General features: G+C 39.8%; 3 protein-coding genes, 1 long non-coding RNA gene, 1 other non-coding gene and 1 pseudogene across 10 annotated transcripts; 4 read left to right on the top strand and 2 right to left on the bottom strand.

Annotated features, from left to right (window-relative positions):
- Nucleotides 1–6,829: 6,829 nt before the first annotated feature.
- Nucleotides 6,830–448,549, bottom strand: ARHGAP6 (Rho GTPase activating protein 6). Of its 6 annotated transcripts, none has more exons than XM_024569866.3 (13): nt 446,794–448,549; nt 81,729–81,888; nt 65,553–65,624; nt 58,297–58,553; nt 56,068–56,263; nt 51,003–51,058; nt 47,694–47,844; nt 46,858–47,006; nt 40,119–40,298; nt 27,111–27,208; nt 14,218–14,486; nt 11,228–11,308; nt 6,830–8,833 (listed from the first exon to the last, which is right to left on the bottom strand). In XM_024569866.3, the coding sequence occupies exons 1-13, from the start codon at nt 447,370–447,372 to the stop codon at nt 8,136–8,138; spliced, it is 2,946 nt and encodes a 981-aa protein (XP_024425634.2). In that variant the 5' UTR covers nt 447,373–448,549; the 3' UTR covers nt 6,830–8,135. The 6 variants fall into 6 exon arrangements, with proteins under 6 accessions (XP_024425634.2, XP_045059219.2, XP_045059220.2 ...); XM_045203284.2 differs by lacking the exon at nt 446,794–448,549 and adding an exon at nt 244,714–245,070; XM_045203285.2 differs by lacking the exon at nt 446,794–448,549 and adding an exon at nt 232,527–232,622.
- On the bottom strand, nt 41,554–41,660 carry LOC112313414 (U6 spliceosomal RNA). Its single transcript, XR_002975688.1, has one exon. It is a non-coding gene; the product is annotated as a U6 spliceosomal RNA (small nuclear RNA).
- On the top strand, nt 124,031–131,042 carry AMELX (amelogenin X-linked). The gene is made up of 6 exons (XM_071220290.1): nt 124,031–124,082; nt 125,404–125,469; nt 127,350–127,397; nt 128,767–128,811; nt 129,076–129,501; nt 131,009–131,042. Exons 2-6 carry the CDS (start codon nt 125,416–125,418, stop codon nt 131,012–131,014), a joined length of 579 nt encoding a protein of 192 aa, XP_071076391.1. The 5' UTR covers nt 124,031–124,082; nt 125,404–125,415; the 3' UTR covers nt 131,015–131,042.
- Nucleotides 383,766–385,706, top strand: LOC112313326 (WW domain-binding protein 11 pseudogene; annotated as a pseudogene).
- On the top strand, nt 414,627–416,528 carry LOC112313253 (polyadenylate-binding protein 1-like). The gene has a single exon (XM_024569813.2). The coding sequence runs from the start codon at nt 414,627–414,629 to the stop codon at nt 416,526–416,528; it is 1,902 nt and encodes a 633-aa protein (XP_024425581.1).
- Nucleotides 448,550–448,687: 138 nt separating the features above from the next.
- LOC123480699 (uncharacterized) lies at nt 448,688–454,676 on the top strand. The gene is made up of 3 exons (XR_006656788.2): nt 448,688–448,756; nt 452,063–452,158; nt 453,869–454,676. It is a non-coding gene; the product is annotated as an uncharacterized lncRNA (long non-coding RNA).
- Nucleotides 454,677–487,587: the final 32,911 nt, after the last annotated feature.

Here is a 487,587-nt window from a genome sequence, read left to right as displayed (position 1 = left end):
CAATAAAACCAGTTGCCATTGGCGGTTTTGTTAAACAAGAGTTTGACTAGAATGCCATGCCTGAAGGAGGCATGCCTGGCCTATGGTTGTTACTGGAAAACCTTGAGGAACTGAGAGTGACTTTCCAAACTGACAAAAGCCCACTGGAGAAATGGCCTGGTACCTTGTTTGGTCGTGTGGTTCATGGCAGTCCTTCCAGGGAGAGAATGAAGGTTGCTTTCCTGAAAGATGGCAAGAAGGAACCTTAACACATGATGGGAAACTTGAGGACTTGAGGAACACCGGAAGTGCAGGCAAAGCCTGATGTTAAGTGTGTGGCTTGGCTTCCGGGCCCTGAAGGGTGGACTAAGGGTCAGTCTAAAAGTTCCTTGTATGAGTTCCAGCAAAGCATACTTAAAGATCCTATGTGATCAGTTGTTGCTCTTGTTCTGTTTATGCAAAGGAATGGGCAAAAAATTAAAATTGGACTTAATGTAGTCCATTTTGAGGGCAGTGAGGGTGATCTTAAGGAGAAAAATCACGTTTCAAGGAAAATTACAATGCTCAGTGGTGGACATTGGACTCTAATGCAGCTAGCTGTCTTCAAAGTTCTGTTTTCACTTGGAAGTTCAACATCACCAGAGATGTTCCGTTTATACATGAGAATTATTTGTCAGATTGTCTCTATTTAATGTCATTGTAGCCAAGGCCTTGTAACTGGATGTCTTCTCAAAAGACAGTCTTGCGGACTCAGACATGGGTTTGTGATTTGCTGTGTGAATCAACCTGTGTGTTCTCCCTTCTGTTTTCATAGGGTGTGTGCCTATGATCTCATCGCCCGAGCATTTACACATTATAGGCCTCACTTTAGAAGCCCATCTCCAGAGAGACCAAAGAAGGTGGTGGAGTAAGTGGAAGCTATACTAACTTCCCCCCAGGACCAGACAGGAATTATAACTAAATTGTAGAGAAATCATCCTGAATAACCAATGGAACACTAGCTGGAGAGAAGCCTTATAACCATGGCCAGACGGAAGAAGCCACATCACCACAATGAGACTGGCAGGAAGTACAGAGGAGGCGTGAGAGGGCTGGCTGGGCTCCCACGGGTGGCAGCTGAAGTTCCAGAGGGATATTTCAGCAGCTGGGGGATTCACCCTGATAAGTGTGGGGTCTAAACTGCAAGCTCGGCTCCCCAGCCTACAGCATCAGAAGTGGGAAATGAAGCCAAAAAACATATGGCTGTGAAAAGCAGCGGGGTTTTGGTCCACCAGGGAGAGACAGCTGGAGACACAGAGAACCTTTTAAAGAGCCAACATACACAATTCTGTTTGTAGCCACTTACCCTGGGCTCCAGCAGAAGGAGGGTAGAGTGGACTATAGACACTTGAAGAGAGTCTGGGGTTGGTGGTTCTGGGGAGAGAACTGAAGGAACAGCTGCCAGTTTCCCTGTGCTGACTCATTCCCCGTACTGCAGGAGCCATCTTTCTCAGGCAGAGCACTCCCCTCCGAGTGGCATCAGCCTGAGGGGAAGCAATCCCCCTGCCCACAGGATTACTCTCGCCCCAACCTATAGAGCTTAAGCCCTGCTACTTAAGGAGGAGCTGGAGGAGTACAGCTGGAAGACTTTCATTGATTAACCCTACAGAAAGCCTGCAGGCAGAAGTGGATCGCTGGGAGCTCTGAGACTTCAGCTGACTCTCCTCCAGGCCTGGTGCTGATAAAAGCTGGCCTTGGTGTACAGCCTGGTTCCTTATGCACACACCCAGGCCCAGCAGAGGGAGCGACATGCTGTGGATCGCTGAGAGTTCCAAACGGGTTGCCCAGGGCCAGTCACAGGCCAGGTTTGACTTAGGCCTGCACTAGAGTCTTGCAGATCTACATATTACATAGAAACAAACACACAGGGGCAGCCAAAATGGGAAGACAGAGAAACAGGCCTCAAATGAAAGAACAAGAGAATTCTCCAGAAGAAGAACTAGATGAAATGGAGGCGAGCAATTTATCAGATAGAGAGTTTAGAGTAATTATTATAAGGATACTCAACAGTGTGAAACGACATACACACTATAAAAAAGGACCAGTCAGAAATAAGGAATGCAATATCTGAAATAAATAATACACTGGAAGGAAGAAATTTATCTGAATTGCAGCCTCCTGAGACTCAACAGTTTGGCTGGTCTAAGGGGTTGAGTTGGTGAAGTATGGGGCAGCCTGTCCGTTTCACTTAAACCTGCTTTCCTTTTCTGCCCTAAGGGTTTGAACATAAAGGGCCCAGACATGTTAAAGGGGGGAATCACAGAATATTCCCCTCAGCCTAAATTAAGTATAGTGGGCAAAGGAGCTTTGGACAGGTGTGACATGCCTTGCACATTTTCCTCCAAGGAAGTCACTCTTTCTTAATGTAGGGCATTGTAGAATTACTCTCTAACTTTGTCATTTAGTTTGTATGGTTCTGATTGTGCCTTCTAACCCTCTTGCCAAATTTGTCACCTCCAGAACATGACAAGGATGCCAACTTGTCCAGCAGTGCCATCCTTTGCAGATCATGCATGCTGCTTTCCAGGGACAGCCAAATGACTTGGACTCTGCAAGGTTCTTCCCCTTGTGTGAAGGCCACCCTCCGTTCTAGAACTCCTTTCTATTAGGGATCTCTGGACCAGGGGATAGGTAGGGCCTCACCCCGCAACTGGCTAGGTTCAGTAACAAAAGCAATGTGTATCGGTCATCTGTACCCCCCCCCATAACAGAAATAATACATCTATTGCTGCAATGGAAGTGAAGCCATCATGTCTTACATAAAATTCCATGCCATTTGTATAAGAGGTAAAGCACCTACTTCATGCTATGCAGTCTACTCTCTTTCTTATTTTAGTTTTTGTTTTAAGTTACATGTATTGGGGTGACATTGGGTATTAGACCACACAGGTTTCAAGTGTACAACTCAACCAATATCATCTGCATGCGGCATTGTGCACTCATCACCCCAAGTCAAGTCTCTTTTGGTCACCCTTTATCCACCCTTTATCCATTGACTTCTTTCACCTCTCCCCACCCCCTTTCCCACTGAACAATCACCATACTGCTGTCTGTGTCTTTTTTTTTTTTTTGCTTAATCCCTTCACCTTTTTTCCCCAGCCCCCCAAACCACCTAACCATATTTCTTTCCTGCTGGAGAAAGCATGTTTTTAATTCCTACTCTAATTCATCTTATCCTTGTGGAGACCCACTTGGAACCCCAGAGCTGGCACAAAGACTATTTTAAGCTGAAGACATTTGAGATTCAACAGATGCAGTAAAAAAGCCTTCTTAGAGCTTCCTTATCTGACTAAAAGCAGCAGCTTCTGGGAAATGGAAGTACCATAGATCCCCTCTCAGGCGAGTTTTATGGTCTGGAAGGAGTCAGGAAAACCACTCACACCTGTATAGACACACATTATCACACACTTATCACCCATCTGTCCTCCTAAAACCCATTTGTCTTTCTTCAATAAACCTATTTGTTTATCTCAAAAAAGCTGTTTTCCTCCTCTCTTTTCCCTACTAAGTTAGATATACAGAGCTTTAACTGTAACCATTTTAGGGAGCGACTTTTTTTTTTAGTGGCTTCTGTTATGCCTGTGAAACAATCCCTTTTCTCCTGTTAAACTGTCTTTGTCGGTTTAATTTGCAGGCCCCAAGGAGGAACTTAAGAGGGTAGGGGGAAAGTTTTTCCTCCCTTATACCCTCTAAGCAAGTGTGGGCACCATGTTTACATGGAAACAAGAAGTAGCTTTGCCCCCGACCCTAGTGGGCACCAGAAGATCCTGTCCTCCTTTCCATTCATTTGCACATTTTAAATCTTGGAACTAGGCAGGAGAACCAGACCCATTAAAAGATAACACCAGAGAAATGGTGACTTGGAAGTAAGATTAAAAATATGGCAGAAAAACAGAGAGGAAGAAGAGTACGGGAGGAAATAAGTGGATGGATGGATGGATGGATGGATGGATGGAACAGGGGGTGGGTGGGTGAATATAAGAGAGAAGGAAAGATTCATGTTTTGATTTATTTATTCAATGATTTATAGATTGCCTACCATCTACCAGCCACTGGGATACAAGTATTTGCTGCATCCGCACGTGGCACTTTGCAGTATCTGCTGCCATCCTCATAGTGCAGGTCACAGGAGTGACCATCTTCTCAACTGAGGAGCCCTCAGTGGCAGATCGGGATTGTCTTCTTTGTCCTTGTAACTCCAGAGCCCAGCACTGGAGCCCCTGGTAAATATTGGTTGGATAGATGAGTGGATGAATCCATCAACCAATCCCTCTATCTAAGGAAGTTAGTGGTGGCTGTCGTAGCTGTTTGAAATAAAGGAAAATCTGAAGACAATGTTAAACTACAATTAGGTGCAATTAATTATAATGAATAATATGTAAATGGTAAAATTGTTCATTATAATTCAGCTAAGAAAGTTCAATTACTAAATCATATCCATTTCTCATCCCATGGCTTTGCTATCCAAAACTCCCCAGGAATCAGACTTACTCCGGGCCTGTATTACTTTTAGCTTCCATTTCCCTTTCTCAGTGGGGAATAGGCGGAGGACCAGAGCCTTTAAGTGCTGCTGTGAAACTGTGCTCATCCCACAGGCATGGGCCCTCCCCTGGGAAAGGTTCAGCTGAGCCCCTTTCCTTCATGAGAGAGACCCAGGCTCCAAGGACCACAGAGCTTTGTTCACTCTGCCCGAATTACCCAGGTGGCAGGCTGCCACAGTCGGATGGCCTGCTGCCAAATCTTGGTTCTGCCGTCTCCTAGCCGTGTGATCATGGACTACTCATTTGATGCCACTCTGAGTCCTTTGTGCCATCTAGAAAATGAGGAGAGTCATGGGGCTTTTATTAATAAGCCCAGGATGTCTGGGGCAAAGTGGGAGGAGTTGGTCCCTCTAGGCTGATGTTGACTGAATTGAATTTAGAGTCTTCTGACCTTTCTGTGACCCCCTGGGACCTTCAGTTGGGGCTGGTGTTGCATGTACCTTGGTGAATTGCAGGCCATGGCAGGCCAGGGGGCCACACCCCAGAGACCACTGTCTGCAGTTCAACATCTCCACGACACCATCAGTCGCCTTGATTATGTGGGAAGAATTCCAACCTTTCATGGAATTTTCCTTTGGTTCGTATTTTTTCTTTTCTCTTGAAGAACATTTGCTGCTGATTTAGTCCTGCTTTAAAATTCTGTACAGTCAAGATGTTGTCTTGTTTTAATCTCTGTGTGACTCTTCTTCAGTCATTTCCTTTCTTCTCGGTTTGCTTATCAGTAGATATACACCACAGGCCTGGACTTCGTTCTAACATCTCCTTCTATTTAATGCTCACGCTGTTTTTCTGCCAAGCAGATGTGTATTAAAATGTGCATAAGAAAAGCAGCAAGCTGAGCTTATTTAGAAATTTCCTCAATTTGCACAAACTCCATTGGTATAAGAGATTTAAAAAAAAAAAAACCCCACAACAAACGTATGTTAATAGCTACTTAGATGGATCAAGACAAATTCATATTTGGCCATTTCTGCCATCGTCATTCTGGCTCCACCGCCAGAGACACAAAGCAACGATTGAGAATGCCTGGATGCAGAGACAGCTGCAGCATACTGTAGCTGTCTTCTTGCTTGTAAGATCTCTGCTCACAGGAACGAGGGACTTGAACAGCCTGTTAAATGGTTTGTCCAACCTGCAAGAGCTGGAGTTTTATTTTTTTCTCATCAGGTATTATATAATTTACAAGGTGTTAGAAATGACTTCAGTTTCCACGCAGGTTCTTGGGTCTTGTGTGTGTGTGCTTTAAAACAGCTTATTTTTCATGTGCTAAAGGCATCTAAGAAACTAGATTTTACTCAGTAAGCTAAGGCCACTGAGCTTAAACCACACACAGAGAAAAGGAGAGTAAATATTGTTCATTACATACATTCACATGCAATTTAATTATTTAAAAATATTTTGAGCCCTGTTCTAGATTGGCTCTCGTAGATCTGACTATTAACAGATGGACATACCTTTTGTTATCTTTTGTGACATAGACATCAACCTCAGTGCCATTTGGTCTGGAAGTTTTAAAAAATAGGGCTGTTAGGGCAAGAAACTGGTGGGAAGAGGGTCCCATGTATCAGCCAGTCCAGTCTAGAATGGAGGGAAAGAACTGGCCAGATCATGGTCAAATTCAAAGCCTAGGAAACACAGGGTCAGCAGGAGAAGGACGAGAGTAGGTGAAACAGAAAAGCAACCTGCGATTCATAAGTAAGCAGTGTTTGTTCTGGGCCTTGTTTACAATTTTTGGCTGCTTCTGGGCAGCCAGGAAGAACCAGAAGCCAGCAGGCAAATTCTTCCTGAGTCCCAGCCAGTGGTGGGAGGTGCTGGACCCAATTGGCAGAGACTGAAGATGCCCCAATCATTCCTCCAATAAGGAAAGTAGATACTGCTCCCGGCTTCATTATTTCCCCCCTGAAGCAAATTAAGCATTTAAGGCCTATAGGCACATGGAACTTACAGGGATTCTGTTGGGCAATACCTATCTAGCAGGTAAGAACCCTGAGTTCCCATCCTATAGCAAACCACGTCCTCATCGGCAACTGAGTTTCAACTGAGTGACTAACAGCCTTCTTTCAGATGCAACAAATAACTATAAGTTTGTAAATTCATCAGTGTCACTAGGTTGATGTCCCCAAGCCATCATCTTTTTACTAGCTCCTTAGTTGTATGTGTACAGTACAGCCATTTTTTATTACACGGGGAGGAGTGGATAGTGCGCTGTGTATATGGAATGGGATGTGAATTCCCATTCATTGAATTTAACACCAAGGAACAATGCCTTTGCTCAACTTTTTATTCATCATGGCACAAGACAGAATTTTAGGAAACACCACTGAAAATGTCATTGCCAACATGAAAATTAAGAATAGCATGTTTTATAAAAAAAAATTGTTTTTCTATGATACACATTCCCTTATGAAGTGAAAAAAAAAATCACATAAAATACTGAAGCGAATCGCCACCTGCTGGTCAAAAATAGTTTTGCAGTTGAAAAACTTTTAACGACTGAAGTATACGGTAGGAGTATTTTACACTACACACAAAATTACTGAAGAAAACATTCCTCAGCCTTTGGTACAATGTAAATACAAAGCTGTAGTTCTTTTCCAAATATGATTTACTTCCAAAGCATTGCATATAATTTGGTTAATACTGATTATGGGGCTAAAGGAAAAAACCATGTTCTCTAATTTGAATACTCCATTTAGATTCTTAATCACTTGATAATGGGATTCCAGTTTGTGGGTTTGTAAAATACATAAAAATTACACGTTATAAATATATATTATATATGGTCTATATAAAATTGAATTTGACCTAAAATGGGAAAGACAACTTCTTAATTACTTTCTTTGTCAGGCACGGCCTTTCTTCTGTTTGATTAACTGAACCCTTTCTAAACAGATTCTAAAAATATACTCCATAGCATATCAAATTTAACATTTTCTTTAAAACATATTCAATACGAAAAGGCAATCAGTGACTATATTTTTTGTATCTCACCACTCTATAAAAATATGGCTTCTCATAATATTCTGTTTTATTTTGTTTTGTTAGTGTTTTTCTTAGTAATTGAAGGAAGGGCTGTCCCTCTTAAAAAGCTATGACAAAAGCACAGAAACCCGCTTGTGCATAACATAGAACATTCTATAGAATCTCCTTGCTTAGTATAAGTGCAGTGATTAAAAAATGGTTCCTTTTGTTTTCTGTGAATATATCATATATGATTATCATACATAATCTGTTACAGAATATACAAGAGTCAAAACTGAAGACACATAAATACAATTAAGCTATACCAAAGCAAGAGGTTAATATTAAAGCCAATATGAGTAATTTTTATAATAGAGACTGCCATCCATTTATGTTTTGTGTTCCCCTAAGCTGGCTATGCAATAGAATCTTATTATAAGGGTAGGTGAGGGCACTAGTGCTCTATATCTTTAAGTGAACTGGGTTCCTCTTGTGTTATTATTTGAAGTGTAAAAGAAGAAAATTAAGTAAGTGTCCAATTGTCCAACACCAAATTTTTTCCCTACCGAGTGAAAGAAGGCTGTTGGGATGTGAGGGCTCAAGCTGGGTGTGGGCTCATACCAGTGTTTCTGGGAGGGCATCGGGGTTGTCAGTGGACAAGAGCTCCCAGATTTGCCACCGCTCTCTCTGCCAATCAAGCCAGTTGGGCTCACCCAAGGCCTTACTGTTCTGATTGCTGGTGGGGCTGGAGCAGGCACTGCTCAATTTTGGCTGGGCAGCCTGATGCTCCCGCTCAGCTGCTTGGCTTCCCTCTTCCAAAGCTGATCCTGAGCTTTCTTCTGGCCTCTGACGCCTCCACAACGGTGGCTCTGCTGGCTGGTGGGCCAATGCTAAAGCTTGCTTTCCCAGACCAGGATAAGGAGGAGGAGGCCTGTTGTCATGCCTCACACTCTCTCGAGGTCTCTGGTGCAAAGGCTTGGCTCGGCTCTGTAGCCGGGCCACATCCAGCTCGCTCTCGGTAAGGTCTTCAGCACTGCTCAGAGTCAAATACTGCTCTGACCCTGGCGTGGCCACCTCTGATCTCCTGCCGCTGCCCTGGATGTGGGGCGTGCTGCAGACACGGGACACAGGATGGTGGCCTCGGCTCTCTGCAACGGTGGCTGTGGTCTGAGTCCTCCGAATGACCTGCATACCACCGTCCAGTTCTGTGGGGCTCCCTTGCCACCGAGGCCAATTTAGTGACAGGTTCCCTTGAGAAAGGGAGCATGGCCCCGGTCGTAGGGAGCTGCTTTCAAAAATGTCTCCATAGGAACCTGGAAGCCAGAGAGAAAAGCAAGAAATGCAATTAGTTTATAGTGTCCCTGTTGGGATGTCTTGTTATTTCCTTCCCACTGCCAGTTTTGAAAACTGGAAAAGCACAGGATTCTCTTAGCTGCTGCTACCCAAGTAAAAGACTTCCTAGTAAGAGAAATGACAAACACTTTTTGATTATTGACACAATTCCTGTAGCAACTCCAAATACAGATGGCCAGACACTAACAGGTTAGCTAGCAAATGAGATTAAACAATCTTTGTCACTAATTAATGTTTCAGAAAATGCCCCATCTACCTGGCTATGAACTCTTCTCTGTTCCATTCCTGTTCAGTGCAATTTTCAGTCCAGAGGAGACACGAATAATAATGTTTTCATGTTTCTACCATGTCAGTAAAAGCTGTCAGAATCAATGAATGGAATCTAAAATGCCCATTTCATGCCAGAAGATACTGAACACTGCAGCTGGTGTGTATGGTCTATAGCTGGCACTGTGGGAAAGCCTGGCTCTTTGTTCACACATCCTCCCCTTTCCTTCTGGATGCCATTTCCCATCCTCTTTTTCAGTTAGCAGGGCCACATAAAGGAGGTCTGACCAATGAATGTGAAGAGATGTGATGTGAACTATTTTTAGGCCTAGTCTAATAAAGAAAAAAATCCTAGTCTCTGTTGCTGCCTCCCCCCGCCCCACACACAGCTACTAGCCTGGGATAGAGAAACCATGGGAGATGATGAAGCCTCCAAGGATGGGAGAGCCGTATGTGGAACAGAGCACTCCCGCCCCTCCTCACCCTGCACAACGCACGTTAGACTGTGATGTGAGGGAGAAATCAGCAGGTTAAGCCGCTACCATTTAGGGGCTGGTTATGATAGTATTTGGCCTTCCCGAACGGATCCAGTTTGCTTCAGAACACTGATGGGAGAGCGAAACTGTGTTTCTCAAGGAGTTCTTGGGGCCTATGTCCCCAGAGTGCCTTTTTCCTATGGATCTTCCCTGTCCTCTCGTGTCTTAAAAAGTAGGCAAAGACAAAAGAAACTGAAGATCATTTGCGGGAAAGAGGGGGAGGTGTGCATTTAGACAGGGACAGCTCAGAGCTGAAAGAGCAGAGGGAAAAGGGGGCAAAACACTTCAGAAGAGTCTATCGTTGGGAGGAAAGACAGTGAAGCACTTCATGGGATACAATGAGACAAATAGCTAGAGAGTGGATCACTACGAAAGTCAGCTGCACTACAGGCTATTAAGTAAAAAATGCACTGTGCTTTAAATATAATATGGGAGGCATTACAAAACAATGAGAATGGGAATATATATATATATTTGAACAATTTAAAAATATTAGCGTACATAAACAGCCAATGATATAAATGATAATTCAATGGGGCAACATTCAGTTCATTGATAGAAAAACTGAAAATGCTGATAAGAAATAAATGAAAATGAAAATAATACAATGGAATGCTACTCAGCCATAAGGACAAAATACTGTCATTTGTGACAACATGCGTGGATCCTGAGAACACCCTGAGAATGTTAACCAAATCGGTCAGATGGAAGAGGACAAGAACCATATAATTTCACTAATGTGGGATAGAAAACAGAAAGCAGCAAATGGGAGCAGGAAAGGCAGCAGAGAGACTAGACTCTGGGTACTGGGCACACAATACACTATACAGATGATGTATTATACAATTGTACACCTGAAACCTATGTAACGCTATTAACCCATGTCACCCCAATCAATTTTTAAAATTAATACAATTTTGTTTTTTAAATTAGCAAACATGCGAACCCAACGCCTTGCAATAGCGATGAGATTAAAAAGACGTGGACAGAGAAGATGCAGCCTACAGGGAACATGAAGTGACCACACCTCTGAAATCTTGGAAAGGTCCGGAATGTTTGGCCCACTTTCTTATGCGGGATTTATAACTTGTTTCCTGCAATGTTGTGACCCTAATAATAACTTAAAATGTAAAAAATGTACAGAAAACAGGTTCCTGAGAGCATAAATTATGACAAAAACAACAAGGAAATGGGAACAACCGAGTTGACCGAGCGCTGAAAACTCTGAATATGCAAATGAAGTACTATGTGGCCCTTACCAATAGTAATGAAAATCAACTGGCAAAGGGAAGTTAAACAATATAAACTTGCACAGACAGAATGGTTTTAGCCATGTTTAAAAACTCTTGAAAAGGAAATAAAATGAAACATAGGCACAGACTGGCATATTTTGGTGGAAAACCTAAGTGTAACTATGCTTTCACTCCCATTTTCAGCATTTTCCAAATAATTTTTGATAAGCACATAATATGGTGATAAGAAGGCAAAAATTAAAAGAAATTAATTTTGAAAACAAATGCAATAAACGCTCTTTAAAAAATAATAGCTCACCTGTCATTCCTGGGTCTTTGGATCCACTTTTTAATGTGGAATGCCAAGTTCCCCAGATATTGAAAGGTTCCTCTGACATATCTAGGAAAAGTGTAATAAAAAGGGATGTAATTCACAATGAAAACCGAAGAGCAAAAATCAATACACGCATATTTTTATATAACATCTCTTCTTTGCAAAGTACTGTATTTGAGATCATGATGGATACAAAAGAGACCATGAGATGTACCTGTCTTTCAGAAGGCTATTTCCATTTGGGATTTACAAAAAGGTTTTTTTTCCAGTGTGGCAGAGAGAATAAGGACCCCCAAAGATGTCCATGACATGATTCCCTAGAACCCATAAAGATGTTATATTTAAGAGGGACTTAGCAGGTGTGATTAAATTCTGAATCTTGAGGTGATGATCCTGGATTATCTGGGTGGATGTAATGTCATCACAAGGGTCCTTATAAAAGGGAGGCAGGAGAGAAGAGACTTTGATGGCTTTGAGGATGGAGGAAGGGGCTATGAGCCAAGGAATGCAGGCAGCCTCCAGAAGGTGAAAGAGGTAAGGGAAGAGATTCTCCCATGAAGCCTCCAGAAGGAACACAGCTCTGCTGACCCATTTTAGACATCTGATGTCCAGAATCATAATAAATTTGTATGGAATTCTAAATCACTAAGTTTGTGGTCATTTGTCACAGCAGCGATAGGAAATGAATACAATGGTGATGAGTGGCAACATCTCCAACCACATAGAGGAACAACAATGATCATTCCTATATCTAGTTCTACCCTCAGGAATACTCGGCTACTGTCATCAACAGATTCATTTCTGCGTGCTTTCATTCATACGTTCCCTTAGTCCGTCTATAAATATTTACAGACTAAGGCACTATTTTAGGTGTTCTCATCATCTCATTGAATCCTCACTACAGTCCTCTGATGTGATCATAGTGACCATTTCTAGAAGCAAATGTGTACTGGAAGCTTCCCTGTATCCCACAATACATGTGTATGCTCTCACTTAATTCCAAGGAGATGCCCATGAGTCCATTTTATAGGTTGGCAAGTAGTGGAAGGAGTGGTAAGAAGTGGACACAGGGTTACATAGAAAGTATCATCGAGCATTTATTACATGCCAAGTTCTCTGTTAAGGACTTTACATAGATTAGCTAGTTAAGCCCTATGAATTAATACTGCTATCTGTCTTGGTTTTCAGAGGAGGAAGAAATGGGACACCGAAAACCCCAATCACTCACTAAAGGTCCTGCAGGTTGAAAGTGGCAGAGCAGGTTATCCACTATAAATCTAGTGCTCTTGTCATTGGATACCAACGCTATTCGCTTCTAGTTCACGCCGGGTAAAATTATCTCCAGGGAGAAAGATACAGATTAGACAGGAATTCTCCACCTTGGCACTAGTGACACTGGGGAGGATCATTCTTTGTTGTGAGAGGAGCTGTCCTGGGCACTGGGGTGCTGAGCAGCAGCCCACACCTCTACCCACCAGATGCCAGTAGCAACCCCTTCCCAAGTTGTGACAACCAAAATGCCCCCAGACATTGCCCTATGTCCCCTGGGTGGCAAAATTAAGAACTACAGTGTTAGAGGTTGCCGAAATATTAAACGGGTGAAGAGAGCTGATGCATGCCTGCTCTTTCTGCTAATGAGTTGCAGCCCATGTCTTAGACACAGCAAAGACGCTGACCCCGGGGGGGGGGGGGGGGGGGCGGGAATCAAGCTTTCCAGGTATGAACTGTCCAAAAATACTACTTTGAATCTGGATTTACAAACCCAAATATGCTATGCCTCTCACACAACAAAGTTCTCTTCAGATTGCCTTCTTTGTGGCTGCTGCAGAGAATGTCACATGTAAAAAACCTGCTAGTAATTTAAAAGGTTAAAACTAGAGATCAATGATATACATCAGACAGGGAATAATTAAAATCTATGATACATCTATTTAATGGAAATATATTGTAGCCATGAAAAATGTTAGCAAAATGAAAAATGAATAATAGGATTTTAAGTAAAATAAACTTACTTCACAAGTAGCTATACTATGAAAATAAATATATAGAGTTATGTATGCATATGAACAAGGAGTAGGAAAATAAAGTTTCATATTTTAAAAGTAAATATAATGCCTGATGGGAACATGGGTTATTGCTTTCATTGTAAGTTTTTAAAATTATTTTGACATGTATATTTGGAAAATAAAATAAAGATGCTATCATTTAAAAACACACAGAGTCCTTCCAGAGTGGCTCTTGGGATTAAATTAGAACTTTAAGATAAAGTAGCAAAAATGTGCACTGTGTCTTCCGATTATTACTCAAAGAGTGTCCTGCTGAGTCCTGACCCCAAGGAATTACTCTCTGGATGGAAAGAACACAAGCAAACATTCAGTGGTCAAATAAATGTGGGAAAAGCGGCAAACCACCCCATCCTTCCAATTGTGGAAATTCAGGGGTGACCATTAGCACTTAAGAGTTTGAGAAATTGTACAATAGAGACACCATTTCCCAAATGCCTTTTACCATGACACCCTTATTCTGACTAAAAATGTGAACCTCCCTGGAGACTAACATTATGTTCTTTCTGGAACATGATGTCTTGTTACATAGTAGGTTCAGCTTGTTCTCTTTATAAAAGTAACAGCAATAACTGGATGACATCTTAGACTAGCAAATGTGCACTCAAATGCACTGGCTGGACACACATGCTGGGATGCTGGAAGGAAAAGACTCAGCTGGGAATATTAGTCTCTCTCTCAGCATGAGTCTGCTTCCCAGACATCTTGGTCCGAAAGGGACCCTCCAGGACAATGACTGGGCTCACCACACCTTCCTCTTCCTAGAGAGAAGATTTGCAGCAGTATTCAGTAAATGCTCACTGAATTACGGAAACACAAACCTAGGAAGGGGATAAAGAGAAGGTCCTAAGGCCACATGCCACATGCAGTCAGAGTCACTGATTTGGCCAGCACCCACTCGGCTACAGTTACCTTTGCCAAGCCTTGGTCCAGGAGAACTCTCCCTTGACTTCAAAGATGGCAAGTGGCCCACCAGCGTATACTGCTCTGGTCCTTTGTAAAGCTTCTCCGAGCCCTCCGGAGCCGTGTTCTCTTGCATAGCCAGTAGGGAACGTTCGGACAGCACTGGGGAGTTGTTGTCATAAGGGGAGAGGTCTCCACTGGATGCCTTGTTGGAGTCTGTGGATGAGTGTCTTCCTCCCATGGAAAAGGAAACTTCTGACTGCAGCATGTCAGGGCTTCTGGATCAAGGAGACAATCACAGGTGTGTGAGCATGCTAACAATCAGTGACCATATTCAAACAATGTGGCCGTTACACAAATGACAGGAAGAGAATGCGTGGCTGAAACAAACAAAAAGACTTTGAGCAATGTTCCAAAACTTACATCGATACAGTGAAAGCACTTCCATAAAACAGCCAGCAGAGGGCAGTAAAACTCAACAAATGTTACTGAAATGTAAAGGCGAAGGGAAGGGGAAGGATGAACTGGAGATGGATCCCTGTCTTCTCCAATGTGCCTGGCTGAAATGCCTGTTGGATTAAACTGTTTTCAATTCAAAGTTAAAGTCTGAACATCTATGGGAAGTTGCTCAAGAACAATGAAAAGAGTAAAAGAAGTTAAAGGTGTCAGAAAGAAACAGAAACTTTTTGTCAAAAAGAAAAGGCGTTTCTGTTTGGGGCAAGAAGAACAAAATGTACTCATTGGATTTTAAAAGAAACTGACATCCTGTCAGAAATATGACTTAAGAAAGGCTTTACAAAGACAGTTAAAAATGGCTGCAAAGAGAACCGAATTATGGTCAAACTGTGGGGAGTGATACATATGTGCAAAAAGAAAAAACGTCACCACTGTGCATTCACTGATTATAAAGCAATGAAAACCCCCCCAAAACACTGAATTGCCATTATTTTTATTAACCAACCATATTTATGGCTATATGTGTAGGAGCGTGCGCTCATAAACACAGGCAAATCAGAAGATTATGCATATTTGATTAAAATGATAACTAGACAAATTTAGAAATAGGCTGAACTTGCCAGGATATATTCACAGCACTTAAGACACTTAATTTAACAAAAAAAACCTTGGGATTCACATTTGATTATCTTTAAAATACAGCATTTAATTTAGTAAATGTATATGTACCAACCATCAACGATCCTGTATTTAGCAGATCCATTAACTAAATATTTATATTTTTAAATTAAAGTAATATCAACCAATTGACTAAATTGATTGTAGTGAATATTTTGGAAATATTTTTATATTCTTGCGATTCTTTCTGGCCATGGGATGCCATTCAGTCAAATGAGATTCTAGATACTAGATACTAAATCACGCCTTGAAGTTCACGGAAAAGTGGTGCCGATTTTAGTGTTGCATTAAGGACTTATTCTCTTTGTAGTAGCAACTGAAATATGTATTCCCTGTGGGGCTAACGCTCCTGAGGCTATTTGGAAAAGTTACCTCAGATTTTATACAATCCAGTATATACGAGTGTGTGTGTGTATACATATATCTTTGCAGCTGTTAAATAAATAAATAAAGTCTGATGCTCACTATTTGTTAAGTAAGGAAAAACTGGCAGACAAATCTTTTACTTTCGTCAGTATCCTGAATTAAAAACAATTCAGATAAAACTATGATTGAAACTTTACATGATGTTCATTATGGCTTCATGGACAACTTTTCTTCCCCCGCTCAAATACTTAGTGCAAGTCAGTCCATCCTTCCTGCGACAATGATGATAAGGATGTTGCTGGTGGGAATAGTTTCATGTATAAAATGGCTGGGAGGACAAATATATGACCATAATTAATGTGCATTGCATTTAAATACATCTAAAGTGATTCTACAAGGCACAAGTTCTTTTACAAATTGATATAAAACATACTGACTAGCACATCCATTACCTGTTTATGTGCATGAATTGTCACAGCAACAAACAGCAGTGAAAATGTGAATGGAACGGGAAAATGAGAATGTCGGGAGTGTGAAAAGAGTGTTCGAAGTCTTACCTGTGAACATCTGTACTTTCTACCTTCCTCAAAAGTGGCCCTGACATCTTAAAGGGAAACGATCACAGATTGATTAGAAGTTCCAGAACCTGCTTCTGTTCCCCACCCCACACTTCACTTCTCTTTACTAGTCTTTGCTTTCTTTTGGCTTAGTTTTTCAAAACAACTCCTCTGTGATCTTAAAGAAAGTAAACACATGCCTGAGTAATCCTTTCCCAACCAAATGGTTTTGAATGCAACATCCAGGAAGGGCGCTGACAGGGGTCTTGCTTCTTCTTGGGTTCCCAGCAGGGGTCAGTGTCCAGGAGAAAAGCATCTCAGTATGTGACATGCTTCACTGGTCACTGGGGCTGCCAGGGCCTGGAGCACTTTTGTTGAGGGAATATCTTACCCACATGGAATAAGTAAGTCCTTCCTTTGCCTCCTCTTCAAACTGATGGCAAATAATCTTACAGGGAAGAGCCAGAGGCTTTAGGCCTCTGATGAATGAAGGAAAACTAAAAGGAACTTTTACTACTTCTGCTGGAAAGTGGGGAGAAACCGATTTATCCTCCATATCCAATCAAAGGGAAAAAAGTCTCCTTAATTCTAGTGGAGGGAACAGAAAACAAAACAACTGTACACTTATGGGCTCAGCTCTGGCTGAGGAAACTTTACTATGAAAATGAGAAAAATTGAATGCATTGAATTGGTAGCTACATGGAGCTCAGCTCAGAATTAGGTTTCTAGGTTGTGACCAAGGCTAGAAATGACATTACTGGACTACTTTCATTTTTTTTTGCTTGTTTAGTTGACAATTTTCTACTCATTAGTGAAATTATCTTATGTCTCCTCAGTAAGAACTGGTGGGTACATGAAGCCTTATTTTATGCGATGTTTTCAAGAGAGTCAAGTCAATTTATTACCAAAACAAAGTCACTATCAGAGCTATACACACCTTTTTGGCCCCTCACATTGGGAGAAGAACTTTGGAAAGGTCAAGGTCATATTTTAGCTCATGGAGACCCCCCCAGTTCAGTCTCATGTCTTCCTCATCTGTCTTACAAAACTTACAGAAGAAAGTACATTCAACAAAATACTCCAAGTTGCAGATTCGGCCAACAGTTAGGTGCATAAAGAAACATACTCTACGAAAGAAGTTTCTTTTAAGTCTCAGTACTAGGGACATTTGGGTGTCTAGCAAGCATGCAGGCTATTTAGCTGCATCGTGTAGTAATAGTGTCTCTCTCTCTGAGGCACTGGGGCTCCACTCCAGCTGGTGTCCTGGGTGTGTTTCACATCCCAGCTGCATCTTATCTTCTCACTCTTTCCATTGTTTTCCTGTCCCCAGTTTCTCAAGTTACTTACCACAATATCGTTCCACTTTACGTATTTGTTTTCAAGATGTTTTAATACATTGTTTTTGGACTGATAGGGAAATCATACCCCCATTAATTGTTGGGGGGAACTGAAAGGGCACCATGTTTCATGAGGACACTTACTTTGGTTAAAACACAACATAATAAAACAAGAACAGTAATAACAATGGCAAAAGTAACGGAAACTGCCACACTTTCTTCCTCCATTTTCATGGCTGTGGTTGGATGTCATCAAGCAGAGGTGAGAGGGAGGAGGCGGAGCCACTGTCCCGCTCCTCTGTTCTTTCTCTGTAGACTCTCAGTCAGGGCTTCCCCTCGGCAGCATCTGCCGCACCCTGGAGCTTGTTGGATTCTCAAAGCTCTATTTTGGACCTCCTGACAGGACTGGTTATTATTTTTATTTTTAGTTTATTGAGTTTATTGGGGTGACATTGGTTAATAGCATTACATAGGTTTCTGGTGTACTGTTGTATAATACATTATCTGAATATTGTATTGTGTGTTCACCACCCCAAGTCCAGTCTCTTCCATCATTCGTTTTTTAAAGATGTTATTTATTTATTTTTAGAGAGAAGGGAAGGGAGAGAGAAAGAGAGGGAGAGAAACATCCATGTGTGGTTGCCTCTCTTGCGCCCCCTACTGGGGACCTGGCCCGCAACCCAGGCATGTGCCCTCACTGGCAATCGAACTGCTGACCCTTTGGTTCACAGACTGGTGCTCAGTCCACTGAGCCACACCAGCCAGGGCCCTTCCATCACTATTTATCACCCCACACCCTCTCCCACCTCACCCCACCACCTTCCCTCTGACAATTACCATACTATTGTCTGTGTCCATGATCTTTCCTTCCTTCCTTCCTCTCTCTCTCTCCCTCTCTCCCTCTCTCTCTCTTTCCTTCCGCTTAGGTTAATACCTCCACCCTTAAGACTGGCTACAATAGGGCAAAATGAATATGCAGAGCCCCAATGGACACAGAAACAATTTGGTAAAGGCTGGGGGATGCTGGGTGGAGGGGAGCAAAGGAGAAAACGGGGGACATCTGTAATGGTGTCAACAAGAAAAAAATCAAGATTTCAACACAGTGACAGCAAATCATGAAGCCAATTGTTGGCTTCTCTTGAGTGTGGGGTCCCGTGTGACTGCAGAGGTGGCAGCCCATGAAGCTAGCTTTGCCTACTGCAAGGGAATCTCTGGGCATGAGGTTAGCAAACTGTATTTTAAAAAGCACCACAGGTAATTTTGATGCATAGGGAATTTGAGAACCTCTGATATCAAACTACCTTCCTTTCCTTAAGCCACAGATGGGATAGTGGGCTAAGGATCTACTAAGTCAAAAAAGGAGGGAAATGACAAACCTCCACACTGGCTGGCGGCAGTGGAGGCAAATGTGGTGGTCCTGACCTTGAGGTGGTTGGGGCCACAGCTGAGTATAACAGGGACAGTGTGCCCACACCAGTGAGCTCCAGTCACCAGGGTCCACATAACTTAATGGAGTCTGGTTATCAATCAGAACACATTAAGGTGAGAGGGGGCAGGAGAGGCCAATCTGCCTTTCTCTGCTCTTCTGGTTCATTCATCTAAGTCAAGCCGCCAAAGTGACCACAGTGGGAGCCCCAGTCAGGAGAAAAACTGAAGGTAAGTGGCTAAAGCTAATCCCTGGAGGTAGAGGGAGGTGAGGTGTCTCACAGTTGGCACAGGCCATGAACCTCTTCAGAGTGCCCAGGGACACAGACCGATGGGGCCATCCAGTGAGGGGTGGAGTCTTCTCTTCCCAGACACGCATACTATTTTGGCAATAGAAGGGGATACAGTTTGGGTACATATGACAAACAGCTTGTGAAACATACTTATATGAAATAACTCCTTGGCTTATGGCAGGACTGAAAGTTGGTGTTTATGTGGGGTTCATTGTGCAGCAGGCACTGTGCTAAGCTCCTGTGAACGACTCTCCTTGTTCCTGACCACAGCTGAGAGAGAAGTGAAAGAAACGAGCAGGGGACTGAGTAACATGTCTTTCTAGCAGCAGAGGTAGTAGGAAGGGTTAAGATCCTTCTAAAATTTATCTGATATGTAGTATTTAATGTTATTAAAAATCAATAGTAAAATGTTACATTTCATACTTACAGTGGATGGCCATTTTAAATGTTTAATGTATTTCCTATCTATCATTTTATTTTTTCAGCAGAGCTCAGTATGGTGGTGGCCAAATTTGCCTAAGAACACTTACTCTAAGACTTGTCTTTTCCCATGAGAGCCCACCAATGAATAAACAAAAGTATTTTATTCATTCCTCAGGACTCTTACTACAACATAGGCAGAGCAGGATTTTAAGAAATTTTAGTGTCATTTCATTGTTTTATCATTAAATCTATTGGAAACAAGCCCAGGACCCCTCTTTGGGTATCTCTGAAAAATAAGATAAGCGGTCACCAATGTCTTCTTTGAGATTTGCTCCTAAGACGATTTGACTCTATGGAGACAAATCTAACTTCAGTGCTCCAAGTAAAGGCAATCAAATATTTATGTATTTATTTACATAAAATATTTAACCAGTGATTCACTCGCTGAAAAATAGTTTAAAAGCATATACTGGCCTCTGTTTCTATGTCTTGGAATTTAATGGATTAGAGGTTGGGCATGTTGGGTGGATAGGCTTCCATGAATGGCTGGATTCCTCATGAGAGCTGAAAACCCCAGGACCATCCACAGCATGCATGGCTAGTCTCAGCTAACCAAAGAAGCATGAGATGGATATGGAGAGCAGAGCACTTTCTCACCCTTAGCTGGTCCCTCCAGGTCAGGGTGTGAACTCGTTGGTAGGGTACTGTGGGCAGGCCTGCATTGTGGCCGGAGGCACAGAACTTGTTCTGTGGATAAAGGGAAAACTCTGGCTCAATCACCAGATGTGGCCAGCCCAGCTCCTTGCTGAACTGTCCCACTGAGAAACATCCTCGCAGATTTCAAACTTGCATTGGCTTCATTCTTGGCTCAGTGGTTGAACTGATAAACTTCAGTCTGTTGGAACTCAAAGCACATAACCATCTCAGACGCTATTAATTGCACTGGGAAAGGAATCCACTGCCACAGCAGCTCTGGATTTATGGGGGATGTTCACATTAATCACACTCAGTTCTGCAGAATACTAAGAACAAAGGCGCGCTACCCCAAGAAGAAAGATGACACAGATCCAAACTCCTTACCAGGAGATGAAACAGCAACCTGGACATTAGAATTTGCCCACAGCTTTGGTGAAATGTATCTCACCATTTTCAGCTCGTATTAAGTCCTTCGTAACAGCCTGGCATATGGAAGCATTTATGACAGGTGAAGAAAAAGCAATACTGACTTTATTAATTTGATTTCCAGCATGCCTTGATAAAGCATCTTCCAATTAATATTTTGCTAGTTTATAAAGAATCTGTGAATCACAATAAAGGTGTTGGAAGAAAGAGGTGATGTGATAAATTCTTCTACAGAAGGTACATTTATACTTTTGGGGAATTTTTCATGACGGAATTCTCTATTCCATATATGTTTTTCATATAATTGTCTGGCTGTAAAGGCTTTCTGGAATGGAGTGTGAGTGTATGCGCATGTGTGTGTGTGGTTAATGTTAATAATTTCCAATGGATGGAACGGAAAGACAGTTGAAGTCACCAGCTACTGCCAGTCAATAGGATTCACTGCTGTTATATTATACTGGTAAAGTTTCATTTCTTATCTCTGAAAATCTCCTAAGAATTGTTTTCATTTTTATAAATCTTAGAAAAAGGAAAATAGAAATTATAGTCCATCTTGTAACATCCCATGGTTTGTGGAAAAAGATCTCTGTAATGACAATCATTGAAAGATTAAAATAAATATTTATTTGATAATTTAAATGTGGTGCTTTCACATTACAAGAAGATCCAATGCTCCTCCATCATGAAGGAGGTAAAGTTATTACTCAACTGGAGGAATATCCAATTCAACAAAACAATTACTTTGCAGTTCTGAAATTTTATCCTTTGAGACAACTATGGGCCTTCATCCATGGTCCTCATTGGCTGGTCACTGGTTTTGTTATTTTGGGGACAAATTCAGTAAGAACTTTGTGAAGGCTGGTAACACCATTAAATACAATAAAATGCAAAACTATATAGTTAAATATTTGGTTCATCCATTTCAGTCTTCTCCCCAAATGCAGTTAAATTTGTTTTATTGTGACTTTGTTTTCAGAATACAGTCGGGAAAATGCTCTAGTTAGCTCTGTATACCATATAAGTATACACAGTTTTATGTAATTTTTTTAATGATTAATTTTTCCAAGAACATTAAAGCAGTTGAAAAATATTGAAAACTTTTAATATTGAAAAGTAGGTATATTAGAACTTACAACATTATATTTAGCTTAAAAGCTTTATTTATGCCCAAACAGAATTTTATTATTATTTTAATTTGGGTTAAATTAATTTAAATTATTTAAGATTGGCACTTGGTCCAGACAAATTGCCTAACAGAGCAATTCTCTCACTTGAAAATAAGATAAAGAAGTACGTTTGCAAAACATTAGCAGTGGCACTTGCTGTCACTAATCCAGGGGCACCTCTTGCTTCAGGATCTAGTATGGTTTCACCTGGCACTGAGCTTTTACATTTTTTTGATATTTTGTCCATAATAACTTTGATTTTCAAAATACTGTATTTTAATGTTGTTTGTTTTAAACTGAGTTTTCAAAACATGGCATACCCTTAAATTTTGCACCTAGGAGAGTGCCTGCTTTCCTCTGCTCACCCTGGTCCCAGCTCTGCTATGACACCTTCGTTCCGTTGCAAATACCTGCATTCGAGGTACCTTGACCTGTTTGATTTAACTTCTATTCTCATTCCCTATTTCCTTACATCCCTACATCAAAGGAAGGCAGTTTATTTTAAGTATCTTTGAAGAAAAGGGCATATAATTCTAATAAATATAGCAGACAAGCAATTTAAAAACATAAAGTCTTGCATTGTTAGTAATATAAATCTCTTCTCCTCTCCCTTTGGCATTCTGTTGTGGTTAAAGACAAAAATGTAAGTAGACAAGCACGAGAATAAGTAACAATTCCTCCTTTCACTCCCCCAATTCTCTTGTTGCGTAAAGAAGAGAAAAACTCACAACAAAACAAAACATTAACTTCCCAAGTATCACTAAGTGTTTGATCTTTTAAGACAGAAGTTATAATAAATATGTTCTTTTTCTTGGTGCTACACTCTTTTGAAAAGTTACTTTTCCACTCCAGATAAAATTTTGTGCAGTTTCCTCATGGGGCACACAAATCTAAAGCCTTTTTAGGTATGTGAACTGATGGTGAAAACCAGAAGCTTCAGGGCGGAAAAACAACAAAGGGTCAGAAGAGAATATGAGACGGGGACACGTATCCCTGCACTTCAGGGGGTCACTTTAGAAGCTACAGTTGCTTGGCACTCTGTTGTCTTTCCACAGATCCTTTCAATTCTTACCTTTTATACCCTAGCTCTCAACCTTTTGAAGACATAAAGTCTTCAAAACAAGATTCTGACCATTCCCATGATGCCATGCTTTGAGCAGACCCTCTTCCCTCGTTCCGTGCGAATGTGTGATCCCTTCCAGTCCCTTGTGAACTCTACCTGGCCTAGTGCGAGCAGGTTGTTGCCTCACTCCAGTGCCTTTTTCCCCTCAACCCCTCTCTGTTCCAGAACCAGTGACATCATCTTGATGCCAATTAGATCAGGCATGCACAGGTAGGTTTTGCGAGGAGACATTGCCTACGACTTATGTGGATAAGATCTCACTTGTGCCATATTGCCTTCATAGGTTGCTATCACATGGGGAAGCAAGGTAAAGTCTAGTGATGCCGAAGTCCTTGGTAAGTAGTTGTAAGTAAAGAAAATGGTGAGCAGGATGGTACCTAGTGTGTGGTGGGGGGAGGTCAGGGGGTGGAGGGATTGAGCAAAAAGGAAAAAGGACTCATGGACGTGGACAACAGGGTGATAATTGCTGGGGGGAGGGGGCCATAAGGGGACTAAAAGGTAATAGAAGACTACAATAAAGATTAAATAAAAAAGAACTATTGTACATTAAAAAATGGTGAAATGCTAAGTAATGTGCTAGCAACCATTAGCATGTATTAAAAACACTAACTATTTTAATAGCGTAACTCTATAAAGTTTTTATCTGTAGTTTACAGATGAGGGAACTGAAGCAGAGATAGATGAATTTGTTTATGTAAGATCACACAGCTAATAGGAGTGCAAATAAAATTTGAACTCAGGCGATCTGGCTCTGGATCCAAAGCTCTTAACCAGCACATTATGCTACACAGGGGTGTGCTATTGATGGATAATCGATATAACCAATGTAGCCAGCACCACATGGCAATTTGGGTACTGTTATTTGTCACCACTGTAATCCATCATTATCATGGATTTAGGGTGTGGAGTATTGGTTCCCTTCCTTTGTTAACACAAAGACCCCATTTTCATGTCAAAAATCACCCAGAGTGAGAGCAAATGTGCAGTATCTATTGTGGTGGGTCTAAGCCAGAGATTCTTACCCTGGCTGCTCAGGAGAATCTCACAGGGAGCTTTTAAAAATCCCAATGTCCTGACTGCACCCCAGAACAAATGGGCCAAAATTTCTAGGGGTGGTGTGCAGGCACGGTTCGCCGAGCTCCCCAGGTGATTCACATCGGGCGGGCACATCTGAGAACCAGAAGCCCAGCACATATTGTCTTGTACTCTGTGACATGCTTAATCACACACCTCCTGTTATTTTTACCCTCTTAGGCCTCCTTCAACAAGTCTGTAAGCTCTTAAAGTCAAGAATATGCCTTGATATTTGAAGCTTTTGCTCCTTAAAGTGTGGATCACGGACAAGCAGAATCACAGCATCATCTGGGAGCTTGAGAGAAGTGCAGTTTCTCAGACTCCCTCCCCCAGACCTACTGATTCACAAAGAGCATTTTAATGAGATCTCCTAGTGATTGGTATGCACAGTAAAGTTTGAAAAGCACTCATTTAAGGCATGAACAGACTACCTACAATTTGAGGGTTAGGACTCACACAAGCCTCAAAAGGCTATTAAAAATAAAAATCAATTTATTAATTTATGTATTTTTACTATATGAAACCATTATCAACCTTCTGGGCTGTTCTTTTGTTTGTATATAGAGGAAAGAATGAAAGAAACAAACACTCTTTTCTCATCCTGACTAAGAAAGTCTTTTTTAAATGTTTTCTGTTTGGACAAACCAAGGGGGAGGATGGAACCAAAGGAAGGAGGTGGGTTTGGCTGGGTTTGGGGGCAGGGGTGGGGAGAAAATGCAGACAACTGTAATTGAACAATAATAAAGTAATTAAAAAATAAAATAAAATATGCAATGTTAAAAAATATATAAATGTTTTTTGTTTGATAATGCTAGTCTCTGACATCCACAGAGCTCCGGTGAGCTCGCTTCCCTTTCCTTGAAGCCGTGACACTCACCTAACATCTTGGTCTAGGGTCAGCTTGCTTAGACCTTACGATTCTGATTCTCACAGGGACAGCAAAAAGAAAAGCCTAGACAATGATACAGCTTGGGATGGGCTTAGTATGTGCACTTTGTCCTTTTCCTAAGAGTGAAAAAGAAAGGTCCACTTCCTGGCATTTATATGTGAAAAACACACTTGACACCCACGTAAGATAACTATTACCAATCATTCTTTAAAGTTCAATGTTTTTATATACCCAAATGCCGTATAGAAACAGAAGTGTGGCAAGTCAAAATCAATATTTTTTTAGGTGTGTTTTATAGCTTTCTCAGAGAGTAGTACCCCCATGAAATGTTACAAATGCAGCTAATGGAGGAATCACAAATAAAAGTGCCATCATGTCTGCTTTTTTTTTTTTTTTTTTTTGCACGGGGGAGGGAAATAAGTTCATTAAAATTCTGGTGATACAAGTTATACTGTGCAAAAAAGCCATTTGTTATTTTAATTTAGAACTTCCACCTTGATGACACTTAAAAATCTAGGAAAAATTTAAGTGAACCTAATTATCTGACATGAAAAGCAAGACCACGAAATGCCAGCCCATTTATATAATTTAAGTATAGTTTCATTCAGTCGTGGCTCTTAGGGTTTGAATCCAGGCAGAATGTCTTACTTGAAGCAGAATTTAGCCTGATAATTATTGGCATAGAGATGGATTTTCAAAAGTACATCTGAAAGGATGAGCCAATTAAAAATTCTCCCCTGCTCTGCAGGAAATGGAGTGAAGCTGAATTTAGCAGTGCTATTAATGTAATGACCCAGGAAAGAAGGAGGCCTGACCAACGTGGAGTTCGTTTTTACCAAATTTCTCTAAAGAATATAATATTTTTATATCTCAAATAGTTTTAAATGAAAATTAACACATCAAATTTGGCATCAATATAAAGGAACAATTTAACATGTTTTAATGTGCCTTTAAGATATCATTGAATAAGACATAGTATTATTTTATATATGGTCAAGAAAGAAAAAATGTTATGAATTAAATTAGGACATGCCATTGATGATAAGGTTAATCTCAACCTCAGAGTTGATAAAAACATTGGGGGGAATGTATCTTAGAATTGTTGAAATTTGGTAGATTAAAAGCACAACATAAATGATACTTCGATGAGAGGATAACAACAACTTTTTCTGTCACAAACGTAAGACTTGCTGCCACGGTGGCGATATTGCTCCTGGTAATGACGCAACATTATCCCCTTAACTGGAATATCAAATGCTCAGTGGCCCCGTACACTTTGCCTCCATAGCGCAAGATTGCGATTAATCACAAAATCTGACTAATGCAAAAATTCAGTGCTCCTCCTCCAGGGGCAAGAATGGTGGCAGACCGTAGCCTGCAGCATGGCTTGCATTTTATTCATTGCGACCATAGGCGTATATGGAGACCAACGTGTATTTTTACCAAAAGGATGCTGTAGCTCTAAAGGGCAGGGGGGTCAAGAGGGTGCCAACCTCTAATTTCAAATGGGCATCTAGGCCTCGGCTGAGGCCTGTCTCGTGGTTCGGTAATGCATCACTCATGCTGGGAAATGACACGTGTCGGGTGCATGCACGCTCAGCTTTATGGGGCCGTAAAAACAGTTATCAGAATTCTGGAAGTAGAATCACTGATGTGTGTCCTAGGAAGAACCTTGACTTTCTTACCAAATTTCTTACAAATTTCTGATTTAGTGTTTTTTTTCTTATTTTTTTTTCCGGTAAACACAGTCAAAAGGACCTCAAGGGACTAGGAAAAAGCCAAAAATGAAGATGAAAAAAAATCCTGTGAAGCAGTTTCTAAGTCAATGTGTGGACCGGTAAAACCAAAGCAATTTCCGGTTAGGTGGACGGATGGGCTGTGCCCGAAAGTTGCCACAATTCCGTTTCAAGTCCTACTGCATAGAGAAACCTTCACAATTCTTTAGAAATGGAAAGAGAAACCCCCAAGTGGCTTTAGAAACTGGCATACTCACGAGGATTGGGAAGCCTTTCTTCTGAGTAAATAGTCCACCACATCAGGATCGGTCTCTAACAGGCTGATCAGCACTTCGTTCTGGAGATCCGGGGGAACCTGGGTAGGCCGAATGTTGAGGCATTAAGAAAACACTTCAGAAAGAACACAGGCCATTGGCAACTTTATTATAGCATAAAGCAGACACTGAAGAATCGCAAGAGAACAGAGTGGTTGGTTGGTTAAAAAACCCAAACCTACAACTGTAATTGAACAACAATAAAATAATTCAAAAATTGAAAAAAACAAAAACAAAACAAAAACCAAACCTATACCAACCCAGTTAGTTTAATTCTTAGGACAAACTGGATGGTTACCGAGTAGTCATATTCAACCCAAATTGTCACCTTTGTGTTTGAATAGAGATACAGACTAATCACTGGATATCTCTGTTGTTCAGACTAGGTTTTTCTTGGCTTTGAATAAGCAAAATATCGTAGTTAAGAAGAATGGTGTTCATAATTTATTGTCCAAATGGGAAATCTTTCTAGAGTTCATATTTATGTTTATGCCAAGACAATAGGCATACATCACAACTGTCTTGGACAATTCCAGAAGATATAATCAGTTTAGTAAGAGGACAGGTCCTTGAGCCAGACTGCTTGTGTTTGAGTCCTAGTTCCACTTACCAGTTGTGGGACCTTTGGCAACACACATAACATTTCTATATCTCTGTTTCCTCACCTATAAAATGGAGAGAATAATAGTACGCACTACAAAGAGTTGCTGTGGTGATTAAATGACTTATTGTAGGTCGAGGACCTAGAACAGTACCTGGCAGAGAGTAAACACTCACAAAATGAAGACCACAACTACACACGTCATTTTATCATTCGGTGCCTATCTTCGCTCCTTCCTTGCATCCTGGTCCATTAACAATTAAGTTTCTTGCTTCATAATTTGACAAGGCATTGACTAGAGTTCTATAGATGAGCATCCCGTGTTTCTCTAAGTCTAATCCACAGTACATTAGAAGGTGGCCTTACAATCCTGAATTAGTCATGTTGAAATGTTCTATGAGAAAGGATTGAACTTGGTTCTAATGGTTTTCTATGTCGTAGATGCTGGTAGCTCAACCAAAGGAAATTCAAACTATTCAGAGAAAATAAATTTTCAGTCTGATTCTCTCACACATGGGCTTAGAGATAAGATTCTTCAGAAGTGTGGTGACCAGTCTTCTGAGAATAAGTGGCTGGTGGAAGAATTTGCTTCCTGCCTCTTGTAGAACTCAATTCTTCTTGAGCACTGAGAAGCTGGAAACAATTTTATTAGCAAAAATAGGTATGAGAAAGGAACAAAACGTTTTTCTTCTCTTGTAAATCTGTTCCTCCTACTTCATCCTGAATCTCCATTAATGACATTGCCAAACCCTAGTCTCACAGACACAAAATCTGGGTTGCATTCAAGCTTCTCTGTGTCCTATCCCCTTCCTGTTCAGAGCCTGATCTACTTGATTTCATCTCCATGATGCTGTTACTTCTTTCTTTTATCTTCCATTCCCACTGCAATGGTCTAAGTTCAAACCCTCATTACCTGTCTGTAGTGGTCACCTATCAGCCATTAACAGCTTCCATTTCCCTCTTCTTTTAACAGTTATACCCCAAGTTCCTTCTGGAGAACCAACTGTTCCCCAACCCTTACCTCAAGGGTGAAATGTAACCTAGTCTAAGATCATTCTATCCATTCCCAGACTATCATGAATGCCTGAGAATGGGCATGTGACTCCCTTAGAGACAATGAAAAGCCATGATAATTTCTTTGAGACTTAGGACAGAGAGGATGCAGGACCTATAGCCATGCATGGAGCCTGAGGATTGTGCTGACCATTGAAGAAAAAATACCAAGAAATAGAGAGGGGAAAAAGGGTCTCTTGACATTATTTGACTCCTAGGTAGAGTTATGCTTAAAGATATATATATATATATATTTGCTTTTGAATTGTTCATCTATGTGAATTCACAAATTCCTTCAGCTAGTTTGACTTTTTCATTGAAAAGAAAGATGCATCCTTGACGGGCCTTGATGCTCACCTCAGTCTGTATTTCCCATTTTCTCCTGTAGCAGCCATCCTCATACACGCTCCACTTTAGTGCCACTACACTTCTCACTGTGGCCTTTTCCTACAGCCTTCCTTTAATTCAATACATGAATATTTCCTGAATGCTTACGGAATGTCAGGGACTAGAAGTTGGGATTCAGCTACAAACCAAACAGACAAGAATCTTTGTCTCCTAAAGCTGACAATGAATATGGGAAGCCTGGCACTAAACAAACAAAGACAAGACAGCATAGATCACATGGAGAAAATCAAGGCAAAGAAGAGCCGATGGAGAATGTGGGGGAGGGGAGAGTGCAATTTAAATAGTATAGTTATGCCACAGAGAAATGGACAGTTTTGCAGAGAACCGAAGTAGGTGAAGGAATTGCAGAAAGTCATTCCAAGTAGGAAGAAGAAAACAATCAGCAAGATCCTGAGTCAGGGGCAGCAAGGAGGCTAGTGAGGTTGAAACGAAGTGAAAGGAAGGAGGCTAGTAGTAGGAAGTGAGTCGGGCAGCCAAGGTCAGATGTTGTGGAGTCTTACAGGTCATGATAAGGAGTTCTGTTCTCAATCTAAGTGGATGGAGAGCCACTGGGGGTTTTGAGCAGAGGACTAACTTGAATTCTCATCATTCTGGCTGCTGAGTTGATGGTAGATGGCAGGAAAGCAAGACGTGAAGCTGGAATTGCAGATAGAGGTGTTGCTACATCTAGAGATGCTGGAGTACTGAACGCGGATAGTGAGCTGATGAGAAACACTGTATTTTGCTGTGTATAATGCACACCCACATTTTTGTGCACATTACACATGGGATTATTATACCCATTAGTATACCCATGTATAATGCACATCCTTATTTTTCCCTCAGAAATTTGGGCAAAAAAAGAGCACATTATACATGGCAATAACCAGTATTTAGATCCTGGAGATAGTAAAGATAGAGATAATAGCATTAGCTAATTTGTGAACAGAGAGAGAAAAAGAGAGGGAGAAGGAGTAGGAGAAGGAAAAGAAGCAAGAATGACTGCAATGTTTGGAGCCTAGGCACCTGGAAGGATGGGGTTGCCATTGACTGTTGTAAAGCATTGCAGGAGGAAGAGGCTGGGGTCAAGATTAGGAGTGTGGCCTTGGTATGATAAGGGTGAGAGGCCTGTGAGACATCTGAATAAAGGAGAGATCTGGTAGGCAGTTGGGAAGAAATATCTGGGGCTCAGGGGGGGGCTTGGGCTGGACATAGATATTTGGGAGATACAAATGGATGACATTTAAAGTTCTGTGACCAAATGCAAGGGCCTGGGAATGAGAATGAAAGAAACGGAAGGACTATTAGGTCAAGGCTGAGAGACTCTATTCTCTTACTTTATTGAGTAAATTAAACAAATAAAGAGACTGGTAATTTTTACTGCAAATTTTTCAAATAACTTGATCCAACAGACATGCACTATTATATCAAATTTTCAAAAAGTATATATAAAAAAGTATTACCTAAAGGGTGAAAATAAGCCGACAGAATAGTCATTTAAAAAAGTGAACAGCAAAGCAAAACAATAATAGTGGCCCAAAACGTATATCTTGAACTGTTTTTAAATGAAAATTACATCAGAAAATTATTAAAAATATGTGTATTTTCATCCAGTTAGTTTAATTGAAAAATTTCTATGATTAGACATGTAATAAAAATTTTTGCTTCAACTGCCAATCCATTCCCACAATATGGTGTGTCTAAGAACAAATTAACTTGGATACATTATTGGAATAGGTAACAGGGAGTATTATTATTTAAAAAAATAACTTTCCATAAATTTTGTTGAACTATTCTGCAATTGAAATTTTTTACTCATGCAGCTAGACCTGATTCCCAGCCAATTATAACTATTCAGGTTTGTTTTATGTACTATACCTGACTTTTATTTAGTAATAAATATAAGTAGAAAGGGTCAGTATTATAAATTTATTTATAGTTTCTTTTTAAAAAGACCCATGATACCATTTTGGCTTGGAGACACTCTTTACAAATAAACAAAAAGACGTAGTTAAAAATGTGAATCCATACTACTATAAAGGACACATGGACAAAACCAAGGGGGAGGGTGGAGGCAGGGGAGGGAGGTGGGTTCAGCTGGGGTGGGGTGGAGGGATGGGGAGAAAATGCAGACAACTGTAATTGAATAACAATAAAAATTTTAAAAAATGTGAATCCATGTACTGCAGGAGGGGAGATAATATTCTCCCGTTATTATGGAAGACTGACTACAGTGCACATAACCCATTATTTTAATTAATTTACTTATATCTCATCTTGTCACAAAATGATTTAAAGCAGTTTCAAAAAGTCATATGATAAAACCACATTTTTTAAAATAAAGGAATGGTTCAGAAAATTGGGGCCAGTGGGACAATGAAGATAGAGAATTTGAAATGATACCTGGAGTTGACTTAGTATTCATATGCCATTAAGCAATGCTGTTTTCCGAATAATGCTTCTAATCTTTGTACATATTTTCACATTTCGTTTCCTCTTATTTAATAAAAATTTCAAGCTAATGGTTCAGTTAAATTGGATGAGCATTCATTTTCTATTAATTTAGATGCTTAATAGAGAAATAAAAGTCAAGGGAATGAGTTGATAGAAAACAGGAGCTTACAGTAAGTAAGAAATATCCAGGCAGAGTGTTCCCATATGCATTCCCTTTCAGAAATTAGGATGCTGTTGCACAAGCATCTAGGAGTTGATAGCCCCTGAGGTTCAGTTTTGGCTCTGCTGCTTATAATTAATGTAAACTTGGACATATCAGCCATCTCCTGTAGGATTCCGTTCCAGCATCTGAAAATCCAAGCATGTCCTATCTGGCCCGTTTGCCTTCACGGAGGTGTTACAGGGATCAAGAGGGCTAGAAGATTTGAAAGTACCTTACTAACTGCAAAGAGGTATAAAGTAAAATATTTTACAAGAAATGCACAAAATAATTAATAAATTAAACACTTAAAAGCAAAAATAAAAGCAGATAACATGGAGATGGCCAGTATTTGTTCTGTGATTTTCTTCTCGACTAAATCATTTATTGCTGCCTCTTATCCTCTATGCTTGCAGAGAAGCATCATTCTCCTCTCTTTTGCCTAACACTTTTCTGGTGGGTAACTAAGGGACGGGATTTCCTCTTGATATATCTGGGCTCCTGACCACCTCCTGAATTTCTAGAATTACAGTTTGTGACCTCTTGGCCCCTCACCAGCAATGGTCTTGAAGCCAGACTCTGTGTAGCTTCTCCCTTCTGTTCTTTGTCTTCTATCAGACCTCGAGTGTTTGGGTTACAACATTGGAAGGAAAAGTTCCTGAAGGCAGGGATTATCTGACTTGTCTACCTGGGACTGACATAGGCTGCTGGGGTTGTAGTTCTCTGTCAGCTAGCCTCCTTTGCAGCTAGGGGAAGACCATGTGTGCCGATCCTGACCAAGGTACCCCAAGGGGGGTCTCACAGGATAAAACGTTCTCCTCCATATTGCAGAGAAGCAGGAGAGAAAACATCTCCCTCCATCAGTGGATGATGGCGGCTGCGAGAGATGCTGGAAAATGACTGCAGTATCTTGAAGATGAAGATGGACGAGCAGACAGAAGGAGTGTGAGTGAGCTCCTAAAACTGTGTGTCCCTTGGCTTCTGATTATGCAAGAAAATATATCCTGATGTTTTCAGTCACCTTCAGTTGGTTTTTCCCCTCTTTGCATTTAAATGCTTCCTAAATAATGTCTCCTTTTTCTCCTCTTTGCCTCTCTACTCTTTTCTCTCCTGAAGTTCTTACCTGCACATCCATGACTGTTGACCCGGTTACTTAATCAATATTATGCTCTTTCAGAACAAAAGCTACGGTGTTGTTTCTAATGGATGCTTAATAAAGGTTATAGGAATGGCTATAAATAGTAATAAAAATAACCCAGGATTATTGGTCTTCATGGTGTACACCAGTCCTGTTACCTTTGTCTAGATGTTTCTTTCTGCTTATAAGTGGTACCAATGTCATGCTCTAGCCAAATCTCCTTGCTATGAATTTCTAGAGTAGAAAAATAAGTTTTCTTTACCAACTGAGGATCATCAGAAAATTTCTAATGGGTTCTTAAACTATTATTCCCATCAATACTAAGACTCTAAAAATGAGAAGTATGACTCAATAATCAAACAGATTTTTTTCTTCTTTGATTTGGGATTTTATATATAGCAAAATGAAAACTAAGGAGTGGGACTGTGAAAAACATTAATTTTAAAAATCAACTAGATCTGCACAGTTGAATGAAGAAATGAAACCCGTTCCAATGGGCTTCTGCACGTATAGTTCACTGTTTCACATCAAAATCTCTACTGAGTTTCAGTCAACTACTGAGTAACTTTGGGCATTTTCTCAGGGCACCATTTATGGCTGTGTTTACTGGAGACTCACCGCCTTAGATTTTCATGTGCTCCTTCAAAGCTTAATGCTATTTCAAAAATCAAAAGAACTTGGACTCTCCTGCTGCAGAGAAAAAATGTAAACACTGCGCATGTGAAGGAATAAAACTGTCACAATTAAAATCCACCCTATCAAATTAAAAATGAAACCTTGAATGACTGCCTAGGGTATAACTGCTATGATGTAGTTTATTCCGTAAACCACGGAGAAGGAAAAATGGTTCGAGTTCTCTCCATTTACTAAGTCACTATAACAAACCACTAAGGCATCTCTGAGAGCAATTCCCAGGACCCAGCCCTACCATACTTGCCACTGGATGCTCCACGCCAATCTACCACCTTGTACTGGACCAAGAAGCGTGCTTTGGCATTTAAAACTCTAACATTCCCCAGAGAAAAAGCAAATATCACCAGAAGTCACGATGACTTTTTTAGTTAAAAAACTTGTAAACTTTCTTTTAAAGTGAAAGAAATCACTTTGTTTATGGCAGCAAAAACTCGAACATGGGCAGGCTCAGCCTAGAACCTTTGGTGTGGTTCTGTTGTGGAGGATGGCTTAATATTACATAAGGGCGTCTAGATGCATTTGGAGGGTCAGAATTCATTCAGTCTAATGCATTTTCCCCAAGGGCCTGATACATGCCAGGTAGTGCATGGCAATTGAGGCACATTAATAAACAAAAGTAATTGAAGAGCCCAGGACTCATGTTGGAGGATGACTCAAGGAAGGAAGATGAGGAATAATTAGCAATCTTTACTCCATGGTAATAGGTCAAAGGAAGTAGAAACAGCTGAAGTGTACTAGGCTTCTGCTCCCCTTTACCTGTGTGTGCTGGCAACAGTACACACATTCCGTCGTTGCAGACAGGGACAAGGTGCGCATGCTCCAGCAGGAGCATGCACTGGCTCTTGAAGCCACGTGCTGGCTTGAACATCAGGCAGGTCAGTGTTATGAAGAGTCCAGAGGGATTAATACTGTTAGATATCTCCTTTGCTCCCCACTTTCAAGCTGCCTAAAATATTCTCTTTCTTCCCTGCAAATGAACTCCATATTTGAGATGCCACATTGAAGTACCTGTGTTCTATGTGGGGAGCATCATGTTGTAGAAGTCATCCACTTAGTTGTTGTATCCCTTGGGCAAAAAGATCTTGGCTTACTCTTCATGAAATGGTGGTGAAATTTAGATAAGCCAATGATATACAATAGTGACTAGCCAGCCTCAGCACGTAAACAGTGGTTATTTTAAAAACAGTTACATAAAACAGGAAATGGAAATCCTATTTCACTATCTGGATATGTTGTGTGTGGAGGGGGTGGTTTCTTGTTTGATGACCTGGATTGCTGCCTGACTACTTTGACTTGGCATGCAAGCGAGGTTTTAAGAAAATGTAATTTGCATTTGGGGAATGAAGAGAACACAAAGCAAAGCTTGGCTTTGGAGCCTGGAATCCTCATCTCGGCCTCTGACCCTTATTTCCAGTAGTTCTCATTTGAAATTTCCCACGTGCACTGTGCTTGTCCCCAGCTCAGGCTGACGAACCAGTGGGGTGGGAACTCACTGGTGTTCCCACGTCTCCACTGCACTCCGGACTTTGCATCAGCCCACAGGGGTGGTGCTTTCTCTTGTTTCCCTCTCTCTCTCAAAAAAAAAGCCCTCTTAGGAATCATGTGGTATCAACTCTTAGAATGAACTGAAAGTTTTCTCCACTCTGCTCTGAAGCTCTTATTAATTCTAAGAGCAATGATGAGTTTTCTCTGAGATTCCCAATATCAGTTAAAGAAGGAACAACTTTCAGACCAATTGATATGTTAATGATTTAGTCAGCGAACGCTCTCTGTCTTACAATGATACCAGTGACCATTTCTATCAATACATACGTATGCATGAGCCTTCTCTTTTATTCCCATTGTTCCCAGAGAGTATCATTTATGTTATCCAGCTTTGAAACTGTTGTTGATATTAGAAATGCAGGGTCAGGGTTTGAAGGTAAAGGAAGCTAAGGAGTATGGGCACTGAACCAAAAGCAAAGAAACAAACAACAAAATGTATTTTTCCCAGAAATATGTTGTTGTAGTGTTTATTCAGCACATAATTACTGAGTGCCCATTTGCTGCAGAATATTTTCTGGATGTCAGTGAACAAAACAAATGAAAATCCTGGTTTTCATAAAGTTTGCATTCTAGGTTTCAATAAGTATAATAAATAAGTAAACTATATAGTGAGTGGAAAGGTGATAAATACTATGGAGAAAAGAAAAAGAAGAGCTGGGTAAGGGAGTAGGAGCACGTCACAGTCACAGAGTGGCCAGTGCTTCACTGCAAAGTAGATACTGTAACCACATAGAAATTTCATTTCTTCAATATGACCCTTTCACTTTTCTTTCCTTTTGATGCAAACTGGCCTCATCCAGCTCCATCACGTAGCAAATAAGTGGCTGAGCAGGGATTTGAATTCTGGCAGCTGATTCCAAAGCTCATGGTCTCCCCACACCATCCTGGGTGTTTCTCAAGGTGTGGTTACAAAAGTACCAGTGTGCCCTGAAAGTATTCATTAGATAGTGCAGATTCCTGGGCCCCATCCTAGAGGTACTCAATCTGTTTCTCTGGAGTTCAGCCCAGAGGTCTGAACGTCTGACAAATTCCCTTGTGACTCTGCTGTATGCTCAAGTTTGAGAACCGCTGTTACAATCTGCTGCCTTGATCTTCCCACAGAATGACCATGGCTGTCACTATTCAACAGAGTGCTCACGATGGCTTTTATTACGGGATGGCTTTTATTGACTCTTGAACCGTGTATCAGTCTCTGAATCTAGGTACCTCTTCTGTATTATGGGACAAAACCAGGTTCTTTTCTGCCCTTTCCCATTAACTCAGATACTGGCCACTTGGGAGAGGCGTCAGGAAATGAAGGACATTATTAACGCTCAGAACAAACTTTGGGTCCTTGCCAGGCCTCTGTGTGTTTTTATATCTCTTCCATCAGTTCTGTGGAATCACTGCCTCCAGGGTGCATTCTGCCTTCAAGGACACACTCACAGCCACCTTGTCTAACAAATCTTCCTTTCTAATGCCAATGGGAAGCGATGCCTCGCTCTCTGAGCTCTAACCCTTCCCAAGGACTGTGAAACTGCACAATTGCTAACTACCTTGAACTGTCAGGTCATGACTAGCTTTATTCTTCCTTGTTTGAAATGTCTGTACTAATTCTGAAAGTTTCTTAAAAACAAAACAAAACAAAATGAAACAGCTATATACATGATTGCACTTTTGTCCACCCACACAGACCACATTTGCCAACCAGCTACCGGCTTTGGTATAATCAACTGGCTTCTGAAATGCCAAATATGCCCACAGAACCTACACAGTGATAAGATTAATTTTCTTCTGTGCTTCATGGAAATAAAGAGGTGAAGTCAGTGGTAGGGAACAGAACCATACAGATTCTAGAACTAGAGGAGATCTTGCTTAATCATTCATTCTGACCCACTCCTCTGGTAACTAAAGAAATAGAAATCGAAGAAGGTGAGGTCACATAGCTAATGTATAGCAAAGATAGGCTATAGCAAACATTTCCGGTTCCAGAACCAGTTTTCTTTCTACTGACCCAGGCTTGGGATCTCTGCCCACTTCTCCTGTCATCCCACTGTCTTTTTTCTCAATATGTAATTCCCATAATCTGTCTGAGATCAAGAATGCTTAGAGAAAGCTATCCTCAATTTCTTCCTGCCTAGGCCTTTTCATATGTATAAGGAATACAGTTTAGTCATAGAGAAATCATATGTCACAAACTACCATTGTGTCATTTATTAATTCAACCAATATTTCTTGTTTCTACCATATGCCAGGCACAGACATAATGCAGTAAAGGAAATAGATGGAAAGGACAAAAATTCATCCTGTCATGGAGCTTATATTGTTGTGGGGAAAACACTCAACAAACAAGAGAAATTAGTAAAACCTTATATTAGTAATGGTGAGTGCTAAGGAGGAAAAGCAGGGAGAGGGAACAGCAAGTGCGGAACTGTGTGCATGGCGGCGGCGGGGCTGTATTTTAGACAACGTGGCCAGGCAAGGCCTCACTGAGAAATAAAGATCACAACTGGGGAACCAGGATATGAGCTATAACCCAAGAGAGTCTTGACATCAATTTCTATAGAGAGTGGCAAACAAAGATCAGATCTGGAAAATGGGAAAGGTGGAAAACTGATGGTTTTTTGCTGTTGTTAGTAGCCCAGGTGGCAGGAAATGGGAAGGGGAGGGATGGCACAATTAACGTGGTGGCAACTGTACTTTAAAGGAAGCCAGGAAGAGATTTTTTTTAGTGTTAGAGGTGAAAAGAAATGCCTGATGGTTTGTGGCTGCATATAAAGAACTTTTCTTAGAATACAGAATTTAGAGAACAGAATTAAGATTGATGAGAGGTATTATTTTATTTAAAAAAAATCCAGAGAGTATGAAGTAATGCCAAGACTACTTGGCAAAATGATATGTGACTTAAAACTTGATGAAAATGTTGAAAAGTTCAGTCATTTGATTCATCCAAACATGTAATTAATTATGAGGATTTTGGCTGACGTGTGAAATTTATATAGAGTTAATGACAAATTCCACATTTTTTGAGAGCTTACTGCATGCAACACAGGAACAGTGTTTCAGGGGCTCAAAGAGGAGCAAGACACTGTTATATCTCAGTGCAATTTTGACTTTGCTCCATCCGTTTTCAGTTCTTCCTGGGCATCCAGCAGGCATACCTGTCCCAGCCTTCCCTGCAGTTAAATATGTCTTCTGGCTCAGTTCTGGCCAATGGCATTGTAACGAGCATGATGGATGTCCCTTCTAGGTTTGGCTCATAAATCCTGGAGGATTGCAGAGTCTCAAGATGCAAGGAACTGTGTCCCTAAATCCCGACCTGTAAGGTTGTCAACCGATCATCTGATTAAACTGTATGTCAACAAGATATTTATGTCTGTTGTGAACTAAGATCTGAGCCAGTTCATGTTGCTCAACTAATATAATTAGTAATTAACATTTGCATACAATTTTATAGTTTGCAGAATACTTTCACATATTAAATGATTCTGGGAACCACCCTGAGAAATAGGTCATATTTTTATTTTTTCCATTTCATAAACTGAAAAGGATGCTTATTGAGTATTGACTTACTTGACCACAATCATAGATATAAGACACAGAGGGCAAAGATTTTAAATCGCTGGCTCTCAAATTTACAAAACATAATTGGTATAAGACGAAGTATGGAAATAAATCTAATGCAAGGCATTTGAAAAATAAAGAATTGTGGTTGTAGAAACAGAAAAGGCTCTAGTGTAATAGGTAAGATTTACGGTGAGTGATGGCACATTGACAACAAAACTGGGAGAAGAAACAGAGAAAATTCCTGTAGATTTTGACAAGCAATATAAGCGGTAAACAGAAATAGAAGAGAGTTGGCATTCGTTCTAATATTTCAAGGGAAGTTGAAGCAAGCAATGCAGTTTTTTGAAGGAAAACAGGAACTGGTAATTCAATACAAATCAAAAAAATATTTATTGAGTGCCTGCCAGAGAAGGGCCTTCCAAAAGTGTACAGAGGATACAGAGAGGAGATAACAAGGGCACAGCCCATGTTTTAAATGTGTTTATAATCTACTGGGGGAAATATTTCATAAATGACTGTCGTACAATGTTAAAATAAACATCTATAAGAACAGAAATGGGGTTCAAGGGACAGCGAAATGATATGGGCAAGTGGCATGAGAAGGACACAGGAAAGATAGGTGAAGCTTGATGAAGGAGGTAAAATGTCAATATTGACATTGGAGAAGCTGTCATCTCTGAGGATGGTTATGAATATATAAATTCGTGAGAACCACATATAATTCCACAGGGAATGGTTTTATTACTATTTTGAGCAAGGATTACTAGTATATAAATAATTTAGTGACCCCAAAACGTGACCATTGTTTAGGGTACAACAAACTGAAATTTATAATTTGAATATTTTTTTTAAACATAGAATCAACTTAAGTGCCCATCAGTAAATGAATCGATCAAAAACTATGGCAGAAGGACCTCCTACACTTTGTGACAGTGCGGATGGAACTGGAGAACATAATGCTAAGTGAAATAAGCCAGGCGGTGAGGGACAAATACCATATGATCTCACCTACAAGTGGAACATAATCAACAAAACAAACGAGAGCAAAATAGAACCAGAGATATGGAAATTAAGAACAAACTGACAGTGACCAGAGGGGATGTGGGAGGGGATATTGGGGGAAAAGGCACACAACCGTACTTGAACCACAATAAAAAAAAGAATTACAGTACAGTGATATCATAGGTTATAAATTTCTATTCCCATTAAAACTGCATGGATTCCAATGAATTCAATGACTAGCACTGTAGACCTGGTGAGTGAGTTTCATCAGGCCACCAAAAGGCAATCAGTAGGCAGTTTACTAAGATACCCTGCCAAAGAGGGGCCACCTACCATGAATAGGGCTTCATAGTTTTCGATCATTTTCTGAACCACAGCAATGATGGCTGTACTTTCCTCAGCCCGGGCAGAACTCTGGACCGAGAATTCTTTGTCTGATGACTTCTGCTTGTGCAGCAGGTTGGGTCCAAATATGGTGGCCAAGTTTAGAGATGTCATTTTGTTCCCAGTGACCTATAGGAACAGAAAATACAAAAACTGTTATTTTTGCCTTTCAAAATGCCAAGTGGTTCAACAATCAATGGAACCTTTTCCTTTCCCTTTTCTTCTGCAAAGACTACATAGTTTCAGGTAGAATCCCTGAGGGGTACCACTATTTTTCTTTTGCTTTATATCTTGGATTGAAGCTCATAGTGCAGTGGCCATTGAATAAAATTTTACCACTCTAAGTTATTTATTGTGAAAATGGTACTACATAAAATTTCTATCCTGTCTGCTCATTACAAATATTGATGTCCATCCATCCATTTATCCATCCATCCCATCATCCATCCCTTCATCTATCCCTTCATCCATCAATCCATATCTCCATTAATCCATCCACTCAGCACATACCATAAGCTAGGCATTTTTTATGAATTTTTGTTATATAAAATTTTTCCAACAATGATCACCACACAGTCCTTATTTTAAGGGTTCACATTGTAGAGGGTGAAGAAACTTATCAATTACAAGAAATGAGTACAAAGTATGAAGCTATCAACTCTGGAGGCCCCAGAGATACTCCAAAGTGGTGGCAATATTTGCACAAAAACTTAAAGAAAGAATAGAGTTTGCTAGGCTGAAAAGCAGAGGAGCTGGGACAGAAGGCAATTTAACAGTGGTGAGAACACCATATGCAAAGACAGAAACATGTAAAATACCCTAATACACATCAGGAACCACAGTGTGGCAGAGGGTTCTGAAGGAAAGGCAGGAAAGGCCGAGGTAAGAAAGAGTCATTGCCCATGTCCCTTGTGGGGCAAAAATGTTCCCTGTTGAAAGCCACTGGTCTAGGCAATTTTTAAAATTTCTCTTGTTGATATTGAAAACCTAGAATTCCTGGATAAGTATGGGAACTGTGGTTGCTCGGTGGGGATCTATGTCCACAGTCTTTGAGAAGCACCTGGGCGCACAGCACAGAATTCAAGAGTCCTGATTCACAGCCAAGGCAAAGCCTCCTGAGTCTCATGCCAGCCCTGTGGAGCACTGAAGTGGTGGCAGCAGCCCTGCAGTCCCAGGGTGGCACAAGGCAGGCATTATTTTTAGACGGTGAGGCTGTTTCCAGGTTTGCCATCAAGTAAAGTGATTTTACGCAATAAACACTGGGAATTTTCAAGAAACTGCCCATTATGTAAGACTGTTCAGTTATTTTTTTCTTTGTTTTATTTCATTGATATAAAACCTGATAAGTTTTCACTTTATTTTTCTTTTTTTTTCCCCAAATTTTAAAAATATGGAACGCTTCACAAATTTGCGTGTCATCCTTGCACAGAGGCCACGCTAATCTTCTCTGTATCGTTCCAATTTCAGTACATGTGCTGCCGAAGCGAGCACTGCTTTTATTTTTCATTTCTCTTCCTGCAAATGCATAAAATGAAAGATGTGCCATTTTCCAATTCATCCCTCTAGAACGCTGAAGCATTTGAAGTGCTTTCCCGTCCCCTATTAAAGTAATATCAGAGCTTTCTCATTTTTAAAATATTAACAAATAGAAGATTCTTTTTGTCTTAAACCACAGACATTTATTTGTTACAGTTCTGGAGGCTGGGAAGTCCAAGATCAAGGTCCTAGCCGATTCACTGGCTGATGGGAGCCCTCGTCCTAGTTCGCAATGGCCGTCGTCTAGATGCCTCCCAGATTTTGTTTTCTTTTAAAAGAATGTTTAGTACAAGGACAATCCAGAACTCTGTTTCCGCTCTCCTTCTCCTGTTGTTATTCTGGGAATGCAATACAATCTGTCTGTAAAATTGTACATAGATTCCAGCTGCAGACCGTGCTGCTGTGGTGTGTTAACACGGTTTTGTTTTGTTTTTATTTTATTGGTTTTTTTAATTGGAGACTGGTTCATGATAGCTTCTACCCTCGCTCCCCATGATTCAGTACATATATGGCTATGTCTATGTATATTAATAATGTGCACTTGGGGCCGGTTCATTATTTCCTTATTAGTCAGTCAATTCAAGGAAAACTTTTATCTCTACTAAATAAGCATCCTAGATCATTTCTAATCCTAATATGAATATTTCATCTTTATTAAAAGTTTAGCATGTATAGTCCCTGGGCTAGGGGGCTTTCATTAAGCTGTTTCAAATATTCTCACTAGAAGCTCGTGAAAGAGCTGCTGCTTCTGCCCTTTTTTACAGAGAAGGAAGTGATACCTAGAGCCCACAGCTAGGAGGTGGTGGGGCTGAGAAGCAAAGCTGGTGGCTTGGCTCTAGGTACACGCATGTTCTTTATCACTACCCTGTAACTCCCACTGCTCATACTTGAATGGCAGACCGTCTTTCCGTGGTGAAATGGAACACTGGCTTCAAGGCAGGGCCAGGACCAGGGTGAGGAGAGCAAGCACTCACTGACCCTGTTACAGTTCCAAAGCCAACCTCCCACTTCCTGGAGGCATGTACCTCCTCAAAGGTCGGTAATCCTGGTTCTACTTTGGCAGTTTGTAACTTCTTTTTTTTGCTTCACAGATTCTTTGAAAACTAAAGGCCAGCCTCGAACTCCCTCACCAAAAGAGTGTACAGTCATACCACATTTTCCATGCAATGCCAGAGCGTTCTTGGACAACTGAAAAACTATGGCTCTAGAGGTTTTAAGTATGTTCCTGCAATACTTTTTCTAGAAGAAATGAAATCTTTCATACTTTGGGAATTTATTTTTCCCCTAAGGAGCAAAGCAAATAGCAAACTAGACAAAATGGAATAAAACAAACAAACACAAGATAGAAAAACAACACAATTTGATAAAATACCACTATTTTTCCCAAGAAAAGCACTCATTGATAAGTCAACAATTTTTCTCATGCCCTTCTTTTAGACATCTTTAAGATCTCATTGGTTAAAGATGCATTGAATTTTAAGCACCAATTAGAAAGGAAATATTATGTTCATTTTATAAAGGAGGAAGCTCAAACCTACTCCCCACCCCAACTCTGTTTTTCTTCCTCTTCCTCTATTCTATAAATACAAGGTCATGTAGCAAGGTGCTGGCAGAGCCTCTGTGAGCTCCGAGCTTTTTGACTCTCTGGTTCAGTTTTCTTCTATGTTCCAATCTGTAACAACTACATAACAAATAGTTAAAACATCTAACACAAACTAACAAACAGGTAAGACAAAAAGCCAAAATTGTTTTGTTTCTTTACCATATTTTACAATTTAATTTTTGCCTCAGTCCAGTCTACTTATTCTGTATCCTCTACCTGCTTGTGCCAAACCAACTGAACAAAAATAATAAACAAAGAACTTGTCTTGTTCCTCGCCCTCTACTCTTAACTTCTACCAGAAGGGGTTTTTAGCTAACTCCCATCTCTACGCAGTGCTTATGCGTTGTTTATTCAATCCCTACACAGCCTTTGCTCAGTTCCTACACACGCTTTGAGGCGTAATTTAAGTTCAATCCCCATCCATGAAGCCATTCCTAACCTTTATGGCCCATGTTCATCATGTCGTCTCCGAACTTCTGCAGTGACTCCGCACTGCACTCCCTAGTTCTGTATTTGCCCCGTGTGCTCACGGTCTCCACCTCCCAGATGCCACAGCATCTCAGGAATGACAATTAGAAAATTTCTCAACAACACTCTCTGGTTTAGAGGAACTCAGGGTAGGTGCCCAGGATGTACATGGTTCAAATATCAAGACCATTCTTATATGAAAACGCTTATAATGGAAATTGCTGTTTTCCCTATTGCTACTCAAACAAAAGCTTCCTAATTCACTCTGTCCCTGTGTCTAACCAATCTGTAACATGGATTATACTACCTTAGTGGAATTAAGATTCCAAAGATTCTTTCAGCCCTTAAAAGAATCAATCACCTACCCACTTACAAAGGCATTCATTCCTCTCTGAACATAGTCCAATTGCCCCTTATACCTCACCAGTACTTTCCCACTCTGCAGCCTTTATCCAATCTAAGGTGGCTGCGTGGGCTACTTGCTTTCCTGTGACTTACAACCGTTTCAAAGAAGCAAGGCTCTCCTCACATTTCCCCTGCAGCTTTAATTTTTCATCACTAATCTGTCATTTTGATTCAAGGTTTAGGCCAAGACTGTGTAGAAACCCTGGAATCTCTCATTTCCCTGTACAACTTTGCTGTTACTAGGGTATTTTCATGTTCCTTATAGCAATTAGTCTTCTAAAGCATTGTGCAGTGCCAGCTGAAGAATTTGTGTTCCCAAAATTCAGATAAGTCAACTCAGGTTTAGGAAAGTTAGTAGATTTCTGCAAGAACATATGGCCAGTGATCTATACAGCTGCTAAGTGCTCTCAGCCACGGGTGTTTTGCCCCTTCCCCCACCCCACAGGACACTCGGCAAGGTCTAGAGACACTTTTGGTTGTGGCAATTAGGGTGGGGGTGGGAAGGAGCTGCTTCTTGCATCAAGTGAGTAGAGGCAAGGGATGATGCTAAGCATCCCATAACGCATAGGGCAGTTCCCACTACAAAGAATTACGTAGTTCGAAATGCTATTCACATGGAGGTTGTCAATCCCTGAACTAGACTAGTAGGTCTTTTTTTACTTCCTATTCTATATTTCTGTTTTTATCAAGTTAGATTGGTTTGGACTGAGGCACAGCTGGGCCTTTACTAATTATGGGACCAACCCAACCCCTACTATCCAACATGACAACTTTCTGTGAATCAGAAAAAGGAGTCCCTTCCTCAAGATATTTTACTGCCTTTTGCAAATCTATAGTGACAATGAGGTACACGGTGCCTCTCCAGAGTGTGAAATGCAGAAATGCATAACTTGTGGGTGCTCCCTGTGGGACACTGGGAAAGGTACTTAATGCCTTGAACCCTCAGTTTTCACCTCTGAAACGTGGGGTCAATGATATCTCCAACATGTAATGGAGGGTTCACTATAATGTATAAAACCCCCAGCACATAGCTAGCACATGGTAAGAGACACGTTATTGGTAGCTAACATTTCAGCACGCTAAGTTTCACTCGTACCTATCCAAGAATATTTTCTTCCCTTTAGCATAGGCAATGGAGTCTTGTTCAGCATTTGGACTAAAAGAGTGTCTGAAAATGATTCTAAAAAAAGCAAGAGTGAGTTCAATTGGACTTTTTGCTCTCCCCAATTCCTTCTTAATCCCCTGGGACCCGACTTTCTCCCTCTTACATAGCACTTACGAGACGTCAGAGAAGCACTGACACGCCTAGGAACATAGACAGTGCTCTGCCTTTACCCAGTGATTAGGCAGATGCTTCTGCAGCTTCTGTTATATCTATAGTCGATAAGGGATGACGCCAAGATGGGTGATACAACTACTTAACAATTATGAGAATTATAGTGTATCCATCAAAGAGCTGTGTCTGCTGAAACAAGGTGTCTGTACCATATTATGAAACCTGAAAACAGCAGAGGTTTCACTAATTATAACTACTATACAGATAAATGGCTAACTCAGGAAAGTTCCATTCTCATACCTAAATGGGGGATGAGAATAAGAAATGCAGAACTGCCTTTCTGGATTACAGTGAAAAAATTATATATGACTACGATTTTGGGAAAGAAATTTGGCAAACACAGAATGGAATCCATGATGCAGCTGACTTCTGTGGCGAAGTGTGGAGTGCCTTGGGCCCCTTGTTGATTGATAATGTGTGTGAGCATGTGGAAGGGGCTGAGTTCTCCTGGGGAATCCAAGGGCAAGGACAAACGTGACTGCATGGTATCTAAAAGGGAAACAAGTCTCTTGTTAAGGTGAAGATTAAATAGGTTGCTTGGTAAAATGTCACCTAAAATTGAGGCAAACATCTCCTTTGTCCAAGGCTCAAACCTAAGAATAGCTTAAAACATATGAATGTGACCAAAGCAAACTGGATCCCAAGACCTCAGATGAGGGAGACCTGAGTGGAAGACCAGGTCCAACAAGAATATCTCAAAAGGGCCTGTGACACCATGTGGCATTGAGATATGTGGCAATGGTGAGCAGAGTGTACTTTCTAGTTCCTTCTACACCTGGTTTGGAAGCAGGACTGGCCTTCCATTGCATTGAGCCAGTCTCTGTTTTGGGGGAGGGTTTAAGGAGAGAAAGGGCCTCTCAAAAGGAAGATACTAGCCTTCTAGCTATAGGGCAGATGGGAGCTCCAGGAGCAAACTGGAAGAAAAAAGAGGTGACCTCCCATTTCAGCTCCAATTTAAAGAAGCAGATCAAATTACTTACAAGGACAGAAACCTCCCCTCATCTTCATTACTCCATTTTTTCATGATTTAAGCATCTCTATAGTTCATTGTTTGTCTTCTTTGCACAAATGGAAATTCAAGATCTTGAAGTAAAGCATCATCTTGAAAAATGACTGCTTCATTAAGAAGCATCCTTGAAACACAGGAGGTTAATGGCCTATGCACTCTTAGGAACTGTTCTTCGAGAGAAAACCCTGCATTAGTTCTTCCTACATAGGCAGGTGGGGAAAGTGAAGGTGTATTTCCACTGGGTGAAAGTTTTGAACCAAACTGATGGCTTGCCCTTTTAAACAAGAAAAGGGAAGAGTCACAGTGTCTATGGCAGCAGAGGGGTGCATACCTCCTGCCCGTCCTTGCTGATGTTGTCATTGGCGTGCCTGGCCACAATGGAGAGAAACTGTAGGAGGCGGTGGAGTGTGTCGCAGTTGCAGGGAGGTAGAAGGTAGATGAGGAGCTGCAAGGTGCCCAGCTGTTCCTCTGGCTCCAGCACTAAGTAAGGCAAAAAGAAGTGCTCTAAGTGAGTAAAGTGGGGGAACCTGCACTATTTAGACTCAGAGGAGAGGCCTCCTCTCAACTTTTGTCAGAAGGGGATTATCAAGTCACATTTCATTTCTTCCCTAACTCTCCCATTGACTGAGCAGTTTACCAGCAAGGTTCTATGAAGGATATAAAGATAAATTAGACCTGAAGAAATGTAACATCTAGAATAAGCATTATAACCTAGGTTAGAAAGGTAACTTAATTTCCCTTAGATGGGAAAACACTGGGCTATGCCATCCTGCTCCCCTGGAATGTTGCCCACCCCCATTACTCACTCTGGGTCCCTTTCTCACTCCTTCCTCATACAACAAATGTAAACTCATTTTTAGGCACAGACTCAACGTGAACTCTTGCTGTTACTTCAGAGTATCAATATATAGCACTTTCTGCTATCCCAGGGTGATTTGAAAGCATCCCAAATGCTTCTTGGCTACTTCTATTTGTTCTATTGCAACTTTCTTCTTGCTAACTCTCTCCAAGGTAAATCTCAGAAAATTCCCCAAGTAACCCACTTATCAAGGACCAATAAATAAGGACTAAAAAGTTATTGGGAAACACATGCACAAGTGTGCGGACGACTGAGTTGACATCCTGGTAGTCCACGGACACATTCCTGCCAATGTCTACCATACTCACAGAGAGTATTGATGAAAGCTGTGTACAGCTCCCTGGTGAGAAGGGGGTCCGGCATGTCCCTCAGGAACTCCTTCAACAAGGCAGCCACATCATGAACACTGTGCTCTTCCTCCAGAGAGACATCAACCCCACGGTCAAATTCCTCACGTAACTGGAAAAATAACAGTTCAAATGGCAGTCTTGTCACACCATATGTCTATGCTCAGAGCCAAGCAAAAGAAGTATTGTGACTTACAGCATCTGGTATTAAGTTTGCACAGACCCAAGGAGGAGATGTAATAACATGTCACCTTGATATACAGAGTCTGTGCAACTCAGCCATGAATATATATATATATATATATATATATATATATACATATATATATATAAATGCATTATTAAATAAAAGTATGTGGGTTTACTGTTAATGATGCAAGCAGAAGGGTTCAATAATGACATCCAGAAGTTGGGAGGAACAGCTAACGGGTTAGGTCAATTATAAATGTGGGAGGGAAGAATTAATCCATTACATAGCAGTTTTGCATGTCAGCAATCTTACCATGTTGGAATTTTGACATTTTACAGAAATGCACGACAAGAAAGTTAAGTGATTTTTCTGCAAACAATGAAATTTAAAACCCTGATGAGCCATTTGTAACTAAGTCTTGAAAGATGATAATAACTAAAAAGCTGCCTTATATTTATCAAGTAGCCTTATGAAGAGTTCCCAGAAGGATTCCCTGCCTTAAATCATTATGCTAAGTTTATTACTATTTACAGCAGCAGAAGACACAATAGCAAGAAGAAGGGAGTCATAACTCTGCACCCTACTTTCTTCACTGACACCTCAACTTCTCATATATTGTTCTCTGCTGTGGAAATAATTATGTGATTTCACGAATCTATTCTACGCAATAAACTTCTGTAAGAGTTCATGTGTTCAATCATTCATTCATCCACTCATTCAACAAAGATGTACTGTATACTTCCTGGGTATCAGTCCCTCAGAAAGTGGTAGTGAATGAAGAGACAAAGCCCTTACCCTCCCCCAGCTCTCAGGCTGGTAAACAGGTAACCTTAAAAATGATTAATTAACTGTTAATATTGTAACAACTGTTCTGAGGAACCCAAAACACTAATTCGAAAGAACACAAGCACCCCTACGTTCATTGCAGCGTTATTTACAATCACCAAGATATGAAAGCAGCCCAAGTGCCCACCAATTGGTGAGTCGATAAAACAACTATGGGACATTTTAACAGCGGAATGCTACTCAGCCATAAAAAAGAAGAAAATTTTACCCTTTGCAACAGCATGGACAGACCTAGAGAACATTATGCTAAGTCAGGGGTGTCAAACTCATTTTCATCGGGGGCCACATCAGCCTTGCAGTTGCCTTCAAAGGGCTGAATATAATTTCAACTCCTTAACAGTTAAGGAGTAGTTACATTTATACAGTCCTAAAATTGTTTCACCTCTTTGAAGGCAACCGCGAGGCTGATGTGGCCCCCAGTGAAAATGAGTTTGACACCGCTGTGCTAAGTGAAATCAACCAGTCAAGGAAAGACAAATAACATGTGATTTCACTCATACATGGACTCTAATGGACAAACTGAAAAACGAGGAAAATAGAGAGATTCATAGATGTAGAACAGATGACAGCTAATGGGGGGTGGGTTAGGGGGTAGAGGGTTTGAGCAAAGAGGAAAAAGGACTCATGGACCTGGACAACAGTGTGGGGATTGCTAGGGGTGGGGGCATAAAGGGACTAAAAAGTAATGGAAAGAATACAGTAAAGATTAAAATTTTTTAAAGTATAGGATACTAAGAAGGGATATAACAAGGTAAAATAGTGAGTGAGAGCATCTTTCATTCTTGAAAGCTAAGTTTAAATAACCACTAATTATATTTTTTAAAGATAATCTCCATGCAAAGGTTTTCCTTTGCTGGATCCAGATATAACTGAGGAGTAATTCCAGATGCCACCTATCCATCTGATGAAAATGCCCATTACTGTCCTGAATTGCTCATTGGTTCCGGGCAACTTCATATTAGTGGGCATCAGACAGGCAGAAAGAAGGCTTCCAGTGGTGCCACTCCTACTTGTGATCATTCAAACACACCAAGTTTCTTTTCTGAGCATGCGCACATGTACACAGAACGGACAATGGAAAGAGCTTGGTCTAAGTTGCGTGATCTTGAATTTAACACTGGCTAAATTGTGTGATGTTGACTTAAATTTCTTAATCTCTCCAGTCTTCAAAAGTGGTTGACAGGGGCTAACCTCATAACTGGTAGGTGGATTCAATGAAATGTTTGAGACAATATTCTGCAATTCTGCATAGGCCTAAGAAATGCTGCTATGGTATCTTCCTTTCTGCGAGTCCTGTGGTAAAATGGAGTTCAATAGCATCTTGTGTGACTACGAAAAATAAGAACCAACCAACAAACCTAATTGAAAACACACTTCTTTTGAAAGCCCCTCTTCTCTTGACAAAAATATAGATGAGGAGGGATTTATTTCAGTTAGTTTCAATAAGACGAACAAATATTTCTTCAGCTTCATCCAACTAAACATTATTTTGATTTATGCTTATTTATTCCCCACTATATTCTCCAGGTACCTTCATTTTTAAGTTGTTAAGTTCCTCATTTCTTTCTGTTGGAACCAACAAAAACAAAATAACATTTTAATTTTCTTTTAGCCAACAAATGAATCCTTTTCTCGAAGGATGGTTTGCCTTTTATGAAGCCATCATAAACACAGATACGTGCCTGGTCACAGGAACCTATTCCTGGAGCTCTAACATCAAACTTCAGTTGCAAGAATGCTGCCCAATACAGTCCCTACGTGAAAAATGAATTGGGGATCAATGACTTCATGAAAACTTCAGGAGAATTATTTATTTTTGAGAAAGTAAAGTTATAAACATTATACAAATGTTAATGGCATTATTCATATTGCATTTTAGTAAAAATGGGTGCTATATAATTGTTTTCTATTCTTATCACTTGCTGATTAGGTATCTCTGAATCTCCTGCTTTTACAGCTTCAATAAGGTATTTATAAGTTAGTTCTGTTTGGGTGTACATGCCAAGCACACATCTGGACGTTTTGCTTTCAAGTGTTTGATCCTAACTCAATCAGAACATTTCTGAACTTCTGAGTTGTTGCCTTTTACCTCTTGGGAGTCAATTATACTATAATTGTCAGGAAGGTACAGAAAAGATATTCAGAAATGAATTTGCATAAACTTGATCTTAGAACAAGGTAATTCCATTGAAATTCAAGTGAAACATAAAATATAATCTTTAGTTTGCACTTACTTGTCTCACTCTCTTTTTGGAGCTTCCGACTCGGAATATCCCCACTGTCTGGAGGCCTGCAAATAAGCAAACAATATCAAGTCTGGTTTAATGGCTTGACACTCTGGAATAAATCAAAACAGAAACAGAACAGAAGGCCACACTGAGCTGCAACATGCAGAGCAATAGTAACTTAACAGTGCTCACGCACGCTTACTTATCCCCTGCTATATCCCTAGGTACCTACAGCTTAGCACTGTAAGCACCAGGATACTTTTATGTTAAACATTCCTGATAAAAATCTTTTTCATGTGATATTATATACTTCCACACCTCCATATGAAAAACATTCTCTTATTATTCAGAATTATTTAATCATGCATTTATAAGATTTTTAGCTCTTTATCGGTATTTAAAATAGATATTTCTTGTTTACTGATCATAATTAAAACATACTTATTAAAGAAAATCTATAAAATGTAGAAAAATGTAACATATAATCAAACATAATATACTTTGAAAAATACATGATGTGGAAATAATTGCTCCTAAAATTTTGGTTTGTTTCTATCCATACTTTTTCTCCATATATACAGGAGTGAGCAAAAGTAGGTTTACAGTTGTATTACAAATACATAATACAATAATTAATAAATAATACAAGAATAAATAGTGTTTCACATACACACAACTGTAAACCTACTTTTACCCATCCCTGTATATATGGAGGGAGGGAGGGAAGGGGAGAGAGAGTGAGAATGCTACTACTTTTACTCAATACTATGCTGTAAATGTCATTTAAAATGCATGCAAAATACTTGATTGTATGAATGTGCCACGACTCACATATTTCCCTCTGAATGATATATAGGTCCTTCAACACACATGCACTTGTTTTGCATTATAAATGATCCTATTATAAACAACTGTATGTAGGTCTTAGTTCACATTTCTGATTTTCTTAGGATCATGTCCTAGAAGTGGGATTATAGGGTCATTGCATAAAAAAGAGTTATCTGGCCCAAAATGTCAGTAGCGCAGAGGTTGAGACACCCTACTCTAAAAAAAATTAGGCCTCTTAAAACAAATATTATCACTAACACGCATTAGAAATTTCAACAATAGTTCCTTAATATCATTAAGTTTCTAGTTAACATTTGCATAAGAGTCACAAACCGTTAGGTCTATGTGCCTCTAAGTCTCTTACGGTGTGTGTTTCCCCTCTCTGTGTTTTTCCTTGTAATTGGTTTCATGAAGAAAGAGCACTGATTTCCCGCTATAGATTTCCCCATCGTTTGGATTTGGACACTCACGGTGTCATTTGTATGTTCCTTTCTCCCTTTCATTTCCTTTGAAGACATAGTCAGAGCTAGAGTTTCCTCTGATTCAGGTTTGATTTGGGGGGCAAAATACTTCATAAGAGGTATTATGCACTTCCTTCAGGGGCACGGAATGTGTGAAACACTGCCCTTCCTATGCGAGCATTATTTATGGCCACTGGTGTTCATCGTCCGCATTCATTCTCTCATTGCAGAACGAACGGTGGCTCACTCTGTCTTCATTTGGGGTAATCATCTCAGAGGTGATGCCGAAGTGGAGCTGTCACTGTGTTTTGCAGCCACATGAAGAGATCTGGTCCGAGAGTAAACTCACTACACAGAGTCACACACACATGGCATCATTGGAACCCTGAATCCAGCTATGCCTGAATCTACATATAATACTCAGACTCCCAGTATATAAATGGAATTTTTTTGTAGGGAGTGACTTGCTTAATCTGGTTTTATCTAGGTTCCTCTCTCTTGCCACTGAAAATGTTCTCACTAGTACAATCTTTCTCTATATTTACTTTATGCTCTTGCCACATTATATATTAAGTATAAGGCTTTTTAGTTTGTTTTCCAGGGTTTTTTAGTTTAAAACTATAACATCCATATAAATACCCCATTTATCACTCCTATGTCTTATAAATCGTGTCCTGAATTTCCAGCGTGATTTGAGAGAATCAAGGTGAGGGGTTAATTTTCTTGGTGCTTTGCTCTTGGGTGGGATTTTGCTTTGTATCTATTTTCAAAAGACTTCTGTACCATCTTGTTGCTGTCATCGATGTGTCAGCCTCATAACTGAGTCCAACCCCCAGCCTAATTTATTGCTTCTACCTCCCTGGGTGCTTGAAAACAGGATAATCAAGCTATTAGAATCAAATCCAGAATTATATTTCTTCATCTGCAAAATAAGCATAAGTATCCACCTCAAAAGGTAGACAGTGATTCAATTAATTAATGCATATAAACTACTCAGAGTCATATGTCATCAAATATTATATAAAGAGAGATATGCTCTCATTGTACTGAGTCTTCTTCGTGCAAAATGGAAAATTTCAATATAATTGTAGGTCTCAGCAATTGTACTTTTGGCCACATTTATTTTCTTATTTTCTGATGGTTTTCAGATAGTTGGAATTTCTACCTAAGTGAGATATCGCATAACAGCATTTTCTACATAGGTGATACTGATATTTTTCATTTGGTTGAATTCCTCTAGGCTGTTCAGAAATATCCATTTCCATGACATGATTTTTTCAATTACAGTACTTTTCCACTTGGTAAAAATGACTGCAGTTTATAAAATAACTAATTAGTGATCCATTGTTATAATTCCTATATATCTCAAGTGATTATTATCTATTTTAAGTTTCAAAATCATTTTATTTATTTACTTTGCTTAGGTAGAGCCAATGACAGCATTAGAGAGCCGATGCTGTTCCCTGCCATAAGCCTCACCGTGATTGTCTTCAGAGAGAAGATACAGTCTAGACATTCAGTAACCTTCGCTTAAGACGATCACTGATAAAACAGGTGTACATAAAAAATGGCATAGATCTGGCAGAGAAATGTGACTTTGCTGTGTTCTGTCCCAGAAATTGACGTGATCACCTTTCCTTCCTTTTCATCAGAAACTGAAATGAAAACTAGACCCAGAAAACCTGAATCTCAGGCTTAGGGAATTCAAGTAACAAGGGCAGGCATAATAAGTAGGAGGCCCCACCCTCGAATCGTCCTAAATCCCAGAAATATAACAGCATTTGACTCTCCATTATATTGTCTCTTTAAAAAACGTGCGCTTCTGGGGAATTGAGGATGCTTAAGAAATTTTGACCTGATGGTATAGGAAGCATTTAGATGAAATACAAGGGGGGAAGGGTGATGTACACAAATATAGAAGGAGTCTAGATAATGGTCTAGACCAATTTTGGAGAGAATAGAAAGATCTTTGATAAACGTTTATAAGGCTAAAGTGAATCAAAGTCTTGTTACGCATTTCAAAAACTAGCAAGAAAAGTCTTATGAAAGAACTGTTTTTGAAGTTTGCCTTTTTTTCCCCATTGGTTTAAGGTGAACAAGATTCATATCTCTTTGATTTTGACCGTGTCTCTTATTTTCCTGGAATCATTTGGTCTAAACACCATGGAAACCCAGAACAGAACTGGGGCCTTGAAAGGTCACAGAGGTCATCTTCTTTCCTCTGGGCCCTAAACTGCATGTTAACTATTCCAAACAAAGAAAGGAACTGCCCTGTTTTTTAAGACGCTTAAAGGAAATTCTATTTTACAAGTTATAATTTATTTTCAAGAAGAAAGTAAAAGATGTACCAAGTTTTCTTTCACGAGAGCAATTACCCAACCTGTCTCTGGATTCTTGCATAAGTGGAGTGGAATTTTCTTGTTTACAATTCTTTAAAATATTTATAATTCATCCTCCATATACTTTATAGGGAAAATTATAGCTATAAAAGTATGTGTCTCTTTTTCTTCCTCATAGTGTAATTGAAATTGAATTTACATATTCATAGTACTTTACGCTTTAGTTGTGAAGCTATTTGGAAAAACAATTCTGTTCAAAGAATATTCATTGGACATGTATATCATGTTAATCACGATACTAAGTGTTGAGAATTCAAAATGACTAATAAGACCTTTTTCTTAACCTCCAGTTTACCTGGCGAGGAGAAGAGACAAATACAAACAGATGTACACACACATATTAAATTTTTGTGTAAACAAATAAAATTTCAATACAATTAATTAAGTCACTCATATGTTGTCAAGGGATTTCCATATATAATGATTTATTCTTTATTTTTTATTATTATTTTTTAATTTGATCGTTGTTCAAGTACAGTTGTCTGCATGTATATAATGATTTTATTAAGAGATTTAGCTGTATCCTTAATAATTTTTAATGAATTTTCAGTTTTACTAGAGAGAAATAAATGAGAACGTTAACAGTAGTTACGTTATGTGACGTGTACATAATAGCCCCAGAAGTTTTTCCTCTTCTGTTTCCTTTTTGCCTTTATCACAATGAGCATATTATTTTTAAAATAAAGAAGCCGTTAAAAGACTTTTCTCATGTCCACAAAATGCATGCTAACACTAAACAGCAAACAGACTTGGATCACGGAAACGGCCATTTGACGATCCGGCTCCAAATTTCAGCAACATTTTCAAAGACCTGTGCAGTGTTTTTAAGTGAACACACTAAGGGGAACTGAGTTGCCCAAAGGGTCATGGTGAGGGAATTCTAAGTGGACACCTTCCACAAAATGCAAATAGCATTTTTGAAACCTGTTGTCAAAAGCTGTATATTTTCTATTCACTCTAGGAATGGTTTTCAAGTCTTTTTTTTAAGAAGCTGGACTCTTATTTTGTATAGCAAGTCTTATGAGTAACTTCAATGCACAAAAAAGATAAAAGTGGCTCTGCTCTGTTTGAAGGGAGCCCTGGGGACAGACCCAGTGCAATCCATTTTGTACTCCACCAAACTGCTTAGCCTTAACAGTCACTTTTCGGAAGACTCTTGGGGTGTGGGAAGTTTGAAAGACGTCAAGTAGATTCTCCCCCCTCCAAATCTTGGTTAGCTAAGTAATCTCTTAAGCAAACACATCCATAAATTATCTTCACAAAGGAAGCTTTGGCTCAGAGTTTGATCAAATGAACGCAGAATTAAAATGGGTGCTTAAATGAATGACGCTCAAATCAATTAAAGTCTTTAGTATTTGCTCACTGACAGAAAGGTATGCTTACCATGTTTCTCTAGATGTTGACAGCAGCTGTCTACCAGCCTGGGAACCTGTCTGTAAATAGGATTCAGACTGAGTTTCTTATCTCTGGCTTTTTCTTTTTTATTTTGAGCCTCAGCAGGCAGGGAGAGTTGTAAAGCTTCTAGCAGTCGAGACTGATTGTCATCAAGATCTGTGATAGAGTCCACTGACATTGCACCCTGCAAATCACACACAGATATGAACAGAGAATGCTGACACAGAGAATAAAACAGCTTCCCCCAGATGCCATCCAGAAATACTTTCACTTATAAGTATCACACTTGAAACCATACTGCTTGATTTAATGGTGCTGCTTGTATATTAAAAGGAAAAACAAACATCTTTTGAAAAAGTTAGCAAACCTCTATGACATAGGGTAAGGTAATGGCAGTTACAATTTCAACAATAGACAACATTTTCCAAATGAAAGACAAGAGATGGCAAACATATAATTAACATATTTTGACCCAACCGCTTTGTTCCTTGAAACAATAAAACATCACATACTCAATGAATGAGGTAGTTAGAGAAGTCCTGTGAATGAAAAAACTCAACTATGGCTCTAGAAAGTAGATTTGTAAAATAGGAGGATTCCATAAAACAGTCTTAGTTTGTTTACCCCCAGAGACAGCACAAAGTACTTTATTAGGGAAGTGCTCCCAGGAGATACCTGCAGGGGGAGGGAGGAAATGAGAAAGGGAAGGGAAAGTGGCCACCAAAGGGGAAGGGAAAGAGATGACCAACCATATGACCACTGTGGGAAGCTGGAGTCTAATTGCATGGGGACCTCTGGGAGACAGTGTAGATAAAACACCTCAGAGGTAACCCTGCTAAGGTGCGAGGGAGCTTGGGTATTTATACTCCAAGTGCCAACAGTCATTGATTAAGAGTAGCTTCTGTATGGGCACGGAGGTGATGTTAATGCCTCACTACTGGAAGCCTGTCATCTGCACGGGTGGGCTTCTCCGGCCATCAGGGAAAGCCTTCAGCGAAGAGATGAGGTACTTGCAGGTACAAAGAGGGTTGGCATGCAAAGAATGGTAAAGGCTGAGGAGAAGGAAACAGGGAACCAGCCATGTCTGTATAGTTACCCATTCTTTGATGAAGCACAGAAGAAGTTGGCTACTGGGGTCCTGGGAAGGCCTGAACAGAGGAGAGAGTACTTGGGAGGCCAGCTGTGTGGCCCTAGATCCCCAGAAAACTCTAATGTAGAGTTCTGCTGTTATTACCACATATGGGTTTGTATAGACAGTCTGAGAAACAGTGAATGACAGGATTGGAAGAACAATTCCATCATGCAAATTCAAGTGCCCCATAATGTCATAATTTCTTCATTTTTAAACATAGCTGAAGCCTTGAAAAACAGCACTGACTCAAGTACCCCTCTGTCTTGGAGAGGTCCTGCATGTTGGGAGCTGATTAAGAAATAAGGATTTCAAGTGAGAGGTGTCTGGGGTTTTAACTAGGGCAGTAGTCAATGGCTAGAGGTGACAAAGATTTGGGGCCTCCAGGCAAGAGGAAAATGAGAGAAGATCTCCCATCCCAGTGATCTAGGAAGTTTTAGGAACATTTATCAACGGACTCAGCCAATCACCAACCAATTACCCTGAAAACTTGGCTTTCCTGGATTGAAATGTGAAATTTGAAATGCCAAATAATAGCACAGTACCTAGACAAAATACTCACTTAATCAATAGTACTATATCAGTATTGATTTTATATACCCCCCCACACATACATAATTCTATGGTTATATATGGGAAAAAGGAAGTTCCATTGTTAAGAAAAATGTCATTGATTATGAAGACCAGCAGAGAGTCACTGGGCCAGGCATGGCTCTCAATTGGACATGAAGAAATTAACAAAAACATCTGCCCTCAAGCCTCACAGTCTCATGGCAGAGTCTTCTAATACAACAGAAGATTGCAACAGATCGGGATCAATGGTGATGTTGTCGAATGCTCAGGATATCATGGGTCATATGGTTAACCAAGAAGTGGCACCCAACAGTTTTGAGAGGGATCAGGGAAAGGCTTTGAGGGTATTCCCGGGGCCATATAGTCAGTGTCAATTCTCCCTGGATGGAGTTGTTGACAGATACCTGGACACAAATGATATTTATAGTTTTCATATGAGCAAAGGCTCAAAAAATACCCTTACACGTCTTCAGTTGTCCTAGCTTTGGTGACAGGGAAAACACTGGCCAACTCACCCTCCTCCTGGCCCGAGGAGCCGGTTCTGGGGTGTTCGGGGATGTAGACTCATTTGGTGTTTCCGAGGTGGAGCTGAGAGATGAGTTACTGCTTGACAGTTCTTTGTTCTGTCTTTTATTTCCAAATGGGAGGAGGGAAGCAACAAAATCCGATGCATCCTTTTGTTCGTCCCTCTGTGAGTCCTGCTTGAGTTTATAGGCCCGGTCATTTGCAATGACTTGGGATAAGGGCATTCCAAATGCCTGTGGGGTGAATTCTGGAATCCAAAAAACAAACATTCATTTTCAGAAAAAGACTGGACCAGTGAAGACTCTCACTCATGTTTCAGACCTCAGGGAAGACATATTCAAATGAGTGTTTTCAGAAGAACTGATTGCTCAATCAAAAGACAAAGATGACTTTTGTGTTTATCAGAGTGGCCAAAGATTCTATTTCAATAAAGAAAGCTAGAATATATATAGGATATAGATGTTCGAAATCTTGTTCTCTAGTTTTTCTCACATATCTGAAGTATGTTCTAAAGAAAATACCTTTATAGAGAAATGTGATGTTGTTGATAGAATGTGCATAATACTTTATCCTCATGAGTACACAGTTTTACAAACTGTTAGTCTTCAATTTATGTCTCAAGAACCCCCCAAACTTACAAGGCATAGCAAGACTTTGCACTTATACATTCATTCAACAGGCACTTATCGAATACCTATTACGCGCCATGGCAAATTACACAACGGGGAGTGTAGAGCTTATGAAAGGCAGGTCCAGTCCTTGGTCCTGAAAGGTTTCAGGAGTAGGGTGGGGGAGTGCAGAGTCAGATATGTAAATAAATGTAGTAGTGTCTATCATGTTCTAAAGTAGAGAGATGCATGAAACAAAGTTAAGTACATACACTTTTAGGTCCCTAGTAAAAAAGCCAGCGCATAAAATGATAATCTGAGAGAAGAGCAACTTGGGAAGAAGTTTGCTCTTTTTTTCCTGGTTGCGGCTTTCACTCTCATCATTTGTATTCAAGCCATTCTGTTGGCATCATGCAGAAGTGGATTCTCACCATTAAATATCTGGTCAAGGGCCCAGGATACAATTTGTTAAACCCTCTCTCTAGCAAGGGCAATTTTGAGAAAGGAGAATAATGTAGAAATCTATGGCTTTATTTGGAAATGTACATCCAGTTGCGTTCCGATTCTCTGTAGTAATTCGTATACACAGATTGTAAGCACACCAGCCCTTAGGGCCAGGCACTTTATTGGCAACATGTTAGATCCATGCGTAAAAGTGTTAATTATTAAATTATTCCTTTTAGCCTCAAAATTAGGTCTCCTAGCAGCACATTGGAGTCTTGCTTCTCCATTATTTTTATAACCCCTATGAGCAAAACCAGAATGATCAAGAAGAAACATTTCTAAATTTGTTTGTTCTTTGAAGGAAACAGCATAGTCAGGTGGAAAGAGGCTTTGAAAGGTTTTCTTCTTTGACCGTGGCAACATTTTTAATGTCACTAAGCTAATGGCCAACTCTCTACATTAAAAGCAGAAATAACACTTGAAAAGCCTGCACCTTGGTTCTATCAAAACATGCGATTCATTTTGAAGCGGAAAATGAAAACTTCAGCACTTTCACTCAGCATTTTGGGATTTTTGAGAGGTTGCTTGCCATTTTCCATCAACAAACTGGGTGGCATATAATGATGCAAAAATAATTTAGGAATCTGTTTTGAGTGATCCATGTGGACAGTGTAGCAAGATCCAATACTCACCACTGATAAAAGATCACTTCCACTACTAGCAAAATTAGAGGCCAAGGGGACAATACCAGACCGCCTGCTTGGCACCTCAGGATTTATTGTGTAAATCGGCGCTCTCTTGCCTATGGGAATACTCAAATAGTCTTATTTCAAAAAGGTTGGGGAAAGTAGAGAAACACGTGGATGGCAAGGCTGACTGTTACACGGAATATATAAAAACTGTTAGGGGATAATAACAGCAAAAAGACATTGATAAACATATCAAGTGACATGTCTGCTCATGAAGGCGTGCTCATAACAAAATTTAACATGAGATGTAGACTATGAATTTCTCTCCTAGCCATGTTTTCTATACAAGGAAAACAAACTAGTCTCATTTAGAGATTTCTAATATCCCTGGGGAAAAAAGATGAAAAATGGGTTTCCTTTGGAATCTGTCATTTTTTTTACATTTTTGCAATTTTTGTTCAAGTACAGTTGTCTCTATTTTTACCCCACCACGGCCCCCTGCTCCACCTATCCCCAGCTCCCACCCTCGAACCTACCCCCTTTGGCTTTGTCCATGTGTCTTTTATATATGTTCCTTGATGGCCCTTCCCCTATTTTCACCCATTATCCCTCTCCACAGCTAAAGAAAACAGCAGTAAAATGAGGAGGGAACCAACCAGATGGGAAAATATATTTGCCAACAATACCTTGGACAAGGGTTTGATCTCCAAAATACATAAAGAACTCACATGACTCCACTCCAGGAAGACAAACAACCCAATTAAAAAATGGGCCAAGGACTTGAACAGACACTTCTCCAAGGAGGACATACAGAGGGCCCAGAGACATATGAAAGGAATCTGTCATTTTTAATATCTGAAAGTCTGTCACTCGTAAATTGAAATAATTGAATACAAATTAAACAGATGGAATACGTGAAGTCATTCTCCCTCAATTTTTATTTTTCTTTTATTCACATTCAAGAGGTGTAGCCACCTATAACAGACTTTTATGTCTAATAAGCTTTCATTGCTGGCTGAGTTTATTCTTTTGGTAACAGGGTTTTAATGTAGTCTTTACTTTCTTGTTGCTTCCTCCTGAGCACTCTTATAAGCTCCAGAAATGAGACCTCTCTACAGCTCTACACTTGTGTTGCAGCATCTAGTTTCTGTAAAATTCTAGGCAGAATTCCTTGAATAGCTTTGCTTCTCAAATTATGCTATTGTGAAACTGAGAATTCATCACAAGTATATTGAGCAAAACCCTCCTTTATGTGTAAACTGTTGGGCATCCATGCTTATCTGTGGGTTCAAAGCTCTTCTGTTAGCAGAAAATAGGAACCTAGAAATTCTGTGATGATAGCAGCTAGTAAAATTGATAATAGGTTTTTAAAACTTAAGGACATTACCCAAGACTCACTGTTTGGGGACACAGGAACATGGGGGCAATCATGTTCTTATCTATGGTATGCATTCACTAGGGAGACTGCTTCTCCTGCTGTCGTCTTTAGTAACAACCATCTACTTCCCCTACCCGTGAACTGTGGGGAATGGAGGTGGAATGCCGTCCTCTTTGCTCCCCACTGCAACTTCCATATCATCAACATCCCACTGTGTGGCAGAAACTTGCTCTTGTAAGTGTCCCCTTGTCTCCTGCTCATCGCTCTCTTCTACTGTCCCTGACTTTGACTCATGGTGTGACCACCCCAATCTACCATCATCCTGGGTGACTTGGATGTCTACTTAAATGACCCACCTGATTCTTTATCCTCCCATCTTCTCGACCTTCTCTTCTTCTATTTCTTTTTCATGCGTGCCGCCTTTTTCATCTACTCCCTCCATCCTATCCTGGACCTTGTCCTCAGCAGAAATGGTTCCACCTTAGAATCAGGCTTCTTCCCAGTCTTGTCTCACCCCACCCCGAGTTCATGTTTTACACTGTGTTGTGGCAATCTGTTTAAACACAGCATTAAGCCACCCTTTCCTCACTATACTTTCATGGTGTCTCAATATTCTTAGCATATAGACCAGAAGCTGTGTTGTGACTCACTCACGCTTACAGGGGTAGTTCCTTCCTACTCTTCTCTGGAATCACATTCTCCCTGGTTCTCTCATCTCCAGTAACAGCATTCACTACATCTTTATTTCCAGAATTCCTACATAGTGAAAACCAATACTTGATTTTTCTACTGCTATTTAATATGATGCAAAATAAAACTTGTATCAAGTATTCCTATGTGTCAGCTCACATGTAGTACCCTATTTAGACAGTCAGGAACAATAAAACATGGCACGTATGATTTCAGCAAAGAGAAAGGTGCCAGACCTGAACAATCCCCAGATTTTATGTTGATAAATATATGGCATGATCTGAAAACACCTTGTGTAGAGGGGACCAATCCCCCAGACTTGTGCCACAATAAAACCCATTCTCCTGGTGCTCTGACTAGGAACTACGCTAACCGGAACGAAGTAGTTATTTTTCAACTTTTACCCCCAAGGTGATTTCTTTTTGATACAAGCAAGAAATTTCTAAAGTTCTAAAAGGTTAAAAACTTTTGCTGGTTGGCAAGTAATTAAGGTAAGAGAAATTAAAGGCTTGGAACTATTCTGTATGAAAATATGTTTTCTGAACCAGTATCAGTCTTGAATTAGTTGCTACGTGAAATCAGAAGTCATATGGGCGCTGCTTAAGTGGCAGGAGGGATGCAGAAGTGTCACACGATCTGCTGTATATTGTGTCAAGCAATTAAATAAAATACAAGACATGATTCATTCTCATTGAATCAATTATTATAGCAGCCTACCAAACATCTAATGAATCTCTATTGGGAAAGCAATTTGATTCCGATAAGATGCTCCTATTTATTTTTAGATGATCTAAACCAAGAGGTCATTTAGAGTTTCCTGTTTTTCCTATTTCACTCTTGGATTCAAATGACTATCATTCTTTACATGTGCAGCTGTTATGAACCCAAACGACAATATTCAAATAGAAGAAAATAATGTGAACTGATTACAACTGTGCAAGATCTGCGCGTTGCCCCCTCGCACACTGGTTCCCAGGACATCCATGCCGTGGAGTGTTGACATAGACAGGACTTTATGTTCGGAAAAGATGACATGTAATTAAGCTTCAGTTAAGCCTAAGACATCTTCTTTTTAAATATCATAGCTACTTTAAAAAAGAAAAAAACTTTTTTTGCCACAAAGTCCGATATTTCTCCCCTTAGCTGCATGGGCAATGTCTTTTCTTTGGAATCATCAGGACCTGTTTCTCCTCAGTCAGCTCTCTGTGCAGCCATACAGAACACAGCCAAGTTTTCACTGAGCCTGTATAATATATAAATATGACTTGGAAAAATGCACAATGGCCCAGTGCATATTCGATTACTTCCCCCGGCCCTTCCTTCAGTGGTCACTTACATTCTTGCTGCCTGCTGTTTTGTGTCATAAGCAAGCACACATACATCTCCCTCTGTTGTGAGAACTCAAACATCCCCCACAAAAATGCTCATCTGTTTAGTCTAGCCTGAATGAGTACTTCAGAAGAATCACCTAACGTCTACATTATGAGTATTCAAATCCCTATATAAATATCATCATCCTAGAATAATCCAATTTTATTTATTTATTTTTAAAAAGATTTTATCTATTTATTTTTAGAGAGAGAAGAAGGGAGGGAGAAAGAGAGGGAGAGAAACATCAATGTGTGGTTGCCTCCTGTATGCCCCCTACCGGGGACCTGGCTGGCAACCTAGGCACATGCCCTGACTGGGAATTGAACCAGTGACCCTTTTGGTTCACAGGTCAGCACTCAATCCACTGAGCCACACCAGCCAGGGGTAGAATGATCCAATTTTAAAGAGCACACATTACTTTATGTGTTAATCTAGTCAGGTAAAGGTGGTGTGTGACAGGAAGAGAATGAGTAAAAATTAGTTTACAAAAGCTATTCTGACTACTAATAATCATCTAAAAATCAGGGCAAGAACATATAAACTAATCCAATAGAATGCATTTATCAGACAATGATAGATTGCTGGACCAACAGTTAGCACCCTTTACCTTCATTATTCCTGTAGCAGACTCTGCTGTGATAGGACATGGCCTGGTGGGTTTACTGGTGAATATGGACCAGAGTTCTCATTTTAGAAGTTGCACATTAGTAGTTGTAAAATTACTCATGCCCAGTGCACCTACAGATCAATGAAATCAGACTTGCTTGGGTGTGGGATTGGACATTGAAAATGTAAAAGGTTCCACAAATGATTCTACTCTGCGATCAGAAGTAGGGAATCATGGACGTTCACCCCCTTTTCTCCAGTTTGAAATAAACAATCTAAATGTCTAGAGATATTCTGGTAGGGGGAGGGGCTATTGGCATCTGTGTAGCGGGTAGAAGCCAGAGATGTTACAAAACACCTCACATGATATACAGGATAGCCCTCGCAACAAAAAATTACCCAGTTTAAACTGTCGATAGTCCCAAGGTTAAGAAATCATGTTCTATGGGAAGTAAAGCATTTGTTTTCCATTCTTCAGACTTCTTTATTCCTTTGCTCCAAAGAAGCAAATGTCATGACCCTCTAGGCATGGTTTAAGATATAGGTGTGGAGTCTGGGATTAATGATGTGGGCTTAGTCTTCTCCAATACTGATCACAGTGCATTTATTTATTATGCCTTCAGTTTATTGCCTTCCATTAGTTTTCAAGCAGAAATTCATTAGTTATATAATATAAAAGAACACCTAGGTGAGGCATATGGCTCTCCTTACTCAACACTCATTTACTATGCCACATAAAATGAAACTACATTCATAGGAGCACACCATTCAGCAGTCATTTCATATGGAAACAAACACAAAAAGTTGTACTGTGCTAATGGGGGCCAGGTGCCCACTATGTGGACTCAATGAGCATTAGTTTGAAATGACTGCAAATACCTCTGAAAGAGTGGCTAAAGTATCAATTCCCTAAATACACGTATAAGGGGACACAAAACATTATGGAGATAGTCAACAATTCACAAAACATATAGGGCAAAGAGTAAGTATGCTATGATCTAACATAAAAATGCTGAGAATGGCTCATCTTCAAAAATCCATGAAGATGAGACTGGTTTTTTTTAGTAGTCATGGTAGGCGAATCCAAACTCTTTCTCATTCAACTAGCCCTGCCTAAATATCTGGATTTGCCAGACAGCTGGTTAATGTTAGAGATGCTATCCATGGCTACTCAACCCAGGTTCTCTCTATGCATAGCTGATTGGCCAGAATCATAATTGGAACCATAAACTTGGCTGAAGTCACACTTTGCTCAAACCAGTTGAACTCATCAGTTCAGTTACAGGGCCACTCAAACACAAAGGAATAGACCAAAACAGCCTTAATGACATTCCATCATAGAAATCCAGTTTACATAATAGAGTTGAAGCACATAAATCTATGCAATTCAAAAACCCCACCAAATTCAACCATTATGCTCCATGGAAGATGTATTCACTGTAGTTCATTCTGTCCCTCACCTTTGTCTTTGTTTTTCTCCTTCCCCAGTGAATCCAGTTTCTTTCTCAAAGATTTCTTCCTCTTTTGCCCATCTGTAAACATTAAAAGAATGAAAAGTTGTTAAAAACAAGCATACAAGTAATATATTTTTAGATTACTGTACATTGCAAATGTTTTTATTTACTTATTTTTGTTGTTGCTCGAGTATGGTTGTCTCCATTTTCACCCCACCATGCCCCACTCGGCCCCAAGCCATATTTTACATTATCAATAACTTTGTTAGAGCAAAAGCATGACTTTTCACTCACTTCACTCATAATCTGACATTTTAAACAGAGCAACGACTCTAAAAATACAAGAAAATCCCGGACTTGGATTACACACATAACTAGAATATTTGTATACGTATACGCTCTTAAATTTTGTTTTAATCATAGAATGTTTGGGAAACTTACTTCCTTGGGAAGTAATTTAGCTTTGATACTTCAGGTATGTTTATTTTTACTATTAGATGATTGTCTTCCTATTTTTCATGTTTATGCAAACCAATTTCATCTTAAAAATTTTGTTATTGAGTTTATTGGGGTGACATTGGTGAATAAACTTACATGTTTCAGGTGTACAGTTTTATAATACATTACCTGTATATTGTGTTCCGTGTTTACTCCCAAAGTCAAGTGTCCTTCCACCACATTTATCCCCCTTTACCTTATTCTACTTCCCCCACCCCATCCTTCTAGTAATCACCATGCTGATGTCTGTGCCTATGAATTGAATTATGCTAAGTGAAATAAGTCAGCCAGAGAAAGACAAATACCATATGACTTCACTTATATGTGAAATCTAATGGACAAAATAAGCTAAAACACAAAATGGAAATAGATTCATAGATATGGAGAACAAACTGATAACTGTGAGAGGGGAAGTGTATCGGGAGGCTGGGTGAAAAAGTGAAGGGACAAGCAAAATAAAAAATAACGATGTTATCTTGAATCAAGTCTCCATGAAAGGAAAGTCAACAGTATATATGGCTTTGACATCCATAAGCCAGTAAAGAGTAACAGAAGAGAGAAATGAATTTGGGGGTTATAGAACTCGGATCTAATTACTGCTGTATCATTTACTAACTGTGCAACCTTGGACAAGTCTCAGTGTCCTCATCTCTAAAGTGGGGACTCCATAGGGTTGTCGTGGGAATTAAATGAAATGATACGTAGAAAGTCCTTCATGGGGACCCTAACACATAAATTCAGATGTGTTTTCTTTTGGAGGGGTTGTATGGTATTCCACAGTATAGCTATATACGGTAATTTAATTAACCATTCCTCCACTGATTAACATTAGGGTTGTTTCTAATTTTTCACTATAATAAGGCATATGTAGCTCATTGTGCTTGTAACACATGCACTTAATACGTCTGTTTAACTCACCAAATAATAAAGATACCACTCATATCAGTAAGCAGCTGCAATTGAATTCCTGGGATGTCATTAAAAAGTATTGGCAGTCATTGCAAGAATGCATTTTGGGATTACGCAGCTGTCAACTTAACATGTGGGAGATGAGAATCGGGAATCCACACTGTGATCAAATAGGAGAAACACAGCCCGTGCCGCGGGAAACTTATGTTTAAAAGGAGGATTAAGAATTGTTTTTTTTATGGGATAGACTAAAAAGTGTAGTAAAGAAAGACACTCAGCCCAATAAAATGTAAAAGCAAGACTCTGATATCAAGAAAAGACTAAACATGCATTCTTCAACAGAAATGAGCATTCCTGAGATCCTCACGGGGCTGCGGACGTTCCCAGCTCCACCTCTCCAAATTTTTGGAGGCAAAAGATACAACAATATAATCAGCAGGCACATTCAACACCTCCTTCCTTTCAAAAAAACAAAACAAATATTTCAAAAATGATTCTCCACCCATAAAATGGAAATAGTTTACAAGAGTCTTCACTCTTGCAATTGTGAGATTGGTATAGGGAAAATTATGTAAATCGGTTGCAACTGTGGCAAAGAGTCATCGGTCTCTTTCATCATGTATGTGTTCTTACCCTCCATGCCTAAAAGGCGATCTAACTATAGGGACTACCACAACTGATGATATACATACAGGTAGTAAACATACTAACTGCACAAGATTCTAACCTGTTCTCCAAATAGGACTGACAGGTCTTCTACTATGTTAATGCTTTGTTTATCACTAGTTCATACCACCAAATGTATTTGACTGTAACAAAAGTATCTTTATTTAAAAAATACTATCATTCCTTCATTTTAATAGTTGACCTGGAAGAGTAACTAAATGATACATGAAAGCATAACAGATTTATTTTTCATAACCATTGGGCAGATTCTGCAATTCAAATAAACTGTGAAAGAACCGAAATAATATTCTCCAGTTCCATCTAAGCTGTCACAAAAGGTAGGAGTTCCTTCTTTCTTCCTGCTGTGTAGTATTACATTGTGTAAATGTACCACATTTTTTAATCCACTCCTCTACTGATGAGCACTTAGGCTGCTCCCAGCTCTTGGCTATTGTAAATAGCGCTGCTATGAACATAGGGGTGCATAGGTTCTTTTGAATTGGTGATTCATGTGGGAACAGGGGGTGGGATGGGCAGAGGGGGAAAATTGGAACAACTGTAATAGAATAACAATAAATGATTTTTAAAAAGAACCAGAACAAATATAGAATAGGGGACATTTTCTTTGAGATAAAATGATTTTTAAACTTCTTAGTTAGGGGCATATCATATATGCAGAATAGTATAAATGTAGGTGTACAGTTTGAATAATAATTAGGAAGCCAACTCCCACATAAGGAACAGCCCGGTTCGGATACAGACTGCTGCCAATACCAAGAAGCCCCTATGTGCCTCCCTCTCCCTCAACCCAGGTCATCACTGGTCTGATTTTTGCAATAATCAGTTTTCTTTCTTTCTTTTCTTTTTTCTTTTTTACTGTGTTACCATTAATGTATGCATTTACAAAAAGTGTAGTTTTTTTCCCCTGCTTTTGAAATCGCATATACAGAATCGCATCGTAGGTATTCTTTCTTGCTTCATTTATTTCATTCATCAAGAATTCCTAAAATTCATTTTGTTGAGGCAGGTAGCTGGAGTTCACTCATTTTGTTTGCTATTCAGTGTTTTCCTGTATGAATATACCACAGTGAATTTACCCATTGAACAGTAGATGGAAATGTGAGTTGTTTCTAGCTTGGGATTATTAGGAACAATGTCTTTGAAAAGTTTTGTTCATGTCTTCTTGTGAATATGTACAAGAATCTAAGACAATGGTTCTTAAAATGTGGTTCTAGGACCAAGAACATCAGGATTGCTCGGGATCTTGTCTGAGATGCAAATTCTATGGTTCCATCCCAGATCTACTGAATTCTGGGGTGGGGATCAGCAGTGTGTGTTTTACCGAGCCCTCCAGGGGATTCTGGTTCACACTAAAAGTCTGAGAACCACAGTTCTAGCAGATGTGTGTAGAAGCTACATTGGCAGGTCAGCGTGCCATGCAATCTTACAGGTTTGGGCAGGTAACACTGAAATCTTTTCAAAGCAGTTTTTGCTAGTTTATATTCCCACCACCAAGAGATTACCCAGTCTCACAAGGATAATATGGATTTCAAACTCCAAAACTCCATACATTTTCTTGAAACTTCCTTATAGGAAAAACGTGACCTTTGTGAATATTGGCCTACAATTTTGTTTTAAAAAAAAGCTTAACTATTTACCACAAATATTGTCTTTTTCATTTAATGAGACAGAGGTGAATGTCATTAACAGGAACGAGATGAAATGGTGGGTGATGTGCAATTATGTGAAATGATACGCTGCTTTATGCCATTTTGTCATTTAAAATCATCAGGAAAATGATCAGAGCTGTGAAATGAAACTGCTACCTTCTTTGTTCCCTTGTGATCAATTAGCAGTCTGCTTATGGAGTCTCCGGTTTGTGAAGACTGTCTTCTATTCCCATAGATCACAGAGAAGCTGCCCGAGAGACTGACAGATTATGTGCAGCCACACGGAACAGTTTGTGTGCAACCAGTGCCTTGGACGGCAGTAAGTGTAATAAGTGCCATTCCACATTTCACAGAAATTTAAGCTTCCTAATTATCAATACAACACGGCAATGTTTTACAGTGCAAATGGTAATGAGCACATGCTTGCTAACCGCTTCCAGGGTGTGCATCGTCTTACAGGCAGCAGTGAGCTGTAGAGAGAACTTGGGTCACATGTCCTGATCAAAGGTTTCTTGGAACAAGAACTTGGGGATTGGATTTCATGTACCCTCCTTTCCAACACACGTACAGGACATGTCCCACACACATACAGCACAATGGCAGAGGGCAACGTAGCAATCCCTCCACATACTAGTGGCCCCAAAGCAAAGGAATCCTCAATATGGAGTATGGTTGATCTAAGCCTCCTTTTGTGGGTGACCAATACCACATAGGGTCTTCAAGAGGGTAGAGAACAAGAAAACATGAGATTTCTCCTCTAGGATATGCTTTTCATGACCTCATTCATCCACTGTCAGCTGGAGTTCCATTTTAAGGCTTGTTTCTCTAGCTAGACTAGAAGCTCTCTGAGGGCACAACCATGTCTTCTAGGCTTTTGTCGCCCTCCAAGTCAACAGCACAGAGTGGGGCACACCATGAGGACTTGTTATCTCCGTCCATGGTCAGAAGTAAGATGGAGGTTCTGGGTTGGTTCCGAGAGAACACAGGACCAATGAAGTACACAACTCCTAATTTTAAGGTGATCAGATTCAGGAAATGTGGGTTATAAAACAGTATTTTCCATGTTAAATTGGTTAAACTGGTGATGGAAGAGTGAGGGTTATTTTGAGGGAGTGGCTATTGCCTGAAAGGGGGCACAAAGGAGCCTTCTGGGTTTCTGGGAATGTTCTATATCTTGATCTGATTGGCGGTTACATGATTTATACATATTAAGAATCTATTGAGTTGTACTGGTGGACATCGATACTTATGCACATTATTCTCTATATATGTTATTCCTCAATGAAAATAATATCAAAAGACTATCATTTTAACAGAATGGCACAAACATCAAAATTACATTAACTGCATAGGTCTGAAAACTCAGCAAGAAAGTCTTGCACAAGAAAGTTCTTTTTTTTACAAAAGAGTTCTGGAATATTTAACTTTTCTAAATATCTAAATACCTATGACCTCTTCAGACCACTGTGACTCCTCTGTGACACAGGCATACAGTAGGAATGAACAGCTCATATTTATGGAGCATGTACTATAAGCTAAGTGCTTCGTACCTGTGACCTTATTACATCCTCACAGGTATATGAAGCCCGAACTATTATTTTTGCCCGCTTTACAGATGAAGAAACTCAGTTCAGAAAAGGTTGAGTAACTTGTCCAAGGACAGAAGTTGGGAAGCAGTAAATTCAGAATTTGCACTCAGGACTGTCCAATAAGAAAGCTGGTGCTCCTAACCTCTACTTGTGCTGTAGTGAGGAAAATGTGCCTATTTGAGGTATGTGACATTAAAGGCCAGATGTATGGACTAACATGCCCAAGGTAATACAGAGTTAGAAAGGAAAGCGAAACACACAATTTTAAGCTCAAATTCACCAGAATTGGCATGAGTCATTTTTGCATCTATATTATCTAATATACATCAACATACAATCAACTGAGGTAGCTTTTTGGTTGACTCATTTTACAGTTGAGGGAACTGAAAATCAGACTAAAGCAAATGTTCCAAATGCAAAGCACTGGTAGGTGTTGGAATTGCAATTTAAACTCAAATTCCAGCTCTTTCCAAAAAGCCCAGCTCTATCTTGAGAGGGATAGATAGGAGCAGAATCCAGATATCTGTGATAAGAAGCTCAAAATCCTTTCTGTAAGGTCGCTTTACCTCTGCATCATGAGAGATGGTTCTGGAGTTGTTTCAAAACAATGCATGTTCATCTGTGAGGGTCATTAACACTGCCCTCCGAAAAGTATGGGTGATGGACGTGAAGACGCTAAGGCTCATTCCTTACCGAGGCAGTCACAGGGAATGGATATAGTCAGCCTGAATTCACAGGTGCACCTGGATATGGAACAGGGCACCAACGTTTAAGCCCTTTACTTGCAGAGCTCCATAAAGATTACATTACTGGAAAAGACAAGAAGTCACCTGCACTGAGATATGAAATAAAGGAAAACACTTACTAAATGTCTTCTAGGGACAAAACCCTAATGCTTCTACAGACACAGGCCAAGAACTAGCCTAGTGGGTGCAAAATAACCATATTTATTCTCCCACTGTTTGGGTATTTAGCCCTCACAGTGATTTATGAAAACTTGAGCTCTAATGCAAAGGTAGAGACATTTAAGCCTGGGCCCCTGCACACCTGGCAAGCCTTGGAGTTTGCAACTCCGTCCCACCTGAAAAGGAAGTTTCTAGCTTGTTTCAAATCTTCAAAAAATTCCTGTTGAGAGAAGTTTGAAGGAATGCTTTTTGGCACTACCTCCCCTGCTGTTCCCAACCACAGCTGTCTCATTATTTACTTGGACCAGAAAAATAGACTCTCAGAGAATGCAAACCAAAGGAATTCATCAGCAGTGAGGGGAGCTCAGTTTAAAACGCAGGAAAATGGTATAAAAGAGACAACTGGGTGGTAGAATGAGAAGTAGCCCTTTAGACACTGCCCATAATCTATGCCAGGGTTTCTTAGCCTTGGCACTAGTGATATTTGGAGCTGGCTAATGCTTGTTCTGAGGAACTGTTCTGTGCATGGTAGGATATTTAGCAGTATCCCTGGCCTCAGTTTACAACACATCAGAGTACCCACCCATGCTCTGCTGTGACAACCAATTATGTCTCTGGACATCATCAAACGTCCCGCAGGGGCAAAATCTCTCTGGTTGAGAACTACTGTTCTATGCACAACTCTACCTAGAGAACAGCTATGCACTCAAACCATGGGACATCCAAACTACAAATTATTCACATTTCCCCACTTGTCACAATGTTCAATTTATATCTAATGTCAGTTTGTTTTAAACAGAACAATATAAAAATGTTTACAAATTATTGAGTCTTTATATGCCAGGTTGAATTTGGGGCACAGTAACCATTTCCTTCAATTTATAAAGAAATGTAAGCATGTCTATGTACATCCTTCTATGAAATTCCCACAGTTGGGGAAACAAAGCAAGTTCCTTGAGTAAATAGCTTCCTATTTCTTTGTATGACGTGCTTTTTTCTCCTTTAGGGGATAGATCAGGTGGGGAACAGCATCTGATGGTGACCAGTTAATGAATGGATGTATGAATGGAGTCTCTTTAGCCTGCAGGGAAGACTCAGGGGATACTGTCGTTCTTTACCTTTTTTTATTTTAGAGTACTATGCTTAGGCATGGCTACATGGTAGGAAACTGGAGTCTCCAGCCTGCAGCCACATGAGTGGGCCTGCACACTGATCCTGTAGCCCAAGCCAAGCCTTCACATGACTACAGTCCCAGCTGAGCTTGATGGCGACCTCATGAACCCGAATCTGAACCAGAACAACAACGCTAAGGCATTCCCAGATATTCCCAGCCTAAGATAGTCTCCAAAACTGTGTGGGATAAGAAATGTTGGTTATTTTTATAGAAAAGGAAGAAGAAAAGATGCCTAGCTAAATGCATGTGGTATACTGGATGGAATCCTGGAACAGAAGATATTAGTGGGGACACTGGTAAAATCTAAACAAGTCTTTAGTTTGGTTGATAGTAATGTATAAATGTTTTCTTAGTTGTGATAAATGTACCTAGGTTATATATATTATTGTTAGGGGAAGCTGGGTGAATTGCATAAGGGAACTCCATATTATCTTTAGAACTTTTCTGTAAATCTAAGTCATTCCCAAATAAAAATTATTTGTAAAAAAGTCCTTTCTCCCAGGCACTGGATGTATCCAAGCAAAGGTTGAAAACATCTGTCAAGCATGTGAGAAAGAGGAAGGATTTACTGCTCACTGAAGCACTTCTGAAACCTGCAGGCTGGAGAGCTCAACTTTATGGCAAGAAGCTGACTCACGATGCAGTTTCTCACCTGGCTGACACTATTGAAACAATCTTCCTGGTCACAAGTTCCCTGACCTGAAGGAAAACAAGTGTCTAGGTCAATATAAGGCATCCCCTACCTCTGCCGTTCGGGTGTAGCATGTTTTCTGGAAAGGGGGTGGACACATGAGAGACCTGAGCGGGTTTGTTTTTACAGCCCTGGTGATGTTGTCATACAGGGCTGATTAATTTGTCTCCAGATACCTCCTATTTCATAGGTACTCTGAATCCCTTCTCTGCTTAAGTTATTCAGACTTAGTACTTGTCATTTGCTTCCAAGAACACTGATTAGTACAGAAATCTGTTTATTATTCAAGTTCTCATGCCTATCTTGATAAAGCAAAATATAGACTTTAAATTATATTTATGAATGTGCATTAGGTGAGTTCTACAATCTGTGGCTGTCTTACAAAAGTGTTTACTAAAAATATATTTTATCCTTAACTAAAACTAAAATTCATCCTTTAGTTTCATCTACTTCCCCTTTTGAGGGCTCTAAGGCCATAGATCTCCCAAAATGAAGGCAAGAAAAAAAAACCTAAACCAGGTATTTTATTTCCAGTTTAGAAAAGGAGGTTTGTCAAAGAAGCAATAACATTATTAATGGTCCTGGGCACTTGAGAGCCATTCATTGTGCCCATACTCCACCCGTAGTCATTAGTCTCCAATGACTAATCTCCTAAATGTATCGGTAAGTTTATGTGGCCCGCCACGTCAACAATGGAAAACAGACAGAGACTGATGAGAGCTGGGCAACCAAACCCCAAGTCAAAATCATATTTCAGGAAAAGTCAGGCTGGACATTAGAGTCAGTCACTGCCATCACCATCCTCAGTGGAATGAATTCAAAATTGCCCCTGCTAGTTTGAGTTGTCTGCTCCATATTCAGGAAAGGGAAGAGAGAGAAGACATGGAAGAAAGAGGGAAGTAATTACCAGGAAAATGGCCACCTCTGCTTCTCGGCAAGAAACCTGGCAGCAAGCCCTGGACAGCGGGACCGATGAGACTAGTACAATACTCTGATGTAAGAGTTGAACTGGGGTTAGCCCCAGAGATTTAGGAAAGGAGCCAAAGCAGGGATGTCTTCTCTGTTCTAAAAGTGTCCAGGAATGTTGCACCACAAAACACGATCAATTTCCTTGGCTTGGGAATATTATTTACACTATAACAGTTACCTGTTTACATGGCATCTTCCCCTAGAAAACGGGCTCATCCCCCATATATTGGTCCAGCCACTGTTCCATCTCTCCCTCCACCTAACATTGATTAAGTACATGCTGTAGGTGAGACAGAACTAGTTCTATGGACCCAGATGAATGGACACTATCTCTGTCTTTGAGAAACTCAGTTTTGTGTTAAAGACAGAGATACATGAAAACCTCATTAAATGAAAATGAAAAACGCTTCAGCAGAGACATTTACTAGGCGGTAGGGGAAAAGTGAGAAGGCTGTCCCCAACTGTGCTTGTGAAGACTAATGTTTGAGTTCAGTCTTAAACAATGAGGTGCTACCCTTCTTGGGACCTTTTAATTTTTTTTAGTAGTCCCAGTAGTAACTTGTTTATTTAACAGTTTTCTAGATACATTTTGCCGATTAATTCTTGTTTAAAATATTTTTATTGTTGTTTAATTACAGTTGTCCCCATTTTCCCTCATTACTCTCTCCTACCCTACCCACCCCCACCTCTCACATTCAACTCCCTCCCCCCATTGTCTTTGTCCTTGGGTCCTTTATACATGTTCCTTAACGTGACCATTCCCCTTCTTTCCCCCATTGTCCCCCTCCTTCATCCCCTCTGGTTACTGTTGGTTTGTTCTTTATTTTCCTGCTGGGATTATACCCTAAGAGTCCTGAAACACCAGTTTAAAAGAACCTATGCATCCTTATGTTCATAGCAGTGTTATTTACAATAGCCAGGTGCCGGCAACAGCCTAAGTGCCCATCGGTAAATGAGTGGCTCAAAAAACTATGGTACATTTACACAATGGAATACTACACAGCAGAGAGAAAAGGTGCTCCTTCCCTTCACAACAGCATGGATGGAACTGGAGAATGTTATGCTAAGTGAAATAAGCCAGGCAGTGAAAGACAAATACCATATGATCTCACCTATAAGTGGATGGTAGTCAACAAAACAAACAAGCGAGCAAAATAGAACCAGAGACATGGTAACAAATGACCTTTGAATTTTGTTAGGGGTTTTCCCCAATAAGTCGCATGGTGACTACTTAGTCTAGAAAATCCTCTCTTATTCCAAGCCTCTGAATATTTTATTCCCAGTAATCCAACCCTTCAATAAGCAAGCATTTTATTGGAAAATATGAAAAAGGTGAGAAAATGACAAATTTGGGAGTGGACTGATAGTTTATTCAGTAGGGACTAGGGCTCAAGATTGTGACAAGTAAGAATTCTGGAAGAAAACAACCTACATGAAAAAAAAAATGGAAAACAAGGTATTCAATCCCAAACTGGCCTTATCATTCAGTCAACTCTGTGTGTGTGTGTGTGTGTGTGTGTATCCAAATTACATATATCATTTTAAAGAACTCTTACATGCCATAGACTGTTGGCTATTTAATCAAATCCATAGGTCAAAATTTTCACTTACATATCATCTTATCTTTAGCCGCTCTTTCATTAACCTTGATTGAAATAAAAGGCAGGTAGAAATATGGCTATTGAGTCATTTCTCTTGGTGTAAATCCCAATGACTTAAACATAGTTTTTCTATCCTGCTAGCACCTTGTGGGTTAGATTTTTTTCCAAATGTGTTTCCAGAGTGTCTATGTTTCTCAGGGTAGAAAACATTCGTGGTATTCTTAAGCAATACAGACATCTCTCCTTAGAGCTGAGGCTCCCTAAAGTACTTGTGAAATGTACTAATCCCCACAGTTTACGTGTTGAACTGGTGGTGAAATTATCAAAATTGTGGTCAGAAAATAAGAACATTCTGTGAGTCTCTTACTGTTGCAGAGGGAGTCAAATCCTGGAGGTCACCATGTTTCCCGCTACATTCAACACTAAGAAGCCTTTTCTGTTTTGTATAAATTACTTTGGCAAGGTAATTAGATCTGAAATGTTTCTTCAACAGAGAAACGTAGATTCTTGAATCTTAAACAAGTGTTTTTCTATTACAGAAAATCATTGATATATTTCCTTTGTTGAGCATGTCTCATTATTTTACCAAAATGTGAGGTAGGGAAGCTGATCACGTAGCTTGAATGCCATGGGCTTAAAAGCTCAACTATGGTTTTTCCATAACTACAGCTTGCTGTAATAACTGCTTATGATCAAATTATGCCCTAGAAGGATATTTTATGTGCTGTCACTTTTTCCACATTCAAGTGCTATGAGTTAAAAACAAACAAAAAACTGTAACTAGAAGCTCATATTCTAGTGGGACAAAGTTGCTGTTATCTTTTCCTAAGCGAGGAGCTAGTCTGTCTTTCCAGGCCCCTGAATTGGCATCTCTTATTGCACATTCCTTAAATCGAAAATGGTATTTTTGACTTAGAGTAGGTAGGCATTATATTTGCAAAGACAAAAGTTTCCAAATATCAGAGCAAGTAAAATAGTGTTTAGCCACTCATTTTCTTAAGCTATATTTCTTTCCTGGAGTATAAAGGAAAGAGAGCAGGTAAGAGAACAAAAAAGACAGAAATCACTTATCCCAAAGAAATACCTGGATTGTAAACTCAAGGAAATTCAACCCCAAATTGAGGGAATTTCATCATTAGTCATGTTAAAGCTAAAGCCCATAGTTCAAGTTGAAAAGGTAGAGTCAGACAAGGGCGTGTACACATGGTGTGATTTTTGGCCTAGGTAAGCAGGTAACGCTATCTACTTTCTTTTGACACATATGATTTTATACTGAACAAGTAAGAAGGGAATCAAATATCTGTAAATCATAGACTTTAAGCCTTGGTGGTTTTAGGTGTGGTAGGTAGAAGGAGGGGAAACTTGTGAATTGAGCAAAACAGGGGAGGGTCTGTGGCTATCGTTAAGGGGCAAGTGATCTGGTGATGGTGATGATGATAATATTAATGATAATGGTGATGGATAACTTCTATTGAGAGTATATAAGATGTCAGGAGGTGTTTTAAGCTCATCATGGTTATTACCTAATTTAAGCCTCATATGAACCCTATGAGACCATCAATCAAAGGTGGAAACTGGGCATGGGGTGAAGCAATAGGGAAAGCATTGAGACTATTTCAAAATCATTACTGGGGATATTGGGGAAAATGAGAGAAAGGTGATTGATGCTCTTTAGAGAGACAGGGAAGAGTGAAGGAAGGAGCTTAATTTTTAAGGAGAATATAGATGCATACATACACAAATTCACGCAGTTCCTCAATGATGTGCTGAGGGTCAGTGGGGTATTGGGCAGTTCTACATTCAAAGACAAATGAGATGTACCTTCACCCGATGGGAAATCACAGTTCTCTGAGGAGATCACAGAAAAGGTAACTGTGGATGCATCGAAGTACAACTAGCCCTGCAGGTCACGCAATAGAAACATCTGTTAAGGGCCTCTAAGCCCAGTGGTCTAACACTTTTTGATTACCTTATCTGGTACTTAGAGTGGAGTCAAGGATTTTTACTTCGGGTTTCAACTTCATTTTTATTTACACAAAAAAGCTTTAACAAAGAGGTCTAGCACATCACCTCTTCAACTGAACATTGCCAGCAAGAATAACATAGGAATAAGATAGTTATATTTTCTCTCTGGGGTTGTTATACAAACACCCAAGTTTAATTTCCTTGCCCACCAGGTTGCCCTTATTTTTTAAATCAACATTTAAATCACAAAGCAAAGACAGCTGCAGTGTTAGCCTACCAAAAATATCATTTTCTTGATTTCACTGAGTTGTTTACTTGAGTTTTACATTGCCTAAGGGACAATGGTGAGGGACCACTTTATAAGGAAGCCATATAATTGAGCAATTTTGAGGCGTCAGAGTACTTTTATTAGGCCATTGTCCACATTTTCTTAAACCATCAGCTATTCCTCATTCCACAATACTGTTTTCAAAATACATAAACAAAGCCTTTCTCAACTGTGATAGCAGAAATTAACTGAAGCAAGAGAGTGAAAAAGAACACTAAACAAAATACAAATATGTTCAGGTCCTTTGCCCAGGCAGATAACAGGGGAAAGAAGGGATAGGGTCGGCAAAGAACATGTATAAAAGACCCAAGGAGAAAACCAAAAGGGAGTAGGATTGAGGGTGGGGGGTGGGGGGGTGGGGCAGGGGAAAGCGGGGGTGGGACAATGGAGACAACTGTATTTGAACAACAACAATAATAAACAAACAAACAAACATGCATTTCCCTCCTATAGAATCAATGGGCTTCAAATACTGAGTTTACAATATAATGAGATTAAGCCACATTGCCTACACTAAACTGCTTTACTGATTGTGGCAGAAATCAGTCACTTTCTTTCATTTTACTTTAGTTCAGAGGTCAGCAAATTTTTCCTGTAAAGGAGACACTAAACATTTGAGATTTTGTGAAACATATGGGCTGTCACAACTCCTACACTCTGCCATTGTCACACGAAAGCAGCCACAGACGATGTGAACATGAATGAGCATGGCTGTATTGCAATAAGACTTTATTTACAAAAACAGAGGGTGAGCTGGATTTGAGCGGCAGGCCAGTTTGTTAACCCTTGCCTTAGACCATTTGTATTTAAATGCGATCAAAATAATATTAATTGAGCTTAACATACTACCTGATATGTAAATAATACTCTGTTTATGTGTTTTGAATAAATGAAAAGTTCATGCAGGCCATTAGGTGTTGCTTAATTTCTGAACCACGCTCTCCTCACTTGTTTCTCAGTCCCACCATTAAGGATGAGGCCAGTCACAGAGTAGAAAGACTGATCCAAGCGCGTATGCCAAGGGCAGCCTTGGACCATGTGGAGACATTCCATACCTCCGTGGGGCAATCTCAGACTCTCAGGAAACACTCTGTTGATAGATATAATCCCTCCCACCGAAAGGCCTCCTGATCAACTCTTAGGTGATGCCTGCTCGTTTCCATCCTGCCACACAATCCATTTTCTCTTCCGTAAGTAAAAAAAAAATTATAAAACAGTAGTTCCCATTTTGATAGAATATATTGAAATAATTCTTGTAGCATGAACATCTTTGAACATCTTAATAAAGCAAATCATTCCCTGAATGTGAAATACATAGTCTTAGAAGTAAGCAATGAAGACAGAACTCCCAGCAGACAACTTTTATAAAGCTGTCTATTTGGTAAAGGTTATGTATATAGTGGAATCTTTAAAAGCAGGAACAAAGAGAAACATCAAATTAACTGGATTTAAAAACAAAGCTACAAATATTTGTTTTGTGATATCTTGTCTGATGTGTATGCAATCAAGGTTTCACATAACTCTTTAGAGTCATCATTCCCTCCACTATAAATTGGGTCTGCCGACAACTTTTCCCTCCCTCCCTCCCTCCCTCCCTCCCTCCTTCCCTCCCTCCCTCCATCCCTCCCTCCCTCCCTTCCTTTGGAACTCAAAGAACATCTGCACTTGTGAAAGGGAGCTAGGACTCTTGGTCCCCACCTGGACCATGTTGTGAGTTAATGGGGAGGGGAAGGCAGCCCCTTGCTCTCATCTACCTCTTCCTTGTCCTCAACTCTCAAGACCTTTAGCAGAGTCCCAGATTCCAACTTAAAGGATAGAAGTGGCCCAAGAGTCACCATCCAATGAAAACTGTATGGTCAGTGTTTCTGTGCTATTCTTTCTGGTCAATAAAACAGAGCTTCTTACTGCAGAGGCAAACTACCCAAGCTCACACTTGGGGGGAGTGAGGGGACAAGTCTTCAAATCCTGGTCTTAAGACTACCAAGCAAGTGCCCTTTCCATGAGCCACAGATGAGCCAAGAAAACCACACCACCAGCATGGTTGTTGACAGACTGTGAGTTCATGTCCGTGTGTATAGCAAGGCTGCTCAACCACTGCACTTGGGACCTGACAATGCTTGTTGTGGGGGACTGTCCTGTATAGTGTAGGATATTTAACAGCATTTTGGCTGCTACCCAGTAGAACTCAGTTGCATCCTTCCCCAAGCCGTAACAACTAAAAGTGTTGCCAGACATTGCTAGATTTCACGTGGAGGTGGAGGGCAAAACCATCCCTGGTTGAGAACCACATATCTGTGTGTGTGTGTGTGTGTGTTTGTATGTGATGTGATTATCTTACAAATAAATATTCATGATTCATCCCCTCACCCTCTAGTAAAAGAAAACAAAGCAGAATTTCTACAGATACAGAAATCCTCCAAAGCAATCTTCTAGGTTTTGGATGCTTGTTATGCTTTTCCTGCTTTCCTTTAGATTTCAGGCACACTAGCCAATGTTGCTTGTTTTGACAGGTGTACTCTACTTGTATACCATCATAGCTTTTTATTCTATCTCCCATTACGTTTCTGCTATACACTAATACAAAATGTAAAGTACCCTCATAGAAGATGGTAGACATTCAGAAGCAGACTTTTTACAGATTGAAGGATTTTAAATGCATGCTTTTCGTCTTTACCAGAATCAGGACCTGTGTTTGTAAAAACATTAGACAGCAGGCCTGACTTGTCTCCAGGGTCATAGTGGTGAACCCCAATACAGACGTGCCGGGTGAAAGGCTGGAGAAAAATGAGTTAACATTGGTACGATCCCTGATTCACGGTTTGCACAAGGTCAAACGACAAGCTTCATAGGTTGTTAAAACATCTTTTTCAATTGATTATTTTGAAATCATGTTGAGATGGACAGGGTGTTTCTTCTAACCCTTTAAGTTGACCTTTCTGAAACTTCTAATTGGTTGTTGTGAAGCCGTGTAGACTGTTGAGATACACACAGCTTTCCTTTTGAATGCCCCACGATGACCTTCCCTTTAAGTCAATGTAAGTTGACATGTAAATGATCCCTTTTGAACATGTCTTTCAAATGGCCACCCAAGGATTAAGAAGCTATCGTTTCCTTCTTGTGTCACGTTGGGTGTGAGATGACTTTGTAGCTTATGGCTCTGAGAGAGCAGACATTTGATTTATTAGGCTCCCTGATGGAATGACAGACAGGGCCTTACCTTTGGGAATGGTGATCTGACAGCTCAGGTCACAGTCCTGCTGCAACTGATAAAAAGCCACTTCCTGCAACCTGGCTCGCTCCAGCTCTGAGAGACTCTGGATGGGGACTGACCTCAGACGCACGCTGCGGCCCGACATGCTGTTCCAGGTGAAATCACCCTGCGGACCAACGGGAAAAACAGCAAGAGTACACAGTTCATGAATATCTCACAAATCTCATCCTCTCTCTTAGTCAGTAATAAAGTTAAGCAAACTTCACCTTTCTGTTCCAAAATCGGCTCTCAATCCCTAATATCAAATCTACTCCTTGTTAACCATAGATTTTCTCAGTCAGTTGCAAACATCACAATCTCGAGCACATGCTGGGTCATCTGATCCCATGTAATGACGCATCCTAGGCCAAAGAAAACTATGTGGGAAGGTGCTTCGAGGGTCCTACATCCTGTCTTTTATGGAAACGTTTTGGCTTTGTACTCAGTAACAGGAAAAAATGTTGCTAATTGGCCATGATGCACACTAGATATAGCAGTGTGAATGTGTGCTGATAGGCTACAAGGTACCAGTGACTGCACCAAGGGATTTTTAGTTACACCCTCCAACAGCCTTATGAGGGGGTTGCCGCTTTTGACCCTATCTAATATACTATTTGCTAATGTAATAACATAATATAATAATATAATCTAGTACATTCATAATATAAAATATGTATTTATGATACATTATAAAATATGTATACAGATGCTCCTCAACTAACTATGGGATTACATCTCAATAAACCCATTGTAAGTTGAAAACATCATAAGTTTAATGCATTAAAAATGCATTTAATACACGTAACACACCAAAAATCATAGCTTTGCCTAGCCTACTTTAAAGAAGCTCAGAACACAATATCAAAAAAATGCTAGGCTGCTGTCATATTTGTTGACCTAAAGAAAATTCTTTCAGATCCAGTACATTTGGGATTTTTTCTTTCTTTTTTCCTTTTTCTTTTTTCTTTTTTGATAAAACTGAACTAAACACAAGTTTAGACAGTTAGGAGTTGGGGCCAGGGCCTTGGGTATACCCCTCACTCACACCCTTTAAGCTTAGGGCATCATGAGGTACAGTATCAGTGAATTGTTTCCTGCCCCCACCCCGCGCCAAATGGGGAGTTCCAAATGAATCCGTTACTTTTAAATGTGAAGTTTAGGTATCTAAGGGAGCCAACAGCTATTTGAGGTGGCAAAATGGAGTTGCATACTTATTATTCAAAAGTATTTAAAAATATGAGCTCTAATGGGCTCAATCATCTTTATTTAGCAGGGGTTGGCTATCTGTTTCTATAAAAGACCAGATAGTAAATTTTTCAGGCTTTTATGGGCCATGTGGTCTCTGTCAAAACTACTCAATTTTGCCTTTGTGGCATGAAAACAGCCATAGACAACTCATAAATGAATGAATATGGCAGTGTTCCAATAAAACTTTACTTACAAAAAAAGGTGGAGAGCTGAATTTGGCCAGTGGGCTGAAGTTTGCCAACCTCTGAATCATAGCTTATGACAGAAATAAACCAAGCCCTAGAAGACACATTTTATTTTTATTTACTATATCCTCCTGCTTAATTAATTCAAACAAAATTGAATAGGCACCTAATACAGGCTAAGAACAGTACTAGTTGGGACCATCAAAATGACAGCACGGTCCTTTCCTTAAGGAGTTAAACTTCGGTAAAAAGAATACATGCAATCAATCTATTACACACAGAGACTGTGATACTAGAAGTTAGTACCAAATGCAATGGGGTACCTGGGAGAAAAAGCTTTGGCATCTGTCTGGGGGAACAAGAAAGGTTATATAGACAAGGCAGTGTTTAAGTGGAGACCTGAAAGTTGAATAATATGGGTAGGGTTTTGCCCAGTGGAAATGCAAGGCTTTGGCCAGTGGAAATGCAACAGTGGAAAAAACAGTGGTTTCCAAGGCAAATGATTTCGAGAGAACAGGTTTGTTTTGGGAAATTACAAGGCTGGAAAGAGGAAAAGAGCAGGAGGCAAAGCCACATAGAATCCAGGGCCAGATCCTGGAGGGCTTTCTCTGCAGACATTGCAAAGTAGATTGGACTTTACTCAGTAGGTGATGGCTAGCCATCAAGCAATCTTCAGTGAGAGAGAAGCATGCTCAGAGTTACATATAGGAACGAACTGAAAGATTGGAAATGAATTTCTATAGGAATTGAGGGAGGGACCAAGTCAAAGATGAAGAAAAGATGCTGGGCTAGGTAAGATGATGATTTAAATTTGAACAGACAGGAAGATGCTCAGGCCACACAGATGCTTGGGGAGAAATTGGATGCAGGGGTTGAGTGGGAAAGAAATAATCTAGGATGACTCTTAAGTTTCTATCTTGAGCAACTGGGAGGATGGAACACTAATCACCAAGATAAGAAAGGGCAGAAGGGAACTAGGTTTTGTGGGGAAAGAAGAAAAATGTTCAAGTTTTGATATTCTTAAAATGATAATCATATTTTTAAAAATTTTTAAATTTCTATTTTTGATTTTAGAGAGAGGGGAAGCGGGGAGAAAGAGAGGAAGGGAAACATTGTTATGAGATGGAAACAGATTGGTTGCCTTCCATATGTGCCCCGACCAGGGAGCAAACCTGCATCCCAGCCATGTGCCCTGACCGGGAATGGAACCAGTGACCTTTTGGTTTGTGGAATGAACGCCAGGACAATAATCTTATTTTTAAAGGATAAATAAATATTTTTTAAAAGATAAATAAATAAATAAAATACATCCCCAAATTTGGCAAAACAGAACCTGGGCAGTTTACCTCTTTCCTGAGCCTTCTTCTCCCAACTAAAACAGTTCCAAACGCAATCAAGTAATATGTAGTTTTTGAAACAGTTTACAAATGACTACATACTTAGCATAACAAGGTGGAGTGTGATGCTGTAAATTTCTCTTAGTCCATTATATATCAGAGCTTGTGATTCTTAAGTTCGTAGATTTTTAAACTTTAGCAAATTTGGAGTTATTAGCAAAAGAGAGAAAGAGAGAAAAGAGAGAAAAAGAGAGAAAAAATGTCGGTCTATTTGTGATGACTTGAATGTACGGGGTTATTTTTTCCTAAGACTAGTTCTTGTAGTGGCTGATGGCTCAATAAAAGGCTACAGTCCAATCCCAGAGAGAGAAATGAGTGTGGTGCTTTCCTGAAAGCAGGGCAGCTGCATTAGTCACGCCTTGGAAGAATCATTTCAAAAAGGAGGTAATATTGTCTCCACAGACAATTGGTTCTTACCTAGGTTATCAAATAATAAACAAAGAGGGACCTCACAGGTCTCCAAAGATGGTAGCATATTAAATACAGTTTTGATTATGGGTAATAGACCAAGTTAACTCCTAATCCATTATATTTCACAAACTTGAATAAGTAAAACCTAAAGAATTCATACAGACCTGGAAGAGTTTAAATGGGCTGCTCCAGCTCATCCCCCTCCCAACCATCAGCCCTCTACAATCTCATTGTCTTTTGCTGCCTGCCATTCAACAGTGATGAATATATCAAATACTCTGCATTTTCTTCTGTGTCCCAGTTCTCACAATTTTAATAGGAATTTTAATAGGATTGTTTTCAAATTAAGTACATGCAATTTCAACAGGTTTTTAAAAGCCAAAATACATTCAGTCTATTAAGAAATTATAGAATTAACACAATCAACAAATAGACTAAAACCATATTCATTCAGAGTATCTTGGGATAAATTTAGGAGGTATCAGTGGCCACTATAAATGGCATAAAACAATATCCTCCATTTTTGTTTTTATCCTGAATGCGATATAGACATTTGTAGAATCAAGAGGCCTAATTTCAGAGCCAACTACAGGGTCAATGAATGTCACAGCACAATGGCTAGGAATAACTGAAAGCGTTATGTCTTCAAAGTTATGTTGCTTTTAAAACGTGATAATTTAGTGTTGATTCGTGATGAGTTACTTGGTCTAATGCATTCACCTTTCTAATTTCAATCCACACCATCCTTTAAAATGTATTTGTTTAAAGAGCCCTCCTCAAAACCTTCAACCAATCTCTATCCAAATTATCATAGGGTTTGAGTCAGTGTGCTCACAATTAAGAATTTAGAAACGTGCTTCTCTTTCTGCCTCATTACCTTTCTATTCAGGTAACTCCAACTGCCAAAGGAGCCCCCAGGTGTGGCTACCAGGGGACCACACAGATGGGTGTTGGGACAGTTACTGAGCAAATCCATGAAGTTTCACAACGCCTCAGTTGCCTCTTCCAAGAGTTCCCAGAGGCCAGGTTGCTTATGTGCTTAAAATATATTTGCCTTTATATTATGAAAATCGTCAAATATATGGAAAGGGATTAGACCAATGATCTCCCAGAGGTTCTGATTCCGTTTTTAGGCATGCAGTCGGGCATTCAGGTTCTCGGTGTCCTGATTCACTGTCCCATGCAGCCAGGATTGAGAACCACTGAGCTCAAGGGTTGATGAGATTTAGGTTTGAGTTCGTACCCCATCATTCAGTTTGGTTGTAGTAAATCTTCTGCTCCTAAAAAAAGAAGTTCAGGAAGTTCTCTACCACCAAGGAAAGATACAAATCCACCACAAGAAATAAGGTTATTTCTATGATAGTCATAATGGTGAAGACGCTACTTTCTGAAGGTAGCTTTAAGACACCCAGGAGTAAGCATGTCCTGCTTTTTTTTATTGAACAAATGTAGTGATGCCATAATCCTTACTCATTCACTCACCAATAGAAATGACTTAAACTTGACACTCAGAATCTAAAGTCTGTGCTTTTAGCTACTACAATATCCTTGATAGTGGTCATAAGCTTAAGAGATGCCCTTCAGCCTGCACTTTGCTCTGCAGAGGTAGAGAGAAGTACAGCATTGAGTTGCTAGATAGAAGATGTGGCAGATAGAATAATACCCCCCCGCTTCTAAAAGAGCTAAATCCTAATCCCCAAAACCTTAGAATATGTTACCTAATTTAGCAAAAGGAACTTTGTAGATGTGATTAAGTTAAGGGATCCTGAGACTGGAAGATTATTTTGGATTATGCAGATTGGTGCAACCTAATCCCAAGAGTCTTTCCAAGAGGAAGGCAGGGGTGGCAGAGTCAGGGAAGGAAATGTGACACCAAAAGCAGAAGGGGAAGAGAGAGAGAGAGATTGATTTGAAGATGTTAGGCTGCTAGGTTTAAAGATGGAGGAAGGAACCATGAGCCAAGAAATGCAGACAGCTTCCTTTTTTTTTTTTTTTTAAGATTTTATTTATTTACTTTTAGAGAGAGGGAAAGGGAGGGAGAAAGAGTCAGAAAGAAACATCAATGTGTGAGAGATACAGTGATCGGTTGCCTCTCACATGCCCGCTACTGGAGACCTGGCCTGAAACCCAGGCATGTGCTGGGAATTGAACTGGGGACCTTTTGGTTCTCAGGCTGGCACTCAATCCACTGAGCCACACCAGGCACAGCCAGGCAGCTTCTAAAAGGTGGAAAAGGCAAAGCACGGATTTCCCCCTAGAACTTCCAGAAGGAATAAAGCCTTTGATTTTATCCCAGTGAGACCCATGTCAGACTTCTGACCTCCAAAACTATAATGTATTCAAGTTGTGATGTTTTGTGGGGTTTTTTTTTTTTTTTTGGTAACTTGTTGCATCAGCAATAGGAAATTAACACAGAAGGAGAGGGAGGGATCATTAGAAAAGGAGGCTGGTGAGGTGAAGGGAATCGAGTTTAGATGAGGGGATGCTCCCAGACACTTCAAAAGGTAAGTCTTGGCCTCCCATCGGATCCTTATCTTCCTACTTCCTGGTGCTAAAGTGATGCTTTGCACTACAGGTACCACTGACAATGATTTGAGCTGGACAGGTTTGAAGATTGGAATTCTAGAAGCACTTTTCTCACAAAATAAAATTAGACAGTTACATATAGTAAATATTTTAGGGTTAGAGGTCATGTGGTCTCTGTTGCCACTACTCATCTCCGCCGATGAAGCACGAAAGCAGCCATGAATCATATGCAAACAAAAGGTCCAATAAAACTCTACTCCTGGACACTAAAATTCAAATCTCATATCATTTTTATGTTACAAGTATTATATCTTTTGATTTTTTCAACCATTTAAAATGTGAAAACCATTCTTAGGGGCCGGTCATACAAAACAGGCAGCAGGCTGGATCTGGCCCACTGGCTACAGTTTTGTTGACTCCTGATACAGAGATTAGGGTCATTTAGTATCATATTTCTAAATGGTTACACATATTTCTTTAGTATCTACTGCCGTGTGGCAGAGACCCAGTCCTAGGACCTTGCATCATAACCTACATATATTAGCAAAGTTCATGAGGGCTTGTCTGGTTTATTTACCTTGGTGTTCCTGTCTCTAAGACAGTACCTGGTACTTACTGTATTTTGCTGTATATAATGTGTACTTTTTGCCCAAATTTTAGAGGGAAAAATAAGGATGTGCATTATACATGATGGGTGATACCTCAAATACCTTGCATCTGATCTTGTGTTTTGTAATTATTTGTTACATAACATTTTTTGTACCATAATATGTTCAAAAATAAATGCTAAAATTCCTTTATAATACAAAAAAACAAGTATCTAAATATAAATAAATAAATCATTGAATTAAAAAAATTAAAGCAAAATATTTTTTTCTGAAAGTTTGGGCCAAAAATGTGGGTGTGCAGTATACATGGCAAAATACGGTAATTGTCACAGAATAAATATCAATCAAGGGACTAAATGAATTAGGTACATCACGAGTTCGATAAGAAGTTGAAAACTGACGAAGCTGTGTAATGTTGCATCTGTGTGGGAGAATGTCTTGTGGATTTGAATAAAATGCTAAGAAACAGTCTTTTAAAACAACCATTGTGGTAAGCCAATAAATGCCCGTGTAGGAGGGAAGAAAATAAATGCAATAATATTAGACCTAAGGAATAAGGAATCCATGACACCCGCACTCATCCATCAGACCTTGTATGAGCAGGACTAGGCATGAGCACAAAGGTTAACGCTGCCTTGTCACCCTCATGACATGGGCCACAAAGTCAGAAACAAGCGCCCGGAAGAGTGCCCCAGCCCACCAGCACACCCTACAATGCGGTTCTGGCTGTTTCTGAACTCTCAAATGTGTATTCCAGGCCAGCAATTTTCTGTGACTGTTTATCTCATAATCAGATGACTCATTTTAAGGCTCTCTGGATCTAGTGTTTTAAGTGGTCATCATAGGATTTTTTTAAAGACTGAAAGTGGATGATTTTGAATTTGTTTCAATTTCATAAATGTAAATGAAGTTGAAACTTACCCAATGTTTCTAGGTAGACTAAGGGCCCTTACAGTTGTAAAAATATCTTTTTATTCTGAAATACTATGAAACAACATTAATGAAGGGTAGCAATATGATACAGAAGGATATAGCGCACGGGGGAAATTTTGCCCTCTTGGAACGTTTGGCAATGTCTGGAGACATTTTTAGCTGTCGCGACTCTGGGAAGGGTGCTACTGGCATCTAGTGGGTAGAGGTCATCAATCTACTCAACACCCTATAATACACAGGACAGACACCCACAATAAAGAACCATCTGGCCCCCAATTTCCGTAGTGCAGAGGTTGAGACACCTTGACCCAAATTACATAGAACCACCTTAAAATGATGGTGTCAGGAGATATTAACAATCATTTATGAGTTTTATTTACCATCAAAGGCATGCACTATATATTCTTATGTATATTATGCATTGTTATGCATAATATTATGCATTGTTATGCATAATATTCTGTATATAATATAAAGCCATAGAAGTTATTTAAAACTGGCATTAAGAAACACAAATACCACAAACCAATTTAAAAGAAGCAAACTAAATAAAAAGTCTCCATATAATAGAATCTATATTAACTGGAGAACAAGTCACCAAAACCATTAACTAAAGAGGTTTTCTTTCCACCAGAAGTATATGTCTCTGTATTTAGAAAAAAAGAAGCAAAAGACAAACTCAAAAATCACAATCTAATATCTGTGATTTATTCCGAAAGGTCATTCTTTTGAGCTGAATTGCATCTTTCCAAACAGACTTGATTTTCCCATGAACAAAATTGATTGAAATAATTTTGGTTTTGGTTTCCCCCACATTGTTTTCTTATGTCCTTGAGACTAGTCTCTAATTGCAGCATCTCTTTAACCTCAACCGACTGTGAGTTTCCAAGGCCAAGGGAGCCAGCAAGGAGTGATGCAGGGCTGCTCAAAATATGGCTTGTAGACCTAGCTAGTTGATTCTTCTTAATTATGCAGGTTTCTGGGCTGTAAGGCAGATATACTAAATCAGGATCATAAGAAACGGGGCCCAAGCACCTTCATCAAAAAATCAGCATTGCTATATGATTCTTAGTTTTGGGCAATGAATGTTGAGACCCCCCTGGTATGATGGTAAGGACTTGGGTTTAAATAAATATGAGGTCTTTGGAAAGATCCAGAATATCTCTGAGTCCCAGTTTCCTCACAATAGGATGGAGCAAAGAAGAAGACAACTTTCAGGGTTGTAGTGACCATGAGACAATGCGAGTGAATCTTGTAGTGAAGCTTATTAGCTCCCAGCAAGCTCTAAATACATGGCAGCTTCAGTTATAATTAACATTAATGATCATTACCCTAAATTTGCATCCCCTTTTTAAACCTAGCAGTTTTAGTGACACCAAAAACTCTTCAGAAATGTGTGTTGAATTATTCATCATTAAATGACTCCACTATGCACAAGATGTCTTTTCTAGGTATTTAGAAGCCAGATGCTAAATTGTGGTTCTATATGGGTGAGAAGCAGAAGAATGGACCAGATCAGTAACTTAAGGCCTGAAAAATGGCATATCATTTAGATCAACCATGTCAGGGCCGAGTATCTTTGAATTGATATCTGCTGTGGCCAGTTGTCATTTATGGATAATTAGTACAGCCAGGGTTCCCAGATAATCACAATGGGTCGCCAAAGCATGGCACAAATTTCAATACCAGGCTCATAACCAACATTTCTGAAGGGCTGCCGAGTTCTTTATAATTCCAAAATAAACATATCACCAATGACAAGGAACGCCCCTCTTCATGAGCTTCGGGGCAAATCCAAGGGTATTTGCATAGCGGTCACATCCTTGTTTGGACTCTTAAAAGAGGTTCTTCCTTCATGAACTCAGCAGAATGACATTTGCTAATTCCTCCTTGCTTGATTCTTCAAGCCACTCCTCAACAGATCTTTAAGAAGATTTAACACATCTACATCCTATATAATTTTTATGTTTTATTCATCTATTCTGGTCTGTTTTTTAAAGCAGGACTTATAGAAAATTCTGAACAGTTGGTAGGTATGGCAGTCCATTTTTTCCTTTTGCCTTGGTATATTAACTATTCATTGCTACATGAAGAGTATCAAAATATGTCCCAGTAGCATGATGCAAAGGCACACCTCATTCATTCAATAAATATTTAATGAGCACTTTCTATGAGCCAGGCACTGTTCTAGGTCTTGGGGAATTCAAAACAAAGAGCCCTGACCTCATAGAGCTTTCAGGCTGGTGGAGGAAAGCGATGAGAAAGAAACATAACAGGTGAGTAAATTACATAGTAAGTACAAGATTCTAAGCCCTAGAGGGAAAAGAGGCAGTACAGCAGGGCGGTTTCCAGGGTGCCCTTACTGAGAACGTGATATTTGAATCAATCCTCATGGAAGTTAGGGAACAAGTCAGGCAGATTTCAGGAGATGAGCATCCCAGGCAGAGATGAGTTAACCCCCCAGTCAGTGGCGGGGTGGGGTGGGGTTGGGTAGTGGCTAAAAGTTGGCAAGCTAGGCTGCCTGTGTTTGAATCAAAGTTTTGCCACTTTCTAGCTGTGTGGCTTTTAGCAAGCTATTTTACCTCCCCATGTTTTGCTTTCCTAATCTACGAAATGGGGATGATGACAAGCCAGGGCTTGGCAAACTACTGCCTATGAGCCAAATGCTGTCTACTGATTGATTTTTTTATATAAAGTTTTATTACAACACAACCACATTCATTTAGGTATTGACTACAGAACTGAGTTTGGCAGAGACTTTTTGGCCTGCAAGGCTGAAAATATTTACTGTCTTGCCTTTTATAGAGAAAGTTTGCTGATCCTTAGACTAAACTAAAAGTAAAGGCACACCTATGATTAGGATTTGTCTTGTGGGATCAACATTTTCTCTTCTCCTAAGATTTTTGTTTCTCTGGGTAACATCCCAAAGAGCCTGTAAAAAAATCATACAACATAGTAAGAACTGGGATCTGGGATACTGGAAAGTATGCGAAAGCTTGGCTGAAAGTTACTATGTACAAATGGCCTGTTCATCTTGATTATTGATAAACCAGAGAAGTGGAAATGAACTTTGTCAGAGCCAATGCTGTGCTAACGCCATTAAAAAAGGCCCTCACATTTTATTTCCAGTGGAAAGGCCTTCCACTGGTCTGCAGAGAAGGGACATCACCACAGAGTGAAAGTCCCTAATGGCAAAAACCTCAGAACAAAAGTCCAGTTTCATTTCTGTATATCCCAAGCTGAACTGTGGACTTGTCCACCAGCCACCAATTTAATTCTGAGTGTTAAGCCTCACTTGAAACTTGGATGGGGAAGAGGGAAAAGATCCTGCACAGATCCCAGGGGTGTGGAAGACAGAAACACTTGCAAGAATTAGAAGCTTCTCAATGACAGAGAAGATGATGGTTTCGCTTGTCTTTCTATAACTAAACTTAGTTCACTGAAATGAGAGCGACAGCCCTCCAAAGATGGATTAGACCTTGGAGACATTGCTAACTTGTATAGATGGCCCATTCTCTGCTAGTTACTGTTTAAGACCTTTGTCTATATTAACTCATTTAATTCTTCTAAGAACTCGAAGGAATGTATTACCATTATTATCCCCATATTTCAGATAAGGAAACCTAGACGTGGGTGTTAGTAACTTGTTAAGATCACACAACTAGTTAAAGTGGCAGAGTTGGGATTTGCAGGCTGCAGAATCTAGACCCATAACCATTATTTTTATTTCATCACTTCTCATGATTGATCAATACAAACCCCTACCTTTACAAAGGAGGACAAAGCAAGGTCTAAAGAAGTTAGATGACTCCTGCAGTAGTGGAGTGGGATCTGGGAAATAAGGGTCACATTCTGCCTCTTTTCATCCCTGAGTCCTTTCATTAGGAGACAGACCCTTAAAATTAGGTGAGCCAGACAATGTTTAAAAATCTAGAGGCTTCAGGTTTTCCTCTGTAGTCAAACAGAGCACACTAGATTTATTACTAGCCTTACCTGATATCTAAGTTGTTCTCCAAAGCCCATGTTTATCATAGCCACAGCAACTAAAATGTTACACTGAGTTCAACAATGCCAGAAGGGAAGATAAGCCAATTTACCCTTTCAGACCTTAAACAGACGGTGCTGAATGTTTTGCAAAAATCAGCCCAATTATGCTGTTCCATTTCGGCATGACACACTCCTTCCTGCTCCAGTTTGCTCATTTCAAGCTGTTCCAACCATATCAATCAACCTAATAAGAACATTCTCATAAACCTCCATTGGCACAGACAGTGCTTAGCTGTCACACATCCCAGATACTGATCAATCTACACTTCTTCAAAATCACAACATAGATGTGGAAGAATGACATCTTATCACAATAATCTTCTTGAAAAGAAGTATAGATATTTATATTGCTCACCCATGAATTATATTCAGCTGTGTCTTTGCTGTTCTTTCTAATTTAACTGAACTAGACTTGGAGTAGGAACTTGACTCTGGTTAAAAAACTTTTGGTGAAAAATGCATCCCGAAATGGCAGATGACATCGAGTGTCTGAGAAACAGCCCAGCTGGCATAGCTGTGACTCCCATGATACCTTTTGTTGACAGAGACCTCCTCTACCACGAATCCTGGGACCAAAAATATGCAATCTTTTCACTGGACCCTTGAAAAGTTCTTGTCCCTTCAGAATGGAGACAGGCTGTGTCACTGGGTGAATATGCAAGTGTGTTTGTGTGTGTGTGTGTGTGGAGAGAGAGAATTGTGGGAGATAAAAAGAATGCAGAGAAATTGAAACTTTGAAACTGAATTTCTTGCTTTTTATTTGAATAACACTGTTTGGAAGACATATTCTGGAGTTATGAAAGGATTCCTCTAAAAATAATGTCCCCCTTTCCACAGAGATCTGCAAATGGTAATTGGATTGTAACTGAGCAAACTGTCCTTATTAGGAATCAACCAAAGAATGTTGGGAGCCTCGGGTAAGAGCCCTGAGAGCATGACAGAGCACACAGGGTGCTTTCTTTGTTAAGGACAAATTCTCTATTCTTAAATTATATTTTAAAACCACTGGCTTCATTTTTCTAACACTAGTAAAAACATTTAGAAAACAAAATGATTTCATTATCTTTTATACTGAAACACAACACATGCTCTGAATTTTACGCTGTTTGTGGAACAATGGTCCTTGAGAACTTGTTCATTTCCGAACAGAGGGGTGTGGAGGTCAGAGTAGATGTAACCACGTGGTCATGTTTAAGAGTATGCTGGTGGGGGTGGGCCTGGCGGAGGGGGTGGCAGGGAGAGATCCGTGAAGAGCAGAGAGAAAAGGAAAGATTAAAAACACATCCCATCCCCAATTAATTACCTTGCTCCCCATGCATTCCACATGGCACTGAACCAACAACTCAAAAAGACATCTTTGTTTCCCAGTCGATACGAAGTTATAGTTCTCTCGTGGTCTCAAGTGAATTCCAACAAAAGAATCACTGTGGTTATCAGTGAAAAACTGAGAAATGATTTCATGGAAGATCTTACGGACTCAAAATTTAGAGACTCTGTATATTTTTTTACTAGGATTCTGCAAGGTTAATCATCACTTGATGTAAGCCACACACAGCTTCTGTTGCTGCTAGTGTTTAAATAGTTAGCCAAGGGAAGGAATTTAAACACAATAAAATCCATCAGATGGTTTTCTTTACTAGAATAATTATACTTAAAGAGAAATTCAGAGTGAAAATCTACCATTACTGCATATACTTCTACCTTCACTACCCCCAAAATTTGGACGTTGAAAATAGTCATGATTCCAGCAGACAGTGAATATGGTTCATGTAATCTGGATACTCATTAATGGAATACAGACTCTCATTTAAGTGATTTAATATAATATTTAACATGAAATCGATAAGTATGGAATTAATTTGTCATTGTTAGGCAAATGATATGTTAGTGTATGAATAGATGAAACCAACATGTACTTTTCATTGAGTGTTTACTAATTGTCAGACATTGTTCTGAGTACTTTATGGGCATTGATTTATTTAACCACTAAAATAATTATTAAAAGTACATTACATTATAATCCCCATATTGCAGATGAGAAACCAGAAGCTCAGAGAGGTTACGTAACTTGCCCAAAGAAAGATTCACACCTTCTAAGGAATGCAGCCAACAACGATGAGGCTTGCAAATTAATGGAAGATAAAGGCCCAGCGCAAAGTCAGCACTAGTTGGAGTTATGTCATTAGTGTCCAATAAGAAATAGACACAGAGATTTAACAAAAATCATAACCTAAGACTGGAGTGGCCTCTTAAATCAGTTATTTGATGGAGACATACACTATCAAGTCAATTAACGTTTCACAAGAAGGTCATCATTTCTTTTTTCTTTTTTTTTACATTCAATATTATTTTGTATTGGTTTCAGGTGTACAGCATAGTGATTAGACAATTGTATACTTTATAAAGTGTTTCCCCTGATATTTCCAGCACCCACTTGGCACCATAGATAATTATTATAATTGTATTGACTATATTCCCTATGTTGTACTTAACATCCCCTTGACTATTTTGTAGCTACTTATTTGTACTTCTTAATCCAGAAGCTAACTATTTATTTAAGTGAATATTCTCAAATAATCTCAAGAGACAATATCTTGTGAAATTCCTAGTCAGTTTTAAGAGTGGAACCAAGTCAGTCCTCGTGAGGAAATACAGAAATAAGGAAGATGTTGTGTTTCTTTGGGATTCTTTGGCAAAATGCACTCAAGCCAGAAAAACAAAGGCTGAAGATAAGGAAACGTCTTTAAAATTCAAAGATCAGTTCTTTAAGTAGAACCATTAAGAGGCCAAAAAGTCACCTAAACAGCCTTAGAAATAAATATTAGGGAGCAATTAAAAGGTCCAATCCATGGAAGAATTTTGCTAACCAGAAAAAATGCCAAAAACACAAAAGCCATCTTTCACCCATTTAACTTTTCATTAACCGAGGATGCCAAGCAACAATCTACAGCCTCAGAATCCGTGGCATCAATCATTCACTGTACCTTTTTCTTGATTCCTATTCTGGATTACTTTCGTTTGTATCATGGGAGTACAGCTGTCCCACCATTCATGAAAAAATGACTAAGGAATAAACTTGTATGGTGAGATGTATGTGGTATAGCAGCTAAACTCACCTTCCTTAACTTCTCTTGTACACACAGATAACCAAGCTAAACAGCCTGCACCTGGAGTCCTAGCCCCTGAAACTCCTCCTGTACTTCTGCCTACTGAACTCCACAATGGTTCGTCCCTCCACTTTCTACATTTTCACATGGAAAGGGAATACCTGATCCACTCACTAGGTGGTGAAATAAAAACTACTCTTTATAAATCACTTTGTAGAACATGTAGAAAGTCTTTTATGAACAAGAAGATAAACGCATGTTTAATAACTTTTTCAGGTTGTCATATTTAGAAACAGGTGGTTCTTCTATGTTTCAGAATTATGATTTGATCTGATAAAATGGCCCAGTGAAATTTCACTCAGAGCACATGCGCTACCAGTACATGTTTTCTTGGTCCCATCAACTTCCTTTGACTAGAATTGGCACTTAAGGTCTTAATATGTTTTCTGACTGTGCATAAAAAATACAAATTGTAAAGGACCTTTTAGTCCTTCTGCTACCTTAAAGAGCACAGTGAAAATGTGGTATCTTTTTGCTTAATCACCAGACCCTACCTTTGGATTGCTCAGAACTTCCAGAGTGTGAGGTCACAAGTGTGAGCACAGACAGAACATTCTGGGTTCCCTTGCAGCTGTCACGTTTTCTTACCTGTAATTCTCTGCCCTCTCCCTACCCCAGCACTTGACCTTGTTTTAATTTTTAGCATCCTCCTGCTGCTACTTACTGTGACCCATTTGCAGGTGGAGTAACTTCTAGATCATTCAGATATAAAAATCTACCATCATTAGGTAACTGAAAAGTTACTTAAGGCGATAAATCTCAAATAGTCAGACACAATAAACACCATCTAACATACAGTTAGTGTTACTGCCTCCATAAATAGTGGCTATACTTGACGAGGCAGCTAGTAGGATTATCTCCATTTTGCAGACAAGAAACCTGAGACAAAGGGACCTTAAATAATTTTCCCAAAGTCACACAACTAAGGAATAAGCAGTTCAAACCCAGGCACTGTGTTTCCAAATGCAATGGGTTAATCCTTAGGTTACATCACAGCATGTCAGTGACCATTTCTTCAATGACTCCCTTGCAAGACAAGTGTGAAAAGTTAAGTATGACACAGAGCACCCAACAGAGACCAGAAGGCGTCTCTGCAACTAGGAACTAGGAGAAATATGCTAAATGCATGGAGGACAGTTGAGGGTCCAAAGTCCATATGGAATAAAGGCACAGAAATGTGCATGAACAGATGCAGGACAGCAGAAGAAAACGGAACAGAAAGCAATTAGCTCTAAGAGTAAGGGGAGGAACTGGTATTTATTTTTTTCTCAGAAAAGAAGAACAGGCATTTTAGAAAACCTCCTGAATGTGATATCCTCTACACGTAGGAATAGGTACGCACCCTAGGTTTTCAAGTAGAGGTGTAGCACGATGAAAGGGATGTTGTAGGAACGATGAATGAGACAGAGGGGTGCAGAACTGATAGGAAGGGCATAGATAGAGGAAACAAACATTGAGGCCTACAATGTGTATGGCTAAGGGAGGCCCCATGCCTGACATCAACTGACAAAAAGGCAATTTCAGCAGCAATAAAACAAGCAGCCCTTAGGGATTTCTTTTGTGAGAGTCCCTCAGCTTTTCAATATATCTGGATCCCAAGAAAGGCAGGTCTAATATTATACTTGGAGAAATAACTTCAGGGGTAGAGTGAGAAATTAGCATCTCATTTTATATGTTGGGGAGGGGAGACCTAGAAATGATGATTCTTTTGTGGTTCTCATCCAAATATGGGGAAATGACATCACTGGTTCTAACATATTGCAGAGGATGGCACTGCTTTTGTAGTCTGCTCTTTCTACTCACACCCTGAGGGAAAGCTGAGTTATAAGGATGGATGCTGCAGGTTTCATCTAAAAAGGACACTCAGATAAGAGGACACTCATTATGGGTAAGATGTTATATGAACTCTCTGCAGAGCAAGTCATTCATTCAGATATGGGCAGATTCAATGCTCACTAAACAAGATTATCTAAAAGATATTGCAGGCATGGTGGAAAAAATGTGACTCAAAACTGGAGAACTCGATCCCAAATCAGATAGTTACAAATCAGCAGGAAATAAAGCAATCCTTAAGGATAGATAAATATCATATTTAAGAGATAGAAAACTCCATACTGAAAACTAATAGACAAAACAAAGTAGGCAACATCAACAAAAAACACCAAAGTGAATTCGATTTTCTCATTTCTATACCACATTTGATGATATTTTGTTTAATCAATTGTACTTAACACTCTGCAAAAATTTCCTCTGAAAGAGATTGTTCTCCATGGAAAAGACAAACAACTCCTGTCTTTTACAATGTAAAAGACAACATTACATTTAATAAGCCTACTACCTTAATGAACTAATTTTAAGAATCACCAAATATATGGACATCAATTATCTCTAATCTGTTGCTCAAAATGTGAGCTGTTGACATAGGATAATTTATCTTATTAAACTCTTTCAACAGGTAGTTCAAAATCAACATGAATTGTTGTAATCCTTCAAGCTAAGTCGGGAAGGCAACTTATACATGTCCAGTATAAGGCTGGTAGCTAACTCATCTAAACCTTTACGTGAAGAGAAAATGAGCAAGCAATGTTTTAAATATGAATATATGCATCTACATTACTAGACTGCAGATAAGTCTAGCTTTAATAATATTCTTGGAGTATTTGCTTCAAAAGCAAAATTAGCTCAGATGTAAATGGTGAAAAATTTTAGAACAAACTTTGAGGACCAACAGTCTCACACTTGTTTGTACATTAGAATTACTTGGTGCATACTTCACTTTTTTTAAAAAAAAGGAATTACTCAGTGACATTTTCAAAAATACTCATACCCATCACCCTCCAGACCAGTGAGATCCAACAGACTTTTCTAGGATGATGGAAATATTTGTTACCTGTACTGTCTGATGTGGTGGCCACTAGGCATTCGTGGCTAATGAGCATTTGAGATGTGTCTAGTGAAACAAAATCACTGAATTTTTTCATTTTATTTGCTCTTCATTGACTTAAATATACACAACCACAGTGTAAACAGGACTGCAAATGTAAACTGGACAGCACAGGTATAGATCAAATAAGTTAGACTCTTGGGTTGGGGCTCAGGCTCTGGTAGACTTACAAAACTCTATACTGAACTCTATCCTCCCTGGGGGATTCTAATCAAACCTCCAAACTCATGCATCCATAATTTAAAATTGTTTTTCACTTTCACAGGCTTGACCCAGATGTCACTTTCTGCAATTTCTGCCATACACATGAAGGAAACATCTGTAATGGTAGCACTGTAAGGCAGCTAGAGTTCTTGGGACACTGTGATAAGCAGGTCTCATCTGCTCATTGGCAGCTGTTTCATTAGAATGGGACGCACCGTTGCAGCACAGTGCTTGCAGGGAGGGCTCTGTGGTCTGACACGGCCTGGCTCTGAATTCCACCCTCGCCCACGATGAGCCATGTGAGTATGGAACCATTCTAAGCCTCAGTTACCTGTTCTGTCAATGGAGATAAAAACAGTTCTGTGGGGAGGATGGATTGATGCATGTCCTGGGCACAATGAATGAGCCATGTGCTCCACACACTCTCTTAGACCCGGATTTTTACTCCCCTCACCCCCACATACAGCGTTGTGGTAAGTAAAGCAAATAAGCAGGACAAACTTTGGGGAGGAAATTATGGAATTCATAAAAGCATGTTCCAAGCAAATAATTAATTCACATGGCACTATACATCATTGGAGAATGGTTACAAGGAAAAAATAAATAATATGCTAATGTGATTTTTAAAAAATATTGAACTTATTTATCTTATTTTTATTGACTACCATACCACCAGTTAATATTAATAGAACAAGGAAGTGTGTGCTAATAAACATAGATAAACATCACTTGATTCATAAAAATGGTAAGACTCAGAATTCCAGGGTTTAGTGATAGCAACATAAAGAGCACACTGTACAATTCTCAGGTGCATAATCACTTTGTCGACCTTTCGGTAATCTCAGCTGCTGTACACTAACAATATGCTCACTGTTGTTTTCACCCACAGGCACTGCTGATTTATGGTCATGTTTTGTAAACTGAGTTTTGTTGCCTTCTTCCTTGTTAAATATCCATCTATGGGTATAACATTTTTTAATGTAAGAAAATGTAACATTACCATTCATTGTCACCATGAGAGTTCATAGTCAACACAACTATTAATGGTAAGGATTGTTCATCAGTGACTCATAGCACAGATAAGATAAGCCGAGAGCTATGCTCCATCCCCAGGGCATTTCAATATGTGAGGAATAGCTAACATTTCTGGTGGATGTAAATATGTACACATTATTATTCCTAGCCCTGATTATGTACTCCCAACTTTATGTATGTATTTACTTATTTATTTGGGATAAAAGAGAGTGCTTTTATTTGCTTGCAAGGCACAATTTCCACAAGGAAGTTGTCCCTGGAATACAGAAAATAAATGAGATATATTGCTCAGATTATTACATGGCAGCCACATTTTCAATTGGATGCCATTTGGGGCTGTTTTGAAATAATAATAATAATAATAATAATAATAATAATAATAATAGGACCCCCCTTTCCTATTTCTTATATCCTGAGAGCAGAAATTTTAGGAAGTCCCTGAACACCAACACTTGTTCACAGCTGCCTCTGTGAAGACACTGGATGGGGCCCATGTGTAATGTTGTAAACCTTTTATCTTTAGGAATATAAGCTTTTGAATGTGACCTTTTAAGATTGGCTGGGTTTTTTTTCACTTAGCAAAATGTCCTTGAGATCCGCGTAAACTGTTTCATACATCAATAATTCTTCTTCTTCTTTTTTTACTGCTGAGTAGTATTCCACAGTGTGGATGTACCACAGTGTGTCTAACCATTCATCTATTGAGGAATACTTCTGCTGTTTCCAGGTTTGGGCTATTACAAACAAAGCTTCTATGAATAATAACATGCAGCGTTTTGTGTGGATATAACTTTTCATTGTTTTGGGATAAATGTTGGATTGTATGGTAAGTGTACTTTTTGTAAGAAACTGCCCAACTATTTTCCAGAGTGGCTGTAGTGTTTTACAAGGTTTGACAGATAAAGTTTCTCTGCACCTTTGCACCATTGGCAGTGTCAACATTTCTCTTTTTTTAGTATATTTTATCGATTATGTTACTACAGTTGTCCCAATTCTCCCCCTTTTCTTCCATCTGCCCAGTACTGCCCTTCCCTCCAGAAATCCCGCCCTTAGTTCATGTCCATGGGTTGTGCATATAAATTCTTTGGCTTCTCCATTTCCTATAATATTCTTAAAATCTCCCTGTCTATTCACCTACCAATTTGTTCTTCTTAATCCCTGCGCCTTTTCCCCTGTTCCTTCCCTTTCCCCTTCCAGCTGATAACCCTCCAAGTGATCTCTATATCTATGATTCTGTTTCTGTTATGGTTGTTTAGCTTGTTTTTGTTTTTGTTTTTTAGATTAACTTGTTGATCGTTGTGAGATGTTGTCATTTTACTGTTCATAGTTTTGATCTTCTCTTTCTTAAATAAGTCCTTTTAACATTTTATGTAATAATGGCTTGGTGATAATGAACTCCATTAGCTTTACCTTGTCTGGGAAGCACTGTATCTGCCCTTCCATTCTAAATGATAGCTTTGCCAGATAGAGTAATCTTGGTTGTAGGTCTTTGCTTTTCATCAGTTTGAATACTTGCCAATCCCTTCTAGCCTGCAAAATTTCTTTTGAGAAATCAGCTGATAGTCTTATGGGAACTCCTTTGTAGGTAACTTTCTGCATTTCTCTTGCTGCTTTTAAGATTCTTTCTTTATCTTTAACATTTGGCATTTTAATTATGATACATCTTGGTGTGGTCCTCTTTGGGTCCATTTTGTTTGGGACTCCCTGTGCTTCCAGGACTTGTAGGTCTATTTCCTTCACAAAATTAGGGAAGATTTCTTTCATTATTTTTTCAAATAAATTTTCAATTTCTTGCTCTTCCTCTTCTCCTTCTTGCACCCCTATGATTCAGATGTTGGTACATTTAAAGTTGTTCTAGAGGTTCCTAATCCTCTCCTCAAATTCAGAATTTTTCTGAATTCTTGTTTCTTCCTTCTGTTATGGTTGAATATTTATTTCTTCCTTTGTTACAATTCATTGATTTGAATCCTGGCTTCCTTCCCTTCACTGTTGGTTCCCTGTATATTTTTCTTAATCTCACTTAGTGTATCCTTCATTTCTTTCTTTATTTTGTGGCTGTACTCAATGAGTCCGTGATCACCAGTGTTTTAAACTCTGCATCTGATAGGTTGGCTATCTCCATTTGTTTAGTTCTTTTTCTGGGGTTTTATTCTGTTCTTTCATTTGGGCCATGTTCCTTGGCCTCCTCAATTTGGCAGGCTCCCTGTGTTTGGTTCTGTGTATTGAGTAGAGTTGCTTTTACTTCCTATCTTAGTAGCATGGACTCAGTAGAAAAGGCACCTATAAGTTGCATGGGGCGGAGCCTTAGGTAGTCACCAGGGCAGGGCAACCCTCTTCACCACTTTGTAGCTCTGTGCGTGTGTGGCTCAGAGATGGGTCAGTGCCACTGCCTGGCTTCTGGAGGCCTGCCCAGCACTTGCCCTACTTCCAGTCACCTCACCCACCTCCCATATATGACTGGTGCTCCTCCAGCTGCTGCCATGGAGTTTGTGTACATGCAGGCCCTTTAAGCAGCAAAAATCCAGCAGTTTCTTCTGCTGCCCCAACCCCTACTGGTTTTTACAGCCAGAGGTAATGGGGGTTTATCTTCCCAGTGCTAGAACCCTGGACTGTGTGATATGGCCTGGGGCTGGGATTGCTTGTTCCCAAGGTATCTGTCCTGATTTCTGTCCACCACACGTGAATATGGGACCATCCATTCTGTCACTACCACCACCTCTGTAGGCCACACCTCCTCTCTGCCCCATCTCCATGACTCTGCCCCTCTTACCCATCTAGATGAATATGGCTTCTTAAATAATTGGTTGTCAGACTTCCATACAGCTTGATTTTCTGATTTGTTTTTGAGATCTGGTTGTAATTCTTTCTATGGTTGCATGAGGAGGCAAAGCATGTCTACCTACCCCTCCATCTTGACCAGAAGTCTGCACTCCCCACTTTAATTATTACATAATTTTATGAGGTAAGGTTCATTAATATGTACCCATTTCATAGATGAAGAAATTAAGCACCAGGAGATGAAGTACTTGTCCAAGAAAACAGACTGCAAGTGACAGACTTGGGATTTAAACTCATGGGCCTTAACCCCAGAGTTTGGGGTCTTAACTACCACCTTATGCTACCTCCCTGTGAGTAAGATACCTTTCTCTCAAGGTATGACTTTCTTTCAAGGTATGGCAAGGTATGATTGAGGACAGCACACCAACCTGGCTGTAACTGTGAGGTGTCTCTAGGTTTATGTCAAACCCACTCTCATTTAGTTTTCTTACAAAGTAAAATTCTGAAGTTTGTAAACAATGTTTGATCAGTAATAAATTGCATCTAATACCTCGATTAACGTATGACTTGACCTCGAGGCGACAACTGTTGATCTAGAGCAAGGGCAGACAAACTACAGTCCCAGACGTATCCAGCCCCTTTCCTGGTTTTGTACACTGGAGCCCAGTCAGGCCTAGTCTAGGGCTGTGTCCTGGTGCAACAGCAGAGTTCAGTGGTTGCAGTAGCGATGTATGACACCCAGTGCCTATAATATTTACCATCTGGCCCTTCACTGAGAAAGTTTGCTGACCCTGTTCTGAACTCACCAAAAAAATCACCAGACATGTATCACAGGAAATGAGTTTCACGGAGCACTTCACAATTTCAAGCAGCAAAGGAAGCTCTTTCTTTTAATAACTATCATCACAACATATATGTATGTATGAGCAGATGAGTCTATAGAGATCACTCAACAGTTTATTTTTCCTTTGTGTTTCCTTTAAGGTCCCAAATGGCCTAGACACTTAAGATGTATGGTGAACCACGTGTGATGTCTCACTGAGGAAGAGTAGAGGGGGATTGGGAAGGCTTAAATGTCCATTATTTTCCCAGAAAAGTCTACCGTCACATGACATCTCCCTCCTATAGCATCACACTCACCTTCTCACCCCTCACATTTCAGCTATTTTCTTGATTCTCATTTCAACATTGGGATTATATTTGATTCCCTATATATGTGGTTTTTCTCCCTGTCTACACTGTACATTCTGGAAAAATAGAGCAGTTAGAAGAAATAGCACTTGCGTATTTGGTAGTTGAAAGAAAGCTTTGGGGAAAGTATACTCTGTGTCTACACAGAAAACCATTTGTGTCTATTAGCATGGAAAGAAGACCAGTGAGTAATATTTATATTTAGGACATTTGTTCTAAAGTAGCTCAAATCACTTCCAGTAAAAATGAAAACAAAATCTCACTTCCTGGCTTTTACTATTAAGTGTCAAAACATGTAAAAAGTGGCAATTGAACAGAGAGAAACAAATTTGCAGAACGACACAAATTCCAGGTATGACATGAAAACAAACCATCTGCACTTACTGGCACAGATTTGATTTTCTTAGTTGACGTTTTTCAGGCTTTTTTTCCAGAAATGTTTTCTCTTCAATATGGTACTTTTGAAATGATAAATTTAAAAGTGTGAGGCAAATGTGATAACAACTACACTTGTTTCAGAGACTCGATTAAATAATTTTGCTTTTATATAAAGCAAATGATGCTTCTGAGCAATGACACATACAGAAATTGAAGTTTGAAAAATAAATTACAGTAAAATATTACAGGGGCTTGAAGAGTTTTAACTAACGGGTGAATTTTTAATAGGCTTGATTTTTTAGAGCAGTTTCAATTTCACAGCAAACTTGAGGAGAAGGTACAGAAATCTCCCATAAGCCCCCTGCCCCTAACCACATGCACAGCCTCCTCCACTATCAACATCCCCACCAGAGTGATGCATCTGTGACAATCAATGAGTCTACACTGATTGACACTTACACCACAGTGACCCGAAGTCCATAGTTTACATTAGGGTTCACACTTCAATTCCTCATCTGTGTATTGTGCTGTGTGTTCACCACCCCAAGTCAAGTCTCCTTCCATCACCATTTATCCCCCTTTACCCTCTTCTACCTCCCCCACCCTCTTCCATACTGTTGTCTGTGTCTATGAGGGTTTTTTTTTTTTTGCTTAATTCCTTCACTTTTTTCACCCAACCCCACAACCCCCCTCAGACAACTGTCAGTCTGTTCTCTATCTATGAGTCTATTTCTATTTTGTTAATTAGTTTATTTTGTTCATTAGAGTCCATACACGAGTAAAATGACATGGTACTTGTCTTTCTCTGACTGGCTTATTTAATTTAGCATAATGTTCTCCAGGTCCATCCATGATGTCTTAAAGGGTAAAACTTTCTTCTTTTTTACAGCTGAGTAGCATTCCATTGTGTAAATGTCCCATAGCTGTTTTATTCACTCACCTACTGATGGCGCTTGGGCTGCTTCCACATCTTGGTGATTGTACATAATGCTTCAGGGAACACAGGGGTGCATATAGTCTTCTGAACTAGTGTTTTGGATTTCTTCAGATATACTCCCAGAAGTGGAATCACTGGATCATAAGGCAGTTCCATTTTTAATTTGTTTGTAAAACTCCATACTGATTTCCACAGTGGCTGCCCCAGTCTGCATTCCCACCAACAGTGCATGAAAGTTCCCTTTTCTCCACATCATTGCCAGTGCTTCTTATTGATTTATTGATGGTCATTCTGACAGGTGTGAGGGGATACCTCATTACTGCTTTAATTTGCATTTCTGTGATGATTAGTGAATTTGGCATTGATGACTGTCATTTTATACTAAGTCTTGAAGTTGGGTAGTGTCAGTCCTCCAACTTTATTCTTTTCCTTCAATATTGTGTTGGCTATTCAGGGTCTTTTGCCTTCTCATATAAATTTTAGAATTAGTTTGCCAATATGCACAAAATAACTCGCTGGTGTTTTGACAGGGCTTGCCTTCAATTAGTAGATTGAATGAGAAGAACTGACAGTTTGACAATACTAAGTCTTCCTAGTTTTGGACATGGAATATGTCTCCATTTATTTAGTTCTTTGTTTTAATTCCTCAGAGTTTTGTAGTTTTCCTTGTATATTATTTGTTAGATTTATACCAAAGTATTTCATTTGGGGAGGGTGCTAATGTAAATGGTATTGTGGTTTTAATTTCAAATTATGCTTGTTCACTGCTGGTATATACAAAACATTGACTTTTGTGTGTTAACCTTGTATGTTACAACCTTGCTATAATTGCTTATTATTAGCTCCAGGAGGCTTGCTGTTGTTGTTGTTGATTATTTCTGATCTACATAGACAATCACATCATCAATAAACATGATAGAGATCCAGGAGGTAAAATTCACAGAAGTGTGGGGTCTCCCGATAACTGGGTCTCCCTACAGTTTTCAGCTCTCAGAGTTATCCACACCGAACCTCCAGCAAATCTTCAATTATAGTTCAAGTTTCCCTACCCAGGTGCTGGTTCCCTTGGAGAATGCTGCTCTAATAAGTTGTGATTCTCTGCATTTGCCTGTCAGTCCCTTTAATTTTTGGAGGCAGCACTTTTCCCTATGACCTCACTTCACCTAGGGATCTAAGAAGAGTTGTTGATTTTTCAGTTTGTTCATATTTGTACTTGGTAGATGGAATGGCAACTTCCAAGCTTCTTACATGCCAGAACAATATACAAAGTTCTGATGTATTTGGAGATAAAATTTATATACCCTAAAATTTAGCATGATTTAGTTTTTGCTTTTTGGTTTTTAAAAATATTTTATTTATTTTATTTTTAGACAGAAGGGAAGGGAGGGAGAAAGAGAGCAAGAGAAACATCAATGTGTGGTTGCCTCTCTTGCACCCCCTACTGGGGACCTGGCCCACAACCCAGGCATGTGCCCTGACTGGGAAACGAACCAGTGACCCTTTGGTTCACATGCCAGTGCTCAATCCACTGAGCCACACCAGCCAGGGGTGATTTAGGGTTTTTTTTTTTTTTTTTTTTTTTTTTTAGTGTATTCACAGATATATGCAACCATTGCTATTATCTATATCCAGAATGTTTTCATCACCCCTAAAAGGAACTCTATGCCCATTAGCAATCATTCTTCATTACACTACCACCCCAGGCCCTGACCTCCATTAATCTATGTCTCTATGGATTTGTTCATTTTTGACTTTAATGTAAGTGGAATTATATAATATGTGGCCTTTTGTTTCTGGTTTCCTTTTCTTAGCACGTTTTCAGGGTTTACCATGTTGTAGCATGCATTAGTATTTCATTCCTTTTTATGGCCAAATAATAATCAGTATATGGATATGCCAAATTTTGTTTAACCATCCATGTATTGATGGGCATTTGGGTTGTTTCTGGTTTATGGCCATTATAAATAAAGCTGTTTTAGATATTCATGTACAAGTTCAAATGTGAACATATGTTTTCAATTCTCTTAGGGATATGCCCACAAGTGAAATTGCTGGATCACATAACTATAAATATCCAAACAAACAAACAAAATAATAATAAAAAGTTAAAGAACATGAGTCCAAACACAAAAATGGTTTTTAGTGGAAAACTCATTTTCCACCTCATTCCTCTCATGTGAGATAAACTATCAATAACGGCTCATTACATGAGTAAGCCCATATAACGTTTCACTTCATATAGATCGGCCATTGGAGCTTTTACCAGTAAACAGTAAGAAGGACCACAATCCCTCAGCTTCTTTTCACAACCAGATGATCATGAGTAGCTTGAAAGATTTAAAGGTTTGTAGTGTTCATGTTTTTAGAAATTGAGCCAGGTAATGGCTATGTAAAAAATGGCAAGTAAACTATTTTAATCCCTTTCTGTTATATATTAATTCCAAAGACTAATTGTTGATATCCATCCTGGCAATGTTACATGTTAAAATAAAGTACAGTTTAGAACCTAGTTTCTTTCAAGGAGATATTCTTGTCTGTATCAGGAGAGAAGTTAAAAATAAAATGCCACATAGAACAGTTCTGTAGCCTTGTTTTAATTACTCTTGATTTTATTGCTCTGTTGGTGAGGTTGCAAGATAATTGTTCAATACTGGACAAGTGGATCAGAAGCACATAAATAAGAAAGATAATAATATGAGTTTCTTTCTGGCTGTACACAATACTACCTCACATCCTCCAGTGTTGACAAATGGAGAAACCACTGGGACAGATAGTGTGGTTGGCAGAATAATAGCTCTCCAAAGATGTTCACATCCCAATACTGGGAACCTCAAAATATTTTGTCTTGCATGGCAAAAGGGACCTTGCTGGTGTAATACTAGTGATTACAAAATGGGAAGAGCCTCCTATATTTTCCAGGTGGGCCCAACGTCAACACATGGGCCTTTAAATAGGAGAATCTTCTCCACCAGAGTTCAGGGTGGGAGGGAGATGTGACTATAACGAGGTGGTCAGAGATGCAATGTTTATGGCTTTGTAGATGGAGATACAGTGCCATGAGCCAAGGAATGTGGGTGGTTTCTAAAGGCAAAAAGTGGGTTCTCCCAAGAGCCTCCAGAAGAAATACAGCCCATCAGCACCTGGATTTTAGTCCACTGAGGCCTCTGTCAGATTTCTAACCTGCACAGCTATAAGATAATAAGTGTGTATGTTTTAAGCCAGTAAGTTAATGGTAATTTGTCATAGCAGCAATAGGAAATGAGTAGAGACAGAATCCAGAAATTTCTATACATACAAGGAACTCAAATTATTTAATGGAGGATCTTCCAAACTGTTCCACAATCAAATAAGCTTGAGAAGGTTGTTCATGTTAGCTCCGTCTTGAAGAGTCATAGTCAGAATAAACAACAGCTAACGAAAAATTGAGAAGTCCTGCAGAAGGAAAATTATAACTCAGAGTATCTTCTAAAAACATTTGCCACAATCTCACCTCCTTTTATTTTCTTTTCAGAACATCTCTTCACACCCATCAGATTCCTCAGAACATAGTTGGGAAATCCCACTTGCTCAGCTGAGAAGCTGAGACACCCAAAAAAGTGACTTGCCAAGACGGCACTTTGTCAACACAAAGACACAGCCCTGGCCTCACACTCCTCATCTGGAACCCTATCCGGGATGCCACTCTGTCCCACTGACAAGAAGAAGATACTGTTTCCTGGCATCCGAGTCTATCTAAGTTAGACCTCTGTTGGGAGAAAAGGACATCAGGGGAGAATCATCCCAATCAAGCTCATAAGTCATGAAATTCTCTACTGAATATCACCAAAAACTATATGGTTGCTTTAGCACTGAACATATTTTACTATTTAAAATAAAAGTGGTCAATAAACTATTGAACATTTACTAATTTCACATTAACAAGAGGAAGACAATTAAATGCTTCCTCACAGTGATTTATTATTTCCTAAAACTCTTAATTCTGCTGCCAAAGTCCATTTTCCACAAATTCTGGTGTCCATAAATGCTAATTTGACAAGGAAGTGAGGTACAACCCAATGCCATTGTGTTCTTTTGTAGCATTTAAATACTGCCTTCTCCACACTTCCTACTTAGTATTCCAAGAGCTGTGAAGCCACTGTCCTTTGATGCTTTTTAGATACATATTATCTACATCTTGTTCCAGAAAGTGAATATTTTTCTCACAATCTCAGCTTTAAAATAATAATAATAATAGTAATAATAATAATTACAACTAATAAAGCTAACAACTTTGAATATTTAGTTTGTACCAAAGACTACTATCTATTTTACATGGGGAATCTCATTTAATTTTTACATCAATTAAAGTATTACTATTAAAATCTGTTTTCACAGATGAGCCAACTGAGACAGTGAGTTTAGGAACTTTGCCCAAGGTCACACAATAAGAAGTGATAGAGCCACAATCTGAACATAATTGTTTTAGAGCTATGGTTTTCTGTAAGCAGTAGCCTAGTGATCAGTAATTGGGAGTGATTCTACCTCCCAGAGGACACTTGGCAATGCCTGCAGGCATTTTTGGCCGTCACACTGAGGAGTGGAATGCTACAGGCATATTGGTGGATAGAGACCAGGGATGCTGCTACACATCCTACAATACACCGCACAGCCCTCCAACCCCACCCCCTGCAAGTACGAACAATGGTCCTATCTTAAATGTCAAGAGCTCCAAGGTTAGGAAACACTGCCCTAGCCTTATGCTCCCAATGTCAGAACATTTTGAATGGGTCACTTGTTGGTAAGGTATATGATTCTCAATACCAGGTTAGAAACCCCTATCTCCACCTAGGAAATGAGATTATTTCAGCCCGGACTGAAGGGCACTTAGAGCCGTGGAGTCCATTTGGTTCATTTCATAGCATCAATTTATTCAGTTTTCATTGGCACTGGAAACTGGCATCCATTTCACACTATGCCCTGGCATCGTGGGACATGAGATCATTTTAATTTTTGTCCTTCAGTGTACACATGAAAGAGGAACTAGGCCACTAGAGAGTGTCTGAAAAGGGCCAGAAAGAAGATTCTGGTTTTCATTAGCTTTGTCTGTAGTGCAGAAGACACAGGAGTAGCATCTGCATCACAGATAATGGCAACAGCAAAGAGATGCAGGCACAATGGGTCGCTAGGGGCACAGACCCAGCTTAAAAGTCAAAATATTTTCAGAGAGCAGTCCTGCCATATCCACTTGAAATGTAATTGTGCGTATCACTTGACCCAGCAATTCTACTTCTAAAAATGTATTTTATAGAAATATTACAAAAGGTACAAGATTTATTCACAGATATTCATTTTAATACCATCTCTGATAGCACAAAAAAAAAACAAAACCATTGACAATAAAAACAACAGAAACACATGCATATGTTCACCAAAAAAATGTGTGCTAGAGTGTTCACAGCAGCATTATTTACAACAAACAAAAACTGTTAAGTACCCAAATGCCTATCAAGGTTGAATGGACAAATTGCGGTATAGTCACACAAGGGAATACTACATAGCAACGAGAATACATAAACGCCAACCACCTACAACAATATGGAAGAATCCCACAGACATCATGTTGAACAAAACAAGTGTAACACGGAAGAGAAGATACTTTATGAAACCATTAATGCAAAAATATACACATAGGCACAACCAATCTGTGTTATGAAAAGACAGATTAAGAGTTATTCTTGGGGAAGAGTGACTGGAAGGAATTCCAGTGGGGCTCTCGGTTTTGGTCATGTCGTTTCCTCATAATAGCTATGGTTGGAAGATGAGATTCTTATGGACTTTAACATTCTACCTAATGTAATTCTATGTTGTTTAAATTTATTTAGAAACATATGTTATGTTTGTACTCAGAAAAAAAGACATGCAGAAAATTAAGATGAACAAAATGTGCCTTCAGTTTGACATTGTTATTATTTCACCACTCAGGAAGATAAGGGTTTTTGAAGGATGAAGAAAATGATAATGGAATAAACCTAGTGCCTCGCTTGAGTTTACAGTTGCTAATTGATCCCAGTGATGGAGGTCACTTTGGTTTGTTGCTGGTCATCTTAACAATTGATTCAAATTAGCACTTGTTTGCTGGGCTGCTCCACATTCAGATCTAGTTGTGGTGTGGCCGCCACAAACAGGATTCATGGCCACACAAAGAATGTGTCTACAGAACAGCAAAACAACCAGATTTGTTTGATTCAATGAACAAAACCATATATTGAGAGGAAGGAAAAATCAAAACAGCTACACCCAGAATAACTCACTCAGATGGGTGGTACGCGAAATGGACCCATTCACTGAATCAATATTTTAGCAGCCTCCTGCAGACTCTGTGAAATAGTCCATTTGAAATGAAGTACTTGCAGATCAACCAAGAGACCATGAAAAACACTTTTTTGCCCATTATCAGAACATGTTTTCTGAGTGCCCACTGCGGGTCTGCCATATGCTGAAAGTCTGTGGGTCTGATACTACTGTTTTATAATCAATTGCACTGTCATCGTGTTGCATGTTCTTAATTTGACCTATGGCACTAAACAGAAATTCACTTAAAAGAAAAAAACCACTGACTTGGGTAGAGTTGATAATTACAACTTTTTATATACAATACAGTTCTTAGAGACAAATATAATAATCAGCTCATAAAATGCAATACATTGTGTCCCACGAATCTCAACCCTGGCTGCACATTACTATATGCGACTGAAAAAGAATTTCGAAAGGTAGCACATGGCCAGCGATACTTTTAAAAGCTCTTCAGGTGACTAACAAATACAGTAAGAGTTGGAGTCATTGCTCAGACCAATTAAATCAGAAATGGGACCTAGACATGAGTATTATTTAAAAGCTACACAAGTGGTTCTAAAGTATACTTAGTATTGAGGCCATTTAGAAGACCAGACTTCTTCTAAATTTATATTATTAAAAAAGTCAGAGATGGCCTTTTGAGAATCATTTTGTAAAGAGACCTAATATTATTTGGACTCAGCTTTTGAACTTTCACTAGAAAAAGATCACAACGTGATACTGTATCATGTTGTGACCTCAGATGATTCAGCTAATTATATATATATATATATATGAATTATCTCCCAGTTTGTTAAGTGCTTACTATGGTTAAACAATACTCCATGTGCTTGCTTTACAAGGTCTGTCTGGAAAAAGTCTAGCCATTGTTAATATAATGAGAACACTGATGTAACGTGGCAGCCAAGGAGAGTGGACTGGAATGCCCATGCGTGAACAATAAAGACTTCACTGTATTAGCCAGTGGGGACGGTAGATGCCATTGAGTGAACGTGTGTACTGGTGGAAATCACATTCAAAATGACAGCAAGTAGAGCAATGAATCTGCATGAAATTTTGCATTAAGCTTGAACATTCCTTCACAGAAACTATTCAGATGATTCAGAAGGCTGTAGCTCTGGGCAACTGGTGATTGGCAGCTTCATCACAACAACAGGACCACCCATGCATCACATCTCGTGCAGAGTTTTTTGGAGAAACATCAAATCACCCAGGTGACTCAGCCCCCCTACAGCCCAGATTTGGCGCCCTGCAACTGCTGGCTTTTCCCAAAAGTAAAATCACCTTTGAAAGGGAAGAGATTTCAGACCATCGATGAGATTCAGGAAACTACCACAGGGCAGCTGATGGCAACTGGGAGAACCGTGTGAGGTTCCAGGGTGCCTACTTGGAAGGGGACTGAGGCATCATTGTCCTGTGTACAATGTTTCTTGTATCTTGTATCTTCTTCAATAAACATCTCCATTTTTCATAGTACATAGCTGGATACCTTCTGGACAGACTTCATACATCATTTAATTTGATCCCAAAAACAATGCTATAAAGAAGTGAGTGGCAAAAGTTATTTCCAGTGAACCATCTCGTGGAAAGGTTTTTGTCTAGAAGTATTACTCTCATCCAATTTTATGGCCAACCTGTGAGATGCAGCCTCCTCCACATGCTCTATCTATCCTACATCTTAACTGACAGAGTAGGGGAATAGGTTAAGGGGAAAGTTTTATAAATACAATCATTTAAAATCTTGAAAACATCTTTAGAACATGTCTTTTAAAAATAAATTTCAGTCAGGAAGAGTTTAGTGCATTCAGTAATATCCTCGATAATAACAAGAACTACAAGCAACATTCTGTAGTTGCCATACTCCAGGAGAAATAAGAAAACTTACGTTTTGTATTTACAGAGAAGCCACCATATAACATCAGCCTACTCATAAACACAATCTGAGTTTACTAACTTCAGTCTGATAGCACTGCCATACAAAGGGTATCAAGTACTAGAAGATCAAAGTTACACAGACTAGGGCAGTCTGAGAAAACACTTCCTTAAAATTGAGAGCAGGAATCATGCCAGTTATTACCTCAATAATTTTAAGATTCCCACTCTGAGCAGGACAATTCTTCAGAACTGGAACAGACCGTATAGATACAATTTCCTTCAACCCACTTATTTATATGGGTAACCAGGGAGGAGGAAGGCCTTCTCCACTCATGCATTTCTGAACAAAGAGGAGGTCACACGTAAAAACTGACTTTCTAAAAAACAAAACCAAAAACTGACTTTCTGAAATTTATGTATTTCTAAAGCCTACGTGCTTCCTCTTTTTCTTCCACTCCTTAGACTAAGTTAGATTAGTGGGGTATGATTAAACTGTGATTGCTCACTTGATTTTGTTAGCCACGGTATAAATCAAATCTCATGCTTCTTTTTGCTGCTTAAGGGGTGTTTATAGTCTGCAGAATAATTTTAAAGCTAAGTTAAGCAAAACTCTTTGGGAACCATTAATACACTTTTATGGCTGTGGCATAGAACATTCCAAATCCCAATTTATATACTTTCTGAATTATTGGCACCATGGTTCCAATCCTTTATAATAAAAGTAAAGATCACTAGCATATACCATTTTACTTTCATATAACAATTTCTATCTTTTTCTTAAGAAAAATTATCTTCACGCGAGGATATGCCATTGATTTTAAAGACAGGGAGAGGGAGGGAGAGAAAGAGGGAGATGAATATACATGTGAGAGAGGAACATTGATTGACTGCCTCCTGTGTGTGCCCTGACTGGAGATGGAACCCTCAACCTAAGCATGTGCCCTGACAGGGAATCGAACCTGCAACTTTTTGGTTTGCAAGATGGTGCTTCAATCAACTGAGCCACACCAGCAAAAGCTCAATCTTTTTTAATGACCTGAACAATTATTTTTCCCAACAGATATTTTTTGAACAATAATTTCATTTAAATTTTCTTTTCCCTATTCATTTCTTCGTTATTTTTTTTTAAAAAAAGATATCACAGACTTTAGAATTCAGGCACCAATGTTTGGACTTTCAAGGATCCTGAAACAGTGGTCTTTTCTCAACTGCATGCTGGCTCCAGGCACCCACCTACTTCCCACACCTCTTCACCTAGCTCAATTCTTAGGTAACTGCAGATCTGTGCTTCTCAGCTGGGAACAATTTTGCCCCCACTCCTTGTTCCCAGGGAACATGTGGCTACGTCTGGAGACACGTTTGGTTGTCACAGCTAGGGGAGAAGGTGCTCCTGGTGTCTACAGGGTAGAGACCAGGGATGCTGGTAAATATTCAACAGTGGTCAGGATGGCCCCTCCACAGAATTATCTAGCCCGAAATGCCAAGAGTGCTCACATTAAGAAACCCTGCTATGGAGGTTCCCAGAGACCCATTTTCCAACCGCATTTCCGTCATTCCCCTAAAAAGCCCAAACCTATTACTAGTCACTTCCCATCCCTCTCTCCCTCTAGCCCATGGTAACCATGAATCTACCTTCTGTCCCTGGATTTGCCTATGCTGGGAATTTCATAAATATGAAATCATATGATATACTGTCTTTTGTGTCTGGCTTCATCATTGAACATGATGTTTTCTTTTTTCTTTTCTTTTTTTGGTTTCATGTATTACTTTATTGTTGTTCAATCACAGTTGTCTGCATTTTCTCCCCACCATGCCCCCACCCCATCCAAACCCACCTCCTTCCCTTGCTTCCACCCTCCCCCTTGGTTTTGTCCATGTGTCCTTTATAGTAGTTCCTGAAAACCCTTCTCCCCACAACCCCCTCCCCGCCCCTCTGGCTATTGTTAGCTTGTTCTTAATTTCAATGTCCCTGGTTATATTTTGATTGCTCTTTTCTTTTGTTGATTATGAACATAATGTGTTCAAGGCTTATCCATATTATAACATGTGTTAGCATTTTGTTCCTCTTCAATGGCTGAATAATGTTTCATAGGATGAATATCATGCCATATATTTGTTTCCTGTGACTTGGATATTACAGGTATGCAATAAATATTTTATCCTAAAGATTTTAAAATTTTGGAGATGTACAGAATGCTACTGAGGATAGAAATGGCACATGACTATAATTCTCCTCAGAGCACAATGATGAAGAAGATGATGCACTAGCAATCATCTAGTGCAATTTAAAACTGGCAATTTTATGATTCTAAAGCTATGTTAGCACTATAATGGGGGAAATGTCATCTATAATTAGAATAAACATGCGTTCACTCCACAGACTTCTGCAACAGGCTACTGCATCTGTTTAATTTCATTTGAAGTAAAAATTCCCTATAATAAAATGTATGTGAGTAGAATTAAATTAACTTCTGGCATTCTTCCTGATTTATTTCATTCCTCACAATTCTATCAGCTTCAGATCTAATAAATACTCTAAGCAGACATATCATTCATGATGTGGCTTTTCAAATAAAGGTTTGAGGATAATTTTAACAGTAATCATTGAATTTATATAATTTAGGGATGTAATAAAGATACTAACTGAAAAATTGCTCAGGGCTCTGTCCACATTCAAGAGGCCATTAGCAAAAGCAATAATTGGAATGGATACCAGGAATGACAATACAGCCAGAACTGCTGACATCACTGGTACTTAGGTTCCACCACATATTTCTCGTTCCCTGTAGAATTAGCAGATCATATGCAAATATTATTCTGACATTTCACATTCATGTCCCTGTGGGCATTTTCAAAAGAGATGAAGATGAAAGGCATGCCACTAATATATGCATTGTCTGCCCAAGAATGATAGAAAAACTCTGCACATCAAATATATGAGAATGATAGTTTCCAAACTTTTAGGTGCCAAACTATTTCCTTTGTTCCTTTAAAGATTTTATTTATTTACTTTTAGAGATGAGGGGAAGGGAGGGAGAAAGAGCGGGAGAGAAACATCCATGTGTGGTTGCCTCTCTAGCACCACTCCCCACTGGGGACCTGGCCTGCAACTCTGGCGTGTGCCCTGACTGGGAATCGAACCAGTGACCCCTTGCTTTGCAGGTCAGCACTCAATCCACTGAGTCACACCAGCCAGGGCCTTTGTTCCTTTAAATGTGCATATTTTCTCCTGCAGCAATTACTAAAATTGTCAGTCTTAACATTGGAAATCATGTTTAAGAAGAGTCAAATGTACGTTGAGTAACCTTACTAGCTTCCCCTTACTGATATTTCTCCATTTTCCAGGTAGTAAGGTAAGTGTACAAAAGAATCAATGGACAAAGCCAAAGGGGGTGGGTTTGAGAGTGGGAGGTGTGGATGGGTGGGGTGAGGAGGCATAGTTGGGTAGAAATGGAGACAATTGCTCTTGAACAACAATTAAAAAAAAGGACACTGGCTGAGGTCTGGCATCATGAGTCAATGGCCCAACCACAACTCTGACCCAGGCCTACAAAGTCCTCCTCTCCACCACAGCACATTGCTTTTGTTTGGAAAGTACCCAGGTGTATATGTGTATATTGAACCCCGATAGGAACGTGTGACTTACTTTTGGTGTGTTTTGTCTAATAAGCAGAAATAAAAAAGCTTGTGTTTATATCACTGTGTTATGTCCGTGAACACAGATGTAACATTTTTCACTCCTGACAGTTATCAGTTAATCATAACCAAGCAATACACTACCCATCTGCATATAGTTTCCCTTATTGAAGATTGCCCCACTTAGCCCTGGCTGGGTAGCTCAGCTGATGAGAGTGTAGAGTGTCATCCCAACGCGCTAAGGCTGTGGGTGTGATCCCTGATAATGGCACATACAAGAAGCAACCAAATAATGCATAACTAAGTGGAACAATAAATTGATGTTCCTCTCTCTCTCTCTCTCTCTCAAATCAATAAATTTTAAAAAGTTTAAACAAAAAGAAAATTTCCAAACCAGATATTTAGCAAATGCTTACAGATCTTTCAAATTACAAGCTGTACAAACTCTTCCTATGAATGCTTATATGAAGGTATTTTCTACTACTGATGTAGTAGAAAAGAGACCCTATCACTGTAAACACATATTATTTTGGTCTTTGATTTCATGTTCAGCTTTTTCCCCCCATTGAGAATGAACAGTAAATAAACCCAGGGCTACAGGGGATCTAGTACTACCACTTACTCATCGCTTCTGCTGAACATGAATGAGAAACATTACACCCCAAACTTCTTGTACCTACCTCCCTTGTATTTGTTCCATTAACAGATTATTTAAAGGAAATAAAAAATAAAGTCTTGGCTTCCCAGAGATTTTCAAGAATGAGTCCCTTAGATAACAACTGTTAATATTTTGGTGAATATCTCCCCAATGAAGAAAAGGAATAGAAGGGAGGGAGAGATGGAGAGAGGAAGGGAGGGACGCAGGGAGGGAAGGAAAGAGGGAGGGAAGAGGAGGAGGAGGAGGGACAAGAGAAAGAGGAGGATTATTTTAGAGAAAGAAGACTTTAAAACTCTCTTTTCCACTTAACTATGTGTCACAAACATCTTTCTATGTCAACAAATACAGGCTGATACCCTCATTTTGAATGTTTTGTGTCATAATTGATTTGAACCAGCCCCCTATTGGTAGACATTTTGTTTTACAAGTTAGTTCAGAAACACCTCTGTCTACTTTACATTGCCCTCAGAAACAGCAGACACTGGCTATAATTTAACCCTTCCTTGATGACTCAGTGTGTGCGTGCCACTTAATGCACAATCACTGAAGAAGCAGGAAATATAGAACTTCAGGTAGAAAGACTGAAGTGGTCCTAATATGCCCCTGCCCAAACCAGCCAAAGAACTATTGGAATACTCTAGATGTCCAGGCTTTTACCACAGCCCCTGATGCTTTTTTGGTGTCACTACTGTCTCTCTCCTCCCTTGTCACCCCTTTCTCATCCACAAACACAGATTTAGGCACAGAGTGTGTTAGCTTCCTGAAAGTGAGAAGGATAATTTGTTCCAACACCCACTCCCAGCATTCTTCATCCCAACTCAGAGTGGAGAATGCTCCTAGAGGCCGTGAGTAGTTTGAGAGTTGGATTACTGTCCTATTCATCCTTGCAGTCCAAGACCTGTGACTGTTAGGCACATACTTAGTGCCCAATAGTGGCTGCTCAGGTTATGTCACAATTTTGGTCTTTGAGGGATATGTACAGGGCTTGTGACCCGAAGAGCATCTCCATTTACTGCATAGCTGTTTGGTTTCCTATTGCTTCATTAATAAGTTTCCTCTTTTCTTTTCAGGACACTTTGGGCTTGCTGAACCAGTATCGCCTTTGATTACCACCTTGAATACCATCACAATGCATTTTCTTTTTCTTACATGTGCCTTTCTCTTTTCTGGTTCCTTACCTCTGTTCCTGCTTTTCTTATGCATCTTGTCCAAAGTCTACTCACGTATTAAATGTCCTTAGCCTGTAGAGGTTCCCTTTTTTAAAAATATAGTTTCAAAGAACCAGTCACAAAACATAATTAATTCCAATGTATTCTAGAAATAGGTGCTGATGATTTGTAATCAATAAAGTATGTGAATATGTGTGAAAGATGGGTTTTGTTGTTTTTGTTTTCAAGTTACTCCTTGGGTTGAAGGGATTCCAGAATCCTAAGAAAATAATAATAATAATAATAGTTTCATTATATTAAGCAAATAAACTCATAGAAATAAGTAAAAATCAAGTACATATAATAGTATATTTGCTTGTAGTATATTACAATTTGAACTAACATGTCAGAGCCAAATATAATAGGGATGTTAGGATAATGGATTCTAAACCTTTTATAACATCTCCCTTTTCAGGTCCTTATCAGAGACCATTTGCATGAAATCCATAGGAGCAATTGGCAGCAATGCTGAGTTATCCATCTTAGGTGTTTAAAAGGCCCATCTAAATGACTGCACAATTTCTTTGTCTATGGATAATCCACATAAATCAAGGATATTTTCATAATGTCATGGATAACATTTCTGCATTTTTTCAATTAATCAACACATTCATCTAGCACTTACTTTATACAAAGATATTTTTCTAGGTCCCAAGAGCTCCTGAGAAAGTAAAAGGCACAATATCTAACTTCCAAGGTTTGCAAAGGAAAGTCAATGTGTTTATCAGAATTAATTAGTGGTGGTGTATCTGAGTTCTAAAAAGGGTACCATTCCAGGAAAAATAAAAAATAAAAAAACAGCGTAGAGAATATTTTCTCTTTTTTTTGAGAATATTTTCTTATAAGTAAATGTCTATAAAAGAAATGTTTAAAAGTTGACTTTCACTCCAGTTGTTTAAGAATACTCACTCTTGAAATTATTCCGGAATACTGGGCCATCCTGGGAATGCTTTAAAAGAAGATTCAAGTATAGAGTCCCTATAGATGATACGAAAGGCATCTAAAACTCGTTAACACCTCACTTATCCAAAGATCACCCATATACCTTGACTCCTGCTAAAAACCAGAAAGTTAAGCAGAGGGAAAACTCCCAAATAAAATAAAACACCCTCTCAGTAGTCAAAAATCAATGCCGTAAGACTGAAATTTTGGAGCTCTTCACACAAGTGAGTTGTCAGGGCCAACACCACCTAGAGCATCCCTTTATTTGCAGTCCACCCAGGCTTCTAACAAGCCTGGGCACACGAGTTTTCCAGCACACTGTAAATTAAGCAGCAAATTAGAAGGGAAGAAACTGCTACATAAGCAGCATGGGAACAGCAAAATGTGATGAGCTGCAAGTATAACTACTGTAAAAAAATAGGCAAAAGAGCTTTTTAAAAATTATAAAGCAACACCCACAAACATGTATAATTTATTGTTGTTTTTGAAGTGAAGTTTCAGAAAGTGAAGACATTTAAGACACGCTTCCTCTCACGGCTCAAGGGCTTCAGCTCGGGGCTACCATGGGTTGTCTTTATTTAAAGTGTTTGATTGGGCCAAAGTGAGGGGGTATAACGGGCGATCCTTCCTTCCTGGGATTAACCCATGCTTTCCTCGTCTCTGACCCCTGGCAGACAGGAATTGTGTGGCTCCTGATTCGTGTCAAAAAGAGTAGAAGGCTTCCCAGCCTAAGGTCCTTCCCCACGAATTGCCTATTTGCAGCCCTGCTTGATCCTACAAGGCCTCAGGAGGGATTCAGAGTAGGGTTTCTGGGCTGAAGGTTTCCCCAAATGTGATATTTTAATAATTCTTTCTTGGGTCCTCTTAGCAAGAATGGTAGCCTATAATTTATAAGAGCATTTATTCACTCATTTTGAAGAAAAGCCTTTAGAAAGTATAAATTCATACACGTATTTGTCCCCTCTAGTAACACAAATGGTCTTACGTTTGTTCATAGGTATTCAATATGTACATTTGGAACAAATGCTTAAATGAATGAAGACACATACTGGGGTCATATTGTCGCAGTTATTCCAGATATATCGTCCTAGATGAAAATATTTTATGCTTATGATCCATTTTAAAAGTGGTAATTTTTGAAAGAGATAAAAAATATTTGATGTCAAAGCACCAGAAAAACAAGAGCACAAATATTTTGGAAATTTTATAGTCTCTATATAACAAAATAGTCAATCTCATAAATTGTTTTCTTTTATAAAGTCACTCTTTTCAAAAATAAAATAATTGGCTATAGGAAAAATATTTCAATTGACATTTTGAGTTTCCCCAAAACATTGAGCAACTTTTAAGCTGTATATGTAGGACCTAACTTAGTGAAAGAGATTTTAAGCAGAGCAGTCCATATTTTAATACCCTATAACTTGGGATATGCAGTGGGGGAAAACATATAGAAAGAATCAAATCATTTCTACTGTATTTACCATCAAAGCCGGAACAGCTATATATAGTGAATTGGCAATAACGCAGTATCTAGTAGACCAGACAAATTACTCCAACAATAAGGGGTCCTTGTTGACCTTTGTGACAATAAGGTCACTCTCATTCTTGAAGGATGAAACAAAGTAATGAGATAAACTTGGGAAACTATAAGACCACTGGTAATTCACCAATGACTTAATTAGTAGAGATTAACTGCAATTTTGTAGAAAAATATCCTGAATCCTTTTCAGGCACTCTGATATATTTAATCAAGTGAAACGGGGAAAAAGATTGAAAAAGAATTTAATATTACCTACATTTTCCTTTCCTCTCCCTCCTACTCTGCCTTAGCACCTTGCTGTGCACTGCCCACTCCCTCCCCCTCCAAGTAATCTGATGCCAATTCTCCTAACATCCATTCTACAACTTCCTTCTTGCCTCTGATATACAATTCACTAATATATTCATATATCAATGCAAACCCTGAACACAATCGGCTTTCAGAACCTTAGTCGATGTTCACTTTTATTTGTACATTTCGCCTGTTATTATCTTCCATTTTATTCTGTCTCTGATGGAAGGGTCTACCTTTATTCATGAGGGTTATTCATGTCTTCCTAATTCACTCCCAAAGATCATCTTAGAATCTTATTTGTTAACATTTATAGAGCACTTACTGTATGACAAGTGATAGGGTAGAGGAGGGTGAAAACTTCTCATTTTACTGATGAAGAAAGTGAGGCTCAGACAGACTAAGTATCTTATCAACGGTCCCTCAACCTTTGGCGAAGTTGAGGTCAGGACCCATGTAAATCGAAGCTCTAGCTCTTAATAATATGCTTTCATGGATATTTTCTCCTTGAATTCAACTTAGCCAACGGGGAGCACCTATATAGAAACATGTACGTGTACAAACTTCATTATTTAAGTAGTCCAGGAGATCTGGCCATGCTGCCAATATTATCTGGGCGATCAGTCTTTCTTTTATTGCTCTACTCTTGATACACAACTCATCGGCTGCCTCTTATCACTAGTTACAAATCTGCTTTTTAACCGACTCAATTTTAGAATAAAAGAAAAAATCCATAGGCTTTAATAAAGTAGAAGAGTAAAAGTCATGAATTTAATATCTAGGTCAGAGTTCTTACAGAGAGGAGGGCTTTGGTTATTATGTTTAGGCAGAGGAGAGGCTGCTGAGAACATAGGGACAATGCAAATAAAGGGGCAGGTAAGAGGCTCTAAAAGAGAGACAGGAATTTGGATTTGCTTATAAGAGAAAGTGGCCTTGGGCCAGAAGGATGTGGACAAAGAAGGGCCAACATATTAAGAAAACTGAGTCGATATGTGAACTGGGGAGCCAAGGCAATGTCCCCTCTGATACCTATCTGTTTGCAACTATCAAAATACATTTTTAAGCATGAGGTGTGTGTGATATGTTTCTTGTCTCGTCTTCAAAATCATCAGTAAAAGCTTTGCTACCGTGACAACCTCAAGTTCATGGTTGCTTGGATGGCAGATGGGCTACAGGATGGGGCCAAGGAGAAGAAACTTAGTCCTCTCTTTTGGTGGATACCAGAATGGTGTTAAAGAAATGGCCACAGGGATCAGAGAAAATACCTTCAATGACAATAGGAAATTGAGTAGTAGTGATCCCCAAATTACAATCTGTAAGTGAAATATTGGGGAGTGCTTTGGGGTTTTACCAGAATGGGGGTTTGAATCAATTTATCTCGATCCGAAAGGGATGGGAAACCCTAGGGGATATCTTGATTACACTACAGATACTCAACCATCTACATTTTTGGAAAGAACTATGTGATGTTTGCTCAAACCAGAGAACAGACAATGACATAACTGCTTTGTAAAAGTACATTTGAGTATATCAGCATGTGCAGTGAACTTATTTGCTGACTTAAAAACAGCATGATGAAAGTTTTTGCCTGTTAAACCTACTATTGCCCATAATGAAAGACTCTATATGCACTAATCACAACATACAGCCTTATGTTTGATCACAGCTTCTAAAAATTCATGATACAGGGATTTTTAGTTTTACTCAACACATTTTTCCTTCAGAAACCTGATTGGTTGTTGTAGCTGCCATGAGTGATATAAATTGAGCTCTTAGTTGGAAGAAATCTATAGGATCAAGTGTCTCTGAGTTTCATACAGAAACTTACTCTGAAGACGTATATTCAAAGGTATGTGGATTTTATTCATTATTTAGTGTCCTTTCTGCTGTGCTTATTTCTTTTCCTACATTTCATATTCAAAAGCTACGATGTATTCTGCACTTCTAATACTTTATGCTGTATATTTACTACTTCAGTCGGGCCATAATTAAATTAGACTCTGATTATTAAATGAATTATTTTACTTTCTAATACAGGAAAGTATATTTCTTTAAATTTGAGTTCTAAAATCCTAAAGCAATTTTTATGGCCAAATTTCAAAGCAAAATATTTATTTTAATTACTTATCAAATTAGATAAAAATAATTTTTCACACTTTGTGATCCACTACTTTGAAAATCATTTTATTTAATGACCTAAAATAGAATCATCAACTACAGTTTTTTTCCTCATTAATTCAATCTTTAAAAAAACCCGATTTAGGAGGCAGAAAATGTCAGTTCCACAACATTCACTTCCTATGCAAAATTTAAAGTCTTTCTTCTGACAGTTTTCAAAGTTAGTCAATAATTTGCACCACAAAGCAATGTGCAAATTCTAGGATAGCCTGTTTTGCTTCATGTCTGAAGAGTTTTATTTGTGGAATTATCACAATGCAGTGTCAAACAAAAGGAATATGCCATTAACTAAATATGGAATCTTTTAAGTAGATGTCATTTAAAATTCATGGAATAATCACAGAACATTAGTGCCATCCTCTCCCTTTCATTGAACCACATCCTTTGCTCCGCATCTGGAGCTCAGAGATGTTACCTGAGGGTCTTGCCTGAAGTCCGACTCATGGGAACACCTGCGACTGAATTCCACTCCTTCCTTACTCTATTTTGGTAAATTACTTAATATCTTTTCTCCGACGTTTAGGCTTTGCTTTTAACAGTAGCAGTACTCCGGTAGACTGTACAAAAAAATCATTTCTGTGCCTCTTGGTTCTAAAAGTATCAAGCACTGTGCACCTTGATGCTGTCCTCAATTTTAGAGCCAACTGTACTCTTTTAATCATCAATTGTAAGATACACTTAGCTTCTACGACTCTTCAAGCTGTACAGGCATAGGAAAATGGCATGTAGATACTACAGTGATAGATGATTCATGTCCCTACAACTTATTCAGCTCCCAACCTAAAGGAAAAGCATTTTTATCACTCTTATGACTACAGAAAAAACAAAATGGGCCGAGAACTGGAAATCCCATATGAATGAAGTAACTTCACTAAGAATGATCCCATCCTTTCCACTGCAACAAACCAATACGGATTATGAGGGTTTTATGGAGCATTAATTATATCCATATTTGAGAAGAGATAAGAAAAGTGTGTGTTGACATATTTCAGGGCCATCAAGAAATGGGGACCTGGATTTTGTTTGCCTGCCTCCTGGGAGCAGCCTTCGCTATGCCTGTGAGTAAAACACCCCCTGCATACGTCAATGTCCAATTTCACAAGCTTGGAAATAAAAACTGCCCCATAGATGATAAACTTTAGGGTTTAAAACAGTATTAAGATCAGATGTTCTCAAACATTTTTGTGTTTAAAAACAATTTAAATAGCTTGTTATAAAAAATTAGGTTCTCGGATGCCTCCACCAAAGATTCTGACCTCGTATAGCTGGGGTGGGGCCCAGGACTCTGCATTTTAATAAGCTCCCCAGGAAATTCTGTTGAAACAATAAGCTTTTATCATTGCCCATCTCTAGATGGAGGAAACTTTTGGAAGGGACCCTTGAAAGGCCTCCAGAGAAAGTGCTTACTTAAATCACCCTTAGGAAAATACTACAAAAATGCCAGTTTTGTCTAAAACCCAATTTCTTGCAAGTATCCAAATCTCTTCCTGCTCTCCAAACTCCACAGCTGTAACCTTCAGGAAGTCCCATTTCTGTGTTAGTAACTCCCTTCTTGAGAACCATCTTTGTGTCCTCAGAGGCCTCATCCCTTTGGGTATATCTGCTAAGTACAGGACTTCGATGTGGTTGTCTGGAATCCCACCTATGCCACTGCATATGGGTATACTTTACATTGAAATGTACCGCGGACCAGGAAGTCTGGCCCGTTCTTCCTAGACACGGGTACAAAAGGGCAGAGACCTTAGATCACATGAAGGCAAAGTAGGATAAAGAGCAGTTGATACAACCAGAAGCCAGCAAAGCATGCATATCTGCCTCCTTTCTCTCTCTCTTACCCGCACGACCAACATTCTCTGCTCTGCCTTCCTGAAATCCTACATCGTGGCAATTCCTAGTCTCCCAAGGACTCTCGCATTATAAATTCAACCCTTCTTCCACTCCTCAACTCAACACCCCTACTCTCTGCCAGCTTACATCAAGAAGGTATAGAAAAAGCAATTACTTGACTAAAATAATTCACACTCAGACAAGAGTGAATTAACCCTCTTATTAAATATCAGCATTTGAAAAGAATAGAGACTCACGTAGCTCGATGTCTCAGGAAGGTGTTCGGCATGATTCCCTCCCCTCTCGCTCCCACCCATTGCACGGCCAGCCAGAACTCCAGGCATCGGTCACTTGGCCTACATTTTACACAGGACTAGATCATTTTTCAGGTTGTTTTTTATTTTGAACTTTCAGATGTTTTTGCTATAAAAACATGGACACGATAATAAAAAGAATTGCCCTAAACTTCATAAATCAACTCTCATTTTCCACAGGGATTTACAGTGTTTCTACTTCACTGCACCCATCTCATCTTCAGTCATTCACATGCAGTTGTTTCTTTTGTTGTTGTTGTCGTGTTATTTACTTGGCACACAAATTATGAGGAATCTCTCTGATCCTTAAGCACTCATCCACCTCTTGATTTATAGGGGAAAGTTTGTGAGACAATTCTCTTGTTAGTATTTCATAATCACGTAAGAGAAACATATCTCTTCCCAACATGGAGTGAGTTTCATTAAGAAGTAAGATGGTGGGTGGGACAGAGCAGGATTAATGGACAACATGGGTAGGGGGGGTGCCTGAAGATCACCAGAGGACAATTGTGTGCTGGTTCCTGATTCCAGATCTCTCACCATAGGCTGCAACCCTGGGAAAAGTCTTTTAGTTGTTCTGGACCTCTTTAAAATAAGAGGGCCCCTCTCCTACACAGCATGCATGTTCAGACTAAAAGTAGACCTCAAATATATTCTGCTTTATATAGATTTTTGAAGTTGCTTCAGTCTCTCTTAATGTGAACAATTGCATATTGACTTAATCTCTTCCTCTCTCCCTCTCCCTCTTCTCTCCCTCTCCCACTTTCATTCTTTTCCTTCTCCCCTCCCTATAAAAGCTACCACCTCATCCTGGGCACCCTGGTTATATCAACTTCAGCTATGAGGTAATTTTTCTCTTTACTAATTTTGACCATTGTTTGAGTTAACAATGTCCTGGGCTCTGTAAAGAATAGTATGTTGCTATCTCATTCAAGATGTTTCTCAGTCCCACTTTTTCAGTTCCCCACTGCCAGCATCCTGGTCTAAGCCCTGATGAGTCAGTCGCCTCCAGCCTGCACTGCCCCAGCACACTCCCGCCTGGCCTCTCTGACTCAGTCTCTCCTCCTTGTATGGCTATAAAAGTATCCATCATGAACTGTCACTCAGGGGGGGCCTTGCATGGCAGGGAAGAAAGTAAATTCTGGCTGAACAGGTTTATTCTATCCTAGCCCCTAAAATGTGGGGAATCAGGTAAGATGTTATTTAAGATCCTTTCCAGCTAGTAAATTCCCAATTCTAACATGTTCATACTCTCATGTGTCTTCTTCACTTGTCGTTACTGAAAGACTAGTGACCAAGTAGTCTATGAGACATTCTTTAGAGCAACAAAAAGCTTGAGGTTTCTGCAAATTTGGTTTGAGGCTCTCCTCAACCCCATACTAACCATGTGACTTTGGCAAATCATTTTCTTTCTCTGGAACTTCGGTTTCCTCATCTGGAGAAGGGAAATAATTATAACACCCATGCTTCAAAATAACTGTTTGGGGAGCAAAATAGTCAAGCAACATAAAACATGCTTTGTCAAGTGTAACTTGAGCAAGATTAATAATTGTTTGTTGTGTTGACATCAAATGCTGTAGCACCTGAAATTACCTAGATATATGCTGTTTAGAAAAGGAGTGAAACTCTCACTTTTTTCATAGATTCAGATGATAATCCATGAGTCCATTTACCCTTACAAACTGAGGAAAAAATGTTAATAAAAAGTTGAGGCAAGATTTTCTGTTAAACTTTGAAAGGTTTACATATTTGACCAGAAAACCTGTGTTTATAGGATGAGGAACAGTGTTTCTGTCTCCTATATTTTTAATTGTGACATCATATCAAAAATAACACAATTAATATTATGTCACATTAATTTTTCTGTTTTGTTTTGATCTTGCAAAGAAGATCAGGAGTCATGGACTTAAACACAATTACTACTTTTGTAACCTCAGCCAAGCTCATGAACTTCAACTTTCCATGACCTTGTCTGTAAAAGTGAGGGTGATGATACTTGCCTTAGAGTATGTGAGAAAATATGAAAAATGTGTGTTTGATGGATGTGACGTAGTGTCTAACACACAGGAAGCACCTGAAAAAATGTTTACCCTGTTCTTTCTTCAGTGGAACCCATATTTTCAAATTATCAGTATTGATAGGACTGCAGTATTGAGTGTATATTTCATGTAACTATATTAAAACAAATGTATTTTAATGTCTCTTTCTCTTAAGGTGCTTACCCCTCTGAAGTGGTACCAGAGTATGATAAGGCAGCCGGTATGTAGATGTTTTGTTCTTTATTCTCTTAAAATATTAAGCATGCATTTCAATTCCCTTAAGTGAAATAACATATCTTTGCCACATAAGACACTAATAGGAAGTCTAGTTTGTAAAAGGTCTTATCTGTGTACACAGTTAGAAATTCTTGCACGGGAAAAATGAATAAATACTCATTGTCATAATGGCAAAGACGACATTGCTACTTCTCCAGTCGGAAGTCAATGGAGCCAATGGTAAACCTGACTCTTTGTTTTTCACCAGTACACTTCCTATGGTTACGAACCCATGGGTGGATGGCTGCACCACCAAATCATTCCCGTGCTGTCCCAGCAGAATCCCCCGAATCACGCCCTGCAGCCTCATCACCACATCCCTGTGGTGCCAGCTCAGCAGCCCGTGGCCCCCCAGCAACCAATGATGCCAGTTCCTGGCCAACACTCCATGACTCCAACCCAACACCACCAGCCAAACCTCCTTCCACCTGCCCAGCAGCCCTTCCAGCCCCAGACTGTCCAGCCGCAGCCTCACCAGCCCATCCAGCCCCAGCCACCCGTGCACCCCATCCAACCCTTGCCACCACAGCCACCTCTGCCTCCGATGTTCCCCATGCAGCCCCTGCCCCCAATGCTTCCTGACCTGCCTCTGGAAGCTTGGCCAGCAACAGACAAGACCAAGCGGGAGGAAGTGGTGAGTATATTCTGAGGCCACTACAACACCTGGGAAAACGGTAAAGCAAAATTGGCCCCAGAGTTCTAAGTTCTCAAACAATCCAGGTTCTTCAGTATCAGCAGCTACAGATTATTGACTCTATTAGCACAAGCACGTGCTATAACTTTACATTATCAACAAGCTTTCCTACATGGCTTAGCAATTAAGACCATAGCCTTAATTGAGTGGGCTTAAATTCTTTAATTCCTACCAGAATATATATTCTTGAAATCCATTATCTGTTCTCCTTATCTTTCAAGTGTTAGACTAGAAAGAGTAGGCTGGAATTGCACTGAAGATTTTTTTAAAGCGTAATTTTTGAGAGTGAGGGGATACAAATATTTGAACTGGTAGGTGGGAAATCTCTTTAAAGACCTACAGGAAGATTACCTGTCTAAAGTAGTTTTTAATCTAACTTGGAGGAAGCTAAACCATACAGATTGTCAGACACCTTTTCAGCTGGGGTTCCATACATTAAGTTTTTAGCAAGAAATTTTCACACAAGCACAAAATCTTCTTCCATTACAGAAAATTCTTCCAAATGAGTGGGAAATAGTCACTTAAAATAAATGACCCTCATTCATATTCAGAAACCCTTACTTCTGTGTATGTGAGATTGTGTAATTCTACTGCATGCATGTGTTCAAATGTAACTCCAAGTTATAAATGCTACTGATGACTTTCTACTGAGAAGCAGCGAGGGGTGAGGTGGAAATGACTTGGATGCGGATCCAGATACCTGGGTTCCAGTTTTGGCTGGCTCTCAATGAGGAGATAGTATTAAACAAGTTACTTCAAATTTATGAGTGTTTTCCTTTCTATAAAATGACAGAAAGTGACTAAATCGGACAATTTTCAAGCCTCTGCCCAAGTACAAATACCATAGTTTCCCAATAAAAAATTATAATATATACCATATATAGCTTCACAATTATGAGGAATATGGGGCACAATTTTGAAAATTGATTGTAACACAAATAATCTGGTGCCTATAGTTGATTATTCTAGTCTAACGTACATGTTCCCTCTTTGTATAGAAGATGCATTTATTTATCTCTTTATTAATAATTGTACCTCATAATGTATTCACACCCTGCCAGAGCTATTTATTAAAAGGTGACCAGACAAATAGTTTAAACTTTTTTAAACTCCTGTGTAAAATAGAGTATAAATATTGATAGCTTTGTAGACTTGTTTTATGGAAAATAAACTGATAAGCTCAGAGCCTGGCAAGCAGGAAGTACTCGATAAAAGGTATCAATTGTTATTCTATTATCAAATAATAGTTTTAAGTGTCCTGCAGGCAGGACACTTAAGTGAGATACCTCACTTCTAATGTTAATGAGATAACAAAACCTTTGAAAATTATACAGTCAAACTTAAATGGTTGTACATTGTTTTGGCAAAACGGAAGCTGTGTTATTGTAAATGGCACTCAATAAGAAGATTCGTAAATTACTTTGTTTCTTTTGCTGTTTTCTTTCAGGATTAAAAGATCAGAAACTGAGAAGAGAACTGAAGTAAATGCTTCGGTTGCTTTTAGAGTGACACAGTGATTCGTGCGTCACTTTACTTAGTAAACTCTGTAACTACAAATAAGTACTGTTAGCAAACAATAAACATGTTTTAAAAATTACTCATATCTTTGTATTGATTTAAATTTAAAATTTCATGTCACTTGAGAGAACAATTTGTAATGGCTATTCCTGAATAAGGTAGGAACTGCTCATTCATACGTACAAATTGACCACTCTGCAGGCAAATGAGTACTATATTTCTTTTTAAAAGAAATGCAAAATATGCTATCCCAAGTCTTTTTAAAAACAGAAGTTTATATATTAGTTATAATAGTTGATAAAGTGAAAAGTTATAAACATATACTGTCTCTGAACCTGAACCAAATAAAGGGAAATTTATATGAAGAATCCTTTATGTTAAAAAATAAGCTTTTGAAAAATGCTTATATTACAAAACAAATTCAGACTTGGAACACTGGCTTTATCATTCACACCACATTCGTAAATACAATCCAGTCTTCTGATCTCGTTTTACTGAAACAGATTTTTAAGTGAAATTATGTGATATGGATAATAACATACTGCATTTTAAATTATCGAAGTAATTAGCTTTCCTAACAAAACTTTTATTAAATGGAGCTTCAAATAATCACAGTGATTTTACATATAAGTCATTTCATCTACTTTGTAATCTTGAAGATAATATAACTTCTACTGTACAGTCTTCAAAATGTTAACAGATGCATAAAATGGACTCAATACAAGATTTCTTTCCCACTCCCAATTATATGAACCCTTTCCTCCGAAACCCACACAGAACTGTAAACACTCTTTTCAGGGTTAACATCGCACAGCACCCACAGTAACTTTATTCCAGTGCTTTCAGGATTAAGGCCCCTTAATCATTTTCTGGAATGAATAAATATAACTTTACTGGGAGGGTGTCAATATTCAAACAAATAACTTGATTTTAAAGAATTTAGGTTAATAAAAAAGAAAGCTTTTAATCAATTAGTATGGAGCAAGTCTAATCAATTTAGTAAATATTTATTAATCACCTTCTAGGACAAGGCACTGTTCCATGTCCTAGTGAAAACAGTAAGTCCGCAACCTTAAGTGATCTAGTATCTACCAAAGGAATAAAATAAGCTCACAAATAATAAGAGAGGGCCTAACAGCAGTAATACTGTAACAGAAGTACAGCAAAAGTGCTCCGGTGAATATAGCAGACATCATTAGCTAGCTGTCCAACAGCTTCCCTTTCCTCACCGCTCATTCCCTGTCGGCGGAGGTAGAATTAATCCCAGCAACTGGCATTCCACGAAGCCAGGAGACATGGCCTCCTCCCCTGTCCCAGGGAATGAATGTTCACTCCTCCGTGTGAATTATGGCATTTATTACCATAACGTACCATATTCATCCCAATACAGTATTTATTCTCCTTGCCAGTGGTTGGTTTAGGAATGACTTGTGGTGGAACCTGAACAATGAATGAGGCCAACAGGGAAGTCTGCTAGGAGAGGAGGAGCTTCTGGAAAAAAAGACTACCCTTTCGTTATACATATACACACATACACCAGGAAAAAGTACTGTTCTGTCTTCGGATCCATTTGTTTGAGGATGTGATGCCTGGAACTCTGTCTGCCCTCCTGTGACAGGGAGGGTCAGGTAGAAAGATGGAAAGTCCCCAGGTCCGTGGTGGCATTATCATGTCCCTAAACTAACCTACTTGGGAACCATCTACCTCTAGGTAGGTGACACACTATTTCTATGCTAGTGTTTTTTAACTGTGGGTCATAACTGATTAGTGGGTCATGGTACCACATCAGAATCCCCATCATTTGTGTCATTATAGCAAACTGTCTCTCCTTATGGACAGGAATAAGAAGAATTACTTGAATGTCATAGAAAGTCAATGACTTTCCTGAAAAAAATCTGATACATGGAGATAAAACATATATCCTAGGATATTCTTCAAAATATATGCCCCCCACATACTTTGTCTTCCAAAGCTCATGAAAATATTGTCATTACATTTATTCCTACTGAGAAAAATATTAAGGGTGTAAGTGATGATGTTACTTGAAGACTGTCTGTGACACTGGAAAGAGCACAAACTTTGGAGTCAGCCTGGAGTTGCTCTCACTTTTTCTGATCAAAGGGAATTCTCTATTTGGGAAAGTCATTAACAAAAGCAGTCTCTTTCTGTAATAATTTAAATGATATTTTTGTGTGTATACACACATATTCAAATGACCTCTTTAATTACAAGAAAAAGTCAGGCTTCAGTGTGTGAAGACTAGTCGCTATGGAATAAGATATACTATACAAGGTAATTTTAACAAGAAACCGACACTTGTTTATTAAATGTCCAAACATGTTTTAATATAATCATTCTCGTGGTGGTCTTCTATAATAACATTGTTCCACCACATTAAACAGTGCATATTAACCATAACATAGCGTCTTCTTGATGGTCCAGAATGAGACTTACTCTGTGTTGTCTTGGAAATTCTGAGGTAATATGGCTCTTATGCTTTTTTAAAATTGCCCCATATTACTCTCTCATTCTACCTGCTCCTTTCTGCTCTGAGCTATCACTTCTTCTTCTTCTTTTTTTGGTTAATGTGTATTAAAACCTTCTACCGTGTACCTTATTTTGTACATATATTCTCCCTAACAAAATAAAGGGTATTGGCCTTGGAATTGTTATTCTGGAAAGTCCACAGTTACTTTGAGACTATTTTATTTCTTGATTCCCCAACTGTGGCTGATGGTCACAACTGACAAAATTCTGACATACGGATGTTACCACATACTGTAACATAGCTGATGTAAATTTAATAAAATTGAGCACTTCTCATTCATTAAAACTCAGGCTTAGTTAGATGCCCAATGCTGCATGTATTTGAATAAAATATGGAAGAAAATTACCTGATACTAATGACCAAGACTCGAAGTCCAGGCTGAAATGAATAGCAGTGTTGATCATAAATGTATTAATAAACCCAAACTTAAATCTAAAGAATTCTTAAATTAATAACGAAGCAAAAGTAGATTATTTTCAAAGCTGTGCTATGTCTTTGAAATTAAGTTAAAGAGACAGATAAGTAAAACACCTCAAAGAAAATCTCATCTCACCATAATCACTCCCACGTCACTAATACATTTGAAATCTTCTCTGTTCTCATCCACTCTTGGTTGGTGAGGGCTTCCATATGCATAATATTTCCCAAAGTACAAATACACGTCTACGAATCGCACTTAGAGAGTCATCAAAATGCATGGAAAGATATGTGCAAAGACGTTGCTCATAGCTTTATCTATGTCAGTGAGATATTGGATCTCAGTTACATTTTCCTCTATATGTCTGGAAAAAAATACTGGGATAAAAAGTATGCTTTTTCAAAGAAATACTTTGACCAAAGACGGGTGAAGAAAAAGGAGCAAACTGGCTTTAGGAGGAACAAAAATGAACAACACAAACCCCAAAAAGAGATGAGCATTATAAAGCGGAGGGAGAGTTAGAAACAGCACAGAACAGAAATAAATAAATGGCTACCAAGGCCTCTATCGAAGATTGACTGGCTTCGAAAAGCAGGCAGTTCAGAAGTAAAACACAGTGTCTAAGCTCTAAACCCTTAAAGACATCGTGGCTTACAGAGACTTTCACATTCAATGCATTTTCTTTTGATTCAAATAATGCCTGAACTGCTCGCCGACTTAAAACTCATCCGCTGTCTAATTTAATTTTGGCACTGCGACTGGCTATAAAGTAATTTTTTCTCTCCTATGCTTAATTACATTGGGTCTGAATCATCTGAAGACCTCAACCGCAATCAATAACAACTCCAATTAAGCAGAAAATGCTCACAATTCACCTATTAAAAGGGTAAATGAAAATGAAATCTAACAAGCTAATTTTCAGGCTCTATTTCCATAACCACCTACCTTGATACATGAATTGAGGATGGAAATTCAAAGGATTACTTGGAAGTAATCTTCACTTTGTCAGATACATTAATAGTTGCCACATCTTTCAAATCAAAATTCAGATATAAAGGGTGATAATACAATGTAATATTTGAAATCAGAGGCCTATGTTCACTGGTAATTATACCCTACTTGCACTGTTCAATGTGAGTCCCCATGTGGCTATTCAAAATTAAAAGACTTAAAATTAAATAAAATTTAAAATTCAGTTCCTCAGTCACACTAAATTCAGTTTAAATGTTAAAAGGCCACACATGGAGCTAGCAGCTGCCATATTGGACATCACAGATACACAGCATCTCCACCACAGCCAGGAGCTATAATTGATAGTGCTGTTCTCTACACTACCTTGTCAGGTGGAGGAAAAATTCCTATTCATTCAGAGTTAAGCAAAAGATGGGGCAAAATCAGATTCGCTGGTTAAAACCAAACATCTCAACTAGCCCTAACAAGCCATTTCCCAAGCATCCCAGGAATCATGATCTCGTATGGGAATTTTCTAAGAACTGTAGAAGAGCCTTTCTCTTCCTCAGGTTGAATCACACACACCAAAATGATTTTCACTCTAGTTTTATTTTATTTTTATTTATTTATTATTATTTTTTATTGTTGTTCAAGTACAGTGGTCTCCATTTTCCTGTCACCACTTTCCCCTGCCCCACCCACCTCCACCTCCCACCCTCAATCCTTCCCCCCCTTTGGCTTTGTCCATGGGTCTAGTTTTCTTTTAAAACCAACAAATCTAATAATAACTCCAATTAAACTTAATTTTTTGCTTGTAAGAGAAACTATTTCAGTTCCAAAGAAATGACCCTTTATTTTCAGACGTCCACACTGGAGGTAGAGGGCTGGGGTGGCCCTGGACCTAGGGCTTCGATGGGAATAAGCCAAAATCTATGCTGACAGAAAAATTAAAGTAAGAAAAAAACTGAACTTTTTTCCATCCCTGAGGGTTGTTGACTGCCTGCAAACATTAGAAAATATTTACATTCTTTTCTATTTTGTGGTTCAGACCAACAGTACAACACAGGACAAGTGGGTACACACACACACACACACACAAATATCCCTTTGAGTTTACCCGTAATAAAAGGACAAGGTGGAGACAAATATCACTTGAGCAACTTGAGATAAAACTTTTCTGCATCTTAATCATTTAGAAACTATATGGTTATCATATCAGTTGTTATTACCAAGGCATGTTACACTTCTTCTAATATAAAATTCTATCAAGGAAAAAGGTCAAGTTGCTCATTTTATTTAGAAGCAACTTCCTGTTCACCACCCCTTCTCTCAACTCCACACAAAAGGAAAATACTGAATTTTTCCCATAAATCTGAAGTTTGCCCCTTAGTAGTAAATGATTACTGAAAATACCAAGATTGAGTTTAATCCAGGACTTATAAAAGAATATAAAATAGTAAACTGTATTAATTTTGAAAAACACCAAATAGATCTAACTGTGAACAGCTTAACATGGGAATCACAAGAGAAAAACTATTTGAACCAATTTCCCACATTTCCAGAACATAGTGGCCTCTAGCTGTGTTCCATATTGCTTTAATAAAACAGTCATCAGCTTATGTTTGTAGTGAAATTCCTGTTAATTGGAGCTTTTACTTTTTGTTTTGTGATTTGGCTCATAATTCCTTTTGCCCCCATTTGGCCTAGAGCCTTATCATCAGGGGTCATTGGGTGACATTTAGTTAATCAAAAAATACTTCTCTGCTGGAAAGAATTCATTCTGGCCTCAACTGAAACACCTGACTCTTCTAGAAGATAAATAATTCTTGAGAAATAAGATTGGGGTGGGAATGGTGCAGAGTAAATCATGCCTGAATCACCTATCAGAAAAAAGTCAAGATCGATAAAGCTCTCTTACACATACCATTGCCCGACCATCAACAAAAAATAGCCCAGGGGCCAGCATTTATTTTTTTTTATTAATCAAAAAAATGTTTTAACCACGTTAAAATCTCTTCCGCAGAACAGCCAAATCTTGTTTTCTCTCCAAAGAATTTTCTATGCTTCCAGTTCGTCAGTGGAATGCTGGGGCGCTGGGGTCAGAGATGGGCAAAGATGGCGTCCCAGTGTGATGGTGTGGCGTGCAGGCTTCACAACCAGACTGTCTGGATTTACAATCATGACCTGTGCATATCTGCTGTGGAAACATGGACAAGTTTCCTAGCTTCTCCGTGGCTCAGTTTCCTCCTCTATAAAATGTACTAATATTCATCTCTGAGTCCTTTCCTGTATGGGAGCCCTAAGCTCAACGAATGTTGGCTACAGTTCTTATATTCAGAAAGGGAACCTTCTCGGGGCTCTGCAGTCCCTCAAAGGGAAGACTACACAGTTGGAAACACAGAATGACAGAATTTGAACGTAACACAGAAGTTTTATACGCCAAAGGCTCCAAAGTCAAACACATCTGTAATTTATCATTACGCCATTTCTGACATACAGCAACCTGAACACCTCCCTTACTAATTGCTGACTTGTATTATCCCTGCCTTCCCCATACGACATCCCCAGGAGTTATTCTTTACCACCCTCAAGGTCACCCTAAGGATAATATGAACTGCACAAGGCTCACTGGAGGCCAGAGTGTTAGACCTCTTCCCTCTGAATGTCTTCCTTTCAGCTTCCTTGTAAGGCCTGTTCCCCATCTATAGCGACTCCCAACTCTGACTCTTCCCTGTCACTGTGGAATTGGTCACAGCTCAGCTAATTGCACTTGAGAGATTTCTTTATCTGTTTTTCTGCAGAGCTGTGGTTCTCAGCTGGCGCAGCTGTGACCCCTAGGTCAGAGGTCCCCAAGCCCCGGACTGTGGATCAGTACTGGCCCATGGACTGCTAGGAACCGGGCTGCAAGGGAAGCTTGTCTGCATTCCACCTCCTGACCCACCCTGCTTGAGTTCCACCTCCTGGACACCCTAACCCATGTCAATGGAAAAACTGGTCCCTGGTGCCAAAAAGGTTGGGAACTGCTGCTGTAGGGGACACTGGGCAATGTCTGGAGTCACAATGAGGGGTAGAGGTGGGCAATGGACTGGTACTACTGGTTATCTAGTAGGGAGAGATCAAGGGTACTGCTAATCATCCTACAATGCACAAGACTGACCCCGTGATGAAGAATGATCCAGCCTTGAATGTCAACACTGCTGAAGTTGAGATACTCTACTCTAGCAAACAATGCCGACATTAAATCAGTCTCTGTGTTCAGAACTTAACATATACGAAGAATGAGAGTTTGAACAAATCAGATGTCTGCGTGCATTTATTTTATTTTACTTATTTATTTTTAGAAAGAGGGAAGGAGAGGAGAAAGAGAGGGAGAGAAACATTGATGTGAGAGAGAAACATTGATTGGGCGCCTCTCATACATGATCCAACTGGGGACCACCCGGCAACCCAGGCATGTGTCCTGAACCGGGAATCGAACTGGAGACCTTTCAGTGTGTAGGATGATACTCACCAACTGAGTCACACCAGTCAGGGCTCTGTGTGCATTTTTAAAAGATAATTGAGAAAGAAATACCAAGAGTTCTCAAAGTTGGTAAAGCTGAAACAGGACCTCCTACAATGGGGTTTTCACTTCCCGCACCAACTGCATCGGCAAAATCTAAACAGCTTAGGACTGACCAGCATGTTAAAGAAAATTTGCCAGATGAAGAGAGGGCTGCCTCAGGATTATGTCAGCTGATGTGTCTAAATCCAAACCAGTCTGCAGAAACTAAAAGTTATTTGCCCCTTCAGAAGTTACTTAAAGATGAGAGTGTTACTTGTTCCTCGGAAGGTTACCTAAAAGTGGTTGTTACCTGAGTAATGAAGAAGAGAAAAATAACCAGACCGTTAGCCATCACTGTAACTACTGAATTAGAGCTCATGTAGTTTGTCTGGGAAATGTCCTATTTTAGGATTTGCTTGAATTTGGCAGGATAATGAGAAATAAGTAGTTTTGTCCATGGAGAGGGTAGGGATTTTCGATGCCTTAATTCTCACAATTTTTAGAACCATCACTCTCCAAAAGTATTATCGGACAAATATAAGAAAGTTTTGGCTGCAAAATTATTATGAAAAACCCTCCAACAGCCATGGAGAGTATAAAGCTGTGTGCTATAAGCAGAGGAGACCCACTCTGATTGAGTGCAGACCTTGGGTAATCTGTGTGATGGACCCAGGACATGACACATCTTATCTGTCCAAATATCAAATGCAAGACATGCCTCCAGGTGATATTAACCCATTCCCTTGTCTCCCATACACCACACATCACAAAAATGGCTGTAAATAAGCATCAGCTCAACGCCTCCTTTTCTATGGACCTTCTCTTACCGGTCCACCCATGTCAGAGTGCAGGCCTCAGTGTTTCCCAGGATATTTGTGCCTGCCTCCATTTCAAGCAACTACTTGTTTTGTCTTTGGTCTCCCCACTGGCTGGCAAGCACCTTGAGGCTGATTTAGAAAAACACCTGGAAACTGGTTGGTGTGCTTAATATGTGCTCACAGAACCATCATTGACATTGAAGAAAACACCATACTGTAATACAAAATTAATTATTACAATAAATCAAACATTTACTGGCCTCTTATATTCTAGTTATGTTCTAAGAACAGGACATATATCCCTCATTTAATTCTCACGGCCTTGTAAAGGAAAAGTTGTCTCACCCTTACCAGCGTGGCTCAGTTGGTCGGGTGTTGTACTGAAAAGTTAAGGTCATCAGTTTGATATTTGGTCAGGGCACATGCCTGGGTTGCGGGTTCGCTCCCTGTAGGGGTGTGTGCTAGAGGCAACCTATCAATGTTTCTCTCTCACATTGATGATCCTTCCCTCTGTTTTTTCCTCCCTTCCCCTCCCTCTAAAAATAAATTAATAAAATCTGTAAAAAAAGAAAAGTTGTCTCTATCCCAAATTTTACAGATGAAGAGTTGTTTAAACTTTAAAAAGAAATGAGGCATTTCTTGAAACACACACATACCCCATCCTGCTTTTTATGAGTGCCATTTGAAAGGTAAACTAATTTGTCATCTGCCTCTGGGAACCGAACTAAAACAACCTGTATCTATTTTTAACAGCAAATATGAATTCGACTTGATCAGAGTCATGAAAACTGGTCTCTTTTTTGTCACTTAATTTTTCCAGCCCATTTGACCTCCCAAGGATGAGCTAAAGAGCTAAGTATAAAATAAAAACTCCTGGAGAAGCCCCAACCCAGTAACTCCTCTGCAGTTATGATAAACCACCACAGATCCTTGGGAACCTCTGCAAACATGGGCAAGTATAACCACACACTAGGGCAGCAGAGCCATTCAGCCTTGGGCGTGAATCTGACCACGAATAACACTCACTCCTTCCTTGGTTCCAAAAGATGGACTAAAAACAAATAAATGTAAGTCCAAGCCCTCATAGGAACTGCAAAGTGCTGTCTTTCTCTCATTTGTTCAGTCAGAGAAAGCTACAGTGGGAACTAATGATGAGTTGTTAGAATATCCAGGCCTTGGCCTTCTATAATCTTCTTTCCCAGGTAGCCCACTGAACGCATATTCAACACATATGGAAAAGCCATTTCCAGTGACATCATCAAGCTCACTAGAATGACTAGAATAGGAAGGCTGCTGATAAATTCTTAGCATGACATTGAATCAGAACTAATTGGCCGGTATACTCTCTCTACCTGGCATTTGATCTCCAGATTCAAATACCGGGTCCAGCACAAATAACACCCCCTTTTTATTACAAAATCTTTTATTATAAAATCATAAGCATGTCATTCTGTAACATAATAATATCACACTCAAGCACGCCACATGACATTTTAGGTGAATTGTTAAAATGAAAACTATAAATTATTACACCCATATTATTACCCTACCAACCACATTCAAGCAGATGTTACTTCTGCTGGACCCTGTATATTAAAAGTTTCAAATATCTCAATAGCTTCCTGCAGTGTAGCTTCTACAAATGTTACCTATCAAGGTGGCAGTTCAAACTGTCTGGGAAAAAAGTTTGCAAACGTGTACAGCTGCGTGCAATAGTAAATTCAGGCTCAGAAGGTTTACAAAATGCCATTTTTGCTCTGTGATAATTAACTTGGGCTCAACCTGGGTTCCACGATGATTTTATATTAATTTGGAAATAGCCACAAGAGAACAACTTCAAAATTTCGAAAATATTTCTTTTTAAAGACAGTCATAGCTTTCTTAAGTACTTACTGAACATTTCTAACATATGCAATTCCTATCAGCAGGATTTTAAAAGACAGCTGGGAAATAGAGGGGGATTTTACCGCCTGTGTGGCTCATTTTCCTCAGGTAGGTAGAACTGTTCTTGGTTACCAGTCATAGGTATCCAGGAAACTGCTATTACTGCAATCTGAGTTGACTCGTTTAATTATCTTTTTTACATTTTTATTGAATTTGAAACAGCGTGGATGGACCTGGTGAGTTGACTTACTTTATAGTTGACTTATTTTATTAGTGTAAGTCATAAGAATCACAATATTAAGTCTTTGTCCTCCTTCAAAATGAAATCTTTCAACAGATTGTAAATGATGGTGATATAAGCAGTAAATTTGCTCCAAAATCAAACTGATTTTCACCAAATTAAATAGTATTTATGTCAATTATTTTACACATACGGTAGTGGCACACGCATATGACGGAGAGAGGGAGAAATCTGCAAATGAATTGAAGTGGCCTGTCCCATAGTTCAAGGTAATAGATCGCCGATCTGTAGGAAACCTTGTGATTCCACCTGTTAAAGTTAAAAATTATTCACCAAATAAACTAATATTTAACATGATACTCTCAGTTCCTTTAGGAAAGAGTCGAAGACACTTTTACTTGTAGTTATATGAAACCAGCAAATATCTAAGCACCGTGAATACTTTGCTAATATTCTAAATGAATAAGAAAAGATGTATTTTAAGGTTCTTTCTATGAAATCAGAAAAAAACTGGAATAATAAAAAAAAAATAAGGGTTGTACCACAAGCTGCACGCAGGAAAACCGAGGCTCTCTGGTTTTCTGAGCCGACCATCTGTCTTTGCTTCATGGGATGGCCACAAGGGAAGAGTCAAAACCACAGTTTGTGGTTTCACATCAGTGCCCACACTACCTGTAGATGTCATAGAACCCTGATGCTTCACTGTATCGAGGGGAAGGGCAATGTTTGCCCCTGTCTCAAATGCCCGTCATTACAGTACCCAATGATCCAGACCCGAAGAGAGGCTCAAAAGCAATGATGTTTAGTCTCAGTCTTGTCATGGACTAGCCAGGTGACCCTTCCATAACCTGATCCACTCTCCCCCTCAGTTTCTTTATCTGTCATAGTAAAACATTGCACTAGAAGGCCACTAAGACCTATGCGACAGTAACATTATAAGCCACTATACATCATTAAAGTCAAATTCCATTGATTTTAAAATACTGAGAAAATAGCCAAAAGGAAAGGTGCAGAAGAAATAGTGGGTCCTTACTGAGATTTTCTCTGAACTTTCAGTAAAAATATGAGTCTCTTGGCAATGATATGTAACATTCCAGTCAGCCTGGCTCAAAGGCTCTGAACCTTCTCCTAAAGCAACAGGCAGAGACATCTTAAGTGTCATTTGAACCATCTGAACTTTGAAGTTGAAAAAGACTCAAGTGCTAAAACAAGTGGAGTGAATCCCTCCAAAGCTATTACTTCTCTTATTCTTTCCTGCTTGTGTCTACCTTCCTGAGATGCTGCTCCAGAATTATTCCCCTATGAAGTCTTTCACATCCTCCCACCTTGGGTCCTGTCTTGCTTCAAGCACAAAGCAGAGCCTGAAATGCACACACCACATGTTCTTACCTCTCCAGGGTCTTTACACCTCAGCAGTAGCAGCAGCTCCAGACAAAACTGACCCCCCATCCTCCCCACTCAGCACCCCTGTCCAGTGTGGGAACGAAGAAGGACACTGGAGAAAAGGATACTGCTCTAAGAGCTAGAGGAGCCAGGCAAGCAGGCTCCCCAGCTGGAATGCGTGGCTAGAGGCCCTGGGAGGGAGAAGGCCTGGGTCACTGTGATCCTCTGAGTCACATACCCTGGGGAGCTCTCAGCTCTAAAAGGCCTCCTTGGGCACACAAGGCTGAGAGGCACGGAGCACTTGCTAAGGGGGAAAGTCTGCAACTCACAAAGTTGATATAAATGGTTACATAGACTTATGTCAGTTCACAGTAAATGGTAGAGATGCAATATGAATGCTGGACAGAACAAATCAGTTAAATGAAATGCTAACTCACATATCTGTTAAGGGACTTATATCAAGAATATATAACAAACTCTTACTAGTCAATAATAAAAAGACAAATAACTTGATTTTAAAATGTGCAAAGGTTCTGAATAAACAGTTATCTGAAGAAAACATTCAAATAACCGAGAAACATGAAAAGATGCTGAACATCACTAGCCATCAGAAAAATGCAAATCAAAACCACAATGAGATAACACCTCACACCTAATATAGGAGGGGAAAAAGAAATGTGGGCGAGGATGTAGACAAACCGCGACTCCCATACATTGCTGGTGAGAAGGTAAACTGCACTGGAAAAAAGTTTGGCAGTTTCTCAAAATGTTAAGTATAGAGTTCCCATATGACCCAGCAATTCCATGTCCAATTATATATTCAAGAGAACTGAAAATTGATGATGTCTGTCTGGAAAAAGTCCAGCCATTGTTAACACAACAAGGACAATTTGCCCGACATCGGTGTAATCTGGCTGCCAAGGAGAGGGGACTGGAATGCACATGTGTGAACAGAGATGACTTCACTCTACTAGTCAGTGGGGGTGGTAGATGCCATTGAGTGAGCATGTGTACTGTGTGGCCGTCACATTGAAAATGACTGAGCGGGTAGAGCAATGAATCCGCATCAAATTTTGCATTAAGCTTGAACATTCCTCCACAGAAACAATTTGGATGACTCAGAAGGCCGCAGCTATGGGCAACTGGTGATTGGCAGCTTCATCATGACAATGTGCCTGCTCATGCATTACATCTCTTGCAGATCACCCAGGTGACTCAGCCCCCCTACATCCCAGATTTGGCACCCTGTGACTTCTGGCTTTTCCCAAAAGCAAAATCACCTTTGAAAGGGAGGAGATTTCAGACCATCTGTGAGATTCAGGAAAACACAATGGGGCAGCTGGTGGTGATTGGGAGAACTGTGTGAGGTCCCAAGGTGCCTGCTCTGATGGGGACTGAGGTGTCATTGTCCTATGGACAATGTTTCTTGTATCTTGTATCTTCTTCAATAAATGTCTCTATTTTTCATACTACGTGGCTGGATCCCTTCTGGACAAACCTCGTATGTCCACACAGAAGCCTGTACACAAAATTGTTCACAGCAGCATTATTCAACTGATGAGTGGGTAAATAAAATGTAGCATATCCGCACAATGAAACATTAGTCACCTCTAAAAGGTAATGAAGTACTGATTCATGTCACAACATGGATGAACTTTGAAAACATCAAGCTAAGTGAAAGAAGCCTGACACAAAAGACCACACATCGTACAATATGATTCCATTTATATGGAATGTTCAGGACAGGCAAAGCCATAGACACAGAAAATAGATCAGTGGTTGCCAGAGGCTAGGGAGACTGAGGCAGTAATTAGTAGGAGGGATAGGGTTTCTTTGGGGGTGATAAAACAGTTCTAAAACTGGTGATGATTGTACAACTCTGAATATACCATTAAATTACACACCTTAAATGAGTGAACTGAATGGTATGTGAATTACATATCAATGGTATGTGAATACATACAACATATATTATATTAAAAGTGAAATGTTAGCTCTATTTCCTTGCACAACCCTTCCTCAACCACACAGGGCTCTTCTGAGGTAACCATTACTCCTGTAGACTCACCTGTGTGGTTTGGCAGGGGCCATGGTGCGAGAGGGCTTCCAGCGGGCATGGACCTCGCCCCCAGCACATCAGGACCCTTCCCCTCAACCTCATCTCTAGAATTCTGGTGGCAAGAATTCTTCTCTTGCTTCGTGGTTTAGCTCATTCCTCCCTGACATCTTTGCTAACTCCCTTCCCAGCACATCCATGGTTCCCATTTCAAACTTAGAGTTGTATCCCATGTGGCCAGAGTCTCCAAATAAATTATACGTGACTTAAGTACAATGGGCCCTCACTGCCCAGTGATTTCTCATGGCTGAAATTCAGTAGTTAATTGTTACTTTTAACATTACTTTGAAAGGAAAAGATTTATTTTTTTTGTTTAGCATTTTAAAAATAAGGGTGTTGTCTATAGGGGCTATTCTGCATTTTTACTATTATAAATAAAAATAAAATTAGGAGATGATGCCAATGAAGGAAGCAATTCAATGAAGAGAAAGTGCTGTGGTCATTGGATTAAAGAACTCAACATTCTTATATAACTTTTTCATCCAGTAAGAGAATTATATTAGGGTTACTGACATATTTTAATTTAAATTTTATTGTCAATTACAGTTTACCTTCAGCATTATTTTGTATTAGCTTCAGTTGTAGAACATAGTGGTTATACAATCATATACTTTACAAAGTGATCTATTTCAGGACCACATATTTTAGTTATTAATATTCATTATTATTATTTGTTTTCATATTCTTCATCTTTCCAAACTATGTTTGGCCGCAGTGGACAAATGCTCATGAACATTATTTTCTTAACGATAACTAGCTCCATCCTGCCCCATGTTCAATGTTTTGTTTGAATCAGTGTATTCTGCTATTAGGACTAAAGTCTTAAGAGAAAGGTTTACTAGTGGTCCCAACTAGATGCGATGCCCAGTGTCTGGCATTTGTCACACTTTGGACCATCGTATAATTTTTGCTTATTTTGGATTTGTCTTAAAAATTACAACCTTTAACAGTCCTTACAATTTTTCATTTTTAAAGTCGGCACTTTACTCAGGAGAACTGAAGGACGTTGGTGGAATTATGAAGGAGCAGCCTTTCCCATCTAAGGATAGGCAAGGAAGCAAATGAATGCTCTCAAAAGACCCTGCCTGTGGTCATTCTGTGCTGGAAGGTCCGCACGGGCTTCTTCTCAAACACACTTCGGTGCTGTGGGTAATAGAAGTCAAATAACAAAACTCAGAGGAACATGCTGTGTTACTTTTTAAGGGAAAAAAAGCGGGGGGAAATCAAAGGGTTTAACAATTTTATTCACTGGCTTACATTCAGCGACTCTGAAAATTTGGCCACGGCTCAGGTTTGTGAATTTCTATGGAACATGAACTGTATTTGGCAAGCTCAACCAAATATGAGGCTGATAAAAAAAAGTTTCATGCTTTCTCAAGACCTTATGCCATTAACTGTGTGGGATTGGAAAAACTGTTCAAATGTCAGTTTAAACACTATAAATAAATGATTTTCTATACCAATATGAATTAATAAAATTCTGTTGATTTGAGACCATAGCTTGAACTAAACTTTCTTTGAGTTTTAATTAGGAATTGTTTCACCGAGAACGTGAACTTGAAATCAGGCAAGTTGAGTTCGGCAGAGTCCTGTTTCCGAGTTAGAAATGTTAATGCAATACTTTATGGAGAATTGACTGAAAATTCAATTGGCACGAAGGTTGTTAGGAAGCAGGTCTTGAAATGAAAAAAAAGGATTAGGCCAAAAGAAATAAATCATGATTGTAACGGCCCAAATCATTACATGAAAGAACACCGTGGTGAGTTCCGCTGCAAAGTTCATGACTTTGGAACACTATCTCCAAACCAGTCACCTCTGAGTTTCACAGAGTTGGCTATTCAACCGCCTTCTTGACCCTTCGGTCTGGTATCTCAGGGTCATCTCAGACTTCACTTATCCAATCTTGAACTCTTGGCTTTTCCTCCTGGCAAATGTCTTTGTACCTAAGCCTCCTACATTTTAAGAGGTTTTTATAAGCATTTATCTCAGTGCCTGGTATGCACACCTGCTCAATAAATGTTGTTGATGATAATATTGATGACGACTGATGATGATTAAGATGATGATTTTCATGCACGCAATTAGTTGAGCCAAAAACCAAATCGTTTTGCATTATTTTTCTCTTCACTTCATGTCCCACACTTAATTCGTTCCCAAATTCTGTCAACTCTGCCACCGAAATAAATCAGGAATCCAAACCCTCCTCTCCAACTATACTTTTATCATCGCACCTCCAGCCTCCATCATATTTATCCTGAAGAAATTTAACAGCCTTTTAAACAAACCAACCATATCCACTCTTGCCCTTGACCAATTACCTGTCCGTGGAGGCAACCAAAATGATCTTCTTAAACACCAATTTTCATTACTAAGCTGAATATAGTGCATATCATGTATTTGTTAAATTTACTAAACAAACTGATGAGGTAGGTACTGTTATTACTTCTATTTTACAGGAGAGGAATCAAGCATATCTAAGATCACTTTGACTCTAAGAAGCAAATCCAGAATTCATACTCGAGTAGTCTGACTCCAGAGCTGAGTATTCAATTTCTCTACAAAGCACCATGTCATATGCAAGCTTAAAAGAACAAACGAGCAAGTAAAAACTGTCAATTCACTTCCATTGCACACAGAATAAAATCCATCTGCTTTGGACTTCCCTGTGCCAAGAGTCTGGACCTACTTCCTCAGTCTCCTTTCTCATGCCTTTCCCTTTCCTCTTGTTCTCCTGACACTCATGATTAAGGCAAGCTTGGTCCTGCACAGGGGTTTCTGCCTATGCTGGCCCCTGAAATGCTCTTTCTAGGCATTTTCGCATGGCTGGCTCCTCCTTCTTTATCTGGAATCCCACTCCCTCAGAAAAGACTTCCCTTACCTCCCCAATTTGAAGTCACTGTTCCCTGGCTTCTCAAACTCAGCCACCCTGTCGATTTTCTTCTCAGCACGTATCTCAACCTGTAATTGTTTCCATATGCTTGTCCATTTGTCTACTTACTGTCTTTCCCACTGGTCTGGAAGCTTCACAATGATAAATATTATTTACGACTATAGGTTTACTATCTAGCATCATGCCTTGTGCATAGTAGACGCTGAGAAAATTTGATAAGTGATTATATGACAAGTACACTTTTGTGATACGAAACAGTCATCTGGACTTTAGATTCTCCAAGTGAGACTGCAGGGTCAGAATCAGAATCCCCTGGGGATGCAATTTAGCATAGAATCCTAGGACTCTGTGTGACTTTAAGCATGTACCTTTGAGTTTTCTAAGGAATCTTTATAATTGTGATTCTGGCATGATTTACCAATGAAATTACTCACAGAATTCTTGTCTGGCTGTGCTTTTTGAGTAATTGCTGTACATTTTTAGGAATACTTGCTAAGAGAGAAAAATGTACATTATAAATTGCTTTCACATGTGATAAGATTGTTAAAAATATTTACTGACAAGGAAATTGATACATACTACGTTTTAGATATATAGGTAGCATTGACATAATTACATTGGAAGCCAATAATTTCCTTTTCAGCTTGCAGACATTTGTGCGGGCTCCTGGCAAGCTTGCGGTTCCTAAGTCCTGTGATGTGTATAATGGATGCAATGGACCAGCTGCAGTACAGTCCTGAACTGACCACAATAAAACTTCTGGGGCCCAGGGATCTGCATTTTAAAAGTCGCCGGGAAATTCATGCAAATAAAATTTTAAAGCAATTTTTCTTTTTATCTAGACATGGCTATTGTTTTAGAAGAATAAACAACTGATATCCAGTGTCTGCTCTTAAATCTGTAGTTTAATTCTGAGAAATCTAAGATAATGTTTCCCATAAATAAAAAACATGCTGTATTAATTGATGTTAAGCTCACTAAGTCTTCAGAAATGCAACATATCAATACCTTTTTGGTCAAATAAATCATCTTTGGTAACTACCTTTTGTCTGCATGTACCATGGGAGTAAAGGGACAGGCATTCCTCACTTTGGTGGGGAAGGATGAACCATTTGGCCACACAGTAACATTAGCAAGGTCAATGCCATATCCCATCACTTGACTATGTTTTGGGTATCCAACCTTTTAGCATCTCTGGGCCACACTGGAGGAAGAAGAGTTGTCTCGGGCCACACATTAAATATACAAATACTAACAAAAACTGATGAGCAAAAAAAAAGGATTTATGTAAATTTACGATTTTGTGTTGGGCCACATGCATAGCCATCCTGGGCTGCATGGGGCCTGCGGGCTGCAGACTGGATACCTTAGATAGTGGATAATGTTAAGAAAATTGAAATTGAAGTCAGGAAAAGGCTTCCTGGATTGCCTGAAAGCAAAGGCGGCTATTCTTTCTCTTTTAAGAAAAGATACCTAAGTTCTAGAATATGACAGAAGAGCTTAAGTTAAAAACAAAACCAAAACAACAATGAAACATTGAGCCATGTTTACGATATCAAGTAAAGAAGTGAAGTAATAACCTACATCCCTGTCCATGAACCCTGCCTTCCGTTTCCTTTCCTTCCAGTCTTTCTGGAACCCTGTTCAATCAGGCTTTTATTCCCACCATCCATCAACACTGCTCTTACTGAGGTTATCAGTGACCTTTACATTACTAAATCCTCTGATCAATCCTCAGTCTTCATCTTATTCAACTCACCAGCAGGGTAACCCCATGCTTGATCCAAACAAGAACTTTCTGATGAGTCAAAGTAGGTGCTATTAATACATATACTAATTGATAATTATGCATTATCTAGGATTGTACCTAGCAAACAGGCTCAGCAGAGACCGGTTCTATAAAATCCTCCCCAAAATAGTCATTTTTTTCTCATCGAAGATAATTTACCTTGAGAAAATCTTCATATTGTCAATGAGTCATATCTTTTTCTAGAAAGGTATTAATAATACAGATTAACCAGGAAAAAAAGTACAGGTGTAGAAAAGCTTCTCCAAATCCCACAGTGAGGACTTGAATTGCTTCACAGGATTCTTACTGATGCCTGAATTATTCTTTCTTGCCCATAAAAAAATAGTACCGTTACATGAAGTACATTTATTGTTCACAGGAACAGTGTATAAAGTGGTCATTCCCATGCATTTTGGGATTGAGTGAACTGATCTTGGTAATTCCACCCTTCCTGGCCATGATTGATCCTAAAAACCAGATCAAAAGCCATCATTCTTTCTTACAGCCAGAGACACATGAGGGAAAGATGGCTGGAGGCTTCTGCAAAATGTTTTGTGGAGCATAAGCAAGAGATACAGAAAAAGAAAACCTTTCTTCCTGTATGCCAGGGTTTCTCAACCTCACTACTATTGATACATTGGGTTGAGTCATTATCTGTTGTGGGGCTGTCTTGTGCATTGCCAGATCTTTAGCAGCAATTCTGGCCTCAACTCACCACATGACAGTAGTACCTCTGCAGTTGTGACAACCAAAAATGTCTCCAGACATTGCCAGATGTCCCCAAGGGTGGCAATAACCCCAAGTTGGGAACCGCTGCTATAAGCATGGTCAGATTTATCCCCAAACTGCCAGTTTCTCTCAATACTAGCTTAGAGACGCTTAGAGGAAAATAAAGTCAGGAGAATTACAGGAGAAAGATCCACAGTCAATGGATGAAACACACCATACCTGTGAATTTTTGGTGACGTGAGCCTCTAAAATTTCTAATTATTTAAGCTGGTCTAAGTGGGTTTTATCAGGGGTATTAAAGCACATTGTTTTATTCCAGGGCATCCTACAGCTTAGGGCAGGACTTTTTGGGGTTTCCTTTTGCATGTAGGACAGAACTAAAATGGCTTATCTTTCCATTTGTTAAATGCTGATTATTCACAATCTTTATGGAATTGTAGAATTTTAAGGCAGGAAGGGATTTAAAGGAAGGAGAATTAAGCTAAAACGAATGTCTATGTTTACTTTAAAAGAAAGGCTTTCAAAAGAGTATTAAGCCATGTGACTCCAAATATCAGGAAAAGATATTATCCGCTTCAAAACACTTCCTGAGAATGACAAGTCACCATAGATCTTTCGTAAAAAGCAAAGGGAGACAGACGTTTTCTTATGACCACATACACTTAAATAGTCACTTCCCCCTAAGAAGGAATTCTGCATGGGTTTAATGACTAAATCAGTTATCTACTTGCAGTGGACTTCCTGTCATTTCTGTGGGCAGACTTGTTATTCAAGTTTACCGTCCAGCAGTATACATATTTTTTTAATGTGAAAAGTGATGAACAAATAGAGCTAGCACAATTGGCAGACTGCTAAATTCAGGGTATAGTGGGGAGGGGAGAAGGTAAAAAATATAGTCTATTTCTTTTATTATTTTTATTGTTTGTATAGTATCATTTTGTATTTTCTTTGCTTACAAAACCAATGGAAGCTTATAACTAAAAAATCAGAAGTACAGAAATAAGAAAAATAAATAACATTAAAATAATCTATAAGAATCAATTACTGATTACGGCTTAGTGAATATTCTCCCAAATAGTTTTCTTGTATATTGAGATTTTCTTCCTAAATAGCATCGTATTATTTTGAAATCTTCTATAATGTATATTGAAGGTCTATTTTATCAGATATTTAAGTTGTTTCTAATTCATTCCCATTGTAAATAGTGCTTCATATGACTTATTGGCTGAAAATAAGTTATACATGCTCAAAAACAAAAATATAATAGAAAACACAAACACAAAATAAGTTCTGAAAAATGGACCAAGGCTTAGGATATCATTGGCTTCAGTGCTCTGTTACCATTCACTGGCAGATCCAAGGACAGAAAGCAGCCTCACAGAGGGCAAAGGGGAGAGAAGAGCAACCGCTCTTGCAGTGAAGGAAACTACTCAGGTGACAGACACGATAGAGCCAACACTATATGAACCTAATGGAGAAACATTCAACAGATTAACCCCAAGCAGGCTTATAGAAAAAGAACTGGATTTACCCAGTCATTTAATTAAAATCCTGTGATGGCAATGCCAAATAGCTATATTTATTTTTTTAATCATTTTTATTCATGTTTTATGGATAAGAAACCTGAGGCCCAAAGAGTCTAAATAAATTGCTAAAACTTACACATGCTCACATATACCAGGTCTGTCCATATGGTACCCACCATACAATATGAAAAACAGGGACATTTATGGAAGAAGATACAAGGTACAAGAAACATTGTCCACAGGACAATGACACCTCAGTCCCCTTCACAGTAAGCACCTTGGACCTCACACAGTTCCCCCAATCACCATCACCTGCCATGTTGTATTTTCCTGAATCTCATGGAGGGTCTGAAATCTCTTCCCTTTCAAAGGTGACTTCAGTTTTGGGAAAAGCCAGTAGTTTTAGGGCACGAAATCTGGGCTGTAGGGGACTGAGTCACCTGGGTGATTTGATGTTTCACCAAAAAACTCTGCACAAGATGTGACGGATAAGCGCGCTGTCATGATGAAGCTGCCAATCTCAGTTGCCCATAGCTGTGGCCTTCTGAGTCATCCAAATTGTTTCCGTGGAGGAATGATCAAGTTTAATGCAAATTTTGATGCAGATTGGTTGCTCTACTCACTCAGTCATTTACAATGTGATGGCCACGCAGTACACATGCTCACTCAGTGGCGTCTGCCACCCCCACTGTACAGTGAAGTCATCTTTGTTCATGCATGTGCATTCCAGTCCAGTCTCCTTGGCTGCCAGGTTACACTGATGTCAGGCAAATCATTCTTGTTATATTAACAATGGCTGGACTTTTCTGTACATACCTCATATGTATTTATATCTATGTCTATATCCATGTTTATGTTCATATATGTGTTTATACTGATTCCTATGCCTTTACCTATATGCATACCTGTAACTGTACCTGTGCATTCACCCATCCATCCATATATTAATGGTTCTCAAACTTGAATGTACAGTGGAATTCCCTGGAGGGCTAGTTAAAACACAGATTCCTCTACCCACTCCCCGGAGTTCCTGATTCAGCATGTCTCTAACATAGTCCAAGAATTTGCATTTCTAGTATATTCACAGGTGATGCAGATGTTGCTGGTGTGGAGACTACACTCTGAGAAGTGTTGCCTACACTTCTATCTATACCTTTATATCATTATCAACCTGTATTTCATTGAACATGTGGTTACCACCACACACTTCAACTTTTATCATCTTCTCTCACTACTATAAGCCACAGTGCTACATATTACATAAAACAGATATTATGGTGCTTTCAAATTTTCTTCTGTTAATTTAATAATAAAAATTTTAAGATATAAAAATTATTCCCATGTATCTTCTTCCTCCCAGGAAAATAGTTCAACTGTGGTGCATTTCTTGTTTTTACTTGATTTTCACTGACTTTGGCTTTTAACTTGATGTATTTACATCTTAACGATTCAGATTTACTTTCCAAACAGTGAGATGAAACAGGGACAACTCAAAGGCAGCTTCATTTTTAAATTGTCCAGGCTTTTGTAAACAAGCTCTTGACTGAGCAATTTATAACTCTCTAAACAGTTGGAGGAAAATATCACACGGTAAAGCAGATGTTATTCTCTTAACTTCTTTTTTTTTCAGGTCTACAATCATTGTCTACAGTACTGAACCAACCACATTCCTTCAAGTAAATTTTGGCTTTGCTGGATGTCAACCATGTTAGCCATACTCAAGATGTGGCTGAAAGAACAAAGCTTCTCAGAGGCAGCTCTGCGGCATGCTTCCTCATGCTAGTTTGACAGTGTTTGATTTAAGGGCTGTGTTGGCACATGTTTGCAGCATGCAATGGGAACACAATTCCCCAAATGCCAACCTTAACCTAAATAAAAGCTAGGCCTGCATCTCCTCAGGGTCAAGTTAAAAAATATGGGCTGTGATGTCTCAGACCTCAGCGGGTACCAATTACTGGGAGACAAGACATGAACCCAAGGAAATGTAATTGGTAATTTTATTGGATAAACAATTGAAAAAAAAGAGAAATTGAGAAAAAAGGGTCATTTTGTGCTGGTGCAGTTGGGAAAAACTATATTCCATTTGTTGAAATATTTTAGAAATAGAGGTTATTTCTTCAGAAAGCAAAATGCAGACATTAAAAAGGAAGACAAATTTTTACAGATAAGGTCGAAGCAAAGACTGTCTAGAGTGAGGAGTTAATGTGTGACAACAGAAGGAGTAATCCTAAGAATGATGAGTTTCACTAATGAAATGATTAAAAATTATGGCCACCTACAACCTATCATGAATGGCTTTTATGGTATGAGACAGAATAGATGGGAAAATAGGAAGAAAAAAAAGAACTTGTGCCCTAATGCAGAAAAGGAAGATGTGCATTTTGGTCAGTTCAGAGAAAATATCTCTTTTCTCCTTAATGTATCTATAGATAGACAGTCGGATGGGCATGCGCGCACCCAAACACACACACACACACACCTTCAGGCTTTATGAAATCAGTCCAATTCATATATAAGACCCCCTTGTTCCCATTAAGCATTCAAAATGCCCTTAATTGCAAATATTTCAGCAAATAGCTATGGAATGAATGATACAGTCAGCAAACATTGAAATAAAGCTGACACTAAAAAAATATGTTATCAAACAGGGAACTCATAGACTGTAGCAATAAATAAATCTGCATTTTAACATCTATGGCTGTATATTAATATAAGTGGGGGGGATTGGCTTAAAGACATGTCCAATATAAAAAGATAAGTTATCACAAATTGTGCTATGAAGAGAATTTACTGGAAGCATTGTAATAGGAGAAGCGGTGACTGTAAAAGTTTTTTGATGCAACAATCAGCCTGTAATTCCAATTTGTTTAAACATCTGTTCTATTAGGCACAAATTTAGCTGCAAAATGGTATTTTGAAGTAAAAGCATAAAAGACAGGAAAAGTGAACATTTTCTGAGATGAATATCTTTCCTAAAGAAATGTAATATTTTACTTATAAGGTAGTGAGATAAGTGCTACTCACAAGTAATTTCTCAATAAAGTGAATGAATGAATAAAAGAATTCATTTTAAAAATCAGTCGGTTCCCAGATCTTAGCTTGAGAACTTCAACAGATACAACACACACACTCATTTTCAAATTAAATGTAGTCCTATTAAAAATAAACGCATGAAAAGAAGTTATAACTGCCCATCACACCAAAACATGCAGTTTAGCTAGAGCCATTACAGCACTTTTCACGTTGTTCAAACGCAGATTTTAAAAGCATACATAAAACACAAAGCAGTTAATCAAAACAAGTTTGCATCAGAAATTCAAAAACATTTGTCATAGGACCGGAGTAAAACTTTTTACTCCCATTATTAATATAAACTGACCTTAAAATCAAAGCTGCCCATATCTTAGTGAGAAAGTTTTATGGAGGAATTCTGGAAAATGAGATAAAGAACCCATTAAGAGATTACTTTTTCTTTGCACTGTGATGCAAAGTGACATACATGAGTAAGGCAGTTGGCACACTCAGTAAAACACAGATGCCAGCTTTAGAGTTGCAAAACATCTGAGGTCTGTGAAACATCTCAAGAAATTATTGGGGAATTAAAAAAATATTTTAGCTAATCATCTATAGTAGACAGTTTCTCAACCATAATATTCTTGACATTTGGGGTCAGGTCATTCTTTGTTGTGGGGGTGGGGGATGGTGGTGCGGTCTTGTGCATTAAAGGATGTTTAGCAGTATCCCTGGTCTCCACCCACTAGATGCCAGTAGCAACTCAGCTACTGCCAATCGTGACATTGAGAATGTCTCCAGATATTGGCAAAAGTGTCCTGGGGAGCACCATTCCCACAGTGAAAAGCACTGACAGCACACATTTCCACCAACTGGTTTGATCAACTGATGTAGCAAATATTATAAAACTGTCCAAAATTTTATATTCATGCAGAACTCCTGTGAATTTTCTCAAGTTGTATACACATTTTCATATTTAATCACAACAGACTGACAAATCTGGAGTGACTGCTTCCTAGGTATGCATATTTTTAAAATCCAGTAAAATACTACTTCTTATGATCTTATGAAAATTTCCAAGGATTCTCATCCGGAATTTGTGATCTGGGGCTTAAACCAAAATGTCATCAGTGTTTTGCATAATGCTCTCTCCAAAATGGAAGCACAGACTGTGTTGGCACTGGAAATTGCACGGGAATAACGCTGCTTATGTTATACTTTAGATGAAGGAAAACAATCTGTTTCCCCTGTTTAAACAGAAACTAAGGATAAAGTTGCTGAGGATAGTATACCTTAAAATTCTAAAGATTTTTATACTACTTATTAGATATATCTTATATAAATAATGATAGTTGTATTAATTACTCAGGAATTAGCTGGGAAAGATTCTCCTTGGAAGATCATTACAATACTCAATTGTAATAAACATTTAAGTGAGAGTTTTGCCCTTAAAATTTGTCTTAGTATAACTTACTAATAAAATGAACAAAGAAAAACTATAGGAAAATTTTCTTGGCTAAGTGTATTTTAAAATATGTGACTATATTGTTTAATGATAGTAAATCTGGAGACCAAAATGCTTATCAATAACTGTTAAAAACTAAAATACATTCACTGAAGGTGGAAGAGGGAATAGGGAGATAAATGATAATGGAAAAAATACAATATAAAATAATGTAAAAAATTAAAATTAAAAAATGTGGAAAAAGCAAAAAAAGAATAAAATACATTCACTGAAAGTGCAGAGAAAAGTATTCAAAATTGACAATAATAACTGAGCAAAGTAAAGTGGGAACAACATGCCTCCTTCAGTAATAAAGGACAAAATATGAAAGCTACCATTTTTATCATCTTTTCTAAATTGTGCTTTTCTTTCTCAAAATTTTCTCATGAAGATGATTCATTTATCACTAAAGGTAATCATATTATCAGATCACCAAAACATTTCATATAATTTAAGGCATGTCAGAAAAAAAATGTTTGTAAGTCTGTACATATAAATTATTGTTTCAGAAAATATTGTTAATATGTTATTCACATTCCTACATAGGTAAACATGTCAAACCTAAATTCTGACTTCTGTAATTATTTGACATTTATTATTGAAATTATAATGATCTAAAATATACCTCACTTGAATGAGGAAAATATCCCAAATCAAAGTCTTTTTTAATAAAAATAGTTGTTTTTTTCTCTAGATTAGTGGTTCTCAATTGGCATAACTTTGCATCTCACGGGACATTTGGGAATATCTGGAGACAGGTTTGGTGTCACGACTTGGGGAAGGGTACTTCCAGCATCTAGTGGGTAGAGAGCAGGGATGGCTGTTAACCACCCGACCATGCGGAGGACAGCCCTTCACAAAATAGAATGATCCAGTTCCAAGTGTCGGTAGTGCTGAAGTTGGGAAACCTGCTCTAGATAAAAGCAGTTCCTGGTTTATCCTGTGCACTGCAGCAAGCAGCACCCAATTCAAAATGTTGTGATGAGAAAGTGGCACTTTCGGAGAGCATGTCATATTTTACCAAGGAGATTTTCCTTCGCCGATGGAAGGTGGAACTTTAACAACCCCTTCTTGCTCTTGTTGGCGTCTTATGGAGCAGGAAACAAAATGGAAGATTGCAGGGACAGTACAAGCAGCCCCCAATAAGCAATCCTTGCACAGATCTTATGTGAGCAGCATGTATGTACTTCGACACTGAGTCAAAGTGATGCCCTCACTGTGAAACAGGAATTACTCGACATGCTAAGAAAAACACATTATAAAAATTAGTACAGCTAAACTTAAGCAATAAGTTTGAATAACTATCGTTTTCCCCTCCAATGTCAACCATAAGTGATATTCTGTATTGCTTGGGAGTCACTATTACAATCAAACTTTTAACAACCTTAAGTAAACATCTTCACTTTCCACAAAACTAAGTGATGGCGGAGTAATATGATTGCTTACAGCTGCAATGCTTCATGGCGAACTGAACACGTTAAACTTTGGCTAAAATTTCGCTTCAGTGGCGTATAGCATCTTTTCCAAATAAAACCATCTTTTAAGTAATTCTTTAAATAATGCCCCGGTAGACTCCTTAATTAAAACCTGGGATAGACTTGAGACAAGTGATCCACTGATTATACAATAAATGCACATTAAATTTTTTAAAGAAACAACCTATGTTCTCAAATATAAATTATAAGTTTGTATTAGGGTCTAGCATTGTGTAAATCACTCATGTCTTACTTACCCTACCGAAAGGGAAAAATTAGAAAACTTGATGCTAAGGAGAAACAAATGTTTCCTGTGTGTTTACTTCTCTTGAGTGGCTATGATATTCTCTAGATTATGGGCCATCAACATTTCAGGAGACAGGTGTCAAGTTTCTCAGTGGGTTGGGAGTGAGAAGCTGAGGTAAGCAAAGGGCATCTGGCTTTCATTCCTGCTAAGAAAGAAACCGAAATCTTGCTCACACATTCCATTACAAAGACTTGAAAGCAGAAAAAAAGTCCTTCTTGAATTTCAAATCACCCAGGACAAAATATATCAATAATTTGCCTTTTAGTGTGAATTACTTTAATCAGATTCTTTTGTTCTAAGACCAAACCAAGTTCAATCCTGTAAAGATTAGAACAGATTTGATGCTGCTGGATGTTTTACAATGTACCAAATAAGTTTGGAATGGTAAACACCTTTGGGGAGGACACAAGTGAGCACCATGATTGAGAGGAGCAGTGTTGGTGAGTATAGCAGTCTTTAAATACCAAAAGATAAGCAAAAACATCACTCCACCAAAACACAGATGTTGAAAGTTCATTTAGTGACTACTTACCACGCCCTCTACTAAGGTGTCAGGAATGCAGTTGCCGTAGTAGAGAGAGATGAATGGTTGAGTCTAAGTTTAACTTCACAATGGATCCCACACGTTTGGAGTCAAGCATAACCTGCTTTTCAATGTAATCTCATGGTAAAGAGGGAAATAGACTGTGTTTACCCAAACAAAAAGACTGGATCTTCATTTACAACAGGCATGGGGACAGCAGAAGTTACTCCAGATCTTTGGTTAATCTACTCCATTAGAAATCACTTTGCAGGGATGGCAGAAAGCATTGGCACAGTCTGTGTCGATTTAGTCAGCACCTGGCCTGCTTCTGTGGACATGCATTAACGTGGCACCCTTTCAAATAACACTCACTGATGGTTTATACTGAACCCCTTAAGAATATCACTTTAGTTTTGTAAATGCTGTAGTTTTAGTATTAGATTGGTGCAAATGTTCTCATTGTACTGAAAGAAGAATACAAGGGTTCCTGAAGCCATTTCTGAACTTTGTACATTCATCTCCAAACAGCTGAGTATTAGTATTCTGTGTACAGATATAGCTATGGTAAGGAGAAATGCGTCCTGATGACTTGGTGAACTAACACAGGACTGGATAGGGTGAGGAACGGTCCAAACTCTTTTTTAGTACAACTTTTCTTTAACTTTAGAGTTATCTGGGAGCCCTGACTTTGCTAAAAGGCACCTGAAGCTTTAGTGTACAGAAATTTTAATTTCAATTTAATTTTCAACACATCAACATTAATCCACAGTTAGACTGTTCTTTATACCAAATAACTGAATGCTGTAATCAAAATCTCCTGGGCTACCAAATAACTAATTCTCTGAAAGACAATCAATTTGATAATCCATAGAGGATTATGGTGACTCATTAAAATAGGCAACTGTTAGAAATGAGATTTTCCCTAAAGGGCAGCTCTAGCATCTTTATAATACAACTAATCCCATTACACTTACACAAGAACAGATTCCAAACTTTAATAATAAACTTCATAAAGGCTGAAAAAAACTGGGCAATGTTGACACCAGGCTCATGAGATCATTACGGGAGGTTCCTGAAGCTGACGCTAGGGCAGTGATTCATTTGTTCTCTCCACGATGCTACAGATTTTATGGATCCACATTGGACTAGACGTTTTTCAGTATTTCACAAGTCTGGTTTGGATATTCAATAATCTAACTTCCTTATCACCGTCAGTGGCTTGTTTAGCCAGGTGAACACAGAAGACAAATTGAAAAATCTGAAGCCATTTCCCCCTGCCCTCACCTACCTGAAATTAAGTCAGAGATGTGACAACTGTTTTAATGAACTGATTAATTTAGTAATTGTGTAGTCCAACTAGCTATCCCTTATTTCGGTTATCTATCGCACCTCCTTCCAACAAATTGTTTGAGAATTGCAGCTGTGGGAAAGTATATTCACAAGAAGATTCTGGCCATCATTTTATAACCACCACCACCACCACCACCACAATAACAACCAAAGCTAATTTAGCACTTGTTGCGGGCCAGCTACTATTCTGTCACACCCCGGGGTGTTCCACCATGCAGGTTAAAAATCCTAAGAGAGCCCACCAAATTTCTCAAGGCTTAATGACATACTCATGGTTCTTGGAATTCCAGAAAGCATAGCAACTCTTATCTTGGTGTCTTTGAATAGAATGGCCTTATGTTGAAAAATAAATAAGCATGATCCTCCATTGCATTCCACAAATACTAATTGAGGGCCTCCTGTGTGCCAGGCACTGAAGTCTGTATTCCAGATACGGCCACTCATTTCATCATTACAACACCATTGTTCTCATTTTACATAGAGAGAAAGTTGGATAAACTTACCCACAGGCCCACAGGAAGTAAGTGGCAGAGTCAAAATAAAGAGAATATATTTAACTAATAATTTGAGTCACTTGGTGTCACCATTCATCTCGGCACCCAAGCTGGAAACTTCAGGATACACTCCTCACCCCCCACCACGTCCACTGTCCCTTACTTACTACCTCCACCACAGTGGTCAATTCTCCAACAGTATGGAATTTCCTCAGAAAACTAAAAATGGAACTGCCTTTTGACCCAGCAATTCTGCTGCTGAGACTATACCCTAAGAACCCTGAATCACCAATCCAAAAGAACCTATGCACCCCAATGTTCATAGCAGCACAATTTACAATAGCCAAGTGCTGGAAGCAACCTAAGTGCCCATCAGTAAATGAGTGGATCAAAAAACTATGGTATATTTACACAATGGAATTCTATGCAGCAGAGAGAAAGAAGGAGCTTATACCCTTTGCAACAGCATGGATGGAACTGGAGAGCATTATGCTAAGTGACATAAGCTAGACGGTGAGGGACAAATACCATATGATCTCACTTATAAGTGGAATCTTATTGGCAAAATAAACAAGTGAGCAAAATATAACCAGAGACACTGAAATAAAGAACAAACTGACAGTAACCAGAGGGTAGGGAGGAGGGGGATAATGGGGAGAAAGGGGGAAGGGTTGTCAAGGAACATGTATAAAGGACCAATGGACAAAGTCAAAGGGGGCTAGGATAGAGAGTGGGAGGTGGGGATGGGGGGTTGGGGGGAGTCGTGGGAGGAAAATGGAGACAACTGTACTTGAACAACAATAAAAAAACTAACTGTGAAGTTATGTCTAAACAACTAAAAAATTGAGCATATTGTCAAATCAATGAGAGTAAGTACCTAAATACAAGGAATATTTCCAATGTTTACTTCTCATTCTAATCTATTCATTTCAGTTCCTTTAGATTTTAGAGGTTTAGCTAAAGGGTTCTCACAAGAACTAGGCCCATTGCTTGTACTCAGTGGTCCTCTTTCTGCCACCAGTTTCGTTAACAAGCTCCTCTAAGGTCTATCCCTTAGAAATATGCTTTCTTTGAATAAACTCAAATTGTTCAGTTTATTGTACCTCCCGTTACATGGCCTCCCATGACATCTAGCTTACTTCTGTGTTTTGAGTGCTGATGAATCTTAAAGATGTATGTACACATTCACCTTCATTTGCAAGTTTTTATTATGCAAACAAACACAGAAACAAGCTAAAATGTTCCAAAGTGTACATGCATTCCCTTGTCCACATGCAGACAGCCCACCCACTGATACGAGTGTGGGTTGGACTGGTGGTGGGCATGTGAAGTCTCCTCCATCTGATCTCTAGCGGAGTGAGTACATGAAGGAGCCTCTCTTCCAACATTAATACCCAAGGTTTGACCCAACTTCAACAGTTTTAAGAAAATGTATTTTCAAATTAAACTTTTCATTTTCAGATAATTATAGATTCACATTCACGTGTAAGAAATAATACAGAACTCTTTCCTGTTATCCTTTACCCGGCTTCTCCCAGTGCAAGATACCTCCCCCAGTTATCTTGCATAAATGTAGTACAATGTCACAGCCAGGGAACGGACACTGATATCATCCAATGACTTCATTCAGATGTCACCAGGTTTACGTGCACTCATTTGTGTGTGAACGTGTATGTATTTAATTCTACGCGATTGAATCACACGTAGGTTTATGTGACTACATAATAGTCAAGACACAAACCATTCCACCTCCACGAGGATCCCTCGGGGTGCTGCTTTGTAGCTACTCTCACCTCCCTCTCAACCCACCGCATTCTTAAATCTGGCACCCAGTGATCTGTTTTCCGTTTCTTTAATGTTGTCCTTCAAGAATGTTACATAAATGAAATCATACAGCATGTAGCCTTTCTGACAGGCTTTATTCACTCAGCATAATGCCTTGGAGATCCATACAAGTGATTGAGTGTATCAGTATTTCATTGCTTTTTATTGTCAAATTATATTCTGTGGTATGACTATAACACAGTTTTTATAACTAGAAATACATTTTTGATTCCATGTAATTTTACTAACTGCACCATGCTAGAGACTATAATATGATCTGGTGAGTAATTACATAAACTACCTTGTTTTTTATTACAAGACCTCCACAGTGAAGTGAAAAATGAAGTCATTTTTCTGTATGTTTTAAACTAAAGCTCACGCAGGTGTTTCAGTCAGTTAAGTATTTCAGCCTATACTATTTTAGTTCTGAGTTATGCAAATAATTATCTCAAAAAAATTTTAATTTAGCACACAAGGAATATCTCTGTATTAAGTAGGTGCTGGTAACTTAAAGTAACTAATGATGATAACTATCGGGATTTAGTCTTCTGGCCATTTTTTTCTTTGGCAATTTATAGGGAGCCTCTGAAAGTTCAAACACACTGTATTTTTGGCAAAGGACCCTCATGGTTTGTCTGCACTTTACTGCTTCCTTTGCACCTGGGACAAACTATTTTCGGACTGTCTAGACAATCACCCCAGCTTTAAAGGTCTTTTCCTTTCTTTTCACATAATCACTGATCATGGAAGGTAATAAATAGATGACGCTGGCATTCTCTCATCCAGGATACTACTCAGATAAAGTCAGGAACACAAATGCCTTTGCTCTGGCTCACAAAATTGTGAGGCCCTCATATATGGTCTCAGACTTCTACCAACCGATCGAGTTTAAACAAGTTCTACTCGTCTACTGATGGACACTTGGGCTGCTTCCAAAGGACAACAATGCGGTGATAGCCAGGGAGAAAGGAGTGGGGGAGTGGAGTAGGGTATAGGGGGATAAATGGTGATGGACGGATCACACAATACAATATACAGATGATGTGCTGTAGATTTCTGAACCTGAACCCTGTATTCGTTAACCAGTGTCTTTCAGTCAGTTCCTCCGCTACCAACAAGCAACTGGGCCCTTCTGGTGTTGATTCCCAGGTGGGTGGGTTTGTGTATATTCCAGACACCTGTGAGTCTCTCCAACAAACTCTCCTGTGAGGCTGGGAGTTTCTCCTGCTGCCTCAACCCCCACAGGTTTTTTTGAGTCAGAGGTTTTGAGGCTTTATTTCCTCATACGGGAACCCTGGGTTGCGCAGTCTGTCTCGCTCCCCAGTTGTTCCTCCTGGTTTATCCGCACACAAATGTAGGACCACCCACTCTGCCAGCCGCCACCTTGCCTGCCCCAGTCCTCCAGCCCCCTCCTTGCCGCACGTCCTCTCCACCCCAGCTGCCCATCTCCACCCCTCCAACCATTCTGAATGAATGTTTCTTCTTTAACTCCTTGGTCATTAGAGTTCCATACAGTTCGATTTTCTGGCATTTTGTTTTTGTTTTGTTCTTAATTTGTTGTCCTTCTTTTGGTTGGGCAAGGAGGCAAAGTGTACTTACCTATACCTCCATCTTGGCCAGAAGTCCAATTATAATCATTCTGATCTTACTTTTGCTTGCACTTGATATTGAATAAGATAATTCATGAGAATTTCATATCATGTGTAAAGTGTGATTGATAAAATTAGAGCACTCTACCAATGTAAGCCACTACCTTCAGTGAGTATTCATTGCACGCATATAGTTGCCCAGCTCATGCTCACAGTCTCAGTCTTAGAATGCATCATTATGTTCCTCCTGTTAGATGGACAAATTAGGCTAAAAGAAGTTGATTTACCTCACAAGATTCTTTCTTGTGGGACTAATGAAGATCTAAGCTAAGGTCTGCCAAATGCCTCCAGAGTCATCAGCAATTTTTCACTTTCCAATTGCCAATATATTCTCAGTTTCCAATTTTTCACTTCTCAGTCACTCTAATACAACTCAATCTGTTTCATACTTCCACTATTCAGACAAAACTGGTTCAGTGAAGATCACCAATGATGCCATATTGTAAAGTTTAAGGGGGACTGTTCTATCTTCATTCCACTTGACCCATCAGCAGCGAGAGATCTAGCTGACCACTCACTGACTCAGCCATCTTGAATCCATGTCCTCTCCCAGCCGTAGCCATGTGCACTACTTTCCTCACTTCTGCATTCACTAGCCACTTGATCTAGCTTCTTTGCTGCTGCTCCTCCTTTCGAGCTCTACCTAAATGATGGTGGCCCTTATGGCTCTGTTCTGGGTCAACATTTCTTAAGTCAAACCTTCTTAAGATGTGTGTAGGATCTGTGAATCTCCTGAATCAGACTCACCAGAAACAAGCTCTATGAGGGAAGGAAATTTTGCACTTTAATTGCTGAATTCCCAGCACCTGAAAGAGTCCCAGGCACAACACAGTGCACAAAAAATATTTATTGAAGAAATGAAATGCCTAAAGTGCTTGTGAAAATGTTGCTCCTGGGATGCACTCCTGGACTTCTAAATTGGAATCACAGTATATTAGAATACCTGACATCTGAGAACCAAAATCTCTGGTCTTCTGTCATATGACCTCTTATCCTTGTTCTTTCTTCAATCAAATACCCTCTCCTACTATCTCATCTTTCGGTGCTTGGGGAAGCCTTTCCCAAACTCCACCTTTACCCAGTCTAAGTCAAATCTCCCTATTGTGCCCTTTCATAAAAGCCCTTTCCTTTGTAGAACTTATTTTCCCTCTAATTTAACACAAACATAATGAAGTCCTATCTCTCCTGCCAGCCTGCCTTGGATCATGTACGTTTCTCTTACCATCATACCCATATTTCCTCATCTAAGCCTTGCTCATAGTGAGCTGTCAATAAATAGTGAATAAAGCAATATTTATGATATGAATTAATATTATCTTAATATCAATATATCAAATGTATATTAACAATAAATATACATATACATTATAGGTTGATGATATAATAATTAATAGTTAAATAATGACACAAAATTCTCTTTCCAGCTCCAAGCTCTCCTCTGAATTCTAAAGGCATATAACTATCTAGCGGCTTCACGTCTCTACAGGGGTTTCTCTATTTCAAACTGTCAAAAACCCAAACTTTTTATTCCCCCAATCTTGTTCCCTCACTATTTTCTTCAAGCTGACCTACTTGCTTAAGTACAAACTTGGAAGTCCCATTTGATTCTTTCTTTTCCCTCACCAGTCCCCTGTCCCATATCCAATCAAACACTTAATCTTGTTTCTCTACCTCTAAAATACAAATGAAATCAATCCCTTCATATCCACAGCCACTGCCCAAGCCCAATCCTCCATTAACAGTCAACTGGATTGTTGCTATGGTCCAATGGCCACCCTGTGTCTGTTCTTGCTCTCCAACAATCAATTTTCTATACAGAACTCAAAACATCAATCATATTATCCCCGATTAAATACTCATCCCAATCCAATGGCTTTCTGCTGCAATGGAATGAAGTACTTACACCTTAGCTAGGCCTTTCCTGTCTGCCCATAGCACCTAATGGCTATTGTTCCCTTTTCTCACTAGAATCCTCACACCCGTTTAGCACATGCTATTTCTTCCACCTGGAATGATTGGCCCCCTTGCCACTACTCCTTGCCCATTTCACATGGCTGGCTCCTTTTTGTCCCTTGGTTCTCAGATTAAATGCCACCTTCTTAGAGCAACCTTTTCTAACATTCTACTATTTAGAATTAGATTCTGTCTTCTGATACCTGTTATCATAGGAGTCTGTTTTCTACACAGCATTTACCACAATTTAAAATTACTGATTTATTATGTATTGCTTATTATCTTTTTTCTGCATGGAAAGCTCTATCTCAATCTTGATTAGCATTTCATCACCAGCACCTCAAACAGACTTCAGCACGTAGTACTCTCAATAAATGTTTGTTGCATGAATGAACAGAGAAAAGGAAAACAGTTGAAATAGAATAGATCCAACAGATTAGTAGTTTAGTGGTTGCCAGGGCCTGGCAGTGCAGAGACAGGCTGACTCTAAAAGGGACAGCATGAGGAAATTTGTAGGGGAATGGAGTGACAGAACTCCCCTGTATCCTGATTGTGGGGGTGGTTACACAAGTTCATGCATTTGAGAAAACTCATAGAACGACCCACAAAAGGGAAGACGATTTCACTTAGGGTGGTGGGCACACAATGCAATATACAGATCATGTATCATAGAAATGTACACTTGACACCTATACAATCTTATTAACCAATGTCACCCCAATAAACTTAATACAAAGAAAAAAGATGAATTTTGCTGTATGTAAATTTAAAATAAATTAATAAAATTATTACGTTTCCAAAACTCAAGTCAACCCAGAACAAATCTAAAAATTCAAGGCTCACAGGTTTAGGGCTGTTTAGCAACAGGGTCAATTAACTTCCTATGCATGACCAAGTACTGACTCAAACTATACTTCCCTATTTCTCATCTATCTGTTAGTTTAAAGAAAGGAAACTGGAAACAAAATAAAGATGTGGAGAATAAAAGAAAAAGATACAGTGGTAAAACAATATTTAAAGTAATCATGTGATAAAATATCAGCATTTTTTGGTGACATTTGGCTTTGTTTGTATTGGCTCACCCTAGCGGTGCAGTGGCTGTGGGTTGATTTCATAATGGTGCCTCCCACACATACACCCACAGCTGACCTCTGTTTTGTGCTGTTGATAATGACTAAACTTCACATATTATGCTGGCAAAGATCTATCCCTTCCCCGGAGGGCTGTTACACATCGGGAATTATAGTTTCTCAGCCGAACGATGTTTCTTTCTCAAAGTATTCACCATCAACTTTCATTGGAACAAAGTTACATGGGTTGATAAATTGTTGCCTTTTGCCAAATTATTACTCATCATCGTATAAATGTAAAATGTAAATTATAAAAAAAACACACTCAACATATGCCAGGGAGAAAGCCCATTCTATCAGAGGAAAGCAGGATGCAGAGATATTAATAGATTCTTTAAACATGAGTTGCATTCTCTAAAGTAAGCACATGACACACAAATTTCATCTGGCGACCTTCCCCCACCCACCTCCACTATTGACTTTTATCCATTAGAACATGTTGATGGATATACCATTCCAAAATGAAATATTTGGATATCTGACTCGGATTTAGGGAAAGGGAAATGGTGAGCTAATTTCCTCTTTTATCAAGCTGAATCACCGAGCTCGCTCTGTTGCTATGCACGCATAAGTCAATGCCATAGCAACTTCTGGTTTGCTCTTAAACACACAATAGCAGAACGATGTTAACAGGTACATTTTTTTCAATCCTCAGATTTTTATTTGTTTTTTTTAGCAGTTTTAAATTTCTACTATAGTTTACAATACAGAGTTATTTAGTTGTCCTTTGGGGTCTTATCGGCGCTGCCTGCCATATATATCATCAATACCAGTACAATGGAAGTGCCTACTTCTTGGAAAATTCCCCCATAGTTTCCCTTTATTCTTCCCAATCCCTTGCTCATAATTAAAACTTTGCACTCTGGACAGTACAGACTGGACCCTCTTTAGGATTCTGTTCACGACCATCTTAAATTTAAATAAAGCTGAAATATATTATTTGAAATCCATGAAATGTAGAAATGCATGGACTTCTCATAGACTCATTTAAGTAAATTCAGCAAAAGTGTCATTAGCATTTGGTATGTACTAGGAAGCGTGCCAGGTTCTAGAAAGAAATAACAAAATCTTCGCTATCAAGGGCTTCAGGAAACATCTAACAGGCCAAGATAAGAGCATATTCTAGTTTCTATGAGCTCTTGCGGTAGAAAATAAGGGGTCAGTACTCTTGAATTTTACCAATTTTGTATTTAGATTTTCCACCTATAAAATATTTTGTACTATCTAACTTTAGGCTAGTTGTGGAAAAATCACAAAATATTCCACATCCATCACTCACTGCTGTCTGTAAAGTGTTGCTGGGTGACAGACCGGAAGAATAAATGGCTTGCTCCTGAAACACCCGGAACAGTTTTCCGATTTCATACTTAACACTAAGATTATTTAGCCACCTGTGCCAATATTCCAATTAGTTAAGGAATTAAGATGTGTTATTTTATAGATAGGGAATAAATTTCACTGAAATTTTAGATGTCCGTCCACCCTTCCACAATTGTATGTTAATGTATACAAAGCTAGGAAATTTTGGTTCAAATCATTTTTCATTTAAGCATCCACTTATCATCTGACGAATGCACATCAGTGAACTGGCACCTTTTCATTTCTGATTGGGTAGAGAGTCGTTAGCTTCTGTTGCTCTTAGAAGTAGGAGCAAAAGGTTCATTTTCATAGCTCTTTCCTGATTGTAACTGTAGAACTAGAAGGCCCTTGTACTTCTTAATAAATCATACTTTTAAGTTATTACTATACAGTGATGAGGTAATTTTTGCACTTTTAGGAATATTAACTTATAACTTTAATACATAGCCCTGAGGTCAATACTCACTTGAAAAGTTAAGACTGTAGAAATACACTTCACATTGCAAATTCTCAGCGTGGTCCCAGGACCAGAAGCTTCAGTCTCAGATGGAAACTTGTGAGGGATGCAAGTGTGTGAACCCCACCCCAGACCTACAGAATGGGGTGGGGCCCAGCAGTCTGCATTTTAATAAGCCCTACAGAGGATTTCAATGCACACTGAACTTTGAGAACCACTGCTTTATATAATGCATATCTCTTATTTGGCATCATACATACACTTAAGTTGAGAAATAGCTCTTTTTCTTCTTTCAATGTTGTGTTACTTATTTGTCTGTTTGTTTTGTGTTACTTTTGGTGTTCTGACAAAAGCAGGATTTCTGCCTATCCTGCTGTGATTATGTCACAAGATCACCTCGTTCCTGATAAACTAAAAAGTCACTGTAAACATCTTAGCTTCAGAGAGCAACCTACTCAAAATACACATTATTAGTAGCAATAATAAAAAAGATGACTAATTTGAGTAACCTAGCAACTTGGGACTAAAGAAAAAACAATACTTTAGAGTTAGAGGAACTTTACTCCAGCACTTCCAGATTAAATGGGGGTTTCTTAACCTCAGCACTATTGACATTTGGGACCAGATAATTCTATGTTGGGAGGTGTTTTGTAGGATGTGTTAGCAGCATCCCTGGTCTCTACCAATTAGATGTCAGGAGCACCTCCCACCCCAAGTTGTGGCAATAAAAAATTTCTCATTGTCAAATGTCCCATGGTGGGTGCAATAGCCCCCAGTTGAGAGTCACTGAGTTAAAGGATTTGGACCAGTTCTACTGGTCTACTGAGGATTCTCATCTTGGCTGCACAGTACAGTAAAAAATACTGATACCCATGGTCCATCCCAGCTCAATTGTATCAAATCTCTGTGGGTGGGCTCAATGCATACTTTTTCAAAGATCACCAGGTGGTGCCAAGGTGCAGCTAAGACCTACAAGCATTGTACTGACTCTGACTTCATTTCCTTAACTGGGAGAAGCGTGCAATATTCTCTGCTCTCAATACTACATAGGATGTCCCAAGGGTCGAGTGCAAGAACATTTGTGAAAGCACTTGCTCCACAAGTTGCCATGGAAATGAACAGCTGTATACAGCCCTTGATTATGAATTAGAATGATTTATATTCACAGTCTCTTACATACACACCTCATTTACAATATGGAAGAGATGTGGAGAATTCACAGTCTCTCTTGGTAGTGAACTCATAGCAATGTTTAGTCCTAGATGGACAGAAAACCATATCAAATCAGATCAAATTGGTCATATAATACAGCAATGATACTGTGCACATCTAAAATCAAATCACTAAACTTTCTATCCCCTTGGCTCTCAAGAACTCATTTTAACAAACAAGAAACAATGAGTATTCATCTGAAAGTAAATTGCCTCTTTGGAAATTGTTAGAATGTGGAAAAATCATGTAGATAAGAAGTCTGGGAGGGAGGGGGGTTCGGCTGGGGTGGGATGGAGGGATGGGGAGAAAAGGCACACAACTGTAATTGAATAACAATAAAAAAAAACACACAAAAAACCAAAACAACAACAACAAAAAGCCTGGTATAGGTTTCACCTGTGTTCATATGTATTATTTCTTTAGGAAAAGATTTTAAAACATCTGAAGCAAACAACACCAAATGTTAAGTTATTAAATCTGAATGGCAAATATATGGTTTTTGTTTTATTTTTCTATACTTTTTTGTTTAAAATATTTGACTAAAACTGAAAGAGGATGTTAAAATCAGTTTGAACAAACCACCAGAAAATACTCTATAGGGAAATAAACAACATATACGTTCACCATTGTCAGGGGACCAAGGAGACCCCCACTGGGGTCTCCTGAGGCTGGAGAGGCCAGCTGCGGCCAAGGGGTTCCATCCCACTGTGCCTGGTTCAGTTTGCATCGCTGGCATATTCAGAGAGGGGACATTAGACTTTTGACATTCAAGACTAGTTTCGAACTTGACCAGCATGTAAGGGAATCTTATTAGCTTATTTTTGTCAAATGTTCTACCGGCTTTTAAGCTAAGCAAAGTATTACAAAATATCTGCTTCTACCGCACTGCGCTCCTCTCTTATGTCTCTAGACACAAGCATGGTAGCAACTATGACATTTTACGCCAAAGGCAGTGAAAGGACAACCCTTTGGGCACATGTTTTAAAAGAATCAATTTGTCTGAAGCACTACATTCAGTATGGGCTACGACGAGATAAATAAGCAGAACAATTTCTCTCCTGGAGTAGGAGTCGGCAAACTGCAGCCTGCAGGCCAAATCCAGGCCGCTGTTTCTATAAAAACAGTATTAATTTAGCACAGCCTGATCTATTCCTTTATGTATTGTCTCTGGGTACTTTCAGCTACATCAGACTGGAGTAGTTGTGACAAAACCAGTATGGCCCTCCAAATCTAAACTATTTACCATCTGCCCTTTATAAAAAACTTCCCTAAGCTCTGTCCTAGAATGTTAACACATAAAATTTTCCCACAGAAGCTTAATCATAAGTGATTGAACAAAATAAAATGTTTCTAATGATTTTTGTATTGTAGTTATGGGATAATACATATTTATACTATATTTTCTTTTAGTGCCAATAAAACAATGATAATAATTCAAATATTAATTACTATCTTTTCTGTTTAGAAAATAAACTGATGTGGTCTACAAAGGAAATATAATAGAAGATGTGTTGATGATTTATAATTTATAGAAGATGTGTTGATGATTTATAACTTAATATATAATGTAATAACCATGCATGGCATCACATTGGTCCACTTATCTGGGTGACCACTCTGTGAGTTATATAAATGTCTAATTACTGCACCTGGAACTAATATTGCATGTCAGCAACAAATGAAAAATAAAAAATAACTCCATACATTGTTAAAATATCACTATTTGACAGTCTCTCAAACTGGCCCCTTCCTAGAGTAGAATTATTTTAGTTAAATAGCTATTTACTGATGAATAATTGCATTACATATAAAAATACTTATGGAAATGTATTGACCAAGAATTCTTCCCTTTAAAAAAATATGTCATAGTTGTAATACTAGATAGAAGTATAAAAATGATAATTTCCTTCAGTCATTTAAAGATAATCACTATTATTTAAAAATAATCACCTGAAGGTGATATTTATGTTTTAACACAAGTAACAGCCTATTTTTACTTTATTTCACATGGCTGGACTTTCCAATGCTTTGGGAAATTTTAGGAAAAGGAGATACTTTTGTAGCTACATAAGGCTGTATCATTTCCAGGAGCCTTATAAATGAAATATAATATATTACTGATACCTATTCTTTTGTTTCTCCTCAAAATGACCCCAAAACAGGAAAGTAATAGGTAATAAAGTGAATGAAGAGCTATGGTTGCCAAGGCAATCACAATCATATTTCCTTTGAACTTTGGTAGAGCATCTACTACAGTTCAATCCAAGTTCATGCTTCCTTAGGAAACTTATATAAATTCAAAGTCCTTATTATCTATAGCAATATCATTCTAGTCAAGCAGGCGATGACAGGGATGTAGAACACAAACGAGATGCCCATGGCATTCCCATTATGGAAGAAAGATGGGAAAACAACACTTGCTATCAGACACAATGGCCAGAGAACACTTCCTTCCACTCCACTCAACACATATCTGTGATACTGTGCTGACTACTGCCATGAATGGAAACGTGAGGCCCATTTACAAATATTGTAATAATCACAGATTTAATTAGTTACAACCCCCTTGTAGATCCGAATGGCCCTAGAGGACTATGACAAAGTACAGAATGGCTGTATGCATGCTCCATAGATTATTATTTGTGGTGTTTTGTCTTAAAGGTGAATACTTATGATCATCAGTGTGTCTTCACAGTGAAGAGAAGAAAACTTTTTCCATACAATTTTGAGGAAGCTATTACTGCTCATTTGTATGTCATTTGATGCTGTCTTTGGGACTGAAGGGGATGTTATTTACCCCAGGAGATAGTCAATATCTTGAAAGTTGGGCAGATTGGGTTGCCTCAATGATCCCTAAACAACCTATGCCAATATTGTCCAACTCAGACACTCCCCAGTTTGAAAGTCTGTAAAGATGGCTGGTGTTTGAAAGTGTGAATGCATTTGCCCATAGAAACAATGATATACATAGTGGTTTTGGTTGTCCGGCCAGCGGATGTGGTCTCATTTAATCCATATGACACTTGAAGTGTAGAGTGGGAGATAAAATAGAAATGGGAACACCATTTTCATTCTTCTCAGACCCTGGAAAAGAGAGTAGACTCTCAATTATGGTACAGTGGAATGAGCACTGGGTTGGGCTCAGAGGTTCCTGTATGTGCCTCTAGGCCGCAGACCATTTCCCGTGAGTCCCAACCCTGGACTGTCAATACCCTGGATCCGTATCAATAGTCTGACATACACAGGAACTCCATTCATAACTTGCTGGATGAATGAAATAATGAGCACTTTGCCATGTGATCTGGGCTAGTCACTTCAACATTTCTGAAATTTGGTCTCCTCTTCTATGAATTAGATGTTTGGGAAGAGTATACCTAGCACTATGCTTGTGTTACTATCTAGTCACATCTTCCTTAGATTGATAAGCAACTCATTTCACCTCTATTTTTGTACAATAGTGATAACAATGGTTTCCACGTGGGGTGAATGGGAAAATGTATGAAGAGGATGAGCCTTTTACCACCAGTGGGCATTGGAATATTTAGAAAGGTTTAGAAAGGAATTTGCTGAAAGTATAAGCACCTAACAGCATTTTTCACCAAATCAATAATGTGGTAACAAACATTCTCTAAATTCATTCTCTCAGTGAAGTTGTTTTTGAGTAACCCCCACCCAATTTTTTCTGATGTTTCCTTTTCTTGATTTTTTTTCTTTATGTCTTTATTTCCTCTTTCTAGGACACTTATCACCATCTCACTTTATTTTTGCTGTCTATTTATTGGCCATCACTGGCGCATCTCCTGCGCACTAGCATGAAAGTACCACCAGGGCAAGGATGATGTCTGTTTGGTTCAGCGCTGCATCTCCAAAGCATAGAACATTGTCTGCTCATAGTAGCACATACTTATTGAATGTATTCATTCTGTATGTATTTACTGAAACAATGAACCATTGAATGAGAGAAAGAAGTGTATTCCAGTTTAGACTAAATAAAGGAATTACACATTTTAAAGTACATATTTTCCAAAACAGAAAAGGAGGCATAAATTTTAGACAAATTTTGGAATGTTACTAAATCTAGTAGGACAGGGACAATAATTTTTTTTATCAGGAAAACAAGGGTAAAGGGATTGATCCAATACCCCATATTACTACCCATCAAATTCAGTAACCACAGTGGTTACTTAAATAAAGATGCTCTTGGTATATTACATATACACATACATAAAGAAGGAATGCTGCTTGGATTTTAGGCTATACTGAGATCTGACAGCCAGCCTGGGACAATGGAGACATAAGACCTTTAGAATTAGTGGGTGTGCATTTGAATTCTTGCTCTGAGCTTTTAATGCCTATTGACTCTGAGCAGTTAGATAACCTCCAATGTTTTTGTTGTTTCATTTATATAACTGGAATATGAGTCATTGCCTCTCAAGGTTGTTATGAGGGTGAAATGAAAAGATATTAAGTAAACCCAAGAAATAGAAGACCTTCAATAGGTGACAGACACTCTCACTGTTGCTTATCATTACCCTTCTGCCTCTGCCCTCAATTGCAGTAGCTGTGGTCAAGTCACTTAACCCCCTTGGTCTCCAGTTCCCTTTCCTACAAAATGAAAAATTGGGTTAGAATGATTCCAAATAGATCTTTCTCTCTGAAAACCATGAGCACTCAGTTTTACTTCCCAAATTTGTAATTATGGGACTAGATAAACTAACAAGATATTTTAGAGATAATCTAGACTTATCCATAGAGAGAAGTATATTAAGTTTTGTGAATTGTGATTTCTGGCCAAGATGGAGGTGTAGGTAGGAGCCCTTCGCTTCCTTGAAAAACCAAAAGGAGGATAACAAACAATCTAAAATCAATAAACAACCAGAAGTGCCAGAAAATCAAACTGCATGGAACTCTGACAACCACGGAATTAAAGAAACCATCAAACACAAAAAACAGACTGGTAAGGTGGTGGACGGAGAGAACCCAGGGCAAGGTGGTGGACCATGTAGGTGGAGCTGGCTGCAGTGAGGCAGCTGACCGTGTGGCTGGGGCTGATTTAAGGGGAAACTGAGACTCAGAGCTGACTGTGGACTATGGCAGTTGCCACAGTGGGAGAAACTCACAGTCCCAAAAGAGTTCGTTGAAAAGTGGGCTAGAGACGGAGCAGGGGAGCTGCATTGTTCCTTCCCCAGCCCCTCCCGCCACAAGCAGCACCACAGCACAGCAAGGCGGGTTGCCCTGCCCTGGTGAATACCTAAGGCTTGGCCCCCTTACCACTTAACAGGTGCCCCGAACAAAGAAATAGGGCCAAAATGAAAGAACAGAGCAAAACTTCAGAAAGAGAGCTAAGCGATGAGGAGATAGCCAACCTATCTGATGGAGAATTTAAAGCCCTGGTAATCAAAATGCTCACAGAACTGACTGAGCTTGGTGGAAAATTGAAAGATACCCAAAACGAAATAAAGCAAAATATTCAGGAAATCAACAGTGACAGGAAGGAAACCAGGACTCAAAGCAACGATTTGGAACAAAAGGGAGACATAAATATCCAACTGGAACAGAATGAAGAAAGAAGAATTCAAAATAATGAAGAGAGACTTTTGAACCTCTGGGACAACTTGAAACATTTCAATATCTGAATTATAGGGGTTCCAGAAGGAGAAGAACAACACCAAGAAGTTGCAAGGTGGAGGGTGGAGGCAGGGGAGGGAGGTGGGTTTGGCTGGGGTGGGGAGAAAATGCAGACAACTGTAATTGAACAACAATAATAAATAAATAAATAAATAAATAAATAAATAAATAAATAAAGTATATTTACCAATGTAAAAAAAATTAAAACACACAGCACATCTTAAAAAAATGAAAACTTATTTGAACAAATAATGAAGGAGAACTTCCCTGATCTGGTGAAGGAAATAGACTTCCAAGAAGTCCAGGAAGCCCAGAGAGTCCCAAAGAAGTTGGACCCGAAGAGGAACACACCAAGGCACATCATCATTAAGTCACCCAAGACTAAAGACAAAGAGAGAATCTTAAAAGCAGCAAGAGGAAAGGAATGAGTTACCTACAAAGAGTGCCCATTAGACTATCAGCTGATTTCTCAAAAGAAACCTTGCAGGCAAGAAGGGACTGGGAAGAAGTATTCGAAGTCATGAAAGGCAAGGACCTACATCTAAGATTACTCTGTCCAGCAAAGCTATCATTTAGAATGGAAGGGCAGATACAGTGCTTCCCAGATAAGGTCAAGTTCAAGGAGTTCATCATCACCAAGCCATTATTATATGAAATGATAAAGTGATTTATCTAACAAAAAGAAGATCAAAAATACGAACAGTAAAATGACAAAAACTCACAACTATCAACAAATGCATGTAAAAAAAAAAAAGAAAGAAGACCAATGAAAACAAAAACTAAGCAAACAACTAGAACAGGAACAGAATCAGAGAAATGGACATCACATGGAGGGTTTTCAATGGGGATGGGGAAGGGAGGAATTGGGGGGGAAAGGTACAGGGAAGAAGAAGCATAATTGGTAGGCATTAAATAGATGGGGAGAAGTCAAAACTGGTATAGGAAACAGAGAACTCAGAGAACTTATATGTACAAGACATGGACATGAACTAAGCGGGGGATGCTGGAGGGATTGGGGGTGCAGGGTGGAGGGGAGATAAAGGGGGAAAAGTTGGGAAAACTGTAATAGCATAATCAATAAAATATGCTTTAACAAAAGATGACAAAAAAAGCTAACAAACAAAATAGAAATGGGTCTTGTTAATATTTCAAGAAGATCATTCAAACTTCCGGTCAAGATGGCAGTGTAGGCAGACAGGCCTCACCTGTTTGCACAACCAAATCAAAATCACAAATAAAATATAGAACAAAAAATGTTTAGAATTGTCAGTGTCATAATTCTATACTAATAAATCTAAAATACAAATGTTTTGTAAATAATCTGGGAGAAAATTTTCTATATCATAGCCTTGAAACTCCAGAGTTGTTCAATGTTTGGGAGGGACTGAATGGGCCCAATATTTTAAGGATGAATTAGTGCTAAAATTTTCCTTTTGCATTTATGACTGTGTCCCAAAATAGAATCCTAGAAAAGAGAAGTGTGGTTCAGAAATATCAAGAGGCCTCCTCAGAACTCAGCAGGGTTTCATATACATTTTTAGTAGCCTTACACTTTAAATTTGTTATTCATTTACAAGTTCCCACATTTTAGTCCCTCAAACACTATGAATTTGACACCTATGAGTCATGAAACAAGGAAGAAAATCAAGTAACTGAGCAAATTATTTTCCCTTTGGGCCATATGCACACCATAACTGTGATGCAACACGTACATCACAGAGATGTTTACTTAGGATTAGCCTAAAACTATTTACTGGTTGTCATCTAGTCTTTAAAAATCCTTTTTTTAAAACAAGTTTTTATTATTGTTCAATTACAGCTGTCCCCCTTTTCCCCCCATTACTCTCCCCTGCCCTGCCCACCCCCACTCTTGCACATTCAATCCTCTCCCCCCATACTGTCCTTGTCCATGGGTCCTTTATACATGTTCCTTGACCCTTCCCCTTCTTTCCCCTGTTATCCCCCTCCCTAAAATGTATACATTAAAAGAGATGACAAGGAAGAAAAATCTTTTAATTCTAATACTTCTATAAAAATGATCTGAAGTATTTCCAAATACACTAGTGAAAAAGAGCTCCCTTGAATAAAAATACAATTTGGATTCTTTAAACACAACCCTTGGGTCATATTGAAATGACACGCATGAACATACACTGCACCACCCACTTCCCCTATTTCTTCCCAGAATCAGAAGACAAAACAGTTTACTGCAACCATGTACACCCTTTCCATCTGCATAAAAATAATGGCTTTAACTCATTAAGGAAGCACAGGAACGTAATCAGGGTTGAAATTAGTCAAAATAAATAAAAATTTTAAAAAATAAACATTAAGTTGTTTTACCTGGATAAACAGCTACTATGTTAAAATAGACATCTATATCACCTAATTAAATACAGGTGACCTAGAAATACCCAACTTACAAATATACTTGACGTGGTAACAGCTGATCCAAGGGAGCCAAACCAGGACCAGAAGAGGCTCTCCCCAAACTTGAAGGTGGGAGAATGATTCCCCTAGGATTCACCTTGGTCTCTTTCTGTTGGACACTAGTGTAGGTGGTGATTTGGAGTAGAAAGGGGAAATGGGAAGCCATGGTTCTCATGCCACCACTGTACTCCTTTCCCACCATGCTCACCAAGGAATCCATTTCCCATAAATGTTACAAAGGGTGTTTCGGTTCCCAGGCCGGTCCATCAGAAGTCTGCTGGACCCACAGTGCAGCTGGAACTGTGCTATTAATACTAGGCTAACTTCCCACTTGGAAGCCAACTCCATCCCTGACAGTGCTCGTCAACTCTGTTATGGTTAAATGGATTTGTGGGCAGTCCTGGGACTCTGCCAGTTAGAACATCCTTTCTGTGGGAAAATTCCTGCTGAGACTCCAACAGCTCACTGACAAATGGGTGTAGACCACATACTGGGAGATCCTGAGGCATTGACAAATGAATCCTCACCTTTCCTTTCTGGAAATGCCTGGGTGATCATTATAGTAAACCCTTGCAGAGATAAACGCATGACTGGTCCACCAGTCAGCACACGACCTTTTCCGTAGTAAGTAATGAGTATATTTTTGCTGTCATCATTAATACAGCAACAGCTCTCTCTCTCCCCTGACACATACATACATATATGTAGACATTACACACATGCGTACACACACACACTCCACTATACAATGCTCTGTGTAAATATGTTTTCATTGATACAAAAATGTCTTTGTATTTTCTTGGGGATAAGATGAACCATGATTCAGCCTTGAACTGTGTACTTCAACTGTTGTTCTCTTGTTGTGGGGATTGGTTTGTACTATTCAGCCACATTTCCAATGCATACTTGTAGGACAAGATACTTGTAGGACAACCAGCCCAAGCACGGAAATGCTCAGCCATGGGACAAGAAGTGAAAGAGTTGTAATCAAGAGTCTGCCTGGGACCTCATTAGCATCATGTTCGAATCAACTGAAAGACTCACTACTACAGTGAATTCGTGAAAATTATGTGTGCAAAAGATACTGTTCTCACCAATGGCAAAGACATAGTTTGGTACAAGTTGATGAAATACAAATTCAGATAGTTTCTACAAACACACACACAACTTACAATATGAAGGAGATGTTACATGATTATATTAGCAGTTTGTAATCTGCTGGGAGACAAAGGATATTTACTGCCTGGTAGCATTGAAAACCTACACTATTAGCCAGTCCAAATGAAGGAAGTGTCGTGCTGAGCAGGAATACAGTCAGTACACCTTCAGTTTACTCAGTTGAAAGAAGCCCAGAATGTTGTTATTTACTTAAAGGCAGCACAGGGACCACTGGAGACCAGAGTAGTGCATGAAAGAGCAGAGGACCTCTGAAATTTGATGTCTTCTTAAGCAAGTTGATCAAAGGGCAAGGACAGAGACAAGAGCTAAGCTCAATATAGTGATTTGCGCTCCCTGGAGAAGAGCAGAAGAGAGATTTCAGCCCATCTGAATAATTTCACTCAATTCCCTAGTACAGAGAGATTAATGACACTTCAGTTTTGGTGTTATATTTTCTGACTTAATCATCTTCAAGGATAAAATGTTCCAGTACCCATGGGGAATCTGAAATGAAGTAAGAAGAGATCTGGATTTATTCCTTAAAATAAATGCCTGAAAATTATCCTCTAGTTGGCATATGAAATATCGATATACATATACACTATATACTGTGCATATATATTATGTCCACTCAGACTGATGTATATGTACTGTTTATATATGTATACAATATGGATGTTAACTGATCTTTAAAATTCTTTCAAAGTGTACTGCCAAGCATATTTAGTGCACATCCATTCGTGGGTGACTCATTAGAAATTACCGTCTCACTATCGCGTTTCCAAAAGGAAGGTAGGCCGCAACTCTGCACGTGTGTACTGGTTGTGAGAAGCATCATCCTCTGCATTACTATAGAAATTGCAGTAAAAAGCTGTCCTACAGCGCCTTGAACTGTCCACCGTGATCAACACACAGAGTTAAGCCCTGGGAAAAAAAAGTGTTCTCTAATAGGCCTTTGGAAAGGAGGTAAGAACAAATTTCCCCATCCAATTTAGTTTAACCTGCAAGGCGCTGTGTAGATGGAAGAAAGTATAAATTCCAAATAGCGTTCTCTCCCAGGCAAACACATTTTAAAATAAAAGCAGTGGGAAAAAAGTTCTAATTTCAAGTCGCCCTGAGAACTAAATTCCTTCTTTTTAGGAAATTTACTGATCTTAACCAGTGCTTAGAAGTATTTTGTGTTGAGGTATTTGGTGGAGTATCCCTGTTTGACCAGAAAAAAATCTGTCTCATGCAACAGTAATACCTACACTATCCTAAGAAATTTTTTTAATGGTGGCAGAGATGTCCGCCTAGGCTAAGCACCTGAAGGGGCACATGGTAGTCGAGCAGGCCCAGTTTAGGAGTCTTGAATATGTGACAAGTAGCCCCAATAAATTTGTGCATGATCCCTTACTCCTTGTTTCAATTTCCTCTTCCCTATTTGTTTTGCTTTTTCTCAGCACTTTTTGGTCACCCTCCCCGACTTCATCACTGGAGAGCGCCTGCACAGTGGGTGCAACCGTACTGTGGAAAAGTCACTGTCTAAGATTTTTAATGAGCAAACTTTTGTGACTGCGTCAGGCAAACTTTTCATGCAAACAGATGCTTAGAATACCTGAAAGGACAGAGGACTTTTGTTTGTTTCTGTTGTTGTCAAGCTAAAAAAAAAACAGGTTGGATTTTGGGAGCCTGCTGGCTAATAAATGGTAATATGTATATTTGGGAGAACTTCATCTTTCATAAAACCCAATAGTGAAATGATGGAACAGTAGCTAACCTTTACTACCCTTCACTTCTATTTTTTAATATTTTATTTATTAATTTCTAGAGAGAGGGGAAGGGAGAGTGAAAGAAAGGACAGAAACATTTATGTGTGGTTGCCTCTCATGCGCCCCCAACTCGAGACCTGTCCCAGAACCCAGGCATGTGACCTGATAAGGAATCAAACTGGTGACCCTTTGGTTCCCAGGCCAGCACTCAATCCACTGAGCCACATCAGCTAGGGCTTAAATTTTATTTTTAAAAATATACTTTTCTTATATCTTATGTGACAATAATGAATTTTGTCAAACTTTAATACTATAATTATTTGATATAATATTATAAGCTTTGCAGCATCATTATAGTATATATACCTTTTAACACTTAACAAAACTTTCTCGAAGATTTACATCCTTCTATTCACTATATAGTTAAATTATACCAAAACAAATTGAGAATTTATTATACAATTAAATAAAAAACATCCACATTGCCTTGACCCGGAAATGAGGGAAACAACAGCATTAAAGCAATGTTAAAACATTATGATAGGGCATACCTGCTGGAGGGAGTGTATTTTCAAATATCCCCTTTACCTCTCTGTTGCTACATTGGTTACACACTTAATACTAACAGAGCCTGTGCCTCTCATTAATTCGTTTTTACCTTTCATTGCTGGGAAATTTCATCACAAATACTTTGCCGAAGAGTGGATAATAGTTCAGGTCAATTGAGAATGCCACAGCTGGCACCCCTGCAGTCTCTAAATATTCCACTGTGGATTTTAATTACAATGATGTTATGCTTATGAACCAACTCCAAATTGCACTGTATTGGGAAGCCATTTCCCTTTAGGTACCTTTTATAAATTAATCTCAAAATGACAGATACATACACAATACATCATTCTTTACAGACACTGGTTCATCAGTGGACTTAATCACTTCCAGAGCAATGGGAATGGATGAAATCCAAGGGGCTCTGATTCATAAGATTCCTGGCTCTTCTCCCATTCAGTTGGTGGGATATTCTTTTTCTTTTTGAGTTAGAGGAGAGATGGTGAGCTAGAGAAAGCTGCTCCTTATGCCCTCATGATCTGGCTCACATCTTCATTGGTCTTCATATATTTTTTGGTCAGTTGATAAGACTTATTACATCCATTGCATCAAAACAGCTAGTATTTTTCTACTTTCTTCCCTCAAAGTTGAAGAACTTTTCAAATATAAGGTCCCCCTGGCTAGCTGCACAGATTCTGCCTGAGTGATAAACAGCATCTCTCCCTTGTGCTAGCAAGTCACTTAAAGCCCAAGGATTACCTTGGGTACCCTACAAGTCATAACCAGCAGTGCACTAGGGACGCAGAAATTTTCTTAATTAGTATCTGCTGTGTGGATAGAGGAGCTATAAATACCAATCAGATCTGCTTTTAATCAAACTTGGATCTTAATTATATGGTTTTTTTAAAGCATCAACATAATTGGGGTTTTTAATTGATTTTTAGTGAGAGGAAGCGGGGAGAATGAAGAAGAGACAGAGATATCGGTTTTGTTGTTTATTTATGCATTCACTGGTTGATTCTTTTTTAAAATCTTTATTGTATTTTTTACATTGCCTTTTAGTCCCCTTATACCCCCCTGTCCCCTAGAAACCACCACACTGTCGTCCGTGCCCATGAGTCCTGTATGTGCCCTGATCAGCGACCGAGCATGCAACCTTGGTGTATCAGAACAATGCTCCAACCAACTGAGCTACCTGGCCAGGGCTCTTTTTTTAAAAATCGAGATATAATTCACAAAGCATAAAATTCACCATTTTAAAGTGTGCAATCCAGTGGGTCTTAGTGTGTTCAGAGAGCTGTGCCACCATCACCACAATCCAGTTTAGACCCATACGCAGTAACACTTATTCTCTACTGCCTTCTCCCCCAGTCCCAGGCAACCATGAATTTGCTGTCTCTATGGATTTGCTTATTCTGCGCATTTCATATAAATGCAGTATCAGTATGGGCCTTTTCTGTCTGGTTTCTTTACTTAGCATTAGGTTTTGAAGGTTCATCCATGTTGTAGCATTTATCATTTCTTTTTATAGCTGAATAATAGTCTATTGCATGTATATATCACCGTTGCTTATTCATTCATCAGTTGATGGTTATTTGGATTGTTTCTGCTTTTTGGTTATACACATATTGTCCACAAGCAAAATGTTTTTCTACCTTTTCAGCTGGCTAAGATGTATAAAAATTGTAACAATGGCACTGTTTCCCTCTAATACTTCACTTTGAAGACCCTGTCAAAACAAGAAGAAAAAAATAAAACCACTAAAATAAGGTTGAGGAAGAGGATTTTCCAGCAATGTCATCCCTACTGATTTTGGTTTTTCTGAGATGGCTACTAAGTTCCACAGATCGCAAATGAGGCCACCACCCTTAAAATCCAAGTGCTATCTATGCTTTTTCCCCAAATGCAGCCCCAGTATGTTAAGGGAAGCGAAACTTCTAGGGTCAGCACCAGCATGGTGTCGACAAGGAAACCCGTGTGCATGGTGCAGTGTGGGCTGTTTCTGGAATCGGCCTCAAACTTTAAAAAGCCCCTAAACACATATTTGGGTTGCCTTCCTCCCATCACTCAGAACAATCTTAGTTCACTTCAACCCGCCCTCTCTGCTCAGTTCAGGTGCTAGGGAAATACATGCTATTTCAACATTTAGCTCGGGAAAACAAGATTAGCAAGACTGATTTTTTTTTTCTCACATTACTACCCACGGCCAAGTGTATAACCTTTACATGGTCCTCTCTGCCTGCTATTTTTCCACTGAATGTAACCTTTACCTATAGGCATATAATTCTCATTAATATAGAGGTAACTACTATCCATTTGTATCTTAGTAAGAGGGAATTAATGAAGCAACACATGTTTAACAGTTAGGGTGTCTATCTCCCAGATATGTATAACTACCCTTTATAATATAATGACAAATCATCAACTAAACTCAGCTGGTAAAGATAAGTCCATTGTTTTTTATACAACCTGGGTTGGAATTTCTCTTCTCCCAATAATTTCCCATGTGACCTTGGGAAGGTTACTTTGTTAGCAGACTCGGGTAGTTGCATACCCAACAGTCATTTGCCCTTCCATGCTCCTCCCAAACAGAGGTCTGATGTCGTTTGGACTATTCAACCTTCCTCCATGTGGCAAAGGGTAGATGACCTATCCCTGGCTCCAACAATAGGTCTTAATTATTTTTAGTCTGTTATGGATACACCATTCCATTTGCCTGGACTATTTTCAGAAGGGAAATGGATATCAGATTAAGTTTGGCTGTATAACAATTACAAAAAAGAATAAGAAATAAAAAGAATAAGAAATAACAGTGGCTTTAAATAAGATTTAAGTATAATTCCCTGTTAGGAGAAAGAAGTCAGGTATTAGGCAACCTGGGGCCCTGCAATGGTATCGTGGATGAGGTTCCCACTAGCTTACTTGTCTCATGTTGCTGTGCCTTCTCAGATCCAACATGGCTGCTTAGGTCTAGACAATGAATTGTACATCAGCTAACAGAAAGCCCTCATAGGTGAGGATTTTGTCACTGGCCACGATTAGGTCTATGGGAGGGAGTAAAAGGTAGGCAAGGGGAAGGCAGGGTGAAGGGGTGGCAACCAGCAGTCATTAATATAGCCTGTGACTCAATTTCAGCCAATGATATATGAAGAAACTTCTAGGAAAGATACTCTTGATAAGGAGAAAGAAAGAGAAAAGTCGTACTTCTTCCTCTGGTCAGTGTTATATCTCAATGTACTATCTTGCTAACTGCCTGAGAGTAAAACCAACACACAGAGCCTGCAGGGAAAAAGACCTGCCACCCTAACAGTCTGCACATGGATCCCAAGCCGCCCCGGATTTGTGTTAGATAGCAATTCCACTGCCATCTAATTCTGTTGTAGGGGGACTATTATGTTACTTGTAGCCGAATGCCTTCTAATTCAGTTAATTTGTCCAATAGGCCTTCAAAATTTGAGCAAAATTATTTTTCCATTTTGGTCTGTATTTTTCCAAGCTAAAAATTCTAGAGATATAGAAGACCAACAATTATTATTTTAAGCACTATTATCAAAATATACGCTGTTCTATATTTTTTCCTTCTTATGCATTCTTTATTTTAAATTCAACTTTACAACCAACTAAGAAGATCTGTCTAAAACAAAGACACTCCTGAGAAGCTACAGTTAGACTTCAATTTGTTACGTTGACCTAAGGACAATGCCGTAGTTGTATGAAACCACGAATCCTTTGAGGAGCAGAAACTGGACCCCCAAATATCAGACCAGTTATATTTTAATGTGGTTTAATGCAGAAAACCACATTGCATTCATTCACTCAGATATTCAAGTATCTCTTAAAAATCACATTAGTTTTTTAAATCCTGGCTTCACCATTTCTGGTACTGTTACATGGAACAGTAACTTAGTCTGTGAGAGCCACAATTTCTTTACATGTAAAAAGGGGGAGATACTACCTCTCTTTAGAAGTGTGTGAAGCTTAGAAAGATATGTAGATGGCATAACGTCAGATATATAGTAGGTGCTCAGCTCAGAACTGGCAACTATTATATCCTGGACAGACACTAAGGACACAAAGATGAAATGAGCAGGTCAAAGTTCACTCCTTCCATTCCTATTCATTCCTCTCTTCTCTCCTTCACTTATTCATTCATTTATATATGCATACATAAATTTATATTCCACTTAATTTCAGAAGGCACTGAAGCAGCCATAAGTTAAATATAAAAATTATAGCAATGTTTCAAGTTAAAAAGTGTATACTCGTACACCAAGGAACAACAGATAGTCAACGAACAGAAACCATGAGACAGCAGTTGACACAAATGAGCAGAAACCATGAAGGAAAGAGAAGGAAAGTCAAGAGAAGGTATTTGAGACTAGAGAGAAGAAATGGTAAGGAAGAAGACAGGGTTGAGGGAGGGAGGGATGAAGTGAAGAAGGGAGGGACAGACTGAAATAGCTAGTTAGTAAGCGAAGCTGAGTCTGTAGCCTGGTGAATGTCTAGCATTGCTAAAGACTCATACTTTGCACAGTGATGAGTTCTTGCCAAGTCCATCCTGGAGTGGTGTTCCACTTCTCTTGAGGGCTAAGATATTTTTCTCCTCTTACATTCCTTCCCTTATAACTTTACAATGAAGTTCCACTATCTGAAACAATCAAGAATGTCTCTGTTCCTTGCAATTCAAAATATCCTAAAACAAAGGAAATGGTAGCTGAACCTGTGGAATTGATGTCAGGTTGAAAGGAATGTGTGCACAGTGATAAAGAAAGAAGGCTGAGATGCAAATGAGTTTAAGGATCAGAAGAAGGAAAAGATGCCTGCAAAGGCATCAGAGAGGTAGGAGAAGAAATAAAGGACTTGTTGAAATGGAGGAAAAGAGGTTGCCAGGGAGAAACAGAGTTAGATTCTAAGGCCAAAGAGTTTAAATGCAGTAAAGAAGGACTCATGTTCCTGAATTTGGTGATGAGGTCTTCTGTACCCTTGGAAAAAGGATATTCAAGAGAGTGATAAGGTGGAAGCCAACTGGCAGAGTAAGTAGAGATGAGTATGTGAAGTAGCTTTGAGTGGTAAACTACTCTTACAAGAGGTTTAGCTGTAAAAGATAGAAGAGATGGCTTACAGGAGAGGGTTGCTCAAGCAAGGGTTTTGACTTGAGGAGATAATTGAGTGTGTAGAAGAGATATGGAAGCAAAAGGAGAGTGAGGTAAGGCTATTTAGAGTGGACCTGGAGGAAGCATGACTGCATGGGATTTAGATAGGAAAACAGATATCTTTGCCTTTGAGATAGGAGAAAACGGGCCTGTGCTGCTTATTTGAATTTCATTTGTGATAGATCTTTTACCACCAGACAAAATGACCTGGTACTTTCATATGGAACTAGCTATAACGAAGGACTATTTCTAGCTTTAAATTAGCTTGTTTTAAGCTCATGGCATATTATATGTAAATAATAAGGCTGTCTATAATTTGTCAATTATAGTTACTTGCTCTGTATCATAAGCCCATTTCACGAGGGAACTGATGGGGCTGGGTTTGTGGAAGTGATGGAACTTGTAGTTGATGCTGGCCAATGAATCACCCAGGAAGCTTGAGAGACCAGGATGTTATTACCTCCAGATCTTGGGTTTTCTAGACTTCTGCCCTATCAGTTAGGCACATCTGCTTCTCCAAATGAAGGAAACAAAACCAGAATAGAAGAGACAATTGGCAAAGCCACAAGGTCAATCCTAGCCGTCTCCTTCCTGGTTTCCTGCACTGACCTGAGAATGTCTACGTGAGCTGACTTGGAGCAATACTGTGCTCCGAGGAAAAGCTAAAATAGAAATGACTAATACTACTTGTCTCTTTGAGCATCTCTGAAATGACATCTGATTCATTTACTCATCCTACAAATTTTAATTCATTTCCTACTATGTGCTAGACTCTATACTAGGTACTGGAAAGTGTGGTGGTCATAAAAGAATTTTCCTATGTAGTATCCATGGCCCTGGGTCTTGCATAAGGACTAACAAGAATTCTTGCTGTTTATCTGAATGGATGCATCTGTAAATCTCACCGAGCATATTGCTCTACTGTTTACACAAGATGAGGTTGCTACTTATTTTTCAGTGTGGAAGATGCACACACTGTACTTTTCATTTATGAGGTACAGCTCAGAGTGAACAAATCCTTAGAATAAATACTCCATTCAAAATGCACAAAAAATAATGAACTCCAAAGGTTACACGTGTTCAGCTTTTCATCACAGCTCATTAGGTCCAGGGCTCCATATCTGTCAGAAGATCTAGGTGACATATTAGAGAAGGCAAGTTTATTTTGTTATCATCTAAAATAGCCTTCATATCCCTCATCCACTACTAACTTCCCAACTTGCCTCCACTATCACATTTGAATTCATCTTCCATGAATTTATCTAAAATTGTTTTAACATGTCTAAATTTTAAAATGTTAGGCTATATCACTCCCCAAGATACCAGATTAAAAAATAAAACAAACGTGCTTTCAATTTACAACTTCTATGAGGTTAACTCTTATTCTATAATCATGTTTCCTAATATTGCTGTTGTGAAGCTTAAAGAGAATTATCTAATGCTGTTAAGTTGTACTGCATTATGTCCATTTCTGTAGCCTCGTGGCCTATAAAGTACCTAAGAAGAAAGGGCTTAATAAATATTTGTGGAATAAAGTAATTTAATAAATATATAATCATCACCCTTTTTATTTATAGACTTTAAACTTCCCATCTCTCTGCCTTCATTTTATACAGACTAGAGAATGCGAATATTTTAATGGATTCTCATTAAACGAGATTTAACTGGTATAACTGAGGGGACCATATGTCCCAGTTTGTCTAGGGCAGTTACAGTTTAGGCCTAATGTCCCACTGCCATTATTACTAGTGACCCTTTCCCTTCAAACGTGCCCTGGTTTGAATGATCTGTATCTACCAGCCCCCTGAGCTCCCTAGAGACCCCCTATAATGTTCTATACACATTTCAATGTCAGTGAGATCTTGACACCTGGATAGCAGGTCATTTTCAAAGGGTATCTATAATAGAAAATAGGTTCATAACAAAGGTTGGCCCAACTACCAGAACAACTGAATAAAAGTGTTTTCTTATGGAGAAAATAAGTATAATTAACTTATATTGTTTTCTGTCAGAGTTGCACTCAGCATCGACAGCTCATTTCGTGCATAAATTTCAACATTCCTTAAAAACTCAAATGTGATTTGTGATATATTTCCTTTGGAGTAGGGTTCTGAATGCTGAAAAATAACAGTGTTTGCAGATAAACTTTTCTTTCCTCTAGGATATGCAACTAGGATCAAGTTGATTGGCATTCTATAGAAATAGCAGCACCCAACCTTTTGATCAATATTCCAATGTAGAAGCAATTTATTGTCATTAATTGAGACCAAGCAATCATCTGCTTTCAGATATATTACATAAACTAACAGAATCAAGACCGATAACCATGGAAATTATCTAAAAATACAAACACACGCCCGAGGAGACATCCCCACAGCTTGGCCTGCTGAGACTAAGGCCTGGGGTTTCATCACGGACCCTTTCTCCTTCACAGAACCACCACGGTCACGGCCCCCTTTCTGTGCTACCGAGTGTGGAGTGAGCCCAAGATGGAGCAGCTTTAAAATTCAAAACTGGACCCAGGAGGGCTGTAGCTTACTTAGCCAGGCACTTGGGACCCACCGTTTAAATCTTAACAGACCACCTTCTCTAGGGTACAGATTTGGTCTTTCTGGGCCTTGGGGTTTTCAAACAACAACAGGGGCTTGATGGCTGTAAAGGAAAACCTCTAAGGAACATTACTCACCAGGACAGAGCAGATATAAAATATTTCCACCACCACAAAAATTTGTATTGGACAATGTTGTATATCTAGATGCTATAAAAATTTAAGCTGTTGGCTATTAAAAATTTCCTTTTCAAAACTTATTTGCAATCATTTCTTCTCTCAATTCTCCAGAAGTAGGCAATCTAATACCATCTTTGGAGCTATTGTTTCAATGGATAACCATATGTTTGCTTGGTCATATTGGGAAACCAAATAAATATGAAAGATTATATTTTCCCTGGGACGTGCTAATTTGTAGTTATGCATGGCTATGTGTAAGAATTTAAACTAAAACCTGTTCTTCACATTAACAGACAAAAAGGACTTTGACTACCTAAAAGGACTTCCCACACAGAAACCTAAGTGATAGCAAGTTGTTACAATGGTTGACTCATCCTTTAAATATCAGCTCTCCCTTATGTTGTATCTCTGATTAAATAACAACCTCTGAGAAAGCTTACCATCCTTCCAACTTCATTCCATTATTCCGTTCTCTTATCTTATTTATGACCACCTGGCATATTATGTATTTATTGATTTGTCATCAATCTCCCTATTCTACACTGTAATCTTTTTAGAAGAAATTATTTTAACTATCTCATTCATAATGCCTACAATGATACTTTCATTTTTTTACTTTGTATATGCCCAGTCCATGCTGTAGAATGAATTTATGAAGGGAACCTCCTGAAAATGGATACAAAATTTTCTGCACGTGCATATCCATGCAGATAAAATGCATAACTTAGATCTTATTACGTACAGACTAGGTCTATGATTTAAAAAGACTAAGCACCTACCTCCATTAAACATGTATAACGCCACTTCATTATCAATAACGTTAGTACTGGCAGTGTCCATAAATGAAAATTCTGCAACTGACTAAGTGCTCACTTTTCTAGAATCCAAATAGATAAGCATAAATTGAGAAAGCAATGACATGGGATGCTTATATTTTAAGGGCTTGGTGTTTTTGTAAATGTAGTAAAATTTGCATTGAAAAGAATGTAATCCATACTAAATAATTTAGATCACCCTAAATTCTATTCTGACTTTTCTTATTGAACAGATGTACATATTGACAGATGTGCAATCAATGACCATGTACATTTTGCCTTTCAAGGTTTCCCTAAGATATTTTAGGAGGAGCCTTGGAGGGTCAAGTTTGGGTGTAAAATTTGGAGCATTCTAAGGCAGACCTGTACAACCCTAGATTGTTATTCTCAGCACTGATGGCTTCTCCCTGCTGTCTGTTTTCTTACCTTCCTTGTTCACTAAAATATAAACTACCCAGTCAGGGGTGAAGGAGGCACAAAAGTGAAACAATGTGTGTGTGTGGAGATAAGAATGTAGATGAGAGCAGGGGCTAGAAGGGGAAGTTGAAGAGGACATAAAAAGAGATTGGGTCAATGCTGTGTAAAAATAGAGACCAAGTGGGCTTAAAGGAAAGTGATAAGAAAATGAAATTAGACAGAAAAGAACAGAAAGATAAAACAAGTTCAAAACAGACATACATAGCTAAGTGAATAAGAAATATAAACAAAATGGTAAGAAGTGGGGAAAGAATTGTCATAATGAAAGAAAAAGGAACTATGTAGCAGAGGAAAAAGAGAAGATAAAAAAGAGAAGATAAATATATAGTGATATATCATGAAAAACAAAAACAAAAAATTAGGATATAAAATTAGAAGGGCGACAATAAAGAGATGATCTCTCTTAAAACATGTCCCATCTGAGTACAAGTGAGCTAAACAACGGCCTCTGTCTCAGCGCTCGTGAGAAAGTCCACTGTACATGTTCCAGAGTCTTGAGCATGTAGGACACTGAGACCTCGTGGAGAAGTGCTGTTTCATTGCCATGATATTCCCAAAGCCTACACTTTCAGGGATCATTTCTATAGTTCATCGCCATGCTACTCCCTACCCAACGTGGCGTTTTCACACTGCAGCAATGACCTAAGCAGACAAGAGCTCTCAAAAATACTTTGCATTTACTTTACCCTGTCCCTTGGACCCCCAGCATTATCTCTTACTCACTGCAGAGTTTGGCGTAGGAAAAGAAACAGTATCCCAGAATCTGGAGTCTCCCAAACCCTTCAAAGATGACAAGGAAGAATGCGCAAACAAATTAGGTTCTTGAAGAGCATACAATTCTATAAGTTCTCAGAACAAACAAAAATAGGTATCATGAGATCTAACAAATAAAACCCTTTAACAACAAATGGCAATATTTATTCCTTCAGGCCCTTGAGAAAATTATGACACAAACGCTTCCACTTATTTGTTTGTCTGCCATCTAGGGGCTTGAACTATTCGGAAGATCATCTTAAACCCAGAAGTAAACCCGAAGCTTTCCAATGAACTTCTTTTCAAGATAGAAAAGCTCTGAGACCCTCTTTGGTCAGACTTGAGAAGCTTGACAGTGTTTAATAACTATGGTTACTTAATGAGCATGGTTATCTGGTTTCTGTGGCAGCCGTAAATTCTGCCCTCACAGCCAAGCACAGGAGTCTGTGAGGTGGGTTGAAGGACAGTGAAGGATAAGGGAAGAGAAGCCAGTTAGAGGAACTGGACTGTCCAGAGTCATTTGGGAGTAGGCAAACATTCCTACACACCTTGACCTCTGTGAAGGCTTCCCCTGTACAGCAGAATTCACTAAGTAACTCCCACAGTGCAGAATCAGATGCACGGAGAAAGGACACAAGATCTTCAGAGGTGCCTGTGTTCTGAAGCCTCCTGTCGTGGCTCCCTTCTCTGTCCCACAATCTGTTACTCTGTGATGAGTGGTTCGCAGACAAGTCTCATCTTCTGAACACGGGCCTCTCAAACACTGGAAGAGTGAGGCTTAGTCGTGGTGTACCCAGTTCTCGGAGGATGTGCAACTCAAACTTCTTAAACTGACATTTGACATACTTTTAGGTTTTTATGCTAATGATTTTGAGAAAAATGGAACTTGATACTTACAGCGTAAAACTTCAAGTATCTGGAAAACTCTGAAACCTATTTCCCAGCCTTCCTTGACTGTGCCTGATCAATGAACAGTCATTCCAAATTAAACTGATCAGTGACTGATGCTGCCACCCTCAGATCCTCAGCCCGCAACATGGTTTGACCTTTTTCCCGTGATTTACCAAAGTCATAGCAACCTTATGCAGAGGTGGTACAAATGGTACAGTGAATTAATTGTTGAAATTCTTATTGTACTTCTACATATACATTAGCCCTCGGGTTCTGTGATTTATACATCTGACCACTTAACAGGATAAATTATTTCCAGTAAATATTTTGCCATCCAAATAATAAAACCATAAGATACATCAGGTTGATTCCCTTATATCAGGATATTATTGAGGCTGGAGACATGTACTCTAGTGCTGGTTCCTGAACTTGGCTGACTTTAAAAATATGGTTTTGAGCATCCCAGCTGCTGCATCTGCCCGGGCCCCAGTAGAAGGGGATCAGGGCATTTGTCTACCTCCCTGGACGATTTTGATGCAGTCAGCCTTGTGTAAAATGTTGTAGAAGAATACTCATTTTTCCCATCCGTAATATAGATGGTGAAAAACATAGACAAGTTTGAAAAACCTTTACATTTTACAACAAATTGAACCTTCTGAAGTCAAGGAAGTCAATAAATATAATGACTCTAAATTAGGGGATATTGGTGTTTTTTCCAATTACAAAAGTGCTATTTTTTTAGGTCCCAGAGTGTTGTTTAAAGAATGAGGCAGAGAAGGATGTGGCATTATAGCACAAACTACCAGAACACATATGTTTTGTCTGACAGTTATTCTTTACAATGCACCATTGCCTACCATGTATTCCTCACAAAAATCTCATAAAAACCAAGTCATAAACAATTTTTAAAGAGACCTATATGAAAATAATTATTTCATTGGCTCTCCAAAAGACAATTCATGACTCAAAAAAATGTACATATAGAATGGAAGATTTATTTGAGGGCTATCAGTAAATCAGGAACTCAATGTCATTTGCAATGTAGTCCCCTATGGCTCTTGTCTTCTTTAAGAACTTTTACTAAATTCAGCCGTAAGTTTAGTTTTAGATTAATCAAACCCGAAACCAAACCAGTGTATATGTTGACATTTTTTAAAAACCTAAACTGAATCTGCAAGAGTTCCCTCCTTAGGCAGAGAAAACAAGAGCAAAGAACCCTGTAGGCTTTCAGGAGGGCACGGCTCCTGCATTTGCAATGACGCTGCTTTCCCCATGAGTCACACGGTTCCCGGTTTATGCCAGACTTTCCCCTTTTGGATGCCTGAAGAGAATCTTCTATTAGACAATGGAACACTGGAAAGAGATGAGGAAATCATACAACCGTGTCCAGCTCAATAAGATGCAGAATGACTGGGTGTTCTAGAGCAGAGCTTCTCCCACTTGAGTGTGTAAGAAGGACATAGAGGGCTTTTTAAAACCCATATGCCTAGGCCCCAGCCCCAGATTTCCTGTTCACCAGGTCTGTGAGGCCCATCATTCTGCATTTCTAACAAGCTTTCAAGTGATGTGGATGTTGCTGCTCCATGGACCACATTTTGAGAAGCACTGGTTTAGAGCAAATTTTCTCAGCCTTGGTACTATTGGCATCTGAAGCCAGATAATCCTTTGTTGTGGGAGCTGTACTGTGCACTGTAGGATATTTAGCATCATCCCTGGTCTCTACCCACTAGGTGCCAGTCGCATTTACCCAGGTATGACAACCAAAACATGCTTCAGAAATCACCAAAAGTCCTTCGGGAGCCAAATTTTCCTCATTTAGAACCACTGACGTAGAGAATGGGTTCTGAATAAAAGATCTGTCTAGCTGAACTATTTTACTACCCATGTGGTTCAGGGTAGCAGTGTCCAAATGATTCATTCAATAGTGTGACTGAATGCAATCACCACATAGGGCTATTGTAAGGACTGATTATATGAGGGTGTATTTGATCATGTATCATGGGGCCTAGCCCCAAAACAGGACTCAATAAGGGGTAGTCAGTTTTTTTTTTAAAAGATAGTCTTTGTATGAGTCAACATCCTCCAAACTCTGTTTATCACAGAAGGGTAAGTTTCTGTACTGAGTTAGAGAAATTAGAGTGTACAGAGGAAATAACAATAAAATAAGCCCAACATCTATTTCTATGGTCACTTAGCTCCATGATTAACATGCTCAACATATTGTTGTGATTCTGAAATAATCTTTATTTCAGACATACATGTGTTTCTTAAGTTGTGTCCAAAGCAAAATATTGTATCAATTTGTTAAAACCCTCTTATCCCAATAACCTCAGAAGATAAAAATCAGTTGCCCAAAGAGCAAAAGCAACGAAAGGGGTTGAGATAAAAATGTCACAAGAAACTGATTAAAAGGACAAGGCAACATTTACATATCTCATATGCTATCCGTTCTCTCCCAAGAGGAGCACTCGTCTTACGTTTTCTCTTTCACCACCAGGAGGAGTACGGAACTTTCTCACAGGGTCACAAGCGTTTGTCAGATGTGCTTTGCAGAGGCTGGCAGACCAGAGTTGAACAAAGCTTTTAGGGACTTCCTAACAGGATAAAAATATATCCTGGCATGAATTCAGCAGAGAAGGCTGTACACACCACTTCTGTATATAAGGGCCTTTTAAACTTTTCTATTCCAAAGACTGAAGCAGCAGTTATTTTTGATCCTGGGAGGCAAGAAATGACAAAGTTGATTGACCCTTGGTGCTCTTTCTTTCTTTACATTTCAGATGAAGGATTGAGAATAAGACAAGTAAAAATTAATGTTACGTAAGACAATGTTTTACAATATATACATGAGAAAAGTGTATGGCTAGTGATAAATAATTTATTATGCTGAAGAGGGTAGAAAGAGGTGAGTTGAAAGAATGTAGAGAGAAATGGGGGGGTGGGCCACAACAGGGGAAAGACGGGGAAGGGTTGTCAAGGAGCATGTGTAAAGGACCCATGGACAAAGCCAAAGGGGGGAAGGATGGAGGATGGGAGGTGCGGATAAGCAGGGCGGGGGAAAGTGGTGGTAGGAAAATGGAGACAACTGTACTTGAACAACAATAAAATATATATATTTTTTGTTGGTTAAAAAAAAAAGAAATGGTCATGTGTCTCCCTTTAGCATTCCCAAGCCAAGTGTTAAAAGACAAGACCATTCACACCCCTACCCAATTCTTTGCATTCTTATCTACGCCATCTGCAAGTAATGAACACATTATCACTGTCTTGGTAATAACGTAAGTAAAATGCTTAAGATCCTTATTTTTATAATATGTTTTAATGTCCTGGAAAGTGGTATGGCTTTTTAATTAATAATAAAGTCCTCCAAGATAGAATAATATACTTTTAAATATAGGAAACAAAATGGTTTTCAGATAGTTCCTATGTCCATAGAATCATGGGAAGTGCTGGCAGTGTGCGTTGCGGTAGTGATGGTGGTGATGTTGAAGGAGATGATACTAGTGATAGAGATTTAGCTAAATTTCATGAAAGCCTGTCACCAAAGGACAGATACTAGGCTAAGCAATTTACATTAATAGCTAATTAAGCCTCAACCCTAAAATACAGGACTTTTTCCATTCATTTATTTTAAAGTTAGGGCATCCAGCTCACTCTCAAAACCCTTTCAATGCCCTAAACAGAAAGATAAATAACTAAATAGATGAATGTAATGTTATCATTAGTAAGTATACTAAATTAATTATTAAATAGAAAATGGTTTTATGTTCAGATAAAATCCCATACTAGTGAAGGTTGGCTCGTTTCCATCCCATATTAGTGAAGGTTGGCTCTTCATCTGGTGAGCTATTGGCCCATTTTCACTGATGTCCACATAAAATAAGGCAAGAATACACATACTACATACACACATACATACTGTGTATATGGATCTTGCCATATACACAGATTTGTTTCTTACTAAAATCCACTCACAATTTTCTCTACATTGTGACATTTTTACAATGAGCATGTGTTCTATGTACAACCAAAACCAATATAACTTTGTCATTTTTGAAAAACAAAAGACATAGCTTCCCATGATATTCTCAGAATAATCACTTGCATTTATGAATCTGAAACATGGGTGTACATATTTATTAAACTGCTTCATAAACCACTGGAGAGTCATCAAGTTTTTGCCCAAACAATTCAAAGTACAAATGAAACCAACAAAAAGATACAGATGAAAATGCACCTGTACGGTGCCAAGTGGGTACTGGAGCTATTGGGGGAATCGCTTTGTAAAGTATAGTATTGTTTAGCCAATATGCTATACCACTGAAACTAATACAAAATAATACTGAATGTAAATTGTGTGGGGGGGGGTGTAAGGGGACTAAATGGTCATGGAAAAATATAATAAAGATTATATTAAACAATTAAAAATTTTTAAAATTAAAAAAAGAAAATTTAAAAAGAATATAGCGGTAATAAAAGTCAAAAATAATAAGGCTAAAAAATCTTATACTTACATCAAATTTCACTTGCATTTATCTGTTAGAACTGCACCTCAATGGAGAGGTGGATGTGGCGTCTGCGGTCATATTATTAGCAATAATAATAATTTTGTGTCTGAATATGTAAACTCTCCATTATTTATTAGATACTCCATTTCCTCTTGGCTAAAATCACTTTGGGACTTGAGCCAAAGCCACTCCTGAGTAAAAGGCATCAGTCAGATTAGCATTTACCAGAACATTCCAGAATCAATAAGGCATGTATTTTTAAGAGCCTTTTAAAAAGCTGGCTATCTTTAGGTCGGCAAAAGAAGAAGTTCTAAAGAACCAGAACTAGGAGTGACACAAGTAAACAGCCTGCTTCACGGTTCCCTGTGAAGAAAAATCTGGAAACTCTCAAGGGGGTTTTATTGCTGATCTAAAATGAGTTGATGAAATTCAGAATAAGGGAAATCCTTTTGATAGTGAGGGTTAGCCAATTGTCTCCTCAGAGTAAATTACAAAATTAAGACATTCTAAGATCAAGTCAAGAAAACCGTTAAAGGGCCTTCTTATTGATATTACCTCTCTCCTTTGCCTTCTCATTAAAAACAACATTTATGTGGGTCTGTGGTTCCTGTCATTAGCAGCTGTGCTGTTCTGATCCCAGGTTTCTGACATATACCCTGAATCTGTAAACTCATATACAAATCGTCAGCCAATATGATGACTGAGAGGGTAGTTCTGCTCATACATTGCCACCTCTCTTAAAATGGTAACAAAACAGTGACTTCCACCCTGGCTGGAGTGGCTCAGTGGATTGGGTGCTGGCCTATGAAGCAAAGGGTCGCTGGTTTGATTCCCAGTCAGGGCACATGCCTTGGATGCGGGCCAGGTCCCCAGTAGGAGATGCACAAGAGGCAGCCACACATGGATGCTTCTCATCCTGTTTCCCCCCTCTCTAAAAATAAATAAATAAAATCTTACAAAAAATAGCAACTTCCTCTAATTTCAGAGGAAAGTCCACCTTCCACTTCGTGTACAAAACTCAGTTGGCTATGGCGTATGAAGAAATAGGCTAAGAAGTGACAAAACTTCAGGAAACATGAGGACTAGAGAAGGGAGAAATTATCAAACTATAAAAGGAAATAGAGTTTGGTCTGGGAAAGAGAACAGGGTGTTTCCCCTCGCCTTTGAGCATAAACTAGAAAATACACAAACTTCATTCCCATAGTTTTAGTGATTCAAACACAGTTCAAATTTGGAAAGAGAGTAAGTAAAGAAGTGAGAGAATTTTAATGCTTGAGAAAAGTACAAAGAACATTGTAATATCAGTGTGTAGGAAAAATGAATACAGTAAAGATAAAAATTATTGGATGGCCAATGAGATGCACAAAAACCATACGAGAGCATTAAGGGTTTCAATTTCAGGGGAGGTCTTGGGTCCAAGATATACCTCCTATCACTACTTACATAAAACAACCCGGTGTGGACCCCTACAGCCAAGATTTTGTCTCTAAAACTTTCCCCACTAAAATGAACGAGGGATCTTTGGGGAGTAATTGAATCCATACATGGCAGCGGGAAAAATCAGGACGGATCAAGTGTGCTCTGTTGTCACCAGGAAGCATGAATGCTTTCAAGGGCGGTGCTAAGTGGACAAATGGGACAGCTTAAAGGAGTTCTCGTGGACAAAGGTATGATCATTTAAACATCAAAAAGGAAAAAAATAATTCTGCAAAAATCCATGAGAATAAAATGATGGTCAAAACCCACACATAACATGATATGACATAATGATGCACATTATTTCCCCCAGGAAAATTTACCGAAGTGCTTCCAACTGATGAACCCAAATACATGCTGAATTCCATTACGTCAAAGTAAGCAGTAAAATGTTACACAAGGTGTTTCAAACTGGGTAGAGAGTGAACAGTAGATCTCAACCCTGGCTACACACGAAAGTCGCTTGGGGAGATTTCTAAAAATATCAGTCCCTAGGCTGTATCTGCAGACCAATTAGATCCGAATCTCTGGAGATGGGACTTAGGCCCTGGTAGTTTGAAAAGTTTCCCAGAGTATTCTAGAGAGGGTTGAGAACCACTGGTCTGTAATCTAGGGTGACCGGCTCTCCTGGGGCCTTTCCTGCTTTAGCACTGAAAGTCCTATGTCCCAGAAAATGCCTAGTCCTGGGCAAAAAAGGACGATTGGTCACCTTCCTCATCAGGGGATAAAAGCTGTCACAGGAATTTTTAATGAACATGAGATAAGAAAACACTGTAAAGTATTGGATATAGGTGACCATGATTCACCAGGCTGCAAAAAAAGATTGGGGCTTAGAAAATACTACTACTATTAAAGGGCCTGCACACCTGCAAAGGCCAACTGATGTTGAAGCATCAGGTTGGCAAGCTTTAGTCCTTGGTGTCTTTCTCCCGAATCTCTCACTAAAAACCTTGAACTTTAAGGCCACATTCTTAACCAATAACTCTGTATCCACCATCTCCATTTTCCTCGTTTAGGTCAGTAAGCTTGCAACTCTGAAAATATAATAACCTCAATTCTAATACTAAGGCTAAGGCTAAGGCTGGTGCTAATGCTGGTGCTGCTACTAGTACTAATAATAGTGGTGGTGCCAGCACTAGTACTAATGCTAATATAGACACTAGTATTAAAACTAAATACGGTGTTAAAATTAATGCTAAGCACTAACACTATAAGCAATGACAATAATAGTAGTACTTCTAATAATAATACTAGTGCTGATCCTAGTAATAATAACAACATACTAACATTAGTATGAATATTAGTGTTAATACTAATACTAAAGTTAGTACTGGTGCTAGTGTCAGTACTAATGCTAGTACCTAATACTAGCACTAATATTAGCATTACTAGTAATACCGTCAGTATTGATGCTGGCACTAGTACTTATATTAGCAATAATACTAGTACTAGTAGCACTAATATTTATGCCAGTACTAATGCTATTGCTAATGCTGGTATTAGTACAAATACTAATATAGGTACTAGTACTAACAAAATATATGGAGCTAATAAAAAATTAATAAAACTTTCATATTAATATATTGAGTTGGGTATGATAACTTGTAGAGTAAACATATTAGGGTATACAAGTTTTATTTGTTCTCTGAGGTCTTTGCATTGTTTGGGAGAATCTGACATATTAAATTTATGATTTTATTTAAAGCACTAAGAATTTAGTAAGTTTGTAATCATTGTTCAAATATTTGAGGAAATCTAATGTATTAAATCTGGAAATGTAGACCTCATAAGGAATATTTATTTATTTTTTAAAGGTTTTCAAAATTAAATATTTCTTTTTTTACTGTTGTTCAAGTACAATTGTCTCCATTTTCACCCCACCACAGCCCCCCACTCCACCCATCCCCACCTCCCACCCTCAAACCCATCCCCTTGGCTGTGTCCATGTGTCCTTCATACATGTCTAGATGCTCAGTTAAATTTTAATGGTTGGATTTGAAAATCTGACTGGCTGATATTAAAGGATCAACAGAAAAATGTTGTTTTTCTTTTACGTTAATGCAAACATGTTAAGATTTACAAATAAAATGAGATTTTTAAGTGGAGCTTCAAGTGTTAAAAAGATGTTTTTAAAAGTATAACTTGGTGTGGCTATACTGAGTGTGAACCAAAGCAAGAGTCAGTGTTAATATTCCTATACACATCACACCCGAGCAAAAGCTCAGGCTTTCAAAAACATAACTGGTGTGATGTCTCTGGAACAGGAGTGGTGTTGTGGTCTCACAGGGTAAAAGAAAGCAAAGACAATTCCTGGAAAATTAGAAGAAGGAAAAGGACAGAGCAGGCACCATGAATCTGTCCTCAACTTTGAATGCAAAGGCCAGAGGGGCCCACACACCCACTGTGGATGAGAGCCTCCACTGTAAAATCACTGGCCTGAATCCAAGGGGCCTTTTTTTGCAGTGATACAGATACTCGAGTTGAGAGCATGTGACATGTTTTCCCAATGAGGCAGTTTATGATTTATTTTGTAAGAACTATCTGAAGAAAAAAGATGAAAGCTGCTGGTGGGACTTAGCAGAAATCCTTTCAAGTAAGCCAAGGATAAAGACTGTTTAGATGTTGTTTAGAAGTGCAAAAGCTGCTAGAGACAACAGGGCTTAAGGGGAGGCTGGCTGCAGGGTTACAAGGAAGGTGAACCCATCTTGCGGGAAGGGGAGAAGTGAATCTAGACGTGACGAGATGCCTGAGGCCTGGAATGGTTCACCTGGCCCAGAGCCACCAGCCATAATAGGAACCTGGGAGCCCTGCAGACATGAGGTGTCACATTTAAATTCTCAGGTGGGGCGAACAGGGACATAAGAGCATACATTTGGAATAACTTCATGGACAAGCAAAACACACTGGTCTCAAATTAAGGATAACATGCAAGTGAGGTTCAAAAAACAAAGTGATCAGTGTCAGGCGAAACACCCTCTCCCAGCACCTTGAAACACACTGAAGAATTCGCAAAAGGGGAGAGTGTCACCTAAAGATGGAAAAATGAATGGGTGAACGCACAGAAAAGTAAGAAAACTAAGCTATAAATGGCAGTAAGAAAAAAATACAGGCAAGTGATGATAGGAAACATAAATGGGAATTGGGGATAATTATCTGCTAGCAGAAGAAGAAATACCCTTTAAAAACAATAGAGGTTTTTGCAGGCGGAATGAGGTTAACAGCTGAAATGAAGGCAGCCGTCAAAATAAGGTCATGGATTAAGGGGACTATATTGAGCCAGCAGTTTCCTTGCAAGTCCAGGTCTGAGGAAAGGAAAAACACTTGAAAAAAAGCATTTGCTCAAAAACATAATAATAAAGGACAGACAAAAAGAGTTTGACCAGCATTTTACAGATAGGAAGAAAGCAGGCCACAGGTAAACATGGGAAAAGTGAACAAAAAAGGATAAAGGCAGAGAAGCTATTTCTACTGACATCAGTGGGTGTCAGTCCTGGCTACACTCTAGAATCACTTGGGCAGCTTGAGAGACACCTAAGCCCCACCTGCAAGAACTGCGTTGGAATCTCTGGGGGTTCAGGCCTGAGCATGAAATGTCTATAGCTCCCGCGTGATTTCAGTGTGCGGCCAGAGTTGAGAACAACTGCTCTGCATGTACAGAGCGAAGGCATGAGGTCCTGTGGCTCTAGATTATCAGGACAAAACATCCACTTGCACCTGAAGCAATCCAATAATTGCAGCCAAAGTCATTTCCTTAGTTGAACTTAGTAGATAAATGACTTGATTTTCCACTTGACTTAAGGACCTGTAAAATTCAGAGGGAAGGAAGAAAGTTTTCTCAACTAATTATTTTCAATATTTGTAACAATCTCTAAGTAGAAATCCAATGTACCAATGCTCTTCACACTGGTAGCAATTTACCCAGCAACACTGAGAAATAAAGTGTCTTAGATTATAAAATATCTACAGATTCTTTTTCAGCTTTCATTTCTTCCCTACATCAGAGGTTCTCACTGGGGCCAGTTTTGTCCCTTCAGGGGACATTTGACAATGTTTCAGACATTTTTGATTGTCACTGGGGATGTGCTGCTGGCGTCTAGTGAGTCGAGTCCAGGGATGCTGTTCACATCCTACAGTCCACAGGACAGTTGCCACAACAACAAGGAATGACTGACCCAGTGCTTGTTTCTATATATTAGGTAGAGCTGCTCTGACTCCCTGTAAATTGTGTCGGGTGGAGACTTAGGTAATTGCCTGGGCAGGGCAACCTGCTTCACTTTGGACAGGGGAAAATGCTACTGCCTGGCCTCTGGAGGTTTGCTTGGCACTTGCCCTGTTTCCAGTCACTTCACCCAATTCCCATGTGACTGGCACCCTTCCAGCTGTTGCCCTGTGGTGAATCCCAGAGTGGGTGGGTTTGTGTACATTCTAAGTCCATGTATGTCCTTTAAATGGACTCTCCTGAAAATCCAGCAGTTTATTCCACCTCCCCAAACCCACTGGTTTTTACAGCCAGAACTTATGGGAAACTATCTTCCTGGAGCTAGAACCTTGGGCTGTGTGGTCTGGCCTGAGGCTGGGATCCCTTGTTCCCAAGGTATCCCTTCTAATTTCTATGCACCACATGTGAATGTGGGACTACCTGTTCCAACACCACTGCTGCCACCTCTCCATGCCACATCGTGTCTTCTCACTTCTCTGTGGGTGTCTGTAACGCCGCCCCTCCTACCCATCTGGATGAACGTGGCTTCCTTAAATCCTTGGTTGTTGGGCTTTCATACACCTTGATTTTCTGACAGTTCTGATTATTATTTGTTTTGAGAAATAGTTGTAATTCTCTCTGTGGTTGTGTGAGGAGGCAAAGCATGTCTACCTACACCTCCATCTTGACCAGAAGTGCAGAGTTCAAAACACTGGTGATCAATGAACTCAATGAGTATGGCAGAAACATAAGGAAAGAAATAAAGGCTACACTAAGTAAAATAAAGAAAAATCCACAGGGAACCAACAGTGAAAAGAAAGAATCCAGGGTTCAAATCAGAGATTTGGAACATAAGAAAGAAATAAACAGTCAATCAGAAAAGAATGAAGAAGCAAGAATTCAAAAAAATAAGGATAGTAGAAGGAACCTCTGGGACATCTCCAAACATGCCAGCCTCTGAATCACAGGGGTGCCAGAAGGAGAAGAGGAAGAGCAAGAAATTGAAAACTTATTTGCAAAAATAATGAAAGAAAATGTCCCTAAATTGGTGAAAGAAATACACATATATGTCCAGGAAGCACAGAGAGTCCCAAACAAGTTGACCCAAAGAAGACCACACCAAAACACATCATAATTGAAATACCAAAGGTTAAAGGTAAAGAGAGAATCTTAAAAGTAGCAAGAGAAAAGCAGAGTGTTACCTACAAAGGAGTTCTCATAAGATTGTCAGCTGGTTTCTCAAAAGAAACCTCTAAGGCAAGAAGTATTTGAAGTAATGAAAAACAAGGACCAACAACCTAGATCACTCAATCCAGCAAAGCTATCATTTAGAATGGAAGGGCAGATAAAGTGTTTCCCAGACAAGGGAAAGCTAAAGGAGTCCATTATCATCAAGCCATTATTACAGGAAATGTTAAAGGAACTTATTTAAAAAAAAAGAAGATCAAATCTATGAACATTAAAATGGCAACAAATTCACAACTATCAACAACTGAGTCTAAAAAAACAAACTAAGCAAACAAGCAGAACAGAAACAGAATCGGGTGTGAGAATCATAGATATGGAGACCATCTGGAGGGTCATCAGCTGGGAGGAGCAAGGGGAAAAATGAGGGAAAAGGTGCAGGGATTAAGACGTACAAATTGGTAGGTGCAGAATAGACAGGGGGATGTCAAGAATAGTGTAGTAAATGAAGAAGTCAAAGAACTTATATGCACGACCCATGGACATGAACTAAGGGGGGATTACTGGAGAGAAGGGAGGTACTGAGTGGAGGGGGACAAAGGGGAAAATTGAGACAACTGTAATAGCATAATAATAAAATATATATTACAGAAAAAAGAATGACTGACCCAAAATGTCCCTATGTGCCGAGACTGAGAAACACTGCTCTAAATAATACAGTTAACATTTCCAATAACGACTAATCTCTGCCTTTCAGTCTCAATGCAAATACAACAAGTTTCAACATGTACAAATGATATGCCAAATTAGAGAAAAATAAAAGGGCCCTTCACAGAAAAGTAAACCACTAATGAAATTATTTTGCAGGTTTACCGCAGCGAGAGATCAAGGACCGGATAATCAGAACCGTGGCCGGCCAGACTGCTGCAGTCCAAAACTGGATTTTAAATTGAATTTGATGTTGGGCTTGAGTTTACATTCAGATACATTGACAGTCCTTCAAATGAAGACTTCTAAAGAGCATTTTTATCATCAATATTTAATAAATGATACCTAAAACAAAATATCTATGTTGAGTATTACATTTTACACTCCCCAAATCATGTATTTGAAGAAAAATAGTTTTTAATGTATGCAATACATTCATTTCTACCAAACCACTTAAGTAAATTTACTCATTCTGTGGAAATCAAAATGAAAGTGAGATATTAAGATGCTTTTCAGGATTTCAGAGCAAGTAAACAGTGAGAATTAATGTAAGCCCCAAATATGAGAAAATGGGTGTTGATATAGCTGAAGAGAGTATTATCTGGCTTAAAGACAAAGAAAATGAATCATTTCCTGTCCCCAGTCTATGATAACAGTAATGTTAAATAAAAGCTATTTTAGAAAAAGATTTATACATTATTAAGATTATTTATTATAAATCAGAAAACACTAAAATATGAGCAGGAGTTCTAAAACAGGCATTTTAACTGATTGATGAGACCCATTTCCAAGTTATCAGTTATTGAGGGACTTTAAGTCAGACCAACCAAAACAGTGGTTGTCAAACTTGGCTGTATATTCTATCTTTTAAAATATTTTGTTGATTTATTTTTAGAGAGAGGGGAAGGGAGGGAGAAAGAGAGGGAGAGAAACATCAGTGTGTGGCTGCCTCTCGCACACCCTGTACTGGGGATGTGGCCCACAACCCAGGCGTGTGCCCTGACTGGGAATCGAACTGGCGACTTTTCAGTTCACAGGCTGGTATTCAATCTACTGAACCACACTTGCCAGGGCTGTATATTCTACTTTGATCAATTGGCAATTGGGGGCTTTGTTTTTAATGATGCCCAGGTTACTCCTCAAACCAAATAAATGAGAATATCCAGGGGTGGGGGCTGACGTGTTGTATTGTATCGCACAGCACATCTTGAACTGTTATGTGTATGTGGATTGCCTGGGGATCTTTCTAAAGGGCAGATTCTGATTGAGTCTGGGAATGTCAGAGATTTTTTTAATTTCTCGATACCAACAGTGCTGGTCTGAGGGTCACACTTTGAATAGTGAGTGTTACAAGCCGCCTGGATGATTCTAATATGTAGCCAATACTAACAACCATTAATAGTTAAGCCCCTAGCTTTGAGTTGGGTGCTATGGGGGCATAGAAATGAAACAGAGAATATAAAAAAGCATTCTTCAAATAAGGAATGACTTTATCCTAAATCAGAGCTTTGACTGTCACGCAATCCACATATCATTGCCTTAACTTCCAAATCAAAAGTTCAAAAATTGTTTGAAAGGGAACAAATTCCAAAACAATCCTGGTTACTCCTTTGGAAGCAACATGCCCCAGCCTTAGCATTTGCTTTCTCTTTTTTGGAATGCTCTGATTTCAACAGAGTTGTGCATGGGGTGGCTCCCTCTCATCATTCAGGTCTTCCCAGGGTACCACTTCCAATCCCATCCCATCACTCTCATTTCCTTATCCTAGATTTCTTCAGGAGTCTATCACTAATTAATTAATCAATAACAATAAATGATTGCTGAACTTAAAGAAACACACAAACATCCCAAGCCCTGCTGAAACATTAATGCATCCTGACTATTGCTCAGTATAGGAACAGGGGAATCCTGAGATAAAAATTAATAAATGATCTTAAAACTGCAACTGGCGGGCATTTGGAGGGTGAGCAGTGTTTACATTTATACAGTAATCTCTACATGTAGTGACTTCATTTGATGCCTGGGATAAAGTCATGAAGCAGAGCAAGTATTATTCTATCCTCAAGATGGAAAAATGATGCCACAGAGAACGACAGTAACAAAAGCACGAAGCGAAGGCAGACCTCTAGATTCCAAGTCTTAGACGTCTTAATTTTACCCAACTGCCTCATGTTTTCAACATGCTATTAAAAATCAAGAATGGAGGCACCCGGCTAGCTCAGTCGGTAGAGCATGAATTCTTAAAAATCAAGGATACAATTCTAATATGCATACATTTGAACGGAATATTCAGAGTAAATTTAGGCCACCATCTAGAATGGAAAAGGGCCACAGACTTAGTCCCATTGGCATGTTTATCTCAACCCTTCACCCTACTTTTGTCCCTGCTATTGTTGATGGAGGCTCCTTTTGTGGCCGGGGTAGAAGGCACTCAGAAGTTTCTGAAACAGGCCAAATTCAAGAAACAGTTCACTTCTATTATTCATGGTTTATAGGTTCCTATTATTTAAAGGAAATGGAACTTTTAATTTTTATTTATTCCAAAGGTTGTAAAAGTTGGATAACAGCAATCTAAGGGATCACATGATAATAATTACACATCTATCAGAGAATAAGTTAAGTTTTTGTAAATCTTGACTTTTTCTTATTTAATAAAGTAATACATGCTTGCTTAAAAAATAAGGAAACAAGAGAAAAAAACACTAGAAATTTACTGTAAAAAGAAGAAATCCCCTATCGTTCCACCCCTTAAAGAAGTAATTATAAATAATAATTATGTCAATAATAATATAGCTTTATAAGATGAATAAGTTCTGAGGACCTAATGTATAGGTTCTGAGTATTATTTCCCCTACACAAACCTTGTACATCCTATAATCCTGGGACGAAACTCTAAAACGTAATGCTGAGTGAATGAAGGAAGTCACAAAAGGTCAGCTATTGTATGATACCATGTATATGAAATATCCAAAAAAGGGAAACCTTTTGAGATAGAAAATAGATTAGTGGTTGCCTGGGGCTGGGGGTGGGAACAAGGGGTGAATGCAAATGGGAAGGAGTGACCTCACTAGGATCATTAAAATGTTTTAAAATCGGGTTGTGGGGATGTCTGCAGAACTGTCAATTTATTAAAAATCAATGAAATATACACTTAGACTGGGTAAATTTTATGAGATATAACTAATACATCAATAAAATAAGTTTCAAATTATGCATTAATAAGAATCAAAAAGTACTTGTTTGTAAACAAAGGATTGAAATCAATTTTATACCATCAAACTTAAAATAAATTAGTAACATTACAGCATATCTTTTTTCTTTCTAAGTTGTCCTCTTAGAAAAATCAAAAAATAATAAATAAGAACACTTCTTTTTTTACCACTCACTCAGGACGCACAGTCATCCAACCAAACATCCATCTGTGGTTAGTACAGAACCATCCCACTGATCTAGACACCAGACTTCTAAGAAATTCAACTTTCCAAAGTCAGAAGCAAAAGAAGACATCTAAACAACTATCAGGATTGTCTACATAGTTTATGAGTTCCCGAGCAAAATGGAAATGGAGAATCTCTCCCTCAAAAAGTATTGAGAATTTCAAGATGGTGACAGAAGAGCATTAAACCAACCAGGAAGTCCTTTTGAGCATGGGACCCTGAGTCACTGCACAGGTCGAATGCCCAAAATGCTAGTGCTGGCAACCAAAGTGGCCACCACAAAAACTCTGCACCAAGGTCATGCACTTTATTTACGAACTTTATCCTGTCTTCAGACTCTCATTTGTTTTTGCTCTGAATGCATAGCTAGTGGATTTGGTTATGTAAGCGGTGGGATGTGGGCAATCAGAGCCATTAAACAAGGACTGAAGACTTTCAGAAGGAAGAAGCCTTCTTCTGATGTGAAGTATGAAGAAAGAGACACTTAAAAGCATATGAAGGTATATGAATTGTTATAATGAGGCCAAAAAGAGTAACCTTTTCCATGACACTCTCTGTTTGCAAAGAGGATAACATACTACGTTTTAGAGAATATTTATCAGAAAGAGTGAGAACTGAATGGGGCAATAGTGCGCTAGAGAAATGCTTCATAATGGACTCTGGGGAAAAGCCCAGAGTCATTGTGGCAAATTTCAAGGTACCAAGGCGAGGAAATGGAATATGGAGTCGGGAGGAGATATACGCAATCGGTTCTCCATCCAGCGCAAGCCAGTGCCAGCAGTGGAAATCCAAGGCAGGCCCAATAATCAGGCGCAGGAATACAATTCAGTTTTCTTTCCCACTAAAACATTTTGTTCCAAGGGTTAGCAAAAGGGAAGGTAACTGTTGCTATTTGCTAAGATGGGATTTTAATTCCAGTGGCAAAATCATCAGGGACAATCAAAAATTGACTGCATAACTATTTCCCTTGTCATTTTCCTTCCAAAAATAATGGTTTATGAATGATTTCACAGTTAAAGATTGTGCGCTTAAAGAGCAAACCAATTGTGAAAAGCACTGAAAACTATGCCAGTGATATGGTTTTAAAAAAAAATAGTAATATTTGTTTTTAAAAAGGAGGGCATGGCCAAGTAAAAATATTTCCTCTTTTCTGTTCTAATGGTTTAACCTATGAATCACCCTGTAGGAGTACTATTATCATACCAGAGATGGGCAACTCTCACTCTTTAAAGCAAAAGCACAAAACTTCACTCTCAGTTTTAGTTGCTTCCAATAGAATGAGGGTAAGTGGAATGCTGCAATGTAAACATTTCAAATCACTATAGGCTACGTTAAGAATCTCTAACCCACACCAAAGTTCCACCTGAGGAGAACTTTAAAACCTCCTAAAGGTCAAGCAGTAAACCGCGTTCTGGCTCAGGGCAAGTTGCCACATAAGACAATTCCTAGGTGGTGTCTAAGGTAGCAGCCATCTTGCTCCCCTAGCATATCCCACATTTCCCCAACTACGTTTTATGGCATTATTTTATCCAGGGGCAACAAAGAGAAGTCTGGGGTGATTGACCCTCTTTAGTGGATGCTCCCTCCTCCAAACTGAGCAGCACTTAAAGTTATCATTTTTTGTTACGTGATAAAACAACAGTCAACTCACTTATTTTTTGAAAAATATTCCCTGACTGCTTATTATATGCAGGCACTGTTCTGGGACTTATAATTTTGTTATTCTTGTTTTGTGCTGGTCCAAATGCTGACATAGTACTTGGAAGGCAAGGTAATATACTGTGCACATAGCAGCCCATTTAAAAATGAGTTTTGGAATGAATGCCAAGAGAAGAAAGAAACACTGACTTAAAGAAGTGTATGCAACTGAGATTATCCTCATTACATCTGTTTAGCATAAGCACTATATGGAAAAATATCTAAGAGACCATATGGAGATTATTAGTTTTAATCCAGTGTCTCCTCTGCCTTTATTACTTGCTGTTATGAGCATGAAATGTCCTACTTAATTTGAGATCCTGTAGCATGGAAATATAGGAGGCTGGACAACACTCATTATTCCAGTCCATTAAAGTAAACACACACACAAACACTCATGCACACTCACCCTAAATGATTAGGTATGGCAGAGTTACTGTCAGCAGGAGCTGCTGGTAGATGTGGCCCATCTTTGGGAAGCCACTGCCCAGTAGATGAATACAGGTTTGTCATTCTTGGGAGTAGCTGATATTACAAGCAACTGCCATGAGATGTCCCTGCAAAAAACCACGACAAGAAATTCCTTCTCATGGAAGCTGCCCCCAGAGCAGAAAAGTTATTGTCACACCACCAAGCCATGGACATGTCGAAGGCATTTGGACCTCTCTTCCACAATGCATCCTTGGTGTAGGGAAATAGAGGGACGTTGTTGACCTTTCAATATACTCCTCACAAAAAGGAGAGAAAATAGCTTCCAAGAATACTAGCAGCACCGCAGTTCCTGAAGGCGTGAGAAGGGAGGTGCGAGGATGGAGAGCTCACACGTTACCTAGGCCATGGAAGCACATGGGGAAGGGTAGCCTGCAAGGGGATACACACCTCTGTGTGTGGATAATACGTGCCTATGCATTTACAACAGCATGAATGTACGTCATATGAAAATTATAATGTAATATATATGATCTATAGTGTATAAAATGTGGTATGACTAATGCATTATATACACCATAGAAAATACAGGTTATACTATACAGGACACATGGACAAAACCAAGGGGGAGGGTGGAAGCAAGGGAGGGAGGTGGGTTTGGCTGGGGTGGGGGGGAGTGGGGGAGGAAATGCAGACAACTGTAATTGAACAACAATAAAATAATTTTAAAAATATATATATATATATATAAGTTACAAGGTATAATATACTTTATCTGGCACACATAATTTCATTGCTTTCCTAGACTTTATGAAAAAACCTGCACTATGTTCTGAAACCTGGAATAATGTGAGGCCAACAGATCCCCACATTGGGATGAACTCAATGACTGCATTCTTTGAGAGACAGTCTAGAGCAGGTAGTCCGGTGCAGCACTGCAGGGGATTACACTAACTGCTTGGGTGGCTTTAGGCAAGTTACTGAAACTCTCAGTTTCCTCATCTATAACACGGGGACAATAATTTTACATGTTCCCTGAAGTTGTTACAAAGATTAAATAACTTAGTATTTATAAGAATCCTAAAACAGTATGTGGTAGATAGTAAAGTGCTTACAAAATATCAAACCCATGGAAGAATATTATTGTTTTCTACGTTCACAGATTCTGTAAGACTCTCACTCATCTGTATCTAATATAAGCATACAACTCTTAGTTTTTCTTTAGCATAAGCGAACCTCTCTCTTCAGAGTTCACATAAATCACAGAAGCATTTTTAAGTGATTATTGAAATTTTTGTGATTTGCAAAGTAGAATAAAAGTGACATCCTCTGTCCTTGAATGCAGCAGGTAATCAATATCAACAACTTTCTCTGATGTTGACTTTTTTATGTTAGGTAATTAAGAACTGAAATGAAAACAAGTTGGTACTCTTATTAAGTCACTAAAAGGCATAATATAAGATGTATTTTAATGATCATATCTTTTTTCCATATTTGGATAATTTTATGTTCATATGGCATAACAAGTCTTTCAACAGTTTGTCATTTGATTCTTTTCATTATTGACATGTTTAAGAGATTCCAGATATCTTAATTTTTCTTGACTGGTGACAGGTAGTTGAAGAAAGACAAACACAAAACCAGACTGGCTGCAGGTATAAGCAACATATGGACAACTTACATTTTAGAATTAAAATTTTAGAAAGTGCCTTTTCTCTACTTAGCCTAGAGTCTTGAGCAGCGTTTATACTTACAAGTCAACAAATTAACATCCTTGATGATTCACTGTTTCAAAATAACTCACGTTGTAATTCCAAAGTTAGTGCTAGAAATATTGCTGGCATTTACTTCCTTAAGTATACTTACTAAATGGTACTGAAACACAAAATCCCAAGAGAAAAATCAGAGCTTCTACATTTGGACTAAAAAGTGGACACACACAGAGATATGTTCTTTCTCCAAAATAGAATATATTCAATAGTAGGCTTGAGTGGTGTTTGTAAGTATGACACTGTGGGAGGGAGACAATCAATATGAATTCTGGAAGCAAAAGCTGTTTCTTGACCAGGCAATCATTACTGTACCTGTCACCCAGAAACAGGCTGATGGGATTGTATGTACCTCCCCCACTAACCAGATCTTTTTCATATTCATAGCCTTAGCTCTTAGTACTTCCTGGCACACAGTAGGCAATCAAGAAATACTTCCCTGGGGTGGGGTGGAGGGATGGGGAGAAAAGGCATACAACTGTAATCGAATAACAATTAAAAAAATTTTTTAAAAAGAAATACTTCCCAGGATAAAGACTGAAAAAATGGATCACCATCTTCAGTACCTTGCAGTCAAGTTTGGGAAGTGAGACTAACAATATAAGATCATTCATTCTGAAGACAAATAATGACATCAACAGACTTGTGTGGATCAAAATGCCAGAGGGTGAAATCAGCAGACTTATACACTGTTGGTGGGAATGTAAAATAATTCAGCCAGTTTGGAAAACAGCCTGGCAGTTTCAAAAGTGAATAAACATAGAGCTACTATATGAGCCAGCAATACCACTCCTAGGTATATTTCATTTCAAGAGAAATTAAAACATATATATCTACACAAAACCTTGCACGTGAATGTTCACAGCAGCATTATACACAGGAACAAAAAGTGAAAACTAAAATGTGCATCAACTGATGAGTGGATAAACAAAACATGGTACATTTATACAGTGGAAGGGTATTTGGCCATGAAAAGGAATGGAGTTCTGACACATGATACAACACGGACGAACCAGGAAAACACACTGCTAAGTGAAAAAAGCCAGACACAAACCCCCAAATTTTGCATGATTCCATTTATACAAAATATCCACAAAAGGCAAATATATAGAGGCAGAAAGCAGATTAGTGGTTGGCAGGAGCTGAGGTGGAGTACTGGAGGGCAATGGTGGGGGGCTGACTGATATCTCCTTTTGAGGTAATGAAAAATGTTCTAAAGAATGTGGTGATGGCAGCACAACCTTGAGAATGTTCTAAAACCCACTGAATTATACACTTTAAAATGGTGAATTTTTTGGTATGTGAATCTATCTGAATTTGTTTAAAAGATACCAAAGAGACATGGGTGTATGAGTCCAGTGAAGAAAGAAATATTAGTAAAGTTGAGAAGATTTTGAGAGACTTCCAGGAGGATATAAGAACTCAGCTAAGTCTTCAGGAATGCATTGGATTTCGGTATGAGGAGAGAAGGCATTTTAGATGAAAGGAAGAAGATGACAGAGGGAGGCTGGTCATTGTTCCAATCATGAATAGAAAGGTCAACATATGTTGCAATAGTATCGTCAGAGAATTTGTGCCCTCCCCTGCTAAAAAGCACATCTGCCTCTGCTCTGGGTGGAATTCATAGTTAAAGAACAGGAAGCCAAAATGCAAGACATCTAAGCCCCTTCTTTCACACCTGTGGCTTGCCATTTCCCGTGTGAAACAGTGGGACTCTACCCTAACAATCCTGAACCACCAATTCAAAGGAACCTATGCACTCCAATGTTCATAGCAGTACAGTTTACAATAGGCAAGTGCTGAAAGCAACCTAAGTGCCCATCAGTAGATGAGTGGATCAAAAAACTGTGGTACATTTACACAATGGAATACTACGCAGCAGAAAGGAGCTCATACCCTTTGTGACAGCATGGATGGAACTGGAGAACATTATGCTAAGTGAAATAAGCCAGGCGGTGAAAGACAAATACCATATGATCTCACCTAGAAGTGGAACCTAATCAACAAAACAAACAAGCAAGCAAAATAGAACCAGAGACATTGAAATTAAGAACAAGCTGATAGTGACCAGAGAAGAGGGAGGGGGAGTATATGGGGGGGGGAAGAAGGGGAAAGAGGCAAGCAAAGGAACACGAATAGAGGGCTCGTGGGCATGGTCAATGTAGGGGATTGACTGTGGGAGTGGGGGCAATCGGGGTAGAGGTGAGCAATGGGGAAAAGGCAGGACAACTATAACTGAACAACACTAAATTTCTAAAAAATAAATAAAATATACATGTATGTTAAAAAGACATTAACTTTTAGATTTCTACCCCAGTAAATTATTGAAAGAAATCTCAGACATCTTTCATTTCATCCAGAAATATTTCAATATTATATTCTTAATGTTTAACATTAACCTAAGTTTACCTTTCACTATGTGATACTCGTCCTATGACTATGCAGTATTCTATTTTCCCCAGTATCTGAGGGTCTGGATTTCAAGAAGGGGGGTGCCTATGTGTCTAGGAGGACAGCAGTGGCAGCTTCTGGTCATGTGAGTAGATCTGGAAACCCCTAGCGTGGTTTGTTTTGGTGAGTTTTTGACAGTTTACTATTAGACATTAGAGGTTGTGTCTCCACTTGGAATCAGCTCCATTCAGGAGACAGTATCATGGTATTACATAGCAGAATGCTATTTAAAAATAACATTCTCAACACATTCATCAGCATTCCAAAAATATTCTACTTGGCTCTGATGGCGAGATTTGAGAAGAGGTTTGTCACGATGATCACAAACTTTGGGAGGCACTCTTGCTGAAACAGAGTTCTTTGGGGCAAAAGAGGGAAAACATGGAATTCTTGGAATCAGAGGGGTGACTAACCCAGCCTCCCGCCCAATAAACAAATACCCTCTGACAGTAGGTAGGTGTCACCTTCACTTTAACTCTCACAGCTTCACGTTCAGCCAGCTCATGACTGGGCAGTTTTTACCTAGAGTGTCCTAATAGTCTGGCCAAAACCATAAATGAAGAGAGAAGACATAAATGTCAGAAAAAAAACATAATGTCTAGAGCAGGTTTCTCAGTCGCACACCTTTAAAATTTACGGCTGGATAATTCTTTGTAGCGGGGCCTGTCCTGGGCATTACAGCATGTGGAGCAATATCCCCAGTCTCTCCCCACTAAACGCCAGTAGTGCAGCACCCCCACCCACTTGTGAAAACCAAAAATGTCTCCAGACTTTGCTAAATGTCCCCTGGGGACAAAAATGCCTGGGTGAGAGCCACTGGTGTAGAGTGTAAATGACTTTGGGGGAACAGATTTACTAGACCACATCCATTAGACATGTATTACTACTACGAAACTAATCATTCTGACCCTTTATATTTTTTACTGGTTCGTCAGGGTGTTTCTGTACAAGCCGGCATACTATGAAGTGCTGATGCCCTCCCAGACCACAACAGGAAACTGTTTCTATAAAAAAACTGCCCCGGCTGCAAAAAGACAGAGCAACGCACATGTATAGCTATACACGGTGGAATCATCACCATGTTTTTTGGTCCGTCTGCACACAGGGATGTTGACACGATGGGTAGTCACTATGAATAAGATGATAACAAACAGGCAACTCTCACTGATGTGTGATTTTTCAAAACTTAACTCTTCAATCAATTCTTAAGAAACTCAATAAACATTTTTACTTCAAACCATATGATAAAAGATTACCAGTGTTGGAAGATTAACCTGAGAAATCTACTTAACCCACATTTCAGCTGAAATTTATCAATCAACCAGAGACATTGCAATAAAGAACAAACTGACAGTGACCAGAGGGGACATGGGAGGGGATAATGGGGGAAAGAAGGGGAGGGGAGTCAAGGAGCATGTATAAAGGACACACGGACAACACCAAAGAGGGGTGGGATTGAGGGTGGGAGGTGGGGGTGGCTGGGGCGGGAGGAAACGGTGGGAGGAAAATGGAGACAACTATACTTGAACATTAACAAAGATAAAAATAAAATAAATAAAAATAAAAAATAAAATAATGATGCTACTTGAAAAAACATAGAAAGCAATGATCCTACTTGATTACATAAAACAGTAGAACAATATTGAATAAGACTATTGTCTTTACCTTGAAACATGATGCCTCAGGACAAACCAATTTAAGAGAAAGACTAGGAAAGAGATATGAGACTGAGGTGATGTAGTTCTGAAAGGGACTTGGGGACAATTTTAAGGGCTTAACATGATAGCAATTGGTCTTAATATGTTTCATGAGCAGCGTACCCTTGATTATAATCTAAGTCATTTTTTCTCCCCAAATAAAACAGTAAGGGCTGGAGTCAAACACCATCCATTTTTTTTGAAATAACGCACCGACATTTAGAAGAAGGAAGAGAGGGGTGGATAGTTGCACATGGTAATAAATTGCTCGAAGTAGAATGGGGTGAGTTGTAGAAAGAGGAGGGGGTACGAGAGGCAGTAAGGCATTAGCTGTGTGAGATATGGGCTTTCCTTGGCTGTCAAGTGGTGTTTTACCCACTGCCAATTTGGAGTGCACAATTTTGTACAACAGGAATGGGGGTGGAGTAGAGCAGTCCAAATTCAAGGTTTCCTAACCTTGGAATTATTGGCATTTAAAGCCCGAGAATTCTCTGTGGTGAGCGGTCCTGTGCACTGTGGGATGTTGAGCAGCATCCCTGGTCTCTACCCACTAGATGCCAGGAGCACCCTTCCCCCAGTTGTGACAACCATTTGTCTCCAGACATTATCATATGTCCCTGGGAGTATGGAGGGAAAATTGCCCCAACTGAGGACCACAGCTAGCGAGGCATTACATTCTGGAGCTCCTGGAAGGAAGCTGTGACCTAACAGCCATTCACAAGTACAGGATGGTAAGATACTTAACACCTGGCATTAATGTACCCCTCATTGGTGAACAGTAAGTTCTTTACATTATCCAAACTTAGCAAAAGTTTAACTCGAATAAAAATATATACTTTGATAAATTTCATGTTATGAAAGAAGAATTAGGCTAAAAAGCTAGTACATTATATGTTTTATATATGAAACACATCTGATAGCATGTTAATTTTTAAAACTGAGTAGTTATCATTTATTCAGGGTTTACTTTGGCCAAATGGCTGTCCAAGCAGTTTACGTACATCATTTAACCTAACTCTGACTCCAGCCCTGAGAGACAGTTTTGCTGACCCAGTCATAAGATGATAACACCGAGGCTCACAAACAACTTGCTCAAGCGCACCCACTTACTAAGTTCCAGAGTCAGGATTTGGAAGCCTGCCCAGTTCTAAACACAAATTCAAAGGATGACATTGCCCAGAAATGTAGGGTCTGATTTCCAAGCTTTTGGTCACACGATTACACTGTACTTAAGGGCCTACATTTGTCTCATGTTAAAGAATTACAAATGTTAACAGATGAAAAAAAAAGGTCAAATATGCATATAATTTTCCATCCATTTTGGTTCCATCTTCTTCGAAAATTTTCCAAAAAATAAAGATTGTCAGTGAATCATGCTTTGAGACTATGCCTAATTTAAGCAAAGCTTGTCACGGCAGATTAATGAACAAAATAGAAGAGTGCTGTCTCCACTTCGTATCAGGAAATGCATCATAACAAGTTGGACCTTATCAAACAGGAGTCACTTCTCTTTTAGGATGGCTTTGTCCATAATTGTGTTTGTATCAAGAGGTCCAGTAAGCGCCAACTCTCCCCATGAGTATCAGCTCCAAGATCCTACCCTGGCAACACCCAACCATGCTTGCAATATAACAAGCTCTGAAACTGGAAGCAAAGAGTCTTGCACCTAAATGGTGAATCAAAGTATTTCATGCATGAGCGATAGTTGAAATATCTATTCCACTTTTGTCTGCCACTTCCCTTCCTTACAGGGCCCTATTACATAAAGGATTAGGTGTTCTGGGGAATAATTGGGCATCAATTGTGGCAGGGTGTGGGAGGATGCCTAGGTTACCTCCAGTATTCCACATTTTATTTAGGAGGTGGGCAATTCCTATTTATATAACCTTTGATGAATATACACCCCAGCAGTTGGTGAGGGGGGATTGCCAAAACAAGTAGATAATTCCACTTGAAAACCTTGTACTAAGTGAAAATCTGATTACTGCCTTTATCTTTTTAGAAAGGAACAGGTATCATTGCAAACAAGTCTGCGTTGGCTGCACAGTGTGGGAATGCCAAGGTGCTTAAATTCAAAGCTGAATACAATGCCAGCAAAGAACAGAGCTGGATTTTACCATGCAAGAAAACAAGGCTCCATACCCACCATACCTACAAAAGAACAAAACTCTGACTACCTCAAAGGAGAAAAGGAATGTGGTTCTGGGGTGCCCAGAGCTGAAGTACAGGCATATGGGAGAGTGGAGAATCCCACTAATTAATATGAAAACTTCCCGGCAGAAAACTTAATCAAGTCTGTCATCTTTCTGGCTCCTAATTCAGTCCTCTGGAGTCTTGGTGTCCAATATGGTGGCCACTAGCCATTGTGGCTATTGAGAGCTTGAAATGTGGCCAGTTGGAACTAAGATGTGGCATAAGTACAAAATACATGGTGTATTTCAAACACTTGGAATGAAGAAATAATATCTACATTTCCTTATTAATTTTTCTATTGATCATATATTAATATAATGATAAGATTTCAGATATATTAGATAAAATGTATTACTGTTTCTTTTACTTTTTTACTGATTTTAATGTGGCTATTAGAAAACTTAATACTACCTATCTGGTTTGGATTACATTTCTATCGAACAGCACTGCTCTAAAGACTGAATGTTACTTTAAGGCATGATTTATGTTGGGCTCAAAGACTCTTTCATAGGAAAGTGTTGCTTGACTGAGCTTGGCTCTCTATCACAAAATGTTAACTTCAAACATACTTGAAAACTAAAATTTCATTCACTGCCTTCTTGGCAAAATCTGTTGGATAAACAAATCTTCTGTTTTAAGGCGTGAAAAGAGATGGTTAACAATGTAAGTAAATTTTCTTCCTTTTCAGATATACTTAAACCATATTAAAGCAGAGATGAGACAGGCTCTAACATTGCAACAGGCTCATAATTAGGTGCTAATGTTGAGTATCCTGCAATGTTTCAAAAAGACACATGGATGGAGAGAAGCCAGGCCTGCACAAGGCAGGAGAGAAGAAAATGTTGACTAGATGAACGCAAATATGTTACAGATTGCCGAGTTCCCCCATTCCATGCTTTCCGGCTACTACTGGCTGTTCAGCATCTCCCTTCCATTTTCACCACCACCTGACTGATTGACACCTGAGTCAGAGGCAAAAGCCATCTTCCTCATCTCTCTGATGAGCCTCTCTACTCTTTGCATCTCCCATTGCTAATCTGTCTTGTACCCCACCATTGTACACCGTGCTAATCGTTGGCTCCCACACCCATCATAGTAACAAGGAGTCTTTAGGTTGGAAACAAGGCTGTCCTTGTGTCAAAGCCTTCAAATCTGACTCCACACAGCCCACCCAAGCAAGATTCCAAAGATGAGTGTGAGACTCATTAATACTTAAATCTTTCAATCTATTCAAGTCAATTTTCAATCTTTTTAATGCAACATGTCAATTAAAATATAAAACTAATCCTTTTGCTTTGCATTTGTTTGATTCCTCCAGAAACTATTCCATGTAATTAGACTCGATGAAAGTAGCAGTGTCTGTCAACAGGAACCAAATTTTCTTTGCAATTCATAAGTTTTATGCCCCTGAAAGCCTCATCTTAAGAAATTTTGTGCTTGTGGGTGGTTATAGATTTTTTTTTCTAATCTAGAGCTCAAAGAAAATGTGATCAAAGGATACTGCTGTGGGTAACTTCAGGAAGGGAAAATGTCTCAAAAAATATGTTGAAAAAGAGCAGGTCGCAGATCTTAAGGCCCCAGTACAGCAAATCCTCAGCAACTCTGGATCATTTGGGAATGAGTCATTCCAGATAAGCACACATCCTGGATAGCCCGGAGTTTAAGCTCTAACCATCTTATTTTAAGAGCTTTTATTTTTCTAATGGAGACATTTCCTTGTCTTTTAAAGTTATTGAGCCAGTTAGGCTTAGAGTTGTAATTATAGATGAATTACAGATAAAATACAGAACTGAGTGGGTCGGTCCACTTAAAGTGAATTATGTCTCCAGTCATCTACACCGACAATCCATTATGACTGACAATGTCTTTTCAATGTGGCACTCAGTGTCCTTATGGGCCAAATGTGAGGGGCTGCTAGCTGCTTCTCCTGCAATTTTAGAGCAATTATTGGTTCTACTTCTTCATTTCCCTCCCTCTTCCTCAATGGTAACAGCATGGGTAAACTGCTATCCCACTGTTTCCCCCTCCACCACCAAGTGACCAGGGGTGCCGGCCCTGGAGTCCCACGTGATCAGACTGCTGCTACAGTGTGATCTCTACTACCCTCCTCCTTCTTGCTTTCCTTTTATTTATTTATAATTTCTTCTCCACACATTCAAGTTCACAAGACAAGCTTCTCGTGTACCTATCACCAATGGGATGGAATGTCTTTTTCCTTCTACAAGGACCTATGAAGGATGCCATCATTGGGTAAAAACAGGTGTTCCCTGGATCCAAACTCTACTTCTCAAGAGAATTCTTTTTTTCTTTAAAAAAATCATTAGTCATTTCTGAGATCCATTACCCTAAAAATTAAGGTCTTACTATATTATTTTATATATTCATAGGGAAAAAACAACTAATTTTAGAATCTGAATGGCTAAGCTTTGACATGGAAATTGGAAATCCTTGGTTCCTAATTAAATACACAATTGCTGTCAAATAATTTCTAGTCAAATAATCAATTTCTGCTTCTGTTTTATTAGTGATTATAATTAAGTCCATAGCAAAAGTAAAGGGTATGATTTCTCCTTGGGAAGATGAAAAAGCTTATCACGAGAGTCTGATACGGCCTTTCGAATCAGAGAACAGGAGTTCAAAATCCACCTCCAGCATTTAATATCTCTGTGACTTTGGGAAACCTAGCCTCTGCAAGCCTCAGTTTTCTCGTCTATAAAATGTGAGAAATAACCCCAATAAACAGTTCTAAGGATTAAAGTGTTTGATATAGAATGGATACTGAAGATATCGCTGATACTCTGGCAACAGAAGATTCAACTGGGCCCCGGCTGGGAAAAAGCAATTCTTGAACAACTGGCAGCATGCAAGAACGCATTTTCAAAGATACGGCCCTTTCTTCCTGTTTAGAATTTGGTAGCACTATTTGGCCCAGGGTATCTTGCCCGAGCTTGCTGTAAACGCACACACGTACACACACCTCACTACCACCACAACCACCACATCCGTTAAACAGATTATGCTACATTTGCCTACAAATGTCCACATAAAATGCATCCTAGTTTCTTGTGGTTGGCAGTCACGGTTGCTTCCAGCGTGTTGGCCCTGATTAATGTGTGGGCGATGTGGGTTTGGGGCATTCAAATATATCCCGGGCTCCAGTGAAAGGCCAGGCTTATGCTCACGTAAACAGTCCTTACTCATTCTGTTTCTGTTTCCCAAGACATAAAATAAACTGGCTGTCACATACATATTCTAAGTGTACCGAGAAGTTTCTTAAGTACATATATGGCAAAGCAACACATAAATAAATAACTGAGAAGCTTTTGTTTCATAAGTAAATGTGTTTAGATAATTATCTTATAGTGGAATAAACCATTAAGTCTAGCATTGCTTATTTTTTATAAGCACTTTATTGAGATATAGAATTTGCATACTGTTTATTTTATGCCATACAATTCATGTACTTAAGGTGTTCAGTTAAATGGTTTTTAGGATATTCAAAGAGTTTTGCAACCACCACCACAACCAATTCAGGAATATTTTTATTGCCTTGAAAAGAAACCCCCTATTTATTAGCAGTCAGTCCCCATTTTCCCCCAGCACCTCTCCTAGGGAACCACCAGGCTACTTTCTGTCTCTATGGATTTGCGTATCCTGGACATTTGGTATAAATGGAATCACACAGTATGTGACCTTTTGTGTCTGGCGTCTTTCACTTAGCATATCTTCAAGGTTCATCCATGCTATATAGCGTGTATTAGCACTTCATTACTTTTTATTGTCAGATAATATTCCATTGTAAGAATAGACCACATTTTATTTACCCATTCATCAGTTGATGGACATCTGTATTATTTCCACTTTGCGGCTATTATGAATAATGCTGCTATGACCATTTATGTACAAGTTTGTATGTGGACACATATATCATTTCCTTTGGGTATATACCTAAAAGTGGAATCATATGATAACTCTATGTTTAAGTTTTTGAAGAACTGTTAGATTATTTTCCAAAGTGACTGCACCATTTTACATTCCTACTAGCAGTATATGACGGCTCCAATATCCCATATTCTTGTCAACATTTGTTATTATCTGTTTTATTATTACCAGCCTAGAGGGTACATTTCTCTGATGGCTAATCGTTTTGAGCGCATTTTCATGTCCTTATTGGCCAATTGTATGCATGTATCACATGCTTGCTGGCCATTTTGGGGGTGAATGTGATGGAGGTACATGATGGAATTGTACAAAATCATGAAGGAATCAGATACAGAAAAAATATCTTGTAGTTCTTTTTTTAAAATTTCTGTTAGCCCAATGACTGCCTTAAGTAATTTTTGAGTAACTTGAATCTTGAGAGAGGAATTTGTGAGTTAACCATAAATCACTTAACCAAAATGACGAAATGCTATTCAAGAAAATGTTGGAGGAAGTAGTAAGATTAATAACTAAAAAAACAAATGACTTCAATATCATAACCTTTTTTACTGAAAAAAAGCTATGAAAATATTCCATTTACTGATGGGCACATAGGTTGCTTCCAGCACTTGGTTATTGTAAACTGTGCTGCTATGAACATTGGGGTGCATAGGTTCTTTTGAATTGGTGTTTCAGGATTTTTCGGGTATAATCCCAGCAGTTTGACAAAACAAACAAGCAAGCAAAATATAACCAGAGACATTGAAATAAAAAACAAATCGACAGTAACCAGAGGGGAGGGGGGAGGGGGATAATGGGGGAAAGAAGGGGGAGGGTTGTCAAGGAAAATATATAAATGGACAAAACCAAAGGCGGGGACTGAGGGTGGAATGTGAGGGTGGGTGGGGTGGGGGAGAGTGGTGGGCATAAAATGGAGACAACTGTACTTGAACAACAATAAAAATTATTTTTAAAATTTTAAAAAAACAAACTATGAAAATAGAACCATAAATTATCTGTCCATTGGTCAAAGCTGTCATCATGGGATCTTGTGTCAAAGATTAAGACCCCAGCTTGGTAACCTGTCAACTAGATTCTACTGAAGTGATGTGTGTAAGTGTTTGGGGTGGGTGCAATTAGATGGTTAACAAAAAATGGCAACAAGCTTCACAATGCACACTATGTGACAAGCAGTGCTGTAAACACCGTGGCATTATATACATTTCACCTGTAATATCTGTTATACTCGCCAGAACCCTGTACATGTTTTTTATGTTGTTCTTGGTAGTGGTTTGCTTGTTTGTTATAGAGAAGGGCAACAGAGTCCTTTCCATGCCCACAGTCAATTCCTGCTGAGGTTAGCAGCCATTGGGTGCTCCTTAATTACTAGAGACCCACCCTTAGCCATAGCTCATTGGCTTGGCGGGGTAGTGATGTAACAGTCCCCCAGTCAGTGGGGGTTTATGAGGAGGCATGTTTAGAGAGCTTTCCCAGTATGAATGCTACTGCCCAAACTAAACCAATAAGATTCTCTCTGTTGCTACTTAGCTGGGAGATGTAGTAATTGCTGTTCAGCAGGTACTGGAGTAGAAGGAGCTAGGAACAGATACGAGCATATGTTAAAGTGGTAGGATCCCAGAGTAGTCATCCATAAATTCTTCCTACCATAGTTCACACGATATCCAGGACTGGAGACTTTATGTGTGTCCTGGCAGTAGAAAATCTCCTGAGTGTCCAAAAGGCTGTAACAGAATTTCATCATGTCTGTTTTATGGATGAGAACCATCTCTCTCTCTCTCTCTCTCTCTCACACACACACACACACACACACACACCCCTTAAACTCTTTCAATAGCTTCCTTGCTCCTGGGTTACAATATAATATCATTACTCTGTGACCTACACCACTCTGCAATTCTTCTTGTTCACCCCTACCCCTTCTCCAAATTCCTCTTATGCCACTCTTCACCCAAATGGACTTTCTTCAGTCAGTAACATGAACTAGCTCTGTCTCTTTGTTCTTCAGGGTCACTGCACAAACAATTCCTTCTTTCTGGAGTACTTTCTTCCTCTCTTCACCAACCTAATTCCTATCGACCTGGATGTCTTGGCCTAAACATAACTTTTTCAGGCATAACAGATACAACAAAGGCCATAGACAGGTCAATCTGCTTCCATGGCCCTCAAAGAAGGGGGTGGGGGGTCTCTGAATTGTACCCCATGATTTACTGGATATTTATATCAAGTTCACTCAGGAGTACCAGTAAGGACCTGTTGTCACATGCCCTCTGGCCCTTTCAGATTCTGCTGACCAGTGCAAGGGCTAGAGCTTTTGAGCTGGTGCACCCCTGCTATGTCCTCCTAGGACTGCAAAGGTAGCGTAGGACCTCCATACTCAGGGAGACACATAGTCTTAAGGCAAGAGAGGAAGAGGGAACCTTTTGCATGCAATTTGCTTGTTGTAATAGATACTGCTGGAATGTGCAGACTGCAGTGAAATACTTTTTAAAAAAATACTGTTTCAAATACATAGGTGGTTTTGTGATATTAAAAAGAGTGCTACACTTGGCTACTGCAAAAACGCTGCTATGAACATAGGGGTGCGTAAGTTCTTTTGAATTGGCGACTCAGAATTCTTTGGGTATATTCCCAGTAGCAGAATCATTGAATCAAAAGGCAGTTCCATTTTGAGTGTTTTAAGGAAATTCCATACTGTTTTCCACAGTGGCTGCACCAGGCTGCATTCCCACCAACAGTGCACTTAGGGTCCCCTTTTCTCCACATCCCCTCCAACACTTGTTGTTGGTTGATTTATTAATGATGGCCGAATACTGGAAACAGCCTAAGTGTCCATCAGTAAATGAGTGGATCAAAAAACTGTGGTACATTTACACAATGGAATAATACTACATAGCAGAAGGAAAGAAGGAGCTCCTACCCTTTGTGACAGCATGGATGGAACTGGAGGATATTATGCTAAGTGAAATCAACCAGTCAGTAAAAGACAAATACCATATGATCTCACCTATAAGAGGAATCTAATGAATAAAATAATGTACAAAATAGAACCACAGGCATGGAAACACAGAATGGACTAAAAGTGACCAGTGGGGATGGGGTGGGGGATAATGGGGGAATGTGGGGGGAGGGACTAGACAAAGAACATGTAAGAATGACCCATGGATATGGATAACAGTGTGGGAATTGACTGTGTGAATGGGGGGGGTGGGATGGGCAGAGGAGGGCAAAGGGGGGAAATTGGGACAACTGTAATAGAATAATGATAAAAAATGATTTTAAAAAAGTGAAAGGAAAAAGAGCACTACAGAAAATAGTGTTGTAAAGCAATTAATAACCTTCTAATGAGCCCTTGTTGAAAACTAAAAATTATAACATAACCCAGTACTTCACATCTACGAGGATGGCTATGATAAAAAAGACAGATAATAACAAGTGTTGATGAGGATGCGGAGAAACTGGAAATTTCATGCAGTATTGCTGGGATTGTAAAATGGTACAGTCACTTTGGAAAACAGTAAGATAGCTTCTTACTGTCAAATGGTAAAACATTGAGTTATCACAATCACTCATAGATTCCACTTGTAGGTATATACTCAAGAGAAATGAAAACATACTTCCATGAAAAACCTACACATGAATTTGCATAGCAGCATTATTCACAAGAGCAAAAAAGTGGAAACAACCGCAATGTCTACCAACTCATGAGTGGATAAACAAAATGTGTTTCCATATCAGATGGCAATTACAAGTAATGAAGTATTGATACATCACACAACATGGATGAACCGTGAACACATTATGTTGAGTGAAAGGAGATCGTCACAAAGGACCACATATTGTATGATTCCATTTATATGAAATGTGCAGAATAACCAAACCCATAGAGACAAAGCACATCAGAAGTAGTCAGGGGCTGAACAGTGGTGGAAGTGAATGGAGCGTAACTGTTAAAGGGTATGGAGTTTCCTTTTGGGGGGAGAGCACAAATATTGTAATATTAGCCACTGGTCATCATTGCACAATCCTGTAAATATTATACTAAAACACACTGAATTGTATACTTTAAATGTGTGAATTATATCTCAACAGAGGTATTAAACAAAGTATGCTATAGCTAGGGTTTATAAGAGAAGTTGTCCCTATTTAACTTTGCGTCCGTAGTACACCATTTAGCATGCAGACTCTTGAGTTAATGAACACATTTCCCGCTGTCACAAGACAGTCTTGCTAATTGCTATGAAACTAAAAGCCCATATAATGAAACTACAGGGTCTGAACGATCTTGATCACAAGGACAAGAGAATGATAAATAGAAGTTAGAAAAAAAGGGGGTCATAAAATAAGTTACATTTGGGATGGGATACTCCCACTGTACTAGAGAATAAAGCAAAGAGAAACCAAAAAATGGGTAAAAAGCTGTTCTTAGAAACTTTTTAAACAAAGGGAATAATATCTATGGCCCCAGGAGACTTCAGCGTCACACAAAGTCCAAGTGTTCCAAATAAGAAGAGGAGGACAAAACTATGGCTCTGCAGCTGTGACTTCACCATATGGAAAGCAGCCAGTAAGCCTACGTCACCAGAAGGTACTGTATGTATATATTTACATTTACATTTGTATTTATGTTTATGACAGTTTTATCAGAGTGTAATTTATACACCATAAAACTCAACCATTTCCATATATTTTTCTGTAAATTTACCAAATTGTGCAATCAAACTATAATCCAGTTTTAGAACATTTTCACCAAATTAAGTAGACAAACCCGATAGTTGCTGAGATGCCTCATTTGCTTTTGATTTGAGAAAGGTGAATGTCTTAGACATTTGATGTCCAGTTCAGTGGAGTGGTTCTGTGTTAACCGCAAATGCAAGGTTGGTTAGACCACTGTGAATCCAGAATAAGGAGTAAAAAATGGAGTTATCTGTAGTTCATTACTTTTTAGTTTTTCTAGTACAATGGCCTGAAAAGGAATAACATATTTTATATTTTCACTAATGTATTTGAACCTTGATTGTATAAGGTCCATTTTAATCCTTCATTTCCAAATAAATACTTTTTGATTCTGTTACAAATGCACACTCTTTAAAAACAATTTTATTTAGCCCTGGCAGGTGTGGCTCAGTGGACTGAGCACTGAACCGCAAACCAAAAGGTTGCTGGTTCAATTCTCAGTCAGGGCACTTACCTGGGTTGCGGGCCAGCTCCCCATTTGGGGGCGTGTGTGAGAGGCAACCAATCAATGTTTCTTTCCCTTTCTTTCTCCCTCCCTTCCCCTCTCTCTAAAAGTAAATAAATAAAATCTTTAAAAATAAAATAAAAACAACTTTATTTAAATGTAATTTACATACCATAGAATTTACCTGTAAATTCACAGTTGAGCAACATCACCATAACCCAGTTTTAGAACCCTTCCCTGGTGCCCATGAACAGTCACCCCCTTTCCCACCCCCAGTCCCAGGCAGCTGCTTATCTACTTTCTGTCTCTATAGATTTGTGGAAGGCATTCTGCTTTCATATACATATACAAATATAGATCAAAAATATATCTTTCCTTTAACAAAATTCTACTTTTACACCCAGATTTTGGTGTTTGTAATATTTAAATTTTTTAAGTAACAAATACATTAAAGGTTTCAAAGAAACCCCCCCAAAACAACCCTAAAAACATGTTTCTCCAGTTTAAAATACTATGTTAAAGCTTCTGACAACAACCAATACACTGTGTTTTTCCGTAATGCAGTATTTTCCTCCTAAAGTCAAAAGTGTACATTTTCCCCTTTTCCAGCACCCCTCTCTGCCCCCAAAACCTCTAACAGATTAAAACTGTTTATAGCACATATTCTTCATTGTATGTGCAGACAAAACCCTGGAGAGGTTGAGTCCTTCTAAATTAGGATCGTGGCATGAATCAAGCAAACAAAACTTCCCCAAATGACATTTGTTCCAAACGGTTTTTAAGGTCTATAATAAAGTTTCTGGACATTAAATTCTCTCTAACGATATTCTGGAAATGCATCAGACTAGACAAAAACCACAAGCTTCCTTAGCAACCAGGTAATATTGTGAGCATTCCACAGTTAATTATAGATCTGTCATTTTAAGGAACAAGCATAAATTGATTTTTTTGAAATTTTTTATTTTTTATTTTATTTTTTAACATTTTTATCATTGTTCAAGTACAGTTTTCCTCCTTTTTCCCCCACCCTCCCACCACTCCAGCCCTCCCCACCTCCCTCCCCTGTTTCCACCCACCCCTTGTTGTTGTCCACATTAACTGATATTTTTATTTTAATTAATAAGGCAGTATTATATAACTTCTACAAAATAACCTTTGTCCTTTAATAACCAATGGAGAAAATTCTTATCATGATAAGTTAGAAATTGCCTCCCCATAAATATATAAAATTTGCCACATATATGTGTATATATGTGCATATATACATATATTCTTAGTTCTGCGTGTGTGTATACACATAATATATGTATATAAAGATCTTAGTTCTCAAGAAAATATTGTTCCCAAATTGCCTTTCTCTATTAAAGAATTGACCCTTGGCCATCATGACAAATATATGAATTGAGTCATTTCCACATATCTTCTAGCCCAGCACAACTGTGAGACTAGATGAATCATGTTTCATTTGGGCTTTGCACCATGCAATTACTGCCGCAAAACACAACATCTTTATTCAGGCCAATCTTCACAGGCCCCAGGTTGCTGGTTTCCAAGCCCTGTACACTGGCTCTCACAAGGGTGCTGACCTGGTTTCTATTTTCAACTGGAATTTCCTCCTCTGGGGTCATTTGATCCCCACCCTGAGGGGCATTTTCCTGGTTCTCTGTTCAGTGCCCCACCTTGCCCCTTGCTTTGGAACTGGAGAGAATTTCAGGCTCATTCTCCTGCAAAGTCCAATCAGAAGAAGACTCAGAGACATTATGCTTTATATCTGGTGGGAACCAGGTTTTGTGAGCCTCCAAAGCTCCTCTTAGGAGACACCAAGGTGACATTTACTCAGGAAGCTGCTGAGACCTAAGACAAGACCTGCAGGAAATGATAGTGAGAGGCCATGTTGTAGGGCTAAAGCTGTAAAGACATCTCTGCTCAAAGGGTCACAAGAATGTGGAAGAGTCAGCCAAAAGAAACATCACAAAGCGTAAGGCAGGGCCACTTCCATTGGCAAAACATGGACTGCACAGGCAGGACCAAGAGGTCCCTCACTGCCCAGCTCCTGTGGCTAAGTGCTCAGTGAGCTGTAGAGTTTAAAGAACAGGGCAGTGGTGTTTTTAGGGTTAGCTCTTGGAGGCCCTTTACATTTTTTAACTGAAAGATTTCTGGAATCACTAATGTAAAAATTGCAAATGCAAAACAGGAGGAACAAACATTTTAACCAATGAGTAATGACATTTTTCAGAGGTCAATTCTCTACTTTGAACTAGTAAGAATAGCAATGCTCATGAAAATGATTCTGCTTAGAATATTTACAGAATTGGCTATACAAATACTATTTTAACTTAAAAATTCCAAAGAGTTTTCTGGTGACTTAGACCATTAGACAAGGCAACTCGATTTCAGACAATATAACCTCTATGTGGGTACTTCTTAGTTTGTATTCAAGAACAAGCTTAAGAGTAGAAACTAGATATTATCCTTTTTGGACATTTCCCTTTAGTGTTGGGCACATACATAGTTCTCTACATACTGGTGAATAAACAAGTGTTCAATAATATTTTATCTGTGTCTGGATGGACCCAGCATTCCCCTCACACTAAAGATGTATGTCCCCTTTCTTTTGTCCTCATTCGTCTATAATAGTAGACTTATCTACACCATCTGTGGTAATTTGATACAGAGTATTAGAGCAGAGATCTACAGGATTTTTCAGTAAAGGGCAAGATTGTACCTATTTTAGTTTTGCACACCATACAATCTGTTGTAACACGAAAGCAGCTCTAGTGAATATGTGAAGGGATGGGCATAGCCGTTTCCAATAAAACTCAATTTACGGACACTAAAATTTGTATTGCATATATTTTTCACATCATGAAATAGTCTTCTTTTTATTTTTCCCTACTGTTCAAAAATATAATACTTATTTTTAGTTTGCTGGCTATAAAAAAGCAGGCAGCAGTCCAGATTTTGGGCCGTGGGCCATAATTTGTTGACCCCTGATTTAGATAACCAAGTGACTGCAAATTAGCAGGTGTTCTCCTAGGTATGAGCACCTGCAGACCACACTGAAAAAAAAAAACAAAAACAAGGATTTGGCAACTGTCCAATCAGTTGATATAATGGAGGAACACAGGATAAAGTTTTAAACTTCAAAGAGGAAATTTTGTATCTGTGCATTATTTTTAATTTAGCTTATATGTACATGTCAGAACTGACCAAAGTAACAAACTAATTTCCAAATGTTGGCTCTGATTTATTTGAAGTAAAGGATTGACATAGTTTTTCTCTGTTGTAAATGACCACATCCAAAATTTCCTCTAGGTTTTAAAACAGGAGTTAAATTTACAAATCTTTTTAAAGTGACATCAGCAAATCAAAACAGATTTTAAACCAATCTCCTGGGAGGTGATTCTAAATACTTTGTTTTCCTTTCAACAGGCTGAGGAACCAGAGCTTCTAAACACAAGGAAACAGGGGAAGGCTGTGACAATTCTTTTGAACATTAATATAATTCAGTCTATTTTTATGATATTCCTTGATATGTATTCAGTGTATATCCGATCAATATGGACTGGGGGGACTTGTATCAGTGGGATGGCGCCAACATCCTGCCTTTGTTGCTTAATAAAGTCACAATTATGTATCATTATTCACGAGGGAAAGAACTCATTGACCGAATAGGGAAAGAAAAAATGAGATAGATAGATAGATGTGAACCTGCCTAAAAACAAGAGTGTCTTTCAGGAGAATTTGATTACATACTGTGGTAAAGTGGATGATTTGCCCCATTCCTGCTTCCACACCCTGATGCACTCATACCTTTGCTACAGTTCCATCATCAAGGGAGTATATTTCCTCACCCACTGATGTTAAGTTTGAACATGAGACTTTCCTTGGCCAATGGCAGGTGGGTAGAGATGACAGTATGCTAGAGTTTTGCCTATGCATTAAGAATCCTTCGTCAGCCCAGGCTGGTGTGGCTCAGTGGATTAGTGCCACCCTGCAAACCAAAGGGTCACTGGATCGGTTCCCAGTCTGGGTACATGCCTGGGTTGCAGGCCAGGTCCCCAGTAATGGGCGCACAAGAGACAACCACACATTGATGTTTCTCTCCCTTTCGTTCTCCCTCCCTACCCCTCTAAAAGTAAATAAATAAAACCTTTAAAAATGGATCCATAGTCAGTTCCACCTGTCATATTGCATTTCTGTACTTCCCCAGGTAGAGGCTTTCCCACCAACCTGGGCCCCAGAATAGACACATGGAGCAGAACTGACCAAGGAGCCAAGCCCTATAGGACTGGCGGCTTGACCTTAGGTCAAACAACTGAGTTCTGTCCAGCTAAGCCAACCCCACTGACCCACAGATCCATGAGAATAACTAATGGTTGTTTTAAGCCACTGAATTTCAAAGTGTGGTGGTAGCTAACTGATACAAACACAGTTCTACATTTTAGATAACACAGCTATTAAATGAAGTACTATTTTGTGTGTTTGTGTACATGTGTACGCATGCCAGGAGTTCTACATTTCATTCCTTTTTAATGACATCCAAAATAAAGAGCTGGTCCCCAGTTCTCTTTAGACTCCCTACAACGGGTGATATGAAGTACCTACACAGTAATGAATGGTAAGGCATTACCTGCTCACCTTAATTAAAAGCCACAGGTTAGTCTAAGAATCTCTAGGTTTTGAAAAAAATTCTCTATTTCTAATAAAGATCCAGAAAAATACATCATAAAACTGTACAAAAATTAAAGTATCCAATAAGAGTGTGTCTGTGTTTGCAGAATCAGACAGTATCAGCACTTTTTACACCTTTTAAAAAAAATAGTGGGAACCAAATAAATGCAGGAAGTCTTTATAACTGTGTCCCAATGATAAGGTTTCACTCTGCAGTCATCCTGAATAAAAACAGCTATTAGGGTTTTTTTCGAACCAGCTAATCTTGATAAGGTTCAAAGTTTCCCCCAAAGAGGTCTATGAAGTGCCACTCCCTTTCAGATGAATGAACAAAAATGCATGTGTACCATGAGTGCCAGGGTTTACATAACCCTTGGGCTGTCCAGACCATGGCTGGGTTGTGGCTACTGCAAATACATGAGGGGTTTGTGTTTATCCTTGTTCACAAACAGTTTTGGAGGGCAGACTGCCAACTCTCATGTACCTTTTCCAGGCTGCTGCGAGTTCAGCCATGCAGTTGTCGTTCCTGAAATGGACGTTTCATGAGAACAGCCATGCAAAGAGGGAGCACGGAGCAGTCACGCAGGAGCTAAACTCTGTGGTGTTTCCATCAAAAGCACTTTGCTAGAGAAAACACGGGAGCTGGCATTACAAAATTACCACAACACTCAGCTAAAAATACCGAGCAGGATGTCCTTTATTTGTGGTTGTATATGTTCCTAACAACGAGAACACCAAAATCCTCCCTGATCGTATTAGCAATTCACCTTACTTTCTTCTGTTACGTTCCTGGACCTTTTTGGCATAAAGGATCAATGAAGACAGGAATGTTCCTACTGTGCCGGAAGGACAGGAGGGGCAATTTAAAAGGTGTCATTTTATGAAGAATAGGTCAGTAGTTGCCAGGATTGGCCATAGCTGTAGGAAGCAGTATGGGTGTGACTACAAAGGGGCAGTATGAGGGAGTTCTGGAACAGTTCTGTACTTTGACTATAGTGATATGCTGACCTATACACGTGATAACATTACATGGAGTTAAAACTCTCTCTCCCCCCCCCACACACAGGACTGCAAGTAAAAAACTGGTGAGTGAACAAGTTCTGTTTCTACTCAAGTTAGTGCTATTGTACCAATGTCAATTTTCCAGGTCTGATATTGTGCTATAGTTACATGAGATGCCACCAGCAAGGCAAGCTGCTTAAAGGGTACCCGGGAATCTTGGTACTATTTTTACAACTTCCTATGAGTTTACAATTATTAAAAATAAAAAGTTTTTAAAAGTGTCATCTCAAAAGTAGCATCTCAACCCAATGCCATTTGTAACAGGCAGCTATTGTGCGATGGTTCCAGCAGTGGGACCCGGGAGTCAAATAGACGAGGATGTGAGTCTCAGTACCACCACTTACTAGATGTGTGACCCTGAAACAAGCTTAAATTCAGTGCCTTGGTTTCTTCATCTTTTAAATGGGAATCATAATAGGACCTACCTTACAGGATGTTTTTAAGAATTAAATGAGATACTATATGTAGAATGTCTAGGGCTCATGGAAAGCATTCAATAAACATTGGCTACCATTATTATTACTGTGAGTCAGCCCAAATATTTCTAAGAGCTCTAACTCAGTAATCATTAATTATTCATAAATCATTAATTATACTGACATTAAAAAACAGACTAAGCATTAGGCACAAGGTATAGAGTACAGATAATGTCCCTGGTTCTGGCCTCTTACCCTTTGGGTTTTTCAGTTCTGTGGTAACTACGGTCTTTAAAGGAGGAATTACAAACAAGATGGTTATTATAAAAGTGGAGGCACAGGGGCCTCATGGAGGGGCTAACTCAAACAAGAGGCACTTTCTGCGGTCAAGGTTGAAAAGGAAGTTTTCTCTTTGCTAAGTTAGCTGGAGCCCACAGTGGTTAAACTGCAGTCCTCAGTTCCAACCACTTCTTAACCAAGTCCTTAACCAGAGACAAATAAGAATCACTTTTCATTAAAACGCAGGTTAACGCATTTCAGTTGATATGTAACTTTAAAGGTTAAAGCTCTTTACCCATCAACCAGAAAAAGAGGTAAACCAATTATTCCTTTTTTATTGTTTGGAAAATATATTATACTACCCTAACAGGCTTGAAGGAGAAAAAACCTATTATAGTTTGAATTCATATTAGTACATTTTGACCAAAACATTTCTGAATTAAGTATGCAGCTTCTTAATATTAAATTAATTATAATATGTATGTAAAATATATCCTTGTATAATAAGTAAACAGTAAGTACTTTAATAGGCTTGTAATGTGAATATTCTTAGACATGCACATCACATATGAATGGATTAGGCACGGCACATTAGTAGTTTAAATGCGGTAAGTATAATTACCTACAGGGAAGAGGAAACAGGCATTCCAAGAAAGCTGGGAGTCCTCTATATACTTAGGAATTTAGGGCCTTTCATAATGTAAGTGAGCCCCAAACAAAACTGAACATGAATGTGACAATCTATTCTATTTGCCAACTCTCTCCCCCTCCGTGACCAACCAAACAAAAATGTCTTCCCTTTTCTCTACTGACCTGAGCCTTGCAAGACTGATCTCAATGGACAGCATCTCAATGGATTGGCTGGGTTTGGTAAGAAAGCAAGATGAAGAGGTCAGAGTATTTATCCTCCCACTCCATCCCTCCTTCTCCATATTTTGCCCTTTCTGCAATCTGGGTTACACTGCCAAGGTCTCTTCTACTTGATGTTGGAAGTCACCAAGTTCTGGTACACTGGTCCCTCCCTGTGTCCTCATGGTAACAGTTTCCCCCTATTGATAATCACTGGGTGCTTCACTGCCCCTTGTTGGTTTCCTTAAACCTACCGACACATTAGTAATAGTTCATTCCTTAGGTTAATTCCTTTTGAGTGTGCCAGCCTGTTTGCTGCTAGGATCTTGATGGATACAATGCCCTCCTCTGTGAGTCAGTAGGTAAGATGGAAGAATGACTTATCTTTTGAGATCAGAGTTAAGACTGTGTTACACATTTATTTATACCATCCAAGTGATGTCATAATGGGACTGTTAAGGTCATGTGCATAAATACTTACATAATAATACTATGTGTTACCATTTTCGTATTCTTCCAGAAAACTCAACATTCCATTTGCTTGCTAAACTATTACTGCTCTGTGGATTCACAGAAACATCAGGGGGTTCTGCCCATGTGGACGGGCACCCCCCTGGCTCAGGGAAGCTCAGCAACTGCAAAGCAGAGGTACTCCCCGTGTGGGTAACATGCTTTTAGCCTCTCTATTTAACTTGGACTCACTTATACATTTCTTTACCAGATATTTCACTCAGCTGCAGAAAGGAGTCATTTAAAAAATCTTTTTAAAGTTTATTCATCTTCAAGTTTTTTGCTATTTTCATGGCACATTTCCTCAAAGCCACAATGTCAAATCATTTGAAAACTTCATCACAGAAATCTAATTTAGTTGACACTCCAAACACTGAAACTTTGTTGTAAAAATTTTTAAGTTGGAAGAGTTCTAAGAATGGGCCAAATAACCAAAGAGAAGGGGAGAAAATTCTAACTGGTTTTCATTTCGCAGGGTCATGACATCTTCCAAAAAACACCAATGACCATATATGAATGAACAAATCAGTCTACTTTGTGTATAACTTACTCAAACTGAGAAGTATCCCACAGTCACATCCAAGTAGTCACCATGACAATAAAGAAAGCAGTACTATGCATTTTGACCTGGCAATCCCACTGCTGGGATTATACCCTAAGAACCCTGAAACACCAATCCAAAAGAACTCATGCACCCCAATGTTCACAGCAGCACCATTTACAATAGCCAAGTGCTGGAAGCAACCTAAGTGCCCATCAGCAAATGAGTGGATCAAAAAACTGTGGTACATTTACACAATGGAATTCTACGCAGCAGAGAGAAAGAATGAGCTCCTACCCTTCACGACAGCATGAATGGAACTGGAGAGCATTATGCTAAGTGAGATGAGCCAGGCACTGAAAGAAAAATGCTATATGATCTCACCTATAAGTGGAACCTAATCAACAAAACAAACAAGCAAGCAAAATACAATGAGAGACATTGAAATAAAGAACAATCTGACAGTAACCAGAGGGGAGGTGGGAGGGGATAATGAGGGGGAAGGGGGGAGGGTTGTCAGGAACAACTACAAAGGACACATGGACAAAGCCAAAGGTGGGTAGGATTGATGGTGGGAGGTGGGAATGGCTGGGGTGGGGGGGAAGTGGTGGGGGGAAAATGGAGACAACTGTACTTGAACAACAATAAAAAAATAATTTAAAACAAAAAAGAAAGCAGTACCATATAATTATTGGTGGGAGTCCCTGATGTTTGACATGCCTTTAAGGTTTTAAGTACTCAGAATGTATTTAAAAATAAAATAACTCAGGAAAGCTTATTTTTGAGAATAAGGTTAGAACCAGAAAATCTGAGAATACATTAAAAGATATTAATTATATTCATCTGTAAATGTTGGTGATCTTAGTTCAAATTTTTGCAAGCACCTAAGGCCTTTATATATATTTACTCCCCATCATCTTGGAGCTTACCATCTACAACAGGCTGTGCTTAATTAGCATTCCATGAAGAGGCCAGGACTTAAGGAAGCGCCTCATAATCCTTGTCAATGGCAGACTAGTTAGAACGCTAACACACCTGCTGTCCTGGGCTTCTTGGGAGATTTTTAACCCAATGGGATTGAGAGAGAAGAGCTGGAAGGAGCTGTATCCGCACTTCTTTCTGTTGTCTTTCTTTCAGTGTCTTTCACAGAGTAGGCTGGTCCACAACAGATCCTCAGCAAGTGTTTTCTGGATGGAAGCAGACTCTAGCTCCTCACTCACAGTCAGTCGCAGATCCAACCTCCACACGGGAAGACTCTCTGAGAAACCCTCACATCTTAGTTTGCAGATTATGATTACTAATTTTAGACCCAGGGCTAACATTTTAACAAACTAGTATTCCAGCTGAATCAGAGAGAGCTAGAGAATTAGACAGGGCTCTTATACATGCATAAATCAAGAAGTCAGCTAAAGACTTCTTTACACAAGAGAGAAGATAGAAACTTTTTAAGAAATAGGTCCAAAATTTCAAAGGGCAACCGAGTTAAAGAGTGAAGAAGCAAAAAGCTCAAAGCAAAGCACTGAGGCTTCTGGAAGGGCCACAGTCACCCTTCCCAGACTGAGCCCCACATAGTGTGAAACATAACCAGGCATCACATGTGGAAAAGGTAACTCAAATTTTGTCAACTCCTCTCTTAAATAGCAGGGAAATATGTATAAAGCATTTTAGAGAGCTCCATTCAAAATGATTTTCAAAACAAGTAAAGATTTTGATGTCTACTGAGATGCATGTAAGTCAAGGTTTCTGAATCCAGCACTACTGACATTGGGACCAGGCAATTCTTTGCTGGGCGGTACTGTGCAATGTATGGTGTTGAGCAGCATCTCAGGTCTCTAACTACCAGACACCAGTAGCACCCCTTGCAAACTGGGAGAACAAGCAACTCCTGTGGAAATTTCCCACTGTCTCCTGGTTGAGAACTACTGGCTTAGATTACCTAGAAAATGGATGCTGAGAGGACACGTTGCCAGACCATGGCATGTGGAGAAAGCATTGCTGTGCAACTTCTATCCTTACAGAATTCGGTTGAAATGAGCACGAGGTTATAAAACAAAAGGCCTGTCTGAAAACTTGAACTGCATCACCTCAGAGTCACCTGAGGTGAGAAGTACTGGACAGCACTCATTGGATCTACTTTGCCGATGAACCTTAGACTTTATAGGGGCCTCTTTTTTTTAATGATTTTATTTATTTATTTTTAGAGAGAGGGGGAGGGAGAGAGAAAAAGAGGGAGAGAAACATCAATGTGTGGTTGCCTCTCTTGCTCCCCCTAACAGGGACCCGGCCCGAAACTCAGGCATGTGCCCTGACTGGGAATCAAACGGGTGACCCTTTGGTTCTCAGGCCAGTGTTCAATCCACTGAGCCACACCAGCCAGGACTATAGGGGCTTCCCGAACAGTAAGTGGTTCACCATATGAATGAATCAGTGGTTTCCGAACATGGCCAATATCAGAACCACCTCGAAAACTTCTTTAAAGTTTTGATTCCAAGTTCACCGTTTGGAGATTCTCATTTAGTGGAAACTGGGTAATACCATTAAGACAATATATTTTCTCTAAACGTCAACCAATAATGAGTGAAGTTTTGAACCCCCTGGTGTAACCTAGGTAACAATACCCAAGCAGCCAGATTCATCTACTCATAGATATTCACCGGGTACCTATCCTGTACTAGAGCCCACACTAGGCAGTGGGGATACGATTGGAAAAGAATAGTTCAGTCTCTGCAATGAGTAAGTTTAGACACCAGTAGGGAGAGATAGACAAACAGTGAATGTATATACAGGGATGGGCAAAAGTAGGTTAGTACTACTACTAATAAATATAATAATTAATCAATAATAATACAAGAATAAACTGTTTCTTGTACTCACAACTGTAAACCTACTTTTGCCCACCCCTGTATATACAAAGCAGTGACGCAAACAACACAAGCCCCAGCTAGTGTGATACGACCAATGGTACTTCAGTACAGTCAGAAGCACTTTGGAGAGAGCAGTCAGGGAATGTGATATTTTTTTCCTGCAACTTATAGGACACCAAAAATGCCTGCCACTCAGAAACACGAAAGAACTGGCCACATAGGAGGAACAGAGAGGGCACTACTGTGACTGGGCAGTGGTAGGGTGAGGAAGGGCGTTAGGAAGCTGGGGGGATCATACAGGCAGACTTGGAAGGCCAACGTCATGAATGAAGATATTCATCTAAGTACAATAGAAACCAACCAGAGAACTTTCAATATTGAAATGTCACGACTAGATTTTCTTTTTAAAAGATCTCACTGGCCACATGATTATAATATAGGGTTACCTTGCTGCCTTGGTGAGGACAATGGATGTGAGGGTTTGTATTTAGGTGACAGCAGTGAAGATAGAAAGAAGAGGATGGATTTGGAAAGTGCTGTAAAACAGACCTTGCAGGGCTGGCTCAGGGAGTCAATGTGGGAAATGCAGGAAAAGGAGAAATCCAGGGTGACCTCTAGGTGTTCTGGCTTGACAACTCACCAAGTAGCCGACCATTTACTGAGACAGGAGAGGCTGAGATTGCTTCAGGTGAGGGGCGTATGAGAAATCAAAACCGCAGTGAAGACTGCATATGACAGCACAATAACATCACAAACCAAGTTGAGACTCAAGTGCATTGGGTCCAGGGTCATCACAGTATGGGGAACAGGAAAAGTAAACGATACAAGATTATTACCAGAAAAAAAAGGCAAAGTGAAGTATTTGTTTTTCTGTGATTGGCAGATATCTCTGGTACACAAAACCCAGCAGGAATCTGCTGATTTATCCATTAACAGTGGTGCTTAAGAAGTGTTTTGAAGGGTGGTGGATGTGGCTTCCTAAGATGATGGGAGTTCATACCAGAGGCCACATCTAGGAAAAGCTCTGAGTGTGGCAGAAAAGAAAGCATGTTGGGAGGTGGGGAGTGGAAAAGGTATGTGTGACTAATAGAGGTGTTAACTAAGGAGATTTAATCATCATAATTAATATTAGTTAATGTTAATTTCTTATATTCATAGTTAATGTTAATATAATTCTTAATGAACATTAATTAATATTAAGGGGATTTAATAAGTAAATAAGTTATTTACTTGCAACTTGCAAGATTCTTGCTTTTATGAGGAGACAAACAATAAGGAAACAGAGTATAAAAGTGAATTCCAGACGATGCTCCTAAATTTCCTAAGATGTCTACACTGGCAATGCTGATGGATGACAACTGATCCATATCAGCTCAGCCCTGCAACAGTTCCCAGTTCTTGCTGTCTTCAGAATTACCAAAGATTATCCAGTAGTCAATACCACTGAATTATTAAGTGAACTTAATGACTTCAAAGTCTTTGGAAATCCAATGTTCATAGAGAACAAATTTGGAAACATGTATATTAAAACCTAACCGTTTGGAGTGAAGAGAGCTCCCTTTAAGGGTAAGCAGCTCAGCCCTTCCGATGGGTTCCTTAGGGAGGGGTTAAGTAGAGCAAGGGAACAATCAGCCTTTAATGACAAGGCTGTGGTTAAGAGCAGATGGTGGAGAGACTACACCAAACAGGAAGTGAGGTCAGCAACAGAAGAGCACAGAAATAGACAGGTCCCAGGGACGAGAATGGCTGAATCTTGACAGCTGGACTCCACAGAGACCAGCGCCAAATCAGTCTAAGCCCCCTGCTTTTTGACTACACCTCGGTGAAGAGAACACGCACCACCCACCCATAGATTTATCTTTGCCAGAGGCATCACGAAACCTTCATATTGTTCCCCTCTCACAGCACAGAGGAGAAAATAAGTGTGTTCTTCCAGGGAGTTGATCAGGATAATAGTATTCATAAGCTGCTCCAGTGGTCCTCTGATAACTTGTTCTAAAACTAATGCTGAGTGTGGTAATTCTCCTGAAAGAGCTGCCATACTTAGTTGGATGTGTTGTCATGAAATTCGACATATGTTACATGATCTTTGCAGACAACTACCGTTTGTAATATTGTGTTTGCAGTCAACAGAACACAGCATATGAAGACTGTTGGGGAAGGTAGGTTAATGCAATCTTTACCCCAGGTTAAGTGACCAGAATTTTAGGGGTCACCAGGAGCAGGAGAATATTGTTCAAGTTGTGATCACTGAAAATGGAATGAGTCAACATTCTACCCCCAGCACCTGTGCTGCGGATGAGGCTCTCATGAAACCTTGGTGTTGGCCTCTCTCTGACGTTCTGCATGGTCACCGAATAGTGTACACAGTACTCGTAACATTTACCATGTCTTCTCCTTTCAGCTCTTATTCCACAGCAGTTGTAACATCTTCTGAAAAACATGCATGAAAGTGGGGGTGGTTTCCCTCAGGGGATATTTAAAAATGTGTGGACACAATTTTGGTTGTCACATCTAAGGGACAGGGGGACACTATGCTACTGGCATCTGGTGGGCAGAGGCCAACAATACCGCTAAACATACTGTACTATACAGGGCAGTTCCCACCAATAAGAACTATCCTGCCCAAAATGTTCTTTTTGCTTAAGCTGAGAAAACCTAAGACATAAAAACGTGGCACTGAACTTAATGGATATTTTAAAATTTGGCTTTTGTCTACACCAGTCCAATTAAAGAGCTATTTGGCCATGTAATTCAGCAATATAGATGGTCACATCAAGGCACTAAAGGTACAATATTTGATTGTTGGCTTATTATGGTGACAAAAGGGGGAGGTAGAAGGATAACTCAGTTAGTTCATCTATCTCAGTTATCTAAGGAGTCAGTCAAACTCTGTGTGGTCAGGACACCCAAATAAAGCTCTCCATTCTGTCGCCTGTGCCACCTTGAATTCTAATACTCTAAGCTTGGATTTCTTCAACCATGAAATAGAAAACTTGTCTAACCCTCCAATAGAGTGTGAGGCCAAAATTGACACGGACTGTGTCCAAACACTTTGCAACTTGCATAAGACAATAAAGATAAAAGAAATATTATGATCTGTAGTTTCTCTAGAACTGCTGCCAGGAAATCACTGATTTATGTATTTCATCCTCGGCCCTCACACTCTAGCACCTCTGCAGCCCATCCAAACGAAGTCTGGCTGGCCTAATGTTCTAAACATCTTTCAGAAATGCTGACTGCCCTCACCCTCCGGCCCAGCTGCCATCCTAGCATAGGTCATCTTCTATTACCTCTCCCTAGGCCAGATGCCAGGATGCACCCTGGCTCCTCCTCACCCCTGACTCCATCCTGGCACCAGAGTAGGCTGTTCCAAATGCAAATATGATCAAGACACCAAAAGACTGTCAAGGATGACACCCAGCTGGAGAGATGGAGGTACCATAAACTGAATGTGGGAAAACCGTGGGAGGAAAGGTTAGGAGAACATTAGTGCTAGCACACATTTTTGTTATGATAACACAAGACGGTTGTGCTATACTTTGGAGTGTAACTGATTATACAAATGCGGGATGCATTTGTGGCCATTATGACCATTTAAAAAGATGAGTGAACAGTTTGTAGCAACTCGTAACATTTTCACTATTTACTCACCTCTTTGGAAAATTGACCAAATAGCTGTCACACACTAGGCATTCAACAAATATTTGATGAATGAATAAAATGTGAGCTACTGCTTTCTTATACACAGTCTCATCTTGGACAAATGAAAAAAGCACTAAAGAACGTACATTAAGTATTTGCCCCCCATTACATTTTAGAGGAACAAAAGGCACTAAGGAAACATGAAGGGTCACTCTTTTCTAGGAGGATGCAGACAAAAAGGGAAAAAGCCTCCAAGATCCCAGGACCAAAGCCATGTTGAGCAAAGAACTAAGTGGAATGTTTGTGCTAAAAGGCAAAACAAGGTTTTGAAATAACCTAAACCAATCTGGGGGGAGCAGAGAAGAGTGCAGTGTTACAATAGGTATTAAACCACAGAGGGTTACGTTCATGTGAAAAGCAATGGGTCACACTTAATATAGAACATTCTTTTGACTTCTGACTGATACAGAGCTGCTGAACGTTGCTGCTTTATCATTCTAAAGTACGCAGGAGAAACTTCAGAGCATCCAGGTGATTTCTTCTAGCCTGAAAGCCAACACGTTCCCTCTGTAATCTTCCTTTTTATAGTCTCAACTCAGAAAATATGTAGGTGGTGAGCCATGCTAGAATAAAGGGCTATTTCATCAGCAAATTTGCAGAGCACAAGAGGAGACATTAGCATCAACTTGTCTCTAAGTTTATGCTTCTAGGAGAATAAGACAGCTGAATGAAAATAATTCTTAATTGTTTGGGATGCACTGGATTTATTTACACAATTGAGGAAATAATCATTCATAGTATGAATAGAAAAATTCTACCTTTTAAAATTAAGGAGTCAGTTCTCACCTTTCCTCTGTATCTTAAAAATGGTAGAGACATTATGTTACAAATTAAAGGGCACCAGCCCACTATTCAAAATCTGGAAAAGGTGGTGGGGCGAGACGGTGATCAGGCATAATGAGCATGGACTCCAGATCCTTTTGTGCAAAGAAACTTCTGCAGAAAGCGAGTTACCCCTAACACCATATTAAAAGGCAAATCACTGAGCCCCTAGCATCTCCAAAAAATGAACAAGCATTAATAACTTACTAGTATGTCACTTGCCAATTCAAGGCAGGTAACTCTGGCAAAACTAGAGAAAGAACCATTATAGATTCCTAGAATGTTCACCTGGGAAGGGACCTTAACGATTTTCTAATTCAGGCCCTCTTTTTTCCAGAGCAGCAAAGGGAACCAACAGACATTCCTGGTTAGCCCAATGGCCCCCCAGCTGTTCCAGATGATCCAGGACCTGGCCAGCAGCACCAGGCACCAGCTCCGGCACCTCCGGAACCACGATACCTACCACCCCTGGCCAGCTCAACTCCTTTCTTGAAAAATATTTTTTTATGTGGACAGTTCATTTTGGAAGACATGAATTACAGATAGACAGTTGTCTTTGCTGTAAGTATTGATGATTCTTAACTTTCTGCGTGCTTGCCTCGGATTTTTAAACTTGGCATTGAGCATATCCAGTCTCAACAGTGAAAATCATGTCAAGGAAAACTCAGTAAAGTAGCAGATGACATACCAACGGCAATGCCTGTTCTGAAAGTGACACATCTTCCAACTGGAAAATAAATGTCCAAAGATTGTAGTGAGCTAACACTGCTACCTGCTCGCTTCCTGGAGGTGGCATTCAGAATTTTCAATACTAATTCCTCAGAAACACTTTATTTTTTTCTGTCTTCTTTCTTCTCTCTCTCTCTCTCTTGAAAATAAACAATCTAGAATCTGGATTTGGTCAATCAGTCATTAACCTCGAAATCTGGAGTCCTTCCTTAAAGGAAGCAAATCCCATGAGGTTTTGGTTTGTGGTGTCCTGCGGGACCCCAGTGCGCAGCGCAGTGTATGGAACACAGTAGGTCTCCAATAAATATGTATGGACTATTTGAGACTACAGGGAGAAGAGAGGCCACCAACAGAAGACCTCCTGGCATCCTCTTGTATTAATCAGACAATGTACAACACTCTGTCCCGCTACAGATTCAAAGGGAAATGCACACCCTCTTCCTAAGGAGGAAACCGGCTGCACCCCAACGCACTGGGCAGCATTTTTCCTGCGAGTCCACTCGCCACACGCTTGGATTACGAAGCGGCCCTACCTTCCACCCCACGCTATTCCCGTTCTTGCAGCATATCTGACCAAAGGCTGAGTGGGCCAACCTGGGCCCAGCCCCAGGAGCCCCATTCCTCAGCCTTGATCAGAGAGGCTGTAGCAAGGTTCAGCCCCTGGCCCCGAACACAGCGACCACCTCAGGCTCCGGAGTTAGGGGCTCCCCTTCTAAGGGGCAGCTGAGTTTCCGGGCAGTTGACATGGCAGGGGGCGACGCACGCAGCACCCTCCACTCCACCCGACACCACCGAAGACCTGTAGGGAGCCATGGACCCCACCAAAAATGAGCTGTCCCCTCCCAGGCCGGCCAAGTGGCGCCCCCTGTCGCATTTTTGCGCCGGGACACTCACCGCGTAGTGCAGCTGCGGTTTCTTGCGGTACACCGGGTCCCCCATGTCGCTACCGAGGAAGAGCGGCGAGCCCCCGAGCACAGCCTGGGGTCCGGCGCCTCTCCGAGGTCCCCTTACTTTACGGCCATCCCGGGCAGTCCCCGGCCACGAGCTCTGCTTCGTGCGCCCCGAGCGCAGTGCTAAGTGCCCAGGGCACCAGAGTCCCGCCGTGGAGCTGGAGGGACAGGGAGGAGGCAGCGGCGAATGGGAAAGAGGAGGAGGATAAGGAGGAGGAGAAGTTAGAGGAGGAGGAGGAGTTGGAGTAGGGGAGGAGGGAAGAGCAGGAGGAGAGGAGAGGGGAGGAGGGAGGAGAACCAGAAGTGGGGAGAGGAGGGAGCGGCGGAGTCAGTGGCGGTGGGCGGACGTTTAAGCCCTTCCGCGCCTGTTGCCGCTGCTGCCGCCAGCTGTGGATGGCTACAGCGACCCAGCGTGCCCACGACAGGTGACAGAGCCGCGGGCGCTCCTACCTCCTGCCATCCGGCCCCTGAGCAAGCCTTCAACACCAGCCAGAGGACGAGTTTGGGTTTCCAAGAAAGACTTTCACTAACTTGGGAACCCACTTCACGGAGGGCGGAGTTTCGGAGTTTGGAAAGCCCTCCTTTGGGAAAGTGTCAACCGCGGGAACCCTATGAGAGGGCAGGCCTGAGAGGAGAACTGCTAAGGGAAGGGAGGCCGGGCTAGAGGGTGGGCCGGCTGCGCCACTTTAGTGAAACTTGCAGGACCCAGGCATGTGTGGGAGACCCCACTGGAATTGGGAGTCCTGGAAAGTATGCTGGAACGTGAGGACTGGCATTGATGCCAGACTGGATCTGAGTTGAGCGGGGGGGGGGGGGGGGGGGGGGGGGGGGGGCGGGGTCCTCAAAGCGCTGCCTTCTGTGTCTTAGTTCTTAGGAGCAAATCAGAAAATGACATAGCAAGGATTTGGAAACAGAAGAAACACGCGATTTGCAAATGCTGCCGGGTAAACCAAATTGATGTGAGCACACGCCGGAGGTTCGCAGCACCACCTAAAACCGGCCTCTGGTCTGCAGTCCCCTAATGGAAACTTGCACTTTCAAACTCCGTGGAGAAGAGCACCGGCTCCCTCCCCAGGCCTGGCATCTGTGATTTCTAGGCACCCTCCTACCAGCTGAGTCCAGACAAAAGCAGAGTCTGGAGCCAGAGTGAAACTCCAGACCCAGTGAAATCAATCAATCCAAGCCCAAGAGGGGTAGCTATCAAGTGGAAGGTGGATTTCTGGATTGCTTGTGTCAATTCGTCAGGGTCCCACTACACTGAACTCCCTGACTGGCCCTCCACTTGCTCTGTGGGGGGTGGGAGGGTAGGAAAATAGGATGTGGCTGCTGTGTTTGAGCCTTTACAATGTGCTTGGACCGCCCATCCACTGGCATATGATATTTTATAACAACTGGCTGCATAATTGTAAAAAGGACTAAGAATGTCAAGCCAGAGGTACAGGTATCCTCAAGAATCTACTGCTACATAATCCCATGACAGTTCATCTGCTAGAAAACTGTAAGATTACATTTACTGAAATTGATCATATGCCTACCCTCTGGCCCAACAATTCCACTCCTAGGTATATAGAAAAACGGGGGCCAATGACCTCCTGTGTATAGGAATGTTTATAATATCTTTGGGCAGAATCACCAAAATGAAAACAATCTAAATGTCTGAACTGGTGCATGATGAGCCAACTGTGATGTATCCATACAATGGAATACGCCTTGGCAATGAAAGGAAAATGGTACTGAGGCACACAACTGCATGGATTATTTTCTACCAACATCCTGTTGAGAGAAAGAAATCAGACACAAAGAAAAACATACTGTAAGATTCCATTCATTTATAATGGGATTTAATGTTGAACTGGAATAGGTAAATATGATCTATGGTGATAAGAAGCCAAAACAGTGACTACCAAGATGGGAAGGGACACAGGGAACCTTTTGGGGTGCTGGAAATGTTCTGTGCCTTGAACTGTATTGCAGCTACTCAAGTGCACCCCATATGTAAAAACTCATTGAGTGGTACAGTTCAGATTTGTGCAATTTATCCCCTTCACTATGTGCATTTCAAATTGGAAGAACCAAAAAACAAACTTGAAATCAGTCTCCTACCAAAAACAAAAACTTCCAGCCAGAGTGCTGCCTGTGGTAAGGGAAAGTCAGTTTCACCATTTGCCCAGGTCTCTTTCTACCTGCAGCCTTCCCTGCCCAGGACTCCTTTCCCTCTGCTATGTGGGAGGGCAGAGCATGCCCATCCACCTTGGAGGAACTCCCTGCTCCCTGCCATGCGCAAGACAGACCTGGAAAAATGACACACTGAAGTCCCCTCTCCACTTTCACTCTGCTCTGCTGCTGAAAGCAACCTTTAAAGCTGTTATCAAAAACCCTTAGAATAAGGTGAGTAACTAGCACCAGTTTCACCACACACCACATCTTTCACAGAATGCAGCTGGGGCATCAAAAGAGGGCTGTTTACACAATGGCCCCACTGTAGGGACCTTTGCTTCACGGTGTTCTATTTAGATAGAAAGATGAACTCTCCAGCCTTAGGACTTCTTCCTCTATCATATCTGCAATTAAGATCTCGAAACATAACATCGCTTTCCCTACAAAATCTTTTCCATTATTAATATATATATAAACAATACAAGGTGGGTCCTTGAATTTAAAATACCTTAACCCTAGTCCTTTGATCATTACCTGTAAGTAAGTCACCTCCATGTTAAAATTGGGTCGTCTTAGATTTTGTTTGTATGCTGTCTTTGGAAAGTGTATTAAGTCACTAACTGGCATTATTGTAAGCCAAAAATAATCCATCATTCCCAAATTGTATATACTAAGTCATCAGTGTATGTCATCCATAGATTCTTGGAAACTGTGACTTTAAGTGAAACGATATATAATGAAACAAATTTGACCATCAGCTAATTTATATCAATAAGAGTTAAGTTCCTACAGCATAGTTCTGGTCACAAAGACATCACCAAATTTCTAAATAAAGACCCAAACACTTTTAATATGAAATATTGAAATATATGTGAGCTACACACACATTTGAGAAAGATGAATAAACACAAGTAGAAGAATGATTTTCCAACCCGCAGAGTCCATTTCAGGATCAAGGTGGCTGGAGCCCCTCCCAGCAGCTCAGAGCAGCAGGCAGGAGCCACCTGGACAGTTGCCCTTCCATTGCAGGGCCCCTCACCCCCACACCTGCACTCAGTCACACTGGGACAGTGTAGACACGACAATTCCCCTCACAGGCACATCTGTGCGACATGGGAGGAAACCAGAGTCCCCAGAGAAAACACACAGAGATGTGGGGAGAACATAAAAACTCCACACACAGAGGAGGCTCCAGTGGGAATCAATATTTTTCTCATCAACATTAGAACAAAATGAAATGACAGTGAACAAAACAACATTATCTGAGTACCTGCTTTATTTACATTTTAGAAATGACTTCTGCCTGCTAGCATATTTTTTGCTAAATTCAACGTTAAGCTGCAGTTAAATTTTCAAGTGCAAAAGAGCTGTTTTTCTGTGTTTGAAAGGTTAAGGGAGATAGGACACAGCATTTAAGAAATGAAATTATCAGTCCATGTTGCAAGGCTCCTAAATTAATCTCAGAGTGAATCATACACCTCTTCAGTTCTCAGTCCATTTATTCAGGACTCGAGAAGAGACCTAGGAGGTCGTGCAGAACTCTAAGGGGTCTGTTAAGTCTACACATTATTTCTATTTGCTACAGAGTTGTAGTTCTTTATATTTTTCTATATTAACCTCTTGTCACATATATGGTTTGCAAATACTTCCTTCCATTCTGTAGGTTGCCTTTTCATTTTGTTGATTGTTTCTTTTGCTGTGCAGAACCTTTTTAGTTTTAGGTAATCCCACTTGTTTATTTTTGCTTTCGTGGCTTATAGTTTTGGAGTCATACTGATAATTCTTTGTCATGGAGGCTGTCCTACGCATTGTAGGACGTTCAGCAGCACTCTTGGCATCTACTCACTAGATGCAAGTATTATCCCCCTCCTTGAGTTTTGACAACCAACAGTATCTCCAAACATTGACATATGTCCCTTGGGAACATGGGACAAGATAATCCCTGCTTAAGAACCACTGCTTTTAGGAAGTTATGCATCTATAAATCTTAGAGCTTCATGATGCCCGTTTTCTAACTTTATATAAATGGAGCATGTTTTTGTTACATCTGGCATCTTTTACTCAACAACATGTTTTTAAGGTTCTTCTATGATGTTGTATGTAGCTGTAGTTGATTCATTCCCATTGCTGCCAGTATTCCATTGCATGTGTTTAGCACTTTTTATCTTTTCAGCTGCTGATGGACATATGTGCCCTTTCCAGGGTTGGGCTACTGCTCGAACATCATTACACGTATCTCCTTGTGCACATGTGCGTGCATTTTTATAGGGCACAAATCTGGAAACAGAATTGTTGGGTCATAGGAATGCATGGCTTCAACTTTACTGGACAATGCCCAACAGTTTTCTAAACAGATTGTACCAATTAGAACCTTTATTTACACTACAGTATAAATAGACTGAGCATAGTTTATATAAAGACTGAACACAGTTTAGAGTTGTCTCTCTTCTAAGGTTTTCTCATGGGGCTACAAATATAAAATTCAGGAAATCAAACACCAGGATCAGGAAGGAGAGATGGAGAAGCAGCTTCAGGTCTTCCTTGTCCAAAATCACATTTCCTTTATACGTGAAGACGGACCTGCCAGGCCTGCTAGGAATTGGAAATTCCTAGTTATTGCTGACCCCGTCCACATGTACAGGTGGGAGCAATGGGCGCACTGGTTATACTCCGGACATTTTAATAGGCAGAAATCCAGCATACTGTGCAGGGGTGGGGGGAGTCTTAGCGACCCAAATGTAAACCTAAGTGCCTCTAAAGGAAATGCCATTTCGCTCCACAGCCATAATTCTTCCCTTTGTATTAACCCTAACAGGGATATGGATATGGGAGAAATCCAAGGAAGAATTAAGTTTTCATTCCTTTCTCCAGATAAGTTAGAGAGACAATCCCAGTCTGAAGACAAACCTGGTCTGAAGACCAGGGAATGAAGAATTCCTTGGGGTCCCAAGAACGGTACCTGAGACTGTGGTGACATAGAATGGAGAAGAAAGAAAAGAACGCTCTTGCACGGTTTAGTAATATTGCCCTCAGCCTTGATTCCTAAAACCAAGAATATTAAAAAATTATACGGGATGGGGCGAAAGTAGGTTTATAATTCTGCAAATCTGTTTATTCTTGTATTATTATTTATTTATTATTGTATTATTTTTCATAAGAACAAATGCAAATCTACTTTTGCCCCACCCTGTATATCAGCCAGAACTGAGAATGTGATAATCTGTGAATGTAAGGAAAGAAAAGAGGGAGGGAGGTGAGGATAAACCGACCGTAGTGATAAGTTCAGTTTGGTATCCTTGGTTTGTTCTGTTCTAGCCATTTTGATATTTTCATTGAACAATTGCTACTTAGTGCCTTGAAGCCATGGAGAGTGCCCTTAAGAAGTATCCACAGAACTATGTTTCTAAAATAAATTTCTATTCAAAGGTCATTAAGCGAAAAGGAGAGGTTACAACCCCTGTAGTTATAACTTCCCCACCCCCCAAAAGTTTGAGAATCAAGAAATTACTTGTCATTATATCCATATGCTAATGTTAGTCTATTTCCTCCACCCAACCAATTCCAACCTTCTTTCCTCTGCATGCTGTTCCAAGCAGGTAAATCCCGCAGGATGCTCATGAAAGCACTAGTGTTTCTGGTGCTAAAATTATTGTTTGAAATTACAACAATTCCCCTTATCATTGAGCACCTACATCACTGGCCCCCGTCCAACTAGATGCTTTTGAAAAAGCAAATCTGAATCCTTGGCATAATACTGTGAGGAAAGTATGACCACTGTTGGGAACCCGCCTGGTTTCAGAAGCTGTAAACCCCCAAGGCTAAGGCTGAGTCAGAGACCTTGGGACCATAAGCCTCTAAGGAGACAAAACTTATCTCCTTGGCAGGGGCACCGCCTCTGCCCACTTTACTTCACCCTGCTCAGCCCTGAGCCTGACCAGTTAGCCAATGACGGGTAAGATTCCTCAAGGGAGGGATGACTTAAGACAGGCATGGTTACCAAGAGACCCACAGGGAAGGACTTGGGGGGCTATAGAAAAAGGAGGTGATGGACCTTAGCCCCTCTGCTTTGACATAGCCTGAGTCCTCATTCTGTCTGCAAGAAGTCTCCTAATCTCTGGGTTGCCTTACTTCCCCTGCCTGACTTAAACCTGAAACAATGCCAAAGGGTCGTGCAGCCCTCTGCTGGAAAGGGCAGGTTCCCCCGGGCGATCAGGCCTAATAAAGAATACAGAAAACCCTGTGAAACCTGCTTTGCTAATACCCTCAATTTAAATGATAAGGGTACAAGCCTGAAATGAGTTTGTTTCCCAAAGTCTTATAGCTCTTTAGCTAACTGACCCTGACTCAGAATAAGCCCTCAGAGTTCTTTGTTTGTTATCTATTGTTTGATCCTTACTGCCTGCCAATGATTGATGAGCTTTCCCTGTATTCCTGTGCAAATTGAACCCAATAAAAGCCCATTGAGGAAAAGGCTCTTGGCCCTTCTCCTTTGAGAGATCAGCTACCTTTCCTCCCCAAGCAGATCATGTCTTGGTAGACTTGTTCTCATCCATAGTGGCGAGGGCGGAGCCCACCCACAGACCACTTCTATTTTATTCATGAAGGTAATTAACTTGCTTAGCACATTCGATAAATGGTGGAGTCAAGGTGGAAATAGAAGTTGGGTCCAAATCTCTTTGCAGGCCATTCCAGTACATCTCAAAGTAGAGACTTTATGATAAGTCAGACTCATTCATTAAATTGCGAGGGTGCCTTCTTATAAAAGGGGGAAGGTAGCAGACACTGCCAGTGCCCCATCCATATCTCCCAGGTTATTGGTTCTCAGTGGGAACAGGTTTTTCTCCAAGTGGACACCTGGAAATATCTGGAGATTTTTGGTCATCACAACTGTTGGGTAGGGGGTGTGGGGAGACAGTTGCCACTTGTGTTTAGTGTATACAAGCCAGGGATATTGCTAAACATCATAAAATGCACAGGACACCACCCCTCACAACAACAAAAAAAAACTATCCTGCTCAAAATGTCAAGTGCCAAAGTTGAGAAACCCTTCCTACACATAAGAAACCCATCCTTTAATAATTTTCACTTAGTAGGACATCTCACAGCAACAACACATTTTCTTTCCGTGGACTAAGTCTTGTACCATCCGATAGAATAAGGAGAAGTTTTCCCAGAGCAGAAGAGTACAGCTGAGCTCTGGGTCATTCTCCACCAACACAGCAGGTGAAAAGGCTAACAGGTAGAAATTGGCCATGTGTATGATCAAAACTGGAAGTTATGGTGTCCTTTGGAGCACTTGCTCAGTCACCCAACACAACTACTAGTTTCGAAGGCTCAGCAGTATTATGAATGATGATGACACCTGACATTACTCTGGTATCTGAAATGTCCAGAACAATCTCAGATGTAATGATGCCCCCTCCTCCGATTAATCTATTTTGTGATTATGATTTCATTTTTAGAAGGAACAGAACATACAAGGCAAAAGTTGAGAATTTGTTGTCAAGTATAATAAAATGAGGAGAACGAAACAGAGTGTCCTTTGCATGCCAAGTCACTTAACCTCTCTGTATCTCATTAATCCACCAAATAGAATGAGCCAAAGAGTTTCAGATCCCCAAGGAATGCTTGGTACATAAAAGTTGAACACCAACAGTTTAACAAGGCCTTTTCAGCCTTGGCTGTGCAATGAGGCCAACCAAACAAAACCGCTCCAAGACTAATTTCTTGATTCTCTTTCTTTGGGACCATGCTTTATTAAAGTAGTTCTCAACCAGGTGCAATTTTGTCCCTCGGGGCATATTTGGTAATATTTGAAGATAATTTTTATTGTCACAACTTGGGGCAAGTGAGTGGTGCTATCGGTATTTAGTGGGTAGTGGCCTTGGATGCTGCTAAACATCTGCCAATGAACAAGCCAATTCCACTACCACCACCCCAACACATACATACACAGCAAAGAATAATTTGGCCCCAAATTTCAGTAGCACTAAGGTTGAGAACCCCTTTACATGTAAAATTGTTCTGGTCAAAATAATTCTAATACATTAGAATCTAAGTATCAGACTAGGGCTTTTTCATTATTTCGAGTTTGGTTGCCATCTTTCTCCATGTTCATATATAGAGAGCACACACGGAAAGATATTACCTGGAAAGATTATAAGGGTTCTCCTCCCTTTCACCAGAAGATAGGGCAAGAAGAAAAGGGACCAGAAAGAAATGGCTAATCAGTGTCTGAATGTATGGTGTTCAAGACCATGTGCATCAGAATCACTTGGGGTAAAATTTTTAAAAAGCAGATTGTGAACACTTCCCCAAAATACGCTGAAACAGAGTCTCTTGTAGCATCACCTCAGAATTAACATTTTTAGTAAGATCCCTTGATAACATGTACAACACTCTTTGAGAACATGTGATGTGGTGGGACTAACATGCAGAAACCGGTGCTTAGAAAGGTTGCATGACTTGTTTAAGATCATGCAGATACCATAAGACAGTGTCAGAACCCACCCCTAGCTCAATTACCGTTTGACAAAGGGGAAAAGACAGTCTCTTCAATAAATTGTGTTCCAAAAATTGACCCAATATATACAAAACAAAAAAGAAAATAGACCACCAACTTATACCATATACAAGAATAAACTGAAAATGGATCAAAGACTTAAATGTAAGTCACAAAACCATAAAAATCCTAAAAAGAAAGTAAATAGGCAGTAAAATATCAGACATTTCTCATAGTAATACAAGGTGTGTCCGGGAAAAGTGCAGCCATTGTTAACATAATGAGAGCGGTTTGTGTGACATCAATGTAACCTGGCAGCCAATGAGAGTGGACTGGAATGCGCATGTGTGAACAGGGACAACTTCACTGTATTAGTGGGGGTGGTAGATGCCATTGAGTGAGCGTGTGTACTGTGTGGCTGTTGCATTCAAAATGACTGAGCAAGTAGAGCAACAAATCTGCATCAAATTTTGTGTTAAGCTTGAACATTCCTCTGTGGAAACTATTTAGATGATTCAGAAGATCACAGCTATGGGCAACTGGTGACTGGCAGCTCCATCACAACAATGCACCTGCTCATGCATCACATCTTATGCAGAGATTTTTTGCAAAACATCAAACCACCCAGGTGACTCAGCTCCCCTACAGCCTAGATTTGGCACACTATGACTTCTGGCTTTTTCCAAAACTAAAATCACCTTTGAAAGGGAAGAGATTTCAGACTGTGGATGAGATTCAGGAAAATATAACAGGGCAGCTAATGGTGATTGGGAGAACTGTGAGAGGTCTCAAGGTGCCTACTTTGAAGGAGACTGTGGCATCATTGTCCTATGTACAATATTTCTTGTATCTTCTTCAATAAATGCCTCCACTTTTCTTATTACATGGCTGGATATTTTCTGGACAGGCCTTATGTTTTTTCTGATATATCTCTTTGGGCAAGAAAAACCAAAGAAAAAAACAAACAGGTGGTGCTACATCAAACTAAAAAGCTTTTGCATAGTAAAAACAAACCATCAACAAAATGAAAAGAGGACCCACTAAATGGGAGAACATATTTGGCAATGATACATCTGATAACAGGTTAACTGCCAAAATATATAAAGAACTTATACAACTCAACACCAAGAATACAAACAACCTAATAAAAAAATGGACAAAGGATCTGAATAGACACTTCTCCAAGACAACATACAGATGGCCAATAGACATATGAAAAAATGCTCAATGTCACTAATCATCATAGAGATGCAAATTAAAAGCACAGTGAGATATCACCTCGCACCAGTCAGAATGGCTGTCATCAATAAATCAACAAACAAGTGTAGGCGAGGATGTGGAGAAAAGGGAACCCTCGTGCACTGTTGGTGGGAATGCAGACTGGTGCAGCCACTGCAGAAAATCATATGGAGTTTTCTCAGAAAATTTAAAATGGAACTACTTTTTGACCCAGTGATGCCACTTCTGGGAATGAATCCAAAGAAACCTGAAACACTAATTTGAAAGAATAGATACACCACTCTGTTTGTTGAAGCATTATTTACAGTAGCCAAGATCTGGAAAGAGCCCAAGTGCCAGTAGATGAGTGGATAAAAAGCTGTGGTGCACTCACACAGTGGAGTACTGCTTGGCCATAAAAAAGAAAGAAATCTTACCTTTTGCAACAGCATGGGCGGACCTGGAGAGCACTATGCTAAGTGAAATAAGCCAGTCAGAGAAAGACAGATACCATAGAATCTCACTTACATGTAGAACCTAATGAACAAAATACACTGATGAACAAAATAGAAACAAAGGCATGGACACATGGAACAGACTGGCAGTTGTCAGAGAGGGGGGTTTTGGAGAGCTGGATGAATTAAGGTGAAGAGATTAAGCAAAATATATATATAACATATGCCCTGGCTGGTGTAGCTCAATGTATTGAGCACTGGCCTGCTAACCAAAGAGTTGCCAGTTCGATTCCCAGCCAGGGCACATGCCTGGGTTGTGGGCCAGGTCCCCAGTAGTGGGTGCATGAGAGGCAACCATACATTGATGTTTGTCTCCCTCTCTTTCTCCCTCCCTTCCCCTCTGCCTAAAAATAAATAAATAAATAAAATCTTTAAAAATATATATGACATATAGTATATTATATATTATATATATGACACATAGACACATAAAACAGTGTGATGACAGCCACAGGGAAAGGGAGGACGGGGGGCTGGGCAAAGAGGCAGAATATGGAGACAGAAAGAGACTTTGTTTGGAGTGACGGGTGCATGATGCAGTGTGCAGATGATGCTTCATTGAGTTGCACACTTGAAACCTGCATGGCTTTGTGAACCAATGTCACCCCCATAAACAGAATAATAAATAAATAAATGAAGCCAAAAAAGAAGGTGAAAAATATCCTTAAGGTTATGACTAGCAAGCAAGAATTGGGTCCACTTGAAGTTATCGAAGAAGAAATGAAGATAACATTTGGCCCAGTTCGTAACTCAGAGCCTGCTAACTAATGTGCTGCCTTGTACTGTGGACATATCAAGTTTTCTCCCCATTGTCTTTGTGACTTATGAGTGAAAAAGAATGCTACACAAGACTTCTTTCAAAGCTCTTAGGATAACTTATATCCATTAAATTTTATTTTTCAAAACCGTGGAATTCCTTTTCTCGCATTAACATGTCAAGAAATGACAGATGTGTTTAAATTATACAAATTATTAGTCCTTTTATATTTTCCAAAGGGGAAAATCCCTTCAGAGCCTATTGAAAAACCTTCCCATTTAGAAAATAATTCTTTGTCTCTCTTCTTGGCAACCCCCCCCCAAAAAAACCAAAGCTATCGGCCACTAGTTCCCCATTGTTGATGGCAAAGTCTGAGATAAGGAACAAACAAAAGATGTTTTGTACATCATAATAGACAATAGGATTTCAAGGTTTGCATTTCTTTAAGTCTCATTTTCACAATGGAATGATGGAAAGAGCAAAGAAAATTCCGCCTTTGAAAGTTGAAGAACATGGAGACAACGATGGACAATCTGAAGTCTGGAGAAAGACCAAGAGTGAAAGTTATGGAGACTCAGACTTTGACTCAACACAGGAAAGCCCTGTGCATTTGGCCCGATAACTGCACTCTTAGGTATGTAACAAAAAGGAAAAAAAAAAACCATGTCCACACAAAAACTTGTAAGCGAATGTTCATGGTAGCATTATTTAGGACAGACCAAAGGTGGAAACAACCCAATTGTCCATCAATGGAGGAAGGGAGCGAGGGAGGAAGGAGGTCTTTATAGTAAGTTGACTGGTGTAAAAGGAGAAAGGAAGCTACCCTTGGGAGATGGTGATTTCTTCTTCCCAGCAATATTTGAGCTGAACCCAGATGACCACCAGCTGGACAGGCTGCCCTATTTGGCATTTTCATGATAAGACCTGCAACTCTAAAATGTCAATGTTTTATCCCTTTCCTGTTTCCTTGATTATAACATGAGTGACACAAAGCTAAAGACTGGCTTCTATGAATTCATTCAGTCCCTTCTTTCATTCATTTTTTCAATGCTGACTGAAGGTAAGGTCTTGTGCTGTTTATCTATCTTAATAATATAGTTGCTTCTTGCCTCAGGTAAAGTTCCCAAGAAGCAGACACTAAGATGAGGACCAATGTGCAAGTGATTTATTAAGGACATGTTCCCAGGAGAAACTGGTAAGGGATAAGCCTAACAGGGCAGGAAAGGAGAGAAAGCCAAGTAACAGTTTGACTTCTAGCAAAGTGCAGTCTCAGCCCAATCCTCAGGGGAGCTCTCAAGGTGTAAATTCCCTCTCAGAGTTGTCCCATCTCAAGCAGAAAGGACTGAGCTTTAATATTCTCACACCTGCCAGTCAAGGGCTATGAGATGCTCCAGGTTGATGTAAACTCCAGGGCACTTCCTGCTCTTTGTGTGCACAACGAAACTGCGGGAGAATCCTGAGAGAAGTCCTCTGAAGAAGTTCACAGATGTTGGTCACAGAAGCAAACCACACAGAAGTTGGGGGATGGGACAGGCACAGAAAACTGGTGAAAGGTCTGAGAGATTCTGGGCACAACACAAATAGCAAGTGTCCACTACACATTTGGGTTGAAAACTTGTTAATCTCTAATGGCTGTTTATGACTCTGTTCTTATGCCCAGAGATCTTGAACAGGATAGAAGCTTGAAGCCCCCAGATGTAGTTCCAGCAAGGTGATGCGTTAGTTGATCATCCAACACTTCTCACTCTGGGCTATTCCCTTCCTGGCTGATAAAGACTTTATCTGGCACCTTTGTCCACATTAGACCTATTTCATTTCATATACTGAAAATCTTCTGATGTGGTGAATCGGCCCACAAGCCCTACAGGTCATTTCTCGATAGTTTCAGCATCCCCAATTGTCATTTGGCCAGTTACTTTAAGGTTGGGTAAGTTCCGAAACTCTCATGGAACCATCTTTTTTTTTTTTTTGTTATGGAACCATTTCTGACTGGGAGACTAGATTTATTGGACATCATTCCTTCCCCTGAATTATCACAGATGACAATCCCCCGTCACACAGTGACATTTTCTCTGCTTTATCAACCATCTTATGACATCATTTGTTGATTACCATCTTTGTTGTGAGGATTAAATTTGTGTGCAAGTGTGTGTGTGAGTGTAGGAGAAAAGTGCCAGACCTCTATAAGCTCTGTATCAGCGCTTACTACTATCACATAGGTGTAGAACTTTTCTCAGGTTTCGTGATGAGGTCTTTGTCCTCAAAATTGTTCCTCTTACCAAAGGACATGCAACAATTTTTCTGACCTATTTCAACTTACAAAAAAAGTATTTTCTTTTTTCCTTCCTTTCTGCTACTTCTTACTGGCACTTTCTTCTTCTATTTCCTCTGGCATTATCATACAAGATGGGGTCAATGGCAACGCTCCTCAGCACCAAGCAGAAATACAGTAAATATTAGGTAGACTGAAGAACAAAGTGGGGGGGTGGTGAGAGCAGAAACAAAAAGCTCCCAGAACCTCTTAACATATTTTGGTGGTGAGGAGAGAACCAGAGGGCTTTACTGCAGAGTATGGTTTTGTTTGTATCTACGAAAGTGCACAAGTTTAAATTCCATAAATAGAGGAGCTTCTGTACCACTTTCTATTGCTAATATTTTCTTTTCCTCTGACGTCTGTCCCCAGCATTTCAGTTCAGGGTGAGTGCTTATTAAATGTACAACGATTGATGTTAGGAAGTATTCAAGGGGCACGAAGCATTATAGGAACATCCAGGAAAATACCAAAGATGAAAAATCACCACTTAATTAATTTACAAAATTCTATAAAAGAAAGCAAGTTACACTTCAAGGTTTTGTTTTGTTTTGTTTGTTCTAAAAAGAACATACGAGGGGAGATGTTTGCCTCAGATCTGGCACCAGAATCAGTGCCAATGGTTTTTATGTTTCTAAATGGTTGAAAGACAAATCAAAAGAAGAATAACGCTTCATGACAAGTGCAAATTATATGAAGTACTAATTTTGACATTCATAAATAAAGTCTTATTGGAGCACAGCCATGCCCACATGCATGTACTTGTTTACGGCTACTTTCAACAGCCTAACGTATCTGGTCTTTTACAGAAAATATTCCCTTACCCCTGATTTACAAAACTAAAATAGCACTTTATTTCATGCAATGATTTTCGACTTTCGGTTTTCATCATCTCTCTCTTGGAGTTTTACAAGTCCAGAGAAAAACTGTATCTTTCATGTATTCATTTCTGTTAACATCTCAATGATTCTGGTTCATTGGTAGCCTTGAAGCAGACAGACAACTTCCAGAGATGAACCAGAATCCAAATTGGACTCTGCTGCTCTGCACATCTGAACTGTGAGAAACAGGTTTATGTTTTATTTCTGGGAGTATCAGGTAAATGTACGTGGGATGCATTTGGTCTGTAGAAGGCACAAACAGCCCCATTTCTGCTAGAACCCAAACAGACATTTCCTTGTTGTGTTTGTATTTACTATTCTCAAATCATTTGTTCAAAGTGTTTTCTAAGTCTTGTCAAATAGAAAGCTTTCCCTGTTCCTTCACCTTGAAGTTTAATCCTGCTTTTTTTATTTTGTTTTGTTGTTTTTTTAATAATTTTTATTGTTGTTCAACTACAGTTGTCTCCATTTTTCCCCACCCCAGCCATCCCCACCTCCCACCCTCGAACCTACCCCCTTTGGCTTTGTCCATGTGTGCTTTATACATGTTCCCTGATGGACCTTCCTCTATTTTCCCTCATTATCCCCTCCCCCTCTCCTCTGGTTACTGTCAGTTTGTTCTTTATTTCAATGACTCTGGTTCTATTTTGCTTGCTTGTTTGTTTTGTTGATTAGGTTCCACTTAAACACATGCTGTCCCTTGGTGTACAAGTACCTCACTCCAAACCTGACTGGGGTTGCACCCATCTCCACCAGATGCAGTTATATGCCACACCATATCATGTGTTCTGACAGCAGAAAAGCAGAAGATTCTAAAGCATTCATATCTATATTTGGCCCTTGGAGTCCGACAGTTTTGTCTCATCTTCAAAACCCTAGGCTGCTCAGAGGAAGTAAACTTGAACTGTTAACAGTTCATTTATTTTTATGGCATAAACTTTGCAATAGGCTTTGACTAGGTCATGCCATACTATATACACAAATATGGCTGTATATAAAATTTTCAGACTAGTCAAGATTCTGGAAGGTGTTCAGAAATCCAACACATTTTCTACAACTAGCGTGATGCATATAGCATCCTCCTCACGTTCTGAACATTCCAAAATGTAGCCATGCACCACCTCCTTGGATTCTTCCCAAGGTAGGTGCCCTTTGAAATTCTAGGTCACACATTGAACATGAGTGGGGTTTTCATTGTTGTTGTTGTTTTTAAGGGACAAACTCCCTCATCCTGTAACACTTTCTTCCCCCTCCACATCCATCGCCTCCCTCCCCTACCCCTTCCACTTCTCCTTTGCCTATATAATTCACACTAGCCTCTCTGGATTTCCCCAAACTTATAGACCCCCTTTCCATCAAAAGGCTCTGCTAGCCTTGTGGTTGTACTTCTGTTAGGACACTCATCATGTAACACTCTTCTTCAAAGATAGGGGCTGTCATAGTCATCTTTTTACTCCCAGAGCCTGGTCCCATGCGTACTAGACAGCAACCACTAGAGAAATATCTGTTGAGTGCTGCTATTAAATATGATTCTGGGGGATGTCAACAATCAGCATTGGGTGGTTATAGCACCAGGAAGTCTAGAAAGAACCCGAACTGCCATCAACTGCAATGGAGTGACTGCTGCTTGGAGTAACCTAGTGATTTAGCCAACAGAACGCTCTCCTTGGTCCCAGTCTTGACTCTTATGCCCAGATGTTGAATGTTGCAGGTGGTTCAAAATTATCATCAGGATGATATAATGTGGTATTGAAAAGCAAAGCCTTTTAAAATCATAATTCTTGCCCTTAAGAAAGAATAAACCACTTCTCTATAAAAGGGAAATCCACAGGAAATCACAGGGATGTTGTCCCATCTCAGGGCTGATATTTTGGATTATAGAATAAATATATTCAAGGGCCTTCCACAAGGAAACCCAGCATGACTGAGAGGTACAGTGGCTCCCAGAACAGGGGAGCTTCTCAAGTGCACATCAGTCTACATATGGTGTAGGAGGCAGGGCTTTCTACTTCGGTCTCTCATGAAAAAAGTGCACTCCTCTCCAAATCCTGGGAAAAGGCTGAATTTTGATAACTGTGAGTCCAATCTTTTCCCATTCACGCCTGTTCAACTTTGTTATCAGACACTGAGACCTAACTCCTTGATCATTTGACACTAAGGGGCCACCAAAGAGCAGAGTAACTTGCTTCTCCTATGACAAAGTTCTCCAAGTGCTTTTGGCCCCCCAAGCAAGATGCCCACTTAACTTAAGACAACAAGAGCTTGGCAATGGAACCCTTGTTATAATGCCCCCAGGCCCCCCAACTTTACTCTCCTCCTGGGACTGCTAAGAAGAAAAGAGGGGGAACCAGGAAGTTATTTCCCTAAGGAGGAGCCCCCTTTGAAGCAGCAGTAACCCAAATACTGGGGCCAAAGCAGCTATGTGGGTGTCACTTTACCTTCAACTGTCAGTTCTTTACTTCCACTAAAAATGTGAGTCACGCAATTTTCTCTGGTTTCTCCTAAACTGATATTTGGATTTATTTTTCAAAAAAAAAAAATTGTCCTTTGAGGAGATACCAGACCTGGGAGGTTGCATAAAGATAATCTAAATCTGAGATGTTTATAACCAGTCAGACGCAGTTCCATCTCATCACTTGCCAGGTTTTTCTTTCTTTCCTTTGGAGGATGATAATTTTTTAAATCTCATGAATGTCTACACATGTGTATTCAAACATATATATATGTATACACACATATACATTTATACATGGTGAGATATATATATATACACACACAACACACACATAAACATATATAGTCTCAAGTCTCAGTAAGATACATAAAATAATGCTATATTTTTAAAGATTTTGGATAATGCTGGAATATGAAAAGTAATACATCTTATGTATGGTATGTACCATAAATTTTGAATTGACTATCAAGATTTGTTTACAATTATTCAATTATCCAAATTTAATTTTCAGCAGTGTCTTTTTAAAAGGATAGTCATCAATTACACTAATAATTGGATTATTACATTCCTTTTATTAGTTTTTAGCATTTAATATTATTATTTCTTTTATAACTCCTCATTTGCATCCATAGGAGGGAACATATTTAACACAATCAATGTATCAACCAAAGACCTAGTTGATGCTTTAACAAGACCTGGTTACTTCTTCTTCAAAACATGCCTCAATTTCTGGCTTTTCAGTAGTAATACCTTAATCCTTTTTAACATCGAAAATTCATGTTTTGGAGAAGCACGCACATCTCAGCCAGCCTCCTACATAAGACTAGGCAGCCAGCCAGAATTCAAGAGTGCAATGGAGGCAGACAACACAGCACACAAACAGCTCCCTCGGCCTCCAGCACCACTTTACAACTTCGTATAGTTAAGACTAAACAGAAATGGAAAAAAATAAAAGCCCATCTTCCTAACTGCTTCCTCAGGACCCATAAATTACACATTTAGCTGACCTTACAGCTGGTTTGCTTTGTGGCCAGAAAGCCCACAAGCATGGTTGTACACTTGCTGATGGAGAAGACATATCCCACATTTCTTGGTGTCCACAGTACTTAAAAGTAAGTTCCTCATGTGTAGTCAGTGCCCCCCAAAATAGTTCTTTTGATGATAATGTTTATGTTAAAGATGGTGGAGAACATCCTTCTTTAGGCAAAATGAATAGCACATTTTTGGTCAGGAAGACAGTTAAAGGAAGGCAACTTTGGGGTCTGTGTAGGCAAAGGACAGGGCTGGGTAGCCTCTTAATAGGTATACAGTTCTGTAATGCTAATATTCTAAATTTAGACAACTCCAAATTACACTTTTGTGGCATTTTTTAGTCTTCTGAAACACTAATACTAGACTGATTCTTTATATTTTGAGTGAATGTAAGCTGAGTTCAAGTGATCATTGAATGCTCTCTTACAAGCCAAGGTAGAAGGGCTCATATTTCTTGGCTGCTGTCCCTTGCTGTTGTGTACAGCCAAGCTCACCCCTCCTAAAACACTATATCCTAAGATAGTATTCTGCATGATTTGCAAGTATGAAATATCCTTTCAAAAGTATAATCCAATGATTGTAATACAGATATTTCTATCATTTTTCTATACTCAGTTTCTCTTAGTTTGCAAGGGGCTATATTTTGGGTTAAAGACCATTTTTGGAAGTGATTATCTCAATGGGAGGCTACTGGACAGAGAACCACAGAAAAAATACAGCACATTTGCCAACTCATGGTTCACAGCCAAGATGGAAGAGCAACAACACCCAGGAAATACCTGAAAAGTCTACTGAAATACAATTGAAGATCAAAACGCAACCTTAATGAAAGTGTTAGAAATGCAATGTTTATGATGGTGTGTGCATAGGTTGAAAACATCACAAAGTGAAGATAAAGACATTGGGAGAAGGAATTTTTCATACGTGACGCCATCTATCTGGCCTCATTTTTTTCTGTCAGAGATCTGTAACATTGGCTCTCTAGAGTTTGACCTAGAGGGTTTTATTTAAGTTAAAGAGAAGATAGAGGCTGCCAAAAGAAGAAAAGTATGGGGAGAAAGGGACATTTCTATTCAACATCTCGTATACATTCCATTAATTTGTATTATTTAAAAAATCAAACCTCAGCTGGTGCTGAGTTGCAGATAACCAAATTAATGCTGACCTTTTAAATGGAATGGTCTCACATAGGCAAAATGATAGCATATTATTTTGCCTTCATTGTGGGCTGAAAATCTCGTCTTCGTATTTTCATGTGGGAGGCTGAGGCTGATTACAGTTTACAGTGCATATTACTACCTGGAGTTTCTCTTGTGTACGCTTTATTAGCAAAGGTACATGCCAGGAACCACACAATCCTAATGTCCACTCAAGGCTTTAGCAAGCAGTCTGTTCTAATGTGACAGGATGTATTGAAGTACAAAAAGATTTTTTCCTATTCTCAAGACCAAAGGAAAGATTGCTTTTTAAACCACCTGTGATTTCTTCAACTCTCTTCTACTGTAGCCCAATCTGTTCTAAACTCATTCTCTTCTGCCTGAAGTATTCTTGCAAAGCACTTTTCCAAGCAGGAAGCCTGATCCCAGTAAGTGTGATTGTAAAAGCCAGCAGAAAAACCATTATAAACTCAAAAGTAATTCCTTCTTACTTAGAATTTTAAACTCTGTTTCTATTGGGAAAGGAACATTCTTTCAAAAGCACTGTCCTTTTCCTTTTTGTCTGAGCTCACTTTGCCTAATTGGTCAAAATCTGAATTTATCAAGCCTTCAGTATGCAGCCCATATGGGCATGAAATACTTAAACTTCCAGCTTCCTAAAACTGGACAGGAAAAATTCAAAGACCTTTACAGGGGAAAAATGTCTTTTGAGATTGTAGGGGCCGTTAAAACTGTTACCCATTCTTGAAAGCCAAAATGCCAAAATTGCAAGGAAGCTGGATAATTTTATACCCACTTGGACACTCTTTAGGGTAGTGCTACTTCGTAATTGCTTCTGAGCAACAGACAAAAATATGATTGTCCGAGACAAATGTAGATGTATGGACTCCATACCCATGTGGCCTCTTCCCTCTGCCACTCAATGGAAACCTGGGCTCAAATGTGCAGAAAGAAGCCCACGGTGGTGTGGGAAATGTAGGCAAGGCTGTTTAGAAGATCAGCTAAACGATACCAAAACCAGGGCTGTACAATATCAAATTAGAGTATTCAACCAGGCCAATTCTACCTCCCAGGGGACATTAGGCAATGTCTGGGGACATTTTGGTTTTCATAATGGGGAGGGTGTAAGGTGGGAGAAGTGGAAGGGTACAACTGGCATCTGATAAGTAGAAGCCAGGGATGCTGCTAAGCATCCTACATTGCCCAGGACAGCCCTCAAAATAAAGACTCATCTAGCCCCAACTATCAAGAATGCCAAGGTTAAGAAAGCTGAATTAGGGTAAGTGGAAGATAGAACAATACCTAGGATGAGGCATGTCCATTCCAAAGTACACTGGCATGAGATTTAGAACACATGCACTACCTGCTGTGCCCAATGAATGGTGTACCAGTGAGACCCAGTCACAAGCTGGGTGGAATTAACTTTTCATCACCCCATGTTCAGGGGTCACCCGTTGCTTCATGTAGAGGGAACAGAGTTAGCATCAAAGTTTTGTTATACGTATTCACATCACACTTCTAAATAAACTGTAAGTATAATTTATTCTATCCAGATGTTAATCATCTTAATGAATTCTCCTGGTTTTTTTTTCCTCTCTCTACAATCTGGAATAAAAGGATCCCTTCAGATATTATTTCCTGAAGTTGTCCCAACTGACTACTCTGATGAGAATTTCTGCATCCATAGTGAGAAAAGCAGATCATGTTCTCTAGTATTGTCTTTCAGATTGAGGCTTAAGTAAGGCCCATTCAATCTGAGCATGTTCCAAATGAACACTTCAGTCATTATGCTTTAAAAATTAAAAAAAACAGTAACCAGTGATGCTACTTGGCACCCATTTTCCAATGGGAATAGGAGCAATATGGATGTAAAGAGGGTTTTTTTCTCCTCTTTTGATGCCTCGCTTCAAACAAATTCTCCATGTGACTCATGCTGAAAAGGAAAAGAATTGAAAATTTTTCTTTCAGCTGAAGAGCTATTGGCAAAAAGCTGACATTCCATTCCTTTTCTGTCCTACCAACATACACACATTTAACTCCAAAGAATGACTAATCAGAGGATTCCAAGATGGCTGCAGAGTAGGTGGGAGCTACGCTCACATTCTCCCGGCACCATACCAGATTTAAAGCTAAATTATAGAGCAATCAACCTGTATAAGCAACTGAAGACTAGCTGAACTGAAACATTATAACCAAGGATTTACAGAAGAAGCCACATAGAGACTGATGAGAAGGGCTGAGACATGGGAAGTGTTGGCACCCACAACCACGTGCAGTGGCTGAGAAGCTGGAGGGATATCTCAGCTGCAAAACTCCCTCCCCCAAGGAGCATTGGTTCTCATTTCCACACAGGGATCCCCAAACCCAGAGCAACAGAGACAAGAGGAAGAGCCTACATAGCATCTGGGGGTGGAAAAATCAGTGGGGATTCAGTCCATCTGGGTGAGAAGGGAGCCTGCTGGAGACCCATAGGTCGCCTTCCCAGGGTTGAGCACTCCCTTTGACACAGCACCAGCCTGGGGATTGCACTGCCTGGGATTGCAACTGCTGGCAACACCACTCTGCTGTGCTGGGGTCCTGCAGAGGGGTCTGCTAGCTGCAAACAGCAGAGACCTCTAGAGCATTCTTTCTGGGGACGCTCTTGGTGGAACTGTGGTTGAACTGTGTGGCTTTGCAGGAGGTACCATTCTTCATTCATTTGACAGAAACTCAAGTACATTGCTGGCACCCCCCCCCCCCAACCTGTTGGATCACTTCGCCTGCCTTTTCACAATGTGTGGCCACACTCTGCTGTGTTAGGTCATGGTGGGATCAGAGTGCCACAAAGGGTTGAAACTTTTGGAGTGCATCTCTCGCGGAGACTTTTGCTTGGGCATCAGATAGGCAGGTGCTGGGTTGTGTGGCTGCATCATAAGGGGGCCACTCCTGTCTCCCCTGCAAGCTTGGCCTGCACTGCTCCCCCAGTGGGAGACTCATTTGGCCTGACTTTCAGGCAGCTGGGGGCCTGCCTTGCTGGACTTGGTCCCACTGGGGAGATCTGGGACCTCCTTGGAGCTGGGACCTTCGGTTCACAACTTACTCAGAGGCTATAGCCTGGGAAGGGGAGAAGGTGTCTGCCCCCCTCCTACAGGCTTGCCAGTACCACCTCCAAAGGGAGACTCTTTTGATTTTTCATCTCAAGCCCCATGGCTTTGCCCTGCTGAGCTTGCTCCTGCAGAGGTGACACTGGCTGCACCCAATCTGAACCTGGAACACACTCCTTATGGGAGAGCTAGAATTGGAGACTCTGGCAGAGACTGAGTGGTACGGCTCTGTAGTAGAGGCCACTTTCCCCTCACGGAGTGCCTGACCATGTGGTTCCCTACTAGGGATGCACTAGCCCTGTCCTGCCAACCCCAGTCGCCCCACCCTACCAAGCTCACATCTTGTGGAAAAGTCTGTGCATCTCAGCGACAGTCTTTCTTCAGAAGGCTCTGGAGGAAGACCAGGCAATCTCAGGGGGAGGCGGAAGCAGACCTCAGGAAGCCTTGGACCTTTTTTGTATCTGCCCCAGCTCTGAGTTGGTGGAAGCCAACACTTGTACACGGATTGTCCCCTCTCATGCACACTGAGGCCCAGTAGACACAGCCACAAAAAGTGAATACGAAGGACTGTAACAAAATGTTATGAACTATATATGCTAACAAATTGGACAACTTGAGCAAAGTGTATAAATTCCTAGAAACATACAATCTTCTACAAGTGAATCAGGAAGAATCAGAAAATCTCAATAGGCCAATTACAACTAACGAAATTGAAGCAGTAATAAAAAAAAAAAAAAAAAAACCCAGCAAACACAAGTCCTGGACTGGATGATTTCACAGACTAATTTCACCAAAAATTCAAAGAAGAACTAATACCTATCCTCCTCAAACTATTCCAAAAATTTCACAAGGAAGGAAGATTTCCAAGCTTTTTTTTACAAGGCCAGAATTATCCTAATTCCCAAACCAGATAAAGACACTACAAAGAAAGAAAATTACAGGCCAACATACCTGATAAACATAGATAATAAAACCCTCAACAAAATATTAGCAAACTGGACCCATCCGTACATTAAAAATGATCATATACCATGATCAAAATTGATTCATTCTGAGGATGCAAGGTTGGTACAAAATTTGCAAATCAATACACTTGATATATCACATAAATGAAATGAAGGATAATAATTATATGATAATGTCAATAGATTCAGAAAAAGCATTTGATAAAATCCAGCACCCATTTATGATAAAAACTCTCAGCAAGTGGGAATAGTGGGATAATACCTCTGGTGGGGATGCAGACTGGTGCAGCCACTATGGAAACCAGTATGGAGTTTCCTCAAAAAAATTAAAATGGAACTGCCTTTTGACCCAGTCATCCCAATTCTGGGAATGTATCCAAAGAAAACCGAAACACTAATTTGAAAGAACATAAGCACCCCTATGTTCATTGCAGTGTCATTTACAATCACCAGGATCTGGAAACAGCCCAAGTGCCCATCAGTAGATGGGTGGATAAAAAAGCTTTGGTACATTTACACAATGGGTACTATCTGGCTGTAAAAAAAAAAAAAGGAAATCTTCCCTTTTGCAACAGCATGGATGGACTTGGAGATTATTATGCTAAGTGAAATAAGCCAGTCAGAGAAAAACAAATATCATATGATCTCACTTATATGTGCAATCTAATGAATAAAATAAATTGATGAACAAAATGGAAACAGAGGCATGGATACGTGGAATAGACTTATAGCTGTCAGAGGAGAGGGGGGTTGAGGGACTGGATAAAAGTATGTGAAGGGGTTAAGCAAATATATATATATATATATATATATATATGTGTATATATCACACAGACACAGACAACAGTGTGGTGACAGCCACAGAAAAGGGGTATGTGGGGGTGGGCAAAGGCGGGATAAACGGGGATGGGAAGAGACTTTGGTTGGGGTGATGGGATGCAGTGTGCAGATGATGACTTGTTGAGTTGTACACTTAAAACATGTATGGTTTTGTGAACCAATGTTACCTCAATAAATTTAATTAAAATAAAATATATATATATATATATGATACTTAAAAGGTTAATACTAAAAAAAAGAAAAGAATGACTGATCAAAATAGCCCTTCTGGGCCCTGAATAAAACATCAAATCACCTCAAAGAGTAGAAACCATGGTAGTAAATATTTAATAAGCCTTAACAGCAAGTATTTAAATACTTTAAAGGGACAATGAACCCACATTATTCTGATTGACATTTTAAGGAATGTTTATTTATTTGTGCAGAAGTATCCTCCTACTTAAGTTTGTCTTCTAAATCACAAGAGCAACATTTCGTCTTGACATTTTGTCAGAGTTATTTTTGGTCAAGCCATATTTTACTATCCAAAAAGAAAAAAAGAGGTGCTTACTGATGAGGAGTCTCTAAAAGCTGGGAAGAGATGTTCAGTGCAATGCTGGTTTTCCTAGAAGACACTGATTTCCATGAGGAAACACTGTAGAATACAAATACCAGTATAACAAACATGGAATTACACTCTTTCACTTGTGCCTATGGATTACCTGGGTGAAAGGAAGGACACTACAATGCCAGCACCCACATTTCTTCAAGACCAGGGAGGACATGCTTGAGAGTTCAAGGAAGTAAGTTAAGATGACAACCAGCAGACTATAATGACCTATCAAGTTTCCACAAACCCGTGTGTACTTAGAACCTTCCATGCGTCATTATCATTTACGAGTTGCTCCATTTCTATACAGTCGTAACTAACTGTGGTATAAATAAATGTTTTTAAAAGTCAAAATTGAAAAGTTAAACCAATACAAATATGAACGTGAGGAGATTTTCCCATAAGATTACATAACCTACTGGAGTCTTTTTTTTTTTTTAACTTAGATCAGGAGTCAGCAAATTATAGCCCATGAGCCAAATCCAGCCCATTGCTGGTTTTTGTAAATAAAATTTTATCGGAACGTGGCCACAATTCATTGATGCGCTATCTGTGCCTGTTTGGGGCCTACAAAGGCAAGATCAAGTGGCTGTGACAGGGACTTTCTAGCGTCCAAAAGTATTTACTCTCTGGCCCTTTACAGGTACAGTTTGCTGACCTGTGCCTTAGATGCCTGGCCTCTTCCAAGTGGACACTTTAATAGAGGAGTATTTATGCATATTAATAACCTTCAAGAAAGAAGTTTATCTGTAGATTTGGCAACAAAATATGCAAACAATCACAAGTCAAGAATACATGGTTCTGGCAAGGAAGGTGTTTCTAAAGGATGTTGACTCTGAGAAGAATTAGCTTGAAGCAATAAAATTTGCGTAAAGAATTTGTGATTGACATAAAGAGTTTGGCTGGTATGTACATTTCCCAATGTACAGACCCAATGAACTTTCCCAATGAAAGTTTTTGACTTGTAGTGGGTGTTTTTTGTTAATTACTTTATTGTTGTTCAATTAGAGTTGTCTGCATTTTCTCCTCACCACTCCACCCCCCACCCCAGCCAAACCCACCTCCCTCCCTTGCTTCCACCCTTCCCCTTGGTTTGGTCCGTGTGTCCTTTATAGTAGTTCCTGAAAACCATTCTCCCCACTGCCCCCTCCCCGGCTATTGTTAGGTTGTTCTTAATTTCAATGTCTCTGGTTATATTTTGTTTCCTTTTTTCTTTTGTTGATTAGGTTCCAGTTAAAGGTGAGACCATATGGTATTTGTCCCTCACCGCCTGGCTTATTTCACTTAGCATAATGCTCTCCAGTTGCATCCATGCTGTTGCAAAGGGTATAAGCTCCTTCATTCTCTCTGCTCTGTAGTATTGCATTGTGTAAATGTACCATAGTTTTTTAATTCACTCATTTACTGATGGGCACTTAGGTTGCTTCCAGCACTTGGCCATTGTAAATTGTGCTGCTGTGAACATCGGGGTGCATAGGTTCTTTTGGATTGGTGTTTCAGGGCTCTTAGGATATAATGTAGTGGGTGTTTTTAAATAATGGAAATACAGTATATCTACTGTATAGGATACAGCTGCACTAAAACACTTTAAGATCATCGTAAGATAGCCCTTATGTTAAGAAAATTGGCAATAACCATGATAGACGTCCAGAAGGAAGGAATACAATAGGAGTAAACACATTGCCCCACACTGATGCCTTCCACCTCAGTTGTAGGACACTCACTTCCAAGCAAATCCAGCCCCCCTTTCTCATGTGTTCACCCTAATTGCACTACTTTACAATTTTCAACTGTTAATATTTCAATCTTTGAGTACTGCCTCCAGTCGTTCCATCTCTCTTGATTGTATCCCAGCTGACCAGCCCCATCTTGACTTCAGCACCTTCCTTATCCAGCGGGATTTGCAGTCAGCTACAGAAATTCTTAATTGCCCTTCATTTGACTTCTTGCTGTGATTCCACAAAGTTCACTCCTGATCAATGGGACCATCCTACCTCCCTCAAATTGGGTATTAAGTACATTGGAAAAAAAATTCCACAAACGTTGCTTTGTACTAGTTTCAGCCTTTCAATAACCAGTGTTGCACCTGGACTAGTCCTTGTGGCTCTTATTACAACTGCAAGACACCCTTCAGTAATAACATTGAGAAAATTTGAAAAGATACAGGCTTATTACTCATAAGACCTAGAAATTACACAGCACACCTGGGCCCACACAGCAAGAATGCAGGTAGACGGGAGAGGGGGAGAGAGGGAGAGGGAGAGGGAGAGAGAGAGAGTGAGAGAGAGAGGGAGAGAGAGAGAACTGAGAGCACAGGCCTGGGGTTCTGCTTTTATTGGGGTAGAGGGTGGGGTCCTAGGGGTTTTACAGGCTTACTCTTTATTGGTGGATTTAAAACATAACAGCAGGAATTTAAAGCACAGGAAAAGAAAATAAACAAGTAGTCCAAATAGTGAGATCTAAAACAAAGAGGCCTCGCTGGGATGAGGCAGACTGGCCCTTTATCTAGTCATGTGCTCTGCAATGTACTTACCGAGATAGGCTTCTTTGAAACGGGTGCCTCAGCAACCAAAGTTTAAGTCAGACATTGCATTACAAAAAAGAAAAAAAAATGTCAGGGCTTATACTACAAATGTGCAGCCTGCATTTTATGCTAAGTGAAATATATCAAACAGAGATTCTATGATCTCACTTACATGTGGAACCTTAAAAAACAAAAACCAAAACAATCAAGCTCATAGATATAGAGAACAGATTAGTGGTTGCCAGAGGCAGGGGCTGGGGGGACGAGCAAAATTGGTGAAGGGAGTGAAAAGGCACAGACTTTCAGTTATAAAGTAAATAAGCCATGGCTATGTACAAGGTGGGGATCCAAAAAAAAACACCCCGGAATTATCTTCTGGAGGGTGGGCCCCTTATAGTACAGGCCTCCCCTCGTAGGTGAGAGTTCCAGGAATCCATCTGTATCAGTGTACAGGCTGGTGGTGTGAGAGGCTGCATTTGGCTTCAATTCTTTTGAAGACTCTTTCAACACATTTGCCCATTTCCTGATGGGTGATTTACGAGCACACCTGCCCACACCACACTGACTGTTCAGCAGTTTTTGACCAAAAATGGCTTGACTCCTCTGCTCCCACCCTCCCTATTCAACCAATCTCACCTCGAGCAACTTTGTTTTGTTTCCCCGGATGAAAAATGTCCTCAAAGGAAACCATGTTGCCGATGTGGACAAAGGGAAATAAAAACAGCAGAAGCACTAAAAGGCATCAAAATCAACCAGTTCAAAAACTGTTTTGTGCAGTGGAAAAAACGTCTCGATGAGTGTATTGCATCAAAAGGAGAGTACTTTAAAGGTGACTGAAGTTTAAACATGTAGGAATAAATACACTATTTTTTATAAACAAAATGTGGGTGCCCCCTCGTAATGTACAGCATGGTGACTATAGTTAACACTGTATTGCATATTTGTAAGTTGCTAGTAGAGTAAATCTTAAAAGTTCTCATTAAAAAAATTAGGAACTATGTGTATGACAGATGTTAACTATTAGGCTTATTGTGGAGATCATTTCAAAATATATACAAATGTTGAATCCCTATGTTGTGCACCTGAAACAATATAATGTATGTCAATGATAGCTCAATTTTTAAATATGTGAACAGGACACAAATGCAGTTATCTCAGCAGGGTCTGGAGCACTACGTGGCCATCAGTCCATGTGCTTCTCCCTTCTGCAGTCCCTGCAGCTCTTAGCCAACAGTCCACTCCCCTTCTTAAGCCCTTACCCAATCTTGCACCACTGAGAAACCAGTGGTGTTACTATGAACTTTTCCTCATTCCCCTAAAACATACCAATGTCTGGGTCTGATATAATTGGTCTAGGGCCTGTATCTGGATTCTAAAAGGCTCCCCACCTGATGCAGTCAGGGCTGGGAACCACTGGCGTAGACCTTAGTTCCTCTAAAATAAACATGTTCCCCCTAACTTTCTTTCCTGAGCTCCAGGTGACCTACCAAAAAGCTCCCTGCATACCCCACATGGACATTCAGCAGGCAGCTCAAACTTACCATGTAAAATAATAAACATTTCCATAGCCCTCTCCCACCATAAAGTATCTGTTTCACTGAGAAGCCTTGCTTTTACTTAGTCTTCCAAGACAGAGGCCAGTGATATCTTCACAATTTTATCCACAGCACTTTTGTTTGGGGTGGGAGGCTTGGGGCAAGTCATTTGGACTTGGTTTCTATGCTTATCTGGGGTGGATGGGAACAGAAAGCTTGTGAAAATTATGAGAAGTCAGATCTTCCACTGGCCTTTCTTTGCCACTGTTGGCTGAGATGCACCCTCCCCACAAACCAACAGGGCACCAAGGCCAGTTGGCCCTACAGCAGAGGTCTCTCTCTAACCCCTTACTTCCTTTGTTTTATCAGCACCAATAAAAAGTCTCTTCATTGGCCACCCTGGCTTTGGCTCCCCTCCCTTACCTCCCAAGTCCCAATCCGTATATACCCTCTCTGCTTCCAGAGCTTTCTAAAATGCCAAACAGATCAGTGACATCCCACTAACAATGGGATGCAAACAAGTTTGCAGCCACATCCATTGCTTGTGAGTTTTGAGAAGACATCACATTGTTCTTTCCATGCCTGAATCCTTGCCTTTCATCTCCTGCTGAGCGACGTTGTCACTGCGCCTTTAAGGCTGAGCTCTAAAGTCACACTTTTGTGAAGCTTCTTCCGACAACTCCCTTCTTGGGTGACCCGTGCCCCATCATGTGCTTTCTTTTGGATTAAAGTTCATCGTTTGTTTTCCACACTTGTCTTTCTTCCCTGACTGAGTTCTCCTATCAGGGACAACACCTTCCTGATTTCTACATTTGATCCTTGAGTCCAGGGTCTGGCACACTGCAGGAGGGGTGGTAACCAAGGCTTAGTGAATTGATACAAAAGTCCAAGCATTCAAAAGGATTCCAGGAAAATTTGTATCTGACTGACATCAGTGACCACAAATGCCTTGGGAAAATATGTGAGTAGATGCTCGTAGACTGACATGTCTGGAATGTCTCAGTTCAGGAAAAAAACGACAGGCAGTGACCTTTCACAGTGCCTCTGGGAAATACGTAAAGATGCTTACACAGGTATGATATTATTTGCCTGTGACAGGTGAAATATTCACCATGACAGCAATGGCTGATAAGTGAGCACATTCCAGAGCTGTGTATACTCACAGTTGTCATTAGAACAGTCCCCAGATAACAACAACTAGGCAGTTCGTTCTCGCTCCTTTAAGGAGGGTTTTCCAAAAGAGTAAGAAGTATGCCGATGTGTAGTTGATATTTGCACAGAGCTTGATGGATGATTTACACTTAAAATACCCTTTCAGGAGCAAAGAACAAGTTTGTGTACGTGTGCATTTTCTTCTGCTGTCTCCTGTGTGTTTGATCCTAGGTTGATGAGAAGAGTTATGAGTGAAATCCTCTGGGAAACAGTTTGCTGCTCCTGTAGCCATTGCAACATATGGTGTTCAGAGCACAGTGAACATGTCATTTCCATGTGCTCTGCTACCTACGTGAAACTCTAAACAAGTCATGCAGTGTGACGCAAAGGGAATTTATTTCTGGAGCTGAGCACCTGAGCCTCTCAGGCTTCTGACTCATGAGAGCTTTGAGTTGCACCCTTCGCTGGGAGGCTCTCGCAAGGATGCTGCAAGGAACACACGTCCTTTCAAGGGGGAGCCTCTCTGACAATCCCCTGAGAAGTCACAGGAAACTCACCCTGAAGAAATCCATTCCATGACCACAGATTCATGCTCTGACCCTACCGCTCCTTTCCGAATGCTCGCCATTCCAAAACCGTGAAATTCATCGTCTAAAGCAGTGTTTCTCAGCCCTGGCTCTGTAGATATTGGGGCCTGTCCTGAGCATCGCAGGATGTTTAACAGCATCCCTGGTGTCTATGCACTAGATGACACTAGCACGTACACACACACACACATCAGTTGGGACAACCGAAAGTGTCTCTAGGTAATGCTAAATGTCTCCGGAGGGAAAAAATCACACCCACCTCCCATGGAAAACCACTGGGTGAAAGGATGGCAGCTTCCTGCAGAATCGTCAAGGGGGCTGCCAGTCCAGACCACAGGTGAGCAACTCGAACATCCCTCCTCATGGGTCTAGCCATGCAGCATAGCTCACCCAGCGTTCGCATGCGTCCGAAGTTTTCCTAAAGCTCATGTCGCATGAGCCTCAGGGAAGAGTTATCAACAATAGTTGCCCCTTGCAAAACTTTATTCTGATACCTTTAGTTGTTGTAGGAATATAAGTTAGCTGTTAAATGCAGGGACAAACCCCAAGATATTGCTTTTATTTCTTTCTCATTTTTTTCAATTACCCTAAAAGGACATGTTATCACTATGGTCTATGCTGAACCAAAAGGCAAGAGAACCACTCGTTGCCATAACGACAAAGCCACAGTGCCCCTGAGTTCCCAGTGCAGGCTCCTGGTGGCATCTGACTTGCTAATTGCTTTAACAGAGTAATCCGTACACTCACCCATTCCAGTTCAAGAAATAAAACTTCACTTACAAGTGATAATGAGCATTTTTAACATGGGCTCCTCTAGCTGAGAAGGGGCTTTGTATTTAGTGAATATTTTAAGGGGAAACACCATCCTTGGTGGGTCTTTGTACACTGCAGACTTCACTTCAGAATCTGGGAACTCCAGTCAATATTCTGAAGAGCAAAGTCCCAGTAGCTCACAATCCCACTTGTTTGCACTCTCATCTCTACTTTTGTGGGCACCTCTGTCCACAGTGCCTTCTGCACCCTGCACCGGGGTCACACCTCTGACTCCCTAGGTTAAGATCATGCTCCTTCTCCACGATCCCAGAGCACCTGGTCATAAGCTGCCCTGTGCAGGGACATGCTTTCATATGTCTGAATTCACTGCTGGACTGGAGACTCCTAAAAGGTAGAGGTGATGTCTTCCCTGGCACTTAATAAGGGTTTAATAAATGTCTGCTAAATTGAGAGGAGCCTTTTATGTGTGACACTTAAAAAGATGAAAATCAAAGGATAATAAAACAAACTCATACAAGAATTTAGAAAGACGAGTAAAATTAAAATTATGTACCAATACCCATCACAGAGTTCTGGCAGGGGATTTAGAGTTATTAAAGATGCAATCTGAAATTCTAAATCTTTCATCAATGGGTTTGGAGTAACCATGCCATTCACTCAGTCAGCCATTTATTCGAAGGATATCTACTGAATGTCTACTATGTGCTAGGTATTCGGCGGGTAAGAATAATCAGGTTTGATACTTACGTAAGGTTTTATAATGCATGTTACAGTCTCATACACACAATCTAATGAGAAAATATCTAGAAACTCATTGAGTGGTTGCGTTTCCTAAAATGATGCAAAGTGAGAGATCTAGCTGTCCTGACTGATACTATGTTTAGTGTTTTTTTTCTAACTACTTCCCTTCAGAAGAAAACCGCTGAAGAATGCATGCTTCTCAATAAATAAATAATTAAAATTTCCCAACCATTAAAATTTCAACATTCAATTCATACAAGGAGCATAGCAGTGAATCAGAGTTGTATTCTAAGGAAATCTGTCATAGAAGCAGGCATTTGCGCACAAGAATCGCTCTCTGTAGCAAAGTCCCCTGGGCTCTGTCTGAAGGCAGAAAGCTCACTTAGTTATTGAAATTAATAGCAAAGGAAAGCCAAGTTGAACATAAATAAATTCTACAATTTTTCTTAGCCTTGCAAAGCTGTCCAAGCCAAAGTTTTCCAAAACGATTCCTCACCAGTAGACTCGGAAATGTTGACCTAGTAGCACCTTCCCATTTGCGTTTCTAAAAGCCCCTATTCAAAATAAGGTAACACTGTGTGGGTTTTGAATGCCCAGAAATAATCAAGTGTCTCAGTGGCACCTGAGTCACTCAGAACCTAGGAATGAGCAAGTCACAATTTCATTTGGGATGTATTCAAGTTATTTGGTAAAATTTTATGTAGGATAGGCTACACTTTTTTTCTACAAGTTTTTAAGAATGTTTTTACATACTGTCTTCCTCAGCACGCTAAAGATATTCTGGCTCATCCCGCTTCAGTACGTGCCTACCCGGGCTTCCAAGGGAGACTCGGTCCCACAAAAGTGGTTCTTGAGCTTTTGAGCACTTGGAAGTGGCATGGGTCTGATTATAGTGCTTAAAGATGGTGGACGGGGAAGAAAAGAGACACTAAACAGGATTTCTGGGTATTAAATATTTGATTATTTCCAAGAAGTCAAGTAAATTACTCGGGTTATTTCAAAATTACTTCTAGTTGGGTAAATGAAGAAACAAAATTGCAGCAGACTTATAGAAACAGAGAAGAGACTGATGGCATCCAGAGGGGAGGGGGTGGGAAGACTGGGTGAAAAAGTAAAAAGGCGAAGGAATTAAGAAGTACAGACTGGCGGTTACAAAATAGTCAAGGGGATGTAAAGTATGGCATAAGGAATAGAGTTCATGATGCTGTAAACTATGTGTGGTACCAAGGGGGTACTGGAAATATCAGGGCGACCACTTTGTAAAGAATATAATTGTCTAACCACTATGCTGTGCACCTGAAACTAACATAAAATACCACTGGATATGAATTATAATTGAAAAATAAGATTTTAAAAATTACTTCTGGTTGCGCCAGCAGTAGTCTTTTGACCCTTCCGAAAGTAACACACACGTGAATTGCGTGACATACCCCAGCCCTCCGAAGGTACATTATTACTCATCAAAGCTCATTAAAGCCTGTCATTCACATTTTTGCTTTAGTATTTCCAAAGGAAGAGTAGGCAAAGTAGCATGTAAGTCATATTATATCAATTCTCATTTTTGGTAATTATTTTTTTAGCATGCTTTAACAATGTACCTTTGTATGCTATCGCCTGTAGCTTTGCACTTCAGGTATGTTTTGTCATCTTTCCTTGGCTTTGTCTTATGCTGTCTCAGAAAAAAAAAAAAAAGGTCAGTCTGACAGGTGAGCTGTTTCTTGAAGGCTTATGTCTGAAATGAGTGGGTTCTCATGGAACCTTCATGATGAAGCTCCTTTTCAATAAAATCATACTTGTAAAATGTAAGCTCTGAAATATTTTCCTTGGAGCATTCAGAGTGCAGAAACAGAGAAAGGATGCCTAATTTTCAGCCCCTGAAATAAAACTAAGAGTATGTTTTTTAGAGAAAGTAACGGTCTGAATAAGACGAATTTGTTTTTTCTTACAGCGGCTTTCCAACAACCTGGCATTAGAATTCACTGGAGTATTTCCTATAGTAAGTTTCCATATGGGACCACACTGGCAAGAATCAAGGATTGTGGTTTTCAGGTCTTGGAGCTGCTTAGGGTTATGCTGTGTTCCATTTACTGACCATACAGCCAGTCCAGCCCTGCCTTATGTGAGTGACAGCTGCAAAGCCTACTTAGAAGTTCTCAGTTACCACTTCCATGTGAAACAGATGGCTCAGCTGGGGAACTTAAGAAGTCATTGGTCCGCATTGGGCATTTTAGCAGCATTTGGCCTGTGAGGGTCTTCATGACACAGGCCACATACTATCCAAAATATTTGTTATTCAGTACATACATGTCAATCCAGTTTATCCTCATGATTGGAATTACTGAAGACTATGGACCAATATTGTACCACCTTGGAATAGGAGCTATTTGGCTTCATAACAAAACACATTTTTTCAAGCACAACTTGGGGAGGTGCCAAAACTTCATTATAAACATGGAAAACAACACTTAATTTTTTTGTGAGTTTTCTTGGACTCTATTTCCTTATTATTCAATGGTCAGATTCCAATATATCTCCTTGTCATTGGAGAGGAAACATATTCTCCAAGGCAGTGCAAGAAATTCCTATATTTACCAAATGGAAATTCCTCCACTGGCTTTCCAGTCCTCTCGAAAATAACCACAGGAAGAAATGGGATATACTCGTACAGAATCCAAACTCTAAAGTACTTTTGCAGATTCTGCAGAGTGGAAACAAAAGAAGAAATTGTGACATTCCACTTGGAAGAATGGTTACGATGATATAAACATGGCTAGACTTGCCGGTGACATCTTTGTTATTCTCCAAAGCATTATGAGAGGCAGGACAGTTAGTGATACCAGCTCCGACCACTTACGAGGTAGCCATGTGACACTGTAGCCACCTGATCTTGCCGTAGTTGTGTAAATGCAGCCAAGGACTTCATTACCTCAGTAATATTGGGACAAAACAGATATGTTAAAACTTATAAACATAGCAATGATATTAAACTTTGCAAACTGAAAAGAAAGGAGTTTCCAAGGCCCTATGGTCAATAAATCAGGACTTGGCTAATTCATCATATTTTGATGTTCACATGGTAACTGAAATTATTTTCCTTGTTTTCATCTATCTTCACTATCCGTGACTTCTCTCCGATTGTAATGTTCATCTCTTTTTCCTGGTGAGTGATCTCAGGAGGCATTGTATTATATTGAAATAAGAGGACAGGAGACTAGATTCTTCTACTTCAGTCACTTGGTACCTATGGCAGGTCACTTAACATCTTTGGGTCTTTTTATTTCATTTCTAAAATGAGGATAATAATACTTGCTAGGGAAGAATCAAATGGCATAATATATGTAAAAGTATTTGAAAATTCTAGCCTGTTGTCCTAATCTACAGATGATGCAACTGCCTACACAGGTAACAAAAGGCTCAGCAAGGTGGCTACAGTAATTTCAATATGAAAAAACAAATCATATTTAATAAACTTGCAGCCAGCAGCCATAAACTGTAATATTAAAAACTATGCGATTTATAATTGCAAAATAATATATAATGCACTGAAGAAAAAACTATCAAAATATGCAAGACCTTTATGTAGAGAATTATACATTTTTAATGACTGAAAGCTACTAAAGAAGTCCCAAGTAAATGGTGAGAAATACCGTGTTCATGCAGGTAAAGACAAAATATCAGTAAAGATCTCCATTTTCCGCAATGTCTTTATGGTTGATGCAGTTCCCATCAGAATCCCAACTCACTATTTTTTATATAACTTAATAAGAAAAGGCTCAAGGATGACTAAAGTTTTCTTTAAGGAAAAAAATAAGGTAGGGAGACACGCCCTACCAAACATCATTCAGAGAACGTGGCAGGGGTGACAGCATAGACAAATAAAACTTAGAAACAGAACAGAATTTAGTTACAGACTCACATATTTATAGAATTTTGATATATAAAGACCTGGCATCTTGGAATAAAAAATTTCAGTTACCCCGTCAATTTAACCAGTGGCAGGGTTGGGGGTGGGGCAAGCCCACTACCATCTCCTAGAACCCAGCAGACGATGACCCTTCGGCGTATTGCAGAACGAGGGAGTACTCCTCTAGAATTGGAACAGTACAAAACCTTGGTTACAAAAGACAATCATGGTACTATTCTACTATGATCGACATAATTCAGAAAAAGAATAATTATGATGTTTACTAATTAATGAGTTTATTCTATCCAAAATAGAAAAGGTGTCTTGACTTGAAAAAATGAAATGCAAGATAATTATTCAATAAGCAATATAGTTTTGCATGTATATAGATTTCTCCCAATATTATTGGGGGTTTTTTTTTTTGGTTATCCTTAAAAGGGGGCTAATACTACTTAGAGGAAGACAATCCCAGCTCTGAGGCTCAAACATACCGAATGAAATAGAGATTTACTACTATGAGGTTAATACCTCTAGCAATAGGGAAAAGCACAACAGGTGGTAGTCACAATTAGAACCCTGCCCATATCCCCTAGATTCACCAAGATGATCCTCAAGAACTGTGAAATGTCTGAGATTTTACTCTACTTGCAGCTAACAAATCTTTCTGCCACACTTTCATGAGTGCTGGCAGAAGACATGAGAATCTGAGTCAGAGACAAAGGAGAGTTTATTATTCACAACAATAGTAGTAGACAGAGTATCAGCATTTGCTCCAGTTCCTCTGAGGCACAGTTTCCAGGAGGCGACCTAAGGAGAGTCAGCTGACACCTGCACACATAATAAATTGCATTATAGGAGAGGAACCCTCAGTTGAGGGAACCTAATTTTTACAATGGGCAGTAAGCCTGCTGGAACTTTGTCCAGAGGGAGATACTATCTTTATTATACTGAACAGCAAAAAATGCCCTTCCCTCTAGAGGAGGACATGACCTCTACCTCTCAAGAATGTTGACTATATAAATGTTTTTTAAAGGTGTTCCAAAACAAAGATGTTTTGCCCTGCTCACAGAATATATGAAATGTGAGAGGCACATACATAGGCTTGGTCTTCCAACAAAGGTTCCCTACATGCAGATGGCTTCCTGTGTCTGCCTCAGGACAGTCTCTAGCCATGGAGTCTTCTGGATTACCTGCACAGGGCAGACAGAAAGTGCAGAGGCATTAAGGGCCCAGAAAGATTCCAGATGATGGCATATATACCTCTGCTTCATATGCCCTGGGACATTTCTGAAGTGTGTTCTATATAGTCTCTCAGAAGAAATGAGCCGCTGGTTCCCACAGCAGTAATCAGCTCATTAACACATTATTTATTAGCTTTCCTCCTTTCCCTGTGTCACCTCCTTACTTCCTCACTGTGCTCCTGGGACCAGATAAATAAATAAACTACCTGCACTCAATCCCTGCTCTCAAGAGCCTGGTTTTGGAAAACCCATGCCAAGGCAGACGAAGCAAAGAAATAAACTCATGATGAATTTTCAGCATCCATAGCTGACATCTTTACTTTGTGATGTGCTCACATGATCTCAGAAATGGAAGGAAGTCATACTTTAAACATCTTGGTATGAAAACAATCTGTTTCCTCGAATAGGATTGCTCCTGATTCACAGAATTACCATGATGACTCAAATCCTGATTCTCCTGAGGTCCTAGTTGTAGTTAAGCAAGATAATCCTAGGCTTGATGGGGTCCAACCTTCTGCAATAGATTTAGTGAAGACTTTGACATGGCTGCAGGCCAGGGAATGAGCTCATCCTTCAGAAATATGCCTCTGCCTCTTGCCACTCCAGTATTTTGAAATGTGGCAGGGCAGGGATAAGGAATTGGCTTGGCATAAGCCAGTGTATCTAAAACCCAATGTGTGTAAACATACAAATTGCCTGTGGGTTCCTAGAGCTGGGCAGTAATGCCTGACTCATCACATCTGCCTGAGGGCTCCTCCATATGGCAGACTATGGCTAAATGAGAATATTTTGGAGTTGTATCAACCAAACTATGTGTGGTGGTGATAACATCTACATTTCATGGTTTTGTTGTAAGAATTATATGTAATAATATATTCACAAAGCTTATACCACAGGTGCCCACTTCTTTCATTCTGCAAGTATTTTACTGAGTGTTGTTTATGTGCTAAGCATTGTTCTCAGGGGCTGGGATACATCAGCAAACAAAATAGACAAAGATTCCTGTCCAAGTGGAGCTTATATTCTACCAAGGAGAAATAGAGAAAAAATGAGGAATGTAATACAGAAGTAAATTATTTAGGATGTTAGATGTTGGTAAATGCTAGGAAAAAATTAAAAGCGCAGCAGAGTAGGGAAGCATTAGGACAGAGGGAGTGGGGTGGGGCAGCTTGTGGTGTCAGATAAGGTAGTTAGGGTTTTAATGAGAGGCTGAGATTAGAGAAAATATTAGAAGGAGTGGAGGCAGTTGGAGCCTGATATTTAGGGAAAGAGTGCTCTAGGCAGAGGCATACATATATTTTAATGCACATTAAATATCTTCCACTAGTCATCTTTATAGTGGGTTTTAGTTGAATTAAACAATATTGACAAAAATAATAAAAAGCCAAGCACTATTTAGGCTCCTCACATATTAACTAAATTGATTCTCATAGCAACTCTTTGATATAGCCACTGTCTTTGAAAGAGGTACTATTGTATTTTGAGATGATAAAACTTAGGCAGAGAGAAATTAGTTCATTGTTCAAGGTCACACAGCAAGTAAGTGAGGGAGGACAGAACCAAACAAAGCATTCTGACTCAAGTACTGGGCAGAGAGATAAAGGCATATCCCCCCAGTTCATCCAATTACTAAGGAACGAAAATGATTTTGAACATGTATTTTCAGATTTGCAGATTGGTGCTTATCCTATATCCCATGACTAGAGGCAATAAACTGTGGTATAATTTCCAAATTAAGTCTTCTTGCTCTTAAGTAACTCACTTTGTTATAAATATTTTGTTTAAATATCTGCGTTTCACCCAGCAATCCTACCTCTAGGTATTTATGTGATAAACAAAAACATATGTCTTCCCAAAGACTTACACAAAAATGTTCATAGCAGCGTTGTTCACAACGAACAAAAACCAGAAACAGTCCAAATGTTCATCAACTGATGAGCGAAATGCGGCATGTCCATGCAGTGGAGTTCTACTCATCAATAAAAGGAGTGAAGTACTGATACACGCTGCAGTGCGGGGAGCCTCAACACGTGTGGGGAGTGGAAGAAGAAGAAGCCAGACAAAAAAGATCATGTGTTGTATGATTCCATTCATGTGAAATGTCCAGAATAGGCAAATCTTTAGAAACAGAGTAGATTAGTGGTTGCCAGAGGCTGGGGTGAGAAAAGGAGAGTGACTAGTAATGAGCATGAGGGATGTTATTGGGGTGATGTAAATGGTCTTGATTGAATTGTAGTGACAGTTACACAATTCTATGAATTTAATAAAAATAATTGTATTTTTACAATTATTTTATGCTATGTAAATTATACCTCCGTAAAACTGCTTTTAAAAGAGAGGGAAATCAATGATTTCTCCCTTGTATTTTTGTTTCTACTTCCGCCTTGGGAGGGCCAGGATCTCTCCCTAACTGACTAGTCATGTATTATTCTGTAACGATTTTTAAAGTGCGGAATCCCTTTATCACTACCTTATCTCTGAAACTGGCACATTAGTAGTGGTACCCACGTGGTCAGAATGTTCCTGGCAAAATACATGTGTATCCATGAGAGAGAGGGGAGAGAATGGAGGAGGCATTTGTATTTTTCACTTCTATATCCTGAGTGCCTAGCGTATTTGCTGGGCACAGTGGAGAAACTGAAAGAAGCTTTGCTTACTGAAGGACCAAATGAATGAGGTGGTGGGGTTGACAGACTTGCCTAACTGTATTTTCTTCCCCTGATCTCTCCAATGTACAGCTTTCTTATTAAACCTCACAATCGTGCTCTGAAAACATATCTCAGGGATGATGAAACAAACAATTTTTCTTGTGTACAGGACAGCTCAGCACAGTGTTATCAAAGAAACCACATTCCTATCTTGGAGGCTAAGGGTGGAGGAGAAAGATGTGACTGGAGTTTAGATTTCCTGCAGGCAACAAATCTCTGCTGCAGGCTCTGGTGGCCAAGAACCACGGACCCCTGTCAAGGAGAAACAGATGAGGTCTGACCAGAATTGGCCCGATATGATGCCCTGCAGATGCCCAGGGCTAGGAGACAGGCCAGAGGAGGGGCGACAGCATCTCTGGAAGTCAAAATATTTTCTTTTACCCAGTTGCCAACTTGCAGGGAAGGAAATTAAAGCAAAGCAGCTTACCTAATTTAGGGCAAGGATATTTTCCGTATTTTTGTAGGAATCTTTTATTTATGAGACGTGAAAGGAACCAGGGACAGGCAGAGCGCAACAGCATCTGTGGGCCTTTTAGTACATGGTGGGCTGCACATCTTCTTCTTGTGCTTTTTAAAATGGTTTAAAGGAGAAAGTCCAACTTGTAAAATCACCAACATCTAATTCTCTCTGAGATTTAAGGCCAAAAGATGTGAACTGCGCTGAGTCACACATGAGTCAACAGAACTGCCCCATCTCTCCTCCACCCACATCAGTGCCCTATCCATGAAAAAAAATCAAACCGTGTTTGTCCCAGATTAACATCAAATCTTGAGGTGATGTGGGAAAATGACCTTTTGCTTTATTTGTATGGTGTAGTATGGCATTCTTGTGCTTCCTCCTTCCCAACCCTCTGAAAACACTTTCTGAATTTACTTCAGTTCCAGTCAAGGACACAAGAGCAGTGTAATAGCAACTCTGTCATTTCAATGACTCAATCAGGAAAGAAAACATCCATGTTGGGTTTAAAAATTCATTCCAGATTGATTCATTGAATTTTTGAGATGGCTTTCTGACATCCCAAATCTTAGAAAGCAATAATTTTCCCCCCAAATCAACCATAAAGGCTGTACGGGGACAGGATTCATATGTATAACATTATGTGGCAAAGACTCTACAATGCATTTTCTCCTAACTTTCCAACTAAAATTCTACGGTGACAAAACAGAAAATAAAAACACACAGCGCCAGCAAGAGCTTGTCCTATACTAGTGCTTTGCTGGACTCTCACAGGTGTCTCTACTAGCTGCATGGTTGATTGAAATGGTTTTGAAAATATAGTGGCGAAGCCTTTGAAAGTGGGTGAGAATATTCTTCCATCTCTCCCCTTCTGTCTGCTCCATGGTTGAGAAACGCACAGTCTGCCCTGAAATCTGGGCAGCCAGCTTTCTACTGTGATGGCAGCATCTTATGTGTCTCTCCTCAGTGGCACCGGCATAGATTTCTGTCTTCCTGCATTCAATCCAGGACTGCCAAGACACCTGAGAAGAGTGGGAAATGGTGTGACGGTAGGGTTTATATAGTATACAAACGTATTTGTCTGGAATTTAGCTCTGGGTGCTCTGGAAAAGATGTGTGAGGGGCATATGAAGAGAGATGTGGGAGGGAATAGAGGCTATGAGAAGGTACAATCAATAGTTAAGTATTGATTCCACACCACTTTCCACTCAATGAGTGTGTTCCCACAGGAGTGCACATACCTTAGAAAATGTCACTGCTCCAAATTCAGAACTGACTTTGTTCCATGGCGTTTGTCTCTGCATGACTCCCGTAGAGAGTGCTTCTAACTGAGCTAAGCCGAATTTAGTGTTCTGTGTCATCTGTTTTTAAGTACAGCATGACCTTCAGCTGAAAGCCAACCAATAGAGACAGTGATCAATCAAAGACCCTGAGATAAGCTCCACTGTCAGAAAATAAACTAGCAGAGTGGTTAGAAGTAAAGGAGATAGAAAATTCCATTTGCGTCAGGCAGAGCAGGGCTAGCTGTAAGGAGACTAGACATCTGACATTGGACTAGAACCTGAATGCATCGAAGTGCTGGCCTCTGACTGGTCTGAGAAAAGATGTGACCAGCACCCATCTGGGCAACACGTGCACTTGGGGGTTCTGTTGTAAAAGGTTATTATTAATTTATGTAGAAGGGATTATTGGTTGTTCACTTTTCCCTCCTTCCTTGGTTAGAGAACCCCAGTGTCCTTTGGGGAGGACAATGTGTCCAGCCAAACTATTTTTATTTTACAGCCTCTCTTGTCCCTGAGCACTGAAGTCACCAGGTGCTGGCCAGTGAAACATGAGCAGAAATGTGAGTACATTTCTGGGAAGGCTCCTAGCTGGGCTATTCATTCACTCATTCATTTATTTATTCATCCTTCATTCATTTGTTCATAGACTTGTTCAGAAAACATCTATTGACCACTTACTATGGTCCAGGTACTGAGCAAGGAGCTGGGATAAAAGACTTAGACATGGCCCTTACCCCATAGTCTCATGGGAAAGGCAAAAAAAGTAAACAGACAATTACAGTACAATATGATGAGGGTCACCTACCACAGGGGTGAGTACTGGGCTCTGTGCAGAGGAAGGGCATGGACCCAGGAAGGAGTCAGAGAAGTTTCAGTTGAGCTGGTGCCATAAGTGAATAAGCACTAACCAGTTGAAGCAGGGGGGACAATTCCAGTAGGAGGAGTGGCATATTTGATGGCTTTCGGTATATTTCAGGGAGACCATTGTTTCCACTGGGTCCTCAATTCTTCAGCCCCTTATGATCATTAGATCAGCATAGGAACTAGAAGTTCTACAACTGAGAGACTCCCTGAGGGAATGAGCTTTTGGAACCAATGATCAATTAATGAATAACAGAAGAGAAAAGGAAATCACCCCTTTCTAAAAATCATATGCCCATGTTGCTGCATGTATATCCAGCCTGTTGCTTCTAACATGCTGCATCATGTTTCATAGTGGGTCTGCCACATTTAACTTACCCTTTCCCTCACTGATGGAAATTGGATTGCTTGAAACGCCCCACTGTCACAAAATGCATTAATGAGCATTTCCTGTGTTGCCCTTTTTGAAACTGTGTAAGAATTTTTCTGGGATATATATTATATGTCATATAGATTATATTATATTGTTATATATTATTATGCATCATATATTGTGTATTATGTATTATATGTTATATATTATGTATCATGTATCATGTATTATATATTCAGGAGCAGAAGTGCTGGGATTTGGGCTAAGGTACTTTAACTTCACAGAATATTGCAAGACTGGCTTCCAGATGACTGCATCAGTCTATGTCCTGAAGGGTCCCAGATTCCCATGCCCCACCCTCAACAGTTGATATTTTTCTGCTCTTTTGACAATATGTTGAATTTGAAGTGATATTTCATTGTTGTTTTAATTTGTATTTTTCTAATAACAAATAAGTTTGAATATCTCTTCATACACTTAATAATAATATCCCTGTTTTTCCTCCTCCTCTGGGAATTGACTCTTCATCCCCTTGCCTGATTTTTCTGTTGGAATTCCTGATCCTATCATTGCTGCTAAAATTTAAATTAAGGCCAAGTACTCCTACAGACTGTTAGCTACTGGGGAGTCAGTATACGGAAGTGGGGGGGAAATACGGCAGGGTGGGAAGGACATGGAGTTTGTAGTCAAACTGCCCTGGTTAGAATCCCTCTTCCACTCCTTATGGCTAAGCAACCTTGAAGAAGTTACTTAACTATCAATGTCTCAGTTTTCTTATGTGTAACCTACATCATAGGATCGTTGTGAAGATTAAATGCATTATAGGAAATGTTTAAAACAGCACCCGATGTGTAAAAAGTATATTCAAATGTTAGCTATTATTATTATTTGACTACTGTTTGCCTCTTACTTAGCCATGCTTTGTACCCCTAATAGATGCTTGTTTCACCAGGCAGTAGAAACAAGGCAGAGAAGAAACAGCACCCGGCCTAGGATCAGAGTTCACCACCATTACTCACACATGTAACTCTTGCCAAGGTCTTGAATTCTGGAATGGTGTTCTCTTAGTTGGTTAAGCCCTTTAAAGAGCCCTCCCAGAAATCCACACACACTGCTACTTCCTATCTTGCCTGTGATGTGGTCCCTTGGTGCCATTATGGTAGCAGTGATCTTAGATCATGAAGTGGCCCTTGAGAAGAAAGACATCTCCTCCACTGGGAAGATGGAGGAGGGGGACTGAAGGACCCTGGGTCCCAGGTAAATGTGGAGTCACAATCCCAGCCTTCTTTAAATAAAACAATAACCTCCTATATTTTATACTATAATGATATAAGGCAACTAAATTTCATCTTCATGTATACATCTTAAGTGTAAAATGAATTCCACCTCGAGATAGCAAAAGCATGCCCTCTTTGTGGTCAAAGACAGACCACAGTGGGCCTTTCCCCCAAAGGGGGATATTTACAAAACTATTGCTTTACTTTCAGGTAAACAGGGATTATTTACTTTTCTTTATTGTAAAATAAATCACTGTGCATTCAGTTCAAATGTTTCTTGCTGATCTTTTCTTATTCAGCATTTTAGGTTCATGTGATCAAATTTACTGATGGTCCAAAGCACACAGACGTGAACACTGGAACTAAAGCGCAGACAAACAAGCACATAATCAAAAGGCAAAAGGCAAAGAGACTCAAACCATTATTCATAAACTATAATTATAGGGGAAAAGGCACAGCATGTTCCTACCTGTTTACAAAGATTAACAAATTTCAGCCAAATTCTTCTTTTCCTTATTTCCAGTGATTGCCAAGCAAGTTCAACTGCAAAGCTAAAGAATTTGCCGATCCTTTACTTCACAAGTGTGTTTCTCTCTGTATACAACGTTCATTGTCTTCAATATTTCATCAGAAGTTCCTTAGACCTACCTTTAGATATATTGCCTCTTTTTACTTAACCATAACAGGCCTTATGTACAAAGCAAAACCACATTCATGAACAATTTACCTTCCACTTCTTTCCAGCGATGTAAACAAGGGAAAAGGAACGTCATTCTGCAGATATGAAAAAGGGACATGGTAGATAAGCTAGCTTCCCCACCTTCCCCTAGTCTACTCATGGAAAAGTCAAAACTGGCTCTCAAGCCTGGAACAGTCCCCCCAATTCCACCAATTTCACTGCTCACCTGCCATCTTCTTTCAGCTTTCTCAATCCTGTTTGCCAACTCACCGCACATCAGTCTTCATTATTCACTGATCATCAAGTTTTTGATGCTTCTAACTATTTATGCTACTACAGATCTTATAAAATCAGGCAGTCTTAAAGTATCCCCTTTTGTGTAAAACTTGGTTCTCTTTCTTTTTATCTCTCTCTTTTTAAAATCTTCACCTGAGGATATGTTTATTGATGTTAGAGAGAGAAAAAGAGAGAGAGAGAAAGAGAGAAACATCGATGTGAGACAGAAACATCGGTTGGTTGTCTCCTGTATGCACCCTGGTCAGGGATCAAATCCACAACCTAGGAATGAGCCCTGACTGGGAATCAAACCCACAACCCTTTGATGTACAGAAAGATGCTCCAACCAACTGAGCCCCCTGGCCAGGCATATCTCTTAAATATAAGAATAATAACACCCAGTTATTGAGCATGTTGTTACCATATTTACATGGGCTTTGCATGCAAATCTGATTTTGCTTTCTCAGCACTTATATGAAGACGAGCCATAGGAGAGCAGGAAACTTGGATTCATAGGAATTAAGCAACTTGCTAAAGTTCCCAACCTTCTTCTCTCTGGAGTAGCACTGCTCAATAGAAATATGATGTAAGCCACAAATGTAATTCTAAGTGTACAAAATGTAATTTTGGTATCCATATTATAAAAGTAGATAGGGAGCCATGGTTGGTGTGGCTCAGTGGATTGAGCACTGGCCTGCTAACCAAAGGTTGCTGGTTTGATTCCCAGTCAGGGCACATGCCTGGGTTGCAGGTCAAGTTTCCGGTTGGGAGTGTGTGAGAGGCAACCAACCTATCAATGTTTCTCTCCTTCTCTTTCTCCCTCCCTTCCTGTCTCTCTAAAAAACAAATAAAATATTTTCTTAAACAGTAGATAGGTGAAATTTATTTTAACTATATATTTTATTTAACCCAAATATCCAAAGTAGAATCACTTCAACCTTCAATCAATGTGAAAATTAATTATTAATAAGATATGTTACATAGTTATAGCCTATCTCATACTTGGGAACAATAAATATTTATTAGAAATCATCTGGATGCTCTGGATGGTGTGGATTTAGGTTTCATAAAATATATAGTTGAAAAAGTCAATTTATATACCCAATTTGTACCAAACATGTTTAAAAGTTTTCTGAACACTGATCATAGTATCAGGGTTTTTTTAGTAAAGTTTACATTTAACTTCACTGTAATTACATAAAATTAAAATCAGTTTGTCAGTCATACCAGCCACATGTCAAGTACTCAGCAGCCACATGGGCCAATGGCTGCCATTTGGACAGCAAAGTTCTACAAGTCTAGAAATGTGACCTCCCAGACAACTCAACTGCATGTTCTTATCTGAGCTCATGAAGTGAGTATGGCTTCTCCTTCTTCTCCTCCATGAGAAGAGCTCATCATTGCCCATCCTCCAAGGCCTAGCTCAGCTCCTCACCCTACACTGAGACTTTCCTGATCCACTCAAAATAAAACCACAGGCATGGAAACACGCAGCAGACTTAGAGTGACCACATGGGAGGAGGGAAGGGAACAATCATGGAAAGAAGAGGAAGGGACTAGACAAGGAACATGTATGAATGACCCACAGACATGGATAACAAGGGTGGGAATTGACTGTGGGAGCCAAGGGGTGGGATGGGTCAAAGAAGATCTTCTTTGATCAAAGAAGATCAAAGGGGGAAAAATTGAGACAACTGTAACAGAATAACGATAAAAATGATTTTAAAAAAGGAAATGAGCTTCTCCTTCTCCAGTCTTACACAGCACTTTCTCTGGGCCTCTTGAATGGCAACCATCATATATCTCTTTGTGTAATAGTTGCTTCCTTTCATGCCTGTCTCGCGTACTGCCATCTTTGATCTACCTCAAAATGTGTAAAAATCAGCTCTTTGAGAATATTTTTTGCATTAATCACCCAAAGTCATTTGTGAAGGAAATATTAAAAAGACAAGAGCCTAAACCTTTGGAATGAATATCTCTCATCTCCACAAACAGAACCAGAAGAACAGAAAAACAACTTTAGTAAAAAAAATTATAATCTCTTTGGTATATGTATATAAGCTGAACAAGAACATGGGGAAAAGAAATATTAGTGTACCTCATTTTTATAAGTTTTATTACAGACACTGGTCTCACAAAACAAAGAGCATTTTAAATGTACATATTTATATATTTCTTATAGTAAGGCAGAATAAATATCGAATCTTTCAAGGAAAATAACTAGGAATGTTGGATAACATTTTAAAACTATTAAAGACATGCATGAGTAGGTAGGAAAGGAAGAAACATTTAGGTCTCGTAATAATCAGAGAGGACATTGCAGCCTTATAGCCAATGTGTGCCTGGAAGGCATTTGTTGAACCTGCTGAACCCAAATTCTAGGTTTCCTGGTCCTATCAGATTCAGGGGACTAAATGCAAATGCCAGAGTCTGCCCAAGATGGCAAGTTGAATAAGACATTCCTTCCCATAACCCTGGAACTCCCAACAGGACCTACCCTTGCGGTAAGGGGGAGTGCCCCTTCCTCCAGCCAGAAGAAGAAAAGTGTCCTATCTCACTGATGGCTAGGGGAGACAACTCCAGAGGACCTCACCAGTAGAATGGGTACAGTATGGCATATATGTAGGATGAAATGTGGTAGAGCAACAAGAAACAGATTATGGACGAACGCAATATTGTGAATGAACTTACAATCTAATGCCAAGCAAAAGAACCAGACACAAAAGAGTATGTATTATATGACTCCATCTATATAAAATACAAAATGGGGAAAACAATGCATGATGATAGAGGTCAGAGTATTACCCTTGGAGATGGTAGGCTGAAGACCATCATTATTTTTCAATGTTCAGCAGCAGTGTATTTTGAAGTTTAGGGTATGATGTCCACTTGTATTATATGTTCATAGACATGTATATATCTACTTATATACATAATATATGTAAATTATAAGCATATGCTTTGTATTTTAATTAACTAATTTAGTTATATATAATTATATATCTAATTATAAATATATACATTTAATTTATGCTCATATCCTCTCCATGAATGCTGATATAATATCCTAAGCAGTCTCTTGCATCATGTGCCTTTCTGACTTTTAGCAAATCTAGTCCACTAAAATGCAGCCCCAAACTGACTGAATGACGTCTTTGCAACCTAGGCATTAAGGTCCAAGGGTGGCGGGATATAAAGGATTTGTTCTACACACCAGTTGCACATAGCACATAGATACAGAGAAGGGAATGATGGCAAAACAAAAAGCTCACCCACTGTCATTCTCAGAGGTCATCTACGCTGTCAGTGGAAGTCAATTTCCAGAAGCCAATAGGGCACCACCTGTGTGTTCCAAGTGACAGGAGACAGAGATGGGCCTATTTATCCTATCTGATGTGATTCTTCTGTTCCATACATAAGCCAGTGCCTATGTTGTACAAATGGGAGGAAGTAGCCCCAAATCTAGGATACCTTCATTCACATGATAAATAGGACATGAGTACAGATGTGAGGGGGTCCTCTCCAGAGGTGAGTAGCTCACACTATAGGTTGAACTGGGAATGCAGCTATCGTGCTAGCTCAGCTAACCAAATACTACAAGTGGACATCGTGCCCTCCAAGTTCAAAATACAATGCTGCCGAAGATTGAAAAAGAATGATAAAGTTAAACCAATTTCCATCTGTGTATTTCCCAGATACTTTCAAAGTCCCAGTTTATCAAGAGCTTTCGTAGTTCATTTCTTCATAGGTACTTTTGTGATATCATCAGAGATGACTGGCTGATGGGTTCCCTTGTGAAAGCGCCCCATTTGGACAAGCTAAATGAGTAAACCTGGTTTTAAAAATATATTTACCAAGAGCCTCTGGGCATAAGGTATTATTTCTAAGAGCCCAAGCATTCTTGGCTACTTGTGAGTATTATTGGAAAGTAGTCAAAGCAAACACTCCATTTGCCTGATCTTCAGCAAAGAAAATATCAGCCTGTGTGAGCTAATGTGGATGTTATTTTAGAATTAGCTCCACTGCTATTTCAGGGTAGCTGATACCATTGTCTTCACCTCAAAGTCTTTTGAACTGAGATTTAGAAGGCAGGCTACAAAGCTTGTGACTTTGAGTGTGCTTATAGAAAAACTCACCTATGAGTAGGCTTGGTCTGGTCACGCAGCAGACTTTCCCTTAACTCACTAGACATTTGGACCACGGGGTTAGGGAGGTTCAAAATATTGATAGGAACAGCAAGGGCTCGTGTCATGAGCATGCAACCCAGGCAGTCACGGGGGCCTTGCATTGCAAAGAGCCCCACAACTAGTCTAATGCTTTGCTGTCACCATCTCGAAATTATTAGTAAGCCTTGAATAGTCTCTGCATTTTCATTTTGTGAAATTACGTGCCAATGCTGGAAACATCAGTATGGCTTTACTTCTCTCCTTAGATACCTTTCTTTCTTGTCGTTTGCATACACAGTAGCCCCTCTACCTGTGGTTTTGCTTTCCACAGTTTCAGTTACCCACGGTCAACCACAGTCAGGAATATTAAATGGAAAATTCCAGAAATCAACAGTTCATTTTAAATTGCACACCATTCTGAGCAGTGAGATAAAAATCTCACACCATTCTGCTCCATTCCACCTAGGACATGAGTCATCCCTTTGTCCGGCACATCCACACTACAGACGCTCCCCACACATTAGTCACTTAATAACCATCTTGCTTATCAGATCAACTGTCATGGGATCACAGTGCTTGTGTTCAGGTAACCCTTATTCCGCTTAATAATGTCACATTAATATCACTTTTATTAGAGTCTATAATTTTAATCCTTCTGTGTTATTATTAGTTATTGACAATCTCTTACTATGCCTGACTTTAAATTAGGCCTTATCATAGGTTTGTAGGGGTAGGAAAAACCAGAGTACATAGGGTTGCTACTCTGCAGTGTCCGCTGGCGTGCTTGGAACATATCCCCAGTGGGTAAGGGGGGGTTACTTACAATATTCTCTATTCATACTAAATTAAAAATTTACTTTTTAGCAGCTGGCTCTCCTTAAAGGGTTTGGCCCACCAGAAAGATGAGAAAGGAGATTTTAAAGAACAGAAATGTGAAAAGATAACATCACAAGGAATAGAATCTGGGTGTGGGACATACAGGAATTCTCTGTACATTTTTTGCAACTTTTCTAGAAATCTAAACTTACTCCAAAATAACAAGGCTAGCTTATCATAAATTTACAGAGCAAAATAACTATATTTACAATACAACTGTAAAATAATCGAAAACTAAAAACAATCCTCTTACATCTGAAGATAAAGAAACAACAACATTCTTCTGAAAATTACTGAATCAAAGAAAAACTAAAAATGGACACTGCTGACATTTGAAACCAGATGAATCTTTGTTTTGGGGGCTGTCCTGTGCATTGTAGGATGTTTCGCAGCATCCCTGGCCTCTACCCACTAGATGCTGTAGTACCCCACTCTCTAGTTGTGACAACCCAAAACATCTCCAGACATTGCCAAATGTGCCTAGGAGGCAAAATTGTTCCAGGTTGAAAACTACTCAAATAAAAGTAATTCCAGGTCATGATAAGTGATAAAAATAATAAAATAAAATTGGATGATGGATAGAGAGCGATAGAGGGCACCACTTTAGATTGAAGGGTCACAGGTTATTGCAAGGGAAAGAGGCCAACAAGCAGACATTGTTAAGCGGACACAGAGTGTTCCAGGCAGTGAGAACAGCAGGTGGAAAGGTTGCGAGGTGGTAAGGAGCTTGTGCTAAAAGAACATAAAGAAAACGGTAGCTGAAGTGCAATGACTTACGATGGGGTGGCCAGGGCCAGATCATACAACGACTTGTGATTTATGTTTTGAAAAGATAATTTAGTGGCTCTGTGGAAAACAGTTTGGGGTAGCATGAGAAAAGGAAATTGGTTGTCTAGGCGAGAGATGATGAGCGCTGGAATAGAGTTTTAGTGGAGGAAATGGGGAGACACTAGACACCTATGGCACATGGAGCTGTAGCGGTGAGAGGTGTGGCTGATAGACTGTGTGGACAAGTTCCCTTTCCCCTTTGAGTATGCTAAGATAAACCCTATTTCCCATATTCCTGCAAACACGCCTCCATTTCCAAATAGGCCAGACTTTCCACATTTCTGTTTGCTTGGTCTCAACTCTGGTTCTTCATACTCCTGTGTACCTTCATCTTCTAGTAAGTAGGTTGCTCCTAATCCCTACCCTGCTCAGCTCCATGCCCAGTGGCCTCATCTTCCCTTAGCCTCCCTGCCATTCAATCACACCCACTTCCCCTCCAAATACTGCTAGCATTTTAACCCTCTTGGGAGCTAAAGCTCAACATTCTGTTTCCGTGAATATAGAAACCCACCAAGTATAGCCATTATGAATTCCTGAGAAGGCCCTAGTGGGTTTCTCAAAATCATCTTATGAACAAAAGATATGGTAGCTATGGGGGTCAGAAATGCCAAGAAAGAGGAATGACTTTCAGCTTAACAGTGCAACATAGCCCAAGGAGGGGTATTTAAACAGTGGTTTTTCTACTGCATATGCTAAGGGATTGAATTGTATCCCCCCAAAAAGATATGTTCAAGTCCTAATTCTTGGCACCTGTGAAGGTGACCTTATTTGGAAATATGGTCTTTGTAGATGTAATTACTTAAGATAATCATGTTGGATTAGGGGGAGCCCTAAATCCAATGACTGGTATATCCTTATGTTAAAAGGAAAAGACACGTACAGACCCAAACAGGAAAGAAGGTCATGTGAAATTGGAGGCAGAGATTGAAATAATGCAGTTACAAGCCAGGGTACATCAAAGGCTCTTGGAAGCCACCAGAACCCTGAAAGAAGCAAGGAAGAATTCTCCCCTGAAGCCCTCAAAGACAGGGTGGCTCTGCTAACACCTTGATTTTGCACTCTGGCCTCCAGAATTGAGAAGAACAAATGTCTGTTGTTTTAAACTACTCAGTTTGTGGTTATTTGTTTTGGCAGCCCTAAAAACCTAATACAATGCTCAATTGGGCAATTTGGGCCAAAAGGTCATATCATCTACATGTGAATTTTCTGTTAAAAAGCTATAACATAGACTATTTGCAAGATGAAATTTAATAAGGTCTAGCATTTGACCTTCTGAGTTTGTTCGGTATTATATACATGTGCCCTGATTAAACTGTGTTCTTTTCTTTTTATTCTAGACATAGGGGAAGGGAGGGAGAAAGAGAGGGAGAGAATCATCAATGAAAGAGAGAAACATTGATCAATTGCCTCTTGCATGCACCCTGACCAGGGATTGAACCCACACCCCGGCATGTGCCCTGACTGGGAATGGAACCTGTGACCTTTCAGTTTGCAGGATGATGCCCAACCAACTGAGCCACACTGGCCACACTGGCTGAGCCACACTGTGTTCTTGATATTCCCTTTACCTGCACAACACTTCCACTAGACCAAGGCTCCTGGGGCCCAGAGCTCTCATGCTGGCTCCTTTGCAGAATGAAGTTTACTGTGCACCCTCAGGGCCCTGAAGCCTGAATATACTGTGTGTGGGGTATGCTCAATAAAAGTCGACTGAGCTTTTTCACATTCTGACTACCCTCTCACAAGCCGTAAGCTTCACTTAGGCCTATACCACTCCAAAAAGACCTGGGCATGGTGTTCTAAAAGGGTCACCCTTGGCAAAATGTCAGGGAGTATACCACAGTTTCACCCCCAAGTCTTACTGATTGGTGCTCCTTTGGGTCTTTATACCTAATCTCTAGATCAGATAAGTGTTTCTTGTTTACATCTCCTTTCATCTCCAACTAATGGTAATTTAAATGGAGATGTAAATCTCCCCAAATTACAAATGACCCAAGACATTGTGGCTTCAATGATAGAACACACTAGGCAGTAAGAGAAATGTTTTGTATGGTGGCACTTAGTGCCACCTAGTAGGCAGGGGACTGGTTGCCCCTTTCCTTAGTCATCCAGAAGAATAAAGGTATGAATTCAAACTAAGAGCATAAATGTAGCAAACAGATGGCAATTTTAAAATATCTTATTAACATAATATGAAAGTTTTTCTTTTACCACATTCATTTTCAGTTATCATTTACCTCAATACTTCCCCTTCCTTCACACTCTCTATTCTTCTAAAGGCAAAAATTTAAATGTATTTTCTTCTAATTAAACATAGAACTGCCTTGTGACCCAGTGATTGCACTTCTGAGCATATATCCAGAAAACCCCAAAACAATAATTTGAAAGAACATAAACACCCTTATGTTCAATACAGCATTATTTACAACAGCCAAGATCTGGAAGCAGCCCAAGTGTCCATCAATAAATGAGTGGATAAAAAAGCTGTGGTACATTTATACAATGGAATATTACTCAGTCATAAAAAAGAATAAGATCTTACCTTTTGTAACAGCATAGGTGGGATTATGCTAAGTAAAATGAATCAGACAGAGAGAGACAAGTACCATATGATTTCATGTATATGTGGGATCTAAACAACAAAATAAACAAACAAAATAGAAACAGACTCAGAGATACAGAAAAGAGATTGGCAATTGACGAAGGAGAGGAGGTTTGGCAGTCTGGGTGGAAAAGGTGAAGGGATTAAGAAGTACAAATTGGTAGTTATAGAATACTCACAGAGGTATAAATGACAGCACAGCAAATATAATCAATAATGTTGTAATAACTACATATGGGGCCAGGTGGTTACATTAAATATCAGGGAAACCTCTCTGTAAAGCGCATGGTTTTTCTAACCACCATGCTGTACACCTGAAACTAATACAGAGTAATACTGAATGTAAACTGTAATTGAAAAATAAAAAATATGTAATATACAAAAATAGGTTGAGCAAAAGAAGCTAGACAAAAAAACTATACATACCATATGATTTCAATTATAAGAAATTGCAGAATAAGCAAAACTAATCTATAGGGTCAGAAAGTAGATTAGGGGTTGTCTGGTACGAAGGGATAAGGTCCCTACTGACAATGGCAGTGAAGGAACTCTTCTGATGGAAATTTATGATATCCTGATTGTTAGGGTAGTTCAATATGTATACATAAAATATCTCATCAACTTGTACAGGTTAAAATGGTATATTTTCTTGAATTCTAATCATACCCCAGTAAGGCTGATATTAAGGCTATTAAGGAAAAAACATAAAAAGATACGATTACATACCCACTAGTATGACTAAAATTATAAACACTGGCAAGACCAAGTGTTGACAAGGATATAAAGCAATTAGAACTGTTGTACAGTGATGGAAAACTTTTTTGTCAGTTAAATAAATAGTCTTTCCATGACCCAGCAGTTCTACTCCTAGCGTTATACCCAAGAGAAATTAATACATATGTCCACATAAAGATTTGTATAAGAATGTTCATAGAAGCTTTATTTGCAACAGCCAAAGGTTGGAAACTACCCAAACACCCATCAGCAGGAGAATAAATAAACAAACTGTGGTGTGTCATACAACGGAAAACTACTGAGCAATAAAGAAACAAACTAATGATGTTCACAACATAGACAAATCTTTGAAGCGTGTGTTCAACAAAACACACATAAAAGTACATACAGTTTGTTTCCATTTACAGGGATTGCAGAAGCAGGAAACACTAATCTACGTGGATAGAAATCAGAATGGTAGTTGCCTCAGGGCAGGGGAACTAACTGGAAGAATGCATAAGGGAGCTTTCTGGGGTGATGGAGATGTTTTATGTATCAATCTGAACAATGAGTGTGTGTGTGTTTCTCAAAATTCATGAAGCTGTACACTTTAAGATTGGTATATTTACCTGCATATAAGTTATACCTTGACCAAACATGAAAAGAACAAAAATAAAATTTAGAGCCACGAAGATTTGGGGGTTGAGCTTCAGAGCTAGTGTTCATTTGTACTTATTTTCTCATTTTCTTAGAGATTCCAAAGATGCTATTTATCAAGAGTATTCTTCACAAACAACAAAATTCCTCTGAGAGCAAAGCGACATGGAACTCTAGTCCTCTGAGAGCCCAAAGAAACAAAAACAGGAGCCTGCTGGGCTGTGGAAGCCCAAAATCTTTGAACTCACAGAGAAGGAATTCTAAATTGGGAAACCAAACATTTTCTATTTCCTAACAGAAACATACATGCATTGAAAAAGCTTCAGGCAGGCAACACAGCTATGAAAACGACAATCTGGTCATCACAGATGTCTTAAAATGAACGCAGAGTCAACTCAGGGCCCACTTGAAACAAATGTGGCTTTCTCCCAGAGTAACTCATAACAACTCACGCACTCTGTGGTCACCGTTAATCTGACTTAAGGGGTCTTGAGCCTGAGGGCCATGTGTGTCAGAAGGTTTCTCAAATGCTTTGGAAAAACACAAGAAGCAGGGCATTACCATGGGGGGTTATTGTTGCTATCGTGAAATAGGAAGTTGCATGACTCCACAGTCAGCGAGGGCTCTCCGAACAAGGGCAACGTCACAGTCCAACTCATCGCCCCACAGCTCCAAAGATTCAGCCAAAGAGATTTCATATTGGAGACACCTAGTTGCACACTTATTCCTGAAAGGTAGCTGCCCCCTGATCAATAGGTCATGGTGTAAATTTAGTTGTTTAGGAAGCAACTGCGGGTGTGTAATTTTGATTATAGGCTGGTATTGTGTGGCAGATGTAACCTAGAAATTCTCAAACTTAGATAAACTCTGTTCAGGGCGGGCTTCATGAGCACACAACCTATGCAAGGGATCCATGCTCGGGGCGGCTCTGAGCTTCATTGAGTGCTCGGCTGCGGCCATGTGGGGACCTTAAATCATCTTTTCAAGAAGAGCCTCACATTTTTATTTTGCACTGGGCTAGTGCAATTTAATTCCAAATCGATCATAGACCTAAACATAAGAGGTGAAACTGTTAAACTCTTGAAAGAAAATATAGGAGTAAATTTCCATAACCTTGGGCTAGGCAAAGCATTCTTAGATACAACACCAAAAGCAGAAGCAACAAAAGAAAAAATAGATAACTTGATTTCAACAAAATTTAAAACTTTTGTGCTTCAAAGGGCACCATCAAGAAAGTGAACGTGTAATCTAACTAATGGAATAAAAATATTTGTAAATCATGTATCCGATAAAGAGCTTGTATCTAGAATATAAGGAATTCTTGCAATGATATAATAAAAAGGCAAATAAACCAATTTAAAAATATGCAAAGTATCCAACAGATACTTGTTCAAAGAACACATGCAAATGGTCAATAAGGACATGAAAAGATTCTCAATATAATTAGCCATCAGAGAAATATCAATCAATAACACAATGAGATATCACGTCACCCTCATCAGGAAGCCTATGATGAAGTGTTCGGAAGAAGGTTGGCAAATTAGAATACTCATACACTGCCACTGAAAATGTAAAATGGTGCAATCACTTTGGAAAAACGGTTTGGTAGTTCCTCAAATGTTAAACAGAGTCACCATATGATTCAGCAATTCCTCTCCTATGTATCTACCCAAGAGAAATGAAAACGTATGTCTATACAAAAGCTTACATATGAGTGTTCATAGCAGCATTATTCATACTAGCTCCAAAGCGAAGACACCATATTCATCAACTGATGAATGTGTGAGTAAATCGTGGTATATATAATGGAATATCGTTCAGCAATAAAAAGAATGAACTACTGATGCATGCTACAACATGAATGAAGCTTGAAAACTTTATGCTAAATGAAATAATCCAGAAAAAAATCACACAGTATGATTTTATTCATATTAAATATGCAGAATAGGCGAGTCAAGAGAGGTAGAAAGTAGATTAGTGGTTGCCCAGGACTGGAGGTGGGAGTAGGGGACATGGGGAGTAACAGCTAATGGGTACAGGGTTTCTTTTTGGAGTAATAAAAATGTTCTAGTTGATTGTGATGGTGGTTGTACAACTCTGTGAATATACAAAAAACTATTTACTGGTACATTTTAAATGAGTGTTAAGCAATTATTAAAGTTTTAGCATGTTAACTGCTTCTTTCTTCCAGTCCTTCTTAGTTGAAGAAACCAAGATATCCGGAAAAAATCAGCAGTACACCTATCATAACCCAAACCCAAATGCCCCTGCCCCTCTAAATCAACAGACAGGCGAGTTATCCCAGTGTCTTGGATAATCGTGGGTTCCCATGCTGCTGCCTCCTGCATCTCTGCCCCCCACTATAGTTCTGTTAGGCACCAAAGCTCACCACGATCCTTTCTAACACAGGGTAAGCAAATCTAAAAAAGATGATAAGCAACATTTTTTCTTATTTTTTGAATGGTTTTGTTCAAACAACACAAAAATCAATGCTTCCTTTAGGCCATGGTAGTATTAACAACCAAAATGTGTCAGAGAATTCATCCAAAGAATGTACAACATATCAAAAGTTAACCACATCTGGTCTTTAAAAATACAAACTACAAGTGCACCCCTGGAGTGATATTATTTACAGAAGGTTTTTTCCTCTGCCTCTCATATTTTCATGGCTGTGCTGACTGTTAGGTTTTTAGAACAGGGGCTACTGAGGAATGCTGGAGAGTTCCTTCCAGGATGCTCTGTGGCTGCATTACTCAATTAGTCCATTCCCATAAGCATCTCTTAGGGACAGTAATCATTGTTTTTTCTCACATGCATGCACTTCCACACAATTGCATCAGGCCTTAAAAGTCCAAGTCCATATGATGAATTTGGGAAAGGACACAAAAGCTGAAGAAAGGAAGGGACCAGGGACTATGGGAGGTAACTGCAATGCTTAAAGTTGACGCAGATCCTGGCCGGCAGGATCCTGTGTTGTGGCGGCAATAGGCAAATGCACACGGACTACTGACTCCTGTGGAGGAAAAGGGACGGCGTGGCCACTCTCCCAAGAGAAAAGTGCATGACCTTTGCCGTGACAGGCTTTCATCGCTTTTCTGGGCACATTACAGGGAGGATGGTCCTCATTTACTATGCAGGGGTTCGCTTTAGGCGGTTACAGAAAACAAAGGAGAGGATGTTGCTAATTACATCAAAGAAGAAGGATATTTGCAAATGTAAAGGGAAAAGTGGTTGAACTGGTTACAGTGGTCCTTGGAAGGTTCAGCATAGACTTTAGGAAGTTACTTTAAAGATGTGCAGTAAACGTTTGCTGCATCAATTCAGGGTGAGGGAGTTTTAGCAAAAAGCAAGTCTCAAAGTGGCCTAGGTACAATGAGGGCCTGATTCCCCACGGGAGAACCTATTCGTGGATGTGGGTCCTGCCCGCCAACCTCTCTCCCCACTGGCTTTTCCGAGTGGGGGCTGGGCCACATTGCCCACGCGTGGGACGGTTCCTCATATAAAGTAATGTGATGGGAACCATCCAAGTGATGGGGCTGTGGCGAGTGGAATAAAACTAATCAGCCATCAGAGTGGGGATTCTGTGGTGGAAGGATAAGCTGATTGCACCAAAAATTAGTAATGGTGGACATTTCTGTAGTCTAGACCCTGGAGAAAGACTGCATACCAAGTATGGTTGTCAGATAAAATATAAGACATCTAGTTAAATTTGAGTTTCAGATAAAGAATGCATACTTTTATAGTATAAGTATATCCCAAATATTGCACAGGATATAGTTACATTAAAAATACTTGTTGTCTTAAATCCACATTTATTTTCTAAATCTGGCAACCTTAATACCAAATGAAGAAAGCCTCAGCTCAGGTAATGCCAGATGAAAGTGACAGGGTAGGGGAGATTCTTAATGTGGCCACAGTACTCTTCCCCTAACACAGGAGAGACCAGACACAAATACCAAATTAAATCACTAAGTAATAAAGAATAGAAGAGTTGTTGCACTAAATCTGACAAAGCCCTACCATGTGCATAGAGTTCCACCACTTGGAAGGCATTTTCCCCAGTTTAGCCAGAGTTCTGGGAGGCCAGTGTTCTAAGCCAGCGGTTCTCAACTGGGGGCAATTTTGACAAGGTCTGGGGGATGTCTGTTACAAGGCAGGGAGGGAGAGCAGTGCTGCTAAATATTGTACAGTTTACAGGACAGCTCCCCCCAGTGAATAATGATCTGGCCACGAATGTGCTTGGGCTTAAGAAACCCTACTCTTAGCTAAAGAGAGTCAGAGGAACCTGAATCAGAAAGCGACGGGCTGCACTAGAGGTCAACACTGACAGCTGGGGTGCCCCCAGCAGAAGCTTAGTTGAAAGATGAGAATCCGGTTAACTCCACACAGTACCTGCACAACCAATACTCCTGTTCACACGTAAGACCCCTCCTAGAAGCACCCTAACAAGCTAAGGAAATGTGCGGAGAGCTTATTAGGGGGTGTCCCAAGACGCTGACCTCCCTGCACTCGCCTTTCTGTCAGAGCCATCCCCCTCATGCCTGGTTTGCTTGGTAACCACCATGCAATACCCACTCACCCCCTGGCTGTGGAATGCAGGTGTGATGCAAGTGTGGACTCTCATGGTCCCTGTGGCACATGCCCTCAGAGCTTGGCTCACACCCCCTCCAATTCCTTCCCGTGTTTGTGCTCAGTAGCCCTGGAGTACTCTTACTCCAAAGAGCCAGTCTTGGAGGACCACACTCCAGTTTCCAGAACCATTTTTGCTTCCACACATGGAGAGTATGAAGTACCTGGAAATTTGTATTCCTTCCCCCACAGGACTGGGGTGGTGGAGATGCCGATAGGGGCAGCAGTGTTGCGTGGGATCTACACTGTCCCCAGTGCTCCTCTGTGGAGAAAATTTTATGGAAACCTTAACCGTTTTGGAGCCTCCTTCCCTTCTTCATCCCACTTCCCTTCAGCATTTTCTCCTGGGAGTATGTCCGATCAATCCCTTTCATATTAATCCTAGTCTGGGTCTGCACCTAAGGAACTAAATGAAGGCAGAACTCATCCACTGTCCTCAACAGATCTGAGGGATGGACATGTAACCCAAACATGCTCTGGCAGAAATGGGCCATCTACTCAGCAATAACCGTGTGCACAGACAGCCCCTCCAGCCCTGCACACAGAATCAGGGTATTTTTAGATGGTGGGCCAAGAACCCTTGATCACAGGTAAAGCTGCCCCTTCCCTTAGCCTCAGACACTGGGGCATGATTGCTTCAAACTACTCATAGTAACCTCATAATTCTGCACCAGTAAATGGTCTCAGAGTGGACATGTGACTCATTTCTGGCCAATGGAATATAAAGAGAAGCCTGCTGAAGTTTTATAAAGTAGAGATTTCCTACTCCCCAAGATAAGGTTGTTGTGGGAAGAAAAACCTTTTACAAAACTTGACTGCTTATCACTAAGGTGAGGAAGTGATGCTCAGGGCGCCAACGACTATCTGCAGCTCTCCGCGGCTGAGTCAGAGTCAGCCCAAGGGCCCCTTCCATCCAACGTCTTCATCTGTGAAACAATCAAATATTTTCTTTTCACTTAAGTCTCTGTTAATTACTCTTTTGCTTACTGATGAAAATATCCCAAGACAAAGCCCATTCATCATCCTCCCATAAAAATGGTTAAGAAATTGGATGTTTTAATAGACAGGGTTCCACTTTCTTTGCAACCATGAACCGTAAGAATGAATGTTTTGTTGGCCATTGATCATCTTCCATGTCCATAGGGAGAAAGACAACCCATCATGGAAGGAAACAGAGCTGAAAGACTGTGACTAGAATACAGTTAATTCTTGTAGTGACACTGGCCCCAACTCCCTTATCTGTAAAGTAGGAATAATAATTCCTACCTTGCAAGACTGCTGTGAGAAGGATTTGAACTAACATTTGTAAAGTGCCTGGTTCCACTTACTTTACATTTGAAAACCTTGGATAAAGAAGTAGTCCAGCCTTACCTGCAAAGAAGATTAATATTATTTGATGCTTGGGGGGTGGAGTGGGGTACCTCCAAGAAGTTGGTATGCCTGAGCTTGAAAACTGGCTTCCCTTGAAAAAGACTTTGGCATCTGATCCAACTTTGCCTTGGTTTCAGTAGCTGTGATCAGAGAGGGCAAAAGAAGGGGGAGAATGGAGGAAAGGAGGGAAGGAGAGAGAAAGAGAGAGAAAAAGAGGTTGAGAGAAAGAAAGAGAAAGAAGAGGAGGAAGGGAAGAGAGGGAGGGAGGGAGGAAGCAGGAAAAATGTCATATACTTGATTGGAATTCCAAAAACTTCTTGGATCTTTCATTTATCAAGGATCTGTTGAGCCTCACGCCATTAAAAAAAAAAAAGCACTAACATTTACTGAATGTTTCCCTGTCATAGAAACGCTCTTTAGCATTCAACTTTCAATATTACATTTAATACTTAAAAAGAAAAAATAAAGACTACTAAATAGGAGCTTTTTTACATTTGATTAAACAGAAGCTCAGAAAGGTTATTATATAAATTGCCCAAAGTCAGACAGCTAAGTGTTTGAGCAGGGATTTGACCAAGTGTGTCTGCGTCCATAGCCCTGCTGTTAGCCGTCCCTACACTAAATGCCACCGAAGGCCAGTTACTAAAAATGAAAGGATGCATAATACATCACGCAGAGTGTCATGAGCTCGGCAGTGTGATTACCTCAATTCTGTACACTCGAGATCCTTAACGTAAACAAAATAAAACAAAATGAAATGCAATGTCTCCCTATCTGGAAGTTTGCAACCTATGATAGAGGCAGAATGTAAATACATAATTTCGATGCACGATAATTGTTCTAATAAACTCTCTGGAGAGCCATTGGACATTTCATGGAAAAAATGTTTTTCATTACAGGATGAGTGAGGATTTATCGCTGAAGGTCTTAGAAAAGAAGGGGGAGAGAAAAAAACAAGCTTATTTTTTCTTTCTAAAGGCATGCAGGGCACAAGGTGTTTGAAGAGAGGTGAGCAGTTGAAAGCATTAAAAGCAAAATTGTTGGAAATGCCATTTAATGTTCAAAAATGTTCTGAGCCTACATAATGTTCGTTTTCCTTCTCAGCCCTGAGGCAGTTCTTAGTCATGACATAATGTAATTTTTAAAGGTCCACCTACCTTTTCTCTCTTCCACAAACATAAGTAAAATAAACTTTGAAACTGCACAATATTTTGTAGTACTTTATGTGATTTTTAGGGAATTGATGATAATAAATGTTAAAAGCAAATACAATTTTATACATTGGAATGGCTGTTTACATACATTGCTCGTTTTCGTTGTGATGACTTGGGATGGGGGCAGTGAATACAGCCGCTATATCTCCCCATTTCCCAAGTTCAAGGGGAAGGGACTTGCCCGAAGAATGTAGCTAGCTGGCGAAAGCATGAGGATACCGCCCCCTGGCCTCTGTGTACCTAGGTGCCTTACTGCCTCTTCTCTTCAACTCATTATTCACACCAATCACAGACGTGGTCCTCAATTCTTTCTTTTTATGTATAGAAGTAGCTATTACTGACCAGATGTGTTATTAATAACATTTTGATTCTGAGACAGAAGCAATGGTTGATTGTGAACTCCATATGTGAAAATCACTATTAGGCCTCCACAGAGGATGGAAGCAGGGGAAGTCTGGGAAGCATGAAATGTGAGCCTAACAGAAACACAGAGGCCACTCCTAATAAGGAAAAATGATGTTTTGGTCATTTTCTTGCAAGGAAAAAAAGCCTGGGTTATAGTGACCTGAAAATAAACTTACCCAGACATCATGCTAGGTCAAGTAGGAAACGCAAAACAATCACTGGGTTACCATGGGTGAATACTGCATCAAAAGTCAGATGAGGAAAAGGTACAAAACAAAACTTTTAAGGGTATTTGATTTATTTGGGGGAGTGAACAAAATCTCCATGTCTCCATGTATTCATTGTTCATTCACTATTCACTTAGTCATTCAACGAATAATCCTTGAGTGCCTATTACAGGGCAGGTACTATTCTAGGCCCTAGTAATATACCAGTGAATGAGCCAACTTAAGAGAAGAAAAAAGAATAAAAAAGTAAATCAATTATAATTTCACATGATGAGCATGATGAGAACTGCATGAATTCCTTCCTTCCTTCCTTCCTGCCTGCCTGCCTGCCTTTCCTTCTTTCTAAATAATCCAATCTAAGAGCTATGAGGTGGGCCTTGCAGAGTAGGTGTGTATCTGCACAAGGTGGAGTAGGAGTGGCAACCCAGTAGAGCATATCCAAGTGCAAGTAGGGTGAGCAGGGCATTTGCTCAAGGTGGCCTGTTGCTGGATGTTAGAGCCTTAGTGGCATGAGGAAGGCATCCACAGAGGTGAGAGAGGATGCTGGCCTGGTATGGGCTTATGGCACCTGAAAGAAGTGAATAGGGCATCCCTGTGCCACAAGGGGGAAGTGACAGTGACAGAGAGTTGGCATGGGGTTTTGGAGATTGAGGCGGTGAGAGGCAGGCCAGTGTAGGATGTCAGAGCCCAAGAGAAGTGAGAAAGGCATCCGTGTAGAGGTGTAGGAGTTGTTGGTGGCAAGGGAGATTAGGTAGATTTGGGGGGACTGATCCACTATGGTTATATTGATGGTAGGTGACCAAATTCCTCACTGTCAGAAAAGTGAAGGAAGGGAAAAACTGGAATTATCTATGTGGTATTGGACTGGAATTAGAGATACAGATGTGAACCCATAGATTTCTATATATTTAAAATAGAGAAGTAAATACATGTGTAGATGTAAGTCAGTGTAGGTATACAGGGCAGGACAAAAGTAGGTTTACAGTTGTTCAGATGGAAAATAATACAATAATAAAGAATAATAGAAGAATAAACTCTGTGTTTCATGTACTCACAACTGTAAACCTACTTTTGCCAACCCTGTGTATAGATACATGCAAATATTCCCCAGGGTCTCTCCACCCCACCAAAGAGGTCTAGGAGTTACGACGCTCAATAGCAATGATTATACTTTGTGCAATGGTCTTGGTTCCTTAAATACCACTTGATATTAAATAGAACAAGCAGCTGATTTGAGTGCTGGAGTAGAAAAAGTACAAGGTGATCCTGGAACATCTTGTAGAGCCAGAATGCGGTAAGTGCTCAGAGAATGATGAAGGCGTACGGGAAAGACACGGAAACATCTTGAAGGAGCTCCCACTGTAGGTGTGTCAGAGTCCACAAATAAAAGTAGAGAACGCCCTGTTAGGTTTGAATTTTAGATAAACAGTGAACAATTTCAGTATGTCCATGCAATACGAAGCATATACATGCAATATTTCAGACGTACTTGCACTAACAAAGTATTCATTGTTTATCTGAAATTCAAATTTTAGTTGAGTATCCTGCATCTTATCTGGCAAACCCATATCGCCGCTAAAGGCAGGACTCTTTGAGCATCAGGATAAACGAAAGTCATGGGTTATAACCCACTGAATAAAATAGGAATTCATGAGTCGGTACTAATATTGATAAACAAGTAGAAAGAGTAGAAAGCTTGATCCTATGGTGGAAAACCAATAAGATTTGTAGAAGGAATGATGGAAATAGAAAATTATCATCTGGCAATTATTACAGAAATAATTTAACCAAGAAATATTACTGGATGCTGAAACCAGTGGGTAAAAATTTGATGAGAAATGGGATATTTACACCTCCTCAAATGTGATATTCCTGACAAAAATGCATGTCCTAAACCTAGTCATGAGGAATCTCAAACACAAATTTAAGGACATTTTACAAAACAGCTGGGGGCCTGTACTCTTCAAAAAAATATCTTGGTCCTGCAAGTCAAAACAGGTAAGAATTGCTCCATATTAAAAGAAATTAAAGAGACACGACACCACAAAATTCAACTCACGATCCTGGACTAGATCTTTTTGATAAGAAGGAAATTATTTGTAGAGTTGGTAAAATTTGCATAGAGCCTGGGGTTTTATGTAAGTAATGTCTCAGTGTTAAATTTCCTGATTTCGATGCTTGTATTGTTGTCATTGCTTGTAGGAATTAAACAATAGAGTACTGGAAGTGATGGGGCATCGTGTTGGCAACTTACTCTCAAGTGGTTTAGGGGAAAAGTTCTTTGTACTATCATGGCAGTTTGGTAAGTTTGAAGGAATTCCAATTAGCTGCTGGGTCCCAAATAGTAGACTATTATGTCACTCTAGATATATGATAACAAGAGAGTCAGCTAGAGTGTGTGGTAGCAGAAGGAACAGAATGGAAAGAATGGAGCCTGCCAGAAGTTTTAAAAAACAAAACAAAATCAGGTTTGGTCCCCTTCAGTCTAGAGCACAGGTCAGCAAATGTTTTCAGTAAAGAGTCAGATAGCAAATATTCTCAGCTAGTAAATATTTTCAGCTTTGTAGGTTACATGGTCTCTGTGGTAACTACCCAACTGTGTCTTTGTAATAAAAAGCAACCATCAACCACACTTAAAGAAATAGGCATGGCTGTGCTCCACCAGACCTTTACATGCACAATAACAAGCATGTGGATTAGACTTGACTCACAAGCCATAGTTTGCCTACCTCTGGTTGAGGGGTTTGATTCATAGAACTTCAAAGTCAGCAAGGGAGAAGCTGTTGCTCCAGTCTGCTAAAATGGGGTCTTGTATAATGGAACATAATCATGATAGTAGCACCCCATCACCTTTGTCATATACAATTGGTTCAAAGGAAGACTCAGGTTCCGCCTACGCTCGAGTGGAATGGATTATGCAAGGGTGTAACTCATTAGGAGTCATCTGAGGGTATGTTTGCCACATTGCTTGTATGGTTTGACTCACTGCCTTCTTTCCATTTCACCTCCAGTGCCCCTCTGATGCCTGTCTGGTACCTAGTTTCAACCCCCCACCTGTCTAGTACACACATTATTTGAGCTCACTTTCACCCAGCATTTCCAACATCTCCAAAACACAAATCCCTCCGCCTCTCTCCATGATATTCTCTTCTCCATGGTTAAGTCACTGATCCCTTGACCCCATTAACCCCTCCTTTTTGTGTTGAAACATAACGGGGGTAAGATGAAACTGATGCTGTTGTTGAATACCACCTTGCCTGACTTTTCTGCCCATCTCAGTGGTGTGACCATTCTTCAAGTCACCCAAGGTCAAAAACAGACAGTTACCTTGAATTGAATTTTGCCCAAAACCACAGGAGATGGAAGACAACTCTGAACCCCAGAGAGGAATGCAGCTTGGCCAATACCTTGTTTGCGGCCCGGCCCTGTGAGATCCTGAGCAGAGGACCCAGTTAAGCCATGCCTAGACTCCTAATCTGGGGAAATTGTGAGCTAATAAATCTCCGTTGTTTTAAGCCTCTAAGTTTCTGGTAATGTGTTATGCAGCAATAGGAAATCAATACGGATGATTAGGAACAAGGTGTCCCAGATGGTGCCGTTGTTTCAGATGGCAGTTCGTAGCCAGGTGTGCTTCTGTTTGCCAATTTATGGCTATTCATGGTCCTTGGAAGAGCCAAGCTTGGAAGTGCCTCAGATGTTACTAGTTTTTTACATTTTCTTCTTGCTTTTCGAAGAATGAGTGGGAGGTAGAAGGGAGCCATACTAAACTCGTTTTTACTTAAGCTCAAATTTAACTTGACTGTGGACAATAACACTCACTCATAGTATGTCAACACTGAGGCATCGGACAAAAACCCCATCAATTTTCTAAAACAAGATTATTTACTGTCGAAATTGGAATACCAAAGATGAACGGTGAAGTGCAGAATGAAACAGGCAAGGTTAGGTTTGAAATGGGCATCATATTATTCTTCAGCCGTCCTTGCCTCTTCTGAGGTATGTCAACAGTAGAAAAGCAAGCCAGCAACAGACTTCAGAGGAATTCAGACTTATCTCCAGTTCTTGGAAAATAGAATATAATGTGCTACGTATCATCTTCACTGCCCTTGTTACTTAACAGTACAATAATAAACAGACAAAATGAAAAAATTCTTTAATATATGATTTTGGGGAATTACAAACCAAACATTCTGTCAGAATGCAAGTTTCTTTACTAGAAAAGAATGGCTGACAGGCGGTGAGGGACAAAAACCATATGATCTCACCTTTAACTGGAACATAATCAACAAAAGAAAAAAGCAAACAAAATATAACCAGAGACATTGAAGTTTAGAACAATCTAACAATAGCCAGAGGGGAGTGGGGAGGGGATAGTGGGGAGGGGATAGTGGTCTATAGGAGCTACTATAAAGGACACATGGACAAAATCAAGGGGGAGGGTGGAGGCAGGGGAGGGAGGGGGGGTTCAGCTGGGGTGGGGAGGAGGGATGGGGAGAAAATGCAGACAACTGTAACCGAATAACAATAAAAATTTAAAAAAAAGAAAGAAGAAAAGAATGGCTGAAAAAAAGGAAACCCTAGCCACTAATACATGTCAAAGTGCCAATACACAGGGTGGCGCAAAATATATTTACAGGGGTTCATATGGACAGTAATACAATAATGAATAAATAATAATGTAAGAATAAACTTCTTTGCATACTCACAACTATAAAACTACTTTTGCCCCACCTTGTATATTGGCCAAGTCTTATATATGCTGAGCATTCAATCAATAGTTGAACAGACTAAAGGGCTCAAAAGAGCAACTTCATGGGAGAAAAAGTACATATTTGCCTCACAAGAGTCAAAGATATATAATACATGCATTTAAGTCAATATGGTTGTTTTTAAAAAGAGGTGTTTTTATATGCATTAGCATGGAGAGTGTTCAAGGAAAAGTACAATTTTTAAAGTAAAGTATAACGTGATCTTATTTATTGAGAGAGACAGCCAGGGCCAGAGAGGGAGACAGAGACAGAGAAAAACTGACTACAAAAATGATTAAGTAGCTATCCACCACAATTTGCTCTCCCCTTCTCGCACATAATATGATTAAGGCTGGCATATGGCCGCCCAGTGCACTTCAGTTCCTGGCCCACGTGCAGTTAGGTATGGTCGTGCACCCAAGTGATCATCCAAAGCTGTACTTCAAGTCAGGGAACAGGCCTTCTTCATGCTGTTTCACTCTTTCTCACTAGATGTAATGCTGACCACCAGAGTGACATGGAGGACCACCTGTTAAAGATCACAAAGCCATAGTCATCCTGGCTCCCCAAATGATTGACTGCTTGGAGCAGGGCTGCCCTCCACCTTGATAAGAAGGAGAAACAAATCTCATTATTCCTTAAGCCGCTGAATTCTGGGGGTCTTATTGCATCTCAGTCAACCTTAAATTATATGTACATTATAAAAGTACACCACACAATATATGTGTATATATATGTACTGAAAATGCAAGGATATTCTAAAAACTGCTAACAGTAGTTATTTCTGGGGAATCGACATGGTAATGAGGGATGGAAATTATTGGGTGGATTAAAAGAGTAACACATGTGAACCCCTCATCCAGACCCCATCCCAGCAGCTCAGACTCAGTCATGGGAACTAGGTTTCACAAATCAAATGTTCCTGACGGGAACTTTTAATCCGTAGAGATTGACATAAATTCACAAGGTAATTACAGATTAGTCATGGTGGCAACAGTAGTACCGAGCCTAGCAGTCTGCTAATGGCTTGGGGTTCGAAGACTAGGGTCAGATTTCTGAGGGTGTCTGGGCCACATACAGGCTGGCAGAAAATTCAGCTGCGGGGGGGGGGGGCAAATATAACAGCAAGAAGTATCATTCAATAAAGAAATGAGTCAAAGAAGTGTGCAAATATGGCAAGACCTGGGCTCTACTTTCAAACACTCACATAAAAATATTTGATAGAAATTCATACCAAATTGACAAAAAGGTCTGTGTAAGATTTCCCATATGAAATAGGATGCCACTTCCTAAATTAAAATAAGATTTCTCAACAGTATAAAGCTTTTGGGGTCAGATGATGTTTTGTTGTGGGGATGGTGGCATCCTGTATATTGTAGGATATTTATCAGCATCCCTGGGACCTGTGCACTACCGGCCAGTAGCATGCTCACTATTCCTGATTGTGACAACCAAAAATGTCTCCAGACATTGCCAAATGTCCTCTGGGTTGGAGAAATCCTTTCCTTCCATCCAGGTTGAGAACCACTACATTAAACGAACTAATAAAAATCCCTGCTTTATTCTAACATATTTTTAAAAACCCCACAAAATGATCTGACCATTTGGGACATAATTGAGCATTGGCTTAGTAAATTAATCTGTCTGGACATGCTTTAAAAACCTGTGGCTGACACAATGCTGAGCATTATAGTAATTAAGGGAGATTATAGAATCAGGATTCAGAAGGTCATGGCAAATGGGCCTAATAAATACAAGCTTATTCACTTGAGTTCAGACCACCAACGGCAAATTATAGAATGGAGAGAGACATGATTTAACTTCTGCAAGTGTGAAAAAAAGTTATTGAAGAGCGAACTGCAATGTGACTACCAAAAGGAGCAGTACTTTTCGAGTTATTTTACATAAGCTCCTGGTGGCTGTCTCGGTTGGCTGGCAGTAGGTTCACCTGTGGGAGATGGTCACCAGGCTTTGAGGGACTCACCAGGAGCTCTGGAAACCTCATAACACAAGGTGTTAATGGTCACAATCTGCAGCTCTGATTACTGAAGAGATTTTTTATAACCAACCCACACTTTATGTACTTATCCAGGGCCCTTTGCTGAAGAAGTAGGAGTTGAGGGTAGATCAAAGGCTCAGATTACTGCCTGTTTTTCTTTGTTTTAATTAAATTTATTGGGGTGACATTGTTTAATAAAGTTATATAGATTCCAAGCGTACAATTCTATAATACATCACCTGTATATTGCATTTTGTGTTTACAAGCCAAAGTTAAATCTCCTTCTGCCACCATATACAAGGGTAGGCAAAAGTAGTTGCATTGTGACATTCTTTTGAGTTAATAAAGGTATTGTAATAGTCATAACCTACATGACTTTATCCCTAAAAAAACAACTGTAAACTTACTTTTGCCAACAGGGGAAAAAAACCCGAGAGGTTTTTACAACCCCTGTTGACAACGTACTTGACCCCCTTTGCTCTTTACTGCCTCCTCCCACTTTTCTTTTAATGATTATCTTAGCATGTCTAAAAACATGACTTAGCTGATTGGGAGTTAATGGTCCATTAAAGAACCAACCTTTTTTGTGTAAAGTAAAAAAGTATATATATAGACAAATATTTGCAGATAAGAAATCTAAGAATAAAAATTTTATAATTAGCTTAATAATTTTAATTTATTTAGAAAACATTGAAATAAAAATAATCATAACAATAATAGGGAACTGGGAAGCTTCACAACCTATATTTGCATTTGTTTATGCAATAACTGAGCCAAATAAAAACTGAATGACATCATAGCACACTACATGAGTGAATCTCAGGCAAGGAGAACAGAGAAAAGAGGCAGGGAATTCAGCCATGAAATGACACGGGTGAGTATAGACATGTACCCCTGAAAAAGCCTGTCCCTTAGTAATTGCTGCCTGTGGTGGACCCTTATTGCCTCCTCCACAGAGTCCCCAATTCCTGCCCCCTGCTTGTCTTTTCTTGCTGGCAAAGACCTGCATCCTGCTAAGGGCAAAAATTCCAGATACTCACACTTATTTTCCCAGATTCCCTCACGGTGTAAATATGGGCACATGACCCAATGCTGACAAAGGAGACCAAAGGAGACCCTCAGTCAAACAGCCGTTGAAGAACTGAATTGTGCCAACAATGAGAATGAGCTTGGAAATGAATCTTCCTGCAGTCGAGCCTTCAGATAAGACCCCAGCTCAGGCTGCCACCTTGACTGCAGTCTCATAAAAGGCCCTGAAGTAGAAGAATCAGCTAGGCTCCTTCTGGACTCTTGACACACAGAAACTGTGAGATAATAAATATGTGTTGGTTTAAGGCACTAAGTTAGTAGTAATTTGTTGTATAGTAATACAGAACTAATACAATGCATGTGAGAGATAAAAAATGTTCTTACTGTTCATGTATTCTGTTATGTGCAGCCAAAAGCTGCCTGGCTGAACAGAAAGAGATTTCTCATGCAGATCCTATCTTTTTGTATGTGTAATACTTCATTAGCATAATAACAAGATACTGCTTGTTATAAGACTGATTATATCTGCTATTATAAGATTCTAAATAAAAGCTACTGTGCTAATTTTATATTCAAACGAAGGAGCAGGATTCGCAGGATTATCATGTGCTTTCATTAGCACTGACATTTGAAAGTGATTCATCTGATTAAATGCATTCTGATCATCTTGAACTAGCAAAAAAAATTATTATACTTATAAATTCAGTTTTTACAGCATTCTTACACAAATGGACTTCTATGGTTGTGGTTTTGAAATCAAAGCAAAGAATTGGATCCAAGCTTAGTGGGGGGGTGTCCAGATAGAAAAACCATAAGACCCAATTCGAGACCTGTCTCCTCTCCCTGCCTCAAGGTTTTAGGCTACTCATCTCACCTCTCTGAACTTCAGTTTCATCATAACCAAGGTGGGGTAACGCTCATTTCAGTGAGTAAAAGGCAAAAAGTAAACCAAAGTTTGATTATATTGAAGCATTTTGGGGGGAGGGGAAGTTTTTTTAAGGATAATATATTATCCCAGTTCTCAAAGAGTATCTTGTTGAAATAAAACTACACACACACAGGAAAGGTGAGCCCAACTATTCCTTGCCATTTGGTCAGGGTCTCTAATTATTTCTGATAAAGATTTTAAGAACCAAGAGCACCCATCAACAGAGTTAAATCTAGGAAAGCACTTGTCCTTTTCTCTATCCCAGTAACTAAAATAACATCCTGGAGTGAGATTTTTGTGCTGTAATCTTTTTCTGGCTGTGTCTTCGGAATGCCAAAACAAGTGAAAACTAAAACATTCAGGCAAAGCAGGTACTTGGCACTTCGGTTGTTTTATTGACTTAATGTTTTGTACCCCGAATGCATTGATTCAAGCTGGCTTTTGTGTGTAGACGTAACTTTGGTGTTTATAGTTGAACTTGAGGGTCATTCATCATTAGTCAGTCATGCATTTGATCCGGAGATATTTGTGAAGTTTACATTTATGAAAATGTTTTCTCAACTTCATCAAGCAGAGTTTTCCTTCCTGCTAAACATATCATAGGACTCTCCTTTTCCACTAATTCATTTATCTTCAAAATAGTAGTTCTGTGCCTCTCCACTATTTTGCTTTCTTAAACAAAATAGCACCTCCTCATTCTCCTTCTCAACGTCCCTCCAGAGGCCTCCAACATTCACAGATCCTCTGAATTTTTTCCAGTAATTCCTCTCCAGAGAGCAAAGGTTCTTCTGACTTTAAGGTGTATATAAAATTGCCTATTTTCTCACATCTCCATGCAACCCTGGACTCCAATTTCTCTGATGTCTAGTTCCCAGTGTTACTGTTCTTACTTTTTCATCCATCTCATTCTTCCTGCCTGAAGGGACTCTGATCCCAGCCTCTTCCAGGCACTGCTGGATGCAAATGGGAAGAGGAAAGTGCTGTGAGGAGGTCTGCCCCTGGACAAAGGCCATCTTTACATCCTGAAGCATCTGGCTTTGCCAAGTGTGACTTCAGCTGGAAACAATCTTGAAGCAAGAGGGCTTACTGAGCTGTATTCTGCAGTTTCGTGGATGCGTGCACGCCGGCTTTCCCCTCAAAAACCGAGTCAAGCCTATGTTGTTGTGGGTTATTTTGTTTATTTTATCATTGGAAGAGCGACACAATTTTCCAACAAAGTGTTTAGCATAGTAGGATATCTGAAGAAGGGAGAAAATTGCCTTGTCACATGTAAAAACTTCCCTGTATGTGATTTTATAAAATGAAAGGAATTGAAAGGGCATTGAAAGTCACCTGGTCCACCTTTTCTTCTTTTTATTCAGATAATAAATATTTTTTTGGCCCTTTCCTTCTTTGGAAGGTACTTCCGGAGGTGCTCCATCATTGTCCTCATCATGAACTACCTGCCTCATCTCTGGAGACTCTCTCTGTGCCCGTGCCCCGTACTACCACCTAACTGACCAGCCTACTACACTGTACCGCCCTAGGAATAAAATATATTGTTCCCAAGCACATTTTTTAAACTTTCTACTAAATCCCACAAGTTAGGATTCAGAAGCAAAGAGAAACAATTTTTTTTTCAAAATAAAACCCATAAGAATAACTAACATGAAACAGCAGACAGAGCAAGTGTTGGCAAGGTTGTGAAACTCAAAGATCCAATATAGAAAGGAGTCAGAAAACTTTGTATAATGAGTCAGCTAGTAAATATTTTCAGCTTTGTAGGCCCTGCAGCCTCACTCGCAGCTACTTAACGCTGCCTTTGCCATATGAAAACAGAAAGAGATAATACATAAAAAATGATCAAGATTGTGTGTTAGAAAAACAGGCCTTTGGCCATAGTTTGCAGATTCCTGATCTGCCATATTGTCAGTTATAGTGTAAATTTGTACAAGCAGCTTGGAAAACTAAGGCTGAATACACACACACACACATACACACATACACAGACAAGTCTGAGCAATTCCATTTCGACGTATACACAGATGGCAGTCAAAAAGCAGAAATAAGTCAAATGTTCCTCGATAGTAGAACATAAATACATCCTGGTATATTAACACAATGTAATACTCCGCAGCAAAGAAAATGAATAAATGACAATTATGTTTGATAACCTGAAAGAATCTCACAAAAAACAGTGTTATAAAGCCAGACACAAACTAATATTTAAGGTGCGATTACATTTATATAAAGCGCAAAACTAACCTACATGATTAGAAGTTGGGACACTGTATACTTTTGGTGGGTAGAAGCAGATCATGCCTAAAAGAGGGCGTATGAGGGGTTTCTGGGGTTCTATTTCTGGTGATTCTGTATTTCTTGATCAGGTCCAAGTTACACGGGGGTGTCCACTATGTGAAAATGGGGCCAGATGAGCTTTATGATTTATATACTTTTCTGCATGTATTTTATGTCAATAAAATATTTATAAATAAAACCTGTAAAAAAGTTCTTCAATAAGTCACACAGTTCAAATCTCACTTCCTCACTGAATCTTTCCCTACAGCCCTGGAACAGAATTAATCACTTCCTCTTCTGAGTTACCATGACACACTGTACATTCCTCTACTATGTGAACTAATTCATGACTATTTATATACCTTTTCGCTATAGCTAGAGTCTTTGCTGCTTGCAGACAGGGAACACATGTTAATCACCTTTGTGTGCCCAAAGATTAGCACATTGAATGATCCAAAGTAGACTAGAAATAAGTGCTATTTAATGAGCTCAAGCAAGCACTTGAGGTATTCATCAGACAATTCCACCCAGAATTCATTACTCTCTACCCCTTGCCAAAAACTCATTTAAGTGATTTGATAATCCAAAGAGAGAGTCCCAGAGTATTTTTTAATTTTTTTTATTGCTGTTCAAGTACAGTTGTCTGCCTTTTCCCCCTATCACTCCCGCGGACCTCAGCCATCCCCACTTCCCTCCCCTGATTCCACCCCCCTTGATTTTGTCCATGTGTCCTTTATAGTTGTTCCTGAAAACCTTTTCCCCTTTCTGCCCCCCATTATCCCCTCCCACCTCCCTTCTGGTTACTGTCAGTTTGCTCTTAATTTCAATGTGTCTGGTTATATTTTGCTTGCTTGTTTGTTTCGTTGATTAGGTTCTGCTTAAAGGTGAGATCATATGGTATTTGTCTTTCACTGCCTAGCTTATTTCACCTAGCATAATGCTCTCCAGTTCCATCCATGCTGTGGCAAAGGGTAGGAGGTCCTTCTTTCTTTCTGCTGCAAAGTATTCCATCATGCAAATGTACCATAGTTTTTTGATCCATTCACTTACTGATGGGCACTTAGGTTGCTTCCAGCACTTGGCTATTGTGAATTGTGCTGCTATGAACATTGGGGTGTGAAATTAAGGAAGACACAAACAAATGGAAGCATGTACCATGTTCATAGATTGGAAGAATTAACATCATCAAAATGTCCATACTACCCAAAGCGATTTATAGATTCAACGCAATCCCTGTTAAAGAACCAATGACATATTTTACAGATATAGAACAAACACTTCAGAAATTCATATGGAACCATAAATGACCCCGAATAGCTGTAGCAATTTTGAGAAAGAAGAACAAAGTAGGAGGGATCACAATACCTAATATCAAACTGTATTACAAGGCCACTGTAATCAAAACAGCCTGCTACTGGCATAAGGACAGACACATAGACTAATGGAACAGAATGGAGAGCCCAGAAATAAACCCAAATCTCTATGGTCAATTAATATTTGACAAAGGAGGCGGAAGCATAAAATGGAGTGAAAATGACCTCTTCAACAAATCGTGTTGGGAGATCTGGACAGCTACGTGCAAAAAAAATGAAACTCGATCACCAACTTACACCATACACAAAAATAAATTCAAGGTGGATAAAAGACTTAAATATAAGTTGTGACACCATAAAAGTCCTAGAGGAAAATATAGGCAGAGTATTGATGGAAATGTCAACCATCTCTCTCTCTTGGATCTTCAGAGACTCTACCCTTTATTTGCTAGATCACAAGCAAAAACAGTACAGATCATATTTGTTGAGCTTCTCCAAGAGACACCTTTAATTTCACAAGATCTGATGTTATACCCTCTCTTTCTTTTCGGTAAAGGGTTGAGACCAGAAATATCCATTTGTCCACACACGCACACAAAATCTGTATCTTTTGCAAAGCCAAATGAAAATGTGTATTTTTTTATTATACAATGTCACATATATAAAGCCCTACAAGATATATCTCTCTTTGAATTCAGTGGCAGAAAAAAAAGGTGATCTTTGCTGATGAACTTAAACATTAAAAATTGCTTTTGGGCCCTGGCCAGTGTGGCTCTGTTGGTTGAAGCTTCGCCCTACACACCAAAAGGTTGTGTGTTTGTTTCCCTGTCAGAGCACATACCCAGATTGTGGGTCCAATCCAGTTGGGGAGCCTGTAAGAGGCAACCAACTGATGTTTCTGACATTGATGTTTCTCCCCCCACTCCTCTAAAAAGCAATGAAAAAATGTCCCCAGGTGAGGATTTTAAAAATTGCTTTTGGGAACCCAAGAACTGTTTCTTTTTCCTTTTTTTCTCATTTGTCAGAAAATTCCAAATTCAATAAAACATTCAATCTTAATGATTAAGTCACTTAAGGACCATGATGATACCTATGCTTCTGCTCCTTTTCTGTTGTTTCAGTTCTACTTTTATTTGCAATTGCTGTTTTTTATTGTGTTGAATTTGTTAAGCCTCCTTGGAAAGCAGGCAGCATATACATCTTAAGTCAGGGTTTCTCAATCTCAGTACTATTTACATTTTAGGCCAAATAATTACTTGTGCACTGTAGGATGTTAAGCAGCATCCCTAACCTCCACCTATTAGATCACAGCAGCACCCACCACAGTTGTGACAACCAAACTTGTCTCCTTACACCACCAACAGTCCCCTGTTGGGCAAAATCACACCCAGTTAAGAACAACTTTCTTAAATACATAAATAAATATTCTAAAACCCTTAAGTTCTTGTACCTAAATTTAGTCACCAGGTAGCTATTAAACAAGATGCAATTCAAATTACTGATTAAAACGCAACTACATCTTTCACACTGTTAAGTGGTATACAAGTAAGTGTTCAGCCAGATGAGGAAAACCCATAGACACCCATTGGCCCACTTAGCCAGGAGACATAGGCTAAAGAGAGATTCAGTAAACACCAGTGAATGGGAAATGTTGGTTTCATGCTTTTCCTGGAGGTAAACACATAGGAAAAAAATGAATGGGAGTGGTTAAAAGCCACAGACAATGCTATAAAGATATTTCAGATGCCATATTGGGAAAGTCCTATGCAAAGATAAAACCCAAGAGTTATCTGGTGCTTCTTTTATATTTCTCTACACCTGGAGGAAGGTTGGATTTTTAAAAAAGATTTATTTATTTGTTTGTTTATTTGAAACATCAATGTGAGAGAAATCATCAATTGGTTGCCTCTTGCACATGCCTCGACCAGGGGTTGAACCTGCAACCCAGACATGTGTCCTGAGTGGGAATCAAACCAATGACCTTTCACTTTGTAGGATGACACCCAACCAAGGGAGCCACACCAGTCAGGGCTGGATTTTTTTTTCAAAGTAGAAAATGACCGAGAGGTCTGGATGGTTTTTCTGCAGCCAACATGGAAGCTTCCCTGAAATTTTACCCCCAAAGAACAGCATATGAGGGAAGGAATAATGGAGGTGACAAGCTACTCAATAAGAGAACTATCCACCAGAAGAGTGCATTCCACTTCCACCTACGAGCTCCCATTTGACTCTCTGCAGTAGCCTGGACAGCTTAGGATGCATTAGTCTTGTTTTATATTTAGGTTAAGCCAAACATAGAAATGGCACAGAGTTATAAACTGGAGAATACAGAAGAGCTTGAGTGGAGATTAACATTAATTCTTCGCAACCTACAAAACCCCAATCCAGTGCTTCTTCCTTCCATAATTCTCCCCTGATTTCCCCCAGCTCTCAGTCAGAAATAACTATTCCTCTCTTTGGCCCAAGTCTTTCACACTTTTATTAGTGCTGTCTCTGTGTGAGTCTTTTCTCCCTACTCCAGCATGATGTGTCTTAAACAGCTTTGTTTCTCCACTGTTTTCACCAAGCACAGAGCCTTGTAGGACTCAAAAATATTTGTTTAATTGAGTCTCATTGGTTAATGTACTCCTGAATTCCTGCTGCTTATTCACTGGTGAAAGCTGAGTATTAAAAGACTCATCTTAAAGGGGAGAAGATTTCTTGAGAAATGTCAGCAGGTTTGTGACCCGGTGATCCTCTACAACGGAACACGAATGTTTACGGTCAGGGAGGGTGAGCTGACGACTGCTGTGTGCGGGATGAATTCATTACCTACACTTTTCATGAAGGGACCTTAGGGTGGCATGTGGCATGGGCATGACAGTGCGTGTTTTAGCAGTTACTAGAGGGCACACTTAAAAAGTGTGAAAGATTCCACATCGTGCTACAATTGGCTTTAAAACTAGTGATAGCTCTTCAGGTGACAGAGACATTTCTCTCTTGGGCCTTTCTTCTGATGGCAGGGAAATCTGCATTTTTGTCTTTAGAAAGCACAGCGTAACTATTTCCAATACATACTTTCAAGTGATTGTATTCTCAATCCTTCACAGTGCCCATGAGTTAGGGATTTTAATCCCCATTTTGTAGGTGAGAAACTGAGGCTCACGGGATTGAGAACCTTCCTAAAGTTGTTCAAACACCAACTGACAGAGCAGGCCATCTCACTCTCAGTCTAGGGCAGTGAATCTCAACTGAGGGCAACAGTGCCCTTTTGGGGACATGGGGTAATGTCTGGAGACAGTCTTGGTTGCCACAACTAATATTTGAGGGGGGAGTGCCACTGACATCTTATTGGTAGAGGGCAGGGATGCTGCGAAATATTCTACAGTGCACAGCAGACCCACAATTAGAACTTATCTGGCCCTGAGTGGCAATGGCATTAACGTTGGTCCAGGTCACACTCTTACACATGCACATGCTTGCATGCATACATGCGCACTCATAATCTAGGTGCTGCATGGACATGTGTGCCATCGAAGACACCTGGGCCACGGTGCATTATATGCCACTGCAACCACAGTGTACAGAGTCATCTGGAGGACTCCAAAATCCAAAGTCTTGACGCTGCCCCCCCAGCCAATGTTGACCACGATGAAACAGGGCATGGGGAATGAACAGGAGTGTTAACTCATAATTTGCAAAAAGATCCTCAGGTAAAAATTCTCGTACTCTATAATAGTGGTCAGTGTTTGCCCAGTCGTCAAATGTTTGAATGTGTATACTCAGATGAGGAACATTTCTCTACCAAGAGCAGCTATAAAGGTGTCATTTGACAAATTTCAATGATTTAAAAGTTATTTCCCCCTGTTCTTGAACACTGAAACTTGCTTGGAACAATATTTCAAGCTTCTGGGTACTGATACCTCTTTACATTTTCTGTGATTTTTCACTTTTCATCCTTCTTAAAATATTTGGGATCATTTACTTTTTGCCTTCTATATAAATAAGACCCCTTATTTTAAATTGTAACCAATACAATCTAACAGCATTGCCCAATGTGCTTTTAGGATCACAAAATATGATTCTTTTCTAGTCCTGGAATAAACCACTATATGGATCTAGTCCAGCTGTTTGTAGACAGACAGGAAAGCAGACCCCTGGGAGAGGAAGTAACTTGCAGAATCAAGTGGCAAAGTTAGAGCTTAGACAAAGACATCTATGCTACCCGCTCTCTATCCATCCCTTGCCTCTCTCATACTGTCACCATTCCTGTCTTTGTGGGAGAAAAATCAACGTTTTTACAGAATCTACCTATTCCATATATAGGTTACCAAACTCCAGATGTCCCCCCCACCTTTTTTCTAATTTTTTTGTAAGGATGAATGCACTTCGTGGCTCCCCATGCTTACGTTTATTCAATTTATCAAACACTGAGATCATGCTCATTAAATGTCAGGCACTCTTCTAGGCGTTTCACAAATATTAATTCATTTAATATATTTCTTACCATAGTTATAGCTGTAAATATTATCTAGATAAAAAAGTACAGTATATTTCCTGCTGGACAGTGCAATACCCACTATTATGTTCATGAAGTTATTTGTAAATCCTTTCATGTACTTAATTATGAGAATAATAAAGTTAGGGGAACGTAGCCTCTCTTCTGCATGTACACATGGGAAGAATGCGAGAGAGCAAGCTTTCTGGTATCTGTTCTTATAAGGACACTAATCCTCCATCCTTGTGATCTCACTTAACCTTAATTATATCCTTACTCCAAAAACAGCTACACTGGGAGTAAGGACTTCAATATGAAATTGAAGGAGACACATACATTTCATATGTATGTGAAATGAGCTATTTCCTCAAAGGCTCGTGTCATCTTAACCAGCTAAAGAAAATAAAATTTGAGATTTTGGTACCTAGGATCAGAAAGAGTTGTGGGGAGAAAAGGGGAGAGTCTTGGAAAGGGTTTTGGTCCACTATATAGCCTACATCCAGATGATAAAAATATCTTTTTGGAATTTTATCTCAAATTCTATACAGAATTCAAGTTTTGTACTTTTGGTGGTACATCAGAATCATATGATTCCCAAGTTAGAGGTGACTTCTGTTTTCAGATGCAAACACTCAGGTTCCGCGAAACTAAGTGGCTCTCCGAGCTTAGCAGGTGGACTGTGCATTTTCCTGCAGGAAGACGACTATTCATTTCACTGATTTATTATTTTAAAAAGTTGGGGTGCATGCTAAAAAATGTCATGTTGTTTTAAGAAATGTTCTATTCAGGAATTTGAAGTCATAAGTTTAAAATCCAGAGGTTATCAGAAAAAAAAATCCAGAAAGTGAGAAAGGTTAGAAAAACATAAGACACTTTGTCCTGTGTTCAAAGTTGCATCAACAAATGGTGAAGTGGAAGGAATGTGGCTTAAGGGGAAAAAAAAGTTATGTGAAACAGTCCTCAGTCATGACGTGGGTACAGCCATGGTAGCAAAAGGTCCAGTGGTTTCAGAGGCCTCACTTCCAGGAATAAACTCCTCTCACCTCCCCACGTGTGGAACAAGAGGACCTCTAGGGTAACCGGGAACCTTCAGAGGCTAAACAAAGGCTATTCATAGACAGCAGTTTACGGTTTGAAATTCTCTCACAGAAAACATTTGGATGACCTTTAGTGTATTTAGTGTAGTGAATTTTAGGCCATGGGATGCCCAAAATCATGTAATGTGTACTTTCCGGTAAAAGAGATATCAAATGAGGGCAAAAATTATAAATGGCATTTTCCTGCAAATGACTAAGACCAATAGTCATAGGAAGTTATTCTCTCCAGAAAGAATCTAAGATGGATCATTTCTTCCCTTCTTTTCATCTCAAAGCAAGTTGGAGGAAAAATAAGATGGAGGTCATTACATTTTTCAATAAAGGAAAGAGAAAGTGAGTGTGGTACATTGCATTAATGATCCCAATTCTTCACAGTTCCTTTCATTCACATCATATGGAGTTCCTCTCACTAAAGAGTGAATTTTCCTTCCTGTTGATTTTATATTCCACCATGTGACTTGCTCTAGCCAATGGAATGTTAGCTAGAGAAGAGATTGAAATGGATGTGAGTTCCTTTTTCTAAACCCAGGGAGGACAGAGACCAAACATTGTACATCCTCTACATTCCCTTCAGTGCCCTGAACATTTCAAGGCAAACAGTGGGTACTTGGTAAACATGTGCCAATCAAACAAATATCTTTGAAAACAACATGATTTTATGGCAAGTGCATGGGATTGAGAGCCAAGGGACCTGGCTTCTCTGCCTGCAACTAAGGGGGGGGGGAGATATATATATATATATATATATATCTCCATTATATATATATATATATATATATATCACATTTTCTTCACCGTTCATCCAATGGTGGTTACTTACGTTGTTCCCATGCCTTGGCTACTGAGAATAATGCTGCAATGACCATGGTAGTACAGATATTTCTATGAAATATGTTTCATTTCTTTGGGATGTATACCCATAAGTGGGATTGCTGGATTATATGATAGTTCTATTTTTAATTTCTTGAGAAATCTTCATACTGTTTTCCACCAAATGTCCTGACAATTACCACCCAGCACATTAACTGAGTCCCTGTAATATCGCCCTCTTCTTCTTTGTTTATGCACTGCATGCACTCACCGCACAGATTTCCATCTCCCTGTATTTGCTCCTCTCATCCATGCCGACCCTCACCAATTTCCCCCCTCTGTAAATTCCCATAGCCCCATAGGTATCTAATATGGGGCAAACAATGAGTTTCATCTCACAAGCCAACTCTGACTAATTGACAGTGGCTGCCTGGAGCATGGTACTGAAATGCTGAGACTGTTATACAGGCTCAGCAGCAGCATGTTGTGATCAGTTAGCATTGTCTCCATGTACCTGAAATAGAATGGTGGTACCCATACCATCCCAGATAGACTGTCTCATGTATGTTGACTTTTCCCTAGTCTTATTGTAATTTCTTAAATCAGGATCAATGTTTCACACAGGAAGGAAAACTCTGTCAGATGCTCAGACAATAAAATATTAGTGTATAGGTCATTGAAGGTACAGAGAACCTTTTGAAATCATTTCTAAACTTTTTTTTGTTTTCCTTTATTTTCTTTAATGAGATTTTTCTCCATAACCTAGTATGTCAATTTCTTCCCTCTCCCCATTCCCACCCCCCAACCCTTGCTGCTCATCATCACTAGCCATCAGAGAAATGAAAATTGAAACCAATTCTCAACTTTTAATCAATAATGAAAAGTTACATCCTTAAGCAGTCACTTCCTAGGTCTTGGGCTAATCATACTGTCATGTTAGGGAGCTTTATTTTGAATTCTTCCAATTATCAGTTTGAAGAGCAGCTATATGTTACATACTTCTTGGGGCATAAAATATACCTCCTCCTTTTTTGATAAACAAAGCTTCTTTTCAATAGTCTTGGCAAAATTTCTGAACTTGGATAAGAACCATAGAAAATTACATATTTTGAAATTTTTTGAATGCTTGCCTACCAAATGTTTCAGTTTTTCTTTTTCTCCTTTTCCTCTAATTTTTATTGTATTTTCCCTTACCATTTATCCCCCTTATGCCCTCTTTCACCTCCACCCACCCCGCACTGCAGTCACGACACTGTCGTCCATTTCCATGAGTCCTTTTTCTTTGAAAACATATTTTATATTAAAAGAATCAAATGTGCCATTGTCATGGGCACAAATTCATCTTATTTACTAAAAAGTGATTCATACAAATTGGTCATGGAAGAAATCTGTCCCCTTCCAGGAGCAGTAAACTATGCATTTGCTCACAACATTCTCTAAAATTCAGTTGAGCCTGAAAACTTCATGTGATTCATGAAATTTTACTGGTATTTCTAAAAGAAGAAATGAAAACTAAATTATTAAGATGGAGTGAAAAGACCTCATGAGTCTCTGCAGTGCCAGGGCACCCCAAAACATGAAATCCCCAATGGAAACTAACATATTTCCTGTTGAAGTTGATTATCTATGAGTAAACATGGACCGTCCAGGTTGCTGTCAATCTTAAGTGGCTATTTCTAACCCTGTTTCTGGGGAACTCTAAACTCTCCCTGCACTGACATTTTCACTTGCAAAAATAGCTACTGAGCACTCACTATGTCTCAGATTTCATACTCACTGGCTGAAATGCTCTTCTGTGGATACTACTGTACATCTCTTGTATCTGCTTGCTTCTTTCCCATCCCCACTGCCATCTCCCTGGCACAGCATCTCTTGACTTCTGACCATGCCTCTACTTCCCTGTGTTGGTATTCTAAGTAAGATTGGCCTACTTCTCCCTAATGACAAAAGTATAACCATCAAGTGGGGGAAGGGGTGCATAAAGGCAGATTTGGATTCGATAGACGCAGTAACAACCAGGGTACTCAAGGAGAAAATGGGAATGGTGGTCCAGCATTTAGGTTTTAGCATCGGACATCCTGGGTTAATAACTAGGCTCTGGCCCTTACTACCTGAAAACTTTGGAGAAATTGTTTAATCTCTCATCCCTTGGTATCCTGAAACGTAAAATGGAGATAATAACAGGATGTACTCCATTAAGCGATTGGGAGAATTAAATGAGTTAACACATGCAAAATACAAATTCATAAAACATATGAGTTTTCAACAACTAAGGGTATTATTTTCACTCTCATTTTTATAATAAAGGAAGTGAATCAGTTATCTGTTAGGGCACAGAGTGCTAACTAGTCAGCAATACTCTTTCCTCTTCTTTCAGGGTAAATGATTAGTTCATACTTCCGACCCTGCCTCACAGCTAGATGTGACTGTTGACTGATTTCTAGCCAATGGAATGTGAGAGGAAGAGTTGTGTGTTTTTGCTGTATTTAGCCCACATAAACCTCCCACACATGATCCTCTACGCTGTGCTCACTGGAATGGAGGGATCCTGGTGTGGCCTTGGAAACAATATGCTGAAAATGAGAAGAGATCCATAAGATGGTGTCCTTGTGTGGAGAAAAGCTGGGTCTATTCTTCTCAACTCCCACAACTCCATCCTTGTCTAGCTTGAAGCACCCTAGACTCCTACGGAAGCAAAAAGAAATGAATACATTTCTATTGTTTTGAGACATTAGATGTTTTGGTCTCTTTGCTGTCTTATTGTAACCTAGGATTTCTCAACCTTGGTACCAATGATACATGCAGCTAGATAATTCTTAGTTGTGGGGGCTTCTCCCGTGCACTTTGGGATGTTTAGAAACATCCATACTTATGAAGAGCCACTAGCAGTCTGCCTCCCCGTTTGTGACAACTAAAAATGTCCCATGGGAGCAAAAATCACCCTGGTTAAGAACCACTGTTGTAGCCTACCCTAACCACGTACACATCTTCAGAGGTATTCAAGGGGCTGCGTGCATGGTCTCTTTCCAGGAGTGGTTGAGCAGGTGGTTGAGATTTTGAAGTCTGTCCATGATCTAGAATCCTTTTCAATTCTGCAATTTACACTGGGACTTTTATTGGGTGAGAAGACTGCACACATATACTGGTAGATGGATTCTTAAAGATAACTGAGTCCCTAAGGAAAGTAGGGCCTGGAGATGTTATAGGACTTCCCACAGTCATGCAGAAGTCAGGCCTCCCAGCTTCCAGTTTAATTTTGTTTTTAACCCGCCATACTGCCTAGCAGGGCACTGATGGATACAGTGTTCTGTTTTATTATTACATATATTTCTCACCAAATAAAATCATCTAATTTATCTTTCATAGTTTAATTCTAGGAAAATGCCCCCAAAAAGATGCAAGGAGGGAGACTGAAGGGCACTAGTTATTCATCATATACTGTATATAAAAATACATCAATTCTTTATTTACAATGACGATAATTTACAGAAGAAAAAATCTACGCGAGAATAATTAATTGACATCAGGCTCTATTTACATATGTTGTTAGTAACTACATAGACCCATCTGTCAAGAACTGATATTAACCAGGCTCACCAACCTACTAACTCTCAAAAGGCTACACATATTCACAAGGCACTGAGTATCAGATAAATAACTGAGACCCAATCTGCTGTAGTATTGGTACCTATGGCAGAGTCTCAAATATAAAAATCCTTCTTAATCCATATCTTAACCCTGAGTTCTCCCAGAAGCAGATCATGAGATGTCAATTTGCATGAAAGTATTGGCAGAAATTCAAAGAAGCATTTGGAAGGAAGGGGGAAAGTGAGATAGGAAATGGAAGGTGGACAATTCAGAGTGCATTAATGAGCAGGTGGCTATTGCGGGCAAGTGGGGCTCAATCCTGCTGGGCTCCCCTGGGAAACTGTGTAGGGCTTAACTCAGAGTATTCTCACCCTAGAGGCAAGGAGGCTGGTTGTGTTAAAGTTTGTTTCCTACGTAGAGCTCTCTGTCATTTCCAAATTGTCTTGCAGTTGGGTAAACAAGAGGAATAGGGAGGGGTGGCAGAGAAAGCGTTCTAAGTAAAGAGTTTCAGGTATTTGCAACATAAAACCTTTAGGTGGTTGTGGGTAGAACACCAGAAAGCATCTGCTATAGTCCAGAATTAAATCACCGGCCCCCACTCCTCTACCCCCTGCATTTCTCCCAAGCTCCAGCAGTACTTTCTCTGTTGAGCTCAGCCCTCCACTCAAGGAAAAGAAGCTCATTCATTTTGGGTCTATTTCTAATATTTAACTGCTCCAATTTAGAGATTCTGACCCAGTGGGACATAGATACTTTGAGATGGGAGTGGGGAGAGCCTCAAATTATATAAGGGAATCCTCAAATCTCTTTCCACACAAGACATCATTTGTATAATAATTTACACTAAGATATATATTTTACTATTTTAAATGTTTGATGCTATTGTAAAAATCATATATGAATTCATTTTAAATCACAGCTTAATTTGCTAATTTCTGTTACTATGTGTTTTTAGGCAGACAAAAACGACCACAACTAGTAATTTGATTCATGAGATATTAAAATGAGGGGGACACCCATAATTAGAAAGTTTGGAAACCATTGGTTTTATGGTTGGAGAACACTAAAGGAGAATTAAGATGGTTTGCTGATGTAAGGTGTGTGTGTGTGTGTTGCTTTAAGCCCATCAGCTCCCAAAGTATTATTAAATGTCACTTAGAGTACACTGAAGTGTTCAAGACTCCAGGGTGCAGAGTTAAACATGAGTTTGAATCCTGGCTCTATGACTGGGTAGCTGTTTGACCTAGACACTTGACTTAAATTCTCCAAGCCTGAGTTTTCACATCTGTAAAATATGGGGGGGGGGTTGTTTGTGTGCTTTTTTAAAAGATTTTATTTATTTATTTTAAAGAGAGGAGAAGGGATGAAGAAAGGGAAATATCAATGTGTGGTTGCCTCTGGTGTGCTCCCTACTGGGGAACCAGCCTGCAAACTACACATGTGCCCTGAGTGGGAATCGAACTGGTGACCCTTTGCTTCACAGTCCAGTGCTCAATCCACTGAGGCACCCCAGCCAGGGCTAAAATATGGTTTTTAATAATAGTCTGTATTCTATGAGTGTTGTGGAATTTAAATGAGATATATAAAACTCTCAATTCAGAACCTGGTAGATAGTAAGTACTTAACACATGATAGTCATCTTAGCTTAAGCACTCACCTGTTGCATCTATTTGTTTGTTCTCAAATCTTTTTACCAGTAATACTAGGTAAATTTGAATTTCAGAAAATCAAGGAACACTTCCTGGTATAAGTATGTTCCAAATATTGCATGGTTCTGGATGAGCTGTAGGCAGTATGTTTTCCGAAGTCCTGGAATTCACAACCTCATTGGCACCGTGGTCTTTTCACAGCATTGCACAGGACATACTTATACTGAATACCAAATATTGCATGGATATACTTACCCTAAAAAATATTCACTGTTTCTCTGAGATTCAAGTTTAAGTGGGTGTGCTGTATTTTTATTTGCTAGATCCGACAATGCTACATTACACAAATATGCCTGATCACAGGGCCACAAAACCCTTTAGGGTTTGTGGGTTTGCGCTTCAGTTCCCTTTTACAATTTCTGTTAAAGTATTTAAGAAGCATGGCTGGATTTGTTTCAGGCGACATCATCTAAAGACTCGTGTTTTTATATAAGTAATCATTGCAGAACCAAGACCTCCAATCTAAAACCCAGTTTGAGAAGAGATGGCCTATTGCGCTATTTATTCTGATAAAGAACAGTGTTTATGGTGCCTTCCTGTGACACATTTATATAAACGATTTGCTAACCTTTCAGTACAGAATGACATGAAACACTGCTAGTGAAATCCAGCTTATCTGGGACGCATCTTCCCATTCCATTCAGGCACACGTCTGAGTTAACACGGGCATGACGCAAGCTCCACTGATCCTCACATTTCACTGCAGGCATTTTACTAGCGGGGTTGCCTAGCATGTTCCACAGGGTTTACAAATACAGGAGACTATGTAAGAGGTTGCCTGTCCTTTTAATCTTCAGAATGGTATCAGTGCAGATTCTTTGGATGCTTTGAAAAGACCACAATGCACAATGAGGTTGTAGATTCTAGGGCTTCTAAGAAACAAACTGCCCAGCCTCACCTAGAACTGAACTGCTTACAGCAAGACCGTCATACAATGAAACGCAGATCTGTACACCAGATTTCCTGGAGCAAAAGTCTCTATTATGCTTTTGAATTTTCCACCAGGTCTCCAAGGCATGTGTAAACAAATCAATAAGTAACCTGTAACTCTCAGCCTTTCCTGAACCCATGTATGAGTTTACCGATTTAAATTCTCAAAATGTTACTAAAACCAATGCAATAATGAGAGGGAATGAATGTTCAAATCAGCGTAACTATCAGTGGTTGGCATTGTAGACTTTCTATAGAAAAGTATTATCTCTAAAAGAAGTGTGGCTGACATAGACCAAGAAATACCTGTGATTCTGATGGCCCTCTCCCCACGATCATGTCCTCTTTTACTTTTTCCATCCCTCGCTCTAAGGCGGCAGTTTTCAACCAGTGTGCTGCAGCACAGTGCTGTGCCTGAAGAGTCTGGGAAACACGCGATACCTGACTATTTAGTCAGGGGCACTGACCTCTTTTCTCTCAGAGTGTCAAATAAAAAATGACAACAGCCAACACAACAATAGCTGTGCAGTGTGAATGAATCAAAACCATACCTATTATTGTCATATCAGAAAATATGTGTGTGTATGTATGTGTGTGTGTATATATATAAAACAGAATTTTAGTAATTAGTGCCATGAGATGAAGAAGGTTGAAAATCGCTGCTCTAAAGGATATCTTCCAAGTCTTTAGCATAATGTCTGGAACATAGTAAGTGCTTGATAAATGTCACTTCTAAGCACTATTAACAGGTACAGCCACCTTCCTGAAGTTTGAGATTAGTGGAATCCAAGCTGAATTTTCTGTGTCCCCTATAGCTCAAATTTTGTGGGACTAAAGGCAGTCCACAGTTCACACTCAAGGCCAATGTTTCTCAAATGACCTGAACTGAAAGACCAGGGTTTGGTTTGGTTTTTGCTTTTATTCAATCCATTGCAGATTCATACTTTTGTAAAATGTAATAAAAATAAAATAAATTACTAAAAATATGGAAAAGGGATATAAAACACAAGACCGATTTTTTAAAAGATTTTATTTATTTATTTTCAGAGAGAAGGGAAGGGAAGTAGAAAGAGAGGGAGAGAAACATGCATGTGTGGGTGCCTCTCACATGCCCCTCAGTGGGGACCTGGCCTGCAACCTAGGCATGTGCCCTGACCGGGAATAGAACTGGCAACCCTTTAGTTTGCAGGTTGGCACTCAATCCACTGAGCTATACCAGCCAGGCCCATGACCCCAGTTTTTAAAATTAGATTCAATAGGCATGAAATTATGCTGTCAAATTTCTATGAAAGTCTCTAAATACACTGTCACTTGATTTGCTTTTCTCACTGCAGACCTGTGAGGGTTGTCCAAGGACAAGCAAGGGGCCGGGGACCACACTTTGAGTAGCACAGATCTAATGGTTATTGCGTACTCATTTGGCTACTGAAAATATAGACTCTCACCCTGGGAGAATATTATTGTTTTAACCAACCAGTTGACTTTTGGCTCTTTTATTAATAACTCTGATAAGCCAAACTAATGTGCTGGGTTTGAAATTTTATCTTACAATATTTTTACTGACATATTAAATTTATAATTACATATAATATTTAGGCTAATGTTAAAACCTGTACTTTCGTCACCACACAGACTGTCAACAAGTGAAGGTATCCGTACAGGGAATGCAACTTATTTTTGTTTAAAAAATGTAATGTGAATAATTATATATATATACATACATATGTACATATATATGTCTGTCCAGAAGGTATCCAGCCATGTAGTATGAAAAATAGAGACATTTATTGAAGAAAATACAAGGAACATTGCACATAGGACAGTGACGCCTCAGCCCCTTTCACAGCAGGCACCGTGGGGCCTCACACAGCTCTCCCAATCGCCATCAGCCGCCCTGTTGTATTTTCCTGCACCTTGTCGATGGTCTGAAATACATTCCCTTTCAAAGGGGATTTTAGTTTTGGAAAAAGCTAGTAGTTTTAAGGCACCAAATCAGAGCTGTAGGGGGGCTGAGTCACCTGGATGCTTTGATGTTTTGCAAAAAAAGAAAACACCGCATGAGACGTGATGCAGGAGCGGGCACACTGTTGCGATGAAGCCGCTGATCACCAGGTGCCCATAGCTGCGGCGTTCTGAATCATCCCAGTAGTTTCTGCAGAGAAATGTTCAAGCTAATGCAAAATTTGATGCGGATTCATTGCTCTGCTTGCTCAGTCATTTTTTTCTGTTGAATTCATATTTTTAAATTTTATTTTATTCTCGTTTATTCTATTAGAGCTGTCCACTGACTAGTACAGTGAAGTCAACATTGTCCATGCATGTACGTGCCAGTCCACTCTCCTTGCTGCCAGGTTACAGCGATGTTGCACAGACCGTTCTTGTTGGCAGCTATGGCTAGACATGTTCCAGATAGACTGTGTATGGCATATACATTATGATGCTCCTCAGAGAAGGAGACAAATCTAGACAAGATAAAAGGGGTATGGATTTATCACTTAAGAAAGTCACTGCTTTACCTAATATATCTCAATTGTACAGGCCCATTTCATTAAACCATGCTGTGTTACTGCTCAAAATACCTCTCCCACCCCCATCTACCAAGTAAAATTCTGCTTCTCTCTTAATGTCCAGATCAAGAGTTACCTCCCCAGTGCTTTCTCAACATTGATTCACTCATTCACCATCTATTCATTCATTCATCCAACAAAGGCATATTGCTAAGCGCTGTTCGAGGTGCTGGAGATAACATAACAGTAGACAATCCATAGCTCCTATCTTCTTGGAAGTTGTGTTACAGTGAGGAAAAAGGAGAGAAAAACAAATTAACAAATATATTTATAATATAGTATCATTGATAAGTGCAAAGTTTCATGAAGAAACTAAAAGACAGACTCAACTTGCCTCCCTCAGCAGAACAAATAAAGTGACTTCGGAGACTATTTTCTCAGTTCCCCCAAAGACAGTGCATAACTATTACTATTCTAGATACACCAGAGAGAAGCTGATTCGTTACATACAATGGATGCCTTAGAGAACTGAGGTCCTAATTCTCAGACGGAGAGAAAGTGAAAACAGAGAGTAACTGAGATGTTTGCTTACATAACGTGCTGAGGGCGCCTCTGTAAGAATTGTACACGTGAACAGAGCTCTTTAAAAGACTGTCCCTAAGAGTGAGCCATGTGGATAACCAAGGGAAGAGTATTTCAGACAACGAACAGCAAATACAAATCCCCAAAGAAGGAACTTTTGAGTCTGAAGAACAGGTAAGAGCTGGTTTTCAGTCCTGGAACTGGCTGCCCTCTCATGTGAAAAGTAACAGATAATAAAAATCAGCATTCTCTAGTTAGTCCAATTTCTGGTTTGTCTGCCTGACTCCTGCTTTAGTGCTCATCCTATGCACCAAGCTTCCAATTACGGTCAACAGAGTGGACAATAGCTGTAAGCTTTAAAAAGTCTCTGTGTACCCTAATACTTCCTGAAAATTTAACTTGCTAGGTTGTTTTCACCCTGTGGACTGGCTGCCCTCTCCTGGTAATATAAAAAATAACGGGAAATAAAAATCAGCCTCCTTTAGTTAGTCCAGGATACCCCGCCCTATGCTATGTTCCTTTGGCATTTATAATAACATAAACTTGTCCCTAAACATATCCACCGTAAGACTTTGGCTTTTAAACTCAACACATATAAAAGGATTGTAAAGAACATGGCATCAACTAGTAAAAAAATGAATGAATAAATGAAAGTGTTTTTTATAATTCTTACCTGAGGATATGTTTATAGATTTTAGAGAGAAACATCAACATGCGAGACAAACATTGATCCGATCAGTTGCCTACTGTAAGTGTCCTGACCAAGGATCAAATCCACAACCTAGGTATGTGCCCTGACTAGAGATCGAACTGGCAACCTTTTTGGTGTGCGGATGATGCTTCAACCATCTGAGCAACCTGACCAGGTCGAAATTGTATTTTTAAAGTAACAGGGTGAACTGTATTAGAAATCCTTGCTATACTGCTATGTGTTAATCAAAATCTATTCCCGCTCCTTCCTGGCTGTGGTCATGTGACTGGGTTCTGGCCAATGATGGAAGCAAAAGGAATGATGCACCACCTCCAGGCTGGCCCACAAAAATCTCCCATAGGAGATCCTTTCTGCAGCCTCTGCTAAAGGTAAAGGATTCCTCGTAGGCCCTAGGGCAGCAGTCAGCAAACCACACCCTGCCCCTGGGTTAGTACTGCCTATGAGGTGAGAATGGTTTGCACATTGTGGTTGAAAAGGGTTTTAAAGTGAAGCATATTTCATGAAAATTATATGAAATTCAAATCTAGGTGTCCAAAATAAAGGTGCATTGGCACACAGCTACACCCATTCATTCACAGAGCGTCCATGGCTGCTTTCGCACTACCACAGAGTGGGGTGTTGTGACAGAGACCCTACAGTCCACAAAGCCTAGCGTGAGCCACAAGCTGGCGTTTACAGAAAAGGTCTGCTCATTCCTTCTGTCCTTTTGAAATGAGCTACCAGATGAGAGGAGCTGGGGTCCCCATATCACTACATGGAGTCTATCTACCAAATACTGGACTGGTACATAAGAGGGAAATTTTCCTCTGTTATTCCAGAGATTTCAGGGTGCACCTCTTTCAGGACATAGGGTTACCGAAACTAATACAAAATTTTCTTTCTTTCTTTTTATTTTTTTTTAATTGTTGTTCAATTACAGTTGTCCCAATCTTTCTCCCATTGCTCTCCCCTGGCCCACCTCCCTCCCTCAGTCAATCCCACTCTATTGTCCATTACCATGGGTCCTTTATATATGCTCCTTGACTAGACCCTTCCCCTTGTTTCTTCCATTTTCTTTCTTTCCTCTTCTTCCTTCCTTCCTTCCTTCCTTCCTTCCTTCCTTCCTTCCTTCCCTCTCTATCTCTCTCTCTCTTTTCCTTCTTCCCTTCCTTCCTGCATGCCTGCCTGCCTGCCTGCCTAGGGCAGGGGGCGAAGGCAGACAGATGAGCGAGACTGCATCAGGTAACCTGAATAAAGAAGATAGGAGAATGCATATTTTAAAGAAGATACCATTTTGTACTTTATATTCACAGGGCTTACTGAAGTCTGAGGAGGACCACCAGGTGAAGAGAACACATTTTCAGTAACATTTTATTTTTATATTTTTAAATTATTTTATTGTCGTTCAAGTACAGTTATCTGCATTTATCCCTCACCACGCCCCCCCCACCCCAGCCGTCCCCACCTCCCTCCACTGCTTCCATACTCCCCCTTGGTTTGTCCATGTGTCCTCTACAGTTGTTGCTGAAAACCCTTCCCTCCTTCCCCCCCATTATCCCCTCCCACCTCCCCTCTGGTTACTGTCAGATTGTTCTTAAATACCATGTGATCTCACCTTTAAGTGGAACCTAATCCACAAAACAAACAAGCAAGCGAAATATAACCAGAGACACTGAAATTAAGAATGATTCAGTAACATATTTTAAAAGATTGTATAGTGTATCACTTCATTCCCACTAGGTGGCACTTAAGAGCATTTACCCATTCAAAACTAATTTATTCAGGATTATCACAAGAATTTTTTTTGAAATATTTTTAAAATTATTTCATTGTTGTTCAATTACAGTTGTCCGCATTTTCCCCCCACCACTCCCCATCCCCAGCCAAACCCACTCCCTCCCTTACTTCCACCCTCCCCCTTGGTTTTGTCCATGTGTCCTTCACAGTAGTTCCTGAAAATGCTTTGCCCCATTGCCCCCTTCCCCCTCCTGGTTTTTTTCCTTTTTATTCAATGTTTTGGGGTGACACTGGTTAACAAAATTATATGGGTTTCAGGTGCATAATTGTACAACACACCAACTGTTCACTGTATTGTTTGTTCACCACACCAAGTCAAGTCTCTGTCCATCACCACAAATTTTTTAACTTAATATTTTTTATTTAGCAATGCCTACTGTATAGCCATTATTATTGCTGGAGATACAGAAAAACATAAAAATTGGTGCTCCTCCCTCCAAAGTATTGATAATTTGTAGATTTAAAGTAAAAAATGTTCAAAGTAAAACATAAATCATCCTATCTAACCCCCAAATTAAAGTCTTCTCATCCAATAAACTTGTTGCTGGTTTGATCATTATTTAAGCCTTATAAATATATTTTTACCCAAAAGGCCACGGGTCCCACTCTACAAAAGCAAAATGCTGCCCTGAAAATCTTCATTTACGGAGGAGAGAGACTTCACTGACCCTGTCCTCAAGGTGCATTTCTGTGAATGACGGTCACCATCGTAATACTGTGCAGTTGTTTTTTCCTTCTTACTGCACTTAACCCAAATACATTGCGCACCCTCCAGAAAACTTTACTGAATCCGAATCACAGTTTCCAGGCCGTGACAACGGGTTATGGGCTATATCCTAAGAGTTTTTTTAAATTTGAAAGGGTTTGTTTTGGGGAAAAGATCACTGTGGTGCAGAGAAAAGAACGGGAGGATGGATGTGGTCAACACGACAAACCAACCAGGAGGCCCAGACTAGGGTAGTGGGCCTCTCGATGGAAAGCAAGAAATGGGTACAGTCCTTGTCTTCATGAAGGATAAAACTCGTGTACAGGAGTTAAATGGCTGAGAATGAAATGTCTTTCCCCTTCCTAATTACAATAGCTCAGCCAGGTTCCTTGAACTCTATGCACTGCAGTCAATTTCATCAGCAAAATGAAGATATTGCCCATCTCACTCCATGTTCTCATGGGGATTAAATAAAATAATGTCAATAGGAGGTGTGTGATATAACTGCCTAGCAATTAACAGATGAGCATCAAGGGATGTTACGGATTCCAGTGTCTGCTGTAGAGAAAACCCTTACACCCTTATACCCATGTTGAGACTGTAGCTCCCTGTTGGGTTTCTCAGCACTATACAGTGACAATGTAGGGCAGGATTCCTTAGCTTTGACACTAATGGCATTTGAGGTTGGATCATTCTTTGTTGTAGGGGGCTGTCTGGTGCATCTTGCAGTTGTTAGGAATCAGTGAGATAATTTAAGGAAAATACTCTTGCATTATTTAAACTACGGTTTCTCAAAGTCAGAACTGGATCATTCTTTGGGGAGTTGTACTGTGCACTGTAGGATGTTTAGCAGCATCTGCTGTCTCTATTCACTCCCTCCCCTCTGGATGAAGGTCTCCAGACACTGCCCAATGTCCCCTGCAGGGCAAGAATCACCCCCAGTTGAGAACCACACATATAGGACACAGTATAGTACAGCCCCATCCACTAGAAATATACTGTGAACCACAATTGAGAGCAACTGTGTTGGGAACCACCCCGCCTGGTTTCAGAAGCTGTAAACCCCCATGGCTAAGGCTGAGTCAGAGACCTTGGGACCGTAAGCCACTAAGGAGACAAAGCTTATCTTCCTGGCAGGTGCGCCGCCACTGCCCACTTTACCCTGCTTGGCCCTGAGCCTGACCAGTTAGCCAATGACGGGTAAGATTCCTCAAGGGAGGGATGACCTAAGACAAGCATGGTCACCAAGAGGCCCACAGAGAAGGACTTGGGGGGCTATAGAAAAAGGGGGTGATGGACCCTAGCCCCTCGGCTTTGACATAGCCTGAGTCCTCATTCTGTCTGCAAGAAGTCTCCTAATCTCTTGGCTGCCTTACTTCCCCTGCCTGACTTAAGCCTGAAACAATGACAGAGGGTGGTGCAGTCCTGTGCTGGAAAGGGCAGGTTCCCCCGGGCGATCAGGCCTAATAAAGAATACAGAAAACCCTGTGAAACCTGCTTTGCTAATACCCTCAATTTAAATGATAAGGGTCCAAGCCTGAAATGAGTTTGTTTCTGGAAGTCTTATAGCCCCTTAGCTAACTGACCCTGACTCAGAATAAGCCCTCAGAGTTCTTTGTTATCTATTGTTTGATCCTTACTGCCTGCCAATGATTGATGAGCTTTACCTGTATTCCTGTGCAAATTGAACCCAATAAAAGCCCATTGAGGAAAAGGCTCTTGGTCCTTCTCCTTTGAGAGATCGGCCACCTGTCCTCCCCAAGCAGATCATGTCTTGGTAGACTTATTCTCATCCGTGGTGGCCGGGAGTGGGGGGTAGGGGGGCCCTGTGGGTGGAGCCCCCCACGCAACTGTGTAATTTATAATTTTCTGATAGACATATTAAAAAGTAAAAACAAAGATAAAATTACTCTTGAACTATATTGTACTTCATCCAATATAACCAGGACATTATCATTTCAAACACATAATCTACATAAAAAATCATCAGTGATATATTTTACTTTTCTATATTAGTCTCTGAAATCCAGTGTGCCTACTTAATCCTTATAGCACATCCCCATTTGGACTTGTCACTTTCCCGGTGCTCAATAACTACATATGGTTAGGAGCTACTGTATTGGACAGAGCATGTATAGGATCTTACAGTGTGCACTTTGGTATACTGATATCCTCTTGTCTTCTTCCTCCTTTTCACACTTAACCCTTTTTGATCTTATTAGTTTTATATTATTAACCACGTGTTGGAGATGTTCCTATAAATATCACATATCTCCTCTTTTATTGCAATGAAATAATTTCTAAACAAGTGGCCCATCTCTAGTTCCATCAGCATCTGGCCACAGCTGTCTTCATTGACCTAAAACACAACTTTAATTTTGACACTCTTTCCAGGTACCTCTGATGTGTTCCCCCTACCCATTGCCCGTATAACTCTTTATCTCTTCATCACATCTCTGCTCATGGCCAAACACTCGCTTTTCTAGACTCATTCCCATTTTCATGCAGACTGAAGGCATCTTTACTGTCTCCTTGAGTAAACTGCTTAAATCTTCTATGGGACAGGTCAGCAAGCTTTAGTGTGATGTTCTGCAAACAATGTGGACTCAGCCAATATCTGCCAATGAGCACTGAGTCCTTACATAAGGCTACTTGGTTTACTTATGCTAAAAATAAGCATTCTTGCTGAAACAAGCAGGCCACAGGGGCCTGTTCTTCTTATGAGTCAACAGCTTTGATATATTATAAAAGAAGGCTTTTAGGGCATCTGCCCTTCTTCAGGTCACCATATTTTCTTCACATTCCAAACCACCCACCTTCTCTCATCTGCACGCCCATCTGTGTTGAAGCAGACACTGACTCTAGGGCTGCATTCCAGATGCTCATTAACAGAGAGGTCTGGCTTCCATATGACAGTAAGTGTGGTGTAAAGATGTCCCTGATTAACATCTGAGAGAGGATGAATCTGTGATATCTTCAAGTCATACAACAGCAAAAACATTCAACTTCCCATTGTTGCTCTACAGATCTCATTTAGGCTGGAATTTAAAAGTATATTGCTATGGCGCATGAAAACTAGCTTAGTATTTTGTTAAAGTATGTGTCTTCCTGACCATCAAATTGATGAAATTGGTTCACCTATTCATTGTGCAAGGATTTTGCCAGCATCCTTTTGGGTGCAGCTTCAGCTGCTTTTCTTTGCTTGATCAGCCTCAATAATCCCACAACATATTACATAACAAAGCTGGTGGGCCAGAGACTGGTGAGTGAGCTGAGCCAACTAAACAGCTTACAGGGTGGAGTAGATGCAGTTGGTACCCCCTCACATTTCCTCAGTATTTTCTGTTTCAGTATAGACCAATGGCATCCTACTGCACATGTAAGCAGCTAAGGGCTGTCTCTTGGCCAGACAACATGGGGTAGGCCAGAGTGTCAGGGAGTTCATGCTCTGGGAGGTAGCCCTGAGCCAATGGTACGTGGAGTTGGATAATAAATACCCCAGCTTCCTTGCTTTGGGTGCAGTAACTCTGAGGCATGTTCTACACTGGCTCCCAGGTCCCCTCATGGGATTGCAGCCTATTGGCTAAAGTAGAAATTTGATATTACAGTCTTTATTGGATTCCTTCCTCCTCTATCTCATATGCTTCTTCTCTATTCCTCTACTCATATTCTCCAAATAACCCCCTTGAACTTGAATCCTAGACTCAGATTCTACTTCTTAGGTAACCCACACTCATTACGCTAACTTTTGTTAAGATAAATGTTTTGCTTGTTGTAAACAATGACCATCAAGAGAGATGATAAAACCTTAACAAAAGCTGTAAAATAATTTAGCTTATGGTGTGAACACATGTACAGAAAAACATATTTCTGGACTGAACTGTAGTTGGGAGAAAGCAAAGAACCTACACAATTATTTTCTTTTTTTAAAATTATTTTATTGTTTTTTAATTACAGGTGTCTACATTTACCCCTCAAAGCTCCCCTGCCACCCCAGCCATCCCCACCTCCCTCCCTTGCTTCCACCCCACCCCCCGCCTTGATTTCGTCCATGTTTCCATAGTCCTACACAATTATTTTCATATTTGTTTCTTATATGTAAATTTTTCCTGTGCAATATCTACCAAGGATAAATCGTATGTTTGAACTCTCCCAAATAATAGCATAATAGGATTATGCATAAAAAAATTACTAGCTAGAAATTCTTCAGTGGAAGAGCTTCCAAATTGCTAGACCTAAATACTCCAGTAAAATCTACTGAGTTGTTTTTATCTTGAATTGGTAGAATGCACAATCACAATAAAAATTTTTCAGGTGTTAATTCTCTTTTCATACATAATGGAGTCTTAGACTGCCCCCCAATTTTCTGCCACAGCAACAGACGATCCAATTTTAGTGAGCATATACCCAGCTAGAACAAATATGATGTTGCCCAGCCTCCTTTACAATTAGGAACGGCCACGTAATTAAATACTGGGCAATGGGATGTAAGCAGAAATGTCCTGTTACAACAATAGAGAATTGCCTTAAGAGACAGTCCTCAACTCTGGTGATTTGCTACTCAGGGGACATTTGAAAATGTCTTGAGAGATTTTTAGTTGTCACACCTGGAGGTTGCTACTAGTACTTAATGGGCAGAGACCAGCTCTATGCAAACTTCCTACAAGGCGAAGGACAGTCCCCCACAACAAAAAATGAGCCTGCTCAAAATGGCAATAGCACAGAGATGCTGAAACCTTGAATTAGACATTGGATTTGAAATAAGAACTCATAAACAAATGCTTATGGTTCTTTTAAGCTCTGCGCAGAATCCAAGTGCCTTTTGCTTCTCTAATATCTACAAAGTAATAAGAGATGATGCTATTTCATGCTATTAGCCATGGTATTTAAAGTATTCTGAGTCCTCAGTTTTTTCCTTAACCTGATTCATGTTCTCTGTCACTCACTAAACCAGTGGTTCTCATAACTTTCTGGTCTCACAACCCCTTTACACTCTTACAAATTATTGAGGGCTCCAAATACCTTGTCCTTTAGTCTTCTTTCTCAAAATTGCTGTAGCTATTCGGGGTCATTTATGGTTCCATATAAATTTCTGAAATGTTTGTTGTACATCTGTGAAATATGTCATGGGTACTTTAATAGGGATTGCATTGAATTTATAAATCGCTTTGGGTAGTATGGCCATTTTGATGATGTTAATCCTTCCAATCCATACGCTCATCATTTCTAAGTGGTACAGAGAGTTTTCTTTATAGCTTCTCTAAAGCCTGAAGAACATACAAATAAGATAGGTGGTGGACTTCTGATATTTTTAATGTTGAATATGTGTATGGAACTGACTTTTTGGTCTCAGAGATCATTTCAGGAAAATAACTAGTCATTCTAAATTTCCTCTCATCTGAGACATCAGGAACTGTCTCAGAAGAATGTGGTTTCATGTTTACGGACTCCATCAAGCCCAATCAAATATGATAATGAAAAGGGATTTTGAGATCTTTATATATTCCTCTCTGCTTCTCCTAGCCCTTCATGGTTGAGCACCTGCAAATAGCATTGACCTCTAGGAGAAACGCAGTGCAAGTCGTAACACTGCCCACCCCAAAAATCAATGGCCCAGAGAGGGGACCCAGAATGGCATTTTTTTCTTTATGGAGATTTCAGGGTAACTCAATATTTTGTAACTTTTGTCTCTACTTGATAAAGAACGAACTCCTACAATGTGTACAATGGTAACCATTACTGAATTTCTCCCAGAGAGGACCCGCTATGTATGCATAGTCTCAGTATGAAGACATCAGTAAATAGAAACCAGTTGGCTTTTCAGAAAATGTATCTAATTTTTAAAATATTAGAGTACTTCATTCATATTTAAACACTCATTTTCTCTATTTCTTAGTGCTCTGGGTACTGGTTTTTAGCATATATTCCTGGAAGCCAATTCAATTGTTCCTTGAAAATAAAGATCATGATAAATCAAACCTGGCACTATTGATATTTGAAGGCAATAATGCTTTGTTGTAGAGGCTGTCCTATACATTGTGGAATGTTTAGCAATATCCCTGGCCTCCAACCTCCATACACCAGTAGCATTCCCCAAGTTGTGACAATCAAAAATGTCTCCAGACATTGCAAACTTGTCCTGATTCAGTTCCACCAATTTACTACTCAGCTGTGTGAGAAATATGTCACTGAGACAATAAACGTAGTCATCACGAGCAAATTTAGAAGACTTTGGAATCTGGCTTCATACTTTCTAGGCAGGATCAACATCAGATGTTTGTTTCATTACTATCAATTCAACTTAAAACTATTCCATCAGTTCCGTGAAAGTGAATGGCTGTGTGGCTGTGCAGGGCTGCCTATCCTGCTGGACAGATGACCCCTTAGACATCTATATGGACATCAACCCAGATACTTGGGGATACACATTTTCTTCCCATCCTCTCAGAAAATGTTTTACAAAGGCTCAGGCCATAACTCCTACTTCTGAACTAGCCTAAGTGATCTAACATCGGGAAATGCCCTAATTCAGTAAATGCTAGCAGAGTACCTAATCACCACCTAGCACTGTTTTAGGTACTGAGGATACAAAAATGACTGTGGCGTTATCTTCACTCTGGAGAAAAACACAGACCTTCTATCACAGTGCCTGTATCTTTATGTTTTCCATGCACTCTCTTCCCAGCCACCTAGCCCTTAATTAAGTCTATAAGCAGATCTTCCAAACCTGTGTAAGATGGAAATCAATAAGCTTAATGGAGACAATTAGCCAGGGTAGATCAGTTAACTCTAAGCTTTTTGGTTATCTAGGGACAAAAAATCAACAAGTGCAATGTTTAAAAGAATTAAATTAGAAAAATTACCATGAAGATCTACACTATCGTTTTACAGAGCAGCTGCTAGACAAAGGAAGGAACCCTCTGCTTGCTTCAAGAGACATCAAATTTCCTCCTAGTCTTTCACCCAGTTCTAGAATCCTTGTATCAATAATCATGGTAGATTGTCACCTTTGGGGGCAGAGGTGGAGGTTGCACAAGCTCAATTACCCATCTGACAGGTAACTATCTTTCCTCAGCCAGATGAACTGTGCAGCTTAAGAGAATGTTAGATTCCCACTTTGAGAACTCCAAAGGTGACTAGCTCCTATGCAGTGGCCACTAGTGGCTCTCATTGTTGGAAATGGCTAATTGACACTGAGATGTCGCTGAGAGAATACATAGATAATTCTAGGATTGTATCTTTAAAGGAGGTACAGTGCTCCTTCAAATAAGGAAGAGATAGAGCGATCGGATGGTGCTGGGAGCAGTACTATTTAAGCAAACTGATGTTTCTACGAGTCACAATTTATGAACAATATGCAAGTCATCTGTTATGCTCACATAAACCAGGCCCGTGGGGAGTCAAACAGCTGCTGTGGACCAGCCATGGCATAAGCACTGTGTTTTGTGGTACAGTGTGGGACAGCTGTGTGTAGCTTCTCTTCTGAGTGCCTATATGGAACTCCATAGGCACACAACTGTTTTCAAATGTAGGTTTTATTATTATTCATGTATGGTGAGGCCAACAGATAAGGAGACAATTGGTATTGAAAAGACAACTGGGTCCCGGGAGAAGTAGGCAGACACGCCATACCACTCAGAGCCACAGGAGGAAATACACATGGGGACAGGCAGGAGGCACAGGGAGCAAGGGGAAAACGTGGGAAAGAGTTTTTATCGTGGCTCCCACAGAAAGGAATGGATGATGCAGGAAAGTAGGTGTAGAATTGGCTAGTGTGAGTAATTACGACAGGTTCTGGGATGTAGGGGCTTTCTCTAGCATTCAGTGCCTGCCCCGGGGTGATTAGGGAAGATGAAGAGAGGCCTGGAGTGTGAGAGCTGTATAAAAAAAAGGAGGTTGGGGTAGGGGCTCTGGATTGGCTAATTTGCATATGGAAGGCACCCTTGCAAGTGAGTTGTTTACTATCTCTAGAAATTGGCTAACCCCAGGAGGGGCATTTCCCTCCAGGGTCAGCAAGGCTCCAGATATCAAGTCATTAGAAATACAGAAAATATAAAGAAGTGATTAATAACCCTTCATCACTCCAACACAGGATTAACAATTTAGAGGTCTCCCTCAAAAAAATACATGCTTCTTACTTGTATTTGCTGTGCAGGAATTAGCACATCTGGTAGCCAGCTGCTCAATAAATCTGACTCCTGGTGCCACCACTTACGAGAACCATTATCTTTGGCAAGCTCCTTAACCTGTCTGTGCCTCAGTTTCCTAATCAGTGGAATGAGGACAGATAATATTAATATCAACCACAATAATAATATCAACCACAGTGATGATATGAGGATTGAACTGGTTAGTGTTTCCTTGTCAAACATGTCAATTGAACAGAACTGGACTGAAGGCATATCAACATTGTCCATTCAAATGAGAATGATGACCTATCTCTTGAGGTTGTGTTTGGGGTCCCCTGCTCCCCCTCCTCTTAAATTTAGTCTGCATTTTGTTTTGTTTTGGGGTTGTTGTGTTTTTTTGAGCTGGAAATAATGTTTGGGAAAATCACTACTTTATGTTTCTTCCTCCCCCAAAGGCACAAGATAGCTCTGCTCAAATGAACCCTAATCCTGTAAGCTTTTTGCCTGGGAGCCAGTTCTCAGGCCAATGGAATCAGAGGACAGAGAGAATGGTGGGAGAGAAAGGGAAAGGGGAAGAAACCTTCCATTGCTCATAAATAGATCATGCCCAGGGCCCCACCACCAACCCCCTAGTTCAAGCAATCTGCCCAACTTCAAGTCTGAGTTCGTGACTTGGCCTTCGTAATGGAAGGGCATGAGAGCTGCCTCCTTTTCCTAAAAATGGGTTTGCTTGCTCCCCTCTCCTCTCATTTCCACCTCAAGTACACACAATCTGTAACATCTTGTACCTGATATTTTCTTTGAGGGTGAAGAGTCTGTGAGTCCAGATGCAAAATTATAAAACCTTCTATGCTTGCTGGAAGGCAAACCCAAGGATCAGCTGGCACACATTAACCTTCATAGAAACCACATTATTTACCATAAGTCAACACAAAGACATGTTGGAATATGGGGTGGGAAAGGTCTCTTTCAGGTAGGAAAGAAAATATATGTTTGGGAGTAATCAAAAAGAATAGCTTTTACTACCTGCGTTTTCAAATAAGAGATGAAGCAATGACTTGAGAAATGGAGCTGGTAGAGTTTACATAGGGAGAATTCATTTCAGACACTAAAGAAACATCAGGAGGGCAGGAAATACAGACGGGAGAGCCTCAGAGACCCCTAAGGGGACTTGTGAGTGCTCCTCCCGGAGGCAGCTTCTCCATTTAAAATTCCTCAGTGGCTTGATTCATTTCAAGTTTCCTTTTTTCCTGGGTCTTAGCATGTCTAACGATTCCTTTACTTTATCAAAAGGGGGGGTGTATTTTGTACAATTTTATCGGTTCCCAACCCTGGGGAGATTTTGGTCCACAAAGGCCATTTGCAATGTCTTGAAACATTTTTGGTTGTCACAACTGAGGGTAGTGCAGAGTGGGTACTACTGGCTTCTAGTGGGTAGAAACCACAGTGCTGCTAAAAATCCTACAGTGCCCAGGACAGGTCCCTCACAACAAAGAATGATCCAGTTCCAAATGTTAATAGTGCCGAATTTAATAGACCCTAGTTCAGAAGATGCAAATGTATTTTGCTCAAATTACCTCACTAAAACCTAGCAACTCAAAGAGGTAAGCATTATCCTTCCCACTTTGTTGCTCACATGATGACGGGAGCCTGCCAATGTCAAAAGTGAGTGACAAAACCGAGACTAGACCCGAGACTGCCTAACTCCAAAGCCTGCACTCCTGAACAATATGCTATAATCACGGCCCAGAAACCATGTAAATTACTGTGCGTGTGAGCCTACATTTGTGGAGGTGTATGTGTAGAAAGAGAAGACGGGAAACCTTTCAATCTTAGTGCTATTTTTTCTTCAATTTGCTTATTTTTTTAAACATTTGTTAAAGTCAAGATGTCCTAAGGAACACAGCAATGCAGTCAAAGCCATATACGCATAGATGGATTACCAATTTTCAAAGAATAAGAACATAGCAAGTGGCCTTAATGCTAAAACCATATCACGTGTAATTCAATCTTTGATGGTTTAGAAGGTACCTTCAGCCAAAGCATTCCTAAAAACCCTTTCCTTATATATAGGCTGGCTTAAAGACTTGTAGGCATTAATATATAGCATGCAACATGAAACACACAACATGTGAAAAGTGTATTCTCTGAGTAATAGATAGTGCTCAGTGAGACAGGAGGACAAATAATGAATGAAATGATGAACAATGAATGTATGACTACGGGATCTACATCAACAGCAGGTGCCATTAAGTCTAATTATTGTTCATTTAGGAAAACATATGCTGTTTGGACGCTTAAAATCCATATATGTGGAAAGTTCCAGTGGCCAAACTAGTCAGAAATCACAAATTTATTATACATGGGACAAAGTAGCAAATACTTAAACTATGCCAAAAACCCAAGTTGCGTAAAGAATAAGACCAATGTTCTATTCTAACCAACCCTAGAAGCTGGGTTATGCCTGTCATTTTGAAATTGGTTCATACGACTTTACTTTTGAGGTCAAAAAATCTAAAACCCAGAAAAATTATCTTTTTAAGTCTTTATTATATTTGCTAATGCCCTGTTTGGAATGGGGTTCACTCCATCATCCATCTTACTTGTTTCAGGGAAGGGTCAATCCCAGTATCATCGTTTCTCTGGCAGAACTTAACACTGAAATCTTGGTCATCTGAACAGCGCGATTTCTGTCTTGTGAATAAACTGATTCTCCGTCAGCCTTTCCGAACCCAGTCTGTTCCTATGCAGTGGTAAGATCAAACATTTCAGCAAATAAAAGAAATGATAAATATTTTATGCTAGATTTACAGAATGCAAGTTTTCCAATAGGGCTGAGGAAATTTGGCAGAAATTAAAGCATTATCTCAAAAAAAAAAAACAAAAAAAAAAAACAAGCGAAGCCTTTGAAGAAATGATGTCATCACTCTGAAACTCCGGACTAAAAAATATGTAGGTAACTCATGATTATATTTAATGTTCAACTGAACGATCCATGGCAGCGTGGACAGACAGCGTGTCAGGTTTAACTCGTTTCAGATACCAGCAAGCTGTGGCACCAGAGTAAAATGCTTTTCTTTCCCTCAACTCCTCATCTATTAAATTAAGGAGTTTAATTTTTCAAACAATAATACTTTTCAACAATGTTGACTTAAAGTAGATATTGTGCTTATTTATAAATGTTAGATTGAATAATGGCTCTGTTAATTTCAGTAACCCTTAAATTAAAAATACAAAAATTCAATTAGATATATAGTTTATTTCCTTCAAAGTTTTACACGGTAGAAGCTAATTCTTTCAGATAAAGCAATCAGACATTTTAAAAAACAGATGTAGGTTTCAAAATGGCCCACTGCCTCTAACTTTCAGATTATAAAACAGTGTACAAGCCAATATATTGAAGCTTAAGCATGAGGTATAGGTGGACACTCTGAATTTATCCTTCATTTCTAGATGAGATTTGGGGAAAATATTACTTTAAACCTTAGTCTCAACATCTCCCAAATAAGAATTAGAACATTTAGTTCAGAAAGTTGCTCTGAAGACTGCACCAACTGAGCTTGACTTGAGGCAATATCTCAAAATGTAGTCATAAAATGTTAATAATTTTACTATTCATGAGTAGCTTATCATTACAACATGTTTCTTAGCAGTTTAAAAAACTAAAGTGAAACAAAATAATAGTGGATCACGTTCTTGTAAAAAGATCCCAATTTAGGAAGAATTCCCAATTTAGGAAGGTAAACACGGGTGATGCCCATCAGGATACGCAAGAACAGAGCCACTGTGGTTTGCCCTGCAACTGACCTTCTGTTTTTATTTCTTTTTAAGTTCTGCCTTCCAAATAATAAAGAAAAATACAAAAAATGAGCTTTCTCCTACTGAGAGAATTAATAAATGAACTATGATTTAAGAGTTATTTTATTGTCTTTTGTGGAACTTCTAATATATATATTGTTTTGCTTTTTATGCTAGGACATTATCTTATTTATATTTGTTTGTATTTATATCCCTAATGCCTGGCACTTAATGGATTTGCAATAAAAGGTAACTAACTGTAAGTAAATATCTTTCTCCATCCAAATAGCCCTTTTAAGTTATCATAGTGAAAAGAACTTAGAGTAGCAAGAATTTTTTCAATATGTATCTTCAAAATACTATAAATATAATACATGAGGATTCAAACTCATGTCTGTTCTTTCCCAAGTTCCGTCAAAGTGTTTGGTGTTCAGAGAGTTACAAAGCAAGGGATAAAGATGCACATTTGGAAATCACTTCCAACTAATTCTATTAGACTTAAGTAATTTCCTTCTCCCATGACCATTTTTGTTATTTTGAAGGACCATGTGTTGCTGTTTATTTTTTACACCCCCTCTTCCAGTCTCTACGGACTGTCTCAGGTAAGCTGCCTGCTGATTTGCTAGTCATTTCCCAGCAGCTTCCGAACTCCTCTGGCAAAAACTGAAGAAACTCAAACCTCCACCAACCCTCCCTTTTCTAGTTCTACAACCAGTGTTTTTACCCTCATGTCAAACCTCAAGAAAAATTTGAGATGGAGATGACCATCCGATAAAATATTAAGCGTAACAAATCAATTTCTGGTTCTATTTCTCTGCTAAAACAGTGGCAGGAAACATGACATGTGTTGGTAAATAAAGGGAGGAGGGAAGGACAACATACTAAGTGGGACACAGTAAATGTGCGCTTGTTTAGTTAGTAAAACAGGGCCAGGCTCAAGAGTAAACACATTTACTCTTGCTCAACAGTAAAGAGCAAGACATTTTTGAAAAGCAAGGGTTACAAGAAAATCTGAGCCGTATCAGCCTCACGTTCTTGGGAATCATTTGGGCAGCAGAATCTTTGTCCTGTCCAGAAAATCTAAAAATAGCTTATGGCTCTACATGATGCCCCCTAGGTAGTGACTTGCCAATAGAGCATGTCACAACAGTTCCACTGCAGTGTGAAAACAGATGTTTGAATTCCCAAGTGAAGAATCTGCTTAGTCTCTGGATGCTCTTCCCTTGGTGCCAATCCCATCTTCCATGGCAGCGGAAGAAACAGGGCAATTGTAAAGGGGTTAGAGAAAGAAAAACTCTGTCTCTTACAGACCATCGCTTTTCAAACTTAAATGTGCATGGGAATCACCTGGGGATTTTATGGAATTCTGCAGGTCAGGGTTGGGGACTGAAGTTTTGCATTTCTAATGATCTCTTATGTGGTGCTAACGTTGTTGGTCCGTGGCCCACACTTTGAGGAAGATAATGGAGTATTTCTAAGTGGAGCTGGTTCTTCATTCCCTTCCCTTCGATTAACCAACTGGTTCACTGAGCAATCTGAACTTAAGGAAGTAGAAATTGAGACACTGAAATGTCTAGGTGAGCAGGCACCAGAGTGGGCCTCTAATAGACTTTCTTCTTTTTAGCAGGGAGAGAGCTCCTCAGCATCTTTCCCGTATGTGTTATTGGCTGAAACTGGGTCACAGAACCATACTTAAGCTATAAAGGAGGCTGAAAAAGATAGCATCTTGTATTTCCAGACACTTTCGGGGGCAGAGCAGACTCTGCCACTAGGAAGAACGGGGAAGGGAAACAGCTGCTGATTAGGCAGCCACCTGCACAGTGAGTATCAGAAACCTCAATTTATCTCCCTGCTACTCAAAATGTGGACCAGAGCATCACTGGTTATTACAAATGCATTATCTCATTTGGTCCTAGACCTGCTGAATCAGTCTGCATTTGAACAAGGCAATTACTGCACACGTTACAACTAGAGACATGCTGCTCTAAATAGGTGATTCTCAACCTTAGGTAAACATTAGAATCACTTAAGGAGCTTTTTAAAACCCTGATGCATAGACTACACCCTAAAACAATTAAATGAGAACCTCTGGAAGTGGGCTCCAGCATCAGTAATTTGTAAGTCTCCCCAGGTGGTTTCAGTGTGCAACCAGAGCTGAGAACCCCTACTTCTCAGGCATATGAAGCTGAAATGTCAGGCTGAGGACTTGGCACTCATTGAATGGGCGATAGAGGGAGGCCTTGATGGATTTTGAGCTGTGAATTGCGTTTTCAGAATTACACATTACAAAGATGATTCAAACAATTGCACCTTAATCAACTCAGACAAGGTAGAGACTAGCAATGAGAAAACTCATCTAGGAGGTTTTCACAGTACTTATCTCAAGATGACAATATATTCTCTGTCTGATTCCCCACTTTGTAGAGAAACTAAGGGGGCCCATTCTGTGTGCTGGTGGGTGAATGTGTTGGCAGTGGTGGCTGATATCAAAGGGCTGGCTGAAGCGGCCAATCTAACTTGATTTGAATGAGGGACAGCCAGTAGAGCATACCTAAGAAATATTCCTTAGAAGAGGATGAAGGCAGAAATCCAGGAAACAAATACAATTGTCCAAAAGCAGGACAGAGGGGCGATATTTAGGAGCTGGAGGAGTAGTTAGAACAAAGAAGAAGAGACTGAAATAAAAGTCACGGACGACATCAGGGTATCCTGATTTTGCCATAATGGGCAGGCAGTTTTGTGAAACGGAATGAGACTGAATGAAGGGTACAAAGTTAGATTTTCAGTTATGTACATTCTACTGGAGGAATCAGCTGGCATCAACCAATGTCATTTACAGATGAATTCTCAGTAAATTAGGAAATTCCATCTGCTTGAGCCTTTCATCCTAATCAGGCAAAGTCTTACTACATAAAGTCAAAGATTTGATAAAGAAGAAAATGTGCTCCTTTCACTAACCCCCAAAATTCAGGTTTCGGAAGGTGAGTGTTAACGGGCTGTATTAAGTTAGGTTGGAGTCTTACCCCCATGACCTCAGAAGGTGACCTTGTTTACAGATGAGGTCTTTACAGAGGTAATCAAATTAAAATGAGGCCATTAGGATGGGTCCTAATGCAACTGGTATCTTTATAAAATAAGGAAATTTGAACAGAAACACACACAGTGAAGATGAAAGTTCCACACGTCAAGAGATGCCAGCAAAACTCTGAGAGAGGCATGGGACTGATTTTCCCTCACAGCCACCAGAAAGAACCAATTTTACTGACACCTTGATCTCAGACTTCTAATCTCCAGAACTGAAAGACGGTAATTTCTGCTGTTTCAGCCACACGGTTCATGGTTCATGCTACTTCGTTATAGCAGGCCCTAGCCAACAAACACAATGAGCTGTAAGAGAAGATAATGCAGGTAATAGAATTAAGTCCTGGCAAGTTTAGTTGTTGTAAAATTAAGATAATGAAATGAAAATGATAACTATTAGTGAAGAATATGCTTCATGAGGAAGGACGTGAGAAAGCATTTTTAAGGCCTTTTTTGTGACAAATCAGGCTTGAGGGGGTAGGTAATGAATTCTAGAACAAACAAACAAAATACTTGCTTGGAACTTTTTTCAAGAAGAGCTATGACAGAATGAGACTCTCAGAAAATGTGGAAAACAGTCCTTTCTGACTAGCAATGTGGAACATTTTTATCCTTGAGGCAATTTACCATTGAGTTTACTAAAGAAGATAATAGATTCTGAAAAGCCAAGGAGGGAGGGATAACAGAAAGAGTTGGGAAAGGAAGAGGAAGGAGCCAAATGGAAGAATAGGAGAAGGAAGAAGAATAGAGAATATCAACATGTATTGATTGCATAACCAGTTCTTGAAAAATGTGTTGTCAAGGGCCAGGCCAGCTTCAACTGGGAAATAACTGGCCAAGCTTCTTTGGGTAAGGGAGACAGTGATACCAAGTCCAGTGTGAATATCACATGGCTTTAAATAGCTGAGGAAGACATTTCAAGGGCATTGAGTTTATGAAAATGCACAATATTGCAAAGCTGGTAAAAATGTTAAAAACGATGGCAAAACCAAATATATTGGCCTGAATGTAATCAGCTAGATGTTCCTTTTAAGAATCATCCTATTTGATCTTGGAAGTTAGGAATTTGGGAGTTTGAATCAGTAATTTATCAAAAAATAGAACAAATACTCTCTGACTTTTAAAACATTCTTAGTAGTTGGTCTTTGTTGTCCTGGTATGAATAATAAATAATTAAGCCTGAATCTACCATATTTATTTGGGACTGGAGGTACAAATGCTTTTGGATAATCTCTCCTTCCCATATGTAGCTACAATGAACAAAATGTATGATGACATGTCAAAACACAGGAAGAAAAACAAGATTGGCAAATGTGCTGAAATAGAACAAGGAAGAAAGGCAATCCTCATAAACTGAACCTTTCAGATGATCTGCCAAAGAATAAGTATTTACTGAGCAACTACTTGGAGAATGAGTCTGTGCTAGACTCCATGTGGGAGAAAAGTTTCTGATGGAAAACTGAAGAGGCTCATCCAACTGAGAGGGTGATAAGAAGGATAAACCTAGAAAGATATTTAGAAGTACAGGCCAGTTTGTGGAACATGTCCCCTGACGGTATAAACGGTTCATTAATTCATTTCAAATTCGCTCAGTGATACTTACAAAGCCTACATGCGCTATTCCAGGTTCTGGAGAAATGGCTTTAAAGAAACACAGCAGTTGCCCTCATGCGGTTTAGACTCATTGGAGACAGAATAGAAGAAAGGCAGGCAATAAATACATAAATAATGCACAATATGTAAATGTTACAAAGAAAAATAAAACCGAATCTCTTAGTTAGTTTGGACTGATATAACAAATACCATAGACTGGGCAGTTTAAACAATAAACATTTACATCTCACAGTTCTGGAAGCTAAGCCCCACACCAAGATGCCAGTAGATTCAGTGTCTGGTCAAAGCCCTCTTTGTGGTTTGCAGACAGCTGCATTCTAGCTGTATCTTCACATGAAGGAGAGAGATTCTCTCTCTTTCATGTCTCTTTCTATAAGGGTACTAATACCATTTATGAGGGCTCCATCCTCATAACCTAATTACCTTCCAAACGCTTCATCTTTAAATATCACATTGGATATCAAGGTGTAAACCCTTGCGGGGGGCTGGGGGGTGGGAAGGAAGACACCTACTAAAAAGGTGTTCTGGTGGCTAACTGGGCTCAAATTCTTTTTAAAAAGTAGAGCCTAATACACATTTCTACACAGGCCTTCTCACGCAAACTGCACTTCACAGAGACACCTACACTCAACTGCCTGCCTGCACTGTGTTCACACCATCTGAGCCAGCCCTTATAAAGGAGTTCCTGTAATCCTATTTTAACCAATAGGATTGAGGTTTGCCCCATCCAATCAGAGCTGTACAGCTCCAATCAATCAGAGCGACCAATCAAGACAGTGCCTTTGGACCAATCCAACTGTGAGGATTTGGAGTCCTCATTTGCATGAGGATGGACCAATCGGGGACCAGGGCCAGAGAATTCTGTCCACATAAGCCAGCTCCCCTCTGGTTCAAAGACCGCACTTTCTCTTTCCACTGAAAGCTGCATCTCCTTGGCTGAGTTGAAACACCAAATATTTCTCGCTAAAGCAGAACAGACCAGAGCTGTCTATATGGAGAGGAGCGTGGCCCCAGGGCTGCCTTACAGTCATGCTGCATCACGATTGATCTGTTTTGCACTGAATAATGTTTCCTTCTTTCCAGCACCCCAAACTGGGGATTCCTGTTGGTGCTGAAATGGCACCAGTGACGATAGGTTGAAAAGGCTTCAACATATGACTTTGGGAGGGGGGCACAAGCATTCAATCTACACCACCAGATAACAAGACATGGTAAGGAGGTAATGCTTTTTTATACATGGTGACCAGGGGAGTCCTCTCTGAGAATGGCAGCATTTGAACACAGATTTGAGAAAGTAAAGCCACATTGATATGTAGGAGAAAAGCATCCTAGGCAGAGGGAAAAATACGTGCAAAAACCCTTAGGCGGGAACATGTATAGACATTTGAAGAAAGCAAAGGAGTCAGTGTGTCTAGGGAGTGATAAGAGTACAGGTCAAAGTGGTATCAGAAGAGGGTCAGAGTGTATAGGCCAAGGCATGAAATATGGATGTTATACTGATTAAAGGGGAGTCCACTGGAGAGTGTTCAACAAGCATGGTGTGAGGCTCTGTGTTACCTTTTAAAAAGTAAACTGACTGCTCACTCCATCCTTGAACAAATTTTTTGACATCTCTGCTGTATGCCAAATACGTAAGCATATAAGTAGTAAGAAACACGGCCCTGGCTGGTGTAGCCCAGTGGATTGAGCGCAGGCCTACGAACCAAAGCATCGCCGGTTTGATTCCCAGTCAGGGCACATGCCTGGGTTGCGGGCCATGTCCCCAGTGTGGGGTGTGCTAGAGGCAACCATGCATTGATGTTTCACTCCCTCTTTCACCCTCCCATCCCCACCTCTCTAAATATAAATAAATAAAATCTTAATATAAAAAAAGAAAAAAAAAGAAGTAAGAAACAGTCTCTGCCCCATTATTATTGCTATCACATATCCTTAGCATCAAGATTGCCAGCAGCAGCTCTGTCAACACCATCATCATTACCACCGTATATCATTGTCACCATTCTCAAACGCTGTTACTATATAACCAGTGCTCAGTACACTTTCCTGCATAATGAGTTGTGATCCAACACCCTTGTTTCAGGAGAGCTTGGTGTATGGGGTCAGTTAGATGTACATCTGACCACCACGTAGCAAGCAGGGCTCACAAGGTGATTTGAGTGGTGAGAAAGACCCATGAGGCCAGGCCACATGCCAATGCAAATTGGCCAACCTGTACCATACCACAGCAAGGCTGCTGACTAGCCAAGACTCAACTGAGCAGCTTCCTGCAACTGGGCCACTTATCGTAGGTAACACAATTTCTCAAAAAGACCAACGTCCACACACACAGACTTACAATTGCTTGTTTTAGGTCTCCAGTGAAGGTGGGGTCTTTGAGGACTAGAGTGAAGGAGTCCTTCCAGGAGATCAATTACTATTAAGATAACAAACTACAGCTAATTGTGCTACGGTTTGATTCTGGGGTTACTCTTATTTTCTGGAATTTAATTTCAGAACCTAAATTTCTTTTTTTTAATTGTTGTTCGATTACAGTTGTCTGCATTTTCTCCCCACCCCTCCACCCCACCCCACCTAAACCCACCTCCCTCCCCCACCTCCACCCTCCCCCTTGGTTTTGTCCCTGTGTCCTTTATAGTAGTTCCTGAAAACCCCTTTCCCCACTATCCCCTCCCCACTCCCCTCTGGCTATTGTTAAACTGTTCTTAACTTCAATGTCTCTGGTTATATTTTATTTGCTTTTTTCTTTTGTTGATTATCAGAACCTAAATTTCTTCTCCAATAAATAGAAATGGCTCTGCTTCTAGAACCTCTGTTTATCCTTTCCTATATTATAGTATATTTGCCCCCTACAGATCCTAAAATTCCCAAAGAAAGAGATCATGTCTTATTCACATCTGTATGCCAATAACTTATTTGGGGTCTGGCAGATAGTAGGTGTTCATTAAATCCTCATCAGAATAAGTTGTTTTTCCTGCTTCTTCTCCCACAATGACAATTGCGTTTTCTATGGTAGGACTTTGCTATTGAAGAGAACAAAGAGACTGTGATAAAAGGGAAACAAAGTTACTTCAGACCAAGCATTGCTAACAGAAAGGGAAGTGAAAGAAGAGGAGGAGGAGGAGGAGGAGGAGATGGTGGTTGATGTTTTTCTCTTTCCAAGAAGTTAATACCTGTTATTCAGTTGACAGTTTCCTCTATAAATCCTATCACTCGTGTAAAAGTTCTTTCTGGAAGCAGATCAAAAGATCTGAAGTAAGGCTGTCAGCGGCAGTGTTACAGCTATGACTAGAATGCAACATGAAAGCTGTGTTACTCATGATGAGAAAGACAGTGGCCCCAATGCTGCAACAGAAATTGAACTCTAAGTGCTTGCAACAGCCAAAGTGGCACCAACAGACCTCAAGTTTTAGCCCCACAGCCACGCCAATCTCTTGACTTTCAACAGTTTCTTCTTTGTTTTTACTGAAATTCAAAAATAAGTGGAAGCTAATCAACAAAACAAACAAGCAAGCAAAATATAACTAGAAACATTGAAATAAAGAACAAAGTGACAGTAACCAGAGGGGAGGGGGAAGAGGGATAACAAGGGAAAATAGGGGAAAGTCCATCACGGAACATGTATAAAGGACACATAGACAAAGCCAAAGGGTGTGGGTTTGAGGGTGGGAGGTGGGGATGGGTGGGGCGGGGGGGGCTGTGGTGAGGTGAAAATGGAGACAACTGTACTTGAACAACAACAACAACAAAATAAAATAAAATAAAATAAAAATGGGGAAAAAAAGGGAAAGGAAAAAGAAAAAATTCCATGAAAGAAATATTACAGGAGCCAAAGCATGAACAACATCATTTCAGGAATAATCCTTCAATAAAAAGCAAAAGAAAGAATGTTTCTAATTAAAGCCCTCAAAAAAAAATTGGAAGCGCACTGCCTTTTTTCCCCCCAAAGATGAGCCCTGTGACTCATCACAGTGTTAATTATCAGGGAAAAACCTGCAAGCATAAGGAACTTCACCCAAAAACCATCCCCATGATAGTACCATCAAGTCATCCTTAATCAGGAAAATGACATAGGTGCCACAATATAAACTGGGAATTTGTGATCAAATCATGAGAACAGAGGTTTCTAACCTCCAACCAGCTAATCAAACCCAGGCTTGCTTTTGAGCAAATCTTAATTTCCAAGTTATACTTAAGGTTAATATGGCCTCCAATGACTTGTATAGATGAGAGCTGTCTCACACTGGGAGCAGATGCTCTAAATCATTCTAAACAGAAATGGCTTGTTGACCCACCATGATGTACACTCAAATCACCAAGTTAAAGAAAGCTGGAACGGGACCCTCACCAGGCATTACTGGGATGGAGGTACTTCTCCCAAGCCCCTATGCTCCATGTTATCTGCTGCCAAAATTAAAATCCAAGCAATCTGCCTGGGCTATGACGAAGCCTGACCATCATGACACTTTAGAGGGGGCTGCAGCATGACCTTGAGGCATTATTTATTGTTGCTATTTGCTTATTTCCCCCAAAGGCTGTGGTTTATCCATAACATCTGGGCCTCATCGTTGACTGGAAAGCTTATGAGAGCCCTCATGCCGAGTGAGGCAATGGAAACAGAAAATGATGTCGGAGGACTGTCAACAGGCATTTGGACATTGCCAAATGTCATGTTCTTTTCCAAAGAACATTGAGGATGCAAATAAAAATTAAATAACACTTCTTCTTGGCAAAAGAATGGGCTCAGTTTGCTTTTGTTTTCTTCTATCTTCCTTTTCACTTGAACTGGGCTGCAGAGGGTGAGGAAGACTATCAACTCTAGTTGCTCTCCTAAGATAAAGAGCTCGAGCTAAAGTTTGAAAAGGAGAATTATTACTTCCAGGGAGAAGACTCCCACCATGGATAACTCTAGAGATATGAACTCCCTCTACCTCCAGATTAACTGCTTTGGGAATTTACTGGCACCTGCAGTTCTGCCTCTGGCAACTTGTCTGGTCTGGCCGTGTATGCTTTTCAGTTGAAGTGACAGATCTTCATTCTCCCTTCCATTGAAGAGGTCAGAGATGGTAACAGCTCCTACAAAATGTCAGAGTTCCTCATGTTTCAGCAATTTCACTATCATGGCCCCCTGATGACCAGTGGTGGTAAAGGGCAGGAGTAGGGGGCAATGCTTTTACTTTCCTCTTGTATCATCCATGCCCTTGGTCCTTTATGATGAGGCCTTTTCGTGTCTGTCACCTCTTCTTCCATTACCTCAGGCAATTTAAAATGACTAAGGCCTCAGCACCTTTGTACACGCTAAGTGTACCCTCTGTCTGCCTGGAATGCCTTCCTCTTCCTTCTTTGTCCAAACTCCTACTCATCCTTCAAAATGAGGCTCAAGTTTCACTTTCCTGCATTGGGAAGACGGTGCTATCCTCCTCCCATATCAGTCCCTTCACACTTCTGTTACTCACCATTACCACTGACTTATTTATCTGTATCAACCAGAAGGCCCCAAGATTTTTAGAACAGGGAATCAATCTTATCCGCTTTTGTAGTCCCGGGTTTACACATAACAAGTGTTCGATAATTACCAGCTCAACAAGCTAGGAGTTCACTGTGTTGAAAAAACAAATCAAGCAAACAACTAGACTTATTTTTTAAAAATTAAGAACCCAGCCTATTTCAAGGTCTCAGTCCTCAAAAACAGAAATAAGCCCTTGCAGCTTCAGAGCAGAGATCACTGAATTCTCGAACATGGGAAAAGAATAGTACAATCTAAAAAGAGGGGTTGTCAAATGTTTTCTGTTCTATGGTCTCTATTTCAAGTAGTCAGGTCTGCTGTTACAATGTAAAGGAAGTCACAGACAATACACAAACAAATGACTGTGGTTGTGTTCCAATAACACTTTCTTTCCAGAACCAACCAGCATGTCGGATCTGACCTGCAAGACTCGGTCTGCTGTTCCCTGATCTATAGTTACAAGTAATTCAAAAGTATTGAGTTTAGTGTCTAATAAAAAGGAAGGACTGTTGTGTGATATTTAGGACCCCTAATGACAGTTAAAGAAAAAGGCCACGAAGGACATTCGGAAAAGAACATTACAGGATGATACACATTTTCAAAACCATATGCTCATCCTTCAAACCAAATGGCTTTAATAAGCATGAACTAAACCAGAGTACCACTCTGTGGGTGAATCAGTTTACTAGTGATACTGAGGGTCCACAGAGCAAGAAGCAGAATTTCAGGGAGAAATAGCAGTAGGAAGAGTCAGATCAATCCTTCTCCGCTATAGAATTTTCCCGTTTCTGTTTATCACACTTGAAAAGAAGTCAGAGCACCACCTTAAAACAATATTTTTAAAAATCGAAAAATAGAATGCTCTTAAAGTTATGCATTTTCCATTTAGCTCTATTTTCATAGCAATATTTCCTGTTCAAGACCTTCATTGTTTAGCAATATTCTTTTTCTAATAACAAATTTCCAGATAACCATCAATCAATCAACAAATACCAATTAAACACTCACTGCAGGGCAGACATAGCGCTAGGTACAATGACAGTGCTTCTCAAAAATGTTCGTAATTCAGAGCGGGAGCCAAATCTGGCCTGCGGCCTGTTTTGTACACAAAATTTCATTGGAGCATGGCCGCACACAGTCATTTACATACAGCCTATAGCTGCTCTCGTGACCCAAGGGCACAGCTGAGTAGTTGCTGACAGAGACAATATGGCCTAGAAAGCCCAAAATATTTACTATTTGGCCCTTACAAAAAGTGTTTGTCAGCCCTTGATCCAAAGCATAGGACCCAAAACCACATAAATGTACATCAGTAGGGAACAAGTTGAATAAAGTAAAGGACCGCTATTCTATAATTAATGTTCATATTATGAAATGCTATAAAGCCCTTGAAAAGAAGGAAGCATATGTGCACCCAGAGGTATGTTACGTGTAAGAAATTGTATGCAAATAGTGTACCACAATTTGTATGCTCATCTGCATACACACACATATACACAGAAAGAGGTGCATACTTACAAATGCTTGTGATGTCACAAGAAAAATGGAAATAGATGCAAGAAATCGATATCAGTTGTTGTCTCTGGGTCAATAAAATGTTAGACTCAGAATTGAAATGAGATGGGGAGATCTTTAAAAGGCACGTACTGTTTTAGACCATGTGAATTTTTTTAACCATGTAGATGTATGATCTGGTCACATTAATAAATATATAAAAATAAAATAATATTTTAAAATATTGATACATTAAGTAAAGTCAAGGCTGGCTACTACCCTAAAGGAAATAAACTTATATTTGGCTAACCCAAATTTCCTACCAACTTCGGACAAAAATAGACTAGCCATTTCAACTTTGTCTACCCACCTCCAGTTCTCATGTGAAAGAAAGGAAGCTGCAGGAGGCCTGAATCTCCTTGGTATCAAAACAATGCTTGTCCAACATGAAAACCAAGAACACAACATTCAGATGTCTGTGCATGGCCCGCAGTGCGAAGCAAACTCAGATGAAAGCCCAGGTCAATACCCACTGGAAGACAGAAGCCCTGGGAAAGGCATACTAGCCATGAAGCTGCTGAAGCAGGGGACGCCGCATGTCCTGGGAGAGGCTGGAGGCCGCATGAAATGCTCTGCCCCACCCTGAGGACCAGAGGGGGATAAGGATCTCTGAGGGAGGGCAAGGAAGCACGGGCAACAGGGGTCATGCATGAGCCCAGGTCTGGCCTGGATCTGAACAATAACCACCACAGAGCGAGTATCAGTCACGCTGGAAGAATCAATGAACAGGGTGTGCATGTAATTCTTTTAAGAACATGCCAGAAATGATGTAAAATGAAAATTGTCTTTTAGCACAGTTTGAAAGTGGAACTACCACAGTACTTTGGAGAACTACCCTCATACCTGCAAATCTTTGAATTTGAAACAAATCTTGGAGCCTGAAACATGAAGTCTAGCATTTTTTAGTGGAAATGGTATAATCACTGATCCATAGAGTCTTCAAATGCTCGTGCATACATTTTTAAAAGTCTATTATCATATAATTGACATATCAGGAAAACACATGAGAGCTACTGACCCCATACAATGGGATTATTTGGAGTTATTTCCTTTCAAAATGAAAATACCTTTATTCTACTTGAATATTAGGAAAATATAAACAACATAGAAAACTATAAAAAGATAAAGTTGGTAAACCATCTCAAGTTCCAAACCCAGGGATTATTTCATAATTCACTTCCTAATTCTCACAAAGAAAACAAAGTAATTTCTTTATGATGTCTAGCTAACAATTTCACAACAGAGTAGCATGGACAACTCTCAGTGTTTCTGAAATCAAATCCCTTCTTTTTTGCCACCCCAACACCAACAGCGACCTTCACTCTGGCTCCCACTTTTGAAATGCAATGTCACTCAAGGTTCGCTGCCTATTTTGAGAACAAGCAAATCTAATTACTCAAGACTTTTGCAAACTCACACCATCCAGAAAAAGTTAATGCCTTTATGTTAATGTGGGTCACATTCTATTTTTGGAACTTTATTAGTTTGAACACATGCCAGCAGTCATATTTCTAATTTAATGGCCTAATTGTGAAATTTTTGTCATGTGTATTGGACTGAATAATTTCTGCTTTGGGGAAAAATCCCACAACAAATAAAAGTTATTTTAAGAAACATGACCGTGGAGCACCTGGGATGAATGCACCCTTATGACCACATATTAGTACCATTTTTAAAGACACCAAGGGAAGAGAAAAGAACATACTCTTATTAGAAAACTCATAAGAGAACAAAAAAGATATTAAGAATATATATTATCTGCAATAAGTAACTTCAATATTAAAATTCCTTGAAGGAATTAATTACCATTGTAATTAAATGAGCTAAGAGTTGGAATACCCACTTAGTGGAAAAATCTTTAAAAAACTCAATTCAATACTAATAAAGATGTTCAGGAATATACGGTGCTTTTCGGACTATAAGGTGCACCGGACCATAAGACGTACCTAGGTTTTAGAGGAGAAAAATAGGAAAAAAAAAAAAAAAAACAACCCTCCACTGCCACCCCCCACCCACCAGCGAGCCGGGTAAGCTACATTCAGACTATAAGACGCACCCCCATTTTCATGCCACATTTGAGGGGGGTGCGTCTTATAGGCTGAGAAGTACGGTAAATAACATGGGTCACAACCCTGGCTGGTGTGGCTCAGTGGATTGAGTGCTGGCCTGCAAACCAAAGGGTTGTCGGTTCAATTCCCAGTCAAGGCACATGCCTGAGTTGCAGGCCAGGTCCCCAGTAGTGGGCCCGTAAGAGGCAACCACACATTGATATTTCTCTTGCTCTTTTTCTCCTTCCCTTCCTCTCTCTCTAAAAATAAATAAATAAAATCTTTTTAAAAAATGGGTCACAGAGCAGGCATTATGAAAATGTATAATAAAAAAACTAAATATTATTGTTCTTTCCAGTTCTTTTTTAATTTTACGAAGTCCCACCAGATGTACCTATATCAGAAGCACGTTAATTGGGAGAGTAAGCATCTCTCTCTTTCATACTTGCTTGCACCCACATCTCGGTACGCATCCACCGCTTCATCAGAAAGATATTCCCATGAGCCAGGACAACGACGCCTTCATAGAAAGCCTAGGAACATCCTTTGCATATATTCGTCCTTTATAAGAATTAGAGACTTGATCATAGCTCCGAGTTCCTAATTTTGCATCACAATTTAAATCTAAAGGAAATTGGCACAAATTCACATTTATGTTTACACATTAAATCAAGGTGCAGTTAAATTACGGAACGAATACTGGTATTCTTGGTTCATCCTACAAGCAAAACATAATACCCTTTGATAAGTTATTGTTCCTTAGCTTAGAATGATTTCTTGCGGGCCTTATTTCCTGTAACATGTCTCTTAGCATTCTTACTTGTCATCTTTACATTAGTCTAGAGATGTAAAATACTGTGTGTTAAGGTCACAGAGAGTTCGATACAGTCTCCAAATCTACTGTCTTATAAAATATTTTGTTGACACTTATCATTGTCAACAGGAAAATCATATGAAGTCTAAAATGTGCCTTTATTCCAAAAATATATCTATACAGCAAGAAGAGACAGTAAACCAGTGTTTGGTAAAACTAAGGAACATTTCCAATACACAGACAGAGGAAAGAATACAGCTTTCAGTGAATTAACTGTATCTACTTGGGGAAATAATATTAACATTTATTATTTTCACTATTAGGTTATTATGCTTTTCTGTTTGCTTGGTGATCATTATCAAAGAGACAAAGTTCCAATACTAGATATATCTCTGTGAAGAACTTTACAACCAGAATTTTAAAAAAATATTCAGAATAATACTGATTATCATTGCAATACAACTTTACTAGAATAGAAGTATTAGTTACTAAGGTATTAATAAAAATTGAAGTTAATGTTTTAGCTGGATTAAATCAAGAGTCCCTAGTTACTTAGGTAGAGAACCCGTTATTTGGCTTAACCAAAAGAACAATTTCTTTTACAAAGTTCTGTTTTTAAAATGTGTTCTTTTTTATTGTTGACACTATTCCAGATGTCCCCCATTTCCCTCTCCCCTCCACCTCACAACGTGTTCTTGAGAAAAAAAAAATACATCATAATATGATACTGATTATGTAAATAGAATAAAACTTCTTCATAAAACCAAATCATGAACATGCAAAGACTATTTCATATTGTGAAGAAAAGAAAACTAACTTCTAGCACTCTTTGAGGAATAAGTGAGACATTATGACTTATAACATGTAGCAGCTTTTTAAAACAGTATTAGGTCAATTTTATGGATGCTTCATTTGGCCTTCCAGTCTTGTACCCAGGCCAAAAGCACACATTCTGGAAGCAAATGTTGTAAATCAGATGACAAGTAGAATATGACACTAAAAACAACCCCAACAGTGGTTCTATCACTCGTGGTCTGGCCCTGGGCCTACAGGACTGGTGTGATGGACCAGATGTCTAAGGGTGACCCTCTGTCCAGTACCCACTACCGCCTGGAGAATTTTTGCAAGGCTTGTCTCTGGAGGAGCAGACTCATCGAAGACTGATATTGGTGTGCAGGACTAGAATCAGCCAGCAGATTAAAGTGCACAAGATATTTTACCAGAAAATAAAGAAATCTCAGAGCAAAACTATACCATGAATTGTAAGGAAATGGGTACAGAGTTGTCCAATTTTCCGGGCAGCTATGCTTGAAGCAAAAGTCCCAGCCTCTTCCTATTTCACATGAACAACTATTACAGAATCTTAATGGCCAGTTTGTCCCCAGTTGCTATGTCCCCCTTAATTTCTATTGACCTGTCCCAGATCAGAAATGGTTTTAAGAGCATCTTCAATTTTGGAGGAATAACATCCTATGCTTTGAGTGCCCAAGACTCACAAATCAACTTCAGAAAATTTCTAGAGACAGGATATGGCCTGAACTATTTGTTCTTTCTCTTATGCTGTTCCCTGTATCCCAGGGGCTAGAAGTCCGAGAGCTACATTTTCCAGACTCCTTGCCCTCACAGTACAGAGTCAATGCACACAAATGAGACACACTCTCAAGGCACAAGAGACACTGAAGCCTAGTATGATGGTGGCAGGCAGGTGCCTTTGCTTTGGCAGATGGACGATGGAAGGTGTTGCCAGGTGCTTCTGTGTACAGTAGGTCACTGATACCATCAGTGGTGTTTCTTAATTTTACTATCTTCTTAATATCTAGAGGGCTAGTTGAAACCCTTTTCAATTCTTCAGTAAACCTGTAATTCATGTATTAAATCACTTTCTTCTTGAAATATCTCAGGGTTTTGTTTTTCCAACTGAATCCTGGTTACTGAAGAATGGCTAAGCCATACCCAGGGTTCATTGTTGGTGGAAGGGCCAAAGGGAGTTAACTTGACTCCATAGGAGCAACTCAGGTACCAATACCATGCAACCGACAAAGGTTAAAAATAAGACTGAGCTCAACATCAGGAATGTCAAGTGTCAGTGGAGACCCTGACTCACTGATGGATATCAGAGGCAAGATTCTAGTTCCTGGAGGAAATAGAATTGACTTGCTTTGAACCTGACCTCAAAATCTAATGTCGGTATTTGGTATTCCTCTTTACCCCAGGTACAAACTTAGTGCAAGCAAGATGGAGATTGTGTGTGAAACCAACACAATGGTGCCCATGGTCTCCTAGCTGGTAATGCAGGAAGGATGGGTATAGCTTTAATGATGCTACAAAGCCACTAGAGACTGATGACAATAGTGAAGGAGATTTCCTGGAGGCGAGAAAGGCACCTGGGAAAACGCTGCTTTAGTCTCTGACTTAACCATTGTTGTTTTTATCAGAGTGCTAGCATTGCTGACTTCTGTGTCCTTTCATCCTCAAGTTTCCCACATCCTACAGCTTTGCATCCATTGGTGATTATCTTCTCCCTTTTCGCTGTCTTTGCAGATTCACTGATCAAATTAATGAAGGTTTCCTGTTAATTCAAGAGTAGATAAAAGTGATAAACATAAACTCATTTAAACTCTCTAGAATCAGTTTCTCTTTCATGCAACTGTGATGATGATCGTATTATTCAGGGGTTTGTGAGGACTAAATCAAATATATGTATAAGAGCTTTAGAATGTAAAGTATTGGCAGTAAAAATTCATTATAGTCATATCCATACAATGAGCATTATGCAAAGCCATGCACTAAGCAAAAGAGTTAAGACCTTTAGAGCTGAAACAGATTGCAAAGCATAACAAAAGCCAAAATTAAAAACAAAACTGTTTGTTTCTTTAAAAATAATATCACTAGCCCAAACTGTTTGACTTTCAAAGTCATGGCTTAGAGCTCAAACAATTCCTAAAATGTGGAAACATTTGTGGAACTTGTGGGAAAACACAATTTCCAAAAGCTTTACTCAGAACAAACCCACAAGAAATAACAAAGTCCACATCATCACAGACACACACATCCGCGCACACCCAATCTGGCCCACCCAGGACGTAGGCCTCAGAGCAATCGGTGACAACACTGATAAACAGCATTTCATCAACAAATCTCTGTGAATTAGCTCAAGATTTCTTTAAACATATTGAATTGCCATGTTTGTAACATGGACTCTAAGTTTGTGTTCCCCTCCACATGGACCCTGAGACAACCATCTGAGTGTGAATAGTTTATCTGGGAGGTGAGTCTGTGAAGGGAGAGAAATCAATAGAAGTGTGTTATCAGACAAGTTACTTCTGGAGCTCAGTCCCACTGGGGAATGCTGAGACAGTGTAACACACATTGAGGGAGGGACTAAGAAGCTGCAGCAACTATCCGTCACCTCCCTCCTCCACCGGCAGCCCAGCCGAGGGCTGCTTTCACAGCCTCTAACTCCCCAGCAGTCCCTGTGGTCAGAGCAAAAGCCCTAGGGTACAGACTTTCCAGTGTTCCGTGAATGCTAAGAGGGCAACAAAGAATTACCTGGCCCCAAATGTCAATAGTGTCACAGCTGAGAAACCCAGAAGCAAGCCAAAACAATTTCAAAGGGTTTTGTTAATTAGGAGACAACAGTACCTGAACAACAATTTTTTAAAAAGTAAAAAAAAAAAAAAAAAAAAAAAGAAATTCCTCACCTCCCCTTACCTTTTAATAACACGTGGAATCCAGGTAAGGTGATCAAAACCAAAGCCCTGACTCGACACCATCGAGCATGTCTGTGGCTGATTTCTACAGAAGTTGGGGGGGTAGATGTCTGCCTGCATCACAGTGGCCTCTCCCAACTACAGGTCCCCTAATTGAGCTCTGGGTAGCCCCGCATTTTCTTTGTCATATTCTACTTGTAAATAGTGTTGGAAGTTCCTCCTGATAGTTCTGTCCTTCATACTTCTTCATTCAAATTTCTGCTTAAACCATCCAGGGTTCCCAAAAGGACTCAACAGGCATTTCTGTTGGCTGCCATGAAGTCTTCATTCCATGACATTTATTTTTCTCACATTTAAAAAGTTGGCTTAACAAAAGTCTAGGAATCTGGTGAAAATGCATAAAGAGAAAAGCTCTGAATAAAATGCAGAGTGAAAACTAAAAATAAATTTCTTGTTTATACCAAGCTCAAGTTCTCAGTAAAAGTAAAATGAAACATATGTTACAGACCTTACAATAATAGGTCTCGGATTAAGAGGAAAAAACAGAAAGGCAAATTGAGAGGAGGGCTCTGAAAGTGACAGTAAGTCTCATGAGTTATGACACTAAATTTATATACATTAAATTATGGACAGAATTAGAACCAAATGAGCAAACTCAATTACAGGAATGGCAAAGAAAACATATCCCCTTTAATTTTATTTCTGAGTTTCCAAGAGGTAAAAAAATAATCACCAAGTCTTCCATTTCCTAATCTGCTGCTGAGATTTCAGAAGCAAGTGCAAGTCAAACATGAGATCATTGCATAACTTCTTCTGCTTAGTTGATAAATGAACATGATTTATCTTATGAAATTCTAAGTACTTGATAATATGGTTAATACTTAGTTACTATCTAGGCTGCCAGTTGGTGATGATGACAACATAATAACGACGACGATGATAATGGTGATGGTGATGGTTAGCAATTGAGTGTTAAGTGTCTCAGAAATTATGATTAACATGCTATGTGTCATTGTTTCAGTCTCTCAATGAAACTATAAGATAATATCCTCATTTTACAGTGCAGAAATTGAGGTTTGGGGTTTCAGAGTGAGTAAGTGGTAGCTCTCGGAATTTGTCCGCCTGTGAGTCTCACACAAAAACCCTCTCTGGTAGTGACATTTTGGAAATAGCTAGTATTACTTTGATGCATAATTTTAAAATACTAAATCTACAATTTTAAATGTGAAAATTCTTTAAATTATGTTTGTAGGTTAGGGATTGGGGTTGGGTTTTCCTTCTAGGACATTCCCTTTGGGTATTGCCCACCACTCATTTCCATAGAGAGGCAGCCTGGTAGATGGAAAAGGCATAGACTTTAATGCAAGATAGATCAGGGTTCAAATGTTTGCTTCCCTAGTCTCTAGCTGTGTGAATTAAGGCAAGTTAGTTCCTGTAGCAGGCAGAAGTCTAAAGACGCCTTGACCAAGATTCCCATCCCCTGATTAATCAAACGCTAATCTAGGTACTGCCATGAAGGGGTTTTGCAAATGTAATAAAAGTCCCCCAAATCACTGAATCTTTTTTTCTCTTATTTTATTTTTTCCCTCATTCTATCATATGTTTATTATTTTTTAAATTTATTTTTATTTCTATTCAGTTAAAATTGTCTGCATTTTCTCCCCATCCCTCCACCCTACCCCAGCCAATCCCACCTCCCTCCCCCACCTTTACTCTCCCCCTTGATTTTGACCTTGTGTCCTTTATAGTAGCTCCTGTAGACCCCTCTCCCCACTACCCCCTCCCCACTCCCCTCTGGCTATTGTTACATTGTTCTGAATCTTAACATATGGAGCTTATCTGGATGGGCATGCTCTAGTCATATGAGCCCTTCAAAAGCCAGAGAAAGTCAGAGATTGGAAGCATAAGAAGGATTTCACACATTATTGCTGGCTTTAATAATGGAGGGTTCATAAGACAAGGAATACTAGTGACCTCTAAAAGCTGAGGAAGACCCCAGCAACCAACAGCCGCCAAGGTAACAGAGACCTCAGTCTTACAACCACAAGGAACCAAATTCTGCCAACAACTTAAATAAGCTCAGAAGTGATTCTTTTCCAAAAGCCTCCAGTACAGAACACAGGCACTAAATTTGTGGTAGTTTATTATACAGCAATAGAAAACTAACATGATTCCCTTCTCTGAGTTTGTGTTCTCAATAATCAAATAAAGGTAATACTATTAATACACATCTAGAAGAGCTCAGGGAGGATTAAAATGAGGATGTAGCCCTGGGTGGTGTGGCTCAGTGGATTGAGTGCCAGCCTGCAAACCAAAGGGTCACTGGTTCGAGTCCCAGTCAGGGCACATGTATGGGTTACGGGTCAGGTCCCCAAAAAGGGGCACATGAGAGCCAACCGCACACTGATGTTTCTCTCTCTCTCTTTCTCTCTCCCTACCCCTCTCTAAAATGAATAAATAAAATCTTTTTAAAAATGAGGATGTAGTTAACGTGCCTAGAGTGCACCTGACATAGACAGTCCATAAATGTCACTAATTACTCTGAAAGTCAAGGTCAAGGAGCAGTTTCACTTTAACCCAGATGAGATATGATACTCGCATAAAACCACAAAGTAAATAGGAATTTGAATTAAACTATGATAAAGTAGAAATTAAATCAAAATGAACATGCACCTTAAAAAGCTTATAGAAGAAGCTACTAACTTATTAAATAAGTTCCAAAAATTGATTTTAGGCCAGGGGCTTGTGAGAAGGCATTTTCCCATAAGAATAATATTATGATGAAGTGATTAGGGCTCAAGTTCATTAATATACCCCATTAACTTATTTGATGCCTAACTGTCTTTAGGAGAATCCAATCATAATGGGTAGCAAGAGTGCTTTGAAGAAAACAATCCTTCTCATTTATACCACACCTTTTACTGTAAAAGGGAACTATGTCTATTTCACATCTTAACCCACATAGCAACATTTTGAGGTAAGCACAGGGAGGCAGAGATGGCAAGCTGATGACTAAGGATTTGTGCTAAGCTAAAGGTCCATATTTTCCCACCCTTTTTAAAACTAGGATAAGGCCATATGATCAAGTTCTGGTCCATGGACTGCAGGGAAGAGTGACATGTGTCACCTCCAAGCAAGACTCACGGGATCTGCCGTTCTCTCGTGCCATTCCATGGAACACACAGACTGAACATGGAGGTACCACAGGATGGAAGAAGGCTGAGTCCTTGAGTGGCTACATGGAAGTCTGCCCTGCAAACAACTGGTTTAATTTCAGTGCAAACAAAAAACAAACCTTATTGTGTTGAGCCGCAGAAATGTTCGGATTGTTCCAGCAATTAGTTTTTTGTTCCAGCAATTAGCCTCCCCTAGCATACTTGAATGTTAAAATGAAGCGCTGCCATAACCAAGACCTAATGTATGTAGCATGTGCTTAGCCATCAGGTAACAAGAAGAAAGGAAATAGATATGAGGTGCTGGAAAGACAGGTGATGTGTTATGCACCAGGGAAACACTTACTAAAATTCTTACCTGTGATGACCTGGTAGGCAGCCCACACACCTTCAGACCCAGCAGCTTTAGAATTAAAGTGTTAGCATGCATCGCCAACTCCTGACTGCATTTAAAGCAAAAGATCACAAGAAAAGGGGAAACTTGGGAGAAAATTTCCATTTTTCAAGCAGAAATGAAAGAAATAGTGATTCCAGAATTTGAGCCTAGAGGTTTGGATAAGCTTCCAGATGCCCACTAATATAAAATCGAGAAAGCCTTGGAATGTTAGTGTGTGCCTGCCTCCATCTGCTGACTGACTTTAGACCAGGGGTGTGAAACTCACTTTCACGGGGGCCACATGGGCCTCGCGGTTGCCTTCAAAGGGCCGAATGTAATTTCAACTCCTTAACGGTTAAGGAGTAGTTACATGTACACAGTCCTAAAATTATTTCAGTCCTTTGAAGGCAAGCACAAGGCTGATGTGGCCCCTGGCGAAAATGGGTGTGACACCCTGCTTTAGAGGCTCCCACACTGTCACTGCTTAATGGATGCAGTTCCAAGTAGTTACATGTTTGCCAGATATTACACGACCTTATGAAGAGACACATCCAGAATTCGAACTCATATCTTATAAATCTGACTTCAATTTTCTTTCTTTGTATTTTACAGCCAAAATACTGCAGTAAATTATCATTTTTTTTAAATGTGTCAATGGTTCAGGAACTAAACAACATTGAATTTCCTTGGGAACAAAATTAACTTTCCATGCTTTTTTTAATGGGAATTAGGTGAAATCGTTGCTTCAGTGTTCCTAAAATGGGATCCCTCCCTTGTTTTCATTTAGAACTCATTCTTTGGGGGCAATACTATCATTTTATTAAGCATTAGATTTGAGAATTTGCTTATTTGTTGGCAGGGACCATGGTGGATGTTTATATACGCCATTGCTCTAATAAATATTTGCAGTGGGTGCTTTCTTTCCACAGTAGATGATTAATAAATAATTATGGGTCGTTGAGAAAAGAACACTGAACAGTACAAGGCACGTGCTAGGTTGTAACCTCCACGCAGAGAAGAAATGACTTCATTTTATCTTTGTGACTAGCCATGGAGCGACATGAAGCACACAGAAGTACACAGTAACTACTGCTATTCAACAATTGAAAAACATTGACATTTTAAGTGAGATAGAAACAAACATACAAAATCAGGTTGGACTATATCTTAATTTGGGTTCCCCCAGAAGGAGATGCTGAAGCAAAGATTGAGGGGCAAATCATTTGTTTGGGTGGGGTATCATTTTCCTGTTACAGATGTGACAAATTACCACAAATCTAGCGGTTCAAAACACCACAAGTTTATTATCTTACAGTTGCGGACCTCAGAAGTCCAAAATGGGTCTCGCCAGGTTAAAGTCAAGGTGTTGGCAAAGCTGCATTCTTTTGGGGAGAATCCATTTTCTTCAGGGGGTTCCAGCTTCTGGAGGCCACCTGCATTCCTTGGTTTGTGGTCCCTTCATCCATCTTCAAAGCCAGCAGTATAGCATCTCTCTGACCATCCCTCCAAAGTCACATTTCCCTCCTTCCACTGCCTGGAAAGATTCCCCACTTTTAAGGGCTCATGTGATAACAATAGGATCAGTCTAATAATCCAGGCTAATCTCTCCATCCTTGCGATCCTTAATTTAATCTACATCTGCAAAGTCCCTTTGCCATAGAAGGTAGCATATCCTACAGGTTTGGGAATTAGGACATGGACATCTCTGAAAAGCCATTATTCTGCCTACCATGGGAAATGACACCAGAAAACACTGGTAGGGGAGTGAGGATGTGAGACAAGGAAGGCACAGAAGTCAACTAAAAGTGAGTTAACAAGGCAGCCATTACCAAGGGCAACTGAAGCTCAGTTTTTCCAGGAGACTCTAGATACAGGCCAGATATGCTTCACAGTTATCTCAGAAACAGGGTAAAAGTCTACCAAGTGCCTGTGCATTGCCATCTGAGGGCTGCTCTCATGGTCGTTCACTCTCCGAAACTTCTGGCTTGCCCTGCGATGGCAGAGTGCGCTCCCATGACCAGGAATAAAGCACTAAGAAGAGATTTACAGATGTTCTTGTCAGCTACTTGCCATCAGTAGGAAGCAACTTCTGGAATCATCTTGTCTGACCAGATCCCTTTTCAGAAGATCAGAGGACCATAATGTTGAAGGAATTGCCCAGGGTCACATGATCAAAGAAGAACACTGATGGCATTTCCATTTAGTTAGTATCTCAGGCTATTATGCCTTAGACACTATATCAAGGGCTTGACAAATGCTTCCACACTTAATCTTCATAGTCACTCTTTGACATGAGTATTAATATCTTCCTAACAGACTTGGCCAAGATCACACACCTAGGAGTAGCCTCAGATGCAAAAAGGGGCTATTTGATGAAACAGAAGTCTATGAAGTATGGGTTGGCAAACTACAGCTCACAGGCCAAATCTGGCCTTCCCCATATTTTTGTACAGCTCATGAGCTAAAAACTAAATGCATTATTCTGGAGGTAGTCTTAGCTAGCTGAAAATATGCAGGGCTATACCACCTCCTTCATTCTAGGGGCTATATTAACATTAATGCAATCCAAGAAAATTTGTTTTTTTGGAAACTACCTCAACAAGTTAGCTCTATTGCCAAATTATACTCAGTTAAAACACATAAACATAGTTTTATTTTAAGTTGTATTCCCTTAACCCAGTATTTATACAGGTGATTTTTCTGCATTTACTCATAAGAATTTGTATTTATCCTTGTTACAATGTATTTTGTTAGATTTAGCCCACTGATCAAAAATACCCAAATCTTCATCTCTAGCTCTCAACCTCTGTTCTCAGCTTTGCAGTTGCCTATGAGGCACCTAGATCTGAACAGCTCCCGAGCTCTTAAAACTTAACACAGCCAAGCAGAACTCGTCATCATTTTGCCCACACCTGCATTTCCTCCTTCATGGTCCCTATAACTGTGGGAGGGTTATATCACGGCCATCATCTCAAAGGAGCACTACGTACTCCTCTGGCACACCCTCTAGCATGTATGAGTGTACTCACTAAATTTCAAAGAAAAAAGAAAAGAAGGGAAGGAGAGGAGGCAGGGAGAAGAAGAGAAGGAGAACAGGGCATCTTTGCACTTGGTAAACAATAGTGAAAGGAGTGGGGTTGAGCATGAAAAAGACATAAAGGCAGCACTGCTGTGCTCAGGGACCCTAGGGGTGGCAACCCCCCCCATCTCCTAAGGCTGGCTGGTGAATAACAATGCGGAGATACCACCATCTAAATAAAGGGATATTATTTCATAAATGGAGGGTTAGCAATTCAACTCTGACTGTGTATGTGGAGGATCAGTTTTGCTTTGATGATCAAAGATGCTGCTTCTATTCAAGGGGACTTTTCTTAGAGAAACATTTGGGCAATTATGGGCTCACTTTGAAAAAGTAAACAATTTCAGAGAAGAATCTCTACTTGCCTTCTGAGAGGGTTACAAATCTATAGCCTCAGAGTATTATGTGCATAGTAATGCTATAGTATTACTATAGAATAACATTATAAATGATAACACTTAAGCTAAATTTAAAAATTATAGTCACAGTACTTCAGAGCAGATATTTTCAAATTTTATCAATGTGTATAAATAAATGTTAATTATTAAAGTGTCCCAGATATAAGATCTTGATTCATTAACTCTATAAATAAACTGCTTTCCATAGTCCCTCTTAATTTAGGAAGACTCCCTAAGGACCACTTAACTCGGGGCAGGGAGGGGCGCCGAGATCTTTGGCCTGCCTAAACTTCCCCAAACCTACAATCCAGGAAATTCCCAGTGCTTCCAGCCACCTAACAGGTATTTCTAACTGAATTATTATGAATTTTCAGCTTGTAGATTTAGCTGGATTTTCAGAGAAAAATCTCAAATTCTGGAGATGACTTCATCTGGGCAAGTACTGTAAAAGGTAGAGACTTAGCACTTGTGAAAGTCTCATTCAAAACCATGATAGGAGACAGACTCTCCCGTGCGCAGAGGCAGAGGAGAAGATGTTAACAGGTCCATTATGAACTCTAACCAGGTATGTGCATCCCCAAAGAAATCACTTCTGGCTTCAACTTTTCCATTTCAGTATCTGAACAGCAGGACAGAAAGCACCTGCAAATTACACCACCAGCCACAGCTAGTAGCCCAGAGTTCTGTTACAACTCATTAAACACCAGAAACATTTCCACGGAAGTAAAATAATGTCCTGTAGAGTAGGTGAGGAATCTATAAGGGTGACAGCTACCAAAAAAGCAACTCATTTGAACAAAACCCTGATGTTCACAATTAATCTCATTAACTTGCATTTTTCATTTCCACCCCCTTTTCCAAACTTGTGCTCCCTACAGCTCTTTCACACTGTGGAGGAAATTAAGCCCATGGAAGTAATATAACTTTGTAATAAAACTGTTTTGTAACTTTGTTTTATGCTTGAGTGGAGTCCATGGACAACAGGATTACCTGGGACCTATTGGAAATGCAGACTCTCGGGTCCCAAACAGGACCTACTGAGTCAGAATCTGCATTTTAACAAAGGCCCCAGTGGCCCTGTCTGCATGAACGTGCGAGCAGCACTGATCTACCAGACAGTAAGAGCGCGGTAAAAATTATTAGCGTTGCAATATTAAGAGAAGGGTTCCAGTCAAATTGGCAATGCAGGTAAATGCAGTACTCAGAACCTCCCAAAACCACATCAAAATTATAACTAAATTACAAAACAACCATCATTCAGAATGCCTGAAATCTAGCAAAACAGAGGTTGTCTAACTAGGGACATAAAGAAGAAGCCAGATCGAAACTGGCAGGAGGGGCAGAGATGTGGGCTAGTCCCACACCCAGGTGTGACACTGAAACATTAGGAGGGATATCTCAGCTGCGGAGACTCCCCCCTGAGAAGCAGGGGTCCCAGTCCCACAACAAGCCTCCCAGCCCAGGGTTCCAGTGCCAGAAATAGAAGTCTCCCTAACTTCTGGCTGTAAAAACCAGTCAGGATTGTAAATGAGTGAGATAAGGCTGCTGGAGTCCCAATGAGTTCCTCTTAAAGGGCCTGCAGGACTTACTCGGACTCACTCACACTGGTTTCCAGCTTTGGAGCAGCAGCTCCAAAGGTGCCAGGGACAAACAGGAGGAACTGAAGTGTCTGGCTTCAGGAGGAGAGCTGGAGGGGTGGCCTTCTCCCCCACAGAAGTGCTGGCAGAGGCCATTGTTCCTTTTCTGAGCCCTCCCCCTACAGAGCTGGCAGGAGGGTGCCATACCTAAGTCTCCATCAACCTGGCTCACACTGTTCATCCCACCCTGGTGATTCTGTGAGAACTGGCCCCACCCAACTTTCAGGCTCACCCAAGCTGTTTCCAGGAGCTTTTCCAACAAATAGCCTCTGTTGGCTCATGCTTCAAACTTCCTAGCCAAGATATGGAAGCAACCTAAGTGTCCATCAATAGATGAATGAATGAATAGATGAATGAAAAAGAAACACTGCATATATATAATGGAATATGACTCAGCCATTAAAAAAAGAATGAAATCTTGCCATCTGCAACAACATGGATGGACCTAGAGGGTATTATGCTGAGTGAAGTAAGTCAGACAGAGAAAGACAAATACCAGATGATTTCACTTATGTGTGAAATCTAAAAAATAAAATAAAAAATAAATAGACACAACAGAAACAGGTTCATAGATACAGAGAACATTTTGACTGTTGCCAAATGAGAGAGGGTTTGGAGGGATGGGTGGAAAAGGTGAAGGGATTAGGAAGTACAAATTCGTAGTTACAGAATAGTCACAGGGATGTAAAGTACAGCATAGGGAAGATAGCCAATGATATTGTAATGACTGTGTATGGTGTCAGATGGGTGCTACATTTATCAAGGTGATCACTTCATAAGTTATATAAATGTGTAATTGTGGGGTTGTACACCTGAAACTAATCTAATATTGTATATCAACTTAATTTTAAAAAGAAAAATACTATCGGTGTTGCAACTTAGTAATTGGAAAGACAACTCAATTAAAAAATGGGATCTCAATACACATTTTCCCAAAGAAGATACACAAATGGCCCACAAGCACATGAAAAGATGCTTGACATCATCAGTCACTAGGGAAATGCGAGTCAAAACCACAATAACATACCACTTCACACCTATTAGAATGGCTATAATCAAAAAGACAGTTATAAGAGTTGGTGAGAATAGAGATAAATTGGACAATGTATACACTGCTGATGGGAATGTAAATGGTACAGTCACTTCAGGAAACACACTGAGAGCTCCTCATATGGAATATGAACCAACAATTCTACTCTTAGGTACATATCCGAGAGAAAAGAAGACATCTGTCCACACAATATCTCGTACATGAGTGTTCGTAGCGGCATTATTACTAAGAGCCAGAAGTAGAAACCACCCAAACGTCTGTCAGTGGATGCATAGATGAACAAACTGTGTTAGATCCATACAGTGGAATATTATGCAGCCATAAAAAGGAATGAAGTACTAACATATGCTACAATACAGATGAACCTTAGCAACATTAAACTACACGAAAGAAGCCAGTCAGAAGGAGTGAAAAGGAATGATGTTTCTTGTTAAAAGGATCAAAATGTTGTAAGCTGTGGTGATGGTTGTACATATCTGTGAATATGTGAATATACTAAAAATCATTACATTGTTTTTTAAAAAGCTGTGACTTCCCCCCACTAAACTTCCATGTATGTCATGTTGCCTTGCTGAAGATACGATGACCTGCAAACTACAACCAAGAAAAGTGGGTAACAAATCTCTGTGCTAAATGACATATCACTGAGCATTTCCAATGTACAGGGTCCTATGTTGGTCCTAAACCAGGATTTTCTCTCAAAATTCTCCCCACAGCCTTGAGAGTTCACTGCTAATATTATCATCATTTTACAGATAAGAAAACAGAGGTGTTGGAAACGTACCCAAGGTCAAGTAACTGGTGAGCAGTGGTAAAGCTCATATTTGACTCCAGGGAGACTGGCAGCAGAGCCTACAATCAATATCTCTCTCTCTCTCTCTCCCCCTCTCTCTCTCTTCCCCCCTCCCTCCCTCTCTCCCCTCCCACTCTCCCTTCTTTCCCTCCCTCCCTCTAAGGCTAATACTTTGGCTAATTGTTAACTGTCCTAGTCAACACCTAGGTAGCAGAAGAGCTGTGTCAGGAGCAAAGAGAGGTGGGAGTTACCCCTTGCCACTCATAACTGATACTCTCCAGGCCTGCATTGCTCGTTCACTGTAGTTGGCCCATGTTTAATGATTTCTCTCTTTGTATCAGTAGACAGATTGCCATGCTCTGATAATAAGCTTCAATCTCATCCTTCTGAATTTTCCAAAACATAAAATATTTTGGAAAAATCAGCCAGCCTTTTTTTTTTTATTAGAAAAACATTTAGTCAAACAAAACTGCCTGTTTTCAGAAATGCTTTGAATGAGTAGAGGACTAGTCAAATCCCACATTGGCTGTTTCCATGAGTCATATAAAAGGAAAAAAATTCGTCACGGGTGATCACAAGACACTCGTATCTGCAACAAACTCCTGCCAAATTAACAACTCTCTTTGGTCACTTAAAATAACAGCTAACACATGTATAATATTTACTATACTCTGAGTACTATTTTAAGTGCTTTATGTTTACTCATTTAATATTCACAATAACCCATAAGGTACTTTAAATAGTCCCTCTTTAAAATGATAAAATTGAGAAATTAAGGTTTTCATAGCCAGTTATTGGCAGAGCTGGGGTATGAAATCAGGCATTTCATACTGGGAACTGCTACACCTCACTAACAACTCTTGATGATTGATGAATGAAAAGGTAATAACCTTCGCAACTAGCGATTACTGGGAAAAGAGTAATACAACACATCGAAATCAAGTAAGTTTCGTGGTTGTAACAATTTCCACAAGCTCAAAGAAGAGTTTTGTCAGAAAGTGATGCTCGTTGCAACTTAGGTGAACAGGTTGTTCACAGGTCCTGAACAGGTTGTTTAAACATACAAAATATTAGTGAGTCCTAAGTGTTACTCACTGTTAAGCACCAGATGAATTACCAGGAAATATATGGTCTAAACAGCCAAGAAGTCATTCCTCTTTTCCAATCAAATATTTTTGCTCATGTCTGAAAGGGATGCAATTATTCAGGAAAAAAGCAAACAGTATAGCCAACTAGTCTATTTGTATTCCCTGCTATAATTTCAAACAACGTTATGGTTCAATAAGTGTTTTTTAATGGAGAATGATTACAAACCTAAGTAAATAAAAAACTCCATAATAATAAATTATGGTCAAGTAGGCTTTATCCTAGGAATTCAAGGAGGGTCAACATTAAGACAGCTATTAATGAAATTCTCTATGTATTTATATTAAAGGAGGATAAAAAATTATCTCAACAGACACTAAAATATGTTTTACAAAATTTCAGAGGCTCTCAAGATTAAAAGAAAAATATAACTACTAATAAGTCAACACAGAAGAAAAATACTTTATCTTGGTCAAGTGTATCTAGTAGGAATTGATAGAAATCGTTCTTGTTAAATAGTAGAAAATTAGTAGTCCCATTATACTCAAGAACAAGACAAAGATGCCCCATTCAACCTCATACCATAAACCTTCATCAATACATAAGACAGGAGCCTTAACTAAAGAAAAGGGCTACACCAAACTGTTATTATTGGCAGATAAATGATATTCTATCTAGAAATTCAACCTTGTTAATTTAAACTTTATTAGAACTAATACAAAAGTAATAAAATCACCAGATATAAGACCAACAACATACAAGTTAATGGATTTCTTATATGCCACCAATAACCAAATTGAAAACAAAATGGCAAAATAGATTTTATCTAGATCAGCAAAACAACTAAGAAACAAACAAAAATACATCTACGAAGTACTAAGGTATTAAATTAATAGGAAATGTGCCAGATGTATATGAGAATTTTGCAAAAATAAAAATCTGCTAAATCCGGGAATTATTTTGATGAATAATTATCCTCAAAAGGGAACATGTCAGCCACTAAAATGTCAAGAGGGAGAGATGCTGAATTATTCACTCTAGCTGCCCAAATCTAATTTGTCAAGTAATTGATATTTTGCCGATGTGACCAGCTTCAAAGCCAAAAGCAGACACCAACCCTTGGGCATTTATCCTCATCCTATCAAGTGTGTACCAGCCTCCTCCACAGTAGAAGCCCGTTGACGATGCCTTCCTGGCCAGCACTCTGTCACACAGTGCCTGGAGCAGGAGGGTCCGGCCACAGACTGTTGTGTGCTGGAGTATTGCGAATTGCCTTACTGTATCAAGGAATATGAACAACTTCAGTGAGTGAGCGAGAGTCCACCTGTGCATCTTACATATTCAGACCATTTTGCTGTGAAGACTGCTTTGCAGTGAGGATCCTTTGCGTGTATAGCTCCAAAATGTTATTGTAATGAATTTAGATGTAATGGAAAGGCATAAAACTACCTAAATTTTAAAGCAATGTGTTTGGTAATCCATCAAATAAAGAAAACGTGCATGGAAAAGAGAAAAGGATTCTAGATACGAATTTTGAAGATGATTATAGACATAGAGGGTAACCTGCAAGAAGACCCCGAGTCAAAATTGATTAAAGGGCTCCAAGAGCTACAGCTGGAAAGAAAGAACAGTGAGATTCACATGGAGGGATAGAAGACAGGAAAACAGCTATAAGAGTAAGTAATTGCATCGTTCTGAGCCATCAGTTCTAAATAATTTAAAATAAGAAAAGAACCTGGGATGTTTGCTCTCTTCAAGAAAAGACTGAGCTGTCACTCTGTCACAGGGTCCGTCCCGGGCAGATATCTGCTAGCAATAAATACAACAGGGCGTGTACGCTGTTGAGGGGCTAGAAAAGTGAGTCTTTCAGCAGAAATGGATTTCCTGAGAAGATTAACTCCTTAATGCGACAAGCTGGAGAACACTGCTAAAATCTATGGGCCCCAGGATTCCTCACCCCCATCGAAAGAGCAAATGGAGAAGAGTTAACTTTATGTAATAGAACAAATGCGTGCATTACTAGCATTTCAGTAACATGATGTTTTCTGTATATTTAACCTTTGTCCCCGATTTCCTAGGTGATATGTGTTCATTGTAGAAAGAACTATCATTTTTCATTGTTTAAAATGGAAGTGTGACTTTTACAGATGTGTTTTGTCATTTATGGAATTGCCCTTGGGATGTTCAATTTGAGGTAGAGACACCTATTACCCAGGTCCCAAGCCCCTGCCGTCCATCTCTGTCACTAGACATACTTCAAGGAAGCTGAGAGGGCCTCACTTCTGGGATGACACATTTTGAATATAATGTGCTTGGTTTATTAGTTTAGGCAATTTTTTAGCCATCATTTCTGGACCTACGGATATAGATAATCATCACTTCCCATGATGATTGTGAATTTAAGAGGGTGCAGAAGCTTTGCAAAATATTCTGCCCATTCCTCAAAAACCGAAACATGGCGTTCCCATGTAATCCGGCAATTCCACTCCTAGGTATGTATTCAAGAGAAATGAAAACACACGTCCACACGAAAACCGGTATACAAATGTTCGTGGCAGCATTGGTCATAATAGCCCAGAAAAGCACAAACAACCCAAGTGTCTGTCAACTGATGAATGGAGAAACAAAATGTGGTGTACTCACACAGTGGGGCATTACTGCACAACAAAAGGGAAGGAAGTACCGGTACGTGCTACAACGTAGATGAGCCTTGAAAACATTATGCTAAATGAAACAAGTCCGTCAGAAAAGACCTTATGTTTGATTGCGTTAGTATAACATGTCCAGAATTAGCAAATCCATACAGACAAAAGTGGATTGCTGCTCTCCTAGGGCTGTGGAGGGGGGAGGAATGAGGAGCGACAACTAAAGAACGCAGAGTTTCTTTTTGATAAAAATGTGCTGACATTACATAGTGATAATAGTTATGTAACTCTGTGAATGTACTAAAAACATCTGATTTGTATACCTTGAAGTGTGAATTTTTGGTATGTGAATTGTATCTCAGTAGAGCTGTTATTAGAACATAATCCTGTATTCTGTTATTTGTCTGTAATTGTATTGTCAATATCTGTATGTACAATAATGAGCTATTCATCTGCCATACTGGAATTTATATTGATTTTAAACAATGAAGAACTTTTATAACTACTTTTGCACTTTCTCGTGCATGGTTATCAGACAGAAAACTGCATAGAAAGAAACACGCCCAGTGTCCAGAAGTTTGTGGTAGATTAAACTATAAAAAGCCTGAGGACACGAGGTTTCAGGATGGCGGTTGTTGGATAGCAGGCGGTTGTTGGATAGCGGACCGGGAGCCGAGGTAAAGGCCCCTGCGAAATAAAAGAGGCCAAGAGGGGTCCCCTCCCGGCTTCTCGCAGTCCCAGAGTGCAGCAGAAGTGCTTGGACATTTTTAGGTTGAAAAATTTTTTTAATGAACAACTGAACCATACAGACTATCAACATGGGACGAAGATCTACATCATCCACCAAGAGTGGAAAATTTATGACCCCCACTGACCAAGCCCGAAAAGAAGCCCAGAAGAGAGAATTAAAAAAGAACAAAAAACAGCGCATGATGGTACAAGCTGCAGTTTTGAAGATAAAGGATCCCGAACAGATTATCCGGGACATGGAGAAATTAGATGAAATGGAGTTTCACTCAGGGCAACAGCCACAGTTAAATGAGCAGGTGCTGAAAGACAAACATAAAAAACGTGAAACCTTTAAACAAATTCTATGACTCTACGAGAAGGACAATCCAGATATTTAGAAAGAAGTGAGAAAGCTAGAAGTGGAATATGAACAGAAGAGGGCTCAGCTTAGCCAATATTTTCATGGTGTCAAGAATGCTCAGCATGTGGGAGTGGATAGTATTCCTTTGCCAGATGTGCCACGTGCTCCTTCTAACATTTTGATCCAGGATATTCCACTACCTGGTGCCCAGCCTCCCTCCATCCTTGAGAAGACCTCAGCCTATGGACCTCCAACTCGCACAGTTTCTATTCTTGGACATGGTGTTCCATGTTTGCCCCCTGGCAGAAAACCTCCAGGCCCACCCCCCTGGTCCACCCCCTCCTCAAGTCTTACAAATGTATGGCTGTTAAGTGGGCTTTGCCCTCGATCTTCCCTCTCGTCAGCGAGATGAAGTCATGCTATATAGTCCTGAACTTGCTCAACGGGGTCACGACGATGATGTGTCCACCAATGAAGGTGATGGCTGGCTATCCTGAGGACATGGATCAAGATAAGCATGATGACAGTACTGATGACAGCGACGCTGAAAGATCAGATGGAGAGAGTGAAGGGGATGAATTTGTGCACCACGATCATAATGAACGAAACAACAATGAAGAAAATAAATCAGGTCTGAGTGTCCAGTTTGCAGTTTGCAGATATGCCTGGGAAATCAAGGAAGAAAAAGAACATTAAGGAGCCGACTCCTCTTCAAGCCATGATGCTTCGAATGGCAGGTCAGGAAATCCCTGAGGAGGGTCGGGAAGTAGAGGAATTTTCAGAGGAGGATGATGAAGGTGATTCTGATGATTCTGAAGCAGAAAAGCCGTCACAAAAACAGTATAAACAGGAATCTCTTCCTGATGGTACATCTGCTTCTTCACAGCAACAAGTTCCCCCACAGTCTGTTCCCCCTTCTCAGATATAAACACCTCCCATGCCACCACCACCTCCTCTTGGACCGCCTCCTGCTCCACCTTCACGGCCTCCTGGACCACCTACTGGTCTTCCTCCTGGACCACCTCCAGGAGCTCCTCCGTTCCTGAGACCACCTGGAATGCCAGAACTGCGAGGGCCTTTACCCCAACTTTTACCTCCAGGACCACCACCTGGCTGACCCCCTGGACCTCTCCCCCAGGTCCACCTCCAGGTCTGCCTCCTGGCCCTCCTCCTTGGGGACCCCCACCAAGGCTAACTCCCCCTGCGCCTTCAGGTATCCCTCCACCACACCCTGGCATGATGCGCCCACCTTTGGTGCCTCCACTCAGACCTGCCCCACCTGGGCTTTTCCCACCGGCTCCCTTGCTAAACCCAGGAGTTTTAAGTGCTCCACCCAACTTGATTCAGCAACCCAAGGCGGATGACACGAGCACAGCTACCATTCAGAAGAAAGCCACAGCAACCATCAGTGCCAAGCCACACATCACTAATCCCAAGGCCAAGATTATGCGATTCATGTCCACCGCACTGAGGGTCTGTCAGGAGAATAAAGGGGCTACTGCTGCTCCCCAAAGAAAGTCAGAGGATGATTCTGCTGTGCCTCTTGCCAAAGCAGCCCCCAAATCTGGTCCCTCTGTCCCCATCTCAGTACAAACTAAGGATGACGTGTACAAAGCCTTTATGAAGGAGATGGAAGGACTACTGTGACAACTTTGATGCCCAAACACACTTCTGTTTCATGTCATTGGTTCGTGGAGAAAGAGGCTCTTAGGAGACTTAGGCAGAAGAGCCACTTTCACTGTCAGGGTATTTTCTAATTTCAGTTGAAGGAGTATCTTAAAGTTTAGCCTTGTTCGGAATTCGCTGCATTTAAGAGAGAGCATTTCACTCAGAATAGGTTGGTTACTGAAGCAGTTCTGCTGACATCCATTCCCTTTCATGCCACCACTTTCATCCTGTTTCTTCTCCTCTCCAGTTCTTTGGAAATGTGATCAGGGGAATCTTTGTTACTTATTTGTTCTGGTTCTCTTGTGTGCTGTGGGCACTGGAGTAGATATTTTGAGGGGGAAACAGTTTATTTCACCCCATCTTGCCTTTTGTGTTTATTTTTAATATTTTCTTGTAAAATATTTTGTAATATTGGAGTGCAATGGATCACAACATCATTTCCTAATAGAAAGCGAGATGTGTGGGAAGCAGATGTACAATTCTTTGATTAAAATTATTTCCCACTAACCTAAACTTTGAGTGCTTTGTGAAATAAGTAAATAAATAAATGTTCTACTGCAAGAAAAGAAAAAAAAAGCCTGAGAAAATATAGTCACTTGGAAAGCCTGCCTTTGAGAAGCATTTCAGCAAGCTCTTCTTATTTTCTATAAAAACAGGGAGATTTTCTGAGTGAAGGAAAGAAGGTATTTGGTTACTATCTGCTGAAATGCTGAGTAGGAACAAAATTATCTAATGAGGAACTTGATAGGCTGGTTTGGAGGGGAAAGGCTGATATAGGAGAGTGACAAAATCCAGACCAGCCCATCATGTCGTGATGTCTCATTAAGAGACTCGCGGAAGAAAACTGACCTCATTACAGAGACTTTTGCTCTCACTCTCCAAGTCCTCCTTAATCTGTGTGAACTGTTTACTCACCGCTACCTTATGAGAACCCAGTACGCCAGCCTGAAACTCAGGGATGAGACATACTCACAACACGCCTTCCTATTATAATCTAAAAAGGTAATTAGCTATTTTGAGAAGGAAAAAAAAAGACAAGATTAATTAGGTATGCTTTTAAAAATCAATGTTATATTTGGAGAAAGAGATGTTGAGAGAAGAAGAGAAAATAAGAGGACAGGGTGAGGACAGAATAAAATACAAATTCTACTGGATTTCTTTGTTCTGAGGTTTTCATGGCCCAGAGTGAGGATCTGATACTTTTTAAATATACTGCAACATACTAATATTTTTAAAACTCCATTCATATTTTAGAAAGGTTTAGATTATAACTCTACAGACATGGAGTCTTCCAGAGGTCAATTACCATAGTATAATTCTTATGCAACCTCCTTTTCATATGACCTACATTATTTTTGACCAATCTTAATTTCCAAAATTCTGTTCTATCATCCTCATAATATATATATATATAGTTGTCAAACCAGGCCCTGATTTTTGGTTTAGAAAATAAGACGTACAGTCTCCTGATAACTTAGTATGGTGACAGGTGGATAGTGGACTCCTGGCGGTGATCGCTTTGCAAAGTACATAAATGTGAAATCTCACTATGTTCTATACCTGAAACTAACACAATATTGTATGTCAAGTGTACTTTCATTCAGAAGAGCTTTACACTTCAGAATAAAAATTAGACCTAAAAAAAAGAAAAAGAATATGAGATATATATTTCTAGCACCAAACACAATGCCTGGCATAATAAATACTCAAAAAACAAGTATTGACTTATTTTAAAAATTAGTAAATAATATGAATACAAATAACTTAGAGAAAGTACAATAATTGGATTTAAGAGACTGAGGACACATCTGAAAACAAATACTAAGGAGTCATTACCTAAAACATGCATATATCAGAACAGTTCACCATAATTTAATATGTTTACAAATGGTTTTATGACACAAGAGGATGCTTTTGTCTTCTTAATAAGTGAAAGAAGAACACAAAGGCATATGTAGAGTAATATCTCAGTTATGTTAAAATTCACAGAAGCCCACGAAAAGATGCTCAATATCAGTAGTCATCAGGGGAATACAAATACAAACCACAATCAAATAGCACTTTATTCTTGGGCGGCTATAATAGAAAAGATAGATAATAACAAGTATTTGCTGGAAACCTAATGTATTTATGGATTGCAAAATGGCGTGGGCAGTTTGTTAAACAGTCAGGCAGCTCCTCAAAAACTTAAACATAGAGTTGCCAGATGACCGAGCAGTTCCATTCCCAAGAGAACTGAAAACACACTGTCACACACTTGTACATGAATGCTCATAAAAGCCTATTCAGAACACTGGAAACAGTGGAAACAATCCAAATGTCCACCAGCCGATAAACAGACAGACAAAAGGCCTGTCCATACAATGAAATGTTATTCAGCAATAAAAAGGAACGATACATGCTATAACATGGATGAACCCGGCAAACATTACGATAAAGTCCGGAAGACCCAAGAGACCACATATTTTATGATATTAGTTGTTTTCTAAAAGCTTATTTCCAGAAGTGTATTTCCTTAAGATTTGCAATAAATGACTGATCACTCTATGAGATCTGGCAATTCTGTTGATACCTTGAAGTAATGTGGAAACACAAAATGCCTGAATAAAACATCGGAATAACAATTCCCACATCCGGCCATTCTTTCTTCACATTATTGCTCAAGAACATCATGGCCGCTGGAGGTTTATTTGCCTGCTGACACTCTAAAGTTGATTGCTCATGCAAAACCTCCTGTTCCCGTGATCGTTCCAGGAGGAGTAAAACTGTGACCCTTAGCTTTTATCGACTGGCCTATGGAATTATCCAAAGCTGGACAGGGGCAAAAAACAGTGAGAAGCCAATGGAAAACTCACCATACTATATGATTCCAACTATATGACATTCTGGAAAAGGAAAAACTGTAGAGACAACAAAAAGATCAGTGGTTGCCAGGGGTTAAGGGATTGGGTGAGTCAGGGAAAGACAGGCAGAGCATGGAGGGGGTTTAGGGCAGTGAATCTACTCTGCACGCTAATGTAATGGTAGATACACAGCGTTATGCAATTGTCCAAACCCAGAGCATGCACAACGCTAACAGTGACATGTCAATGTAGTTCAACAATTATAACACAAGTACCACTTTGGTGCAGGATTTTGATAGTGGAGAGGCCGCACATGTATGGAGGCAGGGGGTATATGGGAAATCTCTGTACCCTCTCCTCAATTTTGTTGTAAACCTAAAACTGCTATACAAAATAAAGTTTATTTTAAAAAAGGCAGAGAGAAGAATAAATGGCCCCTCTCAGCTCTCAGTAGCCATTAATTCACTATGCCCATTCACCTGGATCACTGGCAAGGGCCAGCTAGGTAACTGGAAGGGTCCAGGGATGAAAATATAGGCCCCTTGTTTAAAAAATTATTACGAATTCCAAGATGGCAACAACGGAGCATTAAACCAAGCATGAGCCCCTCTAAACACTGGTCCTATGTAACTGCATAGGTCACATGCCAACAAAGTGGCTCTGGCCATTGCATATAGTTGCCCCTCCCCTGCTTAAAACTCTTAGGAGTCCCTGATAAATAAGGAGGAAGAAGTCTGATATCCTTAACTAGTGTCACAGTGGCCTTTGGGATCTATCCCCCCTCTCTGCAGCTTCATTTCTCACAGGCCCGCCCTACTCTCTATGTGCTAGTCACCTAGACTCCCCTTCAGCTTCTAGAATTTTCCATGCTTAGTCTCCGAATGTTACCATGTATTGCCATTACCAGGACTCTAATTCCCCCGACGTTTTATCACTCTAACTGCTATCGCTCACGCAGGTCTCAGTGAAGCAGAGAAATGACGGCGAAGTCAGTCAGTGTTTATGTTATATATTAAATAATATATAGAATTTTAAGACTATTTAAAAATACTATTTTAAAAACTAATGTAGGGGAAAAAATCTTTTCTGCAAGAAATAATCTAAGTTTTGGATATGTAAACGTATATTTTTACAAAGCACACTGATAGTTTTGTGTTTTTTTTTAAGATTTATTTATTTATTTATTTATTTTTAGAGAGGCAAAGGAAGGGACAGAGAGAGGGAAAAAAACACCAGTCTGTGGTTGCTTCTCATGCACCCCTCACTGGGGAGACCTGGCCTGCAACCCAGGCATGTGCTCCATTACTAGGAATCAAACCAGTGACCCTTTGGTTCACAGATCCCCGCTCAATCCGCTGAGCCACACCAGCCAGGGCCAGACTGACAGTTTTCAATATAGCTTGTCCTACTGCCAATGGTTCAAGAAGAAGTTACTGAATACTTGCTTTTGTTTAAAAAATACAAAACAAAGCCTGCGATGATGCTGTCTTCCGGATGAACACAATTCCCTGCCAATTTTTCTATTCCCTTACAAATAAAAGATCAAAACAAAGCTTAGACTACTCCCAAAACATCACTATTATATTATAATTTTGATCAAACTTCTCCAAAATTATTCAAATTATCCAAAATTAGCACCTAAGCACTTAGAATATAAGTTCTAGCCCCCATCCCCATGCTTGGAATGTTTAAGCTGTTCAAATTCAGCCTCTTAATTTTCTGGTCTCCTGACCTACACTTACCTTCAAGCCAGGCAATCTACATTCTAAGGTTTCACACCATACTGTCTTGGATCATGCTCTTTTCCTGGTTTGTGAGGGTCTCGATGTCTCTTCTCTGCCCACCTGATCCAAGCATTTAATAAATCATTTTTTGTTAAAACTAATTGTGTGATACTTTCCATAAAATAGCTCATGCTATGAACCTATATTCCGATATGAAGCTAGGGTGATCAACCCATCCCAGTTTGCCCGGGGCTTTTCAATTTTACCACTGAAAGTTCTGCATCTCGGAACTTCTCCCATACTTCAATACCCCAGGCAAACGAGGGTGGTTGGTCAGCCTGTAAACATTGATGTAAATTATGAACTTATCTGTGTTTTTCACAAACGTAACACAGGGCTTTAAGCATAATGTTTACTCAGAAATGTTTTTGATTAATTTCAATCATATACATTTGTGTCAATGTATTTTTACACGGCCATTTTCAAAAGTGATTTTCTATGAATTCATCATAAGGTCCAAGTACTGTAATAATTAGACAAAATAGTTTGTCAGTACCTGGCAACCCAGACATGAGGAGAAAAAGAGAAGTTCAAAGCCAAAATGTGGATAGCTTGTAGAAATATCATAGAGGTAAGAAAATCTTTGCTAACTGAGTCTGCAGCTTATCTGTGACCACCAAGAAATACTTGAATAGGAGTGAAGTTTATGGACAATTAATGTACAATAGCTGATTAACATCTGTTCTACCGCATTTACTCTTGGTGGTAATGGTAGGATATTAAATTTGCTGGTTTTTCCTTGTCAAATATATTACATCGAAAATACTTTGAATCCCCATGGGGGAAACAAATATCATTCTGTAAGCTGTAAGGAATTATGGAGTTTATCACTGTTAATATAAAAAGCAAAGCCAAAATCAACATTTTTAATCAAAAACTGACATCAGGTCACGGCTTGAACTTGGTTGGCTCTTGAGAAAAGCAAGCAATCAAGACTAAGCAATAATGTTCCAGGGAGAGGAAAGAGTGTGTAAAAAGACTTACAAGTGAGAGGCCATGAAGCGTATTCAAGGAGCTGAAGAATTTGTTTTGTTTGAGATAAAAATGAGAAGAGGATAGCTAGTGATAGACCAGTGATGAAGAATTAGAGAGGTGGATTCAGATCCCAGAGGGTCTTACAAACAAGGTCATGGAGTGTGGAACTGATTTGAAGAGCATTGGAAAGGCACCAAAGCATTTCAGTAGAGAAGTGGATGCCAGGTCTTCATTTTCAGACAAACCACTGGAATAACAAAAGGAGAGAGTACATTGTTGATGGGTTAAGTTGGAGGCAAAGAGTCCAGTACGTTGAGGCTGTTAGAGGCCAATGTGTGATCCAATATAGAGTAATGGGGATGGACAGAGGGAGACAAGAGAGATGTTTAAGAAGTAGAAGACACGTCACTTAACAACTGATTGGATATGGAGTGGAAACATGAGAGAGAATAGTTGAAATTGGCATTAAAGTGTCTAGCTTCAACCATTGATGGACTTGGTACCCTTCACAGGTATGGGAACTCTGGAAGAGGGTTGGGTGGGGTTGGGGGAGGACAATAAATTCAGCTGCTTTATATATAAGTTGACAAAAACTTACCAGGAACCCCAGTTTATAGTGCCATGTGTATAATTCAAATAAATATTTTCCTTTAAGAAACAGCTCAACAATCAAATACAGTTTCAAAACAAATGTTTCCACTTGTACAAAATAAAGTATATGGAAAGTAAGTGGAAAAGAGGTGTCAAATTTTAGTAAGTCTATGCTCTCAGGGATAAAATGTCCTGTGTTCTAGGGAAGCTTTTTTTTCTGTACGCTTTTTGGGTGATAGCCAAAATACCATACACCACTCTCAGAAGCCACTTGACCAGAACATAGGCCGAGGTGCTGCCCGTGCATGAATCCCTGAGAATCCAAGGGAAGCCAAAAGAGGATGATATCCAGAAGGAAAATTATAATTTTGACTACAGAAGAATCCTGGAGCATATGTGGATGATAACACACCAGCTTAATGAGATCGTCAAATAACCACAGGCTCTCAACGTTTAACATGAAAAAAACATTACATTCTATTTCAAGACTCTGTGCCCAGAAACAATCAGTAAAAGCCTCAGTGTTGCTGTAATATAACAAAATCTTTTACAAAATTGAAACTTGTAGAGTCAATGTTATTGATGCCCCACCCTTGACCTTCACCTCTGCCTGTTGAAAGCTGCCTGCTGGGAACACCTGTAAATCTCTGCCTAGGGGTATTTTTCTGGGTGAAGGAGCAATACTTCCTCATGCAGGATAAACTGGAAATACCAGAAAGTTAATGCCCCTGGAAGCAGCCCTTACCAATGACCAGTAAGATGTCGGTGGGCAAATACATCAGTCTCCTAGGCCTTAAATGGGATAACTCTGAGGGATGTTCTGCACTGTCTCCCAAAGTCTTCTGGCAGGGTGGAACCTGGTTATGGATAGTAGGAAAGCATTTGAGTGCGTGTCGTTTATTTTGGAGGTGTTCCCAGGGAACTAGTAGAGAAATGCGAAGTGAGATAGGAGAGGGGAAGTATCCAGTAGTGCAGATTACCCTTGTGAACAATTTGGGTTCCGTCTTGCTTGGGACCTCTGGGATACAGTGTAGAACATGCCTCAGACTTGTCCCCACAAAGCCAAGGAAGGTAGTGCATTTATGTATCAATGTCCATTGGTCAAGGTAAAGGGTTGATCCTGGCAGATGTGGACTGCCTGGCACTTCCAGTATGCACCATGCAGAGGCCGGGCAGACGGCAGTGTCCAGAGAGGCAGAGAGCATGTGCTAGTAGATGGAAGCCAATGGGTCAAGGTGCATAGGAATAGCAAACACTAAGGGGCACTGACAACATCTACTACGGAAAGGCACAAACCCCACAGAAGGGTGCCAGAGAGCAATTCCCAGTGGCTGGATGATACAAGTCCTAAAGCACAAGCAGGAGCTAGCAGGATTTGGGGAGGGCTGTAGGAAAGAGACAGGGGCTTTAGGTGAAGTGGCGTCAGCCTGATGGAGGCCCATTAGGTGAGAGGTTATGGGACCCACACAAAAGAGAACTGGTGCAGGCTAGCTACTGGGGAGAGAAAGTAGAGCTAAGGGAAATGGAATCTAGAGAATGCAATGAATTATGTAAGAGTAAAATCCTGCAAAGAAGGTGATTCTTAGATTGATGGCTACCAGAGGGGAGGAGGGTTGGAGAACCGGGTAAAAAAGTTGAAGGAATTAAGAAGCACAGATTGGTAGTTACAAAATAGCCATGGGGATGTAGAGTACAGCATAGGAAGTATAGTCAATAATATTGTAATGACTATGTACAGTACCAGGTGGGTACTGGGAATATAAGGAAGAATACTTTGTAAAGTATATGATTATCTAGCTATTATGTTGTACATGTGAAACTAATACAAGCTAATATTGAATATAAACTATAATTTAAATTTTTTAATGTTTAAATTAAATGTTAAGGTGACTTACATGTCTACCTTAGGAAAACAGATGGCTGCACTGTTAATTATACTAGGGACACAGAGGGACAGACCATTTTCACCCCAGAATGAGTACCACAACTTAATTTTTTGACACATATTGAGTTTAAGGCTTATGGGGTACCCAAGTAGAGATATGGTCTAGATGTTAATGGGTGGGAATTCAGAAGCAAACTGTGCTAAAGGTAGATTTGATATCATCATGATATACAAAGAAAAAAATAACTCCACAAAGATTTTCTATTTGTTAATTAGAGTTTACATTAAATATTAGTCTGTATTAGTTTCAAATATATAGCATATATAGTGGGTAGACAATCATGTACTTTACAGAGTGGTCACTCGCTATTTCAAGTATCCACACGGCACCATCACAGTTATTAAGGTATTATTGACTGTATTCCCTATGCTGTACTATTTTACAACTGTCAACAACTGAATCTAAAAGAAACAAACTAAGCAAACAACCATAACAGGAAGAGAATCACAGATATGGAGATCACGTGGAGGATCAGGAGCTGGGAGGGGAAAGAGGGAGAATGGTGGAAGATGTGCAGGGATTAAGAAGCATAAATGGTACATACAAAATAGACAGGGGGTTGTTAAGAACAGTACAAGAAACGGAGAAGCCAAAGAACTTATATGCATGACCCATGAACATGAACTAATTGGGGGGATTGCTGGAGGGAATGGGGGTATCAGGATGAAGGGGGAAAGGGGGTAAAATTGGGACAACTGTAATAGCATAATCAATAAGATGTATTTTTTAAAAGAAAGTCAGAACACTAACAGAAAGATTTCTTTAAATATCTACTATGTGCCAGGCACTGTTATTCCCTAAAGATATGTGTGGTGAATATGAAGGGAGAAGTCCTTTACCCCTTGGAGCTATCAGTATGTTTAAGAGTTTCCACCAACTGTACATGTTGGCAGAATCTGCAGTGGTGGATAAGATGTGCAGAGAGTTTGAATATTAAGAACAGAAGAACTCTAAGCAATTGCAGCATCTGAGTGACAACCAGCAAAAGGAAATAATTTTAACAAAACCAAGAACAAATGGCCAGTGAAGTAGAAAAAGTACAAGGAAGATAAAGACTCCAAAGAACCTAAAATAAGCATGTGGTTTTGCTGGTCATAGTGTGCTGTGTGTGCTGGTGGTGCAGGGTGGGATGCAGGGCAAAAATGTAAATGTAGTGAGTTTAAGAGGTGATTAAAGATCAAAAAAGAACTGGCAATATTTATGTCATAAATGTGGACATTATAAATATTCCCTACAGGTACATATTTTGCTATAACATTAAAATATAATTGATTATTTAAAAAAAGTCTAATCTTAGATCCTTCATAAATATCTCTAGCTTATTTCTTAGATGTTGACATATCTCAATAAAAAAATCAATACCTCACATGAGTACAGTGCTTTAAAGTTTATCAAACAAAACATATGTCCAGGTATCTACCAGGATTCTTGGCTGCAAGCAACAGAAATCTGACTCGAAAATAAAAGCATATATTGCCATATATTGGAAAATGTTAATGTTTTCTAGGGAGTCAAGCTTGGAAAATGCTCAGAAATGAAGGGAGACTAGGTAACAAAAGTGTCTGCCCTGGATACATGCCTGTGCACGGGAGAGGTCACTCCCCCTGCCGCTCATCGCTAGGCTCCTTTTCTCAGCATCACTCATTCAAGGGTCTAAGCCCAGGCAGAAAAGTCTGACTGGCTGACTCTAGGTCCTGTGCCCTTGCTCTGCCCGCCTGTGGGTGGGAGATGAACTACCTTCCCTTCTAGCTCCTGCAGATTGAGATGGGAATCTGCTTTGCATCACAACTCACATTATGAGTATTGCTCAAATCTAGAAAAGGGATGCTGATTTGGCAAGCCCCACTATCCACAACTTTTAGGATTGCTTGTCAAAGCAGGAAAAGAAAAAAATGAGAGAGATGTGGTAAACTTAATAAAAGAGAATTAAGCCAAAAATGTAAAACCATGGGTTTAAAAGTAAGTATATGTATTGTCAATCAAAGCTGCAATAATATCACATAACAAACCCCCAAATTCTATAACTCATGAAAACAAGCATTATTTTCTTGCTCATGCATCTTAGGTGGTTCTGTTTCAGGCTGGGTCAGCTGTGTTCAGCTCTAGGCTTCAGGTTGGGTCCAGATTCGTTCTATGAAGCCCAGGCTGAGAAGGTGAGCACTATGTGAGATATGCTGTAATCAGTGCAACAGTGGAGACGAAGGGTCAATCGTATTTGTGCAAGCACGTGTAAGACTTCTACTTGCAGCACATCCACCAACCTTCCATTTTCTAATGCAAGTCATGTGGCCAAGCCCAACACCAATAAGGAGGGAAAATATACTCTACCCAGGGGAGTCCAGCCTTTTCGCATCTCTAGGCCACAATGGAAGAAGAAGAGTTGTCTTGGGCCACACATTAAATACATAGTGACACATAATCACAAGACATCTCATAATGTTTTAAGTAAATTTACAATTTTGTGTTGGGCCGCATTCACGGCCATCCTGGGCTGCCTGCAGTCTAGTACAGCAAAAGATCCCATTGCGTGGGAGAGAGTGCAAATTTGAGAACAGAAGCCATCACACTGTACAGAGCCCATCATTATGGCCCCAAGAGAACGAAAACACTCAAGCACTCAAAACACATTTCATGAGGAACAGTTTTGTGGAGAAACTAGAAATGAACAATGTATTCCCTGAGTTTGCCAAGAGTGAGAAACTGAGGCCTACATCATAAAGGAGTTCCACGTTTCATGTGTGATTTAGAGGTCTGGGTTCTACAGACATCTAAAAATTCCCAGTGTCCATATGAAATGTACACAGTTCGTGCAAGATACAGCTGTTAGTTATTGTGTAACTGGCCCCAAACTTAGCCAATTTTGAGTCTCCCAAGTTCTCTATCCTCACCAAATAGCAGCATTTGTTGTACTCTTAAGATCGGGTTCTCTGGAAAAGGACTCTGAGCCAGGGAGTTGCAAGCAGAACATTTCTTAGAGAATCCTCTGAGATAAAGCTATGAGGAAGAGAAGGGGGAAGGATCAGGCAGAGGAAGGAGTTGACCTGAAATGCAGTTGTGTTGGAGGCCTCAGATGACCAGACCAGCAGCTCTGGAGTTAGGGTGGCCCTTCAGAGGAAAAGAAGCCAGGCATTTTATCCCCAATCAATCAATGGCTATAGATTGCCCTCTTAGAGGAACTCTAACCTTGGGAGAGTCAGTTTTCTGGGCCAAGGACAATTCCAGTGAAGGGTACAACAGTGAGCCTTCAGCAGGTATCATTTCCAGCAGCTGGACTTCAGTAGGCTGTCCCTGAATAGGGGCCCAGACAGAACACCAAAGTACCCACTACACGTGGTACCCACCAGTCTGCTTGGGGATCTATGCTAAGTAACTGGAGGAGGAGAGAAAAGTTTGTGATTGTGCCAGAGAAGAGCGAAGTAGAACAGGGGAGGGGGGAGGATATTCTCCATTTGGTCCCTAGGATTCGGTTTGAGCAGCTAAGGCCCTTATGTTTCCATGACAAACTCCACACTTCAAGTCAAAATGACAAAGGTTGACCCAGAGCTGGGGAGCTGCCCACTCTTCCCTCCCTCTGCAGGAAAACCAGCAGCATGCTTGGAGAGTACGGGGTCTGGCCTTTGTGCTGATCTGGGTAGTGGGTAGAAAGGCGAACTGAAGTAAGCCCAAAGAAGATGATGATCTTCTTTTCAGATGATCTGAAGATGATCTATATGGCAGACAGAGCAACTCTATCCTGGGGTGGGGTGGGGTGGGGTGCGGAGAGAGATCCAGAAAGGGAGAGGGGGGCAGTGCTGCGAAATGGTCAAGACCCTGAGTAGGCTGTCTAGGGAAAGGAAAACAGAGGAGAGGGAAGAGAGGACAGTGGAAAGGAAGAGACAAACTATACAAAGATAGTTAGCATGCTGTGATGAGTAGAATTTAGCAGCTTAGATCACTGAAGATATTTTTGAGCCATGGAACTTGTCTTCACTATAATTCTTTGAAGTGCAACCAATTCTTTCAAGTGCAATCTGATTCTTTTATTGTAGCAAAGATTCAAGTTACTTTTCTACTTTTAGTGGTTGTTGGATTTGTGTTTATTTGAAAGAGACACTCAGTTGGACTGGATAGGAAGTGGGTTAGCTTTACCCAGGTTACACCAATGAAACGAGAGAACTATAATAATAAAGGTTTGCAAGGACAGAGGCGCAGCACTTGGTGGATGTCCTTTTGATGGTTCTCAAAGTGTCGTCTGGCATTCCATGAAGCTCCTTGCTCTGTTACCGACTCCTGAAAACCCTTCGAAGGGCCTGCAGCTTCCATTTATTTATAGCGCGCGCATGATTTATGATCTCTTTGAGGGCAAGAGGTGACCATACAGATCCAAGCTCCTCAGCAGTTCTTGTAGAGCACAGGATCAATGAATGAACCCTGAGAGAATGAATGGCTGGATCTTCACGGGGTCGCATTATCAGCTAAAGTGAAAATAAAATCAATGGCCAGGATCTCCCTTAAGTCTATTCCAGGGAATATTGGGGGGAGAGCAGTACGAACATCTTATTAGTGTAAAAGACGCCATTTTTCAAATTGCTTTTAGATGCCTTGAGGCTCAGTTTTACTTTTTAAAATCTTAAAACTCCATCTGCACCCAATAGTAAATTTAGTCACTGTTTAATTTAGGTGCCTCTTTCACTTTCAAATGAAACCTGTCTATCTCTCAGAATTTAACAGCTTAAATACGTTAGGAAGACATATAGCAAAACATAAACACTGCTCAAAATGTATTGACTAAAAATGCCACATTGCAAAATCACTTCATTCAATGTTTAATTCTTTCCACTGTTTTATATTTCCTTTGTTCTTGTTTCCCTCAACAAGGTGCTCAAATAATTCTCCCTCAGTAAGTATTAATTTAAGTAAGATTTTGTTCTTATAGTTGCTAATTCATGAACTGTATTTATAATTCCCGTAAATTTTATGGACTACATTTAAAATACTGGGAGCATCTTGAAATGCTTAGCTGTCACCTACAAAGAGCTAAGATTACAATCCGTATAAATGTGTTCCTCGCAGACTATACTTTTTTGCCCCTCTGCATTTTGACAACGTACAATTCTAACCTCTTCCTACATTCAATGCTGCCTTATAAAGAACCTTATTTTTCTTATGGTTTCCACTGCCTCAAGCGATAATATCCACAGAAGTCCAAAGAGATGGTGGAAAATCACTATGCACAATTTACACAGTTCATTCTCAGGCAGCATTTCCTGTCCAGAGTTCCCTAGAAAAGCCAGATCTAGACATGAGTGGATATATATAAAAAAAAAAAGGACTGCTGGTGATAATTATAGCACAATCATTGATTCCACACACTTTGTTTAATTAAAAGCAAGAACATATTCCCACCATTATTTGGTGTCCAGACAGGTCAGGTGATGTTGCAATTGCCCAGAGGAAAAATTCAGGAAGCTAACAGAATTAGAGTTACAGGCAACAAAAGTAACTAACAATCTGAGGTTATGTTCAGGATTTTAAAATCTCTATCTCCTTTGTAAATATGTATTTTAAAATAGCTATGAAGGAATGTAATCTAGTTCTTATTGTTGGCTGCTTGGTTACTGTTAAATCAGGTCATGTATAAAAGCATAGCTTGTCACAGTGACCTTATATTCTACTTTAAATTTATGTTTAATTCTAGCCAAAAAGCTGGGCCTACAAATAACTGGTAATCTCAAGGCATCTTTCAACAGTTCTGAGTCAACCAGAGCAAAATCTTAACAGCACAACTAATATTACAGGTTACAGTGAAAATAAGGGAAAATAATCTCGTTTTGATCTATATGCTTCAAATACACTAATTTAAGAATTAAATCAGCCATGTGTATTAAATTATATGCCACGGATAAAACAGACTATTTACAGATGCTCCTTGACTTACGACAGGGTTATGTCCTGATAAACCCATTATACATTGAAAATATTGTAAGTCAAAAATGCAGTTAATACATCTGACCTACTGAACGTCATAGCTTGGCCTAGTCTACCTTAAACATGCTCAGAATATCCCGCAATTGGGCAGAATCATCTAAGACAATGACTACACTGTGGAGTATCCATAACATCTTCCAGTAGGCCCTGGGGACAGGAAAATACTAAAAACCAACAAGGCCTATACCCTCAAGAAACGTACTCCCTTTTGAAAAAGGAGGCTCTTTTTCAGCATACAAATAAATAATTAAAAACATTTTACATATAGGGATACATACACCCTCTTTTGGTTTATAAATAATAAAAATTCACTTTAAACCAACTTCAAATCAATCTGACAAAACTAGAAGGGCCTGTGTACAGCTGGTTTGGGGAGGAATTAACAATCATCATAATTCCACGTGACTGTTCATCTGCACTTAGCTGAACATAGCTGCTTGCCAAAATGCAGGCTTTAGAGGAGCGGCAACCTCTCTCTTGTTCAGCACTGTACATTCAACCTATAGCTTCTGGCACATTGTAGACACCAAAACTAACAAAGGTCCCCCAATCCCAATTCTGAATTTCAGGAGAGAAAACCAGATTCCGAATCAATCAGCTGTCAGAACACATACTGCAAATGTTTGTTGGGACCCTCCCCCGAGATGGGAGGGGAGAACAGTTCTCCCAGAGGACAGTTCTACCAAAGCTCAGTATCCATAGAGATGCAATTTCAATTTTTGTTCTTTCAGAAATAGTGTTGTGATCCAGCTAATCCTTTTGCATTCTTTTCTTCCTAGTTAACTGAGATTTAATTGGCACGTAACATTATGTAAGTTTAAGGTGTGCAGTGTGTTGATTTGATACTTACATATTGCAAAGTGATTACCTCCATAATGTTGGCTAACACCTCCATCACATCACATCACATAGTTACCATTTCTTTTTTGTGATGAGACCATTAAGGACCTACTCACTTGGAAGTCTTCAAGTATACAATACAGTACTATTAACTACGATCCCCTTGCTATACGTTACATCACCAGAACCTATAACTCATCTTGTAACTGGAAGTTTATACTCTTTGACCAACATCTTCCCATTTCTTCCACACACACCCCCAGCGACTAGTAACTATCATTCTACTCTGTTCCTAATCCTTCTGCATTCTTACTCGCTCCCTTTTGGATCCATAGATGTTTCTAATAATTCTGGTTTAAGAATTAAGAATAAAGTCTACAACCAAAAATTAAACTCAAATCAAGTTATTCTCTGGTTATGTATCAACCAACTAGGCCTACCAGCTGCAGACTTAAACTAAGGAAAACACATTGTTTAAACACTAAAGTTTCCATTATTCAAAATGCCCAACATTTCCTGAAATTCGGTGGTTTGTCCTGGGTGGGAAAATCAGTGATCACTGTCTGTGTCAGACACCTTCTGAAGCCAACAATTCATTGTTATTTTGTCCGGAACCTACCATCTTGGATAATTCACCCAACGTAAGCAGGGTCAATCACATTCTTGCATCTAGGAATTGAGACTATAAGGCTGAAGGGCTACTAGCAGGTTCTGTGGGGAGCAGGGCCCATTTGCTAAAACTCTGAGAGTAGACTACATTTTGGGCGCCATAGGAACCAAGAATCTGAGAATGGTGAACAGGGAAAAATGAATAAAATAGATGCACAGGGACAAGAGAATCAGGATAATATTCAATAGGCCAAAAAGTTCATTTGGTTTTTTCCATATGATGGCTCTAGTAGCGCTTAGTTGTCTTCAAGTTTTGAAGTTCATTCAAAACAATTTTGTTAGATTGTATTGTGACAGTTGTCACAGCAGCATGCCTTTTAAAAAAACTTATCAAAACTGGTGAATTATTGTATAGCCATTTTAATACTGAAGATGGAAGAAAATAGGCAACATGTTTGGCATATTATGCTTTATTATTTCAAGAGAAGTAAAAATGTAACCAAAACGAAAAAAAGATTTGTGCCATGTATGGAGAAGGCGCCGTGACTGATCGAACATGTCAAAAGGGGTTTGTGAAGTTTTGTGCTGGGGACTTCTCGCTGGACGATGCTCCACAGTTGGGTAGATGAGATGAAGTTGACAGCGATCAAATGAAGACATTCATTGAGAACAATCAAGGTTATACCACATGAGAGATAACCAACATACTCAAAATATCCAAATCAATAAAGTTATTGGTAAAAATGAAAAATGTGTCTTTTATTTTGCAGAAAAAGCTAAACAGACTTTTTGGCCAACCCAATACAAGTATAATTCTAATTTCAGATTCCATTGTTTTCCTGAGATCTGGCTGGATCTCTGTTCTTGGGATCCACAGATATCCCTACACACTTTTATAAAGTATCTTTTACCTAGGTTACAGTCAACTTAGATCACTAGCAACCAAAATCCTAACTAACGTGTAAAGTTATTGGAATCCCTGACAGAACTTCTCATACAGATGATACAGGACAAATTTAAGGGTTCCCCACATTTCTTAATAGGAAATTCACTATCTATAATTAAACCATAAGGTTTTTGAACGCCAGTCCCATAACACTTCTGGCACTATGGTTTATAACCAGGTTGCCATTCTTTGGAAAAGAAGAAATACAATCACGGTTTTAAGAAGAGTCTATGGTGGCCATTGTTTAATAGCTCTGCACTAAATCCTACCTGCTATCTGCTCTTATTCACCTCCTACAAGTTCCTGAGCAAGGCCCATGCATAAAGAAAAATAGCGAAAGAGAAAACAACAGTCTACTTTGTTTTTATCCAGGCCTGATTCGAATAATCCAGATGAAGCCAAGAGCACTGGGCAAAAAAACAGTAAGGGGTTGGTCTCTAGACTATCATGGTACCACACCCAGGGCTCCTGTACCACGGGTACACATGGTCCTTTTCAGGGCAGGCAACTTTGCTAGCAGCACTTACTTCCCTGTATGTCAAACTCAGCAAACAGGTCTTTCTACATGGCCTCAAAAAAACTCCACCCCAACCCCTACCTCGAAAACCTGGTTGGAAAAGCAGAATCATAACCACTGCACTTCTCAGAAATTCTAAACCCAGTATCCTCCATCAAGAGTTCAGGAAGGGGTTATTTTCAGGGCAGCCCCGAGAAACACAAAGTGATTATTAAGGCCTTTATGAGTCAACAGAACCAAAGAGAAGAACAAAACAATTCATGAGTAAGGAGTTGAGTGTACGCATTCTCAAAAAGGGCATGAAAGTTGATTCTTGGGGAAGAAAAAGAAAACTTAGTCTTTTCTACGTATAAAGTGCAGATGTATACCCCTGACTGGTGTGTCTCAGTTGGTTGGACACTGTCTCACAAAGCGCAGGGTGGCTAGTTCAATTCCCATTGAGGGCATAAGCCTGGATTATAGGTCAGGTCCCCAGTAGGTGGCGTGCGAGAGGCAACCACACATTGATGTTTCTCTCCCTCTCTTTCTCCCTCCCTTGTCCTTTCTCTGTAAATAAATAAATAAATAAATCCTTGGGGTGGGGAGGGGAAACATTAAGCAACACTGGAGCCTGTAGTGGCTGCTGTGGCACTGCTTCCAGGCTCCCTAACCCTTGGAGGGCCCATTCCCAGATGTGTACACGCAGGCTACTGATACCTCACAGTTTGACTCCTCCCCAGAATTGTCCTTTGCAGAAGAGGACCCACTTTTCCCAGGGAGGCTATGCTCCCTCTTGTCCTTTTCTATTTCTTTCCTCCACGTTATGTGCCATTTCTGTCAATGCCAAGCCACTCCATGCACCTGTTCATTCTGTACAGTTCTCAGACTCTTCCAGACCTTCCCCCAAACCACTGTTTGTTTTGCAAACTAAGCTTTTTCTTTACCTTCCCTTGACCCTTTCCCAAACACCACTTCCATCTAAATACTCTTCATTATTATGGTGATGCCTTTTCTCCTGCTCCTCTTACAAGCAGTCTAAGGAATAGGCCCCTGGCTCATTCTGTTTTCTACTCTGAGGGCCTGGCACAGTTCCTGGCAAGAACAGGTATTCAATAACTGTTATGTCAATCACAGTAATTTATAGGATATCTTTGCAAGTTTGTGTGCAATTTACACCCTATGAGAGCTAAGAAGGCCACAGAGCAACTCCTAACTGTTCGAACGTTCGCCTATCCACTGAAAAGACCCAACTACACGTTTGTGCCCCTACAAGCACCGAAAGCCAGGAAAACAAAAATACCTAAAACATCCTCTGCAAACTATAACCCACTTGTCATAAGACATTTTTAAATAAGTCAAATATTATGAGAAAATACATCAGTACTGAAATGGCTGTTGTTAAATTCAAGTGATAAATATACCTAAAATATAGACTGCGGACTTCCTCTTCCACAACACCTACAGTGTGCAGGGTTGTTTTTATCCTTTGAGGCCTGGGCGACCTAGATAATATTTCCCCCATCTTTAAAAAAATGTATTTTAATAAGTTGAAGTGACTCTCAAGGTTGGAGAATAATTTCTGGAGAATAGAATTCAAACCTAAGCATCCTATGCCTAGTCCAGGGGTTCTCAATAAGGGACAATTTTGCTCCCTTGGTGACATTTGACAATATCTGGATATATTTTCTGGTTGTCACAAGTGGGAAAAGGTGCTACTGCGTACACTGGGAGAGACCAGGAATGTTGTTAAGCATCCTGCTATGTAGAGGAGACGCCTCCACAACCAAGAATTCCCTGGCCAGAATGTCAATAGTGCTGAGGCTGAGAACCCTTGATCTGCTCCAGTGTATTAGCCATACACATTCCTTTGAGTACACGGCCTGGTTCTTAAATAGGTGGAGAACTATGAAAACTTTGGCCACAAAGCTGCGCTTTCCAACACCAGAGTCGTGAGCCACTTGGAGGCACTGAGTTCATATTGAGGTAAGCTATGAGAATAGATTGCACTCTGGATTTTGAAGACAGTGTGAAATAAACCACATAAATTCTTGCAACATTTTTATATTTATGTATGTTGACACAATATATTTTGGATCTACTGAATTAAATAAAATAATTAACAATTACTTATTTCTTTTTAATTTTTTAGTGTGGCTGTGGGAAAATTTCAGACTCTACATATAGATCACATTTGTGGCTTGCATTACCTTTCTTTGGACATTGGTACTGTAGAGATTACTGCTATAGAACACACCTAGTTGAAAAAGTATATACTGTATCTATTACACAAAGTAGCATGAAAATAGGCTATCTTTTTAAAATTACTTTATTGTTGTTCAATTACAGTTGTCTGCATTTTCCCTCCACCACTACCCACCACCCCAGCCAAACACACCTCCCTCCCTTGCTTCCACCCTCCGTCTTGGTTTTTTGTCCATGTGTCCTTTATAGTAGTTCCTGAAAACTCTTCCCCCACTGTCCCCTACCCCCTCCCCTCTGGCTATTGTTAGATTGTTCTTAACTTCAATGTCTCTGGTTATATTTTGCTTGCTTTTTTCTTCTGTTGATTATAGAACAGGCTATTTTAAAGTACGTAAAATAATGCCCCCCAAAGACATCCACATCCTCATACAGAAACCAATAAATATGTTACCTTACATGATAAAAGGTACTTTGCACATGTGATTAAGGTAATGACCCTAAAATGGGAAGGTGATACTGGAATATCTGGATGAGTCCTTACAACAGAAACAGAGAGGCAAGACAGCCAGAGAAAGATTTGACAACAGAAGCAGTGTCTGAGAGAAACCAGAAAATATGCTGCTGGCTTTGAAAATGGAAAAAGAGGCCACAAGCTAAGGAAGGAAGGCAGCTTCTAGAAGCTGGGATAGGCAATTGAAAGAACTCTCCTCTAGAGCTTCCAGAAGAAACACAGCACTACGACACCTTATTTCTAGCCCATTGATACCCGCCTTAGACATCTGAACTCCAGAACTATAAGATAATAAATCTGTGCTGTCTTAAGCCACTAATTCTGTGGTAATTTGTTACATCAGCCATAGGAAACTAATACAGCATTTTACACACAGAGATAGATAATGTTGCACATCAACTTTCCTTTAAAATTGGAGGTTCTACCAAAATGTATTACTCTACTTTAGTAGTTAGAAATTCATATGACTATGATTAAGCATACTCACTGACATAGCTTATATATTATGGGGGATCTATATAATGTCCAGATTTATAATACAATGGATAGCCTAAAAGTACACTGTATTTCATCCATGCATGATCACCTGATTTGCACAATATACATGAGGCCACAAATAAAAATTACTAAAGGGGAAGAAAAGGTGAAACTAAGATATAAAAAATTGATTGTCCTATATAATATACTTCCTTGAGAACTTGTTTGGAGGTTCTAGCCTGCTACTTGTATACCCTTGACCAAAGAATGGTCCTCTTCTCTACCCAGGAAGGCCATCCAGGAGGAGTACAAATGAAGGAGGGAGGAAGGGGACACCCACCTAGCCAGCCAGATCAGCTGAATCAACCCTGATTGAGCTGAATCACCACCCATTGATGGCGATCAATGGAGTGACAGATGTCACAGCCAGACTGCCATCACATCCTGTGACATACTTTATTCATATGCAATACCATGTCCTGTGGATAAAAGAATGGTCATCACCCAACCCATATTGTTGAAATTCTGACATAAAAGCAAATTGCTTTGAGTGAATGACAATCATATATACAAAGAGGACAATTTCTCTGAACACCTAAGTGGAAGTACAAGCACAGTGACTGCAAGTCCTACATTTCTATAATGTTTCAACTCGTGTGATCCCCAGGCAAATAAACATTTTTAAAATGCAGGCCAACCCAATTCACAATCCTCCATATTTGAGTGCAGAACTGGAGAGTTAATCCTTTGGATAATATCACATTTCAAGGAAGGTGAGTTTTAGTAAAAAAAATTAATAGGAGAGATTAATAATACCCTAATCTCCTTAGTAACTGAAGCTAATTTATGAGAACTATCAACTTTAATCTATTTCCAACTTTAAGAGCAGAGAACAAAAGTCAACCAGAATAGTATTTATGGCTAGCTACCAAAATTAAAATTGTTCCCTCTGTGCAGAAGTACCAAGAGCTCTGGATTGGGGGAAAGACGTGGGATCTAGTGCCTGTCCTGGAACCAAGATACTTTACTGCTGTAAGCAAGTCCCTTGGGCTCTTACAAACTTGGTTTTCTCCTGTACATTGGTAAAGTATTGGAGCAGTTCAATCTCTCTATGCCTCTTTACAGCTCAAAAAAATGTATGCCTAGACATTAATGCAGGTTTGTTTTATTCATTTCATTTTGTTAACATATAAAAGAATAACTTATAAAGACATTTCAGTCTTGGGTTGTGTCCATGACAAGGCATGTCTGGTGACTCAATGAAAACAGGCAGCGTGATTTGACCTATAGTTTATTCAGTGTTTAGGAATTTGATGTCTTCACTTGGCTTGCAGTAAAAATGTTGACATGGATTTCTGCCCTCTAATAAAAATAATTTTCATTACGTTTGGCCAGAAATCTGTGTGTGATGAAGAGTAGGGTCCAAACAACAGAGCGGCATATCAGTTTTGGCAGCTTTGCCTCCTCCCTTTCTCCTAGAAGTGCCCTCCCCCCTCCTATCCCTGTCCAACATCTTTAATCAAAACCAAGGCTTAACTATAAATAGGTGCTGGAATTGACTTCACTAACTTTAACATGGAGGGAAAAGGCTGGGGGAGGTTCCAACTTGGCTACATTTCGCTTCATTCCTGAAGATTTTCCAGCAAGGTCTAACCCTCCTGCTGCCCTCTCCTCCTTCACAGTCTGTAGTGTCCTTCTACATTATAACTACAGGCAGAACTTTACTTCTTACTTTGTATGACAATCTCATTTTCTTAATTTGCAACGTGCAATGCCTGTGCTCAGTCCCAAAGAGATAATACATAAAGTCACAGAGAGATGTCCACGTTTAAGTCACTCAAAAGTGTCTAGAGATTTTAGTTAGTCTGAACAATACTCCAAATACAGAATTTGGCTAAAAATAAAACAGGTTTATGGAGGTTTTGGTTATAAATACAAAAAACATGAAGCAAAATCACAATCAAGTTAGGGCAGGAAGGTAATAAGAAAACATCTAAAAGAATTGAACTATCAATAAAAATAACTGAAGCTCAACGAAAATAACTTTCATTTTTTGGTAAAACTTCCTTCTATGATTTATAAGTAAGAAATAAAATTCATGCTGTATAGTGTCTTCTCTACTGCAAATATGTAGTTGTGAGAAGTGAAATATAAGGAGAACACTAAAAGACAACAGCAAAACACAAACTAAGACATATATCCTCAAGAGCCAGTAATGGTCAGTGTGATGTTACAAGGCGCTGGGCCCTTAAACAGGCAGTGGGAAGGGGCAATGGCTTTCCGGACGGGATTAAAGGTCCTCTACTTAGTATGAAGAGCTTGACCCACACTCTAGGTCTCAAAATGAACTGGATTTGGACCCTTCTGATTGTTAAAGGAAGTTAAAATCAACTACTGTCAATTAATTCCAGGATTTACATTCAGTGAGCAAGAGGGAGGATATGACTTTGTCCCATAGGGAACATTTGGCAATATCTGGAGTGATTTTGGGTCGTAGGTGAAGGGAAAGTAGAGGCCAAGGATGCTGTTAAGTACCCTACAAAGCACAAGTCTACCTCACAACAAAGCATCGCCTAGTCCAAAATGGCAACAATTTCCCTATTGAGAAATCTGCGATAATACAAAGCTTTAGACCTAGAATACGTGTAATAAAATTAGTACAAGGCATATTGAGAAAATTTTTAAATATTGCCAAGAATATATAACGTTACTTTAGCAAATGGTGTGGTATGCCATTTCATGACTGGAAGATTCAATATCATACATAGGTCAATTTCCCTAAATTAATATATAAATTCAAAGTCATTCCAGACAAAATTGTAATATGATTGCTCAGGAACTTAATACACATACCATAAAACTTACAAGAAAGAAAGAACAGCCAAGAAAATTTTGAAGAATACCCAGTTCATTAACAAGAAAAAGGATAATGGAATTGGTGTTATACTTATAGAATCAAATATTATATAATGGTTAACATGAATAATTAGAACTATGATGAGCAAAGAAAGCATGTTGCAGAGTGATACGTATAAATTAATACCACTCAGAGATTTTTTTAAAAACATGCAAAATGCTCCATTTAGTCATAAATACTTAAGTATATAGGTCACAATAAATTGCCTTTATTTTCTTTAAAAAATTATTTATTTATTTTCAGAGAGAAGGGAAGGGAGGGAGAAAGAGAGGGGGAGAAACATCCATGTGTGGTTGTCTCTCACATGCCCCATACTGGGAACATGGCCACCAACCCAGGCGTGTCCCTCACTGGGAATCAAACCTGCAACCCTTCGGTTCCTAGGCCGGCACTCAATCCACTGAGCCACACCAGCCAGGGTTGTAATTGTCTTTATTATCATGTTTCTCCCAGTTGTAATGAGTAATAATAACACAGTAGTAGAATGTAATTAGGCCAAAGTGATTAGGAACACAAACCTGCCTCCAAGTGTTGGCTCTGCCCTTACAGGTTTTGTGACTTAGAGCATAATATCCAAGTACTTTTCTGTATATTATACAGAAAACCTAATTTCTGGGCCTCAGTTTTCTCATCTGTAAAGGGAGGATTAACAGAATTCACATAAGATTAATGTGAGGACAAAATGTAATTACTGATTTAATTCACTCAGTATCTGGTCTGGTGAGTAATAATCCTTCATTAAGTGATGACTATTATTGTTACTGTAGAAACTATTTCCTCTGTGGAGTTGAGAGACTGGCATTAGCGAACCCCAAGCCTTTGGGTAGCATGCAACATTAAGAACAAAGCTACTATTTCCACAAATTTCAAATTCTAAAGTTACTTCTCCAGTCAACTGGCTGTCTTTTGTCTCTATTTTTAGACCCATAGGTAGATTTTCATTAACAATGTATTATAAAAGCGTACTGAATGTCACTGTAAATTTGAGGGGGGAAAATGAAACAAAGATAAGCCCTTGTCTTTTCAATAAATCACTTTGCTATCGAATTGTTTATTAAGCCACAACTGTGAAAGGGACCAGCTTGTGTAATATTTGAGATTATAGGGGAAAACCAAACGTGCTAGGTGGATCCACTCATCACCTAAAATGTTTGACATAAGGGAAAATATTTATGATGTTGCTGTCAAAGCAAAGCTTCTGAAATAGGAATCCAAAATGATTTCATAGACAATTCGTTGAAAGTTACAGAGAAAATTATATTACTAAGACATTGGAACAGCAACTGTCCCTCAATATCATTTTCTGATTCATGAAAGATATAAGTGAATCTATTATAAGGAATTGTATTGTTATCTACCGTCGAGGATTTAAAGGATTCCTTACTGAAAGCCTAACTAGTCTTTTCACAAAAGTTTCCTTTTAAAATACTGTGTTTTGGATGTATTTTACATCTGTGCAAACAGCAGCAACACTGTGTTCCCTTCTATGATGCTCTATATCACCGGGGGCAAACACAAGGCCCGCGGGCCGAATCCGGCCCTCCACCTTGTTTTATCCGGCCCGGCACCTTGTTTCTACCTGGCGGCAGCGCCGAGCACTCACTTAACTGTTAAAGAGTAGTTACATGTACACAGTCCTACAATTACATTTGGTCCTTTGAAGGCAACTGCGAGGCTGATGTGGCCCCCAGTGAAAATGAGTTTGACACCCCTGCTCTACAGCAAGTTGATTAGCAGAGTGTAAAGAAATTACATACACAATTTTAGGTACCACTATGAACTGCAATAATAATAACCACTTCCTACAGAACTCCTCTGAAAATGCCACCCAAAACCTGATACATCAAAGTTATATATATAACTACATATAATATACATGTAATATTATATATAGTCATATATATTATATATTATACGTATATTATTATATATATAATTCAGTGTCCTAATGAGGAAATTTGAAAGAAATTTGCTACGAATCACTTGTAACTCCTGAAGGCAGCATTGCATTATTAAAGCTCCCACAAATTGAAAGGCAGAGTCACTGCTTCTGAGCCCGGAATAAGCTGCTCTCCGAGGCACCGAGTGGCCACAGGATGGCTGGGCTGAGGCTCCCCTTCACACAGCCTTAAGAGTTCCCTGCCAAATCTGACCTCATCTCTTAACCACAAACACACAGCTAATAATAGCTTCTGCTCTTAACTTACAAAATACAATTCTTAAAGGCAATTTTTGAGAAACAGCCAGATGTCTGAAAGGAAAATTTACAAAGCCTAACCAGTAACTACTACCAAAACAAAATTCCCAGCAGCCACGCGGCTCCTCCAAGTTTCACCAGCAAAGTCCTTTGCAAAGAATCCAAGGCTCCCCTAACCAGTGTACATTTGTTCACCCTAGAGGTCAACTCTATTAATTACCCGTGCCAGCTTCTGTTCTCTCAAAACATGTAATAGATGAAAATCTTTTGGGATAGGATCAAGAAAAATGTGTAACCAAATATTTTATATCTTTATGTATATTTATTCATCATTGTTAGAATCTGGCATGTGTCTAGTAGCTCTGAGGGAAATATTTATGTAAAATGTTATATTTAGTTTTTAAAAAGCTGATGTCTCTTGTATTTTTTACCCTGCAATTTCAAAAATCAAATAACACCTTCATTCCACTATACAGACTATTTGTAAAAAAGCAAAACAGCCATCCAAAAACTCCAGTTTAAGTGACTTCCTAAACGGTACAGTGTGAACTGTGAAGACATCAAACTTCACATGTGATGGAAGTGCCTGGGCCCTAGAGATCTGTGGGCAAATAAAATTAATCCTGTGTGGCTCTAGGAGGTAAAAAGGGACTATAACCTTTATGAAGTCAGGGACCATGTCTCTCCTGTTCACAGTTGTGTGCCTAGTGCCTAGTGTAGTTAGCATGACGGCTGGCATGAACTAGGTGGTCAATAAACATGTGATGCTTCAGTTAATGGGGAGTGAGAGGGAGGGAGGGAGGATGGATGAATGGATGGAAAGGTGATGACTGCATACATATGGTTTTGTATTTATCTGGATAGGTAGAGAAAACGTTAGGGGTAGAAAATAATCAATGAGTTATGGGAAGATTTCTGACCCGTGTTAATGACACTCTTCCTCTAGCTGGCAATAAAACAAAATGCTCTGAGAAGCCCTGACCAGTGTGGTTCACTGGGTTGGGGGTTGTCCCGCAAACCTAAAGGTCACGGGTTTGAGTCAGGGCACATGCCTGGGCTGCAGGCCAGGTCCCATGTTGGGGTCCTGGAAGAGGCAACTGATCGATGCTTCTCTCCTCTTTCTCCCTCCCTTCCCCTGTCTCCAAAAATAATCTGGGTCCATTTCCTCATCACTAAAACAGAAAAGTAAAATGTACTTGGAGGACTGTTGAGAAGATGACATGAAATAACAATGAAAGAATTCATTGGACCACCTGGCAGTTTTTATTATAAAATGCTGGAGATAAAATAAAGAGAGTTGATTATCACCTCTGTGTTAAAGGACATGCCACTCACATACAGGGAACAGATAGTTTCAGAAAATTCAGGCTCCTGGAAATCTCTGATCACTTCAAGTGTACATAGATAAAAAGATCTTGCTCTCTGTGTAAGTTGTAGCATTATGTCTTTAAGTAAAATGTTCCTCAGGATGAACTGTAATCATATCTCCCTTAAAAAGATAAAATTAAGTCTATTCTTACCATTGCATGATTCCCCATGCTGTGTGTGTTCTAGTATTATTTTAAAATTCCACCTCTATGAGATACTTACAATAGTCAAAATCATAGAGAGCGAAAGTGGAATGGTGGCTGCCAGGATCTGGGAGGGAGGGGAAATGGAGAGTTAGTATTTAATGCATATAGAGCTTCAAGTTTTCAAGATACAAAGAGCTATAGAGATACATGGTGTGATGTCTGTACAATATTATGAATATATTAACTGAACTGTATGCTTAAAGCTGGTTAAAATAGCACCATTTATGCTATATGTATTTTACTACAATACAATAAATTTTAAAACCAAATATATATATATATATATATAGCAAAGTGTGGACAAAGGAAAGCACACAAGTCTAGAACAGGGGACAGCAAACATTTCCTGCAAAGGATCAAATAGTAACTGTTTTAGGCTTTGAGGGTCGCATGGTCTGTCACAACTACTCAACTCTGGTGTTACCGCATGACAGCAGTCAGAGACAATAGATAAATAAATGGATGTGTGTATGTTCCAATAAAACTTATTTATGGATGCTAAAATTTCAATTTCATATAATTTTCACATATCACAAAATATTCTTCTTTTTCTCCCCAAGAGGTTTTGGAGCACGATGCAGTGTACAAATGATATTTCATTGAGTTGTATACACTTGAAACCTGTATGGTTTCATGAACCAACGTCACCCCAATAAATTCAATTAAAAAAAGGAAAAAATATTCTTCCTCTGATTTTTTTACACCCATTTAAGAATATAAAACAATTCTTAGTTAGCAGGCTATATAGTAATGCATAAAAGCCTTCATTTGTCCCAAAGCCATAGTTTATTGATTTGACTCTTGGTGTAGAACAAACAGTTACTTTTAGGATTGACTGCAGTCCTTTAATGAATCAGGAGCATTTGTTTTAAATGCAACATTTATGTTCTCCTGATGATCCAATGTTAAGGGTTTAAAAGTTTACAATTTAGCCTCTTTTCCCGGGCCGTTAGCGCTGAGAGTGCAGAGTGTGGGTTGTAGGCTCAGAACACACATTTATTATTATTTTTTATTTTTAATTGAAATTCTTATTGAGGCAGATACAGATTCACATGTGATTGTAAGAAATAATACATAGAGAAGAGTTGACCCTTGTATCCAGTGCTTCCCAACATCATACAAAACTATAATACTGTATCACAACCAGGATGTTGATATTGATGTAATTCACTGATCTTATTAGATATCCCTGGTTTTACTTGTACTTATTTCTCTGTGTGTGTATTTAGTTTTATGCAATTAAATCATATGTATAGGTTCATGCATACGCCACCATAGTCCAGGTGTACGGTTAAACAAACTCTGGTACACACATACCGAGGAATAATACTGAGCAACAGAAAGAAACACACTATTGATACCTGCATTTACTTGTATGGATCTCCAGAGAATTAAACTGAGGGGGGAAAGCAATCCGAGAAAGTTTTCATAGTGTGTAATTCCATTTATACACCATTTTTGAAATGACATTTCAGAAATGCAGAATAGATTAATGATTCCAGGGTTAAGGGAGTGGGTATTGGGTAGAGAAGGAACTGGGTGTGATTTTTTAAGGGCAAAAAGGGGTTCTTGTGGTAATAGAATTGCTTTGATGGAATTATCTTGACACATTTATTATTTGTAAAAATCTTTTAAAAATCTTTTTTAAAAGCCCCCCAAAATTTATCCAAAAAATCCTCATCTCCCCCACCAGAGACTTTTTTTCTTCCTTTTTACAAAGTAACCAAGTGAAGCAACCAAGACAGGGAGCAATCCGCCCATGGCCCCACAGCAGCTGCAAGAAGGAACCAAGAGACCGAGAGCTTCTTTCAGACCGAGAGCTTCTTTCAGACCGGACTGGAAACCGCCTCCCTCACCCCCCAGCTGGAGGTCACGGGCCAATGGTTCTATGACCGTTTGATCGTTGAGCAGCATTCGACTGTGGTACCTTTTTGTCCCTCTGCGCTTGCCCTCGCTGAGCTCCCTCTCCGGCTCTGGCCCTCAGCTCTATTTCTCGCTCTGCTCTCCTGTCAAATCCTGTAAAGATGAACCCCAGCGGCTCCGACTACCACACGACCTCGCTGTACATAGGAGACCTACACCCAGAGGTGACTGAGTCCATGCTCTACAACAAGTTCAGCCCAGCTGGGCCCATCCTCTCCATCCGGGTCTGCAGAGAAGCCACCACCGGCCAGTCCTTGGGCTACGGGTATGTGAACTTTTGTCGGGTGGAGGATGCGCAGTGTGCTTTGAACAAAATGAATTTTGATGTTATAAATGGCAAGCCAATTCGCATCATGTGGTGTCAACGTGACCCATCACTTCGCAAAAGTGGCGTGGGCAACGTATTCGTTAATCATTTAGACGAATCCATTGATCATAAAGTACTGTACGATATGTTTTCTGCTTTTGGCAACATCCTTTCATGTAAGGTGATTTGTGATGAACATGGTTCCAAGGGTCATGGATTTGTACATTTTGAGAAACAGGAATCAGCTCAAAAAGCTATTGAAAACATGAATGGCAAGCTTATACATAATCGCAAAATATACGTTGGGCAATATAAGTCCCCTAACCAACGAGAGGTAGAGCGCAGAGATAGGGCAAAAGAGTTCACCAATGTTTACATCAAAAATTTTGGGGAGAGCATGACTGATGAGCGCCTTGAGGATGTCTTTGGCAAGTTTGGGCCTGTCTTAAGTGTCAAAGTAATGACTGATGAAAGTGGGAAATCCAAAGGTTTTGGATTTGTACGGTTCCAATACCATGAAGATGCACAGAAAGCTGTGGATGAGATGGATGGAAAAGAGCTCGATGATACAACAATTTACGTTTCCCGAGCTCAGAGAAAAAAGGAAAGGCAGAAAGAACTTCAGCAGAAATTAGATGAGATGAAGCAAAATAAACTCACCCAAGACCAGAGTGTTAACCTTTATGTGAAAAATCTTGCTGATGATATTGATGATGAACGTCTCTCTAAAGAGTTCTCTCCATTCGGTACAGTCACTAGAGCAAAGGTTATGATGAAGGATGGTCGAACAAAAGGTTTTGGTTTTGTAGGTTTCTCTTCCCGAGAAGAAGCCACTAAAGCAGTAGCAGAAATGAATGGTAGAATTTTGTCCTCCAAGCCACTGTATGTATCTTTTGCTCAGTACAAAGAAGAACGCCAAGCTCACCTCAATGCCTACTATTTGCAGACAATGCCAACTGTGACAGCTATGCCCAACTTAGAAATCAACCCCTGCCAGGCAGCACCTCCAGATTCCTTGATGCCAGCTGTCCCACAGACTGAGGACTGGGCTGCATACTGTCCTCCCGGCCAACCTACTCAACTAACACCAAGTCCTTACTACGTCGATCAGGGTGCCAGACCTCATCCAGTCCAAAATATGCCCAGTGCTATTGGCCCACCCACTCCTAGTGCACCATTAAGTACCATGAGACCAGCTTCTTCACAACTTCCACAAGTTGTCTCAACAGAGCCACAGTGTGTTGCTACCACATCAGCAGCGACAGCGGGTCCACCTCCTGCAGCTGCTGCTGCTTCAGCTACTACTGCTGCCCGCACCATTCTACGGTATGAATATACTGAAGGAGTCTGCAACCCTCGACAACTCAATACGCAGCCACAAGCTACCACTAAGCAGCCTGCTGTTCGTGTACAAAATGAGAAATCTTTGATTGCTTCCAGGTTGGCATCTGCCCCTCCTCAACAGCAAAAGCAAATTTTGGGCCAATGGCTGTTTCCTCTAATTCAAGCCATGCAACCTACTCTTGCTAATAAAATTACTGGCATGGTGTTGGAGATGGATAATTCAGAACTTCTTCATATGCTTGAGTCTCCGGAGTCTCTCCGTTCTAAAGTTGATGAAGCTGTAGCTGTACTAGAAGCCTGCCAGGCTCAAGGGGCTATCAGAAAGGTATTAACAATGCCACCATGGTTCTAATTTTAAAATTGGCTAGTGACCACAGGAAGAAATTTGTGCTTCACTGAAAAAAAATCTAAACATTGAAAAACGTAAATATTGTAGGAAAAAATTGCAAAACATAAAACACGTTTTAAAAGGAACTTTGAACACTATACACTGAGAAAATGCCAAGTCTAGCAAACATATTGCTAGTCCTAGATTGTTTGTTGACTTTAAAAAACAAGAAAAACACAAAAAAAATTGTAAAATGTAAAAATAAGTTAATGTGTTGTAGACTCAGAAAAATCTTTCAACAAAGTACAAAAATTTAAAGCATTTTTTCTTTAATTTTGTAATTCTTTACTGTTGTTGGATTATATAATTCTTCCTTTAGTAAAAATTCTTTAAATAGTGAAAAAAATTAATATTTAATATTTTACCTAGAAGTGAAGCACTGTTATCCGCTACTTTATTAGTGAAGTTTGGGAATACTTAAGACATCCAGGTGTTTGCTACTGGACACCAATTAGAAAATACTGGGTTAAGAAATAAAAGAAAAATAAAGCTATTTTCTTCTGGTTTCTGATTAACTGTTGAAGTGTGTTTTAGCGTGGTGAGTATTAGAAAAGCATATTTCATTTCCCAATATAATAAATAATACATAAAGCTCTCCTATCCTGCTGTTAGAAAGCCTTTGGGGTTACTTTTTCCATGGCTTATTAAAACCTGCCTTTGATGGACTAAGACTATTATGTTAAGTGAAATAAGCCAGTCAGAGAAAGACAAATACCATATGATTTCACTTATATGTGGAGTCTAATGAATAAAATTAACTAACAAACAAAATAGAAACAGGCTCATAGATACAGAGACCAGACCAACAGCTGTCAGAGGGGAGCAGGGCAAGGGGATTGGGTGAAAAAGGGGAAGGAATTTTTTTAAAAACCTCATAGACAAAAACAACAGTGTGGTGATAACCAGAGGGAAAGGGGTGTTGGGGAGGTAATAGAGGGAAAAGAGGGTACAAATGGTGATGGAAGGAGACTTGATTTGGGGTGGTGAACATATAATACAATATATAGATGATGTGTTGTACAATCGTACACTTGAAACCTATATAATTTTATTGATGAATATCACCCCAATAAATTGAATAATTTTTTTTAAATGCTGACTTTGGAGGCACAGAATTGAAATTCCCAAACCACAGCTTAATTTACAATTTGAGAAGCTCCAATTTGATTTGAACATTAACCCTCTAAGTTAGAGACTTAGAATTATTTGTATTGCTTATTTTCCTTTAGGAAATTGCATTTTTAATTGACCTAAATCTACCTCCTGCAGATTCTGCATAAATGATCACAGAGTAAAGAATTTAAATATAATTTCTACTTCTATTTGGTACATTAAAACTCAGCAGGAACTTCTGCTAAACTGTCAAATTTAAATCTTTCCCAGTTGTCACAAATACACAGAAGCAGTACATAAATGGACATTGTTCATTCTGTTGATGCACTATTGCTATGGACTGAATGTTTGTGTCCACCCCAAACTTCATATACTGAAGCCATAATCCCAACGTGATGTTATTTGGAGGTAGAGCCTTTGGGAGGTAATTAGGATTAGATGAGGTCATGAGAATGCGGCCTCCATAATGGAATTAGTGTCCTTACAAGAAGAGAAAAAGACCAGAGCTCTCTCTCTACCGTGAGAAGACAGAGCAAGAAAGCAGCCATCTGCAAGATACCTACTCTATGGAATTTTGTTGCAACAACCCAAGGTAAGACAATTGTATTGCTACATGTAGTGTAAGACATGGTTTCTCTATCTGTACTGCCCTCAGCAAGTTATTCTTAGCCTATTTTCGGTAAAATAAGGGTGACAGTGGCAGCTTACTTGGCATTGTCTTAAGGATCAAAAAAGTTAATATTTGTAAAGCATATAAGGAGTACTTGCTAAACAATAACTTACAAACATATTCACATTTATGTATTTACTTGTAGATCTAGTGGTTTAAGCTAAATACTTGACTGATTATTTTTATTTAAATGTTTAGTAAGCTTCAACCAAATAATAGTCATGTGAAGATATAATGAGAGAAATAAAAATTAAAATAACAAAGAGACAATGCTTCTCCAGTTGGCACATTTTTTTAACTATTCAAAGTTGGCCAGTTAAAATATTCAGAGACATGTTAAATGGCCTAACCTTTCTGGAAACTAATTTGCTAATAGCCCTAAATCCTTAACATTATCCATACACTTTGACTCATTGATTCCTCTTTAGCAGCGACTCTTAGTGGAATAATAAAATGTGTCGAGAAAGATAGATGTATGAGGATTATTTATAGTAGACAGTAATCAGACATCTCAATAGCCAACAACATAAGCATAGTTGAAATATGGCATAACTTTACTATATTTTTCTTGGCAGCCATTAAAAATCACATTTTTAATAATTTTAATGACAGGAAATTTTCGGACTATAAGATGCACCAGATCATAAGACGCACCTAGGTTTTAGAGGAGGAAAATAGGAAAAAAAAAAAACCCGCTCCATTGCTGCCCCTCCCCCCCAGCCCCCGAGCCAAGTAAGCTACCTTCTGACTATAAGACGCACCCCCATTTTCCTCCCAAATTTGGGGGGTGCGTCTTAGAGCCTGAAAAATACAGTATATAAAATGTTATAAAACTATAAATGAGACCTTTTCTAATTGCATTAGTCATCTATTGCTATATAATAAATTACCTCAAAACTGAGAGGCTTAAACAACACATATTTATTATGTCATAGATTTTGTGGGTCAGGCATCCAGGCACAACTTAGCTGGTTCCTCTGCTCAGGGCCTCACAAAGCTGTAATCAAGGTGTCCCCTGAGGCTGGAGCCTCATCTTGAGGCTCAACTGGGGAAGAATATGGATTCAGTTCATTGAGGGGTGTTGGACTGAGGGCTTTATTTCCTGGCTGGGTGTTGGCCAGAGGCCACACTCAGTTCTTTGCCATGTAGGCCTCTCCCACATGCCAGCTTGCTTCAAGAGAGAGTGTGCTGGCAAGTCAAAATTTACCACCTTTTGTGCCCTCATAGTGGAAGTGACATACCCCTCAAAGTTGCCATATTGTATTGATTATAAGCAAGATACTCACAGGGAGGGAATTACATAAGGCTGTGGATTCCAGAGGCAGGGGTCACTGCGGGGCCATCATAGAGAATGCCTGCCACATATATACACATTATACATTAATGTAGTATACAAATATATTTTTAAAACTGCTAAAATATTCTAAGTATGTATCCCTAAAATAAAGGATTATGGGTGATTTTTAGTTTTGTCTTCCCAGTTTCTATATTTTATGAAGTTTTTTTATAATGACCTTATATTACTTTTATAATTAGAAAAATGTTTTATTTTTAAAATAAATACTTAGTAAAACTATAATTTTATTCAGAATGCTACAATTAAGTTATTCTCAAATGATCCTTTCTGTGATCAAATACTCCTATAAAGGCCTGGTTACAGTTAAAATGTGTAGGTCTGGGTGGACACTTTCAAACATCTGGTAACTAAATGGGTACTCGGGACACGATTCGCTGCATTTGGCTTAATTTTAACTGTTTCTACTGTATAAGTTTATAAAAACCCAGAAGAAATATCTTTAAATAACCAGGTGTTTTTAGCACCAATACACATACTTTTAGTCACAGTCATAGAAAGAAATGTTATTATGCAGGTAAGTCAACTATTCAACAAGAGTTTTCTCTGTGCTCACGTTGGGCATGGCGATGTCCTTGGTGCTTCCGGTAGACGCAGTCCTCGTGCTCAAGAAGAAGGTTACTTTCTAATTGTTAAGACAGAACAAACGCACATCAAATAACAGCACATAGTTCTTTCTTTAAGGTACATAAAACATCCTCACTTCTGCTATGCTTGCACCATAGATTCCTATTGATTCAGGTAAAGGAAGGCTGAAGTACTCCAAAGATCCTTCTTGAGAAGACGTGATCCAGGCCTTCCACAGTGGGTAGCACTTGAGTACACGTGGAAGGAAAAACGAGGCATTCCGGGTGAAGTTTGACCAGTACAATCTCAGGTTATGCCCGTTACTCTAATGTAATCATTAATAGCATTCCTTTTCCCATTCCAAAGTGTCCCTATTTTGACAATAAATTACACGACCATCCTAAGTAAAAGTAGCGGGCATTTATATTCACTAAGTTGAGTCAAGCTGCATCAGCAAGAGAATGTTTTTTCTCAATGGGGTTCTCTGTTTGTTTATTCAAAGGGAATTTAACTTAAAGGGGTAATTTGTTTTAACTTTTCTACTGTCACTGCACAATAATAGCCAATTAGAGATATGGACTATAAATGAAAGAGTATTTTTTTGCAGTTTTTTTTCTTTTTTCTTCTGTACAGCAATGAAGATGCTAGAGCAGACACCAGAAAGATTCCTAAAGGTTCATGGTAACAGGCATATCCAGAGTCCATAGCGTTTACAGAGGTCCTCAGTGGCTTGGGGAAGAGGATTATATAGGTTTTCTAGGATCCTCCAGGGCAAGAATTGAGATGAGGTTTCTTCCCCAGCCTTCTTCTAAGAATCAGAGTCTAAGGCTCACATAATTAAATGACTTGCTTGCCTGAAATCAATCCAGATTTTGGGAAGAGGCTGCCATCTCCACGGTCATCAAATCACACCTCAGTTGGGCACCATGATTTCTCAGGACAATGTCAAACTGGAAGTACTAAATCATTCGGCATTGTTGCCATCACAACAAAATCACAACCTGCTACAGAGAGTTCACCGATAACCATGGAATATAAAATACGAATTTAGGTCAGGCCAAATTGAACAGTAACTTTGCACAACCAAATACAGGGTGGAGCAAAAGTAGGTTTACAGTTGTTCATATGGAAAGTAATAGAATAATTAATAAATAATAATACAAGAATAAAGTGTATTTCACATACAACTATAAACCTACTTTTGCCCCATTCTGTATGTTACAGAAATTTTTAAGCCACAATCAGTCTGATAAAAATATGTGTGTAGCCATGGCTGGCATGGCTCAGTGGATTGAGCACCAGACTGCAAAGCAAAGAATCACTGGTTCGATTCCCAGTCAGGGCACATGCCTGGGATGTGGGCCAGGTCCCTAATTGGGGGCGTGTGAGAGGCAACCACACACTGATGTATCTCTTCCTCTTTCTCCCTCCCTTCCTCTCTCTAAAAATAAATACATGAAATCTTTAATAAAATATGTGCATAATTTCACTTCAAGAAAGGCTCTATAATATCAAAGTTGAACTACCTTCTAATAAAAATGTTGCTTCAAGGTAGTGCCTTATTCATAAACTTGTTAGTTTTAAATTTAAAAGCTTGACCAGAAAGGGGAAAATAATTTATTAACCAATATGCAATTAACAGCAAGATAGAGATTTGTTTTGAAGAAGAGCTGCTTTTAAAAATCCTTGTTGCATAGCATTCATTAACCAACACATCATGGTCTGACTGTGCTGGCAGCAGACCTGAAACATAAAAGTTAAAATGGTCAGGTGATGCTCAGTGCAGCCAATTCCATTAAAATCTGGCAAAAAGACAAGAGTGTTAATATCCTGCCATTGTCCAAGACTGCTGAGACCATACCAACTAACTTTAACAGTTCCTAGATTATATAAAATACTTAATCTAAATTTTGCTTTCACTTTCATTCCATCTGAATTATTCCTCTAATAATGTATGGAAGCAAAAATCATTAGCCTAATTATCTGAACTCCTATTCAAGAGAAAAGCCTATTACACTAACACAAAACAAAGACAAAACTAACTTTTTTAATTCTTTGTGCTATTACAGATGTCGCATTTTTCCCCCTTCCCCCCTCCACCCAGCCCACCCTGCGCTTCCATAGTCAGTCCCCACACTGTTGTCCATGTCAATGATATAGTAAGTAGAGTTTTTAACTCAAGTTGTCTCTGTGTGAAAAGCTCAAAAAATCAGTTCACTGAATTTCAGTAAGTTTCTGTTTCCCAAGTTCTTCCTAAATATAATCAATTTCTTCTGTAATTGTTCTTACCCTTTCCTATGAAGTGTTAGCTGTAACAAATACAAATTTTGATGATGTTTTTATTGGCATTTCAAAATGTTCCTAATTACCAGTGGCTTGGTGGCTTAAATTAAAATGAATATTTTGGGACTCTCTGCAATTAGTTTTTGATCAGCCTCATAAATGTTTAGGTAATAAGTAGCGATGAATCTATCCTTACAAAGAAAGAAAAGTGGGAAAGTTCGGTAATACAAATAGGTTGCTTTCGTGTCACAACAATATGGCCAGAGCTAAAAGACTGACAGTTTTCAATGAAATCAGGGGAAATCCTATATTTAATTCCCATAAAGAAGCAAACCCTTAGGTACAGGATTTGGCAGATAGAGCTAACAGAACCAGTTTGCCATATAGTGGTGGGGCACCATTTGAAAGCAAAATACAAGTAAGTGACACCAGGAGAAAGAAAAGTGGAAAGAAGAGGCTGTTCTTAAGCATTTTGGTATCTAGTATTATCTACTTCAATGCAAAATAAATAATGAGTAATGTTTACAGTTGCACTAAAGAAGATGGTAAAGTCAAAAAAGAGCAAGTGTAACAGTGAAAAAGGTAGAGAGAAGCAATGCAAATTCAGTGGTCAGAGGGAATGTGCCCAAAACCTCAATCTTTAAAACCTGTTTGCAAGGCGGCATATAATCAAAACTGAAGCTTGAAAACATGTTCAGGCTCAGGGTGCAAATAAGCAAATTTCAGTCATTTAGATGAATTATCCACCAGACCAAACAACTAATTTGCCTGAACTGTTCAGATATTGTAGTGATTATTGTTGTGTCCTCCATTAAAATATCCACCTGCTTTCAGTCGCAACAATAATTGTTCCTGGTATCTGTCTAGAGAACAAGGAGCAGCTGTCTAGATAGCTCTTCACTGCTCTGCTCTCAGAGAAAACAGGGCCAAATCCTACTCCATCCACATGAAATTCAAGTGTTAATCCCCTATCCAAAAGAAGAAAATATTAATTTCCAGCAGATGAAAGAAAAGTCGTATGTAGCCCCAGACTAACTAGTAAACACAGGACTTAATTTTTTTAATTTAGAAATTTATTAGATGGTAAGAAAGAGGGGTTAAAGCACTAATTTTGTACACTAGAATGAGTAAGACCAAAGGATAATAAACACTATCTTTAGACAAAGATATATCTTTAGCCATTTTTGTAAATGGGAAAGTTTGCCATGTAGCTAATCTGAAAACTAGAGGTTTCAGGAAGCGTGAATTGACAGTCTCATCTGGAAAGATTTCTGAATGCCAACCATTGGGAAGGGTAACCCAGAGCCTAAGAAATGTGACAGACTGAAAGAATGACAAGGCAACAGGAGTAGAAGGACGCAGACAAAAAGCAGGGGACATTGGGGCAGATTATGAAGAGTATAAATTATTTTTTTAAATAATTCCTTCTGGATTAGACAACTGTACAATTCTGAATTTTATTTTTGCCATATAATTTAGAGTGTGTGTGTGTGTGAGAGAGAGAAACGGATGTTGAGAGAGATCGCCAACCTGCTTCACAATCAACTCCCAACCCCTATGCCCATGGCTTTAACCATTGAGTTTTTACAGTAGATGGGAGCCATACTTAACATTTGAAAGTCTGGTTTTTTAAGTTTCCACCTATTTTTATCAACATTTTAAGTGATTTTAGTAAGTAAGAAAGTCATCCTAAAGCTATGATTTTATGACAGAAAAAAATTACACTTGGACGGCTGCTGATGTCACTGAAGAATCCTATCTCTACTATCTTATCGACTTCTTCTCTTACAGTAATGTTTTGATAAGCTTCTGATTCTATAGTTTAAAATTTTTTTTAAATGGAAAGGAGGTATAAAAGCAATGCCCTGGGGAAGAGCATGCTCCCTCATCAGGCTAGAGTTGTTGATGCCACATCCATTACTCAAGAAAACATAAACTTGGCATCTGCACTGCCTTCTAGGCTTGTGTCTATATTTGGCTTCAAATACTAATCTTTTCATTGAATTGAAGAAGGAAAATTCTCCTACACTAGAATTGGGTATTCATCCTAACTCTGCTTTTGTTTGCTTCTGAAAGTCATGGTGGGGTTTTTTTTTATTGTTATTCAAATACAGTTTTCTGCCTTTCCCCACCACCCCTCCCCACCACCCCAGCCCTCCCCACCTCCCTTCCTCGTTTCCACCCCCTCCTTGTTATTGTCCATATGTCCTTTATAATTGTTCCTGTAAACCCTTCACCCTTTCCCCCCATTATCCTCTCCCCTCTCCCCTCTGGTCACTGTCAGCCTGTTCTCAATTTCAATGTCTTTGGCTATACTTTGTTTGCTTGTTCGTTTTGTTGATTAGGTTCCTGTTAATGGTGAGATCATATGGTATTTGTCCCTCACCGCCTGGCTTATCTCACTTAGCATAATGCTCTCCAGTTCCATACATGCTGTCGCAAAGGGTAAGAGCTCCTTTCTTTCTGCTGAGTAGAATTGCACTGTGTAAATGTACCATAGATTTTTGATCCACTCATTTACTGATGGGCACTTGGGTTGCTTCCAGCACTTGGCTATTGTAAATAGTGCTGCTATGAACATTGGGGTGCATAGGTTCTTTTGAATTGGTGTTTCAGGTTTTTAGGATATAATCCTAGCAGTGGAATTGCTGGGCCAAAAGGCAGTTCATTTTTAGTTTTCTGAGGAAATTCCATACTGTTTTCCACAGTGGCTGCACCAGTCTGCATTCCCACCAACTGTGCACTAAGGTGCCCTTTTCTCCTCAACCTCTCCAACACTTGTTGTTTGTTGCTTTATGTTGGCCATTCTGACCAGTGTGAAGTGGCATCTCATTGTGGTTTTAATTTGCACCTCCCTGATGGCTAGTGATGCTGAGCATCCTGAAAGTCATGGTGTTTTTAAAATTGAATCCATAAATGCACATCTAGCCAAGAGCAGTGCTGCCCTCACCTTAAATGACCTTCTGTTGTAAGGTATGCAATGAGGGAAGACAGAGTAAGAAAATAAGAGGTTTGCTCAGATGCTTGAAAACTGCTTTCTGGTTTGATGCTTCACCCTGGGACTCCAGTCGTACTCTCACATGTACAGTGACTGCTTCTTCTTTGGAACTGTTGTTTAGGCTGCTTCTTTCTCAGAGCTACTGTTCATCTTTCTTCCCAAACCTCAAATGCTTGAAAGAGTCTCCTCTTCATATATTCACACTCTATCTGCTTCCAAAGGCAGCTCAACATCCCCCCTTCTATGACATCTTCTTTGATCATTCCCAAGCATCCCAAATTCTCCCTTCCCTCTATTTAGATGGAACTATCAGGCATCTTTGTAGAGTTTTACCCTAATAATACTTCTGTGTTATTCCCTATTTTTTCCTGTGCACTATCCAACCAGAATAGTAATCTGTATGAAAGTTGGGCAGTTTTACATCAGAAGATTTTGGGCAGTTACAAGGTCATAGATGCTTGACAAATAACTTGCTGTTAGATGGGCTGATGGATCCATTGTTTTCCTGGTTGATAACTAGGAGAAAGTACTAGGGAGAAGACTTATCCTTGCCACAGGCAGTCACCTAATCATCTGATTTCACACAGGGTCACAGCATAAAAATCGTATTCTGCCTCACTTTGATATTCACCACATCTTTCAAATCGCAGCCCCCTTGATTGTGATGAGGACTTACCAAAACTATACACAAAGGGAGAGGGGACAGTAAAATCTATTCCCTCAGTTGAAAGAAGGGGGCCTATGCGGTTCCAAGAAGATCGCCCAGATGGGAGAAAACTTCTTCCAAAGCCATTTATTTTGTTCTTCAGCAACAGCAGCCTGGGACTTGGCATGCAGGCCAGTATGGCAAGTAGCTCAAAGGAGAAGAACCTTTCAGTTGTGATACGCTGAATAGTCACTTTCTGCCATAAGAAGGTCATACCACATGTCACATCTTGATAAAGTAACAGATGATACAATAAGTTCAGTCATACAGACGTTGAAAAGCTTCATAGAAAAATAAAAATGTAAGAAGCATGCATGTAAATTATGTGGATAAACTGATATGTACATTACAAATATTTCTACAACCCGTCTTTGCACCACCTCAGCAAAACATATTCTTCATGCCTGAATAGGCTTCATAATTTTAAAAAGGCAATATAATATTCTCCTGTTCAAGTGCTCTTAGGCAAAAGAATTTTAACAGCCTGCAGGGAGAAAAGCCTAGAAACTGCTTAAGCAAATTCTAAGCATGCCCATGTGGTTTCTGCTCAGCTGCAGGTAATTATCAATCATATCATTCTGGCAAAAGCTTGACATCACTTGCTTTCTCATCTTTTTTTTCCAACTATACTTTTCTCCCTATAGAAAAACGCCGTTTTAAAAAAATAACAAACATCCAGACTTTCTCTACATTGCTTAACAGACCAATGAATAGTTTAAAATTTTACCCTTTGCTTTATTCATTTTCAGTTTACAGGCACAGAACCATTTCATCTTTTCCTATTCACCAGGTACTCATAGTAATACCAAGCAATATACCATATATTCAACATTAAATATACGTTTTCATTTTTTATATGCAGTACATTTTCAAAAGAAGCAGCAGAATTCACACAATCAGTCCGAAATACCTCAAGATGCCAAGCACCTACCCCAGCGGTGTGAAAGTCATGTTCACCGGGGGCCACATCAGCCTCGCGGTTGCCCTCAAAGGGCCGAAATAATTCTAGGACTGTAAAAATGTAACTACTCCTTAACTGTTAATTAAGGAGTTGAAATTATATTCGGCCCTTTGAGGGCAACCCCGAGGCTGGTGCGGCCCTTGCTGAACATGAGTTTGACACCCCTGACCCCCGCCACCTTTGGTGCTGTCACGTAAAACATCTGTAGAGCTATTTTTTGGAAAGTCTCCTGAGACGTTTACTCATAACATGCTTTCCACTCACACTTTGGTTAGGCCAAAGAATTGTATTGACAATAAAACACACTCTTGTATTTGCCAAAGGAGCTTAATCCATGAATTTTTTTAAACCTCAGTGTATCCAGAAATCCCACTCCTAGGTACACACTCCAAAGCACGGAAAAGGTACGCCCGCACAAAGACTGTACAGGAGTGGCCATAGCGGCATTACTCACCGTGGCCGAAAAATGGAAACAAAGTTCTGTCATACAACGGAACATTATTCAGCAACAACAAAAAAATGAAGTACTGATCCAGGCTACAATGGGGATGAACCTTGAAAAAATTATGCTAAGTGAAAGAAGCCAGACACAGAATACTACATATTGCATAACTGCGTTTACATGAAATGTCCAAAATCGGCAAACCCAAGGAAACAGAAAGATAAGGCAGATTAATGGTTGCCAGGGGCTGGGGGCAAGAAGGAATCAGGTGATTAAAATGTTCTACAATTGATGGTTGTACAACTTTGTGCCTATGCTAGAAAACATAGAATTCTTCACTTTAAATGGGTAAATTGCATGGTGTGTGAATTAAATCTCAATAAAGCCTTTTTTAAAAAATTAAAGGAAACAATGGCTATAATTGAAATCTAACTAATGAATGGGTTCTATAGCACTTCCCTAATTTTAGTTTTGTGAAGAGCATATTTCAGATCTTCCAGAAAGTACTGGGGAAGAAAAGAGGTTTTCTTAGCCATTGTCCCATCCACGGATCCACCATCCAGCTGTCCACCCAGCGACAGTCCAACAGAACAGTCCACAGCACAAAGTTCCTTCTCCTGCACGATTCCGGTCTCCCAGATTTAGGAGCCAACACTAGAATGTCTCTTTTACATTCTCTCTCCTTGGGAGGCAGCTACTGTGAAAAGTAAGTATAAAAATTGTGAAAGTTTGATTAAAAAACAGAGGTTTCCATCCAAAAATAGTGTATTTAACATTTTACATGCAAAAAATCTACACAGGTTTACCTCACAGAGAGCTACAATTTATAATTCTTGGGATTTGAGAAGAAATGTTAGCACCTTCCTCACAGACAGAAGTAACCACTCCCTCTTCTATGCTTCCAACACAGTTTATTATTTTTTTACTATTGTTTAACTTACACAAGTAATACCTGTTTATTTCAGAAGAACTGAAAACACAAAAATGCAAAAAGAGAATTTAAATTCACCTAGACATATTATAACAATATTTTGATGTATTCCTTTCTGATTATCTTTTTTATACCACTTCAAAATTCTAAGTCATACACAGACACACACACACACACACACACACTTGTAGATGGATTAGGAATTGGCCACTTGCAATGGCAGAACTTTCCATTAATAGGTGGAGTCTATTGATCCTTTGAATCTGGCCTGGCCTGTGACTTGACCAATAGGAGACAGCAGAAATAATCATGAGCAGTTCTCAAGAGGCTTTGGAGCATCGTCTCCCTCTCCTACAGCTCTGCGTCCACCCTGAGGATAAGCCTGAGCTAGCCTGAAGCGATAGTTGAATCTAAGACACCATATTAGCTAAGTGAACAAAATTGTTGAGAAAACCCATTGCTTCCATTTGACTAAAATTATTTTTGACAAACATGAATATCCAATATAATCTACAAATTTCCACCATGAAAACACATTACAAATGCCTATATCACCAGTTTTAAAAGAAACCTTATGTTAGATTTACCTTCTAAAAGATGTTTAATTAGTGAATATCACGGGAAATAATGACATCATTTTTGTCAACCAAGAGAAATATTTTAAGTTAAAATCAACTCAAAATCAAGATTAGTATATTCAAAGAATTCAGTAAAAACCAGGCATATTGAGCTTCTCTTTGCAAAGCACCTCCTAAATCCATACTTGGTCCTCTAATATAATGCAACAGCTGAGGATGCTAGCCAATTGTATTTTTCCCAATGGTATTTATTATACAACAATCTTGGCAAGTGAAGGAAAACAGCACACTGCTAATATTTTGGTAGAATTATGTGTTTATTCTAGCACTGTTAACAAGAGAGAAGTAAGCATCGAATGAGTGCAGAGGAATGCTGCTGATGTAAAGGAATATTTACTCAAAGCCCGGTTCTTCCTTCCCCCTCTGATAGGGGAGTGGCAAAGAGCATTTTGATCTTCAATTTCTCCCAGCCTCACACGCCAATAAATGCAGCACCCCAAGAAATACTTGTTGATGGCTGAGGGTGGCGATAAGGGCAGACAAAGCAGGAACCTATGAGAGGGTTTTGTTTTCCTTCCTTCCTTCCTTCCTTCCTTCCTTCCTTCCTTCCTTCCTTTCCTGTTTATTTTTTATTGTTTACGCTTTACAGTTGTTCCCACTTTTTCTTTTTTCCCACCTCCACCCAGCCCCACACTCTCCCCTCCCTCAGTCAATCCGCATATCGTTGTCTGTGTCCATGGGTCTTGCATAAATGCTCTTTGGTTAGTTCCTTCACCATCTTTCATCCATGTGAAGGAGAAGAAGGCTGGACAAATCCAAATTACAGAGAGAGTATGCGACTGAAAGACCAATCAAGTCAATTGGTTGTTAGTGAGGTCACCATTATGAGGTGGCTTTCTTAACTCCCTTAGCCACAGGGTACAACCTCAATGTTGCATCTGCCCAACAAGCATACAGCCACGCTACGATGCAGACAGGACAGGGGAATGGGACTGACTGTAGGAAAAGTATCACCACTAACAAACATAGCCTGTTTTACTAATGTAGATAACAGTGACACTTGGCGCTCAAATGATAACACATGTATTCTTCCCATTACCCCATTTTAATGAGGAGAAAACATCAGACAAACCAAAACTGAGGAATATCCTACAAACAAGAAAAGTCAGAAAAGACAAAGTGAAACTGATCGAAGGAGACTAAGAAGCCGCTAACTAAGTGCAGTGTGGGGTCCTGAGTGGCATTATGGAACTGAAAAAGGGCACTAGTGAGAAAACTAGTGACTCCAAGTAAGTTCTGTATTTCAGTTAGAACTCCTGCATTTGAAGATCTCATCAAGATTACCTTGGCAACAAACCTGTTACCAAGGTTTCCTTTTTAGTTTTCATGATATACCATGGTTACGTACGGTATTAACATCAGGGGAAGCTGGGTGAAGGGTATATGGGAATGCTCTGTACTGTCTATGCCACTCTTCTGCAAATCTAAAATAACTTCAAAGTGGAAAGCTTACAAGTTAGTACGTATTTACGGTTTGTCCTGTTGTTGGGATCTTAATGGCTGGTCGGGCATGAGATTCACTCATATGAGAAACAATTCCAGAATTCATGAGCAATCTCCCAATCACATCAGACAACTTTTAGCTTCTGGACTATGCCTTGCTTATTAATTCTTCCATGCCTTTGCTCGTTCTGTTTCTTCTTCTTGCCTTCCTCCCCATCCTTGCTCCCCAACATACTCTTTTTTCTAAGACTGACCTCAAAAGTCATTTTCCCCAGGCAGAGTTTGGCTTTCCCTCCTATCCATTCTTAGAGCCCCTTCTACAAACGTCTGTTTTAGCTCAGATAAGGTACTAAATCTAGCCTATATAGAGTGATGGTTATAAGCAAAAGATCTAAAACCGGGTTATCTGGATGGATTCAAATCCTGGCCCAATCCCTTACCAGCTGTGTAACCTTAAGCAAATTACTTAATTCTCTGTGTCTGAGTTTCCTTGTCCAGAAAACGGGGCTAATCATAACTCTTACAGTTGATAAATGAGAACTAAATAAACTCACACAAGAAAAGTAATTCTAAGAGTGTTTGACCCAGGTAAGTGCTCAATAATTGTTAGCTATTATTATGATTATTATATATCTCTCTAGACCAGTAATTTTCAACCTTTCTCATCTCATGGCACACATAAACTAACTATTAAAATTCTGTGGCACAACAAAAACTATATTGTATTTTTTGCTGATCTGACAAAAATGTTAATTTAGTTGATTTACAAAATAATAATAATAACTATTATTATTATTACCAGCCCGTTTTGCTCTAAAGTGACTTTCTAAAAAATCAGGTATGTATATTTGTATAATAAGAATTAACCAACCAGACACAACCTTATTAGGTGACGTGACCGATAAGATGCAACTCTATTATAGGACCTATATAATTTATGGTTCGAGACAGCGCATTCGCACTGGATGGCTATTGTCATGTTGATGGTTGTCATTTTTTTATTTGACAATCTAAGGGAAAAGAGAGGTCAGTGCCCCTGACTAAATAGTCAAGTATCGCATATGTGAAAAATTCTTATGGCACACCAGGATGCCACAGCACACCAGTTGAAAACCACTGCTCTAGACCGGGGACCTTCAGAACAAGCTATATGTATTTACTTTTCTGGCTGGAGTTCTCTGAGCTGGACTCAAATCCTACCTTTTTCGCTTACTGGCTTTGGACTTCCTTGGGTTATTGTGCAAATTTAATGATCCATGCCATTTAAAGCATTTAGTGGGACGATTAGTCAATGTAAGCATTCAATAATATTAGTTACTATAATTATTATCTTGCTACACCCAGAGTTTGACATTCAAATTATGCTTCATTGTTTGATGAATGAATGAGTGCATTAATCGGTAAGAGTGATAGATGACACCTCAGTAGCTGATATGGATTATCATTATCAACTAATGATAGCAAAAATTAAATTTCTTCACTTGAAACCCCTTGCCTCTAAGCTTTAGAAATGCTAGTTCTAAACCAGAGATACCTGTTTGTGTTGCTCTATGTTGGATCAACATCCAGTCGTTTGGCAGGATCTCTATGGAGCTTTATCTCTATGGATAGAACCAAAAAGCTCTAAGAACAAGTAACTTTGCCCAATGATACTCTTATAGCCAATGGGGGTTACCTGAGCTACAGTTATTGACAGTTGAACAACGTGTACAAATTCCCTAAAGGCAGCAGATAAGTTGATATAGTAACTCTCATCTAATAAACAACTACTAAAGGGCCAGATGGATAGTTTTACTTAACGTTTTGCCCCCAAACTCTGAATATAATTCAGAAAGGAGAGGGGACCTTTTGCCATTTACCCATGGGTATATGCATTTGACAGAAATAAAATTGCATTGTTTTTGAAACAATTTAAAATGTAGTACACAAATCTTAAAAGCTAAAATATAAAGGAAAAACTATACTGCATTATAATTCCACAACTAGTGCATACTTTCTGTAGAGTTTTAAAAGCCTAAAATTGTATCTTTAGGCAGCCCTGCATATCCTCTTATAGCTCATGGGTCCTGGGTGCACTCACCAGCTGATTTCTCAACCTCCTACAAAGCGAACACAATTATATTCCCCTTAAAGATGAAGAAGCTGAAATTCATACCTCACAAGTAGTGGCACCCAAGTCTGTCTTTGGAAGAACTCAAACTAAGACACAGAGCTTTTACCTCTCCTACATTGTTTCATGGAGTTTTAAACGCTTATATTTTCATAAAAACAATTTATCCACATTGCTCCAATTATATATGGTAATCACCAACCATTCATTTTTATTTCTAAAGCAAAATGTTACAAAGTTAAAATCTGTGCGTATACTATATAGACAGAGAGAGAAATTACACTAATAGTTTGTGATGTAAAACTCTGCAAGAAATCTGCCCAATAAAAGAAAAAAATTAACCTTTCTGCATTGCAAAAATATTACATAGAAACATTTAATTAATGGCTTAAAGGGAATCTTCGTAGGTATACCAAATTAATTTTCTTCTTGACCATTCAACTTTCTTATTCAATGAACTGTAAAAAATAGCTCTACTTCTTTAGAACAGTTTTAGATTTGAATGAATGTTTACATAAGCTACACCTACCATATCTTTATATAAATTAGAAATGATACTTTATGAGGAGACTGAAACACCTTAGCAGGATTTGAAGCATTTATGTAAAACACATAGTTCAAGATGAAGAAAGGCAAACTAGATAATCAGGGCCCATTGGCTTTTCTGCACCTGGCTCTCCCAAGGGAGAACCAAAACTGAGAATAATATCGCAAGGAGAAATAAACTATTGCATCTGTTTAAAACTCGGAACTCTGAATAAACTATTTCAACTAAAAGAACCCTCAACAAGAGCCTAAAGATTTGATCATTTCCATGACACTTTACTGATTTTTAGCATCATACTCTCACCTATATGAGAAAAAGTAATATATTTCCAATTTAATCATAAATTAAAAAGTGAAAACATTGCCATCTCAGCAGAACAAACATATGTGCTGAGCTCATGACCCAGAGCTTCTGAAGTTAGTCTGCGACTCATATCACACTTCTTGACCTTCAACTCTGCTTTCCATCTCATATCAACTTTCACATTTATTTTCTTGACGTTTTGACAAACGCACTCTAACAACACCATTTATTTACAATGTATTAAGATGAGAATCCACATTCAATGTGCCTCTCTGGGGGATGCTGAAAGACCCAACGCAATACTCTGCGATGTAGTATGAAAACTGCACCTGTCTTTGAGCTCCCTTATAAATCACGAAAGGAGGGGACCAGACACATGAGATTGGCATTGACACATGAGAATTTGGAGGCAGGGAGTTCTAATCCTCGATTTCTATGAGTAGTTTGCAAGATAACTTCAGGTCATTAGTTTAACTTTAAATTATTCTTCAATCGTAGTTTGATATATTCACAATTCTTACCTGCCAAAGAGAAAATATGACCGCACTTGCATTACTGCCCAGGAAGAAAGTTCAGCCAACTCTCACGTCTTTACCAACAATGATAACACGAGGTTGGAAATTATCTATGTAACCAGAGAGGCAAAATTTGCTGTAGCATAATAAATGTACCAGGGAGGCTGGTTTTTTAACACAATTCCAGGGAAAATTTCCACATCGATTATAATCTATAGGCAGAACTGTGAAGGCCTCCATTTGCGGGGACTGGGCATAGACTGGGGATGTTGTGGATAGGATTTAACCATCACACTCAGTCTGGACTAGATAGAAGACTTTCTAAAGAACTTTTCCCTGCTAATATTCTGTTTTGTTCATAGGATGCTGAAGTCACTGTACAAATATTCATAAGCATTACATTTAGAATTTGAACCAAAAAAATTGAGTGTAAATAGTATTGTCTAAACTTCGTGATGCTACCTTGTTACCTTGAAACGATGTCAATGAAATGAGCCATGAAAAACAGTCAGCTTGATCGCATGGGGTAGTAGTGGCATGAAGTAGCATGAGGAAGTGAGAAGAACTCCAGGCGTGAGGGGGAAAAGCACACTGCCATGTACCAGCTAGAGAATCAGGGCTGGACTGGGAGCTGTCCAGTTTCCAACATTCCGAATATCCTACAGACAAAAAGTGTCTGATGCGATGGAGTTCCTGTGACTGGTGTGTGGGAATCGAGGCTACCCCTTGGCCTGCTGGCATGTCTTGGGTTACACCAAATCCACAATGCAAGTCTTGCAGATTCCTGTGTTCCAAGTCACTAGGCCAAAACGCCTGGGGTGACAGCCTGCTGTTGCTCCAATGCCTATCATGAAAAATATACCTTATTTAACAACTTGCAAAATAAATTTCCAGTTGCCTTCTGCTGTTGTCCAACTTAGGTGTGTCTAGTCATGCACTTGGGGATCACCTAGCCCTCTTCAACTGCCATGGTGGAAAGACCAAGGTTCCTGCTACACACTATATGTGTGGAATAAATATTTGTTTTACTAAAGTAATACTTGAATCTCAGCCTTACCTTACTGCCTCCTAGCTGTGTGACCTGGGCAAATCTTCCATTTTATTTAACCGTGCTCTTTCTGGCATCTTTTACTATTTCCTATGTGCTGGGCACTTTCCAAGTTCAGTCCTGCACTGCTTAGTGATGGGGATACGTTCTGAGAAATGTATTGTTAGGTGATTTTGTCGTTGTGAGAACATCATAGAGTGCACTTACACAAACCTAGATGGTATAGCCTACTACACCCTTAGGGTACATGGTACAGCCTACTGCTCCTAGGCTACAAACCTGTACAGCATGTTACTGTACTAAATACTGTAAGCGATTGTAACACAATGCTAAGTATTTGTGTATGTAAACATATCTAAATAGCGAGACGTGATAGCTACAATGGCACTAGGGGATAGGAATTTTTCAGCTCCATTATAATCTCATGGGACCACCATTGTATATGCAGTCTGTCATTGACCGAAATACTATTATGTGCTGCATGACTATAATAAAGTCATGAATTCCTCACAAAAACTCTTTCTCATAGGCACTTTAATTATCCCCCATTTGACAGGTGAGGAAACTGAAGCATAAATATGCTTTGTAACTTCTTCAAGGTCATACGGCAAAGCTGGGATTTGAACCCAGGCAGTCTGGATCAGAGTCCAGTTCTAACCCATTCACATCATTTCCTCTCCAACTAAATCTGCCTACCTCTTGATCAGAATCTCAGTATCCTCATATACACAATGATGATTGATACTATTACACCGTACAATTGTAATACCAAAAAGCTGGTGAGCATTCTACAAACATTACTTGTTATTCTGCTTATTATTATTATCATCAACCATCAACTGAAACAAGTGAGCAAGGAATCAATCAGAAGTTCCAATTTGATCAGAATGATACCTTGCTCAAAAGCCAGAAAACCTAATGGTCCATTCCAGGATCTCCCTGGGCAAAATTATTAGCTATAGAAGAGGCCTTTTATAATAACCTCCAAGGTGACATGGCTATTGTCACCTTGGGTTTCTCTTTTCCTTTCTCCATCCACATTTGGTTCTCATAGTACCATCTTGCCTAATAGTTTCTCAACTTCTGAGAGATGAAGTTATTGCCAGTGCAAGCTGAGAATTGATCTGATGTTTATTTCCATTTCAGTTGCTGTAGGTGCTATTAATGTGCCTGTTTTCATGAGCTGTCCAGGAATACAGAACCAAAAACGTTATTTTCCTTGATCCATAGTCCACTCAATTCAATTCACTTCCAATTTCTCCAAAGATATGGATATTCTAAGCTCTGACTTCTCTTGGGTCCCTCAGCACACCACTTGCTGGGTGGTTTAAGTTGCTTTTAATTCTAATGGCTCTTGAAAATCTTTGGCTACTTAACAGCTCTGGTATGATATGGCTAGGCAATTTCAAGGTTGTAAATAGTTTTTAAAGTTTCTGACTATTCTGAAAACAATCTTTGTAATAGCTTCCTTGCTCTTGCTTCCAAACTATAATAATAAGGACACAGAATTTCCACAGTAACCAGTCTCAGAAAATCCCAGGCTGGCTGCTGACTCCTGCATTCAATCTGCCAGAGCCATTACAACCTCCCTTGTTGCATCTTTCAGAACAACATCTAATGGACATTAGGTCTGGGCCTACTACATAACCATTCCTCTATCTTTATGTTTATGTTTTATTGAAAAAATGATGTAGCAACAATACTGATATATTTTCTAAAAGTCATAAATGCCATTTTTTAAATTGACATTAAAATTCACCTATCATAAAATTCACCTATCATAAAATTCACCCTTTTAAAGTGTATAATTCACACCCTGACTGCTGTGGCTCAGTGGATTGAGCACCAGCCTGCGAACTGAGAGGTTGACAGTTCCATTCCTGGTCAGGGCACATGCCAGGGTTTTGGGCCAGGTCCCCAATTGGGGGCGTGCAACAGGCAACGGATCGATGTATCTCTTGCACACGGATGTTTCTCTCCCTCTCTTTCTCCCTCTCTTCCTCTCTCTCTAAAAATAAATAAATAAAACCTTAAAGTATACAATTCAGCGATTTGGGGTATATTCACCAGGCTGTGCAACCATCACCATTATCTAGTTTTAGAACATTTTCATCATCCCAAAGAGAAACCCAGTGCCTATGAGCAGTCACTCCCTACCCCTCCCTACTGTCAGCCTCTGGCAGCCATTCATCTACTTTCTGTCTCTCTGAATTTACCTATTCTGAACCTTTCATACAGATGACATCCTATAACATGTGGACCTTTGTGGCTGGCTTCTTTCACTGAGTATAATGCTTTCAAGGTTGATCCATGTTATGGCATATACCAGAATTTCATTTGTTTTTATTGCTAAATAATTTTGTATTGTATGGTTAGACCACACTTTGTTTATCCATTCATCTGTGGGTGGGTGTTTCGCTGTTATCATCATTTTGGTTATTCATATGTGTACGCACACGTTTTCACTTCTCTTCTGTATGTACCTAGAGATGAAACTGTCGGGTCATAGGGTGACTCTAACTATTGAGAAATTGCTAAAGGATTTTGTGGAGGTGCTGCAGCATATTACATTCTCACCGGCAGTGTATGAGTCTCACTTTGTCCGCATCCTTGCCAACAGCTGTCATTATGTCTTTTATTATAGCTATCCTAGTGGGTAGGAACTGATACCTCGTCGTAGCTTTGATTTGTATTTCTCCAATAGGTAACGAAAGCATCATTCCTTACCAGATAACCACATGACTAATTTCATTTTCTCACACGTTGCATTCTACTTGTTTGGTCCTATTGAAACATAGTTGCAGTTATAGTGTCTTTCCCTTTATTAAAAGCAATGGCTCAGAGACGATGTAGTAAACTGTAGAATACGATGCCACACCTCAAAGGTGTGTCTCCAAGACTTGTAGAACCATCGTCAGAGCACAGGTTCCCTAGGGCATCTACTGGCTTTTGATATGAAATACGCTTTCCCTTGTGAGGGCACCGGATTGGAAGAATCGAGTTCCACTGTGGAAAACTGAGCTCACGTTTCTGCCGATCCTGAACATGTCATGACACATTCCATAGTCAAAGCTTATTTATTTCATGGTGGCATGTGGTTGGGCCATAAAGCAGAAGTGAGGCTTTCTCAGATAGATATAAGATCAAAAGCACAATAAGAAGGTGAGAAAAATAAAACCTCTGCAGGGAACCTTTACATTAAATGATAAAATCTGTATCACGAACCTGAAGGCCCAGACATATTTATTGTTCGCCATCTTCCCACTCCCCTAGATTTCTCTAAATCCTACGGAGATACATTTTAAGACCCCCATTGGATTCCTAAAACCACAGATAGTCCCGAACCCTATATAGACTGGTTTTTCCTATACATACACACCTGCCTATCATAAAGTTTAATTTATTAGTTAGGTACAGTAAGAGATGAACAGAAATAACTAAGATAAAATAGAACAGTTATAACAATATGCTATAATAAAAGTTATGTGAATCTGGTCTCTCTGTCACTCAGCAAACTAGCATGATTTTTTGTTCGTTCTTCACAATTTCATGGATAGAAGATCCATTCTCACTGTAAATATCAGCAACCTCAGCATGTGACTTTTTTTTCTTTCCTAATTAAGTCAAGAACTTTCATCTTTTCACTTAGAGGAAGCACTTTATGGCTTCTCTGGCATATCCAAATTGTCAGCAATACTTCTCATGTGCTTTGGGGCCGCTATTAAGTCAAATACTTGAACACAAGCACCGTGATATCAGGACAGTGGCTCTGATAACCGAGGTGGCTACTAAGTGACTAGAGGGCAGGGAGCATCTATAGTGTGGCTGCACTGGACAGAGGGATGAGTCGTATCCCAGGCAGGAGGGAGCAGAATTTCATCATACTACTCAGAACCACACATAATTAAAACCTATGAATTGTTTATTTCTGGAACTTTCCATTTAATATTTTCAAATTGTGGCTAACTGAAACTGTGAAGAGTGAAACCACAGATGAGAGGGGACTACTGTAGTATATTCCCGCTTAACTACAGGCTGCCTCTTCTAGCTGGAATGCTACCTCCCTTCTTTCTGTTTGGCCAAAGCCTCCTCATCCATTGGTTTCAGTTGAGGTGTCTCAGAGCTCCTTAGTCCTTGTATCAGTTCCCTATGGCTACTATAACAAATTACCACAAGCAGTGGCTTAAGACAACACACATGTATTCATTTACAGTTCGGGAGGTCAGAAGTCTCACTGGGGTAGGACCAAGATGTCAGCAGAACTGCATTCTTCCGCAGGTTCTAGGCAAGAATCCATTTCCTTGTGCTTTCTAGCTTCTAGAGGCTGCCCCATTCCTTGTCTGAAGACTGTGTCCCCCATTTTCAAAGCCCACAGTGTAGCATTTTCAAAATCTGCCTCCCCCACCCTCCTCCCTTCCCTTGCTAATTCTATCCTCATATCTCCTTCTGTAACTCTGACCTTCTTGCCTCCCTCTTAAAGGACTTTCGTGATTACATTAGCTCACCCAGATATTCCATGATAATCTCGCCACTTCAAGATCCTTAGTTTTACCCACATCTGCAAAGTCCCTTTTACCATTTAAGGTAGCATATGTACAGGTTCTGGGGATTACGACATGGACGTCTTTTTGAGGCTATCATTCTGTTCACCAGAGTCCTTGCATCATATTGCCACAGTATTCTGAACAAGTGCAAGGGCTTCTTTATTTGAAAGTATTGCTTTCGTCAAAGGGTAAGCACATTGTGGAGCCCCGCGTGATTGTTCCACATACATCCTCAGTGCCAAGGGCATAGCTGGGTCTCAACAAATATCTGATGGCTGTCTGACTGAGTGGCCAGTTTGGTTTTGCTGGACCAGAGTTCCTGGGAGAAGGGGAGGACGTAGGCTAAGATTATATTGTAAAGGACTATGAAATAACGGGCTAAGCAGTTTGGTTTTTGCTCAGGGAGTTGACACGATTACAATTATGTGTTTGGAGTAGAATGCCAATAAGCCAGATGGAGAGAGAGAAACTGAAGGCAGGGTGACCAAGCAAATAAGGCCCCAAACTAGGCAGTGGCAATGAGAAGGAACAGCTGGAGAAAGATGTAAGAACTTGGATACATTCCACTACAAATCCTTTCTAGAACACAGAAGTAAGCACAGCAGGACTTGATAGCTTATTAAAGACAGGAGGAAAAAAAGGTGGGGGGGCGGAGGGCGGGGACTGGAGACATCTCCGGCCATCTCTGGTAAACTAAGCATGCGGGAAAATGGGGACTTTAACTAGAATAAGAAGTACAAAAAAAAATGAAATGTGGTCAGAAGAAGGGGGTATTGATCTGTTCTGCCTCAAGCATAGAATGTGAGGAGTCCAGTGGGCATTGTGAGCAGATGTCTTGCAGAAAATCAGAAACAAATATGAGGAGCTCGTGTGCAAGATCACAGTTAGACACAGAGTTAGGAGTGTCCTGGAAAGGGATAATAGCTGAAGTCACAAAAGTGAATGAGATCATCAAGGGAGAATGATTTAAAGGGGAAAAAAAAGCAGAACCATGGGGATGGGTGGACAAAGACAAGCACAGACGCAGAAGAGCAGAAAGAGACGTTAGATATGGAGAAGCAAGCAGTAAGGAGGGAACTGAGACTCCTCTGTGCGTTGGTTGGGAAAGGATAGGGTGGCAGAACAGTGCCAGCAGTTCTGCCCAGAAGTCCACGAAAGGACATCTAAGAAGAGTCTTGGAATTGGGCACCTTCAAGAGAACTGTCTCAGTAAGTAATGGGAATGGAAAAGAGGTTTTAAGGTGCTCCTGGTCACTTAATTTTTTCCCCAGAAGTTTGGCAGTTTATATTAAGAGTCAAGAAAGATTTCAGGATGGTTCTGCCCTCAGCACGTTGTCTGAGTTAAGAGTTTAAACCTTTTAGTCCCATTCTTTAACTGTAAAATAAGGAGGCTGCAGCTAGATGCTACCCAAGATCCTTTCCGAGTCTAAACTTGGCTCTTTCCAACCCTCAAATCTCAAAATTCAGGTGAAGCGCAATTCCAAGGTATCTGAGAAGCTGTCTTCACATTATTCTCTATTTAAGTTAAAAATTTCCTTAGAAACACATTCTAGCCTAGATAACACAAAAGAGAGCAAATGAAAGTTGAATAACTGTTTTCCTAATTTATAATTCTTATGGCATTATGCTGATTTCAGACATAATTCCATATAAAATGCCCTTTGTCAATTTCCACTATGAAGCTGTCTTACTCTAATTACTTCCTCTTCGGTGATATGGGAAAGCCTCTATTTTTAATCAGAATATTCCTCTCTACCTATGTTTTACATTTTAATTCCAGTTACTATCATTGCATATTTATCATTCAATTCTTCCCTATGCATATATTTAGATACCTCATATTTTTTTCCTATACTTAATACCTTTAGAAAGGGCTTTCCCTCCCTCTCCCCCCCAATTTCAGAACCCTGCTTGATATATACAAAAAAAAAAAAAAGAAGAAGAAAATGGCAAAGAGTAAAGACAGAAGCATGAGGGAAGATGGTACTGGAAAGCAACGTAGATTTCAGTTTCTTGTATAAAGCAGCATATTACACAAGCTCTCTCAATCCTGGTGCTATTGAAATTTCGAACAGGATAGTTATTTGTTGGGGAAGCTATCCTATCCACCGTAGGATGATTAACAGCATCCCTGGCCTCTACCCACTAGAAGCCAGTAGCATCCCCCCATCTCAGCTCTGGCAATCAAAAATGGCACCAGGTATTGCCAAATGTGCTGAGGATGCCAACTTGCTCCCAGTTGAGAACCAATGGTCCAGAGAAACCAACTCATTAAAAGTAGTTCAATAGTGCAAGAAAACAATTTGCTAAAAATGGAAAAGTAAGAAATATAGAAGTATTATGTGTATATGCCAACTCCCATTTGTTTATAGGATCCTTGGAATGGTTTCCCCAAGCCCACCTCCCCTGAGTATCTATCCTCCCCCTTGTTTCACTCTACTAACACACGCCTTCCCTCACGCCCCGCCAGACAGCAGAGAGACCTCTCTAAAACACATACCTGATCGTGTTACACCCTCGTGCTTTAAAAACCACCAATTTCCCCCATTCTCTACCACTGGGTTTCTCAGCCTGGGCCTTCTGGACATTGAGGGCAGGCTGACTCTTGTGGGGGCTTTCCTATCTATGGCAGAGTGTTCAGCAGCATCGCTGGTGTCTAACCACTAGATGCCAGTAGAACCTCCCCTGTAGTAGGTGAAATAATGTCTCACCACAGATATCCGTGCCCTAATCTCTGGAACCTGCGAATATGTTAAGTTTCATGGCAGAAGAAAAATAAGGTTGCAGATGGAATTAAAGGTTAGTAATCCACTGACCTTAAAATAATGAGATTATCCTGGATTATTCAAGTGAGCCCAATGTTATCACAAGTGTCCTGAAGAGGGAGAAATGGCTGTGTGGAAGAAAGTCAAAGAGATTTGCAACATGGCTAGCTTTGCAAATGAAGAAAATGGGCCACTGGAAAAGCAAACTATACAGATCCTAGAGCCCTCAGAGGGAACACAGACCTGCCAACACCTTGACTTCAGCCCAGGGACTATTTCATTTCTGTCCTCTAGAAATGTAAGATAATAAATTTGTTTTGCTGTATGCCGCTAAGTTTGGGGTAATTTGCTACAGCAGCCATAGAAAACTAATACATCACCATCCCTAGCTGTGTCAACCAAAACTGTCCTCAGCCATTTCTAATGTGCCCTGGGGACAAAGTTGCCTCCAGTTTTGAGCAACACTGCTCTGCAAAACATACAGTCCAAATCCCTGAGATGTGCACAGCGGGATGTTGTACTAGTCTCCAACACAGAGCAAGATACAGCCTATACTCCAGGCACACCAAACTTCTAACTTCAAACACACTCGACACATTTCATCTCTCCGCACATCTGATGCCAAGAGGTGTCTTGAAGGGTAGACAAAGTGCTTTCGCCCTCCTGCCATTTTTATCCATGCCCATAGTTAGTCATCTTCTCAATACATGTCCAATTTCTGCTTTCATTAACTTACTACATAAAAATCCATGTGGTTGCAGTATATATTACACCGCAGATGTCCCAACCTCCTCCTCCAAAAAAATCATTGCTCCTAAGCCCCTCTAAGTCCTCTTCGTTGGAAACTCTGGCATCGCCAACATCTCTGTGTGTCTACTCTTTTCTCTTTCAGCAAGAAATCATTTTCTTTCTTCTTATAAATGGCAGTCATTCTTGAGATCAAGCTCAACTGTTCTCTATTTGAGATCAAGTGAAGGTTTCCAAAGACTCCCCAAAGCATAGTGAACCATCACACCACCATCCCTCATCCCTGTCTCTCATTGTGTTGTGATCCTCGTGCACGGTACCTATTGGTTGATTCATCCATCCTCCTCAGTACACTCTGAGCTCTTTAAGAGCTGGCACCATATTTTACCCTCTCTGCACTCCTGGTAGTCAGAGAAATACTTGTGCTCAATAAGTGCTTGTGGCATGAATGAAGAAAAGAAGTCATGGATATAGAAAAATTGATTTAATTATGGGTTATCAAAGCTGGGAAACTCCAGATCAGCTCTGAGCATAATCCCAGCTCTGATCCAAGAGAATTAGGAGAATCCCACAGCTGGAACGACACCTTGTCTGTGATCAGAATCAGGAACAAATCTTGGCTGCTAAGAATACAAGTTGAGAAGCATGTACTAGTTACATCATGCATCATGTATCCTTTTGTCTTCCCCCTTTTTCTACTCAACAGACATTCTACTCAGCATGCCCATGAATCAGATTTTGTTAAAGAAATACATAGGGAGGAAATATTAATAGTCATAGATGACTTCAACTAACACCTCCAGGTTTTAGGCCCTAATATGGCCATTTGTGAGTTTTGAGTGAGCATAAGTCATAGAGCGACAGGCACTCATGAGACTGTTGGGAGCGGGAGCCATTGTAACAGCATTACATTTAAAACCAGAGAATCTGCTGAAAGAACTAAATAGAAATGGATGCGATCCATCACTGGTGAAATCTGAAGGAAGGTGAATTCTCAGGTCTGCCTATGGATTCAATAGAAGAGAAAGAGAAAAGTTGAATAAACCCTAAAGGTTCCATAGAGAGGGATCTACGTAGTTTTTAAATTGGATGAAGGCCCCAGGGAAACGTTATGCCAGCTGAAAGCACTTGTATAGGCACTCACTAGACGGCCGGCAGGGACACTACATTCAACTCACTGGTACAGTGATTCTCAGCTGGGGCAATTTTGACACCTAGGGTAGTGTCTTTAGACATTTTTCATTGCCACACTGGTGGGGACAGGTGCTAGTGAGTAGAGGTCCAGGATGCTGTTAAACAACCTACAATGCACAGGACAGCCCCAGCCCAAAGAATTATTCAGCCACAAGTGTCAATAGGGCAGAGGCTGAGAAACCGTGAGCCAGAGCAACCAGGAAAAGCACAAGAATCAAATCTGTATGAACCAGATCTCAGCCCCCAGAGCCCATAAGTAGCCTTGCAAGGTGCTCATTTGCCAGACTTTTGACATCATTAGTAAAAATTCTCTTTTAGGACAAAGGACCCAGCTTGCTTGCCAGTGAGAAGGACAAGCAGTGCTCAATAAGATGAATTTCCTTGGTTTTTGAGAGGGTTCCAAGGCATTAAACCTTTGAAAGGTAATCCAGGCCATTAAATTCCAGACCCAGGGGTTACGTTAGGATATCTGGGCCTCTACTAAATAAAATCAGCCTTGGATCTTCATGCCAGGATTCTATACAATCACTCTATGTTTGCCTCAAGGATAAATGGATCACACACACATGGATGAACACTTTATGAGAAAATTTTGTTCTTTTGCTGGATGGCTATGTACTTCGTTTTAACCATTGCAAAGAGGTGAAAGTCACAGTAGATAAGCTTGCAGACTGCCCAAATACTCATAAAACAGTTCAAAACCACCAGTATATCTGCAGTTCAGCTACTTGTCCATTGATTGTGAGATTTAATGGCCAAGAAAATAATTTCTAACCAGTTGTGATCATCTACAATAGAATGCCTTTTGGTTATAAGTGACAAACAGCTCCTACATATCCCATTCCAAGTATGTATGGATGCTGTAGAAAACGGGAACTTTCTTAGTGATGCAATTAGGTTTAAAGGTGATGTCAATGGCTCTCCAATCCAAGAACTTGGCTTGCTTTTGCATTTCTGTCTCTTTCTCTCAACTCCAACAGATTAATCTGATAACGCGTTATTCTGATATACAGCAGGAACCCAGCCCCTTCCAGAGACCAAGAGAAATTCAATATTTAGATTTTTGATATTTGAGTCTTTCTAATGCTGAGTTCCCCGGTTTGGAGAAAATCTCTTGCTCTCTGACTTGACTTTTCTTTCTCCTGCCAATCTTCCTCAAGAAAATGGGCAGAATAATCAGCAATGTTTGTTAGTTTTTGTAATCCATGCTCCCCACCCAACAGCAGTTGTTACAGTTAAACTAATATTTTATTAGTATATGATGCTAATATGTCTGATAACTACTGCTGGTTTTTCTAAGGTGATTTATTAAAAGCCAAAATCTCATAGTTATCTCATGTTAACAGAGTGAGGTATGATTTTGAATGTTATTTTCAAACTGTTTTTCTTGGTTCTGTTTCCTTTATTTAGTCTAAATCTCCAGCAATTACATGGTATTGCATTTCATTTCTGTAATTCTAACTGCACTTTAAAATATTTAATTACAACCGATGGAATCTCCCTTCCTTCATGGAAACAGATCCAAGGCAAATCTATAGAGTTTGTGCACTGAGATAGGAGCTGTTCATTTTAAAAACAACTACTATTTATTTTGTAAAAGCATGTTGCTTTCCAAGTACCCATCAACCAGTTCCCCAATAGCTCTGTTCTCCATTCTTCCTAACCAGAGAGCTCCCAGTGAGACCTTATTTATTAATGATTCCCGATTCACATATATTTCACTAATGAAATAAGTAAAATAAATGAAATAAGGACAACTGCTAGTTGTCTTTAGGGGAATTTCAGCATGTTTCCATTACTTTTCAAAGCCTTCACCAGAGATTCTTTTTCCCTGTATTAAACTAGTACCCTATACCCCAGAGTTCTAAGTTCAGAAGAAAATACCAAAACTACAGAATGTTGGTAGTTACTCCCTGCTACCACCAAACACACAGAACTACAACACCCTCCAGAATAATGTTCCTGAATTATCTGTAGAACAACCAGATGGCAGGCATATTTCATCTAACCCTTACAAACCACTTAGAAATAGATCATTTGAGTTCCTAAACATATCGGCTTTTGGTGAGGAGATAAGAGGACGCTTTGGAATGGCCTGCAAGCAAAGAGGAAAGCAGAACACCAAGTCTTCCTCCAGCTCCCACCACTGCTCCAAGTGGAGCCAAGAAGCCCTAACAAGAGGCACACGTGTGGCCACTAGGACCCATTTCCAGGAACCATTCACCAGTCAGAGAAACAGCCACACCATGGAAACCCCTCAGTGGGTCCCTGGCTCTGTAAATGTGATGAAATTAAAGAGCTTCTCAGGTGTCCATCCTTGGGCCACGAGGACCCACGGCACCAGACCCTACCTCGGACTTCCACACGACGTAGGGGTGGCCGTGGCTGTTGGGTGGGGACTGGAACTTTCTCTGCTGGAGCCACCTCCTGGGAGAAGCGAAGATGCTGTTGGAGCCTCCCCCGGAGGAGCAGAGGATGGCGCTGCGGCCACTGCCTGGCCCAGCCAGGACCGAAGGCAGGTCCCAGGCCATGCTCTTCTTGAGGCTGCTGCGACCCAGGGGGACCTCATAGTCAAAGTGGAAGCTGCCAGACGGTGACTTCTCCTGTGGGGTGCTTGGAGTGGAGAAGGATGAGCACAGGGGTCTAGGAGGTGGGAGTCGGTTGGCTCGGGGGTGTGGGCCCCTGGAAGAGGACGCTGAGCGGGACCCAAGGCCTTCAGCTGGGGACAATGGGGAGCATAGGCGGCCCCCGGTGGCCCCGGGCGAGCCGCCCTCCACGCCCACCTCGCCCCCGCTGCCGCCGATTAGGGCTGGGTCCAGGCTGCGGGTCTGGCGCAGCTTCCTCTTGGAGAACCCCTGGGCTGAGGCCGAGCCACCCGAGGCTGGTGAGGAGCAGGAGAAGACACTGTGGAGCAGGCTTTGCGCAGACATCACGGCAGGGCTATGCCCGAGGGCTACCTTCTTCCCGGTCTGGGAATACTGGCGATTTGTGCTGCGGAAAGAAAAGGGACTCAGGAGATGCTGCCAGGCTCGAAGGGTGGTGGTGGGCAGTGCCAGGCTCACATGCCACTAGGGCACTACAAGTGCCCCGGTGGGGGGCAGAAGCAGGAGATCCATCACCAGCCTTCTAGGAAAAGGGTCGAGGGCGCCTACAGCGGCTAGAGCCTTCCCCCGGAGCCGAAGTTGCGAAGGAGATAGAAAGGAAGAGGAGGAGGAAGGTCAGGCGCTTGCTGAGTTCCCAGCTCCAGCGTGCCAGCGCTACTCCTGCTTCCCAGCTGAGGAAGGAGACTCCGGGCTCCTGCTCCCTGGTGCTGGGCAGCCTCAAAGTCTCCAGCAAGCTCTTCCTTGCACCGTAAAGGACGGTCACGGTGGGCTGGGGAGGAGGCCTCCTGGGAGTGCGCCCAGGGCGCGTCTGTGCTCCCAGAGCAGCGAGAGGGACTTCCTCCAGCGAGGGAGCTGGGCTCCCGGGCTGCGCAGCGGGAGTACAGTCGCTGTCTCCCGGGGCCCCTGAAGCTGCGTGTCCGGCCTGCACTTGGCTGCTGTACCCAATCCTTCAACTGGTTAGGTGCAACGGTATCTCCAAGCTCCAGGTTCTGCAGAGTGCCAATCTTGCCACAAAGTGGGGACACGGAGCCCGCTTCGCCCAGGGCCTTCCAAGGGCTGCTTGGCGACAATGGGAGAGAATTCCTGGCAGTGCTCAGGGAGCTAAGGAGAGAACCCTAGGGGAAGATACCCATGGTCCATTCAGAGGGACTCTTGATATTGGCAACCCGGCTTTGGGCCCAGGGCAGGCACGGAGATGTCCCCGCATGCACGCTCAGGCTAGAGGCAGCGGGAAGGGGGCAGCCGGGACTGGTAAGGCGGGAGGGAAGCCAGGTCTCAAGCTGAGGCGGAGCCAGGAGCAGGAGAAAGCAGAACCTGGAGAAGTTTTCCAGGGGCCCAACCTGGGAGCCGCCCCTAATACCGGGTCCCCTGGGGAGAAAGCCGTGAGGACGGAAGTGCAGACCTTCTCCCCGGCCTCCCCTCCCCCAGATCGAGGGGGGCGCCAGCTCCACTCACGTTTCTGGAAAGGAAAGGAAGTGTCAGATTGCACTCCACCCACTGGTGTTAGATTGGCAACCCAGGACGGTAGCTCTGAAGTTTAAGTTAAATGTCCTGCCTTCTTTCTCCACCGCACCCCTGCCCCGCCCCTGCTGTTTTTGCTTTCTAAACAGGAAAGATAGAGATTCAGTTCAAAAATGCTGGAGATGGGACCTAGTAAGTGCTGAGGTGGTGGGGGGAATCCTTGCTCCGAAAATGTACTCCAGGAGGAGGGGTAAGTGAGGCCGGGCGGGGTCAGGCGCCTCCAGGCGTCTCCAGGCGTGGGGCAGGCGCTGGGCGAAGCGTCAGCCTGGAGGCTGCGGAGATTAGCGCTTTCAAAGCGCTGGGTCTCTGGTTCAGATCTTGTACGCCTCTGGGCACAGCACGCCAAGGCCACATTCCTAGGAGGCTGGAAAATGCTGGCGACGTCAATGTTCCCTGCTTGGAAACCAGTCTGGGAGCAGCTTCTCCCGCTACCGTCCCACCGCTGGAATCTGTAAAGCGTAAAGCCTCGCCTGTCTCTCCACGGGCTTTTGACGCAACATTTAAGTTTTGCAATGCCTCTTACAGTCTTCTCATTGGGAGAGCCCAGATAATGCTGGAAATGCCAGCGTACTTTGTATAATGGTCTTCGCGTGTCTCTACCACTTTAGGGTGCAGAGAATTTTATACAAATGTAAGGGCGACTTTCCTTTACCATTTTTTTTATTAAACAAAAAACTTAAGATAAACTTATAAATGCAGGTGTTTGACACGAACATTCGCTTTGTTGTGTATGTACCAGAATTGTAAAACTCTGATTTTGGAAATCTTCTTTTACTCCCTATAAAATTTTCAGGGGAAAATTAATTTCTTTGCCTTTAAAAAAGCATGCTCGATGTTCCTAGATACTTAACTATCTAGGAGAAGGCACGTTGTGAAATCTAATTAACAGAATAATTTGCTGCTTCTTTCCTGCCCCAGGATCTCTCGTGTACATTTTTTGGTAAACGTAGCAGGACTGTTTGCGCCCAGGGCGTTTCTTCAGTAACTTTATGAACTATCTGCTGCCTGAAAACCAATGAGACACGAATTTGCCATTTGACTGCTATCCATCTCTTCTTACCCTGAAATTTCAGTATTTTCAGTGGCTGGTCATTAGGTGTGCTATGGAGAGGCACAGCATTTAAAATCGCTTACTTCTTGCCTGACTACACACACCAAATTACATTTGGGGTATTGCTGGTGTTTGTTTTATTCTCTCCTCAAACAAGTCACATTAGAAGTAAAAGAACGTGGGTCTTGCCTGCCCTTTTCTTAGCAATACCTTGTAACTTGTCACTAGTAATGAAAACACTTAATGTCTCCACCATTTGAATACCATCGTGTGAAATTGGTTACGCCCCACTGGAGTTTGGCATTTGTGGTAGATGGTTAACAAAGTCACACTTCATAGAATCACTTTTAACTCAAGGTGGCTGAACGAACGTAATTGAAGAGTCATATACATTCTGTTTCTCTAAGCCCATATGATGACCAGGGGCTTGGAAATGCAAACCTGCCATAGTGAAGTAGGGCTAATAAGAATGCCCCACAGGCATGAATTCACACATTCTTGGTCATGGATATTGGGGAGCCAATGAGCAGAGGGACTCTTCTATTGGCACTTGCTGCTTGGAGCAAATTCATTCAGTTCATTCATCTTGTTTCCAAGGGGTCCTGACCCTCCCTCCATTAGCCTGGGGCTTGCCTCACAGTTAGAAACAATGAATAAGTCATTTTACATAATCACAAAAATTAAGCTCAGGCTCCGTTTTAAAAACCTGGTATAAGTATATGAGCTTTTAAAACACAGGGGGAAAAAATGTAATGGCTCTTCTGGAAAGACAGATTTTATAAGAAAATTATTTGGATTTTTAAATGTTATTTTAAAAGGTATTTTGATTTCCAACCTGATTGCCATTAGGTTTATTTTTCAATCATTGCGGCTTATGTTATATTCATTCATCCTATTTTACTCTTGTTTGTTATATAATCCCTTTGCTTATATAGACCTACTCACATTGGCTTTACTGATTGACTGTCATCTTATGCCAAACTTGACTAAGGAAGATCTGGGTTTCATTTACCCATTTCAAAAATGGCTGTTGTTGTTACACTGATGCCCAGAATCTTTCTTACAATTCATCAGCCTGCTTAAGAATCATGATAACTGCTGGTCTAGAAATAAATGATTTGGAATATATGTACTTTAAAAATCAGGTCTCTAAGACTTTGCTCCTTTATCAGGGCATTTGCTATTGAAAACTAGTATCCATATTTGTTTATTTTTTTTCTCAAAGCTGAAGTTAATCAAAGCCTTAGGATACCTCTTATTAAAGGACAGAACAGTCTGTTCACTATTTATTCCCCGTTATTATCATCCTAGAAATTAACAATAAAAAAATCTGCCATCTTGTCATGGCACAGGAATAGTCTAAAGAAAGTTCTAGAGTCCTTTGTCTAACATCAAGGTATCCTTTTTTTTCTATTTTCTTGAGACACTGTCCAGAAACACATACATCTTACTACCAAATGATATAGTCTATTAAACCTAATTTTCCCTTTTCTTAACTTTATCCCTTGAAATTTGTATTATCTCCAGCCAAAATTCCTCTTTCCCCTTGGTGTTAAGACCCTTGAGCTATTTGTAGATTTCTATCATGCCCCTTGGGTCTGACTTTGTGGTTTGGCGACACTATAAAGTTCATATTTTCCTTTAAAACCATCATTGTAGATGATCTTCTCTGGATTCCCTCCAATTACTTATTTCTTTTCAGTGTTGAGAACCAATACTTCAGGTTAGGGCATCCTATTCTGCCCTCATTTGTTATATAATCCCATAGTTTATATAGTCCCAAATCACACTGATCTTCCTGATGTACTTCTGTATAATATTTCAGACTTCTATCTGATTGGCTCCCAACTCTCAGTCAGCATCACTGATTTTTGTTTCATTCTGCCTGTGTCTCTCAGATTCTGATTCCTCTGGTATCATTTCTACATTCTTAGTGGTATGTGGGGGTGAAAGTTCACAGCATCTCACTGTCCCATAGAAGAAGATAAGGATTCTGCTTCCAAGCTTCTAAAACATGAAAAGAGGAACATGATTTTGTTTTATTTCTTAAAACATATCTTTTTAAAAGACTTTATTGATTTATTTTTAGACAGAGGGGAAGGGAGGGAGAAAGAGAGGGAGAGAAACATCAATGTGTGGTTGCCTCTCGTGTGCCCCCAACTGGGGACCTGCCCACAACCCAGGCATGTGCCCTGACTGGGAACTGAACCTGCAACTCTTTGGTTCTTAGTCTTAGTGCTCAATTCACTGAGCCACACCAGCCAGGGTGGAACATGATTTTAAGCTGCATTACGTGCAATATATGAGAAACGCGTGGCAAACTTTTACAGGGCTTAAGAAAGCTAATTACATTAAACAACCAGATTGCCCCACACTTAAACTACTTCTTGATAGTAATCAAGGGGTGTTTTGCAGCTGAACTAAGAATGTCTCTTTGGATTCTAGGATTTTCCTGAATGAATGTAATTGCCAAGGGACTTAAACTACAATTGATAGATGTTAGTGGTGGTAAATCTACAGCTGCAGGATAATCTCACACAGGTAAGGTTAACACAAACTCACTTTCTTAAACACCAACCCAGCATTGAGGAACAGGGATCATTTTCCAAATACGAAAGTGTTGTCATAGTAATTCTCCAGAAGGTAAATATAATGGTTTGCGGGACATGAGGGTATTTGAGAGCTTGAGTCCTAACTGGTACTATAATGTGAGAAGACAAAGATACAACTTTCACTCTCCACCTTAGAGAACAATTTAATATTATAATACCAAAATAGATATTCAGGAAAAAAAGACTTTATGCCAACACTAAAGGGAAAAGGCACTGGACATGCCTATACCGTTTGCTAAATAGAATTTAGTGTCATACTTAAGATCATCTGCCTTGGTCCCAAGCCTTTAATCATAACAATACAAAAACAACTCATGCATACCGGGACTTACTGTGTAGCAGGCACTGGGGTGAAATCATACGTACACTATCCAAATCAACAGTCACACACATGCATATAGAACTATAGTACTAAACCCCCAATTTTATAAATGAAGAAAATCAAGACCTAGACCGGTCCCACAGGTCACCCCCTTGTTAAGTGGCAGAGATAGTATTCAGATCTATGTGATTTAACCTTGACCTCTAACTCTTGCAGGACTAGAATTGCAGATTAAGGAGCTATTCTATTTGTAAGTGCTTTGAGACCCTTTCTGAATGGATTTCAGCTTGTTGATTTCTTATCTAGCTATGTGACCTTGGGCACATCATTTCACAGCTCTTATTCTCACTTTCCAGCTGTAAAATCATGTCCACTTCAGAAGATGAGGAGATGAGTAATGGACCTAATATACACAGCACAGAACATTCTCCAGAGAATGAGCATAATGATCGGAGTTACTACTATAACCTATACAAAATCCATAAAATCAAAATTATGTTGAATGATCATCCATAATGCAAGTTCACTCGGTCTTATACCCAGAAGACCTCCTCAAATCTTTCTAATGTGTTAATGATTGTTGGCTTAAAATTCATTGGAAAAAAACCTGTGGTCAACCTGGTGAAAAGTCATAGCTTGGATTTTGTACCACTCTCCCCAAACTTTAGTCAGGTGTTCTTTGTACCAACTAAATAATATCAACATGGCCTTTTTTCAAATCAGGGCACTTTCTTGGGTTAAATGAAAGACAACTTGGGCTTTTCTATATTCAGAAATTTTTTGCCTTTTATTACATTTATATATCAAAAGGCCAGTTTCTTGGCTCAGTATTTCAGTTTAATTTCACATTGTCCAGAATTGGAACCATGGATCCTCTCTTTAAAACAAGCACCCAGTTGACATTTTCATATCCATCCAGTTAAGACCAAGATCTATAACAATTTCTTCTGACATTATATTCAGAAAACTAAATGACTATTTTATTCATCTTTCTCATTTTCTCCCCACTCCGTGTGCGTAATTTCACCATCCCTAACTAATCATGATCTTTAGAAAAATCAAAATCAAGGAAGAGAAAAAATTCCTGTTTCTGTGTCAGCACCTGCACTGAACACAAAACAAAATCCACTTGCAACACTGTCCATTTTCTCATTTTCTAAGTGAATATTAGCAACGTGTTCTATGTGTTACAGTGTTTCATCCTTATCTTCTAAAAACAGTTTGCAAAGGCACAGTGTTTTACCATTTCACTTACATGGTTATTTCTCCAGCTGGTTAAGTACAGCATTTATTAATATCAACCCTTCTGTTTTTTAGGTACCCATTAGTGAGGCAGCTGCAAAGCAAGGCTGGATGAAAATCTTAAGCCAAGTTGCACGGCTGCTCCTAAAACAAACAATTGTTGGTTACCTGCAACTAGCATTTAAAAGAATATTCCTACATTAAATCCTAAATGCGTGACCTTCATCACTTGTTTTTGGCTTTGAAACTCAAGAGCCTTTTAATAACAATACAAGTGGTCTAACAGTCGAATTTAATATCAGTTTATCAACATTTTTGAATGTGCACTTTTATGCCAATGGCATTCCTTCTTTGTACGTTTCACTTTCTTCTGTCTCTGTGGGCGGAGGTGTACTTGGAGTCTCAAAGTTCGTTCATGTTACCTGAACCTAGCGTATGGCTCAGCTGTACTTAGTTAAAATAGTTTCTAACATCTTCCCATAGCATGTGTTTTAGAACTACTTTTGAGGATGAAGAAGTATGTAATAATGTAAATAATTGTTAATATCTTGTTACTCTAAAAGTTTCATAATCTAAACATTTTTCAATTATTTCTAAATTTTCAAAGTAACTAAATAATGTGGATTTTTTCCCTCAAAAATTTTCATTTCCCCCCAGAATCTTCACTCTTTTATATTGAATAGAAATGGAAGAAACTATTTGTCCAACATGTGCTTCTAGCGACAAGATAGGGTGGGGTATGAAAAGGAGAGAGGAAAGCGAAAACTGGTGCTGTGCCTTGGGTTCTTCACATGTACTTACTGAGGAATAATATACATGCAATAAACTGTACCAATGAGTTTTCCCAGCTATGTATACCTGTAAAGCCAGCAGCAGAATTAAGACTCAGAGCGCTCTCATCACCTAGTGGGTATGCTTTTATTAATGCTCCATGAACATCGACAACTAGATGCTGCCCCATGTAATGGTTAAATTGTGCCTTCAGTCAATATACGAAAGGAAAAAGAAATAGAGAGCAGAGCTTTTCTACTTCTTGTGATGGGTTCAATTGTATCTCCCAAAAATATAGGTCCGAATCCCAATCTGCGGTACTGATGAATGTGACCTGATTTGGAAATAGGGTCCTTTCAGGTGGAATCAAGTTAAGATTAGGTTGCACTGCATTAGTGGAATAGGGTGGGTCCTAAATCCAAGGACTGGAATCTTTACAGGATAAACACACATGCACACATACACAGGGGGCAAAGGTCACGTGAAAATGGAGGCAGAGAGATTGGAGTAATGTGTTCACAAGCCAAGGAATACTAAGGATTGCAGGCGACCACCAGAAGCTAAATGAGAAGCATGAAACGAATTATCTCTTAGAGCCTCCAGCAGGAACCAAGTGTCCTGACACCTTGATTTTGGACATCTGGCCTCCTTCATTGTGAGAGAATACATTTCTATTGTTTTAAGCCACCCAGTTCGTGGTCATTTGTTACACTTCTTAAGCATAGCATGCCACAGCTTGGTTCTCATTCTTTCTAACAATTAAATAAAACCCAGAGCCAAAGATTTAATTGATCATAAAGCAATCTCAGCAAATTTAAAAATAAGGAAAGAAAGTGACTAATGTACACATGTATACATGTATACTTCATTTTAAAAGAAAGGAGGGGGATGATCCATTGGATCCATTGGCACGAAGCACGGTGAAATCATTGTCATAGCAGCAGCTGAGCTGCAGCTGGGTCCCACTCATCATTCTAGCCTCCTTCAGGATGGAGTTCAGTTCTCCCCTTGGGAAGCTCCTGCCCTTCTGTGCATCTGTTTCAAGAAAAGTGTTTAGAGCTTGATTTTGTAATTGATCAAAGGCACACAGAAGTGTGTCACTGACTCAAGCCAGAAAGAAACTCAAGTCCGAAGAGCTGTGATGCTTTAGTTTACGTTTTTTTTGGTGTTTAATTCACTGCATTAAAGGGGCTGAGCACACACCTGAAACACAAATGAGTTCAAATGCCAGAACAGGCAGGCTCGAGAGAAATGCTTTTGAAAGGACATATGAGAGCTGATGAAACCCCATCAACAGATATGAAAAATCAAAGCCCAGTAAGGTTTTCTCTAGACAGAACCTCCAGAGATCCAGTTAAAAAGGCAGAGCTGCTCAAGCTCACAGCTGCATGCCCTTCATTTGCCTCCTGTACAATTTATTGGGAATTCCTCGGGTATTTTTCACAGTTCACTGCTTTGTGGCGTGACACAGATTAGAAACATACCAAAGAACTCCCAGCCCCACCCCCTTTAAAGATACACGAATGAAAATAAGTCACTGAGATTGTAACAGCAGGTTGTAGATAAGGGAGCTAGATTTAAGGGTTTTTCTCCTTTTTAAAATGGAAATGGCTTCATAAAGCAGTGTCATGGAGATGGCAAATGCAAACTGCTGAAGTCATTGAAGGTTTAAGAGCAGTGGGCAAAACCCAAGAATGAGAACCATAGACCTAATTGTTAGTACAGTCTCAGGTACTAACTAGCCCAGTCAACTCACCCTGTGCAAAATAAATTCCTACTCACCTTCCGGGTCTTGGCTTAAACACCACTCTTTTGAGAAGCTCTCCCTGACTTTTCCTTCTGCAGCTAAATTAAGTCCATGTTATATGCTCTCTTACTCTCAGTCTTTTCCTTCATGATAGTACTTACCAAAAGGATAACTATATGGTATTCATTAGTGCAGTTAGGTATGTTCAAGCTCTAATATCCCCCAAGATCATACGCTTCATGAGGCAAGTAACATCACTGATTGGTTTCCTCATGTATTCCCAGTGCAGGAGCAGCTCATATTATATAAGAATAGGAGGCTGCCCTGGCTGGTGTGGCTCAGTGTATTGAGCACTGGTCTGCCAACCAAGAGGTCACTGGTTTGATATCTGTTCAGGGCACATGCCTGTGTTGTGGGCCAGGTCCCCAGATGGGGACCTGCAAAAGGCAACCAATTAATGTGTCTCTCCCTCTCTTTCTTCTTCCCTTCCCCTCTCTCTAAAAAGGAAAAAAAAAACCTTTAAAAAACATAATAGGAGGTCAATCAATAATTGTAAATTGAGCTCTTAGCCCCAGTTTCCTCATCTGAATTTTGGTTCTTCGGGTCCCCAATGGCTCTTGCCTTCTGTGTCTCAGCAAACTTGGAATTATTCTCAGGCATCAGCGGGAGATATCTTTATTGATTTGACTTGTTGTGGAAGGAATAAAATAAGCATAATAATATAGGCATCTGCTTATCAAAACTATTGATACTTTATTAAATGCATGGCCTTTGAGATGGACATCCCCAAGTTTGAGTCATAGGTGTGTGTGTGTGTGTGAGAGAGAGAGAGAGAGAACAGACCAATCAACCTTAGATAGTTATTCAATTCTTCAGATACCGAGTTCTTCCTCTGATACATGGAATTAAGTTTTAAGATGTAAAGCATTTAGTACATTTTCTGACATAGAACAAACACATAATATCTGTTGCCTATTATTAACAACATTTATTATATGTGTATATGTACCTACCATCATAAAATCAAATACCTAATAACAATGGTAATAATAGCCAACCCTTACTTAATATGGATCAAGTACTTTGCCTGGTGCTTTAAATGGCTTTCATCTTATTTAATCCTCACAACTTGACGAGGTTCTTATTATTTTCATTGTCCAAAGGAGGAAACTGAGTCACTAAAAGGTTAAAACCTTGCCTAAGTGAACTAGTAATAAACTGTAGAGTCACGATTTTCTCAAGTTAGCTGGTCAATGTTGGAGCCAATAAACTAATCTCAACACACAATACCAACTGGGTTTTTTAAATATGTTTTCCATGGAGGATGTGAGACAAAAGAAAAGTCGTGCTAGTCTTTCCATTCACCCAATGTAGACCATGTAGCCAGGATTGGGGGTGTCTGAATGTGGGGGTCGGGCATGGAGGAAGGACAGGAGGGCTTAACATTTCCTAAGTACCTATTCTCTGCCAAAAACTTAACACAGACTATTTCTATATAATATTGCTGTGTCGTGAATATTCTTATTACCGGTTTATAAATCGATCCATACCCACATCTGTCCAATATCAAAATCCATCTAATTCCCGCTACACTTCATGAATGTTGAATCTGACTTTAAAAAAAATCATGGTCATCATAAAATATGAACAGGAATATCATATCCCTAACTTGAACTTACCCTTCATGCTTTCTCAAAGTAGATGGGAATTAGACAGACATAGCTCTGTTTCTTGTGCATATTTTTACTTATTGAAGAGTTCTAGCTTTCTTTCCTTCAGAATAAATCTTTAAATTTTTTCCTAGTATCACTCCTTAGTGCTTTAAATGTGCTCTTTTGGGCATTTTTCATATGCTGCATATTCCTCTTAAGCTGTGAAGCCCCAAACTGGACACAGTGCTCTAAAAGGAACATATTCAAACCATGTTATTTTGATTTGTGTGCGCCAGATAGGAAGTTGAATAGAAGGCTTTTATTCACCTTTTTATGATTTGCCCGACGTCCTCAGGGTGGTGGTAAGTACATCAAACTCTTCTGATCTATAAAGTGAAGGGAAGCCAATCCTGACAAATTGGGTCCTAAGGTTATGAGAAGTTACTGTTTCTAAATTCCTTTGTATTGTCCAGAACAGCTCCTTTTGCCCAAATGAGTTGTCATCAATGGAAAGTCAGTGTTCTTGAGCCAAATAATCCTCGGGGCATTTCCAAACTGCATGCTGGACCCAACAGTGCCTTTCTAAATGGAGACTGATCTGATAAAGCGGAGGGCCAAGGAACAATCTATTTGGCTCAAGAATGTGACACAAGGTGGATTGTTAAGATAATGGAAAAAATATGTTTAAACTACTTGAGAGCCTGATTTGAGAAAATAATCAACTTTCATTTGACTGCATAAAACTTTTATGCAGAAGTCTTGAATTCTACACACACACACACACACAATATCCTTTATTGACAGTAAGCACTTACATCTCAGTAGCTGCCTAGGCAATTTTTTATGCATTTAGTATGTCCTCAAGTCTACGGCTCTCTCTTTGACCTAGTTTTTAGTACCTCCACCAGCAAGGAGACTCATATATAAGTAGAAGCACAGCATCTAGTTCATTTACTTAAGAAATGAAGCCCTGGCTGGTGTGGCTCAGTGGATTGAGCGTCAGCCAGCTTTAATTCCCTGGGTTGACAGCCAGGTCCCCAGTTGGGGGCGTGCAAGAGGTAGCTGGTCAATCTATCTGTCAAACACTGATGTTTCTCTACCTCTTTCTCCCTCCCCCACCCTCTAAAAAGTAAATAAATAAAATCCTTGAAAAAAAAGAAATGGAGAAAGCTATGGCACAGAAATGGCAAGTGACATGTCCATGATATCAGGGACTATGCCCCATTCATTTTGTTTAGCCCCAGAGTATTCCACAGTGCCTGATACAAGAGAGGCACTAATAAACATGAAAAGATGAGTGAGCGAATGAATGAGATTGAGCTAGAATCCTTGCCGCCTGACACACTAACGTTATTCTCAACTGCATAATTCATTCAGCTCATTTCATTTTTAAAAATATCTTTATTGAGATGTAAGCCACATACCATAAAATTTGCCCATTTTTAGCTCAATTTATTTTAACTCAATTTAGACAAATAGAACTGAGTTACATATATTTATTTGAAGTCTGCTTAAAGATTTGTTGGGAAACAAGGTGAACATGCAGTTAAAACTGGTTTTGGAACCCATCTCTTGATTTATTTGTAAATGCATCACTTGAGACTCATTGAGAAATGAGTTTCCAACATATATATTGGGTATAACTAAAAAAGGATTTTTTGATACATTTTTAACTCAGTGGAGAAACGGTCACAGTGATGAGAAGATTGCTCTTTTGAGTCAGAATCTTGCTAGGAAAAAGAGCTTCTGAAGGGAAGTCATCGGATTTTCCAATAATTGACCAGATCCAGAGGCTGAGTTCTAAAAAGAAGCCAGATGGATTCATTATTATCGATTTCCAGCAAGATAAAGTATTTGTTTTCACAGATTGCTTTAGTGTCCTGGTTTCACATTTACTGTTGTTTTAAAAGGCAAATTAAAAACACTGGAAGTGAAAGGGCCATATAAAACATAATCCCAAATCGCCCTGGAGGAACAGAGTAATCAATAAAGGGATCTGGATCCTCCTTCTGCAGCCCTGAACAGCCCAGAGACCCAGGAACGGTTTGGTTGGTGGCTGTCTTTATTTGAAAAGATTTAATCTATGGTCAACTAGCTTTCTCTTCTGGGAGCTCAAATTATTAGTCTAATGCAGAATACCGTCAACTTTTTTAAATTTTATTTTTACAGGCTACATTCAATATCATTTTGCTTTAGTTTCAGGTGTGCAGCATAATGGTTAGACAATCATATCCCCCCAATATTTCAAGTACCCACCTGGCACCACACATAGTTCTTGCAATATTATTGACTGTACCCCCTGTGCTCTACTTTACATCCCTGTGGCTATTCTGTAACTGCCAATTGTACTTCCAATCCCTTCACCTTTTCCACCCAGCACCCTAAACACCCTCTCCTCTGTCAACGATCAGTCTGTTCTCTGTATTTATGAGTCTGTTTCTGTTTATTTGTTAGTTTATTTATATTTTTAAAGAACAATTCTTTTTTTTAAAACAACTTTATTTATTTATTTATTTATTTATTTATTTATGTTTAGAGAGAGGGGAAGGGAGGAAGAGAGAGAAATATCAATGTGCAGTTGCCTCTCATGTGGCCCCCACTGGGGACCTGGCCTGCAACCCAGGCATGTGCCCGGACTGGGAATTGAACCGACAACACTTTGGTTTGCAGCCCACGCTCAATTCACTGAGCTACACCAGCCAGGGCGTGTTAGTTTATTTTGTTCTTTAGATTCTACATATAAGTGAAATCATATGGTATTTGTCTTTCTCTGTCTAACTTATTTCACTGAGAATAATACCCTCTTACCTTTTCAACATCCATGCTGTTGAAAAAGGTAAGATTTCCTTCTTTTTGTGGCCAAGTAATATTCCATTGTGTATGTGTACCACCATTTTTTATCTTCCTTTTTTCCTTCTTTAATCCTCACCAAGAAGATGTTTATTGACTTTACAGAGAGAGAGGGAGTGGGGGAAGAGGGAGAAAGACATCGATGGGTTGCCTCTGGTATGTGCCCCAACTGGGGAATCGAACCTGCAACCCAAGTATATGCCTTGACCAGGGACTGAACTAAGAACACTTTGGTGCATGGGATGATGCTCCAACCAACTCAGCCACCTGGCCAGAGCTACATACCACCACCTTTTTTTATCTACTTGCCTATTAATGGGCACTTGGGTTGCTTCCGTATCTTGGCTATTGTACATAACACTGCAATAAATATATGGGTGCCTATATTCTTTCAGATTAGTGTTTTGGGTTTCTTTGAATATATTCCCAGAAGTGGCATCACTGGGTCATAAGGCAGTTTCATTTTTAATTTTTTGAGGACCCTGCAAACTGTTTTTCACAGTGGCTGCACTAATTTGCATTCCCACCCACAGGGCAGGAGCTTCTCTTTTCTTTGCATTCTTGCCAACACTTGTTTGATCATCAACTTTTGAAAGGAAGGCATTGAACTCAGTGAGATCCCCATCTGATAAGATTGAAATTCAAATGAAAGTACCTGTTGGTGAGAAAGACATTTTCTGAGGGGTTTTTCTTTGGGGGGGGGGGAGTGGGGGTGGGGGAGGGCAGTGGTCAGCTTTTATATTCTACTGCTAAAGTATTAAAGGAAATGAAATTTCCCCCAATGTAGGGCCCGTTTCGTGTGGCAACCTTAGTACACTTTGGAAATACCAATGTTTCCCATAAGACCTTTCTAGAGAAAGAGAAAGTTTGGCACAGAACTCCTGACTAATGGGACCCAAGTCAGATATAGTTTTCATTAGGTGGGTCTGAGCCTCCAAATTCTTGTCAAAATATCCCTTAAGATATTTCACCTCAAAATGGGTGATCATGTCTTTATACCCCTAGTCAGACAGTCGACAAATATCAAGCAACCATTTATGTACTAGGACTTCTCCTATATGCTAGAACATAGCAGTGAACAGGAAAGAAAATCTCCCTACCTTTAAAAAATTTATCAATTTCTAAATGAGGCACATAACAAATATATAAACAAGTGAGTATAATTTCCAGAACTAATATGCACTATGGAGTGGAAAATAGAGGGGCTAGGAAGCTGCTTTTGCTACAGTGATGATAAAAGACCTTTTCTGAGAATGCGGTAGCCAATTTGATTTCCACTTGTCTTTAGGAAACTCAAACTAAGACAATAACCCAAGGCAAATGGTAGTGACCCAAAATACCAGGAGTAACCGTGGCCAAGTAAATGTTCAGCCTTAATATCCCTTGCACTTTCCCAAAGACATGCTTCACTGACCTTAAGACAAAAGCAAAGTCTGGCTTCTCTTAAGATACCTGTTAGTAAGAACCCTGAAACACCAATCCAAAAGAACCTATGCACCCCAATGTTCACAGCAGCACAATTTACAATAGCCAAGTGCTGGAAGCAACCTAAGTGCCCATCAGCAAATGAGTGGATCAAGAAACTATGGTACATTTACACAATGGAATTCTACGCAGCAGAGAGAACAAAGGAGTTTATACCCTTTGCAACAGCATGGATGGAACTGGAGAGCATTATGCTGAGTGAAATAAGCCAGGCGGTGAGGGACAAATACCATATGATCTCACCTTTAACTGGAACATAATCAACAAAAGAAAAAAGCAAACAAAATATAACCAGAGACAGTGGGGAGGGGACAGTGGGGAGAGGGGTTAACAGGAACTACTACAAAGGACACATGGACAAAATCAAGGGGGAGGGTGGAGGCGGGGGAGGGATGGGGAGAAAAGGCAGACAACTATAATTGAATAACAATAAAAATTTTTTAAAAAAGATACCTGTTAGAGGGTTTAATCACTTGCCTTGGGGTAAATGCAGTGGCTCTTACCTTTACAAGGCCAGGTATTCCATTTTCAACCCACAGATCTATTCTCTCTCTGAAAAGAGAATACTTCTGCGATTTTAAAATATTCTTTGTAAAAATACCTCACTTACACTCAGAATATAGTTTCCAGAACTAAATATAGTTTTGGCCTATGTGTCATTGGCTGACATCCTGCATTACATTTGCCTTTAAGGGCATGTTCGCTTTCTAGTTCTCATGCTTTCAGACACTGCAGTCAGCTGGGTTCACAGCCCTGCAGAGGCAGCATTTCAATGACCTCCCATGTTTTCATTAATTCTTTAAAAACCTTACACAAACATTGTTGTTCATATTAGGTTTTGCAAACCTTTGCCCTTACGCTTTTTTTTTCCTTTTGCAAAATCCTAAATTTGGAGGTTCGACTAATTTGACCTCAAAATATATCATCTTTTAAATAAATACAAGACTTGACAAGGTCCAGAAACTGATGCTGAAATGGAAGTCAGGATCCTCTCCAGTTTTCTGAGGCTAGGTCAACAGAGCTACAGTTATCCCAATAATTCAAGGGGGAAATAAAGCACTCTATTTTGGGGAAGGAAAATAAACATTCAAAAGGACTATCTATTTGGGGAGAGGGGAAATCTACGAGATATCAATGAGTGTTACCCAAATTGATCTGCCCAGATTTTCTGATGTATTTCCTGGAGTCTATTTCACCTTGGGCCCAATGTCATGATTTCTTGGTCATAAGCATCCAAGAAAATTCAAATGATTAGAGGTAAATGGACTAATTAAACATGACTCCAAGATTCAAGAAACTGCTCCTGACTCTAACTAACCATGATATTTTGTTCAAATCTCTAAATAACTCAGCTCCTTTCGCTTGCTAGTCTGGTTGTGGGGACAATGATAAAATTCCAGTAACACGTCAGCCATCTTTGTTCACTCACTCATCCACAATGAGAACTATGTAAACATCAAATGCCATTGCCCTAATGGTAGAATCGGGTTTTAAAAGAAAATAAACATGTCTTACAAAGCAAAGCTTCAACATATAACTTTTATTAGTTGTTATGTTTTGAAGGAAATTTTACAGAGCAAAATTTCTAAGCCATTTGCCTCATTATTTCCATAGAAACCACAAGGGGAATGAAATAAGAGTGCTGAGCAGTTATACAAAAAACTCACATGGAAAACAGCAGCTTTGTAATGAATTTCCCGAGTATTGCAGCACTGTGGAGATGACAAAAGAATGGTTTTTAGAAGTGGGGCTGAACCAAGCAAGATTAATGAAGATAGTGACTCTTGGAACAAATACAGTTTATGCATATCAGTAGATTCATACTAGTACCAGGTTCTTTACCCCAATTATCCAGAAAATAATTGTTTAGAATAAAGACTGAGAGCTGAGAGGAGAATGGGTGAAGGGAAGAAATTTCATCAACCCAGATTGTTTCCTCTCAACCCAACTGGGCTTTTAGGAATAGAAACTTGGGAAGGCGGGGAAATAAAAAAGTGGCAAGTCAGAAGTTGCAGGCTAAAAGGTTGCACAGGGGTTTGCACCCTGTCAGAAAGGGTGCAGAGAGAGACAATGAGATGACAAAAGAGAAAGCTCCCTTGGTTCCCGTTACAAGCATGGCTGGCTGTCAAATACTGCACTGCTAGACAATTTACATTGTTTTCTGTGGGGAATCGTTCCAAGCGTGGGCAATGTGGCTCAGCCCCCACTCGGAAAAGCCAGTGGGGAGCGAGGTTGGCAGGCAGGACCCACGTCCACGGACAGGTTCTCCAGTGGGAAATCAGGCCTGCATTGTACCTAGACTGCTATGAGACCTGCTCTTGCTAAAACTCCCTCACCCTGAATTGAGGCAGCAAATGTTTACTGAGTATCTTCATCTTCCTAAAGTCTGTGCTAAACCACCCTAGTACAGACTGTGAGCAACTTCTCCCTGGAGCTGTAACATCCTTCTCTTTGAAGTAATTATCAGTGTCCTGTCCTTTGTCCTCCTTAAAAGGTAATCACCTGTGGTGAACCTGTGCATAGTAAATGAGGATCGCACTCAATGTAATGTGCCCAGAAAAACAATAAAAGCCTGTCCAGGCGGGGGTCAGGGGCCCTCTATCGAACTTGGAGAGCGGCCACGCAGCCCCTTTTTCTCCACAGGATTTCTGTAGTCTGTGTGTATGTGCATATTGCGGCCACAACAGCAGATCCTGCGGGCCGGGATCTGCGTCAGTTTTCTTCTTCAAGGACCACCTCCCATCAATCACACAAATAGCAAAGTATGTCTAAGAGGCAACAGAATAATGGGCAAGAAGCGTGGGTGATGGGTTTGAATTCCGGCTCTGCTCCTTGCCATTGTGCCTCCGTTTCCTCTGCTAAAATTTGGGACAACAGCCATCTTTGCTCCTGGGCTATGGTAAAAATTCAATGAGTTAATACTTGTAAAATGCTTTGAAGTGTGTCTGACACATGGTGAATACTCAATGTGTATTTAAATTAATAAGTACAATTACTCCCATCACTCTTTATTCTGTGCTTTGGTAGGTTTATCAACTGATAGAAAACAGGAAGCATTTCTGACTGCTCATAATTCCTACTTCAATTTCTTTCTTTCTAATTGTTCCTGTTTATAAAGAGTCACTCATTATAATATTTCCATTTATTTTTACAATTCTAGGAAAATTCTCTAATAGAAATTTCCACCACAAAGTTTTTTCTGAAGCGAAACTGGTCTTTAGAAAGTTTATCAATTTCATGCTGGCCACCCAGTTTTTTTCCTGCATAGCATGTACACACACACAATGCACCGTAGGTACCAAGGACTTTTTCCCTCTGTGAACTGTCTCGACCTTCAATTCACATCGGGGCTTTCAAAGAATCCATTTGTGATTTTATGAAAACATTTCTAGTAAATGGCGCCGCTTTTGAAGTTGAATATACTTATTCTGTGGAAAGTATAAGTAACACTTGGCATGGAGAAAAGTGGGACAATTCTGAGAAATAAACCAAAATATTTATATATTTTTCCACACAAGACATGCAGCAATGATCTTATAATACATAGGAAAATGAGCTTTGCCCTCTATGGTAAGACATATTCTTTTGCAACAACAAAAATGATGCCATAAGCTTTCCCTTTGTTACTGAGTCACCACAAGAATGTGAGTTGGTGAACTAAGTGTGTTCTTAGCACTATCTTTAGCTGCTAGTCTGGTGGTCCTCGTTGGACCAGACTTCTCTTGTTAACTCAAGTTTTTTTGTCAAATGTAAAATAGCCGTCTTATTATTCTTTGTGTTTTGGCAAAGATAGTTTCAAGTTAATACTCTTTAAATTTATTTGCTTTCTTACATTACTTTGCTTTTATCTAGTTGCCTCGTATTGTTGCATCTTCAATTTGAATAGTATGTAAATGATTTACATTTGATGAATTTTGTTTCCTCAGACATATTTTGATGCCAATTTTTTTCTCCAAAGGAAGTACTTTGAATGGAACTGGACTAAATTTCACCAAAGGAACTAAAATATATAATTGTCTTACTACATAATTTCTTACAGATTTAATTTAGGCCACTAGGTTACTTAAAGCAAAAAATAAGACTAGATTTATCTTCTAAATAATATTCTATAATGTCTTCCAATCATTTTTCTGAATATTTACGCATACTTATAGATACATACATATATACATATGTGTATACATATATGTGCACATGGTATACATATAGATGTTATAAATATGCCTACCTAGCTTTCTTCTGTATATGTTTTCCAAATGATTTTTAAGGTGAGGTACCTTCTCCTCAGTGAATGATGTTAGGAGACTTGAACTCAGGCAAGTCTTAAAGAGCCCACCCTCAACTCTCAACAAGAAAGATAAATTGGATGATCATATCCAAAGGCCATAAGATACTGAGGTAGGGTTCCAATAAAATTGCTCCTTTAACTACCATTTCTCCATTAAGCAGGTCATGCTTTGGCATATTATGCTACAGAAAATATAAAATCTGGTTGGAAAGCTGGTGTAGACGGTGCTGAAAAAAGCAGTCTAAGGTCTATCCACCAGCCAAATGCCCTTCCTCCCAGGGTATGCTTTCCTAATGGGAGTCAGCGTTCACTCCCAGTTAAAGGTACATTTTTCGTCTGGCAATTATATTCTTATCTCGTGCCCATGGCCAAGAATCTGGTGCATGCTACTTAAATGAGTCACACAGGCCCTTGACACCTAGCTCCCTGGCAATTATCTCCCAAGGACACAGTGAGCAGCCTTCCTTGGCTCACAGGAACTCACACTGCTGCAGATCAACAGTAACCAGCTCCTTACAGTGCTCACCGCTCTCCTCAACTTTCTCTTTGTAGAATTCGTTCCAAAATTCTTGTCTTAGTTCGGGCTGCTCTAACAAAATGCCATAAACCGAAGGCTTATAAACAACAGAAATGTATTTCTCACAGTTCTGGAGGCTAGAAATCCAAGATCAAGGTGCCAGCATGGTTACATTCTGGTGAGGGCCCTCTTCCAAATCGCAAGTGGCTGTCTCTTGGTTGCGTCCTCCCATGGCAGAAAGAGGACAAGGGCGTGTTCTGGGGTCTTTTTTAAAAATAAGATCACTAATCCCATTCATAAAGGTCCTCATAATACCACCACATTGTGGGGTAGGATTTCAACATATGAGTTTGGGGGGCACATAAACATTCAGCCCATTGCAATTTCAAACTGCTTGTTCAGGGTGCAACTGCAAATGGATTTGGACCTTGAGTTTTGACTGGGCACGCCCCAGTGTTCCTATTTTCCAGAGACCCTTTGACCACCCATCAGTGCTTATGATGGCAGCTACATTCTATAAAATATAACTACTGATGGGAATTATAGAAGTTAAGTAAAACTGCATTTTCTTTTTACCACTGGCTACAAAAGGACAAGCAAATACTTTTCCTCTGCAACTATTTTTTTAATTTTAGGAAATAAAAATAGTGTATATTTTACCCACCTCACTTCTGGCACAATGAGGAAAAACATAAGCTTCATAATAAAATGCAGACAACTGTAATTGAACAACAATAAAAAATAATAAATACATAAATAATAAATAAATAAAAAGTTATTTGGAAAGCAATCTTAAGTCCACGACTTGGAAAAAAAAAAGCAGTCACCCCAAAGGACCAGAAGCGAAGTAAAGGGTCAGCCTAGAGAAGGTGCTTCAGGAATTCCACAATTGTCATAGAGGAGTGCGAGTCACAGAAAATGGAAGGGAGGAAGGAAGGAAGCTCTTTAGTCTAGAACTGACAAGGCCCTGGTCAGAGCAGGGTGACATGCCTCCCGTAGCAAAAGGAGGAACTATCCCCAGCTATGAAGTGAATAATTTCAATAATTGTGATCTTTTAAAACTGTAACATTTCCTTTTTTGTGGTTGCACAAAAAATTTGAACTGATTGAAGATTTGGGGAGATTAATTAGGCACATTCCCCCATTTAAGTGAAATAAAAACATCAAAGAGGGAATGAGAAGGAAAATACCAAAGGAACACATTTGACACTAGTGTGCAATGTGGCGGACAAAAGAATTGCCCTGAAAACCATTTGCAACAACACCAAACAACCAGGTTAGTTTAGAATAAGAGAATTTTACAACCAGAAGTATCTTGGCACCAGTATAACCCATCTACCTTCAGTCATTGAGGAAACGGGGGCCACACAGTCACCCCAAGCTGGGTTTAGAGTCTTTGTATATAGGATTCTTGTGGCCAAGTCTCCTGACCTGCTGGGTTATCCTTCCCTTGAGTATCCAAGTAAAGTATCTTCAGTCTAGGGTCTCTTTCAATTCACCACCCCCAGCATTGCCCCAGTATTTTGAAGGATTTCTGGCTGTCTTCATTGTAATGGTGAACAACCGTTACTGCTCACCTAAACTCCTGCATCTTCTTGCTATCTTTGTATTTAAACTACTTTGCACCTGGTTGGAGGCACAGTCTCTTCATCTTCATTGCCAAGGTGCAACTCAAAGAAGTACTGTGTTGTATAGAAAAGTCTACCAAATATTGAAAAAACTGAAAAGGAATCGCCATATAGTCCCAGAAATCACTTAAAACTGGGCATCAACACTCTCTTGGGTTTCCTCAGCTACAGCTGTTAGAGACATATTTTATTGACTCTTTCCATAAGCCTCAATGTCTCTCTTCTTACCCCACCTCTCAGACCCCAAATCTACTGCTCCCAGAGCACAAAGCAGGTATTTCCATCTTCCTCAAACTCCTGATCTGTGACTAGGTACAGAGATCTTTGCAGAGCCCAAAGTCCATTAAGCATTTTCCTATACTAACTAGAAGTTATTTTCTCAAATTTTATCTCCTAGCGCACATTCTGCAGTTTTCAAACACAGCACAATTTTTCCTAGGTCATGGCCGTATTAAACAAAATAAAAATCAGACACATTGAAAACATCAAGCCCGAAGCCTCTGCTCAACGTTCAGAGCCATCACGGGTTTACAAATTCATTTTGCCCCCTGGATATCTCTCCCACCCAACCCCTCCTGCACACCATCACTGCCTTTGCCCTGGACCAGACCCCCACCATCTCACCCATGACTCTGACCATTGTCTCCTAAACTTGTCTCCCCGACACCAGCCTCTTCCTCTTCCAATTGCATTCACTTGGCCACCAGAATTTTGTTTCAGAAATTCAAACTTTATCAGGATGCTCTGCCAGTTAATCACCATAATGACCACAACCAGCTGTCTAAAGCATGTGTGGTCTTAACCAGCCACAATCTAGCCTTACTTAGCATTCCATACTCACACCCTTCCATTCTTCTAATGACATGCCTGGCTGCTATTAAAACACACCTCCTCTTTTCACACCTCAGTATCTTAAAGAGGCCCTTCCCTCTTTTTGGAATGTGACCTACGACCTCTTTAAAAATTACTAACACACCTGCTTCCAGAATCAAGGCCTCGCTTGAACATCACTTCTATGACGTCTCCCTCTTGGTTCTCATACCCTTCAGTACATTCCTTCATTATTGCATTTTCCACATTATGTTCTTAGTGTAGAAGTGTCTCTTCTATTAGACTGTAAAGTGAAAAAAGAACATTGGCTTTAACTCATCTCAGTTTCCTAGCACTCAGCACCATACTTAGTTCTGAGAGGGTGCTCAAGAAATATTCATTTAACTGAATTGACTAGACTTCATTTTTTTTTGAGCCACATCAAAAAATAAAGCAAGATACTTAAGGTGCTATGTTAGGCATTTTAAATTAACTTCAACTTAATTTTTTTAAATAAGGGAAGACAGAGGAGCCTGACTTATTCCATTCAAAACCAGGAACAATAATGTTTCCTGGATAATGTTGGGGAAATTAGCTCAATTTATGAAGAAAACTAATTTGAATTGCTATCTCAAACCACTGTGAAAAGTGACCTCCAAATGAATCAAAAATCCAAAAATGAACGTCACCCATGGAACACAAAGCAGCAATGACTAAAAGTACATAAAAGTGGATAGATATTAAAAACACAGAGTTAAGTAATATCACAAGAAACAGAATCCAATGTAGAATACAGCAGCATTTATGTAAATGGAAGCCATCAATATGAAAATAAAGAACAACAATGAATATTTCCCCAGGATACATTCTTAATCAAAGGCATATATTATCCACACTAGAGTGTATGCTTAAGGCAGGGTAGAGAATTAAGAAGAAAGCTAACAAAATAAAAGAGGAAGGAGATATTGCCTGGACTGATGATAACAGTGGACTACGAAAGATTTTTCAAGGGCACACTCATATGTGAAAACACATATCAAACATGTTGGGGTGGGGTAGCGTGCCAGGAAAATAAAGGAGGACAACACAATTTTTGAAATGGCTGATGTAGGAGATGGTACATTATTCACTGAGGAATATAAGCAACTCAGTTGTGGATCTAAGGACTAAATAATGAAATCAAAAGCTTAAACAGAGTTTGGTCTCATAAAACAATGGGTGTGTAGGGCAGCACAGGGTCTTTCTGGTGTGATGTCATGTTCTGGCAGCTGCAAATCAGCTTGTGGCTCCTTTGTGAAGGCAATGATGTAGAACAGGCCAAGAGGCAGACAGATGATTCTAGTTCCTGCTCTGTTTGGGACTCGCTGGGTGATCCCAACAGGCCATTCCACTCCCCTGGGCCTGCTTCCTTATCAGAATGTCACAGATAACGAGACTGATGCCTTACCACAGAGCGCTGTGAGAGAGCAAGGGACTGGACCTTACAAAGGACTTGTTTCCCTCCAGATATTAAATGCTTTAAACAAATAGAGGGGACTCCGGCTCCCAGGTGGACAGTAGTGCCTGCAAGCACTGCTTTGGAATTAGGGGGAAAGGGAGGGTACAAAGAGAAATGGCCCACCCATTGAACCCATCTAACTATCATCTGTTAGCTTTTGTCTTTGGACCTTTTATAGCTCACTTAGCCATTTGTTTGACTTTGAGGGAAATCATCCAGATTCTGGGGATCTATGGTCAATATAAGCAGACCCTCTTAATTACTGGACAAGCTTAGCCCCCATTTCATCTCTGGAGAACGGGGTCAGCTGGAGGTCATGTGATAACAGCCTGAGAACTACATTTCAAGGGCCTAAGGACAAGATAGTCCCCACGCAGGAAGGCTGCCCTAGAAATTCCCTTCCTGTTTTGATTGAAGAGAAATTGTTAACTACTTTTGTGGGACCAAATGGAAGGTTCACCTGTTTTGCTCATCTGTAACACAAACAAGGAAAATCTTCATTCTTTCACATAAAACAGCGCATCTGGGTTTCTTAAATATTATTGCTATTTTGACACAATTTATCGTTAGTATGTCTTATTAGACTGAAGGCAAATATTTATAAAATGTGGGAAATTAATTTTTAAAAGAACTCCAAAATTACTTGTATCCAGACAAGGAAAACAATAATTTTTAACCATTAACAGTTTTACCTGCTGTGGTAAAAACGTGTACCCTTCCAGAAGTACATGGAAGAACCCTGACACTGAAGTCTTTTCATGGGCAATTACTGGTAATGCCTTTTCCATCAACTTTCTTCCTGGGAACTTGGCAGTGTGTTCACGCCATACCTCATACAGCCATGTAACGTGTTGTGGGGGCAGGTGAGTGACCAATCAGAAAAATCTTGAAGGAAAGAGGACATCGACTATTGAAATTACAAGACGTATTCTGCCCTGGCTGGTGTGGCTCAGTGGATTGAGTGCCAGCCTGCAAACCAAAGGGTCACCGGTTCGATTCCTGGTGGGGGCGCGTGCCTGGGTTGCAGGCCAGGTCCCTGGTAGGGGGCGCATGAGAGGCAACCACACATTGATGTTTCTCTCCCTCTTTCTCCCTCCCTTCCCCTCTCTCAAAAATGAATAAAATCTTTAAATTAAAAAAAAAAAAAAGAAATTACAAGACGTATTCTACACTTGGGCCTAGAACTCAAGCCTCTGACTTAATCTTAGAAACCTGGGTTGGTTTTAATGCCTTATGGTACTAATCATTCTATGTATGCAGGAACAAAAAAAAAAAAAAGATTTTTTTTTCTTGATGCAAACATTTCTGACTTTGGACTAAAAATGTACTCTCTGTTTTGGCAGATGGAGAGACAAGTTACAAAGGGCTTGTTCATATTTTGTCACTGAGCGTGTGCTGTAATGCAGCTCACCATCGTTAACATGAAAAGACAGCATGCAAGGAGGTGGGGGCTAGCAAAAGAAGAGAAGTAACTTTATCTTTGACTTATTGAGTGGCTTTTTGAAACCTGAGTCATCAGTTTAGGGTTGTCCCGTGGGAAAGGGCCAGGAAGTGATAAACAAAATAAATGACAGAATCCTAATGGAAAAGCACTGCCGTGTGAGCTACTGGTCGCATTAAGAGGAAGACTGGATACAAATGTTTGTCCTATCAACATGCCCAATACTTGGACAAATCACTTTCAAGACTGAATATACAGCTATGTGATGTTTACGATGCCATAAACTTAAAGTGACTAATAAACCTGCTACTGAATTTACACTATTCCAATCAATTTACAGTCTTGTACGGAGAGTAAAAAACATGTTAGTACTGTAAAACATCAAAGGAAAGGAACAGTGGTGACATAAACTGAGCTAGAAACATCTGATGGCTCTGATACCAGACGTTATTCCTTGCTTTCCGTTGGTATGAGGAAAATCAACCTCCACTTCCAACTCATTCAATTCAACTCGCTGGCAAGATGTTACACTAATCTGGGAAGACAAGCACAGAAAAAAAAGCTCATAATAAGGAACAGAGGGTTTAATCATGTTATTGGACATTAAAAAAACCCTTTATGATCACTACAGGTGTGTGTAATTATCTTTAGATACTGAAACTAATGATAATAGTGTATACCCCAATCTATTGCTATCTTTGTTTAATGGATCATTAAGAAATATACTCTTCAGTGTAAGAACCATGTTTCTTTAATATATAAGATATATTAAAGATATTAAACATTGATAAAATAGCTGCCATTTATTGAGCACGTATGAAGTATTGGGTAAGTATTAATGTTTCCTCAATCCAACAAATATTAAATGTGTAACTATCTTGAGTAAGGAAATTTTATTTTCTTTTTAAAAACCTGCCAGCAGAGCCCTGGCTGCTGTGGCTGAGTGGATTGAGCACCAGCCTGCAAACCAAAGAGTCCCTGGTTCAATTCCCAGTCAGGGCACGTGCCTGGGTTGCAGGCCAGGTTCCCCAGTGTGGGGCGCGTGAGAGGCAACCACACATTGATCTCTCTCCCTCTCTTTCTCCTTCCCTTCCCCTCTGTCTAAAAATAAATAAATAAAGTCTTTAAAAAAAAAACCTTATTTAACTACCTATGTAGGTGGTATGCATTGTGAGCTATTGCTGAAAATATGTGAAAATCCTATGTACACAGGGCCTCCAATGTCAGTTTGGAATCATGTAACATTTGTTTCTTTATTTTAAATTTAATATTATTTTGATTCAAAATATGTTTTTCGCCTTGACTCACCTTTGTTTGTTTTAAGGCAGAGTTCTTAATTTTATTTGTTTGTTTGTTTGTTTGTTTGTTTTAGAGAGAAGGGAAGGGAGGGAAAAAGAGAGGCAGAGAAACATCGATGTGAGAGAGAAAACATCGATTGGTTGTCTCTCATACTTGCCCTGGCCAGGGACTGAACTTGCGACCCAGGCATGTGCCCTGACTGGGAGCTGAACTGGCAATCTTTTCCTTTACAGGATGACACCCAACCGAGCTACACCAGACAGGACATTGACTCCTTTTTCTCATTAGGTTGATTCAAGTGGATTTTATCTAAGTCAAAAATTAAATACATTCTCAAAGCACTCAGCACCATTGTGCAAGGCATGATTGCAGAAGAGGCATTGCCCAGATCCTCTGAGTGAAGGCGTCATCTCTGCTGGGTTGATGCCTCCCAAGTCTTTGTCAAAGGGAATACATGTACTCTTTTCGAGTGAATTCAGGTGAGGATGCATTCAAAAGATCAGTCACAGTGATTTGCAAGACAGTAAAGGAGCTATAACTCCATGCTTGCCCTGGTCATTCTCACTTGAGGTCCTTGTTTCCCATTTCACTGAGAAAAATGAGACTTTTTCCTTTTTGTCTCAGCACTAATCTATGCCACGTACTCTTTCTTCCAGCCTCTTGCTCAAGAGCTGTCCATGCTTTTATCCAGTGGTTCTCATTAGCTTTTAAATCCCTGTGGCATCTGTGGTGAGCCCTTTCTATGTTCTTCATAGTAAGGGGTGCCTTCTCTAGTTTATGAGTATTGTCAGTTGCTTGTCACTACTGTTAGTCTTTTAAAATAAATAACTTGGCTTTTATTTTAATCTAGTTTATTATATCTTTCTTCTAATTTCTGTTATCTTTACTATTCTTATCCTTCCACATTCTTTGAACTTACTGTTTCTTTTATAACTCCTTCATTTGGAAGTTTCATTTACTTTTAGTCTTCTTTTCTCTTATAAGCATCTGAGTCTACAAATTTCCCATAAAATACCATTTTAGGTGCATTCCCTAAACTTTATGTGTAGTATGTTTAATATTTTAAAATTATAAGTATTTTCTTATTTTTTTACTTTGAAACCATGTCTATTGGAAATCATTAACTTCTTTTCTATAAGGTCAGTTCCTATCAACTCCTTGCCCCATTTATTTTAAAGACTAAAACACTGGTGGAGACTTTGTCCTTGACGGGGTTCATCAGATGGAGCATCCAGAGGATTGAGAGAAATCCCTTCTAAAAAGGTGAGAGCTCTGAACCTGTAAGCAGAAATTATAAGTACTTCCAAACTTCCAATATTATTTCTCATTTGAACTGTATATATTTTTTAATTTTTGTAATTTTCAAAAATACAGATTATGTTTTTGTTTTCTATTGTTTTTCTTGCTCTTGAATTCTAATGTAATTGTGATTTTAAAAAGATGAAATGTATGATAATAATTTTTGACATTTGTTGAAATTATTTTATGCTCCAGTAGCCAGTCAGATTTTGTAAAGTTCCATGTGTGCTTAAAAAGAATATGTATTGTACAGTTTTTTTGTTTTGTGTACTTGTTACAGAACAGACCTGGGGGGGATGGGGCGAATGATATACTATTACCAAATGGACCCACCCTTGTGCTCCGGGGGGGTCCCCCCCCATACTAGGTTCTTCTTGCCTGCTACCAGAGAAAGACATCTCTCAGTGCCAGAGGTTGGTGAAAAGGAAAGGGATTATTTATTTAAAAGGTTATACAGATTTAGAGTAACGACTTAATGTCTTCATTAAAAATACTAAAGTCCTTTAGAATACCCACAGATGCACAGTTCTTCCTTCTCCCCTCTGCCCAGTTCAGGGTACCATACCTCAGGAAAAGAAGTAGAAGTTCGTGGTTCAGGTAGCCCCTCGGTTCGGCACCATCAGCTGTGTCGCCGCCACAACTCCAGTTAGTCCAAAACCATGCGGCACCTTCTCATGGCCCACCAGCAAGAATCCTTTCACCCCTTTTCTTCCAGGCAAAGTCTCTCCTGCTGCCTAAGCCATGTGGCAAAAAGGGGGCACCCTAAAGCTGCACATTCCCAACTTTCACTAAAGCTGCAGGGTCCCAAAAAGCCCACGTGGCTGCCAGGCTGGGTTTAAATCCCAGGGCCAGTCTTCCTCTGCAGCCTCATTTCTGACTCCTCCCACAATTAGTTACACCTGCCAGCATCCCCGTATTCTTCCAGCTTTACTGGGCTGCCATAGTAAGTCTGGGCAAGAATGGCCCAATGGTGTGGAGCCAATCATGTCCAAGCTCTCACTCATGTGCTATAACCAGGGGGAGTTGCCTCCCAGTTACATCCTGGGTTGAAGTCACTCCCATCTCCCTGGCTCAAAGCATGGCCACAGCTATTTAACATATCCATGAAACCAGTTAAAGGTTATAGATATGTTAAATGACTGTTCTAGAGGTTATCCGCAAAACTGTTGCTATTCAAAACAACTTTCAATGGCCCTGCTCCATGCATCCCATCCCCCAGCTCAGAGTGGTGGGGGTGAGGACATCCTATATTTTTTTTTTTCTAATATTTCCTCGATACCTTGACTTCTGGACCCCATTACAAATCCCCATTTGGGGGACACCCTTGGCTGCACGCTGTTACATACTCTCTCTATGTGTCTCCCCCTCTCTGTCTCCACATATATATGACCAAGCTTGTTTATGATATGTTCCGTATCGTTATGGTCTTCTTCCTCTATGAAATATTGATAAGGAAAGGTGAAAGTTATCCCAATGATTATATGTTCGCTATTTATTCTTATAATTCCATCAACATTTGTTTTACAGATTTTGAAGTTATGTTATTAGACAATATAAGTTTTAAGTTCTTAAATATTCTGATGCATTAAACCTTCTATTAATATTTAATGGCCCTTTGAGTAATATATTTTGCCTGAAAGTCTATTTTGATTGATATTTCCACAGATATACCAACTTTCTTTTGATTAATATTTGTCTGATATTACCTTTCCAATCATCTTACTTTCAACATTTCTGTGCTCTTTTGTTTTATATGTTTTTCTTGTAAACAACATAATTTACAAAAGGTTTTTTTAATTCAGGCTGGTGATTATTGCTTTTTAACTAGAGAGTGAGTTATAATTAAATTATTGTGATTACAAACTACTTGGGTTTATTTTTCCATCTTATAATATGCTTTTCCTTTGTTGCAATTTTTCTTTTCTCTTTTTCCTTTTTCTCTATTTCTTCTGTCCTTCGAATGAAGTTTCCTCTCTATTTTATTTTTCCCCTCTCCTACGGGTCTGATGTCTGGCCCTGCCAGACTGCTGTGCACTGCCCTAGAGACCTGCACACTGGTCACTGCTCCTGTTCCCGTGAGTCCCCCCTCCTCCACTAAACAGTGCTCCAGTAGGCCTGGGGTATGTCTGCTTAGACAGTTGCTCATGTTTGCATAACAGCAATCCTAGGTAGTTGGAGAAATATCTGACTTCATTTTCATTCAGACAGATAAATAGGCCCAATCTAATCTCTCTTTGAGGATACTTCAGCTTCCATGAATGTTATCAGCTGGTATATTCTCTAGACTCCTCAACTACTTTATCTTAGTAGTTTACTAAACTGATGAAGCAAAGGGATGTGCTAATTATACAGCTGAACAAATGCCCCTTGCTTTCATGGGGTACAAGAGTGTAAGTCCCTACCCGTACTCTTGGCAAATGGAAATTCCATTTGGGAAGAAGGGCATTCCATGCTGAAAACAACAGCAAACAAGAGAAAGGCCTATGATTAAGAGCCAAGCTGGGTGGTAGAACGCTGCACTGTAGGCATTCAGAAGTAGGAATTGTACATTGGAGGGAGTGGAAATGGCTACGTGGCAGAAGCTGAGCCCAATCAGTAGCACTTGAACAGCACGTTCACCTATTGCATAACACACCATTCTTTCTATAGTTAGACATTCACCTGTCTATTATTGTTTGCTCTGCAGTGCTTCTCAGAATATGAATCATCTGGGAGTCTTGTTATGGGACAGAGTCTGATTCACCAGGTCTGGGGTGGGACCTGAGGTTCTGCGTTTCTATAAGGTGATGGTGAGAGTGATGCTGCTGGTCCAGAGACCACACTTGGAGTAGCAAGGTGAGGAATTATTAGTTATCTAAGGCAGAGGCCATTTCATTCACCTTCGCATTCCCCCAAATTAACACACTGCCTGCCACAAAGGAGGCTCAATAAATGCTGAATGCACTCATAAATGAATGAGGATCAGGAGGAGGAGCATTATTCCAGTGAACAATGATTTAGAAGGGCAACTGGAAACAGCAATGTTGATGCCGAGAGGACAGTGTTACTTTGACAGGTGTAGAGAACTGGGTCAATTAGGAGGAAGTTATGACACTGCATGAAAACCAAACCTAGAATTTTATATTTAAGGAGTCTTAAACTGTGGAATCAGTAAGAATTTTGTACAGAGGACAGGGTATTGAGAGGTGATTTTGAAGATAAATGTTTTCATTAGAGCATAAGATGTTGAAATTTCTTCTGCCAATAACTGCAATAATTGAACATCAAATACTAATCTTATTATTCAGCTACAGGAATTCTGTAAGATGGGTGCTCACCAACTCATACTTTTTTTTTATATGCAACCAAGTTGTTACCACCAGGGCTGGTCTAAACATGCTCTTACTTTTGGAGTCTCCATTCTACATTATATAAAACATATTAAAACAAACCCACATCCGACAGGAAGCATAATTCATTGTTGTAAAAAAAGTTAAAGATTTTACAACTATGTTTTATATTTGGCCACAAGTAACTTTTGATTTATGAATTGCTTATAATTTCTCAGCAGTCATAACTTACAGATGGTTTTCAAATGTAATGAAATGTTTATGGATACTAAATGCATTAATTATTGAGGTTGACATAATTTAGGCTTTCTGGACACTTAATTAAACATTTATTCATTTCTATTTTACAGTTCTTACTTTGTATTTTTGATCCCACAAATTTAATTTCAGTTCTTAAATATTTTTAAATCCCTGAAGAGCCCAAAGCCTTAATCACATGCTCACAGGATGTAATGAATAAATTGGCCCTCCCTCTACCCCCATGCATGCCTTAATCCTGCATCAAGAATATGATCAAACATTTTTATAACCATAAAAAACAATTGGCAACAATGATCACTGTAACACAGAAGAAACCAGCCTGTGTAAAATTGCCATAATAGTGAATGTGTCAATTTTGCTTCAAAACATCAAGAAGGAAGTTGCTTCTCATTTCTGCAGTATTGGCACACACACTTTCTTTGGAAATGACCTCTGCTGCCCAAGTTCTCTTTTCTGTAAGACTTGTTAAGTTCTGACACTAATTGACATGACTTTTTTTAAAGATGTTACTTAAAGTATGAAGCAAAACAAGCTATCCTAGAGCCTAATCTAGTCTATGGAATTTTTCAGCCCCCAGTTATCTGTACTATGGCAAGGTTTACTAAAGATTGAGAGTTCCGAATGATGAAAGAGAAGAGAATTGTGAAAACATTTACATTTGCTTTTAAATGTTATTCTAGTGTTTATCTCGGACGTCCTGGGGACTTACAATACTTTAAAATAATAGAATCACCCTGTTAGGATCTCGTGGTCTTCGTTACTATACTTTCCCTCAAATCACCTTTCTGATATTCTAATATTAGAAAACCAAGCAATAACAGAAAGCAGAGGGGGTATTCTCTGAAAGATACAAAGAAGAGAAGAAGAACGTTTTGGAGAACCTACTGCATACTCGACACCTTACCTACATCCTCTCATTTAACCCTCAGAACAATCCTATATGGTCAAAATTGGCAGGAGGGTATGGAAAGAGTCTGCGGTCAGACAGCTGAAGAAGGTGGCAGATGCAGGTTTTCAACCCAAAGATGTATCTAAAGCCAAAGCCATGTCTATACATAGCATCTCCGGAAATGGATTCTCTTTTTGTTTGGTTCATACTATCCTAGGACGCAGAGGTAATTATGTTGACTTAGAAGTTTAGTTCATGGCCTCTAGTAGACTATTTAAAGATCCCATGTATATAGACTGAATGAGTCATTAAGTAAAGTTGGTGAACATGTCACTATAGTTTTGAATAATTGAAATCTCATTTTATTATCGATATTTAATATAAATTAAAATTAATTTATATTGATATGGGTTTTGTTTCTCCCATTTCCAAAGAGCTTGTTTAACTTGCTTACTATGTAAATCTGCTTGGCTTTTTTGTGTGAAGAATTTCTGTGCGATTTTATTGACATCCACTAATTTATTTACCACTAGTTAAATATATTACTGTAACACACATGATTTCTTAAAATAGGAGCAAGAGTTATTTTTACTAAAATAATTCCTCCTTAGAAGCCCCATTTGCAAAAGTCTATTTCAGGCATGCCTTTTGAACTTAATTTTGATCTGTGTTTACTGTGTATCACTAGTCTTCTATTTATAGCCAGGGGATTAACATTCCCATGTTCCCTTTGACCTGTTATTCCCAACATCTAATTCCTTCACTGAGACCTAATTAAATATAAATTAAAGTATTTAAGAGTCCAAATTACTTAACTGGAGTGGTCTGTGTTCAGTAAAAATTTAAACATTTTCTTAAAGAATTGAAAGCTGAGTTTATTTACCCAGAATTATATTTCGTGTAATGTTGAAGATCATATTAGTCTTGTGTGATATAAGAGCTGTAAAAAACAATGGACCCATTGAAGCAGCTAAGTAAATCTTCAAAGGGTAACTGCTTTTAGTGCTTTTGGGCTACTACAAGCATATACCATAGACAAGGTGGTTTACAAATACCACAAATTTATTTCTCACAGTTCTGGAGGCTGGATGTTGAAGATCAAGGTGCCAGCAGATTCAGTGTGTGGTGAAGGCCAGCTTTCTAGTTCACAAATGCCCATCTTCTCATCAGGTCCTCACATGGTGGAAAGAGCAAGGGACACCCTGGGGTCTCTTTTATTGGGGCGCCGATCCCATTCATGAGGTGTCTGCCCTCATTACTTAAGGCCCTCCTCCCAAAGGCTTCACCTCCAAATATCACATTGGAGATTAGATTTCAACTTATAAACTTGGAGGGACATAAACATTGTCTCTGGCAATTACTAAGCATCTTTTAAGTATATATTAAAAGGCTAGGAATCAGGGGAAAGCTATATGGACGTGTTTTAACAAAGGAAGAACCCAGATAGCCAGACTGCTCAATACCCACTCTCACCTTCCTCCGAGAGGAGTCATTTCCCAGCCTATCTTGCCGTGAGGGTTGGCCCTGTGACACTAGGATGATATGTGTAATATAAGCCAAAGCTTTCAGAGGCTTCTGAAAAAGCTGCTGCTCTCATGATTAAAGAAAACAGCTGGCACGGGCCTTTCCCATTCTTACTGCCTTGAATGTGAATATGAAGTGTTACACTGCAGCATCTGCTCTGGAGCCATTTACCGACAAGCATGAGGGGAAAAGGCCAGAGAATCACAGCCATGTTGGTATAGATATCATGGAGTCACAAAATCAATGCTAGCAGCCATGTGTCACCTCTAGATTTCTTGATCTGTAAGAACAAATCCTAAGACACTCTTAGCTGTTGTGTTACATGCAGCTGAATGTATTCCCAACAGTACACTTGTGAACTTTCCTTCTAAGACTTTGCCATTCAAAGTGTGGTCCATGCCCTGGCTGGTGTGGCTCAGTGGATTGAGCACCGGCCTGCGAACCAAGGGGTCACTGGTTTGATTCTCAGTCTGGGGCACATGCGTTGGTTGTGGGCCAGGTCCCCAGCGAGGGGCAGGTGAGAGGCAACCACACATAGATGTTTAAAACAAACAAACAAACAAAAACCCAAAGTGTGGTCCATGAACCAGCAGCCTCAGTGTCACCTGGGAGCACATTAGAAGTATAATCTCATGCCCATGTCAGACTTTCTGAATCTGAATCAGCATTTTAACAAGATCCTCAAGTGATTGGTATGCACATTACAGTTTGAAAATCACCATTCTAAGACATTATGGAAGCAAGAAAAATATATACTCTGTATACAATATAGAAAAACAATAATTTTCCAAACAAGCAATTCTAAAGGAGAAAGGGGGAGCAGGGGGCTTAGCTTGAAATATTTGTCTGCATATCACCTTCTATGTGCCAGGTATGTTATCTACATGTTAATTGCAGTTCATATTCATTATACTATTTAAGCCTCAGATATGGTAAGCATTTATTCATTGAGTACATGATGAGGAAATGAGGCATAAAAAGTGAAATAATCTCCAGAGACATCCAGATAGAGCTCTTTATCTTCTTCAGTTGAAAGTCCGTCTTTTTCTGCTATACTACACTGACTTTCTGGCTACACATTGAAAGGAGGTAGAAAATGAATAAAAGTTTTGAAGAGAGAAAAGAAGTGATTTAATAGTGAGGGACCAATAGAAGGAACTCCTAAGGTCTGCATCTCTGGGAAGAATTTAGGAGGCTAGGGAGAGCAAAGGCTCCTGGGAGAATAGAGAAGATGGGAAATATGGGAGACAAGGGAGTTCACCTTGTGAATGGCCAATGACAGGCACACATTTAATTCCGATGAAAAACTAAAGCTGTTAAGGACAAAGAAACAACCAATGTTATAAAATTAGCTAGCTTTAGAAATCCTCAGCCAGAATTTCAAACTCAAGCAGTTGTTTTCTGGCATGATGTCCAGGAGATCGTTTCTTATCTGAAACACTCGTTTTCGTTCATATTCATAGGCAGTTCTGCTGACTATGCTGTTGGCTTAGCATTGCACATCTGGTCAGGGGGCCTCATTGGGCAAATCTGAACTGCCAAAAATGGTGCTGATTCACATAACCTGTGAAAACACAGACTGAAATGAACAAGCACTAGGACATATTTGTTTTTCCTCAGGAATGATAATGTTCAGTGGCAATGACCATGAGGGAACGTGGACAGACACTGAGACTCTATGGATCAAGGGGAGGCCCTTTTTCCAAAAAGCCTTGGCTCCTTGAGCAACATCACCATTAACAAAAACAAATACAAAACAACTTCATGTTAACCTACACTGGGAAAGTGATAACATGCCTTGAATGTCTCATTTTATGACTTGGTTCAAAATCTCTATCATTAGAGATCCTCTTAATGAACTTAGAAAACAGAGTTGAACGACTGTCCTCAGAAGAGTTCCACTCAGTAAATGTTTTATGCAACTCAAACTATAAGAGGGGTCCAGGAGACTCCTCTTTTCCATTGGCATCTCGGTATTTTTTAAGCCAAGATAAATGGAACTTCCTAACACATTGTTTTGATAGTGATATTTCTTTGCTTAAAAGAAATATGTTCTAACTGTGTGCCCAGCCCTCTGTCATCATCTTTCTCATCATTCCATGTTATTATTTTCACCACGACCGTCATTATCTAAAATGATCTTGTTAATTTCTTTTCTGGTTTATCTTCTGTCTTCCCCTTCCTGTGACAAAGGTTCTAGGGCAGCAGAGACTGAGCGTCTTACTCATCACTGCATGACCAGCTCCTGAGACTGTGCCCGGCACTCCATAAATAACTTGGTGAATGAATGAATCATGTCCAGTATACACCAGATAAACTTCACGCTCATCCCTATTTTCACATTCGAGACCTTTCCTGGGCTGACTCCAACCTCAGTTTCCCATGTTTACCATTGCCCTTCTTTCACATTTGACTGCAGCTGCATTGCCCAGTCATTGGTCCCCAAACAGGAGGACTTTCTCTCCATGAAGGTTTCTTACTGAGGATCTGCCTGCCTGCTGACCTTCCTTACCCTGTACCACAGAGCACTGTGTATGGGGAAAGGTGTGATTTGGCCCAGGGAGACAAGTTGTACATTTCCCCAGCATCCAACCATGCGGCCTCCTCCTCATGTCGTTCCCTATCTCAACAGCTCCTCCCCACTCCCCCTACCTAGAACATTTCCTCTCGTCTAAGACTCAACTCAAATGACACCTTATCTCTCATGCCTTTTTTGGTAAAAGCATATCACCATCACATCAGTAACCCTTTTAGGATTCAAGACTGTCACAGGATTTATTACGCACGTCCTTCCAAGTCCTACATTTATGAGCAGAGTTGAGTTATGCCCTGAGGATAATGAGTTTTCATTTTGCGTCTGGTTGTGCTACATGATAGGGAAGAGTGGTTGGGTACCCAGGAATGCACGTTAAAATCACGTCTGCCCATCCTTTATGAACCTAAGGGAGTGTTCGGTAAGATCAAAAGGGAACTGAAGAATGTCACCAAAAACTGGTTTGGACAGTCCGTCCACAGGAAAACTGTCCAAAGATTGTTAATGGTAAAAAAGAATGTAATTTCGTATATGTGCCACTATTTCAAGTACGCCTAAAGAGACCAGGTATAAAATAGCTGACTATACATAACAATATCTGTAGCTTCATCTGTTTTCTAGTTAATTTTCTGGTAGTATTGTTTTTTTTAAAGATTTTATTTATTTATTCTTAAAGACAGGAGGAGGGAGAGAAAAAGAGAGAGAGGGAGAGAAAGAGAGAGGGAGAGAAAGAGAGAGAGAGAGAGAGAGAAACATTGAAGTGAGAGAGAAACATTAATCGGGTGCCTCTCATACGTGCCCTACCAGGGCCAGAATCTGCAACCCAGGCCTGTGCCCTGACCAGGAATCAAACCAGCCACCTTTTGCTTTGTGGGATGACGCCCAACCCACTGAGCCACACCAGTCAGGGCTGGTTGCCTTCTCAAGAGAACCACCTGTCTGCCCACTTGGCCCGGGGCCTGAGGAAGCTGAGATGGGTATTTATAGTAACTAGAGGGCCAGTGGTCTAAGTGCTGCCCTCATCCCAGGAGATTGGGCTGCCCCAGTACCTGAAGCCCGGCACAAACCTTCAAGTGTATATAAGGTGACTCCTGCTTCAATTCCCATTTCAAAACTGCACACAAAAAGTCTTATGTGGCCACGACCACCCAGAATCAAATACGGAAGGAAGTGCTGGGAAACCTGCTCCTAGCAGAGCTAAACTGACACAGTGCAAAGAAAACACAGTAGCATATGACAAAGAGTGAAGGAGTGAAGGTTACTCCAAGTTTATGTAGGGTTGACTAAAAACAGTGGTACTGATCCTAGAAGACGGGGGTTTGGAGGAACAAGACAGCAAGTTTAATTTTGCTGACTTGAGTTGTTGGCATGTATGTTGAAATAGCTGGCAGGCAACTGATGATTTAGAGAGGGCAAGCCTGGAAAGAACCATGTGGGGCTTACTAGCCAAGAAGTGAGCAGTGAAATCACATAGACTTCTTGATTCCCCATGCTGTTGAAGAAAACGATGCAAAGAGAAAGAGCATGGAAACAAGGAAAACATTGGATGTTGTTCCTTTTAAAATCAAACTTTATTCTTTCTTTCAGGGGCCATTTGTTAAACACCTATATAAGTTCCCCATAGCGGGTCTAAGAAAATCTGGGGTCCTGTAAAGAAAGTCATTTTTAAAAACCTCAGACAGAGTGGTTAAAGTGTTTGTCCATGTTTTGGGAGCTGCTTTGAATATTATACTCGGAAAACAAAAGAGAGGGTACTTTGGAAGATCAACACATGTGAGCTGTACAGATTTCTGCATTTATTCTTTACTCTGTAACGAGGTTATATAGTTTGGGGGACGTACTGTTTAGATACGGTGAATTAAGAGAACACACCCGCTAGAAGATCACAAGAGAAAAGGGGCTACCAAGCAATTTCTGCCCTGTCTCTCTCATCCTGAACAGTTAAAGGAACTTCAACATTCAAGCTACCAGCTTGGCTTCACCCACCTACCTCAGCTTGTCCTAACTGAGTCCAGCATCATGTGGTTCACATGCTGCCTCTTGCTGCCTCTTCACATAGAGGTCACTAGTCCCTCATTACATCCCAATCATAATTCCCCTTTGGGAGCCCTGATAATCCTTTCAGCCCCTTGCCCCGGGCACTGAAACTCGAGAGGGCTCTTTCTCTACTCCCGCCCGCACATTTCAACTCCTGCCTATGAAACGGGCCCACGGTTCTTGTTCTCCATTGGATCTTGCAATTTGGACACCCTTCTAGCCAGGCCTAAAGACAAGAAAGCCCCTGGAATTAGTGTCTTTAAATCTGTGGTCCTCAGGCCACCTGCATGAGAATCAAGTGTAGTCCTGGTTTAAAGAAACAAGTGCAGGGTCTTTAAATTACTGAGGCAGACTAGCTAACACTGTGGCTTGGGGGTAAAAATACTTTTAGCAAGTATTCTAGATGATTCTTTGTACATTGCAGTGTGTGACCACTGCCTTAGTTAGACCTTAGATCAGGCATAGATTACTCACTCCTGGCCTGCTCCCACCTCCCCAAAAGCCAAGATTTGAGCCTTAGCCTGCTTCCCCACAGAAGGTATTGTGAATTTAGCCTTATTTAGCTGGTATGTAAATTCAGGCTGTTCACGAAGTGTTCTTTTGAACTTATACGTAAGGAATCTCTAGAAGTGAGTGGCAATGAACCTTTGAAGCATCATTGGCTTTGCCATCTGGTGGTCAAAGTAGGGAATGGCTTGTTTTTCTGAGAGGAAATGACATGTGACTTTGTAAAACTGGGGGAGTTTTAAATATTTCCTTGGGATCTTAAGATATTGGCAATCACAGTCTTTGTTTTTTATCTGGTGTGCTCTGAGTTTTTTCTATACCGGGAGAATTCGGACACACAGCTGAGGACAGTACTTAACACTTTTGAACAGGAATGATTTTAAGTAGTTGATGTAGCCCAGCGAACACTTTCTGTAAAGGGCCACATAATAAATATTTTAGGTTTTGCGGGCCATGTGGTCTCTGTTGAAATGACTCAACCCTGCCATTGTAGGACGAGCAGCCACAGACAGTACGTACACAAATAGGTGAGGTGTGTTCCAACAACTCTTTGTTGACGCGCCCTGAAATTTGAATTTTGTCATTCCCACGTGTCACAGAATATTATTTATTTTTTTAACCCTTTAAAAATTCCAAAGCCATTCCTTAGCTCATGGGCCTTGCAAAAAGAGGCAGCAGTCAGGATTTGGCTCACGGACCACAGTTGCTAACTCCTGATGTAGCCTACAAACTTCCCTATTTGTTGCCTTCCTTCAGGATGATTGTGCATATTTGCACGGGTGTGTCTTTTGTTTGCGTCTCCACATACTAAAGAAATGTGGGACAGTGGGACAAATGTCCATCTGATCCAGAAACGTAGAACCCTGCCGAGTCCTGGCAAAGACAACCATGGAAAGGAAATAATAGGCTGAGTAAAGGACCCCCTATAGATCATTTCTGCTGAAGATGAGCTCACAGATAAAATTTACAAACATGTGAGGAAATCAAATGCTATGAGAAATAACAAAGGTAGAGAGATAATAGGTGAATCTGATTTGATTATTAAAATAAAGAACTCAGGGCCTAGCTGGTGTAGCTCAGTGGATTGAGCACCAGCCTGCGAACCAAATGGTGACCAGTTTGATTCTCAGTCAGGGCACATGCCTGGGTTGCAGGCCAGGTCCCCAGTGTGGAGAGCATGAGAGGCAACCACACGTTGATATTGCTCTCCCTCTCGTTCTCCCTCCCTTCCCCTTTCTAAAATAAATAAATAAATAAAATATTTTTTTAAAGAAAATTGCTACTAGAAGCTAAGAAGCAAGACATGAAATGGTGAGCTCCGACATACAATTAATAGGAGTTATACTTAGAAGGATGGAGAGAAGGGGGGACAGGTAATAATCAAAGGGATAATGGCTGAGGCATTTCCAGAAATTGTTCTTGCAGACAT

The sequence above is a fragment of the Desmodus rotundus genome, chromosome X, assembly GCF_022682495.2.
Source record: "Desmodus rotundus isolate HL8 chromosome X, HLdesRot8A.1, whole genome shotgun sequence".
NCBI lineage: Eukaryota > Metazoa > Chordata > Mammalia > Chiroptera > Phyllostomidae > Desmodus > Desmodus rotundus.
Note: the sequence above shows the minus strand (reverse complement) of the source record. Positions and strands in the feature narration are given on the sequence as shown.

Coding starts and splice junctions, on each gene's coding strand:
- ARHGAP6 (XM_024569866.3), bottom strand. CDS start 447,372: ATGTCTGCGCAAAGCCTGCTCCACAGTGTCTTCTCCTGCTCCTCACCA. Junction 65,625..81,728: donor TCAGATCACCATTCCCAAAG/GTAAGGCCCTGT, acceptor TAATGTTTACAG/ATGGGCAAAAGAGGAAGAAA. Junction 47,845..51,002: donor CCAAAAAGAGAGTGAGACAA/GTAAGTGCAAAC, acceptor TTATTTTTCCAG/TTACGTGAGGAATTTGACCG.
- AMELX (XM_071220290.1), top strand. CDS start 125,416: ATGGGGACCTGGATTTTGTTTGCCTGCCTCCTGGGAGCAGCCTTCGCT. Junction 125,470..127,349: donor GAGCAGCCTTCGCTATGCCT/GTGAGTAAAACA, acceptor TCCCTATAAAAG/CTACCACCTCATCCTGGGCA. Junction 128,812..129,075: donor AGAGTATGATAAGGCAGCCG/GTATGTAGATGT, acceptor GTTTTTCACCAG/TACACTTCCTATGGTTACGA.
- LOC112313253 (XM_024569813.2), top strand. CDS start 414,627: ATGAACCCCAGCGGCTCCGACTACCACACGACCTCGCTGTACATAGGA.